This window comes from Lithobates pipiens, unplaced genomic scaffold (genome assembly GCF_037356315.1).
Source record: "Lithobates pipiens isolate NorthernLeopardFrog02 unplaced genomic scaffold, aLitPip1_a1.2 Scaffold_16, whole genome shotgun sequence".
NCBI lineage: Eukaryota > Metazoa > Chordata > Amphibia > Anura > Ranidae > Lithobates > Lithobates pipiens.
This window is the reverse complement of record NW_027507748.1, coordinates 188332866-188909581: the sequence shown is the minus strand read 5'-3', so window position 1 is coordinate 188909581 and position 576716 is coordinate 188332866. Positions and strand designations below refer to the sequence as shown.

The following is a 576716-nucleotide window of genomic DNA, read 5'->3' as shown; positions in this document are numbered from 1 at the left end:
GATGTTAAAGGCTCCTCTCCAAAGAAACACCGTCTGCCTTGACCCCCTTTCTACATGCTAACAGCTTGTTTGACTGTTTGACATATGGAGGTGTTAACATTCTATGGAAAGAGATTTCACTTTCTTTTCAAAACCCCATTGTACCTACTCCAGAATTAACTTATTTATGGGTGACCAACAGCTTCTCCAAGATGCCATTGAGACCAAAATCCATACCATAACATGGTTGGATCATGCACTCATCTCCATGCTTCTAGAGGACAATACCACTAACTCCTTTGCCACCAACTGGAGAAACGATCCACACCTGATATCAACTCCAACTAACACCATTTGAAGGAATACTGTGATATTACTATATCCTCAGTTAGCAACCCTGTTATCCTATGGGCAGCCCATAAGGCGTTCATCCGTGGTATACTCATACAAATGAGTTCCCAAGCTAAATGCCAAAGGACACAGTGGATGACAGAACTATTAGACAAAATTGAAACATTGGAGCTGGTAAATAAAAAAAATCCCAGACAAATAACCGGAGACAAAATCTTTCATGCCAGGAACAATCTTAGATATTTCCTAAATGCCAAACACTCCAAGATTATAATAAAATTATGCATTAACTTTTACACGACAGGTAATAAATCTGGTAAACTTTTAGTAAACCAAATCAAACAAAAAAGAGCTAAAAATAAAATTCCTTACATCGTACATCCCACTAAAGGAAATATAGTGTACCATTTTAAAGACATACTAATGCGTTTCGGGCGTATAATCACACACTATACTAACTTGAAAGATGCGCCCTTAAAGAGGAAGTAAACCCTGATGGGTTTACTTCCTCTTTTTTTCCCTGCAAAGGTAAAGCATAATGGACTACTATGCATCGCATAGTAGCTCATTATGTGTCACTTACCTGACACAGGAGCCAGCGAAGTCGCCGCTGTCCCCTGTAGTCCGCCGCATCCATGTTGCTTGTGGCGTCTCGCAGCTCGGACGAATCACAGCGGCGCAACCGCGATGACGTCACTCCCGCGCATGCGCACGGGAGTCGCGCCTCGCAGCTCCGCCGCTGTCATACGGCGAAGCCGCGATGACGTCACTCCCGCGCATGCGCACGGGAGTCGACAAATTTGGCAAATCCATTCTTGGATTTGCCGCATTTAGTGCGCCTGCGCGCCGCTGTCTACGGCGCATGCGCCGTAGACAGCGGTGCCCATTTTCGGGCAAATATCTCCTAAACCATATAGGTTTAGGAGATATTGCTTGGACCTACAGGTAAGCCTTAATCTAGGCTTACCTATAGGTCCAAGTTGTTTGGAAGGGTTTACTTCCTCTTTAACCACTTCAGCCCCAGAAGAATTTACTCCCTTCCTGACCAGAGCACTTTTTGCATTTCAGCACTGCATTGGTTTAACTGACAATTGCGCCGTCGTGCAAAATTGTACCCAAACAAAATTGACACCCCTTTTTTCCCACAAATAGAGCTTTCTTTTGGTGGTATTTAATCACCTCTGCGGTTTTTATTTTTTGTGCTATAAACAAAAAAAGAGCTACAGTTTTGAAAAATACGCACTATTTTTTACTTTTTGCTATAATAAATATCCCCAAAAAATATATAAAAAAACATTTTTTTCCTCAGTTTAGGCCGATATGTATTCTTCTACATATTTTTGGTAAAAAAAAAATATCACAATAAGTGTATATTGATTTGTTTGCGCAAAAGTTATAGTGTCTACAAAATAGGGGATAGATTTATAGCATTTTTATTATTATTTTTTTTTACTAGCAATGGCAGTCATCTGCGATTTTTATCATGACTGCGACATGATGGCAGACACATTGGACAATTTTGACACATTTTTGGAACCATCGGCATTAATAAAGAAATCAGTGCGATTAAAAATGCATTGATTACTGTAAAAATGTCACTGGCAATGAAGGGGTTAACCCTAGGGGGCAGTGAATAGGTTAACTATGTTCTCTGGGAGGTGCTTCTAAATGAAGGGGGAGGGACTAACTACAGGAAGTGACAGATCGTGGTTCCTAGCTAAAAGGGAAAACACGATCTGTCACTCCTGCCAGAACAGAACAGGGAAGTGTGTGTTTACACACACTTGTCCCTGTTCTGTGTCTCCAGCTCACGATCGCTCATGGCTGGCGGTCATCGTGACCATCGGCCATGAGCAACGGCACCTCCGCTGTGCAGCGTGCATGCGCACACCTGCTATCCGGACCCCGTGAGCCCCAGTACAGTTACATTGTTTCGCGCAGGGGAGCCAACCTGCAGTAGTAAAATGGCGGTTAAACAGCAAAACCCACTTATTCTGATATATTGAGCTTTTTGGAAACACTAAATCTAACCAAACTTTCTACTGAACAAATGGCATCTCTTAACGCCACATTTTCTATTACAGAAATCTCCCATGCCATATCAGAACTCCCCAATGGTAAAGTCCCTGGCCCAGATGGCATCTCAGTCGAATACTACAAATTGTTTGACAATACTTTAGCTCTGCATTTGTGTTACTTGTGCAGCCGTGTCTCGCTCGATCTATCACGGAGCCGAGCTCCGTTCCCTGCGAGCGTTGCGACGCACGGGGATGGAGATCGGTGCCAAATTCAAAAAGTGAAACACTCACTATACATACAGTATGATGTAATCTTACAGATTACATTTCTGTATGTAATTATTTCACATCCCCTTTGTCCATGGTGTCTGTCCAGTGTCCTGCATGCAGTTTTATAATATAAAAACTGTTCTTTATGCCTGGAAACTGGAGATTGTCCATATCAACCAAAACTATCCCTTTACATCAAAAGTGATTTTAGACCAGCTAGAAAACAGTGATAATAAATTAGAATCACTTGCAGAATTGAGCGATAGTGATTTGTGGGGAGATCCGTCATCAAATACTGAAAAGTAATGACAGCGACAATTCTGCAACTGAGCAAATTTCAGTGTTTTTGATTTGATTACATTATTGAATAATTTCTATTATTGTTATATTATTATTTGGTATAATTATTTATAGTTATTTATTATATTATAATTTATGATTTCATTTTTCAAACTTTATCATACCCGGGATTAGGGATCAGCTTCGAGTTCGAGTCAAACTCATGTTCGACTCGAAAATTGCCTGTTCGCCTGTTCAGCGAACAGTGAACAATTTGGGCTGATCGCAGCAAATTCGAACAGCCGGAACACCCTATACAAGTCTATGGGAGAAATCTAAAGTGCTAATTTTAAAGGGTAATATGCAGGTTACTGTCCTAAAAATTGTTTGGGGACCCGGGTCCTGCCCCAGGGGACATGGACCAATGCAAAAAAAAGTTGTAAAAACTGCAGTTTTTTCAGGAGCAGTGATTTTAATAATGATTAAAGTGAAACAATAAAAGTGTAATATTCCTTTAAATTACGTAGCTGGGGGGTATCTATAGTATGCCTGTGAAGGGGCACATGTTTCTGGTGCTTAGAACTGTCCCTGCACAAAGTGTCATTTGTGCAGGAAAAAAAGTCTTTTAAAATCACTTGCGGCTATATTGTCGGGTCCCGTAATACAGAGAACACTCAATGAGTGTTCTCTGTATTAGCCGACAATTCATTCATTCATTGATAAAAAAAAAAAAAAAAAAAAAAAAAAAAAAACGTGGGGGTTCCCCTAAATTCAATTACCAGGCCCTTCAGGTCTGACATGGATATTAAGGGGAACCCTGTGTCAAATTTAAAAAAAAAATTGACGTGGGGGTCCCCCTAAATATCCATAACAGACCCTTCAGGTCTGATATGGATATTAAGGGGAACCCCGCATCAAATAAAAAAAAAAAAATTGACGTGGGGGTCCCCCTAAAAATCCATATCAGACCCTTTATCCGAGCACGCAACCTGGCAGGCCGCAGGAAAAGAGGGGGGGGACGAGAGAGCGGCCCCCCTCCCTCCTGAACCGTACCAGGCCACATACCCTCAACATTGGGAGGATGCTTTGGGGGTCTCATCCTCACAACCCTGGCCGGTGGTTGTGAGGGTCTGCGGGCGGGGGGCTTATCAGAATCTGGAAGCCCCCTTTAACAAGGGGACCCCCAGATCCCGGCCCCCCCGTTTGAAATGGTAAGGGGGTACAAAAGTACCCCTACCATTTCACAAAGAAAGTGTAAAAATGGTTAACCACTTGCTTACTGGGCACTTAAACCCCCCTCAGTCCCAGACCAATTTTCAGCTTTCAGTGCTCTCACATTTTGAATGACAATTACTCAGTCATGCAACACTGTAACCAAATGATTTTTTTGTCCTTTTCTTCATACCAATAGAGCTTTCTTTTGGTGGTATTTGATCACCTCTCGGTTTTTTATTTTCTGCGCTATAAATGAAAAAAGACTGAAAATTTTGAAAAAAAATGAATTTTTCTTCGTTTCTGTGACAAAATTTAGCAAATTAGCAATTTTTCTTCATAAATTTTGGCCACAATTTATACTACTACACATCTTTGGTAAAAATAACCCAAATTTTTGCATATTATATGATCTGTGTGAAATTTATAGAGTCTACAAGCTATGGTGCAAATCATAAAGATTGTGCACTGATTTATTGCACGGATGTGCACTGATAAGGCAGCAGATGGGCACAGATGGGCACTGCTTAGGCGGCACAGATGGGCACTGCTGAGGCGGCACAGATGGGCACTGCTTAGGCGGCACAGATGGGCACTGCTGAGGCACAGATGGGCACCGATTGGTACAGATGGGCACCGATTGGCACTGGCTGGCACTGGCTGGCACTGGCGGGCACTGGCGGGCACTGGCGGGGCACTGGCGGGCACTGGTGGTGCACAGATGGAGCACTGGCGGTGCACAGGTGGGCACTGGTGGTGCACAGGTGGGCACAGGTGGGCACAGGTGGGCACAGGTGGCCACAGGTGGGCACAGGTGGGCACAGGTGGGCACAGGTGGGCACTGGCAGGGTAGATCTGGGCACTGGCAGGGTAGATCTGGGCACTGGCAGGGTAGATCTGGGCACAGGTTGGGTTTTTATAAGTTTACTGTCACTTCACACACTCACAAAAACCTTCGGTCTCCTCACACGCTATCGCTGTGTGAGGAGACACGTTCGGCAATGGGTGATGATCTCATTTGTTTACATTTGAGATCATCACCCATTGGAGGAGGCGATCGCGCTGTAAACGGCCGCTGTGATTGGCCGTTTACAGCGATCTGTGATTGGCTGTGTCCAGCGGACACGGCCAACACAGATTTTCCCCGATGCACGCTCGGAACTCTTAAAGGGGACGACGTCAATAGACGTAGTCCCGGAAATTGAGATCCGCGCTGTAGACGTCTTTTTACTATAGCGCGGATCTCAAGTGGTTAAATAAGACAAACACACTTTTGAAAAATTCCTTTATTAAAAATATAAAAAAGATTCCAGCGGTGCTAATCCACTCTTGCTATCCAGCGACGAATCTCCGGGGTCCAGTGATGGATGATCATAACCAGCGACTGGGGATCTCTCAGTCCAGCGCTGTCCATACATCCGTCTTCTGTCTCCACTCCGGAGACACTGCGGAGATCCCAGCCCTGACGTTTCTTATATTAGGAGGGCGGGGCCACCCGTCACCTGACCCCGCCCCTCTGACGCTGGTGAAGGGAGCCAGGGGTTCTCCAGTGACGTGTGGGTGACCCCACCCCCTCTGATGTAACGCAGGTTTCCGACCATTTCAAACGGGGGGGGGGGCGGGATCTGGGGGTCCCCTTGTTAAAGGGGGCTTCCAGATTCTGATAAGCCCCCCGCCCACAGACCCTCACAACCACCGGCCAGGGTTGTGAGGATGAGGCCCTTGTCCTCATCAACATGGGGACAAGGTGCTTTGAGGGGTCACAGACCCCCAAAGCATCATCCCAATGTTGAGGGTATGTGGCCTGGTACGGTTCAGGAGGGAGGGGGGCCGCTCTCTCGTCCCCCCTCTTTTCCTGCGGCCTGCCAGGTTGCGTGCTCGGATAAAGGGTCTGATATGGATTTTTAGGGGGACCCCCACGTCAATTTTTTTTTTTAATTTGATGCGGGGTTCCCCTTAATATCCATATCAGACCTGAAGGGTCTGGTATGGATATTTAGGGGGACCCCCACGTCATTTTTTTTTAAATTTGACACGGGGTTCCCCTTAATATCCATGTCAGACCTGAAGGGCCTGGTAATTGAATTTAGGGGAACCCCCACGCTTTTTTTTTTTATTATTATTATCAATGAATGAATGAATTGTCGGCTAATACAGAGAACACTCATTGAGTGTTCTCTGTATTACGGGACCCGACAATATGGCCGCAAGTGATTTTAAAAGACTTTTTTTCCTGCACAAATGACACTTTGTGCAGGGACAGTTCTAAGCACCAGAAACATGCGCCCCTTCACAGGCATACTATAGATACCCCCCAGCTACGTAATTTAAAGGAATATTACACTTTTATTGTTTCACTTTAATCATTATTAAAATCACTGCTCGTAAAAAAACTGCAGTTTTTAAAACTTTTTTTTGCATTGATCCATGTCCCCTGGGGCAGGACCCAGGTCCCCAAACACTTTTTAGGACAGTAACTTGCATATTACCCTTTAAAATGAGCACTTTAGATTGTGAACGTTCGAGTCCCATAGACTTTAATAGGGTTCTAAAGTTCACACGAAGTTTAGGTCTGTTCGCAGGTTCTGGTGCGAACCGAACCAGGGGGTGTTTGGCTCATCCCTACCCGGGATGTCTGCTAGACACAGATTTAAGTGAGTTATTGCTAAGAATTACAGGACTACAATATAAAACACCAAATTTCCATGCAAAATAACTGTACCGCTTTTAGCACCTAAAATCCAAAATAATCGTACCGCCAGGGAGGTTAAGGGTTCACACTACTGATGCTCCTACAGCGCTGCAAAGATGCTGTTTGCAGGACTTTTTCTACCGTCCTACAAGAGCAGCGATCAAGTGTGAAAGCACTTGGGCTTTCACACTGGAGAGATGGGAGAGGCTCTTTACAGGTACTATTTTTAGCACTGTAGCGCCTGTAAAGCTTCTCAGTGTGAAAGTAGCCTAAGTCAAATGTTCTTAGCGTGCACGTAACCAAACCTACTAAATCCCTCTTACAAGCAAAAGTTCCCTTTCAATGGGTGTCGAAATCCATGTCATATTTAGGCATCTCTTTAATCACCCCCTCCTCTAAGCTTTACACATGCAACTATACACCATACCTTCTAAATTGCAAGAAAGATCTCCAGCAAATAAGCAAGTAATACCTCTCCTATTCCGGGAGGGCGGCAGCCTTCACAATGATCCCTCTTCTGAAACTCTTGTACATATCCCACTTTAAGTACACACACTTTGCATTCCCCCTGCGAGTAAGGACATACCCATGAGTGAATGTAAAGTGGCTCTCAAGCTAAAGCTCCAGCTGAGTAATCCGTGCACGGATAGTTAAGATTCCCCGCTACTTGAAAACACACTCCCTGAACCGCCCACTACAGTCCTTGACCCCCCTATACAGCCCCTGACCCCCCTCTACAGCCCCTGACACCCCAGAAGTGAAAAAGGGTATTGCTTCTTCGTTTTACATACATGTTCTGGTCCCATTGTGTACTTAAAAGTGAGGTATGCCTGTACTTGTATAGAGCCTTACCTATAAAAATCCCAGAAACATTTTTCAACAACCTTAACCACTTCAGCCCCAGAAGGATTTACCCCATTCCTGACCAAGCCATTTTTTGCACTGAGTCACTTTATCTGACAATTGCTCAGGGGTGCGACATTGTACCCAAACAAAATTGATGTCCTTTTTTTCCAACAAATAGAGAAATCTTTTGGTATTTTGTGATCACCTCTGCGGTTTTTACTTTTTGCACTTTAAACAAAATAAGAGCGTCAGTTCTGAAAAAAGAAAGACAGGCATACCCCACTTTTAAGTGCACAATGGGGTTTATTTACTAAAGCTGGCAGGCTCACTTCTACATAGAAACCAATGAGCTTCTAACCTCGGCTTTTTCAGTTAAGCTTTGGTAATAAAACCTTGAAGCTCATTGGTTTCTATGCAGAAGTGAGCCTGATTTTGCACTTTCCAGCTTTAGTAAATAAACTCCATTGTGTTCTTAAAAGCGGGGTATGCCTGTATGTTTTCCTTTTTGCTATAATAAATATCTCAAAACCCCCAAAAAAAAAAAAATCTTCATGAGTTTAGGCTGATATATATTCTTCTACATATTTTTGGTAAAAAAATTGCAATAAGTGTATATTGATTGGTTTGCACAAAAGTTATAGCATCTAAAAAATAGAGTATAGATTTATGGCATATTTATTATTTTTTTATTAGTAGTAATGGCAGCGATCTGCAATTTTTATCTGGACTGTGACATTGCGGAGGGCAGATTGGAAACTTCTGACACATTTTTGAGACCATTGACATTTATACAGCGATCAGTGCTATAAAAATGCACTGATTACTTTATAAATGTCACTGTCAGGGAAGGGGTTAACACTAGGGGGCGATCAAGAGGTTAAATGTGTTCTCTCAGTGTGTGTTCTAACTGTGGGGGGATGGGACCGACTTGGGGAGGAGAACAATCATTGTTTCTATATACTAGGAACAACAGATCAGTCCTCTTACCCCTGACTGAATGTGGATTTGTGTGCTTACACACACAAATCTCCATTCTTGCTCTGTCAGGAGTGATCGTGGATGACCAGCGGATATTGCAGCCGCCAGGAACGAGTATCATCTCCTTAGGCAGCGTGCGCCCTTTGTATGGCTCAAAGCGCCTGCTGTACAGCTACATCGATTCACGCGTGATGCCATTCTGCTGCTGTTAATTGACGGTGGGCAGTCGGCAAGTAGTTAAACACTTGATGAGTTCCTACATTTGGCAAGGACGCAAACCACAATGTCCCTATTCAGCCATCATAAAGCATAAAACTGCAGGAAGTAGGAGTTTCCCTGATACAAAAGATTAAAAGATTACAATATGGCAGTGATACTGGTACAAATGAGACATTGGTTCACACCCATTTTCAGCAAACAATGGCGATTCATTGAGCAAACATTTGTACCAGGTAATTTAGGTTCTCTACTTCTAGCCCAGACAATTCTTAGAAAGCCTAGGAAAATAGACCACTCCAGGATCTCAGCCGCGACACAGGCATGGCATTTCCTAACCCAGAACACACCCCAATGAGAACATAGTCAATTCATACCTACCCTGGCAGAAATATTTCAACTAATAATCCCTGAATTATCTTTCAAATACTGGTCAAAAATCCCAAACCATCCATTAAATGAATTAATGTATACAGGCATACCCCACTTTTAAGTACACAATGGGGTTTATTTACTAAAGCTGGAAAGTGCAAAATCAGGCTCACTTCTGCATAGAAACCAATGAGCTTCTAACCTCATTGTTCAATTAAGCTTTGGTAAAACCTGGAAGCTCATTGGTTTCTATGCAGACGTGAGCCTAATTTTGCACTTTCCAGCTTTAGTAAATAAACCCCATTATGTACTTAAAAGTGGGGTATGCCTGTAATGACCAACTTCTTTCTTTCCCAACTATACAATCCAGACACCATATACCCTCACAAGGTGCATTTAAATACAGGCGTATAACCGCCTACATGAAAAAAAAAAAAAACATCCTATCCCAACTGTTAAAATTCCTACCAAAGCATGGTTCTTTTGGACATCCAACTCACCCAAAATGAAAGAAATAAACCTGATGTACAACCTATTGCAGAATAAGGACAGGTTTGTTAAATAGTCAGTTTACCAGAACTGGAAAAGAGATTTACAGACCTCCTATTCTGACTTTCAATGACACAAAGCCATTTATTGCAATCATAAGGCATCCAAATGTGTTAATTATTGGGAATTGTCACAAAAAATACATCACAGGTTGTACCTTACCGCAGTTCAAATGTACAAATTTACAAATTTAGATGATGATCTCTGCTGGAGGGGATGCTCTTACAAGGGTTCCCTAATCCATATTTTATGAGAGTACCCCCCACATTTATCCCTCTGGAAGAAAGTATTCTCCTTCATTTCAGAAATGACGGGAATTCTAACTAACCCCTCTCCCTCCCTAGCCATTCTGAGCTTAGGTATAGAATGGGATTAGGTCCTTCCCACACGAGCTCAGAACCCTGGTAATGCATACACTATTTGTGGCCTGACTACTTATAATGCACAAATGGAGGAGCTCCCAAACATTTCAGATGTTAAATTCCAACTTAATCTATTAGTATGAATTCAACTCCGCCTTAAAAAATAGTACTCTTACAAATTATACAATGGCCTGGAAGCCTTGGCTGAGCATCTACGTGTGAAAGAGATCTATACCCCTATGTAAAATCATAACTATCAATGTTATTTCTTGTTCTTTAATTGCATACATCTTTGTTACACTCAGACTGATTTAATAGACTGTATTTCACTGTTTATCAATGTATGTTTTCATCTTGTTTGAACCGCAGCAATGCGTTTCTTTCCTTGTTTCCTTGTTAATGAAAAAACAATAAAAGGCAACTGTTGCTGCAATACATTTCCTATCACTAGCATTGCTCTGTGTAGAAAGTCCTTTCTTACACTAGAGGGTGCTGTCCAGCATTATTTGAACCACTTCCTGTAAGTCCAGGCTGTCCATGACCTGTCCCCTGAGGGAACATCATCAGACTACTCAGGTCACGCAGGATAATGCTGTAGAGAGTGATGCCACTTCATTGTGTTTTGCAAGGAGGAAGGGGAGGGGTGGAGGAAACTGGTGTTGGGTTTTGAGTACCTACAGAGGCTCCACTTGACTTTCAAGCTTTCTAGAATTGTGACCTTCTGGCATTCGCTCTAAGGTCAGCTGCACATTATTGTTCCAAACAGATTACTGTCACCCCATAACATGAAATGCCTGCACAAGGACATGCATGATGGGATCTGCAGGAATTTATTTAAACTATTGTGACACGCATTTACACAGCTCCAATGAAATTAGCTGTATTCTGTGTTTAAGAACTATCTCATATGATCGGAAAGCTGATCTTCAGCTTTAGTTTCAGTTCTAATAGTTTGTTTGGGCGGGCCAAGCTGGCCCAAACAAACTTTTTCCTTCACTAACATGTGTGGCTGCTGGATGTACTATATAAGCTGTATGTAGCTGAGGCTATATACAGTATACTGCATTGTGTTTTGGGTGCGAGGTGACACCTTTCAGAGTGCATGCACCGATGATGTCACTGGCGACTTCATAAGCAAATATCTCCTAAATGGTGCATTACTGTATAGGTAAGCATTATTACATAGTTACATACCGTATTTATCAGCGTATAACACGCACTTTTTTCCCCTTAAAAGTAGGGGAAAATCGTGGGTGTGTGTTATACGCCGATCTCCCGAAATTATGAGCCTCTGGGCGTCTTTTAGCCGCCTTAGGCTCTTCAAGGCGACTTTCGGCCGCCTTCGGCTCTTCAAGGCGACTTTCGGCCGCCTTTGGCTCTTCTTGGCAGCTTTCGGCCGTTCTCGGAAGCTTTCGGCCGCCTTCGGCTCTTCTCGGCGGCCGAAAGCTTCCGAGAATGGCCGAAGGCGGCCGAAAGCTGCCCGAGAAGAGCTGAAGGCGGCCGGAGGGCCGCCGAGAACTACCGCACGCCGCCGAGATACACATCCGGCGGCATTTAAAAAAAATAAAATAGACACGGCTGCAATGGGGGACACGGCTGCAATGGGGGACACGGCTGCAATGGCGGACACGGCTGCAATGGGGGACAAGACTGCATAAGACTACAATGGGGGACAAGACTGCACTGGTGGACAAGGCTGCATAAGGCTGCAATGGGGGACAAGGCTGCAATGGTGGACAAGGCTGCATAAGACTGCAATGGTGGACAAGGCTGCAATGGTAGACAAGGCTGCAGATGACACTGATGGGCATATAAATGTAAGTTTTTTTTTCCCTTAAACTTCCCTCCTAAAAGTTTTTTTCCTTAAAATTCCCTCCTAAACTTGGGATGTGTGTTATACGCCGGCGCGTGTTATACGCCGATAAATAGGGTAGTTAAATAGTTACATAGTTGGTAAGGTTAAATAAAGACAACAGCCCATCCAGTTCAATCTGTTATTATGGCTTACTTATAGGTAAAAATCAACTAAGCGAGTTTACTCCCACTTTAAAGTGTTGACAAGGTGCATAAGTAATGGGTTTTCCAGAGCTCATACATAATAGTTTAAGAAAAGAACTTTTTTTCCCCATAAGAGAATTGGGGGAGATTTACTAAAACTTGTGCACATAGACTCTGGTGCAGCTGTGCATGGTAACCAATTAGCTTTTAACCACTTGACCACTGGGCACTTAAACACCCTTAACCAGACCACTTTTCAGCTTTCGGTGCTCTCACATTTTGAATGACAATTACTTAGTCATGCAACACTGTACCCATATGAAATTTTTGTCCTTTTTTCACACAAATAGAGCTGTGTTTTGGTGGTATTTAATCACCGCTGGGTTTTTAATTTTTTTTGTGCTATAAAAGAAAAAAGACAGAAAATTCTGTAAAAAAAAACTAATTTTTCTTCGTTTCTGTTATAAAATTTAGCAGATTAGTAATTTTTCTTCATAAATTTTGGCAAAAATGTATACCACTACATATTTTTGGTAAAAATAAGAGTCTATGTGCACAAGTTTTAGTAAACATCCCTTGTAATAGGAATACGGCATGACAGGTCCTCTTTACAGTGAGATATGGGGTCAATAAGACCCCACATCTCACCTCTAAGCTGGGAAGCCTGAAATAAAAAAAATTTAAATTCTGGCTTTGATCGTATTGGCGAGTCGGTAGAAGCACCGGAGGGTGGCGGGAGCGGGGGGAGTCTATGGCTGGGTATTGCAGGGTATCACTGAGTATGGCTGGGTATTGCAGGGTATCTCATAGTATGGCAGGGTATCTCCGAATATGGCAGAGTATTGCAGAGTATGGCAGGGTATCTCCGAGTATTGGCAGGGTATCTCCGAGTATGGCAGGGTATTGCAGAGTATAGCAGGGTATCTCCGAGTATTGGCAGGATATTGCAGAGTATGGCAGGGTATTGCAGAGTATGGCAGGGTATCTCTGAGTATTGGCAGGGTATTGCAGAGTATTGGCTGGAATTGTACTGCAGAGTATTGGTGGGTACTGAAGAGTATTGGTGGGTATTGCAGAGTATTAACTGCCATTGCAGAGTATTAGCTGGCATTGCAGAGTATTATCTGGTACTGCAGAGTATTGGCGGGTATTGCAGAGTATTAGCTGGCATTGCAGAGTATTAGCTGGTATTGCAGAGTATTGGCAGGGTATTGAGGGGTTAAATGTGGTGAGCGGCGATGTGGGCACTGCAGATGCAGCCCACAGCACTGCTAACACCGATCTCTTCCCCCTCCGCTGTACCGATCGGTACAGAGAGGGGAGGGAGGAACCGGCGTCATAACATGGAGTTAAACAACCGCCCTGTAACCGTCATTCGGCTATGGGCCGGTTGTTAAGTGGTTAAGTTCAGTTTGTCCAATTAAGCTTTGACAAAAAAAACCCTAGCAGTAGATTGGTTACTATGCACAGCTGCACCAGATTTTTGATACATGCATAGTATAATAAATATGTTGTTATGGCTTTTAGCATTCAGCAAGAGATTATTGTATTGCATTATATTATTGTATTGCTGTATTGTTTCGTGAATTGGTAGCAAACAGTTTAGTGAATAGGCTAGTTTCACCCCCTGGCTGCTAAGTCCCTCCAGGACACAGTAGTGATGTAGGGGTTGGTGGATGGAACCATACTGCACAGCTCAGGATCAGGCATCTGACCCTCCTTGAAGCGTATACCAGCTGTGGTTATGGCTTGTCAACAGAGCAAAGAATGGAGGTAATTAGACTTCTTCATTTACAAGCTGCTACCAGTTTATTTATTTACTTGTTAACCACTTTCAGACCAGACAATTTTGCTGGCTTAAGACCAGACCACTCTTTACGATTCGGCACTGCGTCGATTTAACTGACAATTGCGCGGCCGTGCAACGTGGCTCCCAAACAAAATTGATGTCCTTTTTTTCCCACAAATAGAGCTTTCTTTTGGTGGTATTTGATCACCTCTGCGGTTTTTATTTTTTGCGCTATAAACAAAAATAAAGCGACAATTTTGAAAAAACACATTCTTTTTTACTTTTTGTTATAATAAATATCCCCCAAAAATCGATGGCGGCGGGCACGCGATGGCAGGGCGGCATATAAAAATGGACGTACCTGTACACCAATATGCCTGCCCGTGCCATTCTGCTGACGTACATTGGCGTGCGCCGGTCGGGAACTGGTTAAGCAGCGACACAGTCACTTTAATTCACGATAACACTATATTTTACATGGCTGTAATGGAGTAGTACAAAATGTATCCACTAATCCCTTAAACTGATCTACTAAATCCATTTTAATAATATTAGGTAAACTTAATGTGTACATTACATGCAGCCTGACCTCTATGTGGCGTCTGGCGAGGAAGTCATCACATCCACCTGTCCGCCTGTCACTGAGAAGACTGAGCAGCCTGAGTGGCAGTACTCCATATGGCCGCTGGGGCTGCTCTGTCTTCTGTGAGTGGCAGGAGATTCGTCGGCGCTCGCGGGAGACTGCCACCCTGTATTGTGACATGGCGGCTGCAGGGATGACTGGGGGGGGGGGGGAGTTAGTATTCATTTCATAAGACGCACACACAGCATTCTACCCATTTTTGTTTAATATGTAATTTGTCAGGTATACCGACAATTCGTACTTACTATTATTTTGTCACACAAAATCCATCTATTTCTTCCTTAGTTGATATTTCATTATTGAAAATATGTTGAAATGCTTATTATCAGTGAGGTAAAAATGTACTTTTTTACTTTTATTCTTGGAAGGGAGATGTCAGATGGACATTAAAAACTGTTAAATTTGAAGGCGAGTCAATGCAAGCCTAGGGCATAGGGAATTGTTCATAGAAGCAATAGGTCACGGTACGCTTCCTTTCAGTATGAGGACCTTAAATGTCAGTGATTAAATGTTTCCATGGAGATTTGTTTGACTTTCTGTAATGTAGCCGCATCACCTACGCCCACTCACTGAGTGATAAATGATAATAGCTTTATGTTCTGTTGTACCCTATCATGCTAAAAGGAAGCCTTGTCACTGTACTAAGAAAACAATTATCAATAGCTGCTGCTTTGGCTTTGAAAATGCTGCACACAAATACATATCATTTTTATTACTAATGCAGAAACGCTCAGTCAGATGACAAATGATCTGTTAAAAGAATGAAAAAATGTATTAATCGGTACCAATAACATGATGGTAAAGTTTCCTAAGGGTATTGTAATAAGATGTTTTTAGTGCAATAAGGGAGAGGGGTAAATTTTGGATCAAATTAAAAAATTACTGCTACAGCTTGCACTTCAGGATAAATCCTAGGTACAAATACACTATATTACCAAAAGTATTGGGTTGCCTGCCTTTACACACACATGAATTTTAATGGCATCCCAGTCTTAGCCCTTGTACACACAATCGGACAAAGTTGTCCGAAAATCTGATTTGTACATAACGTGATGACGTTATTTCATTATGACGGGACTACGTTCAGGCTAGCAGCCAATAGCTTTGGTCTAGGAATTTGATCTGAGCATGCATGGCAATTGGTCCGTCGGAGTAGGCTACACATGATCGGAATATGTCCGATCGGAGCATTTTGTCGGAAAATTTCACGGACAAGTTGGAAAACTTGGTCCGTCGGATACTCCTGACGGAAACACTCCGATGGAGACCACACACAGTCGGATTATCCGACAAAACGGTCCGATAGGACACATTCCATCGGAATCTCCAACCATGTGTACAAGGGCTAAGTCCCTAGGGTTCAATATTGAGTTGAAAGGGAATAAATACCTGGTGCATAGAGAATGTATGAAACAGTCCAGCTGGCCAAAAAACAACGTCTCTCAAGAAAGAATGACAAGTGGATAAAGTCCATAAAGATCATTGGGCAGTGGCGGCCCGTGCACTGTGGGTGCATGGGCGCCACCCCCCATCAATGCGCCCGGCCCCTTTCAGGATGCTAGACGCATGGATTCCTATGGCGGGGGGGTGGGAAGGGGTGGTACTTTTGAAGCAGCTGATTAGAGCCAGAGGCTCTAATAGGCTTCAAACTAGGGTGGGCTTGGGGCTCAGAGAGTGCACCCTGATCCCACTCAATTGTGTGCCGATAGCAAATTCATTTTTTTGCTATCTCCACACTAACCTTCCTCCCCGCCAATCAGGAGGCAGGCTGTCAGACCTGCTTCCTGATTGGCCAAAGTGCCGGGAAACCCTATTGGATGCCTGGAGCTTAGGAAGAGGAGCGGAGGAGAGTGTTAAGAAAAGTGTTAAGATAAGCAGACCTAATGCAATAAATATGCGGAATACTAATCCCACCACTAGAACTAGCTACTCACTGCAGTTTGCGGAGTGCATCACTTTCTTTTCAATCCAGGGGTCAGGAGTCAGTTGTAAAAACAACCATTAGCCATGTCTAATAAGATGTGTTGTACAGGAACCAGAACCTAACATAATCTTTCTGAGCACTGTTCACCATGTCCTGGAATCTTCTGGGATTGGGACTTGTATAATTCAGGGTACAAGGAAAAAAAGCACTTTGTATACTTTCATGCCTTTTTTTTTCTTTTTGAGGTGTAGTAGCTGGAGCCTACTTCCATAATTTTGGCACCCATCCCCACTTCTTCCATCCACAACTGTACAACTTCTCCTATGTGCAAGTCCCTCACACATAGCTAATGCTTGCACCAGAATACATACTTCTTTATTCATCAGTCATCCAATGGACTCCTGTATTTGCGCCCTCATGGCCTCCACACATTACATATACAGTGCCTTGAAAAAGTATTCATACCCTTTGAAATTTTCCACATTTTGTCATGTTACAAACAAAAATGTATTAGTATTTATTTCTGATTTTATGTGAAAGACCAGTATAAAATTGCACATAATTGTGAAGTGGAAGGAAAATTATTCCAATTTTATCAAGATTCCTCTACCTTGATGCCACATATATGTATATATATTTATTTATTGTTGCTATTCAGCACCTATCTATCCACAAAAATATATGACCCCCATGCCCGCCATAGGGAAACATGTGCGGCACCACTGCCTTGGTCTTCTCATGTGTTTGTCTACACTGGTAAACGGCAGCTTTTTCTCCCCCACTTGTTAGCTTTTGCACACCATGCTTTATTTGTTGTATTACTTTAATATTATGTATATCTTGTAATTTTCATTGCAGACCTTATGTAAATGTACCCTCCTGAAAAAGCGTTTGATTTCCACAAAACATGTAGACTCCTATAAACATGTAAATATGTATCTCCTATATCCACCTCAGAGGTTACCAAGTGTCCGCGTAACATATGTATAGATATCTTTTAACAATTTGTGTGTACATTGAAACTGTTGCCTTTCTTTGTATGTGGATACTTTGTCCTTTTACTTTTGTATAAATAAACAAATTTTAATTTTACCCTATGTGTATTTTGTTCAGGGTACTGAGATAGTCCATTCTCCCTCTACTTTTGGAGACTATCAGGGGAATTGTCTCCTTTTAATTTGTTTAATTTTTACAAATAAATATCTGAAAAGTGTAGCATGCATTTGTATTCAGCCCCCTTTACTCAAATACCCTTAACTAAAATCTAGTGGAACCAATTGCCTAATTAGTAAATTGTCCACCTGTGTGCAATTTAATCTCAGTATGCTGTTCTGTGAAGCCCTCAGAGGTTTATTTAGAGAACCTTGGTGAATGAATAGCATTATGAAGGCCAAGGAGCACACCAGACAGGTCAGGGATAAAGTTGTGGAGAGGTTTAAAGCAGGGTTAGGGTTTAAAAAAATATCCCAAGCTTTGAATATCTCAAAGGAACACTGTTCAATCCACCATTCAAGAATGGAAATAATATGGCACAATTACAAACCTACCAACCAAGACATGGCCGTCTAAATTAACTGACAGGCTGGGCAAGGAGAACATTAATCAGAGAAGCAGTCAAGAGGTCCATGATAATTCTGGAGGAGCTGCAGAGATTCACAGCTCAGGTGGAAGAATCTGTCCACAGGACAACTATTAGTCATGCACGCCACAAATCTGGTCTTTATGGAAGAGTGTCAAGAAGAAAGCCATAAGAAGACCTGTTTGCAGTTTGCGAGAAGCCATGTGGAAGACACAGCAAACATGTGTAAGAAGGTGCTCTGAACAGATGAGACCACCAAAATTTAACTTTTTGGCCTAAAAGCAAAACACTATGTGTGGCGAAATACTAACACTGTACATCACCCTAAACACATTATCCCCACTGTGAAAAATGGTAGTGCCAGGATCATGTTGTGGGGATGCTTTTCTTCAGCAGGGACAGGGAAGCTGTTCAGAGTTGATGGGAAGATTAATGGAGCCAAATACAGGGAAATCTTGGAAGAAAACCTGTTAGAGTCTGCAAAAATAGAATTTTTAAAACAGCTTAACTGTAAAATCCCTTTCTTTTGAAGTACATCATGGGACACAGAGCCATAGTAGTTACTATGTGGGTTATAGGCCACGTTCAGGTGATGGATACTAGCACGCCCTAAGACAAAAGGTCCACTCCCTATATAACCCCTCCCACTGCTGGGAGTACCTCAGTTTTGTAGCAAAGCAGTACACATGTATACCAAAAGAAGGGAAGGATCGCTGTGTCCCGTGATGTACTTCAAAGAAAATGATTTAAGGATTTTACAGGTAAGCTGTTTTAAAAATCCTATTTTCTTATCGTACATCACAGGACACAGTGCCATAGTAGTTACTATGTGGGATGTCCCATAGCAATGTCAACTGAAGGGAGGGAGACACAACAAAAGTAGGACACTAAGAGACTAGAGGACTTATACTGCAGCCTGCAGCACAATGCGCCCAAAGGCGATATCCTCATGACCTTATACTTCTATTTAATAGAATCTGGAAAATTTATGGACCGAAGACCAAATTGTGGCCTTGCAGATTTGAGCCATGGACGCTTGATAATGCACTACCCAGGAAGCACTATCAAGCCCTGGTGGAGTGCACTTTAATATGAAAAGGTAAAATTTTCCTCTTTAAACCATAAGCTTGAACAATCACTTGACAAATCCATTTAGCAATAGTAGACTTCGATGCTGCCTATCCTCTCTTAGGACCTTCTGGCAACACAAACAAAAAACAGTTTTAGGAATCTGAGCGGTCACCTTCAAATAGACCTTGACTGTGTCCCATCAAAAGAATGTAGTGACCTTTCTTCCACAGAACGAGGTTCTGGGAAAAAAATGAAGGCAGGACAATATCCTGGTTTAAATGAAAACCTGACACTACCTTCGGAAGGAAATTAGGATGAGGACGCAATACAACCTCATCCTTATGAATAATCAAATATGGCTCTTTACAAGAAAGAGCAGCCAACTCTGATACTTTTTGTGCAGAAGAAATGACAACCAGAAAAGACTAATTTCCTTGTCAAAGGGACCAAGGGAATATTGTATTGGGTCAAAAGACTGTTTCTGTAATGCTGACAGGACTAAATTCAAGTCCCATGGGTTCAGGGGAGACCAAAACGGAGGATTAATCCACAATACCCCCCTGAATAAAGCTACGAACCAGAGTGTGTGAAGCAAGTGGTTGTTGAAAAAACCCTAATAAGGCTGACACCTGGCCTTTAATAGTACTCAAGGCCAGCTTCATTTCTAATCCCATCTTTAGAAATTAAAGGATCCCACCTATGACATATTTCCTGGGTGGCAACCCCTGGATTCACATCAGGATACATATGCCTTCCAGAGTATATAATATATGACTCTGGAGGCCGGCTTCCTAGCATTAATCAAAGTAGTAACTGCTGAACCTGGCAGCCCATGGTCTTTCAGAATGTGGGTCTCAAAAGCCAAACCATTAAAATTTAGCGTTTGTAAGGTAGGATGGAATACCAGATTTTGCGAGAGAAGGTCTGGCCGTAAGTATAGGGTCCACGGGTCCCCTAACGCCATCTTTATGATCTCTGCATACAAAGATGTCCTGGGCCACGTTGGGACCACAAGAATCACCTCCTTCCCTTCCTGCTTGATCCTGCAAAGAATGTGCGGAAGCAGCAGAACAGGAGGGAATGCATAGATCAGTGAAAACTGATCCCATGGAAAAACGAAGGCATCTGTTCTGCGTGCCAGCGGATCCTTTGTCCTTAACACAAAGTTGTTGATCTTTCTGTTGAACCTGGATGCAAACAGATCTACGTCTGGAATTCCCCATCTTTGACATATTGACAGAAAGATGTCGGGGTGAAGAGATCATTCTCACTGGCACAACTGTTGGCAACTCAAGTAGTCCGCCTGCCAATTCTCTATTCCCGGAATGAAGACTGACAACTGGCAAGGGATGTTGTCTTCTGCCCAGGATAGCATATGATTCACCTCTCTTTGAGTAGCACGACTCCTCGCGCCCCCTTGGTGATTGATATAGGCCACTGATGTGGCATTGACTGATTGGACCTTGACCGGACAATTCCGTAATCTGAGCGTCCAGGCCTTCAGGGGAAGGCGTGCTTCCCGAATCTCTAGAATATTGATGGGCAACGTCATTTCTGTTTTGGAACATTTTCCTTGGACAGATGCTTCTTCCAGGACTGCTCTCCAGCCCAGAAGGCTGGCATCTGTTGTCATCACCTTCCAGGTAACTGGTAGGAAGGACATTCCTTTCTGAAGATTTTTGGATATCAACCACCAACTGAGGCTTTTACATACTGGGGGATAAATGCATCAGTAAGTTGACAGGATACTGTTTTGCAGCAGTCTTGGATGAAACTGCACATAAGGAACGACATTAAATGAAGCTACCATCTTTCCCAACAATCTCATGCAAAGTTGAATAGAAGGATTCTTCTTTGCTTTGACCACCTGAATCAGTTCCCTTATGGAACTGATCTTTGCCTGGGGTAAGAACACTCTCTTCTGAGCTTTATCTATGATCAGGCCCAAGTACTGCAATCTCCTTGATGGTTTTAAGAAAGATTTCTCTAGGTTGAGAATCCAACCTAGGTATTCCAGGTAGCTGACTGTGGTGACCAAACTCTGGTTTAGGCGGGCTACTGACTGATCTATCAAGAGTAGATCGTCTAAATAAGCCATAATTGTTATCCCCTGAGCCCTTAACCTGGCTAAAGTGAGGCCAGAACCTTTGTAAACACTTGAGGTGCAGTAGCTAGACCGAAAGGCAGAGCTACAAACTGAAAATGAAGATTTTCTATCTCGAAGAGTAGATATTTCTGGTGAGTGGGGAAAATAGTCACGTGTAGATAAGCATCCTTGATGTTGATTGACGCTAGCAGTTCTCCACCTTGTAGAATGGAGACCACTGACCGGATTGATTCCATGGGAAAAGAGTGTATATTCAAAAACACTGTTCCTGCCAGACCCTTGAGAACTGCAGAAGTCTCCCCCCCCACCACGCGCCCATTCATAAGGTGGTTTTAGTATTTTGTTTAGCAGGCTTTCTCCCCCAGGGCCTCTTTTCACCCTGGGGTTGACCCTGAGGTTTACCTCTTGAACTTGATCGTGGAGGCCATCAAGACTGCTTGGAGGCAGATGCTCCTGGCACTGGAGAAGAAGCTTGTTTAAAAGAAAAATGCTTAAACTCCTTCTTAACTGGTAAATGGGAACTTTTTCCATTAGAAATTCTTTTGATATATTTATATAGATCATCACAACCGTTCACCATGAAATGGAAAACTAGCCAAGAGCTTTTTGCATGGCGCTTTAGCTGATCAATTTTTCAACCATAGAATTCTATGCACATGTACCAGCCCGAGCATAAGCCGTGAGGCTTGGAGAATAGAATCTTCCATAGAGTCTACTGTAAAACATAACACCTCTGATATCCCGGCCAAATCTTGGGTATGTTTATCTGGAATAATCTTGATCACCTCTTTAAACTGGTCTTTTAAGGACTGACATACTCCGATCGCTGCCAGCTGAACCACTGAGCCTGCCAGAGAAATATTGTTTTTAAATAAGAATTCCAACTTCTTATCTGTTGAATCCTTCAGCATTTGAGCATTGTCTACAGGACAAGTCAAGCTCTTGTTCACAGAGGATATAGCAGTGTCAATTGCTGGAATCCCCCATTTCTTATTAAATTCTTCCTCCATAGGATAAAGTGTTGAAAACTTTTTTGGAGGAAATTTTCAGTAATGAATGGACAAGAAAAGCATGAACAGCTTGGGGAGGCTTTAGCAAACCCAAACAAGAAGTGGGCTCATCGACTGACTCCGCTACTGGCAGCAAAAATGTGGAGCGGACCAATTCAGTTAGAGATTGTACCAACAACCTTTCCTGTGAATCTGATCCATCCATATTAGAGTCTTCAAAAGAGAAGTCGTCAGCCTCTTCCTGGTCCCCTGAAAGAAAAGCGTCATCTCTCGCCCCCTGTGCCTCAGTTTGAGGGTCCTGGGTAATGAACGGGGACATGTTACATTTCGTCCCACTCTGGGATGAGATTAAGGCATCAATTTTTCATTCCAAGCCTAAAATGGTTGAGGAAAAAAACTCTTCAGTAATATATACAGGGGCTGTAGTGCTAAAAGCAACTGCAACATCCAACGTCCCTGATGGCTCCCTCTGACCGGCCAAAACACTCTCAGGGGAGGATGCCATTTTCTTAGAGATGCTTTTAGGCTTTCTAGTGGCTGTAGAAGGAGCCCTTTTTTATGTGCTTTTACCCCCCTTCTGACCATAGCCCGATGCAAAAAGCAGAGGTACTACCAGAAAAAATGCATCCACTGCTTGAGCAATAGTCCAGCCTTGCCCCTGCTATTAATGCTCAGCCAGATGCAATAGTAAATGTGTCAAAAGGAACGCTCCTTGTCACCAAACCTCTTTCATGCCCCTCTTGCTCTTGTGTCCCTCCACAGCTTGCAGCAGTCTCAATGGTGCTTTTAAAAAACACACTTTCCCGCTCTGGACGTTGGAGTATGGCAACGCTGCACTAAGCTCCACTCTCTCAATTGCCTACGGCCCCCCTCCTCTCTTTTTAAAAAAGAGCTTTAACACGGGCCTCTGATCCTATGGGATCACTTATGTGAGAGGGAAAATGGCAAGGAGGGAGCATGAAAGCTGCAAAGTAGGGAGGCGTGCCGTTTGTTTTTTTTCTCTGGGTGATTCTTCCTTGTGAAGAGGAGGAGAAAACAGTACAGGTGGGGGGGCATCTGGTGAGGAGGAAACCCTCGCAGACTTACCAGAGATCTGCTGCTGGCTTGAGGAAGCGTTGCTGTTCCGGACAACAATGTGAGCTCTCTGAGGAAGCGTGAGAAGGTATGTGCTCAATACCACCCCCAGTGGTGACACATAGGCATGACAACATTCACTAAATTAAAGGAGACATTTGTAAGAAAATTCAAAAAGTTCTTAGAAAAACTCCCCTTTCCTTTCCTGCCACATGGTTTTCTGTGGTAAAACCAACAGACCTCTTCACAGTTCACAGTGGGTTTCCTTAATAAATCTTCAGGAGCTGGGGACTCTCAGGGAAACCCACAATCCTGGACCTGAAATAGCACCACCGCCAGTAAAACTTTATGGCCTTAATACCAAAAGTACTGGATCCTGGGGTCCAGCTCTCTAAAAAGAGAAGCGTTTACAGGTAAAACCATGTTTCTTCAGATACGACCATTAAATTTGGCCAAAAAGACTCTTTGAATGGATTTGGCTGCATGGCTAGCCCCAGCAAGGATTGCTCCAGAGGAGCTCAGCACAGCACATCTTTACTCGTGACCAACACCTTAGACACTGGCGAAAAAAACTGAGGAACTCCCAGTAGTGGGAGGGGTTAAATACGGAGTGGACTTTTTGTCTTAGGGTATGCCAGTGTCCAGGTGGCCTATAACCCACATAATAACTACTATGGCTCTGTGTCCCATGGTGTACAATAAGAAAGACTTGAGACTGGGGTGGAGGTTCACCTTCCAGCAGGAAAACAACCCTAAACATACAGCCAAAGCTACAATGGAATAGTTTAAATCAAAGCATAGTCATGTGTTAGAATGGCCCAGTTAATGTACAGACCTAAATCCTATTGAGAATCTGTGGCATGACTTGAAAATTGCTATTCACAAACGCACTGCATCCGAACTGACAAAGCTTGAGCTATTTTACAAATAAGATTGAGCAAAAAATTCACTCTCTAGATGTGCAAAGCTGGTGGAGACATACCCCAAAAGACTTGCAGCTGTAATTGCAGCAAAAGGTGGTTCTACAAAGTATTGACTCAGGGGATCTGAATACAAATGCACGCCGCATACCCTGTTTCCCCGAAAATAAGACCTAGCGTGATTGTCGGTGATGGCTGCAATATAAGCCCTACCCCCCAAATAAGCCCTAGTTAAAGTCCTTGTAGGTCTTATTTTCAGGGTAAGGCTTATTTTTGGGGAAACAGGGTGGGCTTATTTGGGGGGGTAGGGCTTATATTGCAGCCATCACCGACAATCACACTAGGTCTTATTTTCAGGGAAACAGGGTATTTCAGATATTTATTTGGAAAAAGAATTGAAAAACATTTACTATTTTCTTTCTACTTCACAATTATGTGCCACTTTTTGTTGGTCTTTCACATAAAATTCCAATAAAATAAATGCGTGGTTGTAACATGACAAAATTTGGAAAATTTCAAGGTATATGAATACTTTTTCAAGGCGCTGTAACCTAGATACAGTATAAACTTAGATGATTTTGAAAATAAAAAATCATGGATAATCCAATTCAGTCCATAACACAATATGTATACCGTATATTTCACATACATCGCTTTCTACAATAATAGTTTCTCAAGCTTCTCACGTTTATGTGGAGATGGAGATTAGCCCTGCCAGGGTGATAGTCTCATTACACCTGACATGTGTAGTAAACTAATAAAAAGATCATTTGGACCCTTTGGATGTCCAGTCAGGGAACCTTTACTCCACCCCGGAGTATGAGCTACCCATCCTTGCTAGTCACTGTCATCTAATCAAGTAGTACCATACTCCTACCTAATAAGGAAGTATACTACTTTAAAATTAGTTAAGCTGTGTCAGATAGGGGCAGAAGTCTCAACACATAATGCTCTCAATAGAAGAGGAATCTTACTTTTCTATGGAACAGAAGTTAGTGAGAGCTTCACCAGTGAAATTATAGGCATACTACAGAATCTTTTACTGGTTTTGTCAATAATCCAATCAAGTCATTCGACAATCCACTATGAACATTCTTTTTCCAGAACTGGCCAAATCGAGGTTTAGGCCAACCAATCTTCTTTTAACCATTTCACGCTTGCAGAAGCATCTTTATTATACAATAAATCCCTATCACTGACCCTCAACAATTATCCGCTGTGAAGTCAGGAAAAATATTAAACTTAATAATATACTCTAAATGATTTTTGTTGCTTAGTTCTTTGTCTGACATATGTCCTGTATTTGAATTGTATTTTTCTTTTGCCTTGTACATGCAAAATGAGAAAATTCAAAGTGTTATATTTCTACCTCCAAGTAGCGGCATATTATGTCCTCTGGAGATTGGAGCATTATGAAAGGGTATGAACTGAATGATCATCTTTCTCAGACTGTAAACATAAACCTTTGATAAACTGCTTCTGTAATAGTTTTTGAACCATTAAGGTTTTACTGGCAATAGTGAATCATAAATGGTGGACAGGAGTTTCCTGTTTGAGCTATATATGCACAAAGATTACTCTGGGATTTACTGGAATTCATTATTTTTTTTAGATACAAATATCATCCTTTTTTTTAGAGTCTAGAAAGAGAAATTACTAGTGCATGACTTCATTTGTATAAAATAAAAGTAACACAATATCATGCATGGTCCATTTCAATCTTTTTTTTAGTGCTTTTTTGTATTAAGCATTTTAATAGGTTGGAGGGATCCACATTTTTTTTTGTTAAAACCGCAATATACTTATATATTACTATACTCCTTATTTATTTAAAATATTGCTGTTCCTTGAAGTAAATAAAGGAGATTGGGCATCTTATTAATATTAATAGTTTTTTATCCTTACTAGAGATAGGTTGCACGTTTGGAGAAAATCTGCAATAGATTTTAAATATATAAGAGAATTACAAGTAATTTATTAACATTAAAAAGAGTTTCCTTCTTGGAACCAAGGATCCTATTTTCTTTTGAACGTGCCCATTTTGTTAATTTCAGCCATTAAAAGGAATTCTAGTAAAAAAAAAAAGTGTAAGAAGTATTTTCACATGCTCAATTAGTGTAGAATCTAAATTTGTTATTATTTTTAGTCCCTAATTTTTCCAAAAAGATCAACTCAACTTTTTTTATTTATTTTTTTTGTTTTGGATTTTTTTTTGTTTTGGAAAACGTAACCACTTAAGCCCCAGACCAATATGCAGCTAAAGGACCCCAGCCCCTTTTTGCGATTTGGCACTGCGTTGCTTTAACTGACATGCGACAGGGCTCCCAAACAAAATTGGCGTCCTTTTTTTCACACAAATAGAGCTTTCTTTTGGTGGTAGTTTTGGGACTATTGCCATTAATACAGCGATCAGTGCGATAAAAAATGCACTGATTACTGTAAAAATGTCACTGGCAGTGAAGGGGTTAACCACTAGGGGGCAGTGTAGGGGTTAAGTGTGTGTGTGTTTTTTTACTGTAGGGGGCATGGCTTGGCGTGTGATGTCACTGATCATCTTTTCCTATGACAGGAAACAGACGGTCACTGACAGGCTCACTGGGAAGCAGGAGGAGAGGTTTGTTTACACTTACCTCTCCCCGTTCTTCAGCTCTGCGACTCGGGACACTGGTCACAGAGCTCAGGACTGGGTCGCAAGTGCGCCGGTGGCGGCTCGCACGTGACCCACGGCTAGGCATTTAAAGGGCAACGTACCTGTACAAGCTTGTGCCCAGCCGTGCCATTCTGCCGACGTATATCGGCATGAGGTGGTCCTTAAGTGGTTAATGTCTGTCACTTTTTTTATATATATTGCTATCAGCGAGGAGGTTTCACTTTACTTACTGTCTCTGTGACAGCAGAGAAATGATTTGATCAATCACCACAGTAGTAGAAAAACAAAGGCAATAATAATAACCATTATAGCCCTTCTCCATTGTACAAAAAATTGCTTTATTGTAGTCTATGCTTTCACTGAGGAGATTTCACGTCTTGTGAATATGACGTGGGGGAAGTCTCCCCAATGGGGACACAATGCAAGTAAAGTCTTGGCAGAGGTTCAAATTGTATGTTAAAAAAACAAGGCTGGGCTTCAATTTGAAAATAATGAGACTAAGCCAAGTATAAGCTAGAGAATGTGCTAGATCAAAAAAATCTGATCACTATTTATTAAATATGTAAAAAATATACAATAAAATAAGAAAAAAAATATTCAGCCCAAACACCCACCCAAGTCCTGAGCATCATGTACCCCCAAAGAAGACCATAACATAGGGCTAGAGGCCAGTGCTCAAGTGTGGAGGTGGGAGAGCTTTTTTTAAATCTTTTTTTTTCAAATATAACCTATGATTTAGGTGGAAGATTCAAATACCAATAGGTTAATAATAAAACATAGGAAAAAAGACAAACCAGAATTCCCTAATGTAAGATTGATCACTCGATATTCAGGGCAGCACAACCAGGTTCAGGCATAATGAAAACATTTTGACATCCTGTGGCAGCTGATGACGTTGTCTCCAAGTATGTAAAGGACTATCCTGAAATAACATTCAGAAGGTCTCAGTCCCTGCAGAAGATACTGATCCACAGCCATAATTCTGTCAAGAGAAAACAGTGTAGCCAAAGGGCTTACGGCACAGCAAGATGCGGGAGATGCAATTTTTGTCAGTATATTCTAGTTGCGGAACAAATGACTTTGCCTTTGAGCCCATACACACTATTAGATTTTCTACATATTTTTGTCTTCAAATTAACAAAAATCATATATGAGATAAAAGCATAAGAGTTTCAATTTGCATGCAAACAGGCAGGCCCTTGCACTACATGGTTTTGGTAAATCTGAAGAAAAAAATATGCAGGAAATCGAATGCCTCATATACACGATCAGACTTTCTGACAACAAAACCGGGGATTTTTGTTCAAAGGGTGTTGGTTCCAACTTGTCTTGCACACACGGTCACACAAATGTTGGCTAACAATTACCAACAATTACCAACGTAGTGACGTACAAGACATACAAAGACCCTATTTTTTTTTTTTTTTTTTAGGACCGCTATGGGGAATAGATATTGTATATTGTATTGGATATCGTACTGATACTGTTTTGTTTTGTTTATAAAAATGGCAGGAATATATTACGTTGTACTTTATTGATGCTGTTTAATGGAATATTTGGTTATTAGAAAGTATTTCTTATATGTAATTATTACTAATAACTTTTGTTTTGTATTCCTGCAAAGATATAAAGAATTTAAAAAAAAGGAAGGTCAATAGCCAGTGCGCCACCCTTTGGGCTCCTTCTGCTAATCTTGTGTTTATCTCGTGATGGTAGAATTTTGGTGATTGACGATTCACGCTTTTCAGCCTCGTGCTTTTCAGTTCGTTTCTGCTTTTCAGGTTGTGCTAGTTGGTTCGTATCTGTTCTTCAGTGCGTGCTTGTCAGTTTATTTCTGTGTTTCAGTGCGTTCTATTTATAGTTCGCTTCTTATTTTCAGTGTGTGCTTGTCCGGTTGTTTCTGATTTTCAGCTCGTTCTTGTCAGGTTCTTTCTGATTTTCAGTGGGTTCTGTCAGTTGGTTCTGAGCAGCTGTTTATTTATTAGCCATTTGCGGTTAAGTACTTGCCAGAGAGTTCATGCTGTTGTTTAGCTTGGTGTTTGGAGTTATTGCTTTGACCCAAGTCCAGTCCATGAACAGGGGGAAGAGTTCTTGGACCAAGAATTGGTTGCTTAATCATGACCAATTCTGTCATATGCCTTTTGTTGCGGGAGCTCCAGGAGAATAATCCTGATGATTTCAGGAATTATCTCAGGATGACGGACCCCGTCTTTCACCGTCTATTGGCTTTGCTGTCACCTAATATTATGAAGCAGGACACCTGCATGCGGCAAGCCATCTCTCTCAAGCAAAGGGTCTTCGCCACCTTGCGTTACTTGGCAATGGGGAGAAGTTTCCAGGACATCAAGTTCACGACTGGGATCTCCCCCAGGCTCTAGAAATCATTATTCCAGAGACCTGTTCTGCCATGATTCAAGTCCTGAAGAAGCACTATATTAGGGTAAGTTTTATCCTTTAACATTACATTCAACGTATTTAAACACTTCAGCCCCGGACCAATTTTCAGCCTAAGGACCAGAGGTCTTTTTACAATTTCGCACTGCACTGCTTTAACTGGTAATTGGGCGGTCATGCAATGTTGTACCCAAACGAAATTTGCGTCCTTTTCTTCCCACAAATAGAGCTTTCTTTTGATGGTATTTGATTGCCTCTGCGATTTTTATTTTTTGCAATATAAATGGAAAAAGACCGAAAATTTTGAGAAAAAATATATTTTCTACTTTTTGTTATAAGAAAAATCAAATAAAATCAATTTTAGTCATACATTTAGGGCAACATTTATTCAGCCACATGTCTTTAGTAAAAAAAATGTCAATAAGCGTATATTTATTGGTTTGCGCAAAAGTTATAGCGTCTACAAACATTTTCTGGAATTTACACAGCTTTTAATTTATGACTGCCTATCTCATTTCTTGAGGTGCTAAAATGGTAGGGCAGTACAAACCCCCCCCCCAAATGACCCCATTTTGGAAAGTAGACACCCCAAGGAAATTGCTGAGGGGCATGTTGAGCCCATTGAATATTTTTTTTTGTCCCAAGTGATTGAATAATGACAAAAAAAAAAAGTTTACAAAAAGTTGTCACTAAATGATATATTGCTCACGCATGCCATAGTTATATGTGGAATTGCACCCCAAAATATATTCTGCTGCTTCTCCTGAGTAAGGGGATACCACATATGTGGGACTTTTTGGGAGTCTAGCCGCGTACGGCACCCCGAAATCCAATCACTGCCTTCAGGGTTTCTAAGGGTGCAAATTTTTGATTTTACTCCTCACTACCTATCACAGTTTCGAAGGCCATAAAATGCCAAAATAGCACAAAACCCCCCCAAATGACCCCATTTAGGAAAGTAGACACCCCAAGCTATTTACTGAGAGGCATGTTGAGTCCATGAAATATTTTATATTTTGCCACAAGTTGCAGGAATATTAAATTTTTTTTTTTTTTTTTTTTTTTGCACAAAGTTGTCACTAAATGATATATTGCTCACACATGCTATGGGCTCAAAGTCAAATTACACCCCAAAATAAATTTTGCTGCTTCTCCCGAGTACGGGGATACCACATGTGGGGGACTTTTTGGGAGCCTAGCCACGTACGGGACCCTGAAAACCAAGCACTGCCTTCCGGATTTAAATATAAAACGCTACCAAAAAAAACGTTAGCGATCGCAGGGATCAGGCCTGACTCTGCGATCGCTGTAGTTATGTGTTTAGTGTTTTGTAAGTGACAGTGATCGATCGATACTGCACTTGGGTGGGCTGGGCGGAGGGGCAAAACGCAGGTGCTAGCAGGTATCTGGGCTGATCCTGCTAACAATGCGTTTTTTGGAACCCTAAACTGCTGGGGACGCTAGTATAGATCTGATCAGATCAGATATTGATCTGTTCAGATTCTATACCACTACGGGAGGTTTATGCTTTGCGCATGGGTGTTAGCGGTACTGGCAGTAACCTAGCGCTGCCTGGGGCGACGCAGACCCTGACCCTAAAACCTAATTGATATCACCCGCCGGGTGATCAGGGGGTTAAACCTTTATTGGGTAATAAATGGTGGGTGCCCTGATGCTATAAAAAGCAAACTAACCAGAGTCACCCGTAACACTTATACGGTGATTACTGGTGAAAGGGTTAACTAGGGGCAATCAGGGGGTTCAAATTTTTATTAGGTAGTATATGGGGGTCCCTGGCGCTATATAAAAACCTGACGGGGAACCTAAATAACTAACTGGCTAACCAGCGTCACCAGTGACACTTATACTGTGATCGCTGGTGAAAGGGTTAACTAGGGGCAATCAGGGGGTTAAAACCATTATTGGGTAGTATATCGGGGTACCTAGCGCTATAAAAACCTGGCGGTGAACCTAAAAAAATAACTAGCTACCTAGCGACACTAGTGTCACTAATGCAGCGATCAGAAAAATGATCGCTTAGTGACACTGGCAAAAGGGGGTGAAAGGGTTAACTAGGGGCAATCAGGGGGTTAAAACCATTATTGGGTAGTATATGGGGGTACCTAGTGCTATAAAAACCTGGCGGTGAACCTAAAAAAATAACTAGCTACCTAGCGACACTAGCGACACTAATGCAGCGATCAGAAAAATGATCGCTTAGTGACACTGGCAAAAGAGGGTGAAAGGGTTAACTAGGGGCAATCAGGGGGTTAAAACCATTATTGGGTAGTATATCGGGGTACCTAGCACTATAAAAACCTGGCGGTGAACCTAAAAAAATAACTAGCTACCTAGCGACACTAATGCAGCGATCAGAAAAATGATCGCTTAGTGACACTGGAAAAAGAGGGTGAAAGGGTTAACTAGGGGCAATCAGGGGGTTAAAACCATTATTGGGTAGTATATCGGGGTACCTAGCGCTATAAAAACCTGGCGGTGAACCTAAAAAAATAACTAGCTACCTAGCGACACTAGCGACACTAATGCAACGATCAGAAAAACGATTGCTTAGTGACACTGGCAAAAGGGGGTGAAAGGGTTAACTATGGGCAATCAAGGGGTTAAAACCATTATTGGGTAATATATCGGGGTACCTAGTGCTATAAAAACCTGGCAGTGAACCTAAAAAAATAACTAGCTACATAGCGACACTAGCGACACTAATGCAGTGATCAGAAAAACGATCGCTTAGTGACACTGGCAAAAGGGGGTGAAGGGGTTAACTCTAGGGGCAATCAGGGGATTAAACCTTTATTAAGGGGTGGTAGGGGGCTACCCTGGACCTAACACTAACTGCCCTGACAGTTTTTACTGTGACAACTGACACTGAATGCAGTGATCAGTAAATAAATGATCACTGCAATCAGTGACACTGTGACTGGGAGGGGGGCGGGGGGGATCGGGGGGGTGATCGGGGGGGGGGGGTTTGTGTGCCTATGTGTGCCTACGTGTTAGTGTAGTGTTGGTGCACTTACTTTCACTGTTCTCCTCATAGTCCGGTCAAAAAGACCGCCCCGAGGAGAATGACATCACATCCTCCCTGCCTGTGTTTACTATACACAGTGGGAGGAAGCTTCTCATTCGCCAGGAGCGATCGAGAGGGGGTGGCCAGAAACCAACGGCCATCCCCCTCATCCCAGATCGCTCCTGAAGCGAAACGGACCACCGCATCCAGCGGGAGGGGGTCCGATCGGACCCCCCACCCGCTGGAACGCAAGCACGTACATGTACGTGCTTGTGCCTGTACATGCCATTCTGATGACGTACATTGGCATGCGGCGGTCCTTAAGTGGTTAATGTTTACTAATGTAGTGTATTCATTCCATCATTCCAAAATTTCCATGATTGTAATATGACGTGAATGTCCTCCTTGTCCTCATGCATGCTGTAAGCTTTTAATGCTCCTTTTTTTGTCCGTCATGCATATTCATATTTGCCTTCACTAACCTCTCCAGCATGCTATCCTGGGCCCATACACACCTCGCCAATGACAATGTATTTTTTCAGCTCCAATGTAGTGCTTACCCTAAACACCCTCGAAAATGTGTCCAAATGTTATTGTTGTTATTAAATTCAGGCAGAGTGCAAGAAGCTTATTTTGGGGGGCCTAAACTAATTTTGAACCCTCCCTCCCCCCAACCGCTAAGTCAACCGATACCAATAAAAGCATGTAGTGCAAGTGCCTACCTGAATACTTTCAAATGGTATTGTTTAAAGTTTTGTTCTCCTATTATCTTGATAGGTAATTGCAGAATGTAAAAATGTGCTTCATTTTGTACAGTGTGTATTCATATTTTTGTATTATGAAACGTCTTACCTGTCCAGTGGGCTGCCAATAGTGTAAGTAATGAGGGGCTGGCCAAAGTAACACACATTATTTATGTATTCAGCTCTCAATGAAGTGGAGAGCGTTACCTGTCCAAAACATCTACCCCCCCCCCACCATAACAGTTTTCAAATGGGCCACCAGTGGGGGTGAGGTATCTGATAAGTTGACCTTATACTTTTGTCTTTAAATACTTATTTCAATAAATGTTGTTATACTTATCTTGGCCAATAATGTTTGTGTATAATCTGCTTGAAATGTTATCTCTAAAAGTACTATTTTTTTTTTTTTCTTGTTTGACTCCACAGTTTCCTTCCAACCCACAGTAATGGCAGACTGTGGCTTCCCAATTCCACCACCAGTGGGACTTTCCCAATTGTGGTGGTGCAATGGATGGGAAGAAAAAAAATATTATTCTGGAGATCACTAGAAAAAAAACACAAAAAATAAAAAAATATGGAGATCACTAGGAAAAAAAAGAAACAAACAAAATTATTTGTGAGATCACTATAAATAATAAAAAATAAATTTGTCAGAACTCTGTGAATATCAGCAGCAAAGCTACTTCATTATTATATCATTATAAAGAAGATGAGAATGCGCTGCATTGAGAGATTTCATAATTACCGCGTCACAAATGTAATATCTCCATTACAAACGCTAGTTTTAGAAGACCAATCGCTTCTGGTTCGTACTTGATTCCGAGCATGCATGGACTTTTTTGCAACGGACTTGTGTAAACGCGATCAGAAAGTCCGACAACAAATGTCCGATGGAGCATACACATGGCCGGGCTTACCCCAACAAGCTCACATCCAACATTTCCCATCTGAAAATCCGATCATGCGTACGCGCCATTATAGTGCGTATGGGGTCTAATGGGCAAGTACAGTGCCTTGCAATAGTATTCACCCCTTGACATTTTTTGTGTTTTGGATTTCCATCATTTAATTTACAGAACATGCCCACAACTTTGACTTTTTTTTGTCATTGTGAAGCAAACAACAAATAGAACAAAATAATAGAAAAAGTCAACGTGCATAACTATTCACCCCCCCCCAAGGCAATACTTTTTTGCGACTGTCACAGCTCCAAGTCGCTTGGCTAAGTCTCTATGCGCTTGACACATTTTATCACTGGGATTTTTGCCCAATCCGCCTTGCAAACTGCTCCAGCTCCTTCAAGTTGGATGGTCTGCGCTTGTGAACAGCAATCTTGAAGTCTGACCACAGATTTTCTATTGGATTGAGGTCTGAGCTTTGACTAAGTCATTCCAACACATTTACATGTTTCCTCTTAAACCACTAAAGTGTTGCTTTAGCAGTGTGTTTGGGTTCATTGTCCTGCTGGAAGGTGAACCTCCGTCCTAGCCTCAAATCACACATAGAGTAGTACAGGTTTTGCTCAAGAATATCCCTGTATTTAGCACCATCCATCTTTCCATCAACTCTGACCATTTTTCCAGTTCCGACTGCTGAAAAACATGCTGCTACCACCATGTTTCACTGTGGGGGTGGTGTTCTTTGGGTGATGTGATGTGTTGGGTTTGCACCAGACATAGTGTTTTCTTTGATGGGCAAAAAGTTAAATTTTAGTCTCATCAGACCAGATCACCTTCCTACGTACATTTTGGAAGTCTACCATATGCCTTTTCGCAAACTCAAAATGTGCCCCAATGTTGATAGGGACAAGGGCCTCTTCCCCACAATCCTTGCCCGGTGATTGTTGGGGTCTGTAGGTGAGGGGCTTATTGGAATCTGGAAGCCCCCTTTAACAAAGGAGCCCCCAGATCCCACCCCCCCATGTGAATGGGTATCGGGTACCCCTACTCATTCACCAAAAAAAGTCAAAAATGTCAAAAAGTAAAAATGACAGGAGACAGAAAAAGTGTCCCGCGATGTAAATCCATCTTCAATCTCAGCACAGATGGACCGAAGAAGAAAAAAAAACTGAAAAACTTTGACCTATGGGAGATGTCCTGCCGACTTCAGCCTTTTCGCGATGACAGCTGTTATATAGCTGAGGGAGAGGCCACCTGGTGATGTAACTGGGTGATCCCCGTTCCCTTCTGACGTCATGTGACATCAGAGAGTGCGGAGTCACCAATTTTTTTTTTCTTTGGACTGTCTGACACTTTGATTGAAGATGGATGGACATCGCAGGACATTTTTTTTTTAAACAAAGGACACACAGTCCCCTGTCATTTTTACTTTTTTGACACTTTTTTGGGTGAATGAATAGGGGTACAATGTGCCCGATACCCATTCACATGGGGGGCAGGATCTGGGGTCCCCTTGTTAAAGGGGGCTTCCAGATTCCGATAAGCCCTGCCCACAGACCCCCACAACCAGCGGGCAAGGGTTGTGGGGAAGAGGCCCTTATCCCCATGTCAATGGAACCCCAAAGCACTCTCCCCATGTTGAGGGCATGTGGCCTATTATGGTTCAGGAGGGGGGGGCACTCTCTCATCCCCCCCTTTTCCTGCGACCTGCCAGGTTGCATGCTTGGATATGGATCTGGTATGGATATAGGGGGGGACCCACGCCATTTCTTTTTTTAATTTTGGTGCGGGATTCCCTTTAAAATCCATACCAGACCTGAAGTGCCTGGTATGGATTTTGAGGAGACCTCCATGCCATTTTTATTTATTTTGGCACGGGGCTCCCCTTAAAATCAATTCCAGACCTGAAGGGCCAGATATGGATTTTAGGGGGGACCCCAGCTCCATTGGGGGCAGGACTCACGCCATTTTCAATGATTTTTATGTATATTGCCGGGATCAGGCAATACATTGCATCCACGAGCAGTTTCAAATTACATTTTTTCCTTTAGAAATGTCATTTTTCTGCTCTCATTCATTACACTATGTACGACGGCTATGCAAGCAGCCTTACATAGTGTGGGGTGTGGACCTAGCCCTCTGAGCCATGACTGGCCAAAGTCAGCCTGCCTTTGGCCAATCATGGCTCCCAAAGCAGAGCGCACTGTGATGCGCCAAAGCATGCAGGTCAGGTGCTTTCTTTGGCCAATCAGCAGCCATCAATGCACTTCGATCTCGCAGTGCATTATGGGGCGTTCCACAGGCAATCAAATTTCCTGCAAACGCCCCATAATGTTCTAAATTCGGCAAACAGACGAACATCTGATGTGCGAGTCGAACTTACGTTCGACTCTCACATCGGGCTAATCCCTACTGCTCAAACCCACCATCACAGCAGGGAGCTCTCAAACCCTCACACACGTGTGGTCCACTATCTCCTCTATCTCAGCATTGCTGAACTCAGAGCTACTGCCACACGAAAAGAGAGAGCACATACAAAGAAGTTTGAATTGGCTGGGAGTGTCTTAGCAATGTTCTAGTAACAAGACAGGATGCCATGATGTCACCTCTGAGAAATTTTCAGCCAGGCTTCAGAAGGTACTTAAATGGTCTATACTTATAGCAAAGCAATTTTTCAACTTTGGTCAGAGCTGCACAGTTTGTTTTTATCTAGGCACCCCTGATCTGCATAGACAGTTTTGGTAAATGTGAACTAACCCTTTAAGTTTGATCCATAATTTACAGAAAACTATTTTTTAAATGCATGCACAAATTTAAATACAATCTATATAAATTTCATACCCATATACTGAAAAAATTAAACTTATGAATACTCTTATTAGAATTAGCCAAATCTGAATTCCGTGGGACCAAATAACATTTCAATACAGGCCTTGTTTAAAAAATGCTTTCAGTTTTGTAAAACCTTTACCAGCAGAGACTAATTGATAAAAAAAAAAATCCATGTTTTTATTATATTTGTATCACATAGTCTGACATGAAAAAATAACACACATTAGCATATTTTTTCTATTTTTAAAATATAATGTCTTTTTACTGGTGCTTTAAATGTTATTCTGCTTTTTATGCACACTGAAGAACACCTTGTATGCATTGAGGATACTGCACAAAATAATGGCAGCTTGCCATGGCCTTAATAGCATTTGCTGTTTATCTGTCACAGCTGCTTCCTTTTTTGTAATTACATTCATCTCTAGGCACATGTGTAAAAGCAAATTATCATTTATGCCCTAATTTTTCTTTTACTCAAACACAATTATTATACTAATGTAATTGGCATTCCTTTTACATTAGAAACTACTAAGAAAATCAACCAGCCATGATTAATGTTATAAATAAATAAAAAATAAATGATTCCTGGAAAATGTATTTGTTGCTGGCATCAGCTATAGCCAGCCAATAAGTACTTCTGCTGTAAAGACAACATTTTAAGACAGCCACTAAAAATGTAAGATGTTAAAGTGGACCTTTCAGTAGCTTTACACATTGATATAAATCAATTCTTCATATTTACAATATTCAGCAACATCATAATAATAAAAAAAATAAAGAAAGAAATAAAGAAAAAAGAAAATATTTATTCTAAAAAGCAGGTCCAGCTTTAAAGTTCATTGAGTATCCCTGGGCTGAAGTGGTGTTATCAGTCTTCTGCAAGCAGAAGGAAGAATTTCCTCCATCTCTTTCTTCCCAGTGATTGTAGTAAGTCACAAAGGGGGAGATTTACTAAAACTGCAGAGTCCAAAATATGGAACAGCTCTGCAACGAAACCAACCAGCTTCCATATCCGAAAAGTGCATGGAAAGGCATCTTTCAGGTATTGTGTTCTGTTGTGTACGAGTCCTGACTGTGTTAACGAGTAGAAACATAGAAAAGTGACGACAGAAAAAGTGGTCCATTAAATATATTTATATACGCTTTTGTTTTTTGTTTTTTTACTTTTTTAACTTCTTTTGTCTTGGTAAAGATCTATGTTTGTCCCAAGCTTGTTTGACAATTGACTGACTTACCACCGCGGCTGGAAGGCTGTTCTACGCATCAACTACATTATACTTTCTAAGATTAATTTTGAACTTTCCTCTGCTAACTTGAAATCGTGTCCCCATGCTCTTGGCTTCATATTGAAAATACTGCTCTCCTGAACCTTATTCACTCCTATTATGTATTTATGGGTTTTAGTCATGTTTCCCCCAGCCAGTACGTATTAATTTGGATTGTAAAGGATTTTACTTTGATTTCCTCTAAAACCAACATAGCAAAATGTACATGTACTTTTACTGCACTTGTTTTACAGTATGTGCAATAAATAGAAATTTAAACTTGTCATTCTTGACTCTGATATGATGGATAATAGCAACTGATATATACCTTTTGATTGTTTTAAATACAGTAATACCTTGGATTACAAGCATCATTTGTTCCAGAAGCATGCTTGTAATCCAAAGCACTCATATGTCAAAGCGATTTTCCCCATAAGAGATATCAAATGATTCGTTCCACAACCACCTGTTGTATGCAGTACTGCATGTGGCCAGAGGTGCGTGGGCACTGGTGATGCTTGGAGAGGCTCAGAGACACTCGAAGATATTCGGGAACTGTTGACACTTTCGGGTGCTCTGGTTTTCACTAGTGTGATCTTAGACATTGCATGTGATTTGCCCCACATTGCAGTGCAAATCACATGCTGAGTCTGTGCAAAGCAAATTCAGCCATACAAACTGTATGGCTGAAATCACATTTGCACCAAAACGGTGCAGGACCCTTTTTTTGGTCTGCACTGGAATTGGATTGGATGGGTGTTTTTATACCTATGCAGTCCAATGCCTGCACCATTTCACAGTTCTCACTGCAATCTGCAAACCGATCTGGGGGTGTCATAAATTTTACATTAACACCTATAGCAGTTTGCAACGGCCAACGAGCAACATGCAATGCAGGAATCCGCACTGGAATCTCACTGATGCGTGCATCACATATATGTGAACCAGGACTCAAGTGGGTTCAAACTAATATTATGTGGTTCAGTTGCCTCAATTTTCACTACAGTCCCACAGAATTCTATTAGGTTACACATTTTTGAAACATTTTCTGAAAGCATACCAAATGTCCTCTATACTGAATCTTTGGTTTGCTTTCAGAAAACAGTAAAATTACACAAGCTAATAGAAGTCTGTGGGACTTCAGCTAAAAATGGGGATAAAATTCAGAAAAACTGTGTATACCCCAACACTGCGACAAACTCCAGGACACCAGTGTGAACCCAAAGGCTTCAGGGTGCTGTATAATGTAAAGGAGTCCAGAGGTGCAGGGGGTTTTATAATGTAAAGGGGTCCAGGGGTGCAGGGTGCTGTGTAATGTAAAGGAGTCCAGAGGTGCAGGGTGCTGTGTAATGCAAAGGGGTCCAGAGGTGCAAGGTGCTGTGTAATGTAAAGGGGTCCAGAGGTGCAGGGGGTTTTGTAATGTAAAGGAGTTCAGAGGTGCAGGGTGCTGTATAATGTAAAGGAATCCAGAGGTGCAGGGGGTTTTGTAATGTAAAGGGGTCCAGGAGGTGCAGGGTGCTGTGTAATGTAAAGGAGTCCAGAGGTGCAGAGTGCTGTGTAATGCAAAGGGGTCCAGAGGTGCAGGGAGACCACAGGGGGTGAGTCTAACTAGCTGGTGGGGGTACTGATTGGGGAGGGGGACCCCGACTCTTACCCCTGCAGGACACAGCAAGGGTGCAACACACTTTTTGTTAAAACTTGCATATGTGTCTCTTATAGGAGAGGGTGTTACTGCTGTCATGGATCTGCCACCTAGGGGTTAAAATAGTGCTGACTAATTTCAGTGATTGACAACAAGCTGCCTTATTTAAACACCTCAGAAGCACTGTGTCTTTGCTGTCTGATCTGCATCTCATACCTGTTCCTGTGACTTCCTGTTCCTGTGATCCAATCTGTTTCCTGTGTGTGACCCGGCTTGTTTGACTACAATTGATCTCTGTTATCCTGACCCTGGCCTGCCTTGTAACCACACTCAGCTCTACACTGCTTGATATCCTATTGCCGAACTTTGCCTGTATCCTGACCATTCTCTGCTTGTCGTCTATATCTACATCTGATCATCTGTTACCAAACCCGGCTTGTTTGACTACTTATTCAGTGTCTCCCAAGCTTACCAGCCTGCTTCCTGTTTCCTGCTGCACCAGCTGAACTGACAAGACCAAAGATGAGGCAGGCACCCATACACTGCCAGGCTCTTGCGGCCACTGTTGCAACACCGGTGGCCCTTGAGCCGGGGTTGTACGAGACAGCCTTCCCACTGCATGTCAGGCTCATCCGGCAGGTACGTAACAGTATGAGACAGCCATGTCTGAGCCTGCAAGTGGGAAGTCGGCCATGGATGACATCTGTCAGCACCTTGCAGCCCTTACCCAAGCAGTCAAATCTCTACAGGAGGGTTATAGGCAACTGGAACAACATATACAGACTCTAGCTACACCAGCAAGCGCTGCTGCGCCTTGTGCTTTAGGGACTGCCACTGCAGCAACCTCAGTGGTGATGTTGCCCCCTGAACCCAGTGTTCCAGCACCAGAGAGATTTTCAGGTGACCGGGGATCAGCCCAGCAGCCACATCCGGTCTGGATGATGCCCCAGATCCCAGCTCCTACTCACTCTGCACCTGTTAGCTTCACTCCAGTTCAGCCAGCTCCTGTTACTATTGCCACCGAAGCACTGGAGCCTATGCAAGTTGGTCTAATACGCCCCTCTCTGTCTCTGGAGGAACGCCTGCACAGACAACAGAACAACCTCTGCCTATACTGTGGGGAAGCGGGCCACTATCTACGTTCCTATCCAACCAAGACATGTAAGTGGCAGATGTTTTCTTCCAGTTATTAACTTTTCTTCATCTACCAATGCCACCAACCTAACCCTTCCCATCTCTTTCCAGCTGCTAGAAAGGGAAGTGCCAGTTACCGCGATCATTGATTCCGGGACCTGCAGTTGCTTCATCAATCTAACCTTTGCAACACAACAACGTATCCCCTTAAGACCTAAAGCACAAGGACTTTCTGTTTTTCTAGCTGACGGGTCATGTATCAAGTCGGACCTGTGACCCAAGAGACATTTCCCTTATCTGTGTTGGCCTCCTCCCAACATAAGGAAATCCTAAGCCTCGATGTCATCTCTTCCCCACTATCCCCTATTATTCTGGGCCTACCCTGGCTGCAGGCGCATAATCCACGAGTTGACTGGGCCACAGGGAGAATTGACTTCCACTCAGCCTATTGCTATGAACATTGCCTTCCAAGATCCCCAGCTACTTCTACAACACTACTTTGTGTGGACTCTGAGTCTGAGGTACAGCAAGTCATACCTGAACCATACCATGAGTTCCTGGATGTCTTTAGTAAGCGAGGGGCTGACACTCTTCTCCCGCATCGGCCATATGACTGCCCAATTGAACTGCTTCCAGGATCTGAAATCCCTTTTAGTAGAATCTTCCCCCTCGCTGAATAAGAACAGGAGGCACTAAAAGAGTATATCCAAGAATACTTGAAAAAGGGGTTCATCCGACCCTCTACCTCCCCAGCAGGAGCAGGAATATTTTTCATTGAGAAAAAGGACCACTCCCTACGACCTTGTTTGGACTATCAGGAGCTCAACAAAATTACAGTATCCTCTTCCTCTAGTAACCAAACTATTTGAGAGATTAAGGTCGGCAACCATTTTCACCAAACTAGATCTACGGGGGGCCTACAATTTAGTCCGCATCCGTCAAGGGGATGAGTGGAAGACAGCTTTTCGCACCCGATTCGGCCACTATGAATACCTGGTGATGCTACCTTCCAACACTTTGTCAATGACATATTCCAAGACTTCCTGGATATGTTTTTGATTGTTTACCTAGATGACATCTTGATTTTTTCCATTTCTCTAGACTCTCATCGAGATCATGTCAAAAGGGTGCTGACTATATGCTAAAGGTGAAAAATGCGAGTTTGAATGAAGCAGCATCCAATTCCTGGGACTGATAATCTCACCAGAAGGCATCAAGATAGATTCTGAAAAAGTCTCTGCTATCTTAGACTGGCCTGCACCTACCGACAAGAAGGGGGTGCAACGCTTCGTAGGATTTGCCAACTTTTACAGGAGGTTCATTAGGGGCTTCTCCGCTATCATAACCCCTATTACACAGCTGACTAAACAGAAACTCCGCTTCCATTGGACACCCGAGGCACAAGCCGCATTTGATACCTTGAAGGGACTGCTTACTTAAGCACCTGTTCTTGGTCACCATGACCAGTCTCTGCCAGATACACTAGAAGTAGATGCATCTGAAGTCGCTATTGGAGCAGTCATCTCCCAACGCCAAGGCCCTAAGGATCTGATGCATTCAGTAGCCTTTTTCTCCCACAGGCTGTCTCCAGTAGAGAGAATCTATGACATTGGGGACGGAGAATAACTGGCCATAAAGGCAGCTTTAGAAGAGTGGAGTGGGTCTGTGTCATGATCATCCCCTAGCAAGTCATTTCTGGATGCACAAGAAGCTTGATCTCCTGAAACGCAGACCAGGTGGCCAGACCTGGAAGAAACCTGTAAGAGATATGTGAATTCCTGTGCAATCTGCAACCGGAGCAAGGGTACAAAGAACCGAACCTGGGGTCTACTTCGACCACTGCCAGTCCCTGATAGACCATGGAGAATGATAGCCATGGATTTCATTGTGGAACTTACCCCATCGGAAGGATGCACAGCCATCTTCGTGGTAGTGGACCGATTGTCCAAAATGGCCCATTTCTTGCCTCTGAAAAGTACTCCCTCGGCCATGGAGACGGCTAAAGTGTTTATCAGAGAGATTGTTAGGCTTCATGGAGTCCCTATGAACATTGTCTCTGATCGGGGGTTCAGTTCACTTCCCAATTCTGGAAAACTCTGTGTGAAGCCCTTAAAATTGAATGATCCTTGTCCTCCGCCTACCATCCCCAGACCAATGGACAGACAGAGAGGACCAATCAGACGTTGGAGCAGTATATCCGATGCTTCAACATTTTTGTCCAGGATGACTGGGTATCGCTGCTTCGCCTACAATAATGGCACTCACTCAGTCACAGGTCAGTCACCCTTCTTTGCAAATTATGGTTTTCACCCATCCTTCTTGCCCAACTTTATTCGAGAGACCACAATTCCTGCTGTCCAAGACACAGTTGATTTCCTCAACCGCAACAATAAGTTGCTTCAAGAAGCAAGCAAGATAGCTTTTGACAAGAAAAGAAGGGGTGAACTGATTCTCCACCCGGGAGACCAGGTATGGCTGTCTACTATGAATCTCAGGTTGGCATGTCCCTCAAAGAAACTGGCACCTAAATTTGTGGGACCATTCCCAGTCAAGAAGAAACTTAATGAGGTTCCTTATGAATTATCTTTACCTGATTCACTTAAGATACATCCTGTCTTCCATGTTTCTCTCTTGAATCCCGCAGTCCCTGACTCTTTTCCAGATAGAGTATCCAGGCCACCAGAACCTGTGACCATCAATGGCGAAGAGGAGTACGAGGTAGAGGCCATCATAGACTGTAGGAATAAATGCATGTTTTAATAATATAGTAAATATGGTAAAATGCATAGCAATAATACAGCTCATGTAAAAAAGTAATGTCATATGTGTACATATGCACATTGATAATAGCATCATAAATTCATGGATATATATATATATATATATATATATATATATATATATATATATATATATATAAAATCATCCCACCCCCATCAAATCATTCTCTGCAGCTATTACCTTTTGTACCACCCCCCCCTCCCTCCCTTTAGAATGTAAGCTCTACGAGCAGGGCCCTCCCGTACCTTTTGTATTGAACTGTACTGTAATTGTGTTGTTCCCACTATACATTGTAAAGCGCGGTGTAAACTGCTGGTGCTATATAAATCGTTTATAATATAATAAAATAATAATCAGCACATAACAATAATGAATAATAATATAGATTCATGTATCAACTTGGCAGCACAAATTAGGGTTCAATGAGTTTAAAAAATGGTAAATTGTCTATCTCAATATGAATCCTTATCAGGCACATAGCTACATCCTGAATGTCCGATGCGTTTAAAACAAGTCAGCTATGAGCAGTGAAGCAGGGTTGCCATAGAAACGTTGGATTGAGAAGGAGGCTTGGTTAACATTACAGTACAGGAAGTGCTCAATGTAAGGGCGGAAATACACTCCACTGTGGACTCAGAAAACAATACTTAAGATGGCACTGCCTAACCCCTGGAAACAAGTTTTTTTTAAAGTTTCTTTAACCACCTCAGTACAGTGCAGTTACACCCCCTTCCTGACCAGACCAATTTTCAGCTTTCAGCGCTCTCACAGTTTGAATGACAATTACTCAGTCATCCAACACTGTATCCATATGAAACTTGCGTCCTTTTTTCCACACAAATAGAGCTTTCTTTTAGTGGTATTTAATCACTAGTGGGTTTTTTATTTTTTGTGCTATAAATAAAATAAAACGTAAATTTTGTGAAAAAAATGCCTTTTTCTTCGTTTCTGTCATAAATTTTTGCTAATTAGTAATTTTTCTTCATAAATTTTGGCCAAAATTTATACTGCTACATATCTTTGGTAAAAATAACCCACATTAGTATATATTATTTGGTCTTTGTGAAAGTTATAGAGTCTACAAACTATGGTGCCAATCACTGAAAATTGTATCACTTCTGATCAGGCCTTCAGTACATCAGGTGTATCTCATTTCTTGAGACACTAACAAGTCAGGAAAGTACAAATACCCCCCAAATGACCCCTTTTTACAAAGTAGACATCCCAAGGTATTAAGTAAGTAGCATGGTGAGTTTTTTAAGTTGTCATTTTTTCCCACAATTCTTTGCAAAATGAAGATTTTTTATTTTTTTTTATTTTTTTTTACTAAATTGTCATATTATCAGGTTATTTCTCACACACAGCATATGTATACAACAAATTACACCCCAAAATACATTCTGCTACTCTTCCCGAGTACGGCGATACCACATGTGTGAGACTTTTACACAGCCTGGCCACATACAGAGCACCAACATTGATGTAGTACCTTCAGACGTTCTACGAGCAAAAATTACGCATCTAGTTTCTCAACCACCTATTACACTTTTGAAGGCCCTGGAGTACCAGGACAATGGAATTTCCCATAAAATTACCCCATTTTGGAAAGCAAACACCCCAACGTATAATCTGTGAGGCATAATGAGTCTTTTGAACGGTTCATTTTTTTCCAGAAGTTTTTGGAATATGTGGAAAAAAATTAAAACGCATTTTTTTTTTACACAAAATTGTCAATTTATAAGATATTTCTAACACATAGCATGTATATAGCAAAAATGACACCCCAAAATACATTCTGCTACTCTTCCCGAGTACGGCGATACCACATGTGTGAGACTTTTACACAGCCTGGCCACATACAGAGCACCAACATTGATGTAGTACCTTCAGACGTTCTACGAGCAAAAATTACGCATCTCGTTTCTCAACCACCTATTACACTTTTGAAGGCCCTGGAGTACCAGGACAATGGCATTTCCCATAAAATGACCCCATTTTGGAAAGCAAACACCCCAACGTATAATCTGTGAGGCATAATGAGTCTTTTGAACGGTTCATTTTTTTGCAGAAGTTTTTGGAATATGTGGAAAAAAATTAAAACACATTTTTTTTTACACAAAATTGACAATTTATAAGATATTTCTAACACATAGCATGTATATAGCAAAAATTACACCCCAAAATACATTCTGCTACTCTTCCCGAGTATGGCAATACCACATGTGTAGGACTTTTACACAGCCTGGCCACATAGAGAGGCCGAACATTGAAGTAGTACGTTCAGGCGTTCTAGGAGCATAAATGACACATCTCATTTCATTCCTACCCATCACACTTTTGAAGGTCCTGGACCACCAGGACAGTGAAATTACCCACAAAATGACCCCATTTTGGAAAGCAAACACCCCAACGTATATTCTATGAGACATGGGCTGCAAATAGGTACTCGGGTACTCTGATGGGCTGGAGATAGGTACTCGGGTACTCTGATGGCCTGGTGACAGGTACTCGGGTACTCTGATGGCCTGGTGACAGGTACTCAGGTACTCTGATGGCCTGGTGACAGGTACTTGGGTACTCTGATGGCCTGGTGACAGGTACTCGGGTACTTTGATGGCCTGGTGACAGGTACTCGGGTACTCTGATGGCCTGGTGACAAGTACTCGGGTACACTGATGGCCTGGTGACAGGTACTCGGGTACACTGATGGCCTGGTGACAGGTACTCGGGTACACTGATGGCCTGGTGACAGGTACTCGGGTACACTGATGGCCTGGTGACAGGTACTCGGGTACTCTGATGGCCTGGTGATAGGTACTCGGGTACTCTGATGGACTGTGACAGGTACTCTGTACTCTAATGGACTGTGACAGGTACTCGGTACTCTAATGGACTGTGACAGGTACTCGGTACTCTAATGGACTGTGACAGGTACTCGGTACTCTAATGGACTGTGACAGGTACTCGGTACTCTAATGGACTGTGACAGGTACTCGGGTACCCTGATGGGCCGTGACAGGTACTCGGGTAACCTGATGGGCCATGACAGGTACTCGGGTACCCTGATGGGCCTTGACAGGTACTCGGGTACCCTGATGGGCCGTGACAGGTACTCGGGTACTCTGATGGGCCGTGACAGGTACTCGGGTACTCTGATGTGCCGTGACAGGTACTCGGGTACTCTGATGTGCCGTGACAGGTACTTGGGTACTCTGATGGGCCGGGACAGGTACTCGGGTACTCTGATGGGACAGGTACTCGGGTACTCTGATGGGCCGTGACAGGTACTCGGGTACTCTGATGGGCTGGGACAGGTACTCGGGTACTCTGATGGGCCGGGACAGGTACTCGGGTACTCTGATGGGCTGGGACAGGTACTCGGGTACTCTGATGGGCTGGGACAGGTACTCGGGTACTCTGATGGGCTGGGACAGGTACTCGGGTACTGAGATAGGCTGGGACAGGTACTCGGGTACTGAGATGGGCTGGGACAGGTACTCGGGTACTCTGATGGGCTGGGACAGGTACTCGGGTACTCTGATGGGCTGGGACAGGTACTTGGGTACTCTGATGGGCCGGGACAGGTACTCGGGTAACCTGATGGGCCGGGACAGGTACTCGGGTACTCTGATGGGCTGGGACAGGTACTCGGGTACTCTGATGGGCTGGGACAGGTACTCGGGTACTGAGATGGGCTGGGACAGGTACTCGGGTACTCTGATGGGCTGGGACAGGTACCTGGGTACTCTGATGGGCTGGGACAGGTACTCGGGTACTGAGATGGGCTGGGACAGGTACTCGGGTACTCTGATGGGCTGGGACAGGTACTCGGGTACTCTGATGGGCTGGGACAGGTACTCGGGTACTCTGATGGGCTAGGACAGGTACTCGGGTAACCTGATGGGCCGGGACAGGTACTCGGGTACTCTGATGGGCCGGGACAGGTACTCGGGTACTCTGATGGGCTGGGACAGGTACTCGGGTACTCTGATGGGCCGGGACAGGTACTCGGGTACTCTGATGGGCCGGGACAGGTACTCGGGTACTCTGATGGGCCGGGACAGGTACTCGGGTACTCTGATGGGCTGGGACAGGTACTCGGGTACTCTGATGGGCTGGGACAGGTACTCGGGTACTCTGATGGGCTAGGACAGGTACTCAAATACTCTGATGGACTGTGACAGGTACTCTGATGGACTGTGATTGACAGGTACTATGAGGGGTGGTGACAGGTCCTCTTTATTGGGGGGGAGGCAATCAGTGTGATTGGTGTACACTGTAGGCGGTAACGAGATGTTACCGCAATCTCCTCCTCACACACGATCGGTGTGTGAGGAGGAGAACCCGGTAACATCCCGTTACCGCGGTTTGTTTACATTTTAGTGATCGGCTGTGAAAGGATCACAGCCGATCACGTGGGTAAACAGTCGGCCAATGGCTGTTTACCAGCGTCGGTGACGAGCAGTGTTCCCGGGGAACACGCCGCCACCTACGTGCATGCGCAGCGCGCATGCGCCGTGCACGTTCGGGGTGTGACCATCTGTGGTCATCACGTGGTAAACAGCCATAACGAATGGCTGTTCCCCCCCTTCGGTGGCGAGCGGTGTCTCCGTGACACGCCGCCACCGAAGAAACAGGGATGCGCGCGCACGATCGCGCGCATTCCCTGTTTAAACGGGAGGCCGTCATATGACGGCCTCCCGCCACAATAGGTGCGCCGCCTGGCCGTCAATTTGGGCTGGATTATAGTGGCTATAGTTTGGTAATTACTTATTATAATGGACTAAATGAAAAGACGCATCAGAGTGTGAGAGTTTACTTCCTCTTTAAAGATCCATGTCTTGTCTCAGTTGAAACCTGCAAGACTCATTCCCAGTAACTATGTAGTTTATATTTTATGACACACCCAAATATTAGGATGTGGAGGTATGTACCATCAAATGTAAAAAACTCAATTGCTCCTATAGTTGCAGTTACATCACTTACCTGTAATGAAGTCCCGCATCTGCTAGGAAGCTGGATGCTGTAAAAATCTTTTCTGGATTGATGAGAGGCCCTCTTCCTGCCACTGAAGTGGTTAATAGCTTTGCATTTTCTGTGAGCTGCAATACAAAAAATCAACCAGGGACCCGCCCCTCCTCCTCCTTCTTCCGTTGAAGATGTTCGAATGGGGGGAGAGAATTTTTGCATTCATCAGACTCTCCCCCATTGATTACAGGGTGAATCTTTCTGGTGAATGTATTTTAAATTACAGGGAATGATTAACCACCTGTGCATGTTTGGTGAAGGTAATACCAAGCTTTCAGCTATTGAAGAAGTAAGGTAAGGGGTTGCATAGCACCAAAAGTCTATGCCTTGCTATTTTCCGTGAAACTGAGGGGGTATTCTGTCAAACTGTACCAGGCCAATGTGCATATTTATAGTAGCAATGCATCCTAATTGTGTTATTTTGCATTGTGTTTTGCTGACAAAAGAAAGGGCATGGATAGCAATGCATTAACCACTTCAGCTCCGGACCAATAAACACCTTAAGGACCAGAGGTCTTTTTGCAATTTCGCACTGCGCTGCTTTAACTGGTAATTGCGCGGTCATGCAATATTGCACCCAAACGAAATTTGCGTCCTTTTCTTCCCACAAATAGAGCTTTCTTTTGATGGTATTTGATTGCCTCTGCGATTTTTTTTTTTTTGCGATATAAATGGAAAAAGAGCGAAAATTTTGAAAAAAAAAGATATTTTCTTCTTTTTGTTATAAGAAAAATCGAATAAACTAAATTTTAGTCATACATTGAGGGCAAAATTTATTCAGCCACATGTCTTTAGTAAAAAAAATGTCAATAAGCGTATATTTTTTGGTTTGCGCAAAAGTTATAGCGTCTACAAACTAGAGTACATTTTCTGGAATTTACACAGCTTTTAATTTATGACTGCCGATCTCATTTCTTGAGGTGCTAAAATGGCAGGGCAGTACAAATCCCCCCCAAATGACCCCATTTTGGAAAGTAGACACCCCAAGGAAATTGCTGATGGGTATGTTGAGCCCATTGAATATTTATTTTTTTTGTCCTAAGGGATTGAATAATGACAAAAAAAAAAAAAAAAAAATTTTTTTTACAAAAAGTTGTCACTAAATGATATATTGCTCACACATGCCATGGTTATATGTGGAATTGCACCCCAAAATATATTCCGCTACTTCTCCCGAGTATGGGGATACCACATGTGTGGGACTTTTTGGGAGTCTAATCGTGCACGGCACCCCGAAAACCAATCACCACCTTCAGGATTTCTAAGGGTGCAAATTTTTGATTTAACTCCTCACTACCTATCACAGTTTCGAAGGCCATAAAATGCCAAAATAGCACAAAACCCCCCCAAATGACCCCATTTTGGAAAGTAGACACCCCAAGCTATTTACTGAGAGGCATGTTGAGTCCATGGAATATTTTATATTTTGCCAAAAGTTGCGGGAATATTACAAACTTTTTTTTTTTGCACCAAGTTGTCACTAAATGATATATTGCTCACACATGCTATGGGCAGAAGTGAAATTACACCCCAAAATAAATTCTGCTGCTTCTCCCGAGTACGGGGATACCACATGTGGGGGACTTTTTGGGAGCCTAGCCACGTACGGGACCCCGAAAACCAAGCACTGCCTTCCGGTTAACTAGGGGCAATCAGGGGGTTCAAATTTTTATTAGGTAGTATATGGGGGTCCCTGGCGCTATATAAAAACCTGACGGGGAACCTAAATAACTAACTGGCTAACCAGCGTCACCAGTGACACTTATACTGTGATCGCTGGTGAAAGGGGGTGAAAGGGTTAACTAGCAGCAATCAGGGGGTTAAAACCATTATTGGGTAGTATATCGGGGTACCTAGCGCTATAAAAACCTGGCGGTGAACCTAAAAAAATAACTAGCTACCTAGCGACACTAGCGACACTGATGCAGCGTTCAGAAAAATTATCGCTTAGTGACACTGGCAAAAGGGGGTGAAAGGGTTAACTAGCGGAAATCAGGGGGTTAAAACCATTATTGGGTAGTATATCGGGATACCTAGCGCTATAAAAACCTGGCGGTGAACCTAAAAAAATAACTAGCTACCTAGCGACTGTAGCGACACTAATGCAGCGATCAGAAAAACGATCGCTTAGTGACACTGGCAAAAGGGGGTGAAAGGGTTAACTAGCGGCAATCAGGGGGTTAAAACCATTATTGGGTAGTATATCGGGGTACCTAGCGATATAAAAACCTGGCGGTGAACCTAAAAAAATAACTAGCTACCTAGCGACACATGCAGCGATCAGAAAAATGATCGCTTAGTGACACTGGCAAAAGGGGGTGAAAGGGTTAACTAGCGGCAATCAGGGGGTTAAAACCATTATTGGGTAGTATATCGGGGTACCTAGCGCTATAAAAACCTGGCGGTGAACCTAAAAAAATAACTAGCTACCTAGCGACTGTAGCGACACTAATGCAGCGATCAGAAAAACGATCGCTTAGTGACACTGGCAAAAGGGGGTGAAAGGGTTAACTAGCGGCAATCAGGGGGTTAAAACCATTATTGGGTAGTATATCGGGGTACCTAGCGATATAAAAACCTGGCGGTGAACCTAAAAAAATAACTAGCTACCTAGCGACACATGCAGCGATCAGAAAAATGATCGCTTAGTGACACTGGCAAAAGGGGGTGAAAGGGTTAACTCTAGGGGCAATCAGGGGGTTAAATCTTTATTGGGTGGTGATAGGGGGCTACCCTGGACCTAACACTAACTGTCCTGACAGTTTTTACTGTCACAACTGACACTGAATGCATTGATCAGTAAAGAAATGATCAATGCAATCAGTGACACTGTGACTGGGGGGGGAGGGGGGGCGGGGGGGGATCGGGCGGCGATCGGGGGGGGGGATCGGGGGGGGGGTTTGTGTGCCTGTGTGTACCTACATGTCAGTGTAGTGTTGGTGCACACTTACTTTTAGTCTTCTCCTCGTAGTCCGGTCAAAAAGACCGCCCCGAGGAGAATGACATCACTTCCTCCTTCCTGTGTAAACAATACACAGGGGAGGAAGCTTCTCATTGGCCAGGAGCGATCCAGAGGGGGTGGCCGAAAACCAACGGCCATCCCCTCATCACGGAGCGCTCCTGGACCGAATCGGACCGCCGTAAACAGCGGGAGGGGGTCCGATCGGACCCCCCACCCGCTGGAAGGCAATCACGTAGATGTACGTGATTGTGCCTGCCTGTGCCATTGTGCTGACGTACAATGGCAATACGGCGGTCCTGAAGTGGTTAAAGTGGTTCTAAAGGCAGAAGGTTTTTTTTATCTTAAGATAAAAAAAACTTCACCGTGCGGCAGCCCCCCTCATCCTCCCTAATACTTCCCTGAGCCCCATCTTGATCTGGCTGCCTGGGACTCTTCCTTCTGATTGGCTGAGACACAGCAGTGGTTGCCATTGGCTCCCATTGCTGTCAATTAAAGGCAGTGAGCCAATGAGGAGATAGAGGAGGCCTAGCCAAGCTGCACCATGTCTGCTCCGTGTCTGAATGGAAAGCTGCTTGCTGTGGTGGAACTTGGCAGGAGGGAAGAGTGCCGATGAGGGATCCGAGAAGAGGAGGATCTGGGCTGCTCTGTGCAAAAACACTGCACAGAACAGGAAAGTATAACATGTTTGTTATTTTTAAACAAAAGAACAAGAATTTAATATCACTTTAAGGGCTTGGTCACACTTTCTTAAAATACTGACGCTTATCAAAAACGCCTATAGCATTAATGAGTGTCACTAGGTGCGGTTAATAAGCATTTAATGAGCACTAAAAACCCTCCCCCAAATGCCCTATGTGCGGTTGACATGAGTTTCTGGCATTTTAAAACCGCACCACAAATGTCCAGGGCTTTTTTTCTCACACAATAGGCGCTGGAAATCAACCACGACCCCCAAAAACCCTTCACCCCACATACACCCTCCAAATCACATCAAATTAATTTAAATATCAGGATTGCATTACATACAGAGTGCAGAGTTCATGGGGGTTACACACAGAGTGCAGAGCTGTCATTTGTAAACACAGAAACCAGACTTCTGTGTTTACAAGTGATTGTGACGAGCAGGCACCAAAGGGTCTAAGCCAGAGATGGTGGAACTGAGTTCCACCAAGTTCCCCCTGAAAAAAAGCCCTGCAAATGCCTAATATTAACTATAGTGTACTAACGCGTTGCAAACGTGTCGTAACTGCATTCCGGCGCAGTTGCAGTGCGTTACCATAGACTTGAATGGAAGGCTTTAAAAGGCTTCAAACGCCTCTAAACTGGACATGAAGCTTAAATTTTGAAGCGATGCTAACGCTATATGTTTTGATAATGTGAACAGCACAGTGTGCTGTCTACTGCATCATCTGAAAAGCTGCTTTCAATTCCAGTGTGCACTAGGCCTAAAGAGGAAGTAAACCCTGATGGGTTTACTTCCTCTTTTTTTCCCTGCAAAGGTAAAGCATAATGGACTACTATGCATCGCATAGTAGCTCATTATGTGTCACTTACCTGACACAGGAGCCAGCGAAGTCGCCGCTGTCACCTGTAGTCCGCCGCATCCATCTTGGTTGTGGCGTCTCTCGCAGCTCCGACGAATGACAGCGGAGAAGCCGCGATGACGTCACTCCCGCGCATGCGCACGGGAGTCGCGTCTCGGAGCTCCGACGCTGCCATTCGGCGGAGCCGCGATGACGTTACTCCCGCGCATGCGCACGGGAGTCGACAAATTAGGCAAATCCATTCTTGGACTTGCCGCATTTAGTGCGCCTGCGCGCCGCTGTCTACGGCGCATGCGCCGTAGACAGCGGTGCCCATTTTCGGGCAAATATCTCCTAAACCATATAGGTTTAGGAGATATTACTTGGACCTACAGGTAAGCCTTAATCTAGGCTTACCTGTAGGTCAAAGTTGTTTGGAAGGGTTTACTTCCATTTAAGTCAATGCACTTAATTTGTGTTGCTGCACATTGCAGTAAAGTATGCAATGACATAGTGTGAATGGACCCTTAAAAGACTACATTTCTCCTTTAAGTAGGACACGGCAGTGTTTCAAGGGTTAGCTGACTGTGCAAGAGAATAAACAACTATCTTGAAGAAGGTCCTACTAGCAATGAGATTTGCCCTCTTACGTGAAAGCAGCTGCTGACTTTTGGGTACATAAAGGCAATTTTTATGACTCAATTTCCCTATTAAATTTTAAACTGTTCATTACAGTAAACTTCCCTATTTGAGCAGTAAAGTTTTATCATCTATTTTTGCGTGGGAGATAGACTGCAATAAAATGTTGAAAATTGATCCTCTTTTTCGAAAAACTGGCAGCAAAGAAGCTTTTCCAGACTCCCTATCTGTGTGCCTTGTGACTAACAATGGAAAGAAAAGGCTGTGCTATTATAAAAAAGAGGAAAAATGTTTTAAAGATTGCTAAAAAAAAAAAAAAATCGAGAACCTGGAGACAGCTGTTTAGATGCATGGCTTGCAGCCAAAGCAAAATCTAATTTGAGATACTGGAAATTAATGATCAGCTATGCCTAAATAGAGTTAGGTGTAAATGGAGAGCGAAAAGCATTACATATTAAATTTGTCTCTTAAAACTGGAGGAGGTTGAGATTTTTGAGTGGATTTGGCACTGACTACTTAGCCAATTCCGCATCAAAAACTGGGACAGCTTGTACTCTTAGTTAAAAATGTGTATATTATATATATATATATATATATATATATATATATATATATATATATATATATATATATATATATATATATATATATATATATGGTCCAGGGCCGTCTTAATAGCATCATGGGCAAAGAAATGCTCTTGGGCCCCCTACAATGGAGACAGCGCAGGTAAACAGACATCAAGTAAGGTAGTAGGCAGACAAGCGGAGCTTCCCCTTTTGGGTGAAGCTCTGCATTAACTACATGAACAATCATTCTGTACAGAAAAGAAACAGTAGGAAAATACTACATAATATACATAAAGTAACAAAGCTGTTCTGTGCATATAATATATCTGCTTGAATGATGCTCAGGACAGTTGTAACTAGTATAGACATGGCCGCCAATAAAAATCATGAGGCACCATCCGACCTGACAGAGCCTCAGATACCCCCAACATTGTAACCGCTCTACACCTTATATACATCCAGCACTCCTAACTCCACGCAAACACCCCCCTACATACAAACACACACACACACACACACACACACACACACACACACACACACACACACACACACACACCCTATCTTTGTTATCCTGTTACCACCTCCACTCCCCTGTATTCTCAACCCCAAATAAATAACTCCCCAGCACTCTGACCTCTCTACTAGCTAGATATCCCCCCAGCACTCTGTCCCCTCTACACTCCAGAATTCCCCCCGGCACTGTGACCCCTCTACACCCAAGATATACCCCCAGCACTGTGACCCCTCTACACCGCAGATATGCCCCCAACACTCTGACCCCTCTACATCCCAGATATTCCCCTCAGCACTCTGACCCCTCTACAGCCTAGTTATCCCCCCTGCACTCTGACCCCTCTGCAACCAAGATATCCCCCTTTGCACTCTGACCCCTCTACATCCCAGATATCCCCCTAGCACTCTGACCCCTCTACATCCCAGATATCCCCCCAGCACTCTCATCCCTCTACACCCTAGATATCCCCCTAGCACTATGACCCCTCTATACTCCAGATATCCCCCCAGCACTCAGACCCCTCTACACCCCAGATATCCCCCAGCACTCCGATCCCTCTCTGTACCCCACATATCCCCCTGTATTCTGATATCTCTCTGTACCCTAGATTTTCCCCCAGCACTCTGATCCCTCTCTACACCCTAGATTTTCCCCCAGCACTCTGACCCTCTAGACCCCACATATCCTCCCAACACTCTGACCCCGCTACACCCCACATATCACCACAGCACTCTGATCCCTCTCTGCACCCTAGAAATTCCCCTAGCACTGTTACCATATACCATAACATACCCCCTGTATTGTGACCCCTCTACAACACTGTGGCCTCTATACATCCCTGATACCTCTAGCACTATAGCCACCCAGGATACCACAAGCATTGCTACCCCCTATACACTCCAGATCCCCCTCAGCATTGTTTTCTCCCATACAACTTTGATATCCCCAGCACCATTATTCCATCCATGTAGTACCCCCTTTTCCAGTGGAGATACAGTGTATGTGAACTTTTGGCAATGTGCCCACCTCCAGCACTGGGAAAAGGACTCACCTATACCAATCAAGTCATGCAGGCAGAAGGAGGGGTGGAGGAGGGAGCATGCCCTCAGTGAAAACCATGCTGGACAGCTGGGCTCACCCCACCATCCACAATGTCACTTCCACAGGTGGGCTCTCAGTGATGCTGACTCAGCAGCTCCCACTCCAGGTCCTACCCCATGGCCTCCGAGTTACAAGCATTCAAGCTGCATGGGGCGAGGTCAGAGCATCACTGGCGCTCCAGCCCTGCCCCACCCTGCTGGCTGTGAAATTGGTATCGTTCTGCATAGCACGGCGCACCGCTGCAGGCCTGCCTCCTCTTTGTATCCATCACTCTCAGTGCCATCATGGGGTCCTCAATATCCGGGCAGTGTGGGGTCAAGGAGCAGTTTCTTTGGGGAAAATGCAGGGAGCCCCCACGTAGCTGGGGCCCCTGGGCGGTGCCCAGGTGTGCCCTCTCATTAAGACGACCCTGATATGATCAAATATATAGCAGTATATTGCCCACTAAATAGAGGTTTGCAGTTTACTCTAGAAATTATTAGATCACTCTAATTTCTTTAGGGGGCCCCCCAGTGACCTCCTTTTGTGGCACCTATAAGCAGGGCCACCATCAGGGGGGACATCCTGAGGGCTCTGGGCCACAATCAACCAGTTGTCCTCTCTGGTGGAACAGTTGTTGCAGGACAGGAAGTGAGTTGAAATCTCTTGGGGCTCTGGATTGCTGTAGAAACCAGGGAAGGATTCTAAACGTGCCTCCCTCTATTTAAAAAAAAAAAGGCTTGACATGCACTTTAATATTATGTACATCTAAGCCCCTGTACACACGGTCGGACATTCTGCCAACCAAATCCGTCGGATGTTGTCCGACGGATTTTGTCCGACGGATTGTGTCCGAAACTGTTGCATACACACGGTCGGACCAAGTTGTCTCATTTTGCGGTTGCCAAGAACGCGGTGACGTAAGCCGTGTACGGCGGGACTAGAAAAGGGAAGTTCAGTACCACGTCCCGCACCCTTTGGGCTCCTTCTGCTGATCTCGTGTTAGTAGAAGTTTGGGGAGAGACGATTCACGCTTTTCACATTAGTGATTCAGATCGCTACTGCTCTTCAGTTTGTGCTTGTGTTTGCGTATCTGATAATCAGTGCGTGCAGTCATTAAGTATTTGTTTCTCATTGTGGACTATATCTTGGTATAGTACGCTTTGAAAGGCATTTTTTATTGTCTGCTTGCTTCTGCTATTCAGGTCGTTCTTTCAAACCTTGCTGTTTATCGGTGCTTTCTGGTGTCCGTTCTGACCAGCCGACTGTTTTCAAACCATGTTCCCTCTACGTATTCGTCGTACTATTTGTGCTGTGCAGGGGCTTCGTGTTGGGGTTCTTACTTTGACACAAGCCCGGTCCATGAACAGGGAGGGGAGGCGTTTGTGGACCAAAAATTGGTTGTGCCAGCGTCACCAGTTCTCGCACATGCCTTTGCTCCGTGAGATCCGGGAGAATAATCCTGATCATTTCAGGTATTTTCTCCAGATGACGGACCCCGTTTTTCACTGTCTGCTGGCTTTGCTGACCCCTTATATCACCAGGCAGGATATCTGCATGTGGCAAGCCATCACTCCGGAGCAGAGGCTCATCGCCACGTTGCGCTACTTGGCGACAGGGAGAAGTCTTCAGGACCTCAAGTTTTCTACAGGCATCTCCCCCCAGGCTCTGGGGATCATTATTCCAGAGACCTGTTCTGCCATCATTCAGGTCCTGCAGAAGGACTATATGAAGCTAATGCCGCGTACACACGGTCAAACTGTTTGACGTACTTAGTCCGTTGAAACACATTTCAGCGGACAATCCGCTCGTGTGTGGGCTTCAGCTGACTTTTTCAGCGTGCAGTCCAGAGTACTAAGATTTTCGGTTTTTCCAAAAATCTGTCCGTCGTACTTTGGTTTCAGCGGACAATACGGTCGTCAGTATGCTAGTTCGACGGACTAAGAATGGCGCATGCCCAGAAAGGATTTACACGGCGGAAGGGTGCTTTGCTGTGTCTTGGACTTCCTATTTCTAGTCAGTCGTACGTGCTGTACACGTCATCGCGCAAGCTTTCGACGGACTGTTTGTGTATCCGTGTGTGGTCAAGTCCATTCAGTGGAAAGTACGCCGGATTGTCCGTCGGATTGTATGACGGACTAAGTACGCCATACAATCCGCTCGTGTGTACGCGGCATAAGTTTCATCCTTAAACATCACATTCTATGTATTTCATGATTGCTAATGTCTTGCATTTCTTTCCTCATTCCTTAATTACCATTATTGCAATATGCTCTAATTCATATACTCTGCCCCTTTGTCCTCAGGCATATTTGCCTCACTAACTTCCCCACCATGCTCTTCTTGGCCCATAAAACTATAGTCTAGTCACTTAACAATGTCTTTTGGCAGCTCTATAGTATTGCTTTCCCCTAAACACCCCCTAAAATGTCTACAAATGGGATGTGGGTGCTTCAATTAATGCAAAGTGACCTTTTTTTATTTTTGTAGTTGTGCCAAACTCATTAGTAAACCCCCTCTCCCCAACTGCTACCTCAGCTGATAGCAATCTTCTATCTGATGACTTGACCAAACCCAATACACACTATACCTACCTTTTTCATGATCACATTTATGGACGAATTCACCAAAGCATGTAGTGTAAGGGCCTGCCTCAATACTTTCAAATGCTATTTTTATTTTTTTAACACATTTATTTTCTTGCTATGTAATAGCAGAATGTCAAAATGTGCTTCCATTTTGTTATTATGACACTTCTTACCTGTCCCGTGGGCTGCCAATAGTGTAAGTAAGGGGGGGCTTCCCAAAGTATCACACATTATTTAGGCATTCAGCTCTCAATCAAGTGGAGGGGGTTACCTGTCCTAAACATCCCCCCTCATTTTTTAGCAAGGGCCCATCAGATGGGGGGGGGGTGGGGGGGGGGTGATGACTCTCATAAGGGGACCTTATTACTTTAGGTTTAAATACTCAGTTCCCAAAAAGTTATAAGAATTTTGACCAAAAATGTGGGTGTCTAATCTGCTTGCAATGTTGATTTGTCAAATTACAAATTTTTGTTCTTGTTTCACTACACAGTGTCCTTCAACGCCACAGGAATGGCAGACTGTGGCCTCCCACTTTGCCATTTTTTTTAAAGTTGTGCCTTTTTCACCAACAGTGCAAACCCAAGTTCCGAGCGAGATGAGAGGACAGTCTCTTCTTCAGATAATGTTATTATGTTGTGGGTCTGCTACATACACACCTTGTTTTTGTTAACTAATGTATGTAGTGAATTACTGACCAAAATCGTGCTCATTTTCAGCACCATGGCAGGAAAATGGCATGATTGTCCAAATTTCCACCTCATTGTGGGTGTTTTTTTACTAAAGGCACATCCACTATGCACTACAAATGCACTGCAAAAGTACACCTGAAACTGCACTTGGAGTGCAAAGTGGCGTTGCCTTTAGTAAATCACACTCCTCAGCAAAAACTAAAATTTGACTACAAATACATTTTATGCGCAATGAAAAAGGAAGCCACACATTGTTGAGAATTCAACTTTTTAATACAAGCACATTCACATGTGCATTTCGAAAAGGTTTTTACAACAAACCAAGAGATTTTGTGTATCCAAAACAGAGTTAAATCAGAATTATGTTTCCTTGTTGTTTTTGTGTAAACAGGCATGTATCAAACCATAAAATACAGAACACAGGAACTTACAAAGTTCAACTTTGAAAAGTGAAGACAATATCAGACATGAGTATGTACAAACTGGGCTGATATTACCTTCATCACATGGGGTGTCATCCCTGAAAAAACAAATTTGGAAGATGCACACAGTGTGTCAACATGTGCTATCTCCCATCATGGGGGATCAATGTACATGCTTTGGGGCTGCAACCCCTTCCTCTCAGACACTTTCCACAAAACATGTACATTGATCCCCCATGATGGGCGCATGTTTACACACTCTGTGCATCTTCCAAATTTCTAATTTCGATAAATACAACATTTTTTTTTTTAAATAGCAAAAATAAAACCCTATCTAGTTTTTGTTGTTTCACACTCTCCCCAAAACATCAATGATGTTCTTCATTTTATTTTTAACATCATTGATGTTTTGTTGGATAATTTCCAAATCCTGATTGCACCCCATTATCTCCCCGATCAAGATCTGGGCACTTTCACTGGTAAAACGGGAATCTTCTTCCACATCACCTACAAAACAAAGCAAACAAACACACCATGTAATCCAAATATGGTGATATACACTAATGAGCTTACCGTAAGCTGTGTTCTCCGACACTCACCTGTTGTGGTGACAATTTGTCCAACCGCCACGATCTCTCCTTCCTCCTCCTCCTGCTCCTGCTCTTCTGTTTCTGCTTTTGGAAATTGCCCTTCTTTGGGAGGGGTGTGGTCCCTGGTGTCCTCATACTTGCCGAGTCTTCTTTCCCCTATGAGAATGTAAACAAAGAATAATTAGCACACAGAGGGCAGAAATAGGAATCTGAAACATTGCTTGGAAGTGTTGTACAATTGTGTTTTTGGGCCGCGTTACAAGGTGAGAACATTATTGGGGACACTTTGTTAAGCTGGAATACTTCCCTGCAGAATGATGTTTCATACAAACGAACGAAACCATGAACTTGAAAGTGGCCATTTTAAAATGCACAACATGAAATCAAAGCACGTGGAGCAGTATGCAAGCAAGAATAATCATATGAACACACGACAACTACTTACTTTTTTTAAGAACACGCTTGATCCTTAGGTACTGCTCGTGCTCCCTCAGTTTTAGGTCTGACCAGCGTTTTCTCAGTTGATCCTTGGATCGGTGTACCCCAAAATTCTTCTGAAGACTCTTCACAACTTTATTCATGATCTTGGCCTTTCTGATATTTGGGTTTGGGTAAGGTCCATACTTCCCATCATAGTCGGTCCTGTCCAATATGTCCACCATCTCCAACATCTCTCCAAAAGACATATTTGAGGCCTTAAATCTTGTCTTCCTGGATCGGGACGTTTCAGGCTCCGGCCTTTCCTCACCCTCCTCCTCATTAGTGGAACTATTATTAGTGCGCACCTGTGTTCTCTCCGCCATGTGCTCTCCCCACTGCGCCAGAAGCAAAGGGGCGGAGAATAGTCTGGAAAGAACATCAGGGGCAGGCGGAGTTTCACGCATGCGCACTGTATATAAAACGCAACGCGCGTTTATCGTCCGTACGATCTGGGAAGAGAGTGAGGCGCGGACGTGACAAACGTGGAAACTAAGGTAAAAATTTTAACTTGGTGCTTCACTAGACTAGACTGCTTCTATCTAGGCCGATGTTGGGACAAGATTAGGAGGGTTTTTAATGGCATTATTAGTATTTGAGGGTTTGTCTTGTGTTGTGTCTTGCAGACAATGTGGATCCTTTCACAAATGCAAACTTTATGGGGCTATTCATAGAACTGTACACAGAGATGCCCTGCCTGTGGCAGTTCCACAAGTTTTATGCTGACAGAACAAAGAGGAACGCAGCACTGGAGAAACTGCTTTCTTTGGTGCGGATCATGGTCCCCACGGCAGACATGGACTATCTGAATCGGAAAATTGTGGCCATGAAGCTTACATATTTCAGGGAGAGAAAGAAGCACCTGGAGTCCTTGAGAGCAGGAGATCCAGATGCCGTTTATTACCCCAGGATGGTTCACTTTGACAGGCTGCATTTTCTGGTAGACCAAGGGGTACCCAGGCCATCACTCAGGCCACCACTCTCCAGTCTTCCTTCAAGGCATCCTTCACCCCCAGCTGAGGCTTCTGATGTCCAACCTGGGCCTTCCAGGCAGCAACATGTGGTGGGGCCCAGCTTGAGACAGGTATTGCATTGTTGAACATATTTCTTGTGTTACATTTAATGATGTTAACAAGATGTTCTTATTGATCAGTAAGTTGTGATTTAACAAAGTGGTTTACATCTCAATAGACAGTAGTGACCAAAAATGATTGGGACGGGAAAGAAAAATGCTGGTCTCAGAATGATAGTCTGTTCTATTTGGTAACATTCAATTTGCAAAAGCCAGGAGCACAAAATGGTGTGATTGATGAGCAAAAAACTAAAACTATGTCCCCTTTTCATGCACAGGAAGACCTCAGTCGGGGGGAGGCTGTGGCAAGTGGCAGCCAGGAGATCGAACAATGCCCTCCTTCTCCTCCTGCCCCAACTACAGGAGCCGAGCCACAGCCTGGAAGGATGCCTGGTGGGAAGTGCCCAAGGAAGACGAGAGAGTGATGGCCTGGGTTCAGTCTGGTCTGCCAGAAGATGCAGCCTCTTGAAGATCCACATCCTGGGGACAGAAATGGCATCTGAATTTCCTGTTCTCTAGGACTTCGGGACCAGACTTCTCTCCCTGAGATATCTACTCCTCAGGCCACCAATTTTTTCAATTAGAATTTGTTCATGTCTGCCCTGGGGGCCAAAGGCTGCACCAAAGTTAAGAAGTTTCTCCAGTGCTGCGTTCCTATTTTTATTTTATAGCGACCAAAATAAAGGTTTTTTTTGTTTGATGAAATACTTGTGTAATGTGTTTTCCTTCCAAAAGGCCAGTTTATTTGTGAGCAGGCAGGTACATTTCAAAAATACAAAGTGAAATGAATAACAAGGGGTACTAACACTAAACAACCTCCTGTAGATTAAAAATGAAAAACCAAAGATAAAAAATAAAATAATGTTGGTGTGGTAAGTTTACACACAAAAAACACCCCAAAAAAAAGAGAAATGAGCAAACTGTCTTTAAAGGAGATTTTTAGGAATTAAAAATAAAAAAGCATCCAAAAAATAATACACCAAATCTAAAATTGTGTAGATGTGACGCAAACTAAAATTGTATTGCTGAAATGGTTAAAAAAGAGTAATGAATTAGGTTCGGGAGAAGTGTGTGTGACTATGAGCATCAAAAGAAGTTCGTTCTTGCAGCATTGTAAAGAACAAGAGAATGCGCTTGATGAAAGAATTTTTAACACTGCAGCGTGACGAATGTGCTATATCGCTTACGAGCAGTAGTTTCGGAATTTGAATGTGAGCATGCGTGGCACCTTATCCGTCGGAGTAGGCTACACATGATCAGAGTATGTCTGATCGGCCCAGTTGGTCTGGAAATATTTCCAACAAGTTCGAAAATTGGGTTCCGACGGATATTCCGACGGATATTCCGACGGATATTCCGATGGATATTCCGACGGAATCAGTCCGATGCATACCACACACAGTCGGATTATCCGACAACACGGTCCGATAGGACACATTCCGACGGATTCTCTGACTGTGTGTGCAAGGGCTAAAAGACAGACAGCAGGAGAACTGTCTGCATAGTCAGTACAGTATTAGGGACCAGGACTGTGGTTAGAAATTGCCAGAGAAGCACAGGGAATACACTTCAAATATACTCTGTAGCTTACTTTCATTTTTCATCATCAACTGATCTTTTTATACAGTATAAGATCTTAGGGCTTTGGTGACATTTCGAAAAATTCCAGTCACCAAGTGTGGAACATTGTGGTTTTGTTGTCAGTAAAATATACGTTTTAATTTATATAATTACATAATTGTTAGTACTCTTATGTACAATTATTCTATAACCATAATTCTAACTGTTTAAACTGTGACTTGTTTTGCAGAAGAAAAAAAAAATGACTTTGTACCCTGGTAAATACTCTGGAATTTTTTAGCTTTAGGATGACTGTGTTAGTCATAAAGGATTAATATCAAGGAGCTGGGCAGGAGTACCAGAAGTTCTGAGGGCAATAAATCAGCTAAGAGCCTACTTAGTAAAGTCACCTCCCACCCCCAGGACCCATATCTGCTGCACTGGCTGTTAAGGCCTAAAATCTTATTTAAACTGTTGCACTATTGCAACTGATAGGGGCATGATTAGGAAACAGATGTTACCCATCACCCATTACAGAAAGAACCTTCATGGAAGGATCACCAGAGTTTTTTTTTTTTTTTACTTTTTAACTTACATTACATGCCCAGTCAAAAAAAGTGTTCAGTTACTTTTGCCATACATTAGATTACAAGATAGTTACAAAAGAAATAAAGCTTATATTTCTTGCTACACTGCTACATTGGAAGATGTTTTCTGGTAATGGAATTGTTGGCACAACAAAGAAGACTGCTTTATTTACCTTGATTTGTAATGTTTTTGTGTTTTGATTTGCATATTTAAGTATAGAAAGAAGCACAGTTTTCAATGGCATTATAAGAAACCCAGCATATTGTTCATCATTTGATTAAATCCAACTAAAACCCAAAAAGTGTAATCAATGTATCATGATATCATAAAAATAAACATAATTATTTAAGATATAAAATGCATTTCCAGTGCCTCTAACACTATTTCATTCTATTTAAGGCAGCATAACATGACATGGCTTGCATATATACAGAATACAACACACAACTATAGGTATGAAGAAGTTTCCATAATGTATGTGCACTTGGACATATCTGAGTTGAAGCATGTAGAATAAGTTGGGGGTAGGCAGACCTGGCATCTTTCACCAAATACGTTTTTAAGGGTTTCCTCCACTCAAGCCGGTATTTACTGTTGGGTAATTGTAGAGTTGTACTTCTAAGTGAATTCAAATCCTCCAAAGATATGCACTCCAAAGACATGCAGGTAGGTTAATTGGCTTCTGTCCAAAATTGGCCGTAGTATATGAATAGGGACCTTGGATTGTGAGCTCCTTGAGGGTAGGGACCGATGTGAGTGTGCAATGTACAATGTACAGGGATAGGGACAATTGTGGACACTCACTCAGGTCAAGTGGATTTGAAGAGACACGCATATTTACAAGGACTTATTAGAGCCGGTTCACACAGGGGCAACACGACTTCCAGCGTGAATTGTGGAGGCAACTTGGACATGACTTGAGTATGAATAACAGCTTGACTTGGATCGACTTCAACATGACTTGGGGCGACTTACAACATGACTTTAAGTCGCCCCAGGCCAAGCGACTTTGGCCGTGGCCAATCAGAGAATAATCAGCTCTCGAGGGGGAACTCCACGCCAAATTTTAAATAAAAAACCGGCATGGGTTCCCCCTCCAGGAGCATACCAGGCCCTTAGGTCTGATATGGATTTTAAGGGGAACCCATCTACACCGAAAAAACGGTGTGGGGTCCCCCCAAAATCCATACCCTTATCTGAGCACGCAGCCCGGCTAGTCAGGAAAGGGGGTGGGGATGAGTGAGCGCCCCCCATTCTGAACTGTACCAGGCCGCATGCCCTCAACATGGGAGTGGGTGCTTTGGGGAACCCCAAAGCACCTTGTCCCCATGTTGATGAGGACAAGGGCCTCTTGCCGACAACCCTGGCCGTTGGTTGTCAGAGTCTGCGGGCGGGAGGCTTATCGGAACCCTGGAGTCCCCTTTAATAAGGGGGCCCCAGATCCCGGCCCCCCACCCTATGTGAATGAGTATGGGCTATAACACACCCCTACCCATTCATCTGGGGAAAAACAGTGTCAATAAAAAAAAAACACAACACATGTTTTTAAAGTAATTTATTAATTAGCTCCGGGGGTCTTCTTCCGACTTTAGGGGTCTTCTTCTGACTTATCCGCTCTGTTCGGCCTCTTCTCCTGGTGTCCGGCCTCTTCTCCCACTCTCTGGCGTCATCTCCCGCTCTCCGGTTCTTCCAGGTTCTTCCGGTTCTCCCGCTCTCCGCTATCTTCTTCCAGCTCTTTTACTAGTGGAGGAGCCCGGTCTCCTCCGTCCTTCTTCCCTCTTCTCTCTTCTTTCTTCTTCCGATGTTGACACAACACTCTCTTCAGCTGTAATGGCTTGTGCGACGTGCGCGGCGACTTATACAGGCATGGAGCCTGGTCACCGGGTGATGTCACCCGTGATCCCGCCTCTTATGATGTCAAGTCCCAGGGCATGCTGAATTCCTTGAGAGGGGGAGGGCAGGCTTAATAAAAGCCTGCAGTTTTTTTGGGGTAGGAGAAAACATGGTGATCAGTGGTATCTTTCCCCTACCAAATTTAAAGAATTCTAATAAAATAATATTTGCAATTGCCTGACAAAGAATTAACTACAGATTATTTTTTACTTGAAAAGCAGAGGTAAAACCAAAACTTTATTTAATTTGCACACAATGCTGCTGTCACGTTTCCAAAGAATATTTAAAAGAATGAAATTTAAGTTGATTGTTTAGTCCCAATTTAATTTTAGCACTGTTAGATACAATAATAGTCTATTATAATGTATAACAGTAGCATCATTGTATAGCCATTTTAATATTCAATCAATGAGCAAGGGAATGCATTTAATCAAGAGGGTTGTGTTATATACATACTTTTCAATAACAATAGCCGAACACCCCCCAGTTCGGTTCGCATCCAGAACATGCGAACGGGTCGAAAGTTTGCCTGAACTTTTGAACACTGTTAAAGTCTATGGGACTCGAACGTGAGAAATCAAAAGTGTGAATTTTAAAGGCTAATATGCAATTTATTGTCCTAAAAAGGGTTTGGGGACCCAGCTCCTGCCCCAGGGGATATGTATCAATGCAAAAAGAAGTTTTGAAAACAGCTGTTTTTTCAGGAGCAGTGATTTTAATGATGTTTAAAGTGAAATAATTAAAAGTGAAATACTCCTTTAAATATCGTACCTGGGGGGTGTCTATCGTATGCCTGTAAAGTGGCACGTTTTCCCCGTATTTAGAACAGTACCTGCACATGCTGAACATTCAGTGCTGCTGGAGGCTTTGTAACTGATCACAGAGTGCGCCTGTCCACCAACACGGTTGATTGGCTCATATTCATAAAAATGAATCAGTCTTGGATCACCAGCTACCAAGCACCTGATGCTGATGTAACCGGATATTTTTTTTTTATAAATGTGAGATCCCTTCAGGACTGTCTATACTAACTGAATGAACTGCCTGCCTGTAGCATATTGGGAACAGAACAACAGGAATCGTCTGCAGTGAGATCTAGCTAAACTGGATACAGTATCATGAATATATTGCAGCTAACTGAATGAACTGCCTGCCTGTAGTATATTAGGAACAGAACAACAGTAATGGTCTGCAGTGAGATCTAGCTGCACAGGATATAGTACTGAATATACTGCAGCTAACTGAATGAACTGCCTGCCTGTAGTATATTAGGACCAGCACACCAGTCCAGGAACGCTCTGCAGTGAGATCTAGCTAAACTGTATACAGTTTACTGTATATATATATATATATATATATATATATATATATATATATATATATATATATATATACAAAGCCTATATATATATATATATATACTAAATATACTGGAGCTAACTGAATCAACTGTCTGCTCAATCTATCTAAATGAAATGAAATGACACTCTCTCTCTCTCAATGCCAGAACACATTACACACGGCCGACGTGCAGGCGGCCTTATATAGTGTGGGGCATGTACTTAATCCCCTGAGCCATAATTGGCCAAAGGCACCCTGCTTTTGTCCAATTATGGCTCTGTTTGCTTACAACACTGTGATTGGCCAAAGCATGTGGGTCATAGTATATGCTTTGCCAATCATCAGCCAAACCACAGCAATGACACAGGAACGGCCCATAATGTTCGATCTTTGACAAACGATCGAACAGCCGATGTTCAACTTGAACTTACGTTTGACTCGAACTCGAAGCTCATCCATAGTGCTCAGCCACACATGCAAGCTTTTGTGATAATATAAGCGTTTGTGGTTATCTGAATTTGTCTTGATATCAGCCTCCTGCTGTACCTTGTGCAGCTGCATTCAGACTGCGAGAGAGAGCGCTAGAAGCTGTTTTTCAGTAATCAGTAAGGAGGCTGGGGTTGCGTTTGATCCAGCATACTTGACCAAGCTCTCTTGCTGCTGTCGGCATTACAAGTGGTTTTACAAAATTAAATATGTTTTGGCAGGTATAACAGTCACTACGTTTTTTCACCCCGACAACAGCATCAAGGACAATAAATACATTAAAGTATAATTAAATTGTTTCTTGAACAATATACATTTACTAATTGTTCTGTTTATGATTTAGTCTGGAACTCCTAAGCAATGACAGTGACTGATTATGTTTCTCCTGCATCATTCTGCAATTCATTATGTGCTTGATGTAGTTAGCATTAATTTAATTTGCACCCATTATGGACCACCATTTGATACATTATCATTCAGCTCTATGTACTTACTAATCATATTTCTTAGTTGAGTATTTTTCACAATTCATTTGTTTTTACTGTGTTATTTATTTTAGATAGAAAACAGTCATGTACTGAGTTTATGTCTTAATAATACAATTCCTGCATGTGCATGATCCATATTTAGAAAAAAAAGGTGTTTATAATTCTAATAGTTATTATTATGCTTTATATGTAATTGAACAAGATATTACACAGCATTTTATAATCAGAAAATATTATTCAGACATCAGGCTCTGCCCTGTGGGAACTAACTGTTTAATTTACTTGCCATGTCTTGCAATTACATACACCCTATGGCCAATTTAGATACAAGCAGGGTAATTAATTCACCAGGGTGACTTTTGAAGCTTCAAAAAAAAAAAAAGTATCAGAAAATAACACACTATATACCTAGCTATCTAACTCTTATTCATCAAGCTCTGATGTATTGCAAAGTGCATCAATGAGTAGACTGAACCCTGTTACTCCCTGTATCCAATGGATGCAAATTACCCAATGCATTTGTTTTGGCTTGTGGGATAAAACTTATGCAAAAACTAGGTGAATATGTATAACGCCAAGCAGTAGTATAGTGTACAAGTATAGTGTTTAAAGATGTTGAGGGATGCTGGGTATGGCGGGAGGACTTCCAAAAGTGCACCTCTATCACAATTTGCTCAGTTTGCATCAATAGTACAATCTCCAAAACCCTGTATTCTTTTAAGTCTTCAGGTATATATAGAGCAACCATGATAAGCCATGGTAATATTGTTGAGCTACTTTGAAGAACTCATGCAAGCTTATATCTTATATACAGTATCTCACAAAATTTACACTTTTATTATATCTTTTCATGGGACAACACTGGGACAACACTTTGCTACAATGTAAAGTAGTGAGTGTACAGCTTGTATAACAGTGTAAATTTGCTGCCCTCTCAAAATAACTCAACACAGCCATTGTTGCCCACCGGCAACAAAAGAGAGTACACCCCCAAGTGAAAATGTCCAAATCGGGACCAAAGTGTCAATATTTTGGCCATCATTATTTTCCACCACTGCCTTAAGCCTCTTGGGCATGGAATTCACCAGAGCTTTACAGGTTGCCACTCTTCCGACCCCATCGAGCTGGTGGATGTTAGAGACCTTGCATTCCACCACCTTCCATTTGAGGAGATGCTCAATTGAGTTTAGGTCTGGAGACATGCTTGGCCAGTCCATCACCTTTAATCTCAGCTTCTTAGCAAGGCAATTTGGACAAAACTGAGTTTTATAGAACATGTGTTTAGCTCATTACATGAAAGTTAATAATATAATTTAGATTACAAAATCTTCAGTTTTACTAAAACTAGTTGATGCAAAAATGAATACACCCCAAAACAAAAACTACTACATCTAGTATTTTGTATGACCTTCATGATTTGTAAGAGACAGCACCTTGTCTACTAGTCATGGAATGAACAAGTTGGCAACATATTGTAACATCTTTATCCATTCTTCAAGAACGACCTCTTTTAGAGCCTGGGTGCTGGATGGAGAGTGATGCTCAACTTGTCTCTTCAGAATTCCCCATAGGTGTTTGATTGGGATTAGATCAGAAAACAAACTTGGCCACTAAATCACATTCACCCTGTTCTTCTTCAGAAATGCAGTAGTGGCCTTAAATGTGTGTTTTGGATCATTGTGATGTTGGAAAAGTACATCATGACCAAGGGCATGGAGTGATGGTAGCAACTTTTCTTTCAATATAGAGCAGTACATCTGTGAATTCATGATACCATCAATGAAATGCAGCTCCCCGACACCAGCAGCACTCATGCAGCCCCACAGAAGGACAATGCCACTACCATGTTTCACTGTAGGCACTATGCAAATTTCTTTGTACTCCTCACCTATGCGACACCATACAGTTTTGAAGTCATCGGCTCCAAAAACATTTATCTTGGTCTCATTACTCCAGGTTACAGAATCCAAGTAGTCTTCTTCATTTTCAGCAAGGGCCCTGGTAAATTCTAGATGGGCTTTTTTTTATGCATGGGCTTTAGGAAAGGCTTCTTTCGTGGATGACACCCATGCATGCCATTCCTCTGCAGTATACGCTGTATTGTGTCACAGGAATCAATCACCCCAGTTTGGCTTTCTACTTCTTTACCTAACTGCAATGAATTTGCATGGCGATTTTCTTCAACCCTTCTCATCAGAGGTAGCTCCTGTCGAGGTGTTAACTTCCTTGGATGGCCTGGACAGCCTGGACATCTCTGTGAGATGTTTGAAGTTCCTTTCTTAAATGTTTGTATCACGTTTGCTACAGTATTCTGACAAGTAAAGCTTTGCTGATCTTCTTGTAGCCTTCACCTTTCTTGTGTAAAGAAATTATTTTCTTTCCTATACCTTGTGACATTTCTCTTCCATGGGGTGCCATTGCATGAAATGGGAAGGGGTTTTCTTTGTTAAGTAACACCTTTTTTATAATCAACTGTCTGCTGGACAGCTTTTTAATGAATAATTCGACTTGTCACCTGTAGTTGAATTCTTGTTAATTAGATTTTGTTGTCTAAAATGTATCTTTGCTCCCAAAACTTTCATTATCATTTTTGCAACATGGTCTTAAATTAATTTGTTCTTGGTTGCAATCAATGGCCTGACAAATTCTGGCAAATCTGTTGGGGTGCACTCATTTATGCTGAGCACTGTATATACATATATATGTTTTTATTTTCCATTGGTAGCATTATTTTTCCTTGTCTTTGAATGGAAGTATTTCTCTTTTTGATATATTTTTCAGTGCAATCCAAACAAAAACCACTGACTGAGCTTTCAAAATATAAACTCAGATTCCAATGCTACAAATGACCAGTTTGTATATATGCTTCTTTGGGCATTTTATTTGATCCTATACAAGCATTGTGAAGAGTAAACATTCAAGATTTAAAACATTAGTTAATAGCTATTCCACCACTAGAATTCAAGGGATACTTAAAAAAGAAATAGTACTGAGATCATTCCACGTAGTGTGGCTCAATGAACCCTTCTTGTTATATCAGTTATCTTAAAGGCTAATACAAAACTACATCTTTCATCTCATCGTTACAAAATTTATACATTTCAATGGTATTTTTTTATTTTTGCCTGGACTTCAGCTTTATTTTTTTCACCATAAATATTGTTACTCCATTTGCATGAACAAATGGGGAATGAGTGATTGCTATGGGCAGTTCAAACGATCCCTTTTTTCAGACTTTTTGATAAGAATTTTATATGTGACAGTGTTTCCAAATGGATTTTCACAAACCGCCAACAGGACCCCGTTTGGATTTTATTGCTGTAAAGATTTATCCTCTCTATTTGTACTGGTAACCATTGGTACTCAGAAAGTAACAGGAAATCAAAAATGTTACAGTTGTCACTACAACAGGAACATTATTATTATTATTTTACAGGATTTATATAGCGCCAACAGTTTACGCAGTGCTTTACAATATAAAAGGGAGACAATACAGTTATAACACAATAAAATACAAGAGGATTAAGAGGGCTCTGCTCAAAAGAGCTTACAATCTAATAGGGTGGGGTAGGTGGTACAAAAGATTGTAACTGTGGGGAATGAGCTAATGGAGTGGGTAAAAGATTTGTTGGAGGCGTGATAGGCTTCCCTGAAGAGGTGAGTTTTCAGAAATCACCTGAAGGTAGCAAGAGTAGTAGATAGCCAGACAGGTTGAGGTTCCAGAGGATGGGAGAGGCTCTGGAGAAATCCTGGAGATGAGCATGGGAGGAGGAGACAAGGGAGTTTGAGAGTAGGAGGTCTTGGGAGGAGCGGAAAGGACAGTTTGGCTGATATTTGGAGACAAGATTGGTGATGTAGCTCAGTATTTTGAATTTAATTCGCTGGGTGATTGGGAGCCAGTGTAGGGATTGAAGGAGAGAGGTGGCGAAACGCTGAATGGTGGGTAAGGTGGATAAGCCCGGCAGCAGTATTCACAATAGACTGAAGAGAGAAGGGAGTTGCAATAGTCAAGGCGAGAGATAACAAGGGAGTGAATGAGAGGCTGTTCTAATGATTACTGTCTAAGAGGGCATTTCCCTTCAAGAGAGATTTCCTCCCAGTCCTTGGTATGTCAGGCATGAAGCAGGAAGGAAGGGAAAATGTCCCCAATGGGACAGCAAAAAAAAAACAAAAACATATTTCCGTTCAATATGCACCACAGTAGAAATGTTAGGTTACCGACACCCCAAACATATTTTGCAAATGCAGTGCATTTGCCTGCATCAGATTGCATGGTACAGAAGTACCATGCGATCCGGTCGCAGTACATTTTTTAAAGTAATGCATGCACTTCTTTTGGTGCAGCCCAGTTCAATTCAGCCCATTCAAAATGGATGGGCTCAAATTGCACTGCACTGTGCCGCATATGAATTGCACAGGAATGCACAGTACATTCCTGTGTGATTCCTGATATAAATGTAATAATAAAAGATATAATAATATCATTAAGCAATATAACTTTGGTAATATCCGACAAAATGACTCCATGTTGAACACAGATATTTTCTAACATATTTCTATGTAGGAAAATGAACAAAAGTTTTATTGCATGTTTTCAGCTTCTGTTCTGCATCAGAGTTGTAGAGAACACATGGGCCCTGGCATCGCTACAAGGTGGACTTACATTTCATTGCCTGTTTCTCTTGGTGAGACATTTTCTCCTTCTTCATCCTACCAGATATGTCTTATATGAAATACTATTTTTAATAAAATAAGCTCCTCAAAATGACAGCACAGATACAAGAGAAATTAAAGACCTAGATGATTGATCTGACCTTTCTTTGTAGATATGACTTTTATAGAAATGTCTCTTTGAATTCTGCTCTGTGTTGACTATTAGATCTGTTAAGCTGTAAACCTCAATCTGTCTAAAGAAATTGACCAATTTTTAACTGAGGAGAACATTAAATGCTGTATCTAATGTAATACTGAATTTATTTATTATTTTTACCCCGTTACCTAATGGTTATTGCTATCAGTATTTTTGTTTATCTGGGTGCTGCCACTCAGAATACATAAGCTTTTTTTAGCCATGAATAGATAGGAAAAGCATGAACAGATTGGGGAGGCTTTAGTGAACCCAAACCAAAAGTGGGCTCATCGACTGACTGCGTTATTGGCAGTAAAAATGTGGAGCGGACCAATTCAGTGAGAGACTGTACCAACAACCTTTCTTGGGAACCTGATCCTTCCGTATTAGGTTCTTCGGAATAGGAGACATCAGCCTCTTCCTGGTCCCTTGAGAGAAATGCCATCTCTCGCCCCTTGTTCCTCAGCATGAGTTTCCTGACCAATGAACGGGGACCTGCTATGCTTACTCCCACTCTGGGATGTGATTAAAGCATCCATTTTTTGCTCCAAACTTAAAATGGTTGAAGAAAAAAACCTCCTTAGTAATATACATAGGTGCTGCAGTGTTAAGAGCAGCTGCAACATCCCCCCCCCCCCCCCGATGGCTCACTCTGACCAGCCATATTACTCTCAAGGGAGGATGTCATTCTTTTTTAGATGGTTCTAGGCTTCTGTGTGACTATAGCCTTTCTAGAGCCCTTTTTTGAGGTGTTTTTAACCCCCCTTCTGACCATACAGTAGGTGCCGCCGACATTGTGTTTCCAGCGCGATCCTGTCTCGCTGGTTCCTGGCGACAGGCTTCTCCAACCAGCGAGATCCCGTCGCATTGGTGTCACATTTTCCTATAGTAAATCAGCGCCAATGTCGCCTCTCTAATAAGACCTGCATGCCTTCAGGGGCATACCAGGCCCTTAGGTTTGGTAGGGATTTTAAGGGGAACCCCCATGCCGAAAAAACGTTGTGGGGTCCCCTCAAAATCCATACCAGACACCTATCCGAGCACGCAGCCCGGCTGGTCAGGAAAGGGGGTGGGGATGAGCGAGTGCCCCCCCTCCTGAACTGTACCAGGCCATGTGCCCTCAAAATGGGGGGTGGGTGCTTTGGGGGAAGGGGGACAAGGGCCTCTTCCCGATAATCCTGGGCATTGGTTGTCGGGGTCTGCGGGCGGGGGGCTTATCGGAATCTGGGAGCCCCCTTTAATAAGGGGACCCCCAGATACCAGCCCCCCACCCTATGTGAATGAGTATGGGGTACAATGTACCCCTACTCATTCACCTGGTAAAAAAAAGTGTAAATAAAAGAACAACACAAATTTTTTAAGTAATTTAATAGACAGCTCCGGTGGTCTTCTTCCGTCTTGGGGGGTCTTCTCGCCAGACTCCTCCGCTATCTTCTGCTCTTTTACTAGCTGTTTTACTAGTGGAGGAGCCCGGATTTCTTCTTTGTCGTTGCCGCCGCCGTCCGGTGGTCTTCTTCTGACTCCGAGGTCTTATCCCGCTCTTCTGGGGTATTGTCCCGCTCTTCGGTTCTTCTGCCAGGCCTCCGCTATCTTCTTATAGCTCTTTTACTAGCATTGGCCTGGTCTTCTGTTGCCTCCGCCACGTCTAATTGGAAGGGTCTAATTCATCTATATTGATAAGTTATGAAGGATGTAACAAGAAGGATGAGTCTCCAAACAGAAGCCAACCAGAGAAGAGAACTTCTGCTTAGAGATCATGATGTTGGAGTCTCCCAGAAATATAAGTAGCTAGTGGTTATTTGATAATTTCCACCAACAACTAAACATCTGTTTTGAGTGTGCTGAGTATACACCAGAAGCAGTGAACAGAATATTAAGCCAATCATATATGCTTATGGAAAATATAAAAAATCTACACTCCACTCTGATATTCTGACTCACACTAAAGGTATCTATAGATATAAGAGCACATTCAAAAGAGAAGTATGGGATTTTTTTTTTAATCCCATAATTATACTTAACTAGGTGGGTGTACTTACTTTTGTTACCAGCAGTTTAGACATTAATGGCTGTGTGTTAAGTTATTTTGAGGGGACAGCAAATTTACACTTTTATACAAGCTTTATACTCATTACTTTGCAAAGTGTAATTTCTTCAGTTTTTTCACATTAAAAAACATAATAAAATATTTATAAAAATGTGAGGGGTGTACTCACTGTTGTGAGATACTGTATATATATATATATATATATATATATATATATAAATGAATGATATTTATTTGTTTATATCCTGGTCAAATGTTTTTCATTGGTTTTAATTGGGAAATACTACATTTGGCCACTAGAAGGAAGTATCATAAAAATTTCCTTTGATACTTATTGCCATATGGGGTAATATCTGGTATTTTCTGTTTTAAATCAGACACAAGAAGAAGGGTTGGGATGCCAGTATAATGACGGGAAGGAGAAGGGAATAGAGCAGACTTCTAAGGGAGCATTTTATCTCTTTCAAATCCTGGGAGTTATACAAGTATGAGATTACAATGTTTAAGACACTAATTTTGTAAGCAACACTGAGGACTTGGGGGCCCTCTGCTGCAGGCAATTTGTGAAATTGGGAAGAGTAACTATTGAAGAATCTTGCAGACGCATTCCCAGATAGTTGCAGGATCCCCTCTCATGCCTAGCATGCCTCTGATACTCAGATCAATGAAAGTAGGAGCAGCAGTAGTGATGGTTATCTCAGCAATACTTTTTTTAAAGGTCAAATTTTATTACATGTTCCAAACTTACAACATACAAGTATAACTAAAGGCCACAATGACATACTGCAATACAATAGAGCAAAGGTGCAACACACACATATGTCACATAGTACTAGGCTTAACACCAGACACATCCAATAGGTAAAAACAAAGGAAGAATTAAAAAGAAGAAAACAAAAAACAGAACTAAAAAGAAAAACAAAATACATTGCTGTTTGTAACATGAAAGCAGGCATTATAAAATATTGGCAAATCATAAGGCAGGGGATCTTTTTTGCAAATAAGAAATCCACCCCACATACCTCCCTCAGATAGGACCTTGGATACAGCTCAGCTCAAACTTCACTATCATCCGGGACTGAAATCATCCATCCAGACCAAACTTAGCCCTTGTACACACGGTCGGAGAATCCGTCGGAATGTGTCCTATCGGACTGTGTCGTCGGATAATCCGACTTTGTGTGGTATGCATCGGACTGATTCCGTCGGAATATCCGTCGGACCCAATTTTCCAACATGTATTTTGATCGAACCAAGTGCCACGCATGCTCAGATCAAATTCCTACATCAAAGCTATTGGCTACTAGCCTTAATGTAGTCCCATCGTAACTAAATTACGTCATCACGTTCTGAAAGATCGGATTTTTCGACAACTTAGTCCGACCGTGTGTATACAACAGTTTCGGACAAGATCCGGCGGACAAAATCCGACGGATTTGGTTGTCGAAATCTCCGACCGTGTGTACAGGGGCTTAGACAAATTTGTATGTAAAGGCATAGGTCATTTTATACATAGGTAAAACAATATTTATTAGTTCAATCCAGAAGTGGAACGTGGGGGATGAGAAGTTTCTTTCCATTTAAGTACTAGAGCTTTTTTAGCACAAAAAACGAATAACTGAAGCAACATTTTTTGCGAATCACACATTTCCTCCTCTGCAAAGTCACCTAACAGGCACCCTGTTCTAATTCAGACATTAGGAGTCATAAACCTTTCCTCCCAAAATTGAGTAACAGCAGACCAAAAACTCCCAACTCTGTAACATGCCCAAATCATATGAAGAAAATCTGTTGTATCATGTTGACAACATGGGCAAGCTGGATAGTTCATTTTTTTCAGTGATACTCCCAGCTGCAGGCAGCATTCCCAGGCAGCACATAAACCACATGATTGCGGACTAACTGGGCTCCAACACTGTTTGAAGTGAGGACTCCATGGGATAATGGATGTCCAGTCTGGAGTTTACACAATATGAACTGGAGCTTCTGGCTTGTCCTGCAGCAAGTGTGCGGTCTGAGAGGGCCTGTAGGACTGCAAGAGGTTGCGTTACAGATGGGGTAATCTGCCTATTTCCTGACACTATGGACTGTCTTACATTGATAAAAAATAGCCCTTGATAAGCAACAAGTACAAAACCTTTGCTGTTCATGAGCTGATGCTACTAACTAAAGTTTTCAGTGTAATTGGGCTAAAAAAAACTGTATCTACCACCATTACCAGTTTCTTCAACCTCTCCAGGCCTATTCTGGTGTTCCAGCACTGCAAATTTGACACACATAATTCTTCCAAAGCTGAACTTAAGCTATCAAATTTGTCATTTTTTATTAAATCCTGCATTGCACCTCATAGATTGTAGCATACTCCAGTGCTCCATCATTTTAAATGTTCCCACATAATGTTTCTTTAACTGGACCTGCCAAATTCAATAATGTATTAATGTTTGATTCAGACCAGGTAAATTCTGCTTTCTGTCTACATTCCGATTACCTATTCAGGTTCTTCAGGTCTCAAAAATGTTTGTGGTAAGTCTTTACTAATACCCTCTAATACAGGGATTTTAAACAGGAGGTCCTCCAGCTGCCTGTGCAAGTCATGTTTGTAATTGTCAGCCTTGCAATGCCTCATGCGACTTGTAGTTTCACAACAGCTGGAGGGCCACCAGTTTGAGACCCCTGTTCTAATATTTGTTTCAGGATAAAACCTTCTTTATCTCTGCCTCATACACTACATCCTAAAGAATCACATTTTATACAGTCCAGCCTTTGTACATTAATTGTGACTATAGTCTCTGAAAAAATACATGCAAATGTTTATTTTAGGATAAACCTGCCAAACTTATCCCTTTTACATCAAATCAAGCTCCTTACTTACGGTGTTTCAACTATACAATATTTATGGCTACTGTCTTATTGAAGTTATAGACCTAATTTTTTATTGCAAGATAAAATCTGCCTAATGTCTCCCTCTTATATTGCAGCCTAACCAAGCTGCTTATATACTGTTCAGCCATTGAAGAATATTTGTGGCTACTGTCTCTTGAATAGTACACTTTAATCTTATTGCACAATAAAAATCCATCTGGTCTCTATTTGCTGCCTATCACAGTGCATACATGTTGTTGCTAAACCAAAACCCTAACATGATTACATGCAAAAATAATAATAATGTCTTGTTCCACTTAAATTCAATTCAATACATAAATAAAATCAGTCTGTGGTATTTTGATATTTTTTCAGGTGGGGGAGAGGCAGATGATGAGTGAGTGATGCAACCAAAAGTGAAGGAGGACCCTGGGAGTGACCCTAAAAGGGGAAAGCAGTTTTGACCTGAATATTAGCAGGTCTACAAACAGAGGTGAGCGCATAATGAGAATTCAAGGTGGAGGAAATCACGCCACAATGTTCTGTGCATTGCTTATAAAGATGCACAGTTTTTACACATGAGTTTCTCAGAAATAAATATGAAGCCATAAATATAACATGATTTTATTTATGTATTAAATTTAAGTGGTACAAAACACTACAGTATTACTATTTTTGCTTGTGATCATTTTACATTTTGTGGATATATATGTACATTGTTGTTTTAGGGTTATGGTTTACCTGGCACAATAACATGTATGCACTGTGATTTGATTACTTGTGGAAACTCAAGCTGCTATACTATAAATGATATATTTGTGTGCACATTTTTAACACGCTTTAACGTATATATATATATATATATATATATATATATATATATATATATATATATATATATATATATATATATATATATATATATATATATATTATATTTATATATATATATATATATATGTAGCGTGGGATTGTCACTTTATTTAACCACTTCCCATCTGCCATATAGCAATATGATATGTTCAAAATGGTTGCTTTATCCTTACTGAATGTCGTTTGACGTCCAGCAGGACAAGCTGCTAGCGCCCGAATGCGAGGGTGTGCAGCACGGCTATTGGTGGTGTGGTGTGTCAGTCTGACACACCGCCTCTCTGATCCCAGTAAAGAGCCTCTGACGTGGGCTCTTTACCACATGATCTGCTGTGTCCAATCACACTGTAAACAGGAAGAGCCATATATCAGCTTTTCCTCCACTCGTGCTGACAGGCACGAGTAGAGGAGAGACTATCGGCTGCTCTCCTGACAGGGGGGTCTGCACTGATTGATTGCAGCCCCCTGAGGATTCCCACCCAGGGCTCCCAGGGGTGCCCACCCAGGGCCACCAGGAATGCCCACCCAGGACCACCAGGGATGCCCACCCATGAGCACCAGGTATGCCAAGCAGTGCCCAATAGGGATGGCACTGTGCCCATCAGTGATGCCTGCCAGTGCCCCCTGATCAGTGCTGCCTAACAGTACCATCTATCAATGCTGCCCATCGGTGCCACCCATAAGTGCCCACCATTGCCACCTATCAGTGCCACCTATCAGTGCCCAGTGCCACCTATCAGTGTCTGCCTATCAGTGCACATCAGTGTCACCTATCAGTGCCAATCAGTACTGCCTAATCAGTGCCCATCAGTGAAAGCCTCATCAGTGGCCATCATTGAAGGAGAAAACGTACTTATTTACAAAGTTTTGTAACAGAACAAAAAAAAAACATTTTTTTCAAAATTTTAGGTCTTTTTTTAATTTTTTTTATTTGTAGCGCAAAAAAAATAAAAAAATAAAAAAAATAACCCAGTGGTAATCAACTACCACCAAAAGAAAGCTCTATTTGTGGGAAAAAAATTATACTCATTTTGTTTGGGCACAGCGTCGCATGACCAATTGTCATTCAAGGTGTGATAGCTCTGAAAGTTGAAAATTGGTCTGTGTAGGAAGGTTTACAAGTGCCCTGTATTGAAGTGGTTAATGTATTTGTTGCCTGTGCTTAAGAGTTCACATACTGATTGAATTCTTTGGAAATAACTATGGACACAGAGATCTGATGGTGTTAAGGGAGTTATGGATTTTAAGCATTTTTGCATACTATGGTTGGACATTTTGTTAAACCTTTAAGTCAATGTGATGTGTGGTATTGTGAAAAAGAAGCTCACAAACCATACTATGAAACTGTTTAGCCAATAGCTAATTTTGTATGAACTTGAGGGCTTTATCTTTATTTTTCTAAGAGTAAACTTTCTCATTGCATTTAGATCTGTTGTGGCTTCTACTTTCATGGGTCTGTTGCTTATTAGACCTGAAATTGGCCATAATTCATTAAAGAATTGCCCCCTGTCCACTTTAATGGGGTTAAATTTTACGTTTTTTTTTTGGACTTTGGTTAAACCACATTGTTTATGTCACGGAATATTTTTATCTGAGACTTCAGTTGTGCTTTGAATCCTAGTGGTTTCCAAGTGTAAACATGGAAATAGGTAGTCTCAAGTTCAGGGTAATATAGACATACTCAGATAAACAACTGTGGAACTCAAATGCTAGTACAACATAGAAACATATCACATAAATGTTGGAGCTGATTTAGTAAAGGCAAATAGACTTGTGCACTTTTCAAGTGCAGTTGCTCCAGGGCTTAGTAAAAGAAGGGAAGCTCTACTGACTTCCATCATCCAATCGTGTGCAGGGAAAAATGCTGTTTTTTTATTTTCATTTATGTGTGTCACGATCAGGGTTCAGGCTCGAAGACCAGTGCGTAGTTTAAGTACTAACCGGTGTTTACCAGAGCTCTTGATGGTGGAGATGGATTTTTCTGTGTGTTTGTTCCAGGTCACGGGCCTCAGGATCACCCCACCAGGATGTGAGCAAGTAGGGCTCCAGTAGGGGATAAGCAGGTAGGGATCAAATAGAAGCCTAGTCGGGGAAACAAGTCAAAAGTCAGAGATTAGTAGTTTCAAGTTGGGAAAAGGCAGAACTGTAGTGGAGGAGCAAGCCAATGGTTGATAATAAGTTGTAGCAAAATATGGGTGGCAGCAGGGAAAACAGGAGTGAGATACTGGCTGAAGAGAGCATAATAATCTGGCAAACAGGAAGTCCAGAGACAGTGCTTAAATTAGGAAGTTCATGGGAGGAGCAAAGAGTTCAAGGTTCAGGACAAACAAGGTTTAAGACAGGATCATTCAAGAAATTGTCCAGGGAACTGTCCACCATTCTAGGTAGCTCAGCAAGAAGAGACATTGGTGGTCATTTACTAAAGGCAAATCCCCTCTGCACTACAAGTGCACTTTCAAGTGCAGTCGCTGTAACTCTGAGGGGAAGATCGGAAATGAAGGGAAGCTCTGCTGATATTATAATCCAATCATGTGCAAGCTAAAAATGTTTTTTTTTATTTTCCTTGCATGTCCCCCTCAGATCTACAGTAACTGCACTTCCAAGTGCAATTTCAGTGCACTTTCAAGTGCACTTGCCGTGCGCTTGTAGTGCAAAGTGGATTTGCCTTTAGTAAATAACTCCCATTGCCTGACACAGCAGAGGTCAAATCCAGGCCCTGACCTTGTGGTTGAATATTCTTTGTAAAGTGAAGCGTTTTTTCCTGTTTCTGGGTCTATGTATAATTGTCTTCTTCTACTGCATGAAATGGCATGTATAGCAGTTAGTCTTTAAAGCCCAACTCCAGGGTTTGTTGTACCCTCACAGGAGACACTCTCTTTTGCCAGAAGCTCCCCGATGGGTATGGTACACTTTTATTTTTAATATCCTTACATTTTCCTGATGTCTTCTGACCAGTCATGTGTCATGCCACTTTTTATCCTGTTCTTTTCCAGTGATGGCGTGTCCTTAACCACTTCAGCCCTGGAAGGGTTTACCCCCTTAATGACCAGGCCACTTTTTGCTATATGGCACTGCATCGATTTAACTGAAAATTGCACGGTCGCATGATATCTCTTTTCTCCCACAAATAGAGTTTTTTTTCGGTGGTCTACAAAAAAGGGGATAGATTTAGGTGCGATTTTTAGTGAGACTGCGACAAGGCAGCAGACAAATCTGACCCCAAGTGACACTTTTTGGGTACCAGTGACATTATTAAGTGATCAGTACTAAAAAATTGCACTGATCAATATATAAATGACACTGGCAGGGAAGAGGTCGACACTAGGGGGCGAACAAGGGGTTAACTGTGTTCCCTGGGTGTGTTCTAACTCTGTGGGGGTGGGCTTGCTGGGACAACACAGAGATCTCTGTTCCTGATCACTAGGAACAGCAGATCTCTGAGTTGTCTCCTGTCAGAATGGGGATCTGCCTTGTTTACATAGGCAGATCCACATTCTGCCTCTGTGTACCACAATCGCATGTGGCCGGCAAACATGAGTCCTCCAGCAGTACTCGCCCATAATGCCACAATCACAGACCGATGTACAGGTACGTCGGTTTGCACAGTCGAGTCGCCTTGCCACAGTATATATGGGGAAGTCAGTCGGAAAGTGCTTAAAGATACACTTAAGGGGCGGGACCATTACACTCCGCATTCATAGCATGTTCTCAGTTGTCCGGGTTGAGTGACACTTGGCATCACTCAACGCAGAAGACTAAGGACATTTTGTTGAGAAAAAGAAGTGCCGCAGAGGACAGCTCCAGATTGAGGGAGGGTATTGTAGCCTAAGCTACTTATTGATTCTGTTTACTGCCTGGAAGGTCATTTATTCATATTTTTATTACATTTCCCATTGTTGGGCTTTAATAAAGTTAGATATGACAATGTACCTTGTGTTTTTAGTCTAACATGGGAGATACCAATAGAACCATAGACTGTTTGTCGACAAAGGATTATATATTTAGGTAATAATTCAGTAAGCAGATATTTAAAGCGGAATTCCACCCACTTTTTCATATGAATGACAGGAAAAGGGAGAGGGCAGTTTCTTGCCCCCCCTTTTCCTCATGGGAGAGCGGCTGGATCAGCTGTTTCAAGTTCCCCCGCAGAGCCTGTGGCCAGCGGGGAAACAGCTGTTAGTCACATGTTTTGAGAAGGGGTACAGGTGACCTCTCTTCATGACATGTGAAAAGCCCGGGAAGAACTGGTTTAAACCAGTTTTCTTGGGGTTATAAAAAGGAGGTTCCGTTGAGGGGACTCATTCGCCTCAGAAGAAAAGCTGTGGTGTTCTCTCTGGGATTATTCCCTGAACAAACAGCCTCTTCTGTGGCCAGAAGATGAGCCTTCTTCGGCGACTGATAGAGCGGGCGGGAGAGGAAGGCGGAGAAGCCTGGATTCGCCAGTGCTTAGAATTACCCTGCGCAGCGCGTCAAGAGGCTCCGGTGGGAGCTACACCGCCTGTCAGCTATCCGGGTCCGGAGGAGAGAGGAAGAGAGCAGACAGCGGTGGAAGCCAGGGAGATGTCGCTGCGGGGTGAAAAGGATGCCGAAGGTGTGGAGGAGGGGACGTCGCGTCAACAAGGAAGCGCCGCCCCAGGTCGGTCGAATGGGGCGGCGAAACGAAAGCGCAACCCCCGCCAGAGCTATTCTCCTACCCCGACGCGCCCTGCTGTACATAAAAGAGCTGGTCCTTCTCAGGACCATAGCAGAGGGCAGGCGGGCGGGGGAAGGCTTGGAGCGGGTAGGCGGAGCGGCCAGCTGAGCGGCAGAGCTCCATTGACTGAAGCAGTGGGCAGGGTCGAAGGCGGTACGGGAGGCGGAGCAACCTCTCTGAGGGAGTGGTCTCCCTCTCCTCAGCGTCAAGCATCTCCTAGGCAACCGTCAATGCTGAATATCAGTGAAGCAGGGCATGATAGTGAGCCTGCTTTACAACAAGGTAATACAGGTATGACTGATCCTTCTGTTAATGTTTTATCGAATAGTGTTGTGGACTTATTAACAAAGGTGTCTAAGGAATTAGCCAGTCAAAAGTCGATTTGTCAGCCAGCTATTAATAATGTTTTAGCTTCTGATGTTTCAGCTATGGGAGTTTGGTCGCCACCTAGTGGCGTTAATGCTAATGGCGCCCAGGATTTACCAATTCCTTTAGAACAATTTAGTAATATTTCTTATAGCAATGCTAGGTCACAGAGCTTACAGAAATTTGTTTAAAGGAATCCATGCCCTGTGATATTTCTCCGTTAGGTTATCATTTATCTCCAGTTGTTAAAGAAAAAATTTGGCGAGGGGAATTTTTGGATATTTTGTCTCTTCTCCCTTCCGCTAAAGATTTCATTAATAAGTCAGAGAAGAAAGAGGATGATGATAGACGCAGACCTATAGCAAAAAACCTTAATAATTGGTTGCAAGCATTTTGTATTTTTGCAAGTGTGCTTTGTGAAAAATCACCTGAGAAAAGTACGGGTTTATTTCAGCATTTAGATATTATAATTGAGGCATATAAAAATTTTGGTGGAGTGGCGTGGTTTAATTATGATGAAGCATTTCGTCAGAAATTATCAGTTCATCCCAGATTGCACTGGGGAGCTAAGGATGTAGGCCTTTGGCTGAATCTTTTTCTGCCACAGAGGCCAACAGTGGCAAGGCCGGTTTCAGCACCAACAGTTCAACACATGTCCGGTTACAAAAGAGGAATTTGTTTCAACTTCAATGATAGTCAGTGTAAATGGCCCAATTCATGTAAATACAAGCATGAATGCGCCTTTTGTGCTGGAGCGCACTCAGTTTCAAAATGTTTCAAAAAAACGTCAGCAGCAAATTTGCAAGCTGGAAATTTTTGAAAAAGCACACACACCAGTGAGTATAGCAAAAATGCTCCCGTGGCTTCAGGTGTATCCAGACAAGTTGAAAGCACATCTTCTCATTGATGGTTTTTAGGGATAGGTTTTTATTGCCTTCCTTTCAGGGTCAAGGTTGTACTTTAGTTAAAAATTTGAAATCGGTATCTAAATTTCCCCAGGTAGTATTAGATAAGGTTAATTTTGAAATCTTAGAAGGAAGGGTGGCGGGCCCCTTTTCTTTCCCTCCGTTTAAAAATTTCAGGATTTCCCCTTTGGGTGTAGTGCCCAAAAAGGAAAAGAATTCTTTTAGACTAATTCATCACTTATCTTTTCCTAAAGGAGATTCCCTTAATGACCAAATTGATGAGAGCATGTCATCTGTTTCATATGCTTCTTTTGAAGATGCTTTAGTTAAATTGAGAATATTGGGGAAGGGAGCTATTTTAGCTAAAGCGGATGTCAAGTCAGCTTTTCGCTTACTTCCCATTAATCCTTCATCTTTTAATTCCCTTGGTTTTTTCTTTAATGGTAACTTTTATTTTGATAAATGTTTACCTATGGGTTGTTCCTTGTCTTGTTTTTATTTTGAGTCTTTCTCTTCATTTTTAGAGTGGGTAGTTTCTGCCGTTTCCGGGTCTCAATTTTTAATTCATTATCTAGACGATTTTTTATTTTTAGGCCCTCAGGATTCTTTTATTTGTGCTAACTTATTACAGACATTTTTTGAGGTTTGCAACCATTTTGGTATCCCATTGGCTCATGAGAAGACTATATGGCCTTCCACTTGTCTGGAATTTCTAGGTATTATTATTGATACTGAATTAATGGAGTTTAGGTTACCTGAAGAAAAAATTGAAAAAATTTGCTCTTTATTGTTAAAACTGGTAAGGAAGAAAAAAGCCTGCTTGAAAGAGATACAGTCTCTTTTGGGCCTTCTGGCGTTTGCTTCAAGGGTCATGCCAGTGGGTAGGGTATTTTCCAGGAGATTTTACATCGCTATTTCTGGTTTAAAGTCTCCCTTTTCTCATGTGCGTTTATCCAGTGATATGAAAGAGGACTTGCTAGTTTGGTGGCAGTTTCTTTCTCATTTCAATGGCAGGGCTTTGTGGCAGAAGGATTTCATTCTTTTTTTTTAAAATATATTTTTATTGAGCAAAAAAGAAAAATTTAAACAATACACAGCAGTCGAACAGTAAGACAGTATCTCTCGAAAGACATATATGCGAGAGAATGTAAAACAACACAGAAGAGAAGGAGTATTACACCCCATCGACCCAAAGGGCCACAATATCAAGCAGTTTAATCTTTCAAGAAAGAGGAAAATGAAAAAGGAAAATGAGAAGAAGGGGAAGAAGAGAAGAAAAAGAAAGAAAAGATAAAGGAGAGGGGGGGGGGGGGAGGCGGGTAGGGGGGGGGGAGGAGATAGGGAATGGCACCCTGGGAGGCGAGGATCACTTCACAATCCGATTGCAGTATGGTAACAAGAAAAAAAAAAACATGGAGATGAGAAACAGTATCATCTATACATACATAAGACCCCTACATGTAGGACAGTAAAAGAACACTAATGTTTGGTACAAACAGAAATCCGAGTCCAGGAGGGGTCATGGAGATGCAGAAGGGTGAGTAGAGGGTTGCATGTCCTCCAGTGCATAAGAGATAGGGTCAAACATGTCCTGTGGTAGTTGATCCAATAAGAGAGCGGGGTCCTGTGAAGGAGAAGAGTTGGCGGGGGGTGATGTTAGCTTGAGTTTCCCCAATGCATTGCCAATGTCCCGTTGTAGGTACCAGCTTGTATAGCGAAAGGGGGAAATAATAGTATTAATTTCCTCCGAGTTAAAGGATTGTTCGATATAAGCCCTCCATCTGGCAAAGAAGCGAGGAGTGGAAACAAAGTGGGACGATATAACATCAAGTCGCTCTATGTGGAACAGCGAGAGGAGGGTAGGATTTCATTCTTGATTCTGATTTCCTTCTTTTTACTGATGCCGCAGGGTCACATGGCTTTGCCGCAATTTGGCAGAAGCATTGGTGCGCTGAACGCTGGCATGTCTCTTGGGTAATGAAGGGTTACACTAAAAATATAGTCGTTTTGGAACTATTTCCTATCATTGTTGCACTTGAAATTTGGGGTGCTTTCTTCCAAAATAAAAGAATTTTGATACGAACAGATAATAAAGGAGTGATGTATGCTATTAATTGTTTAACATCTAAGTCTCCGCCAGTCATTGTCCTTTTGAGATACCTGATATTTAAATGCCTAAGTTTGAATATATGGTTGAAGGCTGTACATGTACCAGGTAAGGACAATGATTTGGCGGATGCGTTGTCTCCTTCACAGATGGAACGTTTTTTCAAGCTATTCCCGGAGGCGGATCAAGTGGGACACTCCTGTCCAATCAATTTATGGGACCTGATCTAAGGCCCATTTCTGTCTCTATTATCAATTCTTTGGCACCTTCTACTTGGGCAGGATATCAGTCTGTGTCACGTACCTTACAGCGGAGTCAGACTGCTGAGGGTGGCCTCTCGCACGGTTCCGGTCACCACGCCCCTGAAGATGGGAACATGGAGCGTGAGGACACGAAAGGGTGCAGGTGCCTGCAGATGGAAGTAGAAGGCCTTGGAGATGCTGGGTCCTCACGGTAGAAGAGGTGTAGGCTGGTTACGTAGGTAGGCACCGGAAGATCAGCAGGTGTGCAGGGAGCACTACGTGTCTGGAACAGGCAGGATCGGCAACTGGCAGGCAATGCGGTACAATAACAAGAGACAGGTGCGTAATCAGGAACAAGCAAGGGGTCTGGTAACGTGCAAGCAAACGAGGTACAGAATCAGGAGACAAGCCAAAGTCGAAAGTTCAAGCCGGGGTCAGAGGTAGTCCAGGAGATAGCAACACAGGGAATCCAAGAGTGGGTATCAGGAACGGGTCACAGGAACAAGGATCACAGGAGCAAGATCACAGGAGCAAGGTCACAGGAGCAAGGTCTCAGGAGCAAGGTCACAGGAGCAACGATCAGGTCTTGCAGGAACAGCTGAAGACGATCCAGCACTGGTGTCAGGCCAGGACCCTGTTTATATAGAGGGAAGTGAGCCAGGATTGGTGGAAGTGGCTGTCCGTGCGTGAAGACGTACATCCGTTCAGTTTGCGTGGGTGTTTTCGCGTGTTCGGATTGGCGTACATCCACGTGTTCGGTTTAGCATACGTCCGTTCGTCCTGGAATTCGTACGCCTCTGACGGAGACACCGCGCATGGCGCCTGGAACGAACGGGAAATGCTGTTATACGGGGACGGGCATACGTACGGTGAGTTCCCTGACAGTGCCCCCCCTTAAGGACAGCCTCCGGGTGCCCCTTTGAACCGACCTTTGAGAGCGATGAAAAGCCCGTATAAGCCTCTGGGCATGAAGATTCGCTTCGGGTTCCCAGGAATTTTCTTCGGGGCCAAAGCCTTTCCACTTAATCAAGTATTGGTTTTGTCCTTGGCGCTTCCTGTAATCCAGAATGGCTTCGATCTCAAACTCCTCCTCCCCATCTATCAATATAGCTTCTGGAGAGCATAACTCCCGGTCTGGAAAGGAATTGGGTACATCAGGTTTAAGTAGAGAAGTGTGAAATACAGGATGGATTTTAAATGAGCCGGGAAGTTCAAGTTCATAGGCTACCGAATTAATTTTCTTCTTAACTGGAAAAGGCCCCAAATATCTGGGTCCCAATTTTTTAGAGGGACACGCCAGTTTCAGGTTTGCGGTTGACAGCCATATACGATCACCGATTTTTTAATCCAATTCTCCCCTTCTCTTCTTGTCAAAAATTTTTTTATCGTCCTCCTGAGCCTTAGAAAGGGTTTCTTTAAGTACCTGATTGTTGATAACAAAGAAATTCAGCCTATCCTGGACAGCTGGTACAGGAGAATCCGGTAAGGATGTTGGCAAGAAGGAGGGATGGAAACCATAGTTAGAATAAAATGGTGACTGGTTTGTGGCAGAATGAGTAGAGTTATTAAATGCAAATTCTGCTAAGGGTAGTAACGAAGCCCAATCCTCCTGAGAGAAAGAAGTGAAACAACGTAAATATTGTTCCAAGGTTTGATTAGTGCGTTCGGTCTGCCCGTTTGTTTGGGGATGGTAAGCTGAAGAGAAATTTAACTTGATACCCAGAGTTTCACACAATGATTTCCAAAATTTTGACGTGAATTGGACTCCACGATCAGAGACAATATCACCGGGAATTCCATGGAGTCTTACAATTTCTCTAATGAATACTCTGGCTGTCTCGGTTGCAGATGGAGTTCCCTTCATGGGAATAAAGTGTGCCATTTTGGAAAAGCGATCCACCACCACGAAAATAGAGGAAAATCCTTCAGAGGGGGGAAGCTCAACAATAAAGTCCATTGCGATCTTATCCCATGGTTTTTCAGGGATAGGTAATGGCCTCAATAATCCCCAGGCTTTATTTTTGCTGTTTTTATTCCGGAGGCAGGTTGAACAAGAGCTAACATAGTTCCTGCAGTCTTTCGCGAGGTTTGGCCACCAGAAATGCCTTTGAACTAAATTTGTCGTTTTGTGACCCCCGAAGTGACCCGCCAGGGGATAGTCATGACAAACCTGTAGAACGGAGGTGCGAAGGTTTTGAGGGATGAATAATTTGCTTCCTCGCCAGAAAAGACCGTCTTTTTCTTGGAGGTTCATATCTGGAGGGACTGATGCACCTCGAGACGACTGCCGAACCTGTGATAGAAAACTGGTTTGTGTTAATAGGAAGTTTCCAGCTTGTAAAATAGTGTCTGAAGGGGATGAGGCTTCAGTTTCAGAGAACATGCGGGATAATGCGTCGGGTTTACTGTTTTTGGATCCTGGTCTGTAGGTTATGTGAAAATTAAAACGGGAGAAGAAAAGAGCCCATCTTGCCTGCCGGGGCCTGAGACGCTTAGCTGTTCTGAGATATTCCAAATTTTTATGATCTGTAAAAATCAATACTGGATGTGTTGCCCCCTCAAGAAGGTACCGCCATTCTTCTAAAGCCAGTTTGATTGCTAGAAGTTCCCGATCTCCCACATCGTAGTTCCTTTCTGATGTATTTCGTTTTTTGGAAAAGAACGCTACAGGATGCATTAATGATTTAGGCCCTTGGCGGTGGGACAGAATGGTGCCTACAGCGCTCTCTGAGGCGTCCACTTCCAGAGTGTAAGGTAGAGCAGGATCAGGGTGTTTGAGTATTGGGGCCGATGTGAATAATCCTTTTAGTTTATCGAACGCAGCTTGGGCCTCGGTGGACCATCGAAAACGGTTTTGTTTGCTGGTGAGTTGCGTGATGGGGGCTATAACACTGGAAAAGTTTTTGATAAACTTCCTGTAAAAATTAGAGAATCCAATGAAGCGCTGTACCCCTTTTTTATCGGTGGGAGGTGGCCAGGATAAAATGCCTGAAACCTTTTGAGGATCCATCTCTATTCCCTCTGTTGATATTACCAGACCCAGGACGTGAATGGTCTGCCGTTCGAATTCGCACTTCTCGGCCTTGGCGTAGAGCCCATGTTGCCTTAATCTCAGGAGAACTTGTTTCACATGGTCACGATGGGTTTCTAGAGAGTCTGAAAATACAAAAATATCATCCAAATAAACAATTACAAATAAATCCAAAAAGTCCCTGAAAATGTCATTAACAAAATGTTGAAAAGTGGCTGGGGCATTGCAGAGTCCAAATGGCATGACCAGATACTCAAAGTGGCCAAAACGTGTCCGAAAAGCCGTTTTCCATTCGTCCCCCTTACGGATTCTGATTAGGTTATAGACTCCTCGTAAATCCAGCTTTGTAAATATTTTGGCTGATCGAAGTCTCTGGAATAATTCTGGAATTAATGGAAGGGGGTAGCGATTTTTAATCGTCACTTTATTTAAATCCCTGTAATCCACACATGGGCGGAGCGAATGGTCCTTTTTTTCAACGAAAAATATTCCAGCACCGGCTGGAGAAGATGAATGTCGGATAAATCCTTTCTTGAGGTTCTCATCGATGTATTCTTTGAGGACCAGGAGTTCAGGTTCCGATAGAGGGAATATCCTCCCGAATGGAATTTCGGCTCCAGGCAATAACTCGATTGGGCAATCGTAGACCCGATGAGGAGGTAGCGTGTCCGCCTTTCTTTTGTCAAACACGTCCAGGAATTTGTGGTATGTGGTTGGGACCAACCCCTGGAGCTCAGATGTAGGACCCGAACAGGCAATGACTGGAACCAGGTGGTTTGAGGTCCTGACACAATTTTGGAGGCAATAAGTGGACCGAAACACTACCTCACCGGTTATCCAGTTTATTTGGGGATTATGGGCTTGTAACCATGGCATTCCCAAAATGATTGGGAAGAGTGGTGAAGAAATGACATCCAAGCAGATTAATTCTTGGTGACCGGATAGAATGTTGGCGAGCAGTGGGTAATGGGACCTGATCTGATGTTGGATCCATCTGCTAACCGTATAGAAAGTTGGCGTTGCTTGAGTGCCAATGGAATGTTGTGTTGCAGAACGAGAGTATGGTCAATGAAGCAGCTACAGGCGCCCGAATCAATTATAGCTTGGACCTGGAGTGTTCCTCCTGGAAGCTGTAAGGAAAAGGGAACAGCTATATGAATTGATTTCGTCAGAGGTAATGCATTGGATACAAGAGGTGAGTCTTTGAACTTACGAATTTTATTTGGACATGTATTCGCATAGTGACCAGCTTCCCCACAGTAGAGGCAAAGGTTGTTCTGGCGCCGGCGTAGCTTCTCCTCAGAAGACAATGGTGAGCGAAGTAATCCTAGTTGCATTGGCTCTGGAGCTTCGGAGATGGGAGCAGGTGTGGAGGTAGGAGGATAATTAGGAACCTTGGGTAACATCCAAGTGGGGCGAAACTGACCAACTCTTTCGGCTCTCCGTTCCCTAAGACGGCGGTCAATTTGGATTGACACCTGTATGAGGTCTTCCAAAGAACTGGGGACTTCGATGCGGGCTAATTAGTACTTTAATGGTTCGGACAGTCCACTGCGGAATGGGTAACGTAGGGCGGCGTCGTTCCATTGAGTGTCAGAACTCCACCGCCTAAAGTCCGTCACCTAATCCTCTACAGGTCTGCGACCCTGTCGCAGAGCATGGAGACTGGCCTCAGCAGTGGTGGCACGCTGAGGATCGTCGTATAATTTAGCCATCTCATTCAGAAAAGAGTCCGTAGTGTCAAGTAGAGGGCTGGCCTGTTCCAAGAGGCGATGGGCCCAGGTCTGAGGTTCCCCCAGAAGCAAGGAGACGATGAACCCAACTTTTGTACTTTCCAAGGAGAAGGTGCGAGGCTGTAGCAGGAAGTATAATTGACATGCATTACGAAAAGCACGGAATTTGCTGCGATCTCCGGAAAACCGCTCTGGGGTAGGAACTCGAGGCTCCGGGGATGGCACCACTATTGCAGGCATGGATGCTGGAGTTGCCGGACCGGCGGACCGAGATGCTGTAGCCCCTTGGGAGGCGGTAGTGTTTGGATTTAATGACTCCACCCTCTGCTCGAGTTGATGGTAACCGTCTTGCAGGCCTTGAACTGCTTGGGTAAGGGCAGAGATCTGTTGGCACAAAGTTTCCAGAGGTGAGGCCCCCCTGTCTGACTCCATGTGTGGCTGGATCGTACTGTCACGTACCTTACAGCGGAGTCAGACTGCTGAGGGTGGCCTCTCGCACGGTTCCGGTCACCACGCCCCTGAAGATGAGAACAGGGAGCGTGAGGACACGAAAGGGTGCAGGTGCCTGCAGATGGAAGTAGAAGGCCTTGGAGATGCTGGGTCCTCACGGTAGAAGAGGTGTAGGCTGGTTACGTAGGTAGGCACCGGAAGATCAGCAGGTGTGCAGGGAGCACTACGTGTCTGGAACAGGCAGGAACGGCAACTGGCAGGCAATGCGGTACAATAACAAGAGACAGGTGCGTAATCAGGAACAAGCAAGGGGTCTGGTAACGTGCAAGCAAACGAGGTACAGAATCAGGAGACAAGCCAAAGTTGAAAGTTCAAGCCGGGGTCAGAGGTAGTCCAGGAGATAGCAACACGGGGAATCCAAGAGTGGGTATCAGGAACGGGTTACAGGAACAAGGATCACAGGAGCAAGATCACAGGAGCAAGGTCACAGGAGCAAGGTCTCAGGAGCAAGGTCACAGGAGCAACGATCAGGTCTTGCAGGAACAGCTGAAGACGATCCAGCACTGGTGTCAGGCCAGGACCCTGTTTATATAGAGGGAAGTGAGCCAGGATTGGTGGAAGTGGCCGTCCGTGCGTGAAGACGTACATCCGTTCAGTTTGCGCGGGTGTTTTCGCGTGTTCGGATTGGCGTACATCCACGTGTTCGGTTTAGCATACGTCCGTTCGTCCTGGAATTCGTACGCCTCTGACGGAGACACCGCGCATGGCGCCTGGAACGAACGGGAACTGCTGTTATACGGGGACGGGCATACGTACGGTGAGTTCCCTGACAGTCTGCTTGGTTTATGTATCAAGAATTTTTAAACAAGTTAGGTGAACCGTTGGGTTCGGTGTCCGAAATCCTGTTATCAAAGTTTCTTGGTTCTTTGTTTGAACAAACTTATTCTTGGTCGTACATACATAAAACTTTGTCAGGAATTTCTTTTTTCTTGAAACTAAATAACATGCCGTCTTGCATGCAGTATTTCTCTATAAAACAAGCTTTGAAAGGTTACAAAAGGAATAATTTTAGGCCTGATTCAAGGAAGCCCATCACTCCTCTAGTGCTGGGTCAGCTTTGCTCCGTGACGGATAAAATTAGTTTTTCTCAGTTTGAGTCGGTTCTTTTTCGGGCAGCCTTTTCGGTCATGTTTTTTGCGGCGCTTAGGGTATCTGAGCTGCTTCACATACACATGTCTGAAGTTGTTATTTTTGAAAGTTCATTAAAAATTTTAATTAGCAGATCCAAAACGGATCAGGTAGGTAAAGGTAATTGGTTAACTTTAGATATGTGTATGAGTACTAGCATTTGCCTGGTGGCTCTACTACGTCAATATTATTCAATTAGGCCTTTGGGGTTTTCCAAGTTTTTTATTCATGAATCAGGGTTACCCCTTACTAAATATCAGTTCTTATGCGTTTTTAGGAGATGTTTACAGGCCTTAAATTTAGATCAAGAACATTTGACGTCGCATTCTTTTCGGATTGGAGCAGCAACAGAGGCCGCTAGACTGGGTTTTGATGTTAGATCTATTAAGCGAATTGGTAGATGGAAGTCAGATAGGTACTTGCTTTATATTTGTCCTAACGCAATGCTATGATTTATTTCAGGTAACACTCGCATTGTGTGGATGATTGGACACTCCTTCATTTATTGGGCGAATTTGAGAGCTCAGCAGCGAGTTTATACTTGTAATTTAGGATTGGATGCTTCTAAATTTAAGATTTTTTGGTGTGGAAAGAGGGGAATGTTATGGTCAGACCTAAATTCTTTTATTTCTCAGCTTCTTCTTCATTTTCCCTCTCCGGATATCTTAATTATTCATCTAGGTGGTAATGATATTGGTTACTTTAAAACTTTAGACCTTATTTTTCAGATTAGAGATGATTTACAGAGGATACAGTTATCATTTCCCAATTCAGTAGTGTTTTTTTCAGAAATTGTGCAGAGGATAAGTTGGCTTTCTCATCCTTCTGTACGTCCTTTTGAAAAAATCAGGAAGAGAGTGAATAGGGCAGTATCCAAGTTGCTATCAAAATTGGGAATGCTATCCTTTAGGCACACTGAGCTGGAGGGGGGTATCCCTGGCCTTTTCAGACAGGATGGCATCCATCTGTCTGATATTGGCTTGGATATTTTCAATGCAAATTTAAGTTACTGTGTTGAGATGGCCGCGGGTTGGGGTTCTGTGGGCAGTTGGCCATAGGTCCTCCTGCCCTTTTGGGGATTTTGTGTTGCTGCCTGAGCCGTAGTGACTGGGCTAGCTTTAAGTTTATTGAGGAGTTTTGATGAGTTATGTACAACATTTTGAAACCAATAATAAACAACCGCGGCCATTATTATCCAAACACTTGTCTTCTTGTCTTATTTCAAAAGTTATTGAAAAAAAATTCCGGCCTGCTGTCCCATGACAGGAAAAGGGAGAGGGCAGTTTCTTGCCCCCCCCTTTTTCCTCATGGGAGAGCGGCTGGATCAGCTGTTTCAAGTTCCCCCGCAGAGCCTGTGGCCAGCGGGGAAACAGCTGTTAGTCACATGTTTTGAGAAGTGGTACAGGTGACCTCTCTTCATGACATGTGAAAAGCCCGGGAAGAACTGGTTTAAACCAGTTTTCTTGGGGTTATAAAAAGGAGGTTCCGCTGAGGGGGCTCATTCGCCTCAGAAGAAAAGCTGTGGTGTTCTCTCCCCTCCCTCCCTCCCTCCCTATAAAATAAATTTGTATTTAATTGTATTTTAATTCTGTATGGTTATGTTAATTTATTCTGTCGCGGTTGTTATTATGTGGTAAGTCACCTTTGCAAAAAAATATAAAAAATATAATAATAATAAAATAAAAAATATATAATGATAATAATACTGAATTATAACAGCAAAGGGGGACAAGTTATTAAGAATTTTAATTATAGTGTTCAAATATGTGCTACCTGAGCCGTAGTGACTAGGTTAGCTTTAAGTTTATTGGATGAGTTTGTTGTGATATGTACTACATGCCCCTTTTGGGGATTTTGTGTTGCTGCCTGAGCCGTAGTGACTGGGCTAGCTTTAAGTTTATTGATGAGTTTTGATGAGTTATGTACAACATTTTGAAACCAATAATAAACAACCGCGGCCATTATTATCCAAACACTTGTCTTCTTGTCTTATTTCAAAAGTTATTGAAAAAAAAATTCCGGCCTGCTGTCCCATGCTATCAGCTTCAGAATTGACAAAAAAAACAGCATTGGGCATTTTTTTTCTCTTCCTTTACCTTGTTTCCATGGCTTTAATAATAGCTTCCTGTTTCTCCCACTCGCGGCTATTTACATCATCTCCTGCTCCGCACTGGCTCCTGGGAGATGTGTGTCATGATTCCCAGGAGTCAGTGGGCATCACCACCATATACAACAACAGAAGTGACGCTGCGTCACTGCCATCTTGGTACACCCGCACTCGTCTGCAATAAGCCTAGAGTTAGATGTTGGCAAGCGGACATCTTTATACACCCTCCGGAGTCTTGCTTTTCACAGATATTTTTAAAGGTAAACTCTACTTATATAGTGAAATACTGTATTGAAAAGGCCACCTGACTGCTTTGATGTTTAATTTTAAAAGCAAGTCTCCGGTTGGTGTATAAAGATGTCTGCTTGTCGACTTCTAGGCTTACTGCAGACGAGTGCGGGTGTACCACGTAGGCCGCAATGCAATGTCACTTCAGCTGCATATTCTGATGGGCAGTGGTTTTCTATCCCGGAAAAGAGACCTAGTGGGCTTCACAAGCCCAGAAGCAAGATGTAAACGCTCAGAAAAGGAAAGACAAAGGTTAGTTTAAAAAAAAGAAAAAAAACAGGAAATACAGTGGCGGTTTTACTGACATCATCATTTATAAAATTAGATTTATAACAGCAGGACAGGTGCCTTTAAAAAAAAAAAATGTGAGTGGAACTCCGCTCTAATACGATTAACAAGGCACCAGATTTTTTCATACACTCTCTTTTTTTCTGTGTTTATAAAGAATGGCTGAAGAGACAAAATTCTTCAGTATGACTCAAACGTACATTGTTGGCTAGACTTGATTTAGATGATATGTATAGTGCATTAGAACTTTTAGCATTTAAAATTCATCAGCTGCGTACTTGCAGAACAGCACTTCTAGTATTAATCATGCTGGCTTCAGAAATAATGTTGAACCTGTTGTGGAAGTAAATAGAATTCGGGAAAACAGTATGTTCTCTTTGAAATAAAGAATGTTTTGTTTGCATAAAGAGAATTATTAGTCCAAATTTAGAGCAGTATATTTTTTTATTAAGTATAGACACTGCCCTCTAGTGACACCAACTGCTAACTACAATGTATGTGGCATGAGGTTTTATGATTTTAAACCTAAAAGCAAAGGTAAATCATTGATTTTAAATGAAAGGGGCAATTCATTTTCCATTTACAAGCTCATTTTGATGTGTAAAGAAAATAGATCATATGACCCACTAATTAGCAAAAATGACTTGTTCAATATATTTCTAGGTCAGTCTCAATAAAGCCTGAAATGGCATCTACACTGCAAATATAAACCCTTTTGAAACCTTTATATTATTATTATTATTATTATTATTATATAGGATTTATATAGCGCCAACAGTTTACGCAGCGCTTTACAACATTAGGGCAGACATTACAATACAATACAATTCAAGACAGGGGGGAATCAGAGGGCCCTGCTCGTTAGAGCTTACAATCTAGGAGGGAGGGTCAAGTTATACAAAAGGGTAATAGCTGTGGGGGATGAGCTCATGGAGAAAATAGTGCAGTTGTTAGATGGAGGCAGAATAGGCTTCTCTGAAGAGGAAAGTTTTCAGGGATCGCCTAAAAGTGGATAAATTTGGAGACATTCTGACAGATTGGGGTAGTGAGTTCCAGAGGACATGCACAAAAAAGTCTTTTGTCCCCACAAGTAAACACATTTATATATAAATAAATATAATTTAGTTTTACAGATCATGTAATTTTTTTGAGTCAAACCTCTGAATATGATCATTTAAACTTTTTTTTTTTTTTTTTAGAATGAATAGTGTAGGGCCAGTGTGAGATTATATCAACCTCAATAAATCCATGTTACAGCATTGAAGTTCCTATGGCAATCTTCTTTCTTCATTTCTTTCACAGTTACTGATGATGACATTAAAATCCTAATGGGAAGCAACATGATAGACAGAAAGGAGAAGAGATCACAGAAAGAATATATCAGTATTGGTTATTTTATTTAGGCCTTTTTCCTGTTAAAGAAAAAACTGCTCTTTTTTAAGACTACTGTTATGCCCCATACACACGGTCGGATTTTCCAACGGAAAATGTGCGATCGGATCATTTTGTCGGAAAATCCGACCGTGTGTGGGCTCCATCTGACTTTTTCTGTCGGATTTTCCGAAGCACAAAGTTTGAGAGCAGGATCTAAAATTTTCCGACAGCAAAATCCAATCACATAAATTCCGATCGTGTGTAGACAATTCCGACGGACAAAGTGCCATGCATGCTCAGAATAAACTAAGAGACGAAAGCTATTGGCTACTGGCCTGTTTATAGTCCCGACGTACGTATTTGACGTCACCTCGTTCAGAATGATCGGATTTTCCGTCAACTTTATGCGACCGTGTGTATGGAACAAAAGTTTCGCCCAAAATCCGTTGGAAAAAATCTGATGAATTTTGTGGTCGGAATGTCCGACCGTGTGTATGGGGCATTACTCTTTAGAAGAAAATGCTGACAGAGAACAGCGTAAAAGTAAATCTACATTATTTTTCATGACTATATCATAGGGATGCCACATGTCCAGGATTCACCCAGACAGTCCAGGTTTCAGTCCGGCTGAACCAGGACACATTATTTAGACCTGGCTGCGACTTCCCAAGTAACCGAGATAGTCACACAAAAATCTGTTGCTGTACAGGAGCTGTAGTTGGCTTTCTGGGAGTAGGTTACACATCACTGAAGGGCGAGACGATGGTGTCAGCAAGAGCAATATGGCTCCACCCACTGTTCAGCGTGGCGTGATATGAGCGCTACATTACTATTCTCCTTGGGGCACCCAAGGGTGTCCCAGGTATTTTATAATCATTTAATGTTTACTTAGCTCTAGAAATAGCCTCTAAAAAGCAACTGCTTCCCATTCTTTTCAATGAGTGTTTTCACACTCAGGCGGAGCGCTTGCGGGATGCCCCTACCCATTGAAATGAACGGGCAGCGCTTAAAAGTGATTTGAAAGCACCGCAAAATTGTACTTTTTTCCTTTTTTTTGAAGATCACATTGTCACATGAGTTTAGTCCCCCCCCCCCCCCCGCTATCACCCGAAAAGTGCTGCTAAAGCACTGCAAAACAACTGACGCTTTAGCGCTGTTTCTAAGTGAAAATGTCCAAATTGGCCCAAAGTATCAATATTTTGCATGACTATCATTATTTACCAACACTGCCTTATCCCTCTTGGGCATGGAGTTCACTAGAGTTTCACAGTTTGCCACTGTAGTCCTCTTCCATTCCTCCATGATGACTTCTCGGAGCTGGTGGATGTTAGAGACCTTGCGCTCCTATACCTTCTGTTCGAGGATACCCTACAGATGCTCAATTTGGTTTAAGCCTGGAGACATGCTTGGCCTGTCCATCCCCTTTACCCTCAGCTTCTTTAGCAAGGCAGTGGTCATCTTGGAAGTTTGTTTGGGGTCGTTATCATGTTGGAATACTGCTCTGCAGCCCAGTCTCTGGAGAGAGGGGATCATGCTCTGCTTCATTATGTCACAGTACATGTTGGCATTCATGGTTCCCATGAACTGTAGCTTTCCAGTGTCGGCAGCACTCATGCAGCGCCAGACCATGATACTCCCATCACCATGCTTGACTGTAGTCAAGACAAACTCATCTGGTTGCCACCACACACGCTTGGCACCATCTGAACCAAATAAGTTTGTCTTGGTCTTATCAGACCACAGGACATGGTTCCAGTAATCCATGTCCTTCGTCTGCTTGTCTTCAGCAAACTGTGGGCTTTCTTGTGCATCATCTTTAGAAGAACAGCCATGTAGATCAACTTGATGCAGTGTGTGGCGTATGGTCTGAGCACTGACAGGCTATCGCCCCACCCCTTCAACCTCTGCAGCAATTCTGGCAGCACTCATATGTCCAATTCCCAAAGAAAACCTCTGGATATGACGCTGAATATGTGCACTGAACTTCTTTGGTCGACCATAGCAAGGCCTGCTTTGAGTGAAGCCTGTCCTGTTAAACTTCTGTATGGTCTTGGCCACCATGCTGCAGCTCAGTTTCAGGGTCTTGTCAATCTTCTTATAGCCTAGGCCATCTTTATGTAGAGCAACAATTCTTTTTTTCAGATCCTCGGAGAGTTCTTTGCCACGAGGTGCCATGTTGAACTTCCAGTGACCAGAATGAGAGAGTGAGAGCGATAACACCAAATCTAACACACCTGCTCCCCATTCACTGACTTTGTAACACTAACAAGTCACATAGCACCGGGGAGGGAAAATGGCTAATTGAGCCCAATTTGGGCATTTTCACTTAGGAGGTACTTACTTTTGTTGCCATTGGTTTAGACATTAATGGCTGTGTGTTATGTTATTTTGAGGGGACAGCAAATTTACACTGTAATACAAGCTGTACACTCACTACTTTACATTGTAGCAAAGTGTCATTTCTTCAGTGTTGTCACGTGAAAAGATATAATAAAATATTTACAAAAATGTGAGGGGTGTACTCACTTTTGTGAGATGCTATATATATATATATATATATATATATATATATATATATATATTTTTTTTTTTTTTTTCCTTACCTTCCTAAAATCAATGGTACCTGTACATACTGTAAAATCTAGTTACCAGCCTGGGTGAGCATACAACCTTCAATATACACAGTGAGTAGGGATGAGCTTAGGGTTTGTGTTGAACATGAGATCGACCTGCACCCGGTTTGTAGTTCATTCACAGAATGGGCAAACAAATGGGTTTATTTACTAAAGGCGAAAAGACTGTGCACTTTGCAAGTGCAGCTGCTCCATAGCTTAGCAAAGAATACCCCCAATCACATAAAAATATTAAAAAAAACAGCATTTTTGCTTGCACATAATTGGATGGTGGAAGTCAGCAGAGCTTCTGCTCATTTACTAAGCTCTGGAGCAACCGCACTTGCAGAGTGCAACTGCACTTTGAAAAAGTGCACAGTCTTTTTGCCTTTATGAAATCAACCCCTATCTGTCCATATTTGACATTTAGGGCTGGTAGTGCTGTCTCCACTAAATGACAGATCTTCAGCCATTGTTGTAGACAAACATTTCACTTTTAAAGTATTAATAAACCCACAACAGTAAAATCAGTCTGTATATGCAGTAAAGCATGCTTGGTATACTTACTGTGGAACCTAAGGGGTTAATCCTCTGCATTGTGTAAAAAGGCTGTTCTCTGCTGTAATCCTGTCTTCTCTGATCCTCCTCTACTTCCACTGTCCCCAAACTATCTCCTTATAGAACAAAGGCTAGGGGACAAGCTGCTCATGCTCAGTTTGGGGTGTATAGTTAGAGAGTTTTTTTTTCTTGGGAGAGTGCATGTGATCAACACTTTCCAGACAGAGGGTCAGATGCCCTGCAGCCTTATAGGACAGTCAGAGGAAAATGAAAACGCCTCTTACAAGCTTTAACCAGACACTGATAGAAGTCACAAGACTGCTCTAACTGTTGGTAAGAAAAAAATTATTTAGTAGTTTATACTTACTAAAACTTTTACATTTCCATGTTCTGTGTACTGTGGGAGACCAGATATAGTGAATGCAGGGTCCTGGGTTTAGTAAGACTTTAAAGGACTACATCATACTGCTACCTAACTTCAGGTGCAGTGTTAAAGCAACCTCTAAAGCGTGATTTCTAAAGGATTTGTGTATTTTCAATGTTGTCCTTTAAGCTGCATTAAAGACCTTCTTTCAGATGAATTGTAATTTTAAATATGTTTGCATGTCCCCCATGAGGGGCAAATAAGCCTTAAAAAGGGGCAGGGGAAAAAAATGAACAAGATTCAGCTCCCATAGACTACAGTGGACTTTGGTGCTCAAAGCTCGTAATCTCCCCGCTGAGTTTGTCCTGCAAAGTAAACCTTGCCTAGTTTGCTCATCACTAACAGCGAGGCTGATGTACCAGATAATACATTGGGGGTTATTTACTAAAGGAAAATCCACTTTGCAGTGAAATTGCACTTGGAAGTGCAGTCGCTCTAAATCTAAGGGGTAGATCTGAAATGAGTGGAAGCTCTGCTGATTTTATCATCCAATCATGTGGAAGCTAAAATGCTGTTTTTTATTTTCCTTGCATGTTCCCCTCGGATCTGCAGTGACTATACTTCCAAGTGCACTTGTAGTGCAAAGTGGATTTTCCTTTTGTAATAACCCCCATTGTGTGATTGTAAGCTCTTCTTAATAATAATACTAATAATAATAATTCAGGCCTCATACACACTGCAGTTAAAAAAAAAAAAACAGTTTTACAGGCATTTGACATGTTTTTGTTTACTGCCTCTAAACGTCCCTCTATTTTAGCCTATGTGTCCATGTACACATAGGTGTTTATAGGTATGAGCATTTAGGGGCAGAATCTGAACACACCAAAATCACATTAAAGTGAAGCGCACTCCAGCAGAAAAAAAAAATGCCAGATACACCTAAACGTGCTTAAAAGTGCCTAAGCGCACTTAAACGCTAGGCACACTTAGAGCTTGAGCATTCATTAATTTCAATGACAAGAACCAATTAATAGTCTTCCCAATGAAATTGATGAACGAATGCCCAAATGCTTGATTTAACAGAATACATCTATGGTAAACGAGTTTGAAAAAGGTGCATTTTTAATGATGCTTTTCTTCTGCCAGAAAAAATGTGTTTAGAAGAGCTAGGCAAACGACCATTATGCACCACGCCTGAAAGCCAGGCAACTATTATTTTCAGTAGGAGATGGTAGCAATGGCATTCCACATTTTTTTAAATGGAATATATTTTAAAAAACCAAACAGAAATAGAATTCTCTAATTCAGATCTGATTTACGCTAGTACTAGTTTGCTACACTTACCACTAGATGTCACTGTTCACCACCAGAAGCAGCGTATCAATAGGCAATACATTTCTTGCTGGATTCAGAATTTGGTTATTATGAACTGCCTCATTTGTAATCAATACATTGCAAATGCAGAAATTGTCAACACGGATTAAGGAACTTTGTGTGATTAAAATATCAACGTTACCATCTCAGGTTTATGAAACAGAATAAAGCTCTCCTTTATAAACGTTGTCTGGCATTAGATCGAGTTCAGTCAAATGCATTTTTAACACTTATTAAAAAAAAAAAAATGTATTTCAATGAGCCTAGTGCTTTAAACTATTTAAAAAAAGTACAGCATAAAGTACAGCATGTGACATTTTTTTTTTGCACCAAAATGCATGAGAACACATCACAAATGCATATAGATGCAACTTAGTAAACATAAATAAATAATGACAAAAAATGTATTACTAGTGAGCTGAAAATACGCAGCAGATGTATTACAAACCCATGTAATCATGCATGTGGAACAGCACACAAAGAAATAACTTTACTGTGAGGTGAATATAATCCCAATTAGCTTAAACCTATTTTCCCTTCACTCTCCTTTTGCTCTGTTCAGCCATTTGGATCGATCATAAATACTCAGATAAAGTACTTCCTGGTATAGGAAAGTCATGAGGAACATGGTTCCTTTATGGTTTCCTAAGTCACTGTGGGGCAGCAATCCAATTGGATCCTTAACGCACATGTGACCCTGGTGGTCATCTTAAGTGTGGAGTCTATTTAAGACCCTGGTCTCTGGGTTTGGGGTGTATTCACATGTGGGTAGTGTAGGGACAGGTCACCCATCTGTCAGGGACAGAGAAAGGTTCTAGTCGAAGGTTCTAGTCGAGTAGGGAAAGCTTTGGGCTCCACACTCTCCTTGGATATATTTCGGTTTGGGCTTGGAATGGCCAGGCCACATTCTGTACCTCCAGAGAGACGCTGTCAGGTTGGCTTAAGCCTGCTCCGCTACATGCTGTTGGTTTCCGTGAGTGGTCTTGGTCTTTTTTCAATACAAGTTCTACCATTTGCCCCATGCTGCACGCTCCCACGAGCAGGCAAGTAGGTATGGGCTTTTTAACATTAAAAAGCAAGATGAGTATCAATAATGAATAGTCAGTTAGTGACAACAAGTGGGAACAAATTGACATGGGGAGGGGGCTTTATTAAAACTGGAGCACACAGAATCTGGTGCAACCGTGCCTAGCAATCAGCTGCTAATTTCAGGTTCACCAGATTCTGTGTGCTTCAGTTTTAATAACCCCCCTTTGGCCAAAGTGACAATATGCTAGCAGAAAATGGAAAATCATGAGCATACATGGGCTTCAATATACAGTTGTAACAATATTTGGGCAACCTGGACACACACCCATAAATACCTACTGTAGCTCTTAGAATCTCCTTGCAGCAGCCAACTCTGGCACTATCTTGTGCATGCTTGTCCATGCTGCTGCTAAGTGCTGCCCCATCATACATGGTACCAGGGACGGACTGACTGATCGGGCACTTCAGCTGTGGTCTGAGGGCCTAGCCATAGAAGGGGCCCCACCGGGGTCACCTGCTGGAACTCTGGGTCCAGAGACAAAAAAATTGTTGCCACAGACCTGTGGCGACCATATTTTTTGGGCCTGGCCAGGTATAAGAACCCAATGGTTTGCAGCAGGCCCAGTGCGTGGAGGCCCACAGAACACACCTGAGACGTCATTACATGTTGGGCCACATGCCTCCACATACTTGGCCTCCTGCAAACCTAGTTCTACCCAGATAGGGTAAAGCCAGTGCCTCTCTGAGTCCCTCTTTTGCCTTGGCAAACAGTGTCAGTGCCCATAGCATCAGAAGAGTAGAGGACACACCAGCCAACAATAGCATTGCCAGGGTGCCAGCCAGCCACCACCAGTCAGTGACCCACTCACAGGGCTAGGGTACCAGCCAGCCACCCTTGGTGATCCACCCAAAAAAGGGTTAAAATCCTTGTATGGAATATTATACCACCCAACTGTGCCTGTTTTCTCATTATACCAACCACGGCTGGTTGTAACTGTACTACAAACCCTGACCCACCCTTTTTATGGCACTCAGTTTCTATCACAATTTCTGTATCAGATAAAAAGGAATTTGTGATTAAAGAAAGGGTATGCTTATTTGGAATACGTAGTCAGCTCATTATAAAGATGTATCGGATATATATTATAACTAATGGCAAAAAAAATTTTTTTTTTGTTTTGGACAGAATGGAGAAATGTTTAGAACACCTGCCAGGTTTTTATTGCTGTCTGTTCCTCCCGGTTAGGGAGATTCACCTTCTCTATATGTCCTGGTGACTGTTATAAAGAGTGAAAGATAAATAACAACCCATATTTTGTATTGCCACCAGAACAGGAAAATGGAGTTACTAGTTTTGGTGACAAACTCACTTTCTGGTTTGGAAATGAGACAAGAAATGAAGGGAAATCTCCTCATTGAGACAAAGATGGAAAAAAAAAAGCTGATAGGAGTCATAGTCCTCCCTTACTCTATTGCAGATTAGAAATGTTTTGCCTTTAGTTCTACTTTATTTAAGACTGCCTTGTGCAAAATACATTTTAATGAGTTGATAGCTCTAAGCCCTTGTACACACGGTCGGAGAATCTGTCGGAATGAGTCTTATCGGACCGTGTCGTCAGATAATCCGACTGTGTGTGGTATGCATCGGACTGATTCCGTCTGAATCTCCGTCCGACCCAATTTTCCAACATGTTGGAAATATTTCCCGACCAACTGGGCCGGACGGACCTAATCCGATCATGTGTAGAGCATTTTGATCGGACCAAGTGCCACGCATGCTCAGATCAAATTCCTACATCAAAGCTATTGGCTACTAGCCTGAATGTAGTCCCATCGTAACGAAATTACGTCATCACGTTCTGAAAGATCGGATTTTTCGCCAACATGGCCCGACCGTGTGTATGCAACAGTTTCGGACACAATCCATCGGACTAAATCCGACGGGCAAAATCCGACGGATTTGGTTGGAAAAATCTCCGACCATGTGTACGTGGGCTAAGAAGTGTAACTAAAGACAAAACTTTATTTTTTTTAATTTTGCATAGAGTTAGGCTGGATTCACGCCTATGCACTTTTAGTTTTTTTTGCAGATTTGCACTACAGAAAGTGTTCCAGAGGAAACCTTGTTAAATGGACTGTAGTGCAAATCTGCAAAATGAAAAACGCACTAAAAATGCATAAGTGTGAGTCCAGCCTAAGGGAGGGTTATATCTCTTGTGAGTTTTTTTAGTTTTTTTTTCATATCTGTCCCATTATGGAGATATTAGGAAGTTAGAAGAATTCCCTCAAAATTAAGGCAATCCCGGAGTGTCAACAAGGTCATTAGAACTAATGTAACCAATGGAAGAGTTCCCCTCTATTAGTGTCCTGGTGACAACCTAAAAAGTGTGATTTTCTTTTACTTTTCAATGATAAAGGTAAACAGGACAAATAGAGAGGGGAAATCATCATAACAGGGGCACAGATGGCATTAAAACGCTGAAATCTAAAAATAAAAATAAAAAGTTTTGCCTTTAGATAAACTTTAAATTCATATATTGGTATCATTTTTTTTCCTACACCTCCATCTGCTTAACATTCTTTCAATCACTGACCGGTTACATATTTATGCTCCTGCACTCACCCTGTGAGGTTTGTGTGGTTTCATTTTGCAGTTTTTATAAAACAAGCTTTGCATTAATTTACAAAATTAGTTAAAATCATATAATAGTATAAAAAAATTACTGTATGTACATTTATAAATGGATTAAAGAGGAACTTAACTCCCAAAAAGGAGGTATTTCTTCTTAAAAATCCCCCCTCTCCCCAGGCAGAACTGCAGCTTTTTTTCTGCTTGTATTTATCTTCTTTTTTTTTTGGGCCTTGCCCCCACTGTTATTCTGTCCTAGGCCATTATGATGTGTACCTGGTAATGCAGCCTCCTGAGATACATACATTACATCTCCCAGGAGGCTGCATGATCAGGCACACAGAGCAGCCAGGGGCCAGGCTGGAGAACAGTTTCGACATGTCATCGGTAGCTGGTTGCTTTCACCCAGTGAAATAGACAGCCAGCTGCAGTGGATCAAGATGGATCACAATGGGACAAGGCTGGATTAACTGTATGGCTAAGTATGAGTTTTGAAGAGAACCCATCACTACAGGTGAGAGGGGGAACTACATGGGGGAGTTTACTACCACTTAAAGTCATATCCATGTAACTGGTCAGTAGTTGATCAACGGTTAATCAGATGGAGATGTAGAAAAGGAAATTATATGTTATTAACCCAAATATTTTTCTATTATTATATGACCATAACTAATTTTGTAAATTAATAATAATCTTCTTTTATAAAACAACCAAGTATGGTGTGGTACCATTAGGTCTATGTCAGTGGCGGAACTACCGCCATAGCAACACATGCGGGCGCTATGGGGCCCGCAGTCAAGTGGGGCCCGGTGAGGATAGGCTCCGTGGCTCCGCGGGAGATAGCGGGTGAGAGCGGGCTGTCCGCGGGTGGTCCGCGGGCGGCCCGCGGCTCCGCGGGTGGTCCGCGGGTAGTCCGCGGGTGGTCCGCGGGTAGTCCGCGGGTGGTCCGCGGCTCCGCGGGTGGTCCGCGGGCGGCCCGCGGGTAGTCAGCGGCTCCGCGGGTGGTCCGCGAGCGGCTCCGCGGGTGATAGTGGGACTGGGAGGCAGATGAGAGTGGGCATGAGTGGGCTGGCCAATCAGGGAGCTGACGGGCGGGGGAGCATAGAGATGACATCATCTCTCGCTGCCCTCTCATCCCTGTAGTGCAGTTCCCCCTCACTGTGCAGGCAGCCAGGAAGCAGAGAGATGACATTATCTCTCTGCTGCCTGACTGATAATCTGCTGCCTAACTCTGTGACACAGCAGGAAAGTGGCAGAGCAAGTGACAATCCATAATGTGTGGCAGGCGACGTGGCAAGTGACAACCCGGGACGTGGCAAGTGACAATCCGTAACGTGTGGCAGGTGACATGGCAAGTGACAATCCATAATGTGTGGCAGGCGACGTGGCAAGTGACAACCCGGGACGTGGCAAGTGACAATCCGTAACGTGTGGCAGGTGACATGGCAAGTGACAACCTGGATGTGGCAAGTGACAATCCGTAACATGTGGCAGGTGATGTGGCAAGTGAAAATCCATGACATGGCAAATGACAATCCATAATGTGTGGCAGGCAACGTGGCAAGTGACAACCAGGGACGTGGCAAGTGACAATCCGTAACGTGTGGCAGGTGACATGGCAAGGGACAACCTGGATGTGGCAAGTGACAATCCGTAACATGTGGCAGGTGACGTGGCAAGTGAAAATCCGTGACATGACAAGTGACAATCCGTAATGTGTGGCAGGTGGCGTGGCAAGTGACAACCCTGGACGTGCAAGTGACAATCCATAATGTGTGGCAAGTGACAATCTAGGATGTGGTAAGTGACAATCTGTAATGTGTGGCAATCTAGGACGTGGCAAGTGACAATCCGTAATGTGTGGCAGGTGACGTGGCAAGTGACAACCTGGATGTGGCAAGTGACAATCCGTAACATGTGGCAGGTGACGTGGCAAGTGAAAATCCGTGACAAGACAAGTGACAATCCGTAATGTGTGGCAGGTGACATGGCAAGTGACAATCCGTAATGTGTGGCAGGTGACGTGGCAAGTGACAACCCGAGACGTGGCAAGTGACAATCTAGGACATGGCAAGTGACAATCCGTAATGTGTGGCAGGTAACGTGGCAAGTGACAATCCGGGACGTGGCAAGTGGACAATCCGCAACATGTGGCAGGTGACATTCTGCAAAGTGTGACAAGTGACAATCTGCATCTGGTGGCAGGCGACGTGGCAAGTGGACAATCCGCAATGTGTAGCAGGTGATGTGACAAGTGACAATCCTTAATGTGTGGCAAGTGACAATCCAGGACGTGGCAAGTGACAATCCATAATGTGTGGCAAGTGACGTGGCAAGTGACAATCCAGGACGTGGCAAGTGACAATCCATAATGTGTGGCAAGTGACGTGGCAAGTGACAATCCAGGACGTGGCAAGTGACAATCCATAATGTGTGGCAAGTGACAATCCAGGATGTGGCAAGTGACAATCCATAATGTGTGGCAGGTGACTTGGCAAGTGACAATCTGGGATGTGGCAAGTGGACAATCCGCAACATGTGGTAGGTGACATTCCGCAACGTTTGACAAGTTACAATCTGCATCTGGTGGCAGGTGATGATGGCAAGTGACACGCTCACGGATCCCACTGATTTTGCATTATGGTGAGTTGAACTATTTCATTTTATATAACAGAACAGAAATTGGTTAAAAGGCCTGGAGGTCAGCAATGTGTTCCCTTCAGGGGCTGCATACAGTATACTGCATACTTTGTTGTTCAAAATTTATATAAGCTGTTGCCTGGGTACTGTGCCACATGGGTGTGGTAGTCTGTTGTTTAATAGCATTAGTTCATTTTTTTTTGGTGGGGGGGGGCCCATACAACATTTTGCTATGGGGCCCTGTGATCTCTAGTTACGCCCCTGGTCTATGTGTTTGTTCTTGCTCATAAAATGTCTTCTGCAACAGAAATACATTTTCACTATGAAAAATATTACTGGGACATGGAGGGAAGATTACATATTTGTTAAAGTTGAGGCCCAATTTTAATGAAGAACAAATATCTTCATGTTTGGAGCAGAGGCTGTCCTGCTGACTTTGTCATGACAAGACTCCTGAAGCAAAAAAAGCAGAGATCAATTTTCTGAAGCACCTCGCCCAGCCCATCCATCTTTTTTAAGCAGTGCTATGGCTATGATAAGGTTATGCTGCTGCTTTCTAAATCAACATCTTAAACTGATACTAAAGTTTCCTTTTTTTTTTCTTTATTATTTTTAAATATGTTATACTTACCTGCTCTGTTGCACAGAGCAGCCTGTATGCCCTCTTCTTGGGTCCCTCTTCAGTGCTCCTGGCCCCTCCCTGCCATTGAGTGCCCTCACAGCAAGCAGCTTGCTACGGGGGCACTCTAGCTGAGCCTCAGCTCTATGTGTCCATTCAGACACAGAGCCATATTAAGCCCCCCTCACCTGATTGGCTAACTGACTTTGACAGCAGCGGGAGCCAATGGCGCTGCTGCTGTGTCTCAGCCTATCAGGAGAGAGAGTCCCAGGAGGCCGAGGCACTCATGTACATCGCCAGATATAAATGGGGCTCAGGTAAATATTAGGGGGGCTGAGGAGGGCTGCTACACACAGGTTTTTTATCTTTAATGCATGGTTTCTCTTCAAAACCCATACAGTGAATCCAACCTTGTCCCATTGTGCATTAAGATAAAAAACCTTTTGCCTTTACTGCCTACACTTTAATCTGATAAGTTAACTGCTTCCCAACTGGCGCACAACGATGTATGTTGGCAGAATGGCACAGACAGGCAAATGGGCGTACAGGTACGTCCCTTTGAATTTGCCACTGTGCCATCACATGCACGGTGGCGGCGGCGCACGCGCGTGCCGGTCAGGACCCCCGTGAGTCTGACCGCGGGTCCCATGGACACGATGGCTGCGGGGATACCCGCGATCGTCTCATGGGGAGGAAGAACAAGGAGATGCTAATGTAAAGAGCATCTCCCCGTTCTGCCTAGCAACAAGTGACACTGATCTGTAAAACACAGCCACGCCCCCCACAGTTAGAAACACGCCCCTAGGACATACTTAACCCCTACACTGCCACCTCCTGGTTAACCCCTTCACTGCCAGTGTCATTTACACAGGAATCAGTGCGTTTGTATAGCACTGATTGCTGTATAAATGACAATGGTCCCAAAAATGTGTCAAAAATGTCCAATGTGTCCCCCATAATGTCGCAGTCACAATAAAAATCCCTGCTCACCGCCATTACTAGTAAAAAAAAAATATTAATAAAAATGCCATAAAACTATTTTGTAAATGCTATAACTTTTGCGCAAACCAAACAATAAACGCTTATTGCGATTTTTTACCAAAAATATGTAGAAGAATACGTAGCGACCTAAACTGAGGAAACACATTTTTTTTATATATTTTTGGGGGATATTTATTATAGAAAAAAGTAAAAAAGAATGCATTTTTTTTTCAAAATTGTCACTCTTTTTTTGTTTATAGCACAAAAAATAAAAACCGCAGGGGTGATAAAATACCCCCAAAAGAAAGCTCTATCTGTGGGAAAAAAAGACATCAATTTTGTTTGGGAGCCACGTCGCACGACCATGCAATTGTCAGTTAAAGCGACGCAGTGCTGAATCGCAAAAAGTGCTCTGGTCTTAAGCCAGCAAAATGGTCTGGTCTGAAAGTGGTTAAAGAGACCCTGTATACTGTACAATAGAGATTGAAGCAGTGACCTCACTTTTCCTAGTTCTCCCCAGATGCAAGTATGAATAAATGTTTTTGTGTGCACTTGTCCAGCTTGTCACCCAAGGATGTGTTTTATGGACCCTTAGGAGTTTATTTATAAATCAGAAAATGTGACTTTCACAAACGGGTGGAGAACCATCCAGGTGCATGGGTTTTAAATGGGCGTAATCGATTCACCACTAGTAAATGTGTGTGAAAATCTTGTTCTCTACTTTCTATAAAGACCCCTAATGTAAATACTCCATTTTTCTTTCCCTTGTTACATTCTCAATGGTCTCTTCTCCTCTTGTTCATCAAACGAAAGAGCTATGGATTATAAATTCCTCTTCTATACAAATGTTGTCGTTATTGTATATTTACTATTCATCCCTATCATGTGACCAATTTCCATGGGTTAAGGCAAAATTGAGTTTGGCCAGAGCTTTAGCCCATCACTATTCATCAGTAGAGATAATATTGGACATCCTCTGAAATTATCTCTAACCTGAACTCTGAACTCCCACCTATTTGTAAGTACTCCATTTTTTTTCCCTTGTTGCAATTTCAATGGCCTCTTCTCCTGCAACTGACCTCCTGTTCATCAAATGAAAGAGCTAACGATTATGCATTTCTCTTCTGTAAAGATTTTGTTAATACTGTATATTTATTGTTCATCTCTATCATGTGAAAGTTTTTCATGGGTTCAGGCTGAACTGGATTTGGCCAGAACCATAGCCTATTGCTGTTCACCAATAGAGATGGTATTGGACATCCTTTGAACTCATCATTAACCTGAATGCTGAACTCCCATGTTTTTGTACTCCAATTAGCTTTGGGCCAGGACCTACAATGACCCCGCCTGCAGCTCATTGTACAAAAAGCTGGTGTTTGGAGTTCAGGTTAGAGGTGAGTTCAGAGGATGCCCAGGCTTATCCCAATTTTCCAGCAATAAACATTGACTAATAGTAGACGTAAATGTAGGCATGTTTCATTTTCCTTACTGCATTATTGCTAATCTAACATACAAAGCTTCCCGATACCTACACACCAGCAGCTGTGAAAGTTACATAAGTGGGGCAGCGGATGAGTTTAGATTCTCATTAATTTGCTATAGATTACAAAAAAGGCGGTGAGTTATGTGACCTTAAGCAAAAGCAATTCACAGCTTAATTTACCATGTACATGGAGCTGTACGAAGGGTTAAGCATCTGTCTTAAATACCGGTTTGCAAAAACACTGATAGTGAAAACCATGAAACTGACACTTGGCTTCTGAATAAATAAGCACTTCACCCCTAGTCTGCCAAAGCAGCCGAACACCCTGCCTCTTTAAAAACAAATAGTGATTTGTCATTCTGGAAGCCATTAATCATGCTGGCCTATAATACACAAGCAGATGCTGAGAAAACCTTATTTTCCCATTTACTAGGATTGCAAGTTATCGACCAGGTGTCTCTCCATGAAAGTTTCCTTATGATGTCGGTCTGCTACCTTTGTATTAGTCTTTATAAGACAAAGCTGTTTGCATTATTATCAAAGACTTTATTATTCTTGGTAACACGTGTGTAAAGTTTGAAGCCAAGAAAAAAAAAACTGCTATTTAATAACTTTCATAAAAAGAAGTCATGTTTTCAGCCAGGGAAGTGGGGACCAATGGCAATCAATAGGCCGTCCCTGCTTAGATACAGATTAGAAGTCTGTGTGTGCTCTGTTTATGTAAGTGGTAAAGAAAGTTGAAGAAATGCATCACTTCAAATAAGAACCGCAGATGCATAAACACCTTTCATATTTGAACGCGCTAGTATCAGATCCTATTATACCGCCATAGAAAAATGTGTTTTATCTCAGCTGCTGAAACTGCGTACTTTCCCTTTGAGGTTTTTCCGAACAATGAAGTTAATGCCTCAATTGACATTTTGTTCTGTTTCATTGTGTTTCGATTTTTATCATTTAGGGCCATTGTATAAATTCTGGATGTTCAGTTAGCAACAGAGCGTGATATACATATCCTGTGTGCTTTCCGTATAGACAGAAGGTATTGATACATTGTTAAAGCAAAATAGGTGTAATGGCCCATTCCATTGGTATAAGAAATGCTTATTAAAAAAAAAAAGAAAAATACATCATTCTGTCTGTTTTGCTGTTCTGCTAATATATACCATATACAGTTCAGAGGATAGAGAAGATAGTCTATTTTTTAACCCCCTCATGACCAGATGTGATAGAAGCCTAGATGCCCAGACTAAATTTAGTAGCATCAGAAAAACAACATTTAAACCTAATCACTAAAATCCTTTATGCACTTTACCATGTTAATGTAATTTAAAAACTAATTTTGATATTTTAAAAACTCAACCTTTTTTTTAACCACTTGCTGCCCAGCATACGTATATAAACATCCTGGGCAGCAAGCGGTTATACCAGGATCATGGCTGCAGCAGTACCGTTTTTTTAAATTCCTGTTAAATTACTTTCCTGTAAAATTGATCCAGAAGAAACAGTGCTGCAGAGCCCTCACCCCTCCCGCTGCCACTGTTCCAACAGGTAGCTCGGGACCACAGTAAATAGTTGGGTCATCTACTCACAGAGGAGATAGAGGAACAGCCCTGATCTCCTCTGTGAGAAATGAAGCTGAAAGCAATGAGTATCTCATCACTTCCGCTCTCAGAGCTATCATTCCCTGGCCGGCACAGCAGCAGTTGATAAAACAAATCTGTGTTTGATCAGCTGCTTTGAAGGGCAAAGGAGATATCAGGGGTCTAACAGGCATCTGAGGTCTCCATAAAGAGTATCTGTCACATAGGTTTTGTTTCCCTCTTGTAATAGTAATAAAGATAGATTTTAAAAACAAAAAAGTGTAAAAAAGAATTAAATAAAATAATAATTAAAAAAATCCAAAAGCACCCCATTCCTCCATGCTCACGGGAAAATACAAACACACATGTAGGTCTGACATACAATGTAAACATTCAGAGGGAGAGCCATAATTCTAGTGCCAAAGCTCATGTTCTAAACCAGCCTTTTTCAACCAGGGTGTCCAGGCATCCTGGGATGCCTTGGCAAAATGCCTAAATTAATCAAAGATTGTATAAAAGCCAGCAGGTGGTCAAGCCTGCCTTTTAGCTACAGAAAGCCACAGGTTTTCATTATGCACCATTACGTCTTTCTAGACACTGACATCCTAACAACCAATGACATCATCAGTTGATAAGGAGGATGTATGTTGCCTCCAAAATATCCTTTGTTTGACCCTCCTCTGCCTCTCTCCCTCATCACTGGGTAGACATTAGCTGACTGATGGAGAGAAATTGAGGGCAAAGAGAAAAATTGGAATACTAGTCAGTACCAGTGTGCAAAAGTGTATTTGCTTTGGAAGAATAAAGCACTTCTAACGTTGGGTATCTTATGTGTGAAGGTTGCTGCATTATGTATAACTATTAGAATAGTTTTTTTCATTTTATAATGGAGTGTCTTGAGATTGTCTATAATTGTAAAGGGTGCCTTGACTGGAAAAAGGTTAAGAAATACTGTTCTAAACTAACAACCTTGTTAAGGGTCTTAAAGTATCACCTATAGGCATTTCACAGGTGAACACAATTTTAAATTTTAGCATGTTTTTATATTATATTTTTATTATATTATATTATATTATATTTTATATTTTCCCCAAACATTTAATATTATATTGTGTTTGTGTGCACTAAAATTCATTTAAGGTGGTTTTATACACGTTTTTAATTTTTAATTACAGGTAAGCCTATAATAAGGCTTACCTGTGGCTAAAATGAATATCACCTATACCGTATATTCACTTTGCATGCAGCCACTGACCTCAGCGGCACATGCGCTGTGAATGCCGGCTGAAGGTCTGGCAGACACTGCAGGACCTTGCCGGGAAGAAAACCCCTGCGCGAATGTGCAGGAGTGATGTCATCGCGGCTCCAGCCACTCTCAGTGCCGGAGCCACGAACCCAGAATACACGCCAAGGGCAAAATGTCAGCTCCCTCCATGTGGACTAGGATTAGATACCAACGCCTTGTTCTAAGGTAAGTATTTCATAATGAGCTAGTATGCGGTGCATACTAGCTCATTATGCCTTTGTTTTACCATTTCCTTTTTTTTCTGCGAGTATATAACTGCTTTAAGTAGTTAAAATAATGCATGGAAATCCTGCTGTTCCTGTCTACCAAATGTGCTACTGCATTGCCACATGGGCTTCTAATGGTGACTAGAAGTGGCCATTTCAGCACCCAATTCACAGATATGGTGCATTGTTTTCATCATCAAGAAACCAAGCCTAAGAAATGCCATGCAGATTTCGCTGAAGCGCATGCACATAGACAAGCAGTGGCTACAAAGAGGCTGAAGGGGATCAACAGCATGGAGATGTGACAAAGGGTAAAAAACAAAATGAAAACGGTATACTGTACATATTTTTTTTTAACTGGCAATTGTTTGTGATGCACAATCATTTAGTAAACCTAGGCACCTATTTATAAAGCAGTGAATGTGGCATTTACCAAGCATTCACAAGTGGTTAATTGTCCCCTGTAATTTAAATCAACCAGGACAATTCACCTGCAGAGTGAATCTTCCTGATAATGTCCCTTATTGTCATTCAGTTTTGATTTACGTTTACTTTGTTGAAAATAAGTATGGGATTTAATTGTGATGTTAAAATGCATTTATACAGATGCACTCCATAGACTAATAATTTAGAATTGGAATTAACCAACAGTTTAAGTATGTCACTTGATGACGCAATCAATGGCATATAACCTTATAACCTCACTAGCATAGGCTTAGCATGAAGATCTAGCAGTACCCTAGCTCTACACCATGGGCATCGCTAGACCATGCACCTAGGGCAGGTTTCCCCCATCTCCTACCAGTCTACCCATAGGACTGCCTCTGAGTTCTGGGAGGGAGATTACTGGGGAAGCATAATGACCTAGGGTGAGAAGGTAATGAAGATTTGTGCTTGATAGGGAGATTGGGAGAAAGGGGAGTGTGAACATTTATGCTGGAAGGATAGATTGGGGATGAATAAGATTTGTACTAGGAGGAGAGATTGGGGTGGGGGTGTTAATGATTGGTGCTGATAGGAGGGATTTCAGCAGAGGAGGGTAATTTGGACTGGAAGGTGGAAAAATGCATTTTTGCTTGGAGTGAATTTTAGCTTGCAGAGTGAATACATGCTGGACAGGCATGGAGATTAGTGCTGTATTTTTTTGGGTAAGGGATTTTTGCTGAGCAGGGAGAAAGTATTGCTCATGGGAGGAATTTTGCAATAACCTTAGCTCTAGACACAAACCCATGACTCCTACCCTCTGTGCGTTATGCACACCTGACATCTGTACAAAGAAGAATTTAATTAACTGTTTGTGCCAAGTCCTGGACACTTGGATATTCCCTGGATTACAAGCTCTAATTACCTATAAATGTTGATATCAAGTTATATTTTGTGCATTTAGGATTGGAATGCATTTTAAGTCTTTGTATAAAACAATCTACCAAGCAGTCCAGAACTAGTTTTGTGAGAGAGTCAGTCTATTTCACAATTTCACAGCTCTTAAGGCGAAGAAGCCTTTCTGTTTTTCCTCTAAATGTAAAGAATGCCCCTTTGTTCTGTGTAATGATCTGAAGGTGAAGAACTTGTAGCCTTCTTTTGGTACGGTTATGAGAATTACCCTCCCCAAAAAGGATATTGCGCTAAGAGCAGAAGAAAATGGAGTTCTTCTGACTGCTTGAATTTTTGCATACAAACCATGGGCATTAATCATGATGCATCTCAAAATCGAATCATTGACAGGATAATCATAATTGAATCGAATTGTGAGATCAGTGAAGATGTACACTCCTAGTCTCCAGGCCCTGCGAGAAATCAGCCTTCTTCCTTGCTTTCTGCAGCAAGGGGCTTCCCCTGGATCTTCTCCTGGGCACATCTTCCTCCACATCAGGCAGGACATAAATACGATAGGCCCAAAACAGGATACTGGGCCTAACAGCAGAGCTCTATCCAGCAGCACCTCCCTAGGCTTTAGCCCAGGAGAAGAGAGAGAGCATATGGCCTGTTCCAAATATTTATATCCTCTCCCAGCACACGCCAGTTGCCTAAACCGCCCTACAGGATAGGCTGAAGGAAATTAAATATTTAATGTAAATATTTAAAACTCAGTCTTGTTTATGAAATCTCATCCTATGGCTATTAATACCAGTGACATACTAGTGAGTGGGATGAGCTTTATGTTCGAGTCGACTCGAACATTGGCTGTTCGCCAGTTCGCGTAACAGCGAACAATTTTGGATGTTCGCGGCAAATTTGAAAGGCGCAGAACACCCTTTAAAAGTCTATGGGAGAAATTAAAAGTGCTAATTTTAAAGGCTTATATGCATGGTATTGTCATAAAAAGTGTTTGGGGACCTGGGTCCTGCCCCAAGGGACATGTATCAATGCAAAAACAAGTTTTAAAAACTGCAGTTTTTCTGGGAGCAGTGATTTTAATAATGCTTAAAGTGAAACAATAAAAGTGTAATATTCCTTTAAATTTCGTACCTGAGGGGTGTCTATAGTGTGTAGTAGTATGCAGACCCCCACAACCACCGGGCAAGGGCTGTGGGGATGAGGCCCTTCTCCCCATCAACATGGGGACAGGGTGCTTTGGGGGGCTAGCTCAAAGCACCCTCCCAATGTTGAGGGCATGTGGCCTGGTATGTTCAGGAGGGGGGGGCGCTCTCTCGTCCCCCCTCTTTTCCAGTGGCCTGCCAGGTTGCGTGCTCGGATAAGGGTCTGGAATGGATTTTTGGGCGGAACCCCATGCCATTTTTTTTTTCATTTTGGCACGGGGTTCCCCTAAAATCCATACCAGACCTGAAGAGCCTGGTATGGAATTTAGGGGGACCCCCCAGGCATTATTTTTTTTTTTTAATTTGGTACTAAGTTCCCTTGTTATGTGTATTGTCGAACCCGGCAATTCATTATAGTAGCGAGTAGTTTTAAATTACTTTTTTTTTCTTTAGAAATTTAATTTTGCTGTCAGACTGTTCTAAACACGGGAAACATGTGCCCCTTTATAGGCATACTATAGACACCCCCAGGCACGAAATTTTTTTTTTTTTTTTTTTCTTCTTGTTAAAAAGCTTACTTCTAGTTCAATAGATTTTTATTGTTATTAAGTAAAATAACAGATTACAAAACATGTCAATAATAAGTGATAGTAGGGCAAGACGCCCCCTAAATGACATATGAATCATACTGGTAAGGCATGTAAGGAGAACACAAGTAAGAAAAACATATCCCCCCCCCAGACCAAGGTTGCAATATAGGAGATAAGAGAATAAACCTGGACCAACCCGAGAATGAGTGCGCGTGTTAGCAAAGATATGTTCAATAACAAAGGATCAACGAGGCCCCACCTCAAGTCACGGGGACCCGGAGATCCCTCCATAGTACCCTCCACCAGAGGCCGAGGCGGGCCCAGGGAAGATCACCCCGCCGCCCCAAATGGGATCACACTGCGACTGGGCACCTCCCCAGGGCCCCCCCCCCCCACCCCCCAGCGAGAGGAACTGGCCAACAAACTTCATTGGTTCTGTAAACTAAATAGTACAAGTGAGAGTTTTGAATTATGCAACTGAATAAGGCACACGCGATATATACTCAATTTCTGGGAGGGAGAGCAAAAGAACATAGTAGAACAAAAGAAAAATTTCCCTGCAGTGTATAGACTAGGAAATCCAATAATTGAAATGTTAACTAATCACAACAAATATTTGCAATCAAAGGGAGCATCCCCTACAGGAAGGGGAAAAGGGAGTATAGGAGGAGAAAAGGATAGACAAAGAAAATAAGAGCAGGAAAGGTAGAGGAAGGGTAAAGGAGAAGGACAAGTAGCGTAGAAGAGTATAAAAGGAGGTAGAGGGCGGTGTAAAAGGTCATCTGGAGAAGTGAGCCACAGCCAGTAGTACAGCTATTTCAATGTGGAAGGGTGATTCCAACAAAAGATGCCCAAGGTTCCCAAGTGTGATAGAATTTCTCAGAACGATCCAGGATTACACCGGCCATTTTTTCCTGGTTCATGATCCAGGAAATTTTTTTCTTTGCTGCTCTGGGTGAAACATTAGGCGTTTTCCAGGCTTTTGCCAGGGTGAGTTTGGCACCTAGTAAAATAAAGTGGATGAGGCGTTGTGTAATCCTGGGCGTTCCCGAGACTGGGAAGTTGAGAAGTGCAATGAGGGGGGATGGTACGATAATCTGTGAGGCAATAGTGCTTATCCAGGAAAAAATTTTACGCCAGAAATGTCGTACTCTAGGACAGGACCACCAAACATGAAGCATATCACCTCTAAGGTCACAGCCCCTGAAACATAGAGGAGATGTGGACAGGAAGATGTGAGCAAGTTTCGTGGGTACTAAGTACCACCTGGTAAGTACTTTAATGCTCGCTTCTATGAGACCGGTATTCATGATACCCTTGTATGAGTAGGAAAAATTCCTTTGCCAAGTCTCCAGGTCCCAAGATTGGGCTAAGTCATCTTCCCAGGCCAACATGTAAGAGGTTTTGGACTGTTTACCTGAGAGTGCCCTGTAAACCAGTGAGATCCCACCCCTCTGCTCGATGCCTTGCCCACACCATTGTTCATAAGGGGTAATTTGTGGAACGTCTGTGAAGGATCTATATTTTTTGTGAAGAAATGCGGATATCTGTGTAAATCTGAAGAATTCAGATCTGGGCATGTCCAGTTTACTGACACAATAGGCCTTCGTTAGGGGGCCTAAAAGTCTGAGAAAGTGACCTATTCTGTATAGCCCTTTGTCTAGCCACCACTGGAACGCTTTGATGTCTAGGCCCGGGTGGAAGTCTGGGTTGTGAAATAAGTGCTTCAGGGGTTCTAAAGAAGAAATTAGGTGTGCATTGCCTTTGAGGGAGTCCCGCAAAGTGAATGAATGGGATAGCGTCGGCGACATAATCGGGGGTCTAGATTTTTTGGGGTTCCATAGAAGGAAATCGAGGGTATGAAGCGGGACTGCCAATCTCTCAATGTGTATCCAGTCAGGGTGTTCCCATCGGGAGTAGATTCTGGAGAGCTGAGAAAGTTGAGCTGCTTGGAAATACCAAAGCAAGTTTGGCAGACCCATTCCCCCCTCTGTTCTTAATCGATATAGGACCGATTTAGCCAGTCTGCGTCCACCTTTCCCCCAAATAAATTTGATGACTTTGGCTTGGAAGAGCCCAAGGTGGTTTTTATTTATTGGTATCGGAAGGGTTCTAAAATAGTAAAGGATACGCGGGAGTAATGTCATTTTGATGGCATTGATCCTTCCCAGCCAAGTCATGGGAAGACCCGACCACTTTAGGAGATCTTTCTCTAATGTTTTGTACAACGGCGGGTAATTAGCTTGGTAGAGGAGGTCTATCCTTGGTGTTAGTTTAATTCCCAAATATGTAATATATGAGTTGGTCCATGAGAGTTTAAAGCTATCTCGAAGCCTAGAGATGAGTGAGTCTGCAAGATTAATGTTAAGTGCTTGAGATTTGCTGTAGTTAACCTTGAGGCCACATACCAAGCCAAAGTCATCTAATAAGCGGCATAAGTTAGGGAGCGTTGTGAGGGGAGAGGATACAAAAAGTAGGATGTCATCCGCAAACAGTGCGCATTTGTGAGTTTGGGAGCCACAAGTAATACCTTTGATATTGGGGTCGTTTCTAATAGAAATCGCCAGAGATTCAATCGCTATAGCGAAGATAAGAGGGGATAGAGGGCAGCCTTGTCTCGTCCCCCGTAAGATAGGGAAAGACTCAGGCCGCGTACACACGCCCGGACTGTTTGCCCAACCTTGTTCGTCAAACAGTTTCGGCAAACAGTCCGCTCAAAATTTGCATGAGCGGACTTGCCCACACACGAGCGGACTGTTTGACGAACAAGGTTGGGCAAACAGTTCGCTCAACTTTTGAAATGAACGGACTCGCCCACGTAAGGAGGAGGCAAATCCGCCCATTTCGAGCGCGTGTACAGGTAGGCGGGGCCCGCGAAGGATACTTCGCGGGCTCCGCCGCCTGGAATGGGCTTAAAGGGGAACCCCAACGCCGAAAAAAATCGGCGTGGGGGTTCCCCCAAAGTCCACACCAGACCCTTGTCCGAGCACGCTACCCGGCCGGCCAGGAAAGGGGGGCGAGCGAGCGCGCCCCCCCTCCTGAGCCGTACCAGGCCGCGTGCCCTCAACATGGGGGGTGCCTTGGGGAAGGGGGGGCCGCGCGGCCCCCCCACCCCAAAGCACCTTGTCCCCATGTTGATGAGGACAAGGGCCTCTTCCCGACAACCCTGGCCGTTGGTTGTCGGGGTCTGCGGGCGGGGGGCTTATCGGAATCCGGGAGCCCCCTTTAAGAAGGGGGCCCCCGGATACCGGCCCCCCACCCTATGTGAATGAGTATGGGGTACAATGTACCCCTACCCATTCACCTGTGAAATAAAGTACAAAAAAAAAACACAACACAGGGAAAAAATATTTTATTGCACAGCTCCGGGGGTCTTCCGTCTTCGGGGGTCTTCTCGCCGGACTCCTCCGCTATGTGTGTGTAGCTCTTTTACTAGCGGAGGAGTCCGGCTTTCTTCCTCCCCGCCGCCGGCCTCTTCTCCCGACTTCGGGGGTCTTGTCCCCCTCTTCGGTTCTTCTGCCGGGCCACCGCGCCTGGTCCGGTGGCCCGGTCTTCTGTCGCCGTCTTCCGTTCTTCTGTCGCCGCCTTCGGTTCTTCTGCCGGGCCACCGCGCCTTCTTGTAGCTCTTTTACAGGCGGTGGCCCGGTCTTCTGTCGCCGCTGTCGTCGTCGCCGCCGCCGCCGCCTTCCGTTCTTGTTCTTCTTCTTGTTCTTCTTCTTCTTCTCCTGGAGATGTTGACTCGACGAGCTCTCCGGCCGGAATGCCAGGGACACGCTCCGCTGCCACTTATATAGTGACAATGGGGCGGTGTCACATGGTATATGTCACATGCAGAAGGCAGAAGAACCGAAGGCGGCGACAGAAGAACGGAAGACGGCGACAGAAGACCGGGCCACCGGACCAGGCGCGGTGGCCCGGCAGAAGAACCGAAGAGGGGGACAAGACCCCCGAAGTCGGGAGAAGAGGCCGGCGGCGGGGAGGAAGAAAGCCGGACTCCTCCGCTAGCAAAAGAGCTACACACACATAGCGGAGGAGTCCGGCGAGAAGACCCCCGAAGACGGAAGACCCCCGGAGCTGTGCAATAAAATACTTTTTCCATGTGTTGTGTTTTTTTTTTGTACTTTATTTCACAGGTGAATGGGTAGGGGTACATTGTACCCCATACTCATTCACATAGGGTGGGGGGCCGGTATCCGGGGGCCCCCTTCTTAAAGGGGGCTCCCGGATTCCGATAAGCCCCCCGCCCGCAGACCCCGACAACCAACGGCCAGGGTTGTCGGGAAGAGGCCCTTGTCCTCATCAACATGGGGACAAGGTGCTTTGGGGTGGGGGGGCCGCGCGGCCCCCCCTTCCCCAAGGCACCCCCCATGTTGAGGGCACGCGGCCTGGTACGGCTCAGGAGGGGGGGCGCGCTCGCTCGCCCCCCTTTCCTGGCCGGCCGGGTAGCGTGCTCGGACAAGGGTCTGGTGTGGACTTTGGGGGAACCCCCACGCCGATTTTTTTCGGCGTGGGGGTTCCCCTTTAAGCCCATTCCAGGCAGCGGAGCCCGCGACGTCTCCTTCGCGGGCCCCGCCTACCTGTACACGCGCTCGAAATGGGCGGACTTTCCGAGCGGGAACAGTCCGCTCATTTCGAAAGTACAGCGGACAGGCCCACACACGGGCGGACTGTTCGCTCAAACACAGTTTCAGCGGACAGTTTTTCGGAATTTCCGAAAGACTTTGTCCGTCCAACTGTCCGCTGAAACTGTCCGCTGAAAGCCCACACACGAGCGGACTGTCCGCCCAAACACTGTTCAGCGGACAAGGTTGGGCGAACAGTCCGCCCGTGTGTACGCGGCCTCAGAGTAAAATCCCTGCAGACGGACCTGGGCTGAAGGGGTTGAGTAGAGAGCCCTCAGAACATTGAGAAAGTGCTCACCAAAGCCCCAACGCTGTAAAGTGGAGAAGATGAACGACCAGTTAATAGAATCAAATGCTTTTTGTAGGTCCAAAGAAAGCAAACAGCCTTGTCGGGGAGCTCCTTTGTCCCAGTTGGAGTTTAGGATAGAAATCAGGTCAATGGCTCTGCGCGTCTGGTCAGAGCCCTCTCGGCCTGGGATAAAGCCTACCTGGTCTTTATGAATATACAGACTAATGAAAGAGGCCAGGCGGTCTGCAAGGATCTTAGTCAGAATCTTTAGATCATTGTTGATGAGGGAAATTGGTCTGTAGTTGGAGACAGCACTAGGGTCCTTGTCAGGTTTAGGAATAACCGTTACATATGCCATATTAGAAGAAGCTTCTAAGGTACCCCCTCTCCGGAGCTCATTGAAAAAACGAGCGAGGTATGGGGCTAGAGTGGAGGAAAAGGTTTTGTAGTAAGGTATAGAGAAACCATCTGGGCCAGGAGCAGAGTGGGGTTTTAATTTTTTGATCACAGCACAGACTTCCTCCTGTGAGATAGGGGCATCCAAGATTTGACGATGGGAAGATTTCAAAATTGGGTTTTGTACCGTGTCAAGGAACCTATTGACCTGCGCTTGCGTTGGGCAGTCTTTATTACTATAGAGGGATTGGTAGAAAGAATGGAATTGTTCCATTATGCGTTGCGGATTTTGGGAGAGGGTACCACCCTTTATTTTGATTTTAGGGAGAGCAGTGTGTTTGATTTTTGGAGAAAGTCGACGAGCTAAAAGTGTACCTATCCGATCTCCCTGGCAGTAAAAACGGGATTGATTCCAGCGGATCCATTTCTCAGCTCTAGTAGTGAGTGCTAGGTTCAAAGAAGTACGAGCTGCATCCAGGTCCGAGATGGGAACCTCGGAGGGGCGAGCCTTGTGCCTTTTAGATAGGGCCGCAAATTCTTGCTCCAATCTGACAATATCAGATTTTTGTGCTTTGTTAATTTGAGAAGCAATTTGGATAAGGTGTCCCCTGAGAACCGCCTTATGAGCAGCCCAAAGGCACGAGGGTCCAACCTCCGGGGTGTCGTTGACTTGAAAATAAGCTTTAATTTTGGATTCAATCTCCGCCTTCCTGCCCGGATCGCTCAAAATAGATTCATTGAGGCGCCATCTCCTACTGGGTCGAGCCACTCCAGAGCGGCGAAAAACTATCACCACCATAGAGTGGTCCGACCAGACTACGTCTTTAATGAAAGCTCTGTTTGTTAAGGGTATGGTATGGGAAGTAACCCAGATGTGATCTATTCTCGAGAAAGATTGGTGGGGACTGGAGAAATGGGTATAATCCCTCAGGGATGGATTCATTTCCCTCCAGATATCAATCAGCCCATGTTGGGAGATTAGTTTGGCTATACGCAGACTTTGTTTAGTGGGTCGAACAAGGCGTTTACCCGGGGGACGTGCCTTGTCCATGCCCGCATCAAAGGCCGTATTCGAGTCACCCCCAAAGACTACAGTCCCCTCCAATAAAGGTGACACGGTGTCTAGAAGATTCTTAAAGAAGGCATATTGGCCTCTGTTGGGGGCGTAGTATGAGATGAATGAGTAGAGATGACCATCCAGCTCTCCAATCACTAGGATAAATCTGCCTTCTGGATCTTTAAGTTCTGACTTGAGAGTGAACGTACATCTGTTAGAAATAAAAATACCCACCCCCTTTGTTTTATCGTCTGCATTGGCCAGTGAAAATTTAGAGAATTTGGAATGGATAAAAGTAGGATGAAAGCGTTTAGGGAAATGGGTTTCTTGCAGGAGTGCTACATCAACTTTTTGGGAGTGAAAATGTTGAAACATTTTCCGACGCTTGGCCGGGGAATTTAGGCCTTGGGCATTATGAGTAATAAGCTTAAGGGGAATTTTGTCTGGATCAGTTACCTCCATCGAGCAGAGGAGTGGGAATACCCCGATACACAAAGGCACTTACCCGTAGAAGATTTACAGACCAGGGTAAAAGCAGACCGGTGAGTGACTCAACGAGCATGGATGAAATCCGTGTCTTCCCTCTCCAGATGACCTCTAGGGAAAAGAAAGAGCAGAGAATGAGCAAGAAAAGGAGATAGAGAGGAGCAGAGAAGGTAAGAAGGGGGACAAACATGACCCCCGATGCGGGCGGAAAAAAAATACCGCCTGCAAATAAAAATTCAGACACCTCCCCAATCTCAATCCCAAAGGGGATGAAGATAGGGAGTAATCCTGACCAGTGAAGGGTCAATACCGAGTTCACTAGGCAGGAAGGGGTGCATGAGCACCGCCCTAGCAAGAAGGACCAACTAAACATTTAAACAATACATAACTGTCAAAAAAGGGCCCCAGAACCAACGCTAACATTAGAAATCGTTTAAGTCTCCCCAAGGATCAGGAGAGAATAAAGAAATACAAATCAGGAGAAGTAAAATATTTGAGTGTGGCAACATAAAATTGGTACCAAAGGGTTAGCTAGTTCCCCCCAACACAGATGAAGACCTTGAGTGTTGTTCCCACCCACATGGTGAGGTATAATCTAGGCAAAGTCCCTGCTCAAGGTCCCCCAGAGGGGACTAGTAACCCCCCAAAGTCCCAAAACTTGTACTGTAGGTAGATCATAGTGAGTCAAGGATGGACGTTGTCCTTCGATTTCTTGTGTCTTGCGGGTTTCCACAACGAGTTCAGTGGACTGGATGGACTGGAGGGAAGTTGCCTTTTAGCCGAGTGAGGAGAGGGCTCCTGTTGCATAGCGATTGGGTCATGAGAGATAAGGCCGAGTCGTAAGAATAGCTGTTCCCCTTCTGGAAGAGAACTAAAGGTGTAGGGTTTGCCATTGAATAACATCTTCAATTGAAATGGAAACAGCCACCAATATTTGATGTCCTTATTCATAAGGATTTGAAGTAGCGGTTTCAAGGTGCGTCTCTTTTGAATGGTGGAGGGAGATATATCAGCAAAGACTTGTATTTGGTGACCCTGAAAAACGATTTTGGACATGGATCTGGATTTCTTCATGACTGCTTCTTTCACTGTATAGTGATGAGGCTTTACTACAATATCTCGAGGCAGTCCATCATCCCTGGGGGGCCTGAGGGCCCTGTGAGCCCTATCAAGCTCTAGATGGTGTTGTGGGGTGTCCGGGAGCAGATCTTTAATGAAGGCCTGTATTGTCTCAGGAACATCTTTGTAGGATTCGGGGAGTCCCCGGACTCTAAAGTTGCACCTCCTATTTCTATTTTCAAGGTCATCTATTTTGGCATTGGCGGTATCCAGTTGTTCTTGTAAGACTTGTAGGCAAGCAGAATTTTGATTTGTTCTGGATATCGTCGCTTCCAGGTTGGATTCAATAGTTTCAATGTGAGATCCGATGTTCTGGAGGTCTGCTTTGATGTCATTTGTGATTTTGGTGGCCGTATTTTGTAGACCCCTGTCCAGAAGGTCTGCGAATTTAGCAAAGAGTTCAGTCATATTGATCGGCTGCAGTAGACCCAAGTCTCCAGGTTGAGCTGGAAGTTGGGGCTGAGGGAGGGTAGCTCCCAAGGGTGGAAAATCCATGTCTGGGAATGATTGCTCCAGAAGGGAAACTGTGGAGGCTGGGGAAGCAATTTCAGGACAATCAAGGCTCGACTGTCGTTGCAGGGCAGAAGAGGAAGAGACTGCCAGCTGTGCCCCATTCGTGTAAGCCGCGTCCGAGTGGCGAGGCCCGGCCGCCATTTTCGCCTCTGTCTGGGAAGAACGGGTTGTCTCATAAGTCGGCTCGAGGTTTCTCCTGACAGCCCTGGCATACATTGGGGAGATCCCTGATGTAGTTACTATTCAGTGGGCAAGTTGTGAAGTAAGCGTTGGCTCTCTGGGCACCGTTATCAGTCCTGAACCGCCAGGGCGGGACGGAGCTCCAGGACTATGCTGCCATCCTCGGAGCTGCCGTGCATGCGCCCTCTGGAGACAGGGTTAGAAGATGGCCGGAGACTCCTTCCCCCCACCACACCAGCAGAGTATGAAAAGATGAATAAATGAACAAAAGGCCATAGGGTGTAGCAAGATGGGTGTAGCAAGATGGCCGATTTCAGTCAGCACAGGCCTGGTTCAGGGCTAGGCCTGAGCAAAGATGCAGTGTGGGAGTTCGGGAGGTAGGTGCTGTCTAGGGGGGGACCCTGCAGGCAGAGGAAGCGGGTAGTTGAGTAGCGGTCCGGATATGATGCCCTTCCGCGGGCGTCCGCCTTAGGAAAGTCCGGGGATCCGCAGGCCTTACTAGGCCGCACTAGGCCGGATCCAGCCACGGCCTCCTCGCTCACCCCCGAGGTCCGAACGAGTCACCGGAGCGCTCAGGGAGGGACGAACAGAAGAGATGGAGGGTGGATAGCAGTCCCCTACCAGTCGATGATGAGGGAAACTCAAAAACTCGTAAGGCCTCCGGAGCGGCAAGATGGCCGCCGCGAGCTCCCGTTGTCGGCTGTCCCGCGACCAAATAGAGGGGTATGGGCACCCGATATAGCCCCCAGTCGCTGCAGTGTACTCCCGGGAGTAGTGTGCTGTAAATTTGGGTATCAGTCGGTGCTGTAAACAGGAGGATTGCGATGGATGGAGCTCGGGTTGTGCGGAGCTCCCTCAGAAAGCGTCCATCGCCGAGCACTTCCGGTCACGCCCCCCCAGGCACGAAATTTAAAGGAATATTACACTTTTATTGTTTCACTTTAAGCATTATTAAAATCACTGCTCCCAAAATACGTACGTTTTTAAAACTTTTTTTTTTGCATTGATACATGTCCCCTGGGGCAGGACCCAGGTCCCCAAACACTTTTTATGACAATAACTTGCATAGTAGCCTTTAAAATTATCACTTTTGATTTTTCACGTTTGAGTCCCATAGACTTTAACGGTGTTCGCGTGTTCGAACTAATTTTTTTGCCTGTTCTGGATGCGAACCGAACAGGAGAGTGTTCAGCTCATCCCTACTGGTGACAGTGAGAAATCTCAACCCAACTGAGTTTAGCTAAGACCAAGTGAAGAACTACATAATTAGTCTGGGGCTAAGTAACACTGAGCCAAAAACGAAATTCAGGCTAGTAGCTCTTGTTTCAGGACAAGGGGGGCTACACCATGTAAGTAATGTCCCTGTGTGCAGATTTAAAAAAAAAAAAAAAAATATATATATATATATATATATATATATATATATATATATATATATATATATTAATATTCTTTATTTAGTGTGTATCTCAACCAATGTTATGCGAAAATGTATTAGAACAGCAGCAGAACGTGAGTTAAAGCACAGCATGTAGCTACATCTGTGAATATTTCATAAACTTGCAGTTATCACCATCGGAGAATTGCATACTGCCCAGCAAGTGTTTCAAATAACCTAGTTATTTTCCTTCACCGAGTTTTCCACGTTGCAAGTCTATGCAGGACTGTAGGTGAGAAGAAAAACAATCCAGAACTTTGATTTAAAAGCAAACATAGCGTTCTTTGTATATCAGCTCTGTCACTTTATTAAAAAGGAATACTTTGCACAAGGTTACGTGAAAGTTTTCAATAGATGTCTGTAATCCTTTAAAAATGACTTGCTTTGAAGAATCTAATATCTTGAGTATGTTTTCATAATATTCATATACACTTTTGGAAAGCTTCTAAAGGATATTTTTTTTTATCTTTCCCTTGCCACGTGTGTACTATTTCATAACATTTATTTGTATACAGAATAATTTATACTCACTAGTCCATTACTATTCATAACAGCACCTAGAATCATCTGTCCTTAAGCGTTGCATTGACCTTTACTTGCTTCCATACCATTATTTGGCTATAAATCAATGGCACTGAAGATACTTTAACTGCTTGCCGCCCGCCGCACATCATATGACGTTGCCTGGTTTGAGCGGTGATATCTGAATAATGCCTGCAGCTACAGACGTCATTCATATATCTTCTATTAGCACCGGTAATTGCCTACACCATAAGAATGATCATAGCGGCTGTTCAGCGCTTGATCGTTCTAACAGGTGGCGAGGAGGGACGTCCCCCTCCTCCCGCCACCCCCTGGTGCCTTCTACCAACTCACCCCTGCCATTGTTGAGCCGGAGAAGGGAACCGCTGGTACCGGATGCTGACAATAGAGATTTGATGATCCTCCAGAGTCTTTATGATCATTCAGAGGCCTAGGGTTATGAAACATGGCGCTGGGATGCTGAGATCGTTTTTTTATTTTTTTATTTCAGGCTTCCCAGCCTAGAGGTGAGATGTGGGGACTTACTGGCTCCATATCTCACTGTAAAGAGGATCTGTCATGCTCATTCCTATTACAATATTACAAGGGATGTTTACATTCCTTGTAATAGGAATAAAAGTGATAAAAAAAAAAAAAGTAAATAATATGCAAAACAATTGGGCTAACTTTACTGTTTCATTTTTTTAATGCATGAAACTGTTTGTTTTCCCCAAAAAAGTGTTTGAAAAATTGCTGCGCAAATAACATGCAAGATAAAAAGTTGCAACAACCGCCATTTTATTCTCTAGGGTCTCTGCTAAAAAAATATATAATGTTTGGGGGTTCTTTGTAATTTTCTAGCAAACAAATTCGATTTTTACATGTAAGAGAGAAATGTCAGAATTGGCCTGGTAGGCAAGTGGTTAAAAAAAAAAAAGATTTATGTTTGGCTGTTTTCCATATACTGTAGATGCAGTAAATTTTTATTAACAGGTAATCAGCTATTGAGAATTTCATTAACCCTTTCCCATCTGCAATACACATATACTGTATATAGCAGGCAGTGTGGCAGTGTGCTTTAAAGTGGCTCTAAAGCCTTAACCACTTGCTTACTGGGCACTTAAACACCCTTCCTGCCCAGACCAATTTTCAGCTTTCGGTGCTCTCACACTTTGAATGACAATTACTCAGTCATGCAACACTGTACCCAAATGAATTTTGTGTCCTTTTTTTCCCACAAATAGAGCTTTCTTTTGGTGGTATTTGATCACCTCTGGGGTTTTTATTTTTTGCGCTATAAATGAAAAAAGACCGAAAATTTTGAAAAAAAACGCATATTTCTTTGTTTCTGTGACAGAATTATGCAAATTATTAATTTTTCTTCATAAATTTTGGCCACAATTTATACTGCTACATATCTTTGGTAAAAATAACCCAAATTAGTGGATATTATTTGGTCTTTGTGAAAGTTAGAGAGTCTACAAGCTGTGGTGCGAATCGCACAAAATTGATCACATCTGATGTACTGGTGGCCTATCTCGCTTCTTGTGACCCGAACAAGTCAGGAAAGTACAAATACCCCCCAAATGACCCCTTTTTGGAAAGTAGACATTCCAAGGTATTTAGTAAGAGGCATGGTGAGCTTTTTGATGTTGTCATTTTTTTCCCACAATTCTTTGCAAAATGAAGATTTTTCATTTTCTTTATTTTTCTCCACAAAATTGTCATTGTAATAGGTTATTTCTCTCACGTGGCATGTGTATACCACAAATGACACCCCCCAAAAAATTCTGCTACTCCTCCTGAGTATTACAATACCACATGTGTGGGACTTTTTCGCAGCCTGGCCACATAGAGAGGCCCAACATGCAGGGAGCGCCATCACGTGTTCTAGGAGCATAAATTACACATCTAACTTGTTGACTACTTATTACACTTTTGAAATACCAGGACAATGACACGTGACACTGATGACAGATGGCACTGATACGTGGCAATGATGACACTTATACGTGGCACTGATGACACGTGGCACTGATGACAGATGACACTAATATGTGGCACTGATGACACGTGGCACTAATACGTGGCACTGATGACACGTGGCACTAATACGTGGCACTGATGACACGTGGCACTAATATGTGGCACTGATGACACGTGGCACTAATACGTGGCACTGATGACATGTGGCACTAATACGTGGCACTAATACGTGCCACCGGTGACAGATGGCACTAATACGTGGCACCAATGGCACGTGACACTGATGACAGATGGCACTGATAAGTGGCATTGATGACACGTGACACTGACAACAGATGGCACGTGACACTGACAGGTGGCACTGATGACAAATGGCACTGATACGTGGCACTGATGACAGATGGCACTAATACGTGGCACTGATGACAGATGGCACTATGTGGCACTAATAACACGTGGCACTGATGACAGATGCCACTTATACGTGGCACTGATGACAGATGGCACTGGGGACAAATGGCACTGACAACAGGTGGCACTGGGGACAGATAGCACTGCGGGCAGGTGGCACTGGGGTGGGGTGGATGGCACTGGGGTGGATGGCACTGGGGCGGATGGCACTGGGGCGGATGGCACTGGGGCAGGATGGCACTGGGGCGGATGGCACTGGGGCAGGATGGCACTGGGGCAGGATGGCACTGGGGCAGGATGGCACTGGGGGGGGGGCATGGCACTGGGGGGGGGTGGCACTGGGGGAGGATGGCTCTGGGGGAGGATGGCACTTTTTATTAAACTTTTTTTTTACTTTTTTTTTTTTTTTTTTTTCTTTTTTACACTGACGGCTGCTGCAGCCGTTCTTCTCTCCCCTCTCACACGCTGTCTGTGTGAGGAGGGAGAGCGGCGCTGAGAGATGATCTCATATGTTTACATATGAGATCATCTCCCATTGGACACGCCGATCACGCTGTAAACGGCCGCTGTGATTGGCCGTTTACAGCGATCTGTGTTTGCCTGTCCCCGGGGGACACGGCAAACACAGAACTTCCGCGATGCGCGCCCGCGGCGGCGCGCATTGCGGAAGTAAACACCAGGCCGTCCAGGGACGGCCAGGCACGGGAAGCCGCCCGCCCTAAGGCCGGCATTCGGCTATAGGGCGGGCAGGAAGCGGTTAAAGAGGAAGTAAACCCTGATGGGTTTACTTCTTCTTTGTCTCCCTGCAAAGGTAAAGCATAATGGGCTACTATGCATTACCTGACACAGGAGCCAGCAATGTCACCGCTGTCCCCTGTAGTACGGAGCGTCCATCTTCTTCTGGGTATCGCTGCTCCGGCCACTCACAGTGCCGGAGCAGCGATGATGTCCCTTCCGCGCATGAGCAAGGGAGCCGCCACTAACGGCATATCGCCATTAGCAGCGGCATGCTGTCTACGGTGCATGCTCCGTAGACAGCGGTGCCTGTCTTTTAATAAATATCTCCTAAACTGTGTTGGTTTAGGAGATATGTTTTGGACCTACAGGTAAGCCTTAATCTAGGCTTACCTGTAGGTCATAGTGGTTTGTAAGGGTTTACAACAACTTTTACGTTTTTTTTTTACCTTAATGCATTCTCTGCATCCCCAGCCATCCATGATACTTACCTGAACCCAATCTTGTTCCAGCACTGTGCATAAGAGCAAAGGCTCTCTCCACTCTCTCTTTCCTCACAGGACAGATTGATAGCAGCAGGATCCATTGGCACTTCAGTTCTAAACTGATCAATATAATCTACCCTTTACATTAACCAATACAATACAATGCTCTATTCAGTGAATTAGAAAACGTGCTTTGGGGCAGAGTCCTCATTAACCAGTGAAGCCACTGGCAAATAAAACAGCAATTTTGACTGAATTATCTCTTTATTAATAATGGGAATCCTTAAAAAGTAATATAGAATAATAAATTAAAATGGAGTCCTAGCTAAGGTTTTTATTTTATTTTTTCATTTTGGAAAGAACAAGAAATCAAGAAATAGTTAGGACCTCTGTCAGGTTTCATCACCATGTGTTTGCCCATTGGGGAGATTTCAGCTCATTTGGTCACCCCCAACAGGAACAAAGATAGCAATAAAAAAAAAAACTGGCAGAGGTTTAATATTTCTTCACCCTGTTCAAAACAATGTTTTGTTTTTTTTAAACTGGAGGTTAACTGTAACTTTATGAAGGAGTAGTAAAGCAATACCTAGCACACTGATCATTTTCACAAGCTTGATCATCTAAAGGTCATAGCATATAAATAAAAGCCTGGGGATCCTTATATGTAATATAATGACCACAAAGCTGTGAATGATGGCTAAGAATGGGATTCAGATTCATGTTTAATGCCAGTTTGACTCAAACCCAGCCTGTTTATTGGTTTGACAACCTTCCGAACAAACTGGTTGCTAGAATGTAAACAAACAGCCAGGGATCCCGGACAACATCATTGACCAAATGTATAGAGCACAATTCACTAAAGGTTATCAATGGTTAGCAATGAGATATAACGGTCATGTGACTACCTAACGTATACAATAATGAAAATGTAAAGTCACCAATACTTGTATGTTGTATTTAGCGCAAACACCATAATATGCTTGTAAAATATTGCATAATAAAGGCATTAAAGTAAATTCACAGAAATAAATAAATGCATGCAGTAATTAAGCTTGTGATAACTATGGCAATGGTCAGACCCTGGGTTTGAGATAATGATTGGTTTAAAAAAATAGGCAGGAAAGTGCAAGCTGGACTAGTTGTCAGCTAGTGTCAACTCTGGAGTTGTCTCTGGAGGCTAGCAGACTGCATAGCACAGAGGATGGAATCCAGTCTTCTGGAATTTAAAGTAATGCAGAAGGAGAAGATCTGGAGTGGTCCTTTTACAGGAAAGATGCTTTAAGGAGCGCACATTGCTGGATAAATTCAGGGATGCTGACACCCTACAGAAGTTCCACTTATCCAAGGCACTAATCATGGAGCTGTATACCTAACTAGTAGGGTACCCTGAGCACTCAAATCAGAGAAGGCCTGCCATACCAGCCATGACTAAATTGTTAGCTGCCCTATACTTTTTTGGGAAAGCATGCTCTCAGATGGTAGCTGGAGATGCAAAATGTGAAATGCTTGCTTTATTTTACCACATGTTCAGATGTGGAAAAATGTCACTAGTGAATTGTGCCCATAGAATTGGTCAATTATGTTACCTGGGTTCCCCTGTGGGGAGACATCATCAAGTGTTGGGTCATTATGATTGACAGTAGATTTACATGGTTGGACAATGTGAGTGATAAACCACTTACATGTAAGCTCACGGTCCTCCTTTTAATGGCCACCCATGCCACATGCTCATTTATATTTACATTTTTTATTTTTAAAGGACTAAATTGCATTGTCCTGTAACAGGACATGCAGAGAACATGTGGCTTTAAGGCACCTCATAAGCATGCTATTTGTTTTTATTTTTTTATTTATTTTTTCGTTCATGTCTCCTATGGCAGTGCACAGCTCCTCATTCTTTTTTCAATAATAACATAACTATTAGTCCTGAAAAAAATGCAGAAAACATAGCTAGAACATAGATTTCAATAGGGTTCACCGCCAAGTTTATTTATTTATTTATTTTCCTTTTTTCTTTGGTTCAATTTAAATCTTTGATTTTATTAAAAAAACAACATTCCATAATATCACAGTAAAAAAAAGAGGAAATAATCACAAATCAATAATGTCCTGACCAGGGGAATTATAATCAAACCATTTACTACCTATTCTTTTCTTGGTCATCTTGACTCTTTCCCCCTGGTCTTATATTTCCTGCACTCTGATCCCCTATTTGGGCTCCCTCATACAGACTGTATTGGAAACCCCCACATAAATGTTCTTCACCAACACCCCCCCCCCCCCAAACAAAAATAAGTACAATACCTCTCCTACTAATAATAATGATAATAATGTCTCTCCTTCTCCCCCTTGTCCCCCATCCCAAGTACCAACGGCCAAAGGGTGTAGTTCCCTCAACCCTCTGGGTCCTCAACAATGAGAGTCTCTCCCTCCTCTGAGCTGATAAAGAGGTTCCAGAGAGACCATACCTCTCTATATTTCTCTAGTTTCTGCCTTCCTGACCACACCAGGTTCTCTAATCGATTCAGCTCTTCCACCTTCCTAAGCCAAATACCCACCAAAGGAGGTTGTGTCTTTTTCCATCTAAGCAAGATACAGGATCTTGCTGCATTCAAAAGGTGACACAGTATAGAGTTCTTATATGTCTTGACTGGTGTTTTATGGTCATGTAACAGAAAGAAGGGTGGGTCCTCCAGAACCGCATAGTCACAAAACTTTTGGGTGATCCTTTGGACCTCCCTCCAGTAACTCCTAATTTCATTACATGACCAAAAAATGTGTAATAGTCCCACTTTCCTTCTGGCAGCGCCAGCATCTATCAGAAGTGTCTGGGAAATATCTATGAAGCAGGGCTGAATTTCGGTACCATTGAGACAGAAGCTTATAATTTGTTTCTTGTATTTTTGTACATGATGAAGATTCAAAAATAGAGTGTATTATCCCATTGTGCTGCTCCTCAGAGAAAGTTCTGTCTAGATCCAAAAATATATAGTAAATGGTGCTGCGTTGTTATTTGAAGGTCAATGGTCAGAAAAAATAAAGCAAAAGTGTTAAATGCTAACTAGACAATATACATTAAACGTATCCAAAAGGTCAATCAAGTGCTAAATGTAGCAGTGTGCACGTGATAAATATACAAAAAAAAAGAATTAAGTAACAGCCTTAAACAGTGAAACAAAGGAAAATAAGGTGCTGTATTTCCTCTCCAACTCGGTGCAGCTACAGGTATAGCATAAAACATGACTTGTCTTCTTTTGTGCAAACAAATTGTGCAAATAGATGCAATGTGCAAATTGCAAAGTGACTTGTCCTCTTCTGTGTAACACACTCAGTGTGGGATGGCCTCTTACCTTACGTCTGTGAGGTAACAATGTATATATCATAATGGAGATCAGAAGTGTTCACAGTGCTGACTTTATTTATCCTAATACCATGCTCTCGGTATGATGGCACATATCTGCTTCTTTGGAGCCGGTAATGGCAATGGTGTCTCTCTCCCGATGGATATATGTACAATATAGAGGAAGAAGAAGGGGGGAGTGCAATATTTAAATCCAATATTTTATTGTTAAAAGATAGATAAATACAATGACGTCACCTATGATGCCTGGCTGTCCCAACACGTATCGTCATGGTCACATGACTTCATCGAGGGAGGGAACCCAGCACATGATTTTCCTTTGCTTCACTGTTCAAGACTGTTTAATTGTGTCAAATTTTTTTTTTTGTATATTTATCACATGTACTCTGCTACCTTTAGCACTTTATTGACCTTTTCACTGTTGGATACTTTCAATGTATATTGTCTAGTTAGCATTTAGCACTTTAGATTTATGGTGGTGTATTGTTTACATAGGATTACTTTCTTTTTTAATAACCAATATCTAGTGTTCTTAAGCACTATTTTTCTTTAATTCCCTTAATCAGGAAAATATTGCATTATGCCCCTAGATGGAGCTGACAACCATAGAAAATAAACATAACCACAGCACTACCTACACAGTGTTTGTTCTCCCTGTGCCTGCGTGGGTTTCATCTAGTTTCTTCCCATAATTCAAAGGCATTCTGGTGGGTTAATTGGCTCCGGTCTCAATTGGCCCTAGTATGTATGAGCTTGAGTTAGGAACCTTAGAATGTAAGCTCTTTGAGGGCAGGGACTGATGTGAATGTACAATATATAAAGCGCTGCATAAATTGACTAAAAGTGTATGTAATAAATAAATATTAGACACAATACAGAAATTATTAAAGTACATATAAAGAAAGGGCTGACCACAATCCAGACCTCAGACGAATGCAAGCTTTATTGAATAAAATCCAGATGAAATATACACCACAAGCCCAAAACACGACATGACAATACAAATTATTCATGAAGGCTATGCGAATGCTTGAGATATTTGCACAGCAAATGTTCTATAGTTAAACGCCTTAATGTATGTACAGACAAAAATGTTTTCTTTGTTTTTCATAGGGCGAGAAAGGGAATGAACCACATCAGTTTTTACTTGCTATGAGAGATTTAACCTAATTTCTTGTCCTGCTGATATACCTGAGAATAATTGATGGGGACTCTCCAACAGCAACACAGAAAAATAAAAAGCTTTTTTTTTTAATAGAGTAGGATAATGCTAAAACTCCTGGGTCACATACCTGGATGGGATGTTCAAAATAATGAGTGGGACCTCCCTCACTGCCCAAGTCCAAATACACTTGGATAGAAGGACTGAGTAAGATAGTAGGAATAAAGGAGTGGCATGAACGTTGGTGGATGATACTGAAGTCAAGGAAACTGTACAGCACTGTCATCAGGTGGTATAAGTGACAGAGGGATTAAGGCCATTAATGTGAAAAGGTCAAGAACAAGCCAAGGTCAACATCAGAAGGGCAAGATCATACCAGATCAACAGGCAGAGACAAAGTCAGGAACAGACTGGAAACTTGCAGGCAGCCAAGTACCAGAGCATGTGAGAAAAATGAGGTTGGTGGGTGAGCCAAGGTCCGTACCAGAACAAATGAACAACGAGAAGTAGCAGATTTTAACTCAAAATATATGCTCACAATAAACTATTTTTTTTTTATGCACACTGTGCAGACATTTATATTATTTTTTATGATAAAAATGCAAAAAAGGCTTGTATATTTACATAAAACATTTGTATATACAAGCAGCTTTTAAGAGGTCTGAGTTTTAAATCCAGTAATATTATGCTAAATGTCCATGCTCCTTACAAGCATCTGTACTTTCTAAGATCACAGAAGCACACATGTGCATACATATCCCTAACTAGCTCAATATGTTTGTATCAGCATGTCAGAAATACAGCTATAAATCACTGAGGGTGACATTTATTTGCAGTCAATGTACCATGAAAACATAATGAAACAAGCTAAAAAAAAAGTTAACACCACAAGACTTATAAAATTGTAGAGAATATAATGTCCTGTAACTAATGGAAGGAATATGAAATACTTTCCAGGAAATAACACTGTGCTTTGGGTTAACATAAAAGGGGAAGCTTGCATGTAAAGATTATAGCACAGACTGTACAATATTGAAACAATTACAAAGTAGATTGCAGAGTGGATGATTGCCACTTGACCAATTTTCTTTGATATAGCTTTGGCTTTACATGATGTACTGTGCATCTGTAAACATTCCTGTTGGAGCATAATTTTTACAGCTCATTATTGTCAGTAAGAACTGCACAATGTTACTTCCATGACACTAGAGGATTACGTAAAGTGATTTTTTTTTTTTAAGTAATAAACACGTCATGCTTACCTGTTCTGTGCAATGGTTTTATACAGCGCAGCCCTGATCCTCCTCCTCTGGGGTCCCCCAGCGGCACTCTTGGCTCAACCTTTTTTGCGAGTGTGCCCATAGGAAGCTGTTTCCTATCAGGGCAATCATACAAGCTCAATCCCGAGCCATGCTACCAGCACTGCTCGAACCCACCCCCCACCCCCTTGTTACAGGTTTTGACTGCCAACATTAGTAGCACATGGCTTCCGCTGCTATCAATCTACCCTGTGAGGAGGGGGAGACCTGAGAGCCGCTGCTCTCAGGCACAGCACTGGATAGAGATTGGGCTTAGGTAAGTATGGGGGGGGGGGGGGCTAGGGGGTATTCTGTGGCACAGAAGTTTTTTTTTACATAATTGTAGAGAATGCATTAAGGTAAAAAATAATTAATTCTTTGGAACAACTTTAAAATTCGATTTTTAGCAAAGGGTGCGGACTCTCTTCATTGGACGAGTAATGCAAGTGGTACTCATCATAACTAAACATAAAAAAGGTATTCTAGCTTCTTTTTTGCTGCTCTACTTTTAGAAACCAACTAAAATTAATATGTTTATGAGGTACAGCTACATCAGGCTAAAATTAGCAAAGCAGTTTTGAGCACCCTATCCAGATTGGCCTTAGAAAAGCTTCTTGGTAGGAGTCCAAGGAAAACAGACCTCCATTACTGGCATCAGTTGCCTACTGAAGTCGTTTTCCATTGCCATATGTAGACTTTTTTAATGAATCACCCTTCCAGGAGCTTATGAAGCCATGTTTTCTTGGCACTGTGATTTCTCTGCTACTACTGTGGGGCACTGGACTGTAGTTTCAATAAGAGATTATCAACCAGCGGTTATATTCCAAATATTTGGATTAAAGTGTATCTAAAGCCAAAACTTTTTTAGTTGTGGGTAAAATGGTGCTTACCCCCGGAGGAGCCACTTGGTATGATGAGTTCTTTGTCATGACTCTTAAGAACTTCTCTGTCCCCTCTGACACACTTGGTTTAGTATTGAGATTCTGCAAATACCTATGAGCTCAAGTATTAGTATACTATTGACAACTATATTAGCATATAGGAAATAGGCACTAGGCTATTCCGTTGTGAATATATTAAGTATATTAGCAGAAGCCAAAATAAATGTCAAGCACATAAATCACTGAACAGGTAAATGAGTCAGAAACTGAAGTGAATACTAGGCTAATATGGCATGTAATCGATAACATTGTTGTACTAAGTTAAAATATAACACAAAGGTTGCACTGCTCCAGGTGAGGTATGAGATCTCCCCCTGCTGTAACAATTGTCGCGTGCCAGCCTTGGACTGCAAACAGAGCATGTATGAACAAACAAAAGAAGGAGATGGCGGCACTACCGGCATAAAAATTGTAGTTTATTGGAAACCCATTAAAATCAATGGCACACTATGCACGCACATCTCCTGTGGCTTCAGCAAACACATTTCACTCACCTGTACTTAGTCATTGCTCTAAGCACAGATTTGTGAAGAATGTTTGCTGAAGCCACAGGAGATGTGTGTACATAGTGTGTACTCGATTTTAATTGATTTCCAGCTACATTTTTTATGCCAGTAATGGTGCCATCTCCTTCTTCTGTTTGTTCATACTAAACAAAATAAACCTAGTATCAGCATCATTGGTAAAGAGAAGCATAAACAGTGAACCATATAATCAATAACAGCATCAACAGTAAAGAAAAGTCTCGCCGTACCCCTCTGCAACAAATAATCAAAGAAAAAAGAGGGCACTCTATGGGTATCCCCCTGAGTTTAGGTATATGTATATTTCCTGAAATGGGTACCTCTGGGAGGTAGTCGTACAGTATCTGGCACCTGATTAGCAATCTTCATCCAGGTAATGGTGGGGCCCAATCTGTATGGTGGTGCACTTAATTAGCATCCTTTTCAAATCTGCATGCAGTGGTTGGTTGTTTGGGCTGCTAAGCAAATGGGCAGTCTTCTCTGATAATGAACTGCTAATAGTGGTATGGTAAAAAACACTCACCTGGCTCCCCAGCAAACCATGCCCTGAACATTCCTCCATCTTACCCTTAAAAACCTGATTTTAAAGCTCAGTCCCAGCACTCTGGTTCTCAAAGGCTACAGTCCTTACAGACATTCTTACTCCCTGGTCTCAGCACACCAAGGACACAGATGTGTACTGCTCTAGCTCCCATATATCAAAGGCCCGGCTCTGTATCTCCAAGCCAGGGAAAACTCTTTTTTCTCCTCCCCTGTTTGCAGGGATTTTTAGGGGTTTGTCCCAACCCCTCCCCAGTGCAGTGCTTCCCCCGGACTACTCCTCCGAGGGTTCCAGGAGGCTGCATTATAGTCTCTGCCACTACAAACACGCTGGGCGAGAAGAAGGAGAGAGGATGAAAGAAACCCACAGCTGCACAGGACACAGGAGTATTGGTGCTCTGCCTGCCAGTCTCATCTACCTGGCCAAGTACCTGGCTATATGTCTGCAGGAGAGGAAGTGAAGGGAAATATTGCTAATGGGATGCAGATAAAAAAAAAATAAGAAAAACTTAAGGAAGTGTAACAACGATATGCGGCTAAATCATGGGACAGGGAGTAACAACAACTGCCAGCTGCAAAGTTAGAAGTAACAAAGAAAAACAGATTTAGGATGGCAAAGAGAATACATACACTACAGAATATTACAAAACAGAATATGAAAGATGCACAAACATGAAATCTGTAGTCTCTATTAAGGATGAACCGAACACCCCCCTGCTCGGTTCGCACCAGAACCTGCGAACAGACCTAAACTTTGTGTGAACTTTAGAACCCTATTAAAGTCTATGGGATTTGAACGTTCACAATCTAAAGTACTAATTTTAAAGGCTAATATGCAAGTTACTGTCCTACAAAGTGTTTGGGGGTCCTGCCCCAGGGGACATGGATCAATGCAAAAAAAAGTTTTAAAAACGGCCGTTTTTTCAGGAGCAGTGATTTTAATAATGATTAAAGTGAAACAATAAAAGTGTAATATTCCTTTAAATTTCGTACCTGGAGGGTGTCTATAGTATGCCTGTGAAGGGGCGCATGTTTCCTGTGCTTAGAACTGTCCCTGCACAAAGTGTCATTTCGCAAGGAAAAAAAGTCTTTTAAAATCACTTTCCATTGTCGGCTCCCGTAATACAGAGAACACTCAATGAGTGTTCTCTGTATTAGCCGACAATTCATTCATTGATTAAAAAAAAAAAAAGCGTGGGGGTTCCCCTAAATTCAATTACCAGGCCCATCAGGTCTCATATGGATATTAAGGGGAACCTCGTGTCAAATTTAAAAAAAAATTGACGGGGGGTCCCCCTAAAAGGGGAACCCCGTATCAAATTTTCAAAAAAATTTGACGTGGGGGTCCCCTAAAAATCCATACCAGACGCTTTATCCAAGCACGCAACCTGGCAGGCCGCAGGAAAAGAGGGGGGACGAGAGAACCTCCTGAACCGTACCAGGCCACATGCCCTCAACATTGAGAGGATGCTTTGGGGGTCTGTGACCCCTCAAAGCACCATGTCCCCATGTTGATGTGGAAAAGGGCCTCATCCCCACAACCCTGGCCGGTGGTTGTGGGGGTCTGCGGGTGGGGGGCTTATCAGAATCTGGAAGCCCCCTTTAACAAGGGGACCCCCAGATTACGCCCCCCCATTTGAAATGGTAAGGGGGTACAAAAGTACCCCTACCATTTCACAAAGAAAGTGTAAAAATGGTTAAACACCCTTTTGAAAAATTCCTTTAATAAAAATAAAAAAAATAAAAAAAAGATTCCAGCGGTGGTAATCCACTCTTGCTATCCAGCGACGGATGATCATCTCTCCGGGGTCCAGCGACGGGTGATTTTCAGTCCAGCGCTGTCCATACATCCGTCTTCTGTCTCCACTGCGGAGACACTGCAGGGATCCCAGCGCTGACGTTTCTTATATTAGGAGAACGGGGCTACCCGTCACCTGACCCCGCCCCCTCTGACGCTGATGAGGAAAGCCATGGGATTCCCCAGTGACGTATGCCCCCCTCTGATGTAACGCACCTGCGTTACATATTAGTATTATATTAGTAACTTGCATATTAGCCTTTAAAATTAGCACTTTAGATTTATCCCATAGACTTGTATAGGGTGTTTTCCGGCTTTTCAAATTTGCCGCGAACAGCCCAAATTGTTCACTGTTTGCTGAACAGGCGAACAGGCAATGTTTGAGTCGAACATGAGTTTGACTCGAACTCGATGCTCATCCCTAGTCTCTATAAAAACCGAGAGTCAAGCTGGAATTCACTACTTTACTAAAGCAGTTCAGAACACAAACAGCTACTGGCAATTGCCCTCGTGATCATTGTACCTCTTAGTGAAGTGCAGGGTACAGAGGTATTATAGGTAAACAGCTGAAGGGATCCCAGGTCTGTGAACACATGTGGCCACCCCACTAGAGCTAGAATACTCTGATAGTAAGTAGAAGTGTTTCCCACAATAGCTGGGTCTGGAAAAGCTGCATGCTATTGGACGTTTCCCTGACTGCCTGCATGCCAGTTCTGACTAGGGATGAGCCGAACACCCCCCGGTTCGGTTCGCACCAGAACTTTCGAACGGACCGCAAATTCGAACGAACGTTAGAACCCCATTGAAGTCTATGGGACTCGAACGTTTGAAATGAAAAGTGCTAATTTTAACGGCTAATATGCAAGATACTGTCCTAAAAAGGGTTTGGGGACCTGGCTCCTGCCCCAGGGGACATGGGTCAATGCCTAAAATGTTTTTAAAAATGGGCGTTTTGGCGGGAGCACTGATTTGAATGACGATTAAAGTGAAAAAAAAAAGTGAAATATTCCTTTAAATATGGTGCCTGGGGGGTGTCTGTAGGATGCCTGTGAAGTGCCACGTGTTTCCCGTGTTTAGAACAGTCCCTGCACAAAATGACATTAAACGGAAATAACACCATTTAAAACTGCTTGCGGTTTTAATCTTATATCTGGTTCCTGCAATATGGTTGAAAATCATTGAGAAAAATGGCATGGGTAGCCCTCCCTGCCCATTACCAGCCCCTTTAGGTCTTGTACGCATATTAAGGGGAACCCCGTACCCATATTAAAAAAAGGAAATGCGTGTGGCCCCCAGGCCCTATATACTCAGAACAGCAGTATACAGGCGGTGCAAACAAGACAGGGACTGTGTAGGTTTGTTGTGTTAAGTTGAATCTGTTTGTAATTTTCAACTGGTACATTTTTAAAGTGTAGCTCCAGTCAAAAAAACGATTTTTAAGCTTTTTGGAAAACATAGGGAAGGGTTATCACCCCTGTATAATTTGTTTTGTCGTCCATCTTTTTTCATCTCACTTGCTGTTGTCTCCTTCCGTTTGCAAGTAGGAGATGTTTATAAATTGGATGTTTGAAAGTAGGGGCCTGCCCTATATGCTCTGCAGAAATGGCGGAACAAGGTGTTGGTTTTGCCACAACATTGTAAGCCCTCAAAGTGACTCTTGGTGGGCGCTGGAGCGCCCTGCTGTGAACGATTATATCAAGAATTGTAATTACATGCCATTGTTGAACAGTGGTAGAAAAATTGACCTTTGGTGGTTGTGGTGCTGGTGCCACAACACTATAAGTCCTCACCGTTACTCTGGGTGGGCACAGGAAGGGGCCCTCCTGTGAAATATTATATCAAGAATTGTAATTACATGTCCCTGTTAAACAGGGGCAGAAAAATTGGGCCTTAGGCACTGGTGCTGGTGCCACCACACTGCAACCTCTTCCATATACTCTAGTTTTATTGCAGGAATTAGCCCTGCTGCAAAGCATTGCATCAAAAATTGTACTTGAACGCCTCTGATAAACAGGGGCAGAAAAATTGTGCCTTAGGCACTGGTGCTGGTGCCACCACACTGCAACCTCTGCCATATACTCTAGTTTTATTGCAGGAATTAGCCCTGCTGCAAAGCATTGCATCAAAAATTGTACTTAAATGCCCCTGTTAAACAGGGGCAGAAAAATTGGGCCTTAGGCACTGGTGCTGGTGCCACCACACTGCAACCTCTGCCATATACTCTAGTTTTATTGCAGGAATTAGCCCTGCTGCAAAGCATTGCATCAAAAATTGTACTTAAACGCCCCTGTTAAACAGGGGCAGAAAAATTGGGCCTTAGGCACTGGTGCTGGTGCCACCACACTGCAACCTCTGCCATATACTCTAGTTTTATTGCAGGAATTAGCCCTGCTGCAAAGCATTGCATCAAAAATTGTACTTAAACGCCCCTGTTAAACAGGGGCAGAAAAATTGGGCCTTAGGCACTGGTGCTGGTGCCACCACACTGCAACCTCTGCCATATACTCTAGTTTTAATGCAGGAATTAGCCCTGCTGCAAAGCATTGCATCAAAAATTGTACTTAAACGCCCCTGTTAAACAGGGGCAGAAAAATTGGGCCTTAGGCACTGGTGCTGGTGCCACCACACTGCAACCTCTGCCATATACTCTAGTTTTATTGCAGGAATTAGCCCTGCTGCAAAGCATTGCATCAAAAATTGTACTTAAACGCCCCTGTTAAACAGGGGCAGAAAAATTGGGCCTTAGGCACTGGTGCTGGTGCCACCACACTGCAACCTCTGCCATATACTCTAGTTTTAATGCAGGAATTAGCCCTGCTGCAAAGCATTGCATCAAAAATTGTACTTAAACGCCCCTGTTAAACAGGGGCAGAAAAATTGGGCTGATGGCATCAACCAGAACCAAAAATGTTCTTCCAACATATCAGCGGAGGAGGAAGAGGATAGACAATCAACATAACAGGACAGTCACTCAGCATCAGCATAGGCAGTCTTGAAGGGATGTGGTATTTCAAAAAAAATTATTCGGTTACATCAGCTTCAGGTGCTTGGTAGCTGTGGGTGATCCAAGACTGATTCATCTTGATGAAGGTCAGTCGATCAACTGATTCGGTGGACAGGCGCACCCTGTGATCGGTAACAAAGCAACCAGCAGCACTGAAGGTGCGCTCCGAAAGAACGTTGGATGCACGACAGGCCAGTAGCTCAATTGCATACTGTGCAAGCTCTGGCCAGTGATCCATCCTCAAGACCCAGTAAGCCAGAGGATTTTCGGTGGGAAAGGTGTCCAAGTCTGATCTTGCCCCTAGGTATTCCTGCACCATGTAAATCAGACGCTGGCGATGGGTGCTGGAACCGATCATACCTTGGGGCTGCGGACTAAAAAATTGTCTGAAAGCATCAGTCAGACGGCCACCTTCTCCACCGCTCCTTCTGACCGATGCCTCAGCAACACGTTGTCCAGGACCAGGAGTTTGTAACCTCCCAGTCTCTGGGAACGCGTTGCACAGAGCTTTCTGCAAGGCCTCCCGGAGATGTCTCATCCTCTGCTCCCTCTGCGATGGCAAGATAAGGTCGGCAACCTTACCCTTGTACCGTGGATCAAGGAGAGTGGCCAGCCAGTAATGGTCCCTCTCCTTGATCTGAAGAATACGAGGATCCTTCCGCAGGCTTTGCAGGATCAGGGAGGCCATGCAGCGTAGGTTAGCTGAGGCATTCGGTCCGGAGTCCTCTGGGTCACTAAGGGCAACATGATCCGCAGCTACCTCCTCCCAGCCACGTACAAGTCCACGTATTTCTTGGGACTGTAAATCATCCCTACAAGACTGCTGCTGCTGCTGCTGCTGATGCTGAGTGCCAGCCTCCACCTCCATGCTGACACAATCATCCTCCTCCTCCTCTTCCTCCTCCTCATCCTCTTCCTGTGTGATGGGTGGCACAGCAGGAACACTGTCTGGATAAAGGGGGCCTTGAGAGGCAAGGAAGTCCTCCTCTTCCTGCCTCTGTTCTGCCTCAAGTGCCCTGTCCATTATTCCATGCAGCGTATGCTCCAAGAGGTGGACAAGAGGTACAGTGTCACTGATGCATGCACTGTCACTGCTCACCATCCTTGTGGCCTCCTCAAACGGTGACAGGACAGTGCATGCATCCCTGATCATGCCCCACTGGCGTGGTGAGAAAAAACCGAGCTCCCCTGACCCTGTCCTGGTGCCGTAGTCGCACAGGTACTCATTGATGGCCCTCTGCTGCGTGTGCAGCCGCTGCAGCATGGCCAATGTTGAGTTCCATCTGGTGGGCATGTCACATATAAGGCGGTTCTTGGGCAGGTTCAACTCCTTTTGGAGCTCAGCCAGCCGAGCACAGGCATTAAATGATAGGCGGAAATGCACACAGACTTTCCTGGCCTGCTTCAGGACATCCTGTAAGCCGGGGTACCTGCCCAAGAACTGCTGCACCACCAGGTTAAGGACGTGAGCTACACAGGGCACATGGGTCAGTTGTCCCTGTCGGAGGGCGGAGAGGAGGTTGGTGCCATTGTCGCAAACCACCATTCCTGGCTTAAGCTGGCGTGGCGTCAACCACCTCTCGGCCTGCCCCTGCAGAGCTGACAAAACATCTGCCCCAGTGTGGCTCCTGTCCCCCAAACAAACCAGCGCAAGCACGGCATGGCATCGTTTTGCCTGCGTACTTGCGTAGCCCCTGGAACACCTACGGAGCACTGCTGGTTCTGAGGACAGAGCACTGGAAGAGGCCATGGAGGAAGAAGAAGAGGAGGGGGTGGAGGAGAGAGGTGTGTCACAACCAATAGTAGCATTTTGGAGGCGTGGTGGATGAACAACCTCCAACACTACTGCACCTTGTCCTGCATCCTTCCCAGCAGCCAGAAGAGTGACCCAATGGGCCGTGAAAGACAGGTAACGTCCCTGTCCATGCCTGCTGGACCATGAGTCAGCGGTAATATGCACCTTACCGCTGACCGCCCTGTCCAGCGAGGCAAGGACATTGCCTTCCACATGCCGGTAGAGAGCCGGAATCGCCTTCCGTGAGAAAAAGTGGCGTTTGGGGACCTGCCACTGAGGAACCGCACATTGTACAAACTCACGGAAGGGGGCCGAGTCTACCAACTGAAAAGGCAGCAGTTGAAGTGCTAGCAATTTAGCCAAGCTAGAATTCAACCGCTGGGCATGTGGATGGCTGGGAGTAAACTTCTTCCGCCGGTCCAGCAGCTGGGGCAGGGACATTTGCCTGCTATAATCGGACGTGGGTGTACCGCTAGCAGAGTTCCTGGAAGCACTTGGCTGTGACACACCTAATTCTACACCTTCATTCCTCTCAGAGCAGGTTTCAGAGAGGACTGAAGGTCTAGTGGGGTTGGAGATGCCAGCTGATGAGGAGCAAGGAGAGGTCCGCTTTGTTCTTTGGTGTGGGTCTTTGAGGTACGCTTGCCAACGAGCTGCATGGCAGGTCAACATATGTCTGGTCAAGCATGTGGTGCCCAAGCGGCTGATGTTTTGGCCACGTGAGATACGCTTGAGACATATGTTGCAAATAGCAGCGGTGCGATCTGATGCACTCGTCTCAAAAAAGGCCCACACCAAAGAACTTTTAGAATAACGCGCAGAGGCAGCGCTCTGCACAGGCGGAGCTCTGCGGTGTGATTCAGTCGGTGTGCTGCCCCTAAGCTGGCCCCCGGAGGGCATCCTGCCTCGTTGGACATGTGCCTCCTCCTCCTCCTCCTCCTCCTCCTCCTCCCTCCTTCCAGGAACCCACGTGGAGTCAGTGCCCTCATCATCCCCTCCCTCTTCATCGCTGTAGCAAACCTGGCAGTATGCTGCAGCTTGTGGAACATGACTGCCAGATTGCTGTCCTTCTTGAGCATCCCCTCTGTCTGCGCTCACGCTACTGCCTTCCTCTAGCTGAGTGTCATCATCAGAGCCCACAAAACACTGGGCATCCTCCTGGAGCATGTACCCAACACTGTGCTCAAAGAGTTCAGGAGACTCCTCAGGAGGACGTGGTGGGTCTAGGAAGGAGTCACTGATGATGACATTGAGAGGAGGGAAGACGATGTGTTGGCAGCTGCTTTGCTACTACCCTGAGACTGGGTGAGAGAGGATGAGGAGGATGAAGAGGGCTTGGTCATCCACTCTACCAAGTCGTTGGCATGTTGCGGTTCAACATGTCCAGCTGCCGAAAACAAGGACAAGCATGTCCCATGGCCACGTGCTGATGACAATGCACCGCGTCCACGACCAGCACTGTTGTCTCTAGACACAGAGCCTGCTTGCCCTCTTTTATCGGCTCGCGCCTGTCTGCCTCTCCTTGCTGGCCTTCCAGACATGGTAATGGCCTGAAGGGAGTTGGGTAAAACAGCAGTTGGGTAGTTTATATTGTGCTGGAGGCACACAACACCCACTAACTCCTGCAGATGCCTTTTTTATAGAACACCAGAGATAAAGGGGTATATACAGATGTATACTGTGCTGTGCTGGAGGCACACACAACTTCCAATAACTCCTGCAGATGGCAAGTGGGCTCAAATAGAGAACAGCTATGTAGGTGGATATAGCGGTATGTACTGGGTACAGAGCACGCAGACAGCACGCACTATCTCCTAACACTACTGACTGCAAGCTCTATTATTAAAGATAGATCACTAGCTATATAGGTGAGGTGAATATAGAGGTGTATACTGCGGTCAGGGCACGCAGACAATAACCAGAGAACACCAGAGATAAAGGGGTATATACAGATGTATACTGTGCTGTGCTGGAGGCACACACAACTTCCAATAACTCCTGCAGATGTCAAGTGAGCTCAAATAGAGAACAGCTATGTAGGTGGATATAGCGGTATGTACTGGGTACAGAGCACGCAGACAGCACTCACTATCTCCTAACACTACTGACTGCAAGCTCTATTATTAAAGATAGATCACTAGCTATATAGGTGAGGTGAATATAGCGGTGTATACTGCGGTCAGGGCACGCAGACAATAACCAGAGAACACCAGAGATAAAGGGGTATATACAGATGTATACTGTGCTGTGCTGGAGGCACACACAATTTCCAATAACTCCTGCAGATGGCAAGTGGGCTCAAATAGAGAACAGCTATGTAGGTGGATATAGCGGTATGTACTGGGTACAGAGCACGCAGACAGCACGCACTATCTCCTAACACTACTGACTGCAAGCTCTATTATTAAAGATAGATCACTAGCTATATAGGTGAGGTGAATATAGAGGTGTATACTGCGGTCAGGGCACGCAGACAATAACCAGAGAACACCAGAGATAAAGGGGTATATACAGATGTATACTGTGCTGTGCTGGAGGCACACACAACTTCCAATAACTCCTGCAGATGGCAAGTGAGCTCAAATAGAGAACAGCTATGTAGGTGGATATAGCGGTATGTACTGGGTACAGAGCACGCAGACAGCACGCACTATCTCCTAACACTACTGACTGCAAGCTCTATTATTAAAGATAGATCACTAGCTATATAGGTGAGGTGAATATAGCGGTGTATACTGCGGTCAGGGCACGCAGACAATAACCAGAGAACACCAGAGATAAAGGGGTATATACAGATGTATACTGTGCTGTGCTGGAGGCACACACAACTTCCAATAACTCCTGCAGATGGCAAGTGGGCTCAAATAGAGAACAGCTATGTAGGTGGATATAGCGGTATGTACTGGGTACAGAGCACGCAGACAGCACGCACTATCTCCTAACACTACTGACTGCAAGCTCTATTATTAAAGATAGATCACTAGCTATATAGGTGAGGTGAATATCGCGGTGTATACTGCGGTCAGGGCACGCAGACAATAACCACTACACAACAGCAAGATAGAAAATCGTCCGAAAACGATCGGTGTGTACTGTGTTGAAGGTACACAGAACACCCACTGCTTCAGACGCCAACACACTACACGAGGCCGCCGCGATGGCAGCCTTATATAGTGTGGGGCGTGCACTACACAGCCTGAGTTATGATTGGCCACAGGCATCCTGCCTGTGGCCAATCATGGCTCTCCTCGCTGCTGGCGCAGCGATTGGCCAAGCATGTGGGGTCACAGTGCATGCTTGGCCAATCATGAGCCAGCAATGCACTGCGCCATTGCAGTGCATTGTGGGCCGTGAGCGCCACGCGAATTTGACGCGAACTGACCAAAGTGTTCGGATTTAGCCGAACGGACGAACAGCCAATGTTCGAGTCGAACGTACGTTCGACTCGAACACGAAGCTCATCCCTAGTTCTGACAGTGAAAGGCCATTCAGCTGGTTGCATATCACTTGACCAATTACATTGCCCTCATCAGATGTGGCCTCCCTGAGCTGCTGAGGGAGGAGAGCTGAGAAACATATTTCCCTGGGCATATCCTGAAACACAGGGAGTTTTGGAAAATGGATACATCTGAGCATGGTAAGCAAATGGACACTAGAAGTTTTAACTATTCTCTATCTCTATTCTCTAACTATTCTCTATTCCAAAATAATACAAAATATTTGGGTTTTACATATACTGTAAAGGTCAACTGATATGGTAGGTTAAAGCTCATTCGGGTTAGGGGAGAGGTAATGAGTGTAATTTTGGGGAAATATTTAAATATTGATACTTTGTTTTAATTTATTTTTTTAAATATAAAAAAACCTATGTGTTTTACCAAACATCTTATCATATGCATGTTTCAATAACTTATATCAGCAACTCTATCTCACAAATCTATGTTTCAACTATTTTAATTGCCACAGGTTTTAGTTCCTGACAATGACTAACAGTGTTTATAAAAAATTCAGCATCTGACACCCCTACAAAATGAGTTTGAGGCCGAACATGCTCTTTGTGAAGAAATAACCCATTTAGCGCCATCATTGATGCCATATGTGAAATCCACTATGACAAAATAAATTCTGGTTTCTCTTTGCTCCCTTCTGCTATGAAACACCACTCATGTCCTCCATGGGACTAATGGACATCATGTTCATTTCAAGGCCAAAAAAATGGGCCACCAAAACAATAAGGAACTGTAAAAAAAAATGTTTTTTTTCTTTAGTGCCCATCTAATGTTGAAATACCAGGAGACCCCTGCACTGTTTTATGACCCATTTTTTTTCTGAAGCTCCTAAAGATGGTATGCCCACCCCCTGTATGTATGCAACCTTTTTATATATAATACACCATTTTAAAAAAACTGGCTAATGTAAAAGAGTTTTTACAACATCCCTGAATAAAAATATTAAAGGAAATAATATAAAATTGGCAGAGAAGATATTTAAAGCTCCGTTCTAGGATCGCTGGAAAGAAGAAAAAAAACCCCTATCTAAATGCCCTTACCTTACCCGGCAGTCACATGATGCTGCAGATCCAAGCTTTCTCCTCTTCTATCTACTTTCCTTCTCATTCTGTCAGTGACGTGGAAACTTCCTATTAGATGTTCAGTGACTGGGTTCTCTCAAGATTCAGAAGAGGGCATTGACATCACAGGGGAACCCCCATCCGGTTCTGCAGTCTTTAAGCCTTTATGAACCTGAAGTGGATACTTAGCTTCAAAATGAAAACCACTGTGTAAGAAAATGAGAACACACAATAAATGCTGTACCTCTAATTAAGATAATGCAGATCCACCACCGAAGCTGCAGAATGCTGCCCTGTTCCAGAGGAGTTGTCTGCTGAACCGCTATATCCTTCTATGTCCTCTATGAAGGTTAGTGGGAAGAACCTTTAAGCACTGTGGGAAACCTGAAAAATTGGAACCACTTTGCTCTGTAGGGGACCAGAATATTGAGACTCCTGGAAGAGTTGGTTTCTAAAGAAGACTTCATCTAAAGCCTCTTCAATAGAGAAGCATTTGGAGGAGTATCACTTGACAGCACAGTTGGTAGGAGAGGTAATTATATATGTTTTTTACAAGTATAGCTTTTATTGGGCTTAGTGATTCCTTAGAGATTGGCTGGCTGCATTTTTGATCAAGATATGATTGGCCTTGATGATGACATTGCTGATGACAAAATATAGTATGTGGCATTTGTTCTATACCCATAAACTTTTCTAAATCATTATATTGTCACTTTATTTCAATCTGCATTTAAAAATAATCACCATTGGACTGGATTGCTGCAGTTTGGGTCTACTTCATTATCTGGTCCTCTGCTGTCAGTTACATCTCAAATATGCAAGGTAATAAATAAGTGGCGGAATTGGCAACAACAGTGAATAGTATTCATATTTGTGTCTGCGAACTGTCAGCTCTCACAGCTGATTTTACCACAACATCCTAACAAAAAAATGGAACTGAAAAAAAAATTCTACAAGATGAATTTACAGGCAATTATTACCAGATGTTTTCAGCTGTCATTGGATATTCATTTTTTTCACATCTAGCTCAATGTGAGATTGCATACTTGTCTTTTTGTTTAGCTGTATTTGTCTGGGAACTCAGACTGAATTACCATTTGGAAAGGGCCCCATCAACCAGTGGAACTTGCATTTGTCAATATATGACCATCTACTGTAATTTTACTTTCTTTAAATAAACATATAGGAAGTTCAGTTTTCCAAGTCGGCTACAAAACAATCTAAGTAGCACGAGACTCAGTTACTTATAACATTTAATTATACAAAGTGTATGAGAACATAGTGATTTAAATATTATCACATGTGTTTGGCTAACCACATACATAAAATTTGATTTCCGGATGGAATAAAAAATGATAAAGACCTTCACTATATAGATATAGCTATATGTCTGTATATCTATCTGAAATACACTAAAGATAACTATGGAACAAGAGCTGACACTCAAATCCAACTTGCAGGGTAACAAATGTATAACAAGAGAGATTGCTAAAGGAAACAATATTTTTGACGCAGTGTATTGTGCAAGTGCTAAATTTTTAAGTCCTAGTAAAGCATGGATATTATACAGAATATTTTTCAACTGGTAGGCAATTATATTACTGAAGATCTGCTAACTGGCCACACAGTTTAACTATCACTCTCACCACACTTGACCGCTCCATCATGACTGGGAAATTCTCCATCACGGGCTTGGACTTGCAACATTCATCACTTGGGAGTTCTTCCTTAGGTACAATGAATTGGTATTCTGGTCCAATGTATTTTACTCATGACATTCTGCAAAAGCCTGACAGTTGGATTGATGATGCTACATTTAATGGAAAAATAACCTCAATCTATTCCTCAATGGACAGAGATTTACATGGGTGGAGCCAACCAGTGGATAGCTGCAAGGAACAACTGAGACAAGAATTACAAGGAACACCTCAAAGAGACACAAGCAAACATAGGAGCAAATGCATTTTTTTATTTACTGGTGCCAAAAAGATCCTGACAGCATAGTTGTGAGCTATATTTGTGAACCATTTTATAATAATCTAACAATAGATATGTGATGATATATGATATATATATACTTACAGGAGGACCCTAAAGCTCACCCAGAGAGTGCGTGATCATATATTCCACTCAAGTTCCTCCTATAAATCTCCTGACAAAGCAAATGAAAAATCTTGAAAATGTAGAGATACCATTCCCCTGCATGATTATATATAAACTGGATGAAAATAGAGGTGTTTCAAAAAATGCGTGAGCAATGATAGCTGTGAAGTAGGTATGGGGGATTGATTGAACATTTTGAGAACAAACTGTATCAAATAAACATGATCAGTTTTATTTGCCATTCATATAAACTTCAGTCTTCATGGGTTATATTTAACGCCACTCCAATTGTATAATACATCCCCTAACAATTGCATTTGACATGTTTAATGTTTGATATCATCTGCACACACATAGCTCAGAGTCTTTAGATTTACAAATTTTTCTCATGGAGACTATTATATTTTTGCTGCTTGATATTTTTATTCCTTTTTGATGTGTATTATTTTCTGCAAAGATCAGGAGTTTCAATGGAAGACAAGTTCTTGCTAACCCTGTATACCCTCTTCGTGTGACATTTATAATATGGCTGTTTTAAAGATCATTTAGTATTTTTATAGTTGTTTTATTGGTTCCAAATGACCTTCTGAATGTCTTACATAGCTGAACAATAACACAGTGAACCTTAAACTTACAATAAATTCAGAACCCAGAAAGTGGATGTCCTCTGTGGATAAACTACTGGGCCTATAACTTTGTTAAAAGCCTCAATACATAGCAAAAGCTCTTCCTATTCTTCCTTTAGACAGAGTAAAAGTTTATTCAATCTCTAAATATTTTCAGTTTGTTATCACACATCATGAATGTCTTCTGCTTTAAATAATCAACTGACATTCACCACATTGTTTATTTATATAAAAGTATCAATAAATGTACTGGGTGCTCCTACTAAATTTTACAAAACAGAATACTTGGACACATTTCTGATGCAGTCAATATTTCACATTATAAAAAGCATAATATGGTTAAAGAGGCACTGTCAATTCCCTGAAATAAAACTAAATGTCAGGTCTCTGCAAAAAAAAGGGGTGATGAACTAATTTACCTACATCTGCTATCTTCGCTCTGTTCTAGCACTGCAGTCTCTATTCGAATATTCAGAATGTAACATCTGGAAGTTTGGATACCTTTGACCCCCCTCGCCTGTATGGACCGAATATTCTTCCTCTGACCCTTAATGGGTCCCCTACTAAGTCCTGTAGTGTCATAATGATCAGAGGAAGGAACTACAGGGCATGGCAAGAGACACAGGCATCTCCCGGAAGTACTAAATGTTAAAAAGCCTGACAAAGGGTGCAATGCTGTAGCAGAAGGTCGAAGACACAGAAAGGTGAGTGTAATACCACCACTTTTGCAGGGATCTGCCATTTAGATGTATTTTTCCCTAGGAAACTGATAGGGTCTCTTTAAACACTACAACATTTTGATTCCTCCTAGTAACTCTATTTCAAGATATGAAACACCTTTATTTGACAGGAGGTAATAATATTTAGATTTTTTTTCCCATATACAGTAAAACGTGCTGAATATTCATTTAGCAAATGCAGGTATTGTACAGGTAATATTTGAAGTTGGATATTTCTTCGCATGCTTTGGATATAAATTTGCTCCAATCATGGAGTTTTGTTTTTTTATTGTCCTAAAGTAATTTATCTTCTTTGTTTTATACAAGGGTAGCATCTACATCCTGTGTTAGAATTCCAGCTTAGAGATAGCACAAGTATGTAAATCCCGGTGCCTGTACAATAACTTTCTTGGCTGTGTGTGTGTGTGTGTGTGTATAGCTTGCCTCACACAGGTCAGCTCCCTACTTCTACCTCTCACCCTGTAAACTACCTGAAAGTTACAATGACAAAACCATCTACTTATGATTGGGCAACGAGAGATGAGAAAATCCTTTCTCTTTCCTGCAGCTGACTAGGGACATAATTCTCCAAGACTATATCTCTCCAGAAGACCCAAAAAGACTATGCCTTAGCACAATCACTTTACTGAAGCAATAATGCTGTTTTTGATAAATGCCCTTATTTAAAGAAAATAAATTATAATGTGTTAGTGTGACACATCAGGAATTTAATTATACAGACTTATAAAGTTGAAAGGTACCCAAGCAGGGCAAAGAAACACGTTTTGGTTAAATCTTTTGCTTCTAGAGCATTTTTTTAATTTTTCCTACATGTAAAAATCTGTATTTTAAGTTAGAAAATTACTTAAGCTACCCCAAACATTGTATATTTTCTGAAAGCAGATGTCCTGACAAAAAAAAAAAAAAAAAACATTTTTTTTCTGTTACACAATATTTGCACAACTGTTCGTCAAATCTATATTTTCAGTAAGAAATAACATTTGCGACTGTGTTAAGTAAAGAGACATACATCAGGACTGAAAACTGTGTGCGCCTGTGCAATGGCAAAAAATACAGTACTCCAAATCATCAATAGGTAAAGCTTTAAATGCTTTATCATTTTAAAGTTACTATAAATATTCCTACTTCAGTATGCACAGATATACCCAAAATGTGTTGGGCAACAGGCACTGCTACACTTTTTTCTGCAATTTGTTTTATTTTATATATATCTTTTTAAACACTTTTTATTTTTTTCTACATGATTGTATTGCTCTTAGAAGGTGGCTGAAAAGCCCTCTATGATGGCATTGTGCAGGTGGCAGGTACTTTGTATGGGGAAATCAGGGCCTATCAGACCCCTAATATCTCCCCTTTACACTAGTGAAGCTGTTTGAGGACCCAACTTTTCAGCCATCCTGACAGTTTTTTATGGTCCCAGGCTCCTACCACTCTACTAGGGGGTTCTGTTTAGGGTGTTACCCTGGGAGTCCCATAGAAGTAATTGGACTGTTCTACAGCCACCTAAATAACTTTTACTAATAGCCTGGAGCCTACTGCAAAAATCAAGCTCACAGCAGCTATCACTGCTGTTTTATCCTATTCCATGGTGTGACTTGTGGGATACTGCATGTAGTTGGCAATGAAAGGTTTAAAGGCCCATCACCCAGCATCCTATCATCACTTTTGCTTCATGCCCATGGCTCTTTAATCAGCCATCATTATCAATGCAAACACTTGGCACTGCCAGGTATGGAGGAGAAGCATGTCACTCACTACATGTGACAGCATTGATGTTTGGTAACTGGCCTACCACTGTTACATGGGGGTTTGGCTGATATTCAGCCCTCTGTAAGCTCCAACTGGAAATGTAACTTCACCATACACAGGGTTGTCTATCTTCACTCTCCGTGGCTGAATGAAGCAGTGAGATAGTAAAAGTAAAGTGAATATATGTTGCTGGGGAGTGAAGAAAAAAAAAATCAACCTTTTGCTTTTTCTTGCATGGCAAAGCACAGATTTATATTAAAACTTTTAATATGTTTTGGCAGACTAAATGGCTTAGCCAAACTGACCATAAAGTTTGAATGTATGTCTGCTGAGGATATCATACTGTAAACTACATAAGCTGCAATAAAATGTCAATGTACTCTCTAAAGCATGGAAGAATAAGTCTGTTTTAGGTGTGTGAATAAAATAAATAATGAATCTTTGCGTGTTCCAAAGGCACCAGCATCGTTTACGTTCAAATAAGCATTGACTCAATTCTTTAGGTGCTGGGCCCAGAGGTTGAGTTGGGGCTAATCTGTGACAGACCTATTGCTTTTCTCTTGGGCAAAGAAGTGTCACCTGCAAAAGCTTATAATTAATGAAGAGCATTTTCACCCAAAGTTCACTCCTTACATGTCTCATGACCTGGAGACTGCCAGAGTGTTCTGGTAGGGTCAGAAATCCATGATGTCAGCTCGCTGAATGTTGTATTTAGTTTTGGTAGGCACTAAAAGGTGCCCTTTTAAAGTTACTGACTCATAGCCTTCTAAGAACCTCACTAAACAAACAGAGGAAGTTTGCTGTATTTAGTTACGGGTAATAGAGCATTGCACAGATTTTAGCAATCTGCCTGTTTTCTTGCATTACTCTAAAGTTAATGAGGAAACCAGAACTAAACACACTTCCTCCAGAAAATGTATGCCATGCCCTCTAAAACTCTATATTCTTTGATTTGTTTTGTGAGTGTGACTATGAGGTTTTGCACTTCATTGTCTAACTCCTTCAAAGCCTCATTTCCACTGCTGATGAATCAAGCTGGATATGTGATTTCTCTTTGCTGGTATACTTTCTTTTCTGTACAGCAGCTGAATGCTTTAGGGTCTTTTAAACCTATTTTGGAGTTTTGGGTGGAAGTTATCAATCAAAAATAAAAAAATAAGCTGCCATGTTCAAATTCTATCTTACTCAGCACAGAAAAATGTGAATTAACTCGGGGGGGATATAACAACTTGAGGCTACAAAATGAGAATTACAAAAAAAAACCTCCATGCTTTAAGACCCCTTTCACACTGGGGCGTTTTTCATGCGTTTTTCAGACGCTTTAGTGTTAAAAAAGCGCCTGTAAAGCACTTGAAAGAAGCCTCATCTGCAGTCCCAATGTGAAAACCCAAGTGCTTTAAGAGCCCTTTCACAATGTCAGCACCAAAAAAACGCTCGTAAAGCGCCGCTTAAACTAGTAGCGCCTTACCATCGTTTTTCGAGCGTTATTGGGATGCTTTTAACCCCTGCTAGTGGCCAAATAAAGGGTTAAAAGCGCCCACAAAACGCTGCTGCCAATAGCGTTTTTCAGGTGTTTTACAGGCGTTTCCCATTGATTTCAATGGGAAGGGGCGCTTTAGGAGCGGTTTATTCACCACTCCAAAAGCGCTGCAAACAAGCTGCTTGCAGGACTTTTTTTGACGCCCTGCCAGCGCAGCGCCTCAGTGTGAAAGCACTCGGGCTTTTACATTGGGATTGCGGTTGCAGCTTCCTTCAGGCGCTTTTTTTAATGCTAAAGCGCCTGAAAAATGCCCCAGTATGAAAGGGATCTCGGTGTGAAAGCACTCGGGCTTTTACATTGGGATTGCAGTTGCGGCTTCTTTCAGGCGCTTTTTTTAACGCTAAAGCGCATGAAAAACGCCTGAAAAATGCCCCAGTGTGAAAGGGGTCTTAAATTACATAATGCTTGTGCATAAACACTGAAAGAAAGAAGAAAAAAGTCATATGCAGCATTCAAGAATTAAAAAAAGAAAATTGCATAGCATGAGTGCCAAGAAGAAAAAAAACATGCATACTACTCCATCTACTAGAATGCTCTTCTGAAGACAGCAAGGACAATTTTTTTACTAAATAACATAAGCGAAGGCCTAGGAAGTTATGGCCACCAGGGGTAGGGCTTAGGCACAATTACAATTGGATCGTGAATACTGGGGTGGTGACTATCTGGACTAGGGATGAGCTTCGAGTTTGAGTCGAACTCATGTTCCACTCAAACATTGCCTGTTCACCCGTTCGCCGAACAGGGAACAATTTGGGGTGTTCGCGGCAAATTTGAAAAGCCGCGGAACACCCTGTAAAAGTGCTAATTTTAAAGGCTTATATGCAAGTTATTGTCATAAAAAGTGTTTGGGGACCTGGGTCCTGCCCCAGGGGACATGTATCAATGCAAAAAAAAGTTCTAAAAGCGGCCCTTTTTTCGGGAGCAGTGATTTTAATAATGCTTAAAGTGAAAAAATAAAAGTGTAATATTCCTTTAAATTTCGTACCTAGGGGGTGTGTATAGTATGCCTGTAAAGGGGCGCATGTTTCCCGTGCTTAGAACTGTCCCTGCACAAAGTATCATTTCTGAAGGAAAAAAAGTAATTTAAAAGCACTCACGGCTATAATGAATTGTCGGCTCCCGGTACAGAGAACAGTCATTGAAAGTCATTGATTAAAAAAAAAACGCGCCAATTAAAAAAAAAAATGGAGTTCCCCCCAAAAATCCATACGGACCCTTTATCCAAGCACGCAACCTGGCAGGCCGCAGGAAAAGAGGGGGGTCATACCCCCACCACCAAAGCACGCTCCCAATGTTGAGGGCATGTGGCCTGGTACGGTTCAACAGGTGGGGTGCTCTCTCGTCTCTCCCTCTTTCCCTGCGGCCTGCCAGTTTGTGTGCTCAGATAAAGGGCCTGGTATGGATTTTTGAGGGGAACTCCACACCATTCTAAAAAAAAAATTGTCGTGGAGTTCCCCTTAACATCCATACCAGACCTGAAAGACCTGCTAATTGAATTTGGGGGGACCCCTACATATTTTTTTTTCTTTATCAATGACTTTCAATGACTGTTCTCTGTATTACCAGGATCCGACAAGTCACTATAGCCACGAGTGCTTTTAAATTACTTTTTTTCCTTTAGAAATGACACTTTGTGCAGGGACAGTTCTAAGCACGGGAAACATGCACCCCTTTACAGGCATACTATACACACCTCCTAGGTACGAAATTTAAAGGAATATTACACTTTAATTGTTTCACTTTAAGCATTATTAAAATCATTGCTCTCGAAAAAACGGGCGCTTTAAAAAAAAAAATTTGCATTGATACGTGTCCCCTGTGGCAGGACCCAGGTCCCCAAACACTTGCATATAAGCCTTTAAAATTAGCACTTTATATTTTCCATGTTCGAGTCCCATAGACTTTAACGGTGTTCGGATGTTCGAATTTATTGCCTGTTTGCATGTTCTGATGCAAACCGAACTGGGGGGTGTTTGACTCATCCCTAATCTGGACTTAGAACCTCTTAACATTATATATTTTCTGAAAGCAGAGGCTCCGGAGAAAAAAAAGGGCACTGTTACAACTTGTAATGTTGCACAATATTTGTACAACCATTTATCAAATGCAAATTTTCAGGAAAAAAAATACATCTAGATGCATTTTAGCACACAAAAACACAATACCCACATTGTTTTGTATATAAAATATATAAAAAGTTAATTTTTGTATTGAGTAAATAGATATCAAACATGTCAAGATTAAAAAAATGTCATGCCTGTGAAATAGCAAAAAACTATGGTACCTAAAAACGAGCTCTGGCACTAGAATTATTGCTTTCACTCAGATATTTGCAGCACTATGTCACATGTATAATGCAATCACCTTTACGTGTGCATGTAGGACCTACATGCACATTCACACATTTTCTTTATTTTCCTATTTATTTTATTTACATTTGTTTTACACTGTCTCTTTATTTTTTTATTTACCTTTATTACTATGACAAAACGTTAAAGAAGAACCCTTGTGATAGCATGGACAGTGAGAGGTACTGTTTATGAAGAGATCTGGGGTCTATTAAATCCCTGATCAGACCTCAACCCTCAAAAGCATCTGATTCAAATCAAGACTCAAATTATTTTAATCAGATGCTTGCCTGGCCTGTAACGGCTAGTAAACATGCAACTGAAACTGGAAGTAATGAAATTCTTATCACTTCTGGCTTCATTTATCACAGAGAAGAGAAAGGAATGAATGTTCCTTCTCCTCCTTTGTCAGTAGCTGGCCCTCTAATTTGCAGTGGTCCTGGGCTCCTCAGTGGAATGGCAGCGGGAGGAGGGGTTTTCTTCCATACCCTATAAAAGTGATCCGGGGGGCTGTAGAGTTGCTAGGATCACCACTTTTGCAATAAAAAGCCCATCACCCGCTGTAAAATCAATACCAGGAATCTGGCTGCAGCTGCAGCCATGATCCTGGTATAACTACTTTCACCTGTGGCCATACATTTTGTATCTTAGTGTTCATACCTCCAGTTTTGTGTCTTGGTGACCATACTTTTTTTTAAATAAATCTGTACCTGGACTTGACACTTTCTGGTGTGGTGCTTCAATTTGTATTTCCCTAACATACTAGCAAAGGGCAGGGATGGTTTTCTGGGCAAAATAATCTTGCAGAGGATTAAGCCTCTGCTTGACCCTATTCAGTGTGCCCCCCTTACTTTCTTCCTCATTTGACATGGCATATCCTAAGCTTTTCAAACCTCTTATAAGAATTCTGTCCCTTTTCCTTTTCACAGGCCACAGATGTTGCAGCAGATGCATCAGAAGAATCTTTTGGAGGGGTGAGAAAGATGTGGAAGTGCGAAAGTAATAAGAGGAGTAGTGTGGGCCTTTTGCTGATGATTTGTCCCACTTAGGTGCTTCCAGGGAAGCCATCAGAAACCTTGCGGCCCCTTACACAGCTTGGCCCTTCTAATTCAACTAATATGAGTTCAAAGGACATGCAGTGTGGTTGTTGGCCTTGAATATTTCTGCAATGGGTTTACAGGTGTCTGTGCACCTCAAACACAACAATTCACCACAAATGCATCCCTCAACACTTCCTATTCTAGGGTGAGTATGCTCCTCCCACATAGATACAATGAGTGTGCATTGGCGACAAGGACAATATTGCCATGTACACATGGTTGGACTTTCTGATGGGAGATGTTCGATGTGAGCTCGTTGTCGGAAAGTCCAACCGTGTGTATGCTCCATCGAACATTTGCTGTCGGAATTTCCACACACAAATTTTTGAGAGCAGGTTCTCAAATTTTCGATTGTGTGTTCACAAGTCCGTCCCACAAAGGTACACGCATGCTCTGAATCAAGCGGAACTAGCTATTGAACTTCCTTTTTCTCGGCTCTTCATACGTCTTGTATGTCACTGGGTTCCCACGTTCAGGAATTTTTGGCCAACATTTGTGTGACCGTGTGTATGCAAGACAAGTTTGAGCCAACATCCTTCGGAAAAAAATCCACGGTTTTGTTGTCGGAAAGTCTGATTGTGTGTACACGGCATAAGTGTTTTGTTGACAAGATCTCCAGGTAAAAAGAAAAGAAAAAGAGGCCTAAAAAAAGGACAAATAAGCTGCAATCAATTACTATTTGATCTTGGGTTTTAATATACCTCAGTTTCATAGGTGTTTGCAGCCTATTGCATTGGGGTGTGCACCTCAAAGCTCAAATACACATGCCTTTCTCTGCAGCCTCAGCTGCATGGGACAGTAAATGAATGAGAAGTGCTCTTTACTGAAAAACTTCCTGGAAAAATTACACATTTACCAGCCCCTTCCTCTGCTTTCCATTCTGAAACATCCCCCACATCAGCCAGGGGAGAGGAGGGAAGCCAACGGCACTGTGAGGCAGGGGTGGAATCAGCGCCACATGTAGTGGGGTGTGCCAGGGGCATACCCGCTGCGCACGTCTATACTCAGTTTCCTATTGATGATTTTCTAGAAGACTAGAAGACTGCAAGGAACAGTGATAAAATAATTAATCTTATTGCTGGTGGTGTATGATTCAGAAAATAACTAAAACAGACTGACAGTAGGAAAAAAAAAAACATCTGGATCAAACACACTTTTGGTTATTCTCTCATTAATGCAATGCAGTCTGTTGCCAATGTCGATTCTTCTTAACATGCTAAACAGCTTATACGAAGAACATATTTACTAGCTCTAATCATCTGTAGTTCTGCAATCATGTATGGCTAAATAGAATACAGAAAAAATGTGCTTCAGCATAACAGCTAGGCAGGTAATATTCTCAGATTGAGATCAGTAATAATATCCCTAAATACTTTTCTAGGTTAATGTTGCTCATTTGTGGAAAAGGCACATAGAAGAGAACATAATAGCTACACATGGAGCCAGATTAAAAGTATTTGGGAGAAGTGGGTTGAGGGTAAGGCAAGCAATTGCCCTTAACATCAAGGGGACTTCACCAACCATGGACTACCTAGTGCCTACTCCCTTCCACCACCACCACCATCAGCAGGGGAGCTGTAACAGGAACCTATATATTTTTTATAATGACAGGCTTACTTTAAGAATAGACTTAGAAATTAAGCAGGCTTCACACAAAAATTGAAAAAAAAAAACCCTATGACAACCAGTTTCTTGAATATACTCCATTTGTATATAAGTCTTGGTGTTCTGATACATTCTAGAAGTTGAAAATGCTCAGATCAGATGTGCAAAATGACTTACACATATGAACAGAACTGCGATTGATTATAACTAAGTAATGCAATCTTTTATTCATCATGGCGTTCTAAAAAAATGGCTGACAGGTTTTCCATTAAAATTTTATTAGCGAAAACAATGGGTTACAATCATATATGATAATTAAACAACAGTTGCTCACAGTGATTACTTCACTTTCCAAAGCAAATCAAGTTACACTTATCTCTACAATCACATTTCACATTAACACCTCTTCTGAACTCTAATCATTTAGGGAGGATTAATAAGCATCAGCCAAACAATTTATATTCTGTATCAATACACACACAGAACTGTAATGATTTTTTCAGGCAGTAGATGGCGATGCCTCCTATTAAACTGCACTAAGCACATGTCAAAGCCATGCTGTTTAAGTTAACATTGTACAGATAATTTAACTATTAGATGTAGATTTTGATATTTTTACATACATAAAATTCTAACATTCTGTGGTAGTGTATGCATAGATCAGAAAAAAAAGTACTATAAAATGTATATATTTTAAAGGATAAACCTGTTTGTAATGCATGGTTGCAAAATAAGACAGAAAAGAAAAACACTTTGTTACAAAAGTTATGACATACAATAGATATGTCTTATTTTACTAAAAAAAAAAAAAAAAAAAAAAAAAAGTTTTTTTTTTCTTTTTTTTTGCATGATTAATTTTGACAAGTTTACCTACTTGCTCGAAACACATTTTTTCCTCATGTCATAGGAGGACAACCTAAAAAACCTAAAATGCAAAGTAATGGATTATGACTTTTTTTTAGACATCTATGGTTTTTTTCTTTGTATATAAAGGTTCCCTGCAATCTCCAGGTCAGTCCAGTTGTCCTTCCCCTAGGACTGAGCATCACTACATTATGTAAGCCCAGGCTGCATCATAGTGCACCATTGGGGGGCATGTTCATGGGACCATAGGAAGTGGGTTGGATGATACTAGCCAACATTCAATCCAGAAGAGAAGTGGCACTGGACATCTAGGGGGGAATAACGTCAGGGATAAGGTTCCTCTATTTAATTTGATACATGCATTGCCCTGTGAATAGCAAAATTGTGGTGGATTGATCTTTTACAGAGCGGTGCAGGGTCATTTTTTTTTGTTATTTTTTTTTATTTCAACCAACAGGGCTGTATGAATGGGAATACTCCGCCACAACTGTGAGCCTATATGTTCTGTTTGGTACTGCCAGAATAATTTTTGCCTCACTGAGAAGCAAAGCATGTGTACAAACCTGTCCGGCTGCCTTTGAAACGTATGCACTTGCTTACTGGGCACTTAAACCCAGGGCCGGCGCTCCCACTGGGCAAACCAGGCAGCTGCCTAGGGATGCATTGCTGCCTAGCCTAGACTAGCTAGGAGGGTGCAGGCACGGACGGATCATTTCGCCCCTCGGGGGGGGGGGGGGGCTCCACCAGAATAGTGTCACTCACTGTGTGCTGCCTCCCTGTGCATAATTACTGCTGTGCAGTGCAGTGTGCAGGGCAAAGTCCATCCAGGCAGTGCTGTGTGTGCACCATTCGGATTAGTGGTGAATGAGTCACCGCCGCCTGCCAGAGCCCGCCAATCCCTACAGTACAGGCCCTTCTGTAGGGGGAATCGGGCACACGGGGGGGGCGAACAGTAGGGAGAACCAGCTGTGAGCAAGACCAGGAAGGAACAATCGCAGGAACAAGGGCATCTCTTGTGTGATTGCCTTCCTCGTCGTAACTAGGGTTGCCGCATTTTCCAGCCTGGACTGAGGACTTCTAGGGGTCTCTGTAGTAGGAATTGTCAGGTGTCCCAATAGCCTGCACTAAACGGTGCTGCTCTCACCAGTGTTTATCCCCACCTCCCCGGTGACCTGCATTTCCCCTCTCGACTTCATGGTCAACATCTGGCTGGGAACTTTGTTGGCTATGCCTTCCTCTCAGAGGGCATGTTTCTGCTCTGTATGCAGACATCACTTCAGGCGTACCTCCCAACATTTTGAGATCGGAATGAGGGACACCTACTAGCAAACATATGCAGGCATAGGACAGCCCCTGCCACACCCCCTTAAAAGAGAAGTAACCAAAAAAAAGGTTAATTAGATCCACAAGGGTTTTTTTTTTACCACTACTATTCATTTATATTAGCTTTTAAAATTTACAAATGCAGCAATTTAGAATTTGGATGAGAGGTTTAGCACTGGGAAACATTTTTTGAAAGATAAAAAGTGCATTTTTTTATACATCTATATAGATCAGACCAAAATGAGGGACAAATGACGTGGGAAGAGGGACAGAGGGACAGTTTCCAAATCAGGAGGCAGGAGGCCAGCTATGAGCTGAAAAGTGGACTGTCGCCTGCCAGCTATTGTAGAACCAGAACTCCCAGCATGCCCTGACAGCTTCTGCTTGACTTCTAGCCTGGCCTTATTCTGTCTAGATACTACCCTAGCCTGTCTATATACTACCCTAGCTAGTCTATATACTACTCTAGCCTGTCCCTGTATTACCCTAGCCTGTCTATATACTAAACTAGCCTGTCTATATACTGCCCTAGCCTGTCCATATACTACCCTAGCCTGTGTATATGCTACCCTAGCCTGTATATATACTATCCTAGCCTATCCATATACCTGTAGACTCACGGCTGACATGAGGAAGCGAACCGGTCCTGCCACCATTTGTCTTCAGGCTGGGCCCAGAGGCGCAGGTTCAGGCATGTGAACCATGGCTGAAGAAATAGGTGGAGAGGTGCCGCAAAACAGTTTCATAGTTTGTTATAACATTTTGAAAATAGGTCATTTTCTTCTTCATTGATGTGCGCTGATGAGGCAGCACTGATGTGCACTGATAGGCTGCACGGATGGGCACTGATAGCCTGTACAGATAGGCACTGATAAGGAGGCACTGATGAGGTGGCACTGAGAGCTGCCACTGATGGGTGGCACTGGTGGACACTGATGGGCGGAACGGAAGGACACTGATGAGTGGCACTAAATGGCACTGATAGGCAGCACTGCTAGACACTGAGAGGTGGCACTGATGGGCACTGGTAGGCGACACTGATAGGAGGCAATGATGATGAGGCACTGGTTGGCAGCACTGATAGATGGCACTGGTGAGCATTGATAGGTGGCACTGAGGGGCACTGATAGGTGTCACAGGTGGGCACTAGTAAGCGGCACTGATATGCACCTGTAGGTGGCACTGGCAGGTGGAACTGGAGGGCACTGCATAGTAGCAGTGCCTCTCCCTGTTCGAGATGAGGGATCAGCATGAGGGGGAAAAAAAGCAGATTACCGATCTTCTGTTTACATCACGGGATCAGCTGTCATTGGCTGACAGCTGATCACGTGCTAAGGGCTCTGATCTGTGATCAGTTGAGTCTTATTGACTCAGTGATCAAAGAGAGCGCCGCGCATGGCCTGCAGGGGGCGAGCAGGCAGCTCATGCACAGGGGGACATCTATTGATGGCCTCCTGGCAATTAGGCCTGTGCTGTAGACGTCATTCGGCTATAGCATGGGCGGGAGGTGGTTAAAAGGGGACAATAGGGGGAGGGTTGAGGTGGTAAAAATGCGTCTCAACCACTTATTTTTATGGCTTTCTAACTGCAAGTGTAAAGTAGTCCTTAATAAGTATTCCCATAACTAGAGCTTTAAATTCGATGCACAGTTGTAATCAATAATTAAAAAAATATTTAAGGAAGCCTTTCATGAAAGAAACATGGAGGCTACCAATGTTGACTTATCATTATGCAAATGCTAGTTCTCTGGCTTTTATGCTGACCCACTGGTTTCAATATTTTGACTCACAGACATACAGCAAGAATGCAAGTAGTGTTCTTTCAGTACGGCAATTCGTTTTTTTATGTTTTTTTGTTTTTTGATCTTTTTAGTTAGCCTGTGATATAGCAGGTTTACTGGGTGACATGTAACAACTCACATTGAGGTTAATTTACTAAAGGCGAGTAGACTGTGCACTTTTGCATGTGCAGTTGCTCCAGAACTTAGTACATGAGGTAAAGCTTCACTTTACAAAGAACACCCAATCACATGCAAGGAGAATAAAAAAAAACTGTATTTTTGCTTGCACATGATTGGATGATGGAAGTCAGCAGAGTTCTCCCTCATTTACTAAGCTCCAGAGCAACTGCAAAAGTATACAGCCTACCCGCCTTTAGTAAATTTACCCCTTTGTCTCTAATATAGCAAAACTTAGCAAAATGAATATTCACTGAGCTTAGTACATAAAATGAAGATATGCAAAAATCCAGCTTTTTTCCTTGTGCATGATTTAAATTGGACACATGTACCCCTTAAATAAATAAATATTATATGGTCCCTTAGTATGTTAACCCAATAGTGTTAAAGTTTTATTAGGATTTCAAATTTCTTTAAAACTTTTAAAATGGACTAACAGAGTTCTGGTATACAGACGTTTGCCAAAATGTTAGCTTGCTGTTCCTATTTCAGCTAATGAGTCTAGATATACAGTAATAGTACATTGAAACCTTGGTGGGCAGCCAATTGTCCTTGGGAATATGCTGGGTCACAGATATGAAATTAGGATTAAATAATAACCTTACTAAATACACATACATAGGAGCTGGAGTCCTACTATTCTGGTTTGTAAGACCAAATAAGGAGATAAACAGTTTTTTGGCAACATACATTACTGATGAGAGTACAATACATGTCTGCCCACACTTGCATACATAAAAATAAAACTTTTTTTTCTAGTTCTCAATGAAACAACTATTGCCATATTGGACAGGATACTAAAGCCCAAATTGTGAGATTGTTAGTATTAATTTTAATGGAATTAGCTGAAGCCAAGGAGCTCCCATCAACTCACACTTGATCCTCGATACTCCAGATTTAATGATAAAGGACAGATTTATGTTTTTTTCCAGTAGGTGTCTGTAAATTACAATGACAAAAGCAGTCCTTACACTGTGCTATAGACAATTTTGACCTTACATGCATGTAGCGCACCCCATGTAGGAGCCGCTGGTAAATAGGGATCCCCCACCCTGTAAAACCAGGCACACTAAATTTACACAGGCACACTTGGGTCAGAAAACAGTCCAGTGCTTGCTTTTGTGTTCAGAAACCTCTTCAAGGACAACTCTTCCTATTTACAGCTATATTCACTCCTCACTGCCTCCAGCACACTTGCTTTCAGATCTTGGAACAGCTGGGACACTTTAGTTAATCTGGCAAAAAGGCAACAGCCAAATCTTGTAGCTAAAAAAAACTTTACAGGCAGGGTCCCCGGGCCCCCTAGGTTGTGTAGTAAATACAGTGTCCAGTGGCTACTGATCTCAGCACCACATCTTCAAGCACTGCCGGTCTGTCTGGCTACATCTTTCCCTTTCACTCTCTCACCTGGCTACTTCTCCACCGCAGTCCTCCCAGACTGCACACTCACCAGCCATTTGACTATCTTTTCCCTGGATATCTTCTGGGTGTGTTGATTCTCTCCTGCTGTCCTGCTGCTCCCATCCATCCAGGACAGAACTCCTCCATATGTTATAAGAGGCTCCTTTCCGCACCCAAGCCTCAAGCCTAATCCCCCCAGACTAGGGGCACCCTTAACTGCAACAACAGCCTTCTTAGCACTCCCTCTCCATCTTCCACCCATCTTCCCCTGCTGGCATGACTCAGAGTATTTAAGAGGTACCCTCCCACTACCAGGCCACTTGCTGGGGATTGGCTGGAGCCCTTCTCAATACACCAGCAGCTCCTCCTAACCTCCCACCCATTCTTCTGGAAGCTTCTCCAAGGTTCCTCCTTACATCTCAGGTGTGCCCAGCAGAGTCCCTCCTTACATCTCAGGTGTCCCCAGCAGAGTCCCTCCTTACATCTCAGGTGTCCCCAGTGGAGTCCCACCTTGAATCTCAGGTGTCCCCAGTGGAGACCCTCCTTAAATCAGGTGTCCCCAGTGGAGTCCCTCCTTACATCTCAGGTGTCCCCAACAAAGTCCCTCCTTACATCTCAGTTGTGCCCAGCGGAGTCCCTCCTTACATCTCATGTGTCCCCAGTGAAGTCCATCCTTAAATCCGCCTTACATCTCCTTATGGTCTCCGTGCCATTTACAGAACATCAGCTTGTGGAGACGAAAGGGAAGAACCAAGAGGCGAAGCCTGGGTTCCGTCTCTTGTTTCTTCCTCACAATAGCTGGCCATCTGTAAAATGGGGCCAGTGGAGACAATTCAGTGCTGCCACGGACCTCTAGTGGCGGTGGCAAAATAAAAAAATTGGGAAAACTGCAATTTCCTGGGAAATTTTCCAGGAGATGGTAAGACCAGGACAAAGGTCTAAATACCGGCAACATCACTGGAAATTCGGGACAGTTGGCAACTATGCCATAGGCACACACAGTGCAGCTTGGCCCCACTCTCTGCTCACTGGATTTAACTGACAGCAGCAGGAGCCAATGGTTCCCACTGTTCCCAGAAAACCTGTGAGGCCAGGAAGAGAGGAATAGAGGACCTGAAGCTAGGCACAGCACTGGAATGAAACAGGAGTCAGGTAAGTGTTGGGTAATGCATTGCAGAATAAAACTTTTAGATATCAGCACTGCTCTAATGACACCCAGCATCATTCAACTTCCTGTAAGCCCAGGGCACCCCCCCCCTCCCTTTCTCTGAGTTTTGTGTAATCCACTGCACCTAGATGTCACAAACCATCTAACAGGCTCTGCAGAAGGAGCTGAAGAGTTAGGCTTCCTGTAAATTTCTTTCTCTCTCCTTCCACTTTCTCCATCACTAATCACATCAACACATTCAGGGCAGGTTTCAATATTATTGGTCGCTATGTCTGGTATTTCTACTGCACAAGAAGGCTTCCTTTAAGGGGTGTTTCAGTGACACTAGTAGGTGTGTCCCATGAACACCAGACTATTGTCAAATGGTATTAAGGTGGGATGGTGCTCTACAGAGCGACCTCAATGAAAAACGAAAGTACTAAGCAAGCAGATGCTGCATATATACATCACAAGGCTTCATTTTCAGTTGCAACTAAAATGTTCCTTTAACAGAGGACATAAACACCTAAATGTTTTCATTTAATTGATGTGTGATTCAATCAATGCAATTAAAATAAACAAACAATTGAATAGTTATAATTTTCCTTCCAATCTTTTTAGATTAATTTCCATTGGATTCGATCAAACTGAGTTAATTGACCAGGGTGGAAGCATATTGATTGTTTTGTACCAATTGCCAAATTGTTCATGAATACAATCAAATTTAGATCAGAATATAAGATTACATGGTGGGAACAGAGATGAGATTGATAATTTATGATTGTAAGTTAACATCATACCTTTACTTGTGAGCCAAATCCACTTCCCCGTCTGTGCCATATGAAATGAATGCAATGCCAGCCATAGACTAATTATTTTAATTGGAAAAGATTGATCAGAAAAGAAACCGATCATTTATAAAAGTTTGTATAATCACCATTAAACTGAGAAAAGATTCACATTTTAAATATATATTTTTATTGTGCATAGTTTGGAGAGCTCACATATCTTTTATACAGTGATTCACACTATTCTTAGTATATTGCAGACAGAACAGTTGTAAGGTATGATGTAGCTGAAGTGCCTCAAAATAGGCTTTCCAAAGCTGTGAGCTTGTATAAAAATACCAAGAGACAGATTTGGTTTCATGTGCAGGTCCACCGTCTATAGACTATGCTTGTTGGGATTTTAACACATCTCAGCCTGTCTGTGGCCTTCTGCACTGCAAAATATCTCATATTCACTATTTAGTAATGACATGTCCACCATAGTAACAGTCAACTGTCACTGTCCGTATGGTTAAAGTCCTTTACCACCATAATTTTTATGCAAAATATGTAAAAGCTGCAATGTTTCAAGATGTTGGCCATAATCTGTCAAACCTTTTCTTTTTGCACTCAAGTACAGGTTACATAACACAAGATAAAGAGAAGGAGAGAAGAGCAGTGCCAATCTAAGTACAGCAATAGTACAAAAATCTATTGAAGAAAGTAATATACTCACTAGAAAGTGGATATCATGAGCACAGTGGTGGCCCGTCCATAGGGGCGCGTGGGCGCCGCATACCCCCACCTCCAGGCAGTCACACAAAAAAGTAAAAAAAAAAAAAAAAAAGAATACTGGCCCTTTAAAAAAAAATACAAAAAAAGTCCCTAAGTGCACTGTGTTCGGATGCCAGACACAGTGTGACGCCAGACATGATGAGATTGCAGACGTGGCTCTTTATTTGCAGGCGTTTAGCCTGCCTTGCATTGCTTTCTAAAGTGCCGAGTAACTTCTGCATGGAGCTTGTAGTATCTATTACTATGGCTGGGCAGTTTGATTGACATCTGAGTCTGATGTCACTTCCTGTTTTCTTTCTCCCATTGGCAATCGAGAGAGAGGAAACAGGAAGTCTGAGAGGGGCGGACCCCTCGCCGTTGTGGAAGAAGACACCACAGGAGAGGACAATACACAGCAAGGCAAGTACTGCTGTGCTCCCATGGAGAGAACGGGGGGGGGGGGTCGATGTGACACAAGCTGACTTTGGGGGACGCAGGCAAGGCTGCATTTGGTGGACACGCAGGCAAGGCTGCATTTGGTGGACACACAGGCAAGGCTGCAATTGATGGACACACAGGCAAGGCTGCATTTGGTGGACATAGGCAAGGCTGCATTTGGTGGACACAGGCAAGGCTGCATTTAGGGGATACAGGCAAGGCTGCATTTGGTGGACACACAGGCAAGGCTGCATTTGGTGGACATAGGCAAGGCTGCATTTGGTGGACACACAGGCAAGGCTGCATTTGGGGGACACAGACAAGGCTGCATTTGGTGGACACACAGGCAAAGCTGCATTTGGGGGACACACAGGCAAAGCTGCATTTGGGGGACACACAGACAAGATTGCATTTGGGGGACACACAGGCAAGGCTACATTTGGGGGACACAGGCTGCATTTGATGTGACACAGGCTGCATTTAGGGGACACAGGCTTCATTTAGTGTGACACAGGCTGCATTTGGTGTGACACAGGCTGCATTTTCTGTGACACAGTCTGCATTTTATGGGACATAGGCTGCATGTAAGGACGGACTCCACCGGGGACACCTGATGGCATCTGGTGGCAGGTGATGTGGCTAGTGACACGCTCAGGGCTCCCACTGATTCTGCCTTATGGTGAGTTGAATGATTTCATTTTATATTACAATGCAATAAAAGAAATAATGCACTTCAATCATCCTGACACCATAACAACCATGGTGCCGGGATGATTTAAGTGCTAACACCAGGTGTTTGGAGTATCTTTATCTGCCGATTGTTAAACTTTCTAGAATACACATATTTCTATTGTTGTGTAGGTTCTGGGCCTGCTGTCCCTCCATCCCTCCCTCCCTCTCCCTCCATCCCTCGTTCATCTCAGACATTAACCACACCACCTTAGAGCCACACCCACTATTTCGATGAAACCATGCCCATTTTCACCAAGTGGGAGGGTACAAAATGGAAGGGCGGGGTCTGGCGTACCCCCATCCTAAAACTTCACTAGCCGCCACTGCATGGGTACATAAGAAAGTAGCAGCCTTGTGGTGGAGAGAGACCAGGAGGAGCAGCTGGAATGCGCAGTGTCTTCATTCCTGTCGGCGCTGGTGGCTCCTGGGTCCCAGGTCAGAAAGGAGAAGCACAGGAGGAAGCTGTCGGGCTGGTGTCCAGATGAAAAATGAGGCTGTGCCCTTGCATGTGTTCGGAGCATGCAAGCTCCTTTGCCAGGCAATCCTGATGTCTGATGTAGGAGCATGCATGCTTTGAACACGTGCACGGACACAGCTAATTTTTCTTCAGGACACCAGCCTAACAGCTTCTTCCTGCACCTCTCCTTCCGACCTGGGACCCCGGGAACCACAGACACCGCCTGGAAGGCAGACACTGTGCATTCCAGCTGCTCCTCCAAAACTTTGTCCACCACAAGGATGTTACTTTCTGATGTGCCCCCTTTCTAGTGAGTATATTACTAGTAAATACATTTTCTGTACTATTGCTGAACTTAGATTGTCGCTGCTCCTCTCTCATTCTCTTCCAATGTTACAGAGTACCTTCTGCTCTGTAGCTGGTTACCTAACAAGTACATCAAAACCTAGGACTAATGGACTACTATACACATTAAGGGCTTGCCCCCACCACCCTCCCCAGGTCCTTTTGATACATTTCAGTCACTCCCCCAGACAGTGGTTTATCTGCTCCAGCTACAGATGTTCTAGTGCTTCAAGTTTTGTTTGCTTATAGCACAAGATAAAACCTGCTATAGGCAACACAATTTTTCCTAGCAGCACTTTTCTAGAAACCATCTAATAAAGCTATTGTTCCTGAGCGGTGTTGATTGATATAGGAGCATCAGCCATTCACTAGCTTTTGATTTGTGTGCAGATCAATCTAATCTGTAGAGATACGCGCAATTCAGGAACAGTAGTTCTCGGCATTTTGGACAAATTTGCTTCCACGTGTGCAAGCGTATCCTGAATTTTGCTATTCACCACGCTTGACCTCCTTTGGAAATCAACTATAAATGAATTTTGGTTTATCAAGGTACAGCTAGGCAATTACTTTGGACTCTTGCATGACTTTTGTGCTAATTCTACCTGCCCGACATGCTTCACTCAAGTTCATCCAGCCCAGTGGTATGGCTCAATAGGAATCATCAAATTAGGATCATGCTCACCTCCAACTCTAGTCGCTAAACCATACCGTGGTCCTGGCTTTTACCTAATAACAGTCCAGGTAGATCTTGCTTCTATAGATATTGAGTACTGGAAGGCACACTTTGTGACAGAAAACAGCTGAGAGACCACAACAAGATGTTGCTTCATCAGAGCACCATATAAAGAAATAATCCAATTTGCCTATGGTTGGACAAGTTATTGGAAGAGTCCCCCTTTAAAACCTAATTTTGACTGTAGCATGATCCTCTTAAAAAAGCTGGTACATAAGGCTGTTGATTTATTATGACATTATATTAAAATAAACAATATCATACTGTCTTAATATTGTAATATTTTTCTCTGGCAGGCAGTCGGTCAGGAGCCTAATAGCATGCAGCTTCTCCGGGAGACTCAGTTACTACAAGAAGCAATTCCCAAGTAATGTGAAAAATGGACCCTCGCGCCACTAAGTGCTAAACGTGAAATAAATCTATGTGCATAAAAAATGGAAAATATTACAAAGTATAATAAAACAACCTGTGGGATGAAGAAAGTGCAAGTGCTGCTAAATATTACAAAAATGCAGCGGGACAAAAAATAGTAAACACAAACTATCACATAAATGAATAAAAATGAAAAGTCCTGCGCAAATCGTGCCACTGAAAAAATAGGATGATATATGTAAATGTGAAAAACAGGAGTCAATGGAAAACTAATACAAATAAATACACCAATAAGTGTAGGTGTATGGTGAAAAAGCTTGAGAAAGAGCAGGACCAAATGTTCCAAAATATCAGGCTCTCAGAACTCTCACCTCCAAGCAGGTATAATCAGGCAAAATACAGATTCCCAAGTAAACTCTTGCTACAGTAAGGTTGCCCCTTGTTCTTGGGCCCTGGATCCCTCCAGCTATTCTGCCATAGTTACCAGTAACTTCACTGTTTATAAGCATATGCGAAAGTAGCGATTTGTGTCCTAAATAGTTTTACGGAAGTAGTGAGGTCTCTGTTGGTATAGAGTCTTATATGTAAAGGCTTATAGAGACTATGCCATATACCCACCTGTTACCATGAATGAGTCACAGAGACAATGCTATGAAGAGTTCATGTTTGTTCAGCTTTCATAATCTGTTTTGTATTATTCTGTAGTGCATTATTCACGCTCTTTGTCATTCTGAACTTGTTCCAGGTCAGTAATTCAGAATAAATACCAGGCAAGAGATTAGTAATTACAACCTCCAACTTTGATCTTGACAGGTTAACTTTAGCTGCTTATATGTGGATGATGCACAGCAGAAAAGTGTGGAATATGGGGAAAAGGGGCTTCAAGGCCCTCGTTTTCCTCATGGGAGCACAGCGTTTCAAGTCCTCCCTCATGTCAGGGGCTTGTGGTTTTGGGGGTGTCTTGTGACTGCTAGGGAGGGGAGCCTTGAAAATGGATGGAAGGTTCTGGAACCCCTTGGGGGTCCTATATAAAGGGGGTACAGACAGGGGCTGGTGTCAGTAGCCAGTGGACGGTATAGCTGCAGGAGCTCAGACAAAAGAGCTTCCCCTCTGAGCCTGCAGCATAATACCTCCTGAGGCGGTATGAAGATGCTGCTTCTGCAGCTTCTGGAGCAGGCCAAGGCAGAAGGCGGCAAGGGCTGGATCCGGAGATGCCTTGCCCTACCTGCGTGTGAAGAGGCTCTGGAGGACGGCGGCAGGGGTCCTATCACGGAACAAGCGGCTGCAGAAGAAGGAAAAGAGGATGCAGTCAGTGCGGTAAAGTCCCTCCGGGAAGAGCAGGAAGAGACGCCAGAGTTTCTGCTTCCAGGTTGACGCAAAGGAACTGCTAAAGGAGGAGCTGTCGAGGTCGTGATAAGAGGGAGCCAGAAGAGGCCGTACAGTCCACTGGCTCCCCCCAGGAGAAGGGGAGAAAGTGAAGATGCGGCTTTCTCTACCCTTCAGTGCCTCGCCAATACAACATGTTACCTTCAGCTCTGTCGGGTACCTATAATAAAGGCATTTTCTTTTCGTTTATATACATACAGTGCAAATGGCCAAATTCATGTAGATTCCAGCATGAGTGTTCCTTTTGTTCAAGCCCTCATCTAGTCAGTAAATGTTTTAAAAAAATCATAAATTAATATGCATCAGCTAAGTAAGGATTCCTTTCTTAAGAGCCAACACCCCAGTAATTCTGTCAAACATGGAGCCATGGTTGCGTTTGTATCCAGACCAAATGATGGCCCAATTAATCAGTGAAGGATTTCAAGAGGGTTTTGCCTAAATTTAGTGGTTCTGGTTGTGCATTTATTAAAAATGTGAAATCTGTTGATGAATTGTCAGTCATTGTTAGGCAGAAAATTGGTAAAGATCTACAGTAGGGTAGGATATGTGGCCCTTTTGATGTCCCTCCATTTGATGATTTTCATCTATCTCCACTTGGCATTGTTCCTAAAAAAAGATCAGGGGAGTTATAGACTTATACATCATTTGTCATACCCTCGTGATTATTCTCTTAATGATCAGATTGGAGAGGATTTATGTTCAGTCTCCTATACATCATTTGAGGAATCTATTATTAAGTTACAGAAGCTTGGGCATGCAGATTTAATTGCGAAAGCTGATATAAAGTCAGCCTTTAGACTTCTCATTCACCCAGATAGCGTCAGCTCCCTAGGTTTTTAGTTTGAGGTTGAATATTTTTTTCGATAAATATTTGCAGATGGGATGCTCACTTTCTTGTTTCTATTTTGAGAGCTTTTAATTCCTTTATTGAATGTGTGGTGTCAAAAGTAACACATACAGACAATATATTACACTAACTGGATGATTTTTTATTTTTAGGTCCAGCAGATTCGGCTAATTGTGATAAATGATTACATACCTTTTTTTGTCATATGCAAGAATTTTGGCATCCCAAAACAGTTTCTCCCACTACATGCCTAGAATTTTTAGGCATAACAATAGATATCATGGAGCTTAGGCTTCCTCAGGAAAAGACTGATAAAATGCATGTTAATATCTAGTATTCTTCGCTCAAAAAAAGTTTATCTGAAAGTTATGCAGAACTTATTAGGCCTCCTCACATTTGTAATTAGGGTACTTCCAGTGGGTCATATATTTTTGAGAAGGCTTTACCTGGCTATTTTGGGTTTTAAGAATCCTTACTCTCATATAAGGGTGTAGCAAGACACGAAATAAGATTTATTGGTCTAGCAGAGGTTTTTATTTGATTTTAATGGGATTGGTTTGGCAAGAAGATTTCATTTTAGATCAGGATTTTCAATTATTTACGTATTCTGCAGGATCTGTGGGCTTTGTCTCATTTTGGCAAATGCACTGGTGTGCAGAAAAATGGCCATTGGATTGGAATATTAAGGGCTTACTTAAAAATATAGTTTTATTGGAATTATTTCACATAATTGTAGATAATGAAATTTGGGGGATTCACTTCAGGAATAAAAGACTCTTATGCAGTATGGATAATAATACATGCCATAAATAGCTTTTCTTCAAAATCTAGACCAATCATTGTTTTGTTACATTATGTAGTTTATAAATGCCTTAGTTTGAATTTGTGATTTAAAGCACAATATGTTCCTGGTAAAGACAATCTGATAGCAGATGCTCTTTCTAGATTTCAAATGAATCGTTTTTTCCAGCTATTCCCAGAAGCAGGCGTGAGAGGAACTTCATGTCTCCAGCAGCTTTGGAAAATCCTTTAGTCATGGACAACATTATCAGTTCTTTGGAACCCTCTACGTTGTCGCATTATACTACAGCATGGTGGCTATGGCTATCTTTTTTTTAATTCACACAACCAGAGTTTTCTAGAGTTTTCAGAACATTTAGTGTTATTATTTTTGAATTACTTAATGACTAAGAAATATGCTTGGTCTCACATAAAATCGTTTTAGGAGTGTGATTTCTTCTTAAATTGCATTCTTTACCATACCGTTTTAGTTTCTTCTCAATACGTCAGACAATGAAGGGTTATAGGAAATCTCATTATTCTTTGGATAAGAGAAGACCCATTACTCCAGAAATTTTGAGGTTTATGTAATATCTCAAATGTGGTCTGTTTCTCCCCTTATGAGGCATGCTTATTTAGAGCTGCATTTTCTCTTTGTTTCTTTGCTGCTCTGAGAGTTTCTGAGCTAGTCCCAAATAATTTGAAGAGCAGGAAAGGCCTTAGAATTAATGATGTCATAGCTAACTCCAAAAATATTAAAGCGGTGTTCCGCTTAAAAAATTAAATTAAAGGTCAGCAGCTACAAATACTGCAGCTGCTGACTTTTAATAATCGGACACTTACCTGTCCCAGGGTCCAGCCATGCAGAGGATCGAAGCCCCGCTCATCTCCCCCTCCTCTCGGTGGCACATCGTGACTGGCCATGCAATCATCTGGTATAGTGATAAATTTCTTATAGTCAAGAAAAAACACTGCGCTATCCACATGTGCAAAATAAAGTTGCTACTACACTAAAAATTGATATTTTAGCAAAAAAGTACACATGTTATAAACAAGAAGTAGCCCTAAACCATTATGTTAAAACACAATTTTAAACAATCAAATATCCATGTGTGGAACCACATAGACTTTACAAAAGAAAAATATTAGTGAACAAGTGAACACCAACTCATTGTGCTTGTATGTGAAAAACAAATGAAAAGTGCAAAAGTATTTTTTATATCCAGAAGAATATTCAAGTCCCACGTGTAAATGACACTTCAAATATGCCGTCTAGTTCTCAGAAGGGTAAACATGCGAACACCCATGTGATGATACCGCCACCTCAACAGATGTAGGCTTACCAGATGGTTATGACCCAAAAGAACATATATTCTGAGGGTCTTGCAAGCTTTAAATTGATCGTGGACACTCGGATATGCCGGTATTAAAATACCCAATGACGTGGATTTAACCAAGGCTAGAATGACAAATAGTCATCCAAAAATTCTTCCCACCAACAGTAGATTCTCTCCATTCATTGTACTGAAGGAGGGCACATCCTCGATGTCTGCAGGAGTTATGTCCGTTTGGATTTTCCCTCCACACTCTTTGGGGAAACACACGGAAAGAGGAAAATATTATATTGTAGGCCTGTAATTCTTAGAAATAATTCACTTAAATCTGTCCAAACAAGAGTCTAATAGACATCCTGGGTATGATAAAATTTGAAATCATAAATTATAATATATATAATACAATGAAATCATACATTATAATATATATATATATATTCTAGACATAATCATTTACTGCCATTTAGACATGGGGTCTTGTTAGAATCTTAAGTATACATATATACAGGCATGTAAATGTGCACATGGAACATATACACATGGAAAATTCTTCTTCATCTTCTTGTAGCTGAAAGTGTTATATACATGTATGTGTGTAAATTACTGTTATTATTATGGGTGCTATGCAGTGACTGTTGCCATAACATACTAAATATGATGTTGTGGTTTATATGATGCAGCAAGTGTTTTGCCAGTGTGCTGCCCGCATATTGCCACAACTGTCATTGTGCTGCCCATATATTGCCTCATATTGCCCCAAATGCCACTATATTGCCCACATGTTGTCATGCTTCCCAATATATTGCTCACATTTGTTATCAATGTTTTATAACATTTGTTGTCTAAATGTTGATATGACTGCCATTATGTTGATTGCATGTAGTGAACCTGGATTGGACAGCTGTTGGTGACAAGTTGTACAGATTCTGCCCCACTTCTTCTTGGATGGACACCCCCACATACCTATGTATCTTTGTTTCCACTCTCTTGGATATGTTTTCCTGGCCAGAAGCCCACTCACAAGATCCCTGACCAGAGGCTCATTTTCAAAAAAAAAGGAATGTCCACACTCTTAAATGTCTTTCAATACTGCAACTAGTCTCTCACATATATCTCTAACACAGCATTACATCCTCACAGAATCACTGACCGAGTCTTTAGTGCAGAACACAAGCAATATGCAAGCAACATCTTGACAGTGTTTTCACATCAGTGCAGAACACTATTCATCAAGTTAGCATCTTCCTATGCTTCCTATGCTATGCACCTTCCTTAAAGTGGAAGTAAACCCATCGATTTAAACAGTTAAAAAAAAGGCATGCCGGGAATGCTAACTGCACAGTGGCTGTGCTACCAGCCAAACTATCAAACCATCCAATGGCTGGTGTCATAGCGAATCACATGTGCAGCACCATAGCAGTTGAAGATTAAACAGAGGCAAGGATGGCAGCTTCCTTGGCTGAAAACGATAGGGGAGTTTACTTCCACTTGAAGCCCCTTGCAATAATCAGCTCACCACAATGCTCCTTAGTCCCAGGCCCAAGGCCTCTATGTGCCAAGGCAGAGGACCCACAGCTGGGGCTCAGGGGTGACAAGGTGACTCTACTTGCTTCTGAGAAAACATCCATCTATTCCAGTTGCTGCCCACCGTCTCCACTCTCTCTTTCTTAGCTGAATTACATGGTGCTACACAGTGATTAACTCTTTTCATAACCCACTCTATTTGGGCCCCAACCTCAGCTAATATTTATAGGGACACTATATCTACCCATTGCATCACTACGGGAGGGGTTTCCCTAAAATGGAAGCTAACACCAGCTTAGGACCTTTTTTTTTTAAACTATGCCCTAATGGCAACAGAGCCAACTACTGGCAGGCAAGCTAATGCACCTGCCTACATGTGTATTGCCATATACTGTATGTATGTACTGTACATACTTATACTGTATTACCTCAGCTTAGTGCAGTGGTGACTTCTGTGAGAGTGTCTGACTAAGTGCTATTTGTTTTAGGAAACCATGACACCAGAAGGTAACCCCCTGGATAGACCTGGCACTCTCAAACCACTCCTCTAAAAATACATATTCTAGCTACACCCCTAATACCTAATTCTGGCTGCAAAATCTGTTTCACAAAGTTCCAAAAATTCCCAGGTATGTTAATGTGTTTAGGGATATACCAATCATGAAAAATAATCTAAAAAGTAACAAAAAATTACTAGCTCTTCCACCAGCAGCATGTCATTCTATCCTCGCTCTCCCTCTATCCAAGGTTATAGGCCCCACACAATTATTTCCTATGGTGCCCAATGGACCTTAAACCTGCCTTTGTTTACATAATCACTTAACATCATCAGAATCCTGTACACTACAGACACATAAACAAATGCACACAAATAATTTGCTTGCTAGCGTCTAGTCTATTGAATTCAATACAAGGTATTAAAAGTAATAACAGACAGAGCATTGATTATTTTATTATTCCATCACCAAACTTTGGTGTTTCAGCAAAACCTTTTACCTAACTGGCACTTTGCAGTATATCTGCTTACATACAGTCAGATTTTGGAATGTCATCTATTGAGAAATTACCCCATACTTATCTTGTCTGCAGCCTGCTTTCAGCTGCAATGTATGTGTAACGAAAAATCTAACCAATGACCCGTGATTTCATGTTTTCCCTATAGCAAAGAAACCATTTCTCATCGGTCAAATATGTTTACCAGTGTTTATAAGTGTATACTGCTTTGGTTGCTTAGGGGGCACCATCATCCCTCTTCACTCAATGCACAAACAGGAGTTACCCAAAACATTTGAGTTTTAACTCATACACAATTTACACATAATTACTGAAATACAAACATTTATTAGCCATAAAAGCATTAAAAAATGTGTGCAGCCTTTTGGAAAAAAAAAACATAAATATCAACATAAGAAAATGTTTCACAGTATATCATAGCTTCTCTCCCCATGTACTTATTAGCACTTTGCTTCTATGGTTATATGAACTTGATATTGTAGATATTCAAAAAGACTTTTATGAGGGAGAGTTCCACGATGTAGTATGTTGTGTTTTGTGGGTACCGAGACACCACTTCATTAGGGGCTGCAAATTTTTTTTTCACAGATTGAACATAGAATTTAGGGCCTGGGGACCACCAAACAGCACGAGTCTCCCCCTGAGAGGAAAACCCCAAAAGGTTCAAACAAATCCCACATGAAAAGTGGAAAGAAGGGAGAGCTGTGCTCTTCACTTTTCAGTCTGGCAGTCAAACTCCATGGAGCGCTGACCAAACATACACATCCCTATGTGGGGAAGATCCTACAATAGATTCTGTCTCTTTTTTTTTTAAGTTTTGATTCCAGATTCCATCAACACCTGAAAAATATTGCACCTCATCCCAGTTAGAAATATTCAAGGATTTTTTTGGGAAAGCCCAAATGGAGAGGGAGCGGGATTTTAATGGTGCAATATTTTGAGTTATTCAAGAAAAAAATTCCAAAAGATACTAAAAGAAATATATTTATTTTAACAATTTGATAAAAAAGCAACGTTGCTAGATATACAAAAATGTTACATATAATAACCGGTCCGAGTAACAGTTGGGTTAAGGTGCTTGTAGTCGATTATCCCGACATGTTTCGCAATAGCTTCCTCAGAGGATATACAAGCTAACAATAGAATAACATCAAAACAAAATAATTAATGAACAATAATACAAAACATATTGAAATGAATAGGAGCAATAGTAATTAACCAATACCTATCAATATAACCAAAATGCCCAGAGCTTTAAAAGAAAAGGGGTGCTTACCCTCACTCCACAACCATTGTTCCAAGCAGGAAAAAAACCGTCTCGGTGTCAAAAAAACGTGCAAAAACACCATATCTGATAGCTGGACATGCAGCAAAGAGGACATAGACGAGGGCCAGTCTGGACAGTAATAAAAGGACAAAAAATAAATTAAAAAAATACACTAGTTTTTAGAATCTGATAAACCAACTCGTTCTACAGTTTAGCATAGTAATTATAAAGTATAAAAAAGGGGCAGAAGGCCTCCAAAACGAACTAAACAGTTTGAACCTTAATGATTGCCAATTGAATTATAAATATCAGACTACAGCCAACTTGTAAAGAGAAAATAAAACATAGTTTAAAAGTGAATTGGTAATTTTAGAAATACTTACTGTTACAAAAAGTAACAATACATCATGTCCTCCACACAAGCCAATGAAGAAATACGAGGTAACATACAGCCAATTAAGGATAGAGAGAGCACAGCGATGCACATTTGCACCCACAAGCTTTCAGCTTGTTTGGCAGGTGTCTATGAATATATAAAGAAAGATAAGCCTAATTATTACTTCAAAGTTAAGGATTAGAAAAAATAATGAGCCACTTTATCAGACACTTACTATCGATATCAAACAGTATATGCTCTGTGCACGGCTCCTCCGTGACTGAACCGAGCGAGATTGTGCCAGACTATTAAGCCTCCGTCCATCGAGCCGACGTCTGTCGTCACCGGCTCGATGTGGACACCTTTGACAGTACTGCGCATGCGCCCAGAGATGGGGGGAGGAGCGGAACTACATTTCCCATAAGGCTGTAGTGATGACATTCAGCCTTATGCACTACACCGATAGCAAATCAATGTGTGCAGGGGAAGTGTGTGGCTAGAATGTTATAAGCTGTTACCAACTCGACAACACCAACCAGATGAAAGCACTCACTAAGCGAACCAATCGTCAGCACTGTCAAAAACATGGGCATCCCGGTGGAAAAAAAGGGCCACCCAGGAATGCCCTTGGGTGTCCGTATGTCCTCTTGTAAATACCGCAATTGTGCAGCCACAGAACAGGTGGCAATGCACTTAGACAGGGACTGCAAGGAAAAGGTTAGGAGGAAAGAAAAGCACACCACCCATTGCCAATGAACCAAAGCCGCAGACACGGACCAGAATGGCTACGGAATAGGAACGTCAAGCCATAAAGCTCTGGGCATAAAGGGAGCAAAAAACATAAATATTTGTTTTAATTTATTTTATGAAACATAATACAGTTTAAATTTAAAATCTGTAATATCTCAGTCTATATCACAAAAATGGAAAATAACAAAGAAAAAAAAAGGGATTTTTTCTCTAATCAACCCATTCAATCTAACCCCAACTCCCTCCCCTCCCCACACAACACACACATACCCCACCACACAGCGGACACATCCACAAGAAGCTATACAAAGTACACAAGTACTATACGTATCTAACTTGCAAAGAAATGATCTATAACTCAGGTTCTCATTAAAGCCGGGAAAGCAAGTTGCCTTTAGGTTAAATATCCACCTTGCCTCGATCTGAAGCAGCGTTTTATCAACACTGCCTCCTCTCGAGGTCAGTGGAACATGATCCAAGGCTTGGAACCGAACAACATCAGGATCAAAAGCATGATAAATGCCAACATGTCTGCCAAAGGCTGTGACCATCTTTTTGTTGAGTATGGGTTTAATATGGTCCCGCATGCGAACAGAAAAAGTTATTTTTGTTTTCCCCACGTAAAAACCCCCACAGAGACATTGCACCAAGTAAACAATGCCTAATGTGGAACATGTCACGTGAAATTTCGGACTATGCCATTTTCCATTGGGTAACTTAAACTTGGAACAGTTAGCTATATAACGACACATGTCACAGTGCCCACAAGAATAGGTTCCAAACTCTTTCAATTCACCAATGGTTTCTGAGTTAAAAAAATGACTATGAACCAACCGGTCCTTTAATCAAGGTGCTCATCTATAGGTTATCTCTGGACGGTTATTAATATATTTGTTTGCAACAGGATCTGCCAGTAAAAGAGGCCAAAATGTATGTAAGATATCCCTAAAGGTCTTATTCTGATTAGAGTATCTAGTTATTAATCTCACGGTATTACTGTTATCACGTGGTTTGGAAGAAAAGATAAGTGTATTCCTATTTTTCATCTTTACTTGATTATATGCTCTCTTTAAACAGTTATGACTATTTCCACGTGATTTCAGTCTGATATATAGTTCCCTAGCTGCTATATTAAAATCATTTTTATGACTGCAATTGCGTTTTAGTCTGAGGTACTGACTGTACGGTATGCTTCGTACCAGCGATGCAGGGTGAAAACTTTCTGCATGCAAAATAGTATTGCCAGCTGTTGGCTTCCTAAAGAGTGAAGAGACCAAAGTGCCATCAGGATTAATTTTGATCTTTAGATCCAGAAACTCAACTTGTTCTCTACTGTATTTAAGAGTGAAATGGAGATTAAATTCATTAGTTGAAATTAATTTACATTTTTTTTTTAAATCAAGTTCAGTGCCTGACCAAAAGATCAAAATATCGTCTAAATATCTGTACCATGCCAAAACGTTATCAAGAAAAGGAGCCGGATCATCACGTGCAAAGGTGTCTTTTTCCCATCCCCCCAGGTACAGGTTGGCATACGATGGGGCACATTTAGTCCCCATCGCAACCCCCTGTACCTGGAGGTAATGGGTTTGGTTAAACTGAAAGATATTATGTCTTAGGACAGTTCAAAAGTTTGAGCACGAATTTGCTGTATTTGGTGCAGAGTGGGCCTCTTTGATTTAAATATGTTCGTACAACCTCAACCCCTTTCCGATGTGGGATTGCGTTGTACAAACATTTGACATCAATTGATACAAGCCAGGTGTTAGGCGGCAAGGAAATATCTTTGATAGTTTTAAGGAGATCAATCGTATCCTTAATGTAAGAAAAGAGAGAGGTTACATGCGGACGCAAATAATTGTCAATGCGAGAACTTGCATTTTCTGTAAGACTTTGGCAACTGGAAATAATGGGTCGTCCAGGGGGTTCCATCAGAGATTTGTGTACTTTAGGAAGTGCATAAAATGTTGGTAGTTTAGGATCTTTGGTATTCAAAAATTCCCAAGTATTTTTATCAATGATTGCTGATTTATACGCTTTAAATATTATTTGACGGTATTGGGCATCATAATTAGAATTAGAAATTAGTGTAGTAGAAATAGTAGAAATAGGGCGATACCAGTCTTTATTTTTTAGAATGTTGTTGCACATATGAATATACTGTGCAATATTCATAATAACTAAGTTTCCACCTTTATCAGCTGGCTTGATCATTATGTCAGAATTGGATTGTAAGGATTGCAGTGCATCTCTTTGTTGTTTTTTTTTTTCTTTGTTATTTTCCATTTTTGTGATATAGACTGAGATATTAAAGATTTTAAATTTAAACTGTATTATGTTTCATAAAATAAATTAAAACAAATATTTATGTTTTTTGCTCCCTTTATGCCCAGAGCTTTATGGCTTGACGTTCCTATTCCGTAGCCATTCTGGTCCGTGTCTGCGGCTTTGGTTCATTGGCAATGGGTGGGGTGCTTTTCTTTCCTCCTAACCTTTTCCTTGCAGTCCCTGTCTAAGTGCATTGCCACCTGTTCTGTGGCTGCACAATTGTGGTATTTACAAGAGGACATATGGACACCCAAGGGCATTCCCGGGTGGCCCTTTTTTTCCACTGGGATGCCCGTGTTTTTGACAGTGCTGACGATTGGTTCGCTTAGTGAGTGCTTTCATCTGGTTGGTGTTGTCGAGTTGGTAACGGTTTATAACATTCTAGCCACACACTTCCCCTGCACACATTGATTTGCTATCGGTGTAGTGCGTAAGGCTGAATGTCATCACTACAGCCTTATGGGAAATGTAGTTCTGCTCCTTCCCCCATCTCTGGCGCATTGCGCAGTACTGTCAAAGGTGTCCGCATCGAGCCGGTGACGTCAGACGTCGGCTCGATGGACGGAGGCTTAATAGTCTGGCACAATCTCGCTCGGTTCAGTCACGGAGGAGCCGCGCACAGAGCATATACTGTTTGATATCGATAGTAAGTGTCTGACAAAGTGGCTCATTATTTTTTCTAATCCTTAACTTTGAGGTAATAATTAGGCTTATCTTTCTTTATATATTCATAGACACCTGCCAAACAAGCTGAAAGCTTGTGGGTGCAAATGTGCATCGCTGTGCTCTCTCTATCCTTAATTGGCTGTATGTTACCTCGTATTTCTTCATTGGCTTGTGTGGAGGACATGATGTATTGTTACTTTTTGTAACAGTAAGTATTTCTAAAATTACCAATTCACTTTTAAACTATGTGTTATTTTCTCTTTACAAGTTGGCTGTAGTCTGATATTTATGATTCAATTGGCAATCATTAAGGTTCAAACTGTTTAGTTCGTTTTGGAGGCCTTCTGCCCCTTTTTTATACTTTATAATTACTATGCTAAACTGTAGAACGAGTTGGTTTAACAGATTCTAAAAACGAGTGTATTTTTCTGATTTATTTTTTGTCCTTTTATTACTGTCCAGACTGGCCCTTGTCTATGTCCTCTTTGCTGCATGTCCAGCTATCAGATTCGGTGTTTTTGCCCGTTTTTTCCTGCTTGGAACAATGGTTGTGGAATGAGGGTAAGCGCCCATTTTCTTTTAAAGCTCTGGGCATTTTGGTTATATTGATAGGTATTGGCTAATTAATATTGCTCCTATTCATTTCAATATGCTTTGTATTATTGTTCATTAATTATTTTGTTTTGATGTTATTCTATTGTTAGCTTGTATATCCCCTGAGGAAGCTATTGCGAAACATGTCGGGATAATCGACTACAAGCACCTTAACCCAACTGTTACTCGGACCGGTTATTATATGTAACATTTTTGTATATCTAGCAACGTTGCTTTTTTATCAAATTGTTAAAATAAATATATTTTTTTTAGTATCTTTTGGAATTTTTTTCTTGAATAACTCAAAATATTGCACCGTTAAAATCCCGCTCGCTCTCTATTTGGGCTTTCCCAAAAGAATCCTTGAATAGATTCTGTCTCTTGTTTATATAAGAGAAGGCCTAAAGCTGGGTACACAGGAACCGGCCCATGTGTAGAACTCTTCCTCCGATGAGCATGTTGGAAAGCCAGCATGTGATCGACGCCAGCAACCAATGGCTGAGAGCGCTTATCACTGTGTTCTGGTGGGTGGGGGGGGGAGAGGGGTAAGTCCCCCTGTCAGAATACAACCTGTAGTTTTTTTTTCATTCAGCCTACAGGGTTAAATAAAAAAACTTCCCATGTTTACTCAGTATAAGGGTCAGCATCCCCTCCGTCCAGATAAAGAGTCTGAGTGGGCACATAATAGTTCCTATTTTTTGTAAATCGTGTTTGTGCAATATGTTTACCAGTGTTTTGGATAAGGTGCACATCTGACCCTTAAACATGATTGTTATTGGTCTAACATTAACCCTTAAGCCCCGTACACACGAGCGGACTTTTCAACATCCAAAGTCCGAGGGACTGAGTCCGTCAGACTATTCGATCGTGTGTGGGCTGCAACGGACTTTAGCTTAGCTAAAGTCTGACGGACTTTAGAAATGAAGCATGCTTCAAATTTTCCCCACGGAACTCCGCCGGACCCGGTCCCTTCGAAAAATTCACTCGTGTGTGTGCTACTCCGACGGACTAAAACCGACGCTAGGGCAGCTATTGGCTACTGGCTATGAACTTCCTTAGTCGAATCCAGTCGTACGTCATCACGTTCGACTCCGTCGAAGTTTAGTGTGATTGTGTGTGGCCAAGTCCGCTCGGTCGAAAAGTCCGCCAGAACTCTGTCGGAACTCCGTCGGAACTCCGGCAGAACTCCGTTGGAAGTCTGTCAGACTTAATCCCTCTCGTGTGTACGCGGCATTACACTGCCTGCATTTTACAATCAATGTGTATGTAAGCAGGTTAAATAGCCAGTTAGGTGCTGTCCCAGACAGGAGAGTGGGAGTTAATGTTTTTCTCAGTTCTTTGGCCTTTTGGCAGGTTCTTGTCTGGGTCTGGCCCACTAATTCTGTGGTATAAATATGGATGTGTGGTCCAGTACAGAGAGAGCCTCTGAGAGAGCTGGCTAAGGTCGGTTTGGTTTGGGTTACCTCTAACAGCATGTTCCAGACAAAAGTCTAGTGGAGAGCTGAGACCGATGCCCGTAAGGGAGTGGATGACACACAACTGGGAGGAGGATGAGGATGCTGCTCATCACTACCCGGAGGTCATCAGAACCTGGGGTTTCACCCCGAAGACACCAGCCCTGGAAGAATGCCTCTGATGGACTCAGTATTACACGAACACTGACTTTGCATGTATGCTGGGGCAGCACTTATGCTGTAGTTAGAGTTAGGTAATTAGTTAATAATTATACCTTTGAATGTTGGACTCTGTAATAGCCCTTTTGCATTTTTGTAAGTAAAATATTTGAAACGTTGTCCTTGCCTGATCTGAAGTTTTAATAGGTGTTTATTTATAAGTTTTTCAAGTAAACACAAGAGTAACAGTACAGTAAAGTAAATAAAGGGGGGGGGGGGGGGGTTACAAGGTACCAGTTACGTATTGTATAAAGACAAGTACATTTTGTGGCTTGGTGACGCTTTGAGAACAATGCCATGACAGACATAACAGTCACAATCGTAGTCACAATTCCCTTTAAAGGTATCTCCCTTTTTCCTCCTTTCAGGGAAAGTTTTTAGGGAGTCAGCAGGCAGCCAGTAGGGTACCTATAACAAAACAACAGCAGTCACGCACACGCTCATACACTGATAAACACTTATACACCTTGAACATTATTAGTCTCAGCTCACCTCACTCTTGGTTGCAAATGAGGCAAATGATTGTTATTGCATAGAGCCACTTCCAAGTTGACTATGTAATTTCCTCTTGGTGTGCGAGGGTACCACTTACTGTAACTCAAGCTTGATTAGGTCATCTGGGATGACAAAACTGTGCCCCAAAATGAATTAGTGATATCTAGCCATGGCTACCATATTTTAGTGATTTTTTTTTATACAAGCTCTACTTTTATTTATTAGTTTGAGCTTGGGGAGTTAATTAATAATGTGATAAAGGGTTTGGGTTTTTGGAGAGTTTACATCCTTCCAGGCCAATAATATAACTTTCCATGCATAATACAAAATTGTGCAGAGTAGGATTCAAGAATGGGTTCTGTGTACAAAATTGTTTAGTATACGTAAGGTGTTCGTCTTCTAGATTCCCCTGGATAGCCTAGGCTGGAGTGGCTCAATGGAGGTCCCAATCGCCGGCGGTTAATCAATACACATACTCGTGGGTACGTGGTGAAAGATTACAAGGTTTAATGGGAGAGTGGACCGTCTTTTATGTGGTATTCCACAAAGCCCTGCCCTGTGAGGGGCCAATCGGGTGATTTACACATACATCAACAATTTTCTTAACTCATGACATTAGTTCTTTCCTGGAATGTAAGTCAAAGGTTAATACAATCTTCTGACAGTTATTTTGCCCTTTCAGCATCTGCTGACTGACCATATTCTTGCGTAACCAGTCCTTATCTAGCTTTTGTGCCTCTCAACAATGTACAGAGAAGAAAACACAGGCAGATATTTTCCTGAGATATCAATATCTTGCATAGACCCTCATGCAGATATCTGTCATCTAGTCACGCTATTTTGTACATAGTATGTCACGTACGCCAGTATGCTTGTGTCTTAATTCTGAACCTATTGAAATGCAAGCCTAAGCATATTGGTACTAGATTTTGACTAGTAATTTCAATAGGTATCCCCTTATAATCCTCCCTTTGATCATTCTGTGATTTACATAATGATCATTCCTTTTCTAATTTAGTAGCACAGGCTTCATACTCCGAACCCTCGTGCTCTTGGTTTTTATACCATACCGTTGGATCTTTAACAATGGAAGTGAGTTTCAGATCCTCCGGAGCGGCCGTGTTTCCCTTTTTACATAAACATTTGATTATCTTATAACAGGCATATAAAAATAGAATGAAGAGAATCACAGTGGCAATTGTCATGGCAGTATTTCGGAGCCAAGATATTAATCCCCCAAAACTAAAGCTGCTCGAGAATGGATCCCAGTTTTTTCCTATGTTTCTTGTCTCTTTCTGTAGTTTATTTACCTCTTCCCTGTGTTGGGCAATAATGTCATAGTAGTCTGGGACTTCGATGCTGGTATTATGAATCCAGGTACAGCACTCATAATCCTCAGTAGTCTCACAGAGGCCAGTAAGGGCTGCACTCATACTTTCTATAGCCAACTCATGTAGTTCTAGTTGTTTCCTAATTGCCCTAGTTCCTAGATTTAGTTTGGTTATGTCATCAGAATTCTTCTCCAGAATCTCATCAATTATGCCAGTGTAATTATTTAATCTTTTCATTAGGCCAATTCCCCACCCTGTCCAGGAAGGGAACCATGCCCAGGCCATATCTTTTTCTAAAAACAATTCTCGTTTATTACGGTGTCTAAGGGGATATCTAGGATGCATGCTAGCTTCAAGGAGGTGACTTCCCTTGTTATCCCCTAATACCCCCATGATAGGAACCAGGGCTGCAAGGTAACACCACCCCTGGGGTTTGGTTGGGATCCAGGGGTGACAGAGTTTGCCGCAGCATATATATATGGTATTTCCTAGAGCTAGGGGCCGTTTATGGAACACGTTCCTAAGAGTATCAGAAAGGCCAGAGAGCATCAGAATTGACATTAATTGGTGTATTGTAGACTTGGTACTGGAGCTAAGAAAGTCTAAAAAGGTGGCATTTAGGGTGGGATCTGAAGTATGGAAGAAAGAAGGACTGTTAAGCGATGTCATTGAAATGTTAAGTTTTGCTTGTTTGCAAACCTCGGCTCCATCTGTGGTGTTTCCCAGTTGGAAACACCAGTCTGGGAAGTGGCTTCTACCTATAATTTGGAAAGTGAGGGTTTTATTTGAAAGGGTCCTAGTAACATTCGTTAGGACGATAGGGGGTGTTCCATTAAGGAGGGGGGTAAAATTCAAGGGGACTGCCATGAGAGGGATTCTAGCTGTACTGGGATGTAGCTTGCTGCAGATCCAGCATTTCTCAAAACCGGATTTTTGAGCATAGCTATATTTGAATTTTAGTAGTAACATCTTGTCAGTCAGTCCCTTAGGTGACTCATTAACGGGTATAATACTTCTACTATGTCTTTGGCCGGGGGTATTATTCATCTTAGGTGGTCCACATATCCCTTTTAATAGACCTAAGTCTTTTGGATGATATATACAGTTGGCTATAAACCATGTGGGCAGGAATACAAGTAGTACCAGACTACCCCAGAGGCATACAGCCTTCCCTGACACTGAAGGTAAAAACATTTCTACAAGTTCTTATGCTTGTCCTTCTTCCTCGCTATCATGTAAGATTTCAAGGGTTAATTGTCCAATGCCTTCCTGAATCTCTTGCAGTTCCGGTAGCTGTTCGGGTGGGTCGGGTTCTCCTTCAATAGGTGGGGGGTCGGGGGTTGTGGGAAGCGGTGGGCACTTTTTCAGCCTGCTGGCATGGATCCAGGTGTTTCCTTGGTCAGTCAGGACCACAGTTCTGGACACCTTTTCAACCTTCCAAGGTCCAGAGTAGATTGGTCCGATCCTCTTTTTGTGGGCCAGTTGCTTGACTAGCACTTGATCTCCTGGGATGAAGGGGTGTGTTGGCTCTGTGGAGAGAGGAGAGAAGGTGACAGAAACTTGTTCGTTCGTTTCATGAAGCATACTTACCAGGTTTTTCACGTACATTTCCTGTTGGGAATAAATGTCAATATCAGTGTCTTGGTCTAATGGGGGTAATTCTATGTTTGCGGGGACTCCCATCAAAATTTCAAAAGGTGAAAGTTTCGTTCTGGCGTGGGGTGCCGTCCTAATCTGGAATAGCACAGAAGGGAGGTGATCAAGCCATCCCTTCATTGTGCCCCCTGTGGCCTTTTTCAATTTATCCTTTATATTTCTATTAATTCTTTCCACTACCCCTGCGCTTTGAGGGTGATAGGGGATGTGTAGTTTCCATTGCAGCCCTAACAATTTAGCCACAGCCTGGGTAACGGAGGAGCTGAATGCAGGTCCCCTATCTGACCAAATAGATGTTGGTATGCCAAACCTACAAATCCAGTTATTCAGCAAGCATTTTGCTGCTATATTGGCTGTCTCACCTGCACAGGGAGTGGCTTCAACCCAGCCTGAAAATTTATCTACGACAATGCACAGGAATTTTAGGTTCCCCTTTTGTTTTGGCATGTGTGTGAAGTCTACTTGTAAATCTGTAAGGGGACCTATTGGTGGGGGTAGATGACCATGTAGGCCATGCCGTTTGCCCTGCACATTGTTTTGAGCACAGGTAAGGCAACTTGTGGTCAGGAGTTTGACTTGTTTGTTCAAGGCGTTTGTGCAGAAAGATTTGGTGTACATAGTGGCTAAAGGGACGGCACCTATGTGTCCTGGACCATGAAGGTAGGAGAGAATTAGAATACTGCTTGCCTCAGGTATTCCCAATATCTTCCCCTCTTTTGACCACAGACCCTCTGGGTCTTTGGTCAAGCCAGCCTTCACCCAATACAAGACATCTTCCTCAGTGGCTAATGATTGCATTTGTGCCACTACAGATTTAAAGTTAGGACAGGTGAAATGATCCTTAAAGTACATGGACGTGGGGGTGGGCTCCTGGGTGGAGGACTGGGCTGCCTTTTTCGCTTCTCGGTCAGCTAAGGCATTTCCCTTGGAAAGTCTGCTATTATCTGAAGAATGTGCTTTTACTTTAATTATTGCCACCTCTTTTGGGAGCAAAATATCCCGAAGAAGTGCCTGAATCTGGGTAGCATTGGAAATAGGTTTATTATCTGCTGTTTTAAAACCTCTTTTAGCCCATATTACTCCGAAGTCATGCACCACCCCAAATGCATATCTACTGTCTGTGTAAATGTTCACCTTCTTATCTGTAAATAAAATGCAGGCCCTGGTGAGGGCTTCTAGTTCAGCCACCTGAGCCGAAGAGGGGGGCAGTGGTTTGGCTTCTAATACCTTGTTTGGCAAATGGACTATTGCATATCCTGTTTGGAAGGTGGAATCGGAGGGACGGGAGCAACTACTGTCCACAAAAACATCGTCTGCATTGGTAATCGGTACGTCGGTGAGGTCTGGTCTTGGTGATGTGATAGACTCCACTTGTGTTATACAGTCATGAAACTGGTCTGGGTCTCGTGGTAGGCGTAACATGGAGTGCAAGAGACGGACGGCAGGGTTGTTGGCGGGAACATATTTGAGAGACAGATTGTCTGTGTTCATGAGGGAAATCTCATATCCACTGAGTCTTTGTGAGGTCATGTGTTGGGTGTTCATGTTCTGTATGAGGTGGGTGACAGAATGTGTGGTGTAAAGCGTCATCGGGTGTCCCAAGACCATCTTGTTGGCATCTTGTACGGCCATAGCACAGGCGGCTAAATTCTGAAGGCATGATGGCATGCCTTGAACCTGAAGGGGGAGTTTTTTAGATAGGTAGGAGACAGGGCGGTAGCCTGTTCCATGCTGTTGTGTCAAAACCGCGGCAAAAGAGGTCCCCGAGACTACACAGTATAGTTGAAAAGCTTTACCATAGTCTACCAACCCCAGGGCGGGTGCACATGACAAACTGTTTAATAGGGCCTGGAAGGCCTTAAGCCGTTCCTCTGTCCAATCGACCTGCCTAGGGGCTGTTGAGGCGGTGGCCTCTCTTAGTATGCCATCATAATGAGAACAGTCGGGGATCCACTGGCGGCAATATACCACAGCGCCCAAGAATGAGAGCAGGGCTGCCTTGTCTTTTGGAGGGCTCAGAGCTTGTAGGGCTGCGGCGCGTTTGGGGGAGACCATCCTTGTCCCCCCTTTCAGTATGCACCCCAAGTATTCCACTTGTGGCATACACCACTGTATCTTCTTTCTGGATGCTAAATGCCCGATGTGGGCTAGATGGTTCAACAGAGATGTGGAATCGACCGCACAATCTTCAGCAGTGCGACTGCACAAGAGCAAGTCGTCCACATACTGTATTAGCACCGACCCTCGCTCAGGCGTCCAAGATTTGACAGTCTCATTGAGTACCATAGAGAAGGCAGCAGGACTATCAACATACCCCTGAGGCAGGCGTGTCCAGGTTAACTGACCTGTCAACTGGCCCTCCGTCCAGGAGAAGGCAAACATAGGCTGGGCCTCTTCCGCAATGGGAATGCTAAAGAAGGCATTTGCTAAATCAATCACTGTGTAGCATAGAGAATGTGCCGGTATACATGAGAAGATAAAAGTGATGTCTGAGACTAGGGGTGGAAGTGGAATCACTTGTTTGTTAACTGCCCTTAGGTCTTGTACAAGTCTCCACTCCCCACTGGCCTTTTTTACGGGGTAAATGGGCGTGTTCCAGGGACTGATGATTGGTTTCAGGATACCTTTTGATATGTAATCATTAATTTGAGGGGAGATGCCTTTGACTTTCTCTGGGGGTAGGGGATACTGTTTTTGATATTGTATCCCCGCATCTGATCGCATTTGGGGTGCATATGGTGTGCAATTAATAAAGCCCACACTACCTTTGTTTTCTGCCCAAATTGTGTGATGGTCAAGGGAGGAAGGTATCATTAGAAAGAAACTCCTGTGTGCATGTCTTTTTGGGCTGTGTAAGTCACAAAGAGGGGAACTTGCAGTGAGGGAGCCGTCTTTGTCAAACTTAATGGTAATGTTTAACTGGGATAATAAATCTCTGCCCATTAGGGACACTGGACAGGAAGTCAGGACAGCAAAACTCTGCATACATAGCTCTAGTCCATCCGGGGTAGAGACTGGTAAAGGCGGGGTGACGGAATGAGTAACCGATGTCCCATTTATTCCAATAGAGTGTCCCTCAGTACACAGTGGTGTGTCATACCTCTCATCATTTAATGAGCTAAAAGTGGCACCTGAATCAAGCAGGAAACACATTACGTGGTTGTCTAAGCGTAATATAACTTGTGGTAGACTCTTCCATGATAGGTTGTGGCACACCAGACTGAGGGAAGGGACATACTCTAGGCATCCCTATTGGGGGTGTGTTTGTCAGGTAGACGGCCACTGCATGGGGATTCGAGGGGGAGGTCTGTTAGAGGTTGGGGTGTAGGGTGGCTGTGCAAGCGCATGGTTTTGAGATGGTGTTTGGGGAGGTGGCGGGTATTGGGGGTACCTTGTAGTGTGAGGGGGGGGGGGCGATTAGCAGCGTTGTACCCCCTTCCCCTGCCCCTTGGATAGCTCACCCTCTGTCTATATGGGCACTGTGATTTCCAATGTCCCTGTTCCCCACAATTGAAACATCCTTGGTCAGGTGGGTAGGGCTGCATGGTCATGAGGTGCGGTGGTGAGGATGAGGTTTCAGGTGTGACTAGGGTTTGTGTTTGTGTCAAGGAGGGGAAAATTCCCCCTTTTTGTTCAAAGACCCCTGAAGTCTCTCTGGACCTAGCGTCCTTCATAAATTCATCTGGTGCTTGCTCCGCCCATTTGGGGTTTGTGAATTTGAGCAATTGCGTCACTTTGGGATTGCCTCCTGACATGATGGTAGTAGTAAATAATTGTGGTGTGGCCCTATCTACAGCTTTCCATAGGGAGTATACTCTGGTACAGTAATCATAGAATTTCTCTTTAGGTCCCTGCTTGGCTAGGATCAGTTCTTGGAGTGCAGATGATCCTTTGTATAATTTGGACCAATGACCTCCCATGCCTTTCCAAAAGGATATCCAAACCTTATTGATCTGGATATGGGTTGCCCATAGGTCGTCTACAGGGGCTTCTTCTGGGCTGTCTGGGTCTACAATGCTAAGAATACTTTTTATGTCATCTTTGTCAAGCCCTGTGCCTGCACTATATTTTGCCAGAAAGGTACCTGCATCTCGTGGATACTTCTTGGGATTGGGACATAGTTCTTTTATTTTAGAGAGTGTACCCAAAGGTAATGGTATATGCACCTCGGTGTTCCCCATGGTCATCAAAGGTGCTTTGAATGAAGCCCCTACTGCTTCTTTCTCAGTTTCCTCTTCTATGGATAATGTCCCTTTTTTACTAATTGGACCTGACTCCTCAGTTTTGGCAATAGGTGTCTCTTTTGTATGGCTTCTTGTAGTGGTGGGGGGCAGCGCTATAATCCTATCCTGCGCTTCTTTTAACATTTCCTCCTTCTTCCCTAATTGCCTTCTTAACTTTTCTAGTTCCTTTTTTTAGGTCCTCCATCCTTTGTTCCTCTCTCTCTCTCTTCCCTCCTGGAATTCCTTCTTCCTTTCTTCCAAGTCTTTCTGATACATTTCTAACATTATTTTCCTATCCACTTGTACCTTTTCTGCCTCATTGAGGGCTATTTCTTTTTGTTTTAGTCCTTCCATAAGTGTTTCTAACTCAGTTCTCCTTTTCCCTATTCTCTCTTCTTCCTCCTTTTTCCTCTCTTCAAACTCTTTTATCTTTGCCTCTAATTCCTGCTTTTCGGGACTACCCACTTCTTCTTGTCCTGTAACTTCCTCCTGTCTCCCCTCTTCCTCTCTGCCCCTACTTACTTGTTCCCATTGGGCCACTTGTTGTGGTGTTGCTGTGGTGTGTGCTATGGCGGCTAGGACTACAGGATCCAGTGAAGGATATAGTTGAAGGTATGGACCTGGCGTCCCATCCTCGTTTTTTACCATAACATAAGGTGGGGGTGGACATTGAGGCGGGGGGGGGGGGGTGAAGGGGGTGCAGGGGCTTCAGCCATAGTACTGGGTCCTATATTTGGAGTAAGCTTTGTAGTTTTATTAATATGCTTCTTTTTATATTTGCATAGACATTTATCCCATGCATGGTAACAATCTTTCATATATTGAATATTTTCCCACTTCCCTGGAGGGTACGAATTTTTGTGGATTTGGCATATTTTACTTACTTCCTGCCAGTCTTCCTCAGTACAAGGACCATATGGCCCTGGGTCATGTATCCCCAATTGCTGACACCTTTCTCGGACTTGTGTCCAAAATGGTTCTACCTGGGGGCCAGGGATCATATTACTGACAAATTCATAGGGTGATGGGGTGGCCATGGCTTGGGTTGCTGCAGAATTCCCCATCTAGTAGTCTGGGCAGTGTGTCTAGTGGCAGGACACAGGTGATAACACCCGGTTTGTTCAACAATCCGGTCTCTGGTCTGGGAGTAGGATCCCTGATCTTTTTGGGGCAGATGGACTTATATAAAACTATGAAGATTTACCCTTAATATACGATGAAGGGTAAATCTTTCCTGGTGGCGGGATATACCCCTCTTACACCAAGTCTGCAAGAGAAGCCTGTAGGTCTAGTGGTCAAAAGAATCTACCTTTCATCAATGCTAAGAAAAGGTAAACCTAGCGTGCAGCGTGAACAGGCGGGTGCTATCTCACTGCAATCTGGTTCTTAATACTCTGTATTCATTTAACAACATTTGGGTTTATTCAAACAGATATCCACTCTATATAATTATATCTTATACAACGTTAATACTCTATATACTTACGCTTGCACCTAAAGAGAAACAGACATATTTTTATGGTTTAAGATTTCAGCTTTAAAACTTTACATGTACATTATCAAGTAATCACATCATGATGCATTTCATTATTTATAGTGCACTTTAAAAGTTCTCAAGTGGGCGTCCATTTAGCCAATCCTTATGTCACGGGCGTATATGATACCTCCCGTGTTAGAATATAATCATGAATATCTCTCTTAGTTTATAGTCGGACCAACCTAGTCAGACTCCTCAGTACCTGCGAACCCTTTTCACCCCCCAAGGGACCAGCCTAGTCCGTTGCGAAGGCACAGTTTATATATATATATATACAATTAAATTTCTTATAATGGTTGTTTGGACAGGTCAAGCATAAACGCCAATTACCATAAAAAGAGGTAAAGGTGTAAATGACTTACCTGTGCAAACCCCACTTTCTGGTACCAAAACTGTAAGGTATTCGTCTTCTAGATTCCCCTGGATAGCCTAGGCTGGAGTGGCTCAATGGAGGTCCCAATCGCCGGCGGTTAATCAATACACATACTCGTGGGTACGTGGTGAAAGATTACAAGGTTTAATGGGAGAGTGGACCGTCTTTTATGTGGTATTCCACAAAGCCCTGCCCTGTGAGGGGCCAATCGGGTGATTTACACATACATCAACAATTTTCTTAACTCATGACATTAGTTCTTTCCTGGAATGTAAGTCAAAGGTTAATACAATCTTCTGACAGTTATTTTGCCCTTTCAGCATCTGCTGACTGACCATATTCTTGCGTAACCAGTCCTTATCTAGCTTTTGTGCCTCTCAACAATGTACAGAGAAGAAAACACAGGCAGATATTTTCCTGAGATATCAATATCTTGCATAGACCCTCATGCAGATATCTGTCATCTAGTCACGCTATTTTGTACATAGTATGTCACGTACGCCAGTATGCTTGTGTCTTAATTCTGAACCTATTGAAATGCAAGCCTAAGCATATTGGTACTAGATTTTGACTAGTAATTTCAATAGGTATCCCCTTATAGTATACCTAAGGGTCCAACCATTGGAGTCTGAGGTATAGGAAGTGTGATTCTTGAAAAAAACTGAACAGTTCCCTCCAGTAAGAGGTCAGCCCCAGGCAGCTCCAGAATATATGAAGTAAGTCTGCATTGGCTAAGTTACATCTAGGGCAAGCAGCGGTAATCCCTAATTCCATACAGAACAGCTTAGCTGGAGTGTAATGCGGGTGTTGTATAAATTTAAATTGGTTAAATCGGTCAGCAGTACTGATAATATCTTGAAAGCAAACCTCAGTGGCCTCTTCCCAGCCCTCATCTGAGAGCTCAGGTAGTAAGATTGACCATTTACCACATGAGTTCTGAAATGGGTCGGCCCCCCTCAGTGACAGTCTGGTATAGAATATTGTCATTAGTTTGATACGTTTGGAATAGGAGGGCAGATCTTCCATAGGGGTGTCCGTGAGCTCTACAGTCAATGTCCCCAGTTGAGTGGATGGCGGGCCGGAGTAACAAGTATTTAAAGAAGAATTTGTTATCTATGTCCCTCTCCCACCTTAGAATCTCATCAAAAGTCACAAAGTTGTTCCCATGGACTACATACGAGAGATGAGTGACCTCAAAACGAGCCCGCCAAATTGAGTCTGGGTGTCCATAGAGTTAAGGAAGGTGGTCGGAGCAAAATAGGTTAATAGAAGAGCTGTCGAGGGTGTCTGAAGGTCGGCATGCAACCATTCATAGATATATGTAAGTTGGAATGCAATGAAATAATTACACAAATTCGGACACGCGAGGCCACCAGAGCATATATATGCCTGACTTTAGTGAAAAAGGTAAGGAGACATCTGTATTAGTACGAACTCTAGCCTTTGGAACCGCATATAGCAAGCGTATCCATTTCACATATTGTGGACCGAAGCCCATCTGTGCCATTTTTTCCCATAAAAAAGAACACGAACAGTGTCAAATGGCTTCAGTATATCTAAATAAAGCACTAGACCACTAAGTTTATCTATCAAAGCCTTATGGATATGTAGATGTAGCCTCCAGATGTTGTCAAAGGTGCTCCAGCCTGGTAGGAACCCAGATTGATCGGGAGAGATAAGTAACAGGATAACTTTCTGCAATATTTTGGCTAATATTTTTGCATCGTTATTGAGGAGGGAGATATAATAGTTTATCTTTTCCAGGTTTAGATATAACCACAATAAGCAATCAGTCATCGAGTGAGGAAGCCTACCTGAATCCAGGGATGCCCGGAAGGTGGAGAGAAGTTTAGGGGCCAATGTTTCGCTATATGTCTGTTACCACTCAGAGGGGAGACCGTCTAAGCCAGGCCTTTGGAGGGGAGTAGAGAGCGAATAGCTGTCTCTACTTCCTCAATCATTAGGAGCTGTTCCAGGAGGAGTCTTTGAGAGTCGCTAAGAACAGGGAAACCAATGGAGAAGGAAAGAAACAGCAAAGAAACGGCAAACACGGTCTCCGGAGGGATCGCCTGGTCATCATAGTTTATGGTAGTAGGATGCAAACTCCTGGTTGATAACCAGTGGTTCAGAAGCTACAGACCCATCAGCGCGTTGAATGGCAGGGATTGAGCTATGTTGAAAGTCAGTAAGGGCAAGGAAGGCTAACAGTCTTCCATTTCCCCCCGTGCTCGTGAATGCATGCGGAAAGATGCAGTTGCTCTTTTTTGTTACATCAACCATATGTAGTTGCAGTGCATTATGTGCCTCCGCCAACACCCCACGAGATTCAGAGGATGGATGTGCTACATGTCGTGATCTAGCAGCGTCGAGGGACTGTTCTAAGGCCGATTGCGTGGCCCTCCCAGTAGATCGGTAGTGTTTGATACGTGATATGTAGGAGCCCCGCACTACTGCCTTAAAGGCATCCCTCAATGGTCCTGTAGCTGCAGTGTCAGAGTTAGAGGTCCAGTAGTGTAGCATATCAGTCGGGATTTATGTGTGAATTTTGGGTGTGGAGATCCAGAGGGGACTGAGCCTCCAGGCCCGAAATGTGGGCTTGTTAACCAAGGTTAAGGTTAGCTGTACTGTTGAGTGGTCAGACATCGTTTGGGGTATGTAGGCTATTGACTGAACTGATGGAAAGAGGTCCCTGGTGGTCAGTGTATAGTCCGACCTGGAAAGGGTACAATAAGATTTAGATTGGCATGAAAAGGTTTTATCATTAGGGTATTTCCAGCACCAAAGATCTACATATCCATAGGTTTCGTACCACTTGAGGAACAACTTAGATTCAGATAAGGAAGGCTTTAACCTATCTAGAGCAGGTTGTAGTTAAAATCTCCTACAAGGAGTGTAGGGTAAATCGGTAGTGAGGAGAGCTTCATACTCAGTTCTGTAAACACTGCAGCCATGACTGAAGGAGGGACATAGACCGAGGCCAGCAATATACAGAGGCATGTGGGATGATAAACTGGCCCTTGGGATCCATGATCACCCGATGACAAGTAAAGGGCAGCCCTTTATGGATCAGGATCGCCACCCCCCAGGCATAACTGTAATATGTGGAGTGATAGTTGTGGGAGACCCATAGTTTTTTTAAAGCTTAGATTTTTGAACCCATCAGATGAGTTTCTTGTAAACACAAGATATGTGTTTTTAATAGTTTGACCCGAAAAAAAATCACAGCTCTTTTGAACTTCGAGTTCAGACCATGGACATTCCATGAGCAAACAACGAAATCAGCCATATTGTAGTAGTGGTATCATTGGGGTGTGGAAGGGGAGTAAGTGCAGAGCTGTCCAGACTCCGGCCACCTCGCCCGTATTGTAGGCTAGACCTTTTTGGTGCACGTTCATTCATCCATCCATACTTCATACACACAACAACAACACTATATACATGTAAGTAAGGTTTACCAAAAGGTAACAACAACCCTGCCCAATTCCTGAAAAACAGAGCGGGCCTAGACCCTAAACTTGTACAATGTGCACTAAAAAAGAAAGAAAACAAAAAAAGGGGAAATGGGGATAGAACAGTCTATCCCCCATAGCAGCTTATGCCAACTTAGTAGAAGAAGGCTTGGGACTCTCCTGCATGAGAAGCATATTGGTGAGTCAAGCCATATGTTAAAGGAGTTGCTGAAAGTTCCACAGTTCCTGGTATAAAATATATATGCCGACAGGTGAAATACATCTTCTATCAGGTGAGGAGGTGAGGAAGCTGTGGCAGTTATTCCCACCACATCAAGGCATCCTTAGGAGATTGAAAGAATTGGGTTTTCCTTGGTGGATCACCCGAATGGTAGCTGGAAACAGCATGGCATATTGAATGGAGTTCTCCCATAGCTTCTGTTTGTGGGTCTTTAACACATTCAGGAATGAAGACATTGGTATAGAGGGGAACACTGTAAAGACACAAGTCGTATCTAGGCTAATGAAAGTTTACCTAGCAGCCTATCAGTAGCATATACCTGTTATAGGTGGAATGGCCTCTAGCAGCGAAGGAGATGTTGTCAGCACTCCTTCCACCAGCAGGCTGTCTGCCACAGCAACGGGAGTGGAATCGCACCCAGAGGTCCCCATCCTGGAGGTTAAACAGTTAAATCAAGCGCACATGTGGAGCCCATGCAAGATGCACAGAGAGCCCACCCCACTACTGGGAATGGTATTGGAAAATGCTGGACAGGTGGATGTGGACAAGGCTCAGCTTGTCTCTCCTAAATGTAAGTTATGGTGAAGATGTATATTGTCAAAGGGACCCGAGAGTTAACTGGAGAACAGCTGCAGTGCAAGTGTACACAGTGCACTCTCATCTTTGAGAGTAGAGGCCAGGACCAGATTGGCCTACCGGGACATTTCCTGGTAGGCTGCCTGCCCTGGGGCCACTCTGGATCTATGGCTATGCTGTGGCTGCAGCGTAGCGCTCTCCCCCCTCCTTCTCACGCACAGCGGGAGACCGCTGTGTCATGGAGCTCTGAAATGTTCGGCCGCGATATGACAAAAGTCCCGCCCTCCTCCTAGACCAGCTCGTATGATAGACGCAGTGTTCTGTCTATCACACAAGCTGGTCTAGGAGGAGGGTGGGACTTTTGTCACAGCACGGCCGAACTTGATTTCACACTCAGCTCCGTGACACAGCGGGAGAAGATGGCCACTGTGCATAATCCACGCATTAAGGCTACAACGATGGTGAGGCTGTAATGAGGGCACAGTGAGGCTGCAATGAGGGCACAGTAAGGTGGCAATGAGATGGGCACAGCAAGGCTGCAATGAGGGCACAGTAAGGTGGCAATGAGATGGGCACAGTAAGGCTGCAATGAGGGCATAGTGAGGCTGCAATGAGGGCATGGTGAGGCTGCAATGAGTGCACAGTACGGTGGCAATGATGAGCACAGTGAGGCTGCAATGATGGGCATGGTGAGGCTGCAATGATGGGCACGGTGAGGCTGCAATGATGGGCACGGTAAAGCCATTAGCCATTTTTGATGCATCCCACTCCTGATGATTGGCTGAAAATGTCACACTCAGGGATGCCAAGTCAAATTTGCTTCAATTATGAATTTTATTTAACTGCGTTTATTATTTATTTATATTTATTAGAATAACCATGTTCACTTGTTCTGTATATCCATTCAATTTTTTAATTCTGATTGCTTGTACCAATTATTTCTATCCATTATATACATTAAATATGTTAATATGATTATTACTATCATTTATTATGCTTCTTTCTGCATGACCTATGCATTATATATTATGATACATTATATATATTTACTATTTATTAATTGTATTTGATTAATTGGATTGATTAGCAACTCTTTATGATTACACAGATCTTCCCAGCTAGGGACAGTGACTATTAATTTAATTTTAGGTATCCTAGACCATTCCAAACACATAGCCATGCCTCATTTAAAGTCCCACAACAGACTTTCTTCATTTTCTTTTAGTATTTATAGGGATGGAGGCATGCTTATGTTGCGTTGGGGTCCAAACAGGTCACACACTTTTTATCGATGGGCACAGTAAGGCGGCAATGACGGGCACAGTGAGGCTGCATTGATGGGCACAGTGGGGCTGCATGGACTGGCACAGAGGCTGCATTTGATGGGCAGTGGTGAGGCTGCATTGATCTCGTGTATACTGTCCGCAGTCTCTGACCATCTCTTGTACCATGTCCACAGTCTCCGACCATCTCCTGTATCAAGTCTACATTCTTTTATCATCTTTAGTATCATGTCCTCAGTCTCTAACCATCTCCTGTAATATGCCTGCAGCCTCTGACATCTCCTGTACCATGCCTGCAGCTTCTGACATCTTGACATCTCCTGTACCATGCTGCCCACAACCTCTGACCATCTCCTGTACCATGCCCACAGCCTCTGACCATCTCCTGCAATATGCCCACAGCCTCTGACCAGCTCCTGTACCATGCCCACAGCCTCTGATCATCTCCTGTAATATTCCCACAGCCTCTGACCCTCTCCTGTACCAAGCCCACAGCCTCTGACCCTCTCCTGTAATATGCCTGCAGCCTCTGACATCTCCTGTACTATGCATAGCATACTAGCTCACTAGCTCATTATGTATTACTTACCTCAGATTGAAGCCCCCGAAGCTATCCTTGTCTCCCCCTCCGGCCGCCGACATGTCGTTCCGGATTTTCTTTCCAGTATCGCGGCTCTGGCGCTGTGATTGGCCAGAGCCGCGATGGTGTCACTCCCCCGTATGCGCACAGGAGACGGCATGCAGACTGATGCAGCGGCACACATAGGTGCAATTACGTCAGTTTGCTCTAGTGTGCATGTGCCAATGTCATCGGCACATGCAGGGGACAGGGGATATCTTCTAAACCATGCAGGTTTATTAGATATCCTGGTTAGCTACAGGTAAGCCTTAATATAGGCTTACCTGTAGCATAAAGTTTAAAAAAGGGGTTTACAATCACTTTAATTTCCTATTGTGGATTGACAGCACACAGCATTTTTGTGGTGTCAGTTCTGCTAATTGTCATCTGCTAAACTACACAACCACTCCCATTGTCTTCTTATCCAAGGCAAATGGACTAATTGATTTATATTCCAAGATAAGAACAGGGAGGACTAAATACTTATCTTCAACTAGCACGGCAAGTGTGTAGAGAACATAGGACAGCTCTGAATTATTGACAAGATAAACATATATATTTTGCTTTTACCTAACAAATTTCACAAAACATGTCAATTTTATATTTATGGTATATTAACAGATAAAAAGAGAACAAATAAGGTAACTGAACTGTTATGGTTTATATATACTTTAACTGCAATGGGAAAAAGTCAAGTCATTGCTGTGTTGTGTTGTGTGACAGCCAGGTTGTGCTGTCTGGCAGAGCTGAGTAAATCTCAGGACTGCTTGGACACAAATACAAATCCTTTGGCAGGTAAGACAGCTGCCATTTATGTGTTTCAATACTGGGTGTCTGGAGTTCAGCTTTAATCCATTTACATCAAAAAGCATTTTTATCATCTGTCACTTGTATGCAAAAATGCACATTTCAGTTATAATAAACCCTTTACACAAAAAAAAAAAGATAAAGAAATGGGATGACCCACATGTAAGCAGTTTTCATGTAGCTACTGAAAAACAACTATAGCTCAGAATTTAAAAGATGAACTTGATATCTCGTTTCCGATCCATTTGCACCCACTGCTTAATTGCAGTTGTTTTTTCCGCTAAGAATCAATGGTGTGTAGCTAGCTCTGCAAGGTTATCATGGATTATATTTTATTTATTGTCCTACTGGTGCAGGTTCATAAAACGGAATGAACAGAATCATTTGACATCATAAAGTGTGCAGATGAATTTACTGAAAGACTTTTTTTTTTTTTTTACTGCTAGATTTCAATATCTAATTTAGCTCTCTTCTTACACAGACCACAGGGGTAATCATAGTGTTGTGTTGCAAGGTTATCCTTTCTGCACAGATCAATGGAGTAGCGTTGGAGTACAACAGCATCTTCATGTTGCTGAGCTTGTGCTGTGATTACTGCAAGCGCTGGATTGCCATTTTTAACTTTACTGCGGAAACACAGATTTACCCATAAACTACTGTGATGCAGATAGACAGCACCATATATACAGTATATTTGTTGTCAGAATGTTGGATAGCTGCTGCATATCTGACTCTTACAGTCAAGATGATTCTGGACACATAGGTGAGCCCTTTTGATTTCATAGAAAAACAAAAGGAACACAATGACAAAAAATTACATCATAACCTTGTAGTTTCTCAAGAAAAAATATTACATTATACAAGAACACTACCACCTTGTGGCAGGATTACTAACCACTGTATAATAGATGATATTGTCAAAAGTATTGGGACTACCTTTAAATGCACATTAACTTTAATGGCATCCCAGTCTTAGGCCGCGTACACACGGGCGGACTGTCTGCCCAACTTAGTCCGCCGAAACACATTTCAGCGGACAGTCCGCTCGTGTGTGGGCTTCAGCGGACTTTTTCAGCGGACAGTCTGGCGGACTAAGTCTTACGGAATTTCCGTAAGATTGTCCGTCCAAACTTGGTTTCAGCGCCCCCCCACCCCAAAGCACCTTGTCCCCATGTTGATGAGGACAAGGGCCTCTTCCCGACAACCCTGGCCGTTGGTTGTCGGGGTCTGCGGGCGGGGGGCTTATCGGAATCCGGCAGCCCCCTTTAATAAGGGGGCCCCCGGATACCGGCCCCCCACCCTATGTGAATGAGTATGGGGTACAATGTACCCCTACCCATTCACCTGTAAAATAAAAATACCGAAAAAAAAACACAACACACGAGATAAAATAGTTTATTGCACAGCTCCGAGGGGTCTTCAGTCTTCGGGGGTCTTCTCGCCGGACTCCTCCGCTATCTTCTTGTAGCTCTTTTGCTAGTGGAGGAGTCCGGCTTTCTTCCTCCCCGCCGCCGGCCTCTTCTCCCGACTTCGGGGGTCTTGTCCCCCTCTTCGGTTCTTCTGCCGGGCCACCGCGCCTTCTTATAGCTCTTTTACAGGCGGTGGCCCGGTCTTCTGTTGCCGCTGTCGCCGCCGCCGCCTTCCGTTCTCCTTCTTCTTCTTGTTCTTCTTCTTCTTCTTCTTCTTCTTCTCCAGGAGATGTTGCCTCGACGATCTCTCCGGCCGGAATGCCAGGGACGCACTGCGCGGCCACTTATATAGTGACAATGGGGCGGTGTCACATGGTATATGTCACATGGGTTGGTCACATGGGTTGATGTCACATGGGGACTATGACATCGTAAGGGGGCGGGGTCACCATGTGACACCAACCCATGTGACATATACCATGTGACACCGCCCCATTGTCACTATATAAGTGGCCGCGCAGCGCGGCTCTGGCATTCCGGCCGGAGAGATCGTCGAGGCAACATCTCCTGGAGAAGAAGAAGAAGAAGAAGAAGAAGAAGAAGAAGGAGAACGGAAGGCGGTGGCGGCGACAGCGGCGACAGAAGACCGCCTGTAAAAGAGCTATAAGAAGGCGCGGTGGCCCGGCAGAAGAACCGAAGAGGGGGACAAGACCCCGAAGTCGGGAGAAGAGGCCGGCGACGGGGAGGAAGAAAGCCGGACTCCTCCGCTAGCAAAAGAGCTACAAGAAGATAGCGAAGGAGTCCGGCGAGAAGACCCACCAAAGACGGAAGACCCCCGGAGCTGTGCAATAAACTATTTTATCTCGTTTGTTGTGGGGTTTTTTTGGTACTTTTATTTTACAGGTGAATGGGTAGGGGTACATTGTACCCCATACTCATTCACATAGGGTGGGGGGCGGTATCTGGGGGCCCCCTTATTAAAGGGGGCTCCCGGATTCCGATAAGCCCCCCGCCCGCAGACCCCGACAACCAACGGGCAGGGTTGTCGGGAAGAGGCCCTTGTCCTCATCAACATGGGGACAAGGTGCTTTGGGGTGGGGGGGCCGCGCGGCCCCCCCTTCCCCAAGGCACCCCCCATGTTGAGGGCACGCGGCCTGGTACGGCTCAGGAGGGGGGGCGCTCGCTCGCCCCCCTTTCCTGGCCGGCCGGGTAGCGTGCTCGGACGAGGGTCTGTTGTGGACTTAGGGGGGACCCCCACGCCGATTTTTTTCGGCGTTGGGGTTCCCCTTTAAGTCCATACCAGGCGGCGGGGCGAGCAACGTCTCCTTCGCGGGCCCCGCCTACCTGGAGACGCGCTCGAAATGAGTGGACTTTCCTCCGCGTGTGTGGGCGAGTCCGTTCATTTCAAAAGTAGAGCGGATTGTATGGCGGACTTAGTCCGCCGTATTAGTCCGCTCAAAAAGTGCCGTGTGTGGGCAAGTCCATTCATTCAAAAGTTTGGACGGACTGTCTGTCGGATTGTCTGACGAACTTAGTTGGGCAGACAATCCGCCCGTGTGTACGCGGCCTGAGTCTGTAGGGTTTAATATTGAGTTGGCCTACCCTTTGCAGCTATAACAGCTTCAACACTTCTGGGAAGGCTGTCCCCAAGGTTTATGAGTGTGTCTATGGGAGTGTTTGACCATTCTTCCAGAAGGGCCTTTGTGAGGTCAGGCACTGATATGGATGAGAAGGCCTGGCTCACCATCTCCGCTCTAATGCCCTGTACACACGGTCGGAAATTCAGACGGAAACGGTCGGATCGGATTATGTTGTAGGAAAACCCGATTGTGTGTGGGCTCTATCGGACTTTTTCCGTCGGAAATTCAGACGGAAAAAGTTTGAGAGCTGGATCTAAAATTTTCCCACAACAAAATCCGATCTGACTTTTTCTGATCGTTTGTAGAGAATTCCGACGGACAAAGTGCCGCACATGCTCAGAATAAATTAGGAGACAAAAGCTATTGGCTACTGGCCTCTACGTAGTCCCGTCATACACAACGAACGTCACCGTGTTCAGAACGATCGGATTTTCCGACAACTTTGTCCGACCGTGTGTATGCAACACAAGTTTCGGCCAGAATCCGTTGGAAATAATCTGATGGATTTTGTGCTCGGAATGTCCGACTGTGTGTACAGGGCATAATTCAAACTGAAGGTGTTCTATCAGTTTGAGGTCAGGACTGCAAACCAGACAAGTTCCTCCCCCCAAACTCACTCATCCATGTCTTTATGGACCTTGCTTTGTGCACTGGTGTGCAGTCACATTGGAGCAGGAAGGGGCCATCCCCAAACTGTTCCCACAAAGTTGGGAGCATGAAATTTTTCAAAATGTCTTAGTATGCTGATGCCTTGAGAGTTCCCTTCACTGGAACTAAGGGGCCAAGCCCAACCCCTAAAAAATTCCCCACACCATAATCCTCCCTCCACCAAATTATTTGAATCAGTGCACAAAGCAAGGTCCATAAAGACATGGATGAGCAAGTTTGGGGTGGAGGAACTTAACTGGCCTGCACAAAATCCTGACCTCAGCCCGAAAGAACACCTTTGGAATAAATTAGAGCAGAGAGTGCGAGCCATAGCAACCTTTTATTACAAACCATTAAATACAACATTCACAAGAAAACAAGTTTAAAGTGATTGTTAACCCACTTTCAGTAATATATACTATCCGTTCTGTATGCTGATAAGGTTCCCCTTGGCTCTGTGTTTCATTAAAATATACCTCCTTCACTGTATTTGCGAGTGGCTCCCAGCACTCAGGTAACCAGCTGTGTCTCCTCTCTGCCCGTCTTGCAGAAGCAGCGAGCAGCGCCGAAGTTTCCCCGCTGATATCAGCAGGAAGTGAGGAAAGAGGAGACACAGCCGGTCACGTGATCGCCGGGAGCCACATGAGATACAGTGAAGGAGGTATTTTTTTAATGAAACACAGATACAGGGGGCACTCTATTAGCATACTGAACAGATAGTATACAGATATATTTTGTATTCCTGCAGCAGGATGGGGATGGGGTGGCACTGTCACTAGGTGACACGTAGAGAGGGGGGGGGGGAGGAGGAGGACAGAGGAGACAGACACAGAAGAGCAGGCTGCAGATAATGGAGGCACGCAAACAGACCACAATGTCAGTGGCTCAGCAGTCATGATTATCGTGGTCTTTTTGCAGAGGGGAGGGAATGGCCAGGCAGGACCCGCAAGGTATTAAAGGTGTTACAGAGGGCCAAATTATACAGCACAAGCCCTGTGCTGGGTAACATGCTTTAAAGGAACAGAATCAGTTTTTTTTTTTGGGTTAACAAACACTTTAATGCATATAATACAGTCAATGCATAACAAATAATCCAACCTCAGCTTATGCCGATGTAAGATCTTTGAAGGGCTATATACTCACGGTTAACCGGTTGTATCTGCCACCCAATCAAAGGCCCCCAGCCGCAACTACAACGGCTCAGGGACAATTAATCACTTACGTACTACAAGATTCAACCTAATTAGTACCCGATGTTACCACCATATTGTTAGGAAGGGACATCCATACCTCAGATGGGCCCAGCCCATAACTTTCTACAATTATTTAACCAGCACCATCTTTAAAGACCCAATAGACCCCCTGCCTGCTGCTATGACTAGAAAATAAGGTCTAAAGTCTTAGAGAGCCATATGCTCACGATTAACTGGTTGTATCTGCCACCCAATCAAAGGCCCCCAGTCGCAACTACACTGGCTCAGGGACAATTAACCACTTATGCACTACAAGATACAACTTAATTAATACCCGATGTTACCCCTATATTGCTAGGAAGTGGCACTCATACCACAGATGGGCCCAACCCACAATTTTCCACAGTTAGGAAGGGACACCCATACCTCAGTTGGGCCCAACCCACAATTTTTCAAGAAAATAAGGTCTAAAGTCTTAGAGAGCCTATATACTCACGATTAACCAATTGTATCTGTCACCCAATCAAAGGCCCCCCAGCCGCAACTACACTGGCTCAGGGACAATTAACCACTTATAATTAATACCCCGATGTTACCACCATATTGCTAGAAAGTGACACCCATACCTCATATGGGCCCAACCCACAATTTTTCACAGTTTGGAAAAGACACCCATACCTCAGATGGGCCCAACCCACAATTTTTCACAGTTAGGAAGGGACTCCTGTACCTCAGAAGGGCACAACCCACAATTTTCCACAGTAAGGAGGGACACCCATACCTCAGAGGGCCCAACCCACAAATTTCCACAAATATTTAACCAGCACTGCCTTCAAAGACCCAATAGACCCCCTGCCTGCTGCTATGACAAGAAAATAAGGTCTAAAGTCTTAGAGAGCCTATATGCTCACAATTAACCGGTTGTATCTGCCACCCAATTTAAAGGCCCCCAATCGCAACTACAGTGGCTCAGGGACAATTAACTACTTATGTACTACAAGATACAATCTAATTAATACCTTGATGTTACCACCATATTGCTAGAAAGGGACACCCATACCTCAGATGGGACCAACCCACAATTTTCCACAGTTAAGAAGGGACACCCATACCTTAGATGGGCCCAATCCACAATTTTCCATAGTTAGGAAGGGATACCAATATCTCAGATGTGCCCAACCCACAACTTTCCACAGATATTTAACCAGCACCTCCTTCAAAGACCCAATAGACCCCCTGCCTGCTGCTATGACAAGAAAATAAGGTCTAAAGTTTTAGAGACCCTATATACTCATGATTAACCGATTGTGTTTGCCACCCAATCAAAGGCCCCCAGCCGCCCCCAACTACACTGACTCAGGGACAATTAATCACTTATGTACTACAAGATACAACCTAATTAATACCCCGATGTTACCACCATATTGCTAGGAAGGGACACCCATACCTCAGATGGGCCCAACCCACAATTTTCCACAGATATTTAACCAGCACCGCATTCAAATACCCAATAGACCTCCTACCTGCTGCTATGACAGGAAAATAAAAAGGACCAAGAAATAAAATGGCAAGCTAACAACATAAAACCCCAAAACCCACTACAAATACTCCAGCATCTTGAGAAAGTAGGAGGCTACCCCAAACCAAAGCAAACAAGGGAGGGAGGGTGGGAGAAAACTGTCTGATGCTGTGATGAGCTCTGACTGAGCTGTGACAAGCTGTGACCCCCCTGTTAAAAGATTATTGAAATCAAGCTGGAAGCTTGTTGTATGCAGTAATACGGCTTTACTTTCTTGAAAAAATATCAAAGCATGTCTTTAAAGAATGGAGAAACGTGAACACAGGAACAAGGGGCATCCAAGTACATAGAGAGAGGATAGACAAACGTTCTGTTATATCACAGATAACATAGCTATACACTATAGTACTACAGCGCCACCTGCTGCGTAGAAAGGCATAATGCATATGCAGTATATAGTCAGTTTATAAGCAACTTTGCTGTTCTACTTTTCCAAACCCCCTCCTCTCTACCCACTACAGGACACACCCTCTGCATTGAACTCTTCAATCTGCTAAGCAGACTGCATCATATCAAAATCACCCACTAATACTTCACCCCTTCTGCAGGCCCTAGTCATGCTGGCCCTCCTTCTAGTTTCAATCAGCTCCAGGCCATATACTTTATAATCAATGCTTTTATAGTTATACCTGATTGAGACCAATTCACTTTTTTTCAACAGTAGATTATATTAGCCTCAGACTAGATCTGATTTTGTTTTAGTACCAGTGAAACATAGCTAAATATCAACCGTATTCAATATGAACTGATTAGGGTACTAAATATAAGATGTAGTGGAAGCATTTGTGTTGCAAGTTACTTTTAAATTACCTGGATTTCTGGGTTGTTGCTATTTTAAGAAAAAGGCCAGAGTGCTCTAAAAAGCAGAATGGGGGAAAAGACACAACTCAAACAGATGGAGAAAGGCAGAGATGACAAAGTGCACAAGAAACAACCCCATCCACTTTCTATTATGATATTGATGTTACAAATCCCACAATATTTCAGTCTAGATGTTCAGAAAGGGCCGAAGGGAAAGACCAGACTTCCCCCCCTAGAACAGTGATGGCGAACCTAGGCACCCCAGATGTTTTGGATTTGGAACTACATTCCCCATGACGCTCAATCACTCAATCAGTGTAGTTGATCATCATGGTAGTTCCAAAACATCTGGAGCGCCAAGGTTCACCATCACTGCCCTAGGACAGCTATTTTGTGTCTGCTTCCTCTCAATTATTTTGCAGCCCTAGAATTACAAGTTCAGATAATGATCAAGACACACCAAAATTGGGGACAGAGAGGTTGAAAGGAACCCACTCTGCAACAGTATACCTAGAGCTAAGAAATGAGGAGTAGAGTAAACTTAGGTGTTAGGGTCCCAGTCAGAAACATGATAAGTAGGTGATAGATCATATTGGCTATTTTTACACTAAGTATTTTGGGGCTCGAACAGCACCTCTAAAATCCAACAAGGTGACCGAGATCCCCTCAAAATGGCCAAAGCAGCTGTGCAAGCCCAAAAGTTCAAGTGCACAGACATCATCTACAGAGTCCCTTATGCCGGGTACACACGACCCGACTTTTTGACAGCAAAGGTCCATCTGTCAATTCGATCTTGTGTGGGCTCCTGCGGACTTTAGAAATAGAACCTGTTTTACATTTTTCCACCGGAACTCCGCCAGACTGAGAAATCCATTCGTGTGTATGCTAGTCCGACGGACAAAAAACGACGCTAGGGCAGCTATTGGCTACTGGCTATGAACTTCCTTATTCTAGTCCAGTCGTACGTCATCACGTTTGAATCCGTCGGACTTTGGTGTGATTGTGTGTGGCCAAGTCCGTTCATTAGGAAAGTCCATCGGAACTCCGCCGAAAGTCCATCGGAAAGACCGGCGGACCTAGTCCCTTGAAAAGTCCAGTCGTGTGTACGCGGCATTAGATGAGAAACTCTCATGTGGTTCTCCAATACCTACCAAGAACGGACATTTTTTTTTTGGTAAACTGAGCCTATAAAGTGTCCAGAAATTGCCCAAATGTACCCCTAAACCTCTACTACCACTCTGTAGGAAATCATTTTTATTAATTTATACCTATTTCTTTATTTATGTGTCATCATCATTAGGGACAGCCAATGTAAGTGAAGTTCCAGTTAATGTAGGCAAGCTCCCAAAACTAGATCTTCTAAGTGCCTTTTACATGCACAGTGTGTGCAGATTCTTGGGTGTCAAGACAGCAGAAATCAGTGATTATTTCACCTTTAGGCCCCTTTCACACATGCGGACCATATGTCCATATTTCATCTATCCGTTTGCGTATTTACTAACTGCTTAAATGTTCTTGTGGCACATAGATATATCTCCCCCTATTAGGTTGCCGATACAGGGTTCAGGTGGGGGTTGTGCTTTATAAAAATCATTGTTTCTGCAGCATATTACTCCCATTGCTCAATCATTGCAATACGCATATTATTTATATACTTCTTTGTTTACTCTGTTACTATATACCTCTTGCTACTGTTATCCGCCCTGTTATCCGCCGGCTCAGCAAGGACAACTGAGCGATCCCCGCTGAGCAAGCGGATCATCACGGGGCGGATCATTACTGATCCGTCCCGTGTGAAAGGGGCCTTAACTGTAATTCTGTCCTGTAGGTAAGGAGTGAGGTATTTCCCATTCTTAAAGTGAGTGTAAACGATCATCTTGTAAAACAACCCATTCTGTTTACAATAGAAATGAAAGGCAAAACATTTGTATATGGATATAAAAAAATAAAAAAGATAAATACCCTTTTTCCCCTTTTTTATAAGTGATCACATTCCCTCTGTTATCTGCTATATTACAGCTGTGGGGAAGAGAATCAGCAGCACACAAAGTTTCCCAGTGAAAGGCTGTGCGGGGGGATGTCAGGACAAGTCTGATCATTGGAGGAGAGCAGACTGATTTCCTAACACAGCTAGATAACTGACCATGATATGCTCTTCTGCTTAGTCTGGTCAGTTTTAACAGGAAAGCAGAGGGACTGGCAGGAACACCAGGGATTTCACACAAAGGTGACAATACAAAGAGAACAGAATACTTTATCATGCAAGTACATGGTAGAGCAGGCAGATATCAGGAATATGAAATGTTGGTTTTACATACTCTTTAACCCTTGCTATCCATATAACGGATAAGTGCGGTGACAAAGAGCATGGGCTTTAATGCACACATATGTGTCCATAGGCTGCAAAGCTTTCTGTGCTAGAAGCACACTTGCTGCATGTTCCCAGCACAGTAACCAAGCTGTCAAAGACATCTCTCTGTCCATACTAATAAACGGGAGTCACAGGATCGGCTCTTGATCATGTGAACACTGTGAAAGCCACTCACATAATCAGTTTATCTTTCCTGCTCCACCAGAGCATACAGATCTGGACCTACATGAGAGATGTTCCGGACATACTGTATGGGACTGTGGGGCTGTTGTAAACTTTGATCAGGGGGAAGGAGTAGGGCATCACACCAGCATCTGGGCACGTGGTGGCAGAGCAGTGGGTCTGCATTGGCTTTGGTGGATATGGATTAAAAAGTGTGCCCTGGATAGCCCTATTTATAGGGAAGGCCTCAGCTGCAGGGTTGGCCATTTGAAACAGCAATGGGGGAACCCACCTTTAAATTGCAGTCATGGGGAGTGAGACACAGAGTGGTGCGGATAAATCTGTAGTCTAGTAGGCAGGACTGGCAACTCTGGTTGCTATATTTCAGTTCAGAGGGCAACATGTTGTAAGACCAAACAAGAAGTTAAGTGGTTACTGCATAAACATGTATTGGAGAGATTTACTGAATATATATTTTTTTCTTAAATTTGTTCTGACATACACACTAAAAGAGAAGTATGGGGGATTTTTTTTATCAGAATCATACTTACCTAGGTGAATGCAGCATTTGTCCTCTGCCGGCTCTAAGACTGAGAACCGAGTAATCAAACTCCACCGATCGCTTGGTTCTCAGGGCTCCCTTAGCAGAGAGCTGGTGACTGTCAGGAACCGCTGTCTGGTCTACCCCCCCCCCCCCCCCCCTTGCGCTCACTGGAGTGCTGGGCTGTGGAGGAAGTGGCCGGCTCAGGCTCTCAGTGGCTTGATGCATCTGACAGATGCAGCGGGAGGGGTCGAGATTCCCATGGTGACAGGAGAGGAGCAAAAGAGAGCCAGCATATTATGTGATTGCTGAAAAGAGCTGTGAAATGAGGTATAACAGGCACCAAGGGGATGGTACAGTATGAAGATGTGAAAGTGACTTAAAGAGGAAGTAAACCCTGATGGGTTTACTTCCTCTTTGATTGCCTGCATAATAATAATAATGGTAAAGCATAATGGACTACTATGCATCACCTAGTAGTCCATTATGTGTCACTTACCTGACACAGGAGCCAGTGAAGTCACTGCTGTCCCCGCGATCATGTTACTCCCGCACATGCGCGCGGGAGCCGCCACTCACGGCATATCGCCGTTGACAGCGGCGCGCTCAGTGCGCCTGTGCGCCCCTGTCTACGGCGCATGCGCCGTAGATAGCGGTGCCTGTCTTTCAGCAAATATCTCCTAAACCGTGTAGGTTTAGGAGATATTTCTTGGACCTACAGGTAAGCCTTAATCTAGGCTTAACTGTAGGTCAAAGTTGGTTGTAAGGGTTTACAACCACTTTAACAACTACTTTAACAAAATTTCAATAGTAGTACTTACCTGTCTGTTGTGTTTGCTGAAATTTTTGCTCTGTAGCATAGCTACCAACACCGGTCCTGTTCTACATTTTTTTTGTGTGGAGACATCTGTTAGCCACTGGCCAGTGGGGAACCTACAATTTGACCAGCCAGACGAGTTGAATAGGATCTGCATTGGGAGCTCTGCTATTGAGTAAAGTTTAGGAAAATAGGCCACCAGACAGGTATAAAAGCTTTCTTCACAGGGTCCTGATATTGTAGCTATGTTATCCCCCAATTGACCCAACCTTCTAGTGTCAAATTAAATTGGAGCGTTACCCCTGCAAGGGCTGTTGGATTTTCTGGTCCTCCCTTATGCACACAACCATACCACAGGAATTTTTGCAGCTTTCATGCAGACTCCAGTCCAGGGGATGTTTGTTTTTTGTTTATTTAGGGGTTAAACTTGGATGGGGAATGGAGAAAACATGGGATTCTCAGGACTGTAGAACTTGAATGCAAACTTGAGGACTTGCTGATGGTCATGCTAGAACTTAACATTACAATGCTGTTCTCCCATAGGTGTGATTTTGTAACAAAACAGATATCAAAAAAGCTCCAACTGCCGAATATAGGTGTGGCTGTGGCCATTCACCCTGTATGGTACCTCCAGGATTCTAAATCTAAGGTGAAAAGGGATATTTCCTTGGGATATATTAATTAAAATTAGTCTTCCCTGGTTCAATGGTATCATATTGATACTAAGGAAAGGAATACAGTTATCTTCAATGAAGGAAGTGTTTAGATGGTACGTTCCCTTTGAAGCTTACTACAAGTATATAAAATATACGTTTTAGGAGTGATATAATTATCAGCCTGTGAATTTCTTGACTTCTTATCACAACAGGGTGTGAATTTAGGGCTATTGACCCCCCCCCCTTTATGGCAGACTGATACCTCATTGGACATCCTGGCGGGCCCTGAGGGTCCTTTGGAACCTTGATCATGTTTGGGCGACATTGTATAAAGGTCCTACAAAAGCTCCAGAAGAAGCCATGATTATGGCGAAACATGTAGATGTAACCAACTTTTGTATTGTGACCACATGATCATTCATGTTCTGGTTTTAAACTTTATTGATTTTTTCACCATGTATGTTTAAATAAAATTTTGAAATTTGTACTATCAATTTTTTGCACCTCAAAACTCCCAATTTTATTTCTTGGTATTTTTCTGCTGAATACAGGTGCTACTCCATAGAGAAATGCTAACTCACCTGGCTGCGCTAGAAGTATAGGATGGCTTTCCCAGTTGTGAATGGTCACTAAACTGTGCCTAAGTTATAGGCAAGCAATGTATTGCACCTTGCTGCCCCTCCTCTAGACCAAGTAGAAAAAATAGCTGCACATCTAAATCTGTCCAACAGGTTTATTGAAAGACTGCCACCAGGACTGTAACAACAGACCAAAGGTTGACGACGTTTCACACATACATTGTGCTTCTTCAAACCAAATGGGTTTGAAGAAGCACAATGTATGTGTGAAACATTGTCACCCTTTGGTCTGTTTTTATAGTCTTGGTGGCAGTCTTTCAATAAACCTGTTGGATGGATTTTGGTGATCAGCTATTTTTTCTACTTGGTCTACATGTTCACAGTTGTGAGCTGGAGCTAGAACCCAGCCCTTCCTTTCTGGTAGATTATCGTACTCACCTGGAGCAGCGATTCGTTTCTTTGTTCTAGTCTGCCCCTGCTCTATTCAAGCTTGTGGTGTGAAGAATGAAAATTACTCACTCAATCCCATATTGGTGAGTCCTGAAGTCCAAGTTGGTCCTGCACAGGCTTCCTGCTATACAGGCCCAAATCTTGACTGCCAGGGTAGCTTCCGCTCAGCCTACCTGAGGCTGGAGAGGGTGTGAGACTTCAACTGCTCCTTTTCTCTTTCACTGGCTTTCTCCTGTTTTTCCTTCTGCCCAGGGACAGAGCCATCCCAGCACATGGGGCCCTTCCAGGCAGCTGGACCCCAGATTCTGCACATCTCACTGCTATGCCCCCACCTTCTGGGCCTTGCCTACCCAGGGATTAGTGGAAAGATATATTTAGGCTTTAGCCTCTGTTCCTCCACCCTCTAAGTTCCAGAACTATTCAGCAAATTCTGGAAGCCAGGGGGAGGTAAAATAAACCCAGCCCTTGGAGCTCTGCACAGCCAACACAAACAAATTAACCCCAGCTCCTCTGCCTGCAGTGGAGCCAAACTAAGTTCACCTACTCTGTACACTTGAGAGTGCTATATCATTGAAACAACTCTTGAAATTGAAATGTCTCTTTGGCCATTCAGGGCAAAATAATATTGTTCTGTTAGCCCACTCTGACCTATTTATTTCCTCCATAAAGCTGTAAAACAGACCCAGTGTAAGCTGTGTGTCAGAATTTACACAGTGTTGATGATGTCCTCCCCCCCCAAGCCCATGCACAGCATTATGGAGTTCACATTTACTCTAGTACCTACAAACAATTTGCCAAGTGGATATTGGGTGGGCTAGCAAGAGTATTTCTATTGTTTCTATATATGACAGGCTCCCACTGTCACTGGTTCCCCAGGGATGGTTAATTGAATGTCGCTGGGTTGGTGGGTGGATTCTTGTCATGGTTTTGCAATAGAGTTTGTCTGCTTACCTGTTTCCATGTGTTCATCTCTAGAGACCAGCCGACCCTCCCCTGACTGCTTTTGTAATCCATCCTCTGGCATGACCCCCCCCTAGCTCCTATCAGAGAACTCTATATTAACCTGTGCACTGCAGGCCAACCCTGCTGATCAACCTTTGTGTGTTAGCTTCCTGTTACTTGCCGTGTGCTCTGCTGTTGTTCCGTTACCGACTTTGGCGTGTCCTTGACTATCCCTGTTTGCCTGTGATCCTGACCTTTTGGCGTGTCCCTGACTATTCCTGTCTGCTTGTGGCCCCGACCTTGGCTTTGTCCCTCACCATCCCTATCCTCCTGTTGCCTACTGTGGGTGTGAGCTGGGGGACCCTGGGGGTCGCGACCTGGAGCCAGTTGTAGCCAAGTCCATCCTCACCACTAGAGGCTCTGGTGAACACCTGCTGGCTCTTAGACTCCGCGCCCCAGGGAATCTTACGCTCTAACCCCGGTGAGATCCATCTTGGTGTTCTGGCGGCCCTGCTTTCCTATCACCTTGACCCCTGTCCGCAGCAGTCAGCTGTAGGGTCCACAACCTTGCGGTGCAGGAGTGTGCATCTGTCACCTGGCCTCAAGGTGACCTGACAATTCTACTCTGTATCTTTGATTGGTATTGTCACAATACTCTACTACTATTTATTCCAATGGACATCTAGGTGATGTGTAGGCTGCTTCCACAGACTGAGGGACTGCCTTTGGAAATCAGTATAACTGTTGGATCAAAATGGTTACTTCAAAATGGAAGATTTTATTCCAAAACATGTAGCTAATTCAATAGCCAATGCATTTTGGAGGCTAAATCATGGCACACCTGAAAATGGATTTTCCCTAATCTCTTTGGGACTATTTGACATCTGATGGTTACCTTGCATTTGATGCGAGCACAATACCCGATGAAGTGTGTACTGATATACCTTAATGAAAGTTGATGGTAAAAAATGCACTGGAAGTAAAAAAGGCCAAATTGTATGCTTTGTGTGGCACCACAGTGAGCATGTGCATAGATGAATGCTTTGGCCACATCATAGATGATTTCATACAATGCTGTTCTGTTTGTGATTGCTTGTGTTATTGATGAATTGATACTTACATTGCCTTATTTGCTCTGTTAGCATGACATACATATTTCTAGACTGCTTTTTACTGCCATGTATGTGGGGTGCAGTGTGGTGCGGAGGCAAAAATTCACACAGTCGGTGCAATATAAAACTTGTATTGAAGTAATGCAGCAACAGTTCACAATAGACCCAGTGGGAACTACCCAGCTGGTCACATTCACAGTTTCCAATGACGTGAAGAAGTAGGGTTCCAACCGAACTGACAGCGTCTGTTGAGAGGGGCCATCTTGTGGCTAATCGGGAAGGTATCCAGAGAGATGCAGCCCTTAGATTTCCCTCCTCATCAGAAACCATTCCCTATCACTAGTACTGTCCCTAACAGGAGGAGTACCTTTCCCTACGCTACCCACTCGCATCAAGCAAGCCAAATCCAGGGGCCAGGGTCTTAAATAGACTCTGTTGCACCTAAGATGGCTGCTAGAGTCATATGAGTAGCCAGCATCCAGTCGGATCACTGCCCCAGTGACTCAGGAAACCATAGAGTAACCCTGTTTCTCATTATTTCCTTTCCCCTCTGCATGGCTGCTGAGGTAAAGCACCACCTGCAGTGGAGACAGCAGAGTGCACCTACCTACATGCATCTCCAGCTTTTATATCTTTAGTAAGCAAATGACCTGAATTAGAGGCACAAAAAAGCAGTATTATTATGAAGTGTGTTATATTATAATGCACATTGTAAAAAGGGCTGCAACATATGCATTGAACATGTTTGTATGCACTGGCAAATGGATTTAGAGATTGTTGGGTGTTTGTACAGTAGGTCCATGTGCTGATTAGAACCTGCAATGCAAATATGCCATTTAGCTTTACAGTGTTTGTTCCTTGCTCTTGTGCTTTTGCATTTTTGACCAATCAAACCCACTCTGTCATACTGAAATGAGTCCAAGGGGTTTATTTACTATAACATTTGCAAAGTTATTTGTCACTGCATCCAAGCACATTCTGTAGGAATTTTGGCAACATTTAAAGTTACTAGGCTATTTTCTCTTCAAGTTGGGTGTCCTTCATTTATAAGAAAAGCATAAATTAGGTGTAGGTCCCAACCTCATTCCTCCGGACTAATATCTTTGATTTACTCCTTTATTACTACTTTTAAGAAACCCCCCGTTAGGAAGTATCATCTTCAATGGGAAACGGACCTGGGCAGGAGGTTGGATGTAGAGGACTGGCAGACCATGACATTGTCCCTTATGAAAAGTTCTAGGAATGTGTCCATCCTCGAGAATGCATATAAAGTTTTTTACAGGTGGTATTATACGCCATCCAGGATAGCTCGCTTTATCCCCTCCTACTCACCCAATTGCTTTCGGGGCTGTACAAGTGCAGGCACCATGGCCCATATTTGGTGGTCCTGCCCTAAGGCCTGTAGATTATGGATTAGGGTTTATACCCTACTGCGTAATATGCTCCACTCTAATTTTAGAAGGGACCCCTTCGTAGCCCTTTTATGTAAGCCTATCCCAGAACTTTTTCGCCCGGAGAGGCAGCTAGCCCAGCATCTTTTTAGCGCCACTAAGATTACCATCGCAAGAGCGTGGAAAACTCCAACACTTAGCTTTGAAGCTGTTAAAAACTGCATGAACGATATAATGATTAACGAAAAACTGACATCATTTACCTCTGACACCCATGCCAAATTTCTCAGAGTGTGGCAACCATGGATAACTTATATCCGGCCCTCTAGATTTAATGACCAACTTCTTTCAATCTAAGGGCGCGTGGGCGTGGCCCCGGAGGACCTCTTCCCCTTCTCTTTTCTTCTTCTTTTCCCCCCTTTTTCTTTGCTTTTTACCTTTTTCTTTACTCCCTCTTTGTGGGCACTCTTACCCACGGTCTGTATTCTATCTATTCATCCTTTTTTTTCTATTTGTCCTTTTCGGTGACTCCCATTTAGAGGAGTCGACATGTGGTTGAAGATTATACTGATATGCGATATTTTGAAGACGAGATGGCTCACCTTAGAGAGGAAAATTCCATTTTCTTTTTATCTTTATTTTTTTCCATCGCTCCTTCTATATGTCTGTTTAGCAGCACAGCCTGGCACTTATGTGTCTTTATATCAATATTTTTGATGTTACCTGAGCTAGGCTGCACTATATATGGCCTTTTTGAGACGCAATTGAATTTACAATATGATTATCTGTTTATACTGGGCCTTTGTTTTTATTTTATTTTTTTTCCTCTTCTTTTGCTACCTTTATTGTCTTGTGGAACATTATAACACTTATGTATCCTCCCCTCATCGAGACATTCGTTTCTTTTTCCCTCATTTTTCTGTCTGATGTCTCAGTCACATGTCTGAATTGCTATGTTATGCTTAATTTTCAATAAAATATTTGTAAAAGAAAAGCATAAATTAGGGACACTAGATGGAGGTGATGATCATAGTAAATAAACACTTACTACCTATGATTGTAAGCTCCGTTTAGTGGCCATAAAGAGATATTTTCCTGATTCACACTGCTCTTATGAATGAAGAACATCTGACCTGGAGAGAGAATTACTTAGTAACATTAAATTTTGCCAGCATTCATAGAGAAAAATGTATATGCTGTTTTGCAGGGCGAATAGCTCTGCAAACTATTTATAAATTCCCCCGGGGTCATTGATTTAAAGTTGAACCAAAGTCTGCTGGATAAGGGTGGGCTCTTGTCATAATGTACAATACCGCTCACCTTATGGCACACTTACCTATATGAGTGCCTTCCTCTATGGCTGAGTGATTCATGTTCACAAGCTAAGCCTAGTCCCCCACCACTCCCTTTGTTCCCCTGCATAGATACAAAGAAGTTATATCTTCCCCAGCACTTGGCCCCATGAGTCAGGAGCGTACAGTGAACTGCGCATGCACCATACAGAGTACATAGAGAATACAAATTTGCTAGGAGTCAGAGGAAGAAGGTTTCTGTGTTGAAGCATATTTCTTCTGCCAAAAAAATTCTACCTCAAAGCAATTTTTATATTTGAGCAGTTTAGTTCCGCTATAAAAAGATGTAATAGGTTCAATGCTATTTTTATATATAGTTTAACACATATATATAGTTTATCCCATTTACAACCCACTGTTGAGTGGGTTGTAAATTTTCACTGGACATGACCAGTGTGTAGTTTGTGCAGTTTACATTTGTAGATGTACAGTTCTAACAGATGGTTTCTACGATAATAATCAGGAACTTTTCCTATATGTGGTAATCTTATGATAGTTTAAACATTTTTTTTACGATTAAAGATTAATAGGTAATTGTGTAGGTCACATGTGGGTATTATTATATCAACATTCAATGATAAACTCAGTAGGGGATATAGGAGTTGTAAGTGAAATGATCATAACATGTGTTGCTATTATTACACTGCTGTTCCGCATGCAACCAGCCAGCTGTAGTAGAGTATCATGTCCTTCATACTGGACCTGTGACTATTGCTGAAGTGCAACATGTGTGGTCTTTGAACAGGGCATGTATAAGACTAAAGTCAGCCTGGGTCACTTTGTTAGTGGTTCAGCCACAGCCTAGGAACTTATGGAATTTAACAAGTTTAATTTAAGAAATAAGGAGCTTGATGGAATTTTAAAGTCATGCAACGGCTTTAAAAGAGTAAATCATTTAAAATCACCTCTTAGGTTCTTAGGTTCATTAGAAATATTCCAGTGTTTTATTGAGTGTTGCTTGTAAGATGGTATTCAGTGTCACATATATATCAAGTAGGAAAAGTTACATTGTATAATATATACATACTGTATTATGTGTGTATATATACACACACACACACACACACACACACACACACACACACACACACACAGTATATATGTATAGTTCCGCTCATAAGTTTACACCCTGGCAGAATTCATGATTTCTTGGCTATTTTTCAGAGAATATGAATGATAACACAAAAACATTTCTTTCACTCCTGGTTAGTGTTTGGCTGAAGCCATTTATTATCAATCAACTGTGTTTACTCTTTTTAAATCATAATGGCAACAGAAACTACCCAAACGACCCTGATCAAAAGTTTACATACCCCAGTTCTTAATACCGTGTATTGCCCCCTTTAACATCAATGACAGCTTGAAGTTTTTGTGCCATTTGTGGGAGAGGATCTTTATCTTCTCAGATGGTAAAGCTGCCCATTCCTCTTGGTAAAAAGCCTCCAGGTCCTGTAAATTCTTGGGCTGTCTTGCATGAACTGCACGTCTCAGATCTCCCCAGAGTGGCTCAATGATATTGAGGTCAGGAGACTGAGATGGCCACTCCAGAACCTTCACTTTATTCTGCTGTAGCCAATGACAGGTCGATTTGGCCTTGTGTTTTGGATCATTGTCATGTTGGACTGTCCAAGTACATCCCATGCGCAGCTTCCTGGCTGATGAATGCAAATGTTCCTCCAGTATTTTTTGATAACATACTGCATTCATCTTGCCAACATTTTTGACCAAATTCCCTGTGCCTTTGTAGCTCAAACATCCCCCAAACATCAGCGATCCACCTCTGTACCTTTCATCATAGGCCTTGTTGACTCCTCTCCAAATGTAGCCTTTATGGTTGTGTCCAAAAAGCTAAATTTTGGTCTCATCACTCCAAATGACTTTGTGCCAGAAGGTGTGAGGCTTGTCTCTGTGCTGTTTGGCGTATTGTAAGCAGGATAATTTGTGGCATTTGCGTAAAAAATGGCTTTCTTCTGGTGGCTCGACAATGCAGCCCATGTTTCTTCAACTGCCTCCTTATTGTGCATCTTGAAACAGCCACACCACATGTTTTCAGAGAGTCCTGTATTTCACCTGAAGTTATTTGTGGGTTTTTCTTTGCATCGCAAACAATTTTCCTGTTAGTTGTGGCTGAAATTTTAGTTGGTCTACCTGACCGTGGTTTGGTTTCAAGAGAACCCCTCACTTTACACTTTTTTATTCGAGTTTGAACACTGCTGATTGGCATTCTAAATTTCTTGGATATCTTTTTATATCCCTTTCCTGTGTTATACAGTTCAACTACCTTTTCCCATTCTTTTGCTTTCCCCATGACTCAGAATCTAGAAACGTCAGTGCAGCACTGGATGAAAGATGCAAGGGTCTGTTAGGAGTCCAGAAACGCATTTCCCTTTTATACACACACATTAATTACAAGAAAACATATCATAGGTGAGGAGGGTTATCTTTTAATAGCCGTTCAAACCCCTTTGTGCCAACTTGTGTGCATGTTATCAGGTCAAAACCACCAGGGTATGTACACTTTTGTTCAGGGTAATTTGGGTAGTTTCTGTTGTCATTATGATTTAAAAAGAGTGAACACAGTTGCTTCATAATAAATGGCTTCAGCCAAACACTAACCATGAGTGAAAGAAATGTTTTTGTGTTATCATTCATATTCTCTGAACAGTGGCCAAGAAATCATATATTTTGCCAGGGTAGGTAAACTTATGAGCACAACTATATATATATATATATATATATATATATATATATATATATATATATATATATATATGTACCTGTCAGGGCTGAGCTCAGCCCTTCCTTCTTTGAGCTGGCCGCCCAGCTGTCAGCTAATTATCAACTCCTATCTCTCCACAGTGACTCACCTGTTGATGATATCCTGCTCAGTCCTGCCTACTTATTCTATGCCTTCGCCTTGGTCACATCTCTAGAGATGCTCTCCTGTGTTCCTGTTAAAGACTTGCTTGGCTGACATTCCTTCTGGCTCCAGATCCATAAAGAAATAGATGAGTGGGTTTGGGCTGGAGGAACTCGCCTACATAGAGTCTGGACCTCAACCAGATAGAACACCTTTAGGATGAATTAGAGCAGAGACTGCGAGCCAAGCCTTCTCATCCACATCAGTGAATCAGTCAAGCATTCCCATAGACACAGTCCTAAATATTGTGGACAGCCTTCCCAGAACAGTTTAATCTGTTATAACTGCAAAGGGGGGACAACTCAATATTAAACCCTACGGACTAAGACTTGGATGCCATTAAAGTTCATGTGCATGTAAAGGCAGGCATCCCAATACTTTTGGTAATATAGCGTATGTTTTACTGCGGCAGGTTGGCGCCTCGACGCGAAACCACATTACTGTATGTGATCTCGCGGGGCCCGGATAGCAGGCGCGCACACACGCACTGCCCAGCGGGGGTGCCGATGCTCGTGGCTGACAGTCGTGATGACTGCCGGCCATGAGCGATCGTAACCAGGAGACACAGAACAGGGACGAGTGTGTGTAAACGAACACTTCCCTGTTCTGATTTGACAGGAGTGACAGATGGTGTGTTCCTATTACCTAGGAACCACGATCTGTCACTTCCTATAGTTAGTCCCTCCACCTTCAGTTAGTATCACCTCCCAGGGAACACAGTTAACCCCTTCACCTACCCCTAGTGTTAGCCCCTTCACTGCTAGTTACCTTTTTACTGTAATCAATGCATTTTTAATTGAACTGATTGCTGTATTAATGCCAATGGTTCCAAAAAGGTGTCAAAATTGTCCGATGTGTCTGCCATAAGGTTGCAGTCACAATGAAAATCGCAGATCGCTGTCGTTACTAGTAAAAAAAATAATAATAAAAATGCTATAAATCTATCCCCTATTTTGTAGATGTTATAACATTTCCACAAACCAATCAATATTATTGCAATTTTTTTTTTTACCAAAAATATGTAGAAGAATACATATCAGCCTAAACTGAGGAAACAAATAGTTTTTTTATATATTTTTGGGGGATATTTATTATAGCAAAATGTAAAAAATTATGTGTTTTTTAAAAAAAAAATTGTCGCTCTTTTCTTGTTTATAGCGCAAAAAATAAAAACTGGAGGTGATCAAATACCACTAAAAGAAAGCTCTATTTGTGGGAAAAAAAGGATGTCAAGTTTGTTTGGGTACAACATCGCACGCCCACTCAATTGTCAGTTAAAGCAATGCAGTGCCGAATAGCAAAAAGTGCTCTGGTCAGGAAGGGAGTAAATTCTTCCAGGGCTGAAGTGGTTAAAGAGGTTTTCCAGCCTGGGGAATAAAAATGAAAGTCAGTAGCTACTAATACTGCAGCTGCTGACTTTCAATATATGGATACTTTACTGTCCAGGAAGCCCACAATCTTGGCACCCCAGCAGATCTTCAAATTGGCTGTCGGGTTCTTCCGCCAACATCTCTACTAAGGGAAACTGGCAGTGAAGACTTTCAGCTTCACAGACGATGTGTCCCTACTGTGCATGCGCAAAGCGCACTGTGTTTTCTAATTGGCCCAACGGCGGAGGAAGGAGGAGGCGGCTGAAATTACAAGGGATGGCGCCGTGGCGCTGTCTACCGGAAGTGGGAACAGGGACTTGTTAAAACAGGTCCCTATTCCCCCCTCCCCCTAGAAAGGTGCCAAATGTGGCACTGTAGGGGGAGAGGAAGCAAATAGGCGGAAGTTCCACTTTTGGGTGAAACTCGGCTTTAAGATGAAGATCGCATTGTTGTGTTTGCTTTAAGCTGGATACAAGGAATCAAAATCTGGTCGATTCAATGGGAACCATCTGAATTTCAATCCATGTACGAGCAGGGAGAATGTACATAAGTCGATTTACTTATGTACAACCACTCTGTCGGATTTTCCCCACACAATCAGTGCCGCTGGCTATAGCTGGCAGCGATGATCGGTGTATTCTGACGTTGGGGAATTTTCACTACTGTCAGAATACAAAGACACAGCGTGGAGGATTCCCCCATCCACATGGAGTGTGTGTGGATGGAGGGATCAAATTATTTTATTTTTTTTTTTGTTCAACCCGCTGATTTAATTAAAATAATTACTAATCTATGGGCTGTCTTACCTATACACTACCTGATGTTTGCTAACTATGTGATTGCTTTCAACAGGAGAAAACGAATTGTTAAATGCAAAAAAAGCCGCTAAAAATGTTACCTGTTGCAGACTTTTAGGACTGATTGGTTCATATAAATGATTTTTAGGTTTACATCTATTATTATATAACCAAAACTTTACAGTGATTGACACATTTGTATACAGAGTTTACTAAATATGAACAACTGCATTTTAGTGTGATTGATTGTATATACAGTGCCTTGCAAAAGTATTCACCCCCTTGACTTTTTACTTATTTGTTACTTTACAGCCTTTAGTTCAATGTTTTTTTAATCTGAATTATATGTGATGGATCAGAACACAATAGCCTCAGTTGTTGCAGTAAAATTAGAAAAATATATACATAAAACTTTTTTTCAGAAATAAAAAAATGATAATTGGCATGTGTATGTATTCACCCCCTTTGTTATGAAGCCCATAAAAAGCTCTGGTGCAACCAATTACCTTCAGAACTCACATAATTAGTGAAATGATGTCCACCTGTGTGCAATCTAAGTGTCACGTGATCTGTCATTACATATACACACCTTTTTGAAAGGCCCCAGAGGCTGCAACACCTAAGCAAGAGGCACCACCAACCAAACACTGCCAAGGAACTCGCCAAACAAATAAGGGACAATGTTGTTGAGAAGTACAAGTCAGGGTTAGGTTATAAAAAAATATCCAAATCTTTGATGATCCCTAGGAGCACCATCAAATCTATCATAACTAAATGTACACTCCATAGAGTTGGGCTTTATGCAAGAGTGGCCAGAAGAAAGCATTACTTTCAGCAAAAAACAAAATGGCACATTTTGAGTTTGCAAAAAGGCATTTATCAGACTCCCAAAATGTATGGAGGAAGGTGCGCTGGTCTGATGAGACTAAAGATTAACACTTTGGCCATCAAAGAAAACGGTATGTCTGGCGCAAACCCAACACATCACATCACCCAAAGAACACCATCCCCAGTATCATGCTGTGGGGATGTTTTTCAGCAGTCGGGACTGGGAAACTGGTCACGGTTGAGGGAAAGATGGATGGTGCTAAATACAGGGATATTCTTGAGCAAAACCTGTACTAGTTTGTGTGTGATTTGAGGCTAGGACGGAGGTTCACCTTCCAGCAGGACAATGACCCCAAACACACTGCTAAAGCAACACTTGAGTGGTTTAAGAGGAAACATGTAAATGTGTTGGAATGGCCTAGTCAATGTCCAGACCTCAATCCAATAGAAAATCTGTGGTCAGACTTAAAGATTGCTGTTCACAAGCGCAAACCGTCCAACTTGAAGAAGCTGGAGCACTTTTGCAAGGAGGAATGAGCAAAAATCTCAATGGTAAGCTCATAGACACATATGCAAAGCGGCTTGGAGCTGTGAAAGCCGCAAAAGGTGGCTCTACAAAGTATTGACTTTGGGGGGGGGGGGGGTGAATAGTTACACACATTGACTTTTTCTGTTATTTTGTAATATTTGTTGTTTGCTTCACAATAATAATAAAAAAAAACATCTTCAAAGTTGTTGGCATGTTCTGTAAATTAAATGGTGCAAATCCTCAAACAATCTATGTTAATTCCAGGTTGTGAGGCAACACAACAAGAAAAATGCCAAGGGGGGGAATACTTTTGCAAGGCACTGTAAGTGTTATTGTGCTGCACATTTCTGCTCGCCGTTAGACTGGTCAGTCCCTGGCAATTATATAGCAAATTTGTAAACCTTCCATGACTGGACAAAAAGACGCAATTACATGAAACTGAACAGCAATCTGCCATTCATGGTTTAAATAGTTTTCCTGTTTGCAGCAACTACATGATTAAAGCCGCGGTATAAATTGATTGAAAATGTCTTTTTTATTGATTTCCAGTGCAGTGTACGATGATTCAAATCCAGAAAACAATTGACTCAGTGGGCGACAGTTTGCTGTGGACTGTTCAATTCCAAGTAGTCTTTTTTTAATTTGAAAGCCAATTGAAGGCTATTACAACTCGCTGGTATATGCTGGCCATACATACTTCACTTTTTTCAAGCAATCGACCATTCAATCCATACATCTTAAATGCTAAGACAGTCTGAAACAAGCAATCTAAAGATGTCAAAAGTGTACTGCAAAATACAAAAAATAGTGAACAATTACTACATATACATATTCAGTTAGAAAAGGATCAGATTTTTGCAACCATCAGTCCTGTGGGAACGCATGGGAACGACATTCCTGCTCAGAAGGAACGTCATTCCCGTTAGCAGCCGCGACCTGATGCCACCTAAATAAGCCACTACATAGCCACTGTCTCTTGTCCTGGTAGACTCCTTGGCCGGCTGAGAACCGTTTTAAGTGAATCCACCCCTCGCTAGCTCACTGCCCTAACTGGTTGCTAGGTGCCTGCCACATGGCGTCTAGCAAAAAGTGATGTCACCAAAGAGCGATGCCCCAGCATTCCTCCTCTGGAATGCTGGGCAGGTGGAAATAATAGAAAAAGGGTCTTATGTTGCGTACACACAATCAGACTATCCGGCGGACTTAGTCTGGCGGACAAACCGCCGCAAAGTCCGCCGGACTGTCCGAACGAGTGGACCTACCCACACACGGGACTTTTCCGTCGGACATAGTCCGCGGGACTATCCGCCGTACTTTTGAAATGAACGTACTTGCCCACACACATGGAGGAAAGTCCGTTCATTTTGAGCGCGGCTCCAGGTAGCCAGGACCAGCGAAGGAAGTGCCGCTGGCCCCGTAACCTGGTATGGACTTAAAGGGGAAGCCCTACGCCGAAAAAGAGGATGCTGGGACTGGGATCCCCCTGTCAGTACTGTCTGTGTTGAAGGGGGAATTGTGCTTATTTGGCAGAATGGCCTGGCTCAGGGTAAGTGCACACCACATGCAGTGGGGCTGCGGTGGGGTTGCGTTGGGCGACTATTGCAATGCAGTCCCACTGCCTGGAAAAGCAAAAGGCCTTGTCTTCTATGTGCCTGACTCACAACATGCATTGCACTGGTGTGTAGGGACGGCGCCCTGCTAAAACAAGATACTGCACGCTGTACTTTTTTTACAGTGCAGAGCAGTATGAGGCAATCCTCTGCCTCATACCATGCGGCCAACATCTGAACTTTATGAGATGTCTGTGTAACAACTCAAGAAAGTTAATTAACCACTTGTGGATAGGAAAGATCTTCCCCCTTAATGACCAGGCCATTTTTTTGCGACATGGCACTGCATCGCTTTAACCCAAACAAAATTTATGTCCTTCTTTTCCCACAAATAGAGCTTTCTTTTGGTGGTACTTGATCATCTCTGCGGTTTTAATTTTTGCGCTATAAACAAAAAAAAGCGACCAATTCCAAAAAAAATATTTTTTTTTACTTTTTGATATAGTAAATATCCAAAAATAAATAAATAATAATAAAAAAAAATCTTCGTCAGTTTAGGCTAATATGAATTCTTCTTCTTTTTTGGTAAAAAGAAATCATAATAAGCGTACATTGATTGGTTTGCGCAAAAGTTATAGCGTCTACAAAATAGGAGATAGATTTATGGCATTTTTATTATTTATTTAATTTTTGCTAGTAATGGTGGAGATCTGTGATTCTTAGCGGGACTGTTACATTCAACCAGACAGATCGGACACTTTGAACACTTTTTTGGGACCAATGACATTTATACAGCGATCAGAGCTAAAAATAGCCACTGATTACTGTATAAATGTCACTGGCAGGGAAGGGGTTAACACTAGGGGGCGATCAAGATGTTAAGAGTTCCCTAGGCAGGTGTTTGTAACTGTGGGGGGAGTGTACTGACTGGAGGAGGAGAGAGATCGCTGTTCCCGATCACTAGGAATAGCTGATCTCTCTATACTCCCCTGTCAGAATGGGGATCTGTTTGATTACATGGACAGATCCCTGTTCTGGCTCTCTGAGGAGCGATCGCGGGTGGCAAACGGACATCGCAGCCACTAGCAATGCACATCAGCTCCAGTGTCATGCCCCCTATAGCATTTTAAAGCAGCCGACGTCCAATAACGGTGATTCGCGTAGCCGTGTCAACCTGCCGGCGGCTGGTCAGAAAGTAGTTAAAAAAAGGGAACAGTGCGATCCGGCGATCTGCTGTGCCTAGTGCATCACCACCGCACCCACACCAATAATCCTAATCATTAGGGTGAAAAAACACCTGTCAGTGACCGCCCCCCCCCCCCAACCAGCCCGCCCTGTTTTACTTACCTGAACCCTCAAACTTGACCCATGGGGACGAACTGTCTCTCTTCCTGGGGTTCTCGGCTCCTGATTGGATAGATTGATAGCAGTGCAGCCATTGGCTCCCGCTGACAAATCCAATGATGCCAGCGCCAGGGGCGGGGGCCGAGTCCAGCATTCGGCCTCTATGTACGCTGAATGCTGGACTTAGAAGTGTGCCCGCAAGGTAACCCCCTTGGGGAAGTGCTTCTTCTAGGGGGATATCAGATGTTGGGAGGAGCCGTGAGAGCCACTTTAGAAGAGCAGGTTCGGGGTCACTCTGTGCAAAACGAGCTGCACAGTGGAGGTAAGTATATGCTTGTTATTTTTTATTTTTTTTTACCTTTACAGCCACTTTAAAGTTTGAGCATGCACTACAGATACAGATTTAGCTGTTGTAATATAAATTCTATTTACTTTTAGTCACAATCTTTTGACTAAAATGTAATTTTAGTTGTAGTCTTATTTTAGACATCTGAATTGTTTTAGTCATATTTTAGACATCTGAATTGTTTTAGGTTTAGTCTTATTTTAGACATCTGAATTGTTTTAGTTTTAGTCATATTTTAGTAGAAAAAAATTATATTAATTTAGTCAACTAAAATATTTTGGTCAACAAAATTAACCCTGCTGCCCACAAGACATAATAAGTAATTAATCCTTGCAGCGCAGCAAGGCTCCACTGCAAGAGTAACTTTTTTATGACTCCTGAAATTGGACTTTAGAGTGACACCAAATGATCTACCTATTCTTTAAAAATAATACCATACACATCCATTTTGTGCTATTCAGCACTGTGCTACTTTACCTGGCAATTGCACATACATTGGTCATACAATGTTGTACCCAAACTAAATTTATAGCATTTTTTTCACACAAATAGAGCTTTCTTTTGATTTTAATTAATCAACACTTTTTTTATTTTTTTTTTACTTTTGGCGATATAACCAAAAAAAGACCAAAAATTTGGAAAAAATATGTTTTTTACTTTCTGCTATAAAACATATCCAAAAAATTGGCCAAAATGTATTCTGCTACATGTCTTTGGTTAAAAAAAATCCCAATAAGTGTATATTGATTGGTTTGCATGAAAGTTATAGCATCTACAAACTATGGTATATATCCTGGAATTTTTATTTATTTATTTTTATACTACTAATAGTGAGTTAAATTGGAATTCCGCCTGCAAAAAAAAAATCTAAGTCAGCAGCTACAAATACTGCAGTGGATGACTTTTAAAATAAGGACACTTACCTGTCCAGGGCGCCCGCGATGTCCTCACCCAAAGCCAACCCGTCCCTCGGCTCCAGGTGGAGGCGCTGGCATCTTCAGAAAGGGAATCAGGAAGTGAAGCCTTGTGGCTTCACAGCCTGTTTCCTATTGCACATGCGTGAGTTGTGCTGCGCGTTCTGAATGGTGCCTTCTGGGACCTCTGTGTATCTCTCAGAAGACAGTGAGGGGGACAGAGGAGGGGCCGGACATGGCATAGTTCGCCGTGGATTCTGCGGCGCTCTTTCATCAGAAATGGGAGCAAATATCAGGATTAGACAGGTATCTGCTCTCCCTTGAAAGGTGCCAAATGTGCCACCGGAGAGGGGGTAGAAACCGGATCAGCGGAAGTTCCATTTCTGGGTGGAATTCCTAAAGCGGGACTACGGACGGATGTTAAAAGGCATTTGAAATGCCAAATGCCTGTAACAGTTTGTAAACACGTGTAGCGTTTAATCGCATTTTAAATTTTTGATTATTTGAAAAAAAAACACTTCTAAGCGCAAACGCGGCTAAACACAGCATGTAAACGCGTCAAAATGGACGTTTTTAAACGTCGGTTACTATCGGTTAAGTTGAAGGGGTTGTAAACCCTTGTGTTTTTTCACCTTAATGCAACCTATGAATTAAGGTGAAAAAACACCTGTTAGTCACCGGCCCCCCAGCCCCCCCTTTACTTACCTGAGCCCTGTAATATCACCTAGCGGAGACACCCTCTTTCTTTGCCTGGGCTTCTCGGCTCTTGATTGGATATATTGATATCAGTGCAGCCATTGGCTCCTGCAGCTGTCAATCAAATCCAAGGTAACTCCCCGGAAGAGCGCTTCTCCTAGGGAATTATCTGATAAGAGGAGGAGCCGCGAGAACCGTGAGAGCTGCTGGGGGAACCCAGAAGTTGGTGTTCGGGGGCCACTCTGTGCAAAACAACATGCACAGCGGAGGTAAGTATGACAAGTTTGCTATTTTAAAAAGAAAAAAAAGGGACCTTTACAATCACTTTAAATCATTCAGGGGAGGTTATAAAACGCCCCGAGTACATTACGCCTTACTATGCAATGTGCAGGTTTTTAGAGAAAAAAACAAAAATGGCACATTGCTCCTGACAGTAGAGAGCCCTGTGTTGTTTACCTACACAAAGCTCTCTTCTGTCATCTGCTCAGCCAATCGGCGGCTCCTGGCCATAAATGATTGCCACTGACCGGCTTGTGTTGTAGTAAAAAGAAGCATTGGCAGTGGCTGCCCGCGCTTGTGCCACCTGCTCGGAAGTGCTGGATCACATATGTACAAAATCCAGTGGAGCAGGGCCGCTCTGCTACAGAAAATCTGCAGTAGGCAATCTGCAAGCAGTTTTTGGCTCTGTATTCTATTTTTCACGAAATAGTTACTTACTGTGCCTTCTTGTGAGCTCCCAAACCTATTAGTTAGTTGTAATACTCTTCTATGGCTATACCTGATGATTCGATCTTTCACATCCCTATGACTCTGGAGCCTCAATTTACATACAAATAGTTTTTGAATATACAGGTAATCAATATGACCAATGATGGCTCAGCGCTATGCATTTTGCCAATTCATGAATGTTTTCAATTTGTAAACCCATGTTATATATCTTTAATGTTTTGTGACTGTTTATTGTCCTATTTTTTTACATTTCTTTCTACTTGTAGTGCTCACTGGGCCTGATATCAATAAATCCTCCTGAAGAAGCCAATTACCAAGGTGAAACATGTAGAGATTAAATCAGTTTGCACTTGTATTAGTACTGTAATATCAATACTTATCTTTTGATGTTTGTTTTTAATGTTCCAATAAAATTCTACTTTTTATAAATGATTTGGTTATAATTTTTAACCCTAAAAATCCCAAATACATCCTCAAATTTCCATCAGACAAACTGGTACCCCCCCCCCCCCCCCCAGCTGTTGCAGAACTACAAGTCCCATCATGCCTCTGTCTATGGGAGTAATGCTTGTAATTGTCAGCCTTACAATGCCTCATGGGACTTGTAGTTCCACAACAGCTGGAGGGCTGCCAGTTTGACACCCGCACCATAGACCATACTCCAACATCCGAGAGGGGGGTCTACGTTCCTCTAAACAGAAGGACCATAGAGAACTAACGTAGCCACCTTCTAACAGCAAGTCAGATCACAGCAGAAACAGAAAAAAACGAATTTGGAGATTTGAAGGAGGCTGATAGCAATAGAAGGGGCTTTTTAAATTAAAAATACATACTTAAATCAATTTTTTTTTTTTAAATCAGAATTTATTGTTGCTTTAAAAATGAATGGACTGCATTACCACAACCACATCACTGGATGAAATGAAGAACATTAACACACCACAGCAGTGTGAAACTCTCAGATTGATGTATGTATGGGCAGTTTTCCTCTTAGAAATCAATATTGGGTGATTTCCTCTTCAGCACGTTCCCATAGAAAAGGTAATGACCCTTCCACTGCGCAGACATAGAATGAAAATAATGCAGTTTATAAGAAAAGGTCGCTGTGCATTCAGAACCATGGTGATCGTTACTAGAAGGATCAAAACTTTAGTTCATATTGAAGGAACATTTACTTTTTTATGGGTTTTCTAACTATACGTAAATCTATATGGTCTTCTTATGGTGACCATACACGCGCTCATAAATAATCAATTTATTTTCCGATCTTTTTGAGTAATTGATCTATAGTCGACAACCCATCTGATTGAGATGCTAAACCTGGAGAAGTGGCTTTTGATTTTTCGTTACGTTTTATGGTCATAGCTTACGGTCGTAAACAACTCTCCACCATTTAATCTCTTAATCTGATTGATGAAAATACGATCGCATTCATGCACAAAGCATGGCGGAGCTGCCGGTCGATGCAAAATGTTCGATAATTTCTCACTCTGGCCGATAGACTAAATCTGATTGAAATTGAGTGTAATGGTGTCCAGGGGCGGCCTGTCCATTACGGGGCACATGGATGCTGCCTCCTTGTCCATCGTTGCCTCCCCTATCCATACTTCCGGCCCCTTTCAGGACACCGATGTATGAATGCCAATGCAGAGGGGCTGTTTTTTTTGAAGCAATGATTAGAGCCAGAGGCTCTAATAAACTTCAATATAGGGTGGGCTCATGTCGCAGAGAAGGCGCTCCAATCCCACCCATGTGTGTTACAAAAGCGAATCAATATTCAGTGTTATAACACTGATCCTCTTCCTGGCCAATCAGGAAGCGGATTTTGACACTGGCCACCCAATTGGCTGAATAGTGTCATGTTATATTTTTTTTAAATAAAGTTTCTCTTACACTCTCACCCCTGAGGAAGGAAGAATTTATGATCTCCGAAACACGTCGGTGTGAGAAACTAATTTTTTTTACTATAAGGTTTATTCACAAGCTGTATTTATTCTTTAAGGGATGTTTAAACACTTCATGTTTTTAATATATACGTATGTTTCTCATTTGTAATTTTTGTAACAAACTATTTAAAATTTACTATTGACTTCTTTTTTGGGAAATAAATATCCTGTGCCTTAAAAGTCCACCCTATAGGGATTCGTTCTTTTTGACCTCCCCAATTGGCTGAAAGGACAGGTGATCCTATTGGATTCCTAGGAGGAGGAGGGAGGTAGCGCATGGCGGAAGCCACCGTGATGCAGAGAGGACACAGGAGCTGCTGCTCGTTGCCCATAGGAGGCCGCAACCTGCCGCCTATTGGAGCCCGCAACCCGTCCATAGGAGGCCACAACCCGCTGCCCGTTGGAGCCCGCAACCCACCCATAGAAGGGCGCAACCTGCCTCCCGTAGGAGGCAGCAACCCACCCATAGGAGCCTGCAACCTGGTTGCTGACCGCCATCCGTGGGAGCCCGACCGCCTGCAACCGATGGAGTAAGTGCTGACTAATATTGATTAGGATCAATATTTAATATAAGATAGTAACTTAAGTCATAGATTATCAAACACTTCTCTCTTTTCACAATGTAATCTGACCAATCAAAACAAGTTTAAATTAATGAATAAAGTATCAGTGCTGCCAATTGATGCAACATGATCAATACTTTTCTGCCCTGGCTCATCTACTCAGTTTCATTGAATCAAATTCAGAGTCTATTAGGGGGGTCACACAGACTTTGATAAATGATAATTTTTTTTTCCTATTGATCTTTTCTAATATGAACAAGTTAAAGTGGTTATAAAGGCAACACTTTTTTACCTTAACGCATTCCCTGCATTAGGGTAAAAAACATTTTACACGTTGTTGTCCTTTCCCTCTTTCCTAAACAGTTATCTGAGTCCTCAGTCAATTCAGCGCTGTGCATGGCTGAATCTCTTCTCCCCTCTCTTCACACAAGGACTCGGGTAGCAGCAGGAGCCATTGTTAACTTCGAGCGAACATGGGATCCCTAATCAAGTCTATGGGACACGAACATGAAAAATCAAATGTGCTAATTTTAAAGGCTTATATGCAAGTTATTACCATAAAAAGTGTTTGAGGACCCGGGTCCTGCCCCAGGGGACATGTATCAATGCAAAACAAAAGGTTTTAACACAACCGTTTTTCAGGAACAGTGATTTTAATAATGCTTAAAGTGAAACAATAAAAATTAAATATTCCTTTAAATATCGTTCCTGTGGGGTCCCCTTAGTTTGCCTGTAAAATGGTGCATCTGTGTGATGTGTAGAACAGTGACACAGCAAAATTACATTTCCATTACATTTCCAAAGGAAAAAAAATTAATTTAAACTTGTTTGTGGCTGTATTGCCAGCTCCCAGGAATATAGATGAAAAATCAAGGAAAAAAATGACCCTCAACATGGAGAGGGTGCTTTGGGGTCCCCTATGTTGATGGGGACAAGGGCCTCATCCCCACAACCCTGGCCGGTGGTGTTCTGGGTAGGTGGGCATCTCGGCCCCACTATGTGAATGGGTATGGGTTACATTGTACCTCTACCCATTCACCAAAATAGTGTCAAAAAGTAAAAACCACAATATTCAGTTTTTGACAATTCCTTTATTAAAAAAATAAAAAAATAAAAAGTGTCCTGCGATGTACATTTTACACTGACGACACTGCATATATATATATATATATATATATATATATATATATATATATATATACTAAACTGCCTGCATGCCACTCTGCAGATCGCGCTGTGATTGGCCAAAGCATACAGGTCAGGTGCATGCTTTGGTCAATCAGCAGCCGTCAATGCACTGCGATCTCGCAATGTATTATGGGGCCCTCCTCGGCGCTCGACTTTGCTGTGAACGCCCCATAGGTTTGTTTGTTCTGCAAAACAAACACCTGATGTTCAAGTTTATGTTCAAGCATATATGTATGCTTATATAAATCTCTCTCTCTTTCTCTCTCTCTATATATAAATCATCTCTCTCTATAAATCTCTCTCTATATATAAATCATCTCTCTTTCTCTCCCTCTCCTCCCTCTCTCAATAAATCTCTCTCTCTCTCTCTCTCTCTCTCTCTCTCTATATATATATATATATATATATATATATCTTTAAATATTCCTTTCTCGCTATAAATCCCTCTCTATATCCCCCCCCCCCCCCTCCTCTAAATCTCTCTCTCCCCATCTCTCTATAAATCTCTCATTCTCTCTCTCCCTATATAAATAAATCTCTCTATACATATTTCTCTTTCTCTACATATAAATAAATCTCTCTATATATAAAAATCTCTCTATATATAAAAATCTCTCTCTCTCTCGCTCTCTCTCTCTATATATATATATATTGTATATAAATCACTCTCTCCTTCTCTCTCTCTTTTTCCATATATAAATCTCTCTCTTTCTATAAAGCTCTCTCTATATGTATAAATCTTTCCCTCTCTCTATAAATCTCTCTTTAAATATCCCTTTCTCTCTCTCTCTCTCTCTCTCTAAATCTATTTCTCTATAAATCTCTCTTTAAATATTCCTTTCTCTCGCTCTAAATCTATTTCTCTATAAATCCCCCCCCTCTCTCTCTCTCTCTAAGCCCCCGTACACACGGTTGGAAAATCCGATCGTGTGTGGGCTCTATCAGACTTTTTCCGACGGAAAAAATTTGAGAGCAGGATCTCAAATTTTCCGACAACAAAATCCAATCGTTTGTAGCGAATTCCGATCGAACAAAGTGCCACGCATGCTCAGATCAAATTACGAGACCAAAGTTATTGGCTACTAGCCTGAACTTTGTCCCGTCGTAACGAACAAAGGTCATCACGTTCCGAGCGATCAGATTTTCCAACAACTTTGTCTCGCCGTGTGTACGCAACACCAGTTTTCAACTAAATCCGTCAGAAAAAATCTGACGGATTTTGTGGTCCGAATGTCTGACCGTGTTTACGGCGGCTAAATCTATTTCTCTCTAAATCTCTCTCTCTCTCTAAATCTCTCTCTCTAAAACTAAATCTATTTCTCTATAAATCTTTCTCTCTCCCTCTCTATATATACTGTATATAAATCACTTTCTTTCTATAAACTTCTCTCTCTTTCATATATATATATATATATATATATATATATATATATATATATATATATATCCTTCTCTATAAATCTCTCTATCTCCCTCTCTCTCTATATATACATATATACTGTATAGAAATCTCTCTCTCTATATATATGCTCTACTTAAATCTCTCTCTCTATAAATCTCTCTCTCTCTCTCTCTCTCTATATATATACACTGTATATAAATTGCTCTCTCTCTCTCTATAAATCTCTCTCTCTCTCTATATATATATATACACTGTATATAAATTGCTCTCTCTCTCTCTATAAATCTCTCTCTCTCTCTCTATATATATATACACTGTATATAAATTGCTCTCTCTCTCTCTATAAATCTTTCTCTCTCTCTCTAAATCTTTGTCTCTCTCCCTCCCTTTCTCTATATATACATATATATACTGTATAGAAATCTCTCTTTCTATATATGCTCTATATAAATCGCTCTCTCTCTATATAAATCTCTCTTTACATATTCCTTTGTTGCTATAAATCTCTCTTTATATATATAAAATCTCTTTCTCTATCTCTAAATCTTTGTCTCTCTCCCTCTCTATATACATATATACTGTATATAAATCTCTGCATATATGCTCTATATAAATTGCTCTCTCTCTCTAAATCGCTCTCTCTATATAAATCTCTCTTTAAATATTCCTTTGTCACTATAAATCTCAATTTATATATATATAAAATCTCTCTCTCTCTTTATACTGTATATAAATCACTCTCTCTATAAACATCTCTCTCTCTTTCTACTTATATATATATATATATATAAATCTCCCTCTTTCTCTCTCTATATACTTTATATAAATCGCTCTCTCTATAAATATTTCTCTCTTTCTACTTATATATATATATAAATCTCTATCTCTCCCTTTCTATATATAAATCTCTCCATCTCTCTGTCTCTCTCTCCTTTCTCTGTCTCTCCCACTTCCATGCACACACAGCACTGGGCATCCTCTGACTTTTGCCATCCGTCTGATTGAATATCTCTCACCCTCTATGGACGGTCCAGGGTGCTGTCAATCTGCTCGTTCCCTCGGCCAATGAGCGGCGCAGCTGTCAGGCTGTCTCCGCCCCCCGGGAGGTGCCGCAGGCTGCAGAGGAGTGGTGAGAAGCAGCAGTAAGAGGAGGGGGAGTGGAAGGTCTCGCAGCACATAGAGTTGAATGAGTGAACTTTCTTTGCTAGTTTGTGCGGCTCCTATGTCCCGATCCCAGTGATCTCAGCCAGGCTCCTCCATCCATCTCCTATACAAGATGCTGCAGAAGGATCGCGGCTCTCCTGCCACCCTGCCCCTGTGGATTATATTGCTGGGGGGCAGCCTGATTGCCGGCTACTTCTCTGCTGCCGCTTCTGCTGCCGGAGCTTCTCCTCGTAAGCAGGATGAGTCGTTCTCCACGCTGAGTGTCTATAGAGCCAGATGTACGTCCAGGTGTCTGAGCCTGCACATCACTCGCATCTCTGCATTCTTCAAACACGTCCAGGTAGGACATCTATGACCCTGCTTCTCCAAAGTCACATCACCCAACTCTGATAGTATACTGCTGGCTGCTGGGATCATCAGGCATAGACAATCCCATTCACAAAGCTATGCCAGAACCACCTTTGTGTTAGCCATGTGATACTTTTTTAAATGTCATTGGAGAAAAACTCACTTTAAAAAATGGATCCTTGTCCTGGGATTTGCTTTCTGAATTGTAGCCATGGCAGGGTAACCCTGGTATCTGAATATACATCAGTAGAATGGCTTGCTGGTCTATCTCCATAAAACCCTCCTCTGCAAGTCCTGATCTAGCAGAGGTTTGGGATGACTCCATAGAACCATGACTGGTGATCATTTCCAAAGTTGGCCAGTAGTAGTTAGCCATATACAACTAGACTTGTTCAATAATTCTGAAGATGTTCTACCACTAATCAAGGTAGCTTCCTAAGCCCAGTTCCAATATTCATAGCCAAATGGGTATCATCTTTACCATTACTGATAACGTCTAGTTGGATGTTACTTGCTGATCTGATACATCTTCATACTCACCTCCTCTGCAAGCCTTGACCTAGCAGAGGTTTGGACTGACCCTAGTTTATCAGTCATAGCACCCTGACTGATCATCATTAGCAAGGTTGGCTTTACATAGCTAGTAGTAGTTATTTACACACAACTGGACTTGTTTTATAATGCTAACAATGTCAAGTAGTTTCCTGAGCCCAGTTTCAACATTTATAGCCGCATGGGTAAAATCTTTAACATTACAGACCAAGTCCAGTTGAATAGAACTTGCTGATGTAATACATCTTCATACTCACCTTTTCTGCAAGCCTTGACCTAGTAGAGGTTTGGGCTGACGTCACAGATTTTCAGCCATAGATTTAAAAAGTAGACTTCACATAGCCAGTACTACTTAGTCACATACAAAGCTGGAGATGTTTTGCTACTAATCCAAGTAGCTTCTTGAACCCAGATGAGTTTCAGGAGCATACCCAACAGTTGAAGCATAGGTAACATCTTTAACATTACAGACCATGTACAGGTGAATGTGACCTGAATTAGCAGGTCTTAGCCTTGACCTAACTGAGGTGTGGGCTGACTCCATAGTTTATCAGTCTTAGATTTCCGAAGCAGGCTTCACATAGCTAATGCTAGTTAGTCGCATAAAACAGAACTTCTTCTACAAAACTGAAGATGTTTTGCCACTAATCCAAGTCCTGAACCCAGATGTGTGTCAGGAGCATACCCAATGTTTAAAGCCGCAGATGTCTTCAACATTACCATGTCCAGGTGAATGTGACCTGCTGATATAGTACACATTCATACTAACCTCTTCTGCAAGCCTTGATCTGAAATAGGTTTGTGCTGACTCCAGAGTTTATCAGTTATAGACCCATCTAAGTCATAATTATTTCCATAGTTGAACTCACATAACTAGTACTAGTTAGTTACATACAACTGGACATCTTTTTTAGTGCTGAAGATGTTTTACCACTAATCCAAGTAGCTTTCTGATCCCAGATAAGTGTCAGGAACATACTCAACATTTAAAGTCACTTGAGTAATATCTTTAACATAACAGACAGTGTCCAGTTGAATGTGACCTGCACATCCTCATACAAACCTCTTTTGCAAGCCTTGACCCAGCAGAGGTTTGTGCTGATTTCAGAGTTTGAGTCAAAGATTTCCAAGATTGGCTTTACATTGCTAACACCAGTCATAAATAATTGGACTTCTTTTTTAGTGCTGAAGATGTTTTGCCACTAATCTAAATAGTTTCCTGAGCCCAGATGAGTGTCAAGAACATGCCCAGCATTTATAGCTAAATGAGTAACATCTTTAACATTAGAGACCAGGTCCAAGTTCAATGTGACCTGCTGATATGATACATGTTGATACTAATCTCTTTTGCAAGCCCTGGTCTAGCAGAGGTTGTGCTGACTCCGAGGTTTATCAGCCATAAAACCATCCAAGTGATAATCATTTCCAAGGTTGTCTTTAAATAGCTACTAACACTTGGGTTCCTAGCTACTTTTTGGAGCTGAGGAAGCTACTTGGATGAGTAGTAAAATGTCTTCAACATTACCACCAAATCCAGATGAATGTGACTTGATAATACAGCTATTCTCAGCCAGGGTTCTACAGAACCCTAAGATTCCTCCAGTGATGTATAGGGGTTCCTTGAGTTTTGGTTAACTGACCTCCCAATCTATGGTGCCTTCCTAGTTCTAGGTCAAACACTACTTGGAAGAGGCAGCAGCAAGACTGCAAGGGTGTCATTCTGGCCAACCTGTAAGGGGGCATTCTTCCCACCACAAGTGTAAGAGGTATTTTCACCACAAGTGTAGGAAGCATTTTACCAATGACCACAATGACCTAATCTTACCAGGGGTTCCCTGAGACCTGGAAACTATTTTGTGGGTTCCTCTGGGGTAAAACGATTGAGATAATTGTGCTAATAAGATACTTCTTAATAATAACCTCTTCTGCCAGCCCTGATCTAGCAAAGGTTTGTGCTAACTGTAGAGTTTATCAATCATAGATTTCTAAAGTTGACGTCACATAACTAGTAGTAGTAAGTCACATACAATTGAACTTGTTCTATAGTGCTGAATATGTTTTGGCACTAATCCTAGTAGAGTATCAGCCCAGAAGAGTATTATGATATAGCAAAGGTTTGCACTGACTCCAGAGTTTATCAGTCATAGGTTTATCCAAGTGATAATCATTGTTTGAGGTTGGCTTCACATAGCTAGTACTATTTAGTCACATACAGCTGATCTTTTTCTATAGTGCTGAATATGTATTTCAACTAATCCAAGTAGCTTCCTCAGCCCAGAAGAGTATCACAATCTAGCAGAGGTTTGTGCTGACTCCAGAGTCTATCAGTCATAGATCCATTCAAGTGATAATCATTTCCGAGATTGTCCTTACATAGTTCCTGAAACTCATCTGAGATGAAGAAGCTACTTGAATGAGTGATGAAATGTCTTTAACTTTACAGACCAGGCTCAGTTGAATGTCTATCTTTATACCAATCACTTCAGCAAACCTTGATTTAGAAGGAGTTTGCGCTGACTTCAGAGTTTACCAGTCATAGATCCATCCAAGTGATAATCATTTTTTAAGGGTGGCTTCACAGAGCTAGTAGTAGTTAGTCATATACAACTGGACTTGTTTTAGTGCTGAAGATGTTTTGCAATTAACCTAAGTAGATTCCTCAGTCCAGATGAGCATAAGCAGGAATACACCCAACCACATGGGTTAATATATTCAACATTAGAAGACCAAGTCTAGTTGAATGTGACTTGCTGATGTGAAACACCCTCATAATAACCTTTTCTGTAAACCTTGATCTAGCAGAGGTCTTTGCTGGGTCCAGAGTTTATCAGTCATAGATCAATTGTAGTGATAATCATTTCAAGATTGTCTTCATATCTAGTAATAGTAAAGCCAACCATACATTAATTGAATTTGGCCAGTTTAGCAGGGACCAGCCACATTTTGATCGATGTACAAAGAGGCTTATTGTACCAAAGTTGACCCATTGATTGACTTGGGTACAACCAGCCTGTTGGATTTTTCCACATACAGCTATACCTGTAGCTGCTGGCAGTAATCATTGGATTCTGCTGGCCAGGAATGCTCCCTGTGCCCCCTGTTGGCAGAATTTAATAGCACAGCAGGAAGCATCCCCCTTGTCAACATTGACTGTGTTGATGGGGGAGTTGAGCAATTTTCTTTCCTTCCACCCGTGGTGGATGGAAAGAAAATCATATCATCTTTGGCCTGCTTTAGTCACAAACAAGTAGACTTGTCTGTAATGCTGAAGATGTTTTACCACTACGGCAAGTAGCTTCATGAGTCCCGATGAGTGTCAGGAACACACCTAACATTTATAGCCACATGAGTAAAGCTGGCCATAGATGGTAAATCGTTTGAAAATATATTCAAATTTGATGAAGATCTGTTGAATGTGCATGCGATAACACCATTGTTGTATCAACACTTTTACCCAGTTGACATAGTATCGATCATTAACAACATACATGGTAATTTTTTGTCACATTTGTGAACTGTATGTGTTTCTTGTGTTTCTGGGGTTTACAGTTTACTTTGCACATTTTGTATGTTTTTTCAAACTGTTTCCGATCGATTCCACTACTAGCATTTAAAAAATTGTTTGTTTATGCAGCAAAATTTCATCATAATGGTTTGTTTATTGGCCTTAAAACTTTGCATTTGGAGAATCGAGATGAGCCCACTAATATCTGAAAAGTCGAAATCAGGCTTTTCAAAAAAATTTTCCGAATGATTTTCTAATCTATTGCTGCTTTAACCAATAACATGGTAATTGGGTTAAGGTGACTGAGATATCTGTTTAGCTGTAAACACCAGGGAAAGGTTCCTGAAACTCATCTGTGAGAGGATGAATGGTGAAACACCTTCAACATTACATGCCATGTCCAGTTAAAGGTGACTAACAACTAATACTGTAAGCTCTTAAACACACGGTGTACAAGGGACAACACGGACCGTGTTGTCGGATAATCCGACTGTGTGTGGGCTCCATCCGGCTGTTTTCATCAGAATATCCGACCAACAAAGTTTTAAAGGTGGGCTATAAAATTTTCCGACAACATGATCCAATCGGACTTAAAGAAATAACGTCATCAAGTTACGAACGATCGGATATTCCGACAACTTTGTCTGACCGTGTGTATGCAACAACAGTTTCGGACAAAATCCGACGGATTTTGTTGTCGGAATGTCTGACTGTGTACAAGGGCTATGATATTATGATCCGGATAAAAGAGAACCTTCTCAGATATGGTAAGGTCTCTTGTTTGGTTAACTGGGAAAACTGTTAGGAAGATTTCAGATGGGCGATTCTGCCACTAGAGACAAATCGCCAGCCATACAATCTCTTAAAAGGCTGCTTGTAAGATGTTACTCTGTTGCTGTCCCAAACGCTGCTGAATCTTCATTGCTGCCTCAGTTACAGGGTGGGTAATTAATTAGGGACAAACAGGAAGCCTCTTAGAAATCTTGCCTCTGGCAATTTCGACCAATCATGTAACCCCGTGACAGCCAATCACAGGAGTCACGTGGTTGGGAAGTCTGTTCCATTCCTCCCTATTAAAGAGACACTAAAGGATATCTTTAATCTCTAAAAATGATCCATACACATCCACTGCTTAATGCCCCTGTAATCTATTTTACATGAAATTGTTTCTTATTGTGTTTTTCTGCCACCTTGTAATGTCCTCCATGAGCTCCTGAACCTCTACTTGTCCCCTTCACCTCCTTTTGTTTGGAATGAGCAGTGCACGTTCGTTGCAGTCATATACACTGCTCTGTGCACACCACACATCCCTATAGTCCATAGTTCATCTTGGGAGTGAGCAAGAGAAGGCTACATTCCTACATACAGTGCGACCATGGAGAACAAACATAGCCACCCTCTAACGTGAAGTCCGATCACAGCAGCAAAAGAAAAAAATAATAATTTGAAGATTTGCAGGCTGAGAACAATGGAAGGGGCTTTTTTAAGTTGACAATACATACTTGAATAGAATTTATTTTTAAACTTGAGTTTAATGTCACTTTAAAGGGTTTTAAAGTTCGCCTTTACACAAATTTCTCAAAAAGGTCCTCACGCATTCATGCATCACAGTGTCCCCAATATATTAAAATGCTGTGCTCTGCTTTCTAAATAAAGACTTACCTCTTCAGCAGCTGACAAATATATCCTGCCCAATCCAATGTGCAGATGGGCGCACACACTCAGTGCAAGATATGCAACCCCAGAAATCCTAGAGCAGGCACTCCTGCCCCCCCCCCCCCCCCATATGCATATGTGCCGTCTACTCTCTCTAACATCTCAGTGTGTTTGTGAGAGTAAAGGAGAGCAGGCTGCACATGCATGGATATGGAGCAGGGCAAGGAATGCTTGTTTTGGTATTTTCAGGATTGACATCTGGCACTGGGTGCATCCAGCTATTTGCAAAATGCATTGGGGAGGACATTGTTGCCACAGCTGAAGAGGTTGGCATTTGTTTGGAGGACGGAGCACATCATTTTAATATGTTGGAGACACTGTGAACCTTTTTGGCAACATGTGTAAAGTTGAACTTACTCGTCAAGTCTCAGTTAAAGAGCTGCAGTGGGCAGGCAGGCAGGAAACGTTTAAAAGTCCTGCAAGCTGCATTTTGGGTCTACAAGAAAATGGCACCCAACTGCTCTCTATCATGATTATATTAAAATGACTTTGGCTTGATTTCCACCCATGGGAGAACCTCCCTGTGACATGTTTCAACCAATTTCAAACCTCTATGAATACACCTGAAATTGGATGAAATACGTTAGGGGGGCCTCCCATGGGAGGGAACCAAGTTGATGCCATTTTAATATAATTGTGATTGCCAATGTGTCTGGACAGAGTGCGGCTGGTCGCCATTTTCTTGTAGTCCCGATCGAGCCTGTGCATATGCTGACCAGCACCTGGAAGCAGCGCAGAAAGCTGGCTAGAGCAATCTATTGGGGCGTTTAAGCGGGACCTTTTGACTTTTTCCTCTGCACTTTGTGTGGTTTACCTACATTTTACCAGGTCAATTAAAATGGAGCTTATGGAAACATGCAGCACATGTCAGCACACGCTAACACTGCGCATGCTAACGCATGCATTCTAGTGTGAGCAAGCCCTCATTATCTCTTCCTAAACCTTGGTCCTTCATAGCTAGTCTCCTGGTGTAAATGTTTCTTCTTTAGCATTCGCCTTCTTATTACTTGGTGGAAAGTGTTATTTCTTCCGTGTATAAGTTTATACGACATGTGTTATTTATTGTAGTGTTACCCAAATCTTATGTCTCTGTGTAGCCCATAGAGGCCTGTATGGTACCTATTTGTTTAGTTTGTCTGCTGAAGAGTTTTAGCCGGCGAACGTCATGTGGAAGTGGCTGGCACCTGTTGGGCATTAGAGTGACAAACGCCACCTCGGTGAGGTCTGTCACAGCATGCTGAAGTAATAAAAAAGCGAGAGGGCTTCAGAAATGATAATCTGGTCCCTTTTGCTTGGCTTTCCGCCCCAGGCTCCTGCTTGATAAGTCTTCCACTTAAAGGCAGAGTTTTTTTTTTATCCCAAACAAGAAAAGAAAATCCCTGCTCACCTATTAACCTATGAAATCCACATCGTTATTAGCTGACCTTCTGGGGGCAAAAAGCTGAAATGTAAAAAGCCGGGAGAGGGTTTGGTGGAAGGAGACGTCCATGTGGGATACATTTATCTGAGAAGATGGCTCGCTGTGGGGTAGCATATCAGGAACCACACACACCATAAACATTGTCCTTTAATGAGGGGAACATTGAACTCAGCTTATCTTACGGCTGGGATGACATGCAGAAAATATGACATACTCTGAGGTATTTTCATGTAACACTAGACTGGATGTAGGGAGGGCCGTTCACTTGTTTACAATTATCCTGTGTTTCTAGTCACAGACCTTTTTTTCATTTACCTCATGAATGTTTGCCTCATGTGTGTGTGGGAGGTTTTTTTTGTTTTCAGCAATAGTTGCAGTTCTGTACTTGCCTTATTCCCGTCAGCAGAAGTGTGAATTGCTTGTTTTTTTTAATTTTTTACACAAGGGCAGATTAAAAAAAATACTATCTTTTCTGAATATTTTTTTTATTATTATTTAAACAATCAACGCATAAATATTATCATTGCAATACAAAATCCTTGCTACAATATATTCTTTATAATGTAATGTAACTTTGGCCAGAAAACCAACAGGGATAACTACAGTTTGTATCTTTAGGAGCATTTTGGCATATGCATTTCAAAGTATAGGACTCAAATCGGTGAATTCTGATTGGTTGTTATGAGTTATGACGCATTTTATGTATATCTCTTTGGCTTATGAACTAGACCCACAGGGCCTATGCCTGGCTCTTCATTTTGGTATATACAGTACAGTGGAGTGAAGGGAAATGTCAGAAGTGATATCAGCTAGTCTGCCTGATTAGTCCTGACATTGGTGTCCTTTTCAACAAAAACACACAAATAACGCAATAAACACAAACCTGTTATTTTTGGTGCCTCAGCAGAGCCATTGCCCATAAAACATGACAAAACATGGTTTTGTGGTCTGTGGTTTGGTGAGAAAGGAAAGCAAAACATCCATGGACCATTTCACCACAAATTGATTGAGAAACCCAAAAAGACTTGAATGTACAACTTTAGATGTGTAGAAGTGTAGTTGCTAGAGATTAAAATACGAGACATACTACTTTTTTTTTGGAAATATAAATGTAATGTACTGTATAACTGAATCTTCTGGTGTGGGCAAGTGGATAGACCGTCACTCCCAAACTGAAGGGGCACAGCACGCCTGATCTGACTATGTGACAATTACTGTTTTAGACAGAAGAGGGAGCTACAACGTTATTGTACAAGAAAGATAGATAGGTACGATAGATAGAATAGATAGATAGGTACGATAGATAGAATAGATAGATAGGTACGATAGATAGAATAGATAGATAGGTATGATAGATAGATAGATAGATAGATAGATAGATAGATAGATAGATAGATAGATAGATAGATAGATAGATAGATAGATATGATAGGTTAGAGAGATAAAGATATAGATAGACAGATAGAAATAAACAAATTAGGTGGATAAAGGTATCTATCTATCTATCTCTCTATCTATCTATTACTAATCTACCTGTTTTCATGAATCGATCAATTTATTAATCAATATATCTCCTAAACTTTCTCTCTGTATTAATCTAATCTATCTGCACAGCTATCTATCTATCTATCTATCTATCTATCTATCTATCTATCTATCTATCTATCTTATAATAATACAGATTGATATATAGTAGAGCTGCACCATTCTGGCTAAAATGAGAATCACAATTTTTTTGCTTAGACGATAGATCACGATTCTCTCACAATTCTCGCGGCGTAACATCATCTTTCACATTAAAACAAAAAAATTGGGCTAACTTTAATGTTTTTATTTTATTAGTTGAAGTGTATTTTTTCCCAAAAAAACTGCGTTTGAAAGACCGCTTTGCAAATACAGTGTGACATAAAATCTTGCAGCAATTGACATTTTATTCCCTAGGGTCGCTACAAAAAAAATAATATATATATATATATATATATATATATATATATATATATATATATATATATATATATATATATATATATATATATATATATAATGATTGGGGGTTGCAAGTAATTTTCGAGCAAAATATATTGATTTTTACTTAAGAAACAAGTTTCAGAAAAAGATTTAGACTTTAAGTGGTTAAACTTCCTGCATTTACAAGTTGTTTAAAAACTTGGCAGACTGCCTGGATTTTTTTTTGTTTACACACATAAGTTTGCCTTTGATCTAAGAAGGAAGAGTTAGTTACAATGTTTCATTTTAAAAAGTGGCAGACTGCCCAGATGTTTTCTTTTGACAGCTTAGTGAGAAGATAAGTCTCTCCACTTGTTATATGCCAGAATCAGCAAACTCTGCAATAGAAATCGTCAGGGGGGTTGAATCGAGATCACGATTTTTGAATGCTTAATTGTGCAGCTCTAATATATAGCGTGGTTTAATATAGATAGGTGATAGATAGATACAAATAATACAGATAGGATAGGAGAGGGTCAGAGAGATCAATTGATTGATTGATTAGGTGGATACAAGTAGATTAAAGATAGATAGATAGATAGATAGATAGATAGATAGATAGATAGTTAGATAGATAGATAGATAGATTGATAGATAGATAGATAGATAGATAGATAGATAGATAGATAGATAGATAGATAGATAAGAATTGTACAGATAGAAGGGTTAGAGCGAATGGGAGAGAGTCTGATTGATTGAGTGGATACATGTATATTAGAGATAGATAGATAGTTTAATAAATAGGTGGACACAGGTAAATAGAATAGAGATCTATCTATCTATCTATCTATCTATCTATCTATCTATCTATCTATCTATCTATCTATCGATCTATCATTTTTTAAAGGTATTGTACAACAATTGAAAAAAAAACCAACATACAGTGTATACAAATAAATGTGCTTATATATATATATATATATATATATATATATATATATATATATATATATATATATATATATATATATATATTTTTTTTTTTTTTTACTGGTACAAAAACAGTAGATAAGAGCAAGAGTTTAATCAGTGGCGGAACTACTAGGGTCACAAAGGTCGCACTTGTGTCCCAGTCCTGAAGTTCTGCCACTTTGGTGGTGGGGGGGGGGCAAGTGACTGTGGCTCCCCAGCGGCTGCAGGGCTCTGAGCTGCGGGTGTCTCTCTCACAGCCCAGTGCCAACGCTGACACTTCCCCCTCTCCTCCTGTTTTTGCCCTGCCCACACTTCAAGGAAGGGTTGTGCCTCAGAGAAGGGAGCATATGGGTGGGAGGTTTGAAGCCCAGCAGCCAGAAGAGGAAAGGTTCAGCCTGCCGATCCATTCATCCATCCACTGTGAAGTGTCCCCCTCCTTCCTTCTCTCTCCTTCCTCCCAGTGTGTATTAATGTAAGAGGGAATCAGATGTAAGGGGGGCTTTGGTTAACAGAGGCTCCCTTACATGAGAGTCCCCCTGTACACCAGAGTCCACAGAATTCCCCCTTAAATCAAAGCCCCCCTTAAATCAGGGTTCCCCCTTTACATTACAGTCCACATATATCCCCTTAACAGTGTAACTGCAGACCCTGGTGTAAGGGGGGCTCTGTGGAGTCTGACCTAAGGGGCTCTCCGCAGACTCTGATGTAAGGGGTGCGCCGTTAACTCTGTTGTAAGGGGCACTTCGCAGACTCTGATGTAAGGGATGCTTTGTGGAGTCTGATGTAAGGGGGGGGCATTGCAGACTCTGATGTAAGAGGGGCTCTGCAGACTCTAATGTAAGGGGGCTGTGTGGACTCTGATGTAAGAGGGGTCTGAGGACTCTGATGTAAGGGGTGCTTCATGGACTCTGATGTAGCAGGGTTCTGTGGACTCTGATGTAAGGGGTGCTCCACGGACTGTAATGTAAGGGAGCTCTGCGGACTCTGATGTGAGAGGGGCTCTGTTGACACTGATGTAACAGGGCTCTGCAGACTGATGTAAGTAGGGCTCTGTCGACTCTAATGTGAGGGGTGCTCTGTGGACTCTGATGTGAGAGGGGCTCTGTTGACACTGATGTAACAGGGCTCTGCAGACTGATGTAAGTAGGGCTCTATCGACTCTGATGTGAGGGGTGCTCTGTGGACTATAATGTAAGGGGGACTCTGCGGACACTGATGTGGGAGGGGCACTGCGGACACTGATGTAAAGAGGGCTTTGCTGTCTCTGATGTAAGGGAGGCTCTGCAGACTCTGATATAAGAAAACTCTGTGGACTCTTGTGATTAATGCCACATGATTAGAAATGTAATTTTATCACAAACTATATGTATAGTAGTGTATACTACATAAAGAAAAATAGCCATGCACCGTTAAAGTGTTCAGGTTTGGCTTGAAGAAAAGGTGGCAACCCTACCCAAGATGTCAGTTGGGGGGGGGGGGGGGGCATTGTTGGACTGCAATAAAGGGCCCCCGTGATAGAAGTAAAGGGCCCCAGGATGAATGGGAAAGGCCTTAGGCTCAGAGGGAAGTCGGGGGCTCTTCATTGATTAATAAAAAATTGGAACAATCCTCTGGCAGATGTAGGATTTGCCTTGTTACAAATCCAGTCTTGAAATATTCACTGCTTTACGAATCCGCTGCTTTAAAAAAAAAATGCTGCGCTTTTTTTGTCCTGATCTATAAGGTAACAGCCTAGAACCAGAACAAGGTCCACCCACATTATACCTTCATCAAAGATCAGCTCCTTTAAAGGAAGACGCATTGCACTATATATCTGTCACAGCCAAAAGTTTCACTTCTATTGGTTCAGTGCTATCATACACATCAGACATACGGTATATCAGTATTTCTTGTCGTAGGCGAATGTTTTGATGAATAATGATGGCAAACATACACTTACTGGCTACTTTATTAGGTAACCCTTGCTAGTACCGGGTTGGACCCCCTTTTGTCTTCAGAACTGCCTTAATTCTTTGTGGCATAGATTCAACAAGGTTTTGGAAACATTCCTCATAGATTTTGATCCATATTGACATGATAGCATCACGCAGTTGCTGCAGACTTGTTGGCTGCACATCCATGATCTGAATCTCCCGTCTCACCACATCCCAAAGGTGTACTATTGGATTGAGATCTGTTGACTATGGAGACCATTGGAGTACAGTGAACTCATCATTGTGTTCAAGAAACCAGTGGTGAGATGATTTGAGCTGTGTGATATGGTGCATTATCCTGCCAGAAGTAGCCATCAGAAGATAGGTACACTGTCGTCATAAAGGGATGGACGTGTTCAGAAACAATACTCAGGTAGGCCTTGATGTATACATGACACTCAATACTAAGGGGCCCAAAGTGTGCCAAGAAAATGTCGCCCACACCATTACACCACCAGCCTGAAGTGTTGATACAAGGCAGGGTGGATTAATGCTTTCATGTTGTTTGGTCCAAATTCTGACCCCAACATCTGAATGTCAAAGCTGAAATTGAGACTTGGCAGACCAGGCAACATTTTTCCAGTCTTTTATTGTCTAACTTTGGTGAGCCTGTGGGGATTGTAGCCTCAGTTTCCTGTTCTTAGCTGACAGGAGTGGCACCCAGTGTGGTTATCTGCTTCTGCAGCCCATCTATTTCAAGGTTCGATGTGTTGTGCATTCAGAGAGGGTATTCTGAAAACCTTGGTTGTAACGAGTGGGTATTTGAGTTACTGTTGCCTTTCTATCATCTCAAACCAGTCTGCCCATTCTCCTCTGACGTCTGACATCAACAAGGTATATTCGTCCACGCAACTGCCTCTCATTGGATATTTTCTCTTTTTTGGACCATTCTCTGCAAACAGTAGAGATGGTTGTGTGTGAAGATGCCAGTAGATCAGCAGTTTTTGAAATACTCAGACCAGCCCGTCTGGCACCAACAACCATGCCACATTCAAAGTCACTTAAATCCCCTTTCTTCCCCATTCTGATGCTCAGTTTGAACTGCAGCAATTCATCTTCACCACGTCTAGATGCCTAAATGCATTGAGTTGCTGCCATGTGATTGGCTGATTAGCAATTTGTGTTACCAAGCAATTGAACAGGTGTACCTAATAAAGTGACCGGTGAGTGTACATGATAATGTTTAAAGGAGTTGTAAAGGTAAATGTTTTTTTACCTTCATGCATTCTATGCATGAAGGTGGAAAAACATCTGACACTGCTGGCGCCCCCAGTCCCCCCGTTTTACTTACCTCACCCCTCGAAAATCCCGCGCTCGCCCCCGCCGTCCTCTTCACCTCTCAGCCTGGCTGCTGATTGGCTGGAGTGGATGGATGGAAAGCAGCGCAGCCATTGGCTCGCGCTGCTGTCAATCACATGCACTGACGCGGATCACCGGGGGGGCGGGGCCGTGTGATACAGCGAGCAGCTATAGCCGCCGGCTGTATCACGGGAGCGCGCCCGCAGGTGCTTCTCACCATGCGAGGGAGCTCGCATGAACGTGAGAAGTACCTGCGAGAGGAAGCAGAGACAGCCATCGAGGGACCCCAGAAGAGCAGGTTCGGGGCCACTCTGTGCAAAACGAGCTGCACAGTGGAGGTAAGTATAACATGTTTGTTATCTAAAAAAAAATAATATAATTTTACTCACAATCCTTTAATGATCCATCATGGATAGTATGGTGAATCTTGGGAAAATCTTAAATTCCACTCTCTGTTATAAACCGATCTGACAGATTTACGTACTCCAGTTTTCTTATCAGTGACAAGCACAAATGATAGCTCCAGTAATTTTTTCTGAAGATTCTTGCATATGATGCACATGCAGACGTAGAAGTGGAACAATATAATTGATGGTAATAGTATTTATTACATGCAGTGAAGTATATCTTATGTTGATAGAGTAGACAGTACATGCATAAAATGGTAATTAAGTGACTGATAGAATAAAAGCGGTAAAGGTCAGTAGATAAAATAGTAATGTATACTGACATATGGTCATTCTCTAAATGGTATATTATATCCTTACTTTTTCTTTTGATAACTGTGTAAAGGTTCTGTCCTGCAAAGGTGAACTTGTAATGAGAGCTGTGTTTTCAGATGCAACGCATGGACAATAGATCTGGGTTAGTGGTCACTGTGCACAAATGTTGCTTGTGGTCACCATTGTGACTTGTCTTTTCAAGTGACAGGAAGTGAAATACGGGTTGACATTTTCCCTCGGGCCATTTGCTTACGACCATTTGTGAAGCACCAAACTGCTCAAGTGCAGATCATTTTCGTTTAAGAAACTGTTTAACTGAAATGACCTTTATCTCATGTTTCTAATACTGGGCAATAACTCAAGCAGACAGTTTTCTGTGAATCATAGATAAGATTTATGGAGGAGTTGCATGTTCCTTAGGAAGAAGACACTATTTTCCAGGGAAGCGGACACCTGTGCTGTATTTTGGAAGGTGTTGAGCTGATCAAGTGTAGACTCAGAAAGTCCCTTAGGGTAGCATTGAACCCATGACCCTATATATTTATACTGTATGTTTGGCCCGATTGAAATAAATGTGGACTGCTTTGTTCAGAAGTAGGGGATCAATATATGACTATAATAGCTGATGTAATGGCCTCATTTTATTCTCTTGTGCATTACATAGGATGACATATGATAGCCAGGGTAGATATTGCTAATGCATGGATTGGAACTGGAACTAAAAAGTATCCCGCACATTGCCGACAAATGGCAAGAACAGTGGACTAATAATATTGATGTACTTGGAGCAAGGCAGGAGTATTGTGAGGTAGCATACTTCCCAACTGTATCGTGAGGTCCAAGTATAGAATGTGTGTAGTATACCTCCCAACTGTATTGTGAGGTCCAAGTATAGAATGTATGTAGCATACTTCCCAACTGTATTGTGAGGTCCAAGTATAGAATGTGTGTAGTATACCTCCCAACTGTATTGTGAGGTCCAAGTATAGAATGTGTGTAGCATACTTCCCAACTGTATTGTGAGGTCGAAGTATAGAATGTATGTAGCATACTTCCCAACTGTATTGTGAGGTCCAAGTATAGAATGTATGTAGCATACTTCCCAACTGTATTGTGAGGTCCAAGTATAGAATGTGTGTAGTATACCTCCCAACTGTATTGTGAGGTCCAAGTATAGAATGTGTGTAGCATACTTCCCAACTGTATTGTGAGGTCCAAGTATAGAATGTGTGTAGTATACCTCCCAACTGTATTGTGAGGTCCAAGTATAGAATGTGTGTAGCATACTTCCCAACTGTATTGTTAGGGCCAAGCATAGAATGTGTGTAGTATACCTCCCAACTGTATTGTGAGGTCCAAGTATAGAATGTGTGTAGCATACTTCCCAACTGTATTGTGAGGTCCAAGTATAGAATGTGTGTAGCATACCTCCCAACTAACTGAAACAATGAAGAGGGACACCTATTAGCCCACAGTATAAAGGCAAAGAACACATCCATATAATGACCTCAGTTACATGGGCCACAAACATCTACTATGCAAAAGATTATTGGCTAACGTACGTACACACATCCTTTTTTGACCTCTATTTTTCCTTTATATTGGTTTTCCAAAATAACAAATTTAGTAATATAGAGGTCTGCTAAAAGGTTTAAAAAATAAATAGTGTTGCGCTATCTTCGATATTACTACCTATACAGCTGAAAAAGTGCTAAGTGCAAATTATCGCCAATTAACTAAAGGTAATATACAAATTCTAATATATTACAAAAAAATGTGTAAAGGGGAAAACGAACATCTGCTAAAAGGTTTAGTACAGCATAGCACTTTTGGTAGTAAAATAATATATTTTGTATAGCAATGAAAACATCAGACCAAAGGAAGGGGCAGTTGAGGCTTCACAAGGGACAGAGGGATTTGGTGTCCAAAGAGGACAGTCCCTCCAAATCAGGGGCAGTTGGGAGTTATGGTGTAGGGTACAATTAAATATTGTGTTTTATTGAATCAGTGCTGTTTGAAGCTATCAGGAACTCACTTTTAGGAAACAAACATGTACTAACTGACTTCTTGGACAAGGGAAAGTATGGTGCAATTACCAGTGCAACCACCAACACCATCGTCACCATTAACAGTGCAGTACAGAGTGAGCAGCTTGGTGATCTGTTGAGAAACATGTCCACTTCCTTGTGGGTCTGACCCGGGTAACATAGTGATTAGTATATGGCTGAAAACTAAAGTAGCTCATACATGATTATTATTTTTTTTTCGTTCAATCAGCATGTTGAACAAAAACCCCTCAGAAATGACTACATTCCACCATCTACATACTTGAGGTAGAAGGGGGAATCACTGCCGCTGAGGTATTGTATTCTGACAGCAGGGAGACCTTCCCATGGTTAGAATACACTGATCAGCACTGCCGGCTATAGCCAGAGGTGCTGTTCATGTGGAAAATTTCCAACAGGTTGCATGTACAGAAGTCGATTGGTTGCACATAAGTCAATCACTTACTGTCTCAGTGTTAACCTCTTCACGCTGACGCCTCCCGACCCTTTAAGAGGTTTATGGGAGATAGGACAGGGCTTAAGAGCACATGACCACCGTGATTGGCTGTCAGGCCAGTCACGTGATCTGAAAACTTTTAGTTAGGCACCAGTAGCTGTGTCGGTAGCATGCACAGCGCATGCTGTGGGCACAGCTGCATGGACAGCAATTCACACAAATATGCGGCCCCTCAGTGCCAAGGACCAGGTGCTGAGAGGCTGCATATTTGCGTGCGACCGACGCCAAAGGGTTAATGGTCACATGACAATATAGTGAGCAAAAATATAGCCAGCAATAAAAAATTGACATGGGTTCTAACCTTTCCACACTTTATATAAAGCTAAATAAAAGTTTAGGCTATACCTACACTTTTAGATAATATTAAAAAGTTATCATGAGCAGGCTCCGTTAAAGGATAAGTGCACTTTAAAACAAAGTACATGTATCTTACTTGCCCCTTATCCCCTTGGCCTAACCTCACCACCCTCCCCCACCACAGTTGCATATCTCTCTTTATCTGACAGCCTCAGTTCGCTGTTTGTGTACATCCAGCGGCTCACATCTTTGTCATCCTGGCCATTCCTGCACATTACAGTGCTATAGACCGGTGTTTTTCCACCTTTTTTCAGTGAAGGCACCTTTAGAATTGCACACAACCCCGTGGCACACCAGTCTGAGGGCTTGTTCACACCAGGAGGTTCATCCAAGCGCACGCACTTTTTTTGCGCATTCCCACGTGTCATATTTTTGTAATAAGCTGCTGTATGAGTGTGAAACACACAAAAGGGTGCTGATGTGCATTAAAATTGAACAGCACCAAAGCACGTGGTATATCGGCACCATGCATTTTAGCAGGTGCAAATGTACACACATTTGCTAGATGTGTGGGGGCTTCATTAAGAATTAATGGCACCCATGTGCATCTGCAAAAGGCAGCACATTTTTGTGTGGCATGGGAAAATGTGGTTTTGCACCTGGTGTGAACAAGCCCTAAAATATATTGTAATGTGAGGCAGAGTTCAGTGGTCTATAGGTTGTAAACCCCCCTTCCCCCCAAATGCTCCCTCCTAGCACAAATCCCCCCTCCTAGCACAAACCCTCCAAAATCCCCCCTCCTAGCACAACCCCCCCCTTAAATCCCCCTCCCAGCACAGATCCCCTTAAAATTCCCTCTCCTAGCACAAACCCCACACCCATTTTCCTATCCCCCAACCAAGCAAAAACCTCCCCAAATTCCCCCTCTTCATAGCACAAGTTATGTCCATACAGTAGCGGCAGCAGCAAAGAGGAGGAGAGAGAGCCAGGAGGAGGGTGCGCTCTCTCTCCTCTTCCCCAGCTCCTCTCCTTCCTGTTCATTCGGATCTGAGCGGTCGTCTGTTAGTTCCTGTGCTCCAGGGGGGAGAGAGCTCTGTTGATTCCTGTGTACAGAGGAGGCAGAGAGCTCAGCCTGCTCCTCTCCTGCTCTCTGCTGCTCTGTACTCTTGCCGGAAAGTCCTTAGCAACCAATTAAGTCATTGGTAGGACATGGTCGGGCAGCGAGCTCAGCTTTCTAATTTGCTGATAAGAGTACAGATAGGAGCAGAGAACGGGGGAGGGGCTGAGCACTCTGCCTCCTCTGTACTCAGGAGTTAACGATACTCTCTCTCTCCTGTAGCACAGGCGCTAGCAGAGGATCACTCAGATCGGGCTGTTGCCACAGCACCCCTGAGGACTCCTCATGATGCCCCAGAGTGCCGTGGCATCCCGGTTGAGAGACACTGCTATAGACTATAGGACTGTCTTTGATCCTCTCTGGTACCGGCAGGTTGCCCCATAAAAGTCTATGGGGAACTAATACAGGACAATGAAGAGTTGTATCACTGGATGTAAACAAAGTGTAAACCCATGGCTGTCCAATAGAGGTAAGTATGGATCTATGGTGGGATCAGGTCAGGGGAGGAGGGCAAAAATTATGAATACACTTTGGTTTAATTGCACTTATCCTTTAAAGTAGAACCATAAGCAAACTATTTTAATCCATTTGGATAGAGTATGGGAGGGTTATAACCCCATTAAGGTTTATTTTTGCCATCTGTATCCCATTGAGGAGATTTCTCTTCACTTCCTGTTCCATAGCCAATGCAGTAAGGGAGAGGAAATCCCTGCAAATTAAGGGAATCTCTTGGGGACCCCCAGGTCACCAGAACTAGTGTTCCTATTGCAAGATTTCCTGTTTATTACTTTTCTGGGGACAACCCAAAATGTTGAATTTTCTTTTACTCAATGATAATGGTAAACAGCACAAAATAGAGTATCAGGCGTCCTAATCCATCTCCCTTTTATCCAAAAGTAAGAAAAAAGTTTTGCTTTTATATATACTTTAATTCAACTATTTTTTTTTTTTTACATTAAATAACTTTGATTTATACTGTCTTTATACCAATGAGCAAATCATATCACATCATATAAATCTGTGTGCTGTAAGAGAAAAGCGGATTTTCAAAAAAGAATTTAGAGACATGTAGTATTTGCTTTACTACTGTTGACATTTACTGACCTACAGTATTTACTGACTTGGTATTTGCTGACTATTCACATTTACCGATCTGTTCAGATTAGGCATTTTTTTTAGAAACATGACATTTTCTGACTACTGTCATTTTACTGACCGCAGGCTTAACTGCCGAATAGGTTCATTTGTAGAGCAAGTTCAACATTCATTTTAAACTGCAAATGTCTGAACACAAGTGAGACAAGAGTTTTGTGAGCTGAAGCAGTTCAAAGCCTGAGTTCATTGAGAAAAAAACATTACCGCCTAATTTATCTCATTTATTTTATATATGCCATTAATTCTCGGAGACTGGAAATAGATTTACCACTCTTAAGCCCCGTACACGTGGCCGAAAACAGCTGGTACAGTAGGAACTGGCTGATCTCACGACTGGCTTTTCTTAAATGAGCATGCTCGAAGACCAGCAGTCGATCGGAATCCGATCAGTGCATTCAGCCAGTGGTTGCAAAAGTGTGTTCTGGCCTTGTGACGCGGGGTGGGGGGTGTTCTTGTCAGAGCAGAATAGCACAGCGGGAGATTGCTGTACTAACATTGCATAGTTAATACAACGAGCTCCTTGTAAGCTTCTCCGTTTTTGTTTTGTTTTTTGTTTTTTTTCGTTCAGTTTGCTGGGATTAAAGGAAAAAAAAAAACTTACTGTGTTTACAGGCATTATGCCAAAAGCCCCCATTAGTCCCTCCATGTTTTTTGTCCCCTTCTCCCCTCATTATAATTATTCACTTTAGACCACCCTTTCTCAACCCTATTAATAGAGGGGATCTCACAAACGAATCTTCATGTAGGGGGAACCCCTGCTAAATGAATGAGTGTATGTAGCATATTTGACACCCAGAAAAGTTATTTTTTTTGTAACATTCCCCTGCTCTATAGGGTGAAAATCGTAGTGCCTTTTACATTTGTGGTCAGTGGAAAAGTGCTTTCCTCTACTGGTAGTCGGTGTAGTGGTCTTACACCTTGATGGTCAATGGGTAGAGGGACACTTTTACATTGTTGGCGAGTGTGGGAAAACTGCTCCACTTAAGCCCCATACACACTATCAGATTTTCTGCTGATTTTTTCCTTCAGATTTACCAAAACCATGTAGTGCAAGGGCCTGCCTGATTGCATACAACTTGAAACTTCTAAGGTTTGACCTCATATTATATGGTTTTGGTAAATCTGAAGGAAAAGATTAGCAGAAAATCTGATAGTGTGTATGGGGCTTTACACACAGCTGAAAAGATAATTGATCTCAGTGGTTAGTGGGAGGTAGGAACTCTGGAGGAACCGCAGGGCTCTATGGAGCCCAGGTTGAGAAACCCTGACATAGACCCTCCTCTTCCTTTCTGCTTCCAGTCATTGACCATAAAGTGTATCTGTGTTTTCAGAATAACAGCTGCAGGAAAGATGAGTTGTTTCTTGGTTAAGTACATTATCCAAGAAAACGCTCCACCAAGTCTAGTATCCTCATTCAATGAAAGGTAACAAACTTGAGTTGGAAGACTCTAGTAATCACGTAGCAGTATTCATTAACAATAGTCTATTTTATTCTGAATTAGGAAATGGTATAATGCTTACTTTATGGTGGCAAACAGTATTGGTCCAGTGCTGATCGGGGATAATTTTTAGGTTGGGTGCAGTGCACCTTTCCTCACCCTTCTTGCATAGCCGAAACATAAGGCTGCGTTCACACTGGAACACGCAGAAGCTCCCAGCAAAAGTCCGGTGCATCTCCATTCACAGTTTCAGGTCCAATTGCAGCACAATTTTTGGGCTGAATTCGGACCTGAAATGGACCAAAAGACACACAGGGATCCTGTGCAAATCGCACACAGAGCTGCTGCGGAGATGTGTGAACCGACTCCATAGAGAGTCGGTCACATTCTCCTGCTATGCAAATTGGGAAACCCACGTCCAATTCGCATAGGTGTGAACCCAGCCTAAATGTATATCTGGCAAACCGAGAAGCACTACGGATTGCAGACTGTTTAGGTAAGAACTACAAATTACAGACAGAAACTGCATCTGATTGGATGAAGTGACTGGCTAACAATTTTCCACCTGGCTCCTCTTTTGGCAACTTTTTCATGAAGTCATAAGATTTCCCTGTATTTGGCTCCATCCATCTTCCCATCAACTCTGTCCAGTTGCCCTGTTGCTGCTGAAGAAAAGCATTCCTCACAACATGATGCTGCCACCACCATGGTTCACGGTAAGGATGGTGTGTTCAGGGTGATGTGCAGTGTTATTTTTCCGCCACACATAGCTTTTTGCTTTTAGGCCAAAAAGTAAAATTTTTGTCTCATCTGATCAGAGCACCTTCTTCCACATGGCTTCTCGCAAACTGCAAACGGGACTTCTTATGTCTTTCTTCTTGCCACTCTTCCATTTCCAGATTTCTGAAGTGCATGACTAATATTTGTCCCGTGGACAGATTCTCCCACCTGAGCTGTAGATCTCTGCAACGCCTCCAGAGTTACTATGGACCTCTTGGTTGCTTCTCTGATAAATGCTCTCCTTGCCCGACCTTTCAGTTTAGGTGGATGGCCATGTCTTGGTAGGTTTGCAGTTGTGCCGTACTCTTTCCATTTTCGGATGATGGATTAAACAGTGAGATATTAAAAGCTTGAGATATTTTTTTGTATAACCTAACTCTGCTTTAAATGTCTCCACAACTTTATCCCTGACTGGCCTGGTGTGTTCCTTGGCCTCCATGATGCTTTTTGTTCATTAAGGTTCTCTAGCAAACCACTGAGGGCTTCACAGAATGAGTGTATTTTTACTGAGATTACATTATACACAGGTGAAATCTGTTTACTAATTAGGTGACTCCTGAAGGCAATTGGATCCACTCGTTTTTAGTTAGGGGTATCCAAATAATGGGGGCTGAATACAAATGCACACCACACTTTTCAGATATTTAAATAAGGAAATTAGCAGTCCAAAGGGTGGCACAAGAGAGCTGAAAAACCACATAGTACGTTTAGTACTTGACTACGTTCATATTTGTTGGCCAACAATTATGTGACTGTGTGTATGCAAGACAAGTTTGGGCCAACGCCTTTCGGACAAAATTCCACGATTTTATTGGCGGAAAGTCCGATCGTGTGCACAAGGCATAAGTCCTCATGAGAATGGTCACCAGGGCAAATACAACTAAACCTACCAAACGAGGACACAGATGTGAACAATAAAAACTTAGCAGATCGTCTTATCCTTCTTTACTCTTTAAACTTAAAAAAATAATTTTGGCTATAGAGTGTGTACAGTGGTCACGCTGTAACAATTTTTATACACAAAATATTTCCCGACATATTTTTGCCTTTTTGCAACAACCTGGATTACAGTTTTGTCTCAAAACAAATCAAACTGAAACCACAAGTATAACAAACGCCACCTTTTTACATACCGGCGATGAATCATTTACCTTGACACTAATTTAATGTACTGCCTGGGCCGTAGCGTTTGTGATAATCTGTACACAAAACCAATTTCCTACACTTCACAAAGTAAATTATGACCTTGCTTCATCCAGCAAATTAGAACTTGGGTGAAGATGAAATCAATATTACACATTTTTGCAATGATATATTCTGTAAGTCATTTTTCATTTGGGGTCTGAATGTCAGCACACTGCTATATACGTATACACACACTATGTTGGCACAGCACAAAATAGAAGTCATTATTACAGAGAACAGCCAACGGGCGTTCATTTATTATCCAGATGTTTTATTGTATTGGAACTCAATTTGGAAGCATGTATAATATCATTCTTGTCTAAAAACTGTATGAGTTATTTACTTTGTATGCATATTAATTTCACCATATTCATTATGTCAAAAATGTATACTTTATGGTCTTGATTTAGAACTTGTGTTTGCCTATATAAATATATATGTTTATTTTGAGTGCAAAGAAGAGTCATTTTAACAAAAGACCTTAAAATATAGTTAAATCTGCTTTGCCAAAATTTCTTAAAGTACACTCTTCATCTAGAGACGTAATAAGCAGCCGTGGAAGCTAATAGCTTCTTATTGATAAACCCAAAGAGGACTTCCATTTTCTCGATAATAAAACTGAGAACACCAATGTAATCTTAGCTTGGAAATGAATAAATGTAGTCACAGTTACCAAACTGTTTCTTGTATCGTTTGTCCATTCTTACAGGGTTGGAACCTCCTACCAGTAGTTCAGACTCCTGTGCAGGTATTTTTAAAAAAAGATGCCCTCAGTGGCTGTTACTCCACTAGCCCAACACTGATGTCAGCGGCTTATTTTTCCAACTGAGGAGTATAATATGGTATGACGTATGTGTGATGCCGCGTACACAAGATCAGACTATCCGGCGGACTTAGTCTGGCGGACAAACCGCCGGACTGTTGCTGGACTGTCCGAACGAGCGGACCTGCCCACACACGGGACTTTTGCAGCGGACTATCCGCCGTACTTTTGAAATGAACGGACTTGCCCACACACGGAGGAAAGTCCGTTCATTTTGAGCGTGCTCCAGGTAGCTGGGACTAGCGAAGGAAGTCAATGTTGCCGCCTTTGGCGGCGAGATTGACACGTCGCTGGCCCCGTCACCTGGTATGGACTTAAAGGGGAAGCCCTACGCCGAAAAAATGGAGTGGGAGTCCCCCCCAGGTCCATATCAGACCCTTATCCGAGCACGCTACCCGGCCAGTCAGGAAAGGAGGTGGGGAAGAGCGAGCGCCTCCCCCCCCCCCGAGCCATACCAGGCCATGCGCCCTCAACATGGGGGGGTGCTTTGGGGAAGGGGGGGCTGCGCGGCCTCCCCACCCCAAAGCAACTTGTCCCCATGTTGATGAGGACAAGGGCCTCTTCCCGACAACCCTGGCCGTTGGTTGTCAGGGTCTGCGGGCGGGGGGCTTATTGAAATCCGGGAGCCCTTTTTAATAAGGATCCCGGCCCCCCACCCTATGTGAATGAGTATGGGATACAATGTACCCCTACCCATTCACCTGTGAAAAAAAATGTAAATAAAACACAACACACAAGGGTTAAAAATAATTTATTGCACAGCTCCGGGGGTCTTCTTCCATCTTGGGGGGTCTTCTTGCCGGACTCCTCCTCTATCTTCTGCTAGCTCTTTTACTAGCGGAGGAGCCCAGCTTTCTTCTTCGTCGCCACCCAGGGGTCTTCTTCCGACTTCAAGGGTCTTGTACCACTCTTCGGGGGTCTTGTCCTCCTCTTCGGTTCTTCTTGCCGGGCCTCCGCGCCTTCTTCTAGCTCTTTTACAAGCGGTGGCCCGGTCTTCTATCGCCGCTGTCGCTGCTGTCTTCGCCGCCTTCTGTTCTTCTCTTCTTGAGCTGTTGACTCGTCGCTGTCTCTGGCCACAATGACAGGGACGCGGCGTGCGGCGACTTATATAGGGACATCGCAGAGTGATGTCCCCGCCCATTACTATGTCACAGTCCCAGAGGATGCTCTATGATGCTCTACGATGCACTATATAATATATATATATATATATATAAAATGGTGATTGTTGCAATATTTTATGTCACACTGTATTTGCGCAGCGGTCTTTCAAATGCATTTTTTTTTAATACACTTTAATGAATTAAAAAAAAAAAAAAACTGTAAAGTTAGCCCAATTTTTTTGTATAATGTGAAAGATGATGTTACGCCATGAGAATTGTGATCTTTATTCTAAGCAAAAAAATCATAATTCTCATTTTTCCCAGAATCATGCAGCTGTACATGGAAGTCAGCAGAGCTTCTCCTCATTTACTAAGTTCTGTAGCAACTGTATTTGCAGAGTGCACAGTCTATATCCCTTTAGTAAATAAACCCCTATGTGCAATGCATTTTTTTGTGGCATTGTGGACGTAGTAAGGATATTCCAATTATCTTTTCAAGAAAGAGTCAGTCTACTCAAAACTTATATTTCAGTTTTTATTAGATGTTAGAGAGCCAAATCAGGTTTCTTGTATTTCTCAGTGACTCGACCTATCAGGGTCCATTCATAACTTTAACATCACTTTTGGATAGTCTGACTCTTTAAAAATATAATTACATTTATTTTAAGTACAAGCAGCCCAAGTAACAAAACCTGCCCTTATAATAACTCTAGCAAAACACCGACTGAGATTAAAATGCATGAAGTGGCCAGGGGCAGAGATTGTGTGTGAACGCCAGCATGATGTTAACATCTAGTTTATTGTGCTTTACAATCTCCCCCACGGTTTTAGTACATATTATTGGCAGGAAGCATTTCTTCCTTTCATGTAGAAATACATGAAGTGTATTTAATAATGCACAACACAATCAGCTGCCTCAGAACTTATTCTCAGCTGAAAACATGAACATGAAAGCAACATCCAAGAAAGCCCTCCGTTGGTTTGACATCACTAAGCTGTGTTAGGCCTGCAAGACGAATTTTTGAATAATAACTGTAAAATAATTCTTATTGCCTTAAGGTGACCGCTGCGGCCTTGATGATGGGTGGCTTCCATTTTACTTAAAGAGGAACTTCAGTCTTTTTTTTTTTCAACTTTCCATCTATTAAATCTTCTGCCCTTGTTGTTTTTAACTTTGGATAGTAAAACATTTTTTTTTTCTGCCAGTAAATACCTTATACCACTTCTTATTATGACATCATGCACAGCTCTCTCTCTCATTCTTGTGAGAGTTTGCCAGGAAGGGGGGGGGGGGGTCATAAGAGGACCAATGAGAGCTGCATGGCTGCAGAGCTGGAGGTGTACCTCTGTGTGTCTGTGTAAATCCAGGAAGTGAACAGGCAGCAGTTTTAGCTGCCCACAGTTAAAATGGTTGCAGCCAGACTCAGTGGAGGGTAGGCATGAGCTCGATGTTCGAGTTGTTGGGAGAATACCGAACATTATGGGGCGTTTACTGCAAATTCAAGCACCACGGAACGCCCCATAATGCACTGCGAGAATGCAGTGCATTGGCATCTTATGATTAGCCAAAGCATGCACCTGACCTGCAGTCTTTGGCCAATCACAGCACAATTTGCTGAGAGAGCCATAATTGGACAAAGGCAGGGGGCTAAGTCTATGCAACACACTATATAAGGCTGCTTACCCGGTGGCAGCTTATAGTGTAATTATGAATGAAGAGAGATTAGGCAGGTTAGTTAGTGGCATGCAGGCAGTGTATTGTATGTATCTATACAGCCTAGTATGTATATATATATATATATATATATATATATATATATATATATATATATAAAAAATATATACTCTGCATTTAGTGTAGACTCTATATTTAGTCAGTGCAGGCAGTGTAGTATATATAACACAGTGCATTGAAGTGATTAATGGGAAACCTGCACCATTTTTTTTTTTTATGGAGTGGGGGTCCCCCCCAAAATCCACACCGGGCCCTTCATGTCTAGTATGGATTTTAAGGGGAACCCTGCCACAAATATAAAAAAAATGGCATTCCCCCCAAATCCATACCAGACCCTTATCCGAGCATGAAACCTGGCAGGCTGCAGGAAAAGGGGGGAACGAGAGAGTGCCCCCCCCCTCCTGAACCGTACCAGGCCACATGTCCTCAACATGGTGAGGGTACTTTGGGTTACATCACTTACACATGCATTCTGAAGGAATGGCCACCTGTGCCATAAACTGGGTCTCCCACGCTCATGCGAGTGAGTGACATCATAGCAGCTCTGGCCACTCACACAGCCAGAGTCTGCAAACCCAGAAGGAAGACTGGTTAAGATGGAAGCCTTGTCAGTGGTGACATCATGGCGCTGGAAGGGCTTTGTTTTAAGTTAAGTTTCACATGATGTGCTAGTATGGGATGCATACTAGCACATTATGGCTTTACCTTGCAGGTTCCAAAAAATAAAAATAAAACACACACAGTGGTTTACTACCGCTTTAAGATGACCACTGCCAAAAATGCTTGGGGGTGGTTTTCAAAGTGATTTCTCAGCAAAACAAAGCATGGAGACATGGATGGATGGGGGAATTTGCTTTAGATATTAAATGAATTAAATAGCGTGTTTGATTTGTGGTGCTCGGATGAAGCGTAGTTCCACTTTAGGTTACCGTGACAAAGGCACGGCATTTGGCAAGATCATATACATCACCCAGTAAAAGAATTAGGGAACATTTCCGCAGCACAATACTGTTATCTCTTTTCCATCCTCAAAGCAGGAAACTTGGTGGTCCACATTATCATTTTCAGAATTTCTGAAATAACAGAAGGCACTGAAGTTTAATTTCTCATTTACAGGATGTAGTGGCACCTGAAACAGCAGACATAACACCTGTCTGTTTAAAAGGCCAGCAGAGGTTATAGCTTCCATATGCCCCGTAGTTCCCGTGACTGATCTGTTTTTCCAGTAATTACTGCCACTGTACCATATTTTTTAAACTAATGGAGCATGTGGACTCACAAAGGAAGATGAAATTGTTCATTTTTCACCTATAAGCCTCAGATCACCTAGTCAGTAACTATCAGGATTTTATGCTCATTATTTTTTTGTCGATGCCTGCTCTCACTTCCTCAATCCTTGCCTAGACAAGGATGATATTGCTCGTTCCCAACAACTCCTTCCTGAATCAGTGGCACCTAGTGATTGTCCAAAAATATGTCCCTTAATCAGAAAGGAATTAAACATTTCAGAACACCTACAATAAAAAACACACATTTTTGTGAACACATGCAACTGCACATGCTTTCCTACAGCACATAGATATGAACAGGGTCTTATGCCTAGTAGACATGGACCGAATGTCGGGAGACATCGGCCGGTTCAATAAAAACTAGCTGACATTCGGTCAGTGTGTATGTTAGCCAATCCGACAGAAGCCTGGTGGTTTGGTCAGCTTCTGTCGGACAAGCATGCTTTAAATTCAGCAGCCGACCAACTTCCGATCAGCTGACCAGAGTGTTCTGGCAGGGGGGGGCAGCTCAGCGAGGAAGACCGCTGTACCAACATTGGACTGCTGTGCAGGCAGCTGGCCTGCATGGTGCCCAATGTTGTAAAGCTGTATAGTGCTTTGAGCAAAAAATTAAACTCTCGATCTACCCTCCAGCATGTTGACAATTTGTGGGCAATTTGGGGCAATTTTTAGGTACCCCTGAAGAATCCAGAAGGCATCCCAGGATGCCACAGCACCCTGGATGAAAAAGGCTAAACCAAAGTACAGGCATACCCCCCTTTTACGTATGCAATAGGACCAGAGCATGTATGTAAAATGAAAATGTACTTAAAGTAAAGCAATACCCGTTTTCATTTCTGGGGGGTCAGGGGCTGTAGTGGGGGGGATCAGGGCCTATAGTGGAGGGCCATGGACTGTAGTGGGAGGGTCAGAGAGTGAAGTTTATAGTACTGTACAGTAATCCACTTACATTTAGGCAGTAACTCGGGCTGGCTGGCGGGTATCGCTAGTGGCCAACTCTGGGCTGACTGGCGGGCAACTCTGGGCTGGCTGGTAACTTTGCCTCTTCTCTTACGGCCTCTTCGTTAGCAACAACTCTGGGTGGCAGCTCCGCCTTTTCCAGGCCATACTGCGGCTGCGCGGTGCTGGATGTCTTTACTTGTGAGGTACTTTACATACACTCGCGGGTATGTCCGTACTTGCCAGTGTACGTGAAGTGAGTGTACTTAAAGCGGGGTATGCCTGTACTGTGATCTCTGTGTGCTAATAAATACTTGAAATGTTACATTTACACATTACATTGAATGCCTTTAATGTGAAAAACTGTATGTGCTAGCTGTGGTACTTGCATGGGGGTTGGCAACAGTAGTCGTTCCACTCAAACTGGAGTTCCTGTTTACATTCTTATTAATCTAACAAGACATTGTTAACATGACTATAAAAGAAATGGTAAAGAATGTCATGAAAGAGCAAGTAAATGCTGATATATGGTGTATTACAACAGCTATTAAAATGTATACCTGGGGTCAAACAATTCTAGCTCTAGGGGGTAGGCCTTTGGTATCAAGCAATCCATCCCTTCCCCACTGCCATGACTGTGTTGTGATCTTTGGTACTCTCCCAACCTCGGAGCCATACTTTTTCTGTGGGTGTACATCTAAAAATGCATACTGGAGCTGCATTACCCTCTCAACAGTGTGTTGCCATGGTCTGCAGTTGGGACTTTAAGACCTGCCTACACACACTATTATTTATTAATGGCAGCTACTTATATAGCATCATCAGTTTACGCAGTACTTTACATATACTGTATATTGTACATTCACATCAGTCCCTGCCCTAAAGGAGCTTACAATCTCAGGTCCATAACTCACATTCATAAATAAACATACAATGGCCAATTTAGGCAGGAGCCAATGAACCTACCAGCATGTATTTGGAGTGTGGGAGGAAACCCGAATACCCAGAGGAAACCCACGCAGGCACAGGGAGAACATGCAAAATCCAGGCAGGTGGTGCCATTGTTGGATTTCGATGATGCCAATGATGGCAGATGGAAGTGGTAACCACTTAGCTAATGTGCTGCCAATTTAGGCAATAGTCAATTAATCTATCAACATGTCTTTGGAGAGTGGGAGGAACCTTACACAATAGCACATACAAACTCTATACCGACAGTGTTCCGGTTGGGATTCAAACCAGGGATAACATTGCTTCAAAGCATAAGCATTAAACACTAAGCCACTGTGAGGTCTTTTAAGCAATCTGTCTTGGGTTGTTATAGTATAAAATTACTTTGATGATAATTTTCGAGGTGAAAATCTAACTGGCATTTACTAACATAACATGCTACATTGATGAGACTTCTATGCAGTTTACATATGACATTTAAGATCTTCAAATACTGGACGTCCAGTTTAAATAGTGTGAAAGAGTCACTTCCCTTGACATTACCAGACTCAGCTGCATAGACTAAAGAAGTGGACAGCTGGACTACCATCTCAGATTACAGGTAGCTTCTTTTTCGGGTGGTCACAAGGGGTTACTATTGTTTTACAATTACTATATTATCATCTGCTGGAAGAATGGAATGTTCGTTGGAATATGATTCAGTAATGCTTGGTCTTTTACAGCTATTTTGGGATATTATTTTAGGACATAATGCTGATATAGTGTGCATTTTGTGGTTGCATAGGCTAACCTTTTGTCTGGGCCCGAATGAATACTTAACACCTTGTAAAATATGACAGTTTTAAGTTTGTGTTACAAAGGGGAGTTAGAGAAAGCTGTCAAAGCATTTTATGTGTGGCTGAGTTATTTCATTAAAGATATACTTAATTATATTTTAATAAAAGAGAATTATAACAGCTTGGATGAATGAACTGATATGGCTGTAAAATAGGTTATATAAAAGTATTTAATGCGTGGCCTTTAGCAGAAGGTATTCGTGTTTTTTTTTAGTTTTTTTTCATGAGTATATAGTGTGCAGTTTAGTATACGCTGTATTGGTCAGGCTGGACATTGTGATGGTAAATAGTAATAGAGACAATTAAAATATATATTTTTTTTAAGTTGTTTATTTCGATTTTTCATAAATATAAGGAAGCAAACAGTACACAGAGGCACCAAAATACAATAAACTGTACATGAAATTCAATGTACAAAATGAGTATACATACATCGCTTTTTGGAGACCAGAGTGTTAACAAAACAAAGGAGCCCTATCAAGGGTTATCAACACTCATTAAAGTGGTTGTTATCTGTAGGTACCTTGAATATCTCCTAAACTTGTACAGTTTAGGAGATATTTAGTATAAACACTGCTGCCGACATCATCTGAGCATGCACACTGAAGAAACGGGCTGTAGGTGTGCGAGTGATGTCATCGTGGCTCTGGCCAATCACAGCGCCGGAGCCACAAACCCAGACGGAACTCCGGTGGAAGATGTCCGCACTGTACTCGGAGAGCTGACGCCGATCCAGGGCATTGTTCTAAGGCAAGTATTTCATAATGAGCTAGTATGTGATGCATACTAGCTCATTATGCCTTTGTCTCACAGGGTTTTTATTTTGTTTTGTTTTGCCGAGGTTTACAACCTCTTTAGCACCCATGTTATAACTGCCAGACCCCAAAACACATTCACACACCACTACACACCCACACACACTGCAAACACACAAGCACCCTTAGTCCACCCCAACATGCCACAAAACAGGACTGAAATAGAGAACCCAGACAAAGCAATAAATCATATTTTACACTTTAATATTATAAAATTTACATTTTTTGCCTGAATTTATGCCACAAATTTGTCCACTTTGCAGAGAATCGTAAAATGAATTAAGCACAATTGTGTGAATTCCAAGAGTGTAATTGTCAGTGTATACCTCAGATCCATGTATACCTTAGATCCGTGTATACCTTAGATCTGTTTGCAAATATTCAGGCAAGTTGCAGATTATTTTAGTTTGATCTCCACTACTGACCAGCTGTACTCCACCCATCATGTACATTATTCAGTGTGCAATGGATAATCTTACTTCCAGGGATCATTCAGATGAGCTCTAGTCCCCAGGGTCCAGTACTTAGTTGTTGAAAATCTGGGCACTGGCATCTCCTTCTACATTTTCTCAAGGGGATCCTAAAAAAATTCCTATTTCTGTCTTTTATTTTCCTGTGCTTTGAAATTTGTCACCGCAAGCCCAAGCCAAAGTAAACATTGCTCTTGTTACATTCAGCTTGCCTGTAGCCTGCACTGTAACTGCAGTTAAAGAGGACCTGACCTGTAGAAGCTGTGCCTGAAAAAGCAAAGCAGAGGCGCAAACATTCCCGCAGATCATTTCCCAATTAATAACTAATTATGCCTTCTTTTGCACTGTGCCCGTGTATGGAGACAGCCATCTTGGTAGAGGCAGGATTTTGCTTATTTATGTCAGAGATGTCTCCATGATAACTGGTGATCAGACGACTGATGAAGTCCTATTCAACAAGAGGTGGAGGAGGCACAGACCCATAAAAAGGATGAAGCAGAAGAAGGGAGATTCTTGCACTGCAAATCCTCAGGTGCAGCTATCTCTCCAGCAATGAGAACATTGACCAGCACAGGGGTGACATCACCTAATCTCATTCCAAATCTTTGTCAGTGGTAAACATGCTTTACATGACCCTTCACTGAAAATATACAGCTTTGAGGTTAAAAGCAACATTAATAATAACCGATAATAGCAAGTAATATTTTTCAGGAGGAGTTCAAGACTAAATTTAAATCTTTCTGAGTACCACGTAGTCACCTAGGAAATTTCTTGATGTCTTTACAATAGAGAAAGCCTTCACTTTTTGAGCTCAGGACCACCTTAAAAAAGTGAGAACAGCCTGATGATTTGGTATCCTTATTGGAAGGTGTCGTTATGGTCATCTCTATCACTGTAGATCCCAAAATGCTAAAAATAGGTACATACGGCTTACATTTAGATACAGGGGGAGATTTACTAAAACCGTAGCACACAGAATCTAGTGCAGCTGTGTGTATTAACCAACTTAACCAGCTTCTAGGTGTTAGGGTCGGTTCACACTGGGACAACTTGTCAGGCGACTTAGCCGCCTGACAAGTAGCGTCCCATTCTGTACAATGGAACCGTATTAATCGGAGTAACACTAGTCGCTCCGACTTAGAAAAAGGTTCCTGCACGACTTTGGGGGCGACTTGAGGCGACTTGCATTGACTTCTATACAGAAGTCGTTTTGCAAGTCGCCGCAGCGGTCGCATCTGGGTCGCCTGAGGCAGTCGCGCTGTAAGTCGTGCTGCCTCAGGGTGAACCGGACCTTATTGTCAAAGCTTAATCAAACAAGCTGAAGTTAGAAGCTGATTAGTTACGATCCACAGCTGAACCAGATTCTGTGTGCACCAGTTTTAGTAAATATCAGTAAATACAGTGTACTGATCAAATGTTTCCAGACCAGGACTGAAAACAGGGAAAGCACCAGAAACACCTTGAGATTTGCTTTTTGCTTTTCATGATTAGCTGTCTGGAGCATGGGCAATGTTTAACTAAACTCTTTGTACATTGTTCATATACATAGGTACGCTCCCACAAGTGATTTTTATTTGTAAAGGACCACACAGAAAATGCATACTGGATTTTGGAACTTCACAGATTTTGTATTATTATATCCCTAGGCTAGTTAATATATGGTTTAAAGTAAAAAAATACATTTTCAGGTTAAATTACATTACTCTGTAAACTTTTGATTTCTCAATAATTCCCTATATTGTTTTTATTAAACATTGGCATTTTATAACATTTCCATCGGTTACCTTGATTTCAATTCCATACCACCATTGCAGGTCGCATAGTTCCATACTCTTTCCGAGTACATATTTATACAAAAATGTTAAAGCCAGGTGGTATCCGTTTAACGGGTTTTGGAATATAAATGTAAACTGCTACTTTGTGCATGATTACAGTAGGTGTTACTCAATATTGCTGTAGTCGGTGACTGCCAGTTTTCCTCCATGTTCCTTGCTGAATGTCTGTTAATAGGTTCCAGGAACTGCTTTTTTATGGGTGTTTCCTTTCAGCCAAACACGCTCTTGGTAAGTACCTGATATGCAGTTCCTAAAGAGTATATTTCATTTGGATACCTCTGATGTTACAAAAATATTATATGTTCAGCAGGAATTTTCCAAGAGAAAAGAGAAAAAAGTGATTGACACCTTTCCTGTGAAGTACTTTACGAACAGCTGTTGTGATGAATTTAGTTTTTATGAAGAAATGCTGAAATGGCAACTAAAAGACATAGAAGAGCATAGCATGTTGTAATGTAGTGCTAAGGGTTATGCAGCCATGGTGTATTATGAATAATATGTAGCAGGATAGGAAAGGAAATTTATAGAGAAAGTGCTGCTGAAAAACATGAAAACCCGTTCACTCAAACATTGGATTGAAGCAACATTTTGCTTTGACTAGCATTCCAGTAATGTCTGCCAAACAACTTATCATTATATAATCTATAAGCAAAAATTGTCACTATTCTGTCCCCAGAGACCCAGTTATTCACCTGTTAGGCTCCACCACCTTGTATTTTGCATAGCATAGAGAAGATGATACTAGGCTGTCAACCACCGCCCATGTGCGAGAGACACCTCTGCTGCTTTGGGACAAGGATGGACCTCTGCTTCTTTGGAACAAGGATGGACCTCTGCTTCTTTGGGACGAGGATGGACCTCTGCTTTTTTGGAACAAGGGTGGACCTCTGCTTCTTTGGGACAAGGATGGACCTCTGCTTCTTTGGGACAAGCTCACTTCCTTGATGATACATACATACATGTGCTAGGCAGTCATAAATTGGTTAAAAGAAATATGGGCTTAAAAAAAAAAACATTTATACTCACCTAGGTGGATGCAGCATCGATCTGATGCTGCACCTGTCCCCCTCCGGCTCTGCAGTGAGAACTGAATGATCAAACATGGCTCTCTGCTCTCCCCTCCAGCACTCACTGGAGGGCTAGGCTCTGGAGGAAGCGGGAGCAGCTGGCCCAGGTTTTCGGCAGATCGTGGAGAGGCTGAGCCAATTACCGGTCCAGGCATCTGGCTGGATCCCAAGTGACATCAGCTGACAATGGACTTTAGCCCGCTGCTGGCTGAAAAGGGTCACAGGCGTACAGGACGAATGACACTCCTGTGACCTACAGGAGAAGTATAAATTGCTTTGGCTACACTTCTTTAAGGATAGAGGGTGTAGTGCAATAGCTTAGCTGTTAGCACTTCTGCCTTGTAGTGCTAGGGTACTCAGTTTGAATCTCAGCCATGACAGAGTCTGCATATTTTCTCCCACATGCCAAAGACATATCTGTAGGTATATTGCTCCTGACTTAAATGTTCCTAGTATATGTATACATGTGAGATAGGGACCTTCGATTATAAGCACCTTGTGGGCAGTGACTGATGTGAATGGGCAACATACTATATGTAAAGCATTGCATAAATTGTTATTTCCATGAAAATACCCGTAATAAATAAATAAATGTTTGAAATGGCTTATATAGCAGATTATGAAGAGAATTAACCAGTTCCAGACTGTACTGTGGCAGGGCGGCCAGGCTCCATGAAACAATGAATGTACCTGTACGTTGCTGCTTCTTCCGGGTCTGGGCCACATGCGCGCCCCCCGACGACACGTTCCTGCTGTAATTGGACACAGTGGGAGCCAATCGGCTGGTCTTGTTGACTCGATGTTCGCTGGTCTCTTCTAAAAGAGGCAGAACGACAGTCTGCCTATGTAAACAAGGCAGAACGCTGTTCTGTCAGGGGGGAAAGATGGAGATCTTGTGTTTCTGCTAAGCAGGAACACAGATCTCTCTCTTGCCTCAGTCAAAGCATCCCCCACACAGTTAGCAAACACTCCCTAGGAGCACATTTAACCCTTTATTTGTCCTTGATGTTAACCCCTTCCCTGCCAGTGTCATTAGTACAATGACCATGTGCATTTTATTAGCACTGATCACTATATTGGTGTCACTCTTCCCCAAAAAGTGTCACTTAGTGTCAGATTTGTTCCCGTAAATGTCGAAGTCCTGCTAAAAAATTTTGATTGCCACCATTACTAGTAAAAATATAAATACAAATGCCATAAATATATCCCTTAGTTTGTAGACACGATCTTTAGCGCAAACCAATGAAAATACACTTATTGGGATTTTTTTTTTTTTTTACCAAAAACATGTAGCAGAATACATATTGGCCTAAATTGATGAAGAAATTTGATTTTTTTTAAAAATGTAATGGATATGTTTTATAGCAGAACGTAAAAAATATCGTTTTTTTTTTTTAGTTTTTTTAAATTGTCAGTCTTTTTTGTTTATAACGCAAAAAATAAAAACAGAGTTGATCAAATACCACCAAAAGTAAGCTCTATCTGTGGGGAAAAAAATTTGTTTGGGTACAGTGTTGCATGAACATGCAAATACCAGTTAACCACTTCAGGACCGCCGTATTGCCAATGTACGTCAACACAATGGCACAGGCAGGCATAATCACGTAAATGTACGTGAATGCCTTCTAGCGGGTGGGGGGTCCGATCGGACCCCCTCCCGCTAGATACGGCGGTCCCTTTCGGTGCCGGAGCGATCGGCGATGAGGGGATGGCCGTTGGTTTCCGCCCATCCCCTCTCGATCGCTCCTGGCCAGTGACGAACTTCCTCCCCTGTGAAAATGTAAACACAGGAGGAGGAAGTGATGTCACACTCCTCGTGGCGGTCTTTTTGAACCGGACAGCGAGGAGTGAAGACGCAAGTAAGTGCACCAACAGTCCACTGACACATAGGTACACACAGGCACACATTTCACCCCAGTCACCCCCCGATCACCCCCCCGATCGGCCCCCCGCCCCCCCCCAGTCACAGTGTCACTAATGCAGTGTTCATTTATTTATTGATCACTACATTTAGTGTCAGTTGTGACTGTAAAAAGTGTCAGGGCAGCTAGTGTTAGGCCCCTTTAGGTCCAGGGTAGCCCCCTACCCCCCCCTAATAAAGGTTTAACCCCTTGATTGCCCTCCCAGTTAACCCTTTCACCCTCTTTTACCAGTGTCACTAAGCGATCGTTTTTCTGATCGCTGCAATAGTGTCACTGGTCCCGCTAGGAAGCTAGTTTTTTTTTAGGTTCAACGCCAGGTTTTTATACCGTTAGGTACCCCGATATATAACCTAATAAAGGTTTTAACCCTTTGATTGCCCCTAGAGTTAACCCTTTCACCAGCGATCGCTGCATAAGTGTCACTGGTGACGCTGGTTAGCCAGTTAGTTATTTAGTTATTTAGGTTCCCCGTCAGCTTTTTATAAAGCTTCAGGTACCCCCATATAAATACCCAATAAAGGTTTTAACCCCTGATTGCCCTTAGTTAACCCTTTCACCAGTGATCACCGTATAAGTGTTACGGGTGACGCTGGTTTGGTAGTTCGCTTTTTATAGCATCAGGGCACCCGCCATTTATTACCTAATAAAGGTTTAACCCCCTGATCACCCGGCGGGTGATATAAATTTGGTTTTAGGGTCAGAAAGGGTCTGCGTCGCCCCAGGCAGTGCTAGGTTAGTGCCAGCACCGCTAACACCCACGCGCAAAGCATACACCTCCCTTAGTGGTATAGTATCCGAACAGATCAATATCTGATCTGATCAGATCTATACTAGCGTGCCCAGCAATTTAGGGTTCTAAAAAAACGCATTGTTAGCAGGATCAGCCCAGATACCTGCTAGCACCTGCGTTTTGCCCCTCTGCCCAGCCCAGCCCAGCCCACCCAAGTGCAGTATCGATCGATCACTGTCACTTACAAAACACAACACACATAACTGCAGCGTTCGCAGAGTCAGGCCTGATCCCTGCGATCGCTAACAGTTTTTTTTGGTAGCGTTTTATACAGTCGCTGACAGGCTAGGTGCTTTTTTACCTGTGAGTCTCACTACTGTACCCCTAAATTTAGAGCCCAAAATGGCAAAGCGAAGGTACACTAGTGAAGAGGCCTACACGTTTCTGAGCATGACAGATAGTGAAGAGGAAGACACTGATCTGTCAGAATCAGGCTCAGAATACGAACCTGTAGAGGACAGCGCCTCCATGTCAGATAGCTCTGACGACGAAGAAGAGGTCCCTGCTATTGTCAGGCGTACCCGACCCCGATTTTCTGATGTTGTTGAGGTGCAGGAACCGGAAGTCCCTCGTATGGAGTATAGAGCCAGTACTAGCGCCGCTCATCCTTTTGGTGAACTGGCAAGCACCAGCGGCCTAGTACACCCTGGGCGTACATCCAGCACTGCAGTATCACGTGGTGACGTGGCGAGTCCCATAAGTGCAGTTCAAGCTGGCGAGGTGGCAAGCACAAGTAGTGTCCCGCTGCCACCAAGAAGAAGAAGACAAAGACAGGCCCGTCGTACCCATAGTGCCCTTCCTGCAGAATTCGCCTATCCCAATTGGGTGCCCACCACTTCTGCAGAACCCGTACTTCCCCCATTCACTGCCCAACCCGGTATTCAGGTGGATACAGATGATTTTACGCCACTCGATTTTTATTCTCTGTATCTCACGGAAGATCTCTATAGATCTATTGTGGACCAAACCAATTTATATGCTGGTCAACGCATCGCCGCTAATCCCCAGTTGCCGTCTCTTGCCAGAGATTGGAAACCAGTTACGGTTTCCGAATTTAAGACGTTTTTGGGCCTTTCCCTCAACATGGGCACACACAAATTTATGCGGATGCGGGCTTATTGGTCCACGCATCCGGCTGACCACATGCCCCTGTTCTCTAACTCCATGCCCAGGGCACGATACGAGCAGATCTTGCGGTTCTTGCACTTCAGTGACAATGAACTTTGTCGTCCACGTGGAGACCCTGAATACGATCGGCTCTACAAAATTCGGCCCCTCATAAACCACTTCAACCAACGTTTTGCAGACTTGTTTATTCCCCAAAAAGTTGTCTGCGTTGATGAGTCCCTGGTTAAGTTTACTGGTCGCTTGTCATTCAAACAGTACATTCCCAACAAGCGTACCAGGTACGGGGTCAAGCTCTATAAGTGCTGTGACAGGGCCACAGGCTATGCATGGAGCTTTATGGTTTATGAGGGTAAAGATAGTTACGTAGAGCCGGAGAACTGCCCTGATTACATAGGAAGCGCTGGCAAGATAGTGTGGAAATTGGTGTCACCCTTATTCGGAAAGGGGTACCACGTGTACGTGGACAACTATTACACCAGCGTGCCACTGTTTAGTCATTTATTTGATAATCAGATTGGAGCATGTGGCACCGTGCGACCTAATCGCCGGGGCTTTCCCCAGCGGCTTGTAGATTCCCGTCTTAGGCTGGGGGAGAGAGCCTGCTATCGGTGTAATAATTTGCTCGCTATGAAGTGGAGGCATAATAAGAATGTTTTCGTTCTTACCTCCCTTCATGCAGACACGACGGTCCAAATTTCTACGGCGACTGGTATTGTGGAGAAACCCCTCTGTGTCCACGAATATAACAAAAATATGGGAGGGGTGGACCTCAATGACCAGATGTTAGCGCCGTATCTAACTTCCCGTAAGACCAGACGCTGGTACAAAAAAGTGTCTGCTTACTTATTTCAATTGGCTTTGCTGAATGCTTTTGTGCTATACAAAGCTTCAGGCGGAACATTAACCTTTCTTTTCTTCCAAAGAGAGGTTGTCACAGAGCTTCTGTTTCCAGACGGTTCTGTACCTCACCATTCCCAACCAAATGCAGTAAGCCGGCTGTATGAAAGGCATTATTCTTATGTCCTCCCGAGTACCCCTACCCAACGAGCCCCCCAAAAAAGATGTCGTGTCTGTAGCAAGCGCGGATATAGGCGTGACACCCGTTCTTATTGTCCACGCTGTCCTGGCCAGCCTGGTCTTTGTCAGGGTGAGTGTTTTGAACGCTACCATGAACGAGTGAAGTATTAGCGTAGGGTACAGCATTTCACAGGCTAGGCACACTAACACAGGGTCTCCCAAGATGCCATCGCATTTTGAGAGACCCGAACCGTTACAGTTACAGTTTACAGTTCAAAAAAAAGTGTATAAAAAAAAATAAATAAATAAAAAAGTAAAATAAAAAAACCAAAAAAAATATAAAATATAAAAACCAAAAATAGTTGTCGTTTTATTGTTTTCTCTCTCTCTCTCTCTCTCTCTCTCTCTCTCTCTTCTCTCAAATTTTTTATACTTTACTGTTTACTGTGTTATTGTTAACCATTTTTCATGTTTTCAGGTACGCCATTCAGCTGCAGCGTGGATTTATTTATCTTGACAGCAACAGCGTTTGCTCCCACGATACATAAAGCCGCGACTCCAGTGCTGTAGGAGGTGATTTCACCACCACAGTTAAAAAAGAGCATATATGCCGAAGCATGGGGGCATAAGGGGTGGAGGAGCGATTTTGCTCCTAATGCCGCGTACATACGGTCAAAATTCCGACGGAGGGCTTGCCCGTGGAAAAGTTTGAACGTATGTACGCAGCATAACTTTTTTGCGGGAGGATGCCCCCATGCTTCGGCATATATATATTTTAGGCACAGGTTGTGTTAAAAAATGTTTTATTTTTTACTGTTTTTTTTGGCAATTGCTTTGCAGGTATGGTATGGTAAGGTTTTACTGGGATGTTACTTTGTTTTAACGTTAACCATAATTTGCTTAGCAGGTACGCCATTCAGCTGCAGCGCGGATTTATTTATCTTGACAGCAACAGCGTTTGCTCCCACGATACATAAAGCCGTGACTCCAGTGCTGTAGGCGGTGATTTCACCACCACAGTTAAAAAAGAGCATATATGCCGAAGCATGGGGGCATAAGGGGTGGAGGAGTGATTTTGCTCCTAATGCCGCGTACATACGGTCAAAATTCCGACAGGGGGCTTGCCCATGGAAAAGTTTGAACGTATGTACGCGGCATAACTTTTTTGCGGGAGGATGCCCCCATGCTTCGGCATATATAAATGGTGCATGTATGTCCATCATTAGAAGTGGGTGGATGAAGGGAGGTATCTAATGGTGGGCATACCCACCGATCAATCTCTTTTTTTTCGTTCAGACAACATGACTCTCAGTAAATAGCTTGGGGTGTCTACTTTCCAAAATGGGGTAATTTGGGGGGATTTTGTGCTATTTTGGCATTTTATGGCCTTTGCACCCTTAGAAATCCTGAAGGTGGTGATTGGTTTTCGGGGTGCCGTACGCGACTAGACTCCCATAAAGTCCCACACATGTGGTATCCCCATACTCGGGAGAAGTAGCCGAATATATTTTGGGGTGCAATTCCACATATAACCATGGCATGTGTGAGCAATATATCATTTAGTGACAACTTTTTGTACATTTTTATTTTTTTATTTTTTTTTAGTCATTATTCAATCCCTTAGGACAAAAAAAATAAATATTCAATGGGCTCAACATACTCATCAGCAGTTTCCTTGGGGTGTCTACTTTCCAAAATGGGGTCATTTGGGGGGGTTTTGTGCCATCTTGGCATTTTATGGCCGTCAAAACTGTGATAGGTAGTGATAGGTAGTGAGGAGTAAAATAAAAAAATTATGCCCTTAGAAATCCTGAAGGCGGTGCTTGGATTTCGGGGTCTCGTACGCGGCTAGGCTCCCAAAAAGTCCCACACATGTGGTATCCCTGTACTCAGGAGAAGCAGCAGAATGTATTTTGGGGTGTCATTTCACATATGCCCATAGCATGTGTGAGCAATATATCATTTAGTGACAACTTTGTGCAAAAAAAAAAAAGTTTGTAATATTCCCGCAACTTGTGGCAAAATATAAAATATTCCATGGACTCAACATGCCTCTCAGTAAATAGCTTGGGGTGTCTACTTTCCAAAATGGGGTCATTTTGGGGGGTTTTGTGCTATTTTGGCTTTTTATGGCCTTCGAAACTGTGATAGGTAGTGAGGGGTAAAATCAAAAATTTGCACCCTTAGAAATCCTGAAGGTGGTGATTGGTTTTCGGGATGCCGTGCGCGACTATACTCCCAAAAAGTCCCACACATGTGGTATCCCCGTACTCGGGAGAAGTAGCGGAATATATTTTGGGGTGCAATTCCACATATAACCATGGCATGTGTGAGCAATATATCATTTAGTGACAACTTTTTGTACATTTTTTTTTTTTTTTAGTCATTATTCAATCCCTTAGGACAAAAAAAATAAATATTCAATGGGCTCAACATACCCATCAGCAGTTTCCTTGGGGTGTCTACTTTCCAAAATGGGGTAATTTGGGGGGGTTTTGTGCCATCTTGGCATTTTATGGCCGTCAAAACTGTGATAGGTAGTGATAGGTAGTGAGGAGTAAAATAAAAAAATTATGCCCTTAGAAATCCTGAAGGCGGTGCTTGGATTTCGGGGTCCCGTACGCGGCTAGGCTCCCAAAAAGTCCCACACATGTGGTATCCCTGTACTCAGGAGAAGCAGCAGAATGTATTTTGGGGTGTCATTTCACATATGCCCATAGCATGTGTGAGCAATATATCATTTAGTGACAACTTTGTGCAAAAAAAAAAAAGTTTGTAATATTCCCGCAACTTGTGGCAAAATATAAAATATTCCATGGACTCAACATGCCTCTCAGTAAATAGCTTGGGGTGTCTACTTTCCAAAATGGGGTCATTTTGGGGGGTTTTGTGCTATTTTGGCTTTTTATGGCCTTCGAAACTGTGATAGGTAGTGAGGGGTAAAATCAAAAATTTGCACCCTTAGAAATCCTGAAGGTGGTGATTGGTTTTCGGGATGCCGTGCGCGACTATACTCCCAAAAAGTCCCACACATGTGGTATCCCCGTACTCGGGAGAAGTAGCGGAATATATTTTGGGGTGCAATTCCACATATAACCATGGCATGTGTGAGCAATATATCATTTAGTGACAACTTTTTGTACATTTTTTATTTTTTATTTTTTTTAGTCATTATTCAATCCCTTAGGATAAAAAAAATAAATATTCAATGGGCTCAACATACCCATCAGCAGTTTCCTTGGGGTGTCTACTTTCCAAAATGGGGTCATTTGGGGGGGTTTTGTGCCATCTTGGCATTTTATGGCCGTCAAAACTGTGATAGGTAGTGATAGATAGTGAGGAGTAAAATAAAAAAATTATGCCCTTAGAAATCCTGAAGGCGGTGCTTGGATTTCGGGGTCCCGTACGCGGCTAGGCTCCCAAAAAGTCCCACACATGTGGTATCCCTGTACTCAGGAGAAGCAGCAGAATGTATTTTGGGGTGTCATTTCACATATGCCCATAGCATGTGTGAGCAATATATCATTTAGTGACAACTTTGTGCAAAAAAAAAAAAGTTTGTAATATTCCCGCAACTTGTGGCAAAATATAAAATATTCCATGGACTCAACATGCCTCTCAGTAAATAGCTTGGGGTGTCTACTTTCCAAAATGGGGTCATTTTGGGGGGTTTTGTGCTATTTTGGCTTTTTATGGCCTTCGAAACTGTGATAGGTAGTGAGGGGTGAAATCAAAAATTTGCACCCTTAGAAATCCTGAAGGTGGTGATTGGTTTTCGGGATGCCGTGCGCGACTAGACTCCCAAAAAGTCCCACACATGTGGTACCCCCGTACTCGGGAGAAGTAGCGGAATATATTTTGGGGTGCAATTCCACATATAACCATGGCATGTGTGAGCAATATATCATTTAGTGACAACTTTTTGTACTTTTTTTTTTTTTTTTTTGTCATTATTCAATCCCTTAGGACAAAAAAAATAAATATTCAATGGGCTCAACATACCCATCAGCAGTTTCCTTGGGGTGTCTACTTTCCAAAATGGGGTCATTTGGGGGGGGTTTGTACTGCCCTGCCATTTTAGCACCTCAAGAAATGAGATAGGCAGTCATAAATTAAAAGCTGTGTAAATTCCAGAAAATGTACTCTAGTTTGTAGACGCTATAACTTTTGCGCAAACCAAAAAATATACGCTTATTGACATTTTTTTTACTAAAGACATGTGGCTGAATAAATTTTGCCCTCAATGTATGACTAAAATTTAGTTTATTCGATTTTTCTTATAACAAAAAGAAGAAAATATCATTTTTTTTCAAAATTTTCGCTCTTTTTCCATTTATATCGCAAAAAATAAAAATCGCAGAGGCAATCAAATACCATCAAAAGAAAGCTCTATTTGTGGGAAGAAAAGGACGCAAATTTCGTTTGGGTGCAATATTGCATGACCGCGCAATTACCAGTTAAAGCAGCGCAGTGCGAAATTGCAAAAACACCTCTGGTCCTTAAGGTATTTATTGGTCCGAGGCTGAAGTGGTTAAAATAGTGCAGTGCCAAATTGGTCAGGAAGGAGGTGAAACCTTCCAAGGCTGAAGTGGTTAAAGGAATCACTTTAAGATGTCTGGTAATAACACATACTGTACGGTATTATTGCTTGAAAACTAGTGAGCATTGATAGTCATTTCTAAAAACTTGACATTTTTCAGGCATTTTGTGAGAATCTTCTTCATGTTGTGTCTAGGCAGTTTCATTTCCTGTGAAATTGCTTAGAACATCTGAACATTTTGCAAGCATTTTATGAGCAATTCTATGATATATAATGGGAGATGACATTATGCTGAGAATGTTGCATGCAGAATTTTATCAATATTCCTCAGTCCTCATCATCGTTTAACCTTGGTGTGAACAATTTTGAGTTGTCAGTGCAGATAAAAGCAGCAAAATGCTGAGAATCACTTGTGGTGTGAACAAGCCTATAATGGACAAAGTATTCCTGCAGTGCAGGGAATGTTGGTATGTTGGGATTGAATCTATCACAGCCTTTTTATTCTGTCATGAATTCCAATGGCAGTGTTGATGCTAGGGGCGGCCCATCCATTACAGGGTGCACAGGGGAGCCCCTCCTCTGTCCATCGCCACCTCCCTTATCCATGTGTCCGGGCCCTTTCAGGACACACCGGCACATGGATTCCAATGCAGAGGGGCTGTTTTTTTGAAGCACAAATTAAAGCCGGAGGCTCTAATAGGCTTCAATATAGGATTGGCTTAGGTCGTAGAGAGTGCGCTCCGAGCCCACCCAGGTGTGTTATAACAGCAGATCAATATTCGCTGTTGTAACACTGATCCTCCTCCCGGCCAATCAGGACTGATTGGCTGACAGGACGGGGTGATCCTATTGGACTCCTGGGAGGAAGAGGGGAGGAGCTGGAAGCTGCCATGGAGCAGAGGACTTGGAGCAGAGCCGCTGCACCATGCTACATGCCACCCACCATGATGGGGTAAGTGCCGGACCGACCGGAAAACAGCGCTGGGGTGAGTGCCACTTGGGGGAATGGGTGGTTGTTTGCCCCCCCCAATAAAAAAACATCAGCCGCCACTGGTTTGTGCAATTGACTTCTCTGTTCTGATCATCTACCGTCACCCTTTTATCTTCCTTTTTAAAATTCCTCCATATGCAGCAAGAGGAGTGGAAAACCTTGGAGTGATAAGATAGAGATGGGTTGGGGTTAGCAATCCTTGCAGAGGGGATTTTCCCCCGAAGTATCCAACAGGTGGGCAGCACAGTGGTGTAGTGGGTAGCACTTTCTTTTTTTTCTTTTTTTTTTTTTTTTAAAACACATTTTATTTTGAAAAATAGATCAAGAAATACAGACGAACAGGCATTTCCAACAACAGGTAGGATACAAAATCGGCCTAGTTACATAGTAATAAAATATTCACAACACGGGAATATCTCGCAATGTACAGGACCAGAACTGTGTGTAAAACGAAGCCAATTAGGTGCGTGTGCGGAGTACTGGTGGGTTGCAAATCATCAGAAGTGGTCCAAATCGTAATACTCTATGAAGAGTTGCCCCTAGGCTTATAAAGGGGCCAATGCAAAGGAGGGACAAGGGGCCAATAGCAATGTAAAGTGGGTCAATCTTCGCGGGGACAAGGGGTCAGAGCGTGTTATGAGACATCGCTAGGGAGACCCCTAAAGGGGTCTACCTAGAGTAGGGAAAGTGACTCGTGGTTGGAGGCATGTGGTATTCGTAAGAGATCGCAGGTGTGAACGTCTGCAATGAGGTGGTCAGGTAGCGGACTGGGATGGGGGGATGGGGCAGGGGGGGAGGAGAGACGAGGGTGGAGGAAAGAGAGATATAGAGACAGAGAGGGAGAGGGAAAAGGGGAGGAAAGGGGAAGGGGGGGTGGGAGGAGGAAGGCAAAAAGGGGATCAAGTGAAAGGGGGGAAATCCCCCTTCCCTATGATCCCCCCCCGAAGTAGAGTAATGGATATGTAGCTTGAATTTATATCCTTCTCTCAGAAACTGTACCATAAAGCTCGATGGTAGAAAGATAGGTTAGGCCCTGTAAGGCCAAGGTCGTAAAACTGTGGACCTGATGTCATTAGATGTACACTTCTGCGTAGGCAGTGGTGGGTAGCACTTTCACCTAGCAGTAAGAAGGGTCACTGGTTCAAATCCCAACCACAATGCTACCTGCCTGGAGTTTGCGTGTTCTCCCTGTGCCTGTGTGGGTTTCCTCCAGGTACGCTGCTTTCCTCCCACACTCCAAAGACATGCTGGTAGGTTAATTGGAACCTGTCTAAATTGTCCCTAGTATATATGAATGTAAGTTAGGGACCTTAGATTGTAAGCTCCTTGAGGGTAGGGACTGATGTAAATGCACAATGTATATGTAAAGCACTGTGTAAATTGATGGCACTATATAAGTAACTGAAATAAATAAATAAACAGGTGAAGGAATCCAATAAGTGATTCAGCTCACCAGAAACCCAAAACTAAAATACCAGTTTTAAGAGGACTTTTGGTGGTATGCTATCTACTCTTACTTCAAATGATAAATTATCCCATGGGTGGCTTGCATGTGCAAATTCACCATTTAATCAATCAAAAAGTTGTTTGTATCTAGAGTGTGTAAGTGCACTTACAACATCTCCGGAACTTCTGTAAAATATGCTTCAAGCACCTCATTCTATCTTTTAAAATAGGACCCACAGCCTCATTAGACCTACTGTTTTATTTCAATACCAGGAAATGTCTTTAGGCAGAGCCACTAATTGGCTTGTTAGGGAGACAGTCATGACCTCCAGTAGGCCCAGCAGTTAGATAAATATATGAATCATTTTAGTTGCCAAGAATGTGTTAGCACGGGTCTGTGTGTGTGCGGGGGAAGGTTGCATGTTAAAATCTTATGTCTCGCTGGGGGTCTAGGTTTGCAACATTTGTTCCAATGATCAAATGATGAAAGTTCTGGACACCTCCAGGATCCAATGTAATTTATGTTTCAGCTGTCCGAAATATGGGATGCTTACTCAGAGAGGTGCCCTGGGGTCTAAGTGCAGTTTAGTGTCTATTGCTCAGCATAGGCCACATTTTTCATCAAGGCCCAGTTTTCCTCTAGAAAATCTTAGCAGGCACCTGGTTGCTGTCATTCCTAACCTTCTGCTTTTCCCATTATCAGAGGTGAGTGGAACTTGGCAGCCAGTAGCCTCACAGTTCATTAGCTGGTTAATGTGAGCAAGGTTGCGTGAGCAGAGATGAAGGCAGACTAATGGAAGACCACTGAGGCATCAAATGCACTTCTATGTGAAAACCAGTTAATATGTTTTATTTATCAGGCTAATTGCACATCTCAGCATTTTAGCGGTAGGCATTGTAATCATTAGCTACTTTATACAGCAAATCTAGACAATAAGCCTAAGGAATCAGTTACATGGTAAAATAAAAAAAAGTCCACTTAGTTTTCCTTTTTAAAGTGGCATTAAAGTTGTTGTAAACCTCAGACGTGAAATATGAACGAAGCATATCCCACTACAGTGTGTACTTGTCTCAATTAAGAGCACTAAGTGTAATTTCTGTCTGCTGCCTTGTTCCTCTGCTATCTTCATGTCTTTCCTGACACCAAGAGAAAAAAGGTGATGGGAGATAACTCCAGCACACAGCCTGTGGTTGACAGCCTCAGCCCTGTTCCTGTGTGCTGTGTCAAGGAGGGTGTGTCCCTTCCCTCCAATCAGCTCTCAAAGCTCTCCTCACTGAGCTCTGCAGAGTATAATTTCAGCTCTTCTCCTGTTTTCTGACAGCTCAGACAAGCTGTCTAAACTCCGGGCTTTGAACACATGTAGAGAAAACTGCAAATAAACAGGTACAACTTATGTAGGAGGATTTGATTCATCTCTGTGTATCAGCTGAGGCCAGTCACTTCATTGGATACATGTAAGGGCTTACAACCACTTTACAGGTTAACACATCATTCTGAAAATCTGGTTCCCCTGTGTAAGGGACTGCTCAACAATATTTATGAGTTCCTGGATCCATGACATCATGCATTAGTTCCCTTGGCTCATTTGTTCTTCACCTTCCCACCACTCCCCTGCAGCAGCAAATCTTTGACACAGGGGAGTCAGAGCTGCTGGATCACATGATGTTTTTGTTTGGTTGTGTGTCGGTCGGTACATCAAACTTAAGGTGCTTTTACATACTTACATACATACCGGGTCACGCAATTATCATATACGCCTTCGCGGACTTATTCACTTTATTTTGGACTTTTTTAGTTCACCAATGACTGTGATATTTTTTTTCTGTACAGATTTGTATTTGTGCCATATATTGTTTATATGATTCACCTCATATCACTATTTGTGCACATCCATGTATTCCTGATTAGCGCTGCACTGTTTTTTCCCCATTACTTTTGCACAAATTGTCTATTGTGGTGCTGGCTGCTGTTTTACAATTTATATTTCACCATTTTTGAACATTAGCGCTGTATAATACTATATATTACATACTTACTGTATTAAGTGTATTTTTAATTACATAATAAACCCACCAAGAATTTTATGCTATGTGGAGCCTTTGGTCTCTTTTTTATGCCCAATCCCTTTCCTACTCATTGAGTGACATCGGAAGCGTGGAGAAGCCCTAAGATGTGGAGAAAGGCCCCAGGTGGGTTTTAAGCCACAGGTGCACACTGACTCCCTGTAATAAGGGGTCCACAGGAGCTGGTAAGCAGTTTCTACAGCTGTTTATTGGATTCACTGCAGTTTTTGGTGATGGATGATGGACACTGCCATTAAGGAGCTTGACCTATTATCACATTGCTTGTGGATATATTTGCACCCATTATAATCCGTATGGATACACCTATGGACGTCACATTTAATGTTTAGCACGATTCTTATTTACAGTATTTATCGGTTGATAACACGCACTTTTCAAAATCATGGGTGCATGTTATACGCCGATCCCCGCTGTCTGTGAGAGCAAGAGGAGCGCCACTGACATTGACCGAGCCTAGCCAAGTGTACTATGTACTCGGCTAGGCTTGTCTCCACTCGGCTCCGCTGGCAGTCATGCTCAGTCCCGCATCCTAGCCTTTACGTCCCGCCATTGGACTGGTGTTGTGTCCATCATAGTAGCCGGGCCAAGGGGAGGGACGGAGGCGTGACTGCGAGTGGAGCCGAGTACACAGTACACTCGGCTCGGTCTATGTCGGCGGTGCTCCTCTTGCCCTCAGAGACAGTGGGGACAAGCCGAGAAGAGCCAAATATCTCGGCGGCCGCGGCGTTAATTTAAAAACCAAACATGCTGCAATTTTGGGCAAGGCTGCAGATGGACACTGGGGGAGGCTGCAGATTGACACTGGGGAAGGCTGCAGATGGACACTGCAAGGCTGCAGATGGACGCTGGGGAAGGCTACAGATGGACATTGATAAGGCTGCATTGATGGGCATTTAAAGTGTAAGTTTTTTCCCTTAAACTTCCCTCCTAAAAGTTTTTTCCCTTAAACTTCCCTCCTAAACTTTGGGTGCGTGTTATACGCCGGCACGTGTTATACGCCGATAAATACGGTACTTTTTATTCACTGTTTTGTGACTGTGTTACACAAAAGAATTGCTGCTTATTCTTTAGGGATAGATGGTTTATAGCATAGTTCATATATTTTTTTATATAGCTCACATGACCAGACTGGACCAGATTAAAAATAGGCAAGTACACAGATCTTTTTTATACCTTGTATGCAGGATAGGTAGGAGAAGGAGGGAGGGAATGTTTTTAAGAATAGTAAAGTTAGATTGTTCTTCCACTTTACAAAACTTGTAAAGCAAAAAATGTGGACTGCCTTTGTTGATCTCCTCTACTGGTAATCCTGCTTGTGCAGATGTCATAATGATGCACTGGCTAAAATACTTTGTGGGGTTGATTTACCATAGCTCCTACCTGTCCCTGATTTGGAGGGATTGTCCCTTATTTGGAGCAATGCCCCTCTGGCCTTCTTTCCTCCTCATTTGTCCCTCATTTTGGTCTGATCTATATAGTTGTATATAAAATGCACTTTTTATCTTTCAAAACATGTTTCCCAGTGCTAAACCTTTCATCGACATTTTAAATGGCTGTAATTGTAAATTTTAAAAGCCAATATAAAGGAATAGTAGTGGTAAAAAAAGGCCTTGTGGATTTAATTAACCTTTTTTTTGGTTAATTCTCCTTTAAGGGGATGTGGCAGGAGGAGTGTCCTATGCCTACATGCGTTTGATAGTAGGTGTCCCTCATTCCCCTCTCAAAATGTTGGGAGGTATTGATTTACTAAATGCAAATAAACTTTGCACTTTACAATTGTAGGTGCACTAATTTTCCCCAGAGCTTAGGGAATGTGAAGCTTCACATTGTAAAGAAAACCCATTTGGGAAGATAAAAAAACCAAAGTGTTTGCTTGCACACGATTGGATGATGGAAAATTAGCAGAACTTCACAACTTTCACTAAACTCTGGGGAAAATGAGTGCAACAACACTTGCCTTTAGTAAATCCATCCCTTTGATTCACTGACCAAGAACACTAGGTAAATAAGGAGTACAGACCTCACTCCAATTTTACTTGCTACTTGTTCCAGGGCAATGACTCAAAAAGCATTAAAATCACAGACAGCCAAGTAATTAGCAAAAGATTTTTTTTCTGTAAGCTCAGCTATGGCAGCTACATTAGCTTGCCAATGCATATTTTCATAATACAAGCTATAATAAATGTTTTTAGAAACCTCACAGGACTGCTGTGTAGCAATGCATGACTGCTGAGGCGCAATGGGCCCGGTACAAATTACATGTAACATAAATGTATAGGAAAAACCTTCACCCTTGCCCCTTCACCCCCCATTAAATCAACACACTTACACACCATTAGGTTGGAAAGGGCAAGGCCACAGCTTTATTAAAATCCAACACATAACATGTGAACACTTTTAAACCAGTGCCAGTCATAGTTGAACTGTGAGCACACATTTTCAAAGGGGTACCTGCCCTTACTATAAGTTCTGGACAGGCCACCTACTTCCGATTTCCATCAAGGGCATAGCCCATTACAGACACTTTTATGCTGGCAAGGTCAAGAAACCTCAGAAAGCTGTGACATACCATAGAAAAAAGGGACGGGAGGGTGGACAGCTCTTCCAGCCACGTTCCTTGAAACACCCAGAATTCCCTGGGAACAAAACTTTCCTGAGCTCAGGTTCATCCCATCCCCCATAACAACCAATCCCTGGTGACCATTCAGCCACCTTGTCCTGCACCTGGTCATGCCCCCATCAGTCAAGGCTCTCTTTCCCAGGGGGGGTTCAAGAGGCCTTCAGCCTCATGACTCTGTATTGCTCAGTGCCTTATGTAGAAAACCTCAGGGGGTAGTAGATCTATTGTTTTGCACAGGCATCCTTACAGGAGGGGGGAGCAGGCAGATAACCTCTTCAGTGTGCTCCTGCTTCTTCATTGTCCAGTCACAAGCTTGGGAGGTTCCTGGACCAGACTGCGCTTCATAAGTACATTGCAGTCTGGAAAGAGGTCTAGGACCTGGTGCTTTCTTATGAGGATATCATTATCACAAGACTAGCAAAGCAAAACCAAATATTTTAGCATGTAAAACTGCTTAGATATATGTATTTAAAAAAAGTCAGAACTTTCAAAGTTGTCTGCTTATCGTATTTAAAAAAAAATAGCTATACCATTAATGGCAATATAAAGAAGAACATTGTAAACACAGCTTGCATATGACATAAGTACACATGATAATTTACACTTTTTTGGTATTCATATCAGACCACTCTGAGAGCTTTATAGCTACGAGATGGAGTCTGTAATTTACCAGAAGCCGTCTGATTTATCACCGTGTAGCAATGTCATAAAAACTCTGAGAAGACTATAACTAGTGGCCACAAATCATTGTAATAGAAGAGCCGCTAGCTGTGTATTTTGTAGGGAATAATTAGTGGTCAGAGTAACTGGAAAAAAACAGGTGTCAACAACTTCCTTGTTTTGAATTCCACTTGTCAAAGAGTACCAATCATTTAGTGATTATCCGCTCTATTTTCTGCTGTGTTTTTTTAATCACATGACACATTTAGTGTATACATCTCACTGACGACCATATAACCTATGCAGGATGATCAGCGCAAGGAGCAAAGTGCAGTATTCATAGGGAACTATCAAAATCCAGTATGCACTGGTTTGACGCATCGAACGTGAATTGTGAATGGTTGCTGTGGGTCATTGCTCTTTGTACTCATCTCCTTGTATTGTTTATGGATATATTAACCTCCCTGGTGGTATGATTCAGTCTGGAATTAGGTGCTGAAAGCGGTAAAATTATTTTGCACGGAAATCTGGCTTTTATTTTGTAGTCCTGTAATTCTTAGGAAAACAAACACCCCTGCCGGCTTGCCAGCTCCGCTTGCAAGCCCGCTCGCCAACCTCACGCGCAAGCCCCTCAACCCCGCACTTACCCCATCCGGGTCTCGTGCTGCTTTGGCCGCTTCCCCGGCTTCTCCTCCCAGCCAATCTGGTTGCTTCTCCTACCGGCGAATCCGGTCTCAGAACCCGCTTCCTGCACTGATTGGCTGGGAGGAGAAGCAGAAAGTCAATAGCGAATGTTGATTTGCTATTGTCACAAGTGGGTGGGCTCAGGGCACAGTGCTCTAAACCTCCAGCTCTAATCATATGCTTAACAAACCCCCCTAAGAACTCTATGTGTCTGATGCCCCCCATGGAGATTATGGGCCAGTGCATAGAGATTAGGGGGGTGGCGCCCATGTGCCCCTTTTAAATGGGCTGCCACTGATACTCTCCCACCCAGCGAACAACGAATCCAGTGTTGATCTTTATTACTCCCCTTATCTGCTGCCACAGGCAAAGTTCTGCACTGCCACCTTTCTGATAGGGAGTTGGTTATCCCTTCCAGGTCAGTGCAGCTGCCCCCAAAAACACGCCATCAGGTCTGTCCTGCAACGCTATATGTCTCTACTCATGCAGCCTCCTGGGATATATGATGGGGATATCCAAGGAGGCTGCAGGGATCAGGGACATGTTGCTGGTCATTGGATTATTAAAGTGAATCTATTTACTAAGGTTGTTGAATATTCACTTTGCTCACGGAAAAGTCACAATTTCTTTACTAAATCAACCCCAGCATCTCTAATGTGTAATTAGGATTTAGAAAATGATAGACAGTTCATGGATTACTTTTTCTGCAAAAGCAAGTTATTGTAAGTGGTAAATAATTAGGCCAATTTTTCTATGTGATTTATGTAATTCTGTTAAAAAAGGCAAATTTATACAATTTATTCATCCAAATAGCCGCGGGTTCCGCTAAAATGTAATGATGCATAAAGTTCTATGAAAAATGACATGTTTAGTAAAGAGATGTTTGTTATAATTATTCATTTAAAGGGCTTTTCCACTTTATGTGAAAAGTATATCTGTGCCCCTTACCTGTTTTAGCAGCACAGTTCATGCAGTATAATTGTACTACCAGCAACATAGCTAATTCGATGTATTATGTTATCATTGATGTAGTTCTGAATAAATGAATGCATGCAGTTAGAATACCTTTCTTTTCGGACATTTAATTTTATAAAGTTTGCAAAATTTCATGGATGAGATCCTCCACGTTCCTGCACAAGTATGCAGAGGGCGGATGAGACATAAAGTGTGTGTTCTTTGGCACAACACAACTTGGCTAATGAAGTACACATTTGAATGTACCGTTCCATTTCAAGGGGAGTTCCATGATGTTTTATAGCAAAGGCTCTTAAAATGGAACTGAAATAAAATGCGAAGGTTTGCTATGTCTTAGGGAAAAATAAGATGTTTTAATTGTGCCTAAGTAGTGACCTGAAAATGTATCTTTTGTCTTGAATTTCACCTGGAAAAAAGCAGTAGTATGTGAGGGTTTCTAGGCACTCCTGTACCTGTAGACCAGTGATTCTCAACCAGGGTTCCTCCAGAGGTTGCTAGGGGTTCCTTCAGCATTGGCCCATTTCTGCCTCTCGGATAAGTTCCCACCGACACCATTGATCTTTTTAGCTATCTGTAAGGAGGTAATTCTTCCCAATGACCACAAGAGTAAGGACCGTTTTTGCTACTGACTATCACACTAATGTATCATGAGTTGTAGATTTCAAATTTTTAGCTGGGTTTCTCCTGAGACTGGAGAACTATTTCAAGGGTTCCTCCGTGTTGAAAAGGTTGATAAAGGCTGCTGTAAGCTAATAGCTGTATATCTGCAGTGTGCATTGCTACCACCGTCTGCTAGTCTCAGGACTTGGGGTGATATAGTGTGTTGCTCACTGTTGTCCTTTCTGGGTTTCTGATATGAGGGGGAAAAGCCCTGCCTCTACCAATAAAAACAAGATAAGTTATGGGGCAAGATCAGCTGCAGGAGTCCACAGGCAACTAACCTTTTAATTTTGTGTAAAGCTTCTAAAGTTCAGGTTTTCATTAACTGAAGTTACAGTACAGACTGCAGACAAGCCAAATGTAAACAGAACAATTTTTACTTTAGCATGGACCTGCAATAAAACATTCTTCAAAATACAGGAAAATAAAGGAAGAGGTAGGATAATTTTTTTGGCACAGTTTCCAAAAAAGGTTGAGATTTCTCCATGGTAAAATCGGAGGAAAAGGAAACTATGCATTAATAGCAGTGACCAATCAAATTTCATCTTTCATTTTTATACTTTTAATACTTCCTTCTGCTTTTTCTAATGCATTTAAAATGTGTGTCTGGACAAAAGAAAGTAAAACCATATCAGTTTGTTATATGGTATATATATATATATATATATATATATATATATATATATATATATATATATATATATATACATATACACACAGTATCTCACAAAAGTGTGCACACCCCTCACATTTTTGTAAATATTTTATTATATCTTTTCATGTGACAACACTGAAGAAATGACACTTTGCTACAATGTAAAGCAGTGAGTGTACAGCTTGTATAACAGTGTAAATATGCTGCCCCCTCACAATAACTCAACACACACCCATTAATGTGTAAACCCACTGGCAAAAAAAGTGAGTACATCCCTAAGTGAAAATCTCCAAATTGGGCCCAATTAGCCATTTTCCCTACCTAGTGTCATGTGACTAGTTATTGTTATAAGGTCTGGGAGCAGGTGTGTTAAATTTGGTGTTATCGCTCTCACTCTCTCATACTGGTCACTGGAAGTTCAACACGGCACCTCATGGCCAAGAACTCTCTGAGGATCTGAACAAAAAGAATTGTTGCTCTCTATAAAGATGGCCTAGGCTATATGAAGATTTCAAGACCCTGAAACTGAGCTGCAGCACAATGGCCAAGACCATACAGGGGTTTAACAGGACAGCTTCCACTCAGAACAGGCCTCACCATGGTGAACCAAAGAAGTTGAGTGCACGTGCTCAACGTCATATCCAGAGGTTGTCTTTGGGAAATAGACATATGAGTGCTGACAGCAATGCTGCAGAGGTTGAAGGGGTGGGGGTGTCAGCCTGTCAGTGCTCAGACCATACGCCATACCCTGCATCAAATTGGTCTGCATGGCTGTCATCCCAGAAGGAAGCCTCTTCTAAAGATGATGCACAAGAAAGCCAGAAGTTTGCTGAAGACAAGCAGACTAAGGACATGGAATACTGGAACCATGTCCTGTGGTCTGATGTGACCAAGATAAACTTATTTGGTTCAAATGGTGTCAAGTGTGTGTGGCGGCAAGCAGGTGAGGAGTACAAAGACAAGTGTGTCTTGCCTACAGTCAAGCATGGTGGTGTCATGGTCTGGGGCTGCATGAGTCCTGCTGACACTGGGGAGCTACAGTTCATTGAGGGAACCATGAATGCCAACATGTACTGTGACATACTGAAGCCGAGCATGATCCCCTCCCTTCAGAGACTGAGTCACAGGGCAGTATTCCAACATGATAACGACCCCAAATACACCTCCAGGACAACCACTGCCTTGCTAAAGAAGCTGAGGGTAAAGGTGATGGACTTACCAAGCATGTCTCCAGGCCTAAACTCTATGGAGCATCTCAGGGGCATCCTCAAATGGAACGTGAAGGAGCACAAGGTCTCTAACATCCACCAGCTCTGTGATGTCGTCATGGAGGAGTGGAAGATGACTTCAGTGGCAACCTATGTGAAGCTCTGGTGAACAGTGTTAATGCAGTGCTGGAAAATAACAGTGGCCACACAAAATATTGACACTTTGGGCCTAATTTGGAAATTTTCACGTAGGGGTGTACTCACTTTTGTTGCCAGCGGTTAAGACATCAATGGCTATGTGATGAGTTTATTTGAGGGGACAGCAAATTTACACTGTTATACAAGCTGTACACTCACTACTTTACATTGCAAAGTGTCATTACTTCAGTGTTGTCACATGAAAAGATAAAATAAAATATTTATAAAATGTGTGGGGAGTATACACTTTTGTGAGTGTATATATATATATATATATATATATATATATATATATATATATATATTTATATATCCTCAAGCTTTATTCCTTTCCTGTTTGTGTTAACAGTGCAGTGGCTCTGCTGCACTGATATCAAAAGCAGCATCGTCGCACGATCGGTCCGATTGGGTTTCCCTGTCCATTTTTCAAGTGGACCTGATCTGGCCCTCCATTCTCCTCTATGGGACAGTGGATGTACGCCTGCCTACCTCCGATCTGGCAAAAACAAACGAAAGGGAATCCGTTCCGCTCTGTCTCTCTGGATTGTATTGGAGGGTAGTCTGGTGTAAATGGACAGCAGCTTAATTTATATCTGACTGCCAATAGAGCAGAGCAGCCTGTGAAATGGGCCCTAAACTGAAGAACACCTTCTGCTCTCATTATCTCCAAAACATGGGTGGGGGATCTGAAGTCTACCAAGGGAAAACTCAGGCAGGACTAATAGCACTGACTGGAATTTTACTGCAGCAGAAACAGAGTTGTCAGTCCAATTAGGACCTTTGCATTAAATTACCTACAAAGTCGAATTCTCAAATTCACTAATTGAGTTGAGTGGATGCAATTTGCTTAGGAAAAAAAGATGGCTCCATTTGTGTTTTTTGTAGAGTGTAGTTGGGGTAATTTCTTTTATCCAGTGTTCTTTGTGCTAATGTTTTTTTGCATTTAGGCATTTTTTGTCTACTTCAGTTGTTTTTAGTTGACCTTTTGCAGCTTTTTATTCTTTGATAAAAGTGTAAAACAATGATGTAACTGAGAGTTTTTTGGCATAAGAACAGATCCAGGGTAGTTGAAATGAGTTTACGTCAATCTCGGATGCAATTTAATTACTATTGTAATACATTCCATTGCTCTGTGCGTTGCTGTCTTGTATGTTTCAGGATTAAATATGAAAAGCAACATTATTTTTTTTGGATGATTTTTAAGGGCGCTTTTCATATTTAATCCTGAGACATACAAGACATCAATGCACAGAGCAATGGAATTTATTACAATAGTTTACAATTTAAGAATACCCTTAAAGCACAAACTGATAGGTTTACAGGTAAAGACAATAAAAAGGTCAGACAGGACATGAAATATTACTAAGAATGATGGCTTTAAATTATTGCGGTATAGAAAAACAGCTCAAGGTCTTATTTTAGGTGGGAGGTCTGTGCAGAAGTGTGCAGCAAATATAGCCTATTGGCCCGGGATTAAGAAAGCCACAAAAGAGGTATTTAAAGTATTTACTAGGATAACATGCTTTTCCTTCTTCTTTAATTTCTACAAACATACGTTTTTTTCTGTGCATTATGTGCCTCATAATGCAAACAAACATCAAACAATAGTGAAACTGCCTTTGGCAAAATAATATCTCTAACTAAAAGGAGAAATATAATTCTTTGAGCATTACCAAATATTGCATTGTAATTGCTTATTCCCAAATGAAATGATCTCTGTACCCTAAATTGATATTTTGGTTAGGGTTGAATGCCTGTGGGACAAAATGCATGTATTATTTACTTCAGAGTCTACATTGATGAGATCTGCTGCCAGTACTGCCCGTAAAAAGCATGGAGTCTCACCTTTACTGCTGCGATGAGGGTTGGCTCTTCCAATTGAATTACCTTTATTATGAACTACTCAAGAATAAAGGAAAATAGAGTTGTAGGTTGTTGGCTGATTGTATTAAGCAGACCTTGGATTGTGTAGGTCCATTGTGACAGATTTTCTTTGGAGGAGGGACCATAAGCAGCCAGAACTTGCCTCGCCTGTGCACCCCTCGTGGTATGTTTGCCACCTTTTGTGGGAGAAGACACTACTTTTTCTTCCCTTCCACACACATCACTACATGGCAGCACCTGATTGTGGTAGTTTGGGTACCAGGTGCTGAACTATGGGAATGCAAAGATATTGTCCTGTTTCCACATTACTAGAAGACTTGGGCGATTCTCTGGCAGTTTGGCAGCAGAGTGAGGAAGATGTTTACATGGCCCTCCTTGCTACTAAGCAAATATTGTCCTAATATTGGCAAAGTACAAGTTTGCTTTAAATGCAGAGATCTTGAAGCCACTCTTCAACTGATAAAAGATGCCAGTGGGGATTTAACCTGTAAGCATCTGCCAAAACGCTGAAATAATATTTATTGGATTGACTGATCCCGTAAAGTATAAGGGTCGATTCACACTGGGATAACTTGTCAGAGCTGCCTGACAAGTTGCATCCTGTTCTGTACAATGGAACCATTCTAACCGGAGTGACACAAGTCGCTCCGACTTAGAAAAAGGTTCCTGTATGACTTGGGGGGGGGGGGGGGATAGGCGCACTTAAGGCAACTTGCATTGACTTCTATAGAGAAGTCTTTTGCAAGTCGTAGCAGAAAATTTAATTAAAAAGGCTATTTAGGCGATTCATAGTACAGTTGCATATGACTGCAGTTGTAGCCTTTTCTGTGCTACCTGTTGGCTACAAATAGTAAATCTGATTTATTCTTCTATACTTCTTATACTTCCTTATTGGTTGTGTTTTTATCCCAGCTGCCGTTATCGTGAGATGAAAACTATGGGGATTGATTCGTGGCAATGTAAGCAACCAGTAAAAGTAATTATTAGGTGGCTAATACTGTCCCAGAAATACTGCAGCTATACTTAAAGGCTAAGTTCACTTTCTTTTCTTCTAAATTCCAGCTCCCCTATGCACTTATATAGCATTGATGTACTTTTTTGCAAAAATATCAAATCTTTCCATAAAATCTACAGACACATACCTTACTGTCCTCCATCCATGATTCCAAATGTATCTAATGCTTCTGTCTTACTTCCTTACAGACTATAGGTCAGGACACAGGAAGGCGTTGACCAGCTGATCTCATTAGCACACACCCTGAATCATCCAACCTCCCATTCCCAGCTGCAGGTTTTGTAAATGAAATGCAATCAGTAATCACCCTTCTCACTAAATACACAATATACAATCAGATTGCATAGTGTATGGCCATCTTTATGCAAATATATAGGAGGGAGTGGACAAAAAACAATCAGCTGTCAGCCGTTCACATCTCTGAGTAGAGGGAACTCGCATTCCCACATGCATTTTTTGTTTTTGTTTGCAAGGCGGGGAAGCTTTTTGGAGCATTTTCACTCATCACACATAGGGCAGCCTATCCACCTGAATGTGCTGCCCTACATGCAGCAATCTCCCCCAAAGGAGCTTCAGATTTTTTTTTTAGAGCGGAGCTTGGTGCGTTTTTTACTGTGATTTTTGGTGCAGCACATTTCTGAAATGCAAGGAAATGCACAGATGTGAATGGAGCCTCATTGTACTTGTGTTATCGCAAAAAAAAAAAAAACATGTGGGAATGCAAGTTCCCGCTAGGCAGAGATGTGTACGGGGCTTGACTGCTGAGTGTTTCTTTCCACTCCCTCCTATGTACTTGTATAGAGATGGCCATACACTATGCAATCTGATTGTGTATTTAGTGAGACAGGTGATCACTGATTGCATTTATTAAAAAAAACATGCAGCTGGGAATAGGAGGGTAGATGAAGGATGTGTGCTAATGAGATCAGCTAGTCAACTCCGTCCTGTGTCATAACCTACAGTCTGTAAGGACGTAAGACAGAAGCATAGATACATTTTGAATCATGGATGTAGGAGAGTAAGGTAAGAGTTTGTAGATTTTATGGAAAGCTTTGGTATTTTTGCAAAAAAAAGTACATGAATGCTGTATTGGTGCATAGGGGAGCTGAAATGTAGAAGAAAAAAAAAAAGTGAACTTATACGAAAATCGTATCTAAGAATTCTCGTATGGATTTCGCACCATTAGTGGGCTGTAGCAACAGCCGATTTTCGTGTGGAAATCAAATTTGAGAAATCGGACATGTTGGACATTTTTTGAAAAACAAACGATTTTCTAATCAATGATGGGAGAATCGGGCGAGAAATGTAATAAGAAAAGAAAATTTACGGAGAGAAAAGAAGATTCTCAGCCAAGAAAATTATTTTCTGTAGCAACATGAGGTGAAATTGAAGGCTTGGTCAGCCGAATTTCGAAAATCAATGGTGGCACCATCGGATCACAAAAAAAAACAAATTTTCTGATTTTGAAAAGAAAATTTGTTCGAAATTCGACCATGTATGGCCTGCATTAGCCTTTAAGTCAGAAAATCCAATTGATTCAGCAGTTTTTCAAAAATTCAGGGCAGTCAGTTTTTAGTAGATCTGTCCTAGGTGCTTAGACTTAGTGCTTAGTTTTTACCCTTGAGAAAGGAGCGCACAAGTGCCTTACGGATTTCATGCACGCTCTGAAATGTGTTGTGTTCCCTCTGACTGTGCTGATGTCACACGCTTTCCACGAGCTGTTTGTTAACTCTCCTGCATAGGACACAGCTGGCTTCCTCTCCGGCTCCTTGTGGCTCATATAGCCTGGATTTGGTACCTCCTGGAAACACGCCTTTGACATCGACCACATTCCTAGGATATCGCCCTTCCCTATGAGTATACCTGTACTTACTGAGATGTAAGTGTTGATTACTTTTTTGTATGACATATTAAAACATTTCACTCAGAGGCGCTTTTCATTTTTTGCTTTTCCATGTTGTTCCTGAGTTGGCTTCACTCCCGAAAAGAGCAGCCCATCATCATCCTCATCCATTTCTCCAGATCCACTACTCAGCACCTCTCACTTTGATTGGATGTTTTTTTATATCAACTTGGGGACATTTTACTATTGATTCTGCCTTTTAATTATAGCCTTGAGCTTATTGATTGTGAGCTATTATATTGGTGTCCCGAGAGCTAGCATTTGCTGTCTTTTTGTTCATGTCATAGGTGCTTAGGGTTGGTTTGCAGCCATATCTTACCTAAGCACCTACATGAGTTTGTGTTGTTTGCAGGCAATGCTGTAGGTGAGTGTGTATGTAAAGCTGCAGACATAAGAACAAAATGTGAACCAGTGAACACAATAAAGGGTATGCCTTTGATTTAAACTATTTATTCGATTAGGATACTTGCAGATTATGAGACTTTTGTTAGCAAGGCAGCTAAACAAATGCAAAGGACACATTTTGACATGGAAATAAGAAGTGCAATTGGGCTGTTTTCCCAAAGTGAGTTCAAACCTAATTGTTCATGTATGTTTGCCCAATGACACAGGGTGGCACAGTGGTGTAGTGGGTAGCACTCTCACCTAACAGTAAGAAAGGTCGCTGGTTCAAATCCCAACCACGAAACTACCTGCCTGGAGTTTGCATGTTCTCCCTGTGCCTGTGTGGGCTTCCTCTGGGTACTCCAGTTTCCTCCCACAATCCAAAGACATGCAGGTAGGTTAATTGCCTTCTGTCCAAAATTGACCCTAGTATATGAATGGGGACCTTGGATTGTGGGCTCCTTGAGGGTAGGGACCAATGTGAGTGTGCAATGTACAGGGATAGGGACAATTGTAGACACTCACACAGGATGGACTGGTGTCTTTATTCAACCTTAGCAACTATGAAACTATGACACTTTAACTTTCCTCTGCAACATATCCTGCCTGTCTAATCTCTGGTTTTGACTGGTGTTAAAGCCTAGACAGGGGTATGACATGATGACACCTTCACCGTCCAAACCCCCAAACACACATCTCAGTGTTTGGGCCTGGTAATTGAGCACTCATGCTCGAACACTGACACATAGGAAAGGTCACATACTCCCCATACCCTAAAGTCTTGCTCCAGTAGTGAAGGCTCTGGCAGTACTGGGAGCCAATGAAGGAGTATGGCTAGTACGGCTGGGAAAGTTTATATGTCTAGGGGGTTGGGCAGATGGTGTCACCTGAATGGGCAAAGTGACAGTATCTCTGTAAAGTTCAAAAACAAGGAAAGCTTTTATGAATATCAAGTTGCTTTTTGAAGTGCTATTGAGGTGTGTATCAAAAATATATGGTGACAGGGTGGCTTTGAAACTGTTTTGTTTTATAGTTGCTTTGTAAATTGGATCCATTCTTGAAGATAAATAAGATCACCGTTAAAATTAAGAGCTGTCAGAGACACGTTATTTCTGATTCTCTGCACTGACGGAATGACTTTATATTTTATCCCAAACTGTACAAAAATGGGATTGGGGCGAGACGCACTTTGATTTATGGAATCAGACAAGTAAGTGCTGGAATTGTGAATCATGCACTCTCAGACTAGTGGCTAGTGTAGCATCCCTTCTAAAATCATTTTGATTCAGTTTATCTTTTAATAGCATACATGCATTAGGCAAGTGTTAGACAATGTGTTGATGTCCTGTTGAATGTTTCCATGAGAGCATCATTAGACAGGAATGTACTCTTAAAAGAAGCATTTACTTGTTGCTAGTAAAATCTGCCATGGAGGTAAATCCTAATGATATTCTGTATAGCTAAGACATATGACTTTCAATAGCTAATATATATACTGTATACAATGACACCATCATTTTAATCATCTTTAATGTGGTTAAAAGGGGCATATAAAAGTACTAGTTACCATTTTATACAGTAGAGTAGCAGGAATGCTACGTTTCTTTTTGCTCTTTATAAATATTAACATTGCTGTATTGAAAGTAATCTTGGCACATTTTTTGTGGCTTAAACAAAATTCCATTTGGAACAGATAATAATGGAGTTAATCAGAATTTCCAGTGATGCTGATATTTAATGCAATCTATGTATTAACATCTTGAGCATGTGCATCTTTGAAATAAACTGCAATTTCTGTATTGATTTTTTATAAATAGTAATAGGTAGTAGTACCATCATAGTCTGTGGTGTGGTAGTAAGTAAAATGTTCCAATGCAGTCAGTAGAAATGACACTCATAAAACATTATTGGGCCTTTAAAATTGAAGACTTTTCATTACTCTTAAGGCCCGTACACACGGTCGGACTTTTTGACAACAAACATGCAAATTAGCTGTTTTGGAGCAACATCCGACCACGTGTACGCTCCATCGGACAAACTTTTTAGCTTTTCATCTGACTTTTGTTGGCTGTGCGAACGGACAAACCTTCTGGCAAAAAAAGTCCAATGGAGCAAAGTCTGATTGTGTGTACAGAAAACCATTGGACTTTTGTACAAAGTACAAACACGCATGCTCAGAACCAATGCAAAAGATCAGACAACAATACAGAAGTTGACCAAAGGTGGTGGTAAAGAGCAGAAAAATCACGTGATTTGGTGAAAGTTGGCTGAAAAAGTCCTGCCTTGTGTATGCAATACAAGTTCTCGGCTGACACCCTTTGAACAAAAATCCACAGGAAAGTTTGTATAAAGTCCAATCGTGTGTATGAGGCTTTAGTACCAGTAAAAATAACAAAAGACAGGAGTCAACTACACACATTTTCATTAAATTCATCTGCTTGGTCCCCTTGCTGTTGCCACTGAAATTAAATTTCAGGAAATCAGCTAGCTACACAGATGAAATAAATACATTAGTGCTGTTTACCTGTAAAAGGAGTTGTATTTCTGTCCATTCAGTCCTGAGATTGACATAGTCCTACCACACAGCACAGTCTGGAGCCTTGCCGTTTTTCTGTTGCATTTGAGTAACACCGGCATGGGATTGGATTGTGAAGGATCAGCAACAGACCGATGAGGTCACCTTCTGTGCTCCCCCTTTCTGTCAGTATATTCTTTTTGATAACATGTGAATGCAGGACACCTGATTGGCTCATAGTGCTGCCTCTTACACTTTGTTTCCAAGTGCTGCAGTAAAAGTCATTACAATAGGTTGAAATTAAGTTAAATTTGAGTTTCTATGCTAGTTGCATTCCAAGTGTATCTTAATCAAAACTGTTTTTTTTACATTGTAAATTGTGTAGGACAGGCATTTATTTCTGCCTGTGTACTTGTTGGTGAGACACGCCCTCTGTAAACAGAAAATAGGGGGAAAATCCAAAATGTTTGGTTGTAATAGGAGCAGAAATAGAGAGTAAGTATTCCAATGGGAATTCATGTGACAGCTGTCTAAAAGGGCATCTTCATATTGTAGCTATAGGATCAGAAGAAGAGAGAAATCTCCCAAATGTGACACAAATAAAAAAAAAATCTGAAAGTAGTTTAACCCTTCCCTACTATAGCTAAACCTAAAAAGTGGCTTTAGGTATATTTTACTTTTAGGTATACTTCACTACTAGATATACATATATAAATATGAGGTGGTTCTGGCCAGCTCAGTAGATTGCTTTAAGAAAGGCCTGGATTATGTCCTAAATGTACATAATATAACTGGGTGCTAACATTTATAGGCAAAGTTGATCCAGAAAAACCGATTGCCTCTCGGGGGATCAGGAAGGAATTTTTTTCCCCTGCTTTAGCAAATTGGATCATGCTCTGCTGGGGTTTTTCGCCTTCCTCTGGATCAACTGTGGGTATAGAATTGGGTATATGGGATTGTATGATATTATTTTATTTTTTTTGTGGTTGAACTGTATGGACTTGTGTCTTTTTTCAACCTGACTATGCAACTATGTAACGATATACTTTACTACAGGTAAAAGCAGCCCAGCCTAACTCACTGACCTCTGCTTTATTGCTAGTTCCTCGGCTAGACAGGGTAGGTTCTTGACACCATCAGCAGAGAGATACATATCTGGGGAACGGACTGCCATTTTCAATGACAAACTTAACTTTCACTTGAGATCTTCTTTTTTTTTTTTTCTATTTCAAAAGTCCTCTATTGCCAGAGCAATGTATACATAGTCTCTCACTTAGGCTATGTTTAGAGGTACTAATAAGGATCACTCAACCTTTGCTTGACTATGGTTGTACTCAGCATAGCTTGTAGGTGTGCCATTGCTACTATCTATTGCTTTGAGGACAGGACTGATCTGGTACCTTGGTGAATGATATACAGTAACAGCATGACATAGCCTATTTTCACATAGCAGTTGCACCATCCTTATGTATTGCAGCTACCAATTATGGACTCTATTAGTTACCACTTTAATAATTGTACCAGTTTAAGTATGCTTATTACATAGCATAAGCTGTTATACTATTTTTGCTGACTTCTTTTTGTGACATCATTTATCCGCATTAGTTTGGACAAATTAAAAGTCAAACTGTTGGCTTAGTCCTGACCTTTGTGACTTAAAAGGAATTGCGGTTTATCATATGTCCTCCTAATGATTAGTAATTAGGTGCAACTATCAATCAACCTGTCAAAAAAGCCACCTGGTAAAGGAAATGCTTGCATAGTCAGAAGATAAGAAACATGGGATGTTTTGTGTAGTCTCAATATATCTCAGGTCTTCTGCAGCAGTGATGTCAGAATATAATTTTAGCCAATAAGGCAGCTGTATTATGATGCCAGTCTGTTATCAGAGTGGACTGAGAATTCCTCTGTGTAGTTGCTGTCTCTATCTTTATCTTGGAGATCAGTTAAAGGACATCTGCCATGCAAGACTGAAAAACTACCATCTGCCGTACAATGAAAAACGACTGCTACTACTACTAGCCGAAAGATTAAATTAAATGTATAGAAGTGTTGAATATGTGCAGGAGTTTGGACATGTGAGAACTGAGCTTTGAATGTTACATTATTTCAGTGTAGGTTGCAGAATGACAATGAACTGGTTGACCTGTTGACACTGAACACAATTATTATTATTATTATACATGATTTATATAGCGCCAGCATTTACAACATTAGGGCAAACAGTACAGGTACAATACAATTGAATAAAGAAGAAATTGTTAGAGCTCCTTAGAGCTTACAATCTAGAAGGGAGGGTCAAGCGATCCACAAGGTAATAACTGTGTAAGATGAGCTGATGAAGAAAGTACAGTTGTTAGGTGGAGACAGGGTAGGCTTTTTGGAAGAGAAAAGCTTTCAAGGATTGCCTAAAAGTGGACAGAGAAGGAGATAGTGGGACAGATTGGGTTAGGGAATTCCAAAGGATTGGAGAGGCTCGGGAGAAGTCCTGAAGGCGAATATAGGAGGGGGCAACTAGGGAGCTAGAGAGCAGGAGGTCTTGGCAGGAACAAAGAGGATGATTTGGTTGATACTTTGAGACTAGGTTAGTGATTTATCTGGGGGCAGAGTTGTGGATAACTTTGTAAGTTGTTGTTTTGAATTTAATTAGTTGGGTGAGTGGCAGCCAATGGAGGTATTGGCAGAGAGGGGTAGCAGACGCTAAGCGGTTTGTAAGGTGGATGAGTCTGGCAGCTGAATTCATGATGGGTTGAAGGGGGAATAACGTATTTAAAGGTAAGCCAATGAGGAGGGAGTTACAGTAGTCTAGGCGAGAAATAACCATGCAGTGAATTAGGAGTTTCGTGGTTTCATTGGTTAGGATGGGACTAAACCTTCCTAAGCAATAAACCTACTTACGTTTTTGCTGCCTACAGTTAAGAGTTGTAAGCGCCACCACATCTACACACACAAAACACACACGCAGACATGCTATATGTACATAGAGAGAAAGAGAAGCTATATTCACAGAGGTTCACTATGGCTAAGTCCAGTTGGTAGACAGATGCAGTAATATGCTTTGTCTCAGCTGGTGCTCAGACCACAGGATTAGCAGCTTTCATTCGCTCCTTATTAATAACATACAGTGTGGAGTATCTCTAGTAAAACAAACATGGCCATATAATCTGACAGGCTGACACAAATTCCAAAATTTCCTGCTGCTTTTGGGGGGTCTTGTTATAATAGGCAATGCAAAAGGTTTAGAGAGCAAGATTGTGGTAATGCACTATTTTCAAAAGATGTGCTGTCCTACATTTCTCCCCTACAGAGACGTGGTTAAGAGTCTAATTCTCCCAGAGTCATGATACATATTTTCCTGCCATAAAGGTCAATGTTCCATTCACAAGAATATATTTTTTTTTATGGTATATTAATGATTTTTAGACCAGCAAGGCAATCCACATGGAGTGTTATAGTAATAAGCACTGCAATTAGATATCAATTAAAACAAATACATAGTTGAATAACACATTTACAGATATATCTGTCATGGTGCAATCTCTTGTAAAGATGGCTCTAGACATGAAATGTCATATCACTAGAACATGCAAGTCTTTTTTTTTTTGTCAATTGATTTTTACAAGGCTAGTTTTCTACTTCAGATATTCCTACAATGATGATTTATTAGGACGGTTTGCTGGTACCTACAAATTAGACTAACTTGTTTGATTTGTCTGCCATCAGCTGAATTGGGCAATAGCAATTCTATGTCTGTGTACCTGCAATCCTGCATCAATATTTGACTTGTGACTAATAGAAATGTCCAAAAGGTTTAGCACAATTCAGAATTTCTAGCAGACAACACAAATTTAGAGGCACTAGATGGTCCACACTTAAAGGGTAAGTTCACTTTTGTACACTTTTGTTTTTTTAAATTCCACCTTTCATGCACCAATATAGCATTCATGTACTGTTTTTGAAAAAAAAAAATATCAAAGATTTCCATTAAATTTACAGTCACTTACTTTTTCTTGTGTTAATCCATGTATCCAGACATTTCCATTAGTAATGTCCTCTTCCTGATCAGATTAGAGGTCATGACACAGGAAGGAGTTGACCAGCACACACCCTTCATCATCCACCCTTCCATTCCCAGGTGCACGTTTTTTTTTTTTTAAAGAAATGCAATCAATCAATCAGTGATCACCCTTATCACTAAATACACAATCAGATTGCATAGTGTCAGGAACTTGGTATGAGGCTGAGATCCTGGGAGGGCTCCCCTTGCGGCCGAATGCAGGACACCCCTGGAGGTGAAACAGGGAGTGTGGTGCCCACAGAAGCATGAGTTGCCTGGTTGCTGAAGCTGGTTGCCAGGAGCTTGCTGGAACAGGCAGGGTACACTGAAGGGTAGGCATGCTTAGATGGTCCTGGAGGTACGGACCAGTGGAGCAGACTGGATGGCTGAGTCGGGTGCCAAGCCAGGGGTCATTTACAGTAACACAGTACATATAAGCATAAACAGGAGCCAGCTGGGTCTTTGCACAGGATACAGGTAAAGTCACAGTCCATAAGCCAGGCTGAAATCAGATGCAGGGAGCAAGCAGGGACAAAGTCAGAATACAAGCCAAGAGGTCAAGCCAGGAGATCAAGAAAAGCAGGTCAAGGCAAACCGGGTCGGTACACAGGAAATCTGATAAGCAGGATTTACAAATCACAGGAACACAGAGGGAAGCTGACGATAAACTAGCAATGCACCATTGTCAGCAGCAGGTTTAAATAGGCAGTGGCGCCACTATCACACTGTGCGTGTACCGCCACGCATGTGTGTTCACCTGTTCAAAGCACTGCACATCCTTGTGCATTGGTTCGTGCCAGCATGCCTCTGCCTGGGCTGGTTCGCGATTCCTGCATTATTGTGTCTGGGAATGCGCCTATTTCCCTGATACTTAGTGTATGGCCATCTTTATACAAGTACATAGAAGGGAGTGGACAGAAAAACTCAGCTGTCTATCCCAATATTCCCCTGAATTGCTTTTGTGTGTGCCTGGATCGTGGTACATTTATTCATATCTTTTGGAGTTGTAAAGCACTCCACCCACTGTGGCAGAAAGCTGCAACTAGATTTGCCCTAATAGATGGCTCCAGTCTATCCTTAAAGTGTAACTCTACTTTTGTTGAGAAAAAAAACATTCCCCTCTGGGTGATCTATGTGCATTGAAGCAGTATAACAAACACTGTTGCAGATTACTACTACTTTGTTATTCTGAAGAAATCCATTTGTGTTTGTGTGTGCCTCGGTTCTGAGTGGGTCTAATGGGAGTGGTTTCATAATTAACTGTCAGGTGTGGCAGCAACTGGGCACTAATGAGGAAATCTTCTGGGCCTGCATCCCTTTAGACATGCTTCTATTGAAAGTTTCCAAAAAATACATTTTTTTGTTGCAGGGGATGCCTGAAATTTGACTTGTATCTTAGTGCAGATTTCTGGGAAAATTTGTGAGCCAATCACACAAGCAGGAAATTATGTTTCTGGGGAGTGGTCAGTACACACTCTGTGTACAGAACAACCCCAGGTAGCCATATTGCAATCCATTCTCAGAAAATTACAGAGCTGAAGATTGAAAAGGAAAGATCATTTTTTATAACATTCAATTACAATATGATTAGTGTCTCAATTATATCCTTTATAGTATTTTTTCTTCATTTGCTATTTTTTTCCCCACGAAAGTAGAGCTACCCTTTAACCAATGTGCCTTTTGTTTGCTCTAATCCCCGGGGTACGTACCTCATGTGAGAGATTGTTGCACACATTATTTAGTTGTATACAATGGATGATAGCACTTAATTGGCACCTTGTTCCCAAGTATTGTCTAGGGTGGAGACGATTAAACGAATGACTATATTCTCCTATGTCCTATATATATATGTCCTATAAATTCTATGACACCTTTTCTGAAAATTTGGTTTATTGGGATGCTTATCCGGTCTGATTTTTTTCTCTCTTTAGATTTCATTTGGTCTTCTGTCCTACATTTGATATTTCATGCACGATCTTTATATTATACTGTCTGACCTTCATGCCAGTTTCATGCTTTTAAGCATGATATAATGTATGTAGAAGCTTTCTAGTCTGCATTTTATTAAGCTCAGTGTATGTTTCAATTTTTTCTATAACTATATATTAGCATTGTAATTTTGTTGTGCCTTCTCTTGTTCACTGAACAATATCCATAATGTAATTATTGCACAATGTATATGTTTGTGCCTTTTATAATAATAAAATTGTTTGTAAAAAATAAATAAAAATGGCTAGTGCCACTTTGTGGGGAACAGGAGGGGCACTAGTACCCTGTGAAGGGTGAGGAGAGCACTAATACTCCGTGAATGGTGGGGGGGGGGGGGCATTAGTGCTAGGAGGAGGAAGTGATGGAGGCACTGGTACAATGTTTTGTGAGGGGAGGGGGCACTGATGCACTATAGAGAGAGAGAGGAGCTCAGTGAAGGTCATTGGCGTCCAGTGGATTACTTACCTGTCCACATTCTGCATCCTGCACCACTGCCTCCCCCTGCCAAAGGGAGAGCCAAAACTAGGTGCAAGAATGAGCATTCCAGCACCAGAGCTTTCAGCTGGATGTAAGCGATGCCAGAATTATTTTAAAAACCTTGGAGGGTCTTGTGGAATCTGTGACTGTTTGGAAGTGTGCACTGGTGCCCAGGATGAGGCTGCAGGAGAGCATAGGGGTGCACATACAGTAAGGAGTAAAATACAATGACAGGTATAAGGGAAGGGTCTATCACTCACATCACACTCCGGTATAGAGAGGTACAGGTGGGGTAATGGTAAAGAGACAGAGGAAATGGTGGGGCGCTGAAGGTCCAGTTAAAGGTATGGGTGGAGAAGAATAATGGATAATAGCGGATGACTCTTACTCATATGTTGAGATTTGCACTGATGTCCAGGTCCCAGTTGCAGCTGTAGTAGATGTCCTTGTTACAGTTCAGCTGTAGTAGATGTCCGGGCCACAGTTGCAGCTGTAGTAGATTTCCTGGTTACAGTTCAGCTGTAGTAGATGTCCAGGCCATAGTTACAGCTGTAGTAGATGTCCAGGTCACTGGTGCAGCTGTAGTAGATGTCCAGGTCCCAGTTGCAGCTGTAGTAGATGTCCTAGTTACAGTTAAGCTGTAGTAGATGTCCAGGCCACAGTTGCAGCTGTAGTAGATGTCCAGGTCACTAGTGCAGCTGTAGTAGATGTCCAGGTCCCAGTTGCAGCTGTAGTAGATGTCCAGGTTACAGTTCAGCTGTAGTAGATGTCCAGGTTACAGTTCAGCTGTAGTAGATGTCCAGGTTACAGTTCAGCTGTAGGAGATGTCCTGGTTACAGTTCATCTGTAGTAGATGTCCAGGTTACAGTTCAGCTGTAGGAGATGTCCTGGTTACAGTTCAGCTGTAGTAGATGTCCAGGTCACTGGTGCAGCTGCAGTAGAACCTTGCATGCATATGCCATGGCAGACCCAAGAAGATCTTGTCACATGATAGTGGATGGTTGACAGAATTTCTGCGCTTGTTCAAGGAAAGTGGGTACTTCCATGCAAAGGAGTCAAAGTGCAGCCCACCATGTACAGCCAGCACCTGGCCAGCAGTGGGACGCTTGTCAGATCTGCAGGATGGTGGGAATTTGTTCTGCAAGACAGTTCAGTGGAATCTAATCTTACTAATAATCTAGGAAAGTTGATTATGCATCCTGAGATATGAGAAGGCATAACAAGTTGCAAACATATTTTCTTTTACACCTTTTGAAAAAATATGCATAGCTCCATTATTAAAATATTCCTATGAGTTAATAAAGTTGATTTATGTTACTGGAAGCTTAACACGGCACATTTTTAATTAGAGATGCCATGATGTTACTGTTACTATTAACATTTAAATCAAAGCATTGACATTGATATTGGTAGAGGTTCATGTTTTTTTTTTTTTTTTTGCTTTGAATAATTTGAATCTATTCCAGCAACAACATTTAGCCGAGTTTTGGTTTGGCAATTACTGACCACAGAACAGGGCCAGCAACTTAACTACTACACTAATCTCTTCTTAACTTTTAGGCTGTTGGCCTGTAACTGTCTTACTCTGCCAAGTCTTCTGTGAGTCTATCATACTGCTTAGTTACAAGATCTTATTGCAGATGTTGAGTTGACGTTTAAGTGCCTTGTATAATGAAACGATTGCTAACTAAGTCCTGCAAAGCACTATGGTCTGGTTGTTTACATATGCACATAGCACTGTTAAATCTCTATAATCTAATTGAATATGTATCACAGAATAATGATATTATTGGATTGTTTTATATAATTTTGCTTTGCACTTTTATATGCCATATGCTAAGAATAGGTAATGTGGCACTACTTTCATAAGACTGATCACCACATATTGTTTATTTAGTGGATTGAGAAAGGCTTTGAATATAACTCTGAACATACATTTATCTAAAAGGTACTAAAAATCATTTTGTATTCTATTCTAAAAATCTATTCATATTTGTATTTCGTATTCTCCTGGAACATTAGGTGGCTATGCATTAATATTTACCATGACAACAAGGTGACATACTCTTGTCCTCCTCAGAGTATAGCTGTTACAAATGTTTGTTATCCATAGGCGTGCAGTGCTGAATCCGCCTACTGCCAGGGTTCACCCACATGTTGGCCCCCTCTGCCCCATAGTACTGCTGGCTTCACTCCTCCCCCCCCCCCAGCTGCGGGGGATGTTTCAGGATGGAGAGCAGGCAAAGAGGTTAGTAAGTTGTAATGTAATGTACTAGCCACTTCTTTTTCTAAATGAACACAGTGAACACACTCACTCATTGTGTCCATTCGTAACTAAAGCATAGTAGACTGTGTTTACTATGCTTCAGTTTGTGAATGAACAGCTGCACACACCTATTTTGTTACCCACATGTGTCTGGCCACTTGTCCTGAAATTGCCATCTCTCATTTATAGCAAACTTAATTGTCCACGAAAACGCTCAGCTAAAAGATGACATTACATGAGAAATTACACTTTTTAAAGGCAAAAAGACAGCTCACTTTGCAAGGGAAATTGTGCTTTGCAATGGAATTATTCTCAGAGGTAAGTGAATGAGGCAAAGATCTGCTTACTTCCATTATCCAAAAATGCTCAAGCATACATTTTTTATTTTTTTTATTTTCCTTGCACATGATTGGGTACACTTTGCTTCACTGCATTCACTAAACTCCAGGGATTATTCCCTTGCAACATTGGACAGTTAATTTGCCTTTAGTAAACCAACCCCAATTTGTAGAAAGCAGGATTGTACAACCTGGAGGACTGACCAATATGATACTACAGACTGGTGACAAAACATACAAATCAATATTAAAGAGGAAGTGAACTCTCCCACTCTGATGCTTTTTTTCATTTAGTCCATTATAATAAGTAATTATCAAACTATAGCCACTGTAATCCAGCTCAAATCGGATATTACTTACTGTTTAAAGAAACTTTAAAAAACTTGTTTCCAGGGGTTAGGCAGCACCATCTTAAGTATTGTTTTCTGAGTCCACAGTAGAGTGTATTTCCGCCCTTACATTGAGCACTTCCTGTACTGTTAACCAAGCCTCCTTCTCAATCCAACGTTTCTATGTTAACCTTGCTTCCCTGTTCATAGCTGACTTGTTTTATTTCATAGTATTTACTTGTGCTGATTATCGAGTGTTTGTCTGTGTGAGTCTTATCAGCTTCAGCTGATAAGACTGCAGTAATACTGTCCCATGCCCTGCTTTACACTGCATGTGATGTCATATGGTCACATGGAGTGTAGGAGGAAGCTCTGAGTGATTATGCAGCCTCCTGGGAGTTCAGTATCATGTGCCGTAGGAAGTCCTGATAACAGATAGACAAGCACATACAGAGTGTGTCGTAAATCAGGGGAGATCTGGGCATGCTCAGTGACATCATTCGAAAAAACCAAAAGGATTAGAACAATACTAAGCAAGTAAGGAGATATCTACAAGCAATGTTCATTAAGGTTTTTTATGCTGATTTACATGGGAAAAAGTTGTGGGGGAGAGCTTACAAACACTTTAATGCTGAATGGTATATTTAAACCTGGTGGCTCTAGTGATGCCCATGAGTCCACAAATTATGACAGCTCTCCAAATAATGATTAAATTACCTCCCCAAAAATGAACCATTCCCTTTTAAATGCATTCATGTTAATTATTGTAGAAATAGCCCGGGGTTGATTTCAACTTTCTAACTGAACTTTCTGCTTTTGTTACAGAACAACAGTTCTTTGATTTGGTGCCAGAATCACAAGCAATGTTCAAAGGTAAAACGCATCTTTTTCTGGTGCTTTCATGATTGTTGTTTCTTTAAATAAAAAAGAGAAAGTGAGAAAAATGAGCCATTAATAGTTGATGTGGAAAAATGTTCTCTCTTTGTGTGATTCATCCTTCTGTCGTTACTCCCAAGGCTTTTTAAGTACCATAATAACTCCTTCACTGTTGAGGGCTCCATTTAAACATTGCTTTTCAGTGATAGTGCTTATTCAAGACTTGACAAGTTCAGAATAGAACTGAGAACTCTTGTTCATTTAACCCATTTGTGTCCTCTGGGAGGGGCTGCAAATCATTTCAGATACCTTTTAATGCTTTAGAGGTTTAAGACAGCTATATTCTATTATTTACCAAGGCTCTGACACAAAAAAACCCAGAGAACACATCAACTCATGACTAACTGATTCTATGAGGCAGAAATCTTATTAAGCTGTATAGATGAAAGATGCGTTACATCAAACACTGTGTTAATTCTACTGTAATTCTCAAATAATGATGGGAATGCTCTATTGTACATAAATTGAGATGATCGTGCATGAGAAATTAAAGCATTCTAAGTAAAGGTTTGTCATGTTTTCTGCATTTTTATATCCTACTACAAGCTCAGTTTCTGCCTGGATAGTTGGGTGAATGTTCTTTTAGAGTATTAAACATAAAACAAGGGTTTTAGTTTAAAATATTGTGGAGCCACCTGGCTCAAGCAACTTTGTATTTTGCAGCTTGCATGGTGTTCTGTTGTAAAGTGATGATTGCTATTTCTTATGGTTTTCCATCCAACACTAAGCCCTTGTACACACGGTCGGAGATTCCGACGACCAAATCCGTCGGATTTTGTCCGATGGATCTTGTCCGAAACTGTTGCATACACACGGTCGGACAAAGTTGTCGGAAAATCCAATCTTTCAGAACGTGATGACGTAATTTCGTTACGATGGGACTACGTTCAGGCTAGTAGCCAATAGCTTTGATCTAGGAATTGTATCTGAGCATGTGTGGCACTTTGTCCCATCGGAATTCTCTACACATGATCGGAGTATGTCCGATCGGAGCATTTTGTTGGAAAATATTTCCAGCAAGTTGGAAAAGTTGGTCCGACGGATATTCCAACGGAAACAGTCTGATGCAGACCACAGTCGGAATATCCGACAAAACGCTCTGATCGGACACATTCCGTCTGAATCTCCGATTGTGTGTACAAGGGCTAAGTGTGTATGTTGCAAGCTTTTTGGTGTGAAGAAAAAAAAATGCAGCGAATCAAGAAAGTTGAGATGGTATAATTGTATCTGGGCAGACTTAATGGATATTAGACTTTTGAAGGTTTTGCATTTAAGTGATAAACCTTATTGGCTCATTTAGGTTAATGCAAGTTTTCAGAATAACCCAGATCCCTTTGTATAAAGCCTGGCAAAGGGATCTAGGTATTACTGAAACCTTGGATCTTTAATAACATAATTTGGCCAATAAAGGCTATCACTTAAATTCCAAACTTTCTTCATTAATCAATGACTAACATTGGACAATATTTCATTCGAAGTTTGAAAGTAAAGTACATTTTTCAAAGTTTTCACAGCTGTAAGGGATTTTTAGAAGACCATGTCTTGAAAGAAGGAGTAGTAAATGGCGTACACAGCCTCTGTGCAGGGCTTAGTACAGTAGCTTAAGGTATATAGCAAGAGGGACTTTAATGGGTAATTTTTAAAGAAAAGGAGGACCAAAATGGCCCTAGATCGGACTTTAGAGGCAAATTGGACGAGAGTATATAAAAATATATATATATTTTATTGATAAATAACTTTAATGGGAAATCCAATGATTGGTAATTAAGAATGACTATCAAGCTGTAGCTTACACACTGAATCTGTAATACTGTATGTAGGAATTCAGGATATATATATCCATATTATACATAATTCCTGTTTTGTTCTGCTAGTCTGAAAACTGAGGAAATGTAAACAAAAAAGTGCAGTTATCAAACGTGAGAAATGTCCTACTTAAGAACTAAAAAAAATCTGTATTTTTTTTATGAAGAAAATATCCTCATTTAAAATAGCCCTTTCTATTTTAAACTTTTCCTAAAAGACAGTCATAATAAAGTAGATGCACTTTCAGGTAATGTTATACATGTCATAAGACCCATGAAAGACAAAGTACTCCAAAATGCAAATCTTGCATTATTAAACATTGGGGTTATTTATCAAGGTGAACCAATAGGGGGCCACACAGTAGGCCACATAGTATTAGTAGTAATAATAATAATAATAAAAATAATTGTAGGGGTGGCACAGGCCAGACTTTTCTAAGAAAGAGGACAGTGTCCTGGACACCTATTGCTAATTCTGAATTTTTTCTACAGTGGTAAGAGGGTCACTTCTTACCTGCTTCTATTTGCAGAAACAGAGCTAGGGTATTCCCTTTAACTTCATATATTCGTCTAAACTTAAAATGAAAGTAAATGAGAGTGCTAAAATAAAGTGTCCGCTGTTATAATCACTTGTTCAATCTCATTGTTGTAATAAGTGTAAAACTATGGAGAGCCAGTCATATGAACAGAAAATAAGCACTTCTGAGGAAGTATGTACAGGATACCATTTTGTTAGCATGGTTGCAAGGAAGCAACAGTTAAATTTTTTGACAGTTGTAGACAATAATAGCTGGATCAAATGCAAATCAAAATGTAAAACATTACATTGGAAAATAGTTGCAATTTTTATTGATTTGTTTTTAATCCACAGGTGAACACGTTCCCACAAATTTAGATGAATAAGACCCTCTTACAATTTGTTCATTTTACTAAGTATAGAAAGGATACAGGTGGGACTTTATATGAGCCGTGACCATCCGGTACACAGAGCTCCATCCCTATTATTTAGACACACAAAAGGGAGACGGGGCAAAAAAGGGGGGCAGCAGTGGGACTTTATATGAAACAAGACATTGGGGGTCAATTAAATCAATCAATAAAATAGTATTTTATTGGCGTTGCACGGGGAGATACTACAATACATTAACAATACGTCAATACTGTAATACATAAATCTTTTTGCAGAAAAAAAAATATACAATAAGATGAAATGTAAGTAGATAATAAATAGTAAATAAATATATATAAATAAATACTAAATAAAAAATATGTAGAAAAATATATATATAATAGTAACATAGTCAATTCATAATATATAAGCATTAATATATATACTTCATATTATCATAACGTAATTGCACATCATTGGTAGCCGATCAATAGTATATCCCAAAGTGCATATATAGTGGAAACCAATAAAATGAATTGATGATTTAAATAGATACATCAAACCCATGGGGGAATCTTGGTTATTGGGGCATAAAATCCATTAGTAAAAAGCTTGACGCGTTTCGTGGACTGTTTCCACTCATCAGGAGCCGCTATAAAAAATTGGGGGTACCTGTGATAAAGACATATACTGAGTATTAAAAATCAATGGTAATTGATTATAAAGGAAAAGAGGGGGCATACGAAGTGGTCCCATCCACTCTTACCTATGGAATAACAAAAATTGCATATGGATCTCATGGTAGTACGATTTTAGATCGGAGGCATAGTTGAGGGGGAATCTGCATCTTTCCGGGAGTTGAGGTGACATCCGAGAAGCCGGCAGGCAGGCCAGAAGTGAGAAGGTCCTAAATGTGACTGGGATGTACTCAAGTTAAGTATGTGTAGTGAAGGGAAACTAAGGGACCTAAAAAAGAGAGAGAGGGGATGATGTAATGAGGGTAAAGTGGGGTGGGGGAAGGGGGGGAGCGGGTTAAATAGTAATAATGTATGGAAAGAACAAAGAGAAATTATAAGTGAAGCAGTGAGAATTGGGTAAGAATAGTTATCCCAGGTGCGAACAAAGTGTGTAAAAAGTGGACACAGAACTGGAGCAAACCACAGTGACTATAACACCACAAAGATGAAGAGACTCAACACCAGAGGTACGAGGTACCTGGGATAAGAATGGTGTGTGAAGAGGGGTGACACGTTTAAGAAAAAAACCTTATTGAAATGAAGAATGTCCTTCGAATAGAAGATGAGTGATGAAAGTAGCCTGCAACACCGGCGGGGATGTGACCAACGTCACGCTGAAAATGCACAGCTCAGAGAGCAAAGGTGCCCGCATCCGAACGACTTGCGCTCACATGAGAGAGCCCAACAGCCCTCGTGCTGAGCGGAGTTGGAACAAACACGTCAGTGTTCAGCGTCACAACTGACGCCGGACGTAAGGCGTGTGGGCGTGGCGCCGACGCACAGCGAAGGCGAGCCCCCCCCACACCAAAGACCTGACGGTCACGTAGGTGGGGGATAGCCACGGTGTGCGTCGCAACTCCCGGAGGTAGATGAGGTCACCCCTCAGAGAAAGAACAAGATAAAAATATATTAATAATACATGACCTCCTAAAAAGCACAGGGTACTGGCCAATATAGTAGATAATTATATTGGCTAAAGTGGATATCGTGCCCACTTATGACCAAAGAGTAAACCTGAATAACCAATGTGTTGTTTCCATCCCTAATCAGTAAGTATAGAAAGGATACAGGTGGGACTTTATATGAGCCGTGACCATCCGGTACACAGAGCTCCATCCCTATTATTTAGACACACAAAAGGGAGACGGGGCAAAAAAGGGGGGCAGCAGTGGGACTTTATATGAAACAAGACATTGGGGGTCAATTAAATCAATCAATAAAATAGTATTTTATTGGCGTTGCACGGGGAGATACTACAATACATTAACAATACGTCAATACTGTAATACATAAATCTTTTTGCAGAAAAAAAATATACAATAAGATGAAATGTAAGTAGATAATAAATAGTAAATAAATATATATAAATAAATACTAAATAAAAAATATGTAGAAAAATATATATATAATAGTAACATAGTCAATTCATAATATATAAGCATTAATATATATACTTCATATTATCATAACGTAATTGCACATCATTGGTAGCCGATCAATAGTATATCCCAAAGTGCATATATAGTGGAAACCAATAAAATGAATTGATGATTTAAATAGATACATCAAACCCATGGGGGAATCTTGGTTATTGGGGCATAACATCCATTAGTAAAAAGCTTGACGCGTTTCGTGGACTGTTTCCACTCATCAGGAGCCGCTATAAAAAATTGGGGGTACCTGTGATAAAGACATATACTGAGTATTAAAAATCAATGGTAATTGATTATAAAGGAAAAGAGGGGGCATACGAAGTGGTCCCATCCACTCTTACCTATGGAATAACAAAAATTGCATATGGATCTCATGGTAGTACGATTTTAGATCCCTCATTACATCATCCCCTCTCTCTCTTTTTTAGGTCCCTTAGTTTCCCTTCACTACACATACTTAACTTGAGTACATCCCAGTCACATTTAGGACCTTCTCACTTCTGGCCTGCTTGCCGGCTTCTCGGATGTCACCTCAACTCCCGGAAAGATGCAGATTCCCCCTCAACTATGCCTCCGATCTAAAATCGTACTACCATGAGATCCATATGCAATTTTTGTTATTCCATAGGTAAGAGTGGATGGAACCACTTCGTATGCCCCCTCTTTTCCTTTATAATCAATTACCATTGATTTTTAATACTCAGTATATGTCTTTATCACAGGTACCCCCAATTTTTTATAGCGGCTCCTGATGAGTGGAAACAGTCCACGAAACGCGTCGAGCTTTTTACTAATGGATGTTATGCCCCAATAACCAAGATTCCCCCATGGGTTTGATGTATCTATTTAAATCATCAATTCATTTTATTGGTTTCCACTATATATGCACTTTGGGATATACTATTGATCGGCTACCAATGATGTGCAATTACGTTATGATAATATGAAGTATATATATATTAATGCTTATATATTATGAATTGACTATGTTACTATTATATATATATATTTTTCTACATATTTTTTTATTTAGTATTTATTTATATATATTTATTTACTATTTATTATCTACTTACATTTCATCTTATTGTATATTTTTTTTCTGCAAAAAGATTTATGTATTACAGTATTGACGTATTGTTAATGTATTGTAGTATCTCCCCGTGCAACGCCAATAAAATACTATTTTATTGATTGATTTAATTGACCCCCAATGTCTTGTTTCATATAAAGTCCCACTGCTGCCCCCCTTTTTTGCCCCGTCTCCCTTTTGTGTGTCTTGTTCATTTTACTGTTTAGAGGTGTAGGTGGTATAAGGGTTTGGTTATCTTTAACTAATCATTATTATCCTTCAGGCTGGTTCTAGATCTAGGCATATGATCAAAGTATGTTTCTTTATGACTTACAGCAACATTTTTATGTAGTTTAATTACTGTGTGATCTCTGTAGTTCCCATTATTAAAGCTGATAACATGAGCAAGCTCATTCCTGCATGCTGGTAAATTTATTTGATCAACCACACAGTCAGGATCTCAAGAAGTCCACACGCAACACTGCAGCAAGCAGCATAAAAAACTGAAAAAAAAAAAAAGAAACAAAGGCCTGTGTTGATGGGTATTTGTTCAAGTTATATAGCTTTTGCATTCCCATACAAATCTATGGAAAATAAAACTGCTTGGAGATGGTCAAATGCAGGTTAGAAGGAGGTCAACTGCAGGCCAAATTCATAAATTCTGAATGATCAGTGAAGCATCTCAAACTGATGTAAAAACGATGCCACTTGGAATTGCCAACATTTTTATGCAATAGCCAAGTTCCAAACTTTAACCAGGCCATAGGTTTGCTTTAAAAGAAAATAATAAATTGCTTACGTTATGTGTATTTTTTATAGTTTGTTACAATGTAATGTTAAGTAATATAAATATTCACATTATACTTTTTTTTTTATAGACAGTGAAATTTCATACTTTTAGTAGTGACATATTTGTCAAGTGCGTCAGCCACAATTTAAAAGTCTGTGATTACAGATTACACTCCACTAAAATTGTACTGACCTAAAGCTAGCAGCATGAACCCACTTGATTAATGAGAATGTACATCTGCCTCCATTTAATGGAATCCCTTCAGTGATTAAATCAACAAGATTAATGTGAAGGACTTTGTGAAATATATAGCTTTCTCCCACCTGATTATTTAATATGGCTGTAGATTAAATCTGCAGTCAAATACTTGGCCACCATTTAAACACTTCGCCTAATCAGATTAGTAATGTCCACATTACAGAAGTGGTCTGCCGTTTATGGATCATTTTCTTTTATGATCCTCCTGAGATTCTTGGTCTTTAGCCTTTGACAGAGGATAATAGTCAAGAACAGAAAGAAGGTGGACGAATATACTACATTATTGACTTTTTTTCCTTGTCCCTCCTAAATTGATCTCCATCTCAAATGGCAGTGCTTTCCGTCTGGGTCAAATCCAGTTTAAATTATAAAAAATAATAACATGTAAGACTGAGTATCTTCTCTGAATGGATGATACTGGTTAGCATTTTGTTCAAAGAATACCTTCTGTCTGTACAAGATTCCTTGACACTTCAGCACAGCAGCATGGCCCAAGAATAGGATCACTGCAGGTTATATTTATTGCTCTCGTTGTAATACTGTAAAAGGAGGGTTGGATACAGTATATCTCAAGCAAAGAGTTTTATCTTCTGTCACTGAAATAGAAATATAGTTCTTTTCTCCCTCTAGTCAGCCATAATAATAATAAAAAAGTCATTTACACTGAATAAAACATAGCTATAGCAATTTCTAGACTATCTTGGTAATGTTCATTGTCATGGACAACTTATTCTGTGGTAACCATGGTCATATTTTACGTTCCTTCTTCTTTTTTTTGTGAACTGCATACAACATTGAATACATTTTACCTTGCTGTCATTGTGTCATTTTGTAAAAAGTGTGGAAATGAAAAATGAAAGTATCAGGCATACTAACCAATTAAACTCTAGCAGTAGTTTTTAGTGAAGGTGAGAGAAGTAGCAAATGTCTTTGTGTTTTTACATCTGAGGCTTGTTGTATTGATAGGGGAGGATTACAGAGCTTGACTGCTGAGAAGTGAATGCATTCACATCCCATAACAAATAGCCTTGACCAATAATGACACAGAAACATACATTATTATGATGTCCATTTATAAAACAGTGTTAGAGTTAAGGTTAAAGTTCATATGTCAAAGGTTATTTGGGGCTAGGGTTAGGACTTAGGGTTAGGGTTAAGAGTTAGGGTTAGGGTTAATAGTTAGGGTTAGGGTTAGGCCTAGGGTTTTAGGGGGTTATGGTTAGGGTGTTAGGGGGTTAGGGTTTCCCCTAGAAGAACAAGGTTAGGACTCAGGAATTGGAATTCCCTATTGGAATAGGAACCTCCACCAAAGGTCAAAGTTCAGCAGGCATGTCCCCCAGAGGTCAAAGGTCAAGTGTCGGGCTGACCCACCCCCACCAAAGTGTTCCGCCTACCCCTACTAAGTCGGGCCGTGAACAAGTCAGGGCTTGAACAAGTCGGGGCAATTTTTCACTGCTCCATTCTCCGGCATTCACAGAGGAGATCGTTCTCCTCTCAATGCCAGTTTATGAAGTGGTATAGATCGCTTCTCCTTTATATAAAATATATATATATATGTATATATGTACAGTGGGGCAAAAAAGTATTTAGTCAGCCACCAATTGTGCAAGTTCTCCCACTTAAATTTTACAATTTTGTTTCTGGTGTCCTTCGACAGCTCTTTGGTCTTCACCATAGTGGAGTTTGGAGTATGACTTTTTGAGGTTGTGGACAGGTGTCTTTTATACTGATAACAAGTTCAAACGGGTGACATTAATACAGGTAATGGAGGACAGAGGAGCCTCTTAAATAACAAGATACAGGTCTGTGAGAGCCAGAAATCTTGCTTGTTTGTAGGTGACCAACTTCTTATTTTCCACCATAATTTGCAAATAAATTCTTTCAAAAATCAGACAATGTGATTGTCTGGATTTGTTTCCACATTTTGTCTCTCATAGTTGTGGTATACCTATGATGACAATTACAGGCCTCTCTCATCTTTTTAAGTGGGCGAACTTGCACAATTGGTGGCTGACTACATACTTTTTTGCCCCACTGTATGTATATATCTATATATATATATATATATATATATATATATATATATATATATATATGTATATATATATAGTGTAGGGGAACAGATATTTTATTAACTAGGTGAGGGTCTCCTCCAGGAATGTCCCTGCACAGAGCTTTGATAATTCATCACTGCTTAATAAACGGACATCTCTGTGTTTCAGTGAATTTCAGTACTGTAATCTCATTATGTCTCACGAGATTCTAATATCTCCACTGTTTGAAGCATTTGTAGAGGATGCATTAAGGTGAAATGACAACCCCTTTTAGATTTGTATATGCTAAAAGTGTTCTCAACCGATGGTACAGAGTCCCAACCCTCATTAATAAATTTGCGCTAGCAACATCAAACTTGTGTTGGAGATGCAAATCTGGTCCTGGCTCTCATATACACATTTGGTGGTCCTGTCCCATTATCCAAAAATTCTGGAACAAAGTTCACAACATAACATCTAAGGTAACCACCCTCACCTTAGACCTCTCCCCTGCCCAACTCTTACTACACCATACCACACTACCCAGATGCTCTTATTTTAAATCCTTAATGATGTGCATGCTGAATGTAGCTAAACTATGTATCCCGGTCCTATGGGGCAAATCTAATGCTCCCTCAACCAAAGATTGGTTTCTGAGACTCAATAAAATTGCTGAAATGGAAGAGCTAATAGCCATCTCCCATGAAAACATATCCAAACACAACACCCACTGGGCCTGCTGGTCCCATTTCAAGACCACTTCCGAATACACCCAAATCATGAACCCATGCAATACCTAAAATGATACCCTATTTCATCCTTTCATCGATCCAATAACACATTGCTAAACATCAGGCCTATTGAAGGATCAAGGATGGACGGGCCAAAGTCCAGGGTCAGATAGGAGGCCTTTGCCCCCCTGTTTTGGTCTATTCCATCTTCTCATATCCCAACTGTACCCCCCATCTCTACAACCTTTCCCCCCCACAAAAAACACACCCCCCATAACCCCTACACCTACCTTACCTAGAACCATATACTCCCCCAATTCCCCCACATCCTCCCACACACAATCAACGGAACTAACCAAGGCTGCCAGCTGGACTGGTGGTCATGATCCACTTACAAAACACACGAAACCTACACGAGCTGACACATACTACAACAAAAATATACCCAACATACTACCCCTCAGAAACACTAAGGGTCATTGCAACTCATCTTAAGAAACTGCCCCAAATCACAATACAATAGCATCCAACAGGAACCCGCTCCTACAGAAAGCAGACAAACTGTGATTTCAGAGAAACATAAATCTCACCCTAATCCCAACAGATCCCACTATCCGACATACCCAAATAATCACTACTACATACCATCATGCCCCTATAATTGGCACACAGGTTTTCTCTTAGTGACTGATACACAATTCTTTAATATCCTTAGACCATTGGGTCCATGTAACTACTGTTATGCATGTTCGACTATTTCTAAAAAAAATTTTTACTTCAATAAAGTACTTTGGAATAAAAAGATTTGTATATGATTTCAACAGTTTTGTTCTGTGCATCTATTGATCCCTTTGAACCTTGGTTACAAAGTTTAAAAGGCTATAGTGACATAGTTAAGGTGGTTCTAAAGCCTCAAGGTTTTTTACCCTAATGTATTCTATGCATTAAGGTAAAAATACTTTTTTTGCTGCAGGATCCCCCAGCACCCCCTTATTTTTACCTGAGCCCGATCCAATCCAGCAATGTGCACGAGAGCAGTGGCTCTCACTGCTGTCTCCCTTCTCATTGGGCAGATTGATAGCAGTGGGAACCATTGGCTCCCACTCTTGTCAATCAACTCCAGTGACAAGGGAGCGGGGGACAGGGGAGAGTCTGCCTGTGTCAATGGACACATGAGTGCCCCCATGGCAAACAGCTTCCTGTGGGGGGCACTGGACAGATAGGAGGAGCCAGGAGCACCAGTGGGGGACCCGGGTAGAGGAGGTTCGGGGCCGCGCTGTTCAATTCCACACAAAACCTGCACAAAGCAGGTAAATACAGAGATGTTTGTTATTTAAAAAAAATATCAATGAAAAATACTAATGTCCATCAAGTTCATTTGCTTGCACGTTTTTTCATCATATGTTTAGTTTTCATTGCCCAAGTTTGTGTTTGCAGTTTCCTTTATCTCCCTAACCTAAGCCATGGCTTTTTCAATACTTGCTGCTGTTTATTGTCATGGTACTGTTTATGATGCTCCTTAAATCAGTTTTTAGTGCCTCAGGCTATATGCAAAGACAAAGCACTTACTTGCAACAACCAAAGGAAGGTTATAGCATGTACAAAATGATCTTGTTTACCTGGCTACTTTTCAGCGCCCTGAGTTGTAAATTTCCCCTGTGCTTTGACAGCAGGAAATAGTGTGCTTGTGTTTGTTCTTTGAACAGATGCTCTAAGCCGACAGGTTTCATTACATTGTTTGTCAAGATGAAATATTAGAGCTACAGCGCCTGCTCTCGTAGATAGAAAATGTTCACTGCCCCGCTTGCTGGTAAAGATAAAAATCAGGTTGTAGAGCAATTAGTTGGAAAAACTTTGAAATGCATCCTGGTTGAAAGCTGGCTGAGACAATTTTATTTTATATTACCATGGGTCTTATAAAGAATTTTAGGCTTGGTCCAAGAGAATAAACTACAATGCAATGTAGTCATGGAAAACTACTATTGGCATTGACTGTTATAGCGACATTTACATCAGCCTATAAAATTGTTAAAAAAAAAAAGTGAAAAATGCGCATAGCTCTGCAGAACTTTTATGTAGAAACCGTTGTAGGGGCTGCAATAAATGTCATTTATTATCTTTAGCTTTACATTGTTGTGAATTTTCCATGTCAGCAGGGTTTTACCATCCAGGTTTGATGTCTGGTAAACAAGAGAAGATGAAAATTGGTAACTGTGGAAAATATACTATAGCTCATAGCAGTGTATGAGACATTTAATTTTATTTAACGAGTTGTGATGCAAAAATTTGCCTGGTGTTCTGGTACTGCTTTTTGCATATCCTTCCATAGCATTTAAAGGGAAACTATAATTTATATAATACCACATTTTGATTTATTTTTAGTTTAATACTACATTTGTCATGTTGATTTCCCCTTTATTAGTATGTCAAGCATACTTAGGGATGCTTACTATACTGGGGCATGTAAGCTTACAATTCTTGCTATACTAAGGCAGTGTTTTTCGATCCTTTTTCAGCCAAGGCATTGTTTACAGTTATATTCAATCTCGAGGCACCCTATTTTAAAATTTAACAAACTAAACTAATTGTTTTGCATGCAGCTGCATCGACACACATAGGACACACTTTCGGAGTTATTTATTTTTACAAAGCAAATACACCTTTTCACTTGACTACTGACTAGTAATCCAGCTCTTCTCTTCTCCGTCAGTTCTTTTCCCTCATTCAGCTAATGTGACCCAAGTGCTGATGAAGAGCGGCAAACAAGGACATCCTCAGGCACCCAATGTCCTCCTCATCATCCTCCGACATCATTGGCTGTTAGAGTGCCAGCAGCTGATCTGCACAGCGCCCAAGTTTATAATGCTGCACAATTAAAACCTGTGGCTTTGAGTAACAAAAAAAGGCAAGCTTTAGCCATCTTCTGGCTTGTCGACAAGTTTTGGGCAATGGGAGGCAACTTTTAGCCCTTGTACACACGGTCGGAGATTCCGACAACCAAATCCGTCGGAGTAATTCCGACTGATTAATTCTGGAAGAGGTCCGGAAGTGATGTTGCATACACACGGTCGGACTAAGTTGTCGGAAAATCCGATTGTACATAACGTGATGACGTTGTTTTGTTACGACGGGACTACGTTCAGGCTAGTAGCCAATAGCTTTGGTCTAGGAATTTGATCTGAGCATGCTTGGCACTTTGTCCGTCGGAGTAGGCTACACATGATTGGAGTATGTCCGATAGGAGCATTTTGTCGGAAAATTTTACCGGCAAGTTGGAAAACTTGGTCCGTCGGATATTCCGACGGAAACAGTCCGATGCAGACCACACACAGTCGGAATATCCGACAAAACGGTCTGATAGGAAACATTCTGTCGGAATCTCCGACCGTGTGTACAAGGGCTTAGACATTTTGCCAAGGCATCCTTGAAGAACTCAGAAGGCACCCCAGGGTGCCATGACACCCTGGTTGAAAAAGGCTGTACTAAGGGATTACCCTCTTCTAGAATCACTCTTATACATGAAAAATGTATAGTGGAGCATAGTCTATGCCCTAATCCTAAACAGACTTAGAATATTGTAAAAATGTGTAAATAAACTTAGTGTATTACTCGATTGTATTTCTACTAATCATGGGAAAACATGTGTAGTTAATAACAATTTGTGCACTGAATTTTAATTCACGGACACTAAACCCAGCGATGCAGGCGCTATAGCTTGTATTGCTATAGGTCAAGGACCATGTCCCAACAGCTGCCCCACAGCTGGTAGCACCTTTCCAATGGCACAAAAAAGCAACAACTACCACTTCTTTAATAGGAGCCTTTCTGCTAGCTGAAATGTTGAAAAATCTCAGTTGCTGGTGAAGGAGCAGCAAGAGAACAATACCTCATAGGAAGTCGAGCTGTGTGTTAGTGATTCTATCACTAGCGAGTTGTCAGTTACAGAATTGCAATGTGTGACATAGCACTACCTGTTTAGGGGCAGTTTTTATGAATATCCATGGGCCATAAAATGGAAAATATACATCTTAGTCAAGTCATATTTTACAATGAAGATGAATTAAAAAACAATAACAAGGTTTTGTGTATGATGGTTGGAATATTATGATGGCAAAACAGTTGCCTAGTGGTTTAGTGGTTGTGGAACACAAGCCTGATCATGTCTGCTGTAATCCTGTATCTGAGGGCACTCAAGGTTTGAAGCTGAGAGACTGGCGTACATCTGGAAACCAAGATCTCAAGTTTAAACAGTTCAGCACACTGTTCTCTTCACAGGTTTATATTATCATCATTATATCAGGTTGATGTTACACAGAAGTTCCAAGCTTCATGCCCTACTACTAGCACAGCTGGGGTCATCGCTATGTCATTTTTCTTTTTCTATATTTTTCAAAAAGGTTTTGAGTGACAGATTGTCAAATAGGGGTTCCTCTCCCTTACCAGAATTTGTCTTGCCCAATGCACATAACACTTCTAGATTCTAAATTTGTTCATCCTATCTCAAGGAATGTGAAAAAGTCTTTGAAACAAGCAAAGGAATTGTCTAGCATAAAAAGCTCCAACTTTACAATCCTACAGTAGCCTAAACAAATAAAGATTTATAGAGTAGCTGGTGAGTACCATTAAATGGTATGCTGTGAAAATGGCTATATAAATGTATTAACAATATAACATTTCAGAAAGACAGAAGAGCATGCCAGCAATGAATGTGAACACTAGACAATAGTCTTGATGTTATATTGGAAACGTGTGTGGCGCCTTCAGCTAATCTAGTCTATTTTCTGTGTCATACTAGCTGTGTAGTACATCCAGCTGAACAGTTGGAATTCATTTTTTCTTCACAGACTATATTTCTGGGTCTGAGTTTTCGAAATCATTGCTTTTCAAAACATGTATTTAGCAATATAAAAAAAAAAAACAACAAAGCATAGAGATGGTCTTAGGCAGGCCATACCAGGAAAGAAATTAGCACGATTCCCCCAACAACACACAGACAGTATTGACAGGGGAATCATCTAGTGTTATAATATATATATATATATATATATATATATATATATATATATATATATATATATATATATATTCTCTTGGTGGATGAAAACACTTCTATAGCCACAAGCGATTATCACAAGAGAATCCAGCAGACTTGTACCCAGGTTGATCAATCGATCAACTTGGTACATTCAGCCTGCCCATTAACGGTTGGAATCTCAACCAGTTTCGGCTGAACCGGCCGAGATTTGAACTGTGTATGGCTGGCCTTAGAGTCATTTGTAAAAATCCTGTCATTAACTGGTATTAAAAAAAAAAAATATATATATATATATATATATATATATTTATATATATATATAACATTTCCATAGACAGTGGATTGTCTGTAGGTTATAAGCAGGTCCTATGCTATATGTATGCATAGAATATTTCTTACTGAAAGACATCTATTGTGGAATGTGAAATGATTACAGCAGCTGATATTTGAAACTGCTACCGCTCTGATATAGAAAAGCTGAGAGTGAACAGTCTATGGGGGTTATTTGCTAAAACTGCATGGTGTAAAATCTGGTGCAGCTGTTCAGAGAAACCAATCAGCTGCCAGGTTTTATTGGCAATGCTTAATTGAACAACCTGAAGTTAAAAGCTGATTGGCTACCATGCACAGCTGTACCAGAATCTGAGTGCTTCAGTTTTAGTAAATCCCCACCAATGTGTTTATATTGAATAGGTTATAAACTCAAAAGGTAAAATAAACTCCCCCTCCAAACACTTATCCGAGTCCTCTTTAGATCCAGCGCTGTCTGTGGCACCACTGCCGTCTCTTCTTCTTCTTACAGGGGACTGTGGGAATAGCCATAGCCATTGGCTCCTGCTGATGTCAGTGAAATCATGTGATGAGAGAGCAGGGGCATCACCAAGCCATGTGTGTGTCCATAGATACACACAGCACAGCTTAGGAGTGCACCCATGTGGGTGCCTTCACAGAGGAGTAGGATTGGTGAGCACTGAGAGGGGACGTCAGAATTTGTGGTAAAGGCCTGATCTGTGCAATACCATTGCATGCCTTGAGGAGGAAAATCTCTTTAACTGGGACAGGACCAGCAACAAAAGCAACTTTATTAGTGGAGTGGGGGAGACATTAGATTTCACTACTTCCTGTTTAAGACAAGATATGAGGTGCAAACCTAAAAGGATTATGAAAAAAAGTTTTTAATATACTTCCACTTTAATACATGCATGGGGGGGGGGGGGGTAAAAACAATTAGCATGCCTTAACATATCTCCAAAGGAGAAGTATGGTCAAAGCTGTTTCTGCTGTACTTCTATGGATCAGGGGAGTTCAGTTCGTTCTGCACTCCTGTGACCCATTTTTAGCTGACAGTGGGCCAAAACCTGTTGTCGCCTGACATCACTTGGCTGGTCCACACTCTGGAAAGATACAGAATTTACAGTCCAGATTCACCCAGATGCCTGGACTGAAAGCTGGCTTAGCCTCTGAGCAAGCCATTGGGAGACTGAGCCAGCCACTCCTGCCCCCTCCACAGCCCAGCGCTACAGTAAGCACTGGCAGGGCAGAGCAGGAAGCCGGTCAGTGACAGTCACTGGATCTCTGCACACTGAAGACTGAGAGCTGAGCGATCAGCGGTCTTTGATCACTTATTTCTTAAGTGAAAGTGTCTTAAAAGCAGCGAGGGACAGTTGCAGCATTTATTTTTTTAAGAACCCATACCTCTCTTTTAGCTTCAGCTGCAAATGTTGCATCATTTTTTAATGAATGGGTCAGGAAAATTTTTGCACTTTATTTAGAAGCGTTGGGTATGAGAATAACAAGACACAAGCTACCTAAATTAACAATTTCTACAAACTCGGAGGCTCAAAACAAGCCAAATAAAGAGGTATTGTTCTTTAACTACGAAGTGTTTGAAACTTCCTGTTGAGTTACTTTTAGAGATAATTCAGGTGGAAAGATGAGTTAATGATTTCAACTGATTCCCTGCTCCCTCATGTCAGTCAAAACCCACTTAAATCAAAGCTTACAATGTGTGCTTCAACACCAGACCCAGCCAGAGACTGTGTCAATGCTGTGCCAGTCCCACAGTTCACCTATTCTTATGGTAAATGTTTTGTGCTTTCATGCTGAGAGACTTTTATCAAACATATTAGGCTGCGTTTGGGAGATCATTAGTCTTCAAAGGCTGCAACATTCCAAGTCCCTTATCCTAGGAACACTCATGTCAGCTAGAAGGCATGCAGAGAGAGGATACTTTTTTTACACACATTACAACCAAGGAGAACCTTGCAGAAATACTGAAGATTGTGTCACAATTTTATTATGGGAAAGCGACATAATTTGATTTGACTGCTGTGCTATAGAGCCTGGAATGAGAAAAATGCCAAGACTGAACTGCTTAGGTTACTCCAGAAATCACAGATTTGGTTTCGCCAAGTTGTGATGACAACTGTAGTTAGGTGAAGCAGAATAGATGATTAAAAAGCGTGAATTTGACTTATCAACCACATATAACTGCACGTTCTACGTATATCTGAACATACACAGTATAAAACTAAACTTTTGACTTCTGAGTTAATTTTATGTTTACCCTTTTGCATGTGTATTTAGACAAATGCAAATATACATTTACACTAGAAACTCAAAATTGTAATTTGAAAAGTGCGGGTTTGGAAAAAAAAAGCAGAGTTACCTAGGTGGATGCAGCATCCCCTCAATACTGCATCTGTCCCCCCCGCCACATTTAAGGCTGAGAACTGATCGATCAAAGACTATTGATAACTCGAGTTCTCGGTCTTCAGTGATCACAGAGCACAGACTGGCGATCACTGGCTCCCTCCATCTCTCACTGGAGCTCTGAGCTGTTGAGGGGGAAGGAATGGCTGGCCCAGGGTCTCAGTGGAAAGTCAGGTTTCGTCCATAGTACGGACTAGATGAGTGACTAGTCATATGAGAGCACGCTGTAGTTCTCATGAAAGGTTTCATCTGGTAAAAAATCAAAGACAGCGAGTTACAAGGCTACTTTGGGATGTGAAGGCAATTGAAGCCTTAGGCCTCGTGTACACTGGACGTTTTTACAGCTGCTTCTAGGGGTATCTGGCATTTCTTTTCCTGCCTCTAAACTCCCCTGCACTTTAGCCTATGTGTCCATTGGCTTTTAGTAGTGTTTAGTAGCAGGAAAAAACCCACTGCCAGTGCGTCCAGGAGTAGCAGAGTTTTGGCAAAAAAAAAATTATTGATGCTGTAAACACTGCCAAATGCATCTAAACACTCCTAAACACTAGGCGCATTTAGCACCAAATAAACAAACTCCCAAACACCAAACGCTGCTAAACTCTGTTAAACTGATTTGAAAAAATGCAGCTTAGGAGAGTTTTTAACACTAATTTTCTACTGTCAGAATATACCCGTGTGCATGAGGCCCTAAAGTGACACTAAAGTTTCGGGTTTAAAAAAAAAGAGACATTTCATACTTGCCTCTCTTACCTCTTACTGTGCAGCTCATTTTGCACAGAGTGGCCCCAAACCTTCTCTTCTGGGGTTCTTCGGTGGCTCTCTCGGCTCCTCCCTACATCAGATACCCCCCTGGGGGGTTACCTTGCGGACGTTCTCCTAAGTCCAGCATTCAGGCCTCGGCCCCGCCCCCCTGGCACTTGCGTCATTGGATTTGATTGACAGCAGCAGGAGCCAATGGCTGCGCTGCTATCAATCTATCCCATCAACAGCTAAGAACCCCGGGCAGAGAGACAGCGCGTCCCCGTGGGTCAAGTTCGAGGGTTCAGGTAATTAAAACGGGTGGGCTGGGGGGACGGTCACTGACAGGTGTTTTTTCATCTTAATGCATAGGATGCATTAAGATGAAAAAACACAAACCTTTGCAACCCCTTTAATCTGGCAGTGGACATTAGTGAACAGAAAAACATGCATGTTATATTCTGTTGTTTGTCAGTATCTTCTGGAACAGTTATTCTTAAAAGAGGACCACTTTGCATGGGTAAGGGAGGGAGTAGTCCTTAGCAGATGGTACCAAAGCCAGGGGAAAAACAATAGATATTGTGAACAATTTTAAAATCTGCCTGATTATTTTGTGCCCTGAGAACACTTGTTCAGGGCTGTTGTGCTTTGCTCAAATTGCATCATCACTCTCCAATTATGCCTAGATTCGGAGATGTCTATGGGCTTTATTCTGCCTATGAAAAACAGTGTGCACATTGACAAGTATACTGGTAAAACTGCCTGTGTCTATGTAAAATAGCAATACAAGAAGTGAAGCTTAAAGTGGTTGTAAACCCCATTTATGAAATTTGAACTAAGCTCATATATCTGTAGTGTTTACTTGTCTCTCTCCAAAGCTCTAAGTGTCATTTCTCTCTGGTGCTTTGTTCCTCTGGTATCAGCATGAGTCACTTACTGACAAGTTCTCTGACACATGAGATAAAATTAGCTAAAAATCTGTGTCGGGAGGGAGCTTAGAGAGCGAAACGCCATGATCTTGTCTATTCAGAATACAGCTCTGCATGTTCCTTCATTCCTCTGCTTATGTGGGGGGGGGGGGGGGGTGTCCCTTTCCTCCAATCAGCTCTCACACAGTGTAAATGTAGTTACCCCATCTACCCCTATGTACGGCTAAAAGATAAAGAAAGATTTTTAACGTGATCTGCACTTTTCAAAAGGTGTGGAAAGAGAAATACGGCAGATCAGGGTTGGCCCAACCATGAAGGGCGCACGGGCACCGCCCCCTCTATCTACACCACCTTCTATGTGAATCTGTCTGAGTCCGACGTGGCACACCCCCTATTCATGCATCCGGTCCCTTTCAGAACGTCGGGCGCATTAATTACAGCGGCGGGGGTGTTTTTTTGAAACACCTGATTGAAAACATAGGCTCTAATAGGCTTCAAAATAGGGTGGTCTCGGAGCGCAGAGCATTGCACTCGGATCCCACCCAGATGTGTTCTAAAAGCAAATGAATATTTCTAACACTGAATCGCCTCTCCACCAATCAGGAAGTGCGGGTCTGATACACGTTTCCCGATTGACTGAAAGGTCAGACGATCCTATTGGACATCAGGGAGGAGGGGAGGGAACGCATGGCAGAAGCCACCTTGATCTCAGAAGAGAAGAGGACACAGGAGATGCTGCCAGATGCCTACCGCAGCCTGATTCCCTGCCCCATGTGCCTGCCCATACCTGGCACTTTGTGCCCGCCGATCCCTGATGTGCCCACCGATCCCCTCTGCCGATGGGGTAAGTGCCATTGGACCGGAGGTTTGAGGTGCCATGGGGGGGTGGTTGTTTTCAGCCCAGCTCAACAAATAAAACCACCAGCCGGCCACTGCAGCAGATATACAACACAGACAAAAACCCAACTGAAGCCATTTTTGTTTTTGTTTCTAAGTGAACTAAGGAAGGTTAAAAGGGTTTTCTTGTTGTATGTGTACCTGGAAATTGTCTAAAGCATACATGAAAACTATAATAAAACTCTTTTAAAATAACTGGATGGAAGGAAAGTGTTTTTTTGAATAAGAACTACTTTTTATACAAGGACTTTTTACTTTGAGTCTATGTTCACTGTTGTACTGAACTAACAGACTGAATATACTGGAGCACCTTAAAGAAAATCACTTGATGCTGAAGAGCCTACATTCCAAAGAAGAATGCTCTTCACTTTACATGTTATTACATGGGATACCACATCCATAATAAGAAACCATTAATACTGTCAACAAACAGGCATTAAAATAAGAATAAAAAAAGAAGAGCAAAAAAGAAAATAGTTAAAAACAACACAGAGAGCTTTTAAAGATTCCATTAAATAGACATCGATAGATAATGTTTGCTTAACAGTCTATTATTTGTCCTTCTTTGTTGGGTAACGAATAGATCTTTTTTTATTAAGTGCCTGTATATTACAAAGTAAAGCAGAACAACATTGAACTAAGTGATACCTTTTATTAGCTGCACAGATAAAAGATTCATCTTTATATTTATTTTATTATCTGGTAACTAGGACCTCCATTCTATCACCATAACACCTTTTGCAAATATTAAATCATATAACATAGATATCAGTAAGTATTATTATTTACCGTATTTAAATACCTAATATATTTTTTGAAAAACACACAATCGCTGGGTACTTGCAATAAATATCAAAGAATATATGAGGTTAAGATAGTGACGGTGGTTGCATTGATAATTGAATTTTATAATGTAATGCAAATGGGTGTATATGATGAGAAATATTTGGGGTATCGTTTTTCCTTAGTTATCTAATTCTGACCTAAGATTTTCCCCAGATCTTTTCCTTGGCCGTATGGTAAAAATTTTAAGTTCATTCAACAGAATATGGGGTATAAGCAAAAGGCTGGCTAGACAGGAAGGCTGGTATTTTTTTTCAGGGAAAGGGGAAACCCTACAACCCCCCATCCCCCCCCCCCCCCCCCCAGGCAGCCCACCCTGAATGCTCACCAGGCTAGATGCATCATACGGAAAATGGAAGAAAACATCTTTCTGTTCTAGTAGACTTGGACAACATAGAAAGGATATGTAACCACATAAGTTACATATTAACATCTAATTCAGATTTATTTTGACATTTGGAATGTAATTTGGACAGTGTGTTATAATGGTTCCCAAATTAAATAAATTTAGAGTTGAGAAGACATCAGAATACATTTGCCAGAAATAAGCAAGGTATGACTAAACAAAGTTCTTTAGTATTATTCAGTTGTAAATATCTCAAATGTGAATGTTTATTAATCTAAATATATGAAAGAATTTGGTGCGTTCCAAAATACCCATATGGCTTCTGAGTTTTAATGGAAATAAAATACATGTAATAATTACGCCTATGCTGGAACACATAAAGTAAGATGAAAAGTCATCAAAAATCCCTAATCTTAAAATTTTCAGTTCTTCAACTTCAATTAGAGTACAAACATTAGGTTAATTAAAAAAAAAAAAAATCTTGGGCATTTTTTAGATTTTATATCTGTCTGTTATTTCTTCTTAAGCTACTTTCACACTGGGGCGGGCAGACATCGGCGGTAAAGCGGCCCTATTTTTAGTGCCACTTTACCGTTGTTTTAGTGGCACTATTCGGCTGCTAGCGGGGTGGTTTTAAAAACCACCTGCCCACAAACTGCATCGCTAAATAGGTCAGCAATTCTGCTATGGTTTACTGTAAAGGATTCAGCATTACCATATGGTTTGAGGTAGGCCCAATTATTGATAGGATCATTAGCTATTTATGATAATATATAAGCTGAAAATGAAAAATTAAGCTATGTGGTTGACTTTGTTTAAAGTGGGTGAAAAGGGAGAAGGTGTTTCACCTTATTGCGGGGTAAAAAAAAAAACTTCTATATATGGAGGCAACAGCGGAAGCTATTGGCTCCTGCTGCTGTCAATCACAGCCTGTGAGGAGAGAGCGAGGGGTGGGGCCAATCTGCGCTGTGTATATCAATGGACAGAGAGTCTGGCTTGGGATCAAGCCTGCACAAGCAGCTTGCTATGGGGGCATTTGGAAGAGGGGAGGAGCCAGGAGCACCGGTGGGGGACCCCAAAAGAGGAGGATTGGTTCTGCCCTGTACCAACCCATTGCAAAGAGCAAGTAATATCTAAACATGCATCTTATAGTGTTTGTTACTCCAACCCTTCAAATTTCTGATATGTAACGGTGGTACAATGTACTTGTATGAGAAAGTATTCTTTTCTCTTGTATTTGGTTCCTCTATGTTAAATACCTGGTGGTCCTGCTAGTCCCCCTTGTTCTCCTGTTAAAAAAGCGTGGTCAGTTCTCTAGCTATGCTCTCCTCCAATGATCAGACTTGTCCTGACATGCCCCGTTGCACAGCCATTCACTTGGAAGCTCAGTGTACTGCTGCTTCTCCTCCCCCCAGCTCTTATGCAGCTGAGAACAGAGGGTATGTGATCATTTTAAAAAAAGGTAAAAAAAGTATATATATATATATATATATATATATATATATATATATATATACAAATATGGTTTGTCTTTTCATTTCTATTATTTTTTGTTTTACAAGGTGATTACGATACAAAAAATGCTTTATGCTTAGTGCTGCACATTTGCAACAAAAATAAATAAATGTTATAAAGTAGTGAAAAAAAAAAAAAAAGAAAACTTCAAGTGCACGGAAATGGTGGTGCCCTTCCTGGGAACTAACAGGCTCGTTGTTTGCTTTATCCGCTCTGCTGAACACTGTCTACAGAATGATGGGGTCTTCACAACGAAGACTCAGAGACAGCCTACTTTCTTTAAGGCTACTTGGCCATAGCGGTAATCTTTTCCTAGAACTGTTTGAAAAAGCAAGTGAACTATACAGATTAATCAGCTGTAAATCTTTGCTATCTAGAGAGAAGTTGATGAAGTAGTATTTTGCAGTAGCCCAATTATCAGTGAACCATGGCTGATCCAGCACGTTAACAGAGGACAGTGCTTCAGAGATGCAAGACGAATTAGTGACACAAATGCTTTAATGCAAGTGTCAGCATCTGCCAGTTCCTGTTAAAGCTATACTACCACTTTTCTGTTTCCAGAATGGATTGTAGTGGGCAGACGCATGATTTAAAACACGAATGTCAAGGAAAATTGGGGACAAAAAATATTACATGCTGTAGAATTAGTGTGTTAAATTAGGTTGGTCTTTTTGCAGACTGGAACTTTTGTTCAACAACAAATTTTGTTTTTTTTGTTTTTTTGTAAAAGAAAAGAATAAAACAGATACACAGATATCATACATGCCTATTGTTACAAAAGAAACATTAGTCTGAAATTAACATTTCTCAAAGAGCACAAAACAAAAAATACAATTTTCTTCAGTGATTATGACCAAATCACGTCTGAAGTATGGTAATCAAAGGCACATAAACAAACTATGTACTCATTGGCCATGAAACTCAGTAAATATAGCGTACTGCTTTTTTAAGTAAGAGAATGAAAACCCAGGGAAATAACACAAGTAAAGAAATAAATAGAAAAAACTAAGGTACTATAGTTATATACAGTACTGTCATGGGTAAGAAACTATCTACACCTACATGACCGTAGGAGGACCAAAATTCCCATTTCCTATTGAATACAGGCATAGTATAAGGTAGTGGTGAATACGTTCCATGTATGACCTCCATACACCTCAGCACATCTGGAAAGTTATGCCTTGTACACACGATCGGATTGTTGGGCAACAAAATCGTGGAATTTTGTCCAAAGGGTGTTGGCTCAAACTTGTCTTGCATACACACGGTCACATAAATGTTGGCCAACACTTACGAGCGTGACGTACTAGACGTACTACGTGATTTTTCACCTCTTTAGCGCAACCCTTTGGGCTCCTTCTGCTAATTCCGTGTTAATAGAAGTTTGGTGAGTGTTGACTCATGCTTTTCTTTAGCGTTTTTCATTTAGCGCTTTTCAGTTTGCTCTTTTCATTTCATGCTTTTCAGTTAGTTTCTGAATGGCCGTTCGTCAACCAGACATGTTGCGGAATCGGAGAAGATAATTGGCCTTGGAGTTACTGCTTTGACATTATTTTTTTTGATTGAATAATGATTTGATTTGGTATATTTTCTATATTTTTGGATGCATAGAATGCACTTTTTGGTTAAGTTCTATTGCCAGATAGTATATCTATTTTTTTTTTTAATGCAAATAAAAAAATAATTGTGGAGAATAATACTTGGCTATGTGTTTTAGTTCAAATGACAGTTTGTGAGTAGGCAGTTACATTAAAAAATACAATGTAAAATTGACAAGGCACATAATAATAATTAAAAAAAAACATAATAATATTATTCTTGATATCACTAGAAAAAAAAAACTCCAAGGGGAAGTGGGCAAAGAAAAATGTCTTATCTGTAGAAACTTATAGAATTCTGTCTGAGTAATGCATAGTTAATTTGGATAAAGGATAAGGAACTAAAAGGGTGTTACCTGGTTAGGGACTCCAAGGTGACTATGTGATTCTCAATCCATTTGGAGAAATCATTCTCAGTATTAAAAGTAGGGAGAAACCTAGGGCAACCCAAAAATCTAGCCAACCCAGGTTTAAAGGCCATTAAATGTTTGGGTGAAGATATGCTTTCAGGGCCAGCTCACACCACATGCAGGCCAGTGCATTTTTTTTCTTCATCAAAACGCATGGAAAGTAGGTGATATGGTTTTCAATGGCATAGTTCACACCAGTACTTGCAGTTCCAGTGTGTTCCAGTTCCACAAAAAAAGTAGAACATGCATTTTTCCTGCACTGGACTGTACTGGAACGCTGTAAAATGCATCAAAAACACACTGGAACTCACCAAAAATGCACTGGAACACACATATCCTTATTTAAGATTAAGAAAAAAGAGGGGGGAAATGCACTGGTCTGCATCAATAACTCACCAAAAACGCACTAGGATGCATCAAAAACGCTTCAAAAATGCTCATGCAGAAAAGCATCTGGAACACATCCAGACTGGGTTTCTATGGTGTGAACTGGTCTCTGCAACTTTCATTAACCACTTACAGACTGGACCATTTTGCTGGTCAAAGACCAGACCACTTTTTGCGATTTGGTACTGCGTCGCTTTAACTGACAATTGCACGGTCGTGTGACGTGGCTCCCAAACAAAATTGACGTCCTTTTTTTCCCACAAATAGAGCTTTCTTTTGGTGGTATTTGATCACCCCTGCGGTTTTGATTTTTTGCGCTATAAACAAAAATAGAGCGACAATTTTGAAAAAAACACATTATTTTTTACTTTTTGTTATAATAAATATCCCCCAAAAATATATAAAAAAACATTTTTTTCCCTCAGTTTAGGCCGATACGTATTCTTCTACATATTTTTGGTAAAAAAAATCACAATAAGCGATTATTGATTGGTTTGCGCAAAAGTTATAGCGTTTACAAAATAGTTTTATGGCATTTTTATTAATAATTTTTTATTATTATTTTTTTACTAGTAATGGTGGAGATCAGCGATTTTTATTGTGACTGCGACATTATGGCGGACACATCGGACATTTTTGACACATTTTTGGGACCATTGTCAATTATACAGCAATCATTGCTATATAAATGCAGTGATTCCTGTGTAAATGACACTGGCAGTGAAGGGGTTAACCAGTGGGTGGCAGTGTAGGGGTTAAGTGTTCCTAGGGGTGTTTTACTAACTGTGGGGGGTTGGGCTTTAATTTAGTGAACACTGATCTCTGCTCCAATCACATGGAGCAGAGATCAGCGTCACTAGTTGCTAGGCAGAATGGAGAAATGCTGTTTACAACGGCACTTCTCCATTCAGCCGTCCCGTGAGACGATCGCGGGTATGCCCGTGGCGATCGAGTCCGCGGGACCCGTGACCGGACTCACGGGGGTCCCGACCGGCACGCGAGCGCGCCGCCGGCGGCGCGCTCGCGATGGCAGGGCGGCATTGAAGATTGGATGTACCTGTACGCCAATATGCCTGCCCGTGCCATTTTGCCGACGTACATCGGTGTGCGCTGGTCGGGAACCGGTTAAAACCTAATGATCCTGCCAGGTCCTTGTTTAGGCACTTCTTGGTATAGGGTGACAATGTTCTCTACCTGTCTCCCAATATGTGCTCCTATATTGTTTTCACGTCACACAGACTTGAAACAGCTGTAAGTCAGATACAGTTTCAAGTTTAGGGCCAATTCACGCTTTTCCATTAATGCATATGTGTTATGTAATGCATTAATGCAGCCTTTTTTGCATGTAGGGTGCCTTCAGGTTTCTTCAGGGGCGCTTGACAAAATGCCTAAAAATTGCCCAAAAATTGTATACAAGCAAAAGGGTGGATCAGGCCTGCTTTTTAGTTACACAAAGCCACAGGTTTTCATTCTGCAACATTACAACCTTCTAGTGGTTGGCGTCTTTACAACAAATGACACCATCAGTTGATAAAGAGGATGTTGGGTTCCTGTACACAGTGCTGGGACAAGGTCATCCAGCGCCCAGGGCAAAGATGCCAAACTGCACCCCCCCTTTCCCTTAGGGTTGTGGTCAGGGTGCCCCCTACCCTTGCAATAAACCATTTTACCAGGGGCAGCCGCCCCTCCTTCCCACCGCTTGTCCCGGCCCTGCCTGTACAACACCCTTGTTTGCCCCCCCTCCCTTGACTGACAAAAAGTTTGAGGAACACTGCATTAATGTATGCTGCATTAAGGTTGCTAACACACCAGAGCAACCAAAACTGAACACACCGCATTTTTTCCTGTTGCAACTCAAGACCACACATGGGGGTTATTTACTGAAACCGAAGACCGCAGAATCTGGTGTAACTCTGCATAGAAACCAATCAGTTTCCAGGGTTTATTGACAAAACTTATTTGAACAAGCTAAAGTTAGAAGCTGGTTGTCTACCATGCACAGTTGCACCAGATTCTGAGTGTGAGTGCACCGGTTTTAGTAAGTCCACCTTATGGCATTGCATTAACAATGTGTTGTGGTGCATTGCAACATTTGTGAATCAAAACTGCATCCAGTTCAAAGGGAAAGGCACCGTAGTGCACAAACACTTATAATGTGCATTAACGTGTGTTACATGGGTGTAACATTTGCATTAACACAACGCATCATAAAAGTGGGATTCAGTCCCCAAGATTTATCTGTGCTATTAAACAGAATTTGCTGAACTACAGTTGGCTACAGCAGAATAAAGGAATGATTTATCAAGTTTCTACTAACTAGGTATATGAAAAGTAAAGCCTCATTTTTATTTTGTGATATGCGTAATCATATGGATATATTCTTTGTTTGAAAAGGCCTTGCTGTATTGAAGTTGCTTACACTGACAATAAGCACCTAGTAGTTTGCTATTGCTGCAGGATGCTTAGACTGTGAGTGTGCATGTTCAAATTATGGAAGACAGAAGCCTTGGAAAGATTTCTCCTGGGTGGCGTGTGTGCCCAGCAGGAAGAGGTCGGACTGGCCACGGTTGTTAATTTTTGTTTGGTTCTGAACCATGCTGCTGATGGATATTTGTAGGCCTCATTATTCACTCACTGGGTGGCAGATGGATGAGTAACAGCTTCTGAAGGCTTTTGTACACTCTGGCCAGGGTCATGTGCTGCTGCTGAGAAGATACACAAAGATAGCTGACAAATGGAAACTGTTTAGCAACATGATATTACCTTGCCAGGCCAACATTTATATGCAAGAAATTAGTTTTGCTTTTACTTCATATATATATATTTTTTTATTAAATAAATAGTCATATTCTAAAAAAAGTGTTCTACTGGACCACTAAATATACAGTATTTCACAAAAGTGAGTACACCCCTCACATTTTTGTAAATATTTTATTATATGTTTTCATGTGACAACACTGAAGAAATTACACAAAGTGAGTGAACCCCTAAGTGAAAATGTCCAAATTGGGCCCAATTTTCCCTCCCCGGTGTCATGTGACTTGTTAGTATTATTATTAGTCTCAGGTGTGAATGGGAGCAGATGTGTTAAATTTGATGTTATCGCTCTCACTCTCTCATACTGGTCACATACTGGTTTAACAGGACAGGTTCCACTCAGAACAGGTATTGTCATGGTCGACCAAAGGAGTTGAGTGCACGTGCTCAGCGTCATATCCAGAGGTTGTCTTTGGGAAATAGACGTATGAGTGCTGCCAGCATTGCTGCAGAGGTTGAAGTGGTGGGGAACAGCCTGTCAGGACTCAGACCATACACCGCACACTGCATCAAATTGGTCTGCATGACTGTCATCCCAGAAGGAAGCCTCTTCTAAAGATGATGCACAAGAAAGCCGCAAACAGTTTGCTGAAGACAAGCAGATTAAAGACATGGATTACTGGAACCATGATCTGTGGTCTGATGAGACCAAGATAAACATATTTGCTTCTGATGGTGTCAAGTGTGTGTGGCGTCAGTACATGAATGCCAACATGTTCTGTGACATACCGAAGCAGAGCATGATCCCCTCCCTTCAGAGACTGGGCCGCAGGGCAGTTTTTCAACATGATAACGACCCCAAACACACCTCTAAGATGACCACTGCCTTGCTAAAGAAGCTGAGGGTAAAGGTGATGGTTTGGCCAAACATGTCTCCAGACCTAAACCCTATTGAACATCTGTGGGGCATCCTCAAATGAAAGGTGGAGGAGTGCAAGGTCTCCAACATCCCAACATCCACCAGCTCCATGATGTTGTCATGGAGGAGTGGAAAAGGATTCCAGTGGCAACCTGTGAAGCTCTGATAAACTCCATGCCCAGGAGGCTTAAGGCAAAATAATGGTGGCCACACAAAATATTGACACTTTGGGCCCAATTTAGACATTTTCACTTAGGGGTGCACTCATTTTCTTTTCCAGCAGTTTAGACACAAATGGCTGTGTTTACCAGAGCTTCACAGATCGCCACTTAAGTCCTCTTCCACTCCATGATGACATCACAGAGCTAGTGGATGTTAGAAACCTTGTGCTCTTCCACCTTCCATTTGAGAATGCCCCACAGATGCTCAATGGTTTAGGTCTGGAGACATGCTTGGCCAGTCCATCACCTTTACCCTCAGCTTCTTTAGCAAGGCAGTGGTCATCTTGGAGGTGTGTATGGGGTCATTATCACGTTGGAATACTGCCCTCCATCCCAGTCTCCGAAGGGAGGAGATTATGCTCTGCTTATAGCCTAGGCCATCTTTATGTAGAGCAACAATTATTTTTTTCAGATCCTGGGAGAGTTATTTGCCATGCTGAACTTCCAGTGACCAGCATGAGAGAGTTAGAGCGATAACACCAAATTTAACACACCTGCTCCCCATTCACACCTGAGATCTTGTAACACTAATGAGTCACATGACATTGGGGAGGGAAAATGGCTAATTTGGCACGATTTGGACATTTTCACTTAGGGGTGTATTCACTTTTGTTGCCATTAATATGGCTGTGTGTTGAGTTATTATTTTGATGGGACAGCAAATGTACACTGTTATACAAGCTGTGCACTCACTATATATATATATATATATATATATATATATATATATATATATATATAGATATATAAAGAAGGATGATCGAGCGGCGCAAGCCTGATTTGAAGCTACTTTTTTTGTGACTTAAATATCTGTCTTTAAAAAACAAGTTAAACTGATGCCAACAATGTACTGACTAACCTTCACCTTTATCTGTGACTTGCACTACCACAGAGCTGTGAAAAATCTCAACTCTGCACATTTGGTCCTAAGGTTATTAAACAAATCTACAGCTTTTTGGCACTTGGGACACAGATAATGTGGATAATGTAGATAATACTGTCACTTCAGCAGGGATCAATATGTGTCAAACATCTGTCACTTAGCTGATGGCTTTTAGTTTAATTCCTCTAGAACCTCATTGCCCCTTGGATTTTTCATCTTTAGTGATAATTATCACACAATATGTGTTAACCAATTACATGTGGATGTGGTTTGTTGAACAGGGATTTTATTTTCTGATATACACTGCAAGAATTAAATAATATCAACATATGGGTTTATGTGTATACCATTAGTAGTAACATACTGTACATTTCAGTGTTCCCTGTAGAGTAGAACCAATAAAATTGGAAACCTTGCACACATTTTTATGAACTCTATAGTTTGAGTATACTCTGTGTTTTTATTTATTCACATATGCATTTTGGAATAAATTACTCTATAATATTAGGTTATATTTACACTAAAGCCCTATGATTCTTAAAGTGGTATCAAACCTAAAAGTAAACATTTATTATATTGCAGCTTACCAATTCTTATATGTTATGGCTACATTTGTTTTCTTTTTTAGCCTTTCTTTCTTCTATTTTCATCTGGATGATCTGGCAGATAAGTCTGTTGTTTTTCAAAAGAACAAGCTCTCTTGTAAATGTATCGGTTACAGGGGTGAGATAAACTATTCAGTCCGACAGGGGTGCTTACAATGATCAGCTTTTAATTATTCTGTAAAACCTTTATCCCCAAAAAAAAGAAAAAAAAGTGTTTGCTGTAATTGCTTATAAAGTGTTACCTCGAGTTTGGTTTAATTTGTTAGTGTATCTAAATCCTCAAATACATATAACACTCCCCCATCCCCAAAGGTTGCTGTCCAAAGGTGGCCCCTGTGCTCCTTCATACAGAGTGGAGACACTCTATTACAGGGGGTGTGTTACTGGCCAGATCACCAGGAGAAAAGAGAGGGAAAAAAGTCTTAAAAAAAACAAAAAAATGCAGCCACCACATCCAATAATTGGTAAACTGCAATATATTACATGTACACATATGCCGATGGAAAATGTTCGATGGAAGCTTTTTGTCGGACATTCTGGCTGTGTAGGCTCCATTGGACATTTTCCATCGGAATTTCTGACACACAAAATTTGAGATCTGGGCCTCAAATTTTCCGTCAACAAAATCCGTTGTCGGAAATTCCAATCGTGTGTACACAATTCCGACCCACAAAGTTCTACGCATGCTCGGAATCAAGCGGAAGAGCCGCACTGGCTATTGAACTTCAATTTTCTCAGCTCATCGCACGTCACCGCGTTCTTGATGTTCAGAATTTCCATCAACATTGTGTGACCGTGTGTATGCAAGACAAGTTTGAGGCAACATCCGTCGGAAAAAATCCCATGGATTTTGTTGTCGGAATCTCCGATCGTGTGAACGCGGCATTAGCCTTTTACTAGAGCAGTGTTTCTCAACTCCAGTCCTCAAGGCGCCCCAACAGGTCATGTTTTCAGGATTTCCCTCAGATGAAACGGCTGTAGTAATTAGTAAAGAAGTGAAACTGATTAAATCACCTGCGCAAAATAATGGAAATCCTGAAAACATGTCCTGTTGCGGCGCCTTGAGGACTGGAGTTGAGAAACACTGTACTAGAGTTTAGGAGATGCTGCAGTTAGGAGACCTTCAACCTCCCTCAACCTCCTCCTGAACGAGGAAGAATCACGTTCAGGATAGGAACATTTTGACCGCCAGCCACGGTCAAGGTAGGCTGTTGTTTACAGGAAGCCTTAGGAAGGCTACGATATAGGTGAATTTATTAACATGCACAGAAATATCCATCTCCAAGATAGATTTTCTCTGCTAAACTAATATTTTAGCTCTACGGCAGACCCATTCACATCTTAACACTGAGGGGATTCACCTCCTACAGACCCCCTTTGTTTGTCAGGTTGGTTCAACCTTTAAAGTGGTTGTAAACCCTTACAAACCACTTTGACCTATAGGTAAGCCTAGATTAAGGATTACCTGTAGGTCCAAGCAATATCTCCTAAACCTATATGGTTTAGGAGATATTTGCCCGAAAACAGGCACCGCTGTCTACCATCCTATATGGTTTAGGAGATATTTGCCCGAAAACAGGCACCGCTGTCTACGGCGCATGCGCCGTAGACAGCGGCGCGCAGGCGCACTGAGCGCGGCATTCTCAGCAATGGAGCTGCCGCGAGTGTCAGCTCCTGTGCGCATGTGCGGGAGTGACGTCATCGCGGCTTCGCCGAATGACAGTGGCGGAGCTGCGAGGCCCCACCAACAAGATGGATGCGGCAGACTACAGGGGGCAGCGGCGAATTCGCTGGCTCCTGTGTCAGGTAAGTGACACATAATGGGCTACTATGCGATGCATAGTAGTCCATTATGCTTTGCCTTTGCAGGGACTGAAAGAGGAAGTAAACTCATCAGGGTTTACTTCCTCTTTAAAGTAGAGATAAACCCCAACTGGATGATTGGTTTGATTAAGCGCTTTATTTTCATCTTTTGTTGCTTTTCAGTGCTGCAGCCATATCCTGTCGACATGCATGCACTTCACAGGTGGCTGCATGGCAATAATCAGGATGGATGTCCTGATGGAGATGGGACTGAACAATGCCTGAAAAACATGTGTTAAAATCATTACTTGTAGTCTCCATCAGAAGCCCCTGTAAAAGGGTGACAACACATAAGCACAACTGGAAAACAGGGATAGACTCCGCAACAATAAATTCCTGAACACGGATCTGCATGTCCGGATCACCAAATATTATTTAATCTAAAGATGAGTAACTAAAGGTCTTGCAAGCTATCAGAACCAGTGTCAATAAAAATCGAAATTGACGGTATATTTCATTTTCAGCTGCTGACACTTTGCACAGTAAATTATGTTTAATTTGTGGGTTCATCAGCATGTAGAGCGGCACTTCGATTTATAAGATTTCATTTAAGCTTTAGTTGTACAAATATTAAAAATTACTTTGAAATTACATTAAAAAATGAAAATGCTATTTCATTTATTTATATTTATACAAATAAATTATATCTCCAAACGTGTACTGCAAAAATATTTGAAAGATAATTAAGTAGCGCTCATAATATAACAAATGTGCAAAAATGCGAATAATTCGATATTATCACCCCGTGATACAGTGATATAGAGAACTAAAAGTCCATATAACAGAATGTTGAAAATCACAACAGGAAATCAATCTTGACAAATTCCTTCAGATTTCCACCACACCAATGTGCTCGTGACACCTCGCCCAATAGAAACGCACTCACCGACTGATGTTGCCTCCCACTTTCGTGTTTGGCAAAAAAGCAGTGTAAACCCCCCTTGGGTCTTATCCCATGATCATTCCAGGCAAGGCTCATCCATATATAAAAATGAAATACAATGCTCCACATAGCGTGATATCATTTTAAAAATTTGTGTCGGATACAAACGTCATTGACAGAAAGACGCTGGTGCTCGTGGTTAATCCAGTTTATCGGGAGCAGTGGCTGGGAAGTGGTGAGAACTGATAACGCACACTTTGGGTTATGCTATATCCACATTGCAACGCCTGATCATTTGGTGAAAGTTTGCTGTGATCTTTTCAATTGATGCTGGCATTTTTTTATCTAATATGTGAGTTGATATATTGAAGTGATGTGTGTGGTGTTTGAATACATTTTTTACATTTTTTTTTATTTATTTGTATAAGTATTATTCTCACTAAGATAGCAGCTTTGGTCTTTTTCACTGACATTTGTTCTTTGCTTTTCGTTTTTAGTTTGTCATGGATAGGTGTCACTGATTATTTATTGGTGCAGTGGGGGCAGTGCATTTTTGAAGGGCTACACTCATGTGCACTTAAGCAAACTGAAGCAATGGCACATATGTCCCGTTGCTTCAGTTAGACTGTGGCATTACCGGTGGCTCCCTCACGCATGCGCGGGAGTGACGTCATCGCGGCTCCGGCCAATCACATCACCGGAGCCGCAATACCCAAAAGTAACCCCGGGAGTGATGTCGACAGCTGGAGCGGTGAACGAGGACCGCTACGGGGGCATACTAGCTCATTATGCCTTTGTCTTGCAGCTTTTTTTTTTTTTTTTTTTTTTTGTTTAGGGCTTACAACCACTTTAAAGAAGGACAGATCATTTATGTAGCATTTACTTCCTGGAATCCTTAGATAAGGCATGCAGATAAAAGGGTGTGCTTAGCTAAGAAAGCCCCTACTTTCCTCTTCCAGATAAAAAACAAATAAACATGAGGACTCCTGGCATGTATGACATCATTTTGGCCTAGGCCAAGAACCAGGAAGCAACTGAAGGATTAAAAAAAATAAAAGTTTAAAATAACTAAATATAATATACCCTCCTATCTACTAATGCTAACAGTATAAGGATTTGAGATAATGTTTAAATAGGATTTGGATCTGTAACAGATCATTCAATCACACATTAAACATTAGCTACCAAAGTGACATTACACAAACACTATGATGAATAATTTACACAAAGTAATTTTTTTTTGGTGTTTGCCTTCATGATAGAAACCGAACATCAGTAATAGGACACAGAAAGGATGTGATTGTGCATCTTACAAGCTCTGTGTGACACAAATTACCGGCAAGTCATGTTTATAAGGAATTAGTGCCCATAATGTAGCTGCATGCACTTATACATCATTCAAGCCTCATTATTTAATGACAACATTTTATTTAAATGTGGCGGATGATTTATTCTAACATTTGCATTCAGGATTTCATACGATTAGCATTTTGCATATGTTTTGCTTATGAATTACCTGAACAATGTCAAAACTGATCTTTCTCAACCACTGGTCATCCTGCACCACTTTGATAATTCAGAAGATTTTTATTCAGTACAAATATAAAAGAACATCCCTTGCATATAAAAACATTTAAAATCCCTGCACTAGTGTTGTGCTGAGTTAGTCACTCATACCTCATTGTCAGTCACATGGGTCTGCACTGGTTCTCCATATTTTCACGGAAAGTTTACTATCTTTATTACCACTGGTAAGCCACTGGTCTTTTTTATTATTATTATTATTATAGCATGTACTATATATATTAACCACTTGCCGCCCGCCAATAGGCAAATGACGGCTGCAAAGTGGTTTCAAAATCCTGACCGGACGTCATAGCGGCATCGCGGCGATCGTTGTTGCGGGGTGTCAGTTTGGCACCCCACAACTACGACCTCGGTGAAGAGTCTCGACAGAGACTCTTTACCACGTGATCAGCCGTGTCAAATCACGGCAGATCACAGTGTAAATAGGAAGAGCCGGCGATCAGCTTTTCCTCACTCGTGTCTGTCAGACGCGAGTAGAGGAGAGCCAATCGGTTGCTCCTCTGACAGGGGGGTCTGCGCTGATCGATTATCAGCACAGCCCCCCTGAGGATGGACCACCAGGGATGCCAGCAGACCACCAGGGATGCCCAGCACCAGGTATGCCACCCTAGACCACCAGGGATGCCAGTCAGTGCCCACAATGGATGCCAATCAGTGCCCACAATGGATGCCAATCAGTGCCCACAATGGGCATCACTGATTGGCATGCATTATTGTTTGGCACTGATTGGCATCCATCAATACAAAACAATACAATACAATGTCGCCTATCAGTGCCCATCCGTGCCACCTATCAGTGCCCATCCATGCCACTTATCAGTGCCCATCCATGCCAACTATCAGTACCCATCCATGCTCATCTGTGCCGCCTATCCATGCCCATCTGTGCCGCCTATCCATGCCCATTCATGCCGCCTATCCATGCCAGCTATCAGTGACAATTTGTGCCACCTATCAGTGTCCATCCGTTTCGCCCATCAGTGCCACCTATCAGTGCCCATCAGTGCTGCCTATAAGTGCCACATATCAGTGCCCATCAATGCCACCTCATCAGTGCCACTTCATTGGTGCCACCTCATCAGTGCCCATTAGTGCTGCCTTATCAATGCCCTTCAGTGCAGCCCCATCAGTGCCCATCAGTGAAGGAGAAAACTTACTTATTTACAAAGTTTTGAAACTGAAACAAAAAAAACCCATATTTTTTGAACATTTTTGGTATTTTTTTATTTGTTTAGCAAAAAATAAAAACCGCAGAGGTGATCAAATACCACCAAAATAAAGCTCTATTTGTGGGGAAAAAAATTATAAAAATGTCATTTGGGTACAGTGTAGCATGACCGCGCAATTGTCATTCAAAGTGCGACAGCGCTGAAAGCTCAAAGTTGGTCTGGACAGGAAGGTGTTTAAGTGGCCGGTATTGAAGTGGTTAACTCCTGTAAAACCAAAACAGGTACATAGAGGCACTCACAGGTCCAACACGAGTTGGATCAAAACAGCAGCGTTTTATTGTCAACGTCTCAATCAAGCTTCATCTTTCTCAAAATGTTATGAGTGCCTCTAGCGATTTTGAATTTCTATGGATTTCTTTTTGTGTGGGCACATGGGCATTTATCTCAAACATATGGGTTGATTTACTAATGCAGTTACTCCAGATCTTAATAAATGAGTTAAAGCTTCACTTTGCAAAGAATAGCCAATCACATGCAAGGAAAAAAAAAAGTTTGCTTGCACGTGATTGGATGATGAAAGTCAGCAGAGCTCTCCCTCATTTACTAAGCTCTGGAGCAACTGCAGTCTATTTGCCTTTAGTAAATCAACCCCATAGAGTGCCATTGCTACTCTTGGGACTATTAATACACGGAAATATGTGAACCTGCATCCCACTCCAAGTGACCTCATATCTGGCCAGACCTAAATGGATTTTTTAATCAACGCGCAACAAAATGCTGTTCTATTTATATGGTTACAGTGGAGTAATCCATTATCTCAAAGAAAGAAAAGTGGAATGATTAGAGATGCAACAAACAGTCTGAACGTGTCTTTGATATGCTATTTGTGTGTTTATTCTTTGTTTGAAATGTTGAGAGCTGTTCTCTTAGCAATTATGTAATGCTTTCATTTTACATTAAAAACCATTTTAGAATTACATTGCAGCATATATAGATATATATCTATAGATATATCTATAGATATTTAGATATCTCTCTCTCTCTGTATATATATATATATATATATATATATATATATATATATATATATACATATATATATATATATATATATATATATATATATATATATATATATATATATATATATATATATATATATATATATATATATATATATATATATATATATATATATATACATATACATATATATATATATATATATATATACATATATATATATATATATATATATATATATATATAGTTAGTGTTTAGAAATGATATACATTGCACAGAAAAAGTAAATCGGGAGCAAACACAATTTGTCTTTCTTCTTAGTTTTAGCTGTTTATGGTGTTAATCTTCAGGCAGTTTTCCTGCTACATTCATGCTAACTGGGCCACCACTCATGTTGCATCCTGAAAGAAACAATAGCATTTTATTATTGCATGAAATTAGAAGAGAAAGCCCCGAGGCAGGCAGTCTTAAAACCAGACCCATCCCTCCCTGTGAAAATAGTTCACTTAAATGAAACACGGCCATTCCAGAATAAAGAACAAAATTGTCATTCAGACAAAGGAGCGATTCTGAATCACTGGTGGTCTGAAATGGTAGGTTTTATTGACAAGTGTGACTGGAATTTGAAGAGGACAATCAATAACAAATTATCTGCAATTTCCCTGATAGTTTTGGTGTTAGTGTTTTTTTTTTTTTCAACAATGGATGTGTCTGCAAAGGTCAATCATTCTTTTAGACAATATAAAACTACAAAGGTTGATCTTGTTTCATGCTAAAACCAGAGCGGAGCTAGAATGTTAATATTTAAACATATGAACCTTACCTAAAGCCGAGTTTTCAACACAGAGGTTCATTATGTGGATTTTCTTGATTTAGGTGAAGAAGTGGGGTATGAAGCCATAGAGATTCCACTACAGCTGAATAGTCAGGTAGTAGATGACCTTGATACCATGACTAGGTAGTATGTACAATCTTGATATTAATATAGGCAGACAACTTTTCCAGTACAGTCAAAGACACAATTGTGGCAATTGTAGGGGATTCCTGAAGAGAACCTTTTTTGCTTATCAATGGCTTAGAACATGGTGGACAAGCACCCAACCCTTGCACTGATGTATGCATTATTGGAGGCGAAGAACAAATACCAAAGCTTATTCCTAAAGTTATTTTTTGCTTCATAATATGATTACTTCAAGAAATTTGTTGTGTTCAACTGCACCATCTCGTTTCATAAATCATATTTAAAGTTACTTGCCATGGTGTGTAAGTAGTTAAGCGGCATCAAAAACTATCAGCTGTTGATGCTTGCATATTTATTTTCTTCGGATCCAGCCCTAAGCGTGCACCAAGAATCTTGGGGCACCTAGCAAGAAAATCCTGCAACTTCCTGTCAATGTTTTCTATCATTGTATCCCAATTGACCATTTAGGCCAGCAAGAAACATTGCATATGTTGAGATTTGCATATCATATACCTCTTTTGCAGGATCTGAAGCAAGCATGAGTATGCAAACACCTAAAGATTCCTACTTTTTATGTCTGCTTCATTGGCAGTTAATTAGTAGTGTGATATGAAAGGTTGATTCCATAGATACTGTAAGAAAGTAAAAATACATTTTCTCAAATTTACTTAAGTTTGTAATTGTGTAGGATTTGTAAATACACTTTAAATTGTAATGATTTAACATTAAAATACAGTATCTAATGGACAGCCTACATCTCCTTTTATCGCCTCCCTGCCCATTTTTATTCAATAAGAACATTTTATTTATTTATTGCAGATATTCATAGTCAACAGTCTGCATATATTGTTCATTAGCACCCCTGCCCTTTAAGCTGAGTTCACATATAAGCAGCATGCGGCTCACAGCAGGGTTCCGGTGCATCCTGGTTCACTGTTTCAGGTCCATTTTCAGCCTGAATTTTTGGCTGAATTCGGACCTGAAACGGATTAAAAGACGCACAGCGTTTATGTGCAAATAGCAATGGACCTGCTGCGGAGATATGTGAATCGGCTCCATAGAGAGCTCGTCAAAATCTCCTGCTATTGCAAATTCGCAATGGTGTGAACCCAGCCTAAAGAACCTACAAAGTCCATATCTCACGTGCATACATACACATACTAGGGCCATTTTAGACAGAAGATAATTACCTTACCAGCATGTCTTTGGAGCATGAGAGGAAATGGAATAGCCATAGAAAATACACACAAGGACAGGGAGAACACATAGACTCAGTGCAGGTAATGTTGTATTTGGGATTTCATGATCTTAGTGCTTGTAGGCAGAAGTTCTAACTTTCTGCTCATGTGTACATCTAGCAACTATCCTCATGGCTAGCTTGCTCACTATCTCCGTCTCTTCCAGTTCCAGGTAAACTCTTCTGTGTCAAGCAGATCTTCCTGTTTTATTGTAGCCCAGGTGGAAAACCTAGCATGGAATACAGACCCAGCCTCGCTCCTCCTGGCCATGCTGTAGACACCAAATGAGACAGAAATGCAAATTCCTGCCATTCATACTTTTTTTTCTCTGGGGCGGTTTAATGGAAACACTGCCACAGTCTCAGTGGCAGATACATGCCACCCCAGACTACCTGGCAGTTTTAGATGATTGTCACACTATGTATTTGAAGACTGTCATATTTGATCAATCAGGCATGGTTCACACTGGTGCGATGCAGGAACGACACAGATTCCTGTGGCCAGTTCGCATCTGAATCACAGGCAGTGGTGGGATAACTTACAGATCTAGATATTGAATAATCAAAATATGGAACAATAGTAATAGTGTGAATGTACATCAAAAATTATTTCAAGTATTTTTAATAAAATAAGATAAAGTTGACTAAGTAGTTTCTTTAATGTAGGGTTTATTAACAAAATATGTGCTATATCTCTTTTAGATTGGAGCAGTATGCTAAAAACCAAAATAACGTGAACGTATATATATATATATATATATTTGATTCGTCTTCTGCTGAATTAATTCTGCATCTTTTGTATCCTATATTCAGCTCCAGGAGAGATGCCATTCAGCAGTAAATAAAGAAAATTAGGCTAGTTTTCTGCTTGGCTACACATGAAGTGGTTTTCTATTGTTATTTACTGTAGAAAACATTAAGAACAGATGACTAATAAAATGTATGCACATAATGTAATAACAGAGTGCCACAGGGCTCTTGACATCGTTTTCTATTTCCTAACCAGACAGGCAGAAAGAGAGGGTTTATGAACACATATGTTTTTCTATGTCATCCACTGTACACTTCCTTTCTTCCGGCTGTCAAATTCTCAACATAGTGACGAATTTTACCTCGAACGTTACTGTATTAGTTACAGAGCCGTCAAATGTTCTAAGCCAGGAAAACATTTAATTGAGGTACGTGGTGCTAAAAATTGTTTTTGAGTTGCTCGGTGTCATCTTCCACCAGCAAGTGAGGCTTCATTAAATAAACTTAATACCTTTTTAAAATTGTACCAGCCTTTCTTGGACACCCATTTAACACTGAAACCACATTGCACTCATATTTACAAGCATCACGTTCATAGCTATTGATATACAAGTGGATCCAGATTGGATCTGCTCGTTGACAGAGTGACTGGTGACATTGGTGATATGATATACTGTTGAGAGAGCAAGAGTTCAAAGGCACTGGTTGAAAGCTGGATTAAGCATGTCTTATTACAATCAACTTGTCCTGCATTTATTAAGACATAGGGTTATGTTTCTACATCTAAACACTTGTAGAAAAATAACAACTGCAAAAAAAGAACTTTATTAAAGTGGAACTGTGGTCTGAAAATAATAATTAAAAAAAAAAGTAATGTTGCTTGCACGTGATTGGATGATGGTGTAGCACTTGGTTGCTACTAGTAACTAACATCTACCATGTCACCCTGCTGCCAGACCTCCAACTATCACTTCTGAGACAATGAACAGTCATTATGCATTGGTTTTGTTTTGTTTATTGGAGAATATAACTTGGTTGGGGGGGGAGGGAATATAGGATGCCCATAGAATAATTGCTTTGCCATCATGTTTAATGTGACCCACGATACCTCCTTTGACACAAACAAAGTCTCCCACCCTTAATGGTCCCACGTCCGTTTACTGGCAGCGCGCAGGACTATTATGAACCATTGGATTAACTCGACTCCACCTTGCATACAAGGAGTAAAGCAGGCCATACTCTCCTTATTTCACATTGAAAAATTGGACACCATGGTTCTACACTTCCGATCTACCGCCCGCTTTTTCACCAGATGGAGAAGGTACACGTTCAACTCAGAGGACATATATTCTATCATCTACCAATTTAGATACACTGACTGGTATTTAAAGAGGAAGTAAACCCTGATGGGTTTACTTCCTCCTTGATTCCCTTCCTTGCATCGCATAGTAGTCCATTATGTGTCACTTACCTGACACAGGAGCCAGCGATGTCACCACTGTCCCCTGTAGTTCCGAGCATCCAGCGTCTTGGTGGGTCTCGCTGCTCCGGCGCTGTGATTTGCCGGAGCAGCGATGACATCACTCCCGCGCATGTGCACGGGAGCCGACACTCGCGGCATATCGCCACGATCTGCTGCTTACCCAGTGCGCCTGCATGCCGCTATCTACGGCGCATGCGCCGTAGACATCGGTGGTTGTCTTGAGGTAAATATCTCCTAAACCGTATAGGTTTAGGATATATTTCTTGGACCTACAGGTAAGCCTTAATCTAGGCTTACTTGTAGGTCAAAGTGGTTTGTAAGGGTTTACAACCACTTTAAAACATGAACTTGCTAACATGCTGGGGAAACTCAAATTAATGACCCCACACACCAACTCTCATCCTCAACAGCCAGTACTTCCACCCTCCTGCACAAACTTCTGCTGTAGTTCATTACTCTTCTTGTCACATCATCCTCTTTTGACAAAAGAGAACACTCTGAACAGTCTCAGTTGCTGGCTAGAATTGGTTGCACAGTTACTAGGCCAGAGATCTGCAGTATCCCTCCCCGGTGGCCTAATAATTTAGTAGCATGTGCTGATTGGTGGACTACTGCTCCCAGCTAATACGAATTACAAATCCTGCACCCTCAGGCTGAATTGATATGACACTCTCCCCACAGTGTCTCCTCTGGCCTCCTCCCAGCTCCCCTGGTGGACATACGTTCCGGCAGCTTCTCTGGCCCCTCTGTTCCAGAACACTTCATCCATGACTGTATAAAGATGAAGTTCCCTCCCAGCTCTCCCAGGCTCCTCTGCTAGGCCTCGCACCCCCCCAGTTGGGGGTGGGGCCCCTTCTGCTGCCTAGTACTCCATTCTCCACGTCTCCCAGCCAACAACTACCTCCCAGTGGGTTATTACCCCAGCTTATATAGGAAGCCTGCCCCCTGCCAATTCCAGTTGGGGATTGGTTAGAGCTCCTCATATGAGCTGCCTGCCACTCCAGTCCTAGGCCCTGCACCTCTTCCAGATCATTCTCCCTGGAAGCAGGGGAGGTAACTAAGGCAAAGTTGGTCACACCCACTGCTGCACTAACCACTCCCTGCCGCCCAGATCAAAACAAGCAGGCCTACCCTGAAGCATAGGCCTGCCCGAATTTACCTGCACTGACAGTTTCCCTTACAAAATCCTCACTCTAGCACCTACCTATGGTGGAGGGTACTACAATGGCAATCGGCAATGCTTCACCTCATTCACTAAGCTCTGGGAAAAAATTTCCTTGCAAAGTGAACAGCCGATGTGCCTATATCAACCCCTACATTTCTTCTGCAGTAAAGGCTTCTTATCTTCCTCTTCGCAATCTTTTATACACTGTACACTGAGCTGTACATAAGCAAGTCAGTGTACAATCCCGTCATCTGCTGGGCACTGGGATGAATTAATTCCCATATACATGCAAGAGTTTTCGGTCATTTTGTACCAGCCAATAAAATTGGCCCAAGTACCTGAACACAGAAAAGGTGGGGGAGAAGGTGTTAGCATCAACGAGGTAGCTCGCAGATGTTACTTCATTGGAGTGGAGTATAGGTAAGGTTCAAAGCAGAACCATTCTATCCTTTTCAACCAAGGAAGCTGCCAATTTTAGCTTTAGTTTGATCTTCAACTGTCATGGTGCTGCACATGTGACCAGTCATGTAATGGTTTGACAGCTTGGATGAGCACACAAGCATAATTGATAGTTAGCATTCCTGACATGCTGGCAATGTAACTGTTTTTTGAAACCATTAAATTGATGGGCTTATTTCCGCTTTAATTGGGCTTAAAGCCCAACTGAACTTACAATTTAAATCAACTAAATACATTCCAGGTGCCTCAACAGATGTTCAGAATCTTGCAGAGCAGTTCATCTAGCAAGACTGTCCCCTGCCAGCATGATGTAAAAAAAGGATCCTTGCTGTCTTTGTTGAAGCAGTGGTCTCTCTTCATCCATTCCCCAGGGAGTATGGGCTTTGTTGCATGCAGAGCTCTAGTTCTGACTCAGTAGGGAGTGTGGTGGAGCTCTGCAGAGGAGCGCTGTAGCACACAGAGATCAAGGGTTTTTCTACTTAAAGATTTTCTACTACTAGCTATGGCTACTTTCTAGAAAAAATGATGCCCCCTGTAATGCATTTAGCTGATTTAAACTGAAAGTTCAGTTGGGCTTTAATTGCCACTCAAAAACAATAGCTCTTTATATTCTCTTTACATCTAGGGTTCCATATCTTCTAACAGCTAGCCACATGCAGAGGAATTCTGAATGAAATACAAAAAAAAAAAAAAACTTAGGTTCTTGTTACATAGTTACATATACATAGTAGGTAAGGTTGAATAAAGACAATAGTCCATCCAGTTCAACCTGTGTAGGTGTAGGTGTGTCAGTGTCGATAATAATTTCCCATATCCCTGCACAAAAGTTCTTAACCACTTCACATCCAGCCCATATTCATTCATATGACGTCCGCAGGAGGGATCTCCCATCCTGGATGGGCGTCATATGATGTCCTGGGCTTCCCGGCCATCTGGGGGGCGCATGCACCTGCCGCACCACTCAGGAGCCAATGCGCTTGTGTGTTTAAACACACAGATCCATGTCCTGTCAGGTGAGAGGAGACCGATGGTGTGTTCCCAGTACAGAGGAACACTGATCGGTCTCCTCCCCTTGTGAGTCCCCTCCGCCTACGGTTGGAATCACTCCCTAGGTAACACATTTAACCCCTTGATCGCCCCCTAGTGTTAACCCCTTCCCATTTTTATAGCACTGATCGCTGTATAAATGTGAATGGTCCCAAAATGGTGTCAAAAATGTCCACTGCAATGGCACAGTCACATTACTAGTCACTAGCCATTACTAGTAAAAAAAAAAAATAATAATAATAAAAATGCCATAAAACTATCCCCTATTTTGTAGGCGCTATAACTTTTGCGCAAACCAATCAATAAATTCTTATTGCAAATGTTTTCCTCAGTGTGGTCAAGATCAAATGTCAATTAACCAAAATACTGATTAGAAAAATTAAAGAATGTTTTTACAACATTCCTTAGCTGTCATACATAGCTAATTTTTTTTGTGATTGTTCAGCCAGTCAGCCAGTCATAGTATTCTGGGAGCAGCGAATACACTGATCACTGCTGCAGCCTATTGGATGCAGCATTGGTTGAACTAAAGTTTTCCAGAATGCCCATTCATTAACAGTCGATCAGTAGATCAACTTCTCTCGAATAGGATTATCCATAGATATATCGAAATTCGACCAGTTTCTGCTGAACCATCTACGGCAAGCTTTGCAAGGAAAATGTTGAACAAAATTCTACTTGTGTATACCCAGCTTTACCGTAGTATAGCTACAAAGCTTATCTCTCTGAGGACTAGGTAAATTTACTAAAACTGTAGAGTGCAAAGTCGGGTACAGTACAGTTGTGCATGGTAGCCAATCAGCTTCTAACTTCAGCTTCTTCAATTAAAGTAAGAGTAAACCCATAGATTTAAGATTTAAAAAACAGTTACTTTTCTTGCACATGCCAGAAATGTAACTCTCACATTGATCGAGCTCTCAACCAAACTGTCTAACCATCCAATGTTTGGTGTCATAACTGATCACATCATGGCAGTTGAAGATTAAACAGAGGCCAAGATGGCAGCTTCCTTGGCTGAAAACGATAGGAGGGTTTTCTTCCACTTTAATCTTTGACAATGAAACCTGGAAGCGGATTGGTTACTGTGCACGGCTGCACCAGATTTTGCACAGTCAAGTTTTAGTAAAGCAATCTCTCACTGTCTATGCTTGTTGTCCCCATTCTGTATTTTCTTCTCCCACATTGATGCAAAAAATCAAAGGAGTTAGATGATTTTTTTTTGTTTTTTTTTCAAATGAATGAAATATTAACAGAAAATGTAGTCTTTTGGGGGAATTCTATTCATTCTAGGATGAAAAGCCTATAACATTTTCAAGTACATTTATTAGGTCTCTGATGAGATTATTGAATGCACTGATGACATTTTCATGCAAACGTTTGGCGAGCTATAGAATGCATGGCATTGCTTCCTTCTAGGACCCAAACAGTGTAACTGGAGGTCCATAATCTGAAGGTACATCTGCTACAAACACATGTATGAATAGTAATACGTTCCGATTTTACCTAGGTCTAAAGGAAGTAGGACATTGTGGGATGATGGGTGTGATATACTGACCAACTCTTTATTTATCTTTGAATTATAACATGTTGATATTTTAAAACAATGAAATGTCAACATGGTTTATCCAGTCGTGTCTCCATTAATCTGCTTTATGCTTCTGTCAGGAAAGCCATAACATACACATCATTTATTTCAGCAGTATGCCGGCCTGCTAAAAATATGCAGAGACTTGGCGCTGAGTCAAAATCAACCAATCAATTTACAAGTACTAAGATTTCAGATGGTATCATCTGAGATTTCGAACGAACGCAACTGTGTCCTGAAAATAACCTTAGCATTCCTCACGTAATTGAATTAATAGGATTGCAATCTATAACAAACTGTTACATTCTGTAATGACATCAAATAAATAACAAGTAGTCATTTTCTGGTGCTGCTTTTAAAATAAATGTGAGATAAAAAATGATAACATGTATAATTCATTTACGTGAGACTGACAGCCAGAAACTGGATTGTAGCAATAGATTTTTTTTGGGAACATTTTATTAGCTTTTGTTCATTTAAAATAGAAATGGACCTTTCATTAATATATTTTGGCGCACATACCATTTTAACCACTATTGAATCACTCGCCCACAATTTACGAGCGGCCTGTGCAGGTAAAGCCACATACTGGTATATTGCTGCCTGCATTCCAGTTTAGAGTGCATGCATGTGCCCCACCCCACTGACACCCACTGTAATTGTACACAATGAATCATGGCCGGGAACTGCTGATCGGCTGTGTCCAATCACAGCCCAGAGCCCTGTGCTGACAGTGCTCTGTGCAGAGGGAACAATCTCTCTGTTTTTCAACCCTGCCAAGCAGAGATAAGAAACAAAGAGATATGTTAGTAAAAGCAGCACATATTACACATTGTTAGGCACACACTTAACCCCTTGATCACCCTCGATGTTAACTCCTTCGCAGCCAGTGTCATTACTACAGTGATAGTGTATAGTATTATCACTGATCCAGGGACATGTCTGGTGAGGCACTGTTGTAAATGGCATTTAAACCACACATCACCACAGTATCACCGCAAACGTTAGAGCGAGAGTATTAATTTTAGCAGTAGACCTCCTTTGTAACGCTAAACATTTAACCTGTAAAAACATGTAAAGGTAGTCTATGGAGATTTTTAAACACTGACGTTTAATGCCATTCCACAAGTGTGTGCAATTGTAAATCGTGACATGTTCTATTTACTCAGCCTAACACCATCTTTTCAAATTATACAAATAAATCATGCTAAATTTAGAGGTTTTTTTTATTCATGAAACTTTTTTTTTCTCCAAAAAAAGGCGTTTGAAAAAATTGCTGCGCAAATACCATAACATTAAAATTTGCAACCATAGGGTGTCTGCTAAAATATATATATAATGTTTGGGGGTTCTGGGTAATTTTCTAGAAAAAAAAATTGTGATTTTTACATGTAGGAGAGAAGTGTCATAATTGGCCTGGGTGGCAAGTGGTTAATTACCATAAGTAATATACAAATAATTATTATATATTGTTTTTAAGGTAATTTACTATATTTGCAAAATCTGTACTCCAGCAGGTAGCTTAACAGAAACAATTACTGAAGTTTGAAGTTATAACTTTATATTCACATTTTGTCGATTTTACATTCCTCAGAGCCTAAAAACTCCCAATTGTTAGGGGAGTTTTCTTTCTCTCAAATACTCTCAGTGGGGAAGTCCTCCATAATATATAGTGTCCTTATATCTGCCATTAGTAATGTAAAAAAAAAAATCTACTATACACTATATTATCAAAAGTATTGGGACACCTGCCTTTACAAACACATGAACTTTAATATTAGCAGGTCCATAAAGACATGGATGATTGAGTCTGGGGTGGAGGAACTTGACTACCCTGCACCTGACCTCAACTAGATAGAATACCTTTGGGATGAATTAGACTGCAAGCCAGGCCTTCTTGTCCACATCAAGGCCTGAACTCACAAATCTACTTCTGGAAGAATGGTAAAACCTTACCATAGACTCCTAAACCTTGTGGACAGCCTTCACAGAAGAGTTGAAGCTGTTATAGCTGCAAAGGGTGGGCCAACTCAATATTGAACCCTATGGGCTAAGACTGGGATGCCACTAAAGTTCATGTGCGTGTAAAGGCAGGCGTTCCAATACTTTTGGTAATATAGTGTATATTCCATAGTTTGTAGATGCTTTGACTTTCATGCAAACCTATCAATAGAGGCATACCCCACTTTTAAGTACACAATGGGGTTTATTTACTAAAGCTGGAAAGTGCAAAATCAGGCTCACTTCTGCATAGAAACCAATGAGCTTCTAACTTCAGTTTGTTCAATTAAGCTTTGGTAATAAAACCTGGAAGCTCATTGGTTTCTATGCAGAAGTGAGCCTGATTTTGTACTTTCCAGCTTTAGTAAATAAACCCCATTGTGTACTTAAAAGTGGGGTATGCCTGTATATGCTTATTGGGTAGCAGAATACATTTTGACCAAAATTTATGAAGAAATTAGATTTTTAAATTTTTTTTATTGGTTATGTTTTATAGCAGAAAGTAAAAAATATAGTTTTGCTTTTTGAAATTTTTACTGTAAAAAAATAAAATAATCCAACAGTGATCAAATACCACTGAAATAAAGCTCTATTTGTGTGTAACAAATTAAATCAATTTTGTTTGGGTACAGCACTACATGTCTGCACAATCACCAGTTAAAGTAATGCAGTTCTAAATGGGTACAAATGGCCTAGTCATGAAGGGCGTAAAACCTTCTGGAGCTGAAGTGGTTAAGCCCAACTCCAAGGCAACAATGGAATATAAATAGTGCATTTTGCATCAGTTACTCTACTCTTCAGTCTTCGTTCCTCTTCCTAAGCCATCCTGCAGTGTAATGGATCAAATTCAGTTTCCTCTATGAGCCAAGCTAATTTCCTGCCCTGGGGACCAGACATTTTTCCTCGCTCATTGCCCTCTTAGGCACTGGTCCTCCGCACTGCTCCCGTGAGTTCTCTTGCCTCTGGAGAATATGAGAGCGGACCCATTTTTTTTTTTGTCAGCAAGCGGTGAGGTAAATGGTGTTGGGAGGGAAGTGAGTTTCTAATATCCTGAAGTTTGTCTTTAGGGATAATTGAGCAGAGAATCTAAGACAGACCATAGCTAACCACTTGTAATAAGGAATGTTATGGGCTCATTCAAATTTTTTCAGTTCTTGTACATTTTATTACTGCAATACGCTCCAACACAAACTTGTGATTTTGTCCTAAAAACCTATTTTTTTTCTGCTGTTTTTGCCTCACTGCAGAGATTTTCACTCATGTCCTGTATGGAGATACACCAGAGCAGATGTTCACATTGGCAAATGTTCCCATTGTTCCTGTTCTGGTGACAGCTCAAAATTTTAGGTTTTCCCTTTTATTGGTCACCAGGACAAAATAGAGGGAGAGTGAAGCTCCCCAGTGAGGGCAAAGACAGCAATAACTACCTGACAAAGATTTTAATCCTTTCCTATTTGTGCAAAATGAAAAAACTAAAATAATGAAAAAATGTGTCTCTGTTAATCTTTTTTTGAAGCCCAATGAGGTGCATAACATCTCCTGAACGTATCTCTATTATGTGAATCTGACAGGTTTATGGCTCTGCCCAAGCACACACTGACACTCGGGCTGTGAGAAAGAAGAGAGAGGCACACAGAGCAGCTATGCCCAAGGAAATGCATAGAAGCTGCACCAACTCCAATGTTGAAGATGCCGAGACCTGAAACATAATACAGTAATAGCCATCTTCCGGGAGTGCAATAAAACTGATGTAAATAATAGAGATAAGCCTAAGCCCTTGTACACACGTTCGGACATTCTGCCAACCAAATCCGTTGGATTTTGTCCGACGGATTGTGTCCGAAACTGTTGCATACACACGGTCGGACCAAGTTGTCAGAAAATCGGATCATTCGGAACATAGTGATGTTATTTCATTACGACGGGACTACGTTCAGGCTAGAAGCCAATAGCTTTGGTCTAGGAATTTGATCTGAGCATGTGTGGCACTTTGTCCGGTCAAAATTCTCTACACATGATCGGAGTATGTCCGATCGGACCAGTTTGTCGGAAAATATTTCCTACAAGTTGGAAAATTGGGTCCGACGGATATTCCGACGGAAACAGTCTGATGCATACCACACACAGTCGGATTATCCGACAAAACGGTCCGATAGGACACATTCCGTCAGAATCTCCGATCGTGTGTACAAGGGCTAAGAGATGTCATGCAGCTCCATGGACTTAAAGGGGTTGTAAAGGTAAAACATTTTTCACCTTAATGCATTCTATGCATTAAGGCGAAAAAACATCTGACAGTGTCGGCCCCCCGAGCCCCCCTGTTTTACTTACCTGACCCCTCGAAAGTTCTGCGCTCGCCCCCGACACCCTCTTCGCTGCTCAGCCTGGCCGTTGATTGGATGGATTGAAAGCAGCGCAGCCATTGGCTCGCGCTGCTGTCAATCACATCCAATGATTCGGCGTGCCATGGGGCGGGGCCGAATGATACAGTGTGCGACTATGGCTGCTGGCTGTATCACGGGAGCGCGCTCGCAAGTGCTTCTCACCATGCAAGGGAGCTCGCATGAACGTGAGAAGTACTTGCGGGGGGAAGCAGAGACAGCCGCCGAGGGACCCCAGAAGACCAGGTTCATGGCTACTTTGTGCAAAACGAGCTGCACAGTGGAGGTAAGTATAACATGTTTGTTATTTTAAAAAAGAATTTCTCTTTACAACCCCTTTAACTCATAGTGTCCCTTTACTTTTTACTAAGGAGCAGAATTTCTGGAATTCAGCTTTAATGTCTGCTTGGAAATTCGTTGTTATAAATTATCTTAGTGTTGCCATTTAAGTATTTGCATTCATTTTGTTGATCTAGCTGGCAATGGGCATTCGATACCTTCATCATTTATTCTGTTTGCTGTTATCATATTTCAGAATGAGTCCCAAAGTGTTCCAGAACTATGGGGAGAAATCAGCCTTTAGGAATAAGCACTGTTTTTCTATAACCCATGCTCAATTTTCAACGTACACTATCCTATTTCCAATTAATTATTTACTATGGTGTCACACCCCATTTCCGTTTTCTGCTTACTGTTTTGCTAACAACCTCGTGAGAATTCTGATGCTGACAGTACAGTTCATTTATTTTACCCAAAATTATACATTCTTTATGGAGACCAGCGGATAATTGGCATGTCTTTCTTTTCACAAACAACTTGTGCAAAAATTTCAATACATTAATGTTTTTTTTTGCTGACTCTGTAAATTGTAAAGAGTTAAGAAAATATAATTTAAATGTTTTGTGCAGAATACACAGTTTCCAGATGTGTATTCTCTAATTAAGTGAAAGCGCAATTGATAAAGGGAGACAACATCGATCCGTTTTTTTCATAGATAGGAATTTGTTCTTTCCCACACTATCTCAAAGTACCTATAAAGACATTGAGGTTTTATAACTTTACAGTGCAGCTAAAGATTAAAAACTTTAAGGTTAACATGCATAGGGAACACATTCTACCAAAGTTTTGCCTTCTAAATGACCCCGAATGTTGGGTTTGTAGGCTAAGTTGTCCCTGGTTCTGAGCACCCCTGTGAAGGACATGCTAAAGCTTGCCATACATGGCCATCCAGCGCTGGCAGTTGTCAGAATGCAGTGGGGGCAGCCAAACACTAAGCGCAAGTGATTGGCAATCACTATATGGCTGGGAATTATCTGGTTGCTTTGATTATGAGATAAAAGGTATTGCAGTAGGGTGCCATCAAGGCCACCAACTGTTTGGATTTGATTGTGTATGACCATCTTAAGTCCAGCAACAGCTGATTGTCTAAACCTTTAAAATAAATGGAAAGTTAAGCCTTATTCCCTATATCAGTGATTCTCAACCATGGTTCAGTGGAACCCTAGGGTTCCTCCAGAGGTTGCTGGGGGTTCCTTCAGTATTGGGACATTTCTGCCTCTCGGATAAGTTCCCATCGACACCATTGATCTTTTTAGCTATCTGTAAGGAGGTAATTCTTCCCAATGACCACAAGTGTAAGGACCATTCTTCCCACTGACCATCACACTAATGTATCATGAGTTGTAGATTTATAATTTTTAGCAGGGTTTCCCCGAGACTGGAGAACTATTTCAAGGGTTCCTCTGTGTTGAAAAGGTTGATAAAGGCTGCCCTATATGCTTATATATAAATACATGCTGTAAATCCCAAAAATGAGGCTTGCTGATTGGAGGAAAAAAGATCTTATCAGTGACCAACTATATTGCCTTTACTGCATTGAAAAAAGTAGAGGGTCAGGACTTTGTACAGTGTTTGGTGGGGGGCCTATATTAGACAATGATCTGAATAGACTATAATTTTATGGCAGGTAAAAAAGTATATTGTACACTACTAGTTTGTTTAGATGTTTGTCTACACTAACCATATATACACAGATTTATTGTGCTGAACAAAATAATCTAACAGATTCCTCCACGCTTAACTGCTTAACTGCACAGATAGAGGAATCTTCCCTGCTGGCTATTGTATTATGACAGCCAGCACCTGCAGCTGTCAGAATATTATAATAGTTGCTGCATCTGATTGGATGCAGCCACTGTTTGGCTATCAATTTTCCACCCGACTCCTTCAACAAAAGGTGATTGAACAATGGGCTGGTGCTGAAAAGGCCACCCATGGCTCAAATTGTAACCAATTCATCAGGAATCTGCTGAAATTCAAACTGTGTAAGGCAGTCTTTACACTTTAACAGTTTATAAAAACAAATCTTTATATATCTGACCCCAGATACAAAAATGGGCAACTTAAATATGTAATAAATATTTAGGGATGCTTTAAGAAGGATATATAGGGCAGACACATAATTGCCTCCCTAAGACACCACCACCCAAATTTTAGGATGGTACTATACAGTGCTCTGAGACAAGAACCCTAACTCATCAATAAAGTGTCCTAAAAATTAAGTTTTATTAGTACTGGAAATTGTACTTTAGTCAAAAAATTAACTCCTGCTAGAGTACTTTGTGATGGCCCCTTTTGCAGGTATAGGCTGATGTAAAACATTACAATTAAGTGTCCATACTATTTAAAACCCAGTAACACACTGTCTAATTCTGCTCTGCACATGCTCAGTTCCTCTCCATTTTTGGCATTGTGCCAAAAATCAGAGTCACTAGAGTCCGATCTACTGACAGCCTAAAGATTTATTGCTGCCCAGGGGCTCTGGGCTTCAACAACATGGTGGCCTCCAGCAAGAAGAAACAGGAACAATGCTAGAGGTAATTTACAGCACAGAATAATTTTGGTAGCATAATTATTCATCTGGAATGTATGTTCCTTGCTAAAAAAAAAAACATTTTTTATCAAGTTTTGATGGGTAAAGTTCTGCTTTAGTAAAGTATTTTAGTATATGTATTCGTTAATGCGTAGCTATGTTCATTTTAGAGTGGTTGTCTGAGTGGTTGTAAAGCCTAAATGTTTTTTTACGTTTTTAAGGTTAACAATATCTAGGTGTCAGTATTCCCGCTCTACCCCCCCTCCTTTTACTTACCTGAGCCTTCATTCGACCCAGCGCCATGCACATCTGCAGCTCTTCTCTCCCCTCAGTTCCCGGGTCTCGCTCGCTTTGCTATGGGCACCGGGAGCTATTGGCTCCCAGTGCAGTCAATCAAAGCCAGTGACGAGAGCAGGGTGGTGTTGACTCTCGCTGTCTGTGTCCCGCAAACTGTTGGCGCTATATAAATCCTGTATAATATAATAATGTTTGGTATGAAAAAAATGAAAAAATTTAATTCCCAATCTTGTTCAGATGAAAAAAAATAAAAAATTGATTGGATAACTGATTTGAATCTTCACTAATAGTGAATATTCTCAATAATTTTAGCAAATTGGCCTCAACATATCATATAAATACAGACTTGCTTACATTAGCAGCACCGGAAGGTGAAATTCTCATACTAGTAACACGGATGTGCCTCTGTATCAAATGGTTTAAAACCTTAATGCCATTACTGGAAGCATACTGTCAGCTTTCAAAGCTATAAATAATTAACTCCGTTAATTGTAAATGCGGGAAAAACATGATAGGATTTCATCAGGATCCAATTTCCTCTAAAAACAGACAAATATAATAAGGCCTGAGAAATAACCATTAGAATACATTGGAAGCTCAGAGTCTTCATGGGTGGACTGACTCTCAGCATTGCACTCCTCTAACCTTTCAGTTCACAGGAGCAGGGGGACGCTTTGCTGACAGATTCAAACTGAGTCACACCAGAAGTAATACTGTTATGTCTGCCGTTGTTGTTTTTCTCCTGGTTTTCGGTATTACGTTCCCAAGAAATGAAAATAAAACACACACTGCAAAATGACAACCGTTTGACTAAGTGTTTGTTCAATCTTTCAACAGTGCTTGGAGCCATGCAAGGAAAACTGGGACTTGAAAAAGAATAGCTGCCAAAGTCTCTGTGAGGTATGTCGGATTTATTCTGTACCAGGAAACATTTTTGCTCTCATAAAAGATGCCATGTTGAAACTTAAACGATGTCTTTGATATTGGTAATCCTCTGCTTTTTGTTTTGGGTTTGTTCGTAGCTGCTCTTTCCTTTCTTTTAAATTGAAACAAACGTATATTCGTAGGGGATTATTTTTTTGAGTTTCTATAGCAAAGATTCCCTAAAAGTGATTTTTTTTTTAAATTAAAAAAATTCATGATTTTTATTCTCTCAGCTTTCTGTCCTTATAACTAAATGGACAAATATATGAGCCAAATATGATATGCCATTGGCCAGTTTCTGTTGACCCATTTCTATTGGCCCATTTAGCCAGCATAACCAAAAAAGGTCTGCCGATTGTCACCCGATCAGTTCTCTCAGCCAATGGCTGAGAGCGCTGACAGGTGTGTTCTGGCGGGGATGGGGTTGCTGTACTAACATCTGGTTGTTAGTTCAGTGGCTCCTCCTGAGCTCTTCGTTTTTTTTTCCGTTCAGCCCACTGGGTTGGAGAAAAAATATATAATAGTGTGTACCTGGCTTAACTGTTGTATGTTAGCAGTGTTGTCAGCCCTGCCCAGTTCACTCAGTGGACTACAGATCACCTCCAACCCTATTTTATAATGATAAGGAGAAGGGGATATGTTCTGTAGTCCTAGCACACTTTTTGTAAAATTAAAAAATATGGCTTTAAAAAGAAAACTAATGAAGCCATGTAAAGTTAATGACTGGTAAGCTGCAATAAATAACATGTTTATTCTTGGGCTTAGATATATTTTAACTGAAATATAAAAAATCCATTCTATAAATTCCAGTTTTCTGATATGTTGACAGATTAATAGTGAACAAGTGCAAGAGGCCTATACATATTGAATTAAATGAGAGTAAGCCTGCGTTAAGAGAAAATAAGTGACATTATTCAACAGACACCCACATCTACCAGTTCCCCCGATCTGCCACTGGTGTTTACTGAAAACCATGTGTTCATGATGACTATTGGAAAGTCAGTATTTATATAGAGTTTGGGGCAGCCCTCTAAGCCTGATCACAATACTGGAGCATGGCCATTGTCTGCCATTGGCTCAGCACAAGGCTCCAATGATAGGGGCTATCACTGTAGTAGAACTGACTATGGCAGTGATTTTCAGCTACACTGAAGCAAAATAAATAAATAAAATAGCGCTGTGAGTGGCCAGAACAGCGATACCCGGAAGAAGATGGACGATCCGTGCTACAGGGGACATTGGTGACATCGCTGGCTCCTGTGTCAGCTAAGTGACACATAATCAGCTACTATGCGATGCATAGTAGCCCATTATGCTTTACATTTGCAAGGAGACAAAGAGGAAACCAATCAGGGTTTACTTCCTCTTTAACTCAAAAGCCACCTGTGCACTTTTAGTTGCATCTGTTGATGGGCCACAAGTCGATTTGCTTATCTCTCCATGCTTTTCTGGAGTCAGTAGTCAAAATAGTAACAAGAGAGTTTAGAATTTCCTTCTTGGTCTGGTATTGTTCAGAGCTGTATATCATGTAATGTCCTCCGGTCCTGTTGTACAAGTTCATATGAATTCATTCTGCTTCAAGTGAAGGGATGATTCACTTAGTTACTATGCACAAGGAATAGCTTGGGATATTCTTAGATTTGTCTAACTGCCCTTAGAGTCATTTTATGTAAGCCAGTCTGCTACCTTAATTAGCACAGCTTGACATGTTAGGGGTGGTTTTGCCAGGAGGAGCAAAATGTAAGGTAGACATACAGAAACTTATCAGATTGGCTCAGATTTATCGAAAATACATTGCACCTCATTGATGCTTTGGAAGCTGTTTTGCTAAGTAAATGGACACTGCTTTAGTCATCAAACCAGACAATTTTTTAATATTCTTAATTAAAGAAAAGTCAACATAGGCATTAACATAAACTTAAAATTAGATTTTAGAGAGGTTGTGGAGCCTCCGAAGTTAGATCTTCTGCAGTGTACAGTTAGTAACTGTAACAAAAGTCTGACCTCAAGTATGTCTCCCCTATCTTCCAACCCAGGGAAAACATTAATAAAGACAAATTTTGATGGAGACATGCCGAAGAAATGTGACTTATGTCTATGTTCTAAGGAGTAGAGACTGCCATTGTTGACCTTCCCTTCTCCTTCTTGGCTTCAGTATTTTTTGAGTCACTAATAAAGAACGTAATGGAGGTTAGGTGCTCTGATTTTTCTGATCTGCATTCTTATTCCAGGATAGTGAATCAGAAAATCCTGAAGCCAGAGGCAGACAGGTGACTGTTAGCCCTTGTACATACGGTTACGGACATTCTGACAACCAAATCCGTTGGATTTTGTCCGACGGATTTTGTCTGATGGATTTTGTCCAATGGATTTTGTCCGAAACTGTTGCATACACACGGTCGGACAAAGTTGTCGGAAAATCCGATTGTACATAACGTGATGACGTTATTTTGTTACGACGGGACTACGTTCAGGCTAGTAGCCAATAGCTCTGGTTTAGGAATTTGATCTGAGCATGCGTGGCACTTTGTCCGATCGGAGCGTTTTGTCGGAAAATTTTAACGGCAAGTTGTAAAAGTTGGTCCGTCGGATATTCTGACGGAAGCAGTCCGATGGAGACCACACACAGTCGGAATATCCGACAAAACAGTCCGATAGGACACATTCCATCTGAATCTACGACCGTGTGTACAAGGGCTTATTATCAGAAAGGGGTCAACAGTAGCAGCCTACACATTTCTCTGAGCACAGGTTTCCTTTACCAAAGTTTTCCTCCAACTTTTGCAGCAGTTACCACTTGGCTAAGGTATAGACTGTGTGGTAGATGATTCGCCATGAATCTTTAGTATGAAGTTTGCTCACTGACACACATGCTGCGAAATTGGCTGCTAAAAGACGTGGAGCAGAAAAATGCTTGGGGCTGGACAAAGGTAAACCAATGACTCATTTCCCTTTGGCAGATTGAAAATTCTGATTTTAACTTTTGTCCATCAACACATGCCACGGATGTCTATCAATATTGTTCTGTAGCCTGAAGTTCTGCTTTAATATTTTCATCTAGCAGAAACAAAAGGAACATAAAAATGCAGAGTAAATACACCCACACATTTTAGATTCGATCGGTTGTTAAATGACAGTGAAATATTTATAGTGTTTTCTTCCGAGAAACACAGCTATATTTTTGAGACTGAAACTTGGAGTTTTTATAATGTGTGGGCACATAAACAGTAATATGTTAATAAATGATCTCTTCCCACAGTTTCCCTGAACATATGCATTTCAGAAAACAAGTGTATATTTTCCCCAGAAAGCTTCATACACTGTCCCAGACTGATTATGTACAAATTGAATTTTTCTATGAGCCCAACCAACCCTCCATCCAGTTGTTATGTCTGGAATTGTCTCTAATACATGATCCTTCCTACTGTTGTAACGGGAGTTAGAGGGGTTCTTGCTGTACCAACTCATTGGTATAAGATGTCATGTTTTCAGTTCATGGAAATTTCTTTGTGTCTTAACCACTTCAGCCTCGGACCAATAAATACCTTAAGGACCAGAGGTGTTTTTGCAATTTCGCACTGCGCTGCTTTAACTGGTAATTGCGCGGTCATGCAATATTGCACCCAAACGAAATTTGCGTCCTTTTCTTCCCACAAATAGAGCTTTCTTTTGATGGTATTTGATTGCCTCTGCGATTTTTATTTTTTGCGATATAAATGGAAAAAGAGCGAAAATTTTGAAAAAAAATGATATTTTCTTCTTTTTGTTATAAGAAAAATCGAATAAACTAAATTTTAGTCATACATTGAGGGCAAAATTTATTCAGCCACATGTCTTTAGTAAAAAAAATGTCAATAAGCGTATATTTTTTGGTTTGCGCAAAAGTTATAGCGTCTACAAACTAGAGTACATTTTCTGGAATTTACACAGCTTTTAATTTATGACTGCCTATCTCATTTCTTGAGGTGCTAAAATGGCAGGGCAGTACAAACCCCCCCCAAATGACCCCATTTTGGAAAGTAGACACCCCAAGGAAACTGCTGATGGGTATGTTGAGCCCATTGAATATTTATTTTTTTTGTCCTAAGGGATTGAATAATGACAAAAAAAAAAAAAAAAGTACAAAAAGTTGTCACTAAATGATATATTGCTCACACATGCCATGGTTATATGTGGAATTGCACCCCAAAATATATTCCGCTACTTCTCCCGAGTACGGGGATACCACATGTGTGGGACTTTTTGGGAGTCTAGTCGCGCACGGCATCCCGAAAACCAATCACCACCTTCAGGATTTCTAAGGGTGCAAATTTTTGATTTCACCCCTCACTACCTATCACAGTTTCGAAGGCCATAAAAAGCCAAAATAGCACAAAACCCCCCAAAATGACCCCATTTTGGAAAGTAGACACCCCAAGCTATTTACTGAGAGGCATGTTGAGTCCATGGAATATTTTATATTTTGCCACAAGTTGCGGGAATATTACAAACTTTTTTTTTTTGCACAAAGTTGTCACTAAATGATATATTGCTCACACATGCTATGGGCATATGTGAAATGACACCCCAAAATACATTCTGCTGCTTCTCCTGAGTACAGGGATACCACATGTGTGGGACTTTTTGGGAGCCTAGCCGCGTACGGGACCCCGAAATCCAAGCACCGCCTTCAGGATTTCTAAGGGCATAATTTTTTTATTTTACTCCTCACTACCTATCACTACCTATCACAGTTTTGACGGCCATAAAATGCCAAGATGGCACAAAACCCCCCCAAATGACCCCATTTTGGAAAGTAGACACCCCAAGGAAACTGCTGATGGGTATGTTGAGCCCATTGAATATTTTTTTTTTTTATCCTAAGGGATTGAATAATGACTAAAAAAAATAAAAAATAAAAAATGTACAAAAAGTTGTCACTAAATGATATATTGCTCACACATGCCATGGTTATATGTGGAATTGCACCCCAAAATATATTCCGCTACTTCTCCCGAGTACGGGGATACCACATGTGTGGGACTTTTTGGGAGTATAGTCGCGCACGGCATCCCGAAAACCAATCACCACCTTCAGGATTTCTAAGGGTGCAAATTTTTGATTTTACCCCTCACTACCTATCACAGTTTCGAAGGCCATAAAAAGCCAAAATAGCACAAAACCCCCCAAAATGACCCCATTTTGGAAAGTAGACACCCCAAGCTATTTACTGAGAGGCATGTTGAGTCCATGGAATATTTTATATTTTGCCACAAGTTGCGGGAATATTACAAACTTTTTTTTTTTTGCACAAAGTTGTCACTAAATGATATATTGCTCACACATGCTATGGGCATATGTGAAATGACACCCCAAAATACATTCTGCTGCTTCTCCTGAGTACAGGGATACCACATGTGTGTGACTTTTTGGGAGCCTAGCCGCGTACGGGACCCCGAAATCCAAGCACCGCCTTCAGGATTTCTAAGGGCATAATTTTTTTATTTTACTCCTCACTACCTATCACTACCTATCACAGTTTTGACGGCCATAAAATGCCAAGATGGCACAAAACCCCCCCAAATGACCCCATTTTGGAAAGTAGACACCCCAAGGAAACTGCTGATGGGTATGTTGAGCCCATTGAATATTTATTTTTTTTGTCCTAAGGGATTGAATAATGACTAAAAAAAAAAAAAAAATGTACAAAAAGTTGTCACTAAATGATATATTGCTCACACATGCCATGGTTATATGTGGAATTGCACCCCAAAATATATTCGGCTACTTCTCCCGAGTATGGGGATACCACATGTGTGGGACTTTTTGGGAGTCTAGTCGCGTACGGCACCCCGAAAACCAATCACCACCTTCAGGATTTCTAAGGGTGCAAAGGCCATAAAATGCCAAAATAGCACAAAATCCCCCCAAATTACCCCATTTTGGAAAGTAGACACCCCAAGCTATTTACTGAGAGTCATGTTGTCTGAACGAAAAAAAAGAGATTGATCGGTGGGTATGCCCACCATTAGATACCTCCCTTCATCCACCCACTTCTAATGATGGACATACATGCACCATTTATATATGCCGAAGCATGGGGGCATCCTCCCGCAAAAAAGTTATGCCGCGTACATACGTTCAAACTTTTCCATGGGCAAGCCCCCTGTCGGAATTTTGACCGTATGTACGCGGCATTAGGAGCAAAATCACTCCTCCACCCCTTATGCCCCCATGCTTCGGCATATATGCTCTTTTTTAACTGTGGTGGTGAAATCACCGCCTACAGCACTGGAGTCACGGCTTTATGTATCGTGGGAGCAAACGCTGTTGCTGTCAAGATAAATAAATCCGCGCTGCAGCTGAATGGCGTACCTGCTAAGCAAATTATGGTTAACGTTAAAACAAAGTAACATCCCAGTAAAACCTTACCATACCATACCTGCAAAGCAATTGCCAAAAAAAACAGTAAAAAATAAAACATTTTTTAACACAACCTGTGCCTAAAATATATATATGCCGAAGCATGGGGGCATCCTCCCGCAAAAAAGTTATGCCGCGTACATACGTTCAAACTTTTCCATGGGCAAGCCCCCTGTCGGAATTTTGACCGTATGTACGCGGCATTAGGAGCAAAATCACTCCTCCACCCCTTATGCCCCCATGCTTCGGCATATATGCTCTTTTTTAACTGTGGTGGTGAAATCACCGCCTACAGCACTGGAGTCACGGCTTTATGTATCGTGGGAGCAAACGCTGTTGCTGTCAAGATAAATAAATCCGCGCTGCAGCTGAATGGCGTACCTGCTAAGCAAATTATGGTTAACGTTAAAACAAAGTAACATCCCAGTAAAACCTTACCATACCATACCTGCAAAGCAATTGCCAAAAAAAACAGTAAAAAATAAAACATTTTTTAACACAACCTGTGCCTAAAATATATATATGCCGAAGCATGGGGGCATCCTCCCGCAAAAAAGTTATGCTGCGTACATACGTTCAAACTTTTCCACGGGCAAGCCCTCCGTCGGAATTTTGACCGTATGTACGCGGCATTAGGAGAAAAATCGCTCCTCCACCCCTTATGCCCCCATGCTTCGGCATATATGCTCTTTTTTAACTGTGGTGGTGAAATCACCTCCTACAGCACTGGAGTCGCGGCTTTATGTATCGTGGGAGCAAACGCTGTTGCTGTCAAGATAAATAAATCCACGCTGCAGCTGAATGGCGTACCTGAAAACATGAAAAATGGTTAACAATAACACAGTAAACAGTAAAGTATAAAAAATTTGAGAGAAGAGAGAGAGAGAGAGAGAGAGAGAGAGAGAGAGAGAACAATAAAACGACAACTATTTTTGGTTTTTATATTTTATATTTTTTTTGGTTTTTTTATTTTACTTTTTTTTTTTTTTTTATACACTTTTTTTTGAACTGTAAACTGTAACTGTAACGGTTCGGGTCTCTCAAAATGCGATGGCATCTTGGGAGACCCTGTGTTAGTGTGCCTAGCCTGTGAAATGCTGTACCCTACGCTAATACTTCACTCGTTCATGGTAGCGTTCAAAACACTCACCCTGACAAAGACCAGGCTGGCCAGGACAGCGTGGACAATAAGAACGGGTGTCACGCCTATATCCGCGCTTGCTACAGACACAAAATCTTTTTTGGGGGGCTCGTTGGGTAGGGGTACTCGGGAGGACATAAGAATAATGCCTCTCATACAGCCGGCTTACTGCATTTGGTTGGGAATGGTGAGGTACAGAACCGTCTGGAAACAGAAGCTCTGTGACAACCTCTCTTTGGAAGAAAAGAAAGGTTAATGTTCCGCCTGAAGCTTTGTATAGCACAAAAGCATTCAGCAAAGCCAATTGAAATAAGTAAGCAGACACTTTTTTGTACCAGCGTCTGGTCTTACGGGAAGTTAGATACGGCGCTAACATCTGGTCATTGAGGTCCACCCCTCCCATATTTTTGTTATATTCGTGGACACAGAGGGGTTTCTCCACAATACCAGTCGCCGTAGAAATTTGGACCGTCGTGTCTGCATGAAGGGAGGTAAGAACGAAAACATTCTTATTATGCCTCCACTTCATAGCGAGCAAATTATTACACCGATAGCAGGCTCTCTCCCCCAGCCTAAGACGGGAATCTACAAGCCGCTGGGGAAAGCCCCGGCGATTAGGTCGCACGGTGCCACATGCTCCAATCTGATTATCAAATAAATGACTAAACAGTGGCACGCTGGTGTAATAGTTGTCCACGTACAAGTGGTACCCCTTTCCGAATAAGGGTGACACCAATTTCCACACTATCTTGCCAGCGCTTCCTATGTAATCAGGGCAGTTCTCCGGCTCTACGTAACTATCTTTACCCTCATAAACCATAAAGCTCCATGCATAGCCTGTGGCCCTGTCACAGCACTTATAGAGCTTGACCCCGTACCTGGTACGCTTGTTGGGAATGTACTGTTTGAATGACAAGCGACCAGTAAACTTAACCAGGGACTCATCAACGCAGACAACTTTTTGGGGAATAAACAAGTCTGCAAAACGTTGGTTGAAGTGGTTTATGAGGGGCCGAATTTTGTAGAGCCGATCGTATTCAGGGTCTCCACGTGGACGACAAAGTTCATTGTCACTGAAGTGCAAGAACCGCAAGATCTGCTCGTATCGTGCCCTGGGCATGGAGTTAGAGAACAGGGGCATGTGGTCAGCTGGATGCGTGGACCAATAAGCCCGCATCCGCATAAATTTGTGTGTGCCCATGTTGAGGGAAAGGCCCAAAAACGTCTTAAATTCGGAAACCGTAACTGGTTTCCAATCTCTGGCAAGAGACGGCAACTGGGGATTAGCGGCGATGCGTTGACCAGCATATAAATTGGTTTGGTCCACAATAGATCTATAGAGATCTTCCGTGAGATACAGAGAATAAAAATCGAGTGGCGTAAAATCATCTGTATCCACCTGAATACCGGGTTGGGCAGTGAATGGGGGAAGTACGGGTTCTGCAGAAGTGGTGGGCACCCAATTGGGATAGGCGAATTCTGCAGGAAGGGCACTATGGGTACGACGGGCCTGTCTTTGTCTTCTTCTTCTTGGTGGCAGCGGGACACTACTTGTGCTTGCCACCTCGCCAGCTTGAACTGCACTTATGGGACTCGCCACGTCACCACGTGATACTGCAGTGCTGGATGTACGCCCAGGGTGTACTAGGCCGCTGGTGCTTGCCAGTTCACCAAAAGGATGAGCGGCGCTAGTACTGGCTCTATACTCCATACGAGGGACTTCCGGTTCCTGCACCTCAACAACATCAGAAGATCGGGGTCGGGTACGCCTGACAATAGCAGGGACCTCTTCTTCGTCGTCAGAGCTATATGACATGGAGGCGCTGTCCTCTACAGGTTCGTATTCTGAGCCTGATTCTGACAGATCAGTGTCTTCCTCTTCACTATCTGTCATGCTCAGAAACGTGTAGGCCTCTTCACTAGTGTACCTTCGCTTTGCCATTTTGGGCTCTAAATTTAGGGGTACAGTAGTGAGACTCACAGGTAAAAAAGCACCTAGCCTGTCAGCGACGGTATAAAACGCTACCAAAAAAAACTGTTAGCGATCGCAGGGATCAGGCCTGACTCTGCGAACGCTGCAGTTATGTGTGTTGTGTTTTGTAAGTGACAGTGATCGATCGATACTGCACTTGGGTGGGCTGGGCTGGGCTGGGCTGGGCAGAGGGGCAAAACGCAGGTGCTAGCAGGTATCTGGGCTGATCCTGCTAACAATGCGTTTTTTTAGAACCCTAAATTGCTGGGCACGCTAGTATAGATCTGATCAGATCAGATATTGATCTGTTCGGATACTATACCACTAAGGGAGGTGTATGCTTTGCGCGTGGGTGTTAGCGGTGCTGGCACTAACCTAGCACTGCCTGGGGCGACGCAGACCCTTTCTGACCCTAAAACCAAATTTATATCACCCGCCGGGTGATCAGGGGGTTAAACCTTTATTAGGTAATAAATGGCGGGTGCCCTGATGCTATAAAAAGCGAACTACCAAACCAGCGTCACCCGTAACACTTATACGGTGATCACTGGTGAAAGGGTTAACTAAGGGCAATCAGGGGTTAAAACCTTTATTGGGTATTTATATGGGGGTACCTGAAGCTTTATAAAAAGCTGACGGGGAACCTAAATAACTAAATAACTAACTGGCTAACCAGCGTCACCAGTGACACTTATGCAGCGATCGCTGGTGAAAGGGTTAACTCTAGGGGCAATCAAAGGGTTAAAACCTTTATTAGGTTATATATCAGGGTACCTAACGGTATAAAAACCTGGCGTTGAACCTAAAAAAAAACTAGCTTCCTAGCGGGACCAGTGACACTATTGCAGCGATCAGAAAAACGATCGCTTAGTGACACTGGTAAAAGAGGGTGAAAGGGTTAACTGGGAGGGCAATCAAGGGGTTAAACCTTTATTAGGGGGGGGTAGGGGGCTACCCTGGACCTAAAGGGGCCTAACACTAGCTGCCCTGACACTTTTTACAGTCACAACTGACACTAAATGTAGTGATCAATAAATAAATGAACACTGCATTAGTGACACTGTGACTGGGGGGGGGGGGGGGCGGGGGGCCGATCGGGGGGGTGATCGGGGGGTGACTGGGGTGAAATGTGTGCCTGTGTGTACCTATGTGTCAGTGGACTGTTGGTGCACTTACTTGCGTCTTCACTCCTCGCTGTCCGGTTCAAAAAGACCGCCACGAGGAGTGTGACATCACTTCCTCCTCCTGTGTTTACATTTTCACAGGGGAGGAAGTTCGTCACTGGCCAGGAGCGATCGAGAGGGGATGGGCGGAAACCAACGGCCATCCCCTCATCGCCGATCGCTCCGGCACCGAAAGGGACCGCCGTATCTAGCGGGAGGGGGTCCGATCGGACCCCCCACCCGCTAGAAGGCATTCACGTACATTTACGTGATTATGCCTGCCTGTGCCATTGTGTTGACGTACATTGGCAATACGGCGGTCCTGAAGTGGTTAAAGGACCACTGTTGAAAAAAATCTTGTATTCTCAGAACTGTGTGCAATAATAAAAAATATAGTATTCTTATATTAACGTGGAATTCCAGACTATACCCAACTACTCCTAAAAAGGCTACCTACTCCACCTAACACCTATGCTGAATAATCTGTGTGAGAAAGATGTATATTCTTAGCTACTTTTACATCTCTCGGGTCCAGTCGCGTGATCTCCCCTGTGTCAGTTAGCAGCAGCTGCATGGGAGAGGAAAGAGTGCTCAACAATGGCTGGAAATGCTTGGAATCGGTGACGTCTCCTATAGGTTCCTATGGCCCATCTGTTGTCATCACTGCCTCCTCTCCCTTGCAGTCTCTGCTGGCAGACATAGGGGAGATCACATGACCAGACCAGAGAGGCCTGAAAATATGTACAGTGGGTGTCGCGGATATTGTGTCAATCTCGCCGATGTTAGGGGCAAGATTGACACCCGCGAGCCCCGTCACGGCAGCCAGCGCAGAGCTATGTCGTTCCTCCCGCCACCGCCAATACATTCCTATGGATGCGCGGCATCTCGTGGGGGCGGGGAGCTAGAGAAGCACAGCTCACAGCAGGGATTTCCAGCGCAATCCCATCGAGCTGGAAACACAATATCAGCGGCTCCTACTGTAAGTTTATATATCTTTCTTACACAGGTTAGTCAGCATAGGTGTTGGAGAGGGAGCTTTTTTAAGATTAGTTGGGTATAGTCTAAAATTTCACTTTAATTCTTTTTTTTTCTCACATGCCTTTATTGATATTTTTCTTCATCTTTTAATGTGGGTCACCTTTTATTCCTATGATTTAAATCTTTTATAACTGTTGCTGAAAGTTCTCAAGCACTTTTTGTAGAGGTATACTTATTCCAGCTCGTTAGTCTAGTCATATATTATGCAATTTTCTTTCCTTCAACATATGAAAGTCGCTCGTTTGACTGATGGGGGAATCCCTGCTCTGCACTAATGTATTGTGGTTTCCTCACTATCAGAATACAATGATCACTGCTGGCGGCCATAGTCGTCGGCAGTGATCTTACAGAAAAAAAATGAATAGGCTGGTTGTACTGAAGATAGATTGACTTCAGTACAATTTGCCTTCCTATGGATGGATCGATACTTCAGCTGGGTTCTGCTTAACCAGTCAAATCCATCTTTGATCCATCTACGGGCATCGTTATTGATACATTGCTGGATAACTTGATCATATGTAAAAAAAAAAAATTATGCAGTGTGAAATAAAAATAAATAAATTCATATACTGTATGCTTTCATGTATTAAGGTTTACCTAAACTCAAGAACAAAAGTGTAATATGTTGCAGGTTACCATTCATTTCATATTGTGGCTGTATTAATTGTCTTTTTTTTTCTTTTGCACTTATCGAACAGAAATAATGAAACATTTTAAGATTTTAGGTTGTATGTTTAACATACCAAAAGGGAGCAAATAAGAGTTCATTGTTAGGGTTTACATATACTTTAACCACATACAGTTTAATGCTTCCAATTGTATATTTACAGACCAAGAGGGAGCAAAGAAAAGTTCATTATTAGTGTTTAAATGCACTTTAACCACAATTTTCAGAATTCAATATTTTTTAGCAATAGTGATCCCTTAATTGTGCATCTGACTAAGGTTCCAGACAGTTAACAACTTGACATGGCTAGTTTTACAATTTACTTTTTGCCAGCTAACATTTGCGGTGCAGCTGTAGACAGCGCAATTCTCTGTAAATCTGTTAGCCTCTCTTTGATTAGTGATTGAACCTATATTTAGAACTTCAAAGACTAGTAATGAAGAGCAAAACACTTACGGCTCAAGCAAAAAAGAGCAAGAAAGAGAAGGCCATGGGGCAAATTAGACCCCAAGGGATAATAAACAGTTTTAATTAACTAGCTGCAAATTTGCAATTCACAGGCGGCTATCCTTTTCTTTCCTCATGAGCATTGCTTTTAACTCTAATCATTACAGAACTGATAAACCTTACATTCATCTTGTTTTATTTATATAATAGAATTATTAACAGCATCTATAATTATAGGCTTAATCTCTGGGTGATTAGCTCTTCAGAATGTTTGTAAGAATAAAGTCTTGTTTCTGTGCAGAATTATTCTCTGATCAGCAGATGTTAGAAGGTGGATACAAGTAGTCAGGTCAAAGAGGTAAAATTGGGCATACACTGTGACTTTATCAAGGCTTTACTTTGAAAAAGATGTCCTTGCTTATTACAAAATATATAGAGAGTGCTATGAGCCCAGAGTAGCACCCTCCTAGTTAAGCTGCTAGGCAAATTTCGTTGTTAGCTCCTGCTATAATCACAGGAGCAATAAGTGTTTAATTTGGTCTGTTCAGAGCTTCACAGACTAGGAGCTTGATTGCTTTCCCCTGCCTAAAGGAGAAGCTTCTAGAGCTTAGGCAGAATCTAAGTATCCAGCCTGAATGTCAATTTCTGGGCCCGGATGGTGGCTGGATCTCTTTTAAATAGCCTAGAGCACTTTACAGAGGGGTTCTTCTGTCCCCAGTGTGGGAATGGATCTGTGAGCTTCAGGGGACTGCTTGCCTCTGAATCCCTCCTTATGAGGATGCTTGGTCTATTTTGGGGCTGCACCTAAGGACTGACTATGAACCAGGACTTTGTGAGTAGAGCCTCCTTGCTATCTGCACCTTCATAGTCTTTAGCTGTGCAACCATAGACTGTCTAAGTCTTTAACTACTTGTGCAACATACTGCTGCATGGTCTTCATCTGTCCTTGTACTACTGCTGCTGACTGAGAAGTGTACTTCTCAAGCTGTGCTAAGCATTTTGGAGTATCCCATACCCCATTGCACCATATTCTCAATCAGCTTGTCACATAAATGCATCCACACGTAACCTTTGGTTGTATAGCTCAAAACTAAATGAAGGCTTTTCGTGCATCATGCATTAGTGTCCTGGATTTCCTATTTGTTGGAGTTTCCTCTGCTGCCATGTTCCTCCCAATTTAATCCTAAACTTTGGGATCATTGTGTGGAATGGACTATATTTGTTTCTCAGATGCCCAATCAGGACCAGAGTTTTGGTAAGGCAATATAAGCTGACTGCTCAGGGAGCAGTATTTTAGGGTTAGTTGTCCAACGTTTAATCATTTTCCCAATTTCTTTCTGAAAACTGGGCAATAATGGGAAATAATATAAGCTAAAGCAGATCAAAATAGAGGGTTTGGTAGGGATTGTCAGTTGCAATAATGTGTATGTATGCGGAGCATGCCTGAAACACAAGGCCACACTTACCTTGTCATTTTTTGCCTGATGTATCTCTGTGCCGTGTTGTCTGTTGCAGATAATGCCATCTTTGCAGATCTCCCCCACTGTAGACACCTTTCATTGATAGAGTAATACGATGTGTATTCTGGTTTGCCATGGGACTGTGACAGCTCCGAAAATACACAAAATAGCAGAAAATAAGATAGATATCATCAGGCCCTAACAGCTACTTAAACACATAGTACATATTTACAGAGCAGAGCTAGAGTAGACATATATAAAGTGGGAGCTCCATAAAGCACAGAAGCTCACCGTGATGTTTATTTATTTATTTACTATATTGATATCCATATCTTTTATCTATGTTTCCCCCTTAGAAAAATCTGTCAAGAGAAAATTACATAGTCTGCCTTTGCTGACTCCCATTCTGAAATGTTAGTTGCCTGGCTGTCATGCTGATTGGTTTACATACTTTCTGGGTCACTGACCAGAAATAGATATATAGATAGGGATTCCTGATGTTGCTTAGTCTTGTATTTACTGAACTCTTGTTTTGTGTCTGTGACTAAGATTGAGACCAGGCACAGCCATGCCATTGGCATTTTCGAGATGAGGGCAATAATGGCAGCACTTATCAAAATGAATACAATAAAAAATTTGGAAACGTGAAAGTAAAAATGTGACATGGATATCAACAATGAATTCCTTGAAAGTAATCACTGAAATAATACCTGCTCATGGAAAATACTATATACTTTCTTTTTAATGGGAGCAGCATTTTTTTGTAGGTCATACATGTTTATGTAAATCTTGATGAGAAAAAGATGAATTCAAATCTTCTGTTGACAGCTGATCATATGAAAGTTCTGACGGCCCTAAAGTAGATTTGTCATAACAGTTCATACCTGCGTGAAAATTTTCTTCAACACCCCCCAATGCAGCAGCTGTTCTTTGATTCCTGGGTTATTTACTACTTTGTACAAGTTCAGCTTTTACTATGAGCTCCATGAATGCCATGGAACTAAACAGTGGCCTAGGACAATCAATGATGCGTTTTAAGACCAAGATTGACCAGTATTTTCTTTTGTGCCAGATCCTATTTAATGCATGCATCTATGCTGCCTCATTTACCTTCATGGAGCTCTTCCTTATTTTTTTAATTTCCTCTGTAGCATCACAGGAAAAAATACATGTCTCTCTTTTATTTCAGCCGCTGTTTCCCAAGAAGCACTATGAATGTTTAACCAGCTGCGAGTTTCTCAAATCCATTGTGTCGGCGAAGCAAGGTGAATGCCCGGCTCCAGAAAAAGCCAGTGGATTTGCAGCGGCTTGTGTTGAAAGTTGCGATGCAGATAATGAATGCTCTGGGGTAAAGAAGTGCTGTTCGAACGGATGTGGACACACATGCCAAGTACCTAAAAACTTGTATAAAGGTAGGAAGCGTTTGGCATTTCAAATGAGTCAAAGAAAAGTTTGCTGTACACCATATATTAATAATTGCCTTGTACATTTTTCAGCCTGACTACTGTATCTAAAGCCATGTACTGTGCATTTTTCTTATGTATACAAATGTGTTTAAGTACTTAGCATAAACCACTCAAGGTTGGCATAACATTTTTCCTGTTTACTTTTTTCATGCAGTAGCTGGCACTCTCTATTGTCATGCAGTGACCTTCCATGTCAAACTGGTGCTGCTTGTGTGTTAGGCGATCTTGGTCCTGTTACAGCAATTTGAAAGTTAGAACAGAAATACAAGTGCATGAATACTAAGTCCAGGAACAAGAAGCAATCTCAAGAAAGACATCCAAAAATAAGTTACCTGATCAACTTAAAGTGAAACTTTTTTTTCCAGTTGCAGAGGGTACCTGTACAAGTTGGTGGGCGTTGTTGAGCCCTGTCAGTAACAGGGGATCTCGCTGTTTGCTCATTCCCTTCTAAGCAGTAAAAGAAGCACATAGTATACACAAACACTCAATGTTAACCCCTTCCTGCCCAGTGCCATTAGTACAGGGGCAGGCCTGTTTATTATTAATATACAGGAGTTATATAGCACAAGAGTTTCATGCAAACTAATCAATACACTTATACACTTAGGATTTTTTTTTAGCAAAGACATGTAGCAGAATACATTTTGGCCAAAATTTATTAAGAGATTCGATTTTTAAAATGTTTTTATGGGATATGGTTTATAGCAGAAAGTAAAAAATATTGTTTTATTTTCAAAATTGTCAATCTTTTTTGTTTCATATAATAAACAATAAAAAAATCCAGAGGTGATCTAATACCACCAAAAACAAAAAAAGCGAAATTGTCAGTTAAAGTAGCACAGTGCCGAAATGCAAAGAATAGCCTGGTCATGAAGGGGGTAAAATCTTCCAGAACTGAAGTGGTTAATCACAACTCATCCCCTCTACACCATCTGCATCCATTAAGTATAACCTTATTATATACTCATCTGCAGTCTGGAGCCACCAACCAACAACAAGATACCCGAGTAGCTGTTGACGTCTTATCTTTACTGTGTGATTGCAGGTGTCCACGCATGTTTCTGTTTTTTTGGACACACCTAAAATAGATCTGGTCATTTTTAAAACTCTGTGGTCCCCATAAAGATTAATCATTATGTCTGTAATGTTTCACACACACTCTACTGTTCAGAAGGCAGAGATCCACTGAGAATAGAATAGAATAGTACCAACATGACCTACGAGTATCACACATAATAAGCTCTGTTATAAATGTACAATACTTTAATCCAATTTATTTTTTATTTTTTATTGAAATGCCAGTACCTTTCAGTATTTTTTCCCGGAATATAGTAACTATCATAACAAGCAACATACCAACCTTAATCTGTTCTTACCAAGTATGGCCTGTTTAAAATCACGAGTCATCCATTGGAAACCATTTTAATGATAGTATTGCATATAGAATTGGTCATAACTAATAGCACATGTTTTATGACAGCTGTCATTCATGCCAAACATCACACAACTCTTAAAAATAAGTCTGCATGGTAGCTATTATCGTATTATTAATTTAGCATTTCAAAAGGAGTTTCTGAAGATATAGATTAATGCATTTAAATCATAGTACCAGTGTAAGAATGTTCACATGAAACTCTGCCCCAAAATATTGACATATGTTGTAATAGGTTAAAAGTTTCCAGGTTGTTAGTTGTTCCCTTATGGGAAGATATTACCATATAGTTTAGTAATGCAGTGTATTGAGTAATAAAGACATTCAGTTCAGTGGTCCCGACAAATAAAAACAGAAAAGTTACTTGGTCTAATGTAAAATATATGGACCCTGATTGTAATTGAATGGCTGGATATTGGTCAATGTCGGTTTCGGAAAGCCAGACTGGCACAGTCATGGCAAATTGAGGAATGTTTCTCACATTGTTTTCTGGACCAAACAGTTAAAGAATACATTTCCTTCATTTCATTTACTCATGGCAACCTATCCAATTACCACTACCATACCTGATTACCAAGGCTTTAGGTATTCCCAAAGCAGAATATTTTCAAAGTGTATTAGCTGTGCTCTAATATATAGCTTATGAAATGTAATAATGTACTTATTTATCTGTAGTTATAAGTTATTTATTATAAGCTGCCTCTTATAGGACTTAAAGGAGAAGTACAGCCAAAGCTCATTTGCTTGTATTTTTCTTGTAGAGAAGTGTAGTTCGTTCTGCACTCCTGTGACCTGTTTTCAGCAGACTGCGGGTTGACATCACAGAGCCAGTCCAAGCTCAGGAAAGATCGTACCAAATGGTCGGGATCCACCCAAATGCCTGGTCCGGCACCCGGTTTAGCCTCTCGGCCACTAAGAGCTTGAGCCAGACACCCCCCCCCCCCCCCCCCCATGCTGTGCCTGACAGCCCCTAGCTCTCAGCTCAGGGAGCTCTGAAAATTGAGCGATCGGTGGTGTTTGATCACTCGGTCCTCAGTCTTAAAGTTGACAGGGAACAGATGCAGCATCAGACCAATGCTGCATCCACCTAGGTAAGTATGATTCTACAATAAAAAAGATACCCATACTTTTCTTTTAACAGATATCTTAACATTGGCTCAGCTTTTTAGGTTTTCAAGGCCCTTGCCTTGTAATATGGCTTTACGATTCAGGTTGTTGGTGTTGTCTTACTATTTAAATAGGGATCAATCCCTGTAGTCATGAGTTCTGTTCACCTCTCACACTTCTCTATTGGTTCATCACTGTTGACTGATGACCTCATTGAGCAAAGTGATATGAGAGAGGGAGTAGTACAGCCACTGACTACAAAAGTTGGTTGCTGTTTGCCTAATACAGTGCCTTGAAAGAAAGTGTGGGATGATAAAAAAAATACCCACATGTACTGACTTTCATGCTGCAGCATCAATATGATGCTGCAGTAACCAGCGCTGGCTCTAAGCCCAAGAATTGAACAATCACATGTCTTCACTGAGTGGAGAGCGGTGACTGGAGAGGGGGCATGAGAATCTGGCTTAGGCTCTCAGTGGCACACTGAGAGGCTGAACCAGCTGCCAATCAGGCATCCAGGTGGATCCCGACAATATTTTTGGCCTGCTGTTGGCTGATTCTGGGCCAGAGGAGTGCAAAAGTAGACCTAGAAGAGAAGCGTGACCAAAAGCAGCTTTGGCCATACTTCTCTTTTAAGCCTCAGGGCATTCTAACAGAAAGTGGAGTCCACAGGAAGGCATCCGGGGAGTTTGGTGTGCCATTACTTGAACAGAGCATGCTTTGTGTCATTTTTTCCAGTATACAGGAAATGTATCGTTGCACCCTAAAATAGTTTAAAAAATAGAATTTACTTGTTAAAAGGGATCAGTATTGTCTGCCAGGGTTACTCCGTAACTATCTGATCTTTTGTCTTATTGATGAAAGATTTGGCCATGTATGGCTAGCGTGAGTAAAGGAGAGCTAGAAAATCACTGAGTTAATGCTATTGACAAATCCGGAGATAACAGTCATTATGTTACTACTAGCTTCCCAGCAAATGTTCAGTGAATAATCTGACATTAGTTCATTGTTCATCTACTCACAGCAGGATCTCTGCACTCAATGACAGGCTCTTAAAACCCAGATGCCTTTTACCTGGAGGATAAGAGGCTAATTGTGCTCTCTTTATTACCCTTTCATTATCTGTAGAAAGTGATACTAAAGACTAGTTGGACAATATAAAAGATACATTATTAAAGTCAAGCATGTCCAATTCTGTGAATGTACATTACCTTTAGGTGACTCGTAACTAGTCATTATTCGGAATAGGGCACGTCGTTCAAACCAGGAAAGCCATGTGTACATCACACCCTTTCATTACATGATGAATTAAAGGAAATGCTTAACTTAATAGTACTAATGATATCTCCCACATCTGGCAATGTATATTGCTTTAGCAGAAGCACGCTGACACGTCCCATCACTGATGAATTTGTAAAGCTAAAAGAAGCATTCCAGAGTAGATCCAATACATTTTACAGGACCACCAATAAAGGTGAACTGATATTTAAATAAGAATAAGCCTAGATTACTTTTATTTTTGCTCTATTCTATTTAAGTATTATTAGTTGATTGTAATGTTCCTTCAAAACATATTTTTAGGAACCTAAATTGGAATTCCTGCTTAAAGGCCTTGAGGTTATTGCTTTGACGTTATTTTTTTGGTTGAATAATGATTTGATTTGGTATATTTTCTATATTTTTGGATCCAAAAATGCATCCAAAAATATAGAAAATATACCATATCAAATCATTATTCAACCAAAAAAATAATGCCAAAGCAATAACTTCAAGGCCAATAATAAATAACACGCTATCTCCTCCGATTCCGCAACATGGCTAGTTGACGAATGGCTGTTCAGAAACAGACTGAAAAGCACGAAATGGAAAGCGCTAAATGAAAAGTGTGAAATTAAAAGCTCAAATCAACCCTCGCCAAACTTCTACTAACACGGAATTAGCAGAAGGAGCCCAAAGGGTGGCGCTAAGGAGCTGAAAAACCTCATAGTACGTCACTATGTTCCTGATTGTTGGCCAACAATTGTGTGCCATGTGTGTGCAAGACAAGTTTGGGCCAACACCCTTCGGAAAAAAGTCCAATTTTGTTGGCCAACAATCCGATCTTGTGTATGAGGCTATAGACTTCCATTTTTCAGTCATTATCTACGCTCCTTCCTCTCCCTGCTGCTGGATCACATGTGTGGGTTGAAAATAGGTAAGTATACACATTTATTTTACCCAGGTTAGGTAGCATAGGTAGCAGGAGGGGGAAGGGAACACTATTGCAACCTGAAAGTCGTGCAATTTTGCTGAGATTTTGATGCAACTGGAAACAATGCCTGTGTATTCTTGAGGTCTATGTACCTCAAGTCGCATCAAAGTGGGACCAAAGTAGTGCACATATATGAATGGTATTCATTGGAAATTATGGGGAATGACCTGTCAATGCAACTTTATAGTCCCAAGTCTCATGACACGTCTCACTAGTGGAAACTGAGCCTTAGACTGGGATTCTTTTTAAAATGCTGAACTGGAGCTGTATGATTCTGAATAAAATGTGAATCACAATTTTGCTTAGAATAAAGATCACTATTCTCTCACGGTTCTTGGTATAACATCATATTTCACATTATACAAAAAAAAATGGGCTAACTTTACTGTTCAGTTTTTCTTTTTTATTCATTGAAGTGTATTATTTCCCAAAAAATTGTGTTTGAAAGACCACTGTGGAAATATAATGTGACATAAAGTATTGCAACGGCCACCATTTTTTTCTCTAGGGTCTCTGCTAAAAATATATATAAATAATGTTTAAGGGTTCTAAGTAATTTTCTAGCAAAAAAATACTGATTTTAATAACTTGTAAGCATCAATTGTCAGAAAAAGGCTTCTTTAAGTGGTTAAACTGACCTCATTTGCAGACCAAAGTTCTTCCCTTTGATCTAAAAGAACCAAATGATACAATGTTTCCCTTTATCTCTCAACACAGCAATGTTGTGATAAACTTTGCTGGATTTTTATTTTTTTTCCTTTTTTCTTTGATAGCTCTGAGGAGAGAACGTCTCTGGACTGTTTACATGAATCCTGGAAATGACAATTTTTTTTACGATTAATCGTGTAGCTCTATGCTGAACTTTGAAAAAGGCAAATTTAAAGTGCAGTTGTGTATTGTTTTAAAAATGAATACATGTATTTTTTATAACAAGCATACATTTCTTAATGTCTTGATAGCTCTCTCTTGCATTAAGACTGGAACCAATTGCATGTGTTCTGCTAGGGAACATGCTGATAGGAGGAGAGAACAGAGTTGTTGACTTGGTATGCTGATTCCCTTTTATCATCCAAATAGCAGCTCATGAATGGGTGAATGCCACAACTGTACTTATTACAGCTGAACTCCAGGCAAACAGCTAAATAAACAATACATATAAAAAAATACATATATGAAAGCTGCTTTACCTCCCACAGGATTTTGTATGTGTGTCTATCCAGTCCTACATTTTACACTGTTCTACTGCACAGCCTTGTCTGGCAGGGATAGAGACCTGATTTTCTCTGTTGTAGCACAGTAACACTTACAGGTATCCACCTAGGCCAGGTATATGCAATCAGTGGACCTCCAGCTGTTGCAGAACTACAATTACCATGAGGCATAGCAAGACTCTGACAGCCACAATCATGACACCCAGAAGCAGAGGCATGATGGGACATGTAGTTTTGCAACAGCTAGTGGTCCGCTAATTGCATATCCCTGATCTAGGCTGTGATTGGACAGTGAAAGGAAAAGCAATCGATGAATGAGTTCATCTATTTGCTTCTATGAGCTATCCACCTATCAGTATGCTGCCAGAGACTGATACCAATGGTTATTTAAGGATATACAGTATTAATGTATACAGAGTTGCAATATCATGTGTCTATTATACTGACCTGGAGTTTGGCTTTAACTCGGGAAGGAAAAACTGATATAACTCTTCTTGCTGTTCTGTCTGCTAGAAATGTATGAATCACAATATTGGCTTGACAGAATCACAACACTTTGATAAGACAGTTCACATATATGTATTTCACGTGTGGGTTTCAGTATTCTGCTTGGAGTTAAGGTTTAAGTAGAAAATAATGAATAATAATAAAGAATAATTCTTGGATATCACCTTTTATGCCACTGATGTTTTTAAAACCAGCTTCAGTCCTTTGATGGCTTCCCAGAGGCTGTTCGAGAGCATGTACAAAAATGAAATATACTGTTTAATAATATTTTGTTCATTCTCTATAAATAGCTCCTAGCGAGATAAATCTGAAATTATTTTTACTACTTTAAGTAAACATTGGACATTGCCGCAATTGAAAATGGTCTAAGAATGAAAAAAAACAATGTAACAGTAATATATTTAAAAACATATTTTACTGTATCCATCTATTAAAGCAGTTTCCTACAAAAAAAAACGTGTACCAGGGCCAGTGGATACAAATTAATCAAGAGAAAAAAAAAAAAAAAATATATATATATATATATATATATATATATATATATATATATATATATATATATACATAAAAAGTGAGTGTTATACACCAATAAATACAGTATTTTGTCTTTATATTTTATATTTATGATGTTAGATATATATATATATGTATACAGTATATATATATATATATATATATATATATATATATATATATATATATATATATATATATATATATATATATATATATATATATATATATATATATATATATACATATATATATATATATATATATATATATATATATTTAAAATCATAAATGTAAAATATTTAAAAAAATACTGTAACCAATATCCTAAGCAGGAGTTAAACTTCAAGTCATGTCCTATGCAAATAAAAGGCATAAAAAAGCACAAGACCTGCATCCTTTGTTACCTTTACTAGAACTGCATGTTCCAGCATGCCAAAAAGAAGCAATTCATGTGCATATGATAGATTTATAAATGTCTTTGTCTTTGTTTTTAAGAATATAATAGTAGTAACCCTCATTTCATTAACAGAAGCATTTTTGGCTTTTGTATAGAGTGTTTTTTTATATAGACTATTTTATAATTGACGTAGTAGGGTTTGGATAACTCCTAGAGTATAGATGTATCCTGTTCCTGTTCTATGATTAAATTCTAAATATTTCTTTAGAGAGCATTTCCTTTTCCTGCCTGAGCTACTGTGTTTTAGGGCAACATTGTTAAAACTACGCAATTAAAAGATTAGACACAACAAATAGTCTGCCTGACATGACCCACCTGGCTGGCTAAGGTTGCCATTTCTGCCTAGCATTTATGTGTTTTTTTATTTTTGCATTCGTCTGTGGTTGCTTATCTTTATGATTCTTTTGTATTTATCTTGCTACAACATTTATTGGGAGATCATTTTGAATTACAATGTAGGATGTAAGAACTAGCCATACTGAAAAGTGAATAATTAAAAATCAGCTACACTCGCAGTTTGCTAACTTTAGCTGTCATTTTTTTTTTTAGGCATGAATAATTACAAAAGATTAGAATGTTTGAACAAATTAAACATTGGTACATGGGTACAAGGAAGTTTCCCAGAATCCCACACTCCAGTATTCTTACAGAGATCCTCTTCAGTCCCTGTACCCAACTGTACTCTTTTGGCAGATTTTTTTTTTTCAGTTGGAGAAGAAAAGATGAACATTGCAGTTAAATGTAGTGTCAAAATTGATTACTTCTTTCTTTTTTTTTTTTTTTTTATAATTTGGAGGTTTTTCTGGTATATTTCTTGTATGTTTATTTTTTACCTAAAGCCTCATACACACGATTGGACTTTGTACAAACTTTACCGTGGACTTTTGTACAAAGGACGTTGACCGTAAGTTTGTATTGCATACACACGATCTGACTTTTTAGGCAACAAACATGATCAGGCGCTTCAAAAAAAAAACGCCCCCTCCATTGGAATCCATGCATCCTGCAAGGGGCTGGATGCATGGATGGGGGGGGGGAGCGTCTATGCGCCCTTAATGGACAGGCCGCCCCTAATTGCCATATAAAGACAAGGAAGTAATAATGAATCACAGAGACGTTGATTATGTGAAAAATGGTGTCTATTCCAGCACATCATCCACTGAATGAAGGATCATTCGGTTTGAGAGTAGTCCAAAGTATCTAGGTAAATTAAAGAATAACCCATATTGGTTGCTATGTCCATTGCATTTTATCAGCCTTTAGAATTTACAGATAGAAAAGAGCAAACCAATCCACACAGATTAGGATTCAACCTAGATCAGGGCAATTCAAAGAGGACAAATATTGACTGATCTGCTTGACCATGTCCTATTTTGTTAGAATCTATTTTTATTTTTATTTTTTTTTAAATATTGATCCTCTACAGTCACTCCTTTCTGGTGGAAGCAGGGATATTTCTGTCTGCTGCCCCATTGAACTGGTGAAGGGGTTCGTTGGAGCCCTGACCTGTTTGCGAACATGCAAGTCTTAGATAACAAAAAATAAATAATTTGAATTTATTTGCAAAAATATAGACTTTTACCACCTGTTCACAGAATTCTTGAAAAAAGGTGAAATGATAATGATATTGGTATTTGCTGGTTTTCACAGACTGTTAAGGCCATACACACGATCGGACTTTTTGACAACAAACATGCAAATTAGCTGTTTTGGAGCAACATCCGACCGTGTGTATGCTCCACTGGATGGGCGGTTTTTTTAAGCACCTGATTAGAGCCAGAGGCTCTAATAGACTTCAAAATAGAATGGGTGCGAGAATGCAAACAGAGCTAGGTGTGTTACAATAGCAAATTAATATTTGCTTTTGTAACAGATTAATATTTGCTTTTGTAACAGAGATCCTCCTCCCAGCCAATCAGGAAGTGGGTCTTGAGAGCCTTCATCTGGTTGGCTGAAAGGACAGGCGATCCTATTGAACACCTAGGAGGAGGGCAGGAGCTGCATGGCGGAAGCTGCCATGATGGGGGAGAGGGCACAGGAGCCACTGCCCTCCACCCGCCACCTGAAACCTAGATGGGGTAAGTGCCGGACCAACCGCCAGACAGCGAGTGGGGGGAGGTGTTTACCACCCCCCAAAAAAAACACCAGCTGCCACTGATGCTCATTATCATTTGAGTCAAATGACAGAGTTATATTGTCTATCAGTACTATTGCAGCATCTAAAAACCCTTGGGAATCCCTCTTGTCTACCTTCATAAATTCCAATAGACAAATTCTTACAATACAGTTCTTAGGAGAAGGGTACGTTAATTGAATGGGGGTTGTAGAGCAAGATCATGTAAGGAGAATAGATTTCCTATCGCACAGAGGTGATAAATGTATTTGATGTATGGGTTCCTTAAGTGTACACCCGGACAAAGTCACACATAACTTTCAGCTATTAATGTCAAAGAAAACTGTCAGAGGCTGTAGGCATGCAGTAGAAGATGATCAGAGACTATAGACATGTTGCAAGAGATTATTTGAGACTGTGGACATGCTCTTATACACACGTTTGGGCATTCCGACAACAAAATCCGTCAGATTTTTTCCGACGGATTTTGTACGAAACTGGTGTTGCATACACACGGTCGGACACAGTTGTCGGAAAATCCGATAGTTTGGAACGTGATGACGTTTGTTCGTTATGGCGGGACTACGTTCAGGCTAGTAGCCAATAGCTTTGGTCTAGGAATTTGATCTGAGCATGCGTGGCACTTTGTCCGATCGGAATTCTCTACACATGATCGGAGTATGTCCGATCGGAGCATTTTGTCGGAAAATATTTCCGGCAAGTTGGAAAAGTTGGTCCGTCGAAATAACGTCATCACGTCGGATTTTCCGACAACTTTGTCCAACCGTGTGTATACAACAGTTTCGGACAAAATCCGTCGGCGAAAATTCGACGAATAAAATCCGATGGATTTGGTTGTCGGAATCTCTGACCGTGTGTACAAGGGCTTAGAGTCTGTAAACGACTTGAGACTGCGGTGGAGGTTCACCTTCCAGCAGGACAACGACCCTAAACATACAGCCAGAGCTACAATGGAATGATTTAGATCAAAGCACATTCATGTGTTAGAATGGCCCAATCAAAGTCCAAACCTAAATTCCAATTGAGAATGTGTGGCAAGACTTGAAAATTGTTGTTCACAGACACTCTTCATCCAATTTGACAGAGCTTGAGCTATTTTGCAAAGAAGAATGGGCAACAATGTCCCTCTCTAGATGCGCAAAGCTGGTAGAGACACACCCAAAAAGACTTGCAGTGTAATTATAGAGAAAGGTGGTTCTACAAAGTATTGACTCGGGGGGTTGAATACAAATGCATGACATACTTTAAAAATATTTATTTGTAAAAAAAATTGAAAACCATTTATCATACCACTTCATAATTATGTGCCACTTTGTGTTGGTCTATCACATAAAACCCCAATAAAATGCATTTACGTTTGTGGTTGTAACATGACAAAATGTGGAAACTTTCAAGGGGTATGAATACCTTTTCAATACACTAGACATCTGCCTTTATTGCAGATAATGTAGTATATGAAGGTTTGCTATTCAGGCTCGCTTTAAATTTGGTGCAAAATTACTAAAGAATAATATAAAATTAATGGCGCACATCTGGAGGAGCTGGCCACTCCTGTTTCTGCCGAAATACACTTGCACTTGTTACTTTTTGTTGTGCTCTTTGAATCCATATGTTGACAATTACACTCAGCAAAGTAAGGCTGAATGATTTTCAATCAACCGAGTCCAATGGAATTTAATGCAAAGCAGATGGGGCATTTCTGCATGCAAATTGCAGAATTATTGCACATCATAATTAAGGATGGAGTTTAAATTGAACAAATTCAATCTGACATCGTTCATGATTCTCATCACATGGAGTTAGATTGGAAGACTGAATGCCTACGTGCAACATATGTAATGTTTACTAAAATAACAGATGTTTACCTTGAAACTCATGGCTTTGTCATTTTATGCTTAAAACGTAAAAATGATAATGGATTATTACTGTGGTTCTGGAAGAATTCACCAATTTTATATTCATATAAGAATAGATATATGCAATTTTCAACTTAATGTACACCTTTAAAAAGTAAAAAAATCAGTCCATCCCCACATGCCAGGGTGCTACGGGTAACCTTAAACTCTGAACTGTCCTTTCAGGCCCACATACAATCCCTGTCCAAATCATGCCCTTTAGCCTCCGCAACATTTCCAGAATATGCCCCTTTTTAACTAATGACACCACCAAGCTTCTAATTCACTCCCTGGTCATCTCTTGCCTTGACTACTGCAACTCCCTCCTCATTGGATTGCCTTTACATAGACTATCCCCCCTTCAGTCCATAATGAATGCCACTGCCAGAATCATCCACCTTACCAGCCATTCAGTGTCCTCCACCCCTCTCTGCCAATCCCTCCATTGGCTTCCACTCACCCAACAAATAAAATTCAAAGTACTACAATAATTTACAAAGCCATCCATAACTCTGCCCCTAGTTACATCACTAAGCTAGTCCCAAAATACCAACAAAGCCGCTCTCTTCGGTCATCCCAAGACCTCCTGCTCTCTAGCTCCCTTGTCATCTCCTCCCAAGCTTGCGTCCAGGATTTCTCCAGAGCTTCTCCCATCCTTTGCAACTCCCCACCCCAATCTGTCAGACTGTCCCCTAATCTATCCATCTTTAGACAATCCCTAAAAAAAACCTGCTTTTCAAAGAAGCCTATCCTGCTTCTAACTAACACTGTTTTACTTCCTCCATCAGCTCATCCTCCCACAGCTATTACCTTTTGTATCAACTGACCCTTTCTTTTTAGATTATAAGCTCTAACAAGCAGGGCCCTCTGGTTCCTCTTGTACCAAATTGTAATGTAACTGTAATGTCTCATGTTGTAAAGCGCTGCGCTAACTGTTGGTGCTATATAAAACCCATATAATAATAATAATAATATAATAATAATACTCACCTAAGTGAATGCAGCTTCAGTCCAATGCTGCAGCTGTCCCCCTCCACCTCTACATTGAGAACTGAGCTTTTAAAGACCACTGATCGCTCAGTTTTCGGTCTTCAGTGAACAGAGGGCTGGTGACTATCAGTCACTGGCTCTCTGCTCTGTGCCTCCAGCACTCACTGGATTGCTGGGCTGGGAGGGGTCAGGAGCAGCCGGCTCAGGCTCTCAGTGGTGCAATGAGAGGCTGAGCCAGCTGGCAGTCAAGCATCTGGGTGGATCCTGACATTAACGTCGGGATCTCTCCAGAGTCTGGACCACCTGAGTGACATCAGCGAACAGTGGACTTTAGCCCGCTGTCAGCTGAATACGGGTCACAGAAGTGCAGAACTAAGTGCCTTTCTGTGACCCAGAGGAGAAGTACAGCCAAAAGAGCTTTGACCATGCTTCTCCTTTAACCGTAAAATACAAATATTGCAGTAGTCATTATTATTAATAATAAAGGAAACTTGTACTGAAGTATGTAAGCTACTATAGCAGATTTTTTCTGAAAATGCTAGTTGTTTGTCTGTCACATTGATCCAATGGCTGTAATACTTTTTAACTTGCTGGTCCATGTCAAGCATGCAGCAAGTGACTTCAGAAACACCTAAACTGTAAACTTGTTTTGGGTAAATGAGTGAGAAAGTATTAAAGCCACAGATTCAGCATTAATACCAGGCTGCTAGCATTTATAGAAGGAACTATCAGTAATGACAGCCTATGCTTATGCTAATATGCCACATAAATCAGTAAAGGAAATTCACATCAAACTTTCATTTTGCAGGTAAATTGGCATTTAAACAATGTTGCAGGTTTGATTCAGGTACATTAGTGAAGAATTAGCAGTCCATCCCAAAGCAATGACATGCTTATTGCAGCATACTTAGTTGCATAATACTGGGTTTTACATATGCATGCTTCCTGTAGTGCACTGGTCTGAACCAGTCCTTACTCTAAATCCCCATACACACATCAGATTTCTGCTGATATTTTCCTTCAGATTTACCAAAACCATATAATATGAGGTCAAACCTTAGAAGTTTCAATTCGTATGCAATCAGACAGGCCCTTGCACTACATGGTTTTGGTAAATCCGAAGAAAATGTATTAGTTTTAATTAGGGCTTGTTCACACCATAAATGCAAGCATGTTTCCATACGGAGCATTTAGGGCATTAATTCATTGGGCTACCAAATGGGCAGAAACAAAAAGTAGTACTGCGGTACCATGTGTTTTGATGACTGTAAAAGCACGCACATTTCCCAGGTGCGTGGGATGGGGGGGCATTAAGAATTTATGCCACCTGCATGCATCTGCAGCCCTTTCTGAAACTGTTCACTTGGAAAAGTGTAAAGGAGAATGTTCACTTTGCATATTCAAACATGTTCAAGGGAAGTAAAAAAAAAAAAAAACTGCATACAAATGATTATATAATTGATTTGGCAACAGCTTCACCCATTTGTCTTGTTTAGTGAAGATTTTTTACTCTTTTTGTAAAGCCAGTACAATATGTTGGCAAAGTCATGCAAGAACATTCTCATATTTTTCATAAAATTCATAAAAATGAATAGCACCCCAATGCACTAAGGCATGTGTGCTGAACCTGTGGCCCTGCAGCTGTTGCAAAACTAAAAGGTTCAGCGCCCATGTACTAAGACAAGGCAGTTCCTAGGCACGTTTTGACAAAAATGGTTTGTTTTTCAGAACATTTTGGAGAATTGACATGAGCTGTCGGAATGCAATGCTTGTTGTCATGCAAAAACAGTGCCTTAATGCACCTTAACACGTACTGGAAAGAATAATGTTATCAAGTAGTCTTTTATAACATATTTATTAAAAAAACAAAAAGAGTAACTCCACTTTTGTTAAGAAAAGAACATCTGCCCCTGCGTGATCAATGTACATTGCAGGGACTTTAACAAACTTTGTTTTAGATTCCTACCTTTTGTTATTCTGAATAAATAACTGTTTGTGGTCTGTGTCCAAGTGCAAATTGACTGCAAATCGGAGGGACTTTTTCATTAGTGACCAACTGCTGCACTTGCAGGATTCTAATGAGGAAAGGGGCAGAATCAAATCCCACCAATCCCATCCCATATCTCACCAAAATTGAAATGTTTTGTTGCAGAGGATGCGAGGATGCCCAAAATCTGACTTGTATCTTAGTGCAGATTTATGGGAAAATCAGTGAGCCAATCACACAAGCAGGAAATTACACTTCTGGGAGTTGTTCTGTACACCATTTGTATATAGAACACTTTCAGGTTGCCTAATTGCATTATATTTTTTCAAAAAAATGACACCACTGCAGATTGAAAAAGAATGGTACTATATTACACTATGGTTTGTATATGCTATATATTTTTTTCTATTTGTAATCATTTTTTCCCATGAAAGTGGTGTTACCCTTTAAAGGCCAAGTCCAACCAAAAACAATATTTTACTTTTGGATGGATGCTGGAATGTTGAAACACATGCCAGCTTTATGTATTTGTGTTTCCCTAGCCTTCCCTGTGTTTCATTGTGAACAAGTTTCTTCTGCACCTCCATTGTTATGTACATAGTGTCACGCTTCTGCCACTGATATCTATTAAAATTGTATATTTTGTTATATGTTTTCTTAATTGTGAAATCTTCTTTCTACTATTTGCTTCCAGCAAAAAAATCCTTTTTTTCTGCAGGAAACATTACACTTAAATTCAGCCTCATACTAAGTAATTGTATGTTGATATTGCTAGCATAAAACATTGTTGCACATTTAAAAATCATCAAATGAAAAATTATGAGAAGGACTTTTGTGCAATGGGAAATGTCTTTGTTTGATGATCTGCTTTGATGTCTTTTATTTATAATGAGTTAAAATGAAGGAAAAAAACTATTAAACAAATTGATATCAGGCACGTAGCCTCCAAGGGAGACCTTTCTGTCTTTGTGTTTGACATAGGCATGTCCAAGTGCGTGGAGGTTACAAGTTTAATTTTATGCTGTGTTACAGGTGTTCCTTTGAAGCCAAGGAAGGAACTAAGCTTCAGTGAACTCCAACATGGAAATCTTGAAATTAAATGGTCTTCAAAATTCAACATTTCTGTGGAGCCAGTGATCTATGTGGTGCAGAAAAGATGGAATTATGGGATACATCCAAGTGAGGATGATGCCACACCATGGCTAACTGTTGCGCAGGTTAGTCTGAGTTTTCTAAAGAGCATGTGTTATTTATGAACATGTCCAAATATGTTGGGGATCTGATAAACACTTATAACAATAAACGTATTATAATTGATTGCTGATATTCCATTATCTAATATTAGTGCTACGTAAAGGAAGGAGCATTAGATATCTGTATACTTGTTCTGGGTTAGGGACTTCAAGTGACCCAAATGGTTTGATTTACTAAAGGCAAATAGGCTGTTTACTTTGGAAGGAAAGTTTGACTTTGCAAGGAAATTTGCCTCAGTGCTTCGTGAATGTGGTGAAATTTCACTTTGCAAAGATTTCAAATCACAGGCAGGTGATAATATAAAACAGCATTTTTGCCCGCACATAATTGCATGATGGAAGTCAGCAGAGCTTCCCCTCATTCACTAAGCTCTGGGGAAAACGTCCTTGCAAAGTACCTATTTGTGTGTATTTGTTCCTATTATAAATAATTGAAACACGTGGCGCTAAACCAAGTGACTGTTACTCCACTAAATATTATACTACAAAGTGAATCAAATATAGATCAAAAAAAATTGTATACATATATAAAAAAGTAAAAAATAAAAAAATTATTAATAGTAAATAAACATTAAATAAAAATAAATAACCCAGTGAATAAGTGATAGTTCACACTATACATTTAAACACTCCCCAGGGAGTATTGCAGAGCATATGCAGTGTTCAATGTTGCAAAAGTCCGTGAGTCTCCAAAACATATTTCACTTTAACAAGCACTATTGATCAGTGTTTTTTTTTCTCTCAAACCGCCTTTCTTTCACCACACTGCTGTGAAATGTGATTCCTCTCCCCTTATGTGAATTAACTCACCGACTAAATCAGCCTCACACTCAACGTGTTTGGCAGAAAAGCGCTTTCCAAACCCCTTTTGCAGGGATTTGGATGACAGGCATACAATCCTTCACTTCAGCGGGAGAAAAGCTGACCCAATTGACACTTTCATAGACAGTGTTCTCATGAAATAGAAAAAAGAAAAATGCTCCCATAGCATGATACCGTAAAAAAAAACTTTTAATCACACATAAGAAGCTCCTCTTAAGTTACACTCACATTTAAAAACTTGTAACCACGCCAAATAAGTCAAGCCACAGCACACTTTAACACAGCTGATTGCCAAAGCATTGGTGATTTTTAGCGGACCCAGGGTATGCGAGATTCACTCTTTAAATCTTTCACCGCTCCTTGGCCTCGCCAGCACCTTGGTGAAGATAGACATGAACCATCCGATGGTTCCTCTCACTCTCAGTTACCTAGTAGCCACGCCTCGACATGTTTCGTCATTCACTTGACTTAATCATGGGGTTCTTTTGCTGGAAGCACAGTGGTAAATACACAGGTGAAAGGGCATTAGTGAGTGTATTATTGATTTGCAAAGTGCCCTTAGTAAATCAACCTTAAAGGAGTTGAAAACCCTCCAGGTTATTCACCTTAATGCATTCTATGCATTAAGGTGAAAAACCTTCTGTGCGGCAGCTGCCCCCCAGAGCCCCCCCCCCTTTTCTTACCTGGACCCAATTGTTCCAGCAATGGGGACAAGCACAACAGCTTCAGCCTCTGTCTCTGCTCCTCATTGGATAGATTGATAGCAGCAGGAGCCATTGGCTCCAGCTGCTGTCAATCAAATCCAGTGACACGGGGCCGAGTCCTGCTGTCTGTGTCAATGGACGCAGTTTTGAGACTTGGGAGCAAGCCCGCACGAGTTTCCCCATGGAAAGTGGCTCTCCGTGGGGGCGCTTGATGAAGAGGAGGAGCCAGGAGCGCCACTGGAGAACCCCAGAAAAGGAGAATCAGGGTCGTTCTGTGCAAAACCCTTGCACAGTGCAGGTAAGTGGGACATGTTTGTTATTTAAAAAAAAAACAAAAAGAACAGAACCGTTACAATTTACTTTAAAGGATTGTAATATTGAAAGCCCTTCTGTTTGGAATACATTGTTCTTGGGGAAGCAGAAGTTAAGTAAACAGTATTTATTCTTAGCACATATAGGTGTCAAATGTATTATTTATATTATTTAAGCTTATCTTAAGACTGAGCCAAAACAGATGTAAGGGTAGCCATACATGGATCAAAATTCAGCTGCTTCAGCAGGAACCGGACAAATTTAGATTCATGTATGGGAGGGCTGGTTGCATATATGTCCATCTACTGCAACTATCATGTCATGCTAGCAGCATAAGGATTAAAAATAGTGAGTGTTAAAGTATATGTGGAGCTTACCTTGTAAACAATCCAGTTGGGGGGGGGGGGGGGGGAACAACAGGACACTGATCTCTTCCCAATGACTGTCTGTCTAAACATTTGAGGACAGACATAATGTTGGGATGGATGTGCTCTCATAGCTAGATGCCTAGCATGCTCAGCTTGAAATAGGAAAGCAGGGTGATTGGCTGGATCACCAGAAGGAAGCAATACAATGAGTACAGGATAATTTTTGCCACAAGTACATGGTATAGCAGGCATATATCAGGAATATGAAGTGTTGAGGTAACATATTCTTTAATTGAGAGAGTGAAGTTCTGCTTTTAATCTCACTCTCTAGTGAAGACAAAATAGGGGTTAATTTAGCGATTTGTTTAATTTATTTAATATGTGAAAGTGTACATCTGGCTCAATACTTTACCAGAACCATTTTAAATCCAGAGTAGAGAATTGCTTTTACATCACAGATATTTTAAAATGGTGCCAAGGTAAACCTAGAAAGGGGAGTAAAATGTTGTGGTTGATGGCTAGTCTATGAAGTGGGAGTTTTTGGCCTTCTGTCAATACTAACTTTGTGTGGCCTTGCAAAAAAAGTCTCCAGTGATCTTTTTTACAATAAATTGGATGGTAAGTATGAACTTAAGTATTTTAACTGCTGCTTATGACAGGTCACAAGAAGCTAAAGCTAAACTGGACCTACAAAGGCCCCAATTATTAAAGTGTGATGTGAGCTGGGGTGAACTCGTATTCACTTCAACCATCCCATTTTGGGAAGAAGATATTGTACATAAATTCTCCTCAACATTAACGGGCATTTGAAGTGCACACAACACATCCAGATTATCAAAAGAACATATAATTTCTGTCTGTATGCTATCCTGAAAAGTGTATTTAATTGCCCAAAGGTTCTCTTTTTTCCTTTTTTGTTTTGCTTTTATTCTCCTTCAGCTTTGTTTCTCATTAATCCGTCTACTCTTTATTACCTTCTCATGTCTTCATTACCCTTTTCTTCTATATTCAGGTTATTCTTAGTTTCCTTTTTAATTAGCTTTTACAATGATCTCTTTCTGAACAGAAATTTATAAAATCTTGAGTTCATTAAGCATATTGTAAATATGAATTAAACAGAAATAATATCAAGAATATCTGCTATTCTTTTAATTTGTCATTATACAGTAGATTACGTGTAATATGAAATGTATGACACATATTACTTGGAATACCAGTGTTGAACATGATTTCCCTTGCAGATTTATTGATCCCTGGCTGTACTACCACTTAAAAATCTTTCACATTTTTGGCTGGCCAACAGCACTGTGTTTAATACTTTTTTGCATGTATTTTTGAAACGATCATCCCCAGAATTACCTCTCTATTACAACTAATTGATAAACACCAGGCCTAACCATAGTAGTCTATCCCTATCTTTCCTAGGTACTTCTACATACAAACATGGCCATATATCTGACAGCGATTACAAAGCACCGTGCCATAGCTAGTATTGCTCCTTATACACTGAATTGTGAAATGAATGGCGAATAGAGGATTGTGTGTGGCTTTAGTCATTTAAAGTTAAAATTTCAAATTCCTGATATAACCAACAGTAATTTGTACTGAATAAGCAAGTTTGCAAGAGACCTCCATTGTCTCAAAATCAACATCATTAAATTATATGCATATAACAACTTTCAAAAAGTGAGAACTTGCTTAGGGCTTGGCATGTCTCAAATGGGATGTCGCTCTGGTTTTAGAGATTGCTTGCAACACAGCAACACTGTGTTGTGGGATGAGGAAGGTAGCCTGCATGTTTTTCCTGTATGGGGAAGATCATGTTTTTAATAGGAAGCTTCAATGGTGGGTCATGGTGGTCAACAAAATGTATGGCGTTGCAGTATAGAGTTGATGTTAACTATCTGTAGTGTTACTTTGCCTGGTAAAGGCATGTCACGGGTCTGTTTAATGCTTACCTACTGTGTAGCCTTTTGTCCTCAGCTGGGCAGGTACTTATTTAGCACTGTTTCATCTGTCCCGATAAATGAATCTACTCATGTGGAGCAATTCATATCAATTAGTATTGATAGAACTCATTACTAATGAACAAAACCTACAGAGCTTAATACATAAGCCCTTTTAAACTTGTTTTTTTGCAACAGGTCAGTTGGAACCATGGTGGATTAATGTTAGCAGAGATCTCTGTCAACTCTATGCTGTTTTATTTATCTCATTGCCATTCCATGTGTCAGCTGCTCAATAAGCATGTGCCATTTATTCTTATATAGCATAGGTACTATACTTTGTGATTAAAGCTGTTAAACACCCCTCTGAAAAGGGTTAACGTTAGTTAACATGTGCTGAGTAGAGAAGATTAAAGAGCGCAAATGGAGAATTGTAAGGACTTTTCAGTGCTGGAACTGAAATGACCTGGTTTGGTTTCTAATCTACTTGCTTATATTTAATCAAACAGATACATTAAACTAATGGAGTCCTTGCTCAGTCTTTCTTATAAATCCATTGATTCCTAGCCCCATCCTAGATGGCCAAATAAAACACATTTGCAGGAGTAATGCTTGGATGGCGAGACTGAAATAATAAATGGAAGCCATTCCAATAATACTGCTTAGTTTTTATACATAGTAAATGATCAATTATGTGGTAAGGAAAACAATTTAAATGTATATAGAGCTACACAAAAGAGTATTTGAGCCTGTTACACGGGTTATAAATATACATGACCCTATGCAGTTTTTTTTTACAACAATGTTAAATGGAAAGTTATGTTTTATTGATGTTGGACAAAGCAAACTGCAGCTGTTTTAATAATACACCAGTGCTGAACCTTATAGAAATGTGGTACAGCACTGAGCAAGGTTCTTTGCAAATATATAGAAAATCTGCATAATCATTTGACCATGACTAAAGGCTCACTTAGGACAACTTGTCAGGTTTTTGACTGTTGTGAAGTGTAGTCAGACCAGTCGCATGTGGTTTTCAGTTGGTTTCTACAGGTTACTGCAGTTTGTTAGACGTCATTTGGATTAAATGGACTTCTTATGACAAAATATTTGCAAGCAATATGTCAGAAGTGAGGGGTTTCTTGTCAGAACTGAACTGTGAGGGATTTAATGACATCAACAATGAACATTAACAAGCTTTGGAAGTACTTGCTATTCCTCCTAGAGGCGTTTCCAACATGTGGGTGCATTTTTGTGACTGATGAGTGATTGTTGCTTTTTCCTCATAAAAAAGGAAACAGATCCTTCAGTGCACATGTCTATGCTTATCATCACCTTTCAAGGCACACAATTGTGGCTGGTCTAGGTCAGTGTTTCTCAACCTTTTTTCAGCAAAGGCACCCTTTAAAATTATAGATAATCTCAAGGCACCCTTTAAAATTATCGATAGTGTCACGGCACCCTTTAAAATTATAGAAAATCTCAAGGCACCCTTTAAAATTGTGGACAGTTTTGAGGCACCCCATTCTAAAATGTAAAAAACTATTCTAATAGATTACATAATGCAACAACATCCACTCATAGGACACCCAATGTTAGAGGTGATTTATTCTCCCAAAGCAAATACATTTTTGCACACTGGTACTGACTAGTATTCCAAAAGTTTCTCTTCTCCTTCAATTTTTATCCATCAGTCAGCCAATGTCACCCCAGTGCGGAGGAAGAGGGGCACAGGAGGGTCAAACAAGGCTGTTGTGGAGGCAACATGCATCCTCCTTATTAACTGATGATGTCATTGGTTGTTAGAATGCCAGTGTCTAGAAAGTCATAATGGTGCATAATGAAAACCCGTGGCTTTGTGTAACTAAAAGGCAATCTTGGCTCATATAAAATTTTTAATCAATTTTTAAGCATTTTGCCAAGGCACCCCTGAAGAAACCTCAAGGCACCCTGGTTGAAAAACACTGCTCTAGGTTGTTGTCTGTGAGAGATTAATACAACTATGACCACCCTTATATACCTATTATTATTATTATTATTATACAAAACTGTGCACAGCTTTACACATAGGGGCTATGTAATCACAGCGAGACTTGCATAAATACATTAAATACTATTATTAGGATTCCAACTGAAAAATATGAATAATAAAACGAAACACAGAGCGTAGTTTTATTGTTGATAATAGTTAAGTGATGATAAAACCAGGCAATACAATTAGCAGAGTAGTGCATCAAAGTTATCTGTCTTTCCAAAAGGATTAGAACCAGGATAAATTTATTATATAGATAAATATTGAAGGGTAGGTGATTCTTGATGGCATGCACAAAGGTATTCTATATGAAGGCTGGAGCACAAGAGAAGTCCTGAAGGCAAGAGTCAGAAATATTGATTAGTGATGAAGAAAGACAGTTATGACAGGAGAAAAGGTTCTGGATGGGTGTATGTATGGCAAACTGAAGCAAGGTCTGACAAAGAGGAGCAGTCTGTGTAGTATGTAGTCTGTAGTATTTGTTATTCTTGTTGAGCTGCAGTATTCATGACATTCATAAAATAGCCTTTAACCTCCTTGGCGGTATTTCCGAATCTGGCTCGGGTTGAGATTTCAGTTCCAAAAGCGGTAACCCCGAGCCAGACTCGGGATCGCATGGCAGGATCCATGTAGAAGTTACTTACCTTGTCCCCTAGATCCTGCAGTCTCCCCGCTGTGATCTGCGAGCCGCCGTGTCTTGCTCGATCCGTCACAGTGCTGGGCTCTGTTCCCTGCGAGCGTTGCGACGCACAGGGACGGAGTTCGGCACCAAATTCAAAAAGTAAAAAACACAGTATAGATACAGTACACTGTAATCTTACAGATTACAGTACTTTATAAAATAATTACACACAACCTTTGTCCCTAGTGGTTTGTCCAGTGTTCTGCTTGCACTTTTATATTATAAATACTATTCTTTCTGCCGGGAAACTGGAGATTGTCCATAACAACCAAAAGATGTCAGTTTACGTCAAAAGTGCTTTTAGACCAGCTAGAAAACAGCGATAATAAATTAGAATCACTTGCAGAATTGAACAATAGTGATTTGTGGGAAGATCCGTCATCAAACACTGAAAAGTAATAATTCTGCAACTGAGCAAAATTCAGTGTTTTTGATTTGATTACATTATTGAATATTTTTTATTATTATTTGTTATAATTATTTATAGTTATTTATTATATTATAATTTATGATTTTGTTTTTCAAACATGAGTTATTTCTAAGAAATACAGGCCTATAGTATAAAACGCCAAATTTCCATGCAAAATAATAGTACCGCTTTCAGCACCTAAAATCTGAATTAATCATACCGCCAGGGAGGTTAATGAATAAAAAAAACAGGGTGTTTTAGTAGAGAAGAAGGGATACGACTGAGCATGTACCAATACTTTAGTGGTAACAGTCATAATCAAATAGTTATGTCAGCTTGGATGGATGATTGTCTTTTTAATAATTTCAGTATTTTATATCTCTTTGGATTTTTTCTTGTTTATTCTAAAAGAGATTTAGCAGAAATCCTGTCTTTTTTTAAATGTCTGTTTGTACTTTTAGGTGCCTTTAAACGTCTATAAATAAAGGTTTATTTTTTATTCTATGCAGCTTTAGTGATTAGTAAATGCTTACATAGGAGTTAGTGCAGTGTATCAGCTATATACCACACATATGCTGTTTTAGGCTTCTTTTTGGACCTTTTGGGGAGTTTTCTTGTGAGATTTACCAGCAGTGTAATACCATTACTCTGGCATTGATAATTCCTTGGTAAGACATTTAAAAGATATAATAGGTTAGGTGATAACAATCATCAAACAGGCATATATATTTTGCGATTTTTAATTTTTAATCATAGTGTGTAATTTTCTTATTTAGACTACAGATGAAAGGACACAACTTCCTGATGTTAGACCGAGCAGGTGGTATCAGTTTCGAGTCGCTGCTGTGAATATCCATGGAACACGAGGCTTTACAGCACCCAGCAAACATTTCCGTTCATCTAAAGGTTAGTAGTACCCATAAAGTCATAGCAGTGTACAGATTGATTCCATGGGGTTGATTTAGTATAGAAAAATAGGATATTCACGCAAGGGAATTTTTCCTTAGTGCACTGAATGAGATGAAGCCCTGCTGACTTTCATCATCCAAACATGTTTTTTTTTCCTTTCACATGAGAAAGAGAAATTCCCTTGCTAAGTGAGCACTTCACACTACACTACTTTTAGCCATACCTCCCAGCTGCCCCTCATTTGGATGGACGGTCTTCCTTCTCAGTTGTTCCTGTTTTTGGATGAATGTGTAGGCCTCTATAGTAAATGCAATACTTAACTACCGAAACATGTTATACTACACTAAACCTTTCACACAAATCTTTTTAATCATCACATCATTGTTTTAAAAAGCCACTACAATGGAAACAAGGATATAATTTTGTGTTTAAACAAGCGGCAACTGCCCTAACCTTTAACTAGCCTTGCTGTTAGCAAGGAGCACATGGAAAGGCAACACATGTCAAACAACAACAAAGAACTAGCTCAATTTATCAACTATCCTGAAACCGAATTGTCTTGTCTAACAGTTCACGTTAAAAACAGGGGTTTAGTTTGCACACATTTGCAAATACTTTTGTGTTTAGTCAATCATTGTTTTGCTTTTTAACTCTTCATGCCACATAACTGGGGGCATGGCAGGGAGTGTGTCCTTATCCTACACATGTGGTGTCAGTGGGTGTCCTTCTTTCTCATCTACAGAGCTGTGGAGATATTATATCAGACCTGGTTCATGCCTATGCATTTCTAGTGCATTTTCAGTTTTTCAGAAACACATTACAGTCCATTAACATGGTTTCCTATGAGTCACGTTCACATCTGTCCATTTTATGGAAAGGGCCAGGGCTTTTTTCTGGTTTTTGGTTCCATAGACTTCAATGGATAAAAAAAACGTGTTTTGAAAAACCCAAAATGCACTGGAATATGCAAACTGCAACCTGCATAGGGGTGAGCCAGGCCTTACTGTGGTTTATGTATCCTTGGAAGAGCAACACAGGGCATCGCATGTATTAAAGTGGTTGTAAACCCTTACAGACCACTTTCACCTACAGGTAAGCCTAGATTAAGGCTTACCTGTAGGTGCTTGAAATATCTCCTAAACCTACATGGTTTAGGAGATATTTACTATGCCCCAAATGATGGCATCTTCTGTGCATGCACCGATGTATTCGGCACTTGTGCACTCTTAAAAGGGCATGCTTTGCCGTTTCAAGCCAGGGTCATGCTGTGACTGGCGGCTCCCGCACGACATGTGACATCACACGACTCCGGCCAGTCACAGAGGCAGCGATCGCAGCCCCGGAAGGAAGAGGGGTGAAGAATGGACGCTTCCAGTGAGGAAATCAGGGACATCGCAGGCTTCGGTTTCAGTGACAATGACATATGCAGGGCATTATATAGGTACCTGCACCCCATTCATACCTGTGATCACAGCAGAGGTAAGTCTTCCAGCAGAATTTCCTTTGGAGAAGTCATATGACCAATATTGAGAGCTTCATGGACCACCCAGCTTTTTATCATGCTCATTAATTACAGAAACATAATTGAAAACATTGTGGGAAATGCTTTTTTAGTACATGGAAATCTGTGTGCTCCTAGCTCAAGGGTTACCAGTCCTTCCCTGCTGGCAGGGATGATGTAGGTGAAATTTAAGCATGTAAATCCTAGTAGAATGCACTTGGAAACACTGGTTTAGGAAGCTACTTAAAGGGATTCTAAAATCTCTTTTAATTAAAATTGCTACAACATGTAATTGATTTGATTTAATAATTGAATTTAATTTGCTTATTGGTTAAAAAATAATTTTACATAGTTCAGTTACATAATTGGTTTCTTGAGTTGAAAATCCTGACTACCAACCATAACTTTTTGTTTGAATGCCATCTTTTCTTCGAATGCACATTTTTCACTTATGAATTTCTTAGTCACTGTCAATTCTTCTAAGCCTATAATCTGTATAACTGCAAGTGACAGTTTCTCATCAGCAACTTGTATTTCTAGTTTGAGTTCAAAATGTTTGTGTAGTAATGTTTGTGCTTTAAAGAACAAGGAACAGACAAGTTCATTTACGTCATATTTTACATGTAAATGGCAGTAAGATAAAAATAGGTATTCTATTTTCCATTTAACAACAAAAAGCATTTTCTAGTGTTCTCCTTTGCCCTATATTACTTCATTGATATTGCTTCATTGACGTGACCTTATTCTTATATTTCAATAAGTAATTATGAGTATGCTTAAAGCTATACTCCAAGGGGCTTATGAAGTCTGAGAAATATGTGTCCCAAGAACAGAAAGCAGAGACAGAAATAAGTGAATATATGTTTATTTAAACCTCCAATCATGCACAAGAAATAATCCCCATTTACATGATTTGGTATTCAAAATAAATAAAGTTTCACTTTATTCACTAAGCTAAGTAAGCAATCATTATGCTAGGTGAAAACTAACCTTGGTAAGTACGAGTTTGAGCTGCTGCTTTTCACAATGCATGTCTATGAGTAAGCCGACTCATTAAAGACAGTGCATTCTCTGTGATGCTGATATTTTATCTCAACAGCTGTTGTACAGTCAGGCAGAGTCATTGTAGCAGAAAATGTATTTGATCTCCAATGGATAATAACAAATGTATAGGAAAGCAAACATAGAAAACTGTTAAAATTACATAAAAAAATTACTTTTTAAGATGAACACTAAATAATAACTCAACATATGTGAATAGATTATACATTTTATTTAAATCAGCCCTTAGATGTAAAAGACATGGTCTTCATTTTTTGTCTTTATTGTAAAGGCCACTTTAGTGTAGCGTATTTCACAATTGTACTGTGACAGGCCTATATATTACACACAGTACAGATATGTTTTTCATTAAAAACCTACCTTCTTTACTGTAACTAACATGGTGCGCTGCTGTGAAAGAATTCATTAATAATGAATACATTAAACAAAAAAGTCTCCCCAACCTCCCATCTAATACATCTGGGACTTAGACTTAAGCTGGCCATACATTATACAATTTTCTTGTTCAATTTATTTTAGATTTACCATCAACTATGTAGCGCAAGGACCTGCCTGATTGCATACAAATTGAAAGTGTTTAGGTTTGACCTCATTCTATCTGGTTTTGGTAACTCTAAAGGAAAATTGTACAAGAAAATTGGATAAGTTATGGCCAGCCTTAGCCCACGTACACACGGTCGGAGATTTTGGCAACCAAATCCGTCGGATTTTGTCTGTCGGATTTAGTCCGACGGATTGTGTCCGAAACTGTTGCATACACATGGTCGGGCCAAGTTGTCTGATTTAGCGGTTGCCAAGAACGCGGTGACGTAATTTCATTACGATGGGACTACATTCAGGCTAGTAGCCAATAGCTTTGATGTAGGAATTTGATCTGAGCATGCGTGGCACTTGGTCCGATCAAAATTCGCTACACATGATCGGATTAGGTCCGACCGGCCCAGTTGGTCGGGAAATATTTCCAACATGTGGGAAAATTGGGTCAGACGGAGATTCGGACGGAATCAGTCCGATGCATACCACACACAGTCGGATTATCTGACGACACGGTGCGATAAGACTCATTCGACAGATTCTCCGACCGTGTGTACAAGGGCTTAGACTCTTCCTTGGACTATAGCAGGTGGGCATATGTAGTAATTGTACCCAAGGTTCAATTGTTATAAAGTTATAAGTGCTATCTAAAATAGCACTAACCCAGCCTTACTCACTGTAAAAATTGTTAGAACTACTTTTTTATTTATAGTAGCTAGGGAACTGCGGCCATTTGAATAAACAAATGAAGGATCCTAAAATGTTATGTAGTTTTGATGATTAATATTTGTGACTCACTTTACATTTTCTTAAAATGTATGTAAACGGTAACAATGAGCTTTTGGCCTGCTACTGTAAAAAAATACAATTACATTTTCTCTTTTTTCGTTATATGCGCCTGTTAAGCTCAAAAAATACCTGTTGATTTTGCCTTAAATCTTTTGAAATGTTAAATTCCTGTGCTGCACTTCCTGAGATGATATGCCCTTAGTAAGGCATCACAGATAAAGTAGGCAGGGTAGACAACACGCCCAACATTTTGCAAAGAATACCCAATTACATGCAAGGAAGATTAAAAAAAAAAAAAACAGCATTTTTGCTTGTGTATGATTGGATGATGAAAGTCAGCAGAGCTTCTGCTTATTTACTAAGCTCTGGAGTAACTGCTCTTGCAGAGTACGACTGCACTTTTGAAAGTGCACAGTCTTTTTGCCTGTGGTAAATAAACTCCTATATTTCTGGCACATCAATGGTTATATTTGTACCTTCAGCATGTTTAAAGGTATAAAACATGGAGAAATGTGCACTGATTGGGAAGATGTATGAAATATGTTTTTTTGTCTTGACCTACATTTTAGGCAGAGTTTCATTTAAAAAAAAAACAAGTTAAAATAACTGAAGACATCCTACTGAAAAAAATGCTTTGGGTTTCTAGAAACTAGTCTTATGTAGCTGATTTTATTAAATGACTTGCATATTATTTTTATATCATTTTAACCTCTGTGAACAAACTGTAATAACTCATAATAACACAAAGTAAATTGTGTGTTCAGGAAGTATTTAGCTTTACTCAGTTCAAGTAAATGGCAGGTCAAATGTTAGCATATATCAACCACATTCTAGCCATTATCTGCTCTCAGAGGCCCCAGTTAAGTATTAAACATGAACACAACAAAAGAATCAATATATTACTTGGGCAACACTCACTTATCAAGTTAATGTATCCACTAAGGCATTGACTGTGTGCTAGATAGTAAAGTTACAAATGCAGTGAATAGTTGGCTGGCAAGATGCAGTTATGAAATACATTTGTATGCCATCATTCTCTTAAAATCAATCACTTGTAAGTGTTGCAACATAAAACCACACATGAATTATGTGTGTGTCTGGTTTTATGGAATAGCTGCTACAAGCTATGTAGAAGAAATGGTGTCAAATATAGCCTGACATAGTAATTATTTAAGTATATATATTGAAAATTTCAAGACCACCAAAAAGTCAGAAAAATAGCAGCATAATAAGAACAAATTCATCAGTTGTATTGATCAGCCCCAAATAAACCTTAACATTAAAACAATCAAAATGTAATGATAGTCACACCGGGGTTGATTTGCTAAAACTGGAAAGTGCAGAATCTGGTGCAGCTTTGCATGGTAGCGGATCAGCTTCTAACTTCAGCTTGTTCAATTAAGCTTTGCCAAAACAAAAACTGGAAGCTGATTTTTTATTTATTTTTTTATGCAGACCTGCAGCAGATTTTGCACTTTGCAGTTTTAGTAAGTTAGCCCCACTGTGTCAATAATGAAATCATCACTGATACACTGGCAACTGCTACATTTTGCTCTTTACAAGGCCTCTACAAGTAGTGAAATATGTGCCAAGTCTTTTGGAATGCCACTTAGAAGTGTGACAGCTGTGGCCTTATCTAATGTCAGGGACCTGGACTCTTCCACAATGCACCCTTATCAAATCTACCACTGAAGGTGAACCTGTTGTTTTTGTCATCTCCAAAAGCCTTGACAGATTTTTCTATTGCTCTTTTTAGCTTCAGACTAAGTTACAATGCTTTTGACAGTTTCATTAACCATGCCTTATTCATAGTGATAATCACTAAAGTTCTCATCAAATATATTGTGATGCACATGTTGTTGGTAATAAAATCGCCTGTGTAACTTGTGTATTATTTTGCCTTCAATGTAGGCATATACCACATGGTTGGAAGTAGTTCCCTTGGTGGCACCATTTCAGTATTCAGGTGCTCGCGATTCTCTTTAGCCTGCTTACATTCTGGTTTTCTCATCTATTCATTACCATAGTGTTGAATTTAGTGGCCCCATGAGCACAAGCAATAAGAATTCTCTTCATGAATGTGTATAATTAATGTGTACTGGAGTCATCTTTCACTGGTAATGCCGTACCATACAATCAATGGGCCAAGGTTAAAACTTGCATTAAGTTTATTAAAAATACAACAGAAAAATCATATTCCTCTGTAGTCCACTGTTTATGTTTCACAGCTCATTGGAATTGCATACTTTTTAACATTAGTTTTTTGATAATGCATCATAATGTATATGATCTAATATCATGCACATTTATGTCAGAAAATAGATACTCAAGAAGTAATGCATGAGTGGCAATGACTTAAACAAATACCAGTGCAAAATACCTTTTAAACAGATAGCATTACAGAACCTACCATTTTTTATACTTGCTTTTACGTATAGGCTTCCTGGCTGCCATCCTTATTGTTCCTGGCTCATAAGTCAGTGAACAAGAACACGCATGCAGCCAACAAAGTCTGAAATGTTTGAAGTTCAAACATTAGACTTAACACGTTTCACAGTCACATGCTGCTTCCTCAGGAGCTTAGTAATATAATATCTACAATACATATTATACAATAATGACCAAAATCTTAATATCCACATCATGATTATAACATTTAAATATATATGATATACAAATAGTACCCTAGTGATACTTAGCACAGTCTGGTTCAAAACATACTTAGACCCCACCTGACATTTCCTATGGCACACTTTACCTCCGCACGGGAGTGACTACCTCCAAACAAAAGTGCATCAGAGTACACACAGAGGCGACCATCAGGACAAATGGTGGAAGCCAATTAAGGAAAAAGGAAAATCTACAAAAAATCCAGGTAATGGGGTGGTTAAACACCCTTCCCATGTGGAGGTTGAGTGTGCCTATTGGAGATACTGTGTTGTGTCCAAGTGGTTTTTAACCAGTTTTCAGTTTCATAAATCTAGTATGGGGCACCTATTTCCCCTATAGGTTGTGTATTTATCATATTGAATCAGAAGTCATGGCATGATAGGTACTGCAGTGATTTGTACAATTAACAAGTGTTAATCAAATGTGTCCTTAAGTCCCATCAACAGTTTGTGTTTGAAGTTCTATGCTACCTGCTTGTTTCAGGCCAGTGATCCTGTTAATAAAATAGGGAAACAAGGGTAAGGATGGCAGTACCATATTCTGCACCTTTAAAACAAATTCAGAAACAGCAACTTCTAGATGTTCATAGGTTTAGTTTGATGATAACTCCACGAAAACTAAAAAGTTCACTATTAAATGCAAAGAGTGTGGCTATTTTGAGCAGTAATGTAACAAAAACCCCAAACCAGATAAAGGCTGATTGTACTGCAGGCAACAAACTAGGGGGCTAAGTATTTTAAGCTGGTAAAATTGCACTACAGTGAATTTGTTTTTTAGTGACCAGTCAAGTTCAGAATTACATTTTCCAAGTCTAAAAGGTTAAATAACTATTGGTCAATGAGCAGCAGCTCCTTCTATGTCCTTCTATGTCCATATTTTCTTTTCTCCATATTTTTCTAAATAGCATCCTAGTCAATACAGAACACCAACCTCTATATGTCAGAGCTGCAATGGAACTTTGCATATCTTCTATTAAATGATTATTGTCTGAATTTATGTAACTCACATTAAGAAAAAAAATCCAAATGCAGATGACTTTAGTTGCCTTGTAAGTATCGTGAGTGGAGTTCTTCTTTAGGCAATGGCTTTTTTTTTCCAACACTGTCTTTGGTACACATTTTAGTCTACTAAACAAGTGTTCAGCATTGGCAGAAAAACCTGCAAAGAAAAGGCTGCAATCCATTTTTCCTTCAGGCATAAATCCCATGTTGAGAGTGATTTCATGGTTACGTTGCTGAGTGCTAGTAAAATCAAAACAGACACCCACTGCCTACAATAAAAATCTTTCTCTCCCCCTCTTGGGACTAATGATTTTCTAATGTCAAGCAGCTGGCTTATGTGTGTCATTCGCTGAACACGGAGGAATCCTAAGGATATGTCTTTAATGTTTTTGAGTGCTGGAAAGCTTGTCTTCAGCATCACTTCAAGACTTCAAGGTTGCAGGTCACAATGATAACAGATAACGTGAAGTGAATTGTTTTTTAAAAGCATAATCTTCCAATTTTTACAGTACTCAGACAGTCTGACTACCTAAAACTAGACAACAGACATCAGATTCCATTTCTGAGCAACATCTTTATTGCAACACTTAGTACAAGTTTACATTACTTTATTTATGTTTGATTATATTTATTAAAAATATATAAAATCATTGCACATTAACATGCATTTCTTTGCTTGTTTCAAGTGATATGTCCCATCGGAAAAAAAAAAAAACCTTTAAAAACATGAATATCCTCTAAAAGAATAGATTTAAGACACCATATATGAAACTTACATAACACAACTTGCCTAAAAGACAGTACACCAATTATCAGACAATGATTAAAAGCAATAAAACCAACAAAATGTGTTTCTGTACTAAATGGCCATGCTAAATGGCTTTTTCTGCATTCAGCAAAAAAACCTTCCAAGATAAGCTCCTTCCACCGCCCCTAAATAATTACCTGAGCATGAACTCAATCCAATCTTGTGCCCAAGAACAGCAATGCTGCTCTCTCTCTTTCCCCTCACTAGACATAGAGGCAGAAGTGGGAGTCATTGACTCCTGCAAAAATGAATAAGCTATTGCACTGACTAGAGCTGTCATTTAACAGGGCACATGAGGGGGCCAGGAGAGTGGTAGGGAATACCAGGTGAAGTGGATGCAGCCCCTCTTAGATTAGGTCTTGAGATCTGAATGCACATATAAAAACACAAACACAAGAGAGCACCTCCATTTAGGTGTAGTGATTTATTAACCATTTGTCCTTTGGAAGATTTACCCCCCCCCCCTTCCTGACCAGGACATTTTTTGCAATACGACACTGTGTTACTTTACCTGAAAATTGCGTGGTCGTGCGACGCTGTGCCCAAATAAAATGTGTGTATTTTTTTTTTCCCACAAAGAGCTTTCTTTTGGTGGTATTTGATCACCTCTGGGTTTGTTTTTGTTTTTTTTGCACTATACACAAAAAAGACCGGACATTTTGAAAAAAAAAATAATATTTACTTTTTGCTATAAAACATATTAAATAAAAAAAATTTAAAAATCGAATTTCCTCACCTCTGGGTTTGTTTTTTTTTTCTTTTGCACTATACACAAAAAAGATAATCAATTTTGGAGAGAAAAAAACAAAACAATAATTTTTACTTTCTGCTATAAAACTTATCCAATAAAAAAATGCAAAAAATCGAATTTCCAACCTATAGCAGTAAATCTGCTATGGGGTGGTCGACAAGTGGTTCAAAAGAATAACAGACAATAAAAATGCTTTTCCTATGGTTTGACAAAGCGGCACTCATGTCTGCCCTGAAACATGTAGCCACAACCCCTCCACTTCCTGTCGTCATCACCCAGCCAAGAGAGGTGCTGTTTGGAGCTGGGTTTATGACAATCCTTCATTCACTTTTAACTAGTGAGTGCATTTTTATTGTCTATTATTCCTTTTATTAAATCACTACACCTAGACGGAGGAGCCCTCTTGTGTTTGTTTTGCATATTTGCCATTGGCTCCTGCTGCTATCACTCAAATCCATTGAGCAGGGATGGGAGGGTGGGGCCTGGCCACACTATGTGTGTATATAGTGCTTACTACTGTATAATTGTGTCTAGTTTATTTACATTTAATGTACATTTAAAAGCTCATGTTTGGTAATCTATACAGGTCTCCAATTTAGGTATTTGTTTTAATTCTGTTGCATCAGCCAAATCCTGCTTCCTTTGTGCTTTACACCCCCCCCTTCCTAAAAGCTGCATCTTATGGTGGGAGATTTTCAGTAAGGCCTCTTTCACATGGCCGATCCACTCAGGTCCGCCTGTCAGTTTTTCAGGCGGACCAGAACGGATGCTCCGTAGAGGTCTATGGAGTGTCGGATCTCAGCGGTGACATGTCCGCTGACATCCGACCTGCTCCAATCCGAAAAAGTGTGACAGAGGAAAAACCTACTTTTTCATCCGTCATCGGGTCGGATCGGGTGACGACGGACACTGCGGTCCGTTGTCATCCGATCCCCCATAGGGGAGAGCGGCGCTCTGATAGGTCCGCCCCTGCGCAGTGTGCAGAGACGGATCTGTTCTCTGCCTGCTCAGCGGGGAATCGACGGAGCGGTTTATTTAATACGGGGCCATAGTCCTGTTTTAGCCACTTGCTGCAATACGTATATATAGGTTGCCATTTACAAGTGGTTTACCGGGATTATGGCTGAAGATATCAGCCATAACCTTGGTATTGTTTTTTCAGCCGGTGGCTAGCTTTCTCTTGAAATCGTTCTGTGCGGCTCGGCCGAGAAACAATCCGACAGTGCCGCCGGCTGTTTACAGAGGCGTTCACAGAGGAAATCAGCTTTGATTACCTCTATGGCCTTGGAGGACCGGAGAAACGTCATGACATCACCTCAAAATCCAGGGTGGAAACTGTTTTTTTTTCTAGTTTTTTTTTATATTTTCCTTTTAAGGGTAAAAAAGAGATTTAGAATCGTTTTGACCCCAGATCTCTCCATAAAGAAGACCTGTCATCCTTATTTCTATTACAAGGGATGATTACATTCCTTGTAATAGGAATAAAAGTGCTAAAAAAAAATGAAAGGGACAGTGTAAAAATTTGTGTAAAAAAAGTAAAAAAATGTATTGCCGTGGACATTAGAGCTAGTGCAATAATTGTAGTGCTAGACCTCCTCTGTAACTCTAAACATGTTCAAGTACTGCAATTTGTCAAAATGTTGCACTAATATCGTGACATAAAATATTACAAGGATTGCCTTTTTATTCACTAGGGTCTCTGCTAAAAAATAAATAAATATATATATAATGTTTGGGGTTATAAGTAATTTTCTAGCAAAAAATACTGATTTAAACTTGTAAACAAAAAATGCCAGAAAAGGCTTGGTCTTCGATGTCATCAATCTATTAGGTGTGAGACAAACAGATTTTAGGATGACAGCCATTGACATTATAGTGACTGGCTTATAATGAACTTACACCATCTTTTGAATGTTGTTGTTAAGGGATAAAAATAGATTGCTCAGCTGAACACATTCTATTCTTACCTTAGACAGAATAATTGCCTTTTCATGTCATCTAATTTTTCTGAGACTCTTTTTCTTAACAATTATTATACAATGACTAAGAAATAGGTTCAGCTCAGTGTGATCATGGAAGATTTCCTCAAACAAAGAATGGGGATTCTAGTTATTATGTTGATTATTTGACTAATGCAGTGAGCGTGGAAATGTATTAAATAGCTAATTTAGCACTGCAAAAACATCCAGGTGCACGCTGAATTTGAAAGAATGCCTGACCTAATTTTGTTAAAGGCTTTCAAGTTCCCTCTCCTTTTGTTCCTAAACTATGAGTGACGCTCCACTTGACCTGCTATTTTTGTACTCGGTGAGGCTCATGTGAAGTACATATCTGTGACTATATTGTGACATATATCAAATTGAGCAGAGATGCGTTTCCATGAATGGATGTAACCACTACTGAAAAGACAGCTTAACATGCAGTATAAAATAACACAAGGGCTCGCTGAAAAAAACATACACCTTGTAAAAATAGATCATGACTAATATGTAAAACAGAAGATGAACATTCATGCTTCAAGAACAGATGTCATTTTAGGTTATTGTACATTTAGAATTTTATTGAATAACTTGGTGGACATATGACACTGAAACCACAATACATGGCAGCCAATCAGGTGTATTCCATTGTCGTAGATCCAGACTAGTGAAAGCTAATTTTGATTTGAATTAAAGGAAATTATGGTCTACAGATCAGTTCCCGCCTGCAGCCTCTCACCTTGTAACTTGCTACAAAGTTACAATGTTACAGACTGATCACTTGGGGAAAAAGGAAATTCTTTCTCCAGTATGCAGCAGACTGGTGACATCATCTTAGCCTAGTGAAAAGTCATGTGACTAGAGCTCAAGGACAACTTTTCAAAGGGGAACGTGAGTGGGAATGGGAAAATTAAAATGCAGTCACTACAAATACTGTAGCTGTTGACTTTTAAAGTGGTTATAAAGGCAGAAGGTTTTTGTTTTTTTTACCTTACTGCATTATCCTTCTGGGTGCAGCTCCCAAAGCTCCTAATCACAGCCAGTGAGCCAATGAGAAGAGAGTGGGGGGCAGGGTCGAACCAATGGACAATGTCCATTCACAGGACTGCGGCTTGGGAATCTTGCTATTGGGGGCAGTCATCAGAGGGGAGGAGCGAGGCCCGCCACCGGAGGACCCAAAAAGAAGAAGATAGGGGCCACTCTGTGCAAAACCATTGCACAGAGCAGATAAATATAATCAGTTCATTATTTCTCAAAAATCCAACGATTAGAATCACTTTAAGGCTGGGTTCACACCGCTGTGGGGGGAGAACCGGATGTAATTCGCACAGCAAATCACATCCGATCTCCGTAGCGCTGCGAGTTCAGCCATACAGATAGTATGGCTGAACTCGCAGCGGTCCCGCAGCAAACTCGCACGGGACCCTTTTTTGGGTCCGCAACGGAATCGGATCGCATGGGGGTTCACACCATGCGATCCGATTCCTGTGCGAGTCGGCAGATCGCACTGCGATATGCCGACGGATCTGGGGGTGTCATTAACATAACATTGACACCCCCAGCCGTCCGCATAGGGCAGTGTGAACTGCCGGCGGGAGGTATGCGATGCGGGAAAACGCCGCGGATTCGCGGCGTTCCCGCATCGCAGCAATGTGAACCTAGCCTTAGAAATAGATACTTACAAGTCTATGCAGTCAAGTACTGTTTTCTACACAGCCAACAAGGTGTCTGTTCCTTGGTACCACCATCTTGGTTTTAGGAGTCAGCTCTCGCTTTCTGATCATGCAGGCTGGCTCCCTACTGCAGATGCGCAAGACACAGCCTGCCATGCAACTGGTACTGCAGCCTCCTGGCATGTACGATGTTACCCCAAGTGGCTTCTGTCAGGGGAAAATGAGGGAAAGTACAACCAAAAAAGGCACTCGCCCCCCCCCCCCCCCATTATAATAATAATTAAAAAAAAGGCTGGAGATAAAAAGAGAACTAAGGTAAGTTTAAATTTCAGGTGAAGGTCCATTTGATAAAAGGTAGAGCTTTTCTGTAAAACTCTTATATTTTTTGTGAAAAAAAAATACTGTTACAATCTAAATATTGTATATATCATATAGATGACACTGAGCTCAGATTCTCTACTTGCTGACTTTTGCTTTAAACAGTAAGAACATACCTGGGGGAGTCTTCCCATATTTTAATATGAGCATACCTATTTACAAATTTAAAACCTATATTCAAGGATAAATTTCAAAGTTAAACTTTATTTTTCAGATCCATCAGCTCCACCAGCACCGACTAACCTCAGAATCATCAATTCCACTACAAACAATGATGGTACAACAACCGTAAAAGTTACATGGGATCTGCCAGAGGAGCCTGATATACCTGTGCATCATTATAAAGTTTTTTGGAGTTGGACATCACATAGTAAATCTGTTGTTCCAACTAAGAAGAAGCGTAGGAAGACAACAGAAGGGGTATTGTGTGCTTATTTGCTTTATTTATCGATAGACATTTTTTTGCCTATATTCACCAAGTTTTAAACAGTTCCTGTTACTTCCAAAATATATTTTTGTGCTGAACTATATGTACTCCAAATGACTATACGTATAAAGAGAAAGCAGATTTTATAGATTCTAACATGATAGCTTATCCCTAGATTAGCAGTGAGCTGTGTTACGAGTTACGACATCCCAAATATTTAGTTAAAGCACCAAAGTATCACAGAACATTTAATGCTTTTACTGTGTCAATTGTATATAGCAGCGATGGCGAACCTTGGCACCCCAGATGTTTTGGAACTACATTTCCCATGATGCTCATGCATGCTGCAGTGTAGTTGAGCATCATGGGAAATGTAGTTCCAAAACATCTGGGGTGCCAAGGTTTGCAATCACTGGTATATAGTAAGAATAAAGTAAAAAGAGGGATCTGTTAGAGAATTGAGATTTTACTCCATATCCCTGAATGCATCTAGCAAAAAACAAAGCACATTTGAGGACTTTCAAGGTGTAACCTCTCAACAAATTCACACAACAGAAAAGTTTGTTTAAAATGTTTACTCTATTGGTACAAATGATAAAAGCGACCCAAGAAAAAGTCTTTGTAGATCGTCAAAATAATGCCACAAAGTATCCATCAAAACCTGACCTGATATTACACCCTAATTAGAGGCACATTAAAACCAAAATCTGATTATCCAAAGTTCAGGGGCAGTTAAAAGACCATCAGTATTGTCTCATTCTCCACATGTTTCTCATAGCGCTTCATCAGGTGCCGTAAATATAAATCATAAATATATACATACATATATTTGAGACCAATATTATGTGACATATAGCTATCAACATTAAATACCAGCATGGAGGAAGAGGCATCAACAATAGGGGATCATAAAAAGCCCATCAACATTTTAGAGACCCCAGGTAGATCTGGCATGAAGGTGGGCAAACACTAGGGCTTGGCACTTTCATTTGATTTCACCTCTAAGAATGAATTTAATTTATTTTATGCACTTATAAAGTGACATAAAACTGTTGCAGTATATTGTGATGCCTAAATCTATGTATGTAGAGTTGCAAGCCTAATGACAGACCCAGTGACAGAAATTAACTGTTGGAGGGATTAAATGGCTATTCCTCATCTCAGATCTATTTTGTTCTCAAGATGACAGCAATAAAACTAAAACAAATTGTGCAAAACCTTAATTTTATTTATTTTCTTGTTATTCTCACTCATCAAGAGGTATCATGCTCATAATTGCTGTATAGGTGTTTATTCAACAAAATGCATTTGGATTTGAAGTGGATAACTTTTTTTAGTGGTCAGGCAAAATACTAGCATACCACAGGTCATATTTGAGTTTTTATTGAATGACCAGTCACAATGTATAAAAAAATTGAAAATGCTAACATTTAATAAAGATTTTAGAAATAATGAGAACTAGAAAATACTAATATTCAGTGTGGATTGTTATACACTTATTTTCAGAACCAAAATGATGTGACTCTAGAAGGATTGCAGCCAAACAGCAATTATATGGTTGAGATTCAAGCCATTACATATTGGGGACAAGTCCGTTTGAAAAGTGCAAAGGTCTCACTATATTTCTCCTCTGGGCCGTCAAGTTCCAGTAGTAAGTACATATAAATCCTGTCCTCTATGTATAACCTTCCTTTTAAAGCTTCTCCATAGGCAAGGTTTTTTTCTTAACATCTATATAGTCTTGCAACTTTTTTGTCAATTAACTTCACCATGTACATCGGATATCCTCTGTAACATCAGCACAGGGGCCAATGAACTCCTTACAGAGCCAGGGCTAAAGATCTTAGAGGGTGCCCTACATCACTTTAAGGGAAACGTTTTAGAAAATATGTGCATGTACTAATATTATTTTTTGCTTTATTTATTTTGCCTATTGGTCTACTTTAGTTTTGGACAAAGGGACTTTATTTTTCTTTTTAGAAACAATGTGCGAAAATTCTTAGAGCAGACTCCACATAGACCCAAAGGTTTTCAGCCAAACTGTTTTGGAACTGAACATAAACTATGTTTCTAGTTGTATATAATATGAATACATATAAGCTGATTTACTGATTGGACTAAAAGCAAACGGTGTCAGTAAAGAAAATGTTTTACTGAATGCTATGTTTGCATATTTATGTAAGTAATCCACCAGCACAATAATGAAGCAATTTTCACAAAATTAAAATCAATGTATGAATTTTTAATTCATAAAGTATGATATTTGCTTCCTAATAAATCATTTTATTATTTTCAGAGGATCAAGTATCAAAAGTCAGCAAAATGAAGAGTGATACTCTAGTTTCACCTCAAAGAAAGCGCACAGCTCACATGCTTGAAATTGGAGCCCCATTCTACCAGGATAATCAACTTCAGGTCAAAGTGTACTGGAAAAAGAATGAAGGTGAATGCAAAGATCATTTTATAGTAAATTATTTTTTATCCATGTTTTGGTAAAACATGAGAACATATTATTCTTCTTTGGAAGCTTCAGTATTTTTCTGTTAAATTTAAGCAAACAGCATTGATGTCAAAATGGCTCATTTTTTCTAAAGAGAGATTGGGCGTTGATGTGCAGTACAGATCACTGAGGAAGAGAATACAATGGAAATATAGGATGGAAATAGAACTCAATAGAAATAGTTAACCAGCACACTCGCTACATTCTGTCACATTGGGATTATAGTTTGCTATCAGGACCGCATCATATCATTTTTGTTTAAAATTAAAGTGAACCTAGAGTCATTTTTTTTTCAGTTTTTGGATAGAGGTAGTCCATGGGTAAAACTTCTATCAGGTTTTTGGGGTTTTTTTTGCTGCCGGTGTCCAATGGCAGATATTTTCCTTCACTTACTGCCCTGGTCATGCAACAAAGAGTGACAAAGTATCTCTCTAGCATAAGAGGCAAATGCTCTCTTATGGCAACCACATTGGTATTGATATGATCATTCAATTAATTAATCTCTCATACCTAAACTAATCATACATTGCAACAGGGTTGATTTACTAATGAAAAATAGACTGTTCACTTTATCTTAGTGAATGTGGCAAAAATGTACTTCACAAAAAATATCAAATCGCACAAAGAAACAAAAAAGCAGTATTTTGGCGTGCACATAATTCCAAGATGTCAGCAGAGGTTCACTTCATTCCCTATGCCAAGGAAAGAGAAAATTCTCTTGCAAAGTGAACTGTCTATTTGCCAATAGTAAATTGACCCCAATGTGTATTCATCTATTCCTATTATGATGATGAAAAAAAAATTCTCTCTCTTTCTGCGCTGGTCACAATGGTCACCAGAACAAATAGAAATGATTCACCAGCAAAAAACAAACAAAAAATTAATAGGGATTTTAATCCTTCCCCATTATCAAAATCTTTAAAAAAAATGGCTTGAGATATACCGTAAATTAAAGAACACTTATCCTAAGACAAATCCTGAGATACTCATGGAAGTTGTACTTGCTTACTTCTCTCTTTGCAAAGGAAAGTTGCTGTTATGTTGAGTCTATAGTCAGCAGTCCCAATGATACATATAAAAACAAACCTGTTCAAATCTCCATTTTTACATGGCAGGTCTAAAGTGATCTTTTCATCATGGGGTCACTTGATAAAAAAGGCTCTGTGTTTATCTTTTAATGGCCCGTTTGTCGAAACACCACCTCTTTGCTGCTCACTGGCCACTGCAGGTATTTAACCAGCTAGTGGGTCAAATACTGGCCTCACCCAGAGCATAGAATGTTTCCTCCTCCCATCTTCTGCATTTTGTAGTGACATATGAACTTGCGGGAGACACCAAAGTATGCAGTGGGGAAGCAAGCATACCACACACCCAGTGAAATATATTGAGTGGCTTGCAAGCACCAAAGAGGCAGCATTTCAGCAAAAGGGACAACTGAGCCTTTTTAATACAGGTATTCCTTACAAGTAACCCTATGCTGACAGGATCCATTTACATTTTTTTCCCCATAGGGTGTTTATAGCATTCTGTTGCCTATGCAGAACCAGAAAACCCATGCATAGTTAGTACCAGTTCAGCCTGGGACTTGTCAGCATGTGCGTCTGGCAGTGTTTCATGGAAGATTAGTTACAGATATTAGCATAAACATTTCACCATCTTTACTACTTAACTTTCTCTTTAGTGTAATAACTGGCCCTTGAATGATCTACTTAATGGTAAAATGTGTTATTTGACCTCAGGTGCTAGTCTCATACCAAACACATGGGTGATGATAGTAGGCTAAAGATTGTTCCTCCCATCTAAATTGATAGCAGATACCGCTTATCACTGGTCCAGTCCCTTTTAAAAATCATATGTACCAAAATAGCTGCAATTGCCATTGTTTAAACAGATCAATGAAAATGAAAATTCCAATGGTGCAATGGATACAAACATTAAAATATGCGTAATCTATTTCTGGCTGATAAACAAATACATAGTTGTAGTCATATGACCTGTACATATCAGGACATTCTGTTTCATTAGAAATCCTTGTTTGGACCATACTTTATTTGGTATTTAACTAGCAGGGCATTCTCAGTTCAACCATAAAGATATTGGAATTTTTACGTCTTTAAGATCTATTTTTTAATAGGATTAGCAATCTTTCAATCTTAACTTCTTTCATAGCTCATTTAATTAACTAAATTAGAATGCCATTTAAAATGAAATGTTTTATATGAAACACATACTGACAGTTTACAGCTGGGATCCCAGGGCAATAGACAAAGTTCCCAAAAACTCAACACAAATAACACAAACCATAGTTTTTTTAAGTGCAAATAAAAAGGCCAGGCCTTAATATTGGTCATTCAGCATCTACCCAAAAGTAGAATCTATTTATTGGATTGACCTTTTAGGTGCAATAAATATTAAACATGTTTGCATTTTTTAGGTTTAATCCCCTCCCTAACATATGAATATTTTCCTTCATTTCCCCATCACTCCATTTAGTTCTAGAAGGTGAAATACATGTTCAGTGCTTCCAGATAGGGAGGAGCATATACAATACCACATGAGAGTGTTGAGCCAATCAGTACTGTCACAAAAGGAGTCTGTAGCCTCGTGTAAACTATTACTCAAGCTAGGAGCTGACATATGTCTGATACTTCCAGGTATGGATGAGCATATACAGTACCATGTAAGTGTGCTGGGCCAATCAGTACTGTCACAAAAAGAGTCTATAGCCTTACGTAAACTATTACTCTAGTGATTTGTGGTGGAAAAGCAAAAGGAAGGTAGGTATATGCTGCTGGGGACTGCAAACTAAAGTGAATCTTTAGGCAAACACACAACCAAATATCTGATTGTTGGTAAAGTATGACTAGAGAAGGCCTAGTGCTTTGATTAGATTTTTTTAACATAACTGTATACAGGCTTGTCTACACAAGCATCTTTGTTTAGTTGCCTATGTGCATTTGTGATGTACGTATGAAGGATGTTGAAAGTAGTGCGTGCTTGAAAGTTGTGCTGACTTGTATTGTGCATTGACAACTCGCATTTACTGTTGCTTTCTCCATGCTTTTTGCGTTATTATTTTTGTTGTATTTGCTTTTATTGCATTATATAAGTCAAAGAAAATGCAATGAGAATGTATTCTGAATACGTTGCAAAGGCATCTCAGAAGCAGTCAATTTTTTGTGAAAGCAACCAAAAGCATCATTTCTTGTGGTTGCTGCTGTTGACTTCTGTGTCTGATGTCTGTATAAAAAAGGAAAGCCTGCAATGCTCATTGCCCACAATGAAGTTAATTTACTGGAGTAGAAATTGTTCAGTTTGCAAAATTAATGTTCTCTAAAGTTAGCCAATAATATGAATCCACATTCACAGTTACTGTATTTTCACTCTCTCTTTTTCCTGTTCTGCTCTTCCCACCTTCAATTTAAAATTCTGTCTGATAAGCCATCTCATAGCCAACACTTCAGAATTGCCTTATAAGCTACCCCATGACCAACTTTAATTTTTAAACATATGATACATTTGTTGGCATTACACCTATGGGAAGATAGAGAGAGAGAGAAATGTTTACACATACAATTGTATATATATATATATATATATATATATATATATATATATATATATATATATATATATATATATATATATATATATATATATATATATACAGTATATACTGTATCCTGTATATATGTAATGTTCATTAGAATGAAAGTGCACATTTTACTTGTAAAATTAATTTAGCTGCCTTTTCCCATCAAGAGCATTTATTGTTCAAAACATGGTTAGCCTTTTCCAGAGCTATAGCAACACTTGAAGTATGGACAGTTGGATATAAAAATCTATACAAAAGTCATATGCTGTATATACAAAAGATTTTTCCAGTAACCAACTAGTACATTGTAACCAGCCATGCATCAATAAATCCCCTTCAGACATAGCAGCTTTACAAAGTTAGGGCTGCAGAGTTAGATCATGTGAAAATAATAAGGAGATTAATGGGATGTGTTCACATTATGTGGAACATTCTTTTTTTAAGAAGAATATTTAGAAATATACATTGACATTGATCTGTATTATTCATGACCCTAGCTTGTTTCTGCATGTTGTGACATATCTGTGTTTATAGATTTCGAGATGAATTTGGGGGTAGTAATATGTTAAAATATACATGGATCAGTACACTCAGCTCATAAATCTTTTGAAATCATCACAGTGATTTTTCCATCATCAATCTTCAAAATATTTAAAAAAAAGTAGTCAAAAGAACTCCATTAAGCACTGTTTGCGTATTAACTGGGAGGCCACATAACCACAATGCCGTTTAAGAAAAACAACAGCAATCTGTATGTAGAACTGAAATAAAAAAATATTTTAAATATTTATTGCATACAGACAAAATGCAAACAAAGCCAGATAGACAGGGCTACAGCAATGTGTGATATGGCCCCATAGCAAAAACATTAAGGAGTCCTTTTGTTTCTCTAATCTCCATCTCAGGGGACATTTTTGGAAATAGAAGTGATTGAAAATTTCTTTAGTGGAGATACAGACTGCAACAAAACACTCTTTCATTGTAAAATGGGGAAGAATTAGAACTTCTTCTAAGTTATTATTACAGCATGCATATTTTTGTGTTGATGACCACTGCTTCCTTAATTTCATATTCTAAAAAACTTTGCCTAACACAGTACTTAGTATGGACAATTCATATTGCCTTATGCCCTATTTGTTCAGCTCACCAGTAGCCTCATCACAACGTGGCTGCTGGTGTGAACCAGTAGTATAATGTGTATTATCATAATGTGTGCATTACCAAAATGTGTGTAGTACACATACAGTATATTACCAAAAGTATTGTGACGCTTGCCTGTACACACACATGAACTTTAATGGCATACCAGTCTTAGTCCATAAGGTTCAATATTGAGTTGGCCCACCCTTTGCAGCTATAACAACTTCAGCTCTTCTGGGAAGGCTGTCAACAAGGTTTAGGAGTATGTCTATGGGAATGTTTGACTATTCTTCCAGAAGCGCATTTGTGAGATCAGGCACTGATGTTGAACGAGAAGGCCTGGCTCCCAGTTTCCACACTAATTCATCCCATTGGTGTTCTAGTGGGTTGAGGTCAGAAATGGGTGCAGATCAGTCAAGTTCCATCACCCCAAACTCACTCATTCATATCTTTATGGACCTTGATTTGTGCACTGGTGTGCAGTCATGTTGGAACAGGAAGGGGCCACCCCCAAATTGTTTCCACAAAGTTGAGAGCATGAAATTGTCCAAGATGTCTTGGTATGCTGATGCCTTAAGAGTTCCCTTCACTGGAGCTAAGGGACCAAGCCCAACCCCTGGAAAACAACCCCACATCATAATCCCCCTCCACCAAGTAATTTAAACCAGTGCACAAAGCAAGGTCCATAAAGACAGTGAGTTTGGGGTGGAGGAACTTGACTGACTTTCACAGAGTCCTGACCTCAACCAGATAGAACACCTTTAGGATGAATTAGAGTGGAGACTGCGAGCCAGATCTTCTTGTTCCACATCAGTGCCTGATCTCACAAATACGCTTCCTAAGCCTTGTGGACAGCCTTCCCAGAAGAGTTGAAGTAATTATAGCTCCAAAGGGTGGGCCAATTCAATATTGAACCTCACGGACTAAGACTGGGATGCTGTTAAGTTCTTGTGCATTTATAGCAGGTGTCCAATACTTTTGGTAATTTGGTGTATGTGTGTGCAATTTGTGTGTGTGTGTGAGGGGGTCACTAAAAAGAACACAAGCTTACTGGGGGATGCAGCCAATGGGGGGATACTGACCTATCCAACTGAAAGTGGGTCTTTTCTGCCTTTTGCCTTACAAAAAATCACACCTCCAGCATACACACATTGGTCTTTCCACTGTAACGCTCTGTATTCTGCACATTATGTGTTTTCTGGATGTAGACTTGCTCACTCCTGCTCTCATGCATTCCACAATTCTCTTTTGTGCATACTGACCACATCATAGCTCCAGACTCCTCTACTGCACATACTACCCAATGGCATACTTTCCATCTCTTCTGCGCATACTGCCCACTTCCATATCTGCTTTACTCCCCTCTTGCACTTATTTCCCCCTGTAATAATCTTGGAACTGTCCTCCTGCACAAAATTCACCCAAAATGCACCCATCTCCTGAACATACTGCCCAATATCTAACCCTTAATACTCCCCTCCTTCAGGTATTGCCCCTTATAATATCCTGCACAAAATACTCTCTGCTTGCTGCCTTAGAGCCTTATACTGCTCACTCTCCTCCTGCACATAATGCCACCCATCAATCCATTCATATATCCCTTCTGCCTGCATACCTAATGTTGTACTAATCCCCTAATTGATACTATGATCTAGCAGCAGTATTTCACCTGAGATGTACATGGCTCAACCCCAATACATTACTTTGCTTTTATACATAGGCATAAGGATTACATTTTTGTTGAAAAAGTCTTTGGTTAAAACTTACAGTTTTCCAATGACAACATTTTAAATCCAATATAGTGTACAATTTGTTACATATATACATCTCATAAAAATGAGTACACCCCCTTACATTTTTGTAAATATTTTACTATCTTTTCGTGTGACAACACTGAAAAAAGTACACTTTGCTACAATGTAAATTAGTGAGTGTACACCTTGTATAACAGTGTACATTTGCTGTCCCCTCAAAATAACTCAACACACAGCCATTAATGTCTAAACTGCTGGCAACAAACGTACACCCCTAAGTGAAAATGTCTAAATTGGGCACAATTATCTATTTTTCCTCCCCGTTTTCATGTGACTCGTTAATGTTACAAGGTCTTAGGTGTGAATGGGGAGCAGGTGTGTTAAATTTGGTGTTATTGCTCTCACTCCCTCATACTGGTCATCGGAAGTTCAACATGGCACCTTGTGGCAAAGAATTCTCTGAGGATCTGAAAGAATTGTTGCTCTACATAAAGATGGCCTAGGCTATAAGAAGATTGGCAAGACCCTGAAACTGAGCTTCAGCACAGTGGCCAAGACCATACAGCAGTTTAACGGGACAGGTTCCACTCAGAACAGGCCTTGCCATGGTTGACCAAAGAAGTTGAGTGCACGTGCTCAGCGTCATATCCAGAGGTTGTCTTTGGGAAATAGATTTATGAGTGCTGCCAGCATTATTGTAGAGATTGAAGGGATGGGGGGTCAGCCTGTCAGTGCTCACAATATATGCTGCACACTGCATCAAATTGATCTGCGTGGCTGTCATCCCAGAAGGAAGCCTCTAAAGATGATGCACAAGAAAGCCCGCAAACAGTTTGCTGAAGACAAGCAAACTAAGGACATGGATTACTGGAACCATGTCCTGTGGTCTGATGAGACCAAGATGAACGTATTTGGTTCAGATGGTGTCAAGCATGTGTGGCTGCAAACAGGTGAGGAGTACAAAAACAAGTGTGTCTTGCCTACAGTCAAGCATGGTGGTGGGAGTGTCATGATCTGCATAAGTGCTGCTAGCACTGGGGAGCTACAGTTCATTGAGGGAACAATGAATGCCAAGATTTTCTGTGACATACTGAAGCAGAGCATGATCCCCTCCCTTCGGAGACTGGGCTGAAGGGCAGTATTCCAACAAGGTAACGACCCCACATACACCTCCATGATGACCGCTGCCTAGCTCAATAAGCTGGGGGTAAAGGTGATGGACCAGACAAGCATGTCTCCAGACCTAAACCTTATTGAGCATCTGTAAGGAATCCTCAAATGGAAGGAGGAGGAGCGCAAGGTCTCTAACATCCACCAACTCCATGATATATCGTCATGGAGGAGTGAAAGAGGACTCCAGTGGCAGTCTGTGAAGCTCTGGTAAACTCCATGCCCAAGAGGGTTAAGGCAGTGCTGGGAAATAATGGTGACCACACCAAATATTGACACTTTAGGCCCAATTTGGACATTTTCACTTAGGGATGTACTCACTTTTGTTACCAGCAGTTTAGACATTAATGGCTGTGTGTTGAATTATTTTGAGGGGGCAGCAAATTTACACTGTTATACAAGCTGTACACTCACTACTTTACATTGTAGAAAAGTATAATAACTTTAGCCACATGGAAAGATATAATAAAATATTTACAAAAAAGTGAGGGGTGTACTCATGTTTGTGAGATACTGCATATAACTTCCAGAAGATGCATACACAAGGTTTTAATTACTCTATTTACAGTTTAGCCTGTTTTTGTTACCTGTAAAAATAAAATACACAAGAAGACAAAAGAACAAAAGGTGAATATTTAAAATTCCTTCTCTCTTTTTGCTATGTTCAAAGTGAAGAAGCGTGGCAAAAAATCCAGGGCACATCTGTATAAATAAGGCTCAAAGCAAAGTTAATTGACAGAAGACATACAAATGACATTCTTTTACAAGTGCCTTAAGGAAAATGGGGCACAACATGATGCACATTGGCTGAATTAAGAATTGGCCACAGCGATTAGTTTTGGTCTGTAGTTAATCCATTTAATCAGGCAGGAATGCTTCTATCTTTGCTGTTATCCTAAAGCTTTTTGAAGCAAAAGGGAAGACATACTGTAGGAAGGCATAGACTATAGATCTAGATCATCTTTGCAGTGCACTTTTATATAGTGTAAGGAAAAAAAAAAAAATCAAAGCCCCTATTGTAACAAGAAATACTTCTTGTATTCAGATGACTTAATGTGTTTGTCTTTGAAAAGGGAATATTTTTTTAGTGCTGCCTTTCATCGAAAGTGACCTGCTATGCTCGGTTTGATGCATCAGCTCAATGAAAAGCTTTTAAAGTAATTTACTCATGCAATTAAATAGCTCTAGAATAGTGATAATGCTATATAGATGAAGTAATTTGATAAAAAAAAAAAAACTATAGCTGCATCTTGTAGTATAATTAAATGTATGAATTAATGTGTTACTTTTTAATAAAGTATAACTAAAAGCTAAACATTTTTTTTCTTTAGTCTTATATCGAGTGGAGAGGGATTAGAACCCCTGTCAGTTTTTATTGCTGTCTGTGCCCTTGTTAAGGAGATTCACCCTCTCCATTTGTCCTTTTTACCATTATCATTGAAAGTGAAAGTAAACAAAATGTCAAATTTTGGATTGTCCTCAGGAAAGTAATAGATGGGAAATCTTCCAATGGGGACACCTGGGGGTCCTCGAGGGAATCCCTTAATTTGCAGGGATTTCTTCTCACTTCCTGTTTGTCTATGGCACAGGAAGTAAAGGGAAATCTCCAAAATGGAACACAGACGACGAAAAAAATCTGACTGGATATAATGCTCCCTTGCTTTATCCATAATGAAAAAAAACATTTTACCTATAGTTATAAATTAATCTTATCACTCTAGAGCAGTGGTGGCGAACCTTGGCACCCCAGATATTTTGAAATTACATTTCCCATGATGCTCATGCTCTGTGCAGTAGAGTGAAGCATCATGGGAAATGTACTTCCAAAACATCTGGGGTACCAAGGTTGGCCATCACTGCACTAAAGTTTACTATAATAGCACTATGCAATACATTATACAGGCTTATTTGTACATTATATGGCCAAAATTATGTGAACACTGCTTCAATTGTTTTAGTTCAGGAGATTCCAGTGTAAGGTACTGTAAATACCACAGCATACAGTAGAAATAGATCTTAGACAACTATGCTATTCCAACTTTGTGACAAGAGTTTGGTGAAAACTTGTTTCTGTAGCCTGACTTTGCCCTGTGTAGAAAACAGGACCATAAAGACATGGTTTGGCATGCTCAGTGTGGAGGATACTGGCACAGAGCCCTGGCATTAACCTTATTGAAAACTGATTACATGTCCAGTGTTTTCATCCCTGTAACATCTTTTGACACCTGAATCCAATAATTCATATTCCCCATGACTTTACTTCTAACTGTTCAGGAATACATTTATAAGATTCCTGAAATAGGTGAACACTTGTTACAGTAAGCTTCCCTCTGCAGCCATTCTTACTGGACATGAGATGCCTGAATTGGGGAATATGTAGGGTTCTTCTTACTTTTGCACCCAAAATGGTGCATGTGGCAACATATCTTATTTAAGAATAAAATGTATTGTTCTGCCTGATGATGCTGTAATTGAAAATATCCCTACTCTGTACACTATGCAACTCATTCTCATAACAGAGCTTAAAGCGAAGTTCCACCCAAAACTAGAACTTAAAACGTCCACTTTAAGTACTCGTGACCCCCTGACATGCCACACTTGGCATGTCATTTTATCTTGGGGGGGGGGGGAGCGGGTTCCTAGTTTTTACAGGTATCCAGATCCCACTACCTTTCCTGGCAGTGTGGTTCATCTCCCCCCCTGCAATCTTCTGGGACACATCACAGGTCCCAGAAGATTGCCCGGCCATTCATAACGCACAGTGTGGCTCACGAATGCACAGTGTCCACTCGGCTGTGAAGCCACAGCCAGGCACCCACACTTGCAATGCCAGCACCGCAGAGGGGAGAGGAAGAGAAGTGAGACTTTGAGTGGCCGCATTGCTGGACTGTGAGATAGGTGGGTGTCTGTTTATTAAGAGTCAGCAGCCACACTTTTTGTAGCTGCTGAAGTTTAAATGAGTGGAACTCTGCTTTAAGTGCTGTCCATTGTATTATACCTACTGAAACAGGGGAAAGGGAAGTGGGATATTATATGGGGCATTGAATGGGTAGGTTCATATGCCTCCATCCTTAATCTATGCATCAAAGCTTGGATTGGTTGGGACTTTATATGAAGCACACTACTCAAAAATACCAACTTGAACTCATGCTTTCTGACATTGCTCCAATTACAGAACTTGAAAATGATTGTTGAATTTTTCTTCTCCTCTGGTTTTGTCAATTTTCACATAAGAGGTCTAATTGGGTGCTGATGCTGTGGTAAAGAGCACACTATACCCTCCTAAAGGAGCCCTCCTATTATCATATAGAGTGCTAAGCAATGATGTTACTTCTAAATGTAATGAGCACAGTTTACGTTTTTTTTTTTATGTAATTAGCAACTAGAAAGAGTTGCTTTAAAGAAAAGACACAGAGTAGGGAAGGTTTAGAACTGTGCCCCTGCCAGGGAGGTTTCCTCTTTCTGTCCAACTCTCACTGGAATATCAATTGACAGAAAATCTCTTCAACAGAGAAAAAATGTCCCTATGTGGTAGGTTGAGACAGGGTGCCACCCGGACTGGTATGTAAGATAAATTTTACTGTATGTACAGACAGCCATAAGAACCTTCCGGAAGTTCTAAACATTCCCAATTAAATTCTAAACTGTTAAAAATAAGTTTTGGCTGGAGCTGTAATAAGAAGTGGCAGTGCCTGGAGAAGCATAGCCTGAACATATTTGCACTGACAAATTTTAATTCTTAAAATGTGCATAATTTTTATACATTGCTTTGAAGTTCAAAGTTAACCAACATTTACTAAGCAATAATGACACCTACTGAATGTATTAACGAAAAAAAAAATCTCAGCTTGAATCAAAATGAATATTTTGAAAGTCAAATCCCACTTTTTGTGTACTGTCTGAAAATAATATGTACCAGATAGAAAGATGCAAAATGAGTAAGGTTAGAAGTCATTGATTTACCATTTGAAGCATTCTGATTTTGCTCACATTTTTACTCCGCCAAGCAGAAATATTGTTATACAGTAGGTGATGATTGTGTTCAGATTTAATAGAAACACATTTTCTGAAAAACATAATGTTGACTGGATTCATTTTGCATAATTTTTTCTATATTTTTACATGCAGCGTACATGATTACAATATATTAGTATTTTCTTTTACTCGTTTGTAGGAATCAAACTAGACTAGACTTGCAGTGGTGCAAGCATATAAGTATGTTGCTGGAAATAACTCTTTCTATTTTCCTGCACATAAAATAGCAAAAGGTGAATAGTAAATAAATAAAAAAAGATAAAAAGTAAATAATTACATTTCTTTGTTCAGAATAAAATCTTGCTATTCAGCCATGAAGTGAAATAACTTTTCCAGTTATGTTTAATCATGCAGTTGTAGAGTATGAGAATTGCGGTTTTCCTAATAAACAGTATCTGGCCTTAGTAACATAATTTTAATATCTCCTTATACTAAATGTGGATTTTACTCTATTTTTTTACTTTGTATGCAATTAATTTTGAGCATTACAGGTTTGTATCTTTACCGATTTGCTAACAAAGTTGGTTTGCAGGTGTTTAATTCATTATACCCTACTTTAGTTAGTATGTCACTGGCTTGGTTTTATGAGTACAGATTTTTATTTATTATAATATTTATTATATTTATTATTTTATATATATATATATATATATATATATATATATATATATATATATATATATATTATAAAATTACAGTTTTGTGTTCCTTTCAGCTGTAAGAGAGAAGCTCAGTAGTTAAAAGCAACGAACATATGAAGGCATCGGGCATATTTCTAAAAGTATACAAGTATCAAACCCCTGCACAAATGTCTAATAGAGAAAAAAGGAGCTGCATAAAATCTGCATAAAGTGTGTAAATTTTGATATGAGGTGTTAAGTATGAATTAATCTTAACCCGTGCACTTCACATTAAATTATAGTGAAAAAAATGCAATGAAGCCTTTAGCCCCATTAGTCCTTTTCGGCCTGTGGACTGCATCTAATTCCTGGATAAACCTTTGACTGGCAACACATCTGAATCTGTCTTTCTCTTCCCAGAACAGTTATGTGGCTTTTGATTGGAAAATGGCCACCTGCATCTAACGTTTCTGAGAAAGTTATCCTAAAATTAGATTAGAATTAAAATACACATTTTCACATGGTCATTTAAAAATGACCAAGAACATGTTTTTCTCATGTATCTCTAAAAATTATATAAGAGGCAGATAGATAAAGCAATTAATACTTTTTTATGTTTTTTGCAATGCAAACTAGTCAGTGAAAACATTTCATAGGTTGATTGAAAGCTTATTCCAGCTGTGAAATGTATTTGTACTATGCAGAAACTGGTTGGCAATTACAAAATTAGCAAAAAACAATGAACATAAGTTATTAAATTGTTCATTTACCATCTCTCAGACAATATTGCTGCAAGATATCGTTCGCTCAATGGGCAATTAAGCTCTATATAACTGATCAGAATCATATGTATAGTATATACTGTACACTATATTGTCAAAAGTACTGACACACCTGCCGTCACATGCACAGAAATTTTTAATGGCATCCCAGTCTTAGTCCTTAGGGTTCAATATTGAGTGGGCCCACCCTTTTCAGCTATAACAGCTTCAACTCTTCTGGGAAGGCTGTCCACAAGGTTTAGGAGTATGTCTAATGGGAATGTTTTGACCATTCTTTCAGAAGTGTATTTACACTTACAGGCACTTATGTTGGATGAGAGGGCCTGGCTTACAGTCTCAGCTCTGATGCATCCCAAAGGTGTTCTGCTGGTTGAGGTCAGGACTCTGTGCAGACCAGTCAAGTTCCTCCACCCCAAACTCACTCATCCATGTTTTTATGGACCTTGATTTTGCACTGGTGCGCAGTCATGCTGGAACAGGAAGGGGCCATCCCCAAACTGCTCCCACAAAGTTAGGAGCATAAAATTGTGCAAAATGTCCTGGTGTGCTGACGCCTTAAGAGTTACCTTGATTTGAACTAATGGGCTAAGCCCAACCCTTCAAAAACAACCCCAAACCATAATGCCCCCTCCACCAAATGATTTGGGACAGTCCTGACCTCACCCAGATAAAACACCTTTGGGATGAATTCGAGTTGAGACTGCGAGCCAGGCCTTCTCATGCAACATCAGTGCCTGACCTTCCAAACACGTTTCTGGAAGAATGGTCAAACATTCCCATAGACACACTCCTAAACCTTGTGGACAGCCTTTCCAGAAGGGTTGAAGCTGTTATAGCTGCAAAGGGTGGGCCAACTCAATATTGAACCCTACGGACTAACATTAGGATTCCATTAAAGTTCATGGGTGTGTAAAGGCAGGCATCACAATACTTTTGACAATATAATGTATGTCATCATCTGTGATGAAAAGACTGCAGAGTGCGAAATCAGCTTACATAATGTAGTCATAGTAAATATCCTAGTAGAGAATGTACACTTAGCTTAATAAATAAAGTAACATTATGTTAACACCTCCGTGACTGCACCACCAGTGCATCACAGTTTCCTGATGGAATAAATTAAGTTTCCAGCAAACATATTATAACACCATTGCTTGGCTTTAAGCCATGTCAGAAGTGTACAATTGTTGTGGCAGAGCCAGAATTTTTCTGTGGGGTCACTGAGTTATAAGAAGCAGGTGGTGACTGAAGCAATGAGTGCCCTTCCAAAACAGAGATATCACTTTAGGGTGTTACCCTTTAAAATGACCTTGAAGTCATATTGATCAAACATCTCCTTTGAACAGGGTCTATAGGAGGAAAACATAGACTTCTGCCATCTGAATATGTACATTGTAAAGCGTTCCTTAGCAGACAAGACAGTCAAGTCATAAGACCTTTAGTACATTCACATATGGACCAAACCTGTGAACACTTCAAAGCTGTATTGCATTACTAACAATTGTCATACTGTTATATCTATGATAGATTTATACACTGCAGGATTAATTTAAATCAAAGTACAAAGTTGTTGAATATTTTATTTTAAGCTGACTTAAAATATATAGCTCAGCAGTAAATTGCCTGCCTTTGTACAATTCTTTTCAACTAATAATATGTATGATGAGTACATTAGATTTGACCTAGATAATATATAGATGTTCAGTGTAGCCTCAGATTAATGGATTTCTAAAATGTTTCTTTAATTAGCTGTATATGTCTGGTCTGGTTCTGATTATACTACATGAAGGCTCCTTTTACTATGAAATGTGACTGATGGGATATATTATGTATGGTGTATGCTTACTTGTGATTTTAAACACACACACACTTTCTTTCAAGGAATATGGTGGATCTACAAATTGCTGCCATCTGCTCCAATATCTTTCCAGCAGGTTTATCTCTCTCTAGGATTTTCTGCTTACTCCAACACTGCCCCCTTCATTGTAAGGTTGGGCTTATATTTCCAATTTTCTCCAACTACCTTAAATGTTTAATTCAAAAATAAATAGTGTATATCCACATCAATCCCATTTCTACTATGGAATCTATTTGCCTTGTTCTCATCAGTAGTGTTTCATTGGTAATTGTGTTTGGAAAATAAGCATAATTCTGCATAATTAGAAGTTTGTAGTGCATGATTGTTCAACTTAGTTTTTTTCCACATTCCACTTATGGTGACAAATGCACAGGGTGTGATTTACTAAAATAGTTAGTTTTACATTAGGGAAAAGAAGCTAGTATTTTCGCACACTCAGTTGCAAGTAATGTTTTTAATTCCTCTTCATTCAAAACTTTAGTTTTAAAAGGAGTAGACTAAGGTCAGAACTTTTATCAAATGTTGTCACCAGGACAGGAAGACACAGAACAATAAAAACATTTATTCTAACCCCTCCTTACTCAATTAAATACATCTGCTTTCATAAGACTCCCTGTTGTTGTAACACTCTGCTAGTGGGGCATAACACAAACGTGAAAGAGTTTCTCACCCTTCCATTCTCCCTACTGAAATAAAATGATTTAGGTGGATTTGAGATTTTATGTTGGTTTGGCTGGATCTAATGTACATTTTGTAGTCCATCATGATATGTCCAACTCCATAATAAGCATAAAATTAAACCTCTTTATGTTTTCTGTTCTTTTTTTCTATTTTTTAGATCCTCTTATGGGGCTTTACCATATACAATGGCATCCTGAATCATGTACACATAATGAAACCAAAGGACCAGAGAAAGCAATAACTCAAGTAAGTAATAGATAGTGTTTGGTATACAGTAGATAACAAAGAAGGGAGATATAGTTATAACAAACATATCATGCATTTTTAAAGGATAAAGGTTTTTTTGTTTACCTTAATGCATTCTCTGCATTAAGGTAAAAATCATTTTAATAGTAGCTTCCTGTCCGCCCCTTAAATACTCACCTGAGCCCGATCTTGATCCAGCACTGTGCACATCTGCAGGAGCTCCCCTGTCTCAGAGGCTTGTTTGAAAACAGCGGGAGCCAATGGTTCCTTCAAAACCTGTGAGCAGAGAGTGGGGGGTAGGACCAACCAGGCCTCATATAAATTACACATACTATTTTGCAATGTCTGAAAATGCATGTAGGTCTAAACACTGCTCACTTCTAAACAGGTTGAAAGCTTGAAGCATTCTGCATCAAACCATAACTGTGCCCTGGTTCGTAATCTCTAAGTGGTGTTGTGCAGCTAGCACATCTCTCTAATTTTCTGCCTGGCCAGCACTGAGACATACATAATCTATCTATCTATCTATCTATCTATCTATCTATCTATCTATCTATCTATCTATCTATCTATCTATCTATCTATCTATCTATCATAGATAGATGCCCACTGGTTTGTTTGGAGGGCTTTTTGATTTCTTGAACACCTCTTACCATAACCTTACAATTATTCTTTCTGGTGGGTCCCCAAGCCCTACTTCATTGAGCAATTGTTTCCACACAATGCTCTGATGATAACCAGCAAGACTAAAGCAGCTGTATGCAGTTTAGAAAAAGTGGCTTTAAACGATTAGGTTATATCTGTACTATACACCAAGTTAATTTGGTCATTGGATCAAAAATGAGTAATTTTCATGGCTTTCCCATTGTTCTGAAATGAGAAATAATCCTCTTATATTTTGGATATGCGATGGAACGGTTTTAAGAAGGCTTTGCTGTGCTACCGTTTAGTTCAGTATGATGACTTTTTGTTAAATTTAACCCCTTCTCACCATGAACTTCATGGTTACTCTATCTATCTATCTATCTATCTATCTATCTATCTATCTATCTATCTATCTATCTATCTATCTATCTATCCATCTATCCATCCATCCATCAATCCATCTATCTATACATCTATGTACAGAGATTGTATTTATTTTTTTTATTTTTTTTCAATTCTGTTTTTATTTTCAATTATTATAAAGCATTACACATAGTTAAACAATCTCATACATATGAATATATATTACTTACATATATAATAATCACATTTATTATTTTATTTCCTCTTCCCTCCCTCCCTCCCTCCCTCCAAAGAAAAAGAAAAAAAAAAAAAAAAAAGAGAGGAAAAGGGGAAGAATATATATCTGATTTCTCCCCCTCCTCCACTTCTCACTCCTCTCTCCTCTGCAAGTCCCTCCCTCCCCCCTCTTCCCTCCTAATTCCTCAGTCCTTTACCAATTTCCTATGCTGACTCCAGGGAGTCCAGACCAAGAGACACCTTTCATATGTATCTAATTCTTGAGCTAAGAGTATCTCCATTCTCTCTATGTTATCCATTTCTAAAGCCCATTCGTTTATCGTAGGGGATTGGGATGATCGCCAATGCCGCGGTATCACAGTTCTTGCCGCAGTCAACCAGTATCCCAGAAGATTCTTTTTAACGTTTTTATATGTTCTTGGTAACATAGAAAGAAGGGTGACTTGTGGTGTATTTGGAATTACCTCCCCAGTGATTGTTGTATATAATTGCATAAGCTTTTCCCAAAATCTGAAAATTAGGGGGCATTCCCACCAGATGTGGAGCAATGTACCCTTGTCTCTATGGCACCGCCAACATATATCTGATTTTTCTGGGTATATACGATGGAGTGTCACTGGGCTCCAATACCATCTTGAGAGCAATTTATAATTAGTCTCTTGTGCTTTAATCGACGGTGATAAACAGTGAGTGAAACTAAATGCCTTCTCCCATTCCCCAACCGCAATCTGAGCGTTGATCTCATTAACCCATTTATTTATATATTCTGGGGGCTCCGGGTGATTTTTAATAATAAACATCTTATACAGTATTGATATAACATGCTTTGGTTTCTGATCTTGTGTCAGAAGAGTTTCAAGTTCTGTTAGATCTCTACCCAGAGACTTATTTGAATGAATTGTACACCAAAATGATCGCAACTGCCAAAACTCCAACATTTGCATAGGTGATGGTCGCTGTGTAGAGAATAGATTTAATAAAGACGGAATTGTCCCCTGGCTTAGAATATTGCTCAATCTATAATGGGATTCCCTATTCCATATAAGAAAACTTGTCCTATTTAATGCCGGTGGAAAAAAAGGGTTGCCAAATAAAGGTGTCATAGGTCCTTCATAGGAGGAAAGTTCCAATTTCCAGAGATTGTATTTAGGCAGTATTTTAATGCGGGTTTCAAAATTGTTATCACACAATGGGCAGAAAAAGTTATAATATATATTATTTAGTTTTAAGGTTATAAATGGTGTTTATGAAAGTTTGATTATCCAGAAACGTTGTATTACAATTTACAGAATATGAAACTGGTGATAAAGAACACTCCCTTATTTACATAGCATTGTAAAGGCATTGCTAGTGTATCCTAAGCTGGCCTCTTATGCTGGTTCTAATACCCCAGTTGTTTTGCTTGGATGAACATTTACATTCACAATGTGCTATAGACCATCTCTCTTCACGTCATGGGAATTATGCTCGCTGTTACAGGTTACTTTGATGCAGTGCAGTCCAGGTGATTCACAACACATAGCTATAGCTGCCAGCTTTTGGAGATCATTTTAGTAGCCACCCACAGTGTAAACAGTCACATAGTATGATATATTGATACAAAGTAAATACTTAGACTGCACAAACAATACGAGCTCAGTCAATGTGCTGGAATTGTGTTATACACTGTATACTGAAATTACTTTATAGCAGGTTTTTAATCATATAACAAAGATATAACAGGCAGTGTACAAACTGAAACAAATGTTGAAATAAATGTTGGAATAAATTGAATTGGTTAAACATGATTAATCTAGCTGAAAGGTTGCTGTTGCTGGAGTTGCTATGCTGGGGAAAAAATTTATAAACCATAACTGAACAACAAAGCATCATGTGTTACAAACAACTGTTTGTTTTTGGATAAAATATTGCCTGGGTAAGGTGTGTTGAAATGGCAACTTTTAGTCTCCATCGGAAGCCTGTGTGGAAGGGTGACAATGCTATAGCACAATTGGGAAACAGGGACTAAGCTTTGTCATGCTATGGCAGGAAGTGCCTGAACAGGGACCTTCATGAAAGATCACAAGGTGTTATCTGCAGATATAAACAGCTGAAAATTACTTTTGAAAGAAAATTAAAAGTTAAAGCTTAGATAGGAGTTTGGTGTTTGGGTTTACAAGCTCATTTTACAAACATTCTTCTCTCTTTTAGTAAATCATAGTCTGTTACAGCCATATAGTTGATGAGAACAGAGAACACTTGTAGGACAAAAGCATTTAGCAAGAGCACAGACAATGGATTTAAAAGAAAGCTATCTAGCTTCTAGCTAGGAGTCCAAAAACACGTCTGTTTTCAGCACAGCTTGTAACAATCAATCAAAAGCTATTTAGAGGTTAACATTAGCAAACCAAGAAACGCTTCTGATACCCAGAAGCATTGTAACATGTGACATTAGGCCTTCTTTTTTGTTTGAAAATAAAGCAAGACTTTCACAGTATGCATGCTTGTTCTGTTCATTCCAAAGTTGGAGGAAAGACCTTGCCAGGTCCCAGCATTTACAGCAGACGATATAAGGGAGAACAGGCAGATGGTGTACCTGTCACTATTTGCATCTTTTGTGCCCAGCTGGGATTGTACTGGTTCAAGGGCATACTTTATGAAAACAAAATAAAAAAACAGCAGACCAAATGGCACTTCACAGTTAAGCCTTATCCAGATCAAATCTTGATTCAAGAGGCTTGAGTTAGTCATCTTATATATTAACCAGTTGCCAACTGGGCAAATAATTATTATATATTGTTTTTAAGAAAATTCACTATATTTTTAACTGTACTCAAGCAGGTGGCTTAATGGACAAATTACTGAAGTTTAAAGTTATAACTTCAAACCAGTAATCTCACAGTAAATAGATAAATAATAAATTATTATATTATAACATATAGCATAATAATATATGATTTTGCTTGGTTATAACAGTAGCTTTTCAACAGGAACAGCTTATCATTCTTCCTCTTAACTGTGTGAGAAAAGCATGGGATTATGGGTAAATCGTAAACCCATAAACCCATGTTTTTTCCTTGTAGTTAAGAGGGCTGGGCTGGAAGGAGGCATGTGTCTTTTAGACACATGCCCCTTCTATGACATGCATTTTTTATTGGACAGCTGGGGCTAATGGTACTTTAACATTGGTCCAAGACTCCAAGGTGTCCATTGAGCTCAGTGCCTCTGACAAGAAGTGAGGAGAGGCACTGTAAGCTCATCCTGTCAGTCTGCTACAAACAGAGTGTGACAGCTTTTATTTAAATTGGCCACTCTGTATATAGCTTCTGACAGGCTGTGCAAGGAGCCTTGTATCTCTGGAACCATAGGTCATAAGAGCCCCAAGTTTTTGCCAGTGGTGGGGTCATGCTGAGCTACAACCCTCAAAGTTCTTTTTTTTTTCTTCATGGCAGGGGAGGCTCTGCCTCCCCTGACTGCATGTCCCTGATGCCTTCATAAGTTCTGCTGAACACTACCTACTACACTGCCTTCCATGTACATGTATGCCATAAGTCCCAGCAGACTCAGAGCTTTCATCCAAGTGACACTCTAAAGTACTCCCCTTTCCTCGTCCCCAGGGGCTACATAAAAAATTATGTAGGTAGTTTAGGAGAGGGATGGAGGAGCATGGTCAGCAAAGACAGTTATTAGAAACTCTCATGCCGCATACACACGATCGGATTTCCAGACAGGATATGTTTTATGTGAGCTTGTTGTCGGAAAGTCTGACCGTGTGTATATGCCATCGAAAATTTACTGTTGGAATTTCCACCAACACATTTTTGACAGCAGGTTCTCAAATTTTCCACCAGCAAAACTTGTTGCCGTAAAGTCTAATCGTGTGTACACAAGTCCATCGCACAAAAGTTCACGCATGCTCTGAACCAAACAGAAGAAGCCGCATTGGCTATTGAACTTCCTTTTTATAGTCCCGTCATACGTGTTGTACGTCTACGCGTTCTCACGTTCAGAATTTTTGGCCAACATTTATGTGACCGTGTGTATGCAAGACAAGTTTGAGCCAACATCCTCCGAACAAAAATCCACGGTTTTGTTGTCAGAAAGTCCAATTGGGTGTACACAGCATCAGAGTTGATGGGGGCTGTGCTAGGCAGCTGACTCTTAAAAATAAAAAAGTCAAATGTGCTTGCAAGTTGCAATATTTATGAAAAGGCGGCCCTATGCATTTAAAATACTTTACTTTTTGCTGTTTTTAGTAGTTTTATGTTGAGGGCAAGGTCTCTTCAAGTTTCTTAAAGTTCATAACATGCTAATTTACATCCACAACCATCAGCATTTCATCTGGTACCTTTTTTGATTATCCCTTCCAATTTTTCTTATACAGGACCACCACATAATACTACCAGCATTAATGTTTTCCTGCAAATACAAAGTTACAGTACAACCAGCCAGATCTAAAGGCCATCTAAAGGCTGAAAGTATTTTCTTCACAACTCCTCCCTGTTCAGCGCTGAAAGGCAAAAACCACAAACACATAAACTGTCCAACCAATGGAGGTAAGAATGATCTTGGCCATGTATTCTGGACCAAGCCAACTTATATAATTTACATTCTGCGTGTTGGCAAGCCGCAGTCTTTGGCTTACAAGTCATTATGTTTAATTAGGAGTTAGATCAATGGTATGTCATTGGTGTTCTAAAGTTGTTTTTGTGCTCTCTCCATGTTATATCTCAGGTGTGTGATTAACCAGGGTTCAGCTTGTACTTCATAAATCCAAATAATCACAGACGCCCATTTAGTGCAACATGTCTGAGTTTTCTCAGGACACTTCCAGATTTGACTACTGATAGTGTTTTAGAATGCTTATTTTAGTATAGTTCTGGCTTTGCATGTTCTAGTGGTAAAATGATCATTTGGAATAAGCTTTTATAAAAATACAAACAGTACACACTGGAACAAATCAATTCTTCCCTCATTTAGTAAAGCAAGGAGCAAAGGGCACCAACCAATAAAATCCAATTAAATTAATCTTTTTCTGATCAGTCTGAAATCAGTTGGTTGGTCATTGCTTTGTATAGCATCAGTCTTATGCTCTTCAATTAATCATTTGCATCTCATTAGTATAGCATAGGGTGCTTCGCAAGTCATTATTTATTTTTTACTCCACAAGTATAAAGCTTGCCACACACGTCTTTTTGGATAGTATGAATTTAAATGATGGCATGTTCGGCAGCAGTCTACAGCGAACAATTAAAGCTGAACTCTAAGCAGGTTTTTTTTTTGCTATTTTAATTCCCAACTTGTTAACTCATGTGCAGTACTTACCTCCACTCTGACACTGCCCCCTGCAGTACCTCTTTACTGTCATACGATGTCCTCAGTCTTCTGAGCACATCATCAATAAACCAAGAAGACTGATGACATATTGTGTGGTTAAAACTGTTAAATTTGGCCAAATCTTAATTTTACATGGTGTAGCCACCTTTATGCAAACCTATACATTGCTTATGCATAATAAAGTGCCAGATTCACATGATCCCCTGCCTGCTATTCTACTGATAATTAACTTCCCAGTTCTCCTACTGCCCCCGAGAGCTGTGAAGGCTCCCATGACCCAGTCTCTGTTGGCACTCTCTATATAAATACTGTATATAAAGTATTGGTGTTGAGAATGTAAGCTAAGGTTAACAGAGGATATCTAAAGCATACACATTTTTTGTCTGAGTAATTAAATTTCAGTGTCTATGAAAAAAAAGAAAAACACCTGGACATATCCAACGTTGATTTTTGTAGTACAAAATAAACTCATGTAGCTTTGATGTTCTTGGAATGGATTCCCGTGTATCATAATGGAATGTAAACTCTTCAAGGTAGAGCTTTTTTGGGTCAACCAAGTTACTTATATTGCAAAACATTTCCAATTGATGTTTTAAAACTTAAAGACTTAGAACAAATAGAGGCTTTCTTTGTGTAGAATGAGGTGAAGTTCAGTTAACAGTCTTTCATACTCTGTTGCTTTTACAAAGATTTAGCATTCAAGTTTACTGTAATTTAGTGAAATGTTTGTGAAGTCTTGCCAGACATTGGTACAAGCTTTCATTGTTGGAGTATCTGCACTTAGTCAACAGTCTAATTCAGGAAGAGTTAACTTATTTTAAAAAAAAATTGGAAGAGCTTTCGCAACACGCTATGTTACATGATATGATATTACATGCTCTGCTACACAAAATCATTTCAGAAATTCTAATTATCCATTTACCTACAGGGCACTTTTACCCCCCATTTTTCAGCTTTCAGTGCTGTTGCACTTTGAATGACAATTGCGTGGTCATGCTACACTGTAACCATATGGCAGTTGTATCATTTTCTTCACACAGCTTTATTTTGTTGGTATGTAATCAATGCTGGGTATTTCATTTTTTACAAAAAAAAGACCGAAAAGTTTGAGAAAAAAAGGTTTTCTTTGTTTCAGTAAATTTTATAAATGAGTAATCTTTCTCCTTCACTCATGTGCGCTGATGAGGCAGAATTGATGGGCACTGATAGGCTGCACTGATGGGCACTGATGAGTTGGTACTTATGGGCACTAATGAGGTGGCACTTATGGGCACTAATTAGGTGGTACTGATGAGGAGGCACTAATATTCTGCACGTATAGGCAATGATAGGTGGCACTGATATGTGACACTGATGAGCACTGACAGGCGCTCTGATGGGTGGCACTGGCGGGCACTGATAGGTGGCACTAGTGGGTACTGATAGGCGCCATGGATAGTTGGCACTGATGGGCACTGATGGGTGGCAATAATGGGCACTGATGGTCATTGATGGGTGGCACTGATGGGTGGAACAGATAAGCATTGATGGGCTTTACCGATGGACATTAATGGACAGCACTGATAGGCGGCACTGATGGGCACCGAAAGTCAGCACTGACTGGCATTATTAATGGGCACTGATTGTTGGCACTGGTGGTCACTGGTGGGCATTGCTTGCTAACACTGGTGGGCACTGATTGCTGCCACTTATGGTGCTCTAATGTAATGTGATGATTAGTGCCCTGATTACATCTCTTACTGTCCCCTCCAAGGAGATGCTGCTAATCGGCTTTCCTCGCCACACACTCTGTCAGTGTGAGGCCAGGAGTGCCGGTTACATGTGACCGGCTGTGATTGGACACAGCCAATCACATGATTAAAGAGCCACGTAGGAGGCTCTTTACAGAGATCTGGGTTGCGCCGTGTCTTAGCAGCATGGCACATATTCAATCACCACGCTGAGTGCCCCCGCGGGTGCGCAGGAGTGGCCATTTGGGTGTGCTGTCATATGACGGCAACAAGTGGTTAAACACAAGAGGAATCATAGAACCTCTTGAAATAAAGCAGTCTTTTTTTTCAAATATTTATATGAATTGTGATGTCTATTGTATTTTCTCTGTTCTTACATTCCATTTCTAAATAACTTAGCTTTCAAATAATTTACCAGACTTTTTATCTAAAAGCTGTTGTGAGCCCCAGTTTCTCTATAATAAGCTTGTCATGGTGGCATGTACTGGCACCTTGATTCCTGAGGAAGTGCTGCTACAGGCAAGAAATGTGGATATACTGTAAGACTCTCTGTACTTGCACTCTCTCTTTGGGGAATTGGAGGTTAACAAATACCCAGGCCGTATAATGCTTGGTGTCCAAGGCTGTCCCTTTTGTGGCCTAGGATTAGTGCTAGGTTTAGATTTAGTGCTAGAGCTACTGGTTTTGGAACTGATACTTTAATAGGAAAGTTCAGGCTGCCTAAATCGACATCTGGAACAGTTGCTGTTTATCTTAGGTGACTTAGTTACATACATAGTTACATAGTTACATAGTAGGTGAAGTTGAAAAAAGACACAGATCCATCAAGTCCAACCTATGTGTGTGATTATATGTCAGTATTACATTGTATATCTCTGTATATTGTGGTCGTTCAGGTGCTTATCTAATAGTTTTTTAAATTATTGATGCTCCCCACTGAAACCACCGCCTGTGGAAGGGAATTCCACATCCTTGCCAGTCTTACAGTAAAAAGTTGTATCCCTATTACGGGGTCAACAGCATGGTATTTTTAAATTTAAATTATATCCCCTCTCAAGAGTCCCTTTTCCAGAGAGAATAAGTTCAGTGCTTGCAACCTTTCCTCATAACTAACATCCTCCAGACCCTTTATTAGCTTTTTGCCCTTCTTTGTACTTGCTCCATTTCCAGTACATCCTTCCTGAGAATCGCTGCCCAGAACTGGACAGCATACTATAAAACAATCATTTGAAATCGTGAAAAATAGAAACAATTCATACATATACAGTGGTGTGAAAAAGTGTTTGCCCCCTTCCTCATTTCCTGTTCCTTTGCATGTTTGTCACACTTAAGTGTTTCGGAACATCAAACCAATTTAAACAATAGTCAAGGACAACTCAAGTAAACACAAAATGCAATTTTTAAATGAAGGTGTTTATTATTAAAGGTGAAAAAAATCCAAACCATCATGGCCCTGTGTGAAAAAGTGATTGCCCCCCCTTGTTAAAACATACTATAACTGTGGTTGTCCACACCTGAGTTCAATTTCTATAGCCACACCCAGGCCTGATTATTGCCACACCTGTTCACAATCAAGGCATCACTTAAATAGGAGCTGCTTGACACAGTAAGGTCCACCAGAAGATCCTTAAAAGCTACACATCATGCCGAGACCCAAAGAAATTCAGGAACAATTGAGAAAGAAAGTAATTGAGATCTATCAGTCTGGAAAGGGTTATAAACCCATTTCCAAAGCTTTGGGAATCCAGCGAACCACAGTGAGAGCCATTATCCACAAATGGCGAAGAAATGGAACAGTGGTGAACCTTCCCAGGAGTGGCCGGCCGCCCAAAATTACCCCAAGAGCGCAGCGACGACTCATCCAAGAGGTCACAAAAGACCCCACAACAACGTCCAAGGAACTGCAGGCCTCACTTGCCTCAGTTAAGGTCAGCGTTCATGCCTCCACCATCAGGAAAAGACTGGGCAAAAATGGCCTGCATGGCAGAGTTCCAAGGAGAAAACCACTGCTGAGCAAAAAGAACATCAAAGCTCGTCTCAATTTCTCCACAACACATCTTGATGATCCCCAAGACTTTTGGGACAACATTCTGTGGACCGATGAGACAAAAGTGGAACTCTTTGGAAGGTGTGTGTCCAAGTATATCTGGCGTAGAAAGAACACTGCATTTCATAAAAAGAACATTATACCAACAGTAAAATATGGTGGTGGTAGTGTGATGGTCTGGGGCTGTTATGCTGCTTCAGGACCTGGAAGACTTGCCGTGATAAAAGGAACTATGAATTCTGCTGTCTACCAAGAGATCCTAAAGGAGAATGTCCGACCATCTGTTAGTGTACTCAAGCTGAAACGAACTTGGGTTCTGCAGCAGGACAATGATCCTAAACACACCAGCAAGTCCACCACCGAATGGCAGAAGAAAAACAAAATGAAGACTTTGGAGTGGCCTAGCCAAAGTCCTGACCTGAATCCTATTGAGATGTTGTGGTATGACCTTAAAAAGGCCGTTCATGCTCGAAAACCCTCTAATGTAACTGAATTAGGACAATTCTGCAAAGATGAGTGGGCCAAAATTCCTCCAGGACGCTGTAAAAGCCTCATTGCACATTATCGCAAACGCTTGGTTGCAGTTGTTGCTGCTAAGGGTGGCCCAACCAGTTATTAGGTTTAGGGGGCAATCACTTTTTCACACAGGGCCATGATGGTTTGGATTTTTTTTCACCTTTAATAATAAACGCCTTCATTTACAAATTGCATTTTGTGTTTACTTGTGTTGTCCTTGACTATTGTTTAAATTGGTTTGATGTTCCGAAACACTTAAGTGTGACAAACATGCAAAGGAACAGGAAATGAGGAAGGGGGCAAACACTTTTTCACACCACTGTAATTATACTATTATGTGAACCGAAAATGAAAATCTTCAAGTGTCCAAAGGCAAAAGGCAAAAAGACAAAAGATCAAGAAAGTCTCTTTGTGTAAAACGATCCAATCCCACGTGTGTAGTCAAATTCACATTCCACCTTCCTTGAATATGAAAAACATGCAGACACCACGTGATATTCCCACCATCATTTGCGATGCGGGCTTACCCGACGTATTTGACCCAAATTAATATATATTCGAGGATCACACGGGCTTGTGTAGTTTAAATAAATTCACATTCACAAGGTTGAACTCCCCTGAAAAACTTCAGAAATGTTCATTCCACTCACGTAATGAACAATAGGTTATCTCCAGCTATATGATCCAGCTCAGATTGTTGAATACAAGTGCTCCAGCAGCAGTATATGCTAGACAATGGGATCCAGGATTGTACTGAAATCCTGTGAAATCTGAGACCAGTAGTGTCCTGCCCTGAGGCCAAGGGGAGAGGCAGTCCAGATGATGCAGCTATCCAGGTATTCTTCTCCACCACCCTCTGAACTTGCCCTTGTAGCCAGTTTCAATCCATGTACTCACCCTATGGTCCATGCCAACGGACCTTATTTTGTACAGTAAACGTTTATGGGGAACTGTGTCAAATGCTTTTCGAAAATTCAGATATACCACGTCTATGGGCCTTCCTTTATCTAGATTGCAACTCAGCTCCTCATAAAAGGTTAATTGACTGGTTTGGCAAGAACGATTCTTCATGAATCCATGCTGATTACTGCTAATGTTTTGTAAAGTTTAGTACATTGCATACTGAGTAACGCAGTTAAGGGATTTATTTATTAATAGCGTGTGCTTGGAAAAAGGCCATATATAGGAATTGTTTATTTCAAGACATAAACATAGAGGTAAAGTATATAATCATAGTTGGTGTGGTGGGTCCTGATAAGGTGGACAAGTGCTTGAAGTGTTTATCCATAAATTGTACAAATTGCCAAAAAATGCACATTTCCTTTAATATCAGTTCATGTGTTCAGGTGTAGACTAAATTTACATATGTCCAAATTAGATACTAGGGTCTAATAAACATAAAATGTTGTTATACTATACTGCTCCTGGTTTAAAACTCTGTGTAGACTATAAATCTTCATCTGTAGATGTTTATATATTCATGCATAGTTGAAATAAACGCAGTCTCTATATGCATTATTTATTAAGTACCTCCATGGTTTCTTCAAATTAGCATACTGAATGTATTTAGACGGCATACAAACTAGGTCAGCAGATCTGCCCTTGAATACAAAATACAATTTTATAAGTGAAACTAGTTAATGTGCTATTGTTTTTTTTTTTTTTTTTAACGTTTTACAAAAAAAAGAAAACATTTAATTTTTACAAATTGGCAAGACAATGAACAGAAATGAATGAGCCTGGTCCATTTATTCTTAATTCTATCCAAATATGCATGTCTATATAACATAAATATGCCAGATTTAAGTCTAGTTAGTGAAAAATGCAAAGTAGAAAAGTAGAAGCATGTTTAAAATAAACTATGATAGTTTATTTAAAATGAATGTATTAGTAAGTATCTTGGACACCCATTTTCTGTGATGTTAGTGATTACTAGCACTCAGAACCATCAATTTCCCACTAACGAGAAACTGTGTATATACAGTCCTATTTTAAAATTGACCACTATTGTTTTCTGCATTAACAATATATTTGTTACATTAACTATATAACTATACAGAACCTTTTTTCAATGTAACTCGTTACTTGTACACTCTTTTTTTTCTTTCAAAATCTGAAATAAAAACTATTGAAACCACTATTATTTACTATTGGTAAAGTTGATGCGAGGAAAATCCGATTGCCTCTCGGGGGATCAGGAAGGAATTTTTTCCCCTGCTTTAGCAAAATTGGATCATGCTCTGCTGGGTTTTTTTTTTGCCTTCCTCTGGATCAACTGTGGGTATATGGGATTGTATAATATTATTATTTTTTTTTTGGTTGAACTAGATGGATTTGTGTCTTTTTTCAACCTGACTAACTATGTAACGAAAAAAAAAATGACCACTGAATAGCCAGTTTAGCACAAGAGAGGTTAGTAGCAGACATTCAATACGTATGGTCCTCCAAATTGGTGAGACAGATGCAGATACAAACTTGCAAAAAGAAGAATTAGTTTGTTAGTGCAGTAAAAGCAAAGCAGTTTATTAGTACATAAAATCAAAACTCCCAAAAGTAGAAGTTTTAAAGCTTATCAAAATTACCTAACAGGAATGTAGTAAATATTATTTGTGTTCATCGGAATATGGTCAAGTGAAGAAAGCCTGGAACGAGCTCCAGCAGCAATCAGCAGAGGTCCTGGGTGCCTGACAGATTGATGAAGCAATACTTAAACCTTTTCTTAACCCACCAACCACACCCCTGGCAACACACTTAGTAACTGAGTATCAGTTGTAGAGGGCTTCCAATTTAAGTGATACAAAATGTGCCCAAGGCACTGCCTGCTACTGTTTGATTCATAATTAATAATTCATAATAATAATGAATTCATAATTAGGGCGGCACAGTGGTGTAGTCGTTAGCACTCTCACCTAGCAGTAAGAAGGGTCGCTGGTTCAAATCCCAACCACGACACTACCTGCCTGGAGTTTGCATGTTCTCCCTGTGCCTGCGTGGGTTTCCTCCGGGTACTCCGGTTTCCTCCCACCATCCAAAGACATGCAGGTAGGTTAATTGGCTTCTGTCCAAAATTGGCCCTAGTATATGAATGGGGACCTTGGATTGTGGGCTCTTAAAGATTACTGTATATATTGGCTGGTGTTACTTTTTTCTAACCCGAGAGAAGCTTCAGAGAGGAGGAGGTCCATTGGACCCCCTCACATCCAAGCTATGCAAGTGACTGATATGACTTTGATACCAAGGATGAGCAGAGTGATTTTGATGAAAATGGTTTTGCCAAAAGCTCCCAAGCTTTCATTTTTATTTTCTAACGTAGCAGTCATCCTGTAGCTTGGATTAGGGGTATTATATTGTGTATTGTAATCTACGGAGAAATAATAATGATTAAAATAATAATAATGTAATAGCAAAACGAGTGAAATAGGGTTTATGCCTTAAATAAATAGAACAATTGTGCAGTTTGCGTATGACATTGTAATTACTAAAAGTGGGATGTCAACACATATTCATCCTAATGATATAACTGCTTTAACATTTGTTACAAAGACCTTGCATTTCACAGCAGGAATCACAGGATAATTTTTCTTGCTTCCTAAATGTTACGATACATAATTGTGCTGACAATATAAAGGGAAAGGTCTTGCTGAACACTTGAATTCAAAGACACTTCTTTTTTACAGGACAAGTTGTCTCAAAAGTGTTGGCTAAACCTGAGAATCTGTCAGCTTCATTTAATGTAGAAGAGGGAAACATTACTGGACATTTTTCATGGAAACTTTCCAAAGTAAATCTTCACCAGCCTATGACAGGATTCCAGGTCACATGGGCAGAAGTCACAACAGAAAGCCGACAAAACAGTTTACCGAACAGCATCATTTCTCAGTCTCAGATATTGCCTGCGGTAAGATGCAGCACTTTTATTTTTTGCTTGTTTTAAGTTTTATTCTATCATATATATTTTAGTAATTTATATTTTAGCAGGTACATGTGTATGGCTAACTATAAATTTTGCACTGTTCATGATTTAAGTTCACCTTTATTAACACGTTACACCTGTATTTAGGGTGTAACATGTAACATGTTACTATAAAACAACACCCCCCCCCCGTGACAACAAGTGGGGGTTGTTCTACCTGCACCCACTGTCACAGTTTAAAAACAGCATGGCTGTGCAGGACCTTACCCACATATCTGCATCATTCATTTATATGAATCTGTGAATGAATGAACTACAAGTCTCAACTACCACCAGGGCAGGGTCAATGAACTGCAAGGGCATTGGAGATTGCTCTTGTAGTTAATTGATACTTCCTACAGCTTCAAACAGAAAGCCTATAGAGAGGTATGGGCAGAAAGCCGTAGGCAGTGTCTGCAGGAGCCTGTCATTGCACCCCGATCTGCTGATTGCAGATGTAATGCTCTGCAGGCTCCTGAGAAAAAAAAATACACATTTATTATTCATTTTTTTTAAAGTGAACTTAGCCTTTAAAAAATAACTGAACATTAAGTCTGGGTTTACACTTATGCGGATAGGATGTGGATTTCTCTGCATCCAATTCGCATGACAGGAGAGCAGCTCTCAATCGAGCCAGTTTACACATCTCCCGGGTGACTGCTAAGCACATTGCACAAGGGTCCCATGCGTCTTTGGCTCTGTTCCAGGTCCAAATTCAGGCAAACATTCGGGCCTGATTCGTTCCTGAAACAGAGAACAGGGTCACACCAGATCCCTGCTGTGATCTGTTTTCAGTGTGAACCCAGCCTCACACAAAACTCAAGTCTGCAGCACTCTATATTTTTATACTTTCCTCCGTATGTTGTGCTTTAGGCCGGGTTCACACCACAGCGATGCGGGAACGCCGCAAATCCGCGGCGTTTTCCCGCATCGCACACCTCCCGCCGGCAGTTCACACTGCCCTATGCGGACGGCTGGGAGTGTCAATGATATGTTAATGACACCCCCAGATCCGTCCGCATATCGCAGTGCGATCTGCAGACTCGCACAGGAATCGGATCGCATGGTGTGAACCCCCATGCGATCCGATTCTGTTGCGGACCAAAAAAAGGGTCCCGTGCAAGTTTGCTGCGGGAGCGATGCGAATTCAGCCATACTATCTGTATGGCTGAACTCGCATCGCTACGGAGATCGGATGTGATTTGCACTGCAGTGCGGTGTGAATCACATCCGGATCTCCCCCCGCAGCAGTGTGAACCCGGCCTAATTCTAATATTTTATCAGTTATCAAAGGTTTTATGCTTTACAATGAATAGAACAAAGGTCACGTGCCCATCTTTGTGCTTTTCAGCTTTCCCCACAGTGGGAGGGTTCATGGGGACCCAGCACATCACTGCAGTAATTTCCACAGCGATTGTCATTTATTATTATTATTATACAGGTTTTATATAGCGCCAACAGTTTGCACAGAGCTTAGCAGACATCATGCCTGTCTACACTAATAGAAACAGCTTTATCCAAATATGAGCAGTAGATAAAAGTAAAACAGATGCTGTGTGTTACATGTGTTTGCAGTACAGATCACACTGTAAAGCATGAGCATACATCTGAGCTCCCATTCCATTCCCTTTAATGCTCCTGTGTAAGTGGATAATACAGTACATATTATCACCTAATAGTATAAGAAACATTGCAAATCAGTTATACTCACTGGGAAATAATGCCATATTTTTACATAGATAGGAGCATATTACTTTAGATTACACTTTTAGCTGCAGTTCCTGGGTCCTAGGATTCAGTGTGTAGAGCGGGTTGGCTCTGCACTAATGCTTTCTTATCCACATGAAAATGGCTCTGTGGAAGTTGTATGCCCCACATAGGATATTTCAGCAGTGATTGGCACCCCTTGAAGCCCAGGTGGCATGTCCAAGAGAATTAGTGAGTTTTGTGGAAGACTGGGCATCTGCAAACAGGAAGCGAGCCTGTTGCAATGTCCTCCACTGTTTCCCAAACATCAGAGACAAAGTAGATGAGACTGAAACAGGTGAGGCTGAACTTCTGCTTTAATATTAAACACTGTCTTCAGAGTTATTTAACAGAATTATCTAACAAAAACTGTCTTTTACACACAGGACCATTATGTTTTGACCGTTCATAATCTTAGACCCTCAATGCTCTACCGATTAGAGGTCCAAGTATTAACAACAGGGGGAGAGGGTCCAGCAACAATAAAATCCTTCCAAACACCAGATGTAATTCCATCATTACCTCATAGTAAGTGAACTCTGATGCCTGAATGTTATTTTTTTATTTCACAATTTTATTTTATTTTCATAAAATATTAACAGAATTATCAAAGAAGCAGTGCATCAATAACAAAAATGTAAGAAGTAGTCAGAAAACATATCAATTTTGGTTAGTTCAGTTGCATTCACAAGCTTCTAGATTGCACAATGGTCTTGTATTAAGGTCCTGAGTTCATTTCTGATCGAAGGGTATAGATAATTCACTAAGGACCTATTTACATCTTTCTGGTGTATTAGTACATGTGCATTAAACTACATTATTCCACATGTTAAAATGCAATGCATTAAGACATTAATATAAATGCGCTGTCCAATGCAAAAAAAAAGGTCAACACTCTTTTTAACAATTCATTGCACTACAATGCATGAGGTTCGCTTAAATGCAGGTGCACTGGGAAAGTGGTAGCGCAATGCACCTACTGTCTGAATCCAAAGTAGACTTCACTTAACAAAGTGAATTATAAATGTGAAAAGTGAATCTTTACTTTGGCAAGTAAATGACAGTAAATAAGCCTAAACCATGGTCAATTTTAATCAATAATGTGTGACAATAATAAAAAACAAGATTCTTCCTCACCACATGATTGTTTGCTGTAAAGAGCGCAGTGAACATTCACCTTGCTAACGCTTGCCAACCACACACAAGAGGCGAATGGGTGAATCCTTCCAACTGGACATTGTATTCTAACAGAGGCACCCACCACTATCAAAATACACTGAGCAGTGGCTGTAACCACTGATTGATGGAACATTTTCCTTCAACAGAAGTCGATTAAGCAATCAACTTCTATCGGGCTGAGGAGTCCACACACACTGATCAAAAGTCAGCTGGTCCAACAGGGAATTTTGATTAGAATATGGCCAGCTTAAGTGAACAATCTCCCACAGTTTGCAATGTTCACGCAATCACTTCAATTATACAGTCATATTAAAAGAAAATCTCTGTTTACTTATTTTCATCTGTACATGATTGGATAGTTGAATTTAATATTTGCAAATTTTATTTTGTTGACATTGTCAAATAAAGCCATCCTTGCATAAAAAGAAATTCAGCCAGTTCAGCATGGACTGGCCAAACTTCAATCCATGTATGGGCAGGAAGGTTGTACGTCTGTACAACCGCCCTGTCGGATTTTCTCCATTTGATTAGAATTGATCAGTATTTTCTGATAGCAGGGAAGTTTCCTTGCTGTCCGAATACATAGACACAGCAAGGAGGACTCCCCCTTCTACATCAAGTGTGTTGACGGGGGATTCAAGTAGTTTTTTGTTTGTGTTGTTTTTACATTCAACCTGCAGGTTAAACGAAAACGAATGACTCATCTGCGGATTGCTTAAGTTTCATTTTCTCCAGGTGTGTAAACCACATCAAAACAATGTAAACGGTTAACTGCTGTACACCCAAAACTGATTTTGATAGGGACATTACACAGTGAGTTTATTCAAAGAGAGAAGACAAATTGACTGTTTTTTTTTTTTTAAGAATTTAGCCGTTTTGGGCTTATTGTATATGGGACGTTTTTACAAACTCTCCTGAATGATTTAGCTTGACAGATAGTAACCCACATTTAAAACGTATGTTTTGCTGCATTTACATGCCACGTTTAGAAGTGTTTTTCCCCCAAAATAGCCGAAAATGAAAAACGCCTGTAAATGAAACGCGTTTAGAAGCGTTTGGCGTCTGAAACAACGGAAACGTCGGTGTCTGAACTAACTTTTTTGGCTTCAAAGAAAAGCCTAATGCAACTGCCTAAAAACTACATTAAACATACCTGTGTACGTGTACACATAAGATAGCATTGGATGAGTTCAGGGCCAGTTGAAAAAAGCAGCCAACTGCCTCTGAACGTCCGTTTACCAGCAGCAGAGTACATGAGGCCTTATGTATACCAGTTTAAAAGCTATGTGTTTAGGTCTCATATATTATACCCATTCTGAGAGCAAATTCTTGGTGAAATTATATAAAACAATTTTTATTAAAATTCAGATTGCAACCACATCTTTGGCTGAGAGTGTTGGGTGTGTTGTTTCAGCCTAAGGTTCTATAATATTTCACTATGGTTCTCTAAATCAGCTCCACATCTGTGTGTATATGGGTTTCTACCCAAATGCCTAAATATGTGTATAATTAAGGGGGATGACAAGAATTTGGCATGATCATCCTTATTCTGCACTTTTATGATGACAGTCTTGACACTGATAACATTTATGTTTCACTATGCCATGATTCAACTTGACACCGGTGTGTAACTATATGATTTATTTCAGCCATTGAACTGTTATGTGTTTTATCTGTATGCTGTTTACAAGTGGAGTCCTGTGCACATTCCTACAAAATCTGTATAAGGAATATTTTCCTTTTACTAAGCATTTACAAGAAGAAGTTCACAAACATTTCAGACCTTTTGAAATAGCAGTACTCTAAATAGTAAAAAAACACAAACAGTTTGGTAAGCAGTGAATGGATGTACCATTATCGTGCACAGCTGCATAAGAAAACGGTGCTGTAATTGGCAATTAAGAACAAAACTGTGTTTCTTGTTACATTCTTCCCTCAGTTTACATTCTTTTCTGGGTAAAGAGTGCACTGTGCAACCAAGCAGGAATGATTGATACTAAGAATCACCTTTAATCTTTCCTTCCTTTTTTTTTTCGTTTTTTGTTTGTTTTCTACTATTGTGAGATCAATTATATGGGTGAAAGGTAGCTTTAAAAATTCATACTGTTTTTTTAAACTAAACTTCAGATAAAAAAAAAAAAAAAAAACACACAAACACAAATTAAAGTGGTTGTAAAAGCAGAAGGTTTTTTTTATTGTAATGCATTCTATGCATTGAGATAAAAAACCTTCTTTGTGCAGCAGGCCCCCTCAGCCCCCTAATACTTAGCTGAGCTGATCTCAATCCAGCCTTGTTGCATGAGAGACTTGGCTTCCCGGAACTTCTCCTCCTCATTGACTGAAACAGCAGCGGGGCACCACTGGCTGCCGCTGCTATCAGGAGAGAGGAGGCAGGGCTGAACCACAGCTACGCGCCTGAATGGAAACACTGATCAGTGGCTCGGCTTGAGTGTCCCCATAGCAAGTAACCAGCTGTGGGGGCAGTTGGCAGGAGGGAGGGGCTAGGAATGTCAGTGAGGGATCCGAGAAGACTATAACATTTGTTATTTTTAAATAAAAAAATAAGACCTTAGTATCACTTTAACCGCCTGCCGACCGCCTCACGCCGATATACGTCAGCAGAAGGGCTCGTACAGTACCTGTACGTTGCCCTTTAAGAGGCGGCAGACGTGCGCCCACGGCAAGCTCCTTGAGTTGGGTCACGGGTCCCGCAAACTCGATTTCTGCGGGGATACCCGTGATCGCCTCACGGAGAGGAAGAGCGGGGAGATGCTAATGTCAACAAGCATCTCCCTGTTCTGCCTAGTGACAGTGTCACTGATCTCTGATCCCTGTGATTGGGAGCAGAGATCAGTGATGTGACATGCCACGCCCCCCACAGTTGGAATCACTCCCCAGGACATACTTAACCTCTACACTGCCCCCTAGGGGTTAACCCCTTCACTGCCAGTGTAATTTACACAGGAATCAGTGCATTTGTATAGCACTGATTGCTGTATAAATGACAAGGGGCCAAAAAATGTGTCAAAAATGTCCGATGTGTCTGCCATGATGCCATAAAACTGCTCAATTTATATCTCCTGGTCAAGGTGAGTCTATGACAGTTTGAGGAAGGTACTGTACCCTTGAAAAGGCAATTTTTTCAAAGTTAATTCAATCTAAATGGGCTGCTGCTGTATGATCAGTTAAGAAAGAAAAAAAAATCAATTCTAGAGCCAAATATGTGCCGCCAGCGTGAGCTGCTGCTGAGACTGTGGTTGAAAATTGTACTGTTCTATAACACCACATACCGCTAGCTCTAAGGCATCCCCAAAGATATTATTTAAAGTGTAACTAAAGGCAAAACTGTTTTTTTCTTCATTTTGGGTAAAGTAAGGCTGACCATACATTATACAATTTTCTTGAACAATTTTCCTTTAGACCAAAACCATATAATATGAGGTAAAAAATCTAAAGGATATTAAATAAGAAAATTATATAATGTAGTGAGGGTTATAACCCCTGTCAGATTTTTTTTGCCTTCTGTGTCCCATAGGGGGAGATTTCCCTTCACTTCATGTACCATAGACAATGCAGCAAGTGAGGGGAAATCCCTCCAATGTGAGGGAATCCCAATGTGTCACCAGGCTCACCAGAACTAGTGTTTTTATTGGAAGTATTCATCTCTATTATTGTTCTGATGTCTACCCAAAATGTGGGATTTTCTTTTATCTTTACTTTCAATAATGGTAAACAGGACAAATAGAGCAGATAATTCTCCCTCTTCCGCTCTGTATGGTATCTTTTTAAAACATTTTTTGCATTGAAACATGCTCCCCATGGCAATGCTCAGCTCAACTTTTTTGACAGTAGTTTGTCAATTAATCCTAAAAACAGTCAGAATTTGCCCCAATAGACTTTGATGGGACTTGCTTCTAGTTCAAGTTTTCAAACCCTTGGTGAATCAAACCAACAAAATTCACATCACTATTACCCACATTTGAAACATCTATCCTGATTATCCTGCTATGTATCACAGTGTTCCTGCAGTGTTACCTACTCTGTCTCCTCTCTATTTTGTCTTTCTGTAGAGGTCCCCCAAGGCTCTGTTCTTGGACCCCTTCTCTTCTCTATCTACACCTCCTCCCTTGGTCACTTGATAATCTCCCATGGCTTCCAATATCATCTCTATGTCGATGACAACCAAATCTACCTTCTCTACTCCACACCTCACTCCTTCAATCTCCTCTTGCATCACTAACTTACTAACTGACATATCCATATGAATGGATGTTGCACCATGTTCTTAAACTAAATCTCTCTAAAACCAAGCTGATAATATTCTCCCCTGCCCTTGCTCCCCTTTATAACTTTTCCATCGAGGTCAATAATGCAACCATTAATCCCTCCCCTCACCCGAGAGTACTAGGTTTAATCCTAGACTCTGACCTGTCCTTTCAGCCCCAAATCTAAACATTGACAAAATCTTGTAGATGTCACCTTAGTAACATCTCTAACATTCTCCCCTTTTTAACGAATGGATCCACCAAGCTACTCATTCTCTCCTTCTTTATCTCTTGCCTTGACTATTACAACTCCCTTCTCATAGGCCTACCTCTCCATAGGCTATCCCCTCTTTAGTTTATTATGAATGCTGCTGCCAAACTCATCTACCTTGCCAACTGCTTAGTGTCTGCCACCCCTCTCCCCCAATCCCTGCACTGGTCTCTGATCACCAAGCAAATTAAATTAAAAATACTAACAACAACATACAAAGCCATTTACAACTCTGCCCCAAGCTACATCACCAATCTTGTCTCCAAATATCACCCAAACTGTCCTCTACACTCCTCTCAAGACCTCCTGCTCTCAAGCTCCCCTGTCTCCTTCTCCCATGCTCATCTCCATGTCAAGTGAGCTGCAGTAATCTGTATAGATCAATGCATGCTCAGTTCCAGGGAACATAGAAAAATGATGTGCCCTGTTCACACTCTACATGGATGATGGTGTGCGCTGCATGAAAATGCAACATGCTGCTATGCATATAGTTTAATGAAATGTTATTTTATGGAATTTCAGTAAAGTAAAAAAAAAGAAAAGAAATAAAGATAAAAAGTTGAACAAAAACTTGCCTTGTAACAATTACCCAACACAATGGACACCAGTCCACATGGGACCGGTCCCACTGATTGGTTCCCCCTCTGTATGGGACCAGACCAGTTGATTGGCTCTCCCTCTGTCCAATCAGCACACACGCGCTGGGCCACCTTGCCATGGTAAATGTTTGGAAGGCAGTCCGGAAGTCATTAATGCCCAACTGGTGCACATATGCGTCCACAGCAGCCTGAAGTTGTGTGTTGAGAGCAGGCTCACTGCACACTCCCAACACACTGACTGAGCTGTCACAGCTTAAAATAGGAAACCAGTGGAATAGGTTTTATCTTGTTACCACTGTGAGAGGCAATCACAGCAGTCATATGATAGAGAAGCCATGCCACCTTCCGGGTATTAAAGCCTGCTTAACCTCCCTGGCGGTACGATTATTTTGGATTTTAGGTGCTAAAAGCAGTACCATTATTTTGCATGAAAATTTGGCGTTTTATATTGTAGTCCTGTAATTCTTAGGAATAACTCTCTTAAATCTGTCCAAACCAGAGTCTAGCAGACATCCCGGGTATGATAAAGTTTGAAAAATGAAATCATAAATTATAATATAATAAATAACTATAAATAATTGTACCAAATAATAATATAACAATAATACAAATTATTCAATAATGTAATCAAATCAAAAACACTGAAATTTGCTCAGTTGCAGAATTGTCACTTTCATTACTTTTCAGTATTTGATGACAGATCTCCCCACAAATCACTATCGCTCAATTCTGCGAGTGATTCCAATTTATTCTCGCTGTTTTCTAGCTGGTCTAAAACCATTTTTGATATAAAGTCACAGTTTGGTTGATATGGACAATCTCCAGTTTCCAGGCAGAAAGAACAGTTTTTATTATATAAAACTTCATGCAGAGCACTGGACAGAACACTAGGGACAAAGGGGATGTGAAATATTTACATACAGCAATGTAATCTGTAAGATTACATTATACTGTATGTATACTGTGTGTTTCACTTTTTGAATTTGGCGCCGAACTCCGTCCCCGTGCGTCGCAACGCTCGCAGGGAACGGAGATCAGCTCCGTGATAGATCGAGCGAGACACGGCTCGCTCGTACAGCGGGGAGACAACGCTGGATCCGAGGGAGAATGTAAGTAAACATCCTCCTGGATCCAGCGATGCGGTCCTGAGTCTGGCTCGGGGATACCGCTTTTGGTATAAAAATTCCACCCCGAGCCAGACTCGGGAATACCATCAGGGGGGTTAAAGGGTTGTCAGAAGAAAGCAGCATGAAGGTGTAAAAATAATGTTTAATGGGATAATATCTTGTGCTATTTTTGTTTTTAGCGATCACTTTAGCATACCTTTAGTTGTATTGCATGTTTAATAATTTATTCTTCTGATTTTCTTTGCAGGGCCTCGTGGGAAACAGCATCATCCTCATCATTACAAGTCATCTTCAGATAAAATTTGAACAATTGCTATTAGACTTATAAAAATTGAACTTTGCATGACATAAATCCCACCTAGAAGGACAATGTATCATTTTCCTGAAGACATATCGAATTTAAAACAGGCAGCCATTTCTGCATTTGCGTTCTGGACCTTCGGTGTGGCTTCTTCTCAAGTCCCAGTATGCAACGTGTAGCATATACTTTGAAGGATAGATTTCAGCTACTTGTGTTGCTTTACTTTGTATTTTACATGGATTGTAAAAAAAGTGCTGTGTATGGCACTTTTTTTCCTTTGTACCAATTATTCCTTGTAGGTATTGGTTTGTGAATATTATATTTTGTAAATATTGCTAAATGTAAGAACAAAAAAGAATTATAAAAAGAACAGGTAAGAGGCCAGTATAAATGATGGAAGCAATAAGACGCGCAAAAGACAGAGTTGCAAAACAATAGCCAGAGAAGCTTTAAAGGTTTGAAAGCCTGACTGTTTCATAGAAAGAAATGAGACAATTGGCTTCAAATGGGTATATTTGCCCCATAACGTCATACCTATCTTATATAGCTTCAGATTTCAAGACATCTGCAGCTATTGGTGCTTCTTCAAACTGCAGAGAGAAGAGAAACATTCAGCAGAGCATTCTTTAAAACTCTTAGCTACACAGATTACACATGGGACATATAGATCATGAAACTATAGTTATAGCTCTGAGAAGTGATAAAACATTAAGGGGCAGTCAATAAATTGGCAAACGATCATGTTTTGTGATGCACTTCACCTTTTCAGCTGCCATTTCCTCTTTTTCTGACACCTTGCTGTTTGTGCTGTTCACAAATGTCTGCCATTCAGGGGATTTGTGTTTGCCTACTCTGACCTGGAAAACCCAATTTTTAGCTAGACCAGTCGACCCAAGGGACATTTGGGATTTGTTTCTGATTCCACTGCAATTATTTACTTATCCATTTATTGACTAAACATTTCCTTCTTTATAAGTACAATCATGACTACAAGATTATTTTTTTAGATGAATGGCATAGATTAACTCCAGTAAAGTGGATGTTCCCTTATTTAATTTAACTCAGGTCCCTAGTATTTGAAAACACATAGCAACCATTTCATGGACTTGAGAAAAATACAGTGGACAATAGTAGCTGTGTATAGCCATATTGTATTACCAGCCATCAGAAGAGTGCCTGTATAGTTCATATCTACACATCAAAAGCCAATCGATAAAAATTGAAATTCACTCTTGTTATTTGTAATAGTTTATTACATTACAAGACAAAATATGGTCACCATGTGATACTTTAAAAATTACTTTCACAATTTATAAGTCATATACAGTGCTGCATTTAGTAGAATTTATAATTATTTTTCATTCAAATATATATTATAATATATATAAATCTATATATTTTTTTGTTTCTGAGTTTCAACACAATGTCTTCCAATTGTTACCTACTTCTCACCCAAAATATTATGCTATGCTTTCTTATGATAATTTCATACAGTTAATGCAATGGCTTCAAAATAATTGAATCAACTCATTGGTAGTTTATTGATTGGTAGACTTTAGATTTTTATTGTCACATTTTCATTTTTAAAACTTTGCATTGCACGTAAAAGATAGCACTCCTTTTATTTTTCTATATGTATGTAAAATAAGGATAAGTACATAAAGTGATAATAGGGTTTTCGATTATCAAAAATAACTGTTAAAAAAATGTCAATTGGTATGGACTTGCTTACTTCTGTTGTTGTATTTTTCTTTGGAGTAGATTATTCAAAATGTTTTTTAAAGCTGAACTCCAGGAAAGGAGCTGAATACACAAATGAAATACAAATGTGGAAGATTGCCAAAGGATTTGTATTTTTCTCTATCCAGTTCTGAAATGTACACAGCTCTGCCACCTGGATAGCCCTGTTTGACAGAGCAGGAGACTTGCTTTTGTCCCTGCTGCACTTAAGTAACACTTACACGTACTAACGCGTACTGTCTCCCACATTCTGTGACTGGACAGTGAAATGAGAAGCAGCACACTGGAGAGCACATTGTGGGCTTCAACCTCTGCTATACAAGATTTTGCAACTGATCATATTCAGGAACCTACACTCCCTATATTTGAAAAGTTACATTTATTGTTGACTTTATGAATACAAAACCACTATCATTTATATATTTAATTCCTGCCTGGAGTTCAGTTAAAAATTATGAGAACTGTGGTATTTTAATGTGGCAAATACTATGTTTGCTATAGTACCCGTTACCTAAATTAAATCTGTCACAAACCTGGGAAATTCAAATTCCAAGCCTCTCTATTGCTCATCGAAGCCATTCATCATGTTAAAGGGTCAGTGTGGAAGTTTGTTAGGTCTGGGGAAGGGGGAGATGGTTCAAAATGGATTATTACGGAAAAAGTCAACATTTACATATTATTTCAGCTTGTTGTCTCTGTATATACTAAACATGTTGACAGGATATTTAAAGAAGTTTACCACTGCTTTTTATGAAGTTTTTAAAAAACTTTCTCCAAAAGATAAATATGAAAAAGTAAAAAAAAAAAAATGTCAGCTGGTTAGAAAAAAGGACATCTAAGAAACGTATAAGCCTAATATGAAAAATATATAAATTACATACATTGTCTGATAAGTTGAACTGGATGGACCATTGTCTTTATTCAACCTTACCAGCTATGTAACTATGTCTTACCCAAAATGATTAATTGCTGTGTATATCACTTACTGTATTGGTAGTTCCTGTGTGCTGTTATATTAAATAGCCATATACAGTTGAAGATTGTTTAGAAAACTAAAAAGTTGCAATTTTATAGTCCAATATTTTTTTTCTTCATTTTAAAGTTTGCTTCTCTTAAACAATATTATTGTATTTACATATTTTGATGAATTGTGCACATTTTGCAATGACTTAGCTGTCATTTTAATGGCAGCATACATGTGCAATTTTTTTCCAGATATTCATGAAGTACAAATGTTGCATAAATCTATAGACTGTACTTCTGGTATGAGTACAATTGCTCGCTAATTAAAGAGGTCATGCAATATTCTGAATCCAAAATAGGGTTGTCAGTTGAAACTCTTGGCAGAGTAGTTTGGGTTGTTTGTAACCTATTTAGATTGATAGCACTAGCAAGCATTATCCAGGGCTGCCTGTAGGAAGCAAGCCTTTTCATATCAACATTTTACTGAAATCCATAAATCAGCTTAAACCTTTGTTTTATTTCTCTCTAAAATTGCTGTATTGCCAAAAGTTTCTGGAAGCACGCTGTTGAATGTGACACCTAAATGGACAATAACATAAAAAATATGTATAACAGCTCTTATTCTGAATTCTCTGCAATAATTAACTTTGGTTAAGGTTTTCATTTCAAATATGCATGTGTTCACACATTTACTGTATTGGTTATTGACAAAATTTAGCCCTGTATACCATGTACAGGAATAAAACAAATTAACATACTGCATTACCTTAACTCTATTTTTTTTTCACAAACAAAATCCATAGAAATAGCCATATGATTGTTTGTTTTTGTGCACTGCTCACTTGTGGTAATTTATAATGCATGCCCAAAGCAACTAAAAAAGTAAAAAAACACACTTTTACTAATTACATTCACCGCAAGTAGTAGAAAATGCAATTGCGTTTTGTTAAGAAAAAAAAGAAAAACAAATCAATAGAAGTTAGCTGTTTAACAGGCAGCTAAGCTTTATAAATGTTTACCATTGTGTGTATCCTGAAGCCATTGTGTTTAGTTTTCTTCCTCTTCTATCGTTATTATTTTCTTCGAATGCAGTCTTTCAATATCATTACTATTGTACACTCTTTCCTTTTAACTGTTTAGGTGTACTGCACCTTAACTCCACCTTTCTGACAACTGTTTGACATTACGTACAATGGGAAAATGACCAAATTTGCTTGTTGCTATGAGAAAGTTCCCAACACAGTAACTTCTACTCTATTTTCTTGCTGGCTCTCAGCATACATAGGGGTTAACTAATATTTTTAGGTAGCCTAGTGAATCTGTGTTCAGTTTGAACACCTAGTCTTGCAGTTCCTATTTGTTAAAACTTCCATGATTAGGTGTTTAACAAGAACACTGCATTCTGTAGAAACATCTGTGTTTGCATTTCACATTGCCAAAATGTACAGATTTTGTTTTTTAATGAAGTATGTGTATATTATTCATAATCAAGTTTATGATTTATTTTTCTTTATAGGACTGTCACATTTTGTTAGAAATGTGAAATTGGGCTTTAAGTATTTTTTTTTTTATGAATTATTTTATAGAGACTTTTTAAACCTTGTGCAGCCAAGCTGCACAGGTTGTTGTCTGCTTATTACAGTATAATCACCATAAAGCAAGCCATACCCACAATAGGTCATATATAATAATGTCTGTTTAGGTCATATAACAGTGGTATGTAAAACTAATACTGTAGATAGAACTAAATGCAGTAGTAAGAAGAAAAAAAAATATCCATATAGTCCAAATAGCAGGTTTTCAAATGCTTACATGGCGGTTTTTCTGTACAAAGGGTTTAATATTTTGTATTTATTGCCTTTCATTGTGGTGCAACACCTGTGTATTTCAATAATAGGGACAAGGAAAGTAGCCTATGAAACTGTTTTGTAGAAATGATCATGATGTGAATACAACGTTGCATGTAGTAATATTACCATTTTATTTAAGCTGTAAATGTATAAATGCCAATGCTAATTATAGCGTGTTTTATGTGTCTTGCATGTCAAAATACAAGTCTTTGGAAATCTTCCGTTTTAGGCATGGCCCAATAGAACCCATCTAGCATTTTCTGAATATATTTGTATAAAACTGGTGATCATAAAACCAGATCTGTCTGTAGTATGTCCACTTTTGTGCAAATCTACATATGTTTGAATGTAGAAATCATATTCAATGATGGTGGTGAGTATGGCTTATGTCATGATCATCACATATTTATTTATATATGTAAAAGAAATGGTTTGGTTTTTGTCCCTCTCATTAAGTTTATAAAATTGAAAAAAAACATGTAAAGATGATTTTGTAAAGAAATTTCTAAATGTAAATATTATCCTATGTTACCAATCTCACATTAGAATTTGTACATAATGTTTATGTAATAAACTATCCCTAAATGTAAAATGTGTTTGTGTCGTATTTAAGGATAGCTGTAGTCTTTTATACTGCAATTAATTCAACAACTATATAAATGCTTTAAACTGAAGGTATTTATAAATATCCCAACTATATCAAATTAAAAAGCTCAGTATAAAATATCCATATGAACATACCCAAGAAACTGGAATGCATAATTCAAGTCTTCAACATCAAGCACTTGAAGTTTACATTGTGGCTAATGTATACATAAATTTTGATAAAAGTAGTGTATGTCAAGCCAAAGCTTCAGGCACTGATGTTGGACAAGAAAGCCTGGCTCGCAGTCTCCACTCTTATGCATCCCAAAGGTGTTCTGTCGCGTTGAGGTCAGGACTCTGGGAAGGCCAGTCAAGTTCCTCCACCCCAAACTTGCTCATCCATGTCTTCTTGAACCTTGCTTTGTGCACTGGTGTGCAGTCATGTTGGAACAGGAAGGAAAAATCCCCAAACTGTTCCCACAAAGTTGGGAGCATGATATTGTCCAAAATGTCTTGGTATGCTGACACCTTAAAAGTTCCCTTCACTGGAACTAAGGAGCCAAGCCCAACCCCTGAAAAACAACCCCACACCATAATCCCCCTCTCCACCAAATATTTTGGAAGGGTGGCCCAATACTTTTGGCATTATAGTGTGGATGAGCGAGTTTGGGGTGGAGGAACTTGACTGGCCTGCACCTCAACCGATAGAATACCTTTAGGATGAATTAGAGTTGAGCCTGCAAGCCAGACCTTCTTGTCCAACATCGGTGCCTGACCTCACAAATATGTTTCTGGAAGAATGGTCAAATATTCCCATAGACACACTCCTAAACCTTGTGGACAGCTTTCCCAGAAGAGTTGAAGCTGTTATAGTCGCAAAGGGTGGGCCAACTCAATATTGAGCCCTACAGACTAAGACTGGGATGCCATTAAAGTTACTGTACGTGTAAAGTCAGGTGTGCCAGTACTTCTAACAATATAGTGTACATATAATAAATATTTATATACATATTTATCGGCTGCCCATCCATAATGCAAATCTCCCATTCCACTACATCCCAAAAGTGCTCTATTGGAGTGAGATCTGGTGACTGTGGAGGCCATTGGAGTACAGTGAACTCATTATGTTCAATAACTCATTGTCATGTTCACCTTTGTGACATGACGCATTATCCTGCTGGAAGTTACCATCAGAACATGGGTACACTGTAGTCATAAAGGGATGAACATAGTCAGCAAAAATACCACCACCAGCCTGAACCGGTGATACAAGGCAGGATGGATCCATGCTTTCATATTGTTTACGCGAAAATCTGTCCCTACCATCTGAATGCCGCAGCTGAAATTGAGACTCATCAGACCAGGCAACGTGTTTCCAATCTTCTATTGTTCAATTGTGGTGAGTCTGTGCGAATTATGGCCTCAGTTTCCTATTCTTAGCTGACAGGAGTGGTACCCGGTGTGGTCTTCTACTACATTAGCCCATCTGTTTCCAGGTTCGATGTGTTGTCCGTTAAATGTTATTCTGTCTGTCCATTCTCCTCTGACCTCTGATATCAACAAGACATTTTTGTCCATACAACTGCTGCTCACTGAGTATTTTCTTTGTTTTGGACCATTCTCTCTAAATCCTATAGATGGTTGTGCGTGAAAATCCCAGTAGATTATCAGTTTTTGAAATATTCACACCAGTCCATATGGCACCAACAACCACGCCACATTCAAAGTCAATTAAGCCCTCAGTCACATTGGGCCGATTTGGCATGCCATTTGACATGTAAAATTGCATGCCAAATCAGTGGCTATTCCTGGCAATGGCACCCTCCGATTCCCAAAAGTAGTTCTTATACTACTTTTGGCGACTTTGGGGACTATTTAAATGTGCAGAAACCCACACAGATGTCTGTCAATTCGCCTCTGAAGTTGGACTGAATTTCCGGTTTCACATGTCTACCCTGCAGCAGAGTTAAATCCACTTTCTTCCCCATTTTGAACTTCAGCAAGTCATCTTCACCATGTCTAGATGCCTAAATCCATTGAGTTGCTGCAATGTGATTGGCTGATTAGCAATTTGTGTTACAAAGCAACTGGTCTAAAGTGGTCAGTGAGAGTATATTCCACATGACATATCAATTAATTGATGGGTAATTTGGGGTAAAAGTCCAGTCAATAGCTCTCACTCCTTCATCGGAAAAATAGTTTTGAGCTAAGGAATAGAATGGCTGGATATGCTACAGCAGAAACACAGAAATATCCATAAAGAGATGGCGATGGAAACCTGGGTAACTCTCCATAGATCATGAACAATTATTAATTTGCTGTGTTACATCAGAAGGGCTACCAGAACCACATCAGGGTGGAATAAAGGGGAGAATGAACAGCAGGAGCACCACACAGGGAGGTAAACATGTTTGTTTAATTTAATCCATCAGGGCTAAAATGAATACAATATTTTTGCATAAATAGACTAAAACAATACGTAACATAAGTAATAAAATAAATAAAAATAAAATCATCAACATTTAAATTATGAATATGGTTCTGCTACATTAAGTGCATATTTACTGTATTTTAACATGTTTTGTCTTGATGAAAAATGCATTTTTGGACACCTTAAACATACTGGCTTAATTCACAGAAACTGTTTATACATTTTGAATTAAATAAAAAAAGCGTTGGTCAGACATCTTCTCTTTTGCTTCTGTATCTCTCTGTGTCTTCACCTTGTCCTTGCCCTTTTTCACAGAACGATTGTCCTGAATATAACTTTTAACCTCTCTCTCCAGTATTGCCCATATTGCCATGTGGTATCTTTGATGCTAGAGGATAACTGGTGTCTTTATTTTCAGCTAGACCTCTTAATGAAAAATCATTTGTGTATTTGACTTGTTATTTCTCACTCTCTGAAGGCATAAGTATACCAAAGCAATTTATGCATATAGAAACCATCACATTTACATATAATTTACATATAGGGCAACCATTTATGGACACTATAAAGCGCATGTATTATTTAGAAGCATATTTTCTCCCAAAGTATTAAACCCACTAAAACATAAAAGGCTTTTTTAAAAGACACACTTTGTTTAGGCTGTTAAAGAGAATTTTACAGCCAGATAATAGATGGACACAGAAGAAAGGAAATGTGTTGTGGACACAACCCATTAGCTTCATTTACTACCTGTGCAATGACCCATGCTGTATACATCTGTGGTTTCTAAAAACATGTTTATGTGAATGATTTTCCAAAAGTTTTAACATCTGTCCTAGTACTAATGCAGATTTTGGAAGGAAATCATTTAAGACCACCAAGAATTCTGCAAACACCAACCCTGTCACAGTAAGTCATTTTCAGTTGTTTTTGCTACCTAAATGTTAAAAAAATAATTGTATATGAGAAAGTTTATGGCTCAGTAGTCCAGCTGTGATCTGTTGGCACTTATATCAACATTAGAACCCTATGAAATCTTCAAATATTTTTATACATAGATATGAACAATTTAGATCTCATGACTCATAATGGGAAGCCATCACACACCATCGATCTTACGTTGATGATAGAAGGTGGAGATCTTACTAAGATGTTTTACTGTTTTGCCTCTATATACTAGAATGACATTCCTTCCTGAGTTGAAGAATGATTAATGATGAGCACCTTGTCTCTGCTAGTTACAATGTTCATATAAATACAAGCCATATGTTAAAGTCAAATGTAAAAAAAAATAACTTAGACCTTGTTATATATATTTTTTAATCTGGCTATGCATGCGTTTCTGTTTTTTTTTTCTTTTTGTTAAATCTAAACTCTAGGCAAACTGCTAAGTACATTATGTGAACTGTTTTATATACCAAAAGATTGGTAATTCTGTTTAACTTTTTCTGTGATTCTTTTATTTCTGCCAGATATGAAAACCAGAAAAACAACACTATGCCTTTTGTTAAGATATGGTATGTGGTGCTGCCATTGCCTTATATACAGTCTATTTATTGGACAATAAAGGAGCAGCAACACCCTTGTCAGTTATCAAGTTTGCTTGTTCTGCTCTCTCCTCCTGTCAGTACATGTGCATACATCAGAGCCAAGCTAACTTCTTGTTCTTCCATTTTCTTTCTGAAATATATCAAGTCAGAGTCAGTTATTTTACAAAAGCTTTAACCCCTTTCCATCTACCATTTATGAATTAACATTTCTCTGCACAATGATTATTTCTGTTAAATATCTAAAAATAATAGAAACTATATTCCAAGAAAAGGCTAATTGATTTATATGCCCTTCAATGTCCAACCTATACGCGGAGTAGTGGGGAAAAAATGTAATACTAAAAGTTGGAGCCGCGAGAGTTAATGTGACACAGGTACACTAAGTGGATCTAAACCTAAAAACTGTGAGCAGACAGCTTTTTACTAATATATATAAAAATACTAGTGCGCTCCCTAATGGTTTATAGGACGACTAAATGAGTAAAAATTTTCATAGGAAGCAGCCAGCACAAAACGGTGATCTCAACACCAAATATATGTGTAAAAATGATATAAATAAATGCAGCGCTACCTAAAAGTGCATATAAAATGGTAATAACCAGAATAAATATAGTGCAACTCAAATACTATCCCACTAAATAATAAATACTGCATGTAAAGTGCAAACAATAAATCTGCATAAATTTTCCAAATACATAAAATTAAAAATAAAATGTGAAAAAATATATATAAATAATTTTTAAATTTTTTAAATATCAATCCAGTGATTCTGTGTAAAATAGTCAATATTTCCAAGTGATTGTCCACAAAAAACATGCACATAAAGCTGAAAAACTTTTTTCAAAAAACAAAGTCCATGCAGAAAGTGTAAAAGTGATTTCCAAAAGTGCCACTCCACTGCAAACTTCAGTGCCTATTCAGTGCACCACCTATTTCCCCCAGCCTCTCACCTCCAATAGCTGGCAAAATAGGCGGTGTGTATAATCAAATTAGCTGCTGGCTCCTTATTCATCCAGTCTCACTGTTCTACCGCTGTTAGTATCTCACTGTGACTCATATGTGTAGTACATGTTCTCCCAATTTCTCCAGAGTATCCAATAGGTATGTAATTGAAGAAAACAGAGGGGCTTTCATGTGTAGTAACTATGTATCGCTTTATTATAAAAGAACAAATCCACACTTACATGAGAATACACAGTAGAACATGCAGCAGACGCGGACTTCCGGTTTCGGCCGTAACCGGAAGTAGTATGTGCGACACCCAATTCCTTCCCTGACGCGTTGCGTTACACCACGTAACTTTTTCCTTTGAAAAAGTTACGTGGTGTAACGCAACGCGTCAGGGAAGGAATTGGGTGTCGCACATACTACTTCCGGTTATGGCCGAAACCAGAAGTCCGCGTCTGCTGCATGTTCTACTGTGTATTCTCATGTAAGTGTGGATTTGTTCTTTTATAATAAAGCGATACATAGTTACTACACATGAAAGCCCCTCTGTTTTCTTCAATTACATACCTATTGGATACTCTGGAGAAATTGGGAGAACATGTACTACACATATGAGTCACAGTGAGATACTAACAGCGGTAGAACAGTGAGACTGGATGAATGTTTTGCATTATAATAACATGACAATTGTGTTTCGTGATGTGAAGATAATGAGAAATACGATGCTAAAGTGAACCTTAAAAGAGAAGTATTTTTATTTTTTTTTAACTTAAAGTGGAAGTAAACTCATCGATTTAAACAGTTAAAAGAAAAGGCATTCCGGGAATGCTAACTGCACATTGGCTGTGCTCTCAGCCAAACTATCAAACCATCCAATGGCTGGTGTCATAATGAGTCACATGTGCAGCATCATAGCAGTTGAAGATTAAACAGAGGCAAAGATGGCAGCTTCCTTGGCTGAAAACGATAGGGGAGTTTACTTCCACTTTAAGCCCCAGACCATTTTGCTGGCCAAAGACCAGAGCACTTTTTGAAATTCAGCACTGCGTTGCTTTAACTGACAATTGTGCGGTCGTGGATGTGGCTCCCAAAAAGTCCTTTTTTTCCCCACAAATAGAGATTTCTTTTGGTGGTATTTCATCACACCTGTGTTTTTTATTTTTTGCGCTATAAACAAAAAAAGAGGAACAATTTGGAAAAAAAAATGCATTATTTTTTACATTTTGCTATAATAAATATCCCCCAAAAATATATAAAAAAAACTTTTTTTCCCCCTCAGTTTAGGCCCGATACATATTCTTCTACATATTTTTGGTAAAAAAAAAATCACAATAAGTGTTTATTGATTAGTTTGCCCAAATGTTATAGTGTTTACAAAATAGGGGATCGTTTTATGGCATTTTTATTAATATTTTTTTTTACTAGTAATGGTGGCGATCAGCGATTTTTATCGTGACTGCGAAATTCTAGCGGACACCTCAGACATGTTTGACACATTTTTTGGGACCATTGTGATTTATACAGCAATCTGTGCTATACAAATGTACTGATTCCTGTGTAAATGACACTGGCAGTGAAGGGGTTAACCACTAGGGGGCAATGTAGGGGTTAAGTATGTCCTGGGGAGTAATTCTAACTGTGGGGGGGTGTGGCTACATGTGATATGTCACTGATCTCTGCTCCCGATCACACGGAGGAGAGATCAGTGACACTGTCACTAGGGAGAACGGGGAGATGCTTGTTTACATTAGCATCTCCCCGTTCTTCCTCTCCATGAGGCGACCCGACTCATGGAGGTCCCGCGCACGCCACTGGCAGCGCACACACGATGGCATGACGGCAGATTTAAAGGCATATACAGATACGCACATTTGCCCAGCCGTGCCATTCTGCCGACGTACATCGGCGTGCGCCGGTTGGGAACCGGTTAAACAAACCTTATACTCACCTAAATGGATGCAGCATTGATCTGATTTGCCTATGCTCAAGCCCAGGTTTATTTAAGTAGTATAAAATACAAGTAAAGGTGCAATGTCTTAGAAACTTAAATCTCCCAATAGCAACAAAAATCTATTGTAAAATACACCATCTATAAGTCCATGTAGATATCAGATAATATTATATGGAAAATAAAAAGCCTAAAAACACTCAACACTGTTGTTTTGTTTTGTTTTTTATTTAAGTAATATATAATAAGAGCACTGCTTTGTGATGGTGTATAATAATGTTGATAATTAAAAACACAATGCCATATATGGTTATTGGAATACAATATGTCTTTATATACAGCTGTATATAAGGAATACTATATAGTTCTTGAGTGGCTCATGGTATATTGTGTAGTAAAAAAATGGACACATGAACTTGACCAATCCTTACCCCTTCCATCCAGGAAATGTTTGTCTACTCTTGAACTGAGCACTGACTTCTCATAAATTAACCTGAGTTCAATTAACTAACCAAGAGAAAAACAAGATTTGTCTATCAATAATGTCTGAATTCCTATTTATTAAATAAAAATGATATAGTGTTGTTTGACGACAGACTGATGGAATGGGTCAGCAATGGTTATGTGTTAAAGAAGCTTTGATCTCATAGTGAAGATGTTTGCTGATTCAGAGTAAAGCATTAAAAGCCACATTATTTTATTACCAAGGACCTACCACAGACTAAAAGTAAGAGAGTCATTTAGCGTAGATTTACACACTTAGAAAACAAGCTGCAAAGTTTTACATTTTTCATGTGTTTTAAAGAGTTTAACAGATTTCTGCAATTGCACTCTTTTCTCCTTTGTGTTTTTTATTTTTTTGGGAACAGCTGAAACATAATTTTTTTCCTCAGTTTGTTTGAAAGGGTGCAGCAATCTCTGACTGGTTTATGAAGGTTCATCACACACAGATCTTAAAAAAAGTATGCACATATCAGTTGTCCAAATACTTCACTGGCTGTATGCATCTTCTAAGGCAATGATTCACTAAGCAATAAAGAAAGGATAAGGATGACAGCATTCAGAGTCTTAACCTTCAAGAATGAATCACACGTGGCAGGTTCATTTTAAGTGGTTATAATGTGATATTACACAAAGACTACTATATAACCTCCCTCTTTTCAACTATTGTGCAAGTAAAATCACTTATTTACTATTTATTGATTGACAACTAGATGTGAACAGAGTCTATGGCTGGCAATTGGAGCAATCCTAGAACTCATCTGACAAACATTTTGCATGAATGGGCTGCTAAGTCTGAGAAGGTCCCTATGTAGCTTTAGCTTCACAGTCACAACAAATGTTTTGTCAACTCTTACCTAGAGCCCCTATCTAACAACAGCTACCTCTCACCTTTCTCCTGAGTACACAACATGTGATACTGTAACCTGCTCTTGTGTGCTGAGGTCTTGCTCTCATTGAGCTAATTAGTCTTGGTCATGTCAGGCCATTGGTCAGGGCAGGCAGCATAAAAGAGATTGAGGTATCAGGCAGAATGTGGGCAGATGGCAACTGGCTTACGCCTCATACACACGCTTAGATTTTCGGACGACTGAACGTTCATATTTTGTTTCATGCTAATCTCATGTTCGAAAGTGAAGAGGTTACTCACAATACGAAAATTTTTGTACGAAAGAATACAACGTCAGAAGTGACGTAATGTGTTGAATAGTTTTGTATGTATTCTTTCGTTTCTAAGCATGTACAGTCTTGCTCTTACAATTTTTTTCTACGAAAACCGTACTAGTGAAATGAAAATTGCACGTTGAGTTCACATCCGACAAAAATGTTATAGTCTGCACATCCAGCTTTTGTCTGACGAAAAAGCAAAATCAGCTGTTCAAAGCACTGTACTAATGATCCAAAAATCGTTAGACATCTTGTCGTACAAATTTTTCCATCTGATTTTCATATGGTGTTTAAGGGCCTTTACTGTTTAACTGTCAGGGCTGGCTCAGCCCTTCCTTCTCTGAGCTGGTTGCTTAACTGTCAGCTAATTGCCAGCTCTAATCTCTCTCCACAGTTAACCAGCTGTTGTGGATCTGTTCATCAGTCCCACCTACTTAAAGATCTCCAGCTCACTTCATTCCTGCCTTCGCCTTGGTCACATCACAAGAAATCATCTCCTGCGTTTCTGTTTAAAGACTGGCTTTGCTGACATCCCTTCTGGCTCCTTATCCTGCTTGCTGTTCCTCTACTTGGAACTTGGATCCCTGACTTCTGGCCTGGCTGATTACCCAATCTAGTAACTGAACTCTGGCTTGGCTGATTACCGGATCTGGTTACTGGACTCTGGCTACGCTTTGACTATGCTTACTCTATTTACCTTTTTATTTTTATTAATAAACAAGCGTGATTTTACTGTATTTCTGTCTCGGTCTGGTTCATGGTTTCTGACAATAGCTAAGGGAAACCAATTAGAAACTTAGCAACTGAGTTTAAACCAGTAGTTTAGAAGCAGACAATTTTTACCAAGTCTTCACCAGAGTAACACATCCTAGTAATGGCAGGATTCTTTTTCAAACTCAGAGTCTGATAGGTTTGCGTAAGCATTGAGTAAATTCTGAGACAGATTTAAAACAGAATGATTTATTAAGGTGGGATGCTCGTACAGCATGGCTGTGCTTAAGCACTAAATATCTGTCTAAATCCGAGGACTAGGACCCGGATGACTGTTTCAGGGCCTAAATAGTTATGTTGAGTCTTAGCTATGGCCTCTTGCTGAGATTGATAACTGATTCTCATTCTACCCATTAGTTTTTATTAGAGACTCCTTAACCCTTCTGTACGGTTATCACAGTTTGCAACAATATTTAATGTATTTGTTCTCTACTTTTTTTTATGTGTCTTCATTTTCTATTTGAGAAAATATACAATAATATATATTTCAAAAAAATGTATATTTGTCTTCCCGACAAGAAAATGTACCGAAGCACATTAGGCCTAATCAAAGCAGGAAAAAAATGTAAGGGGAACTTGTGTAGAATAACGTATATATTCCAAACATGTATTAAAAGCATTTTAAAAGAAGCCCATACTGACCATTGTATCTATCGGCATTTTGGAAAATAATCTTTAAAGTTTATAACAAGATCACTGAAATCACAACCTGTTTACCCTTTTCATTCTATGGTTGTAAAACATTGGCAACCTGCCAGCCCTCTAATATGGGCAATAGCAGTAGCTTTAAGCTGCTAGAAACTGACTTTCACCTGACTTCAGGGTCTGTGTTGTGATTATTCATGGCTTATTAAGCATATGTTAAACTTTTAATGCCTATAGCCTGGACACAGCTGCATTTTAGACCCCATATTAGATTTTCTGCAGATTTTTGTCTTCAGGTTTACCAAAACCATGTAGTGCAAGGGCCTCCCTGATTGCATACAAATTTAAACTCTTAAGGTTTGACCTCATATTATATGGTTTTGGTAAATTCGAAGACAAAAATCTACAGAAAATCTGATAGTGTTTATGGGGCTTTAGGGTGGTGAAATAAATGTATATGTGGCCTGTGGATTGCAGAGCTTCTGGCATGTAGTTGAATTAAAGAAAAAAAATGCTTTGCTAAAAACAGCGCTAAAACCATAAAATCAGAAGTAACATAAACATAAAAATAGTACGACATATTATCTATGACCATAATTGATGTAAATAACTGAAAATGATAACAAAATGCATATATGAGTGCTCTATACAATCTACTAGTCCATAAATCAACATGTACAGTCATTTGATTTTGCACCATCTATTGTCTGTAATTATAGTGTATCTTATAATTGGTGCTAGCAGCTTTTCAAACTTCTATCTACATGATATGTTATCATCTTTCTCACCTTCAAAGCAGTTTCTTACTTTTTGGTATATACAGTATCTCACAAAAGTGATATCCTTGTAAATGTTTTATTACCTTTTCATTTGACAACACTGAATAAATTACACTTTGCTACACTGTAAAGTAGTGAGTGTATAGCTTGTATAACAGTGTAAATTTTCTGTCCCCTAAAAATAACTCAACACACAGCTATTAATGTCTAAACCACTGGCAACAAAAATGAGTACACCCCTAAGGAAAAATTTCCAAATTGGGCACAATTAGCCATTTTCCCTCCCCTGTGTCATGTGATTCATTAGTGTTGCAAGGTCTCAGGTGTGATTTAGGAGCAGGTGTGCTAAATTTGGTGTTTTCACTCTCACTCTCTCAATACGGGTCACTGGAAGTTCAACATGGCACAGAACTCTCTGAGAATCTGAAAAAAAGAATTGTTGCTCTACATAAAGATGACCTAGACTATAAGAAGATTGCCAAGACCCTGAAACTGAGTTGCAGCACGGTGGCCAAGACCATACAGCAGTTTAACAGAACAGGTCCCACTCAGAACAGGCCTCACCATGGTCGACAAAAGAAGTTGAGTGCACGTGCTCAGCATCATTTCCAGAGGTTGACTTTGGAAAATAGACATATGAGTGCTGCCAGCATTGCTGCAGAGGTTGAAGGGGTGGGGGTCAGCCTGTCAGTGCTCAGATCATACGCCGCACACTGCATCAAATTGGTCTGCATGGTTGTCATCCCAGAAGGAAGAATCTTCTAAAGATTATGTACAAGAAAGCCTGCAAACAGTTTACTGAAAATAAGCAGACTAAGGTCATGGATTACTGGAACCATGTCCTCTGGTCTGATGAGACCAAGATAACATTTTTTGGTCCAGATGGTGTTAAGCGTGTGTGGTGGCAACCAGGTGAGGAGTACAAAGACAAGTATGTCTTGCCTACAATCAAGCATGGGGGTGGGAGTGTCATGGTCTGGGGCTGCATGAGTGCTGCTAGTTGTTCATTGAGGGAACCATGAACGTCAACATGTACTGTGGCATACTGAAGCAGAGCATGATCCCCTCCCTTCGGAGAATGGGCTGCAGGGCAGTATACCAACATGATAACAACCCCAAACACATCTCCAAGATGATCACTGCCTTGCTAAAGAAGCTGAGGGTAAAGTTAATGAACTGGCCAATAATGCCTCCAGACTTAAACCATATTGAGCATCTTTGGGGCATGCTCAAATGGAAGGTGGAGGAGCGCAAGGTCTCTAACATCCACCAGCTACATAATGTCATCATGGAGGAGTGGAAGAGGACTCCAATGGCAACCTGTAAATCTCTGGTGAACTACATGCCAAAGAGAGTTAACGCAGTGCTGTAAAATAATGGTGGTGACAGAAAATATTGAAACTTTGGGGCTAATTTGGACATTTTCACTTAGGGTGTACTTACTTTTGTTTCCAGCGGCTTAGGCATTAATGGCTGTGTGTTGAGTTATTTTGAGGGGACAGCAAATTTACACTGTTGTACACTCACTACTTTACATTATAACAAAGTGTAATTTCTTCAGTGTTGTCACATATAAAGATATAATAAAATATTTACAAAAATGTGAGGGATGTACTCACTTTTGTGAGATACTGTATGTAGTTATATTTGTTAAGAAAACACATGTATTATGATAGGGACCAGTTTAAGGAATTAACCTCCCTGGCGGTATGATTCAGTCTGGAATTAGGTGCTGAAAGCGGTACAATTATTTTGCATGGAAATTTGGCTTTTATTTTGTAGTCCTGTAATTCTTAGGAATAACGCTCTGAAATCTCTTCAAACCAGAGTCTAGCGGACATCCCGGGTATGATAAAGTTTATAATATAATAAAGAATAATAAAAATTATTCAATAATGTAATCAAATCCCCAAAAAACTGAAAAAGGGACATGTTTTGGTTGCTATGGACAATCTCCAAATTCCAGGCAGAAAAAACAGTATTTATAATATAAAAGTGCATGCAGGGCATTGCACAGACCACTAGGGACAAAGGGGGTGTGTATTTTGTAATACAGCACTGTAATCTGTAAGATTACAGTGCTGTGTGTGTTTTGTGTGTTTTTACTTTTTTGAATTTGCCGCCGTTCTCCGCTCCCGTGCGCCGTAACGTCGCAGGGAACGGAGCTCGGCGGCATTCGGCACTGTGAATCGAGTGCAGGACGGCTCGATCACACAGCGCGGCGGACATCGCTGGATCCAGGGGACAAGGTGAGTAACTCTCCCTGTGTCCTCCCCTGCATCGAGCGGTGCGATCCCGAGTCTGGCTCGGGGTTACCGCTCCTGTAATGAAAATCCCAAACCGAGCCAGACTCGGGATTACCGCTAGGAAGGTTAAGGCTGTGTAACAGAGGCCCAGAACAAACATACAATTTGGGCTTCCTTTGATTGCTTATTCATAGATGTAACATCTGACGTCCAAGATTCTTCTCAGATCATATCATATCAGCAGAATGATGCATCTGCAAGCACTGCTGTTCATTTTGTTTCTGTTATGTGCTAGACCTCACTATACCCCTGCTTTTTTACTTACTCCACTTGTGCATACACAAACATCACTTTCTCTGGAGAAACCTGTACAGGCAAAATTCCATGCATAAGTCCTATATTCCTCTCTACTGAGGGTTCTACAAGTGGGTCCCAATAATCATAGTAAAAAAAATGACCTTCATTCATGCTGGCTTCCTGTTTCACCATTTATTTCCACTGTAAACCATTCAGGTGTCCCCACCAGCCCTTTTGGATCATTCCAGGCTGGTTGGAAAACAGTTGGAGAATCCCCCTTCTCCACCAATCTTGTCTTTAGGTCTCCAACTCTAACATGGACACTGTATTATGATTATCCTCAGGGGCCCTGTAACTGGACTTTGTTGCAACATTCATCTGGGCCTAGCTCTAATAAAAACTATATTTACCCAGGTATATGTGCACATTTACACCAGGACTTTTGTTAGGCCCTTTGCTGATAATCCATGTGCATCAGTATATACTTATAGTTCATGTTATATGCTCCCAATGACTTTAATTAGATTACTGATTCGTTTCACAGGAAGAAGGAACCCCCTCTGTTCAGTGAGGCCCTGTCCTGGGTGGAGGCTCTGCCAACTGTACAATCAAGTCTCCTCTTCCATTTAAAAAAAGCTCTTATTTACCTACAGGTTTAGCACACTATCCTGTTTGGGGAGGGTGATTTCTCATAACCCCCCTCAAAAGAAGGCCACACAACCATTTATAGCTAAACTGAATGCAAAATACTAAATTCTAATTGGTTGCTATGGATTATTACACCCTGCATGTCATCAATCATCTTTGTAACACCTTGTGGCATAGTAAGCCAGAAACGTACGGTAGACTGTGTAATGAGAGAATGTAGATCAAGCACTACTTTTGTTTCCCTACCGTTGTTCATAGAACCCTGATTGAATGCTATGGGACAGTAGTTAGTCTTACAGAAGACCTTGAGTAGCTAAGGCTAACTTTATACTTTGTACAGGGTTAGTCTAATGAAATTATTTATTTGAGCAGGGTACACTTATACTTAGGAGCAACAGTCAAAAATGTGCACTTTTATTTTCCTTCCCACTTCTACTCGTTTACCAGGTCATGCAGGGTTCTACTGATTACCTTGTTGTTGCTGGTGGTTATTACTACACATTTACATTGAGTTACTAAAAGAGAAGACCAAAGTAAACATTCATTTTTCTAAGTGAACAGTTTCTCTTTCATTAGTAATACAACATCATCTTTGAAGACAAGTGCAGCAAGTGACTGTATACTCTAATAACTAGTGCGAGTCGTAGACACTATTATAGCGTTTTTCAAATTGGCAAATGTAGGAAAGTGTCAGATTTAATGCCAAGTGTGAGGATGCAAATACAGAATGGTGCTTTCATGTTTGCTTGTGCAATGACATTGAGAGCATCCAATAAAGAAAAAATAGTAATAAAGGAATAATCTTCTATGAAGGGGCTCCCATGAAAGACCAGTTTTCGTACTCCCTCTTTCATCTAACCTTGTCAATTATTTGACTGCCATGCTATCTACTGATGTTTACTCACACACATACAATTCTGGTTAAACAGTTTTTATTATTATTTCTTAAGACTTGGCTGTTTTGGTCATATCAGAAACATTTGAAATAAAAGGTAAAATGGAGATGCTTAAAATGACAAAATCAGCATCATTCAGCAAAGAGACATTGAGGAAAAACAGAATAGCATTTTATATGACCTCTATATCACCTAACAGATAAAGTCATATTCTGGATGTATTACAGCATTTTTAGTAGGAGACCAGTAATATGTATGGTTGCTAATATATTCAGTGCTCAGAGAAAAACATCTGCAGTGACATGATGTTTTTGGCATGTGCTCTTTTGTTTTACGGGAAACGTTTGTATTAACAGATCTCAAGCTTCTTTCCCGTGCTATGCCAGCATTTGCAATTTACTATCTACAAAGTATCATGGGAGGTGTCTGTAATGCTCATATATGAAGCAAATTCCACAAAATTGTTCTTCTTGGAACGGATGTTGCTGATTTTTGGATCACTTGGTAGAATCACTTCTTAGTAACGGCTTGTATATTGTGACATGATGTCTCTTCTAAGAATTTATTTAATGACAATCTGTTTTAGATTTATTTTGTGTGAGATAAATTTTAGACACATGATAGATCCAAACCCCAAATTCATATCTACCATCCTCCTTGAACTACGACATAACATCAATATTCACAGTTATTGCAATGAATGTACCCATAACCAAATTGTTCTGCGTATACAGAGAGGAACCCTTGAAATAACTTTCCAGTCTCAGGGAACCCCTGCTAAAAATTTCTAAGTCTACAACTCATGATACATTAGTATGATGGTTGGTGGTAAGCATGCCCCTTATGCCGCGTACACACGACTGGACTTTGCAACAGACTAGGTCCGACAGAATTAGTCCGTCAGACAATCCGATCGTGTGTGGGCTAATCCGATCACTTTTAATGAAAAAACTCAGACGGACCTAGAAATAGAACATGTTTCAAATCTGTCCGATGGACTCAATTCCTATCTGGAAAACCATTCGTCTGTATGCTGGACCAACGGACCAAATATGACACAAGGGAAGCTATTGGCTACTGGCTATTGAACTTCCTTATTTAGTCTTATCTTATGTCATCACATTCAAAATGAATGGACTTTTGAACTGACTTAGTCTGTTCGTGTGTGGCCAAGTCTTCGTTCGGAAAGTCCGTTGGAACTCCAGTGACTTAGTCTGCCGGAAAGTCCGGTCGTGTGTATGTGCCATTACACTTGTGGTCACTGAGAAGAATAACCACCTTACAGATAGCTAAAAAGATCAATGGTGTCAGTGGGAACTTTTCTGAGAGGCAGAAATTCTCATTTCTCAAGGAACCCCTAGCAACCTCTGGAGGAACCCTAGGGTTCCATGGAACCCTGTTTGAGAAAACCTCATCTAGCACAATAAAGCCTTCTTGGAACAGAAGGTATTCATATGTCTAATTCCAACACATATTCCATCACCATAATCCATAGGGCAAATATATCATAATATTATAGAGTAATTTATTCCAAATTGCATACTTTTTCTTAGGCTTTTTGACATGGCCTCTACATACAGATGGTAGGTATCACATATTATCTTCTAGCTCAGCAGAATTTGCAGCGCCCTAATTATTAGTTCTTTCCATTTGGCAAAGCTTTGATAAAAAAAAAGAACACCGATGGTCAGACTTGAGCTTCCAAACTAGCAACTACAACATTTAATAGAAACAATGGTGTAGGCTGGGTTTACATCTGTGGCTTGCTTTTAAAAATAATAATACTTATAGCCTAAGCTTAGTTACATAATAATCTTTGGTGCCACTGAATAAACAATAGTGCTCTTACAGGTTTAGCCAAGCTTGTTTATTTACGAATGCTGAACTATGTGCTTTTTATTAAAGAGATACTTGTTCTCTAATCCTTGAACCACTAACAGCACTGAGCATGTTTTTGTGTTGTACTGTAAAATATCATATGGTTATAGAACTCTAGATTCTGCTACAAGGGCAATATGTATATCTATGTCATTGCTGTTAATATTAGTCGTCAAATCTTTTTTTTTTTTTTTTTTTTTTACTTTTGGAGAGATCTGCCCATTTACGTAAATGAGCAAAGGAGTTTCCTTGCAAATCCTGACATCCATAGTAATTAGTTGTAGATGCCTACAACTCACAGTAGTTCACCAGTGAGAGAAAATAAGAGCGTTATGTAATCTATCGCATCCACCATATCACTGCTACAAGTCTTTTTATTATTGGTGCTACAAAATTATGCTTGCTATAGAGAATGTACAACATCACCCGGTGACTGGAGGTGACAAGCATTTGAAGGGATGTCATGAAATCCAGGGTTTTAAATATTTTTGTATGGCTTGTGCCTGCCAGTGAAATGGTCAAATAAAAGATGGCGTCACATTAGTACTAGATTATTGAAATTATCTGTTGACTATTAGTACCACTGCTGGTTGCTGGTATTTTCCAGATAACCAACTTTACGGAACTGCATTTAGGACAAAGGAATGTTTGGCTTTATTTTAGGTACAAGAGCTTCCTAAGAACACTCCTTATATGACATCAAGATGTAGATAGGGTAGAAATCAGTTGGTGGGGATATTGGTAAGGATAGGTGGAACAATTAAGTATTTTTTTATATTTTCAAGGTTTCCCAGATCATTATTGCAAAAGGCTTTTTAGAACTAATAATGCAAAAACTACCAAAAGCTTACCTTACCTTTAGGCCATCTGTGTTTAACAATACACTGTGTGATCCTAGTGCACATCTGTTTTATTGTATATCTGGCATTGGTACAGTATCTGTTCTTTTTAATTTGTGATTTTCTTCTAAATGTTAAATTCTGATTTGCATTAAGTTTTATTTTGGAAGTTGCAATTTAAACTCATTTTTATCATTTTACTATATGGTAGTCTGGATGCCATTTTCACAGAGCACTAAAACCATGAATATGTAAAAAAAATCTTACATTAAGTGGAAAATATTATGACATATAAGAAGCGTCCATTAGCCCTAAATGAAAAGTGTTGACCCAAACAGGATAAATTCATGGGCAGAGGAGAGCCAAACTGTCAGATTCATGGACGGAGGAGAGCCGTAAAAAAAATACTTAAAATGTTGATCCAGGAGTATATGATTGCCTATTAAGATCAGGATTTTTTTTCCTGTTGGAGTAAATGGCATCAGACTTTACAAGTCAACTCTTTTACACAAGCTTCACGCAACTTTCACCAAAGGCTCACATGTTTTTATAATTGGATTCAAATAAAAAATGTGAATCCTGTTGGAAAGTTGTGTAAATTGCATGTAATTAAAAAAAAAATCCCTTAGGATTCTGAGGATGCAAGTATGTTCATTTTATTTTTTTATATTTACCTTTTGGTTGAACTCAATTGACATATATATTCCTATTCAACCTGACTAACTGTGTAACCCTTTCTCTTGGTACAAAAGTTAGAAAAAACAAACCATAAACTTTTCATTGGAATTTTTTTTTTTATTAATAAATACATATTTTGAAAAGCAAATGCCATATATTTATTTAGCATAAACACATAACAATAAAACATGTATTGTATTATATGTATTTGTTTTTGTAACAGTCCTTTGGAATCGTTTATGCTATTAAAATTTTTGACCCATCTGTAACTGGCCACTATGTAGATCTGCCTAATGCCATATAAAAAGTCAAGTTTTAAAAGGAAAATGCTATTTTAGTTAGGTAACCACAACAACAAAGCCACCATGTGTTATTGGGTCTGCATGTAATAGTATCCTTATGATTCGGACAAGAAATGGGAATTATAGCATCCCCTCAGATGGGAAACGGTATCGCCACTTCTAAAGATTACAGGAATTTGATTATTAGGTTAACAGTTTTAAAGCCCTGGAGACAACAGAATCCCTTCATATGCGGCACAGCACTGTGACCACACACATGCAAAATAGATTAAAAAGCATGAAATGGTTCAAAGTACTTTAAGTCATGATAAGTTAAAGAAAATGGACTTAGGCAACAAAAGCCATCGAGTCTGTGCTTAAGTACTACTAAATAACACTGTCATGTTTATTTATAATGTGTGTATATATTTTAATTTAAACAAAATCCTGACATTTAATAGATTGTAAGCTCCCAATTGTAGTTTTTTCACATAATTTCATGTTCTGCGCTGCATGTCACCTTGACATTATGCCAACCTTTTCGGCATACAGTGCTGTGAAATATGCTGATGATTTATAGAAAAAAAAATAAGAAAAACAATAAATGTAAGGTAAAAACATTTTTCAAGTACATTTATATCTCTATTTTAATACTTAGTGTTTTTTTTCTTTTACTGGTGGACAAAATTAAAGCTGAACACCAGGCAAACAGGTAAATATGCAGATACAATGAACATATGAGAGCTATTTACATCCCAAAAGATTTGTATTTCTGTCCATTCATTCAGAAGATTTATAAAGCCCTGTCACACAGCAAAGCCAGTCTGGAGACCTGATTTTTCTCTAGCAGTTAAACATTTTCTATAGCAAAATTCTTTTTTTTTTACTTTTATACAGAGGAGGGAAGGTTTAGAACTCCTCTATTGTTTTAATGCTATCTTGGGCTCCTTTATTTTATGTCACTTTCTGCTCTGGAGACAATATTTGATAGGAAGTGAGGAAAAAGCTGCAACAGGGAAAAAGACAACAATAAAAATATGACAGAGGTTCTAGCACACCTCTACTTAAAGCTGAACTCCAGGAATTCAGGCAAAGGTTCCAGATTGTGATGGGTAATTCTAACAAAGCTTGACAAAGGAGTGTGCGTGCTTGGGAACAGCACAGCTCATGCTCCGAATCCTGGACCCGCTGGCATCATGACGCCCTAAGCCAGCGAACCGCGCTGCACTCCACATGGAGTGACACTAATGCTGACTTCCTCCTCATCTCCTGGGCTTATACAACGACCCATCTGTCAGTGAATTCCTTCCTTCTGTTGCCCCAGACCAGTTTCCAACAGACTAGGTCTGTGATGTTATAATTAGCTTGTTTTTAACTTGCTTATGTGAGTAGCCCTGTTTGTAGGTTTTTTAAAGTTTACCTGTCCTATTATACTTAGAGGCGCTTCTCCTTTACTCCTTTTCTCAAGTCTAAAGAGGTGTCACCTCATAGACTTACTGTATCTCTTTAATTTACTATTTACATTTTTACTGTCGGGAAAACATTTATTGCAATATTTCTGGACCTTCTGGGGGCAGTTCTTGTAGCTGTATGCAGCTGCTGTGCCTATCCTTCTCCTTTTTCCTGCCCAATCACAGAATGCTTTGTATAATGTGAACCCAAAATGCAGACCTTTTGTGAATAGAAAGTATAGGGGATGCGTGGGAAGAGAGGCTGCTGGATGAGAAAGAAGCATCTCTCTTTTTGGAGTGCCTAGAGTATGGCGATAGCTGCACTCCCAGTGCTCAGAAAAAAAGTACATTTTTAATTTAATTTAAAAGACCACAAGGTATCATACAGTGCCTTGAAAACATATTCATACCCCTTGAAACATTTTGTCAAGTTACAACCAAAAATGTAAATGTATTTTATTGGGATTTTATGTGATAAACCAACACAAAGTGGCACATAATTGTGAAGTGGAAGGAAAATGATAAATAGTTTTCAAATTTTTTTGCAAGTGTGGAGTCCATTTGTATTCAGCCCCCTTTACTCTGACATCCATAACTAAAATCTAGAGGGACCAATTGCCTTTATAAGTCGCCTAATTAGTAAATAGAGTCCACCTGTGTGTAATCTAATCTCAGTATAAATACAGCTGTTCTGTGAAGCCCTGAGAGGTTTGTTATAGAACCTTAGCAAACAAGCAACATCATGAAGGCCAAGAAACACACCAGACAGGTCAGGGATACAGTTGTAGAAAAGTTTAAAGCAGGGTTAGGTTATTAAAAAATATATCCCAAGCTTTGAACATCTCACAGAGCACTGTTCAATCCATTATCTGAAAATGCAAATAGCATTGACCAGCTGCAAACCTACCAAGACATGGCCGTCCACCTAAACTGACAGGCTGGGCAAAGAGAGCATTAATCAGAGAAGCAGCCAAGAGGCTCATGGTAACACTGAAGGAGCTGCAGAGATCCACAGCTTAGGTGGGAGAATCTGTCTACAAGACAACTATTAGATTATGGAAGATTGACAAGAAGAAAGCCATTGTTGAAAGAAAGCCATAAGATGTCCTGTTTGCAGTTTGCGAGAAGCCATGTGGGGGACACAACAAACATGTGGAAGAAGATCCTCTGGTCAGATGAGTCCAAAATTGAACTTTTTGGCCTAAAAGCAAAATGCTATGTGTGGTGGAAAACTAAAAGTGCATATCACCCTGAACATACCACCCACACCGTGAAGCATGGAGGTGGCAGCATCATGTTGTGGGGATGCTTTTCTTCAGCAGGGACCGGGAAGCTGGTCAGAGTTGATGGAAAGATGAATAGAGCGAAATACAGGGCAATCGTAGAAGAAAACCTACACACCATACATACCATCAGATTTTCTGATGGTAATTGTGTGATGACAGACTGTTGGCGGAAAATCAGACTGTTTGTAAGCTCCATCAGACAATTGTTGGTCAATTTTCCATTAACAAATGTTGGATGGTAGGCTTTAAAACTTTCCACGGACAAATGTCTGAGTTGGATTTTCCGAGCGCATGTACACAAATCCGTCAGCCAGAAGTCCAAAATACAAACAGGCATGCTCGGAAGCAAGGACGAGCTGGAAGCGGTCGGTTTTGTAAACTAGCATTCGTAATGGAGAATTAACATTGCGACATGGCAAATTATGAAATCTCGAAATGCAGCTCACATTCTCTTCTTCTTTAATGGGATAATAATGAAGCTGCTTTGCTGGTGATACTGATGGAGTTATGGCAAACACATTTTCAAAGGCTTTTTTTTTCTAGGGATATCAAGAATAATATTATTATGTTTTTTTTTTTGTTTTTTTTGGTGCAAGTTACCACAACACCATTATCCCGTTGTTTTTAAGATCAAAGATACAACTATGTTGGTGCCCCTTGTTAATTTTACATTGTATTTTTTAAACTGTAACTGCCTACTCTCAAACTATCATTTGAAGTTGTAATGGAAATTTGTAGGTTCTGTATATAATTGTATTCTATTTTATATGTATTGCACAATGCCCTCACTGTGCACACGGCACTAACAATGTTTTCAGTACATGTTTTGCATTCTTAAGAGTTCTGATTAGAATTAGCCTGCCTATGTAACGCCCCTTGTTACCATAAACGTACAATTGTAATATTAATGTGATACCTACGTAATCATGTGTATAAAAGCCTTCAAATGCGTCATAATAAAGGAGAACGGTTATTTGGAAAGATGCTGAGCGTATCTTTTGTGTCTGTTCCCTACTGCAGTAGTTATTAATTTGGAACCACTAATCAATATGAGGATAGGAGTTGCCTATCATCAAAATATCCATTTCAGGTGGCGAAGCCAGCCCAGCAGGGGTTATCAGGTGACCCTGAGTATCCGAAACGAGGAGCTTGAGACGATCCGGGAATTTCTGATAATCAGCCGGCTGAGGTAAGCCTTTTGCTTACATTTGAGTTATCAGACTTCCTTGATCAGTAAGGCATTTTCGGGACAAAGGGTACCTATTTTACTCCCCTTAATCGAACTGTATTGATTAGTGGTTATATGTTATGTTGTCACTGTCTACTGTCCATCAGAGTGTTATAGAGAAAGAGAAGAATAGTGCTGTTCACAGAGTATATGTAGTACATCTGCTAGATGAAGTAGTTTAGAGGCAAAAGGGTATAGGCACACGTAGAGAAGACTGGCCAGTCATTATGGGCATTAAATTAAGTAAGGTAATGATGGGTAAGAGACCCTCAAAAATGCCCAGCGCAAGAGGAGCGCTATATATGAACCGAAGGTGCGGTTCCGCCTATACTGAGCCCCTAGATTAATGGTTGAAGTGGACAGGGATCCACAATGGGTAACTGGGTTACCACCAAAGTCCACAGGGACAAAGAATCATGCAGAGTATACAGCTAGAGAAACGGCTATTTATGTGAGCAGGATGGATCAAGAGTGACATTAACACTAGACAGAAAGGGACTTTTTGATGTTAAGTTGTGGGATGAATTTGGGGTCAGGCACTACAACTAGTAAAGTCAAGAAACAGTAATGAGAATTAAAACAAAATGCTTTATATGTTGTCAGAGAGGGAAGATGGGATGAGCACTATAGCTGCCCGTCTGATCATAGAAGGTACAGTATGTGAAGTATGGTATTACAATACATTGGATGCAAAGGATATCAGAACAAAATAAAGAAAGCAGAAGTTTAAGCAAGGAAGTATTAAAAAGCGTTAAAAGAAAGTGAGAGAATGATATGCATGTGTTGTGTACAAATGGGAATAATGTAAGCAATTTTAGAGATATATTTGAGTATGTTTGTGAATGCTGGAACCTTTAGTTCGATCGCTTGTGTCATGTACTCAGATGTGGCCCCCTCCTTTGTGCTCTCCTGAAAGAATGTAGCTGGGATGAGAGTTGGTGATAAGCTGGGAGGACACCATGCCAATTTCAGTTTTTTAGACAAAACATTTATAACAAAATGTGCCGGGTTAACGAATCTAATGATAAACAATGTGGTCACAATTATTTTTGAATCTGTTTTCCAAACATGGTAAAATGAAGGTTACAAATTAACCGTGTCTTACACAAATTTAATATCCTGTGATAGTGGAAACAGTGCATTAAAAAAAAAAAAGAGAGAGAGAAATTGAGTAAAATTAAGTAATATGTCCCCCTTTAAGGACATTTATCTGTGCATATATATTAGTGTGTGATATTGAAATTATCATATGAGTATTTATTTCTAATATGAGCTTAACAATTTTATTAATAAATATAGATATATTGAAACTGGTTTAGACAACCTTTGGTTGGAAATGAAATCAAGGTTAATGGGGAAATTGGTAAAAATTGAATTAGTTTAGATTAAGATAACAATTTTGTAATTTTACATTTATTGAGTGGAAAGAGAAAATATTAAGATGAGGTTGTTGATTTGAATACAGCTGCAATAATGTTTAACAAAGCCAAGATGGGTGGGATACATAAGGAAGTTTTTCTACAGAAATGAAATCTTAAAGTCTGATAATAACTTGATATGCGGTCCATGATGTGAGAGTAATAATAACATGTAAATATAACAGACCCATCACATCAAGTCCACACACCCTGTTAGGATAGCTGCAGCCTGCAGCCAGTTGGTTTATAGTTTTTGATGGCCAAGTGCTTTCTGGTCCGTCATACATATTGTTGGTCCTTTTGTTTTTATGTATTTTTATTTTTTAAATCCAAAGCAGAATGTGTGGATTGTGAAATGATGTGCCCCTTTTCCTTGTAAGTGCAGTGGGTATAAGTAGAAGAATATTTTGGATTTATGGACATCTCTGCAGCACTGCAGGGTATTCTTATCATTTATTATAATATTGCCAGGAAAAAGTTGTCTTTTTGAAACATGAAACTGGAGTTCTTACACAAACAGCATGATAGAAAACAAGCCATTGTTATATTTATGCAAGCTGGACCCAGTAATGAAGGGTTCACCACGATATATCAGAGCTGTAACTTTATGGAAAGTTGCTATTAGACAAAGTTACAGATATTATTTTGGTTGAATATTTAATTTTTAATAGTCCGACATTCTGCACAGCAAATATATAGCTAAGTGTTTGTCTAATGAAAGGTTCAAAATATGAATTTGTTTTGTGTGTTTATGTACAAATCTAACAATGAAAAATGCGTACATTTAGATCCAGCCACCTTATTGCCTCTATTGGAGGAGGCTGGAGACAAAGAAAAAGCACATGTGTTAAATTGATGACATAGGAATCAGCTGCTGTGAGCCCAGTGCAGGACACACTCCCTGTAGACCCGAGTATTTACTTTTTTGTATTGTTATTCCTAGTTTTATACTGAGGATGAAGTTTATCACCCAGAAGGATTCCCTGTATTCAGAGTCATTGGATCCTTTTTCCCCATCTCAAGAAGCGAATAACGAATAACAACGAATATAAAAATAACGAATAAAACGAATACGAAAGAAATATAACGAATGAATTCGAATGAATTCAAATGAATTTGGTAATTCTTTAAAGATCCAATGAAACAAAAGGTCAGCTCAAAGTAAATCTTATAGTTCAATCAGCTAATTAATTTTGTGTCAGAGGTTGGATTACTGGCAAAGTGCATTCCTGAGAACTGAGTTAGAAGGGTGTTGTATTGTATTTGAGCCGAGGAGAAGAGACGTTTTCATTGTGTGTGTTAAAAGATTCAATAAACAAACGACTTTCCAAACTACGAATCGATGCATCCGAATGTCCGAATAAAAAAAAATAACGAATAACAACGAATACGAAAGAAATATAACGAACGAATTCGAATGAATTCAAATGAATTCAAATGAATTTGGTAATTCTTTAGATATCTAATGAAACAAAAGGTCAGCTCAAAGTAAATCTTATAGTCCAATCAGATAATTCATTTTGTGTCAGGGGTTGGATTACTGGCAAAGTGCATTCCTGAGAACTGAGTTAGAAGGGTGTTGTATTGTATTTGAGCCGAGGAGAAGAGACGTTGTCATTGTGTGTGTTAAAAGATTCAATAAACAAACGACTTTCCCAACTACGAATCACTACGAATCACTACGAATGTCTATACATACATAAATATCGAATTTCAACGAATACGAACGAATGAATTCGACACTCTACGAATAATAACGAATTATCCGAAAACATATTAACGTAACATAACGAATATAACAGAACGAAATTATGTATTTTACGAATGACAACGAACCGAAACTAAACGAAATTTTCCATTGTGCACAAGTCTATTTTGTACCTCTTCCATTGTATGTAGAATTGTCTGTGTTTACATGTGCTGATAAGTCAGCATACCAGCCATTAAGCTAGAAGGCCATTCTGGCCACAGGAGTGTACAGCCAGTACTTTGTAAATATGTCTTATCAATCATTTGTTTTTCACAGTGAAAAGTCGTTTTGTAATGAAAAAAGCTGCTCAGCTATTATTTTCAATGGAGTTTTTGCCTCTTTGGCCAGGACTACCTCCACCTAAGCCTGTGGAGGTTCCAGGTTAAAGGTGAGAGCAGGTATGGTTAGTGATCAAAATATTGATCAAAAGAGAGGAGACTGTAATGGAAATTTGTAGGTTCTGTATATAATTGTATTCTATTTTATATGTATTGCACAATGCCCTCACTGTGCACACGGCACTAACAATGTTTTCAGTACATGTTTTGCATTCTTAAGAGTTCTGATTAGAATTAGCCTGCCTATGTAACGCCCCTTGTTACCATAAACGTACAATTGTAATATTAATGTGATACCTACGTAATCATGTGTATAAAAGCCTTCAAATGCGTCATAATAAAGGAGAACGGTTATTTGGAAAGATGCTGAGCGTATCTTTTGTGTCTGTTCCCTACTGCAGTAGTTATTAATTTGGAACCACTAATCAATATGAGGATAGGAGTTGCCTATCATCAAAATATCCATTTCAAAGTAAAACACATAACCGAGTATTATTCTCCACAATTATTTTATTGTGCATTAAAAAAAGAAAACAAATACAATTAGACATGCTATCTGCCAATAGAACTTAAAGAGGAAGTAAACCCTGATGAGTTTACTTCCTCTTTCATTCCCTGCAAAGACAAAGCATAATGGACTACTATGCATCGCAGACACAGGACACAGGAGCCAGCGAAGTCGCCGCTGTCCCCTGTAGTCCGCCGCATCCATCTTGTTGGTGGGGTCTCGCAGCTCCGCCACTGTCATTCGGCAAAGCCGCGATGACGTCACTCCCGCGCATGCGCACGGGAGCCGACACGCGCGGCAGCTCCGTTGCTGAGAATGCCGCGCTCAGTGCGCATGCGCCGTAGACAGCGGTGCCCGTTTTTGGGCAAATATCTCCTAAACCATATAGGTTTAGGAGATATTGCTTGGACCTACAGGTAAGCCTTAATCTAGGCTTACCTGTAGGTCAAAGTGGTTTGTAAGGGTTTACAACCACTTTAACCAAAAAGTGTATTCTATGCATCCAAAAATATAGAAAATATAACTAATCAAATCCTTATTATTCAGCCAAAAATAAAATAAAAAAGCCTCATGCATATGTCCTGCTTCTTGATATAGGGGGTCAACAATACCAAGAGTTGGTGAAAGCAGGGGTCCGTCATCCGGAGATAATTCTGAAAATCATCCGGATTATTCTCCTGATGCTCCCGCAGCAAAGGCATAAGACATAATTGGTCACAATTAAATAATTTTTGGTCCAAGAAATCCTCCTCCTCCTGTTCTTGGACTGGACTTGGGTCAAAGCAATAACTCCAAGGCCAATAATAAATAACATGATTCCTCAACATGACTGGTTGACGAACGGCCATTCAGAAATGAACTGAAAAGTGCAAAATGAAAAGAGCAAATCAACATTCACCAAACTTCTACTAATACAAAATTAGCAGAAGGAGCACAAAGGGTGGTGCCTGACAACCGAACTTCCTCTTTTTCGGCGCATAGCACATCTAGTACGTCACTACATTCGTGTTTGTTGGCTGACAATTGTGTACCGTTTGTATGCAAGACAAAATCCAGGCACACGCCTTTGGGCAAAAGTCAGAGGTTTTGTCTGCGGAAAATACGATCATATGTACGAGGCTTTAGAGTCTGCAAAAGACCTGAGACTGGGGTAGAGGTTCACCTTCCACCAGGAAAATGACCCTAAACATACAGCCAGAGCTACAATGGAATGGTTTAGATCAAAGCACATTCACAAAAATGGGCAAAAATGGCACTCTCTACGCACTAGATGTCCAAAAAGACTTGCAGCTGTAATTGCAGCGAAAGGTTGTTCTACAAAGTAGGAGGGGGGCTGAATACAAATACACATCACACTTTTCAGGTATTTATTTGTAAAAAAAAATTGAAAACCATTTGTCGTTTTCCTTCCACCTCACAATTATGTGCCACTTTGTGTTGGTCTATCACATAAAATTACAATAAATACATTTACATTTTTGCAACATGACAAAATGTGGAACATTTCAAGGGGTATGAATACCTTAAAAAAACATTAATCCTCAATATACCGGAATACAGTACTCCATGTAGTGTCTATGATCATACTGTAATATGAACTAAAACCCTTTTATGATGCCGCACCGATAATAAATTGTGTTAAAATACAAAAATATAACATCGCTTATTTTCAGTGGCATATTGTCTATCTTCAATAAATCCAATGCACCCAACAATTTCCAATCTTGTGTTGCACAAATTCAAAACCAAAGCAGAACAGTTTATAAATGATCTCAATGTGTTTCAATGTACCTGTGCTTCAAAACACTATGGGGGCTATTTGTGAAAGGAAAATCCACTTTGCACTGCAAAGGGGTAGATCTGAAATGAGTGGAAGCTCTGCTGATTTTATCATCCAAGCAAGCTAAAATGCTGTCTTTTATTTACCTTGCATGTCCCCCTCAGATCTACAGTGACTTTACTTCCAAGTGCACTTTCAGTGCAAAGTGGATTTTCCTTTAGTAAATAACCCCCTATACATTGTGTTTCCTTGCACCCGATTACACTCCAGCCTGCTCAACCTAAATCCAGACCTCTTACCTGAAGGGGGTCTGAAATCACTTGTATACACTAAAACATTCTGGCACAATGCATCCAAGCTAGGCAGGACTCAATAGGGTTAACATTCAATCAATCTCTTGAGTCATCATAGATCAGAAAAACAAACACATTTGCATAATGCTCCCTGTATAGCTTTTATTGAATGTACTCAATGCCAAATAAACACTCACATTAATAAGTATGTTAAGGCTTAAAACATCTCCATTTCTTTTTTTGTTATAAACATTTTATTGGGAGAAACAAAAAGAATAATACAAGCACAGAGGAAAGTAAAGAACAATCCATCATTTCTTACGGAAACCAATATCCAATGGCTGAAGACAGCTAACTTCACAAACAGTTATTGAAGCTAGTATGTGTAAGTTTACATTTACAATCAAGGTGATAAAGCTGAACCACAATCTGCCCTGAAGGTGTGACATAGCCTAATCATGACTAGGGCCCAAATAAGGGTGAATCTAATCTCTCTTCGTTGGGATATACTATGTGGTATTTAGATTCCATATTTTTTTGTTTTTCCCAGGAGACTTCAAAAAGGGCCCGGAATTATGGTGACACGTAATGGGTAATTGAAGATAGCAGGGTATATTGTACATCTCCAATGCAACGCATGGCAACCTATTCCAATGATGTTCTTCAGTCATTGTTAATAGGGTGGTCTTCATGTGGATTGTGCTATGTTGAACCTGGTTTCAGTATTCTATACGTTGAGATATATGTCTTAATAATCTTAGGTATGAGTATTCAAGGGAGAGTTAGGGGGGAGAGGTAGACAAAGGTAAAGTGATCCTCGAAAAGGGGGGAGGACTAGAGGGAAGAAGAAGGATAGGGAAAAAAATAAAACAGGTGGGAACAGAAATAGGGGGAGCACTGATCTCTTCTGACATGGGGGAGAATTTTGCCTTCTGCTGACTTATCTACCCCTCCTCCTCCCCCACCTCAAGATCCGCTTTAACAGATTTGTGGGATACTCTGTAGTATAGAGCCTAATTATATTCTTGCTTGTGCCATAACTCCAGTATATTTTGGGGTGGATGTAAAGTGTTTCCAGCAGGTCCAAATTATGTTAAATTTTGAGGTTGTATCTCTGGAAATATGAATCAGTTCTTCCATGTCCGCAATTTTGTTAATCCTATGAAACCATTCTTTCAGTGTGGGGACCCTGGGGGAGCCCCAGTGGACGGGAATGCATTGTTTCACTGTGTTAAGCATGAACATTGCCAATGACTTGTGATAGGTGCAGTGTGGTAGAGGTGACAAGTGGAGGAGGCATTGGGTAGGGGGCGCGTCTATCTGATAAGATGTCACTTGGGATGTGATTTGACAAACTTCCTTCCAGAAGGCCTGTATCAACGGGCACGTCCACCATATGTGCAATAATGTCCCAATGTCGGTCTGACACCTCCAGCAAGCATTAGTGGTGGAAGGGTAGAATTTTTTAAGGAGAGCAGGTGTACAATACAATCTAACCTGAATCTTGAACCAGTTTTCTTGTGTGTTCACATTAAGTGATCCTGAGTGAATATTCCTAAATATGTTTTCCCATTGATCATCAGTTATAGACTTCGATAGATCCTCCTCCCATTTCTGGCAAGCCTTCCCAGAACTGGGACGTATATATCTTCGAATAGGAGGTTATGCGTGGTAGCAATAAGATGTCGCTGTGGGGCATCCTGGGTGCATAGCTTTCAAATGTGGTTAGTGGCCTAGAGCATACTGAGTTTTTGTCCATCGATTTTAGGAAGTGGGCGATTAACAGATAAGACCAGGGAGGTATGGGCATTTTGTCCATTTGGGTTGCAATGTGTGTTCCCGAGTCATAGAAGTGGTAAGCCTGGACGTGATCTTTCGACCATCTGTCTATGAGGAATTGAGGAGACATTCCCGGGGGGAAGTTAGGGTTGAGTTTAAGTGGCGTAAGGGGGCCTGGTACCGAAGAGAACCGTGTTTGGGAGAAAGTTTGCTTAAAGCACGCTAGAGTAGGGCCTATTAGCGGATGCTGGTGTAATTCTGGCGGAATGTGGGCCTGTTCCAGCCATGGGATTGTAGCTAGCGTGAGTCCGGTAAAAGAGGCTTCCAGTGGAATCCAATCTTTGTATTGACTGTGGAGATTCCAGTCCGCTATTCTGGATAAATGGATCGCCCTATAGTAATTGTAAATATTGGGGAGGCCAATCCCCCCCAAGTGTTTTGGGTAGGTGAGTTGTCTGAAGTTAATTCTCTGTGTTCCCCCCCCCCCCCCCCATAGGAATTTAGTGCATATGTTCCTATAGGATTTAAAAAAGATGCTAGGCATTTGTATAGGGACTGCCTGAAGCATACACAGCATTCTGGGTAGTACATTCATCTTTAAAATTGCAGCTCTGCCAAACCATGAAAACATGGGTTTATTCCATTTGACGAGATCATCTGTTAAATTACACAGTAAGGGTAAGTGATTTTTGACGTATAGTTCGGACAGGTCTGATGGGAGGTTAATCCCTAAGTAAGGGATACAGTCACTCTTCCAATGAAAGGGGAAGTTGAGCTCGCACTGTTCTTTCGTGGTTTTATGAAGAGATATGTTCAAGGCATATGACTTGGTGAAGTTAATTTTAAGATTATCTATCGACTGAAAGTCTCTAAATTCTTTAAGGACAACCGGCAGGGTGGTCATAGGTTCAGAGAGGAATAATAGGATGTCAGGTGGCGTATTTAAATTCTCTGTTTGGGGTTTGTACTCCTTTGATATCTGGATTTTGCCTAATTTTTTGCAGCAGGGGTTCTAGGGTCAGAATATATAGTATTGGGGAGAGAGGGCAACCTTGCCCCATGCCATTTTGGATGGAGAAGGCGCCTGACAGAGTATTATTGACCCTGACCCTAGCAGTTGGGATCGAATACATGATCAGGTTGAGCATGTGAGGGCCTAAGCCCAGGTTCCGTAGCACTGCTTCCATGTAGTCCCATGCTACCCTGTCAAACGCCTTCACCACGTCCAAAGATAGAAACATGGCCTTCTGCCCTGATTGAGTAATTAGATGGTGTAGATTAATGGCCTTAATTGTGTTGTCTCTAGCTTCACGGCCAGGGACAAAACCTACTTGGTCTGTGGAAATAAGAGAGGGAAGGTGTGGGAGAAGCCTATTTGCCCAAATTTTGGAAAAAATCTTAACATCCACGTTTAGGAGGGATATAGGTCTATAACTGCTCACATTTGTAGTATCTTTATCCGGTTTTGGTATGACAGTTATATGTGCCTCAAGGAGCCCCTTTGAAATAGATCTAGAGAGGGAGGGAGTGTTGAACGCTTTGAAAAAGGGTGTTTGGAGGGTTTCCATATAGATTTTGTAGTATGCTGCCGTCAGACCATCAGGACCCAGGCTTTTACGCGGTTTCATTTGTTTTACCGCCTTTACCCATTCTGTGGGGGAGAATGGAGCTTCTAGTGCGTATGCCGCATCTTTAGGGATTTTACCTACCGGTATATTTTTAAGGTAGTCTAGGAAGTTCTTCTGCCTTAGTTGTGGGTCTTGGGAGGGAAGCATAGTATTTTTCAAATTCCCGCACTATTTCGGGAGTTGATTCGTGTACCGTGCCTGTCGGCGATCAGATTTGGTGAACTGTGTGCTTGGTCTTTTTCACCCGCATCGCTTGTGCCAATAGGTGGCCTGTTTTATTCCCCGATTCGTAAAAGAGCTTCTAGGTCAAGATATATTTTTTTTAACGTGGCGATTTAGTTCTTCTTGAATGCAAGCACGGGTTTCTGTAACTTCAGCTTGGGTATCTAGTGCTAAGGAGCGCTTGTGTTGCGCTTCTAATTTTCTGAGTTTGGCAAGTAGGGCTGTCATTTTGGCGTGCTTCTCCTTTCGCATTGCTGCCGCAATAGCAATTAGTTTCCCCCTCACGACGCATTTGTGGGCTTCCCACTGCAATTGGAATGATGTGTCGGGTGTGTCGTTTTCACAAAAAAAATGCGTTAAACAATCTCGAATTTCCATCTCCTTAAATGTATCCGTCAGAATGCTCGCGTCTAACCTCCATACATTGGATCGAGTCAGTGTTTCAGGAAAGGAGAGTGTTGTTGTGACAGGATGATGGTTAGAGATTGTCATGGGTTCTATGGTTGCTCTCGATAGATGTTGGAGACCCTGCTGTGAGATCATGATGTAATCTAAGCGTGAATATCTATTATGAGGAATAGAAAAGAATGTAAAGTCCTTTTCCTTGGGGAAGAGTATACGCCACGTGTCATGAAGGAGTGGCTCTTGTAGGCTTTTCTTAATTTGCTTAATGGCTCTGAAGGGGATGCTGGAGGTGCCGGAAGACGTATCAATGAGAGGATCTAGCGGGACGTTAAAATCCCCACCTAGAATCAGTAGACCTTCTTGGAATTCAGACAATCTGTTCATAGTTTCACGGAAGAAAGGCACTTGGGAAGTGTTAAGCCGCGTACACACGAGCGGACTTTTCAACGTCCAAAGTCCGACGGACTGAGTCCGTCAGACTATTCGATCGTGTGTGGGCTGCAACGGACTTTTGACTCGCCAAAGTCCGAAGGACTTTAGAATATGGAACATGCTTCAAATTTTCCCGACGGAACTCCGCCGGACCCGGGTCCCTTCGAAAACTCCGCTCGTGTGTGTGCTATTCCGACGGACTAAAACCGACGCTATTGGCTACTGGCTATGAACTTCCGTATTCGAATCCAGTCGTACGTCATCACGTTCGAATCCGTCGGAGTTTAGTATGATTGTGTGTGGCCAAGTCCGCTCCGCCGAAAAGTCCGTCAGAACTCCGTCGGAACTCCGGCAGAACTCCGACGGAACTCCTTCGGAAGTCTGTCGGACATAAGTCCTCTCGTGTGTACGGGGCTTAAGGACTATAGATATTGGTGTAATTTTCCTATTTCTGAATGTTCCCTTAAGGAAGATAAACCTACCTTGTTCGTCTGCTAGCGTGTCTGCTATTTGAATATGTGAGTTCTTAGCGAAAAGAATAGAGACCCCCTTACATTTTGAGGTGGGGGAGGTGGCATTGTAGCAGAGGGGAAACTTAGGGCTGAATAATTTCGGGATCGATTTAGAACAAAAATGAGTTTCTTGCAGGCAGACAACGTCTGCCTGCAATGATCTCATGAGTGAAAGCACTTGAGTGTGTTTCTCCGGGGTATTAAGCCCTTTCACGTTCAAGGATACTAGCTTCAGGCTATCATGCTTTTGGAGAGGGTTAAGGGGAGACATTGTCGTTAGGGGGGAAAAAAAAAAAAAGGGGGGGGGAGTGGAAAGGTAAGTGAGAGGCGGAGAGGAGAAGCGAGGTAAGGAAAGGGGAGGGTGGATGGGAGCCTAGGTAGATGGGTCTTCACGTAATGGGGAAGGGGGTAATGAAGGTAGAGCCGAAGAGTAGGTTGAGCTCGTCAACCTTCTCAGTGAGTCCAAATTCGGTGTGGTCAACAGAGACTACCAGCGTCCGTTGTGTGGGGGTGGCGGACGAAGTATCACAAGGGGAAGTGAGCCCTAGGACCTAAAGAGGCCTAAGACGTCATATAAATGGTGGGGTGGCATATATATCAAGGATAAATCCAAAATAGGAGTGATAAAGGTTATGAATAGCTTTACCTCCCCTCTTCACTCAAGCCTTACAATAGAGCTGGGAAGGAACCATAATATTGAAGAGCAAAGAGGGGAGGGGATTTCCCACCATAGGGTAGACATGACACTAGAGGGTTTGTGCATCCTCTGGAACGCACGCTAGCTGTAAATGAGTTTAGGTTAGAGCATGGAGGGGAACTTTAAAGTGGAAGGGGACATATCCTAACATGTGCGGAGTTCCAGAACCCTAGAATTTTTGCTCAATGTTGGATTGGAAAAAACTAAAAAAGGCCTAATTCATGGGCGGGGTGGATCGCTTCTTGACTAATTTGGATTAAAAGGTATAGGGGGAAACCCGTGTAGGGGCACCATTTATCTGTGGTAAGACACTTAAAGCTACAACCTAAACAACATGTAACTGAACATAACTGATGCATGACAAGACCTGAATTTGAGCAATTAACTGCCCTACAGGCAACAATAAGGCTAACAACCATAAACAACAAAAAACATTGGAACCAAGTCCCTTAGCTCCAATGCAACTGAGGAAAGCCGCCGCAAATGAGGGGGAGGAGTCCATGTAGGCTATTAATCTCAAAGATATTGCTGTACGGGGACCCAGGCAATGTTACGTAACCTAATATTTAATACCTGGCAGCCGCTCCCGTCAAATTGGAGGCCCTCCGGTAAGGGGAGGGGCTCACCCTTGAATTCCCTATTCCGGACTCCTCCCACTCGATAGTTCCTACATAGCGTAAATTTGAAAGGCCCCCTAGGGGGGTATCTTTGTTTTGAGCTGGACTGCAAAATAAAACACAACCATTAGTGTACATTTTAACATTTATAAGATTTATCATACTGCAGAGCTTTGTGGCCAGAATATAGAAAAGAAAAGCGGGGGGGGGGGAGGAGAAAGGAGCCAAAATAGTTAAAGGCCTAAAAGAGAGAGACTTGATAAGGTGTAGGCATGAGAGGTATGAAGGAAGAGCAGGATGGAAGGAAGAGGTCAGGTGAGGAAAAGAAAGGCTTCACTGAGGCAGTTCATACTCCTCCCCTCTTCCCGACCCTATATCAAGTCCTAGCAATATGGGTTTTCATTGGCATCCTGTGCCGAGGCACGAGGGTCTTCTTCGGAAGTGTCCGTGAAAACAGTACGATCTCAGTGATTGTAAGTCAGTCGGTGGGAATCGAAGTTTCCTTGTCAGTGAAGGCTAGTCTGCATGGAGAATACAAGTCTACTATAGATCAACAGGTTCACCAGGTGGAAGTAGGGAAGTCCGATAACCAGACCTCAAGGGAAAGAGAGCATGGGTGGTCCCGTAGAAGCACATACATGGCAAGTAAAGTAGGGTATGTTACTATTAGTCTTAGTGCGTTGAAATCTAACTCCTCCTGTTGACGGCCTGCAGCTAAGGGTCAAAAAGTTCCTGACCGAACCTACGTGATCATACCGTAATAAGGTCTGATCCAAGTTGGGGCTGTGAATTGGTCATATGACATAGAAGCAGGTAAGTCATGTCATGTAAACAAGTTCAAGCCGGGTACCTGGTCAGTTGTGTCTAGGCCTTTGGTGGACCGGAGACGCAGTGGGACTGCCAATTCGTGGGACGTCCGGGATCCGCAGAGGCGAGAGAGGAGGAAGATGTTGGTGAGGAACTCTGCGCCATTGGCCAATGTGGAAGTTACCAGCTTCATCTATTCCCTCCATGGTGGAAACTCTTGTCAGAGATGGGAGCTTGAAGTCGCTGTACCAATCTGGTAGGTCCACTGTAGGTATATCTAAGGCTGAGCAGAAGTGGTCCAAATCTTCTGGCACCTTCAGGGTTGCGGCATGACCCTGATGGGAAGCTGACAGGCTAAAAGGGTACTTCCAGCGGTACTGGATGGCTCTATTCCGGAGAACCTCCAGGAGGGGGTCCTGACATTTTTTTATGGTGGCTCCCCTGTATGTGAGTTGATTTCTTCCCCGAGCCTTGCGGAGGATCTCTTCTTTCAACGGAAAGTCTATGAGACAGCATACTGCATCCCTCGAGGGGTCTGCATCTCTACCCCTCGTGCAGAGTGCTCAGTGGATGCGTTCTAATGCAATCGGGGTTTCTAGCGGTCTTTCTAGAAGGTCATTAAAGATGTGGGTAACAGCTTGAACAAGGTGATTGGGTTCAACTGATTCGGGGAGACCTCTCATCCTAAGGTTCCGACGCCTCCCCCTATTGTCTAGGTCCTCCATATGTTGGTTGATGTCTCTTAAATAGATGGCGTGGGACTCTGTAATCTGTTGAACGTGACACAGGGAAGCATCATGGTGGGCTTGCACCGATTCAATCTCTTCCACTCTAACAGACATGGATTGAATGTCCCCTCGTAAATCCGCAATAGCGGCGGATAGTGTGCTTTTAATGTCAGCAGCTACACTCCTGAGGTCATCTATGCTGAGCGTTTGGGGTTCATTTGTGTCGGGATCCATCCTCGGGCGTAGCGGGCTCCTGCTGTGGAAGCGCGATCTACTCAAGGCCGCGGCTTTCGAGCCGCCTCTAGGCCTTAAACGGAAGAGGTCTGGGATTTGCCTATTTGGCTGCACGTTTTGCTCCGAAGGGGAGCGGGACCTTGCTGCAGACATCTCCAGTGGTGGTCCCTGCTTACCGCTGTTCTTCTGACGTCTTTCCCCCGCCGTGATTCCTGTAAGCTGGGCCTCGTGGACAGGAGCTCCAGGTCTACGCCGCCATCTCGGATCGCCGCCGAGCCACACCCGCAAAACATCTCCATTTCTAACTAGCTTTACAGATGTTTAGTCCACCAGTGGATCACTCCACATGTACCGCTCTGCAGGGATCAGCAACTCAACTAAGGGCCATCAGGGGCGTGGCTTGCGCGCAGCCGAAAATGGCAGCTTGAGCTGAGAGCTCCGCACACCATCCGGACGGTAAAGCGACTTACCGGGCTCCCACATCGACATCCGCGGCATCGATCAACCTCCTGCTGCCGCCCGCCACACCAGCGATCGAGATGTCCCGAAAACGGGGCCAGGAACCGGGCCCGCGGCGTCTCCAATCCTTCGCCTATCAGCCCCACACAGCCAGGCAAGATGGCGCCGCCGGAGGCACAGCGCACCATTCACTGTCCTTCTCAGAGCCTGCTACAAACCATCCGCAAGAAATTAGGCACAGGATGGCTTCAGGAGAACCGCCAGACTACTCTCCAGCGACCCCAGCTACCCAGAGTCCGGCGAAAACAAGGATGAGGATGGATACATCAGGACAGGCCGCAGAAACTGTGAGTACAGGCCTACACAATGACACTGCAATCTCTTCCTTACAATCATCCATTGCTCAATTTCCTACCCTGGGGCAACCGGTGCTAGACACCACCATGAAGGATATGTTAGTATCCCTCCAATCATCCCTCATGTCAAATCTTTCCTCTTTAATCAACAAATTTTCACTTGAAATGAAACACATGGATAATAGGGTGACTTTCATAGAGACCAGAATGGAGGAGTGCACGGAAACGATCAATGACCTGGTTGATGCCTATCATGATCAAAAAGACGACTCCCTATGGATGAAATCTAAACTCGCGGACCTTGAGGACCGCTCAAGGCGCAACAATGTTAAGATACGCGGCATTCCGGAATCTGTACAGCCTACAGAACTGCATAGTTTTGCTAGCACTCTCTTCTCCAGCTTACTACCGGAACTGTCCCCCATAGAACTAACGATTGACCGCATACACAGATTGCCTAAACCACGCCATCTTGAGGCGGATGTCCCTAGAGATGTCCTTCTCAGAGTGCACTTTTTCCAAGCCAAGGAACAAATCCTCTTGAAAGCGAGAGAATTGTCCCCTCTGCCTGCCCCCTACTCGGATATTCAGCTCTACGCTGACTTGTCACAATACATGCTACAGATGCGCAGACAACTCCGCTCTATTACTAAGGCCATGAATAACCACAAAATCCAGTACAAATGGCGTCACCCGGCCACCATACTGGCCACCTACAATGGCATACCCCACACCATCTCCACCCTGGAGGGAGGTTTGAAACTACTACGGGATTGGGGAATCCTTCTTGATCCACCACCGGACACGCGTGATGCCATAGGGACCCCGAATCCCTTCTCCTTTGGCGCAGGCCGCGGATCCTGCAAAAATAACCGTCGCTGATAAAAGAACCCGGGACACTTTCAACGACTGCCCGTCCGGAATGGTCTGCGACACGAATCACATTTGCTGAACTATACCCCCCACCCTGACCAGTTGCCCCTCAGCGTTTGTTGCTGAACTGGCTACTGGCTAGTCCTTTGTGCATACCGTACACCTCGGATCTCCACCTTTTTCTCTCTCCCCTTTGGACACATCTGTTCCACCTTGTGTTGTTCTCTTTACCCTGTTCTTAAGTTGCAGATACCACTGTTCACTGTACAATATTTGTACTGCCACTATCAGGAGTAGCGACTAGTAATATTGACAGGTGACCTCTGAGGGCCTACCCAAGTTTTATCCACAGCTAACGCCGAATCCAAAATTCCTGAAGTGATAACATTTAGAACCAACGTTGCCTTTGCCACATCCGAAAGACCTCAGCTGAATCACCAGCACCTGGACCCTCAAGAACCCAGCAACCTTCTTCCTTTCCTTTGTACTAGCTACTTTTTTATCATCTTTTGTATGTTGGGGATCTCCTTTCCTAAATACGAGAATGGGAATCAATATCATCTCAATTAATGCAAGAGGTCTGAAGCACCCTGCTAAGAGGTCATCTCTATGGTCAACTGCTATTTCCCACAATAGCGACATTCTTTGCGTACAAGAGACACATTTCTCTGTGAAAGCTCCCCCTAAATGCCAACATCGACTTTACCCCCAGGTGTTCACTTCCTCATACCACAAGAAAAAACACGGAGTGCTGATAGCGATCAAAGACTCAGTAAATTTCCAACTTGGGTCCTGCGAATCTGACCCGGAAGGGAGGTTTATAATACTGATCGGTTCAATTGATAATGTTATGTATACTATTGTTTCTGTTTATGCTCCCAACAATGGCCAATTGGCGTTTATCAAAAAAATTGTCCGTAAGGTTAAGAAAATCCATCAAGGCCATATCATCCTATGTGGAGACTTTAACATGGTGCCAGACGTCGAACTGGATTCAACGTCTGGCACCAAGAGACGCCCCTCCCTACTAGGGAGCTATTTATCCTCAACGGATCTGTATGATGTGTGGAGGTGTTGTCACGCGAGTGAGAGGGATTTTACCTTCCTCTCGCCGCGTCACAACAATTACTCGAGAATTGATTTATTTTTGGTTGATAAGATATTGTTACAGAGAATATCTAAATCTGATATACACACCGCCACCTGGTCGGACCACGCCCCAGTGAGCATTAGCATCTCAGATAGTCCCTCCCACCAGCGCCCTTTCATATGGAGAGTAAAGGACTATCTACTTCGTAACACTAACTCATGCTCCCATATCAGGGAACGACTAGTAGAATATTTTTCAATCAATCAGGAAGCTGTGTCAGACCCGGTGGTGGTGTGGAACGCTCATAAAGTGGTAATCAGGGGGATCTTCTTGCAACTAGGTGCTAGAGAAAAACAGGCTAGATCACGGAAATTAGATGAATTGACTAATGCATTAGCAAACGCTGAGTCACGGAACAAACTTGCACCCTCCCCTGCCCTCCAAGCACAAATTTTCACCCTACGCCACGACCTACGAGCCCACCTCCTTGAGAAACAAGAAAAACTATACAGGATAATCAAAGCCAGATCATACACCACTGGTAATAAAGCGGGTAAAGCAATGTCTCTTAAAATCAAAGGATATAGAACTAAGACTAAAATCCCTTTTATATTTCACCCTCACTCCCACAAAAAACTTCTTAAACCTCATGACATCGCCAATGCCTTCCGTACGTACTACGGAGATCTATACAACCTTGATAAGGACCCCTCCGCCACACAGCCCTCTCTGGAGAGTATATCATCCTTCCTTGACAAACTACAACTCCCACAGGTGTCGCCAAGCCAACTCACCTCACTCAACAGCCCATTCACGGTAGATGAAATCAGACGAGTCATCCATAAACTTCCAGCAGCGAAATCTCCTGGCCCAGACGGTTTCACTGGGGAATATTCTAAAATGTTCCAAGAAATTTTAGCGCCCTTCTTATGTAGTACCTTTAACACAGCTGCCAGATCCGCACAATTTCCCCCTGAAATGCTCAGTGCTAGAATAGTGGCCCTTCCCAAACCGGAGAAAGAGCCCAACACTCCTAAAAATGTTCATCCCATATCGCTACTTAATATTGATATAAAAATATATGCTAAGCTTCTTGCTAATAGACTAGATAACATCCTACCCTCCTTGATCCACCCAGACCAATCCGGATTCACAAAAGGTCGCCAGGCATCAGATGCAACTAGACGAATGATAGACCTTCTCCATCATGTCGAAAACACCAGAACCCCATCCCTACTCCTATCTCTCGACGCCGAAAAGGCATTTGATAGGGTGCACTGGGGCTATATCTCATTGGCGCTTCATAAATTAGGGCTATCGGGCCCAATCCACGACTATATAATGGCTCTCTACTCAAACCCCTCTGCCAGAGTACTTGCCTCAGACACCCTATCGGATCCCTTCGATATCACTAACGGAACAAGACAGGGGTGCCCGCTCTCCCCGTTAATATTCAATCTAGTTATGGAACCACTAGCAGAAAGCATCAGAACCAATAGCAACATACAAGGCATCCGCATAGCAGACACTGAACACAAGATTAACCTTTTTGCGGACGATGTGATCCTTTTAATCACAGATCCAGAACGAACACTACCAGAAGTCCAAAAGATGCTAGCCTGGTTTGGAGAGATATCATATTATAAGGTTAACGACACTAAATCGTATATACTAGATCTAGGAGTAAGCAAGGATACCAGCGACCGACTCAAACTACTCTTCCCTTACAGTTGGGCGAAGCTCAGCATAACGTACCTCGGCATCCAACTTACTCCTAGAACGAAGCTACTATTTGAAGCGAACTATCATTCCCTTCGAACTAAACTCCAGGCAGACCTGACCAGGTTGGCATCGGTTGAATTCTCGTGGCTGGGTCGGCTAGCGGCATTCAAATTGCTCCATCTCCCCCAAATATTATATTTGTTCAGGACTGTCCCGATCCCTATACCCGCCAAATATTTCCAATCTCTGCAATCTCTCCTTTTAAAATTTGTGTGGCAAGGCAAAAGACCCCGATGCGCAGGGTCCCAACTGACTAAACACCGTATGGCGGGAGGTCTAGGCTATATTAATTTCCAAGATTATTACTGGGCTTCCATTCTGACCCAAGCTAAAGCATGGTTCTCCAACACATCATCCCCTACCCTATGGGAAACCATTGAACGTTCATCAGTCCCAGGTAAAGACCTGGTACCCTGGCTACTGGCCCTCTCTTTAGGAGCCAAACATACACGAACCCTATCTCCCCCAATCCTTGCTACATACCAAACTTGGTCCAAACTTACAAAACTTTCCTCTACTGACCCCGACTACTCCGACGTACCTATCCCCATTGAAACACTACAATATCTGATTGAATCATCCGACTTCAAGCGTTGGAAAAGGCTGGGTATCAACCACCTAGCTGACCTGATTACTGCGAACGAAATTACACCTTTTCCCATACTACGTGAACAATTCCAACTCCCCTGCTCTGACATATTTCTATACCTTCGCACTAAACATTGTATTAATTCCCTCAAAAAACGAACCATCTTGATCCCTCGACCAGCATGGCAGTTCCTCTCCTCCTCCTCTAAACTTAGTAAGGGCATATCTCTGCTATATAAACTGTTTAACCACAAAATGACATTTATCAAATCAACCCCTCTAATCCGCTGGGAAAAAGAACTAGGCCACTCTTTCACTGAAGAAGAATGGGAAAAAGCAGGTAGATCCGTCTACAAAACCACTAGTTGCTCCACCCTTTGGGAGCTGGCATATAAAATAACGTATCGTTGGTACCTGACCCCAGTCAGGATATCCAAATTTGATTCAGCAATATCTGACCTGTGCTGGAGAAACTGCGGAATGAAAGGCAGCTTACTCCATATACTTTGGCACTGCCCAAAAATCTCAGCATTTTGGAAATCAGTATACCAACTTATAACTGAGGTGACACTATCTGATGTACCAAAAAAACCTTCTCTTGCCATTCTATCTCTGTCAATGAACAGGTTCCCCAACCCAACCAGACACATTCTATCTCACATTTTTCTGGCGACGAGGCTTAACCTTACCAGGAAATGGAAAGATCCACTCCCTCCCACCCCAAAAGATGTACTTCACACAATACAGACACATTTTACACATGAATCCACTCTAGCACTAACCCATAAAAGCTCATCACAAACTTTCCTCATGTGGAAACCATGGATAAAATGGACTGAATCCCCACGGTTGTTACAGATCTTTGAATGATGTTAATAATGTATGGATCTCTCAATACAATTTATTACAATATGACAACGGAGCAGGAGAAAGGGGGGGACCACCCTACAGGGACACAGTAGTGATCCCCATGCAGGGTGTCCAGGTGGGGTGCTCCTCCTAGCACATCTCCCACAGAGCAACTTCCAACACATAGCTAGCGGTCCGTACTGAGTTCCAGTGACGAACTTGTACCACAGCACGAAAACACTAAGATTCATGACATCTAAAGGTTAACAAACATGCAGTAGTTCACTGTTGTACCTCATTGGTCATCACCCTTATGCCCAGGTAATGGCGTTATAGCATATGAGTCATGGTATCTGTTTCTATGTTATCTTGCTTATTTGATGTTCTTTTTCCTTTTCTATTTGTTCAACTGAACTGTATATGTTTCACGAGCAATGAAACAAGCATCTCTGTTCAACATTTGTTTAAAATGAAAATCTTTAATAAAAAATGTATTGAGAAAAAAAACTAAGGGCCACCATGCTGTGCTGTCTATGTACTTAGCCACACATTTAGTCAGAGGATCCAAAGTGATCGAGAGATCGGAAGCTGACGCCTATATCAATTTGTTGGTGTGATCGGGCAGGGCTACACACACACATATATATATATATATATATATATATATATATATATATATATATGCTGTATATATATATATACAAATATTGATTATGCTTATGTGGTAGATGTTTTTTCCAATGAGTTATACCAGTCCAAACTGTATTTTAGGGCATGGCAGCCACTTTTAATAACAAAACAAAAGAATAAGTTCACATATACATCAGTTGCCCATGCTGGGGTTTCCACCATTAATCACAGCAGTCACCTGAAAATGTTGAGTCATCTGGCTCCCTTGTCAGCAGCAACACTGATCTTCTTACCAGTCCCTTTGACTGTATTGTCCAGCTCTTCTGGATCACCTGGCTCACTTAGCCTTTAGTTGCAGATCCCTTCTGCATGGCCCACTACTGGCATCTGGATAGGGGTTCTCCTGACACTCCGATAGGAGCACACCTGACACATGGAATAAGACTTCCTGCCTTCTGGCTGCTGGCTGGGGCTGCTCTGACCCCTAGATGAGACCTCCTGTCTCCAAACTGGGAGCCCTGAGCTATCCTCACAATTATTTATGTAATGACATTGCAAACCTGTGTACTCACATAGGCATCAGGCATCGGTGATCGGGACACTGGTGCTGGTTTATACTGGCCTGGCATCCTTGAAACCAAGGACACTGGCTCTAGTTATACTGGCACTGGTATGGCAGTTTGATCTTGCAAACCTGTGTACTCACATAGGCACCAGGCATTGGTGATCGGGACACTGGTGCTGGTTTATACTGGCCTGGCATCCTTGAAATCAAGGACACTGGCTCTAGTTATACTGGTATGGCAGTGATCAGAACACTGGTGTATAGTGGTCTGGCATCACTGCAATCAGGGACACTGGCTCTGTTGATATCAGTGGGGTGGTGATCAGGACACTAGTGCTAGTGCAGAGGGGTCTGCATCACTGCAATCAGGGATGCTGGTTCTGTTGATATTAGTGTGGTGGTGATCAGGGCACTGGTGCTAGTGCAAAAGGGGTCTAGCATCACTACAACCAGAGACACTGGCTCTGTTGACACTAATGTGAAGGTGACCAAGACATTGGTGCTGATATATAGCAGTCTGGGATCACTGGAATCAGCAATGGCGACACTGGGACAGGTCGCTGAAGTTTATTTACACTGCACACTGTTGGGCAGTGATCAGGGACATGGTAAGCTCTCTTCACTGTGTTTTGTGTGTGATAAACTGTGTAGACAAGCTGATAACACTCACAGAACCAATAACGGATCTCTCTCCTCTCAGATGATATATGTGGGAGGAGGAAGAGATTTTTGCGATGCTGTGATTGGACACAGCAATGACATGATACAGGAACATTATCTGTACCTGGTAATGTGATCCCATGTGTTCCCCGGATCACCGGGCTTGCAAGTGCATGCTCTAGGAGCCACGTATGAGCTGCCAATTGTTGAGGATGTATATGTATGTCCACCCACTTTGGCAAAGCTCCTCTCTGGCTGTTTATATTCATGGGTCGGACATAAATTGGTTAAAATTATTATAAAACATTATTGAATTAAAATATATAAATATACATTATTGCAAAGATCCCTGTAAGGAAGTGAAAAAATAAGTATAGTCTTCTGGTTGTGCTGAACAAAATTGTCTGCTGTGTACACAAAATGACTTCAAGATCTTATTAGCTTTGTCAGATAAGCCAGATTCCAACTATTATCTATCTGGCATTTCCTTACTATGAACTTAAGAATATTGTTTCACTGTGTCCCCAGGAGCACATGGAGGCTTCATTATAAAATTATATTGTGTATAGCCTCCACAATCAGAAAAAAAGAAGAAAGAATGCTGTTTATTATTTTTACTGAACTGTTATTAAATAAAACTCCACCATTTTCTTCATCGTTTATTTTTATTTATTTAAAGTTATTATTTATATATCTTATCTCTATTCTTCAGATTCTAGATTACAATCAAATCTTTTTTCTGCAAATTAACTTTACTTTTTAGTTAAATAAACAGTAAAATCATGTTACTAAGTAAGCTGCTGGGCAATATAAATGTTATAAAGTGTTTTTTTCCCAATGTTTCGCTAAAAAGAAAAACATTCCAATGTGATTAAAATAATAACCAACATAAAAATGCTCACACAGAATAGTTACTCTTTCTATACATTCAACAACAGAAATCAAAGAAGACATCAAATTAATCTCTTTAAAGGGAAAACGTACTGTAGAAATCTTCCTAGGTAACCTCACAACCTGAACCTTTAAAGCTGTTACTTACTTATGTGTTTAAAGACTTCACCCCCTTCCTTACTTTATTAAGGTGTGCAAAAGTATGTAGAACAGAATAATCAAATAGCATTGTATCCACATGCATTTATGTAATACAGGTCAAGTATAACAAACTCCTTAAGTTTCAAAATTCATATGCGGCTTGGCATTTGCAACAGTTTTTTTTTTATTCCTTTTACTCTTCCCAGAGCCAAATGCTCATTTTGTGTAGCGGTATATAAATAAGCAGCAATCCTTGATCTATTCCTCTCTTCCCTAGCAGTTGGCAACCTCCTCAACTCTTCAGTGCTTCCAAGATGTATATGAGCCTACATTGCACAGGAGGACATCAGAGAGCTACAACGTGGCACTGCTTTGGGGTACTAGTCATGCAGAGAGGAAAAAGCCTGTGGGAATAAGAAATAATATAAGTATTCCTGCTTATTCCTATCCCCCTAAACTAAAGAGTATTTAAGCCTCGCAATGAGTCGGAGGACCTCCTGTAAAGTTACATTTTTACACTAAGTTGGAGTTCAGCTTTAATTCAGACACAGCCAGGCATCTAGCTTTTTCATAAGGAGTCCAGCAATGGCAGCCCCTGTACTGAGAGAAAACTATAGTTGAAATAAATTAAAGAACGGCAGTAGTGCATGCATATACTTTAAGTGTATGTTACCCCAACATTTCATATTTCTGATATGTGTCTGTGGTACCATTTACTTGCATTAAAAAGTATCCTTGTTTCTTTGCATTGCTTCCATTGGGTGATATACCTGGTGACGCTGCCAGTCCCTCTGCTTTCTACTGACCGTGGCAGGCATAAAAGCACATACATCCCTGTGTGGTCAGTTTTCTTCATTGCATTCTACTAGTCCAGAAGTCCAACTTGTGCTGGCACTGTGGAGATCAATGTACTGCTGTTCTCTAAGCCCTTGTACACAGGGTCGGACATTCTGACGGAAAATGTCCGATCGGATCGTGTTGTCGGATAATCCGACCGTGTGTGGGCTCCATTGGACTGTTTCCGTCGGAATATCCGACCGACAAAGTTTTAGAGCTGGGCTATAAAATTTTCCGATAACATGATCCGATCAGACTTTGTCCGATCGTGTGTAGAGAATTCCAATCGGACAAAGTGCCAGGCATGCTCAGATCAAATTCCTAGACCAAAGCTATTGGCTACTAGCCTGAACGTGGTCCCGTCGCAACGAAATAACATCATCACATTCCAAACGATCTGATTTTCTGATAACTTTGTCCGACCGTGTGTATGCAACACCAATTTTGGACAAAATCCGTCGGACAAAAACCGTGTGTACAAGGGCTAAGAGGAACAACAGATGACACCAACTAACTGCAGTATATAAAAACTTTTAGTAAAAAAAAAAAAAAACAATTGGTAACTCACATGATGTGTAGTGAGCATATAATCCACTCTTGTCTTGAGAAAGGAGCAGTCACTCTCCAAAATGTGTAGCCATGCCCCCAGATTGTGGCCCTCACAGGTGTGACATCACTTCTGGTCTGGTGCAGCCCACCATGGTGGTTCCAGTTTTAGTTTCTGGTGTTCTGTACAGCAGCTGACAACAGCAACTGCGCTTAGTCTCCCTGGAAGGACATCGCAAGGGTACATTATTCCACATTTGGATGTATTATATGCTCTATTTACCATACATATGAGTTGCCATTTGTGATTTTTTAAATAAAAGTTTTTACAGTATATACTGCACTTAGTTGGCCCCCTTTACCATTCCTCTTATGTATTACTTCACTCTCATGGAGGAGCTGCCACTAATTGTTCTTATATGGACTTATGGGCTTTATGTGAATTATATTTGTTCTTATGGTTTTATACCCCCTTAGCACATTTGTGTCAGGAGCATTATGATTTAGCTATACTCCAACCAGTGACATCTCTGAATTTCCCTTTCCTGTACTGCTGTTCTCTGACTCCTGCTGACTAAGGATGAGCTGAATACCACCGGTTCGGTTCGCACCAGAACCTGCGAACAGACCTAAACTTCGTGTGAACTTTAGAAAACTATTAAAGTCTATGGGACTCGAACGTTCAAAATCGAAAGTGCTAATTTTAAAGGATAATATGCAAGTTACTGTCCTAAAAAGTGTTCGGGACCTGGGTCCTGCCCCAGGGGATATGTATCAATGCAAAAAAAAAAGTTTTAAAAACTGATGTTTTTTCAGGAGCACTGATTTTAATAATGATTAAAGTGAAACAATAAAAGTGTAATATTCCTTTAAATTTCGTAGCTGGGGGGGTGTCAAGGGGTCCCCCAGATCCCGGCCCCCCGTTTTAAATGGTAAGGGGGTACAAAAGTACCCCTACCATTTTACAAAGAAAGTGTAAAAAATTGTTAAATAAGACAAACACACTTTTGAAAAATTCCTTTATTAAAAATAAAAAAATAAAAAAAAGATTCCAGCGGTGGTAATCCACTCTTGCTATCCAGCGACGGATGATCATCTCTCCGGGGTCCAGCGGTGGCTGATCTGATCCAGCGCATCAAATCCATCCAATTTCTGTCTCCACGGAGGAGACACTGCGGGGATCCCGGCGGCCTGACGTTTGTTATATGCGGAGGTTGGGGCCACCCGTCACCTGACCCCGCCCCCTCTGATGCTAGTGAGGAAAGCCGGGCTTCCCCAATGACGTATGTGTGACCCCGCCCCCCTCTGATGTAATGCAGGTTTCCTTTACATCAGAGGGGGCGGGGTCACCCATACGTCATTGGGGAAGCCCGGCTTTCCCAATCGCATCAGAGGGGGGCGGAGTCAGGTGACGGGTGGCCCCACCCTCTGCATATAACAAACGTCAGGCCACTGGAATCCCCACAGTGTCTCCTCCATGGAGACAGAAGGTGGATGGATGCACTGCGCTGGGCCCCATTAGTGTACCCCTAACCTGAGATTTTGATAAGGCCTGTTGCATGTAGTCAGCTCTTCCATTAGCCATTGTTTTAGTTGTTGCCACTATATAGCCTACCAATCTCTCTTGACAGGGGTTTCACTTTCACTGAAATTTTTGTTAAAATTAATTGAATTCATTGAAGGAAATTATATGAAGGTGGTTTAAGGTGTTTGCAATGTGCTGTAAGTAGCTGTCAGTTTTGTGTTGTGAATAGCTTTTTTGTGCTTTTTTTTGTGTAGCACCCTCTACCAGAAGATAGGTGCTAGTAAGGGTTGTTTTACTAGGTTTGTTCAGCACAGGCAAATTTAGGTAGGCTCTAGTGGTTAGAGTAGCAGTGGGTGTGACCACCTGGGCTCCACTCTGAATTTACTCCCCTGCTACCAAAGAGAATGTTCTGGAAGAGGAGGCTGGGCCTAGAGCTGGAGTGGCAGGCAGCACATGTGGGAACTCTGATCAATCCCTAACTGGCATTGGCAGTGGGTGGGCCTCCTATATTGGCAGAGGTCACATGCTTCTGGGAAGGAGAAGTCAACTGGGTGATGTGTGGAATGGAGTGCTATACAGCTGCAGTATTACACCTCCATCTGGGGGGGTGTGGGATCGCAGGGGGCGGCCCGGGGAGAAATGTGAGGGAACATTGCCTTTACACGGTCATTGACAATGTCTCTGCTACCACACGGTTGGTGGCAGGTAACTCCTGGAGCAGAAGGGCAGGAGAAGCTGTTGGAATGCATGGTCTGGGAAAGTTCCTCATCAAGGACTCAGGAATCATGCACACAGTGAATGAGGAGGAGTCCTGGACCAGAAAAGAGACTGTGGGGAAGCGTGTGTCAAACCAGTGTGGCCGGGGAAAACATGGTTTGCAAGTTGGACTGGCTGGGAGCAGTAGTCCATTTCCTAGAACATAGACTTTAACCTACTAGGCCTTCGGGGAAAGGTTCTGTAGGCCTCAGGCCTAGTAGCCGCGAAGCACCATAGTCAGTAGAGGGGCTTATTCAAAGTGAGTTCTTCATAACCATTAGAAGAGGATGTGTTATACCCAAATGTAATTACAAGTTGTGTAGGAGGAAAACCAAGTGTGCAAGGAGAAGCAAGTTTGGGCAGGTGGTGAAGAGAACTAAGATCATTACTTTTACACAGTCCTTCACACGGTGATGGATGGATGGATGGATAATGGATGGAGAGCTCTTAGTAATAGCGTAACAGCAGTCTGCATGGAGATGCAGGGAGCAATAGTCTGGATAGGAGATGCAGAGGGAGTAACTGTCTGCAGGGAGCTGCAGGAGAAGATTTCTACTTAGTCAAGTGTGCACATTCTATCTTTAGGCTCAAAACAGATAACAGTATATTGAAACCTGTAAATATGATGGCAATGATTAATTCTATGGGAATCCCATATCCCAATCCCTACCCAAGTTGTATCCCCCAATAAAAAAACAAAAAAAAAGCTTGCAAATGATATAAAAGATGAACAATGAATGTAGCCCTGTAATAATGAATATACTTTTAATTATCACTTTAATTATATTTTAAAACAAGTACTTGAATTTGAACTGCTAGAAATGGCTATGTTATGTGAGGGAGTTTATGTTTATTTCAGAATTGCTTTGAGAGAAGTAAAGTAAAACTTTTTTGACAGGCCAGACAACGTCATTATATATTTGTCATTATCTTTACCAGTTTTTCTGGAGTCCAGCTTTAATGATGCACGGCCATTGCACAGGACTCATTTAGGCTGATATATTAAAACTGCAGAGTGCAAAATCTGGTGCAGCTTTGCATAAAACAAGAATCAGCTTCCAGTTTTTTTTTTGTCAAAGCTTAATCGAACAAGCTGAAGTTACCATGCACAGCCGCACCAGATTTTACACCCTCCAGTTTTAGTAAATTAACCCCATTTTGTTTATGATAAATTTGAGATCTGTGATCTACTGTATTTATTGGCGTATAACACTCACTTTTTCACCATGAAAATCGGGTGCAAATAGCATGTGCGTGTTATACGCCAATACAAAAATTTACTTTTTTTTCCTGAAACTTCCCTCTTAAAGTGAATGTGCGTGTTATACACCTGTGCGTGTTATACGCCGATAAATACGGTATATGCTTTCTCTTCTGTCTGCTGTATCAAATCAAACCATATTGACTGGTGCATATTCAAAGACAAGGTTGTTTTCCCACAGTTCTCTGAACGGTTTGTAACCTTACTTCTTAAAAGAGTGTTCATATATAATGTATAATCATAAATATTCCATTATTTCCCAGCAGAAAACTAATAATAAAGAGCAGCAGAATAATGCCATTTAAAAGGCCCCTGTAAACTATTCTTTAAAATGTGCATCTCTCTCCATCCTTGCCTTTTGTTAGTAAATGTTGCAGAGCTGAAGTTCATTCTAAGCAAGGCACACTTATATAATCTTATAGCGCAGAGAAGATTTGTCCCACTTCCTCTCTGCACTATTTGATTTTAAGCTAGCCTGTCCCTTTTGTTGCCTGATATGACTGGAGATATTTTCCCCCCAGTAAGGTTAATATAAGTCAGAATTAACCTTAGCCCCCGTTTAAAATGCCATTCATAGTAATTATGGGGTGGGACCAGTCTATTTATTATTTATGTTTATATGTTGAATGATATATGAATTCGCTAATAATGAATTTTTTTTTTAATGGATTCATGAATTATAATTATAGATATATATGTTTTTTTAAGATTTTTATGGACAGATCATCCACTGTCAGTTTTTATGTTGAAGTTAGGTTTACAGTAGGCTCATAATGTGCATTTTAAAGAATCTAAAATATCGCAGTATTGGTTATTAAGTTTGGCAATTACTGTGTATTATAAAATACCACTGAGGGGATATGGATTGTATCTTCCCGTGATATAGGTTGGTGCTATGTGGTCGCGGCGGTGCGAGCTGTGCACAAGCGCAGGCCAACTAGTATGGGCAAAAAGTATATACGGAATTAATTGGGTGGCTGTAATGTGCGCAGGCGCGGCATCTTAGCCAACCATGACTTCCGGGAGTAAATGCATATAAGGGAGAGTCGGTGTCCATGTGGCCAATCCCTAGGAAGAAGTCAATATGACAAAACATGTCGGGGGCGTGGCCACACGGACATAAATTTCATTGATATTGGACGTCACTGGTCAGAGTGGTTCGAAGATGATCGAAGCTTGTCGGAGTTGGTCGGAGTGGGTGGTATACTGGTTGGGACTCATACACCTTGGGTGAGAGTGGGATCCTCCGTGACCGTAGTGCACCACCACAATTTGTTGCACACAGTTTGCTGTGAGAGGTTTTTTTATTTTTTTTCACAAAGGTTTTTATTGGTTGAACAGCAAATAAAAATCTGATGAAACATTACAGTAAGTAAATTAATAGGGGGGTGTGTGCGCTCGCTTTTAAATCAAAGACAAAGAGAAAACAAACTGTGTTTTAAATAACAGCCAAGTCTAAGTGAATGTGAAATACGTGAACCAGCACAAACAATCAGTATGTAAACTTAAATAAACTATGTGAACTTACACAAGTAAAGAAATAAATAAAAGTGACTTAGTGCAAAATACGAGTTGCTGCATACATAAAAAATGCATGCACCATATATCTTAAATATTTCAAAAAATAAATAAAATATGATAACAAACAGTGATGTATGCTATAAACCATATATCTAAACACAGTGATAGCAGTGTAGCAAGCTAAAGTGTCCCAAATAAGATGCAAACATGCAACTCAAAAAAATCGCAGCAAAAAAAATTGAATTTAAAGTGCAATGTGCCAAACGGGGAACAATCCTCTAGTGGTGATCCGTGCCAGTGGTGCTAGCGCTGGGTAATTACCTCCCCACTGCAAGATAAGCAGCGAAAAATCACACAGGTAACCAGGTAGCAGAGGATGGTCCAAGGGATGGCTGTGCAGCAAGATCTTGGGGATAACACTAATGTCTCCAGTTTCCTCGTATATGGTCATCAGGCTCAGAAGGATAAACCAAAAGATACCGCCATAGTGTAGTATTTTAAAACACCTTTTTATTCAATAAAATAACTACTCACAAGGAAATGTAATCACAGCAGACCGCCGAGCGTCTAGCCCAGATGCAAACGTCACTTCCGGTTCCTACGCCTTACGTCATCAATGGGACTTCAACTGGGATTGAAGTCCTATTGATGACGTAACGCGTAGGAACCGGAAGTGACGTTTGCATCCGGGCTAGACGCTCGGCGGTCTGCTGTGATTACATTTCCTTGTGAGTAGTTATTTTATTGAATAAAAAGGTGTTTTAAAATACTACACTATGGCGGTATCTTTTGGTTTATCCTTCTGAGCCTGATGACCATATACGAGGAAACTGGAGACATTAGTGTTATCCCCAAGATCTTGCTGCACAGCCATCCCTTAGACCATCCTCTGCTACCTGGTTACCTGTGTGATTTTTCGCTGCTTATCTTGCAGTGGGGAGGTAATTACCCAGCGCTAGCACCACTGGCACGGATCACCACTAGAGGATTGTTCCCTGTTTGGCACATTGCACTTTAAATTCAATTTTTTTTGCTGCGATTTTTTTGAGTTGCATGTTTGCATCTTATTTGGGACACTTTAGCTTGCTACACTGCTATCACTGTGTTTAGATATATGGTTTATAGCATACATCACTGTTTGTTATCATATTTTATTTATTTTTTGAAATATTTAAGATATATGGTGCATGCATTTTTTATGTATGCAGCAACTCGTATTTTGCACTAAGTCACTTTTATTTATTTCTTTACTTGTGTAAGTTCACATAGTTTATTTAAGTTTACGTACTGATTGTTTGTGCTGGTTCACGTATTTCACATTCACTTAGACTTGGCTGTTATTTAAAACACAGTTTGTTTTCTCTTTGTCTTTGATTTAAAAGCGAGCGCACACACCCCCCTATTAATTTACCTTATATTGAGAGTTCACTCATTACAGTGATTCCTGCTGCTTTTAATTTACCTTCCCCATATTTTCCATAGAGCGCGGAAGCCCACAGATATACATTACAGTAAGTAAATCGTACATATGTGCTACATAAGGTGTTTTTGAACAAAACAAAATTTGATATGATCAGATAATATTGAGAGGGTATGCAGGATTACCGTTGAGCATTACTAAATTTTTTTTCAGTAGAAAGGTACTCACTCTCCAAGAGAGAAAAAGGAAAGGGAAGGGAAGAAAAGAAAAGAAAAAAAAAACAAAAAAAACAAAACAAAGGGATTTAATCAGGAATGGACGGGTGACAGAATACATTGTTTATTCATTCTCACATCACTCGTACCTTATCATGTAAAAGTAGACCGTAAAGAAAGTATTTAGTTATCCTATGGAGGACTTATAAGCCTGAGAGTTTTTGTAGTCGATCCAGTTGGACCATGTTGCAGTAAAGTTAGAGATTTTCTCTTGTGAGATGCTTATGAGTTCCTCTATAGTTTCAATGTTGTTGATCCTATGAAACCATTCTTTTTTTGATGGTGTAATATGTTCACGCCAGTGGCATGGAATACAGTGTCTTGCTGCGTTGATCATGAACATCGTTAATGATTTTAGGTAACGTTTTTTGGGGGTTGTGGTGTGATGTAAAAGGTATTGCTCTGGTTTAAATTGTATGACTTCTGAAGTTACCAGGGTGATGGTTTCGTGGACCATCTTCCAAAAGTCCTGAATTAGTGGGCAGGACCACCAAATGTGTACCATCGAGCCTTCTTCAGTAAGACATCTCCAGCATCTGTCGCAGACCTGGGGGTAAAATTTGTGCAAAAGGTTGGGGGTTCTGTACCATCTAGAGAGTATTTTAAAGCCGCACTCTTGTGTGGCTACATTTAGTGAGCCTTTATGAGAGGTTTTATTTGCTGGCACTAATTTTAAACATGTGAGTGGAAACATTGGAGTGTGGTCGTGAAAAATTTTAATAAATCAGTTAAATAGTATCACGCTATGTGGAACACTTATTTGTTTGTTTTTCACATATGGATATGCCTGGCTGGGAATAACTTTGTTATTGACCCAGGTGTGGTCTATCTGCTCTGTTGCCAACACGAAAGTGGGAGGCAACATCAGTGAGTGCGATTTCATTTGGAGAGGAATCATTGACACGTCGGTGTGGTGGAAGATTGAAGGATTGGATGCATATTCTTTTTTTTATGAATGGACTTATCACTGGGTGTTATATTTATAGTAATTATTTTTATGCAGATCATGTATTACTTGTATCTAGCGCTACTTAATTATTTCCTATATATTATCTGCAGTACACATTTTTAGGTATAATTTATTTTGTTTGTAAAACAAATCCTAACGCCTGCAGACAATATTGCAATGTTGACATTTGTTAGTAACACTGCACATATCATCACAAGTACTTAGTGTATGTAGGAGGATTATTGCTTGTGCTTTTCAGGGAAAATTGGGCTTTCATTTTGCGGTAAATGACAATATTTTCTGACTTTTTTTTAATTATGAAAGCAAAAATCGCGTAAAATATTTTTTGTTTAAATTTAAAAATTAAATCTCGTTTATATTTCTTGCTATTATCATAAACTACCACCAAAGAACCACCCAAAATAAATGTTCCTGCTCCTGACAATTGCACCAATGCCATATACTCTACTGTATGTGTATGTTTATTGTTGCTTTGTACCTGTAGTAGGGCCCAAAAACAATGGTGCGCATTTTGAACCTGTAGATGTCCGATTGGGATGAAACGAGCCAGAAAAAGGCTTATCGCTCTCCACGTGATCACTTTTTACAATTTTTTATACTTGTCGGTTTAATAAACCAATATTTTTTGACCTGCACCATTGGAGCATTCCCTCTTTTTCCATATGTTATGATTGGGTGTTATCATCAGCTGAGCAAGATTCCCCACGTTTGTTGGATACCATGGAGACCTCCCCAGCAGAGAGAAGACACCACTGAATTCCTGGTTCCCGGTTCCACTTGGGAGAAACATCCATTGGGATACTTATGCCGTTTGATTTGGTGTCGTATGACATTCAGATCCATCCATTTCGGTAAGAGAGCATAAACCTCTTCTCACTGTAAGGATTCACCTGCTTTGGATTCATTTCTCATCAGGAGATCATTATTTCACAGTTGAACTGCCACTTATATTATAAATTTTCTTTAGGATTGTGGCTATAGGACTATTTTCTATATGGTCTCATCCTATTCCTACACTTATTTCGCTTATTGGGACTTTAACGTTTCAGCATTTAATATTATATGTTTCAATATTTTTTGCTTTTAGTGCTACATTTTTTTCAGCACTTTATTTGAATAGTTGTCACATTCTGGTGTAGCTGCTTTTTATTTTTTTAAGGGTTGCGCAGTTATATTTCTATCTGCTTTTTGAACCTGACCTTTGACCCTGGCCTTGACATTTGACCCTAACCCTGACTATGAATCAAATCCTGATCTAGATATTTTTTATTTTATTTACAAACACTTTTGTTTTTTACATTTTTCTCCTTTCCAAGTTGAAAAAGATATAATTTATCTTTTTCTTCATTTAAGAGGAGAAATCAACACATGGGTGGGCTGTAAAAGTAACTGATCTCTGTGATAGCCAATCAGTGACTATAACAGTAATCAGATAATCTGTATATTCTGATAGCGGTGGATGCAGCTGTCAGAATACAATGTCCTGGCAGAGGTCCTCCATCTATCTTGTTTGCATCGACGGAGGAATCTGTCCTGGTGGCCCTATGCAAAACAAACTAACAGTATTAACTGTGAGACAAATTAGGTATGCTTATATGTTTATACCTGCAGACTTTTTACAGCACAGTTTCCATGCAGTTCCCTTGTTAAACACACACCACTTATCATAGGAAAATACTAATTATTCCCTTAAGGTGAGTGGAAATGGTATGATCAGTGCTTATACCCCTGTACTGCTAGACAGACCTATAACTGCTAAAGGCATACCTTATAAAATGCCACAACCTAGGTAGGTGGCAGGTAAACCCTATCCATCACTCATTTTCTGGACTGACTGTTTGTCACAATATACAATGATATACTGTAAATGCATATATATATCACTCTGTACCAGAGGTAACAGCATCATGTTGTTATAAAGCTTTATGTGAAATTCAGTTATGCCTCTGCGTCTTTTATTTTTATTTAGCAACTGAAGGTCAGATCACATCACAGAAAATTAAACCTTTTGCTTGTAAGCAAATATAAGTTCATTTTACAGTAAGAACAGATTTTATTTTAGGCAATATTAGTCATCAGGCAGTTGCAATGTCCACAGAAATGTGTTTGACATTTTAGAATCTCCCAAAGCAAATTCACAAAGGGTAGGTTAATTCTGGGTATTAGATCTGCTCTTTGGCGGTCTCCTTCAAGCTCTACAACCTTTTACTGACTGTCACTTTCTTTATCTTTATTTGTTCCTCCTAATAGTTCAGAAAGCAGCATACACACACCAGAGCAGGTGCTTTCCTCTCCAAAATCAGTTTTTATTATAAATCATTCAGTTCTGGATTTTTAAGACTATTGTAGGTATATTTAAATTTTCATTCTGCAAAACTGGCTTTTTAAAAGCAAATGTATGTTAAATAAATGTTATTCTTGTATTCAATAGTTTTATTACTTTTGAAAAAGAAGAAGACATCATTACAGACATTATCACACTTATTTTTAAATATACCATCTATAGCGGTGATGGCGAACCTTGGCACCCCTGATGTTTTGGAACTACATTTCCCATGATGCTCATGCACTCTGCAGTGTAGTTGAGCATCATGGGAAATGTAGTTCCAAAACATCTGGAGTGCCAAGGTTCGCCATCACTGATCTATAGTCTTATGCCCCGTACACACAATCCGATTTTACAACAACAAATGTTGCTTGTTAGCGGAAAGTCTGACCATGTGTATGCTCCATCAAACATTTGTTGTCAGAATTTCCGCCAAAACAAATGTTGGCTAGCAGGTTCTCAAATTTTCAAAGCAACAAATTTTTGTTGTCGGACTTTCCGACCGTGTGTACACAAGTCTGTCGCACAAAAGTCCACGCATGGTTGAAATCAAGTATGAGCCGGAAGCGCTCAATCTTGTAATGCTAGCGTTCATAATGGAGATACCACATGGCTGTTGAACTTCCTTTTTATCGGCTCGTTGTATGTCACTACGTTCGTAATTGTTAGCAAACATTTGTGTGACCGTGTGTATGCAAGACAAGTTGGAGCCAACATCCTTCAAACAAAATTCCACGGTTTTGTTGTCGGAAAGTCTGATCGTGTGTACGAGGCATAAGTCTTAAAATCTTCAGCCCTCCCCCAAAAAACAAACACAAGAAACTCCATTCCTATACCCAACTCCCCTCTAGGCCCCCTCCTTTTCTCTTCTTAGTTTTCCCCAACTAGCTAATTGAATTCTCTACATACTCAAGATATTAATATTCCCGTAAGTTCTCATTCTCCTTTATCACATATTTCCATATACTTCCCCGCTTTCTGGAAATCCAGACATTTTTCTCAAATGTTATTCTTTGTAAAGCACTGAGTATATTTAGAGAAATGGTGATTTGGCCTAAAGTCACACAGGAATACTTTAACATACTGTATGTGTATATAATATTTCTAAAACAGATTGCTTGTTTTATGTAACCCCTAAGTTATATAAATTAAACTTTGTATGAGATAGTTATTAGTCCTCTATTATGCTTTCTTCATCTCCCAGTTTTCCCAGTTGTACCACTAATTTCACAGAATAACTACAATTGCGCTTCCCAGGCATTACTGTCGTGTCGTTGTAGTTTTGTGCATGAAATTTTTTTTCTGTAATTAATAGCATCATATTGTTGGTTCTTCAGGGAGGTTCGAGCAAACGCCTCTCAACTTATTTATAGAGGGACATCTGCCCAGTAACTTCAACGGAAAAATTAGGGAATTTTTATGTTAATGTTGTAAAGCACTGTGTAAACTGTTGGTGCTATATAAATCCTGTATAATAATAATAATAATAATAATAATAATAATAATGGGTAACTAAAAAAAAAAGAATTTCAAATTAAAAAAAATAATATAGCATATACAATTGTGACAGAAGTCTTCATGTAATTGAATATTATTAAAAAATAAATTTCCCTTTTAACCAGTTCCCGACCAGTGCACGCCGATGTACGTCGGCAGAATGGCACGGGCAGGCCTATTGGCGTACAGGTACGTCCAATCTTTAATGCCGCCCTGTCATCGCGAGCGCGCCGCAGGCAGCACACTCGCATGCTGGTCGGAACCCCCGTGAGTCCGGTCACGGGTCCCGCGGACTCGATCGCCGCGGGCATACCCGCGATCATCTCACGGGGTGGCTGAACGGAGAGATGTCATCGTAAACAGCATCTCCCCATTCTGCCTAGCAACAAGTGATGCTGATCTCTGCTCCATGTGATTGGAGCAGAGATCAGTGTTCACTAAAACAAAGCCCAGCCCCCCACAGTTAGCAACACGCCCCTAGGAACACTTAACCCCTTCACTGCCAGTGTCATTTACACAGGAATCACTGCATTTGTATAGCAGTGATTGCTGTATAAATGACAATGGTCCCAAAAATGTGTCAAAAATGTCCGATGTGTCCACCATAATGTCGCAGTCACAATAAAAATCACTGATCGCCGCCATTACTAGTAAAAAAAATTATTAATAAAAATGCCATAAAATTATCCCCTATTTTGTAAATGCAAAAACTTTTGCGCAAACCAATCAATAATCGCTTAGTGCAATTTTTTTTACCAAAAATATGTAGAAGAATACGTATAAACTGAGGGAAAAAAATGTTTTTTTTATATATTTTTGGGGGATATTTATTATAACAAAAAGTAAAAAATAATTTTCAAAATTGTCGTTCTATTTTTGTTTATAGCGCAAAAAAAAAAAAAACGCAGGGGTGATCAAATACCACCAAAAGAAAGCTCTATTTGTGGGAAAAAAAGCAGTGCTGAATCGCAAAAAGTGGTCTGGTCTTTGGCCAGCAAAATGGTCCGGGGCTGAAGTGGTTAACCACTTCAGCCCCGGACCAATTGTCAGCCTAAGGACCAGAGGTCTTTTTACAATTTTGCACTGCACTGCTTTAACTGATAGTTGTGCGGTCATGCAATGTTGTACCCAAACAAAATTTGTGTCCTTTTCTTCTCACAAATAGAGCTTTCTTTTGATGGTATTTGATTGCCTCTGCGATTTTTATTTTTTACGATATAAAAGGAAAAAGACTGAAAATTTTGAAAAAAAAAGATATTTTCTACTTTTTGTTATAAGAAAAATCGAATAAACTAAATTTTAGTCATACATTTAGGCCAAAATGTATTCAGCCACATGTCTTTAGTAAAAAAAATGTCAATAAGTGTATATTTATTGGTTTGCGCAAAAGTTATAGCGTCTAAAAAATAGAGTACATTTTCTGGAATTTACACAGCTTTTAATTTATGACTGCCTATTTCATTTCTTGAGGTGCTAAAATGGCAAGGCAGTACAACCCCCCCCCCCCAAATGACCCCATTTTGGAAAGTAGACACCCCAAGGAAATTGCTGAGGGGCATGTTGAACCCATTGAATATTTTATTTTTTTGTCCCAAGTGATTGAATAATGACAAAAAAAAAAGTTTACAAAAAGTTGTCACTAAATTATATATTGCTCACACATGCCATAGTTATATGTGGAATTGCACCCCAAAATATATTCTGCGGCTTCTCCTGAGTACGGGGATACCATATGTGTGGGACTTTTTGGGAGCCTAGCCGCGTACGGCACCCCAAAAACCAATCACTGCCTTCAGGATTTCTAAGGGTGCAAATTTTTGATTTCACTCCTCACTACCTATCACAGTTTCGAAGGCCATAAAATGCCAAAATAGCACAAACCCCCCCCCATGACCCCATTTTGGAAAGTAGACACCCCAAGCTATTTACTGAGAGGCATGTTGAGTCCATGGAATATTTTAAATTTTGCCTCAAGTTGCGGAATATTACAAACTTTTTTTTTTTTGCACAAAGTTGTCACTAAATGATATATTGCTCACACATGCTATGGGCATAAGTGAAATTACACCCCAAAATAAATTCTGCTGCTTCTCCTGAGTACGGGGATACCACATCTGTGGGACTTTTTGGGAGCCTAGCTGCGTACGGGACCCCGAAAACCAAGCCATTCCTTCAGGATTTAAATATAAAACGCTACCGAAAAAACTGTTAGCGATCACAGGGATCAGGCCTGACTCTGCAAACGCTGCAGTTATGTGTTTAGTGTTTTGTAAGTGACAGTGATCAATCGATACTGCACTTGGGTGGGCTGGGCGGAGGGGCAAAAAGCAGGTGCTAGCTGGTATCTGGGCTGATCCCGCTAACAATGCGTTTTTTTGGAACCCTAAACTGCTGGGGACGCTAGTATAGATCTGATCAGATCAGATATTGATCTGTTCAGATACTATACCACTACAGGAGGTGTATGCTTTGCGGGTGGGTGTTCATGATACTGGCACTAACCTAGCGCTGCCTGGGGTGACGCAGACCCTATCTGACCCTAAAACCTAATTGATATCACCCGCCGGGTGATCAGGGGGTTAAACCTTTATTGGGTAATAAATGGTGGATGCTATAAAAAGCAAACTAACTAACCAGCGTCACCTGTAACACTTATACAGTGATCACTGGTGAACGGGTTAACTAGGGGCAATCAGGGGGTTAAAACCTTTATTAGGTAGTATATGGGGGTTCCTGACGCTATATAAAAACCTGACGGGGAACCTAAATAACTAAATATCTAACTGGCTATCCAGCATCACCAGTGACACTTATACGGTGATCGCTGGTGAAAGGGTTAACTCTAGGGGCAATCATGGGGTTAAAACCTTTATTGGGTACTATATGGGGGTACCTAATGCTATAAAAACCTGGCGGTGAACCTAAAAAATAACTAGCTACCTAGCGGCACCAGTGACACTAATGCAGCGATCAGAAAAACGATTGCTTAGTGACACTGGCAAAAGGGGGTGAAAGGGTTACCTCTAGGGGCAATCAGGGGGTTAAAACCTTTATTAGGTAGTATATGGGGGTCCCTGACGCTATATAAAAACCTGATGGGGAACCTAAATAACTACATAACTAACTGGCTATCCAGCGTCACCAGTGACACTTATACGGTGATCGCTGGTGAAAGGGTTAACTCTAGGGGCAATCAGGGCATTAAAACCTTTATTAAGTAGTATATAGGGGTACCTAACGCTATAAAAACCTGGCGGTGAACCTAAAAAATAACTAGCTACCTAGCGGCACCAGTGACACTAATGCAGCGATCAGAAAAACGATCGCTTAGTGACACTGGCAAAAGGGGGTGAAAGGGTTAACTCTAGGGGCAATCAGGGGGTTAAAACCTTTATTGGGGGGTAGGGGGCTACCCTGGACCTAACACTAACTGCCCTGACACTTTTTACAGTCACAACTGACACTAAATGCAGTGATCAGTAAATAAATGATCACTGCAATCAGTGACACTGTGACTGGGAGGGGGGGTGATCAGGGGGTGACAGTGTGCCTACATGTCAGTGTAGTGTTGGTGCACTTACTATGTCTTCTCTCCTTGCTGTCCGGTCAAAAAGACCACCCCGAGGAGAATGACATCACTTCCTCCTGCGTGTGTTTACACTACACAGGCAGGGGAAGCTTCTCATTCGCCAGGAGCGATCGAGAGGGGATGGCCAGAAACCAACGGCCATCCCCTCATCCTGGATCGCTCCTGAAGCGAAACGGACCGCCGCAGCCAGCGGGACGGGGTCCGCGCTGGAAGGCAGGCACATATGGGTACGTGCTTGTGCCTGTCCGTGCCATTGTGCTGACGTATATTTACATGCAGTGGTCCTTAAGTGGTTAATCTACAGTGCTGTAATTTTCTGTAAAATGCTATGGAATATGGCTTGTGTAATTGGTTCACTGATTTTCCTAGTAGTCTGCACGAAGATAAAAGTTAGTGTTTAGACACCTCCTGCACCACAAATACAGGCATACCCCACTACGCAATGGTACTTATTTACTAAAGCTGTAAAGTGCAAAATCAGGCTCACTTCTGCATAGAAATCAATGAGCTTCTAACCCCAGTGTGTTCAATTAAGGTTTGGTAATAAAACCTAGAAGCTCATTGGTTTCTATGAAGAAGTGAGCCTGATTTTTCATTTTTCAGCTTTAGTAAATAAACACCATTGCGTACTTAAAAGTGGGGTATGCCTGTATACGATTTGGTGAGATACTCCCAAAGGGAGATCACATCTAAATGGATGCAGATCCTGCCACTTTCTTCATTAGAACCCTGCATGCTCAGAAGGTGTATAAAGTCACTCCCATTTACATTCACTTTACAAATGCCACCCAAACAGCTATTTCTTCAGAACAACTAAAAGTAGAAATCTACAACAATGTTAGTTAAAACCCTTGCACTGTACATTGATTACTCAAGGTGTATTTTTTCTTTTTTTAAGTCTAGTTACTCTTTAAAGCGATTGTGAAGCTTTGTTTTTGTTTTTTCTAAATAACAAACATGTTATACTTACCTCCTCTGTGCAAGTGGCCTCGGTCCTCCTTCTCTGGGGTCCCCACATGTTCTGTTACCGGCACTGCTATAATCCTTCCACTGTTGTTCCCCTCTGTAATCTATCTTTGTGATGAGGTGTGTTATCTATTAAGGACACTTCCTTTTTTTACCCACTACTGATGTTTAATGTACAATTTTCCTTTAGCCACAAGTTCACTTTATGGTCTTCCAGAAACCTGCCCCTTGCAAGCTATCACCTTTGCTTCAAATCTTTTTATTGATTTTTAAACAATAAAATAGTACAAAAATAAATAAAGGAAACAAACAAAACAAAATACAGCTTACATGTGAGGAGAAGGTAGGAAGAGGAGGAGGAACACCATCGCTCGATACGTCATGTCCAACAAGATACATATATATAAGTACAGAGTACAGTTACAAAACTGGAGTACATAATAGTACATGTATTCAAATAGGTAATGGTAGTATTCGAACCCCAATGGATGTGTCGGAACGTCCTCGACACCCCTTAGCAGGAACTTACTGTGTCAGGAGAGTCCGACACCGCCACCTAGGTCTCAAGGTTGTTATCTCTTAGTACTTCTATTACTTAAAGGCGTAAATTGGATCTATGAATTATTACAAGTTACCTTTAAAGTTCTTGTACCATTTGACCCATGGTGCCCATAGTTGTTGTTCTTTGTGATAATGAGTACTAGACTGTGTAGCTATAAGTTGCAAGCTATCACCTTTGATGACATGACCATCTTGCTTCATGACAGATGCATCACTATCTTTAAATTATTTTTCATGAAGCATAGACTTACATCTTCTAAATGTATCAAACTGTTTTTTTTCCCCCGTGGGAAAAATTGTTAAAATAACATTTTGGCAACTGATAGAATGGAAAATGATAAACACAGACCTGTTTAAATAGACTGTTTTATTTCAGACTCCCAGAAAAAATGTACATATGTATGTATAAATTCAAAGAACAAAGAGACATTTCACTATCTGTTTTCTTTTATTAAGCTGTTTATTGGTTCTATCCAAACATGTGATGCAAAAAAAAAATGAAAAATTCAGGTAGCTAGAACCAGATCTATGGATATATTAATGCTTCCATCAACTCTAACTAGGTAGCATTACAGTTCCCACAAGGACACAATGTAGATCTCTGTGATATTATACATGCATGTGCAACAGCAATTTAAAAATCATACAAAATATTTAAGGCATAGGGGTTGTTTACCAACTGAAGGCATCTGTGTTTGTAGCATACATTTCAAAGAAACAGTCAATCTCAAGCCAAATCTTTTACTTTAAATTTTGGTTATTGTAGGGAATAATAAGAACCCCTGTTGGCATTTTTTGCTGTATGTGTCCCTTTTGGAGGAATGATCCTTCACTTCCTGTTGAATAGACACATCAGGAAGTGAATTTAAATGTCTTCAAAATGAATAGTAATCCTTCTTAGACAGTCTTATCCATTAAAAGATTTCTCCTCACCTCCTGTTCTAGTGAGAGCTGTAAAATGTTGGATTCCTCATCCCTCTATTTTTTTGGTGAGAGCGGTTACCAGTACAAATGGAGGATGAGTCTCTCTCTCTCCAGATGTCCTATTTATGGCTAACACTAAAAATGTTTTTAGCTACAGGGACACTTTAAAGCAGAACTGTATTTTTTGAGAACTCACAGTTTATTTTTTGGCGTACAACCCAGAGCTAAAGGAAACACCATTCCCTGCACCAGATATACACTCACCAACCACTTTATTATGTACTATAACAAGCACACATGTTCAAAATTGCTTGGTAACACAAATTGCTGATCAGCCAATCACATGGCAGCAACTCAATGCATTTAGGAATCTAGACATGGCAAAGACGAATTGCTGAAGTTCAAGCTGAGCATCCAAATGGGGAAGGAAGGGGATTTAAGTGACTTTGAAAGTGGCATAGTTGTTGGTGCCAGACGAGCCGGTCTGTGTATTTTAAAAACTGCTGGTCTACTAGTATTTTTACACACAGCCATCTCTAGGGGTTACAGAGAATGGTCAAAAAAGGACAAAATATCCAGTGAGCGGCAGTTGCGTGGATGAAAATTCCTTGTAGATGTCAGAGGTCAGAGGAGAATGGGCAGACTAGTTTGAGATGATAGAAGCAGAAACTCAAATAACCACCTGTTACAACCAAGGTTTGCAGAATTCCATCTCTGAATGCACAACACATCAAACTTTGAAGCAGATGGGCTCACACTGGGTACCACTCCTGCCAGCTAAGAAGAGGAAACACACCAAACTCACCATAATTGGACAATAGAAGATTGGATAAACGTTGCCTGGTCTGACGAGTCTCTATTTCAGCTGTGACATTCAGATGGTAGGGTCAGAATTTGGAGTAAACAAAATAAAAGCATGGATTCATCCTGCCTTGTATCAATGGTTCAGGCTAGTGGTGGTGGGGTAATGATGTGGGGATATTTTCTTGGCACACTTTGGGCCCCTTTGTACCAATTGAGGATTGTTTAAATGCCACAGCCTTGCTGAGTATTGTTGCTGACCATGTCCATCCCTTTATGACTACAGTGTATCCATATTCTGATGGCTACTTACAGCAGGATAATGCACGTTTTACAAAGCTCAAATAATCTCAAACTGGTTTCATTAACATGACGATGAGTTCACTGTGCTCCAATGGCATCTACAGTCACCAGATCTCAACCCAATAAAGCACCTTTGGGATGTGGTAGAAAGGGAGATTTGCATCATGGATGTGCGGCCTACAAATCTGCAGAAGCTTTGAGATGCTATCATATCAATATGGAGCAAAATCTCTGAGGAATGTTTCTAAAACCTTGTTGAATCAATGCCACAAAGAATTAAGTCAGAAGACAAAAGGAAGTCCAACCCATACAAGCAAGGTGTACCTAATACAGTGGCCAGTGAGTGTATATGCAAATTAGCAGCTCGCAGCACACTTCGGGTTCAATGAAATCTTCATCCTACTGGCCATGCAGCGCAGTCAACCTCCATATACTTCAATAAGGCTTTATCCCTTTACAGGAGACACTTGTAATGCCGTGTACACATGACCGGACATAAAAGGTCTGATGGAATCATTTCACTGGCTATTGCGATTGTGTGTGGGCTTCAGCTGACTTTTTTTTTCAAAAAGTCTGACGGACCTAGAAATAGAACATGTTTTAAATCTTTCCTATGGAATCAATTCCTATCAGGAAAACCATTTGTCTGTATGCTATTCCGACAGACCAAAAACGACGCAAGGGCAGCTATTGACTACTGGCTATTGAACTTCCTTTTCTAGTCCCGTCGTACGTGTTGTATGTCATCACATTCGAAATGAACAGACTTTGGCGTGATCGTGTGTAGGCACTCAGTCAGAAACTCCGCCGGAAAGACCGCCAGAGTTTATTTTGACGGAAAGTCCGGTCGTGTGTACGCGGCATAAGACAACACTATACAATTCTAAAGAAATTGAAATGCAACCAGCACAAAGGAAGGCTTTGAAGATTTGTCAGATTCAGGTAAATCAATGACTCATAATGTAGCAAAATCAGAGAATCAGAATAGCAGACTGATAACTAGCATTTTCAGAAATCAGCATGTCAGCAATGGCAGGCTTCATGAGTTTATTTAAAGCTGAAACTCCAGATTTTGTTATACTTTACATAGTTAATTTGGGCCAAGATGGCCCAAACGAACTATGTCCCTCACTGTCTCAGCCAATGAAGAGGCAGAGACCCAGGAGAGCAGCTACTCTTGTACACATCGCTTGATTAGAATTGGGCTCGGGTAAGTATTATGGGGGCTGCGGGGGGGGGGGGGCGGAGTTACGCACTAACTTTTTTTTCCTCCATGTATAAAATACATGAGCAAAAAAACCTTTAGCCTTTAGAACCACTTTAACCCTGCACAAAACAGAGCTAAAAACGTAAGTTATACTAAGTAAATATTTTGAACAGCAACAATGGTAACTGGAAGATAAGGTCACTGTTGGATTTGCGATTGATCTTTAAAGTGGTTGTAAATCCTTACAACCAACTTTGACCTACAGGTAAGCCTAGATTAAGGCTTACCTGTAGGTCCAAGAAATATCTCCTAAACCTACACGGTTTAGGAGATATTTGCTGAAAGACAGGCACCGCTGTCTACGGCACATGCGCCGTAGACAGCGGCGCGCAAGCGCACTGAGCGTGCCGAGGTCAACGGCGATATGCCGCGAGTGGCTGTTCCCATGCGCATGCCGAATGACAAAGGCGGAGCAGCGAGACCAACCGAGAAGATGGATGCGCCGGACTACAGGGGACAGCGGTGACTTCGCTGGCTCCTGTGTCAGGTAAGTGACACACAGTAGTCCATTATGCTTTACCTTTGCAGGGAATGAAAGAGGAAGTAAACTCATCAGGGTTTACTTCCTCTTTAACACTGGTAATATAACTGGAACTATTATCCATTGTTTTTATATTTTTGTGATTAGAAGTAGTATAAAGTAAATCTTATGCTGTGCTTTCCAAAATGTATCTTTGCATCTTTTAACTCTAAATAACTTAAGGCAAATACTTTTTTTATGTGAAATTAGGGTTTATAGCTAGTGCATGTCAATAAACACTCAAACAGTGGAGATGAATAAAAGTAGCACAAATAAGGGAATGGAGCTATTGTCAGTTAGATTAGGCAAAGGCAACAACCATATGGCAGACAATCTGCAAATTATTTCTAAGAATAGAATTTGACTGGCATCATTTTTCATCACAAACCAGTTTATTAAAATTGCAAAAGTTTATTAAATTCTACACGAGTAAAAAAAGCCCCTAACTTAAGTTTTTCAATGAGTCTTCAGGAATGTTTAATGTTTATGTTGCACTTGCACGCATAGACAAAAATCTTCTCTTTTTCAAATTATTATATTGTGTAAGTAATCAGTTCAGCTGTTTATTTGTATCTATAATTTACTGCTTTTATTTATTATTTGATCATTGAACACGATTATTTGCTTTCTTCAAGCATATATACAGCTAACAATTGGAGCACATTTGTCCAAATACTTGTCTAAATGTGCTGTCTGAAGAAAAGCAGCTTGACACAACATGCTTTGACCATATAAAATTCTGAAATAAACTATACGTGTACACGTTTTATAGTTCATCTCCCGGAGAGCCAACAAAGAAAAGATCTGCTAAATAGTTTATAATAAAAGAGAAAAAAACATTTAAGGAACTTGGAATGCTCGTAAGCATCTGTAAAGTTTTTTTTAAAGAAGGGTTTTTTTTTTGTAGGTTGAATCGAGACACATTACGCAATATGGTCAGGTGCAAATGTGTGATTTTTAAAGAGTGTGGTGGTTTTTCTTTGTCTGTGATGTGTTTGTGTGAAAACACACTATACCCATGGTACCTATTATGACATGTGTTTTATTGGCCATTAGGGAATTACAATAAAATTAATTTGTTTCTAGTAATGTTTCAGGATGTGCTCTGCTTATTTTATCTTGGAGTAAATGGCAACAGAAGAAGAACTTGGAACCCACAGATGTGTATTTTTGGATCTGCCCTTTAATTTCATTTAACAGGTTTAGGGGGAAAAAGAAACCACCCCAGTGACTGAAAGAAATTAAGTACAAACTTTATTTAATGATGTGAACTACATGTTTACTATTGAATCATTAACCTTAGAGCTGTTTAATGTTAGTAGAGATATTTCACTGTTTCATCGCTTCTGAAAAGTTAAACTGTTTTTTGCTAAAAACTATTTTTCAATAAATGATATTATGTAATTTTATATGTGTCTGATCATTGGTACCGTGTCCTGAAAGTCCCATATTTTCATTTTTTTTCCTCTTCAATGACATACAGGGATGAGGCACAGGATATCATTTTATATCCTTGGTAGCCACTCCGGGTTGACATAGATAACTTATTTATATGAATAGTTAAACCACCTAGGAGTTTCTATCTCTTAGCCCTTGTACACATGGTTGGACATTCCAACCACAAAATCCGTCTGATTTTTTCCAACGGATTTTGTCCGAAACTGGTGTTGCATACACACGGTCGGACAAAGTTGTCGTAAAATCCGATTGTTCAGAATGTGATGACGCTCGTTTGTTACAACAGGACTAGACTTCAGGCTAGTAGCCAATAGCTTTGGTCTCGTAATATGATCTGAGTATGCCTGGCACTTTGTCCGATCGGGATTCTCTACAAACGATCGGATAAAGTCTGATCGTATCATATTGGCGGAAAATGTTATATCCAGCTCTCAAACTTTGTTGGTTGGACATTCCGACGGAAAAATTCAGATGGAGCGCACGCATGGTCGGATTATCCGACAACGCGGTCCGATCGGACATTTTCTGTCGGAATTTCTGACCGTGTGTACAAGGGCTAATAGATTCTGTTGGTGAGATGTCTGCATATACATTCTTCAGTCCAATTTTTCTGTTGGATATAACATAAATTTCATACTAAGGACTGTTATATCTCTGTGAAGTAAGAAGAGGCATTAAGGTTGCTAGGAACAGGACTCGGAAATTGGTATTTGAGTGATCTTGTTACTAAAGATCACTTTATTACTAGAGTTTTTAAAAGAAATAGACAGAATAAATTCCTTTTGTTTGGACACAACAAAAATGTGCTGCACTGCAATCCAAATTAATCAATATAATATGTGACAAAAAACTATTCGATAATATATAACAAAAATCAAATGAATAAATAACAAGTCCCAAACAGTCCAAAAAATAAAATACGGGTATACCCCGTTTTTAAGTACACAATGGGGTTTATTTGCTAAAGCTGGAAAGTGCAAAATCAGGCTCACTTCTGCATAGAAACCAATGAGCTTCTAACCCCAGCTTGTCCAATTAAGCATTGGTAATAAAACATGGAAGCTCATTGGTTTCTATGCAGAAGTGAGCCTGATTTTGCACTTTCCAGCTTTAGTAAATAAACCCCATTGTGTACTTAAATGTGGGTTATGCCTGTAGTGTGAAGAAATGACAATCCTCCAAAGACACTTATCATAAAGTGCTTCACCGCCACCACACAGAGACTCAATCAAGCTTACTGGACCGATATGATTCTAATATCGAATCACATCTTGCTTGTGTAAGTTATTTCTTCCATCAAGTAAACTGGTCTTCACAGAATGTTTTCATTCACTCCAGACAGAACGCCAAACAAGTACATCAGTTCTCCAACCAATGTCAACAGATATGTACCCAAAAAAGGAGAATCCCAACCTCCACATAGTGTTAAATCCAACTAAAATGCTTTAGTAAAGACTATAATGGACTCATAAGAAATGTAAAACAATCACTGCTGTATAAAAACCATCAAACTGCAGTAAGTATCATGATATCACCACACTTCAGGAAAATGTGATGTTGTCACAGGCTCCACCCTATGCGTTTTGTCATAACCAACGTCATCTGGTGAGAGTTGAATAGTTGAATTTCATGCTATGTGGAGCTTGCGATTCTCCTTTTTTTGTCACATATTATATTGATTCATGCTTTGCTGGGGTTTTTTACCTTCCTCTGGATCAACTGTGGGAATAGGATTGTGTATATGGGATTGTATGATATTATTTTTTATTTATTTTTATGGTTGAACTAGATGGACTTGTGTCTTTTTCAACCTGATTAACGATTCATTTGGATTGCAGCACAGCACATTTTTTGTCATTTACTTATTGCTGTGAAAAATAGCTCATGAAGTGCTGGCATCTCTTATAATTCCTGTTCATGATTTGTTGTCTTTTACCACTAGCGTGGTTTCATTTGACATATTTATCTTGTTTGGACACATACTTCAGCTGAAGACCTGTGAGTGCCTCTACTACTTCCGATTTATCCACTGACAGTGTGCCTTGACTTCCAATGGATTTTATATATGGATTTAATTGTGAATTTATATATGAGTAATTTATACTTTATGTCTCCCCATGGGTACCCTTGTTCAGGAAATAAGGTATCTGAAAAGTGTGGCGTGCATTTATATTCAGCCCCCCTAAATTAATACATTTTAGAACCATATTTCACTGCAATTACAGGTGCAAGTCTTTTTGAGTGTGTCTCTACCAGCTTTGCACATCTAGAGAGTGACATTTTTGCTCATTATTCTTTACAAAATAGCTCAACCTCTCCTAGATTGGATAGAGAGCATCTGTGAAAAGCAGTTTTCAAGTCTTGCCACATATTCTTAATTGGATTTAGGTCTGAACTTTGACTGGGCCATTCTAACAAATGAATATTCTTTGACCTAAACCATTTGATTGTAGCTCTGGCTGTATGTTTAGGGTTGTTGTCCTGCTGGAAGGAGAAACTCCACATCAGAAACTCCGCATCAGTCTCAAATCTTTTGCAGACTTTAACAGGTTTTCTTCTAAGATTGCGTTGTATTTGACTCCATCCATCTTCCTATCAACTCTGATCAGCTTCCCTGTCCCTGTTGAAGAAAAGCACAACAGGGTGCTACAACCACCATGTTTCATTGTGGGATGGTGGATTCGGGACAGAGGAAAAACCTACTTTTCCATCCGTTTCAGGATCGGATTGGGTGACGACGGACTCTGCGGTGCGTCATCATTCGATCTCCCATAGAGCAGAGTGGCGCTCTGATAGGCAGGTCCGTCCCTGCACAGTGTGCAGAGACGGACCTGTCATCTTCCTGCTCAGTGGAGATCGATGCTGTGATCCCCACTGAGCAAGCGGATGTTCACGGGGCGGATCATCATGGATCCGTCCTGTGTGAAAGAGACCTAAGCATATGAATACTTTTTCAAGGCACTATCTAGGAAACATAGCAATTTGTTAGAAATTATGTGCATGTATATTTTTTAACAGCGTGAGAAAATATTAATTGTTAAATGTTAAAAAATAGGGTGAATAAGCCCTTTTCTTCTTTTTATATATCCCTCTGTTGATGTGTGTATAGGAATCACTTATTTGTTGGTTAATGATTCAGGCACTGATCAGTTTAACTTACACTAGCTGATAGGTGTTGTGATATGTTCACATAGGTATTGGCACTGAAATGTTAGTTACTGAGAGTTATAGGGGTAATAAGTATAAACACTAATAATAAGGATAATTATTTGATGTTTTTTGGAAATTTGCTACTTTTACACCTGTGAGGGGAATATTTGTATAATTTAGTGGAACCAATCACATTCACATACAAAGCACTCAACAACGGGTTCTATTTACATATTTGTTCTAATTTTCTATTATTCTATTTATTTAATGTCTAACTCTTGATTTAAGTCTCTCGTTATAAATATAATTTATCATCCACTAGCAGAGGCTATTGCCTATATGGATAGGTGTACACTAGTGGAGTTATCAATCTATACCTACAGACAATAGGGAAAGTGTTGTATCACTAATATAGATCTAGTTCAGGCTTGTAAAGTGGTGAGGGTCACTAACGGTATCTTTAATAGTTTAATTATAATTATTGGAGGTAGCGCCAATAGCCCATATTAATCATTTTAAAAAATCTTAAAGCACGGACTTTGATTAAAGCCCGTGTATCTAGGGGGGCAGCAACCTTTTTGCATTCTCTTTCTGTGCGACAGCACTTATTCCCTTCCCCATAACTGTTTTCCTATTTATCCTGTTTCCCTCCATAAGTGCGGCTATTTCCATATAACCATTCTAGCAAACAATGGTGTTCCCATAATTCTAAAAGAATGCCATTGTTTAGCAGGTTAGGGCAATGATAACTACAGCTTGTTTTGGTTTTAAATGATCAGTGTCTGATTACTAATTACTAAAATTACTAATGCAGGTTTTTTCAACCAGTGTGCCCAGGCACCTTGGGTGTGCCTCCATGATTCTTCAAGTGTGCCTTGGCAAAATTCCTAAAAATTGCCTATAAACTGTATACAAGCCAGCAGATGGATCCAGCCTGCCTTTTAGTTACACAAAGTCACAGGCTTTCCCTGTGCCCCATTACAACCTTCTAGCTGCCGGCTTTGTAACAACCAATGAAGTCATTAGTTGATAAGGAGAACATCAGACTCCTGCATAGCATCCTTGTTTGTCCCTTGCCTGCCCATTTCCTTCAGTACTGGGCTCACATTATTCACATTAGCAGAGTGAGGAAGAGAAAATGAGGGAGAAGAGAAAAGATGGAATTCTAGTCAGTACCAGTGCAAAGGGTGCATTTGCTTTGGAAGAACAAATCATCTCTAGTGTTGAGGTCCCTACTTGTGTGGATGTTGCAGCATTATGTAAAATGATTAGTTTAGTTTTTTTACATCTTAGAATGGGGTGCCTCATGATTGAGCATAGTTTTCAAGAGTGTCACAACTGAAAAAAAGGCTTAGAAACACTGTAGTGCCCGTTCACACAGGGGCGACACGACTTGCAGCGCAACTCACAGACGCGACCTGCACACGACTTCAGCAGCGACTTGCAAAACGACGACTGTATAGAAGTCAATGCAAGTCACCTGAAGTCGCCCCAAAAATAGTACAGGAACCTTTTTCTAAGTCGGAGCGACTTGAGTCGCTCCTATTAGAACGGTTCCATAGTACAGAACGGAGCGCGACTTGTCAGGCGACTAAGTCGCCTGACAAGTCGCGGTAGTGTGAACGGGCACGTACTAACACAACTAAAACAAATGTATCTACTCTAGAGTCCAGTATCATTGTGATCACTGTGTGTCTTTATGAGCTCTGTGAAATAAATGTGATTTATGCATATTTTTTTTCCTAACTGAAATTTTTTATAAAATTCCACTACTTTAAATGTAAAATTGAGGATACATTTTCAATGAATAGAGTCAAACCAGAATGTCATACTTGTAGGCATTGGTAAAGCGGTAATCTTGTTATTTAGAATAAAATACTGTTGAAAATTGTGTGTTGATGATTGTTTATTTGCATTTTACCTGTAGGATCTATCTGCTTTCATCTACTTAAAAAAAAAAAAAAACTTTTACATGACATCAAAAGTTGTAAAAGGAATTTCCTTCCTGAGAAGGAAGGACATGTTTTTTTTGTAATTGAATTTTAAATACTTTTAGCCCATATGTTAATGAAGTAGTATCCTGAATGCTGATCTTTCTGAAAGTTAAAAACACAAATTATACTTAAAATTTGCCTATTAGATATGACAGTTTTTTGAGTTGTGTTTGAAGTTTAATTGGTCTCAGCGTTGGTGGAGATTTACTAAAACTGGAAAGTGCAAACCCTTGTGCAGCTTTGCATTGAAACCAAAATCAGCTTCAGATTTTTTTGTCAAAGCTTAATTGAACAAGCTAAAGTTAGAAGCTCATTTGTTTCTATGCAGTGCTGCACCAGATTTTGCACTCTCCGGTTTTAGTAAATCAACCCCATTGTGTCGGCATGGACTACAGGCATACCCCACTTTTAGGTACGCAATGGGGTTGATTTACTAAAGCTGGAATGTACAAAATCAGGCTCACTTCTACATAGAAACCAATGAGCTTCCAGGCTTTATTACAAAGCTTAACTGAACACGCTGGGGTTAGAAGCTCATTGGTTTCTATGCAGAAGTGAGCTTGATTTTGCACTTTCCGGCTTTAGTAAATAAACCCCATTGTGTACTTAAAAGTGGGGTATGCCTGTATAAGGATATAAAGAATGGTAAAAAGAACATTAGATTGATTTCCTAACTCTTGATAATACTTTATGTTTATCTGAATAGTGATCACTATTCAAAGAGTATGTCCAGGTAAAAAGGTTTTTTTGTGTTTTGAATAGAGTGGGAAACCCCTGCCAGTTTTTTTTTTCTTCTGTTTGGAGTTCAGTTGAAGAGTTTTAATGTTTGTTGTTCTGAGACCCAGATATCAAAGAAAAACAGAACAGGAATTTTATTACATCCACATTCTTTCCAAAACAAAAAAGGTTTTTGGCTTTATATATACTTTAATGCATTTTAATAATTTGAATTTGTTTTGGAAGGCTTATACTCTTTAAATACAAGAGATAATGTTAAAGATGCACAAAGAGAGGCATACAGGAATACATTAAAAACATTACAGTCAAATGAATCATATGATAGCTACATTTAAAACTTTAAAATGTATTTTAAACTCAGGATTGTACAGAGAAAGTTTCTTATCTGTAGAATGAGGAAATATTAAAAGTAGCAAGTTTTTATTGATGTCTTTGGTCCCCTTGGGGGAGATTTTCTTTCATTTCCTTTCCAGAAAGTTAGTGGAATGGAAGATCTAACCTCCTCCCATACTCTTTTAGCATAAATGACCAATAATGATGCACAGGTGCAGATGGTGGGACTAAGTGGAGGCAAACAGAGTTTTAAAAAGTTGAGATTTATCAATTTATTTATCTATTTATTACATATTTCTGGCTTTGAATCTACTAATTATTTCAACTTTTTTGTCCAGGTTTGAAACATGGCTACTTTAACTCCTTCCTTTAAGAGGTTCTAAATACCGGGAAGTGAAGGCAGGCTTTCCAATCATATGAGGAATGTGATTGGCTGTTACAGCAGTCACATCATTGGAACTCTCCTGATTGCAAGTAAGCAACGGAAGCTTTCTGGTACCCGCCGATAACTGTGTGGGGAGCATGCCCTAAGAACAGAAATGTTTACATTTGGGATGCATATATGCAGCCTCTTGGCGTTGAAGCCCACCCACTGAGCAAACGCATATATGTGTATGGCCGGTGGGAAGAGGTTAACACTTATTAGTAAATTTATTTCTAGAAAAAATATTGAAAGTCTGTGGGTCCTCTTAAGGATATGTACCCTGTGGTGAACACTGGGCTGTTTGCAATCAAACTAACATGGGCTTTTCTATTGAATTACAGCACTAGAATACAATAATATCACTTTTTCCTATTCTTGGAGACTCACATTAGATGGCTAAAACCTTAGATAAAGACATTTATTTGATCTCATACACTGAATTTTAGGACTATAACTATATCTAATTCTTCTGGGTTTTCCTGCTCTATAACCAGCCTTGCTGTACATCTGCTTATTATACAAGACAGAGCCTGTCTTATATTGCTTATACATGTTCTTACAGTTTACCAAACAAATGTTATGTAAAATGTATTATGACTTATACATAATTGTTAATTTTCCATTAAAAGCTTTATATAAATGTGGGATTTATGGGCTTGTGAAAAATTAAATTGTCAAGACATATTGTCAGTAGGAAGCAGAGAGCCCTACATGTCCCTTAAGCCAACACAAACTTTTACAAATATTTTGAAAGTGTTAATAAACACGAATCTAGGCTATAATGAAATTGGTTTTAGATGCCTTTTTTCCTAACATGGAATTTATGTTAAAGTGGTAGTAAACCCATTTTTTCAACTTGTACCTACAGGTAAGCCTATAATAACGCTTACCTATAGGTACTGTGAATATCTCCTAAACTTACACAGCTTAGAAGGTACTCACACTGCATGCAGCCAGTGAATGCACTCTGAAAGTGTGGCATACCATGCTGGACCTTCAGAGCCCATGCTGTAGCCTAGGGCTCCCACGTGCATGTGCAGGAGTGACTTCATGATGGCCCTGGCCACTCATGTAGCTGGAGGCCACAAACCCAGAAGCAAGACCGGGTGAAGATACAAGCCCTGTCAACGGTGACAGCGAGACGCTGGATGGGCTTCATTTTAAAGTAAGTCTCACATAATGTGCTAGTATGCGATGCATACTAGCACATTATGCATTTGTCTTAGAGGGGACAGTTTTTTTTTTGCTGCAGTGTTTACTACTGCTTTAATAGCTCATATGTAGTTTAGCTATTGAATCTTAATAATCAAATATAATTTTCTTGACAGACTCAATGGCATCCTAAGTGTGTGTTACCCCACCTCCTCTCCAATGCTATAGGACCCCATACCCCATGCGTTCCTTTTTTTCCTCCTCCATGGACCTACATTTTGTATGTTCCTGCTTGGTGTCCAGTTGGGATATTTTCCGGATTACGGCATACAATCCATGTGGTGCAAGCTCAGAGCCCAGCCATGCGGGCAAGTGGCTGTTTTCAGGCACAAGATACCCCAGTGGTGGAGGGAAGGCTGCCTGTGTATGCCTGGAATGGATGTCTGACAAGCAACTTGGTTGGCAAGGTCTGCTGTTTCTACTTTTTTTCTCCACGGCAGCTGTTTGAGTCTCTCTGTATTGTGTTTCTTCTAGTTACTAGTTTTTTCTTTTGCCTTGTAAAAGAGCTCTCATGGCATCTGGAGTACTTCTGCTTTCCAAGATGCCGCAGCACTTCCTGGTTGTGGCCGCCGCTGACTTCCGCACATGTACAAGGCCTCCGTGACATCGAGGCTTTGCTCACGCATGAGTAGAGCAGCAGAGCTACCGGCGGTCACACAGGCACCATTCGGTGGCTCTCCATGGTGCAGGTGCGAGGTGGGGCAGGGATAACCTCATTCGGGTGGGGGATTTAAAGAGCAGTCAGCCTCTACCAAGTAGGGATACCTACAGGCAGTGAACGTCAGCCTCCCGAAGCCCAGTTTTTTGCATGGGACAAGGTAAGCCCCTGTGGGGGTGTTTGCGATGTCTTAAAGGAGAAGTATATTAAAAAAGAGGGAAAACACAAATATATAATCTGTTCTTATTGGTTCCTTTTTTTTGAGCTCCACAGCTTGTCCCAGAGATATCTGCATATCACTACAATTCCGTGCAATTCCTTCCTTTTGGTTTGTACGTTCCATCCAGGAGTCATGGACTTGTCACCGCCTTCGTGCAGCCAGTCCTCATGCACAAGGTATGTGCAGATGAGGAGGAGGGGCTGAAATTCTTTTCCATTAGTTGGGAATGCGTTTAACATCATATCTCATTCCCCCCTTCCCCCTTCTGTTTTTATCTTCCTTCCAGATCAGACCTCCAAATTGTGGTTCAGGACGACAGAAACCTTGCCAGGCCGCAACATCACCACTCATCATCCAGGTCCTGACGTGATTCTCCGTCCAGGACCTAACAGTAGAGGAAATGTTCCCATTCCTCCTCCAACAAGAGAAGATGTCCGCATTCCTCCTCCAATCAGAGGAGATGTTCCCATTCCTCCTCCAGTCACCACACCCACCTCTATGACAGCCGCTCTGATGGCAGAGCCTTTTGGAGATGTGGAACAAGAGTTCTGGAGGGCGAGTCACTATGTGACCCATGTTTTGCCCGGGCGGTTGGAGAAAAAGAGATAGAAAACCAGCAGATGGAGTCTCTTGTCAATCGTGTGGTCCAGCAGTCCCTAAAAGAGTAGAGTACAACCCACATGTGGAGCCAGTCCACACTATCTGACTCCCTGGCTGATGAGTCCCAGGAGGATCCAGACCCATCTCGGCCCTTTGGCAGCGAGTTAAAAGGAGACGAGTTTGCCGGGGGTTTCGACTTTGCTCTTGTTTCTCCACTAGTCAAAGCGGTCAAAGAGGCCCTGAAGTGGGAATACCCTTCTACTCCGCTGGCCAAATAAAGGAAGTTATTTAAACACTTGGGAAAAGAACGTTCTAACTTTACGCTCCTTTCGGAATTGAAGGATATCATTGACGAGGAGAGGAGCAAGATAGACAAGAAAGCTTCTATGTCAAGAAAAACCTCCAGATTATATCCCTTCAAGGCAGAGGAAGTGAAACATCTGGAAAACGCTCCCCTCGTGGACGCAGCATTGATGCATCTGGCAAAACACATCACTCTTCCCTTGGAGGATGCGGTATCCTTCAAGGACGGTCTTGAGAGCAGAATAGACCAAGACCTCAGGAGAATCTATGGGCTAGCTGGGATGGCTTGCAAACCCACCCTGGCCTTAGCGGCTATGTCCACGGCTATTGAAATCTGAACAGAGAATGTGGACTCCATACTCAGAGGGGTTTCAGAAGAATTAGCCAGAGGCTCGGTAGTCCAGGAGCTGACATTGGAAATTGGAACAGAGGGCAGGCTCCCTTCCGAAAGACCACTAAAAGCCAGGCGTCCAGTGGACATGAGCCGGCTAAGTCATTTTGAGATTGGGCCCGCCCAGGCGGGTTGGGTAGGGGCTTGTTTGCTTCTCTTCCGGCACGTCTGGCTGGCCTCAATCTCGGATTACTGGACCATCAAGACGGTATCCTCAGGCCACACATGGTCCTTCACCAGTGTTCCTCCCCCCAGATTTATTTCCACCCTGCTAGCAGGGTCAGAAGTAAAGAAGCAGGTGTTACTGTCCTACATGGATTTGCTGAGAACACAGGGAGCGGTGGTACCTGTACCAAAGGTCGAAGAGTTCCAGGGGTGTACTCCCCTCTCTTCTTAGTTCAGAAAAAAAATGGTTCATGGCCTCCAGTGATCGATCTAACTTACCTCAACAAATTCATAAAGTATGAAAAGTTCAAAATGGAGACCATCCAACAATCCAACAAGCCATGAAACCAGGTGTTTGGCTGATCTCAATCGACCTAAAAGATGCTTACTTCTATGTGCCTGTGACAGAGGAATTCTGCAAATACCAACGTTTCCAAGTTGGGCAAGAACATCTGCAGTTTGCCTGAATCCCTTTCGGGCTGACAACTTCACCCAAATCTTTTCAAAGGTTCTACTGGCCGTGGTGGCCCTCATCAGAACAAGAGTGATACTCTTGTATCATTAACTTGATGACCTCCTGTTGCTGTCCCAGGACAAGGAGCAATTGTTGATCCCCAAGGAGCAGGTTATCTCCACACTGATCGATTTTGAGTGGCTCCTAAACCCGGAGAAAAGCCATCTAGTACCAGTCCAGCGGTTGATATACTTGGGGGCCCACTTTGACACAGTGGAAAGCACCATCTCTCTTCCTGTGGAGAAAATCCCAATTATTTGAGAGAGAATTTCTCAGGCTTTGAATGCCTTCCAGTGCCTAAGGATTATCAGCACAATGGTCTCTACGACCCCCATGGTCAAGTGATCTCTTTGGAGGTTACGCCCCTTTCATACAGGGTTCCTTCGGCAATGGAATTCGGGGGGACATCAATTAGTCCATTCACATAAAATCTGTGATGAGGAACAGCCTCTTCTGGTGGTTTCAGTGCAGGAATCTGCTCACTTGGCACTCCATTGCCCCGTCTCATGGGTCACAGTTACGACCGATGCCAGCGGTGCTGCATGGGGTGCCATCTGCAAGTCAAAACTTGCACAAGATGGAGTGCTCATCTTCAAAATCCAGGCTCAAAATTCCTGGAAATTCGGGCGGCCCAGTGTCCCCTGAGCCCAGAACGTCCAGGCGGACTTCCTGTCCCGCACACAGCTGCACAACAGTGAGTGGTCTATTCCTATGCAGACGTTCAAGTGGATCCTGTCCCTGAGAGTTGATCCTGAAGTGGATCTATTTGCATCCCCCTTCAACTTCAAGGTTAAGAAGTACTATACTCAAGTATATTGCAGCCAGGCCTTTGGGATAGATGCCTTGACAGACCAGTGGAGTTTCAACAGGGAATACGCCTTTCCCCCGCTCCCGATCATCCTCAAGCTCTTACGGAGACTTCAAGCTGAAGCGGTCGAGGTGGCGTGATTGCGCATTACTGGCCAAACAGGCCTTGGTTTCTTCTACTGGCCCAGCTCAATTTCCAGAACCCAGTGCCTCTTCCTCTCAGGCCGGACCTTCTTTCTCATGGGGCAGTCCTGTACCCTTGTCCAGCATTACTGAGACTGATGGTCTGGTTCTTGAGAGGGAGAGGCTGGAATCTCTCAGGTGTGCTTCAGGAGTGATTTATACCCTCATGAGCTCAAGAAAGGCGAGCACAAATAAAATATATAAGAGGCTATGGGTTTGTCGAATTTTCAGCCTCTATGGGCAGATCATTTAGGGATTCAGAGATCCAAGATATCCTCAGCTTTCTTCAATCTGGCCTAGATCTGTCTCTATCCATCAGCTTTCTTAGTCTCAGTCTTATCGGCCTTCTCCAGAACATCATGGGCTGTTCACCCACTAATACGACAGTTCTTTCGTGGTGCATCAAGACTCAGGGCCCCAAAGAAGGCCAAGATTCCCCAAATGGGATCTTCCCCTCATTCTTGACTCGTTGTCTGGAGTCAGTATTACGGAATCCACCCCACTTTCTATCAAAAAGCTTTCTGCAAAAGTCGCCTTCTTGGTCGCTATCACTTTGGCCAAGAGGGTCTCTGAGATCGGTTCCTTGGGTAATGAAGAACCATTCCTGACTTTTATCCCTATGCTCGGCTCAAATACAAAAGTCTCTTCAGTGTTCCATGAGAACCAAGAAATCGTCCTGCCTACATTCAAGTCTCCAGGGTCTACCGAGGTTCACCTCTGGATATTGGTGAAATACTGTAAGAATACCTGCGAGCTACTTCCTCCTTTAGATGCTCCAAATACCTGTTTATTCTGTACTCCAGCAGTAACAGAGGGAAGCGAGCGTCAACCAGAACGACTGCGGCCTGGATCATCCAGTCCATTCAGCAGGCTTATAGAGCTAAGGGCTTGGCTCCTCCAGAGGAGGTGACGGCACATTCTAACAGGGGTATGGTGGCTTTGTGGGCAGCAGCTGACATGTGGCTCCAGATGTGACCTGCAAAGCGGCCTCTTTGGCCTCCATTAATACCTTTATGTCACATTACTGAATAGAGACAACTATTCTTCTGTGAACTTTGGTTTAAGAATCCCGTCGGTTGACGAGGCAAATTAAATCTTTTTTGTTCAGCATACCCACCCCGTGTGGCCTGACTAGTTATTTCCCACACATGCCTATGTGCCTTGGAGTCTGTCAGGAAAACTAAAAATGTATTATTAAATACTTACCGTAATTTTCCTTTCCTGATGGATTCCATGGCAGATGGAGTTCCCACCCATTTGGTCAAAGAGTTGGCTAGTTACAGAACGTAGTCCCTAGTGGTGAGTTCAAATGTATGGGTATTGGGTCCTATAGCATTGGAGAGGAGGCGGGTTAACCCACATGTAGGCTGCCATGGAGTCCATCAGGAAAGGAAAATTACGGTAAGTATTTGATAATAAATTTTCAGTTTTAGATCATCAAAAACATTTGTATTATATGGATAGGGAAGTTGCACTGTGAAAGGAAAATTTGCCCAGAGCTTAATGCATGTGGTGCAATTTCACTTTTCAAAAAGAAAAAAAACAGAATCATGTGCACATAAAAATAAAAAAAAATGGGGGGGCGGAGACGGCAGCCGGAGCGCATGGTGGTGTGAGGAGAGAGCTCCGTATCAGCGGACTTAATACAGCGGCTCACAGCGAACATATTTGCCCACATTCGGTATCCTCTGGCAGGGGAATACCTCAGGCACACGCCGGTAATCATGAGCAAACGAAAGGAGAGAGAGGGGCCACGCAGGCTGACCGACTTCTTCCCGCCGGCGACGAGCAGAGAAGCCCAAGATGGCGCCCGCGAGGCACACAGTGCAGCGGCCTCCCCGGGACACGCTGCCCATGCAGACCGACCGAACCTGGGTGAGTCTCATCCCTCGCATCCCCCGCTTCCCCCCTCCCCATCCACAAGCCCAGCCAAGCAAAAAAGAAGGCTAGGGGAGAAGGGGGACACCCAGGCAGACACAGAAGCTGAAGGGGAGGATATGGAGGAATCATCTCTGGCTACACAGCAATTAGATGCCTTCCCCACATCAGGGCAGCCCATCCTGGACACCACTATGAAAGAAATGTTGCAGATACTGAGGGGGGCTTTACAACAGGACATGGCTACGTTTGTACGCTCCACTAAAACAGAACTATCAGCAGTTAAAGAAAGAGTAGCTTATGTGGAAAACAAAATGGAGGAATTTACATTAGCTCATAATGAACTGGTTGATGCTCACTTTGATGTTGAGAGTGAAATTAAAACTATGCGCCTCAAAATGGCGGACATTGAGGATAGAGCACGCAGAAACAACGTGAAATTCAGAGGAGTCCCTGAGACTGTGAAACCATCTGATCTTACTGCCTATCTCCAAAAGCTTATGATTACCGCCCTACCAGAGTTAGGGCCGGCTGATCTTATTATTGACCGAGCGCACAGGCTACCCAAGCCCTCTTTCCTATCTGAGCAAGTCCCCAGAGATGTGATCGCACGCATCCACTTCTTCCATGTAAAGGATCAATTAATGCGATTTGCTAGACAACACCCGTCTCTCCCGGACCCCTTTACAGGGATTGCTCTCTACGCAGATCTATCGCAAGCTACACTCGCGGCTAGGCACAACCTAGTCCCCATCACCAAGATTTTGCGTAACCATAAGATTTTGTACAAATGGGGTTTCCCAGCTAAACTTGTTTTGGAAATGCATAATGAAACACATGTGATTGCTTCCATAGAGAAAGGTATGGATCTCCTCAGAAAATGGCGCCTCCTCCCTACCAATGGAGAAGCGGCGGATCCGGACCCCATGCATGACAGAAGGAGCTATCATCGACTCAACAGAAGAAACAGATAAGTACAAGTTTGACACCATTGTGATTTGCTATTTGAGTCTCCGGATTGCACCATCCTCTTACCCCTCATACTGACTATCGCCCAAGTGCCTTAGTTGATGTAGTTGACTACTCGGGCATCGGTTCAATTAAGCATCCGCTGAACGGCCACTGTTGTACGTTTCTTTCCCCCATTTTGTTATCGCAGGATGAATCCTGCACACAGTTCATTGGACCTTCCTATGACTATTCTCCCCAAGTTAATTGTTGACCATTGGAGGACTATCTCCCTGTTTCTGATTTCCCAACCACGTTTGTCGGTGTCATTGACACGTACTACCCTCCTGAGCGTTACGACCAAATCTTTGGCACTACTCCTACCATTTACACTTGGATGGCAACGAACAGCCGTACTGCTTCGGGAATGAACATTAAAATTATGTCTCACAATGTGAGAGGCCTTAACAGCCCCTACAAACGTAGAACACTCTGGAAGTTTGCTATCGACCTGAACTGTGATATTCTTTGCATACAAGAAACTCACTTCCCCAGTGCTAATCCGCCTAGATGCACACATGGAAAATTCCCCCATATATTTACTGCTAATGATCTGAAGAAAAAGAATGGTGTATTAATAGCTGTAAAGGACACTGTCACCTTTTCTTTGTTGCAGGATTACATTGACCCTCGTGGTCGGTATATTATACTGATTGCTGAAATTAATCGCTCTATATATACGTTAGTAAATCTGTATGCCCCAAATGTCAGACCTGCACGCTTTGTCCGCAAAGTTGTGCACAAGGCGAAATCTATGCAAAAGGGTAGCTTAATTTTGTGTGGTGATTTTAATATAGTATTGAATGCTGATCTTGATTCCTCCTCTGTAGCCCTCAGGCAGCGCCCCTGTCTAGACAGCTTTTGCCATGAAGAAAGGCTTTTTGATCCTTGGCGCTGCACCAGGACTACGGAGAGGGACTATACGTATTACTCTGCAATACATAATAGTTACTCGAGGATTGATTATTTTCTCACAGACATGCATGTACTACAAAATGTGATTAGATCGGATGTCCACAGCATCACTTGGTCAGATCATGCACCTGTAACACTAGAAGTTGTGGACTTTAATAAGACTGCTAGTAGGCCACTTTGGCGCAACAATACTTTCCTCCTGTCTCGCCCCACCATTAGGGACGAAATAGAAGCGAAGGTTAAGGAATTTTTCCAATTAAATGATAATGGGGAGTCCTCCCCTGAAATGGTATGGTGCGCTCACAAGGCCTTTGTCCGAGGTGTCCTCATACAGATAGTTTCGAGGGAACGCAAAAACAAAACCTGCCGCATAACACAACTCCAAAATAAAATTATTGAATTGGAGAGCCTACATAAAAACCCGACTCTCACTTCTCCCACCCTCCTCCAACAGCTCACTCAATGTCGGGAAGATCTACGGCAAGAGATCAAAACTGACCACGACTTGTACTTCAAAAGACTGAAACTATCCTACTACTCACAAAGCAATAAGGCTAGTAAGCTGCTGGCTTCCCAACTTAAAAAAAGACAGGCTAAAGCTAACCTACCTTTCATCAAGCACCATCTTTCACATCAGACTTTTCATAATCCTAAAGACATAGCGAACACCTTTAAAGATTACTACCACTCCTTGTATAACCTTGCCCAGGACCCTGACACTCACCAACCCTCTGACACGGAAATTGATCGTTTCCTTGGCACTCTGAAGTTGCCTAAAATAGATACCCCTACACTGAATGCTTTAAACTCCCCCATCACGTGTGAGGAAGTGACCGCAGTAATCAAGACGTTGCCCATGCATAAATCCCCAGGGGCGGATGGCTTCTCGGCCGAATACTATAAAGCACTTACGACTATCTTAACCCCTAAACTTGCGACTGTCTTCAATTCTGCTATATCCACAGGCTCCTTTCCCAAAGAAATGCTACAAGCTATCATAGTCACGATCCCGAAACCAGGAAAAGACAACTCCCTCCCCCAGAACTTTAGGCCAATCTCACTCTTGAACTCCGATTTAAAAATATATGCTAAAGTACTAGCAAATAGACTGATGAATGTTACCCCTACCCTGCTAGGTTTAGATCAAGTAGGCTTTGTTAAAGGTAGGCAAGCACCCAATGGAACAAGACGCATGATCAATCTCCTACGATATTCTGAAATTAGCAAACTTCCTAGCGTATTTTTAGCCTTAGATGCAGAAAAGGCCTTTGATAGGGTACACTGGCCATACCTATCTAAGACCCTCCAAAAATTCGGACTGTCGGGCCAAATTCACACAGCTATCATGTCCTTGTACTCTCATCCATCAGCAAGAGTCTATAATTCAGGACTTCTCTCCGACCCCTTTAATCTAACTAATGGCACAAGACAAGGGTGCCCACTGTCTCCCATAATCTTCTCGCTTGTCATAGAACCACTAGCAGAAAGTATCAGGAACGTGACAGCTGTGAAAGGTATTCAGATAGGTGCAGAAACCCATAAAATAGGGCTATTTGCTGATGACGTCATTCTCACGGTTACTGACCCTGTCACATCCCTTGCTGAAATTCAAAAGCTGATTAGTAGCTTTGGGAGGGTATCCTTTTATAAGGTTAATACTAATAAATGCTATGCGCTAGGGTTGCACTTGTCATCGGGTACCCTAAGCACACTAAAAAATGTCTTCCAGTGCAACTGGAATCCTCCCTCGATCACATACTTAGGGGTACAACTTTCCCCCTCCGCTTCTGACACATACCTGCACAACTATCCTCCCCTGTTGGATAAACTAGCTGAAGAAATGAACCACATAGCTAAATTACATCTCTCCTGGGTGGGAAGAATAGCGGCTTATCAAATGCAAGTACTGCCTAAACTACTATACCATTTCAGGACGTTACCAATCCCTATACCCTGCAAGTTCTTTGCTCAACTATCCAAACATCTAAACAAATTCATATGGGCAGGAAAAAAACCTAGACTAGCCTTAGCGAAACTCTATAAGCCAAAGTATCTTGGTGGAATGGGTCTCCCTAACGCTCAGGCCTACTATCATGCAGCTATATTGGACCAAATGAAATACTGGTTCTCCTGTCAATCCGACAATAAATGGTCGAACATAGAACGTACTGTCACCCCTGGGCATGACCTCCCTGCTCTAGCTATGGCGGCTAGCATTCACCACAAACCGACTATCCCCAATTACCCTACTATACAAGCCACGATTAAGGCATGGTCGGGCCTGACTCAAAGTAAAATCCCTGACGTACCGATGAGCAGACTACAAATTCCATTAGCAACCTACCAATACCTCATACCCAACTTCTCCACACAGCGATGGAAACAATCAGGCAATCACTTTTCTGCGCCCCTTGACGAACAAACAGACTTAGCTGACCGTTATAGGCTATACCAAATTAAGCACCACAATGTGTCCAATACTTCTAATCCGGTAGAAATTCCGCAAGCACTATGGGACTTCCTTCTAAACAAAAGCTCTAACTGTAGAAAGGGGATTTCACTTTTCTATAGACTAGCAAACCCTCTGTATCTGAACTCTAAACTGCCCTGCATGTTACACTGGGAAAGAGAAATGAGGAAGGAATACTCACTCTCGCAATGGCATACGGCACTGAAATATAGTGGGAAATCCTCTGCCTGTATAGATCACTGGGATAATGCCCAGAAGATACTACACCGATGGTACCTAACTCCGCTACGCATCCACAAAATGCATACAGACACAGCTCCTCTGTGCTGGAGGAACTGCCAGCACATGGGGAATCTTCTTCATATATTATGGAGTTGTGAAATTATCACCCCATATTGGAAGAAAGTAGAATCCCTGATCAGAGATCTCACAAAGTCTAAGTGTAATCTTGACCCAGGTTTGGCTCTTCTTAGCCTCTCGATAGAGCAATTCCCTCCAACGATGCGAAAAATAGTGATTAATATCCTCTTTGCTGCCAGAATTTCGCTGACAAGACATTGGAAGACCCCCACACCCCCTTCTCTAGAGGAAGTAATTACCAGAGTAAACAACATATATCTTATGGAAAAGATGTTAGCATACAAAGAAGGGGCAATCCCGGGTTTCCATAAATACTGGGGGACCTGGGATTCCTCCAAATACGCCTCTCCACATCTGTGAACTAAGTCATAGATTTTCATGTTGAATTATATCTTGAAATTAAGTTGCCTGAATTCAAAATGGGTTTCATCCAACTACAGTGTAAGTAGAGGTAACATCACCCACCTTAGCTCAGGAGTAGTGCCCAAAGAGGAATCTATATCTCTGTTGTGTTGAAGTTTCTTGTTTACCGTTTTCCCTATGCCTTATGATCAAGTTTTGCTGTACTAAGTATTAAAACAAATGAGATGCGTGCTTACACGTGCCATTGCCCTTGACCCTCGGTAAGGTCAAAGGATACTAATACTCAGTTAATCCTATTCCAGCGCTAAGCCTGCTCACAGTGTGTACCCGTATGGGGTGACAGGCTAGGTCTACTAGTAGGCCATTTGAGGATTTCAACCTATAATAGTTCTAATAGGATACTACTGTTTTTTTTTTTTTTCTTTGTGAGTATGTGGAACAATGTCTGAATTGTGTATGATAATGCTGCATATTTCTTTGTCAATTGCTGCATACTTGTTTCATACAAAATCTAATAAAAATCTTTGGTTATAAAAGAAAAAAAAAAAAGAAAAAAGAAAATGTGATTGGATGATTGTGGTCAGCAGAGCTTCATCTCATTCACTAAGTTCTGGGGATTAATCGCTTGGAAAGTGCAACTTCCCTTGTAAAGTGAACTCTATGTGCCTTTAATAAATCAATTCCAATAGATTTTGCTTTAAACTTTAAAGTATAACAGAGCTGAATGATTCCATAAAAAGTGTCTTTATTCTTTACTATATTTTGTTCAGATCTAGCGTGAAAAGGGAGGTGATTAAATACTAAAAAAAGTATTATTTGAATTGTTTGAAAATGTACTGGTAATTTGAAGTTGTTTTGTAGTGCCTATTGTCATTTTTTATTTGACCTTAAGGTTAATATGGTAATAGGCCAGATGGTTCAGATTAATGAGTGTGTTTGAAGTGTTTCTATGATTTAGATTTCTTCTATTTCAGCATCAGCTAAAATACATTCAGCTTTTATTCTTTATGAAATGCATTTATTCAGCACACTGTTTAATGTTACTATTCAGATTACAAATCAATATCCAACGATTACTCTGGTCATTCTTCTGAAAAGGTCAAAAATCTATTTAAAAAGCAAAATATTTCAGGGAATACCAAAATGCCCGAATTGTGCCTTTCCATATTATGTCAAAGATAGCCCTTTGCATAAACTTCAGAAAATCTTTTATTTGGCAATTCAAGTACACTTAACCCCAAAGGCAACCATCTTGACTTTGTTTTTCTAAAAAATATCTTCTGAATGTTAGTTCAGGCAACACATGGCTAAAAAATTGGAAAATAGGAGTATTAAGGTATTAAAACTATTTTTTTTTACAGAGTTTACAAAATTCTCTTTTAAATGATCAGGTAAGGGCCAGTATCTGCCAACATTTTGAGAACAGATTTTTTGTAATAAGTTATGCTGTCTGACCACGTTAAACTTGATTGCCTAGCTTAAACACGTCAACTGTGTTTATGTATGTTACACAAACCCTGTGAATGAAGTCTAGAAATTAAAACATATGGCAAGATAAACACTAACAAAATGGGTTAAAAAAGTTGCATAACAATCAAATTTTACCTCTCGCAAACTCATACATTTTTGGTCAGAAAAATAAAAATATTTCCTAATTAGCCTTCCTAACAAGACAAGTTTAATTTCCTAATTATAATTATAGACACAATTAGTTTCATCTTTTTTATTTTAAACTTGGTTATTTATTTTCCATTACTACATGATAAAAAAAAAGCCATTATACAGTGCACAAGGTTGAGAGGAATATATATACTGTATATGTTTTTAGTTAACTTAGCACATGGGTAATTTTTGGGCCAGTTGCTTCATCTAACTCAATGTTACTCAACTTCAAATGAATATTTTTTAACTGGTTATGGGATATAACAAATTGGTAATTTGAGGATTCATGAGCTAGATACAGAAAGATTTCCAAACTTTTTTTTTTGAATGTTTGGTATTATTGTGCCTTTCTTTCTTCTTGTTGTGATCTCCTCTAAATGTTAAGGGAGCCCACATCTTGTTCAGTCTACATTATGAGACCATGAAAAATGTAATAAACACTAAGAAAATTGTGACAGACCTATCCAGGACAGAGGCTTTTGGAGGAGACTAAATGCCAGCCTCTTGCCCACTGATCATGGGCCCTGGCATTTGGGAGAATAATGCTCTTTGGGAGCTGTATGCCTGGGGACCCTGGATGTGGTGTTACTTAGGACTCAGGTCCATATCCCCCCAAGACACACAGACTCTGGGAACCCTGTAATTTTCCATATTAGAAAGTAGTGAATGATTCATAATGTTGGGGTTCATAGAAGATGCTGATGTCATCAACTCTGCTATTATGAGAAGGTTTTCTTGGATTTTCCCAAAGACTATTCTTGGTTGTTAATTCTAAACAATAGATCATTGAAAGGACTGATCACATTGGCCTCCAGAGATGGACTGTCTGGTCACCCAGGCTGCCTTAAGTGCTGTGTTAATTAACATGTTAATTATGTAATTGTCTTTTAAGTTGTTGCTATAGGGGAGGGGGAGTATCCATGAGCAGCCAAACCTCATTATCTAACTCCTTGTGTTAAAAGTGTATAAAAAGGGTGTATTCTGTCCATTAAATCATTCAAGATTCTACAATCTATTTTTGGCTAGATTTGTATTCAGTGCAGCTATGATAATATATCTCTCTGATGGTCAGACTAGAGGAAGCGGGATTTACTGACGGAAGAACTCAAGCGTAGTGTGGGATAGGATCCGTCACAAAAATGTTAACAAAAAATATGCAAAACAACTATGCATTTTTCTTTACACAGTTAGATAGAGAGGTTGGTATGCAGGGTCTACCAAGAAGCAAAACCTCAAAAGTAATGTAAAACTGGATAGACACTATACGATGTTTGTTTGATTTCCTTTAGATTTACCATCAACTATGTAGCACAAGGGCCTGCCTGATTGCATACAGTACAAATTGAAAGTGTTTAGGTATGACCTCATATTATATAGTATTGGTGAATCTAAAGGAAAAAATCTAAAGAAAATTGTATAGTGTGTATCCAGATTTAGACACAAAAAGGTAACAAAACTAAACAAGCTAAATAATCAAATAATTCCATATAGCACATATGGTACCTTAATCAATTATTGCTTTTTCTTTTTCTGTGTCCCCAGTACCAATTACCAGATCTGTTATTTATTAGACATTTCTGTATTTAATAAGATCACTTGCTTCATAATTACAAAAAAATACATTTATAAAATGATTTATCTTATTTTTATACCCTTAGACAAATATCTGCTTTATCATACATAATACAACAAATGTTTGAACCAAATTCAGTTTGTTTAGTAGCCATGAAATGGTGTTCTCACTGTCGGCTTGCTTTTGTTTTGAGTATAGCATTAATTGTTTCCTTTCCCATAATTAAAAGTTCTAATGTGACTTTAAGGATAAGGAAGTGAAGCTAAGGATATTATTGTGCTTTTTGTCATTGACACTTAAATCACAGAGTTATTTTTGTAATGTATAAACAATATCTGCATGTTCAATAGATTACTTTTGGCGACATTTTTTTTTTAGGAATTGTGTTGGAATTCCACTATTTACAGATCCAGTTATACGTGTACATTTCATTTAAGAGCTACATGACTACATATTTCAGTTTCCGCGTATACTTCTCTGGCATTTGATGTATTAATTTGTTAAAAACATATTAAAGTAAATTAAAGTGGATATATGAAGGATCAGTGTGTGAAATTGTTGAAACTGCCCAATTCGTAAAAGCAGCCTGCCCATTTGAATTTACTGCCAATGCACCACAATACAATCAAAAATGGAAATGCAGCCTATTTCCAATGCATTGGGGTGAAATGCAGTGCGGGCATGTTTTGCAAATGAACTTTACTGTAAGTTGTGGTTACAGCGGTTTTGCCATGTGTTACTCAAAGTATAGATCTTAATGATTTACTATCACTTTAGAGAGATTTCTTCCCTCTCAATATACAGTAGACCTAAAGGGAACCCCTAAACCTTTCTTTTGATCTGCCCCATCCCCCATCCCCTAATCCCCCTGCTAAACCTAAATTTACCTCTAAGTAGATTAATAGGGTTCATGCACATGGACATTATCTGAATTGATTTTCCCTGTGAAATAAAGGCCATTTTGCCTTCCCCATCCCCTAGTCTCTGTCTGTAAACAGAACCTATTTGAAATTTTTATGCCAGCAGGGGTGGCTACCATGGACACAAATAGGTAAACTGTGCCACACCACTAACGGACATGTAGAAAAAATAAAGGACCAAAAATGTAGGACTTTATAGGCATCATACTAACACAGGTATATTAAACTATATAATGTTTATTTGTCATTACATTAAAAGGATTATATAAAACCATGGCACGCCAAAGCCTCAAAAGACACTGATTTGCTGTTGGTATCACCACCACTCAGTATTAAAGAGGAAGTAAACTCTCCCACTCTGCTGATGCTTCTTTTCATTTAGTCAATTATAATAAGTCATTATCAGACTATAGCTACTGTAATCCAGCCCAAGTTGCCTATTACTTACTGTTTAAAGAAACTTTAAAAAACTTGTTTCCAGGGGTTAGGCAGCACCATCTTAAGTATTGTTTTCTGAGTTCACAGTGGAGTGTATTTCCGCCCTTACATTGAGCACTTCCTGTACTGTTAACCAAGCCTCCTTCTCAATCCAACATTTCTATGGCAACCTTGCTTCCTTGTTCATAGCTTACTTGTTTATTTCATAGTATTTACTTTTGCCGATGTCTAATGTTTCCCTTTGTCAGACTTATCAGCTTCAGCTGATAAGACTGCAGTAATAGCTGCAGTTTAGACTGTATGTGAGGTCACATGGTCACATGGTGTATAGGAGGAAGCTCTGAGTGATTAGCAGAGTTCAGTGTTGTGCCCTAGGAAGTCCTGATAACAGATAGATAAGACCGAGAGAGTGTGCCTTAAATCAGGGGAGATCTGGGCATGCTCAGTGACTTCATTCTACAGAACAACAAGGATTACAACAATACTAAGCAAGTAAGGAGATATCTACAAGCAGTGTTCATTAGGGTTTTTTATGCTGATTTACATGGGACAAAGTTGTGGGGGAGGGTTTACAACCACTTTAATATAGGGAGCCCCCAAAATACTACATATAATTTTTCAAGAATAATATGGAACCACACGCACTTCCAAGTCCATGATGGCTAATGGGGGGGGGGGGGGGAGCCATGACCAAATATTGACCAAATCTGTTTTTTTGCAATGTGGGTAGTGTCAGGGAAGCATGATCACATGGCAGGTCATAATGGTGGTCGGGCAACATGATTGATGAAGGTGTACATTGCTGGACAATGTAATTGATGTTGGATGTTTACTTTTAACATTTTTTGGAGCATGACTAAGAAGAGTTACTGATGTACCCTGTACTCATTCCCCTGTAGGAAGTAGATATATGGGGACCTCCTTATTATTAAGGGAGCTGCAAGACCACCATCAATTCCTCACCCTGCAAATGCGAAGACAACAAAGCCCTTAAATGCCTCATGACTAGGGATGAGCCGAACACTCCCCGGTTCAGTTCACACAAGAACATAACAAACAGGCAAAAAATGTGTCAGAACACACAAACATGAAAAATCAAAAGTGCTAATTTTAAAGGCTTATATGCAAATTATTGTCATAAAAAGTCTTTGGGGACCTGGGTCCTGCCCCAGGGGACATGCATTAATGCAATTTTTTTTTAAATGCCCGTTTTTTTCTGTAGCAGTGTTTTTTTAATGCTTAAAGTGAAACAATAAAAATTAAATATTCCTTTAAATATCATGCCTGGGGGTGTCTATAGTATGCCTGTAAAGTGGCGCATTTTTCCTGTGTTTAGAACAGTACCACAGCAAAACGACATTGTGAAAGGAAAAATTGTCATTTAAAACTCATCGCGGCTGTAATGAATTGTCGGGTCTCAGCAATATAGATAAAACTCATTGAAAAAAAGAGCATGGGCCCCCCCCCAGTCCATTACCAGGCCCTTTGGGTCTGGTATAAATATTAAGGGGAACCCCAAACCAAGATTTTTTTTAAAAAAATGTGTGGGAATCCCCCTAAAATCCATACCAGGCTCTTCAGGTCTGATATGGAAATTAAGGGGAACCCTGTGCCAAATTTAAAAAGAAATGGCATAGGAGTCCCCCCCCCCTCAAAATCCATACCAGACTCTTATCCAAGCATGTAACCTGGCATGCTGCAGGAAAAGAGGGGGGACGAGAGAGCGCCCCCTCTTAACCATACTAGGCCACATGCCCTCATCATGGGGAGGCTGATTTGGGGTCTGACCCCAAAGCACCTTGTCCCCATGTTGATGGGGACAAGGGCCTCATCCCCCACAGCTTTGCCCAGTGGTTGTGGAGGTATGTGGGCAGGGGTTTATCGGAATCTGGAAGCCCCCTTGTGTGCTGTTCTTGCTGACATCAAGGCTTTCAGGGTATTCTTCTGGGATTATGATACTATCACCACCCAGTGGGTGCTCCAGGAAGTTATCTTCGATTGTTTATTCACTTTATGTTCCCGAGGTACAGTAGTTTCTGTTTATACCTTTCTTTTGTTAAGTTATTTTGATGTACTGTGTTAACATAAATATGTTTTGGTTTGGATCCTTCCATAATGAATGGACTCACTTGGCCGGTCACAACCCATTGACTGTCTTGAGGGCTCTAACATCTGTGATAGTTTCCTGGGGGGGGGGGGGGGGGGGGGTTTGCTTTGTTCTTATGTTTGTAAATTTTATTTTTGAACTTATTTTCTAACAAAAATATTCTGGGAAATAATATCTCAAAGGAGTTCTAGGCCCTCCCCTCTTTATCCAGAACAATAAATAAGAGCTTTGTCTGGAGCTGTGTTTAGACAAGACAGGAATAATGTGTCCCATATACCATATTTTCATAGTAAATCAAATATTATAATTTTCCACACTGCTTACTCTGGGTTGGATAATTACATCCTTATATTTAGTGTGGCTATCTACACCTAAAATAAAGATGAAATGATTTTAATGTATTTTTGTATTTTATTTTGCATTGCACTCACACAGTACATTTCAATAGTAACTCCTTAAGATAACTCTTGCTATGTTTTAAACAAAGGTAACAAATCCCTTTGTGGTAATCTAATTACATGTCATTTATCCTAGCCATATCTAAACATATTACATGTGCCTGTGCTATAGACTAGACCCCTGTTCTACACAAAAAATAATTAAATAGTATTAATTGAGAGACATATGTAAGACCTCCTACAGAGTTTTTGCTGGCTAAAAGACAATTTTAACTTCACTGGTAAATAACATAATGACAAATCCTTCAGACACATATTAAACATGCCATCAAAAACACAGAGTATGTCTTCTGCAACACATTTAGTCTTTCAATTGAGCAGGACATAGTCTGGAAATGCCCCTATGATATTTTCAGCTGCTATCTCATCCAAGTGGGAAGAAAAGGTGATGACCACTGTCTAGTAATAAAAATGTATTTTCCTTAGTTTGAATGCTTTCAAAAATATATATTGTAATTGTTTATTTTTATCAATGTACAAAATGTGAAGTGAGGGAACAGAAGAACAATCTAAATCAAATCAATATTTGGTGTGACTACCCTTTGGCTTCAAACAAGCATAAATTCTTCTAGGTACACACAGTGTTTGTACACACAGTTTTTTTTTAAGGAACTCAGCAAGTAGGTTGTTCCAAACATCTTGGAGAATGAACCACTGATCTTCTGTGGATGTAGGCTGCCTTAAATTCTTCTGTTTATTCATTTAATCCCAAACAGACTCAATAATATTGAGATCAGGGCTCTGTGCAGGGGCAGATCCAATGGGGGCAATGGGGCTATTGCCCCTCCCGAGAATTTGGGTGAGTGATTGAGCAGGCTGCTCCACGGGTGAGAGAGCGGGCGGTTCTGTGGGTGGCTCCACTAGTGAGAGAGTGGGCGGGCTGAGCTGTCGGCTAGCTCAATTGCTGAGTGGGCTGCAGGCTCGGCTGGCGAGCAGCTGGGAGGCTCGGTGGGTGAACGGACAGCTGGCCAATCAGGGAGCCGGCTTGTGGCGGAGCAGAGAGATGGCATCATCTCTCACCACCTGTCGCCTGCCCTGAATCCCTGCAGTGCAGTTCCACCCTCACTGTGCAGGCAGCCATGGGAAGCAGAGAAATTACATCATCTCTCTGCTGCCTGACTGGTAATCTGCTGCCTGACTCTGGGACACAGCAAGAGACAATCCGCAATGTGTGGCAAGTGAGAATCCACAACGTGTGGCAGGTGATGTGGCTTGTGACAATTCACAACATGTGGCAGGTGACGTGGCAAGTGACAATCTGCAATGTGTGGCAGGTGATGTGGCAAGTGACAATCCGCAACGTTTGGCAGGTGACGTGGCAAGTGACAATCCGCAAAGTGTGGCAGGTGATGCGGTTAGTGACAATCTGCATCTGGTGACAGGTGACGTGGCAAGTGACAATCTGCATCTGGTGACTGGCGATGTGGCAAGTGACACACTCAGGTCTCCCACTGATTCTGCATTATGGTGAGTTGAACTATTTCATTTTATATAGCAATGTAATAATAGAAATAATGTGCTTCAATCATCCTGACACCATCTCAACCATGGTGCTGTGATGATTGAAGCTCCAACTCCAGCCATTTCCCCGATAAATTGCCCCCAAAAAAACATGTTTTATGACAATGCCCCTCCCGAGACTAGACTCTGGAACTGCCCCTGGCTCTGTGGGGGCAAAACCATCACTTCCAGGACTCCTTGTTCTCCTTTGTGCTGAAGATAGTTCTAAATGACATTGGCTGTATGTTTGGGGTCATTGTCCTGCTGCAAAATACATGGTGGTATGGTATGGTGGATTACATGAAGAGACAGAGGATTTTGAGGCATCCAACATTCACAGAAGATCTGTGGTTAGTCCTCCAAGATGTTTAAAACAACTTACTGTACCTGCTTAGTTCCTTAAAAAACTGTGTGAACAAACACTGCGTGTACCTAGAAGAATTGATGCTGGTTTGAAGCCAACAAATATTGATTTGATTACAACTTTCTTCTGTTCATTTTCTTTCCATTTTGTTAATTGAAAAAAAATAACTATTAACACTTCTGTTTATTAAATAATTCTTAATTTACAGCATTTCTTTACACCTGCCTAAACATTTTGCACAATACTGTATTGAAGTGAATCCCAATATATCTAGAATACCCCTGAAAGGAAAGTCCCACAATATTAGTCTATTTGCGGACAATGTCATCCTGGTGCATACCAGCACTTATGAATCCCTATGTTCTTTACATGACGTTCAATCTAAATTTAGTAAGGCCTTCTATTACAAACTCAATGCAACTATGTCACAGGCATTAGGTCTGTATATATGGACTATATGTCTGGGCTAGCGAAGCTATTATGTTCTTGGGTATACAACTCCTGTCCTCAGCTTCATGGTTATTTGATATTAACTACAAAAAAAATCTATCCTCTCTACTTCAAGAACTTCATAGTCTACGATTTTGTGAACTGAGCTGGCAGAGTAGCAGCTTTCAAAAGGATCATATTCACCTTATAACAATTATCATTCCTCTACCAGCCTTATTTTTCTCCTCATTACAAATACCAATTAACTCATTTGGTGGTAACCAACCTAGGTGTCCCTTTTCCACCATGACACCACAAATATAATGGAGGGATGGGACTCTTTAATGTATGTTTCTACTATATAACACTGGATCAAATACAATATCGGTGGAACCCTTCTAATCACAAAATCTGGTCACTTATGAAATCCTCCTTCTTTCCTGAACATGATCCTTAAATGGATACTTAAAGCACACTGTTTAATTTACATTATTCCTTCTCTTTCTGTATGTGAATGATGGCACTGTAATTACTTTATGTATTACCGTATTTATCGGCTTATAACACACACTTTTTCCCTCTAAAATCAGGGGGAAATTGGGGGTGCGTGTTATACGCCAATCCCCCACTGTTTCTCACCCTTTCTGCCGTTCTCTGCGGCTTCCGGGTATTTTCGGGCTGCACTCGGCCGGTCTTGACTATCTTTGGCCATTCTCTGCTATTTTCCGCCATTTTCGGCTATTTTTGGCCATACTCAGCCATTCTCGGTGGCTTTTGGAAAGCCAAAAGCCACCAAGAACGGCCGAGTGTGGCCGAAAATAGCTGAGAATGGCCGAAAATACCCGAAAGCCGCAGAGAACGGCCGAGAACTACTGAGCGCCGCCGAGATACACAGGACACTTGCTCTGTATCTCGGTGGCGCCATTTTTAAATGGCAAAGACACTGACAAGACTGCAAACGACTAACAAGGCTGCAATGAAAGGCTGCAAATGACTGACAAGGCTGCAAATGACTGACAAGGGCTGCAATGCAAGGCTGCAAATGACACTGACAAGGCTGCATTGATGGGCATTTAAATGTAATTTTTTTCGTTAAACTTCCCTCCTAAAATTGTTTTTCTTTTAAATTCCCTCCTAAACTTGGGGTGCATGTTATATGCCCGCGCATGTTATACGCCGATAAATACAGTACTTATGGTTCCCTGTCTGCGGGGAACCATAAGCAGGAGGAGCTTCTAGTCCTCTGCTACTGGTCACATGTTAAAAAAAAAAGCCTTTGGAATAAAGGTTAGAAATAAATAATGTATATCAATAAACTGTTTTAATTTGTTATACAAATATATATTTGGAATCAAATCTTTATTATTTTTTGGCAATAACATGGTGTGGGTGGATTTCTGCCAGCGTGTCATGCCCCTCCAGCCTGTGTCTTAGAATAAGAGGGAGGTAAAGCACCCATCAATCTACATGTAATATCCCACCCCCATTGCGTTTATCTGGTTAGTGGGCATGGAGGAGGAGGGGAGTAGAATGTAATTTACCATTATGTATTATTTACCATGGGCTGCTCAGATGTGATAGGGAGGAAATGCTCAGCATAGAAACTCACTGAGCATGTGCAGAGCTGCAAACACTGCTCTGCAAGATCCCTAGCTGCATTTGGGACTTGGACAACAGGGAGAAACAGAGAACAGAAGGATCAACCAGGTTTTTTGCAGAATACCGAAAATTAATCTCATAGTGAGAAAGTAAGAACAGCATGTAATACAAAATGTATTCATATTTTTTAATGATGTGGGTTTAGTGACCCTTTAACGACTTCTTGAGGCCATTAAACAAGTGGTTCCCCCCCACTTCACAATTTCCATCCATCAGAGCTCCCCTCAAAATGTGAGTCCAAACTCACCACACTGGACCTACCATTCCAACCCAATTATGTATTGTCTATTACCAGTCAACCTCCGCAAGTTCTTTAACTGCTTGCTTAGTGGGCACTTAAACCCCCTCCTGCTCAGACCTGCTTTTTAGCTTTCAGAGCTCTCACTTTTTGTATGACAATTGCGCGGTCATGTAACACTGTACCCAAACAAATTTTTTATAATTTTTTTCCCTCACAAATAGAGCTTCCTTTTGGTGGTATTTGATCACCTCTGGATTTTTTATTTTTTGTTAAAAAAATGAAAAAAGAACAAAAAAAAGTTTTTATATTTTATTACAAAAATAGGTAATTTTTCTCCTTCATTGATGTGCGCTGATGAGGCTGCACTGATATGCGGCACTGATGGGCACTAATATGAGGTACTGATGGGCACTGATAAGGCGGCACTGATGGGCACCAATAAGGTGGCACTGAGAGGCAGCACTGGTGGGCACTGAGAGCAGCACTTGTGGGCACTGAAAGGTGGCACAGTTGGGTGACATGGATGGGTGGCACTGATGGGTGGCACTGGTGGGCATTGATAGGTGGCACTGAAGGGCACTGATGGGTGGCACTGGTAGCTGGCACTGATGGGTGGCACTGATGGGCACTGATGGTGGCAGTAATGGGCACTGGTAGGTGACACTGATAGGCAGCACTGCTAGATGACACTGATGAGGCACTGATTGGCATTACTGGTGGGCATTGATAGGTGGCACTCTTGGGCATTGATAGGTGGCACTTATTGGTGGCGCTGATATTCACTGTTGGGCACCAACTGATGGCACTGTGGGCACTGGCAGGCAGTACTGGTTGGCACAGATGAGGCAGCTACATCTTCGGGACCGATGTCCCTTCAACCGAAGCCAGTGATCGGATTGTTTTCTTCTAAAGTTGTCAGCGTGAGGACAAAAAAGATTGCCAAGCTTCTGTTTACATCACATGATCAGCTGTCACTGGCTGGCAGCTGATCACATGGTAAGGGTCCGGGATCAGTGCAGGGGATGCCCAGGGAGCATGCAAATGTCTATTGATGGCCTCCTGACAATGTAGGTCTGCGCTGTAGCCATCATTTGACTATAGCACAGAGGGGAAGAGGTTAACTTCATAGAAATTGCATGATATCATCACAATAAAACAATTTGTTTCTGACTACTTCTTATATCCATCACTTTTTCTCTAAACACAAACAGAACCCTGATATTTTTATGGCCAACACAATCTACACATTCCTTCTCCACAAGCCTCAAAAGAAGGGTTTTCCTTGTTCTTTAAAATCTTCAACAACAAAATTCCTTTTTGAAAATTGCTACACTGATTAAATAGGAAAACAAGCTGGATCTTGAATCTGGATCTTGAATACCATGCCATGATCAACTTTGGAAATTCTCCATTTACCGTGCATCTAACTGCATGAACCATTTGGAAGCTTTCCAAAAAATAACCATAGATAGTACCTTTACTCCTTACAAAATCCCCAAATTCAATCCCTCATGTGCCTCTAAGTGCTGGAGAGAGTGCGGTGAGGTGGGCTGTCTGTACCACATATCCCTTCGCTCTTAGCCCTTGTACACACAGTCGGAGATTCCGTCGGAATGTGTCCGATCGGAGCGGTTTGTCGGATATTCCGACTGTGTGTGGTATGCATCGGACTGTTTCCGTCGGAATATCCGTCGGACCAAATTTTCCAACTTTCTGGAAATATTTTCTGACAAATTGCTCCGATCGGACATACTCCGATCATGTGTAGAGAATTCCGATCGGACAAAGTGCCACGCATGCTCAGATCAAATTCCTACATCAAAGCTATTGGCTACTAGCCTGAACGTAGTCCCATCGTAACGAAATATCGTTCTGAAAGATCGGATTTTCCGACAACTTTGTCCGACCATGTGTATGCAACAGTTTCGGACAAGATCCGTCGGACAAAATCCGAAAATCCGACGGATTTGGTTGTCGGAATCTCCGATCGTGTGTATAAGGGCTTACTGGAACCAAATCTTCTCCCTGATCTTTGATATTACAGGTATTCCTGAAAAACCTTCTCTGGCACTTGCATTACTACATTTGGGAATTGTCCTTCTTCCCCCTTCATTCAGAATTATTATAACTAATTTCTTGCTAATCTTTAAACTGAATATGGCTAGATTGTGGAAATATGCACAACTGTGTACCCTGAACATTGTTAAGTAACCAAGCCTCCAATGTACAATGAAATAAATTATTTCACTGAAAAATCACTCTCACGCGCATTTCACCACTTCCTTTTGCACTTGGCTGAACAATCCTACTTGTTCTATCTAACTACTCTCATTTACTCTCTTTTTAAGTTCATTTTTGGATTATGAACCTGTAAAATTCAGAAATATTATACAGTCGCTGCACAATATTTAAGAAGCTTATTAATAATAGGCATTCATATTTGCATCTCCTTTTAAAGAATTGTTTGCCAGAACTATGGAGTATACTTTTTATTGCAAATCAAGTAACTATTAAAAAATAATAATAATCATAAATATCTGATGGGATTGACATGTAGATTGTAATGTGTGTCATATTCTTTTCACCCAATAATACATTTGACAGCTTAGACCCAGGTGAAGAATTATTATGTGTGGCACCTTTGCAGTGCCATGGTACTGGAATAAGGTAATAGGCCCAATAGGGCAGGAGAGATTGCAAAAGTTGATAATGGTGACAGTCCAGAAGAGGTTGCAGTAGCTAGTAATGGTGGTAGGCCAGCAAAAGTGGCAGGAAAGTGTCAGGAACTCTTAAGTATGGCAGTTCAAGAGAGCTGGAAAGAGGTGGGAATGGTGTTATTTCAGTAGAAGAGTTAGTAATGATTGTAGCCCTTGAGTCATGGTAGAGCTGGTGCTGGCAGCAGTTCAGGAGGAGGGGGAATTAGCTAGTTATGGTGGCAGGTAAGAAAAGGGGACAGGAGTTAGTGATTATGGCAGGCCAGGAGAAGGGACAGTAGATAGTAATGATGGCAGTGGTCAGAAGAGTTGGAAGGAGCTGATAATGGTGGCAACCGAACACCCCCAGTTTGGTTCGCACCTGAACTCCCAAACAGAGCAAAAGTTCAGACCCGAACTCTGAACCCCATTGAAGTCTATGGGACCCAAACTTGAAATCAAAAGTCCACATTTTGAAGGCTTGCTAATGAAAGTTATTGACCATAAAAAAGGGTAAAAATGCAAAATAACTTTTAAATAGATCATTTTTAAAGGAATTTAATGATGCATGAAGTGAAACAATACAAATGAAAAAATCCTTTAAATATAGTGCCCGAGTGGTCCCCTTAGTCTGTCTACTGCAGTAAAACGTAATACAATACCATTGCTGGCCATAGAAAATTTTGAAAAGAAAGGTGTGAGGTCCCTTAGCTAAGGGTAAGTTATGGATTTTAAGGGGAACCCCATGTCAAATTAAAAATATCCCCTTGCGAAGTCTAGAGGGATTGGGGCCAGGAGTCGCAGCATTGTTTTTTTAGATTTGGTCTTATGCCTACATATACAGCTTTTTCTGTCAGTATGGTACTTTTGATAATGATCTATACCTATTCATAATTTTGGTTATTATATGTGTTTACGTAAATGCAATTGTCTCATGTTTAATCGCATAACCTCTGATGAAAAGAAGATAATCCATGTGAATCTCGAAATGCATTGAGTACTGTTGTCGCTAGGGTTAGTCCCAACAGATTGTCTGCGATTACGTGTTGTGATACACTTTCCTGTAATATCTGGCTAATTATGCTGTAAATAATAGTGTGCTATTATATAAGATCAGACCATTTACATGTGAATTGTACTGTCACAAGTATGCTGTATTTTTTAATCAACTTATGTTAAAGATTGTATGTATTTTTTTATTGTACTTACTTGTTACATTGCTGATAGCTCTAATTTAAAGTCCCACTTTAAGAGGAACTTGATTATTCGATTTCTAGTTTAAAGGGATGTAGAGCCGATCAGCCCCTCTGGTGAAATTCAGCATAGTTTTTTCAATTTTCATGTCAAATTAAAAATAAAACAGCATGGAGTCCCCCCCAAAATCTATGCCTTATCCAAGCATGCAGCCTGGCAGGTCAGAAAAGGGAGGGAGGAGCGAGCGTCCCCCCGCCCCAACTGAACCATACAACCATACCAGGCCAATTGCTCTCAACCCTCCAAAGCACCTTGTCCCCATGTTGATGGGGCAAGGGCTTCTTCCCGACAACCCTGGGCGGAGGTTGTGGGGGGTCTGTGGGCAGGGGTTTATTGGGATCTGGAAGCCCCCTTTAACAAGGGGGCCCCCAGTTCCCACCCCCCCCCATGTGAATGAGCATGGGGCACATAGTACCCCAACCCATTCACTAACAAAGTGTCAATAAGAAAAAAACACACACACATAGTTTTTTATAATTCCTTTATTAAAAATAAAATAAACAATGTCCCCTGAAGTAGATCCCACCTCTACCACACAACCTAAAAAAAGGAAAAAAATATGCTCCACCCGCAATCAAGGCTAAATGCGTGTGTCTGCTCTGCCATCTGACAGTTCTAGGTTATAGGTAAGGGGCAAAGCCACCTGGCGACATCATCGGATGGCACCAGCCCTTTGTAAAGTCAGCAACTCAGTGCCACCAGGTGATGCCCACTCTTTAACTTTAAAAAATAATGGTGTGGTGTCCCCCACAAAATACATACCAGACCCTTAACTGAGCATGCAGCCTGGCAGGCCAGGAAAGCAGGGGCAGAGAGAGCACCCCCCTTCTGAACCATACCAGGCTACATGCCCTCAACATGGGGGGTGCTTTGGAGAGGGGGGCTTGGCCCCCACCCCAAAGCACCATGCCCCCATGTTGATGGGGGCAAGAGTCTCTTTCCAACAACCATGGACAGTGGTTGTGGGGGTCTGCGGGCAAGGGCTTATTGGACTCGCTGTCAAAGGGGGAATTTTTTTTGGGTGAGGGAGGCGCTTGGCACCATGTTATACCTTAAATATGAGTGTAACATGAAAGATGGTTATAAAGGTAAACTTATGCTGCATACACATGATCGGAATTTCCGACAACAAATGTTCGATGTGAGCTTGTTGTCGGAAATTAGGACCGTGTGTAGGCTCCATCTGACATTTTGTGTCGGAATTTCCGAGCGTGTGTAGACAATTCCGACACACAAAATTCCACGAATGCTTTGAATCAAGTACCAGAGGGAAGTGCTCGGTCTGGTAAAACTAGCATTCGGAATGGAGATAGCACATTTGTCATGCTGCAATTTTTTTAATCTTTTAATGCAGCGCATTTTCTTCTTCTTTATAATGTTAGAATAATGGAGTTGTTTTGCTGCAGATATTCACACAAACTGATTTCTTTATTATTTCTTGTGATCGCCTGAATAATCTTTATTTAATTTTTTTGACAGATCTCCAGAATAATGTTTATGTTTTTTTTTTTTATAGTGATCTACTTTTTTTTATCAAGATCTCATGATTTTTTTTCTAGGGATCTTTTTGTGTGTCAAGTTACCACAACACCATTATTATCTTGTAATTTTTAACCTCAAGGAGATTGGTTGGTGCTGGTGTCCCTTGTTAATTTGACATTGTATTTTTTTTTTTTTTTTTATTTACTTTTTTTATTATTTCCAACAATGCATTACACATCATGCTGAAGTACATCACATCAGTTCCACAAGAAAGAAAATAAGCTAACATTGGGGATCTTCTGCCCATTGAATCAGGTAGAGCCCTCTGGGACAGGTATAGACCAGGTCAGAAAGACTCCTCCTCAATCAACCGGGCCAGTACTGGAAGTAAATATACAGCGCCAACCGTCACGTTGTCCAGCAAAGGAGCCCAGTAGCTAGTTACTGATTTCCATTAGGTCTTCTAACTACTCACACCTGTCGCTGGTATCAAAGCATCTTTCTGAAGGAACCATAGGGCACATGAAAACGAGATCAAAAGAGATTGGAGAATCAAGAAGAAAAAGAGAAGGAGAGAGGAGGTAAGCGAAAAAGAAAAGAGGGGAGAGCAAGAGCGAGAGTATAGGAGATAGAAGCATCAAATCACCGCATCAAATCACAGCCGGTCCTCTCGAAGATTCCATGGGGTCCAAACCAAATCGTGGGCCTCCATCCGATCCTGTATCCTGGCGGTCATCTTCTCCATTAGTTCCACGTCGTTGATTCTAGTATGGAGCGCACCAAGGGTGGGGGCTGTACTTTTTTCCAATTTAGGGCAATTAAACACCTCGCCGCTGTCAAGATATGTCTGGACAGTTTCTTTCGGGACTTCGTCAATTTAGGGAAGGGGATGCCCAACAGGAAATTTTTGGGGTCCAGTGCCACCTGCTGGTCCAGGACAGTAGTCAAGAGGCGCTGGACCTCTTCCCAAAAGGGGGTTACGAGGGGGCATTGCCAAAAGATGTGGAACAATGTACCCCTGTGGGTTAAGCATCTCCAGCATCTGTCGGAGGAGGTGGGGTAGATGGCGTGTAGAACGTCCGGGGTCATGTACCGAAAAAATAAAATTTTATACGCATTCTCCCGGTAGAGCGTGCACATAGAGCTTTTGGAGGCCTAGGACCATATCAGCTGCCACTGCTCCTCTGTAATCTCCCCGCCCAACGCTTCCTCCCACTTGAGCATGTAGGTATG

The 576716-nt window shown here is 41.2% G+C and overlaps 1 protein-coding gene across 1 annotated transcript; it reads left to right on the top strand.

The window, feature by feature from the left end:
• Positions 1 to 241357: 241357 nt before the first annotated feature.
• On the top strand, positions 241358 to 471201 carry ANOS1 (anosmin 1). The gene is made up of 14 exons (XM_077480835.1): positions 241358 to 241717; positions 315791 to 315838; positions 370045 to 370107; positions 385611 to 385833; positions 401407 to 401591; positions 409676 to 409805; positions 423169 to 423374; positions 424888 to 425032; positions 425678 to 425824; positions 441674 to 441762; positions 447371 to 447542; positions 456294 to 456514; positions 458701 to 458842; positions 466003 to 471201. The coding sequence occupies exons 1-14, from the start codon at positions 241490 to 241492 to the stop codon at positions 466059 to 466061; spliced, it is 2058 nt and encodes a 685-aa protein (XP_077336961.1). The 5' UTR covers positions 241358 to 241489; the 3' UTR covers positions 466062 to 471201.
• The last annotated feature ends 105515 nt before the right edge of the window (positions 471202 to 576716 follow it).

What these genes read in the sequence shown, in the direction of transcription:
- ANOS1 (XM_077480835.1), top strand. Translation starts at nt 241,490, where the DNA reads ATGCTGCAGAAGGATCGCGGCTCTCCTGCCACCCTGCCCCTGTGGATT. An exon ending in GCTGCCAAAGTCTCTGTGAG is followed by an intron (nt 370,108 to 385,610) that starts GTATGTCGGATT and finishes CTTTTATTTCAG; the next exon opens with CCGCTGTTTCCCAAGAAGCA. An exon ending in CAGAGAAAGCAATAACTCAA is followed by an intron (nt 441,763 to 447,370) that starts GTAAGTAATAGA and finishes TTTCTTATACAG; the next exon opens with GACCACCACATAATACTACC.